The sequence below is a fragment of the Carettochelys insculpta genome, chromosome 1, assembly GCF_033958435.1.
Source record: "Carettochelys insculpta isolate YL-2023 chromosome 1, ASM3395843v1, whole genome shotgun sequence".
Classification (NCBI taxonomy): Eukaryota; Metazoa; Chordata; order Testudines; family Carettochelyidae; genus Carettochelys; species Carettochelys insculpta.
Window position 1 is genome coordinate 151,836,985 of NC_134137.1, and position 441,293 is coordinate 152,278,277.

General features: G+C 44.4%; 3 protein-coding genes and 1 non-coding gene across 4 annotated transcripts; 2 read left to right on the forward strand and 2 right to left on the reverse strand.

Annotated features, from left to right (window-relative positions):
• The first annotated feature begins 33,133 nt into the window (after positions 1-33,133).
• CDKL5 (cyclin dependent kinase like 5) lies at positions 33,134-271,896 on the forward strand. Its single transcript, XM_074993895.1, has 19 exons — positions 33,134-33,202; positions 147,923-148,148; positions 157,955-157,989; positions 200,764-200,809; positions 203,905-204,041; positions 207,287-207,407; positions 209,082-209,141; positions 211,474-211,564; positions 225,086-225,275; positions 232,543-232,623; positions 237,392-237,552; positions 240,199-241,225; positions 250,697-250,795; positions 251,048-251,153; positions 251,764-251,887; positions 258,437-258,539; positions 261,946-262,068; positions 263,096-263,215; positions 264,250-271,896. The coding sequence occupies exons 2-19, from the start codon at positions 148,085-148,087 to the stop codon at positions 264,640-264,642; spliced, it is 3,081 nt and encodes a 1,026-aa protein (XP_074849996.1). The 5' UTR covers positions 33,134-33,202; positions 147,923-148,084; the 3' UTR covers positions 264,643-271,896.
• An 8,661-nt stretch (positions 271,897-280,557) lies between these two features.
• RS1 (retinoschisin 1) lies at positions 280,558-293,329 on the reverse strand. The gene is made up of 5 exons (XM_074987567.1): positions 293,150-293,329; positions 290,108-290,213; positions 284,036-284,177; positions 283,109-283,304; positions 280,558-280,710 (listed from the first exon to the last, which is right to left on the reverse strand). Exons 1-5 carry the CDS (start codon positions 293,327-293,329, stop codon positions 280,558-280,560), a joined length of 777 nt encoding a protein of 258 aa, XP_074843668.1.
• A 35,951-nt stretch (positions 293,330-329,280) lies between these two features.
• TRNAV-UAC (transfer RNA valine (anticodon UAC)) lies at positions 329,281-329,353 on the reverse strand. Its single transcript has one exon. It is a non-coding gene; the product is annotated as a tRNA-Val (tRNA).
• Positions 329,354-354,380: 25,027 nt separating this feature from the next.
• On the forward strand, positions 354,381-423,446 carry PPEF1 (protein phosphatase with EF-hand domain 1). Its single transcript, XM_074987804.1, has 16 exons — positions 354,381-354,432; positions 361,816-361,943; positions 363,819-363,879; positions 379,736-379,899; positions 384,473-384,587; positions 392,844-392,890; positions 398,682-398,848; positions 402,140-402,176; positions 402,664-402,813; positions 405,000-405,323; positions 406,539-406,724; positions 409,044-409,186; positions 409,838-409,944; positions 421,659-421,822; positions 422,759-422,843; positions 423,253-423,446. The coding sequence occupies exons 1-16, from the start codon at positions 354,381-354,383 to the stop codon at positions 423,444-423,446; spliced, it is 2,124 nt and encodes a 707-aa protein (XP_074843905.1).
• The last annotated feature ends 17,847 nt before the right edge of the window (positions 423,447-441,293 follow it).

Sequence of the window (441,293 nt, forward strand, 5' to 3'; positions counted from 1 at the left end):
CTTGCTCCCCCATCTTCCCCTCCTCCATTTACCTCTCATGAACTGGAGCACTGCATTCACTACTCCTCCTACCCCCCCCCCCCATTTCAGAGCTCCGTGAAGTGCCTGATTTGTGCTCCATCCCTGCTCCTTCCCCTTCCCCTCAGAGCTTGAACAACCATGAACAGTGCACGAGAGGCAAGGCAGAGAGGGGGTCCACAGGAGTAGATAGGCCACTAAGGCTCTATCTACACAGCAGTGTTATTCCTGAATAAGCTATTCTGGAAGACCAGGCCTACACTAGCAAGTACATTCTAAAGGAACTTCAAAAGAAGGGCCTCTTTCGAAATTCCCTGTGGAGCATCTACACACAAACCGTGGCTTTTCGAAATTAACTTTGAAAGGTGGGCCCCCTCCTGGATGGAGGCTGAACTCTGAGACCTCCTCTCCCTCTAGGAGAATGCGGGGATCCTGCATCAGACAGGGGTTCAGTGCAGGAATGCAGCCGCCTTTGAGCACCTCACGGAGGCCTTCACCAGCCAGGGCCACCCCACCCACAGCACAGACCAGGTCTGGTCCAAGGTAGAGGAACAGAGGCAGAGCTACTGCAAGACCTGAGATGTGGCCAGATGGTTGGGGGCAGCACCCACCAGCTGCCCCTATTTCAAGGAACTCGACTGACGACTCAGCTCCAAGGAGGCAGCACCCCAGGCTGTGGTCCTGGACATGGCCAAACCGGAGCTGGAGCCAGAGCAAGAGCCAGAGCCAGGGACAGACAGCGATGACTGCCTGGGATCACCAGTCACCACCAGGCCCCAGCAGATGGTTCGGCACCTGGAGGCCATCGGCAATGACGAGGGCTCAAGCGAGGGTGTCCTCATCATTGACATCCCATCCGGGCCATCCAGCCAGGCCCCCTCCATACGTGCATTGCCCGAGTTCCTGGAGGGACCCTCAGGTAGGTGTCATGCATCCTGGTTGCCCTGGGACCCAGGGAGGGGGCACTCGGTCCTGCCCAGAATGGCTACAGCCCACCCGCACAGCTGCCAGCACAGGTCCAGGTGCAGCCTGGACAGACGTGCTCCAAGGGCCCCAGAGGGGCCTGCGCGGGGCCCTCAGCACCAGGCAGTATGGGCAGCACCATGGGCAACACAACCTTGGCTGAACCGGGGCGGGGGTTGGATAGAATTCCGAGCCTGCTCCACCCAACCAGGGAACCCCGGGATCTGAACGTCACAGTGCCCCTAGGGTGGTGGGAGGGAGGGGTGAGGACACGGGCCATTGCACGGGACTAATGGCCCGATCCTCTGTCCCCTTCTGTTTCCACAGCTCCAGCACCTAGGAGCCAGCTGAGCCCCAGCCACAGGCCAGGGAGCCCCACCACAGAGGGTGAGGAGGAGTGGCCATACCCTGACTGGGGATAGCATGGGGCCACCAGAGTGGGGAGAAGGACATGGGGGACCCAGCACACACCACCACCCTGTCAGACGTCATGGGTGTGCTGCGGGAGTGGCTCACAATGGAGCAGCAGGCCTAGGACAGAGTGGCAGCCAACCTGGACGCGCTCACCCAAGCTGTGACTGCCAATCTGGCCCCATCTGCCACACCCTCATCAGCGCCCCGCTGCACCCGCCCCTCTGCAGCCACCCCTCCCGCACCTGGCCACCCATCACTGAGCCCCCTCCAACTTACCACCTGCCAACCTCCTCCCTGCACTGCCCCCTTCCTACAAACCAATCTTGTTGCCTTGATCCCAACCGACCTACCCTGGCTGGTCTCCTCATGATCTCACATGATCATGGCCAGGGCCAGCCATGCAGAGGCAACTCCCACCACATCTGCCTCCCCCCAGTGTTCTGGACCCTGGCCAGGCAGTGGATGCTGCAGCCCAGCCACACCCCTCTGTCACCATGCTCCAAGCCCCAGCCCAGCCTGACGGGGACCCTGGATGTGGGGGGGGAGGGTTGGGGCTCATGCGGGCAACAGGGATCCCATCCCTTGACCCCTGTTGAGGGTTATGAGCCCCACCCCAACCCCCGGCCCTCCCAGGGTGTTGGTGTCTGCCCCCACCGCCCCAGGCCACACCTGTACATAGTTCCTCCCACCCCCCTGTACATCGTTCCGAAGGTTATGTAGACACACAGGTTTCTGTTGTATGCCCAGTTAAACGCTTATTCTTATTAATCCCTGTGTATGCAGGGTGGTGGTGGTGGGGGCTCATGTGTGGATGGTAGTGGGGAGGTGCGTGTGGGGGGGTGTCATTGTGGTTCCCAGGTGAAGGCCTCTCACAGGGCCTCCCATACCTGCACCATGTCCTGCTGCGCGTGGCAGCACGGGGTGGTGGCCAGCTGCTTGTAGCTGCACCAGGCCTCAGCAGCCCAGCCCTGCACAAAGGGCTCGTGCTTTGCCTCCAGGAGATTGTGAAGGGGGCAGCATGCCCTGACCACCACCGGGACACTGGGGAGGCCCACCTCCAGCCTCATTAGGGGGCAGTGAAAGTTGCCCTTGAGGTGGCCGAATGCCCACTCAACCGTTTTCTTGGCCCAGTTGAGCCACTCATTAAAAATGTCCTGGGTAGGTGGCATGAGTCCCATATAGGGCCACGTGAGTCAGGGCTGCATGGGGTAGGCCATGTTGGCCACAATGCAGGGAGGCATTGTGGTGTCCCCAGTGGGGAGCTCTGCCTGGGGGTTGTAGGTCCCCAACACCCATCTGGCGGCTGAGCCATGAGTTCTGGAAGACTCGGGCATCATGGGCGTGGCTGGACATATGTCTGGCCCTCGGTGTTGACGAGCACCTGCAGCACCATGGAATGGTAGCCCTTGTGGTTTATGTAGGCCCCACCACTGTGCTCCGGGGACCGGATGGCGATGTGGGTGCCATCCAGCACCCCAAAGCAGTTGGGGAAGCCCAACCCCTCGAGCCCCCTGAAGGCGTCGTTGAGGTCCCCAGTGCGGATGAGCTGCCAGAGGAGGACAGTGTTGATGGCCTGGATGACCTGTGGGGTGTGAGGGAAGAACATGCTCATGAGTGTTCATTGGGGAACTGTGTGCCCACCCATCCCCATCCCTGTCCCATCCCCTGTGGGCCTTTCCTCCCCAGGACACCCTGCCCCATCCTGTGCAGGTGCCCCCTCCTCTTCCCCTCCCCCGTCATTGCCAGAGGCCAACCCCCTGATCCCTGATGGTGTCCCTTGTTGGGGGGCCTCCTCTGCCCCCAGCCCCCAGACTGTGGTGGGAGTGTGACCTGAGCACAGCTTACATCAATAAGGATGGCCCCGATGGTGGCCCTGCCCACCTCAAACTGGTGACCAATGGATCAGTGGCTTTCTGGGGCAGCCAGTTTCCATAAAGTGATGGCCATCTGTTTCTGCAGGGGGAGTGCCGGCCTCATGTGGGTGTCGTGGTGCTGGCAAGCCAGTGGCACAGTTTCAGGAATGTCCCCCTGATCATCCTGAAGTTCTGCAGCCACCGGTCATTGCCCCATTCCTCCAGTACCAGCCAGTCCCACCAGTATGTGCTTGTGGGGTAGCCCCACAAGCTGCCGATGGCCTGGGGCCTGGACGGGGGCATCGTGCCCCGAGGACTGCCTGCAGGATGGTGGCTATCAGGGTGGCCAACCAAAGCTGCTGCAGGACTTCAGCCAGCACTGCAGCCAGTGCTCTGGCTACAGCCTGGGTGAGTGGCAGAGGGGAGGACCTGCTCAAGGTCCATAGAGCGCCCTGTGGTGCCTTCTCTGCATGCTTTCTGTGTGCTTGGCTCAGGACAGCTAGCCAGCCCTCAGCCTGCACATGCTGAGACATGGGGAGCGGCCCTTTAAAGGAGCAGCTGATGATGGCCCTGGTAGGACTTGCCTGCCATGCAACCCTGCCTGGGGCATTTTCTGGCCCTTTACTTTCGAAAGAGCACCCTGGGACACGTGGACGATCTCTTTCATAAGGGTGACTGGGCCTTTCGAAAGGGCAGGTTGGACCTTCACTCCCCATTTGGCTGTGTGGATGCTTCTTTTTGAAAGGCCGTCTTTCGAAGTGTGTTTTTGAAAGCCAACATTTCAAAACCACATTGTAGTGTAGACGTAGCTGAAGAGGTTTCCTTATTTCAAAATAGGGCAGCTACACACAAAATGCATTTCAAAACAGCACTTAGCTATTTAGAAATAGGTCATCTACACACAGTAGAGCCTATTTCGAAACAGAGCCTTTGGATGCACTATGGCTTATTTCGAAATAGACTCTATTCCCAGTCTACACAAGCCCCTATTTCTAAATAGCTATTTTGAAATAGGCGCTGTTCCTCATAGAATGAGATTTAACAGTTTCAAAATAAGGCATCCACTATTTCAAAATTATTTCACAATAGCAGTTGCACTGTGTAGATGCTCACATGGTTATTTCGAAATAACTTTCCTGTGTAGACATACCCTAAGAGGGAGGTGAAGCACTGGAATGGGCTACCTAGAGAGGTGGTAGAATCTCCATTCTTCAGGGTTTTTAGATCCTGGCTTAACAAAGCCCTGGCTGGGATGATTCAGTTGGGATTTGTCTTGCTTTTGGGACCCGGGAGTGGTGGCATTTGGACTCAATGACCTCTGGAGGTCTTCCTGAAAGAAACAAAAGAAGTCCTGTGGCACCTTGTAGACTAACAGATATTTTGGAGCATAAGCTTTCGTGGGCAAAGACAATGCATCTGACAAAACAGGTCTTTGCCCACAAAAGCTTATGCTCCAAAATATCTGTTAGTCAGTAAGGTGCCACAGGACTTCTTATTGTTTTTGAAGATACAGACTAACTCGGCTACCTCTCTGATACTTATCTTCCCATCCAGGTTGCTGCTGTAAACCCACTGTCATATTAGTAACCTGCTTTAAAATGGCTTGTGTGAAAAGGAATATTCTGGAAACAAGAACCCAAACTGACCACACTAGCTGAACTAAACTTGGTCTGAGTGCAAAGAGGAACTGGTCATAAAGGTGTCTTTAAGCCAATTTTTAAGTTCCTCTGTTCTTGGATTCACTGGGCACATCCCTGTCTGTAGCACGGCTGCTCTCTAGTTTATGCCAGCTGCTAACAAACCAGAGGGACCATTTTTTTTCACTAAGGATCAGCTGTGTTCCGTGGGGGTCTTGGACATGCCTCCTGAATCAGCAGCCTCAGTCAATGGAAGATGAGAAATGTGGTTGTTTTCTGCTGTTAAATGTGCTATCAGCTCAGAAAGCTTTATTTCTGATGCTCCTTAATGTGACTTGTTCATTAAAACAACCCCTGCAAAAAGGCTCGACTGAGTTCTCAGTGGAGCCAGACTCAAGTTGCTCTCCTCACAAGAAGCCTGAGGAACTCAAAGCTGTGACTGGTGCATATAGAGGATGTGAAGAAAGTAAAACCAGATCTATTTTTACTGTTGCACTGACTGTTAATGAAGTTAAAAGTAGAGTAAGCTTATTTGTAATGGGTTATGATTTCCTTGGTTTGAGCTGTTAAAGGAAACGTTCAGAATATATTCACCCTTGAAAACTGTCCTGCTTCAAAATCACATTTTTTCCTAAGGTAAGTATCTGGGGGTGGGGAAAGGAGTGGAGAGGTAAAGCTTTAGGTTGTGCTGTGCTATTAAAAGGCCATAAATGTGTCATAATAGTTAAAGCAGGTGTGGGCAAACTTTTTGTGCTGAGGGCTGCATCTGAGTATGCAAATTCATTGTCTGGGGAGCCCTGAATCCAGGTGTTACTGAGGTGAGGGAGGGGCCTCCTGGGATGCAGTCCTAAAAGGATGGTACTGGGGAAGCAGCCAAGCAGTGAGGGGAAGTCAGAGAAAGGCTTGCTTGGTAAGCCCCTGGAGAGTTTCCCACCCACTAACCGGACTGCCAGCCTGGCAGGGTAACTACTACAATGTGCAGGCACTGAGGAAGCGCAGGCTGTGAAGGATGAGGGGCAAAAGGGGTGGGATCAGGTACTAGCCTTCCCTGATGGCCAGAGCACCAACTGCCCCTGCACACCGCAGGAGCTGGGTTGGATCATCCCAGCTACACTGTCCCAACCCCGCTCCCCAGGAGGAGCACAGGGGCTGGACGGAGGGTCCAGATGGGGCCTGCAGGCCATTGTTTGCCCTTTTCTGATTTAGATGAAACAACTGGGAACCTGAACAGAATCAGATTGAGCTTTAGTTTTCTTGTATGATTTTGGCCGTGTCTACACGAGCCAAAAACTTCAAAATGGCCATGCAAATGGCCATTTCGAAGTTTACTAATGAAGTGCTGAAATACATATTCAGCACTTCATTAGCATGCGGGCAGCCACGGCACTTCAAAATTGACGCGGCTCATCCAGAAGGGGCTCCTTTTCGAAAGGACCCCACCTACTTCGAAGTCCCCTTATTCCCATCTGCTCATAGGAATAAGAGCACTTTGAAGTAGCCGGGGTCCTTTTGAAAAGGAGCCCCGTCTGGACAAGCCACGTGGCGGCGAGCCGCGTCAATTTTGAAGTGCCACAGCCGCCCACATGCTAATGAAGCTCTGAATATGTATTTCAGCACTTCATTAGTAAACTTTAAAATGGCCATTTCGAAGTTTTTGGCAAGTGTAGACATAGCCTTTGTGTCAGTCACTTGACCTTTCTGGGGAAAGGTGGGGGTGGGGGGGTGAGCTCTTAGCCAGCACATCTGAAAAAAAAATCAGGATTGGTTTGAGAAACAGATTCTGCATTGGACTTGAAATTTCTAAGATAAATAAGTTACCCATTTCAGACTAAGATCCTTTCAAAACATCACTTTGATTCTGCCCAAACTCATAACTTTCTCTCATATCAAGGTTACAGAAATTTGACTTCCAGTTACAGTAAATCAGCCTTGTGCTCTTAATCAGAACTCCTGTTTAATAGTACACAGAATACCTAAAATGACCTTATGTGAGTGGTGCTATGAGCCCTATTAATGACACTTCCATTGACTTCTATGTATGTAGGATCCAGCTTATCAAAAGGGATGAGTTTGCTCTGCTTTCCCACGACCACAGGAAGTTCAGGAGGGCTGACCAATATTTCCGTTTTTTGCCAGGCCCCCTGTAACCCTCAAGGCCACATCCCTCATGGTTTGGGGTGCAGTGGGGGGCAGGAGAGAGGGCAGGGTAGTGGCAAGAAGGCACAGGGCTGTTTTACACACCCTTTGTAAATAATGCCAAAGCACTAGGCACTACCTGGTTTCTTAGCCAATCTCTCTTATTTTTAAGGTAGCTGAAAAACAGGAACTACTGCTTAGCCAGAAGTATCAGCCATATTTGGGTTCTTGATGGGTTGTTTGCATTAGAAGGAGAAAATGAGTTGGGTATTCTGGTGCAGTCCCGTTTATTTTCAAAGAATGTCCATAAAGTCCTATTCTCTGAACCCATTAGAAATCAAACAGGGACAACTGGTGCAGGGATTCCAGGGAGGGCAGCGGCTACAAGCCCCTGCCCCACCCCCTCCACCTCCTACCCCTATTCCACACCCCCTCTTTCGGCAAAAGTGTTGTGCCACTCTAGTGAGTGTGGAGAAGAAACTCCCTGCCTCTTGGAACAGCCCAGGCTGAGAGTAGCATGAGCTAGGAAGCTTGTGCTGGTGAGCAGGAGGGATAGCTCACTGGTACTGGGCTGAGTATTGGCCTGCTAAACCCAGGGTTGTGAGCTCAATCCTTGAGGAGGCCATTTAGGGATCTGGGGCAATTAGAGTTTTTTTTTTTTTTTAAAAAAAAAGGGGTGGGGTGGGGTGGGGTGGGGTGGGGGAAGGGGATGGTGCTTGGTCCTACCAAGAGGGCAGGGGACTGGACTCAATGACCTCCCAAGGTCTCTTCTAGCTCTATGAGGTGCATAAATGTGTGTGTATCTTAGGCCACCCCACTCTAGGGGAAGCAATGCTGTGCTGAGAGCGGGGAGGGCAGGGGCAATGCTGGGAAGCACATGTAACCCTCTGCCTATGGAATCAAACAGTAGAAGCCAGTTTTCTTACTCACAGTTCCATTCTGCCTTTTCAGCCATGCCACAAAAACTCTCTGGCCTGGCTTTCAGTTATTTCCACCCACAGACAGACACAGCTCCATCAGTCAGCCTCCAGGCCCTACTATTATCAGTCCCCAGGGTTAGTCCTCCTATTGCATGGTCCAGCCTCTGTCAAAATTTGCATGTAATTTAGTCCTGGGGCAGTGGTTTCCATCCTTTCAGCTATCAGAAAACAAAAAGGCAATTAACTGCTATCTCATTTAGCTTGAATGAAAGGCATCTAGCATACCCATCAGCTTCAACAAGGTCTGTGATTTCTCGTAGGATCAAAGACACCCTTCCTGGGAGCCACCAGAATAACAATTATATGAAGAAAAGACTAATGCATTAACGGGTAGTTATAAATGCAGACTACAGAATTAAGAATGCTGAGAATTTATTAAAAAAACTTTGTGAATTCTAAGTACTAATATTTCTCTGATCTCTTTCCCAGAAAAATGACCAGTACAGGGGAATAATGATTAATTTGTCGGGACAGTCAGTGAGGTCTGATCTTTTACTGAACCAGCTTTTTGTAGTGAGAAAGACAAGGTTTTGAACTACACAGACTCCTTTTTCAAGGCTGGAAAAGGTACTGAGAGTGTCACAGCTCATACAAGGTGGTACAGGTTGTTTTGTTGTTTTGCATAAGTAGGTTAACATATATTCTAAAGTAACAGAGAGGTAGCTGTGTTAGTCTGAATTGTAACAAAACAAACCAGCAGTCTTGTAGCACTTTAAAAACTAACAAAATAATTTATTAGCTGATGAGCTTTCGTGGGACAGACCCACTTCTTCAGATCTGTAGCATTTCCAGTTTAGACTGTATAACTGATATTCGTATAGCTGTCAGTCTGTACTGGAAGTGCTATTGATCTGAAGAAGTGGGTCTGTCCCATGGAAGATCATCATCTAATAAATCATTTTGTTAGTCTTTAAAGTATTTCTATGGAAATATGATGGGATGTTCACATCCATGGTAGCCTGGAGGGTATTAATGGGACTGTGAAGGGGATAATTAATTGGATAGGCCACAGATAAGGGGAACTAGTTGGCCTAAGCAGCCCCTACTTGACAACGGAGCCCAGCTGAGTCTGGAACAGGCCAGACTGGCATAAAGCCAGGATGTGAACCAGAGAAAGAGGATGTGCCACATGTAACACAGCTGGCAGCCCAGTTGCTGAATGGTTGTGTAGGCTGAAGAAGATTGAGAGCTGGAGCCTGGAACTCAGCGGTGGTTTGGGTTGGTGGTTGGCTAGCACAGGAGAGCTGCAAATACAGGCAGTGAGAGAGATGGAGGTGCTGGAAGTTATATTTGGAAATGAGGGTGAAACAGAAAGTGGTAAGGAATGGCTTCAGATTAGGGAGAAGAAAAAGAAATAGAAGTGTCTGCACCTGATGAAGGCAAAAAAGTGAAGTGGGGGAGACTAAGGAAAAGGGTTGTTATTTTATATCTATCAAATTGCTAGCTTAAGATGTGAAGCAAGAAGAGGTTAGTATCTGAATACAGCAGGATGCATTAGGCAAAGTATGGGAGCTATACTTAGAGCTCAAAGAAGGTAGGGTACAGATTTATTAGTAGAATGTACACATTGGGAACAGGCTGAAAAGCTTCTTGCAACTACTGCAGAAAATGAAAGTAGTTTGCTGGCTACCTAAAATGTCAGAAGGAAGAGGGTAGTGTATAGGATTCCACTAAGTATGACAGCATATGAACTTAAAAGGGAGAAAGGTGAGAAACAAGTGCCATTTAAGTGACTGATTAGCAGGAAAGAGGAGAATATAAACCATCCAAATTATGTTTAAAGATGCAACACTACCTGATAGGATCAATAAAGGATATCAACTCTTTTGGGCTAAACCATGTATCTTGGCCCTTTTGAGATGTTTTCAGTGTCAAAGGTTTGGTCATATGGCAGCTGTCACTAAGGCTACGTCTACACTATGGCAATCTGTCGCCAGAATCTGCTGTGGGACGATATCTTCTGACAAAACTGATGTCGATAGACCGTGGCCACACATGAAAGCAGAATGGCCAACTGGAAGCACAGCAGACAGGGCTGCCCGGTGACCCAGAAGCCCTAACTTTTGACAGTGCCCTCTCCCCCGTCCCTCCAAGTATCCACATAGCTTTTTTGTTCACAGAGTTTGTCAAGAAAGGTGTTCTGCCTCATGGGGGAGAGGCAGAAGGCTGTTGACAGAACACATGTTTAGTGTGGACACTCCATGAGTTTTGTTGACAAAACCAGCCATGGGACATCTGCAAGATGTGTTTGTTGGGCTGGGTTGTAATGTTGACAGAAACTATTGGTCCTTCTGCAATGGCTAATACAAAATAGTGTAACTTTCTCAAGGAATATTACTACCGTGAAGCTATCTCAACCTTGTAACTCCCTCCCAAATCTCAGACTGCAGAAGTCACTGCAAATGAGTGCCCAGGGCCAGATCTTCAGCTAGTGTAAGTCCATGGACTTCTATAGAGATGAAGAACTAATTCAATTTCTGTACTTCTGCATTTACTAGCCCCATTAGAGCAATGTTCACTCCTTTGATCACCTCTTATGCCTTTTATGAATTATTATCATTAACTTACAGATATTAACAGTTCAAACACAAAAAGCCACTTGTGAATACTCAGTTAAGCTTTCAACATTACCTCTAAATCTGCACAGCAAACTAATTTTGCCTACTCTGTATATATAAAACGGGGAGAAAAGCCCTTCATATTTGCACCTTATGATTAACAAAACTATTTCAAAATGTTTCATTCTTTTTTCTGTTTCAGAATGTTTTGTTTCAACTTTTCTATTCATTTTAATTTCAAACTTGGCCACTTTTACAAAAACACAAAGAAACATGAACAGCTGAGTTCAAACACACACTTCGAGTTGGCTCGAAACACTTCCATCAACTCAGTCACAATTTGTTTCAAATCAAACAGGATTTTTTTTTTTTTTCAATTTGGGTCCCAGACCAAAGAATCCATCATTTGCTCTGCTGTAGTCTCAGCTTATTTCCTCAAGGAAATTTTGGCCAGTGTGTCAGCATAGTCATGGATTCACCAGCAGTGGTCCTGCACATCTCCTGCATTGATCCCATAAAATCCTGCAGTAACTCTTTGACATGTAGGGAGCAAAGACACCCCAGAACACTCTGCTTCAAGTTTCTTTCTCTCTTACAGTAGATGTTATCTCCTTACCTGACACAATCTGTTCCATCTTGTATTTGGCTGTGACACTCTGAATCAATTTCCTAGTCCTGAGAAAGAGCTCTGTGTCTCTCAAAAGCTCCTCTCTCACCAGCAGATGTTAGTCCAATAAAAATATTATCTCACCCACCTTGTCTCTCAAGTAACGCATGACTATCTCAGGTAAAACAAGACAACAAGCAAAGTATTCTTAAACAACCTCCTTGCTACTTCTATGAATATTAATTTTCTCACATTTCTATTTGAGGTATTAAGTGGCTATTTAGGGTGTTTAACATATTAGTCTTACAAAGACACATTACTTGAAATTTAGTGTAGCTGGAACACAAACGTTTGCAGAGCCATCCCATCCCTAGGATGAACTGGGGCAGCCAACCCAGGCCCCACATTTTTTGGGGGGCCCCATGATGGCTGCCTCAGCTGTCCTATGGATGGGAGGGGAGGGATTATCTGGGGTAGTGCGCAGCAGTGGATGGTGGCAGCAGGAGGGGGTTACGTACTCTCCCTCTCCACTCCCCTGCATTCACCATGGGGGCCGTGTGAGCAACAGCCCGCTCTGCTGTGCTATGCCACACCCTCCCAGCCTGATAACACCCCACTTCTCCGTGGCAGTGGGAAGCAGCCTCTGCTCCCTGCCGCCCATGGAGAGGCGGGGCTAACGGGGCTGGGAGGTGTGGCACAGCAGACAGCCTGCCGCTTGTGCCACCCCAATGGTGAGTGCCAGGGAGGAGGGTTGAGAGGAAGTGGCTCCCTGCTACCGCTGCCACTACTTGCTTCCCTTCCCTACCCCAGGTAATCCTCAGTCGGGTTGGTCGGGAAGAGGGTAAGGGAGCAGGCTGAAGGTCGAGCAGGGGAAGGGCATGTCTTGTGCATGGGGGTTGCACCATACCCCACCTCTGGGGCACTGAGGGGGGCTGCCCCAGGCCCTGCGTTCCCCTCAGCCTGGCCCTGCTTCTTTGTGTGAGTGCCTTGAGAGGATGTCAGATTTAACTGCATTATGGTCACCATTGTGGAGGGGCTCAGCAATGTCTACCTCCTGGATTAGCTCATGACAAAGTTAGCATAACCTCTTTCTAAAAAGATGTCGATACAGAGGCTGAGGTAGATTCTGCAGTTGTTTTACTGACATTCAACATGCCCAGTTCCAAAGGAAATGTTAACAAGCAGAATTAACAGAGATTTCTAGGTGCCCTGCGGAAAAAGAAAACATTTATAAAAGAAAAGTTCTGAAAGCTCACAGCTGTCATAGGTACTACGGCAGGGATGGGGAACCCCCAGCGTTCTGGCCACACACAGTTCATCATGGTTAGCCACAGGTGGGCTGCCAGACACTTCCTTTGCCTGAGTGTCTGCAGGAGTGGCTGCTCCATGGCAACTGCTGGGGGGGTCGGGGGGCGCAAGGTGGGCATTGATTAGGTGACTGTCTCCCCACAAGACTCCTCCACACACCACTTCTAGCCTAAGGGAGGGAGGGCCCCATGTGTTTCTGCCCCCGTCGACCTCCACTCCACTCCGGGTCCTTCCTCTTCCTGCCCCCTGCCCTGCCCTCACTCCCCTTCTTCCCCCAAGCCGCACCCTTGCCCTGCCCCCTTCCTCTTCCCACCCCTGCTCCAGCCTCATTAAACTCCTTCTCACAAGTCCCCACCCCGAGTGATACGTCCTGGGGAACCACCGAGTGTGGGGCGGCTGGTGCCAACAGCAGAGGTTTCCCCCCATCACTGGTGGTGGCAGGGATGGAGAAGTGGAGTGACATAGCCACAACCTGCTCCACTCCCCATCTTCCAGCCACGTCACTCCTCTTCCAACCACTGGTGAGTGCGGGAGACAAATCCACCCCTTCCCCCAAGCTCCCTCCCCTGAGCACCGTGGCTGCAAGCTGGGGGAGCAGAGTGGGCAGGGGCTGGGCCATTCTGTTTCCTACTGCCAATGATTACAGGATGGGCCCAGTCCCTGTGGTCTGTGCCAGGACCCCAGGCAGCTTTTCTGGAGCAGGTTGTGCAAGGGTTGGGTCGCCCCTTGCACTCACCAGAGGCGGAGAGCAGAGCAATGTGGATGGGAGAGGGGAAGGGGGTGGGGCCAGGTTGCTCCTCTTTCCCCTGCTGCTGGTGAGTGTGGGGTTGAGGCGACCCTGCTGCTAGTGCCTGCCAAAGCATGAGGCCCAAGGCAGTTAAGAAACTGGGCTCTGCCAGCCAGGTGCTGGTCCCTTGCCCTGCTCCTCACAGCATTTGGAGGGGCACATGATCCTTTGTGCCCCACCCTCAACCTGGGGCACCCCTGTGGCCACTCCCAGTGGCAACCATTTGCCATTCCCACCCAATGAGAGCTGTGGGGAGTGTCACAGGCAGGGCCACCACACCCCACAGCTCCCAGTGGCTGGACATGGTGAACTGCAGCCCCTGGGAGCTGTGAGGATCTGTGTCTGCACATGCTCAGCTAAAGAAACCATCTGGCAACCTGCTAGTGGCTAGCCCTGATGACCCACCTGCGCCCTGAGGGCTGGAGGTTCTCCACCTCTGTACTACGGCATTCTCCAGAAGCTTCATTTCAAAACTGAAAGGCAGCATTGTACAAACCTAAACATAAAAGTAAATAATATCAGGATCCCCCTTCTTTAAAATGCTGTGACCTGTTCTCATCCTGTCAAACCAGAGGAAGGACTCCAACTAATGTGAATGTTTAACTTATGCATATTGTTTCAAATTAGATTGTTTGTTTGCTTTTATGTGCTGATGACCTATATACATGATGGGGTAGAATCAACACGCCACATGCCAGTTGTGGTTTACCTATATGACAGGGAGTGTTTCTACATTCCAGTGTTCAGACTGTTAGTGTTTACATTGCTCTATTGCACCTTTCCACCCTCTCAGTGCCAAATTAAGAGCTGTTATTCTCAGCTCATACTAATTGTGAGCCAATAAAGTCCTGTCTGTTTATGCGAAAAGGCGATATAATTAGGGAATCAACAGAAAACTGCACTTGCTAGACGCTGTTTGCAACCCCTTTTTACATTGCTAAGGGAAGTTATGTTCAGGTGTGTTGAGCAAAAGTAACAACCAGTTAGTCAAGATCACAAGTGCCCAGGGTTTTGATTTTACATCTCATGAGCAACACTTCCGCTAGTACTGTGCTATTTACTGCTCATTCTTCCTTTGCATATGTAAATCTCATACATATGATTTTTGTGCATAAATAAACAGTTAGGCCAAAAGAGTTTAAATTATAGTTTCGCTAGACAGAAGATGGGCTGCCTGCAGAATTCTACCCCCTCCGCATCTGTCATTGGTTTGGTGTAGTTAAAACACAGGTAAGTTGGGTTAAAATAACTGAGTTTTTATTAATAACACAAACAAAAATAGGATTTAATAGCACAAATGAAACTAGGACTCCTTACAACATAAGAAAAATGGCTCAGTTGTTAGCTTGGCACCCTGACCCTTACAAGAGTAGAAGGAGAAAGGCTATATCATATCCTGGGTGACAGGGGTGGATACAGGAACTGGACACTGTGGATGTCAGGGACTGGATACCAGGAATGTCAGGAACAGGTATATGGATCTTTTCAGTCTTCTGCCTTCTGCTCTTGATCAGCCATCCTGTGTATAATGAGCAGACCCTACCTACGTGTTTTGTGCCTGTAGGTAAGAGATAGGATCCTTCTGGTGTTCTTTCCTCTCAGCAAGCTGTCACTCTGTGGGAAGGTCTCTCAGTCTCACTGGGGTGACCTGCCAGTACAGCACCCCGTGACACAGAGCCCTGTCACAGTGACAGCCATTCCCCTATATCTGTTCTTACTGCTAGGTAGATTTGCCATCACATGGCACTCCATGTGCCCGCCCTTTCCTTGTTTTGGCTCCAAAAGCCTGGAAGAGAAGGGGCACCAAAATGGAGGCTAAGTCGCTCTTTTCCACAACCAAGATGGTGACCAAGATGGCAGCCATAACCAAAATAACAGTAATCCATTTTTCTCCAACAACAGGGCAGTACAGGGATCTGAAAGTGAGTTAATAGCAAGAAGCACATCTTTCTTCCGTTAGGATGTAAAAACAAAGACACTCAGGGTATGTCTACACTGGAGCACTATTCCAAAATAAGATATTCCAATAGAGATATTCCAGAATAGCTTATTTTGAAATCACATTGCCACACACAAAGGCTGCAGCTCCACTACAGGGCAAGTCTGAAATGGTAACTTCCAAAATCACCTTTTGAAAGACCGCATTTCGAGAGCGGCTCAAGGCTGTGATCGGCACTTTCGAAAGACTGGTCCCATCCTTCGAAAGAGAGTGTCCACCCGGAAACACTGCCAACGGGGTCACATGGTGGACAAGCCTTTTCTAGGGCTGCAGCCCACCACTCCTTTTAAGGGCCCCTCCCCGCCCTTGTTGGCCTGCACACTCTGAGGGCTGGCTTGCCACCCAGAGCACTGTGGACTGTGAGCAAGCGGAGGAGACACTTTAGGGCACACTGTGGACCCCGAGCAGCTCTCTGGTGCCATAATCCTCGAGGCTGTGACCAGCCTGCTGGCCGTGGTGCTAGTTGCCATCCTCCAGCTGCTCCAGGGGGACACCCTGATGGCTGCCCCAGTACAGGCAGTCCTTGCAGGGCCTGTAGCACCATGGATTGGTACCCCCCACATCTTCTGGCACCTGTGGGCCTACCCCAGCAGCAGGAAATGAAGGGTCCGGCTGGTGCTGGAGGACTCGGACGATGATCAGTGGCTCCAGAACTTCCGAACGAGCAAGGAGACTTTTCTGGAACCACGGGCTTGCCCCAGCCCTCCAGCACCACAACACCCAGATGTGGCCCACGCTGCCCCTGAAGAAGAGAGGTGCCATTGCGATATGGAAGCTGGCCATGCGGACAGCCACTGGTCAGTCAGCCGCCAGTTCAGGGCGGGCGAGGCCACAGTTGGGGCCATCCTCATGAAGGTAAGTCGTGCTTGGGTCACATACCTACCATGAGGGGCAGTCCCAGGCAAGGGGGACCCATGGGGACTGAGGGTGGGGAGGATGTGAGGAGGGGGACCTGGGGACAGGGGAGGGAGCCCTGGGGAAGGGCCCTGGGGATGGGGTAGCAGGATGGGGGATGGGGCCAGGTGTGGGGCAGAGGGGATGGGGTCCTATGGAGCACCCTTCCATGCACTAATGGGTGCACTGTCCCTCCACCCCATGCAGGTCATCTGGGTGATCAACCACATCCTATTTCACTGGGTCATCTGTGTGGGGGACCTTGATGCTGCCCTTGCAGAGTTCCAGGAGCTGGGCTTTTCCATCTGTTTCAGGGCTCTGGAAGGGACCCACTTTGCCATCTGGGCCCTGGAGCACAGTGCAGGCACCTTCTTAAACCAGAAGGGGTACCAGTCCGTGGTGCTACAGGCCCTCGTGGATGCCAAGGGGCAGTTCATGGATGTGTGCATGGGCTGGGCTGGGCGAGCCCATGATGCCCATATCTTTCAGAACTCCTGGCTCAGCCGCAGGATGCAGGAGGGGACACACATCTCCCCATGGGAACTCGCAATCAGGGACACCACCATGCCGCCCTGCTTTGTGGCTGACGCCGCATATACTCTGCACCAGTGGCTCATGCGGCCCTACATAGGACATACTGCGCCCACCCAGGACATTTTCAATGAGAGCCTCAGCTGGGCTCACAGGCGGCCAAGCAGGCATTCAGCTGTAGGGACACTTCTGCTGCCTTGTCAAAAGGCTGAAGGTTGGCCTCCCCAGTATGCCCGTGGAGACGGGGATGTGCTGCACCCTCCACAATAGCGTGGAGGCAAAGCACAAGCCCTTCATACAGGGATGGGCTGCCGAGGCCAGCCAGCCCTTCGAGCAGCCGGACACTGCTCCATGCCACCAGGCAGAGCAGGACAGGCTGCAGGTCAGAGAGGCCCTGTGGGGGATGCTTTCACCCAGGGGCCTGTGACAACCCCCCCCACGCGCACATAACAATAACCCTCCTCCTGCACACCCACCTCTCACTGCTCCTCTGCCATGAACCCCCTCCCACACCCTCGTACCCCACCGCCCCCTCACCATATACCAGGGACATGGGAGTGGTGGCAAATAAACTATTTACTGAACTGTTCTCAAACAATTACAAACCAGGAAAGGAAGGTTTTTGTAACTATTTACAAGAGGGACTGTGGGGAACTATATATAATGGGGTCCTGGGGCAAGGGTTGGGGCAACAGAATTTGGAAGTGGTCCAGGGGGTGGGGGGGCCATATTATTCCACTGGGGTTGAGGGCTGGGACCTGCACCTGCCATGGGAGGCCCTGCTGCCCCAGGTCTGGGGTCCCTATTGGGGATGGGATGGGGATGGGAGTATGGGGAGATGGGGGTGCATGATGGGTCCTGTGTGCTCAGGCTAGGGCTCAAGGGAATGATAGAGAGGGAGGACTGGGGAGATAAAGGGAGGTTGGCTTGCCCTGAGCAGCACTGGCTGTGAGCAACTTGGCCAGCACCAGCTGAGAGGCTAGGGTGAGATCAGGCAGGAGCAGGGCTGCAAGGCCTTGGACCGCAGGGGGAGCTGCAGGAGGGGCTGTGGGAGGGGCTACGGGAGGGGCTGCATTAGGAGCTACAAGCTGGGGACTGCAGGAGTGGCTACCAAGGGACTGGGAGCCTGGGTCAGTCAGGTGCTCACAGCCTGGGTGAGCGTATCCAGGCTGGCTGCCCCCAGATCCCAGGCCACCTGCTCCATCACCAGCCACTCCCACTTGATGGTGGTCATGTCCCACAGGGTGGCAGTTTGGACAGCATCAGCAGCATCCTCCTCCTCCCCACGGTAAAGCTGCCACACAGCTTGGCACCAGTCCTGCATAGGCAGTGGTTGGGGTGTGGTCCCAGCCCCCTCGCCCCATGTATGGGGCTCGGCCTGCCCTCAAATGGTGGAGCTGTGGAGACAGAAGGGAACAGAGGGACGGGCTATCAGTACCATGCCCTGTGCCGGGGGCTGTGCCCCTGCTTTCTCCCCCAACCCCACCTGTCCATTGCCTTGGGAGCCCTGTGGAATTGGGAGTGCTAGGGGTCCCCATGGGGGTGGGGCACACACAGGTGGCAGCCCCACCCCCCACCACTGGGCGCACAGCCTGTAGTGCTATCCACAGGGGCAGGGGCTGAGTGCTGTGTGTGCCCCCCCACCAGGGCCTGTGGAGTGCAGATGTCTGGGAAGTGTCCCAGCTAGAGCTGCCGTCCATGTGAACGGCCTGCTGACAGCTGTGGCAGAGGCAGGTGCCCCTCCCCCTGTACCGGGGTGCCCCCACCCCTGCCAAAAAAAGGAACCTACCTGCGTGTCCCTCCAGGAGCCTGGGGAAGGTCTGGGTGGAGGGGGCCCAGCTGCATGGCTCAGAGGGGAGCATGACAAGGGGCCAGTCACTTGAGAAGCCATCATTGCTCAGGGCCTCTGTTTCCATGTCTGTTGGATGGGGGGGTGGGGTCGGGGCTTCTGCCTACAGTGATTTCTGGCACCTCCTGGGGCTCACTCTTGGGCTCTGGCTCTGGACCAGTGCTGTCCAGCAGGTAGGTGGATGGGGCCTCCTCCTTGGACCCCAGGTGGCAATGGAGCTCCTGGCAGTGGGGGCAGGTGGTGGCCCTGCCCCTGAGTGGCTGGCCATGTCATGACCCCAGCTATAGGCCTGCTGCATCTCCCTGACCTTGCTCTGCACCAGTTCTCCAATGTGGGCAGGATGGCCTCGGGAGATCAGCCCTGTGGACAGCTGGCCAGAACCACCTGTTGTGTGGAGCAGCAGCCCTTCATCCCCCCAGAGTGGCAGAGGTCTTTAATCTTGGCCTTGCTCCAGGAGCAGGCCCTTTTTCTGTCCCCGGCTGCTCTGCTGGGACCCCCTGAGGTGGAGGAGGGCTTCTAGGGAGTGCAGGGCTCCTTGCTGCTGGCCATTAATGCTCTGCAAGAGCTCAGGGACCCACTGGCTGCTGCGGAGGGCATGCTGGTGGGAACTCGTGCTCTGTCTGCTGACAGCATGCTCTCAGTTTCCTGCCTAGGGGTTTCTGGGTCCCTGCACCTTTAAACATGGCCAGCAGTGCAGAGCATAGAGCCCTGCTTGTGCTCGCAGGGGTGTGTCCACGTGCTGGCTGGCTGGCACCATGGAGGACTCACTCTTTTGAAAGAGCGAGCTGCAGAGCGTCTGCACATATTCTCTTTTGAAATAGCCTTTCAAATGAGGCACTCTTCCTGAAACGGGAAAGGGGTAGGGTTTTCGAAATGAGCGCTGTGTTATTTCATACTGGCTTTCAAAATTAATCTCTTTGCGCGTAGATGCTCCATGGAGTCTTTCAAAATAGCCCCTCCTTTCCAAAGGTATTTCTAAAGTAAGTGCTAGTGTAGGTGCAGCCAAAATGCATCTTGAAATCGAGCATCTACACACAATTGAGTCTCTTTCAAAACAGCCATTGGACGCACTATGGCTAATTTCAAAGTAGGGGAGACAGGGAACAGCGCCTATTTTGAATTAGCTATTTCAAAATAGGCACTATTCTTCGTACAATGAGATTTATCTACTTCAAAATAAACCAAATATGATTTTGAAATTATTTCAAAGTTGTGGTTGCATTGTGTAGACGCCAGGAAAGTTGTTTTGAAACAACTTTGCTGTGTAGATCTACCCCCCAGAGAACGGGAACGGCTGCCACAGTTGTGGAGGGTTATAGTTAAATCTCTGAAATTAGTGAGAGCTTCAAATTGACTTTGGTGACAACACTGAGACATCCACACTGGGCAGCTATAATTTGTCAAACCAGGGGTCAGCAGTCCCCAGCCTGGGTGCCAAGAGTGGCATGCGAGCCAATTTTCATTGGCACGTGAGGTGGGGGCTCAGCCCTGCCCCGCCTCCCCCCCCCCCACAGACTGGAGCTTGCTCAAAACCATGCCCCCAAGTAGTTTAACAAAAGACCAGCTAATGCTACCAGCCACGATCTGAAAAGTAAAGCTCTACATCTTAGTCTATTTCTTAATGAAGCTGTTGTAAGTAGGACTATTAATGAGTTTAAAAATTACCACTGGCACTGGGACTGTGCATAGAGGTCAAAAGGTCAAATTTCAGCACTCCACCTCAGAAAGGTTGATGACCCCTGTGTTAAACAACGAGTAAATAAGAGCGCTGCAAAATAAACATGGAATTCTACCAAGTACTAATGAAGAGCGTGTGGGCAAGATGAACATGGTAGAAGAGGCTGCCTCAGTGGGAATTCAAATTATGTCAATCTGTTTTAATTACAAGCTATAAATGGAGCATTCTGGAAGACTTGTAAATAAACTGCAGTAGCAAGCAGAGCCATAGACCCTTTATAGCAGTATTTTCAGGCCTTCCTCAGACAAATATGACAATATTCACTAGTCCCCTGCAGCACTTTCCTGGCTTCTCATGGTTGAAGATGCTTCCTGAATCTCTGCCAAAGATGGATCTCACAGTGTGGAAGGGGAGTTAATAGTCCTTAACTCAATTAAGGATTTATTTGAAAAATAAAAGGGAAGTGTACACAGATTATTTCAATGATTATATTTTTTCAAAACTACAATGTTAATTTTATGAGGTTAATTTTTATTTTGGACTTCTTACAAAAGGGATTGTTAAAGTTTGTCTGTTTAATTTTTTAGTAATTGTTTAAAAATGGGAATTCCTTCAAGGGTATTTTTTTCTTCATCCCTATGAACTTTTATCATGCACTATGTTTTAAAAAAAGTAGCCATAGTCAATTTGCTTTCCAGTAACATTTTCTTCTGGTTATCAGATGTTAAGCATTGATTCAGCTGTACTAAAACAGAGCACCACTCCAACGCTATGTCTATACCACAACAATCTGCCGACAGAAGTCACTGTCAGAAGAGATCTTCTGACAAAACTGCTGGCGACACAGTGTATCCACATACAGAAGTGGATCATAAATAGCAATCCACTCTGTCAACAGAGAGCGGCCAGACTGCCCAGCCCTCCCTTGAGAGAATGGCCAATTGGAAACAGAGCAGACAGGGCTGACCGGTGACGCAGAAGCCCTGTCTGTTGGTAGAGGGCCCCCTGGAACATCCACACAGCTTTTTTGTCAACAGATTCTGCCGAGAGATGTGTTCTGCCTCATGGGGGAGCAACAGAAGGCTGTCAACAAAAGTGCAGAGTTCTATCCACAGTTTGTCAACAATGCATTTTTAGTATGGATGCTCTATGGATTTTGTTTTGTTGAAAAAACCCTCCAGACATAGCCCAATGTCTCTGTTTTATCTCTTGTCTGTAAGGTTCATAGAGAAGCAAGCCTATTCCAGGTTCATCCTATTTTTCTGGCTCACCTAGTTCAGTAGCTTTCAACATTCACTCACTTGTGTCAGTTTTGAGGACTGTTCTTGATTTGGTGATTTTGTCTCATTTCTGTTTGGTTTTATGAGAAGCAATCTCACTCCAGGCACATCTCAATTTCATGGCACCACCAAACTCTTATGATGGTTTAAATTATGATTAAGAGGAAGCTGTATACTGAATTAGGTGGTTCTGGCTCTTATCCTTTAGGAGGAGTTCAAACAGACAAAGACACCAACTCTTTAAAATGTACAGTAGATAGGAATAGGAGGAGGTACACATCCTCCTCTGTATACACCTCAGGGTCCTTTTCCCTCATCACAGAAGGCAAGGAAGTTTTATCATTGCTTCCGATGAAAGCAGGATTATGTACGCAGAGGGTTTCCTCCAGATCTGTGCCAGATTTTTTGTTTCACTGGACAAAGTGAAAAATTGGAATGGAAAGGAATTTCATGTCAATCCAAATAATAACATATTTAGTTTTCTCAGTGAAACAAAATAAAATGCCAAACACCATGTTTTGTTTTAGTTTTGGGCTTTTAAACCACTATTTTCATTCAAAACAAAAACAAATTTAGAAACACCATTCACAAACCAGGAGGAGGAGATGGTGTTGCCCCTACACCTATCTGGGGTGAGGGCAGTCACTTGGGTATGATATGGGACACCCAAGCCCAAATCCTTGCTCTGAATCAAGCAGAGTGGACCTAGCTGTCCCACATCCAGCATAATAGTTCAACTTCAGGGTTCTAGAAGGTTCTGCAGTGGGAGTCTTGCCTAGGATTGCTAACTCTCCCAACCGGACAAACTGGACACCCTGTGACAATGTTGTCCAGTCCAGGAGAATTGGCAACATTAGTGGCATACTGAAGCTGTTTCACTTTGTACTCAATATTTGCACTCAAATATTAATTGGGCCTGGGAGAGAATGATCCCATAGGTTGATGGTTGGGGAATTCGGATGGGAAGGAAGACAGCTGGTGTCTAATCCCCGCTCTAATAATTGTTTAATTATTCTCAGAAGGGCAGCTGTATTAGTCTGTAGCTTCACAGAACAGAACAAACAGTCTGTAGCACCTTAAAGGTTAACAATTTTATTTATTAGGTAATGAGCTCTCATGAGTAAGTGGGTCTTACCCATGAAAGTTCATTGCCTACTAAATAAAATTGTTAGCCTTTAAGGTGCTACAGGACTCATTGTTTAATTATTTATGTAAAGTGGAACTGTAGCAACAGGCGCAAGCTCCTCCCCAGGATATCAAGTAGTGGTTCAGGCATTAATCTTCAATGTGTTTTGTCGGACACTCAGGTTCAAATTGCTGCTCTACCATCGGCAGAGTAGTGACTTGAATCTGGGTCTCCCACATCCTGTGAGTGTGCAATCACAAGAGCAGAAAGAGGAGCAGGAGCACTACTGCTCTTCTGCCCTACAAAATTTTGGGACCAAAATTTTGATGACTTCGTGAATAGTTTTGATTGCCCTGAAATATAAAGCTGATGTGCAATCTGTGCATCTTTTGCCAACAGTTCCCCACAGTCTGGACACAGCCTAAGATCTACTCTCTCTCTTCTGCAGTAAATAGATGGAGTTCCTTCCCATAATCAAATGGAGGACAAACTAAAACAAAATTCTTGAGAAATAAAAATGTTTGCATGCAAACAGGTCACAGAACACATTAGCTATTTTTAAAAAATCTGAAGACTCGTGAATGATGCTGAGTCACTGACTCTGATAACAGAGCAGAAGTTTGCATAGGTAAAAGTTAAAAAACTTCAACAACCCGAAAACAAAAGTACCGAGACCACAATGGTCCCTTCACACTGTTCAGGACAGAGAAACACTGAAGACATTAACTGTTCTTCTACTTTCCTTCAGTAGATGTCACTGTAGCACAGGATTTATCACAGTACCTTAAAAATAAAAGGAAACCAACCTACACTGCCACCACCAGGAGAAACTAGGGAGGAATCAAAACTGGCAACTCAAATTAACACCTTCAGATTTTGAACCTGGTAAAATTTCAGTCTCGAGATCCAAATCACTCCCTTCATTTTGCATCGAGTTGGGTCTAAAACCAGTAACGAACAATATTCTGATTTGGGTATGGGTACAGATGAACAGCTGATTTCATGAGCTGAGATGTTTTTAGTTCAAGATGAAAGGTAAAGGCAACTTGTGAAATTTCAGTGCTGGTGGAGATGAACCCTGATTAGCCCTGATTCAGTCTCAAATCCCTACCCCTAAATCTTACTTCATGTCCATATCTGACCTCTCTTTCCTCACTCCATTTTGGTTATAATGAGGAATACTACCTGTTTAGAAGACAGACCAATCTATTCATTTAATTTCTATGTATTTTAAAATGCATGCATCCTGCGTCCAGAAGATCTATACAGAAAATATACCTGAATTTTACGAGCTGTTGTCAACTTCTATTTGGCCAATACTTTAAAAACCATTAATAAAAAAAGAAATGTTTCCCATAATCCCAATGAAAACAATAGTTTTTAAACAACATACTTTCCCTGAAAGAAAATATTGCAATACAAAAACCTGAAAGCAAAACCAGCTTGGTAGTTTCAATTGCCCAAGTTTACAGGTATGCATAATAAAACAGTATATGAATTTGCATATTTTACAGGGTTTTAAAGATTATTCCATCTTTAATAATACCAGCTATTAGAGACAAAGGTGTTTACAATGAGACTTTCAGTGCACCCTCTAACCAATTAAATTATTATTTTTTAACTCTTCCCACAGTCATTCACAGAACTCGTGGTCTTAGATATAGTGTCCCTCTTGTCTACTAATCCACCCCTGTTCCCAAAATCCTGAAGACTAAGATAAATTTCATAGCAGGGTTAATAGGTCAGACTCAGGTTTGTTTGACCAAAGATGGATGCAAATTCCCATCAATATTTGCTGGCTGGGAAATGTTAGATCATTTTTGCCAGGAGACATTTCCTAATTGTACCACAGGAAAATCAAATGAAGAGACCCAGCTCATCTCAACTGCTGGGGTGTTACATGACGAAAGAATCATATTTCAGGGGGGTCAGATCCCACAGTCAAAATGTTATACTTTGTGGCAAAACCAACCTCTTGCATTTAAGCAGAGAACCAGTGCTAAACCCAGAGAACAGATATAATTTGTTTCCTGTGAGACACCCTATTAAGTAAATGGGTTTGCACATTCTGCACTGGGTGAAACTTCTGGGCAGTCTTCTGGTGTGACTGTGTAGAATGAATTACAGGAATCCAAACACAATGGCCGTGGCCACACTAGCCTTTCCTTTCTGAGATATGCTAATGAGGTGCTGCTATGAATATGCAGTGCCTCATTAGCATAATAGCAGCCACATGCGCTTTGAAACTGCTGGTTTTGCAATGCAGCTGCCCGTGTAGCTGAGGGCCTTTCTAAACAATCCCCTGATTTCAAAAGCCCCCTCTTCCCAAAACCAAATGGGAAGAAGGGGCTTTCAAAATCAGGGGTCCATTTTGAAAGGCCCCCCAGCTACACAAGTGGCTGCATTTTGAAACTGGCAGTTTCAAAGCACACGTGGCCACCATTGTGCTAATGAGGTGCTGCATATTCATCATAGTGCCTCATTAGCATATCTTGAAGTGCCACATTACCATAGCCCCTCCAAAAGGAGGGGCTAGTGTGGCTACAGACAATGTGATACACACTTGGATAAGTAGCAAGCTCCTCATCAAAAAGAAAAGATTACTATTTCTAAGCAAAGCTCACGTGAAAAGTAGTGTTTGTCACTGCTGATGCTTTTATGTTCAGGAGTAGCTTGGTACCAACACATTTTTTAGGATAGAAACCTGCATCACTCTTGACAGTCACACTCCTCCAACAATGGGAGCTGAAATAAAACAGTCCTTGTGGTTGCTTTCCTCAGTCTACAATAATTCCAGGTTTAATCTCAGCCAACTTCTTTCATGACATAATCTTTGTTAAATGCTCCGTAAATTCTTTATTGTATCAACCAAATGGGTTAAATGGAGATACTAGGTGCTGAACCTCTCTTGTCCAGCACTATCAGGCTCTGACTGGTGCTGGACGAAAGAATGAATTTGCCGGATAACAGGAAGTCAATATTTTCCAGCACATTGCTAACACTTCCAGTGCTTATTGGGCTCTTAGAAGACATTTAGGGGTAAATTAGAGCTAAATAACAGCACAGAACACTGAGAGCCAGGACTGGTGGCTGTAAACAAGCTTTATGGGACCATGGGAAAATTGGCCATACCCATGATAAGTTGCCATACAGCTAACTAAAATCATGCCAAATCATGAAGTTTACTGGCTGAGAGAATTCCGGATTAGAGAAGTTCAACTTATACATAACATTGAAATTTATCTGCATAATGAAAACACTGTAAACTGTACCTTCCTCAATTAAATCAAATTACTATTATTTTATTATTGCGTATTAGCCTTCCCCAAAGCTATGTGTTTTCAAATCAAATACTGATTTTAAGAAATCACTGGCAAGTATTACAGGCTGAATTATGTCTTATATTCACAGGCCACAAAAGGAGCAGTGCAAAGGTACGCTGCCCCAACAGAGACTTTTCACTGTTATTACATGTCTCATAGAGCTGGAAGGGACCTTGAGAGGTCCTCAGGTCCAGTCCCCTGCAGTCACAGCAGGACCTATCACCATGCCTGACATTTTTTTTTCTTTTAATCTAACCTGCTCCAGAACCTTGAAAGGCCCCCATCAAGCACTAAACTCCTAACCCTTGGTTTACAAGGCCAATGCTCTAACCACTGAGCTCTCCCTCCACCCACTGAGCAGCCCAAATTCATAGGGCAACCGTATCTCCCTGTCCCAAATATGGGACGGGGGATACAGGAGAGGGGCAACTCTGCCAAGCCCTGGGGATCCGGGAAGGAGGCGGCAGCCGCCCACCCTTCCTGAGCCCCAGGCAACAGTAGCCCCCAGGGTTTCAGGCTTCAGCAGCAGGGACAGGGCAGCCGAGGTGCTTCCCCGCCCTCCGCCTTCCCCAAGCCCCAGGGAAGTGGTAGGGACAGGGCAGCCGTTCATGGTCTTCCCACTTCCCCAAGCCCCAGGGAAGGGAAAAGTAGGCTAACCTGCGGGCTCCCCGCTCCCTGGCCAGCAGCTGCGCAGCTGCTGATGGAAAATATGGGACTATTAGTCCCTTTTCTAAAATAAATAGGGGCACCTTTTTGGCGTTCCAAATACAGGGCCATCCCGTCAAAAACGGGACAGATGGTCAAATTAACCAAGTACTCCAACTGTTATTTGCGAGCAGGAAAGTGTGGAAATATGAATAGGATCACACCTATATGGACCTAGCTAAACTCCTTCCCTACTGTGCTCATCACCAGGGAGATGATCTCACCTGAAACTATGTTCATCTGAGTACTTAGGGAGATTGGAAGAAGAAATAATCCAGGAGGGTTATCTCGTGCTGTGGGGGTAAAGGAATGTTGAAGGGGGGGCGTTATTTTGAAGCTGCTCCCATCTACATTGTCAATTTGCAATTCAAAGTCTGCACTTCAAAATTCACGTTGCTGCCATTATCCTAATGAGCTGCTGAATATGCACATTCATGCCTCATTAGCCTGCTTTGAGTTGCCTCATTACCATGGCACCTTTGACGGGAGGGGGCGAGGTAGAAGAAGCCAAAGTGCCTATTTTGAAAAAGTGCCATTGGATGACATTATGACTTATTTCGAAATAACGCTATTCTGTCTTAACAGTGCCTATTTCAAAATAGCTATTTCGACTTGTGTGAAAATTTGATTTACGTGGGGTTCCAAGAATACAACACCCGCATAACTTGAGGGTTTACTGTATTGTAGTGCATTCAGAAGCACTAACAGACCAATCCAATTACTATCTGTATATCTGTTGGAAGGAGAATCAGTTCAGCGTTGGCAGGAGACAATGCATATTATGACTTACATCACTGGATAGTTCTCATCAGATCTCAGTGTGACAGTATTCCCTGAATACTAGATTGTAATATTGTAATAAAAACTATAAATTAAAAAAAATAATTTGAGGTCAGTCAGCAGACCTAAAGTTGAATAGAGTAAACCTAAATATCAAGGCCCAAATGCTCTTCCATGCTTCTGCACTCAAAACATGCATACCCTGGGAGAGATGGTGCAAGTCATGAATGGGGTAGGCCAGGCTCTGTGGCACCACACCACTTCCTCTATCCTCCCACCAAATGTTTATGAAATCTAGATCCCTGGGTGATCTAGAAAACAGTGACTCTACAGAGCAGCATTCACTTCCCTTGCCTGACAAGGCCCATAGGATGAACTAGTATAAAAATATTATGAATGACTCAAGATTATTTTGCAAAGGTTCTTTTCTCATGCTGTGAAAACCTTCCTCCTACTAGTAAGTGCCATCCTGGCATGGGAGCTTAGCAGTCTGACTGATTTGGGAATAATTCTGCCAGTGGGCTGCACAGAACATCTGTGCAGAAGACGCTGGCCTCTCTTGGACCTCTTTCAATACAGTCAGATCTCATCAATATGCAGATTCTGTGGGCTGAGTACCATTCGTGCCAAGCATGGGGGACATTTTCCCCCTTATGAACAAAAAAAGAGGAATTAATTAACTTCTAGACATCTGTGTGAAAATAACCTGCTAGGAAAACATGAGGCCCGAGTTCTTTGATCAGACCTAACATCACAAAAAGATGATACAATGTACGAATAAAGGCAAAAAGTGCCCTTTAAAATACATATTTGAATGAACTTTTAAAAAAATCTCAGGAACTTCAATGGAGCTATGCCAATTTACGTATGCTGAGAACCAGACCCTCTTTGTTTATTGCATATACTACATACATTAAAAGTCTAACAATAGCGTGCAAAGCTGTTGAGTTTTTTGGGTAACAGTACTTGCCAAATTAAGTACAAAAACTTAGCCTAGTGAAAGCGTAAGCCAGATCATGGAGAGTAGAATACAACATTTTTTGTTTAATTGTTATTCCCAAGACTCTGAAGACAACTTCTTCATATTCTGTGTTTCTTGTGTATGAAATGAAGTTTCATAGAAGGAAAGCGTGGTGAATAATTTGCTCCTGATTATATGCCAATTCCTGCAGTTTTCATTTAAGGCCCGCTAAGTTCCCATTGATTTCATGTCCGTTTAGATAATTTTCTAAAAGGTAATGGGGCCAGGTAACCATCCTGTACCTCATATCGTCATTTCATTAAATATATAGGAGACAATTTTTATTTCAGAAGGGGATGAAAGCTACCCGGGGGAGTCTGTTCTGCACTTGATTTTGACAAATTAGGAGGAACAGGTTAGGAATTTGAAATTAGAAGACAGCTTGTGTGAAAGTGATTATTAAACGATAGAGTTTCTGATTCTAAGGAATGGTAGGAGGGAGAACAGCACGATAAAGACAATGGATTTCAAGAAGGCAGATGAGAAAACTCAGGGGGTTAGTAGGTAAGATCCCATGGGAAACAAGTCTAAGGAGAAGCCTATACTACAAAATTAGGTCAATTTTATTTAATTAGACTTTGAGCATCTGATTAACAAATGGGATTTTGCATGTCCCCACTAGGTGGCTGTGGTCAACAGAGCACATCCTCACTAATGCACTTTGTGTAGCTATCTCACAGTTCCTGCAGCAGATTGGAAATCTGGACTAGGGTCCCGATGCCTCAGGGTTTGAAAACATTGTGGGTGGTTATGGGCGAATGCCATGAGCCTCCATTTTCTGTGGCTCAGAACTAGCCTTGTCCTGTGGCATGCTGGTCTAAACTTTATTTCACATGACATTGCAGTGCCCCCTGATGTAGCCCTTATCCACTGTGTCCCATGTGATTTTGACATAGATATCAGCATTTCTTTTGCTGTTTTGGAGCTCTGCCTGCACAGATACTCTCACTCACTCCTCCTCCCCCATCCTACAGCAATCAGATCCACTGGTTCCTGAACGCTCCATGACAGAGGTGTTTGAGAGCCTGGGTGTGCATGTTCAGCTGTGCTGTGAGCTCTCCACGCGGCTCCAATGGGAGGTGAACATTCAAAAGTTTCCAGGGGTTTTCTGCTCACTTGGCTGAAGAACATTGGAGTTCAAAGTACTTATCATAGTGTTTGCAGCTGAGCGCTCTGGATCATCACCAAAGTCAATTCAGACTTCCCACTGATGCTTGCATCAGTTTTTCCACGGGCGTTGTTTGGGGTGGGAGGGGGGATGTTGCAAACCTTAGGCATGTGTGGAATTTGTCCCACTACACACATGGCCCAAGTGGTATGGTATGACTGGTGTTGCCCTCTCAAATGTAGAAATCAAATTGTTTGGTTTTGCCCTTGCTTTGCAAACATGTAAATGATGCAACAAGAGTCCAATGGGCCAGAAACACCTGTCTGCTTTGGGGCACATAACGTTGGTGGATCCAGTGGGGCAGAGCTGTCATAATGTTGCTTCTGCATTCCTGACCCCCACAGATGAGAGGACCCGTAGGACTGGCCAATTCCAACAGTTTCCAGCCATTACTATTCTGCATGAATAAGCTGAATTCTGTTCTAGCTCACATTGTAGCAACAAAACTGATAAGTTGTGAGCAGTGTTCCCTCTATTTTTTGCCATGCACAGGTGAAATAAATGCTGTTATGTGCACCAAAGCATGTGTGGCTATGCACCACCAATAGAAACACATGTTGCTGTGTGTGGGCGGCTGGGGGCACTGTGCTAAATCAGCTGGGCAGCACCTGATTCTCTCCTGGGTGGCCGCCCGAGCATTCAGCTTTTAGGGAAAACTAGTTATGAATGTAAAATTTGGAAACACAGAACTGCATAATGAAATATATATTCATGTTTCAGACTATAACCACAGAGGCTACGTCTACACGTGCCCCAAACTTCGAAATGGCCACGCAAATGGCCATTTCGAAGTTTACTAATGAAGCGCTGAAATGCATATTCAGCGCTTCATTAGCATGCGGGCGGCCGCAGCACTTCGAAATTGATGCGGCTTGCCGCTGCGCGGCGCGTCCAGATGGAGCTCCTTTTCGAAAGGACCCCGCCTACTTCGAAGTCCCCTTATTCCCATGAGCTGATGGGAATAAGGGGACTTCGAAGTAGTCAGGGTTCTTTCGAAAAGGAGCCCCGTCTGGAAGAGACACGCGGCGGCAAGCCGCGTCAATTTCGAAGTGCCGCGGCCGCCCGCATGCTAATGAAGCGCTGAATATGCATTTCAGCGCTTCATTAGTAAACTTCAAAATGGCCATTTGCGTGGCCATTTCGAAGTTTGGGGCTTGTGTAGACACGGCCAGAGTGAGGGAGAAAAATACTGAAGGAGGCCTAGAAGCCACTCATTTAAAAGCTTAAATCTTTGATGTATGGTTTGGTTTGAGGCATACAGTATTACTTGATCTTTATCACCCTTTCTAGGCAATACTCAAAATGACATTAAAGTTTCATTTTACTTTGTAATCAGAAACATCCTCAACAATACAAAACAAGCCACGGCCTGGATCCTGAATCAGTTTTGTGCAAAATACTCTCTCCACCCTATTGGTCTTTGTAAGAGGTGTGTGAACGCAGAGTTCATTGCAAGATCAGAGGTGACCTTGGCAATGTTTACTGTAATCATATTTGATCTTTACCTAGAAGCTTGAACATTCAGTTTCCTTTCAGAAACATCTGATTCTAAAAATAGAAATTATTATGTAGATAACTAACCACCACAACAAATGACAAGTTCTTCACTCTGGTTTTGGCCTAGCTGCGTCCATGGTCATTTACAGGAACTCATAGTAACTGTGCCACTGCCACTTATAATCAGGTCTACTATTAAACAGAAAATGAAACACAATGAGACCAAATATGTCTTAATTAGAAGCATATGTCACAGGAACCTCATTTAGTTCTCTTAATAATTAATGCACATCACATTCATTTATCACCATTTTCAGCGGTGGCAGAAGTGTCCTGTCTCCTGGAATCTGTAGAGACAGAGTGATAATAAAGGTTTTATAAATATACACAAATTTAGTCCAGATAGCAGGTGCTGCTGCACGTGTACCAATCTCTGGAAACCAGTTTCATGGTTTTGCTTGAATTTCAGTTCATGCCTATGGATACTGTGATCTCTCTCTGATACTACAATATACTATATGATGCAGGGTAGAGGTGTATGTGTGACGAGGGTTACATCCAGAGTTGAACAGTGGCTCATGCTGCTGGATAGGGGATTCCCTTGCTCTTGAAGGGTTTTTATTGACTGGATCATCTAGATATTTATAAGGCCTCTACCTCTACTGTATCTGAGCAATTCCCTTTTTTTCAGTGTTTGTACACTGCTGTTAAGCAACTCCACAAAAACTAGATGAATTTCCCTGTATCAGCCATGCTGAATCCACAAACATATTTCAGTCTCAAGATTTATGACTGATGATCTCCATTGGTATCTTTCATTTAGGTAAATATCATTAAAAGATATAATATCAGAAAGGGAACTCAAACTAAATAACACCTGCCAAGCAGCTCCTCCATGTTGCATCTACAGGAGAGTACATGTTGTTAGCATTTGCAATTTTACCATTATTCTTGTAATACGTTACAATTTTTGACAGCCCTGACTCTCGGCATCATGTGAATTTGTGCATTTCTCAAGCTTCAATCTTTAAAACTACACTTCTAGCCACATGGTTTGCAGAGAAAAGCTGGAAAATGCGAGTCAAAATGCACAAGACAAATAAAAAGGCTGAAAAGGTTGTTATTTTTAAAAATCTCGTAATTTTTACGCCAGCTCATGATATTTTTTCATGATTTTTCATGCTAGTGGATTGACATCAGTGGCTTTTTAGGTCATTTCCCTTCGTTTGGCTCATCTGACGGTTGAACAGAGGAAAAGAGGGTGACCTGACCCACAGACTGTCCTGCAAATCCAGAGCAAGGGGAAGAAGCTCTCCTAATCCCCATCTCAGCCCCCAACCTCTCTTCTTGTCCTTCACCCCATATTCGTCGTGGGTGTGTTAGGCGTGTAATTGTTCTCCAGAAAATAAAATGCGGTGCACGGAGAGCGGGCTGAGATGAAAGCCCGGCCAAACTGCACCGCCCGCAGAGAGGGCTCGTGCACCACGCGAGCAGCTGCCAGCCAGCCACCAGGAAGCACTCGTGCGCAAACCCCCTCGGCCGCCCGCCCGAGGCCAGACCCTCGCCCGCCGCCTCCCACCGGCCTGTGTCCCAGGGATGCCGCATGCTCCTGACAGCTGCTGCTCCCCCCACCGCGCTACCAGGACCCGTCCCCGCGCTGCTGCTGCGGCGGCCGCCTCCTCCCTTTCACGACCGCCGCTGCTGCTCCTCCCCTTCGCGCTCCGGCTCGGACGCTCCAGCTGTCAGCCCGCCGCTCGCACCCCGGCTCCGGTTGCTCTGGAGCTGTAGAGTCAACCGAGCTTGGCCGCGCGGTGGGCGGGGCAGGAGAGAGCGGACGGGTGGGAAAGGGCCCTTCGCCCCGCCCAGTCGGGGGACTACCCCGCTGCAAGTGGTGGCTGGGTGGGAGGGCGTGGCTCGCTGTCCCGCGTTCTGCTTCTGCCATTGGTGGGGGCCGGTGTCAATGTAGTCCTCGGGCGCGAGGCGGGGTGGGCAGCGTGCTAGGCTGAGAGCGGAGCTGGCTGGCGGTGGCGAGCGCTGCCGGGTGTAACGAAAACAGCGGCGGAGCCGCACCGAGCAGCCGCGGGAGCTGGGTGAGTGGCGGGGCCGCGGGGCCGGTGCGGGGGCGGCTGGTTCCCCCGGGGGTGGGCTGCGATCGGCCCCCGCGCTGCCATCCGCGCTGGGCGCCGCTGGGTCGGGCTCCCGGTCGCCCCTGAGGTAATTGGTGCCGTTGGGGGGAGGGGTGTCCTGATTCCTGGCACGCCCGCGTCTGGCTGCCCGGGCCGGGTCTGGGCTGGCGGAAGCACCCCGCGTGGGTTAGTGGCTTCCCTCTGCTCAGGCGTCTCCCGCGCCCAGGCTGCCGGGGGGCGATGCACCAGTTGCTCCTAGGCTAAGAGAGAGGTGGCGGGGCCGGGGGGAGGTCCAGGCGGAGCCCCCCCCGGAGAGAAAATCATACTCCCCGGGGTTTCAGCCGAGGGGAAAGGCATTGGGATCCCGGCCCCTTGACTCTGCTCTAAGACTCCATCTTTCATGTCATTCTCTGGCTATTGGATGTGCAATTAAATAGGAATTTCCTTTGCCCCCACCCTTTTCGGTCCCTGGACGGCTGCAAGGGGGAAGTATGTTCCGAGTGGGACTCTTACGGCTCGCGCTTGTAACCTGCCCTTCCGAGCCTGTTACAGGCGGGAGGGGAAGGGGCTGCGCCACCCTTTTCATTCCTGGTTCCTGCCTTCTGTGTGGAGGATGTGTGGGTGGTGCTGCTGCTTAACTACTTCTCCAGCCTCTGGGTTTGGATCCGCCTTCTCCAGTCTGCATAGCTCCATTGCCTCTGGTTGATGCGGCAGGTAGCTTTCCCAAGCAGTAGCAGGAAACTGCTGTAGCGAAACTGACAAGAATCAGTAAATTTCTTCCAGCGGCTGCTAAGGGAAGAGGTGTAAGCAAGGTTAGGAGCAATAGAATTCTATGTGGATTAGGAAAGACAGTACCATATAGTCTACATTCACATTTGCAAAATTAACTTCTGTCCATTATACATGTGAAAGTTCAATCTTTTCTTTATGAAAACTTTGATGTTCCACAGATCAGATTGTGAGTGAATATGATATAGAATAGGATTTGGTAAAAAATCAGTATGTCTGCTCAGCACTGGCAAGTGAAAGCTTTCCCTGGAGACTCGAAGGACCTAAGCCGTTAGGTGATGTAGTAACTTAGGCCAACATTTTCAAATAAGTTACTGTGTTTTCGATCTGTGTTTGTACAGTGCCTGGCCTAGTGCAGTCCTGCTCCATGATTTGGGTTCCTAGATACTGTGATGCTAAAGATACTAGCCTGATGGAAAAATAAAAAAAAAAAATTAAGAGCTGCTGAATACCTGCAGCTTATGCTGAAAGTGAACGCTGAAGTTCTATAATATGCTTCATACTAATGGTCTCTTAGCTATCGTGCTTGATTATGGAGTAGCCAAAGTCTGTAAATCCCTCTTCTCCTAATTGATTGTGTGAAACATTTCAGTTTTTTTACCTGCGGAATTAAACATAATCTGATTTACATTAGGGAATGCTAAATTAATTTTGGATTTGCCTAAAAAACGAAACAAATTGCAATTTTTAAAAAAGATTCAATGCGCATGTTACCTTGATAGCAAAGAAGTCTAATTTTCAACTTTAATGCATGCGACAGAGGTGCTTTATGCTTCTGCTCAAGGCAACTATATTTTAATAATAAACTTATGATTTTTCTACTATTATAATTTAGCCATTTTATGGCTTAAAATAATTTGGGACTTTTAATCATAGTAGCTATTAAACAGAGAGGAGGAAATTTTTGGGAAGAAGGGGCCTCCGGAAGAAGAACTTCATTCCGGAAGACCCCCTGGGGGCCGCTCTTCTAAACGGCGGTTTGGAGTCCAGAAGAATGGTCTTCTGGACTCCAAATCACATGACCGTATGCTAATGAGGCATGGGGAATTTGCATCCATGCCTCATTATCATATTTCAGGCTGTTTGTATTACCATGCCACTTTCAAAGAAAGTGGCCTGTGTAGAAACGGCTTTTATGTTTAGGACTTTCTGGAATAAGGCAACCAGATGTCCTGTTTTTAAAGCGGCAGTCCCATATTTAAGCCCTCCTGCAGCTGTGTCTACTTTTTCTTAAAAAATGCGCAAATACTCCCATATTTTCTGTCCAGTCCCACTCCCCACCATCAGTACTGGTGGTTTTAATGATGTCCAGATCTCTTTCATTCCCCTATTGCTTCTGGCTGGGCTCGTACCCAATGAAAGCTGAGGACCCTTTGGCCCAAGGAGTTGGCCAGGAGGAGCCAAGTCCTGCATGTGCTAAAGCCCCACATAGTGCTGGCATGGGAAATCTTCTGTGAGATACACATCTCATAGAATAGTAACAGAGAGAAAGCCATGCTCGTCTGTATACTATGAAATCAAAAAAGCAGTCCAATAGCACTTTAAAGACTAACAAAATAATTTATTCGGTGATGAGGTTTCGTGGGACAGACACACTTCTTCAGATCATAGTCATACCAGAACAGACTCAATATCTAAAGCACAGAGAACCAAAACTAGTAATCAAGGTTGACAAATCAGAAAAATACTATCAAGGTGAGCAAATTAGAGGCGGGGGGGAAGTCAAGAATTAGGTTAAGCCAAGTATGCAAAAGAGCCCTTATAATGACCTAAAAAATTCCCATTCCAGTTCAAATCACGTGTTAATGTGTTGAATTTGAATATAAAAGAGAGTTCAGCAGCCTCTCCAATCTGTTGTGAAAATTCCTCTTCAGTAACATGCAAAGCTTCAGGTCATTAACAGAATGGCCCACTCCATTAAAATGCAGGCTGAGCGGTTTGTGGATCAGGAGCGTTTTTATGTCTGTTTTGTGCCCATTAATTCTTTGTCTAAGAGAGTTTGAAGTCCAATATTGGACAGACTTCAAACTCTCTCCCTGTGTCTACACGAGCCCCTTCCTTTCAGAAGGGGCATGTTAATGAGTGGGTTCAAAAGATGCTAACGAGGCGCTGTCATGAATATGCAGCACCTCATTAGCATAATGGCACCTGCGGCGATTCAAAAGTGCGGCTTTTCGAATTGCGTGCTGCCCGTGGAGACAGGGACCTTCTGAAAAGACACCCCCTGTTTTCAAAAGCCCCTTCTTCCTATATGGTGTTAGGAAGAAGGGGCTTTCAGAAACTGGGGGGGGCCTTTCAGAAGGTCCCTGTCTCCACAGGCGGCACGTGATTCAAAAAGCTGCACTTTCCAATTGCCGCGGCTGCCATTATGCTAATGAGGCACTGCATATTCTTGGAAGTGCCTCATTATCATCTTTTGAACCTGCTCATTATCATGCCCCTTCTGAAGGGAAGGGTCTTGTGGAGACCCAGCCTCTTAAGCAAAGAATTAATGGGCACAAAACAGACATAAAAACACTCCTGATCCACAAACCGCTAGCCTGCATTTTAATGGAGTGGGCCATTCTGTTAATGACCTGAAAGTCTATGTTTTACTGAAGAGGAATTTTCACAACAGATTGGAAAGAGAGGCTGCTGAATTTTTCTTTTATATTCAAATTTGACATATTAACACATGGTTTGAACCGGGATGGGAATTTTTTAGGTCATTATAGGGGCTCTTTTGCATACTTGGCTTAATCTAATTCTTGACTTCCCCCTCCACCTTCTGCCCCTCTACTCTCTGATTTGCTCACCTTGATAATATATTTCTGATTTGTCAACCTTGATTACTATTTTTCGTTCTCTGTGCATTAAATATTGAGTCTGTTCTGGTATGGCTATGATCTGAAGAAGTGGGTCTGTCCCATGAAAGCTCGTCACCTAATAAATTATTTTGTTAGTCTTTAAAGTGCTACTAGACTGCTTTTTTGTTTTCATCTCATAGAAGTGGAAGGGACCTCAGGAGGTAGTCGAGTGCAGTCTCCTGCCCTCTTGGAAGGACCAAGCACCATCCTTTTGTTTTTAATCTATTTGCCCCGATCCCTATATGGCCCCCTCAAGGACTGAGCTCACAACTCTGGGTTTAGCAGGCCAGCGCTCAAACCACTTAAGAGTTGGGGGGGGGAAGCTATTTCCAGCTTGTGGAGCCTGCAGGATCTGTGCACAAACAGCAGCTCCACAGGTAGGTGCTTAGCACACTTTTCCCATGCTGCCCTGCCCTAGGCAATGTGAGGCTGCTCTATCCATTGGGCATCCTCCTCTGCTGAGCCACCTCTTTGGCCAGCAACGAAGGGTCCTGTAGCACCTTATAGACTAACAGAAAAGTTTTGCGCATGAACTTTCGTGAGCACAGACTCACTTCAGGTTTTGTGAAGCAACTGCAGTCTGGATTCCTGAGGCCTGGTTTACAGTGGAGCCTTAGGGATCAACCCCTTCTTGCCCTCGCTGTAGTCAGGGCACAGGAAGTGGCTGGCTTATGTCAGTGGCCAGCTGCAGCTTGAAGGTGTTACAAGTACCATTCTGTGGACAGGAAGGGATACGCTGCTTCTAGCCATAGGGGAGTGGGGTTGGAGAAGGAAAGACATGATCTCTGCACAGACACAGGCCAAGTCATCCCTACCTCCCACTCCCATTCCCTGTAGTTGGAAGCAGCTTCCGTCCCTTCCCTCTGGCACAGTGCTGAAAAGCTGTTACTAGCCCTCTTTTGGTGTGAACTCTCACAGAAATCTTGGGTGAAGGGGGCTGTGAACCTGAGTGTCTCCACAAGTTGCCTGGAGAAGACACAGTGCCAAGTACCAGGAGAGGTGGATCTGTCACAGGGGCCCAGCCAAGCATGGAAGGTGAAGAGCACCTGGTAGTGAAGGTTGGGTTAGGTCAGTTGGTCACTCACAGTCTCTGCTGAGAGAAGTGTAAAGGAATGTGTGTGTCACCTCTGACCGTGCAAGCTTCAAAGATAAGGTAAATAAAAAGACCCAAGCTACTCAGTATTTCTTTTTAAAAAGGGGCTCAGTCAACTTGATATTAATTTGAATGTTGGTACAACATAGTTATGATTGATTGGCATTGAACTTACTTGAATATGAGTAGTTTTACCACGTGTCCCATATTCAGCATATTCACCTTATTTTAGAAAATACGCTTAAATCCTTTATATTAAAATTGAACAGATTTTTTTTTAAATCACATTTACTTCTCCCTATGTTTGTTTGCATTTTACTCATTTTGGCAAGGCTAACTGCTAATTCTTCAAGGTTTTAAAAATATTGATTTGAAGAATTTCCTATTTTGAGACAAGGCTTTTGTTTGACCTTAGAGTAAGAACAATGCCTATTACAATGCTGTTAGTATCGCATATCGTACAAGAATCATATTTTATCTCAGGTTAACTGAAATAATCAAAATTTGTTTTGATAACTATTAAATATTTTCACCTTAGTTTTAAACTAGAATAACTATTTTTTTGAAACTCCAAGAAAAATGTTACGTAAATACTAAAAATAAGTACATGAGTGCTGTATAATTCTAACAGTAAGGTATCAAGAGTATTGATTTCCATAACTCTTTATGGTTAACAAGTCACTGTTACTGTATCTGTTCACTACATTGACTGTACAATTTAGTGAAGATACACTATGTCGTGAGAGAGCTTTACAGGCTTTTGAGCTGGTATGGCAGAGTCTACCAGTGGAGCAACGGTGTATTTATCTGCACTGCCAGTGTGGTATGGCAGTAAAACCGGCTATTTTTGTTAATGCATGAAGTGGAGTGGGTGGGTTGGAGGCGTTTCGAAGCTCCAAGTACAAAGTAAGCTAATTTTTTCCATCTACAAAAGAGTCTAGTTAGAAAAAGAAAATTTCAGCTCTGTTATAAAAAATTAGTTGAAATGCTGTCTACATAGGGTACCCTTGAAAATTCTTCAGATACTTCTATGCCAGCACTTCTCTCTGAAGCATGCTACATGCTGCTCTCAGACTTCAGTACCTACTTTTTTCTTGGTGGAAGTCAAGTCATTGCTAAAATTCTACATGGCATGTGCTCTGGCTTTCTCAGAGACTGCTTTTTTTTAGCTGTGCTAAAATAGTTGAGATTACCATTGAAACTCTTCTGAACAGTAATCCTACTTGAATAATAGAGACCTGGAGGCAGAGGATTCTTAATAAAGGATAGGCATCTCTGGAAATTTATTTCCCAATAAATAATTGGAGATACCCATCTCCTAGAGCTGGAAGGGACCTTGAGAGGTCATCTAGTCCAGTTCCCTGCCCTGTTGGCAGGGCCAAGCACCATTCCTGGCATCTATTTGCCCCAACCACTAAATAGCCTCCTCAAGGATTGAATTTACAACCCTGGATTTAGCAGGCCAATGCTCAAACCACTGAGCTATCCCTCCCCCTGATACATGGAGATATGTATAGACCTGGAAGGGACTGTAGGAGTTCACTCCCCTGCCCTCTTAGTAGGGCCAAGCACCATGCCAGATTCACCCCCAACCCCCAAATCTATTTGCACCAGACCCCCTCAGTGGCCTCCTCAAGGATGGAGCTCACAACCCTGGGTTTAGTAGGCTAATGCTCAAACCACTGAGCTATCTCTCTCACCTGTCTCTGACTGGTTCCTTTTCTGGTAACTTTCACAGTGAATGTTAACAAAAGAGTTTCCATTGTTTTTTTTTTCCTGCAGGACAGTGGCTTGAGCAGGCAGAGTTCTAGAATTTTAGGGTCTGTCAACACTGTGCATTAAGTCTGGACTCAGGGACTGTGTCCACACTAGAGAGTTTGGTTGGCAACAGAACCCTCAGAGTGTCCAGGTTCTCAAGGCATTCAGTAAGTCGAAAGAATGCAGCACTTTGGTCAACAACTGTACCCAGCTCTCCACAAGGGATAATGCCTCTGTCAACAGAGATCTGTTGACAGAGAGCTAGTTTGGATGTTCCAGAGGGGCCCCCTGTCAACAGACAGGGCTTGTGGGGCAGCAGGCAGCCCTGTCTGCTGTGCTTCAGGTAGGCTGTTTTGCCAAGAGAGCGGCCTGGCAATCAAGCCACTCTGTCAACAGGAGCAATCCGCTTGTCAGTTTGGCCATGATCTGTCATCAGAAGTTTTGTTGGAAGATGTCTTCCGACAAAAAATTATGTCAACAAACCCCTGTAATGTAGACATAGCCTGACTCAGGTTGAGGTCAACCCCTTCTTTTACATTAGTTAACATTAATTTGATCTGGGTCAGCAAGCACTCAGTCCCAGTTCTTAGGACTCTGCAAATACCACTGTGGCTCAGATTCAAGCCCTGTAATTTTGCAGTGCAGGTATAACTCAAACTATAGAATTGAGTCAGAAGATCTGTGTAATGCAATATGGAAATGTTAGCATAACTGTGAGCCCTGGGTCTCACAATTGTTAGCCTATGTTTGCAGTGTTGTGTGGATGCTTGAGCAAGGGCATGGAAACACTGTCCACAAGCCCAAGTTCTCCTTTACATTGCAGTGTAGACATGCTCGTAGAGGCTTATTTGAATTGCTAATTGGACATTTATTTAGAACAGCTGTCAAAGTTTCCAGAGGTTGTGTTTTAGGGGGGAAAAAAAAAATAAAAGACCACTATGGGAGAAGTTTGTGATGGGAAGGTATACCATCTCAAATTACTCATCATTTCACCATTTAAAAATAACAATGTCTTTCATTTGCAATAGCTCCTTCCATTTGAGGATTTCAAGGTGCTTTATTAGCACATATACAATCATGGAAGTATATGGTTGGAACGGACCCCAAGAGGTTATCTAGTCCAGTCGCCTCCTCCTGAGGCAAGATCAAGTTTATCTAGGTCAGTTGAGAATTCAGACTGTGCATAGAAGCCAAATAGTGCACTGGAAAGCCAAATGCCCTCCCCTCAGCAACTCTTTCAAGCTTTTCAGGGTCCCTGTATTATTTTTAGGGATCAGATGAGATCACGGGAGCGGAGACAGTCAGTGAATGGCCAGTTGAGAAGAAACACACTTGCTGATTTTTGTGAAATCCTTGATAATTCAGTTACAGAAGAAAGAGAGTTCTATTAACTTTGCCTCTCTGTGGATGCCCTACTTTTCCTTCCTTCCAAATAGATTTCCACAATGCATTACAGCAACAGTCGTGTTTGCGGATTGAGTGTGGCAGCAGTAAGTTGACTTTGTGAGGAGCACGTGGAGAGGTGAGGCTAGCCAAAATAGAATTTATACATTCCAGAGTTACGAAATCAGTATTAATAAATTTGATTTTATCTCCTAGTGTAGATGCAGCCAAAGTCTTACTAAACTGTCAAAATGGGTCACTGTCTCAAAAAGTTTGGGAACCACTGATATAGACAATCTGACAAGCATTCTTCTAACTTGGTCTCCTAAACCTCCAGTGATGAGTATTCCATAACTATCCTTGGAAGCCTAGCCCAGTGTTTCTCTCCTGAGAGATAAAAAAAACTTTTCTTAATATGTAATCTAAATTGCCCTGGCTAGAGTTTAAGATGATTACCTTGTCTTCCCTCTGTGGACATGGAGAAAAATTTATTCATATTCTCTTATATCTAAAGATTATGTCCTTACTCAGTCTTGCAAGATTTAATGTGCCCATTTTAAAATCTTTTTCTCATAGGACAGCTTAAAAAATCTTTTAAGCATTTTTGTTGTTTTCATGTGGACATTCCAATTGGTCCACATCTTTCTGAAAGTGTGGTGCCCAGAACTGAACACAGTGCTCCAACTGAGGCCTTGCACTTGCTAAATAGATAATGATTATTTTCTCCCATGTCTTGAATGTGACACTCCTGTCAATACATCCCAGAAGGCTAACCTGTTTCTCCGCTGCATCACTGTTGACTTCGATTCATTTTGCGATCCACTGTATCTGCTGAATCCTTTTCAACAGACCTGCTGACTAGTCAGTGATTCTCCATTTTGTATTTATACATTTGGTTTTCCCTTCCTAAGTACAGTAAACCCTCGCAATGCATGATTGCAAGTTGCGCTTAATGTGAGTTAAGTGCAACTCAAAATCCCGCTCCCCCAGCCTACAGCCCCAGCTCAGCCCCTTCCTCACCAGCCCCACTCACCACACACCACGCCTCACACTCTGGTGACCAACTGTCCTGTATTGGGTGGGACACTCCCATATTTGGGACACCCAAAAGGCATCCCTACTTATTTTTTAAAAGGGATGAATTGTCCCTTATTTAGGCCCTTGGGGGCTGGGGTTGGGGCTGGGGCTGGGTGTGCCCACAGCTGCCGCTTTTCCTGGGACTGGTGGAGGGGGAGTGCCAGCTCCCTGGGGCTTGGTGAAGTCAGGAGGAGCCACCCTTCCCATATCTCCCTGTCCTGTGTTTGGGACAGGGAGATATGGTCACCCTACCTCACGTGCGGCTCTGCCTGAACCCCCCTGCCCTGGTTCAAACCCCCAGTGCATGGCTCCAGTTCCATCCTCCTGGCCCAGTTCAAACCCCCTGTGGCCCAGCTCACCACCCGAGCAGGGCTCTGGATTGCCATCCCCGTGCATGGCTCTGGCTCAACTCCACCTTCTCTGCCCCTCTGCAGCCCTAGCCCACTCCAGGAGTAACACCCCTGCCCCCATCCCTCAGCCCCAACCCACCTCCAGTCTTAACCCTCCCCAACTGTCCCCCCAACCCCAGGACTCTACCTTTCAAAAGGAGGTCCAGGTGCTCCTGCTGCTTCCCCAGCTGCAGAACCTGCGTTCTGCCAGGGAAAAAGCTGCTCCCAACTTTCGTGAAATTTGGGTTGCACGAGGGTTCCTGGGAATAGAACCCTCACATAAGTCGAGGGTGTACTGTGTAGTACTTTTCATTTATCTATATTGAATTGTATCTTGTTTGATTCCAGACATTCTCACATTTTCCAGGGTAATTTTTAATTTTAATACTGGCTTCTAAAGTGGCAGAAATCCTTCTGAGCTTGGTATCATCTGCAAATTTCATAAGCCTACTTTCTACTCCATTATCTAAGCCATCAGTGAAAATATTGAATAGTACCATACTAGGATAGAACCACTAGAGGTGCTCACTAGACACAGCAAACAATCAAGAACTACTTTTGGCCTATGATCTTTCCACTAGTTTTGCAACCACTATGCAAAATATGGCAATGCATGTGGTACCCTGGACAAACCTTGCTGAAATCAGTTTAAATAGCTTTGGAGTCCATTATATTAAAAATGCAAATTGCATGTATTCTTGTGGGGTCTTATGTGAATTTTGTAAGTGACATGCAGTGTTATGGACCTCCAAGGACTATTTTAAATAATGAGTGCTACAGAAAGTTTAAGTGGGACTCCTAGGAAAATGTGGGAGTGGGGTGCATGCAAATTACCTCCTAAAGTTATCTGAAGTTTCAACCTTTGAATTTTACCTTAAGGAGGCAACTGTTGGCTGATTCCTTCTCATGCATCTGCAGATCAAAACCCCAAACTATATGAAGGAGTGATTCTCAGATTATTGTGTATGCTTGTAAAAACTGTTACCAGCTTATTGAAACAAAACATTTTTTACATTTTTCTTATTTGTCAACCTTGATTACTATTTTTGGTTCTCTGTGCCTTAAATATTGAGTCTGTTCTGATATGGCTATGGTCTGAAGAAGTGGGTCTGTCCCACGAAAGCTCATCACCTAATAAATTATTTTGTAGTCTTTAAAGTGCTCCTGGACTGCGTTATTGTTTTGATAGTATATAGACTAACACAGCTATCTCTCTATTACCTGCTTGTGAACGTAGGGGAAAATACCTTATTGACTGGGTTTGAAGGACTAATCACTTGTCAGACCCCTTGTTAGAGTTGTGGGGGAGAGGGTGATCTCTCATAAGCTTAGTTGCATGGATGCAGGTTCTTGTATTGCTTTTAACTTGGTTCTGTGATAATGTTTTCACCTTAAGAATAAGTGCTTGATTAGGAAGAGCTGTATGGTAATTTGTACCTGTGGGCAATAATGTTATTTAGAACCTCTCAGGAAAAGGCAAAAGAAGCCTGCTGAGGCAGTTTGAGTTACTGGGGAATTCACCATATGGTTACTGGAGCATAGGGGGAGAGCAGAAGTACAGTTGCCCTGAACTGTGATACCTGTGTTACAGTGAATTCATCAAGATCACATTTCCATAGGTTGCTTATGAGAATGTTATGTGGGACTGTGCCAAAAGCCAAAATTGAGATATATATAACCTTTACTGCTTTTCTCCCAAACAGGTCAGCAACCATTTCAGAGAAGGAAATTAGTTTGATTTGGTATGACTTGTTCTTGACAAATCCCCACTGGATATTTATAACTGTATTCTCCTCCTGATGCTTACAAATGCATTGTTTAACCATGAACTAAGCCTTGCAATACCATTTCAAGGGAGATATTATTTGGATTTAACAGACCAGAAATCAAGGTACAAAGAAAAAAAAAAAAAATGACCTGCACAGATGTGCAGGAAGTACCTGGCATAACTGGGAATAGTCTATAATTTTAACTTGGGCTACGTCTACACTAGCCAAAAACTTCGAAATGGCCATGCAAATGGCCATTTCGAAGTTTACTAATGAAGCGCTGAAGTACATATTCAGCGCCTCATTAGCATGCAGGCTGCCGCGGCACTTCGAAATTGACGCGGCTCGCCGCTGCACGGCTCCTTTTCAGAAGGACCCCGGCTACTTCCAAGTCCCCTTATTCCCATCTACTCATAGGAATAAGGGGACTTGGAAGGAGCCGGGGTCCTTTCGAAAAGGAGCCCTGTCTGGACGAGCCGTGCAGCGGCGAGCCGTGTCAATTTCGAAGTGCCGCGGCAGCCAGCATGCTAATGAGGCGCTGAATATGTATTTCAGCGCTTTATTAGTAAACTTCGAAATGGCCATTTGCATGGCCATTTCGAAGTTTTTGGCTAGTGTAGACATGGCCTTGATGTCCTATCTTCCACCTATAAATCCATGTTTTCTAATTGCTATTTATTCAGTCTAGACTTTTTAGTAATTGTGGAAATGGTAATATTTTCCTTTTAAAAAGTGGTACTTGTCAATTTCATACGTTAATTAAAACATAGTAAACACGAGAGAACTATGGATCCAAAATACTCTATGTAGCAGAGCCTATTCAGATAGCTAAACTATTATATATACTGACAAATCTTAGAATTAATAGAATCTAAGTTTTTAGACACAACATCCTTATTCAAAATTTAGTATCAATAAAATATAATTTTTCTTACTGAAATTGTTTGGAAGTATTTTTGTTAAATGAAGAGTATCTTTGTATGATAATGATGACTAAATATTTTGATTAAGTGAGCACAGAAAATGGAAATGTTAAAACAAAAATCCTCCTCCTGCAGAATTTTCTTAATTCCTTAGAATTGTTCAACACACGCTTTTGTCTTCCAGGCTACAGTCTGTAACATCCACGTAAATGTTCAAGGGATAAACAAGCAACTTCAGGGCTTCAATACTGTTTCATTTGCATTGAGAAAATACATTTCAGACGAAAATAAAAATCAGAAATGAGGGCTGTCCAGTTACAACAAAAGTATACTACTTAATTCATAGCAAAATTTATATAAATGCATTACTTCATAATAGCAAGGCTTAATTTAGATCCTTGGTTTGTCAACAACAAACAAAGGGAGCAAGGGTATTCTTGGAGTTCAGTTATAAACTTTGTATATATGGCTCCCTTACTACATACAAAAATGTTAATTGGATTGTTTTAGATCTCAATAAAAAGGCAAGAATTAAAATAGGTTGTAGGCATGTGGGGCATTCCTCTGACAAGCTTAGTCCTGTGTAGGGAATGCTAGTGTTTGTTTTCCACCTTGGCTTCAGCTTTCTAGTGTTACTCTGAATTGGTTCTGTTGAGTTTGTCTAATGCTGGAATTACTCCTTGATATCTCAAATTAACTCTTTAGTCAATGGTACTTTGAAACTGTAAATAAAACAACTTATTACCGCTATGTTGTGTTGTTCTGTCAAGATATTAGAGAGTCAAGATGGGCAAGATAATATCTTTTATTTGACAAAACTGTGTGATAGAAAGACAAGCTACTAAACTTACATGGAACTCTTTTGGAAACTCCTAGGCCTCAAGATAGACAACTTACTGAACTTACAAGGAGCCTGTCTCCCCTCAGAAGTTTTGTCCAGTAAAAGAAATTTTCTTGTCCACTTTCCCTCTTACTTTAATGCTGTTGTGAATGTACTTTTTCAGGGGTGGGGAGCAGGCCTGTGGAGCGGGGACAAAGAGTGCAGTTGCCACAGGACCTGGTGATTCAAAGGGGTACAGGGCTCTGGATGCAGTAGCAGCAGCAATGTACGGAGACCCGGGCCCTTCAAATTGCTGTCAGAGCCCTGCACTGTGCACTCCCTGCAGAACTAAGAGTGGGGTGTGGTAATGTTGTATGATTGGGTGGCCCTGAGGTTTGGCTGTCCTCAGCTCTGTGCCTTCTGAGAGCACAGCTGCCCCTCCCTCTTTGCTCAGGGTCCCTCAGAGGCTATCAGCTGCCCTGGGGGTGAGTGGGAGGAAAACATCTTAATATTGGTGGTACACAGATAAAATTTGCTGGCAATATGTGAAAGTGGTGAATAAATCCTAAGAAGAAATGTGAGTAAAGTTCTAAGTAATTCTGTAATTTACCAGTTAGAGAGATCTCTTGTATGTTGGTGACTAGCAGTACTGTCTCCATTATTTTGTTGTTCTTAATCTTATAGATGACTAAAAATACCGATGTTAATGGTAACACAGTTTCATTCATTGTTGAAGTGAATGAGGAATGTGACTGTCTGTCTGATTATATAGAACTAGATGTTCATGAGTTTATGTCTGCATGAAACTATTCACAACAACAACAAAAATATGTTTGGACCACAAGTACAAAGTAAAGCTGGCTTGTTTTTTCACCAAAAAACTATTGGTATTTAAAAGTAATTATCTATCTGAGGTTTTACAAGTATTAGCAGCCTGAGAAATGATTACCATTTGGTGTGTTATTTACAAAAGGCATTTTTAAAGCTACTGCACTGTGCTCAGAAATTAGCTTCAGTTGATCTCAAATGACAAAGTTGTTTGTAAACCAGTTGTATTGGTACGTTAATTGGAAATATCACTTCATTTTCCTGACACATGCAGAATGACTGACATCTTAGATAATGCAATCCAACAATGCTATGGTGGTCTAAAATACACCACCTTGCAAATCTTCAAAGTATATAGTGTATTTAAAATGAGTTTAGTGAATGTGAAATGAATAATTTCTCAGCCATAGAGATTAATGTCCTACTTATCCACAAAATAAAGGGGTAATTTACAGTTAGTGCTTCAGTTTACTGCTTCACCTGTGTATCTGAGCCAGTTTGACCTTGAATAACTTGGCCTTGTTCTCTTCCTTACTTTCCTGTACCATGCTAACTTTGATGGTGGTTTATATATGAAATAGATATGCCGTTTAGGAATTGGACTTATCCAACAGCCTGGTTGAACAGCTCTTAAATGGTAATAGTTTTTTATTGCTATTGGTCAGCTGTTGAATCAGTGACTCAGATCTTGATGTCAGTTTCCATACCCTATTACCAATCCCCAATTTCATCAAGTTTCCCTTTCAAAGGCATCTTAAAATTGGTTATAGCTATCATTTTACTGAAATCTTATTTTAAAATGCAAGATCTGTTGAACGCTGTACTGTTAAGTTTCAAAGTCAAGAAATGATAGGTATTAAAATGCTTTTTTAAAAGTTTGAAATATGTCCTATGGCCATTATATTAACATACTCGTAGATCCATTGACTTGAGTAAAATTACAGGTATGAGTATGGATTTCAGAGTCTGCTCACATAACTGTAGAGCAGTGGGTCACATACTGTGGGTCGAGACCCCAAAGTGGGTTGAAGTGCTTTTTTAATGGGCTTGCCAGGGCTGGCATTAAACTTTATGTGGCCTGGGACTGAAACTGGAGTCCCGTCACTCAGGGCTGAAGCTGGGGTGGCACTGCTCAGGTTACGGCTCCCTACCTGAGGCTGAAGTACTGGAGCTTTGTCGTGCCCATCTGGGGCTATGGGAAGTGGTGAGCTCAGGCTTTGGTCCTACCTCCTGGAGTTCAGCAGCTGTGCTACTGTAAATGAATTAATGGGATAAGAGTTAAGACTCTTTAGAACTTTTAATTACACTAGAAACACTTTTAGAAAGTAGAAGACTCCTTAGGCACAGATTTGTAAAGATGAGTATCTTTTGTTCTCAATTGAACACTTTAAAATGTTCTTTGCTCACCTGTTTACAGGTTGCATACATATGAAATGTTTGACTTTTTTCACGCTTGATGCTTTGTTTAGGTGAAATGCTTTGCCAATAAAGGAGTGGGCAAACAGTGATAGTAGTTACACTCAATATTGTACAGGTTAAACCTTTCTAATCCAGCACCCATGGGACCTGACCGGTGCTGGACGAAAGAATTTGCCAGACCACGGGAGGTCAATATTGTCTAGCAGCATTACCAACACATTCACTGCTTACTGGGCTCTTAGAATACATTTAGATGTAAATCAGAGCTAAATAATAGCACATAAAAAACTTTATGGGACCATGGGAAATTGGGCCACACTTAAGATAGATGGTCATGCGGCTAACTAAAACCATGCTGGATTATGGATGTTGCCGAATGAGAAAGTTCTGGATCAGAGAGATTCAACCTATATGTGAATATTGGAAAGTGGAACAAATTGATAAACAGTAATATTCTTCTACATGCTATGATTGCAGTAAGTATTTACTGGAGTGAGGAAACAGCTATACCAGTGTTCCCAAACTTTTTTGTTGCACTCCTTCTATCTCCCTCCCATGCCCTGTGGTCAGGAGTTGGGGACAGGAACATGGCTTCAGGTGGGGTATAGGGTATTTTTGGGCCAGGACAAGGGCTGGAGCAGAGCTGTGGGCAGAGTGGGGCTAGATGGAATTTCATCCATATTGGGGCTGGCCTGGCCCCTCCTGAACTTTTCTCTGTGCCCTACAGAGGGCATGTCCCAAAGTGTTGGAACCACTGATCTGTAATAATATGTATAGAATGAGCAATATTAGGTTTTTGTAACTAAGCAGCAAGAAAATTCTATTTTTAATGGTCCCAGTTGAGAAGGTGGTCTTGTGAAGACTAATTGTCCTGTCCCTGATAGACTCCAATATGTTTTTAAACTCAGCTAATTTAAATTAACCAAAACAAAAATTATGAACCAGTTCACACATGCCTTTTGTTTATTTACTTTGATCAATAGCTGCTCCTGGTGATTTTTTTAAAAATCCTACACATAAAAACTTTAGATGAAAAGACAAGCTTTTGCTCTAGCCCTTAACTGAAGATCATTTTAAATTTACATGAAGTGACAATCTAATATGAAATAGGCATGTCGATGACCTCATTTTGAACACTGTACATTTTTGTTGTCCATTATCAGCCACTCCTTTCTCTTTTGGTAGTTTCATGACAGCTTGAAATGTGTGTTCTCCAGTGACTGTTCTCCCTGACATTTAAGAAACCTTCTATGCTTTAGAGACTCCTTTTCCTGGACAACTCTGGTTCCTTCCAAGTTAGTCGTTTTTATCTCTGGCTTCACTTCCCTGATACTTCTGTACAGTCCCGTGAAATTAATTTTTGCCTGGTGCCCTTTCTGAAATAAACTTTTGCTCCATCCTCTTGTCTTTGCTTTTATCTGTAAAACGTATATTTCCATTTTAATTTGTTGGTAGTTTTAGCACCTTGTAATGAGTCCAGTCATGATTAAATTAACTGGTGGCTCGTTCTCACTTGTAGTTAAATGTATCAAAAACTAAGCTGCATCTCTTGGGTTGGAAGAACATTCTCTGTTGCCGCTTTGTCTCAGTTCAATCTTTCTGATTTTGCTGCTTCTTCTGGTCAGTTACCTACCACTAGCATTAGATTTCCTGTATATAGCACTTTTGAAAGGTCTGTAAACGTCTTTCCACAAAACTTTTTGTTCCCTGTATTATTGCAGCTGCTTTCTCTGATGTATCCCCAAATCCAAAACTCTTGACAGTTATACATGCGACATACTGCTGCCTACCTTTTCATATATATAAAATAGTGACCAAATAATCCTTATGTTAGAACACCTCCACCCCCGTTCACTTCAAAAATGTGATGTCTAAAAAAACCCTCCAGCCTACCTTATGGACCTTTTCACACTACTCTGGTCCATCTGTTTATCTAGTATAGCTGCTTCCTTTTTTTTTTTTTTTTTTTTACTGTTTTTTTTTTAGGGCTGATGATATGTGAGCCTTATTTGCAGCACTTTAATTTGGAATAGCTTTCCATTACCTCTTATTCTCTTGTTTAAAACCTTTCTTTCCCTTTGTGCATGCCTCTTAACTTTTCTCCCTTATTTATTACATTTATGATTGACTGTTCTAATGCACATATTGTAAAATTGTCATGTAACTGTTATCTTTCCATTTAGCTGTGAAACTTTGTTTTGATATGATTTGTTAGAATTATTTATGAAGTGCTAAAGATGTACATGATGATGTACAGTGTACTGATTCAGTGAGTGTTCATGGATGGAAGTCTCAATATAGTGCAATACAATGTTATAAAACAGAAAAATACAAAGTAGAGGTTGGTCAATGCAGATGGATAACTTCACAGAACATGGTGGTTATTAAAATATTTATCTTCCCCTTTGGAGGAGAGGGAGAACTTTGACTATAACTTGAAAGGCTGTTCCATGTCAAATTGGGCATGGAAAAAGAACAAGAAAGGAAACAAGGGGTCAGTCAAAAGCACGGGTGAAGGGTAATGCATGATATGGGCGGTAGTTAGGCAAAAGGCTATACAGATCTTCTGAAGTTAGGATCAGGAGCTTGAATTTGGTGACTAGTGAGAGTGGAAGGTAGAGATAAGAGTACTCTTAAGTGCGGAGTTGCCAGTACATTAAAGAAGGGAAGGCCAAATAGAGGACACTGTGATAGCTGAAAGAAGAGAGACATTAAAGTACCAGATCTTTTCCTAAGATTCACAAAAATGAGAGTGGTGAAATAAAAGGATACTCCAGTATGGGCTAGTTTAGGGTTCCAATGTAATAACCATTAAAGTAGTTAACAGGATAAATTATTAGAATTATACCCTATAACTGGCAGGCTGGTGGATGGCAGCCCAGGCTGGGTTCTCACACACTCAGGCCAATTTGGATGGTGGATGGCAGCAGGGCCGGGGCCAGAGTCCTATTGGCCCAACATAGACATGGTCCTGCCTGCCACCCTCATGTGGCTGTCTCAAGGCAGCCACAGTTGCTCCAGCATGGTGCTGTTGGCTCGCCAACTGATTACCTGGAAATCCTAATTCTTACTGGTTAACCTTTTAAATCCCTAGTTCAAAGACCTATCATAATGTCTTGATAGTAATGATAAACTAGCCACTCTGTGTGTGCATGTGTAGTTTCTTTTAAAATCATTCCAGTATTCAAGTGAATGTGTGTGTCCTTACTTGTGTGGTACTTTATTTCTTCAACTTTCCATGCCAGTTCAAATTAGTTTATTGTATTTCACAAACATCTGAACTTTTGTAATTTGTTTATTTGAGAATCTTATGTGTCATCTAGAACTCTGACAGTTATTAGATTTGTTCTACTTTGGCTTTTGCATTTGTTTTCCTTTTACTTGGTAGTTGTCTCTTTAGGCTAGATTGCAGCACATTGGATCTTCCCACCTGGACAGCTCCCAATAAAAGTCAGAGGACCCATTAGTAAAGGGCGACCATTCTTATAACAATCCTGCTAATACACCCCCAAATGATGTCTCCTCTCTTACTGCCATCAGTGTTGCATTGTTGACTCCTATTTAGCTTGTGGTGCATTATGACCTCCAGCTTCCTTTCAGCAGTATTCGGTTGTTTGTAGGCAGCCATTTCCCATTTTGTATATGTTCAGATGGTAGGTCCTTCCTGAATGAAGTGCTTTGTATTTGTCCATATTGAATTTCATCCTGTATTCCTGAGGATTTTTCTCCAGTTTTGTCCAGATTGTTTTGAATTTTAATCCTGTCCGCCAAACACCGTGATTCCCTTCCTAGCTTGGTATGACAGATCAGGAAAGGGATCTTGGAGTTATAGTGGATAGTTCTCTGAAGACATCCACGCAGTGTGCAGCGGCAGTTAGTAAGGCAAATAGGATGTTAGGAATTATTAAAAAAGGGATCGATAATAAGACAAAAGATATCATACTTCCCCTATATAAAACTATGGTACGCCCACATCTCGAGTACTGCGTGCAGATGTGGTCTCCTCACCTCAAAAAAGATATATTGGCATTAGAAAAGGTTCAGAAAAGGGCGACTAAGATGATTAGGGGCTTGGAAAGGGTCCCATATGGGGAGAGGCTAGAGAGACTGGGACTTTTCAGTTTGGAAAAGAGGCGATTGAGGGGCGATATGATAGAGGTATATAAAATCATGAATGGTGTGGAGAAAGTGAATATAGAAAAATTATTTACCTTTTCCCATAATACAAGAACTAGGGGACACCAAATGAAATTGATGGGTAGTAGGTTCAAAACTAATAAAAGGAAATTTTTCTTCACACAGCGCACAGTCAACCTGTGGAACTCCTTGCCCGAGGAGGCTGTGAAGGCCAGGACTCTATTAGGGTTTAAAAAAGAGCTTGATAAATTTTTGCAGGTCAGGTCCATAAATGGCTATTAGCCAGGGATAAAGTATGGTGCCCTAGCCTTCATAACAAGGGCAGGAGATGGATGGCAGGAGATAAATCACTTGTCTTCTGTTCTCCTTCTCTGGGGCACCTGGCATTGGCCACCGTCGGCAGATGGGATGCTGGGCTTGATGGACCTTTGGTCTGACCCAGTATGGCCATTCTTATGTTCTTATGTTCTTATGTTCTTATGTATTGTCAACAAAATTATAAGTGAACTGTGATGGGGTGCATTTCATGTGGGTTGTATTCAGCCTCTTGACCTCGCTTTTCACAGACTCAGGGATGCTCCAGGTTGGTGCAACACCCATGCTCCTTTTTTGTGTCCTTTCCCCACCACCAGTCTCCTACAGGCTGTTTACAGTGTCTCAGCCTAACACTGGCCTGGTTAGCAACATGTTGGCAGGCTCCTGCCTCGGACTGGGCTGGGCTTCAGTTCCACCCCAACCCTTTTCACTCACTTCCTTCCATCCTTAAAGATCCTACCTAATGAGGCTTGCAGGCAGTGGAGCTCCTCAGGAGAGATTCAGGTGCCATCCATCTTATTAGCAGAGCTTTTACAACCACTTACAGTGTGCAGCATTTGTTTCTATAGGTAGTGCACATCCACATGTGCCTTGGTGCATGTAACAACATTTATTCCATCCATTAATGGAAAAAATAAAATAACAGGGAACACTGCTTGCAGATGGAGTCAGTGATTAGGCAAACAATGACTATTTCCATTTCCTCCGATCAGCTACTGCCACCCCAGGCTTCCTCAGAAATGCCTTGCCACAGTACTCTTGATGCCATTTTCTGACTAATTGATGAAGGTATTGAACAGAACTGATCCCTGCGAGACCGCACTCATTATGCCTTTCCAGTTTTATAATAATCCGATGATAGTATTTTTCTGAAAATGGTGTTCCAGCTAGTTACAATAAGACCACATTATAATATGGCCATAGCTGGTTTATGAGAAGGCCATGTGAAACAGCCTCAAGCCTTATTGAAATCAAGATCTACCACATCTACTGCTTTCCCCATTCACATGGTTGGTTACCCTGTTAAAAATATTAGGTTGGTTTAACAATGACTGTTTCTTATCACCATATTATCTTCAGAGTGTTTGCAAATTGCTTCATTAGCTTTCTGGGTACTGAAGTTAAGATGACTGGTCTGTACGTGACTGGGTTGTCTTTATTTCCCTTTTTATAGCTTGGCAATATATTTGCGTTTTTCTGTTCTCTAGAATCTCTCCTGTTTTCTATAACTTTTCAAGTATAATTTCTACTGTCTTAGATATATCTTCAGTCAGTTCCTTAAGTATCCCGGGATGTATTCACCATGTTCTGGTGCCTTGAAGACATCTAATTTAAGCAATTTTTAACTTGTTCTTTCCCTGTGTCAGCCTCTGAACCTACATAATTTTCATGACATTCACTCTGTTAGATGGTCATTTGCTATTAAGATTTTTGGTTATTTAGCACTTCAGCCATTTACATTTTTTGTTCTCTTCCCCTCCTCCCCTCCGAAAAGTGGGCCTGTCCTTTTCTTGATCTTACTTTTGCTCCTAAGGTATTTGTACAATCTTTTCTTGTTACCCTTTAGGTCTCTATCTAGTTTGAACTTGTTCAGTGCCTTGGCTGTTCTGAATATATCCCTTAAATGCTTGTTTTACTTGTTTATGTTAATATTTGTAATTTGATCCTGGGACCTCTGGAGCTTTGTGCAGTTGCCTCTAGAGTTTGAGCTAAAGGCCAGCTCGCTCTCTAATCCAGAACATTCTTGTCCGGCAGCATCTATAATCCAACATGATTTTAGTTAGCCGCATGACCACTTATTATGCGTGTGGCCAAGTTTCCCTGCAGTCCCATGAGGTTTACAGCTGCCAGTCAGGACTCTCAGTGTTCTGTGGTGTTATTTAGCTGTAATTTACCCCTAAACGCCTTCTAAGAGCCCAGTAAACAGTGGAGGTGGTAGTAATGCTGCTAGACAGTATTGGCCTCCCATAGTCCAGCAAATTCTCTTGTCTGGCACCAGTCAGGTCCTGAGGGTGATATAGTAGAGAGGTTCAATCTCTAGTTTCCATTTTTTGTAGGACTCTGAGTTTCAGATCACTGTATATCTTCTGGTTAAGCCCTGGTGGTTTTACATTCTTATTTTTGTAATCTATTAACTTTTTTGTTACAATAGTAAAGAAGAAAATACACAATGAATTTGTAAGCTATACTAGTGTAACTGCCCACAGGTAGACTTGATCCTGGGATCGCTGGAACTTTGTGCAGGTGCCTCTAGAGCTTGAGCAAAAGGCCAGCTGGCTCTCATCTTAGGCTGCAGAGGTCATTTATTCTTTCTCTGTGAAGTGGTCTGGGTACTACTACATGGGACAGTTAACCACATATACATAAGAACATAAGAATGGCCATACTGGGTCAGACCAAAGGTCCATCCAGCCCAGCATCCCATCTGCTGACGGTGGCCAATGCCAGGTGCCCCAGAGAAGGAGAACAGAAGACAATGATCAAGTGATTTATCTCCTGCCATCCATCTCCTGCCCTTGTTCTGAAGGCCAGGGCACCATACTTTACCCCTGGCTAATAGCCATTTATGGACCTAACCTGCAAAAATTTATCAAGCTCTTTTTTAAACCCTAATAGAGTCCTGGCCTTCACAGCCTCCTCGGGCAAGGAGTTCCACAGGTTGACTGTGCGCTGTGTGAAGAAAAATTTCCTTTTATTAGTTTTGAACCTACTACCCATCAATTTCATTTGGTGTCCCCTAGTTCTTGTATTATGGGAAAAGGTAAATAATTTTTCTATATTCACTTTCTCCACACCATTCATGATTTTATATACCTCTATCATATCGCCCCTCAATCAATAGGTGTGTAGGTTACACTAGCACTATTTGAGAAATGTTGATTTACAGTAAATGGTGATGATAATGTTTTGGAAGGGAAGCGTAAACAGTTGGAGACAGGAGAATCTTGTAAGCAGTTAAATTGGCAATGTAGGAAATCTTATGGGAACAAAATACAAAATATATAGAAAAATTCCCCAAATGACCTTGAGTTAAAAAGTCACTAATGAGAAAAATATTGTGCATATTCTAACATCAGTATAGGCTAGGGCTTTAATCTTGCAAGTGATAGCCCATGGGCCATGCTGTGTGAAAGTGGCTACATGGGGATGAAGCAGTCTGCTTGTACATTTTCAACTGCAGGATCAATGCCTGGAAAAATGCAGTTTTTTAATGTATAGCTCATGGGGAAAAAAGCTTAATAAATAAATTATTCCAAAAATTCATATTAAAAATCACTTTCTTCCATTGAGCACATCTTGATTTAAATTAGGATTAAGCCATGCTATCACAGTAAATCTTGTAACCTAAAAAGTCAACTTTTGAAAGGCATTTTTAGGGTTGGTACCACCCTTGATCCTAAATACTGTATTTTCAAAAATAAATTAAGAATGCTTGCCTGCCTTTAAGCCTGTCTAGTACTTTTCTGTGAGTAACAATCCTTAACTTTGAAGTGAAAGATATGTCTTTTATGGTAGTACCTTTCAAACACAGGAGGTATAAATAAAAAGCTTGGAGAATAATTTTTGTGTGTTTGAAAGTTCTGGACACTCTTGATGCCTATAGCATTACAGTAATAGTACAAATTTAAAATTATGTGTAGGGACTTTATTTATAATCACATACTTTAATACAGGACAACGTTATACTATAAATAATTGAAAGTGGTTGTGTAAAGATATTGTATGGGGAGTAAATACATTTATTGGTTTATTAATTGGGAAAGTGGTGACTGAAAGTTGAGGCATGGTCCTACAAATTAGTGTTTTGCAAAGAGATGTGCTCAGTATGACCAGAAATAATGTGCTCAGACAGGTAAGATATTAAATTTGTTTTTGTTGCATTTCTGTTGACTCCATAATGAGTTTGCTCTGTCTTCCTGAAGTATTTAGGAAAAGTCTGTGAAATGGTGGGGAAATACAGTTATCTGAGATTAAAAAAATATTAGTCACAACATAGCTCTAATGCTAAGGTTATCACTTCTGTTAGTATCTGCTGATTTATCTAATTATATCACATTTACTGTCTGACTTTGAGCTTCACTGCTATGTCCTTCAGTCCGTAAAGCAACACTTTTGTTGCTCTTCAATCTTCAGCTATTTAAAAGCTAACACTTTCCAATAGATGTGTATTCTATAACTTATTGTTACCATAGTTTCACATTCTTACTGTTGTCCAAGTTTTTTTCATTATGTGATGGCAATTTCTAGATGCGGAATATATAATAGCAGTGGCTGAAGTTCCTCAAAATGATTTTCATATTGATTTTTTCCCCCCATCAGTCCTTTTTAGCAGATTATAGAGTGGTGGGTACTGTAAATGACTCTGCCCTGTACTTATTTCAGAGAAGCCTAACTATTTGAGGCCTCTAGGTACAAAGACAATAGTAGGTTTTTTATGTAAGAGGAAAGACATTCCCACTATGAGAATTATTGAAAGGAGATATATGATGAAGTATATGCCCCTCTGAATAATCAGTGCCCAAGAGGGAGGTGTTGGGTTTTTTTTTTTTTTTAAATGTTTCTCCTGCCCAGTAACTCTAAATGTGTGGTATGTTTTTAGGAATTGGGGTGTGAAAATTTAGCATTGACCAGTTGTTATAAAGGGATTCCAAGGCAGGATTTTTTTCCTTCTTTTGAAATCCCTTTCCTGCAACATCCTCTATTAAAGTCGGTCAAATGATTTGTCCCCTTTCATCCTGCCCACCCTCAGTACAGCCTCATCTGGGTGTATTATTGTTACTATTATATTAAAGAGAGGGTGGGCAGTGTGTTTCAAGGGCTCCTTGTGCTTGGTATTAGTTTTATTCTGCATGTTACAGCCTGACACAGCCCATGTGGAGAAAAAGCTCTTTGTATATTCTCTAGCCTATGCTTAACGATCAATCTTCTTTTTATGAAGGCTTTTTATATCAAGACTTACTGTTGAACATGAGTATCTTGCAGTTGTCTGGCAGGATCATGGTGTATGTGGTAGGAAAGGCTCAGGACATAACTAACATTGATTTTTGGGGTCTGGGGTGACAAAGGTTGAAGTTCTACTGTGCGTCATCTATTTTGGGCTTTTTGCAACAGAGGGAAATGGGAAAGTGACTTGTTAGTGATATCAGCTTTTCTCCTTTGCAGATATTTTGGAGTAAATGGGAGATTAACATTGCTTACTCATGCCAATTGTTTAAGTACAGGTAAGGAAGGGTTACATAACTCTTTCTGTCTTCCTTCTGTTTTTATGGAGTTAATTGTGCTCTTAATAAAGCCTGGAAGCTGGCCTGAGTCAGTTTGGAGAGTGCATGGTTCAAAGTGTCTCCTTGGTGAATGAATAGGCATAGAATATTGGTCCCTTGGAGAGAGATGTTTCTGTTTGGTAGTTGTGTTTCACTGAAGTACTTCTGAGAGGTGTCTGTGAGGGCAGGGAGACAGCCATATTCTGTGCCCCTCGTACCATATTTTACCCTGAAAGACTGGAACAGTAGACTGGTAATGGTATTCTTGTACACAATTCTCCATCTTTAGATGAGTGAGTCTACCAGAGAAAAATTTAAAAGATCTCTAATATACTCATGATTCAAAATCAAGGGAAGAAGTAGAGACCATCTTAATTAGTTTATCTGAAATATTTGATAATGGCAGCACTTTTCCTTTTTTCTTTTTTAAATGTAAAAGGAGCCCGTATGCAGCCGGCTCTCTGACCTCTCCCCCTACCCAGGGTTCCCATGACTGGGGCTGCTAGTGGGATTCCCGCACCAGCTGGCTCTGCTACACGGCTGCCGGGGACCCCTATCCCGCTCCTCGCCATGTCCCCTTTAGCTGGAGCTGCTGGTGTGACTTTGCACCCCAGCTGGCTCCCAGCCCCCAGGGTGCTTGGGTTTCCCCAACCCTTGCTGGGACCCTTCGGCTGCAGCTGCCAGCAGAACTCTTGTGTCCCAGCTGCCTTTAGCCCCAGGGCTGCTGAGGTTCTGCTGGCCCTAGCCAGGTCCCTGGGGCTGGAGCTGCCTGCAGAACTCCATGCCCCAGCCAACTCCCAGACTTGGGGCTGCTGGGATTCCCCCGGCCCTGGCTGGGTCCCCGGGGCTGGAGCTGCTGGTGGGGTCTGGATCCTAGCTGCTGCAGTCCTGTGACTCTCACTTCTATTTTTCGTATACTACTGTATGGTAGATCTGTTGACAGAAACAGTGAAATTTGCTTCTATACTTTTTCTGGGACTTGAATCTCAGTATCTGCAGAATCTGTGTTTCTTCTCAGATTCCACTGAGCTAATAAATTTACATTGGTGTCACATGGCTGTCTGTAAGAAAAAAATTGATATATCAGTTTGTTAGTAGTCATTAAATTACACTGAGGCTGTGTCTACACTACAAAAATAACTTAGAAGTAAGCAACTTCAAAGTTGAGCATCTACACACACCCTACTTTAAAGGTAAATTTTGAAGTAGGGCACTACTTCATTTGTGGGAGTGGAGTAAGGACTTCGAAGTTGGGGAAGTAAGAGAAAATGTGCGTAGACGCTGTACTGGCTTTCGAAGTTAGCTCCTGGTGCAGACACAACCTAAGAAAAATAAATCAGTTTGTCTTAAGTCTGAATAGTATTGTTGCTAGTGATTGGGCCTTATTATTAGAAGGAGTCAATCAAATTCAATCATCTTCGAGGTTTTCATGTGAGGCAAGTAGCAATTTTTTTATCTGCAAAGTTCCTTTCTTCTAGGACTGGGTAAGCAATAAGACAGATGTGGTTCAACAGGGCTAGCCTTTGGCAGGCTGCTGGTGCTTTATTTACCTGCTGGTCCACAGGTACGGCTGCTTACTGATCCTGTTGGCCACAGATTGTTTTTCCCCGCCAATGGGAGTGGCAAGAAGTGGCGCAGACCAGGATGATGCTTCCTGTAGCTCCGTTTTTCTGGGAATGATGATCTCTGGCCAACAGGAGTTGCAAACGGCTGTACCTGCCAGCCAGCTGGTAAATTAAATGCTAAGATCCTGCCAGAGGCTAACCCTGGCAAACTGCATTTTGTCCGTAGGCCACTTACTGCCCACTTCTGTTTTAGCAGCTGTGTCTGGCACCATACAAAATGTAATGGATGTGTGAGGGACAGGGAGAAATCTGATCTATGTTCTGGTGCTGGCCTCAAGGCAAAATTCCTTAATTGGTAATTTAACTTGGAACTCTTAATTCAAATGTAGGAAAGAGCTTGTCTTCTTGTGCCTCTCTAAAATTACAACCTATTTTGGAAAAGACACTTAGTTTTTTGTAATTAAAGAGCACAACAGTTTTGTAAACATTCAAGTACCTAGTTGGCAGCTAATATGTGATTGATAACAAAAGCTGGAATTCAGATCTTAATTTCTGTTCTCAGACTTACTGCATCCTTGGGCAAATTGTTTAATCTTTTGCATTGGTTTTCCTAGTCTGTAGAATGGGAATAATTTCAACCTCATTGAGTCTTATTATAATGTGCTCAGAGTTTGTTCCTTTAGAAGTGCAGTGTTGTAGGTTGCTATGTTAGAATCTGTTACCTGATGGGAATATATTTCTCAAAGGTAGAGGGAGGCATTTCTTCTATGATAAAATATGCACTTTTACAAATTTAATTGATTAATATTTTTTTTCTGTGACATGCAAGCCATTGCTGGACTTCTGTAAGTACATCAAGAATGGAGCTATCCTTGCCATAATGACTTGCTGAAGGGAGAGGAATGGTGGGAGAGGGTGGAGCCAGTCATGATTTTTAAACATCAGTGGAACCACAATTTTAATGCATTTTTATCAGATAGCACAGTTCTCATTGTTAGAATAAAAATAAATCATTACTTGTCAAATTAATGTTCTGTATGTGGGAGTTGCTCCCATTCTTTGAAGTAGAATTATAATAGGAAGACTTTCAAATATGCATGCAAGAATTTCAGCAGAGCTTAGTTACTAAAATTTTATATATTAGGCAACCTGTCCAATAACTTTTTTTTTTAAATTTGTGAATTCTTTTATGTTCCAAATGTCACGTCCTCACTGTGGTTAGAAAACATGCAAACAGAAGTGAAAACTTAACAGCGGTATTTGTATAACTAGACTCTAAAGCTGTGTCTACACTTGCATTCCTCATTTGAAAGAGGCATCCACAGGAACTTGAAAATGCAAATGAGGCACTGATTTACATTTCTGGCACCTGATTTGCATATTCTCCGTACGAAAGAGCTTCTTTTGAAAGAAAGCAGTGTAGACAGGGTTCTTTCAAAAGTAAACCCCATATTCTAAAGAGCCCCATCTACAGTGCTTTTATTCTTTTGAAAGAATCTCTTCCACAAAGAGATTATGCAAATCAGGTGCCAGATGTGTAAATCAGTGCCTCATTTGAATTTTCTATTTTCCTCATTTGCGTGGCTCTTTCAAAAGAGGAATGTAAGTGTAGATACAGCCAATGGGTGGAAAAATAATAGCTTATAGCTGTTAATGGGTTAAGAAGCTTTGTTTTTCCTTCAAAGAAATATCTAATATACTTGTTTGTGAGTTCAGTACCGGCTTGGTGGTTAGCTTTTCCGGCAATGAAAAATGGGTAACGTAATCCATGAATTACTGTTTGAAACTGGGCATACAGACAAGTGTTTGAACTTTATAGCTCTCTCATTTCCTATGTGGTATTTGGGTACATCCAATCTTACCATTATTTTAACTCACTCTTTTATGATTTCCCAAATATTTTAATCTTGGCCAAAACAAATTGCCAGAGTGAAAAATATCCTACTAACATAGTGGGTTAAAACATAGCCCAGTTTATCACATCAGCGGCTCTAAGACTTAGCATAATTTTGTGACCTATGATAGTCATTTAAAACACATTGGGGCTAGTGTAGACATGGCCAATCTTTGAAATGGCCATGCAGATGGCCATTTCAAAGATTACTAATGAGGCGCTAAAATACATATTCAGCACTGAAATACATATTCAGCGCCTCATTAGCATGCCAGTGGCTGTGGTTCTTCAAAAATGCCACTTTTCGCTGCCACGCAGCTCATCCAGACGGGGGTCCTTTTCGAAAGGACCCCTCCAACTTTGAAATCCTCTTATTCCTGTGAGCAGATAGGAATAAGAGGAGTTCGAAGTTCCCGGGGTACTTTCGAAAAGGACCCCTGTCTGGATGAGTCGCACGGCAGCAAAAAGCGGCAGTTTCGAAGAGCCACAGACACCAGCATGCTAATGAGGCGCTGAATATGTATTTCAGCACCTCATTAGTAATCTTCGAAATGGCCATTTGCATGGCCATTTCGAAGATTTGGGCTAGCGTAGACGTAGCCATTGTTGTCCAATAGCAATAGACATGAAGTTGCTATTCTCCCTGGCATCATGTTTTTTTTTGTTTTTTTTTAATCATAAGGCCATAAATTCAACCTCTACCTTTCTCTTCGTGCTTGTCTGCTCTTAGAGAGTAGGCTACCCAACCTCCTCATCCATCGTTTCATCTTTTGTTAACTAATTTAGCACAATATTGAGTGGTTACATGTTGGGTTGGTTATGATTTTGATTACTCTTATGTATTTGTAAACTAACTGCTTTTATGGAAAGTAAGGACTATTACATAGGTTAAAAGGAAAAAAAAAAAAGTAGACATGAACTTCTTCCCATGAAGAATCTTGGTTTATTTGTGCTTACTTAATGGTTGGTATGTGACATGTGGTATTGTGGCCATTTTGTGGCAGGTTTGTTAAAGAATATTAGTTGAAAGTGACACTCAAAATTTTAAATCAAAAGGGACTGTGAAATATTTTCAGTAAATTATTTCTTGTTTGCTACTTTGATCCATATACTTTTTTAGAGATTGGTATAAAAGCCACAACATTTTTTATTAGTTTAGATTCTTCATTTCTTGGTAGAAAAGATGACTTAATGTGACACAGCTCCTTCTCAACCTTGGTGATTCTCATGCCTTTAGGTGGATTGCTTGCCTCAGAAGCTCACAGCAGCCCTCTGTTTAGGCTCCTTTCCCTAGCAAGCTGATGCCCTGTTTGTTGACCTACTCTCATCATTGGCCAGCATGGGGAAAAGAGAGGAACCAAATTTCATAGTTTCTGTGGCCCCCTCCAAGTGAGCCAGGGCAGGACAAAGCCCTTTACCAAAGCTAGTTATTTTCCTATGCTGATATGGGGAGAGGGTGGGTGGGGGGAACCCAGGTCACCCTCTTCTCTGGGTTCTAACCCAGGGACACGGTCAACACATCTGCCTGCAAATGTCACCCATAACAGCTACATTACAGGTGTGACTCCCTGGGCTTCTTCCCCATGACCCTCCCCAGCACCTTCCGTACCCACAGGTTCTTCTTTCTGGCACCTCCTTGTGCTTGCTCCTCCCAGGTCCTGTACAACAACTTCTCTCCTCAGATCTTTGCACGCACTGAGCTAACAGAAGAGGAGTCCTTTTTTAACCAGTCTCAACTGGTTCTTAATTGGCCCCAGGTTTACTGATTAGTCTAACTCACTTGAATCTGGAGGTCTTCTAAGTGGCTACAGGTGTTTTAATTGGCTTGAGTGCCCTGAATGATTCTGGCCAGTTCCTGCTAGTTCTGAATTAGCCTCTGTTAGTTTAACCCCAGAACAGCAGCAGCCTCTGTAGCCTCTTCCACTCCTACATCTTGGAGCATAGGCCATTGACAGCCATTTGCCAGAGTCCCCTGTCCTGGGTGGTCTTTCCAGTTGTGACCAGGTGTATCCCATCTTTTAAGTGTCTGATGTCAGGTCTTTACACCCTGGGAACAGGGACATATTTAATCTAGGACTAATACATTTCCCTTCTCCTACTCTCCTGTACCTAAACTGGCTGCACGTATTGCAACTAGTCCACTTTCAAACCATTCCAAGACATGATCATCACATGCTTGTGATTCACATTCTTCACTTTTCTACCCTTGTGTCCTGCCCAGATATCAAATGGCATGACCTCTTACCATCAGCAGTGTGTGGGGAGCCCTGGTGTGCTAAGTATCAGAGAGGTAGCTGTGCTCATCTGTAGCTTCGAGAACAACAAGTCTTGTGGCACCTTATAGACTAACAGATATTTTGGAGCATAAGCTTTCGTGGGCAAAGACCCGCTTCATCAGATGCTAGTCTGTTATTCCACATTGGTCCCGTGGCCCACTGGGGACATCTGCTGGAGGATCCTACATGGAGCGGTGGGCACGGTCGTGTGCTTGGTGTGGTTCACCCCTATCCCTGACACTTGCTTCTTTTGTGGTGTAAGGGAGACCCTAGCGCATGTCTATCTTGAGTGCGCCAGGTTACAGCCCCTCTTCTGTCTCCTCCAGAAACTCCTGTTGAGGTTCTGGCTGCACTTTTCCTCACACCTCCTAATCTTCTCACACCCCATCTGTGGCCCCACAAAGTCACGGGACCTCCTCATCAGCCTCCTCCTGGCCATGGCCAAGGTGGCCATTTACAAGACCAGGGAGAGGAGGCTGGCTGATGGGAGAGAGTAGAGGGAGGAGACTGTGACTGTGGGGCTTACTTTTATACCTCACTCCGTTTCCGCATCTGTGCAGAGTTCTTCTGGGCACTGTCCACTGGCTCCCTTGACACCTTCAAGAGAGAGTGAGCACTGTCCAGCGTTTTTGCTCGGTGTCCCTATCTGGTTCCCTTGTTTTGACCCTATGACCTCCACGCCTGTCACGGTTTTCTTTTTAGTTGTCCCCCGAAATCACTTAGGGTCCGTACTTTTTAGTGGAGCCCCCCCCCCCCCTTGTAGAGGGGACCTTGTTGCTTTGGGCAGGCTTGCTGTCTACTCAGTTTTGCTGATGCTAAAACCCTTTATGTCCATAAGCATCTGAATCTGAAGATGTGGATGCAGATATCCATAGCTCATTTTCACAGCTGTGAATGTGGATGTGGATACAAATTTTGTATCCATGCAGGCCTCTACTAATAGCTGTAGCACCATACTTTAGATGTCATGAATCTTCTTTGATGATAGTTTTCTACATTGGCTATATTTTTCTTACTGTTGAATTAACTGTGGCTTCACTCTTAGCACTTGATGACTGTAAATTTGAAATTAAGTTGAAATTTAAATTTATTCCAAACTTAATGAAATTCCTGTTTTCATTTAATTTTGTCAGGTAATGGAAACTCGTGTAGTAGGCTGACTCTTCTTTCTTCTGTCCTTTGCTCAGGAGCAATAATTTAATGGTAATTTCTGTACGAGGACTATTATATTGTAGATCAGAGCTTTGACATGCCAGAACAGTGACTAGATTATTTATGCTCGCTTTACATCAGAGCATCATATTCACTCCATTCCCATGTTCAAAGTAGACACTGTTTACCCTTCAGACAAAACTTGGTAGTGTGGATTGACTCTTTTTACAAGGCATAGATGTTTGATTACCAATGAGAGAGAGGAAGTTTGTGGGTGGGTGGCAGGGGGTGGGGTGATGTTTACTGAGTGGTTCCAAGTGGAAAATACAGTAAACCCTTTACTTAACGGACTAATGGGGGAGGGGTGTTTTGCTATTCCCAAAGGTCCATTCAATCTTACTGCCCACCTACCCTCCGCCAGGCTTCCCCCACCCCCACAAAAAAAAAACCCAAAAAACAAAAAAAACCCTGCCACTCACCAGAGCTGCCACCGCTGGAAGAGCTGCTGACTCTGCTGCATGGCTGGGACCCTGCCAGTGCAGCTGGAGGTGCCTTGCTGCATGCAGCTTGAGATACCCCACCGCGTGGCTGGAGCCACTTCTCAGCGTGTGGCTGGAGGGACCACTGCTGGAGCCACCACCACTCACTCATCCCACCAAGCATGGGGCACACAGACGAGTGCCAGTCTGCCCGTGTATGCATCTCAACTGCATACCAGGCTGCAGCAGTGGTAAATCTCTTAACTTTTGGGGGGCTTTTTGGGTTGGGGAGGATGATTTTATGGACTCCATCTTACTTTGGGAGCAACCGGGGGATATCTGTTGTTCCTGAAGTCTGCTAAATCGGGGTCTGTAAAATTGTAAAAGTTTACTGTAAACTAAAATGGCAACAATATTTAGAGAAATAGCTGAAAAATTGTTCATCTTTTTCATGTTTACCCAAGAGTTACCTTTTTTTAAAAACTATGAATAAATAAGGTGGCATTTTATAGAGAGGTGATGATCTGCTTGTCTTCTATTTCGTTTATACTCTTTAAATGCAGAGTCATATGTTCTCATTCAGATTTTTAAAACACCAGGTGGGCAGTTTATTTTCTCCTGTCACTAGAACTACAACTCTGGATTACTCATGTGTAAACATCCCAATGAAAATACTAAATTCATAACAAAAAACTATAGATTTAATTTTCTTCCTTTTATTTAAACTTAGTGGAAGAGGAGTGGTAACCCATAACTTGAATATGTGGAAGTCAGCGATTCCCCCTGGTAGCAGGGTGGCTTAGTGGCTAGACCCCTTGCAGAGCTTAGAGGCCCAGGGCAGCGCAAGGACTGCATGCAGCTACTGCATCCCTGCTGCTTCACTGAGGCTTTGGGAGAGGGCCAGCGGCTGCCACTTTCCTGGGGAGCACTGCGGGATGCTGCTTCCCTGGGCTCTGTGGGAGGACTGCTGGCGGCAGCTGCCACTTCCCTAGGGAGCACTAAGGGCTGCTGCTTCCCCGGGTTTCCTGGAGAGCACTGGTGGCTGCCACCTCCTTCTCGTCTCCCCAGGATTGGTGGAGCCGGGAGGGGATGCCCCTCCCATCCCCGTATCTCCCTGTCCCATACTTAGGGCAGGGAGATATGGTCGCCCTAGCTTGAAGTGATTTCTTTTATATATAGGATTTACAGTTTGGTTCAATGGCTCTCACCACCACAACTGTAAAAACTGATTCAGCATTCTGTGTTTCAACATTGCCTCTTTTCAAGCTTCTTCCCAGATGAATATGCCTTTCAGATTATTATTCTTGTGATTGATTTAAGTCCCTTTTTCTTAATGTGACTTTTTTTCCTCATAAGTACAAAAGAGACCTCAGTTAGAATACTGCATTTAGTTCTGGGTACTTTGGTGCCAAAAAGATGTTGATAATAAATGGGAGGGACTTCACAGAAGAGAAACACAAACATAATCAATCATTTTGAAATAATTTTGAGCAAAGAGTTTTAAAAAGTATACCTTGGACCAAAGACAAGCCTCTAAAAAGTGAAAGCTATAATGCTAAAGAAGGAGAATTGTCTAGGATATAATTAGAAGTAATTGATTGAGGATTAGGAGAGGAAGCAGAATACCAAGAAGAATTTTCTGATACTGATATGAGCCTTTAGAGAATCTTTAACTGGAAGTGGTGGAAGCTTTATTTGCATGAGATACAGAATACTGGATTAGACAAAACACTCTAAATGTATTGTTTAAAAAAAATCTGCAAAGGGAGGGGAGATGGATTAGATGACCTAACACATTTTTTCCATCTCTAATTTCCCTGATTCTGTTAATCTAAGGATTACATACTGCAGGAGAAATAACAGTGGTTTGAAATGTCTGTGCATTGTAATACTTTTCTGAGGCAGCAGGCTGTGTCTTATGCGTAAAACACCCTGGCATACATTTGGAGTGCTCATATTATCAATAGGTTACTTGTCACATGTTTCGGTCTCAAGTCAATATGCTAGGACATATTTGCTAACTTGTGTTAAACATCGAAACAAATGTCCTCCTCTTCATACACTTATATATGTGATAATATTCAGTCACCTCAGAACAGTGGAAGTATCTGGAGCTTCATGTGTAAAGTTAAACTTCTCTGACAGTGTGGCAATTCCTATAAAAAGTTAACTTTTCTGCAGTACAAATCATCATCATCATCATCATCACCATCAACAGTGCCCGTTGGTGTCCAATGCTTCCCTCACTGTTTCTTTCCATCTTTCCCTGTAGAGTGTGGAGTGGTTTAGTTTCTGGTATGGAGCTAGTCTACAATGTACTGTGTCATCTAGCCATCCTATGTGGGGTCTGCGTCTCCTATTTGAACTGTCCATTATGTTGAATACAAGGGTCTTGATTTTTTGTTTGCCATTCATTTTGCAGATATGCCCAAATAGCTGTAACTTGCATTGTGTAACCTTCTGCAGTAGGTTCTCTTTCAGCTGTATCTTTCTATGTAATTTCTTGTTGGTGACATTCTGCGTCCATCCTGGTCTCAAGATCTTTCTGTAACAACTATTCTCACATCTATATAACATGCAGCTGAGCACACACATTTTCAAGATGCTCAGCTTCATTCCTAAGCTAATCGCTTTGCTTTTCCAGATCTTATCCATCGCTTTCAAAATTGCTCTTGCTTTTGCTATTCCCTTCTTATAGTCTAGATCACGTCGTGTTCCTCCCCAGGTATGTGAACTTCTCTGCATTCTCTAGTTCAATCATGTCTACACCGATCTTCCTTTGTATTTCCTTATCTCCAAATGCCATTGTTTTTGTTTTATCGATGTTCATAATCCGTCCGTACTGCTTCCCTTCCTCCTTTAGCACCTGCATCGTTCTCGCTAGCTTCTGTTAATCTTCTTCAGTGATAACTATATCATCTGCAAACTGCAAGTTGTTGATTCTCATCTGGTGCAGAGATATCCCGTCTACCTCTTCTTTGATTTTTTGTCCATTGCTCTCTCTACATGTGTGTTGAAGATAGTTGGCGATATTGCATCTCCTTGTTTCGTACCTCTACTTATTCTGAACCAGATTCCCAGCTCTCTGCTTGTTCTCACCGCTGCTTCCTTATCATCGTTGATAGGATTTTGCAAAAACTGATGCATTCACAGTGGCATTGTGTGATGGAAGAGTCTTCTGCCAAAGATTTTCCAGCTAGCTCTACGTTCACTGAAAAATGGAAGACAAATGCTTCGATAAGCATACATACACTGTCAGTGTGAGCATTTTTGTAGGCTACTTATGGAAAACTTAGACCAACCTAATCTTTTAGATGTAGCAATTTTGATGGCCTAGATATTTTAATTAGCTCACAGGTCCCTCGACTTAATGTATAAATAGTAGTAGCATTTCTTCAGTGCTACAAATCGATACTAAGGTTTTTACATTTTAATTTAAATTGATACTTCTGGGTAATCTGTCTGCTTGTATAGAAAATTTAGTGAACATCAGAATCAAACTGGGTTAAACCAAAATTCCATGACAGGGCTGGCAAGCTCACTCACATCCTGAGCCACAAAAACAGATGGAGAAAATTTGTTTAGTTTCTCTGCTATGGCCTTGTTGTTCTTAAGTGCTACTTTAGCACCCAAATCATCCAGTGGCCTCACTGATTGCTTAGCAGGCTTCCTGTTTCTGATGTACTAAAAATGTTTTTGCTAATGCATTCTGAGTATTTGGCTAGCTATTATTCAAATTCTTTTAGGCCTTCCTAATTATATTTTTACGCTTCATTTGCCAGAATTTGTGCTCCTTTCTATTTGCCTCACTAGGATTTAATTTCCACTTTTTAAGCTGTCTTTTTTTCTCTCAGTGCGTCTTTTATTTGTTTAGCGATGGCATAACTTTTTTTTGTTTTTTGTTTTTTGTTTTTTTGGAGGGGGGTATACATTTGAGTTGAGCCTCTATTATGGTGTCTTTTTAAAGTTTTCCATGCAGCTTGAAGGGATTTCACATACGACACTGTATGTTTTTAATTTCTTATTAGTTAATTGCCTAATTTTTGTGTAGTCCCTCTTTCTGAAATGAAATGCTATATTGTTCGTGTGGTGTAACACCTCCGTAGTGTTTACCTCACCACAGGGATGTTAAATTTAATTATAATATGGTTACAGTGCCAAGTGATCCAGCTGTATTTGCTCATAGGACCTACTGCTATATTCTTATTATTAAACAGCAGTTCCGTGCTGTAATCATAGTGCCCCACAGGCTGCGGCTGGGCAAGACACTTCACTTCCTGCTGCCACAGCGAAGTGGAATGACCCGCCTGGGAGATGGGACAGTGGAGTGGAACAGGCTGTTCAATCACTCTGCTTCTCATGACTCTTACCACTACCAAAACAAAAAGCAGTCAAGTAGCACTTTAAAGACTAGCAAAATAGTTTATTAGGTGAGCTTTCGTGGGACAGACCCACTTCTTCAGACCATAGCCAGACCAGAACAGACTCAATGTTTAAGACACAGAGAACCAAAAACAGTAATCAAGGAGGACAAATCAGGAAAAAAATGATCAAGGTGAGCAAATCGGAGAGTGGAGGGGTTGTGGGGGAAGGTCAAGAATTAGGAGCTCGTGTGCATACTTGGCTTAATCTATAGTGACTCAGAAAGTTCCCATCCCGGTTTAAACCACGTGTTAATGTGCTGAATTTGAATATAAAAGCCAGCTCGGCTGTTTCTCATTGAAGAGCGGTGTGAAAGTTTTTTTTTTTTCAGTAACACACATACCTTTAGGTCATTAACAGAATGCCCCATTCCATTAAAATGTTGACTAACTGGTTTGTGGATCTGAAGTGTTTTGATATCTGTTTTATGCCCATTAACCCTTTGTCTAAGGGAGTTAGAAGTCTGTCCAATATACAAAGCATCTGGGCATTGTTGGCACGTGATGGCATATATGATGTTAGTAGATGAGCATGAGAAAGTGCCCGTGATTCTGTGAGTAACCTGGTTAGGTCCAGTGATGGTATTTCCAGTGAAGATATGTGGACAAAGCTGGCAGTGGGCTTTGTTACCGTGAGTGTAGGGGGCCCAGTCCCTGCTCTTGCCGCATGCCAGGCTCCCATGGTAATCCTGTTGCTTGTGATTCTTGGGAGTAAGCGCTTTGAGGAAGGGGTAGAGGGCTGGGTAGGAAGGGAGTTGCTCCAGACCTCCCTGGAGACAGCCAAGTTCCTGCGATGCTTATTATGTCCTCTTTTAATATGAGGCACGCTTGTTCACCCATCTTATTTAGATTTCTAGCATTTGTATATAAAAATGTACCACTTTTTAACTATCTGCTATACATGATGTTATTAAAGTGACTTTTATTTTCATCTGACTGTTTCTCATCAGATCCTACCCATATTTTATCATCTTCCATCCTCTCCTCCTTACTAGGATACAGAGAATCTCCATTACTAGACCCTCCCCTGAGGGATATCTCTGTCAGAGCCATGTGCTCCTCTGCACCCATCAGCTTTCCTCCAATCCTTAGATTAAAAACTGCTTTGTGACCTTTTAAAATGTGAGTGCCAGCAATCTGGCTCCATTTTGGTTTACTTGGAGCTCATTCTTCCTGTGTAGGCTCTCCCTTTCACAGAATTTCCCAGTTCCAAATACATCTCAAGTCCTTCATAATTTATTGTCTGCCCTTGTAACTGGCCTTGCACATGAAACTCGAAGCATTTCAGAGAATGCTACCATGGAGGACTTGGACTTCTTCGGTTACTTATCTAGTGGCCTAAGTTTGGCCTCCAGGACCCCTGTATTTCCCTATATCATTGATACCAATATGTAACAGGACCAATGGCTCTTCACCAGCACTACACGGAACATCTGTAAGTAAATAAGTCTCGAGAGAGACACAGTTTTGCTCCAGGCCAGGCAAGTCACCATGCTATTTTTTTTTCTCCCCAGTCATCACAACCCCAGCTAATGACTGAATCTGCCATAACTATTACTTGTCTCTTCCTAATAATTGGAGTTTCCTCCCCTGGAGAAGTGTCTTCAGTGTGAGAGGATATCACAGCATCATCTGAAAGGAGGGTCCCAATAACAGGATCATCTTCCTCTGCTCCAGTGACACGTTTCCCTTTCCCTGAGACCTTCATCGTTCTGAAGCACACAGAGGCTGTCAGACCTCTCCTTTTCTTTAAACTTGATCAACTCTTAGCCTTTATGGAGAGTGTCCAATTTCATAATGTACAGTAAAGAGGAACAATTTTAATTGTACTTATCAAGGCACTTGCCTTGTCTTTTCTAACTTATAATAAAATCTTTAATGCATTATTGGAGCACAGTGAAGTGATTACTTCGAAATTGACATTACGTATAGAGTGGTATTAGTTTTTTTTAATAAAGAAATTATTAATTTATATTTAATCAAGTAGCGAGTCTTATTTTTGGCTCTTAGTATTTTAGTGTACTTCATGTTCAGTTCTATTACACTTTTTTATTTTCATAATTGAAGAAAAGTAGATGGGAAGCTTTAATTGATGATGATGATTTAAATATTTCTATACTACAGATTGCAGTCTGTCTGTCTTGGAGAGAAAAAATACTGTTTTGCTTCAGCGTAATCTCCCATACCAGCTATTGTAACTAAACGTCTTCACTGCAGATGTAAATTGTTGTGGGGGAGGGAACTATTTAATATGTATTTAAACTCTTTTATTAAAAATTAACAAAACATGTAATGCCACCTTTTAGACTGCAAGCTTTTTTAAGGCAAGGACTTTTGTTTTGCTATTGTACACACAAGCACCAAGTACAATGGGCTCTGATCTTGGCTGGAGGACATGGGTGATACGCTGATAAACGGAATAATACTGAGCCTAAAGAGACCCAGCTGGGTCCAGGGCAAAACTGCAAAACCTACAAGCATGGTTCACTCATCATCATCATCATCAACAACCATGGGCTCAACAGCCTTTGGTGTCTGATGCTTCCCTCACTATTTCCTTCCATCTTCCCCTGTCAAGTGAGGAGTGGCTTAGTTTCTGTGGACTAGCTCTGCACCAATCTACTATATCACCTACCCATTCTCTGTGGAGTCTGCCTCTCCTATTCAAACCGACCATTATGCCGAATACCAGGGTCTTGATTTTTCGTTCATCTTTCATTCTGCAATTGTGCCCGAATAGCTGTAACTTGCATTGTATAACCTTCTACAGTAGGTTCTCTTTTGGATGTGTCTTCCTATATAATTCCTTGTTGGTGACCTTCTGCATCCATCCTATTCTCAGGATTTTTCTGTAACAACTCATCTCGAACGCCAATATCCTTTTCGTGGTTTACTAAGTCTGAATTTTGTTTTTTGTTTTTAATGAAGCACTATAATAAAACTATTCCATCTGGAATCATTTGCTAAAACCAACAGCTTGCTTGGATACAGGCTGAGGGCTAAAATCACAAAGAGACTTAAGGCATTGTAAATAAACAAGTAGTCCTGTAGCAGTTTAAAGACTAGCGCACTTACAGTAAACCCTTGAGTTATGCGAGGGTTGTGTTCCTGCAACCCCTGCATAACTGAAATTACGTGCAAGTCAAGGGGAGATGAGAACCAGGCTGCACCCTTGTTCCTGGCTCTCCTGGACTTGCAGGAGCCAGGAAACTGACTCCAAGCTCCCCTTCACTCCTTGGAGCCAAGAAACCAACCAGGGTTGCTGCCTAGTTCCCAGCTCCAGGCTACACCAGGGACCGGGAAACTGCTTCAGTTGGGCGACAGCCAAGAGTCAGGCAGTTTCCCTGCTCCTGTCAGGGACAACATCCTGACACTTCTGTCAGGGTGGCAGTCATGTTAACCTGAGACACGCTCAACTTGATTGTGTGTGTCTCAAGAGTTTACTGTATTTATCAGGTAATGGGCTTTCATGGGTAAGATACACTTCCTCAGATCTGAGGAAGTGCTGAGACCCCATGCAGGCAGACCTGAGGAAGTGGGTCTTACCAATGAAAGCCCAGTACCAAATAAATAAATGTGTTAGTCTTTAAAGTGCTACAGGAACGCTTGTTGTTTATGAAGCTACAGACTAACACTACTACCCCTCTGAGTCTATTAAGGTATTGTAATGCTTAGTATTGTGACACAGTGCAACTTAACTTCTAGGGTCCTTGCCACTCAGTGGAATCTTCCATACCGGTCAGGAGTTAGATGCCCAAACTCTCCATGCAATACATATGTCTGCGTGCCTGAGGATGATATTCACACAAGGCAGCCAGCCGAGTGGGGAGCCACCTAAACTAGCCAGTAGGAAATGCTGGGGAAAGAGGCATGACAGATACCCTGCCTTTAAAGGTAGTTAGGTGCCTAACGCTACTTAACATTCACAGCTGTGAACCCTCTCCTGGAGTTAGGGCTGATGTGGCTTAGACCCTTCTTTGTAGACAGGAGGAGGGGAGTGAAACCAACTCCTCATTATAGTGAATAAGCAGTCATTAGGGCACTCATCTGAGACGTTAGAGACCTGTTTTCAGATCCATATTCAACCTGATTTGGCACAGAGTCTTAAAGTTGTGCACTTCTCTACTTCATCCTATGATACCTCGAGAGCAAAATCATGTAGTGCTCCTTTCCTTGTACAGAGAGAATTTCCAGTTTGGGTATGAAAAACTGAATTGTCAGGGTCAGTTCTGAAAGCAAAAGTTCTGAAACATAAAGATATGAAAATCTGGAGTCACACAACCACATCTTTCCTTGTGGCTGTTATTTAAGTAGTTGCTGATAGTTAAACACTACCCCTGTGTCTACATGAGCTCCTTCCTTTCGAAAGGGGCATGTTAATGATCGGGTTTGAAATATGCAGCACCTCATTAGCATAATAGCGGTCGCGGCAATTCGAAAGTGTGGCTTTTCGAATCGTGCACCGCCTGTGGAAATGGGACCTTCCAAAAGGACCCCCCCAGTTTTCGAAAGCCCTTCTTCCCTTTTCGAATTGCATGCCGCCCATGGAGACAGGACCTTCTGAAAGGACGCCCCCCTCCCCGTTTTCAAAAGCCCTTCTTCTGATTACCAGATAGGAAGAAGGGCTTTCGAAAACTGGGGGGGTCCTTTTGGAAGGTCCAGTCTCCATAGGCGGCAAGCGATTTGAAAAGCTGCACTTTCAAATTGCCGTGGCTGCCATTATGCTAATGAGGTGCTGCATATTTATTGCAGCACCTCATTAACATCTTTCGAACCTGCTCATTAACATGCCCCTTTTGAAAGGAAGGGGCACGTGTAGACCCAGCCTACCATTCCTTACTGGTTGATCGCTCAGGTATTGTGATTAATATTAAACATTACTTGAAGTGAAAGATGGCAGTGAACATTTTATTTGTCAAGGCTGGAGGGATCCAGTTTTATTCACTCTAATTTTCAGTGCCTATCTATGAAGCCTAATTTACTACTATATTCTGAAGGTAGTAAAGTGGCTATGTACTTTGTAACAAAACTCAAGGACTTTGATAGGAAATGCACCAAACTGCATTCTCTACATAACGAGAATAAATACTTTAAATGGTTCTTCCCAGGCTAATTACATCTTTTGTGGTATGGAAAAATACGTGTTGTTTAACCTCTTGAAAAGCTGAAGAAACAAGAGTCTGTGATTACAGTACCTTGCACAGTGAAAAGGTTCATGTTTGCTCCAACTATCTCTTTTGAATGAAGATAAAAAATGATCAATGGTGAGAGGCCTCCCTCATTTAAGTAATGCAGCAGACTTCCCACAATGTGCTCTGAATGGCATTGTTGAACCAGCCCTCATTACTGACTTTCAGAAAAGTAAGTGTATTAAGGTTGTTGAGTTGATCTTTGTATGGGAGATCTTCTCGTTTCCTATGTATTTGCAAATAAGCTACAGAATTCAAGGAAGTGAGGCCTCTCACACCCCACTTATTACCTGTGATACTACTTTCTTCCGTCACCACCACCATCCTTTATCATCTGTAAGTTCTACTACCTTTTCCCTTAGTTGTTGTTAGCTCGTTTTAATTTTTTTTCTTTCACCATGTTCTTTGGATTTAGACCCATTAATCCTCTGCTCTCTTGAACAGCCTTTCTCGTATCATTACCACCAGTTTCTCTTGGTTTCATTTTTTTTCCACCGCCAGCAAGTGACTAGACTACATTTTGCTCCTGGACTATGATGCTTTTTTGAACTGAACACAGGCTGTTTCTTTCTGTTAGTGGTGCCATTACAGAAGAACAAGTATGACAGGAAAATAATCTCTAGCTGGTGAGTGATTCTGCAGGCTACTATTTTTTCAGTGATATGGGACTGTTTTCTTGCATCTTACAAATGGTCAGTCAGGACATTAGTGGATATAATGAGGAATGTCTAAGCAGATTGGTACTTCATGGTGCTAAAGAGAAAAGATTCCAGAACTGAGTCCCACTGGAGGTTCACAGGACATAGGAAACAATTTTTTTTTCTCCTGCAAGTTAAGGTGGGATTTGGGACTATTTGTTACAATGCACACTCCCTAATCTAAATGGGTTCCTTGCAGTGCATGCAATGTGGGACAGAAAAAAAGGCAATACAAATAAAACTCTGTTTACTACATGCACATGTACACAGATCTTTTCCTTCTGTACTGTTCTGATCATGTTCTGAATGTTCAAGTTATTTTTTTATTTATTTGCTGAAAGGATTCTAGAACATTTGTAAAATTAGTCTAAAACTAAGTTTTCCAAAGATGAAAGGCATACTAGTAAAACATAAAATAACTTGTAGTAAATTACTTTGAGAGCCCTTCCCCAACTCTGTTCTCCAAGGCTAGGGCTACACTATGCTTTCTATTTCAGGGTATATTTGCCTTCATGAGAGCACAGAATGGTTATTAAAACAGCAACATACAGTGGAGATCCCTAAAATTCTCTTTCTCTTGGGAATAGACATATATATATGAATGATCTACAATTGGGTGGGAACAGCTAACGTGGAACTCAGAATTCTATAGGTGTCACTGGAGTAATTTTTCCCAATGTGCATTACTTTGCACTTTCAAATGTTGAATGTCATGTTAGTGAGATCATCTTGTAGCTCTTTAAAGTCACCTTAGGATTTAATAATTTTGAATCTGAACACTTTGCTATATCACTGTTAACTCCCTTTTCAGGAACATTTTTGAAAATGTTGCACAGAACAGGACCTAGTGGAGCTCCACAAGAGACCTACTACTTATGACTCTCCATTTTGAAAATGACTATTTATCCCAATCTTTTGTTTCCTACCTTTTAAGAAGTTACCGATCCATGAGATGAACTACTTGGATTTCTTAAGATTGGCGAGGGACCTTGTCAAAGGCTTTCTGAAAATCCAAGTACTGTAGTCCCTTGAGTTACGTGAGGGCTGTGCTTCCATGCACCCTCGCATAACTCGAATTTTGTGTGAGGGGGCGGCTTTTTCCACAGCAGAACGCACGTTCTGCAGCTGGTGAAGCAGCAGGAGTACTTGGAGCTCCTTTTGCAAGGTAAATCCTGGGGTTGAGGGTGGGGGGAGGACTGGGGAGGGTTAAGCCTGGCAGTGGGTTGGGGCTGTGGCAGGAGGGTTAAGCCTGGGGTGGGTTAGGGCTACAGGGGGAGTGGAAGGGGGTGGAGTTGAGCTGGAGCTATGCACGGGGGGGGGGGGGGGGGGGGGTTAAACTGGGGCTGCGTGGGGGTGGTGAGCCAGAGCCATGCTTGGATGGTGAGCCAGGTTATGGGGGGTTGAACCGGGGCAGTGAAGTTGAGCTGGAGCCGCACGGGGGTGGGTGGGTTGAGCCAGGGCTTGGGTGGTGAGCTGGGCAGTGGGGGATTTGAATCTGGGCCGCACAGGGCCAGGTGGAGAGGGGTGGTAGTGGTTGAGCCAGGGCCGGGGTGAGTGGGATTTTGAGTTCCACTTAACTCGTGTTAATGCAAATTAAGCGCAACTCAAAATGATGTATTTCAAGGGTTTACTGTACATTATATGAACTGATCACCCTTAGCCACATGCTTGCTGACACCCTAAAATAATTCTGAATATTCAATATTTTGTTTTCTCTTTACTTATTAGTCTGTGGCCACATGCCTTATTTACTGCACACTAAAGTCTTTTTCCACGTCAAGACTTCAAAAATTTCCTCACAGGCCTTTTTTTGTGGTGCTCCTCCCTACAATATTTGAGTGCTTCACAAACATTAAATATACAATATTTCATAAAAGCCCTGTGAGATGTGAGGTGGTATTATCCCCATTTTATAGTCAATGAACTGAGGCATATATGAGAAGTTTCTAGTACTTTTGAATACCCCGCATGAAATGCTTGGACTTTTATTAATTAATTTATTTTTTCAGAGTATTACCATTGTGTAATACTTCATATGTTCAAGGATAGCACCCCTTGATTTCAGTTGCAGCTATGGGTGTTCTCCTCTTCCACAGATCAGACCCCATGGCCCCAGTTCAGGAATCTGTAAAATAAGGAACACAGTGACCAGTTGTGAGTAGTGTGGGTTAAGTAACTTTCCTAACATCACATGGGAAATTTGTGACACAAGCATGGATAGAATTCAGCTCTTCAGGTCAGCATTCAGCTACCAGAACCATGAGTTCCTATTTTCTTCAAGCAATCCTCTACGAAATTCACTTCACGCTTTCTAATGTTTTCAACAGATTAGGCATGGGTCTTTCCAACAATAGTAAAATTTACCATACTGTCCAAAATTATTGCCAGAGCCCATTTATTCTTTGTGCTCTGAATGAGACACAGACACAGGTCCTGTGAAAAAATGGTAAGTGATCACATAGTCCATGCTGGCTAAGACTACACTTGCATTCCTCTTTCGAAAGAGGAATGCAGATAAGGCACTGAATTACATACCATGTGCTTCATTTGCATGATCTCTTTTTGGAAGAGATTCTTTTGAAAGAAAGAAAGCAGTGTAGATGGTGTTCTTTCCAAAGAACCCTTCCTGAAACAAAATAGAAAGAAGGGTTCTTTTGAAGATGAGGTTTATTTTTGAAAGAGCCTCATCCACACTGCTTTCTTTCTTTCAAAAGAACCTCTTCCAAAAAGAGATTATACAAATGAAGCACAAGATGTAGAAATCAGTGCCTCATTTGCATTTGCAATTTCCCTTATTTGCATTCCTCTTTTGAAATCTCTCCTGTGTGGCCGCACCAGCACAGAGCTTATAGGGAACACTCTTTTACACCCGTATGGTTCTTCAGCAGGGCTAGAATCTTTAGATCATTCCACTAGTTTCTGCTATGAAATTTATACAGGTTGAACTTTCACTGGTCTGGCACCATTGGGACCTGACTTGTTCTGAACAAGGGAAATAGCCAAACCTAGGGAAATCAACTCTGGCCCCTCTGCTGCTCCTTGGTATGGGGCTCTGCTTCTGTGGCACCATAGGGGCAGTGTTGAAGGTTGGTGGGGTGAGGCACTTGGGAGAAGGGGCAGGATAGCTGTGGGTTGCAGTTGGCTGTTAATTTCAGTTTGCAGAATTGTACCGTGAATGTTAATTCCTACAGTTGGTTTCTATTAAGTAGGATGTAAACTTGTAGTCTACGCCTACACCTAGGAAAGCTTCGAAGTGGCCATGCTAATGGCCAAATTGGAGAATATGAATGAGGCACTGAAAGGAATATTCAGCGCCTCGTTAGCATGCTGCTGGCCATAGCTGATAGGAATAAGGGGATTTCGATGTTTACAGGGCCCTTTTGAAAAGGACCCCCATGTAGCCGAGCTGCGTGGGAGCGAAATGTGGCACTTTTGAAGTGCCACGGCCAGCAGCATGTTAATGAGGCACTGAATTTCCTTTCGCCACCTCATTAGTATTCTCTGATTTGGCCATTAGCATGGCCATTTCAAAGTTTTTCCTTAGTGTAGACACGGCCGTAAGGTAAGAATATGCTAGGCTGGCATGCAGAGATTCATGGCCCAAATTCTTCTTACTGTACTCTTCTTTCAAAAGGCTTCTAACTATATTTTTACAAATATTTATAAGCAATTAGCAAATTGACACAGCATTGTTTAGGTGTTTAAGTGAAGTAAGGTTTCTTCTTTGAATGATTGCTCATGTGCATTGCAATGTAAGTGTGCGCTCAGGTACATACCCAGTTGCCAGAAGTCTTTTTGCCCAGCCAATAGCTGTTGGGTGAGTGTGGCAGCCACTGGAGTGGCGTCGATGTGGCGACCAGTAGAGGCACCAACTACCCCTCCTGCCCCCACCTCAGTTCCTTCTTGCCATGGTGTCAGTTGCTGGAATTCCCCTTCGCTCATGTGACAGGTAGCTTTAGTGCTTATCTGTAGATAGCTAAGTAGTTGTTAATAGTTCAAAGTTAGTTAATAGTTTAATTGTTGGAGTACTTTGTCTGGCCAAGTAGGGAGGATGCTTTCCTGTTCTTGTGGGCTTGGCGCCAGGGCATGCTAAAGTCCCTGGGCTTCAAGACCAGTGAATACTGTGGCAAGCATAAGCCAAAAAGTAACCTGCATGCCACCTGTTTAAAGTGTTTAGGTGAGAGCCATCGACGGAATCATTGTCCTGTTTGTAGGAGATTTAAGCCCAGGACTTCGAAAGACAGGGCGCAGCACCTTTAGGTCCTTCTGATGGAGGCAGCTCTCCAGCTGAAGACAGCCCTATCTGCTGGGCTGAGCACAGCATCCTCAGTGCAAAGTGCGCCAGCACCAAGCTTGGCTGTGGCACTGGCAAAGAAGAAGGGAGCTTGGCATCGTGATGAAGGGCTGGGACCTCATCCTACTAGGAGACATAGGTCTCAGTCCCTGGTTCCTCACAAAAAGAAGAGGCACAATAGGTGCTGCTCCCCCATGGAACTGAAGCTCAGGGATGAGCCTGAGAGACTGTCAGTTAATGTGAGCCATGGGCATGCCTCTGAAGGCTGAGCATCAATGCCGGTCCAGAGGTCCAATCCCCACTCACAGGAGACGCCATCAATGCCAGCTCTGGATGATAGTGCCCTTCTTGCCACTGAGGAGATTGATGCTCCCGAGACAAGTGCTGAGTTGTCGTCCATTATGGGACAAGCCAACTATGATGGCACGGCCACCTTTGCCCTCAGCCCCACCAGTGTCTTCAGCTCCAGAGCAGGCGCCATCCCAGTCAGTGATGATGCAGGTGCCTGCAGGTCAGGCACCATCATGTCTTCAGCACTGGAATCATCCAAGTCAGAGTCTGACTCCTACTTCTACAGCTCTAGTAGAAGTCGGAGTGCTCGATCTTCGTCTTGGTGGAGTCAGCAGTTGGTGTAGGGACAGTGGAGTGCAAACTGACAAACATCACCACAGTGGCGCTTTTGGACCCCCTAGGCATTTAATGAGTTCCAAGGGCATTTTATGTGGCCGCAGTCCCAAGCCCTGTCACTGCTGGTGATGTTGGGAGCGCCTGCAGTACTGCATTCGGCACTGTTGGCTGCACTCGGAGCACCTCAGGACACATCGCTGGAGCACCCTCTTTTTGCAGAGTGGTCCTCTTTGGCACTGTCCGTCTTGTTGGCACCAACTTCCTTGGGGCCAATGCCAGCGTCTGCTCCAGTGGTTTTGCTGCCTCTTCCTCCTCCCATGCTGTACACTTTGGTGCCATCCATGCTGACACCTATGGGACCTGGTGAGTTTCAGGTGCTGTCGGCCTTGGCAGTTCCTCCAGCTCCTCCTCCAGCAGTGTACTCCTCGGTACTGCCCCCTGCGGGCTCAACAATGCCAGCATTGCAGGTGTTTCAACTGCACTTACGGGGTAGCGCTCCAGACCCATCAGAGGCTGTGGATGTAGGCTGCTTGATGCAAGCATGGACCTCCTCTTCTTTCACTCCAGCTGAAACAGCTGCCAGTTCTTCTGCTTCCCTGGTCTTGCAGGATAGTTGGGACCTCCAGCAGCTGCTCCACAGGCCCAAGGCTTGGGGATACAGGCAGAGGAGGTCAAGGATGAGGCTGACCTCATGACAAATATCTTGTTGAGTCCCACTAGAGTGGCCTTGCCTCTCATAAAGACCATTAGCCAAACTGTTAAGCCCATGTGGCAGACGCTGGCGTCAGCCCAGCCCAGCCCACGGAAAGGAAAATGAAAGACGGTACTTTGTCCACTCTTCAGGGAATGAGCTCCTCTTCACACACACCCCTTCGCCCGTCCTGACTCCCTGGTCATGGATGTGGCCAACCATGGGGGGAGAGAATGTTTTCAGGGGCCCTCACCCAAAAATAGAGAGTTGAAACAGTTGGATTTATATGGGGGGGAATGTTTGTTCTACGATAGGGCTGCTGCAAAAGTCAGGTATGTATGTAGTCCTGCTCATTTTTAAAATGTCTAGTAAAAAATGCAGAGGTTCAACGGCCAATCAACATTCTTGAATTCTTCTTTCTGTATAAATCAGATAAGACATCACCTTTCTGAGAATGCTCTGAAGCAATGCCTTTCAAGAATTCAGTGTTCACTGCCTGGTGAAAATACAGTCATTGTATCTGGGTCGCACTAACCTGATACGTTGAACTTTAATGACGTTTTTCCTGCCTGATAGAAGTGAAGAGTTGATACTCAGGCCTTGTCTAAACTACATAGTTTTATCACCTTGGTTGGTTATGTCACCATAATAGGCCTTCAGGAGGTGTCCCACAATGTGCATCATGGCCACTTTGGTCAGCAGTTTGAACTCCTGCTGCCTTGAAAGAACATACAGGTACGTCAGCCTCCATTGTTTGAGGCCTGAGGGTTTTTTTTTTTTTGAAATTTCTCTTTCCATTTACTTAGCATGCACAGTTCTCACAGCATCTTCCCAGCTGACCATGCTGGCTTTCTGAAGCAGGTGCACTATGGTTGTTGGCTCTGCTGAATATTTGGAGGGAGGAGGCTGTGCAAATGCAACTTTGTAGCAGCCATAGGAATTTTAATATCTATGAAAGGATTGCGAGTGATGTGCGCAAGAAGAGGGCATGCAGTGGTGGTAAAATCATGGAGCTGAGGCAGCCACACCAGAAGGCAAAGGTAGGTCAACCATTGCTGTGATGCAGCACTAAAGACAAACTGTTTCACTAAGGAACTGTATGCCATCTTCAATGGCAACCTCATCACCAAGAGCCCCATGGATACTTTGGGTGGATTGGAGGCAGTGACCGGCAGCTCAGCCTAGACAAGGAAGTAGTAGATGGGGAAATGGAGCTGGAGGGCCAGACGCAGATGTTGAAGTCTCTCAGTAGGCTGCAATGTGAGCAAATCTCTGTGCCTCCCCCTCCAGACCATGCCCTCCCCAAATTCCACCACCACATTCCTCACATGTTCTCAGTCCTTCACAGTAACCCATGTGCTCCAGATCTGTGGACTGTTTTCTCAATAAAAGTTAGAGTTACACCCACCTGTGAAAGCCCTAACTGTGAGAATGTTCCTCTTTGTCATGTCGCGTCTTTTGACCAAAGTCTGCTTTACCCTGTTGTTAAATTTGAGTCTTTGGAAATAATGAGTCTTTGTGACATACATACCTATGTCACTCAGTGCTAGCAATCAAACGTAGCGGTGATAGGAGGAATAATTTGTCCTTGGAATTAGAGCTCAGGGAGCTAATACTTCAGGTGTAATTCAGGGTAGCAAGTAAACATTGCCTGGCCAAATGCATCACATAGAAACATTTCTGGGAATCCACTGTCAAAGGGCTCTTTTAAAGCTGCCCTTATTTGAATCATCTCTTGTTGCAACCCTTTTAATTGCCCTTGTATCTGGCTGCTTAAAAATCATCAGCCAGTAGATCAGCTTCAGTATTCAACCCCAGGGAAAATGTCCCTCTTTGATTTGCAAACGTTATACAGTAGACAGCTATGACCAAGGGAATATTTTGCTGCATTGAGGTCTAACCAGTCAAAAAGACTATGCCAACAACTTCATAATCTGCTGAAGGCGCATTTAACGATCATTCAGTTGCTGCAGTGCTTTGTGCTGCTGTCCTGGGCTACGTCTACACGTGCAGCCAACATCGAAATAGTCTATTTCGATGAATAATGTCTACATGTCCTCCAGGGCCAGCAACGTCGATGTTCAACTTCGACGTTGCTCAGCCCAACATCGAAATAGGCGCAGCGAGGGAACGTCTACACGTCAAAGTAGCACACATCGAAATAGGGATGCCAGGCACAGCTGCAGACAGGGTCACAGGGCGGACTCAACAGCAAGCCGCTCCCTTAAAGGGCCCCTCCCAGACACACTTGCACTAAACAACACAAGATACACAGAGCCGACAACTGGTTGCAGACCCTGTGCCTGCAGCATAGATCCCCAGCTGCCGCAGAAGCAGCCAGAAGCCCTGGGCTAAGGGCTGTTGCCCACGGTTACCATAGAGCCCCGCAGGGGCTGGAGAGAGAGCATCTCTCAACCCCCCAGCTGATGGCCGCCATGGAGGACCCGGCAATTTCGATGTTGCGGGACGCGGATCGTCTACACGGTCCCTACTTCGACGTTGAACGTCGAAGTAGGGCGCTATTCCTATCTCCTCATGAGGTTAGCGACTTCGACGTCTCGCCGCCTAACATCGAAGTTAACTTCGAAATAGCGCCCGACGTGTGTAGACGCGACGGGCGCTATTTCGAAGTTGGTGCCGCTACTTCGAAGTAGCGTGCACGTGTAGACGCAGCTCTGGTTCCTTATGTAGGGCTTCATGAACTATGGAGCATGGGGTAGGACTGGGTCTCAGAGATTCACTGTACACCTTTCTACCTCTCTCTATTGGAATCTTCTGTCGCGGAAAAAAAAGTTTCTGAGTTTCCAGCTCATTGTCTGAGAGCCGTCATTAATTTCCTGTATGTTACCGAGAGTAACAGTCCTTCAAGCAGGATGTATTTAATGGGCCTACATACTTGGAGGACATGTTGGACTGTCAGTACTGGGTGCAGGAAACCAGCACTGCATGGTGGGATCTCATTGTGATGCACGTATGAGATAACAAGCCCTGTCTGAAGAATATTCAGATGCCCAAATCCACCTTCCTGAAATTGTGTGTGGAGTTTACCCCAACACTGCAGCACAAGGACACCAGAATGAGAGCTGCCTTCATTCTGGAGAAGTGGTGATCACGATGTGGAAACTGACAGCTCCAGATTTCTACTGATCAGTTGCAAATCAGAGTCCACAGTGGCAAGCTGTTCCGTGAATGCCAGCAGCAGTCTTGAATTATTTGTTTCCATACAGACAGCAGGGTTGGCATCACCAATTCAGTCTGTTATGTGTCTCATGAAATACTGCTGAACCACCAAAATGGTCAGTAGGTTAGGATCCGTGCTGCCAAGTGAAGAGTGTTAGTGCCCAGTTTGCAGAGGCTTTTAACAAAACAGAGCAAAGAAAAGTAGGAAGCCTGTGGAATAGAAGAGCAGCATCATGGGATTGCCAGTATGTCTCCATGGTGGACAGTGATCAGTTTCCACAGCTCCCAGCCACAGAAGGGGATAGTGGTCAGCAATTTGCAGCTGGATAACTACCCATGGTGCAACACTTTCTCAGTTAATGCCAGATCAACAACTGTGGATGAGCTTAATGGATGTTATTAAAACAACTTATGATTGTCGACAAAACTTATGTCTGTGCTACAGAGTTAAGCAACATGGTCTGAGTCTTCTGGATTGCTCTCTTGTATACACCCTTTCCTGCTTAGATTTATAGGGCCGTAGTAGGGTTAGGTGCTAATTAATCAGTAAGCTCTTTTTCTTTCAGGTCCACTTTTTTATATTAATTGTAGTTTAGTGAGCTATATTTAGTATGTATAGGTCATTAATCAAATAGTACAGGATAACATTATTGTCAAATTTAAACCTGTAACATGGCATTTAGTGTGAAACTCTGCTTAACTGTTATATGGCCTTCGTTTAGCTACACATAATGTAGCCAGAAACCAAAACTTCATTAAAGCTGTCTAAAGTGCCTTCAGAGTATAACTGTTCACCCATATTTTAAAGCAAATTAAAAATATATTAGGGAAGAGATTTCACACGAGTTGTTTGCCACTGGTGACATAAGGGTTTCTTACAGAGAAGTGACTTCTACCGGATATCAGCACATACTACAAGTTCTAAATTCATCTGACTTTTGCTGCACTGCAAAACCTTAATTCAAACCTTGATAAAAGCAGCATATGCGTATGTACATGTGTTCTGAGTTACATAATGTGTGAAATGCTCTCAGTAAGCATGAGTGGGAGGACATCTAAAAGTGTGGGGAGGAGGGGCGATCAGACTTAACACTCAGTCATTTTGATGGAATATCACTGCATTGAGGTGTATGTGCTAGTCTGTCAATGGGGGATCAGTATGGGAAAGACCGTCCCATTGGTGCTGTGAGCATTCTTGTTAGAGGTGACATAAAATGGGAACAGGAAGTGTCTCCTGTGGCTTCCTCTTCTGTAAGGGGATGGTTTTCCATTTCTCTCACTGCTGAATCTTGGCTGGAACAGTGTGCCCCCCTTTAATATCTAGCATCTCTTGCTCCTTCTTCCACTATGTATGGATGACATTAGGAGGGGAAAAGAATATTGTGGTGGTGTTGTGTTTTTTTTTCTGTAAGATTTTTGCCTTCTTCAAAGAGCAGGGTGGAAGGAAGAGCCAATTTTTAAAAAAAAAATCCTCACTCTTCTGTATTGCACACAATTCAAAATCTACACTAAATATAGAATTATTTTCTTTGTGACCGTATCTTTGGTGCTCACCTGTATAGCATCTAGTCCTGTACAAATGCTAATGAACCTCTCACAGAAATGTGAAAATTTGGAGTAGGTGTTAACCTTGCTTGTATAGATCGGAAACTAAGGTATAGAGAGAAGTACCTGCTACGTTTGGGTCCCTGCTTCTTTTTTGTGGTGGCAGTGGCTCTAGCTCCTAGTTAAAAACACTTTTTATCCACTTCAGTACATTGGACTACTGTCTAGTCTTATGACTGCAGTGAGTGGAACATTTTAGTTTCTAATCATGTTGTGATCTCTGATTTGTGGTAGTCAGCACCGTGAGCCCCTGTGTTACCTCTCTCAGCCTCAGCAAATGAGTTTTACTCCTGCTAAATTATATGTCACTCAGGGGCATCATTTGGAGCAGCAGCCTCCCCTTCCAAGAATCCTGTTACTGCAGGATATTGGCTCCGGCCTCCCCTCTACCAAGGACTGTGAACAATGTAGGACACTTTCTGTATTTATGCATCTCCGGCTCTGCTGATTCTCTGAAGCTTGCTCCCCCGCGCCCCCTCCTACTCCGTCCTTCGATTAAAAAGCTACTTCACTCTTCTCTCTCCTCCCTGTCCCCCTAGGGCTGGCTGTTCTTTGCTCTATCATCTAGGAATGCTTCGTGTGAGAGCAGCAGTACTAAAGAATGACCATCTGATGGGATCTTTCCTTGCTGTCAAGAAACAAACATGCTGTTACACCACAAACACTGCTAACGTTATGGCTATGCCTACACTTGGGTGAAGCTTTGAAATGGCCATGCCAATGGCCAAATCGGAGAATACTATTGAATATTCATTTCAGCACCTCATTAGTGTTCTCCGGTTTGGCCATTAGCGTGGCCATTTCAAAGTTTCACCAAAGTCTAGACACGGCCTACATTTAAAACTTTTCTCTTTTTTCCAACTCTCCAATTTTCGGGGAATGACAGTACTGCAGGGTGGGGCATCTATTCTTCCATTTAGCTCCACTTGGCACTTTTCTGAGAGACTCTTTCCTTTACAGTGGGCTGGGTCAGATTACAAGGTTCGGGCCAGACTGTTACACACAAATGTTGATTTTCAGTGAGAGAGCAAATGCACTTCTTAATTCTAAAGACTTTTTCCCAGGACACCTTTGCCACTGGTTATTGTGCGGAAACAATAAATCCTTGCTCTAAACAGTCAGCTGTTCTATAGCTGTGTGTCTCCTGTACTATACTTTTCTTCCAGCTGGTAAGTAATCTTAGCTCCTGTTTACTTTTTAATGTTTCTGAGAGTGGCAGAGACTCTCAAACTTGAGTACCTTCAGTGACTGTCATTGGCATGTGATGTTTGTACTCTCAAATCCTTAGAGAAAAACTGGGATTGGAACTTCTTTCCAATCCTTTGGGTTTATGCATAAAGGGGGTGAAAGTAACACGTTTCTTGTAGGTAGTGTGGTATCATAACCTATCTCCCACCTTTGGGGGTGTGACTATGATAAAACCATGCATGTAAGAAATGGAAGTGTTGGGTGCAGTGTGGGGGGGCTCTCTGGGCAGAGGGATGGAGTGTGGAGGCGGGGTTCAGAAGGTATGGAGGTGAGGCATTGTTCCCTCAGAGATTTTTTTCATCCATGAGTGGAGTGAGTTTTGTCTTGTGCACCAACACTGAGGTTACGTGTGCTTGGGGCAGATGTGTTTCTGAGGCCGTTGTAAAGCAGGTGTTGCACCCAGAGAAGAAGGGAGCTCAGCCACATGCCCACACGCACACCCAGAGGGCAATGGGGAGCCTAGCCATACATGTACTCGTGCACACACATGATAGTGGGGATCAAGAAGGGAAATTGCCCCTGGGCCAGGCCTTCAAGGGCAGCTAGGATCTCATGGCCCCTTTGAACTGCTGCACGGAGCAGTTCACAGGGGCTGGAGCAGCATTGTGCCACTCTGCCAGCTTGGGAGGAGACCTGTGGGCTGGCTGCCCTCCGCCCACTTCCTTCTGGGGGCATGGAGCCTGGCCTCTTTCCACCTTGCCCTGGAATCCAGCATGGCTGTCAAAACCCATCTTCTCCCCGCCACCTGAAACATACGCCTGGTGTCAATTCCTTGATATACCAGTGCAATTAGGGGCATGCAGGGTATGTGCAGCTACTCCCAGAACTCTCCTGAAGGCTGCCTCGCTAAGAAGTAGGCAGCCAAGTGAGTGAAAGGGGCTGGCTGGGAGTGCGCCCTCCCCCCACATGGCCAGGACTGCCCCAACAACTAGACACCCCTGCCTCCATCCACCCTGTTCTTAAGCTGGGGGCAGACCTCAGCCACAAGTCACTGGATCTCTAGGGCTCTAACCCAGACTTGTGAGAGGTGAGGGAAAAGTGCACAGCCTCTGCTCCAGCCTCATGCTCCTGGCCGTCCAGGGGAGGAGCAGAGGAAATTTCAAGTTGTGTAGTTCACCTCACTCCCTGGAAGTTCAGCAGCACCAGTGACCTGGTAAGTGTGGCTGCAGCTCCTTGCCCCCTGCCCTTACCCTTTCTCCCCAGCCCACCTCCCCTGAGCTCACTGCACTCCAACCAACACTTACATTTCTGACAGGTACTGTCATATTGCACCCCCTACCCTGCTGCCCTGAGTGCCCCCTGCCCAAGAGAGGTGCAGTACAACAGTACCAGTAAGAGAGGGCTGAGGAATGCCTGGCCTGTGGTCTGGCTCTCACTTGTGGCTTGCCTGGATCTGGCCCCTGAGGCTCAGGGCTCTCCTCTCCATTATCCAGCCTGCTGCAGGATATGGGGTGGGGAGCCCCGGCCCTCATGGGCTTGAGTCAGGCAAGCCAGGGCCAGGTCTGAACCATGAACTCTGCCTGGCAGGGGGGAAGAAGTGTCCTGAAGCTCCATGAACTGTCGTTGCTGCTCCATGAGGTGACCATCTGTCCTGTATTGGATGGGATGGTCCCATATTTGGGATGCCAAAAGGTGTCCTGACTTATTTTTTAAAAGGGACTAATTGTCCTGTACTTGGGCTCTCCCCACCAACCTTTTTCGCCAGCAGCTGCACAGGCACAGCTGCTGGTGGGAGTCACTTCCCTAAGCCTCAGGGAAGCTGGGGGAGAGTGGGCTGCTGCCACTTTCCTGGGCCTCCCAGGGAGGCTGGCAGCTGCGGCTTCCCCAGGACTCTGCTTTCCCGGGGAAGGGCCAGCAGCTGCTGCTTCCTTCCCAGCTCCCTGGAGTTTGATGGAGCTGTGAGGAGCCACCCTTCCCAGTATATCTCCCTGTCCCATATTTGGGACAGGGAGATAAGGTCATCCTGCTCTTCCCACTTTCCCATCTAGGGGAACAGAAGCATAATGCTGCCAGGAGAGGCTCCCCCTCCACCGCTCTGATTGGCCGAAATCATGCTAATCAGGGCAATGGGTGAACTGCACCAGATTGTACAATGGGGGGCATGTCTTGACTCCACACCCTACTCCTGCATCTCATTCCCACCCAGATTGCCCATCCCCAGCTTGCTCCTGCACCCTAACCAGCTTCTCAGACCACCTACCCCATCACCAGCCTCTTCCTACACCCTCCCTCCCACCACACCCTAAGCCCACTTCCTGGTAGCTCCCTCCTGCACTTAACCTTTCATTTTTGGCCACACCCCAGAACTTAGGGCCCCCCCACAAAATTTACTAGCTCAGGGAATGAGGAGAGTGTCGCTTGTTTGTTTTGTTTGTTTGTTTTTTAGTCAGGGACCACATCAGTGAAGTAACTGATTTTTCTATAGGTCAGTGTCCACCCACCCAAAAAAAAGTTCCCCATCCCTACTGTAAGAAACTGAAGTTATTTTCACCCTGGAGTGTGGGGCAACGTGTTTAAAATACAAGAACACAGGAAAGTTGTTGAGTGGGATTTTTAAAAATACCTAAGTGACTTTGGCATTCAAGTCTGCTTCACTGTATATAGCAAGATTTGTGGTCCTAAGTCACTGAGGAGCTTTAGAAAATTCTACCTGTATTTCATCCTTATGAAAAGCAGAGAGATGGTTTTGTGGGTAAGTCACTGGTTTAGGAACCAGATGATTCCTGACTCTGCGGTAGACTTTCTGTGTGGTTATGGGAAATCACTTACTCTCTCTGTGCCTTTCTCCCTAATCCAAGGATGCAGATTTTGAATACAAAGCAATAATGGATTACTAGAACAATGAGTAGAAGCAGGTAAGGTTTGTTATGCTCATTTTCAGTTATGGAGAAACTGTAGTGCAGAGAGGTAGAGGGACTTAACCAAGGTCCCACTGCACAACTGTGGCACTGCTGAGATAAGCAAGCAGAATCCTGATTCTCAGTCCTGTGCTAGAGTCACACAGTCTTCTTGTTTCAGAATAGTTTTCCATGTATCCATTGCATCTGGATGACTATAGTGAAGCCATTAAAAAGACAGACAGACATGCTTAATAAGAATACAGTGGAGCTGTTGATTCGATAGGAGATCCTGACCCACCGGTGTCACTGGCAGTTTGAGGGTTAAGAGCACTGGATCAGGCCCTCTATTAGGCATTATTGGCCAGAATACAAAAAGAAGTACTCAGCAGATAAGATACGTTTCAGCTGAGTTGTATATCTGGTTTTACACACGTTAAATACATCCTATCACAATGCATGTTGAGTCCCCACTGAAATTAAAAATGCAGATGTCAAAATACCTTGGAGAACAAAATGAATGACATTGTTGAAGTTATCGTGCATCTCAAAAATGCAACAAGCAATGTGTAATGAACAGTGCGGGGTAAATACTATCTACCATGTGAAGTAACTGCTCAGTTTATCAGAGAGGTAGCTGTGTTCGTCTGTATCTTTGAGAACAACAAGAAGTCCTGTGGCACCTTAGCTACGCAATAATGGTCAAGAAGTGAGCAGTGAGAGGAGAGAGGGACGCAAAATCATATCTTGCAAATCCTTCCCAGAACAGCTAGTTGCACCCCTAGTGAACTCCAGTTCCAAAGTTCCCCAGAGATAGCTATCTGCAGTGTTCAGTCCCTCTCACTGCATACTTAGGGAAGTTAAGTTCCCTGCCTCCAAAGAGACTGAGTACACACCAGTCCTGTGGCACCTTATAGACTAACAGATATTTTGGAGCATAATCTTTCATGGGCAAAGACCTCATTCATCAGATACATGAGTGGGGCAGGGGTGGGGGGGTGTTTCAGAGGGGAATTTAAAGAATGGGGTTGCAAGTAAAAGGGAGGGCCAGAGCTGACAAGGTCTATTTAGTCAAGGTGGAAATGGCCCATTATCAGTAGTGTGTATCAAAAGAGTTAAAAACAAGTCAGATCAGACAGGGGGTTATGGCTCATTGTTAGAGTCTAATGTGGAGATGTTAACATCCACGGCAGGCAGAGAAGCTGCTTTTGTAAGAGACCAGCCACTCCCAGTCTCTGTTTAATCCTTGGTTGATGGAGTCAAACTTGCAAATAAATTGCAGCTCAGAGATTTCTCCCCCCATTTTATTTTTGAAATGTCTTTGTTTTAAGACTGCTACTTTTAAATCTGTTACTGAGTGTTCAGGGAGATTGATGTGTTCTCCCACAGGTTTCTGTACGTTACCGTTCCTCATGTCTGATTTATGTCCATTTATTCTTTTACATAGAGACTGTCCAGTTTGGCCAATGTAATTTGCAGTGGGGCATTGCTGGCACATGATGGCATATATTATATTATATTATATTATATTATATTTTTCTTTATACTTTTCGTCTTTTGATACACAGCACTGATAAATGGGCCATTTCCACCTTGACTGAATAGACCTTGTCAGCTCTGGCCCTCCCTTTTACTGGGACCCCACTCTTTAAATACCCTTCTGAAACGCCCCACCCCCACCCCACTCACGCATCTGATGAAGCAGGTCTTTGCCAATGAAAGCTTATGCTCCAAAATGTCTTGTTAGTCTATAAGGTGCCACAGGACTTCTTGTTGTTCTCCAAGATACAGACTAACATGGCTACCTCTCTGATACTTGAGTACACACCAGTTTGTTCAGCTAGCTGAAGACTTACCCTCCAGTTTAACTGCTACTGACGAAACAAAAATGAGTTGATATACCAAGAATGGTGATTTGAGATACTAAATATGAGCAGAAGACCAATATGATTAAAAGCACATTTTGTTTGTAGTGACCAAAACTTCAGCATGTTTAGGCTCTGTGTTTAATCAGGTTTCTCTTATGTAGCTTTTGCCTTTCAGGCCAAGAGAATCTAACATCCATAAGCTCTAAGAAGTGGTTCCAAGCTTAGAGTCCACAGGGCTATTGCAGGGAGTCCATGAAAAACATAAAAGAAATAAAGTGCTACTTGACTGCTTTTTTGTTTTGATAGAAGAAATAAAAAATGATAATAGAAAATAAGTTTTAAAAAATTGCAAGGATATAATCAATTATTACTTTTAAATTAAATATCTTCCAATAATGTTATTGCTGTCTGGAAAATCCATGTTGTGGTTTCCTTTTTAATTTAATAAAGTGTACATAGCAGCCAGAAATGGCTTTGAGGGCAGTCTGTGAATGGTTTTGGATTGGGAATCAGTGGTTCAAAGAGTTGTGTACTCTAAGTGAAAGACAGTGTCTCTTTACACCCCCCCACTACCACCACCATTTTATTATGCAAAGTCTGTTATCTCTGTTTCAAGAAACAGGAAGTTTTCCTGGAGTGTAGATTCTGTCTCCTGCTGTGATTGCTAAGCAGTCTTCTCCCTGGCTTGTCAGCTTGAGGGCTTTGTTTATCTTGTATGTAAACATACTTATCATTGTCCTTTGCTGGTGATCAAGCTAGTCAGACAAGTAATTACACATTCATTTGTCTAGGGCAGGGTGGGGCTTATACACTGCTTTTGTAACAGCAATGAGCAAGACTAATGAGAACAACAAGAAGTCTTGTGGCACCTTATAGACTAACAGATATTTTGGAGCAAAAGCTTTCGTGGGCAAAGACCCGCTCTCCTAATATATTTATGGCTGACCTGGAACAACGATTCCTCAGCTCTCGTCCCCTATTACCACTCCTCTACTTAAGATACATTGATGACATCTTTATGATTTGGACCTATGGTACAGAGGCTCTAGAAGAATTCCACAGAGACTTTAACAATCTACACCCCACCATCAACTTATGCCTCGATTACAACATGCAAGAGATACGTTTCCTGGACACTACAGTACTAATCAAGCATGGCCTGATCAGTACCACATTGTACCGAAAACCTACTGATCGCTATACTTATCTACACCCTTCTAGTTTCCATCCTGCACACGTGACTAGATCCATTGTTTACAGTCAAGCTCTTAGGTACAATCGCATTTGCTCTGGTCCAACTGACAGAGACTAAAAGCTACAAGAACTTTACCAAATATTCATAAACTTGAATTACCCACCAGGATAAGTAAAAAAACAAATCGACAGGGCCAGACGAATACCCAGAGACCAGCTACTCCAAGATCGGCCCAAAAAAGCCAAGAACAGAACACCACTGGTCATCACCTAGAGCCCCCAACTCAGACCACTGCAACGAATTATTAAAGACCTACAACCTATCCTTAATCAGGATGCTACACTCCAGAAGGCCCTGGGTGACATGCCTGTTCTCTCCTACAGACAACCTCCCAACCTCATGAGGATCCTCACTAACAGCCACAGTCTATACCCCAGGAACACCAGTCCTGGAACCTTTCCCTGCAACAAAGCCCGCTGCGAGCTTTGTCCGCATATCTTCTCTGGAAATACCATCACTGGACCTAACCAGGTTACTCACAGAATCATGGGCACTTTCTCATGCTCCTCTACTAACATCATATATGCCATCATGTACAAACAATGCCCAGATGCTTTGTATATTGGACGGACTTCTAACTCCCTTAGACAAAGGGTCAATGGGCACAAAACAGACATCAAAACACTCCAGATCCACAAACCAGTTAGTCAACATTTTAATGGAATGGGGCATTCTGTCAATGACCTAAAGGTATGTGTGTTACTGAAGAAGAATTATTGCACCGTTCTGGAAAGGGAAGCAGCCGAGCTGGCTTTTATATTCAAATTCGGCACATTAACACATGGTTTAAATCATGATGGGAACTTTCTGAGTCACTATAGGGGCTCATCTGCATACTTGGCTCAGTCTAATTCTTGACCTTCCCCCCCCACCCCTCCACTCTTTGATTTGCTCACCTTGATTATCTTTTTCTGATTTGTCCTCGTTGCTTACTGTTTTTGGTTCTCTGTGCCTTAAATATTGAGTCTGTTCTGGTCTGGCTATGGTCTGAAGAAGTGGGTCTGTCCCACGAAAGCTCACCTAATAAACTATTTTGCTAGTCTTTAAAGTGCTACTTGACTGCTTTTTGTTTTGATAGTGTATAGACTAGCACGGCTTCCTCTCTGTTGCTATCCAAAATATCTGTTAGTCTATAAGGTGCCACAAGACTTCTTGTTCTCAAAGCTACAGACTAACATGGCTACCTCTCTGATACTTGTCACTGAGCAAGACTAATGTGTTACTTCTGTGTAGTTCTTTACCAATCTGTCCCTCCATTGCATTTTCTCTTCTGTAAATTCCACCCGACCAGCCACCTGGTGAATGAATAAAGAGCATTTTCTTCTCAAACATACACAGAAGTCCTACCCAGGACAGCTCATTACCTAATAAATCTGTTTGTCTTTAAGGTGCTACAAGACTGCATGTTATTTGTGAGGCAACAGACTAACATGGCTACTGCACTGAGTCAAAGAAAAGTAAAATACCTTGGGCAAAAGAACTGATAATTCGGTTTTGCGGGGAGAGTGGGAGGGAGAGAAAAACAAGGAGAGTGCACTGCAGCAATAATCGCAGCTGTGTGTGCAGGGGGGAAAGCAGTCCTGTAGCACCTTAAAGAGTAACAATATTATGTATTAGGTGATGAGCTTTCGTGGGACAGATCCACTTCTTCAGATCTGGAGAATACTGCTAACTGAGAGAAAAAGAATTTAAAAACTACAGGAAAAAACTGACAAATTAGCTAGATGGGGGAATGGGGAGAAGAAAGGGGAGAAAAGGAGGAGGTAAAAAAGCCTTTGCAAGTGTGTATAAAGTGGGATGTCTGCAGTCACTGTGAATATCAAAGGTGGGGAAATTGTGCCTGAAATGTGTAAGGTAATTGAGATCTTTGAGTCCATGGTGATAGGTATCAAACTGGAAAATAAATTCCAATTCAGATGCCTCTCTTTGTAATCTAGTATTAAAAATCTCTTTGTTTTAAAACACACACCATTAAGTGTTCAATAGTGTGTCCTGCCAAACTGAAATGCTTGCTTACTGGTTTATGTGTATTCAGATTCCTAACAGCCGATTTGTGTCCACTCATTCTTTGGCGAAGTGATTGTCCAGCTTGTTCAATACACATGGCAGAAGGGCACTGCTGGCACATGACGGCATATATAACATTGGTGGAGGTACAAGAATGAACCCCCGATCACATGACTGACGTGGTGAGGTCCAGTGATTGTGTCTCTAATGTAGTTATGTGGGCAGAATTGGCAGTGGGGTTCTTTGCAAGGAAAGGTTCCAGAATTAGTATTTCTGTGGAGGGGCATGTGTTTGCTAGTGAGAACTTTTCCTGAGGTTAGATGGCTGTGTGTAGGAGGTATGGGAAGGATGCCTTTTGTTCCTTGTACCCTCCTCTGGTTACTGCAAGGGATACTGAACTCTCTCTACCCTCTGCCTCATAGGGCCTTTTGGGGAGGAGGATATAGAACTGGACGGAGGCACTCAAGCATCTATCTGCCTTTCTTGAACTTCAGCTAGACACCTCAACATGTCTTATTTGCTGCTTCATAATCTACAATCCTTCCTGTGTAGTGTGCTCTTGTCCTGACTGTCTGTATCCAGGTTCTCAGACAGTATAATCCTCCGTGCTTTGAGCTCTGTCTTGTCACTCTAAGTCATGCATTGAACATGTCTTTCCAAGTCTTTTGTCCACGTGTTCATCTGGGAAGGCCTCTGTCCCTGTGTGAAGAATGAGCGAGAGTTCTGCACTACTGCTTTTGTGAAGACATCCAAGGGATCACAGTTTGTGACTACAGAAAAGCCTCCTTTCACCTAGCAACCTGGATGGCGCATGAGAACAGGCTGCAGTACAGGCTCCCAAATAGTTTGACGCAAAAGCAGCAAAAAGCTGCAGGAAAGGAGGCAAACAGGAGGCCTCCCTCTGAGTCCTTATCTGTCCACAGAACATACAGCTGCAGAGGGCACTCGAGGATTTGGGACACCAGCCGGGTCTTAATGTCTCCCCATCTGCCTCTTCTTATCCCTGTTCTTTGGCTGTGCTTCTTCTGGAGGGGATCTAGTGAAAGACTGCCAGACCTGTTAACAGAACCTGTGAAAATGTCATAATGAAGATGTTTAATAGGATTTTTGCCAAACTCTTGCCAAACCTTTTCTGAATTGACAGTGTCAGTCTGCAGGGCCTTAATTTAAAACAGGAAGGGGAATTTTTTTTTTCCGGTTTGGGGCCACTGATCCAGAGAAAAATCAATCAGAGGTCACATGACAGTGAGAAGTAACCTTCCCAGAAAAGAAACCCTCCCTGACCTACCCTCCTGCTTGCCAAAGGAAGGGGAGCCTAAAACCTCACAGATGTGGCCCCCAATTGGGACGCATAACATAGATTCACCTCACTACCCTCAAGCTCTACCCCAGAGCCTAGGAGGATCAGGGCTAGTAGATTTTGTGGCCCTCCCAGTCTCTGGAGTGGGACCAAAATGTTAGGGGTTCAGGGCATGCAAGGGGGCTGCAGGGGAATAGGCTGGGGTGGGAAAGTGGGATCTTGGTACAAGGTAGGATGCAAGAGAGCTTGGGGTGTGGGTGGGAGGCAGGAGTGGGTTGGGGTAATCTGGGCATGCGAAGTAGGTTTCAGGAGTGAGCTGAGAGTGAGCTTGCAGGGTTTGGGTGGGGTATGGGGTGCAGAGTCTGAGTGGAAGGTAGGGAACAGGATGGGGGTGTGAGGTCTGGAAGGGGTTGCAGGAGGGGGCTGGGGTGGCTAGCTGGAGTTTGGAAGTGGGTTGCAGGAACTGGGTGGGGGTAAGGGGTCTGGGCGTGGAGGACAGTGCAGAAGGTGTGGGTACTGGTGGTGGGTATGCATTCTCTAGAAGGGGTGTGCAGGAGCAGGGTGGAAATACGGGGTTTGATTTGGGGGGGTGGTTCAGGAGCAAGGGGTATGGGGTCTAGGTGGGAGGGGTGTGCTGACCTGGCACAGCCTGGGAAGGTGGTGTCTGCATGCAGCTCTGTGCATTGCCTGCTGCTGCTTTTATTGGCTGCAATGAAGGGCCCCAATTGTAAGGTGGGTTTCCTTTTCCCCCCTCTCTTGGGGGAGGAGGGTAGGCCAGTTAGGGATTTTGAGGGTGGGAGCTCTGCTTCTCATTTGCATGTGGCCCCAGACTGGTTGGCCCATAAGGCTCAGGGTTCCCCCTGCCCCTGCAGTGAGGAGCCAGTGCTGGTGCTCTAGCTATGGATCAAAGCAAGCTATGGGCTGCATCCAGCCCATGAGCCATAGGTTCCCCACCCTGGTTTAGAACTTGTTTAAAAATATTTCATTAGTATATTGCTGAAGATTATAAAATTGCATCTCTCATCATCCCCCTTGGGCTGCCGTCAGCTTTAGGGTCACCAGTTTAATAGTACCATAAATCCTAAGGACTACGCTGGACCCCCAACCCCCTTTTTCAACGTTGCTTGTAATACAGCAGTTTTAGGAAAGTGTGGTTGCATGGCCCATATTTCACAAAGAGGGGGTTACTCTTTACTGGAGTACTTGTTGAATTGTTCACAGTTTAAAGGCTAACATTGAAAATTTCCCTGTTTCCCCTAGTTAACCCTGTGTGATATAACTTTTCTGAGGGTAACAGAGGCAGCAAGGCAGTAGATGGTGCAAGTGGTCCTTATACTACAATATTGCCAGGAGAGTTAATATTGGAGTGTTGCAGGAAAATGTCCTACTCTGATAGTTAAAATCAGACAGCCTTTCATATAAACCTTCTGTAAAAGACTGCAGAATGACTTCACAAAAGCTTCTTAGAGATCTCCATGGTGGGGTTTCGCAGGCCATCTGCATGCACATAAACAGTATTTTGTGGAGAGCATCCTTTCCATACCTGGAGTTGCCCCTGATACCCACTACAGACACCTACTTTTTTGTTTAGATTAAACTTAAAAAATAATAGCATGTAACCTCTACAGATTGATTGATTGATTGATTAAATATGTATACTCACAAGAGGTGTCTACCCTGGCATCATGCCCTGGTGCCAGTTGGTCCTGTGATGGGGTGGACTCCAGGCTTAAGTTAAAAACACAGTTTTTTGGCTTTCAAGGAGAATGGATCCACTACCTCACATTGTCCTCTTCATTGTTGTTCAAAATTGTCCAGAGCTCCTGGGAGGTATCCATGGAGCATTTTGAAGTAGTGGCGGATTTGTCCCCAAGAATCTCATGCAGCTACTCCTAAACATGGCATGTCTGTAGGAAGAACCAGAATAACTGTTTGCCTACCATGTCTTCTGGTACGCTTGCTGAAGCACCTTTATTTTCATGTGATGTTGCTATGTGCCCTCATGTAACCCTTCTCCTTCCTACTACACACAACTTCAGCATGCATGCCCAAAGTTTCTTCTGCTGGAACAGAGCTCTGCCTGCACAGACTCTTCCACCACCTTCTGTGTACTCCATGGTGAAGTGCATTTGTAGCCTTGAAGCTCCTTCATCAGCTGTGCTGGCGTGCTCTCCATGCTGATCGAACAGGATATAAAAATTCAAAAGTTTCTAGCCCATTAACAGGAAAGCATCTGTTTCCTGTATCCTTGACTGATGGCCAGTAAACTTCAAAGTGTTCTCCAGGGCAATCACAGCAGAGCGCTGTGGAACACCTCCTGGAGGCTAAGTCATTCATATTATACAGTCCAGTGTAAATTTACAGTATCCCCATGCTGACCTCTGGATGTTGAAACAGGTGCTACACCTGTCACAGAGGTAGAATTCACAAGTTAACTTTACAGAACACACTGTCAACAGAAAGGACTCAGTAGTGTAGACAGATACATTATTAGATTAATTTGTTTTATTTAGGCCTAAATTTGTAGTGTTAACCAGGCCCCTCGATTTTTGTTGCAACTCCAGCTAAAAACCTGGATTTTGAGAAATGCAGGCAAAGAACACAGAAGTGTTTAGGTTTTCTTCTTGATAACAGGATGAAATTCTCCAACCAACGAACTATGTAATACTTAGCTTCTCTGCAGAAGACAATAGAATTAAATCTTTTTTTGCTTAAGAAATCCTTGAGTGATCAATTATAAATAGGAGTTATGATCAAATTAGGAAACAGTCGTTACAGTTGATTATTTTAAACAATTCTTTGGAATGAATACTTTGTACATCTTGTCAGGTGAAATATATTGCATATGAGGAAATGACTGGGCATTGGCAACATTTTGTATTATAGTTTAAGAAAAGAAAAATTTTACTTAGCTCCTCCCACACTTCCTAAAACCTGTTACTGGTTGGGGATTGCATAGGTAATGGATACAGTTGACTGAGTTGGTAGACTGTAGTAGCAATGTAAAATTTACAGTTTGTAAATGATCAGCTAATATATGAGTAATGAACAATAACAGCTCTAAGAAGTATCAAAACTGCATTATGCCTGATAAAGCAAGTAATATAATTTAATCCAGTCAATCAGCTAATAGAAATAGTCTTATTCCTTCAGAATCCTGCATTTTGCATTTCTCATAGTTCGTTGTCATCTTTGTTAACAGTTCCCATTAAGATTAGTAGTATTAGAACTATTTCTTAACATTATATATACACAAGATGGTGGGTATAGACCAAATTCTTACAACTACTCTTCCATACCAAACAAAATGAAGGCTAACAATGGGGGTTGTAAAAGAGTACCAGTCATTCATGAGGTTTACTTCTCTTTGGCCAGTACTACCTCATTCAAAGAACAATACCTATAGGACAGAGAACATATTCTGAAGGGGCAGTATTTGGAATTGGATCTAGTATAGGGTCAGGGCGCTCAAACAATTTTTAAAGTGAGGGTAATGAGATCTGTTGAACCCAAATGGTTCTATATAATGGAAACCACTTCAAAACTGAGAGTGCTACAGCACCCCCCACATCCGCAGCAATGTTAGCAGACAACACCAAGCTGGGATGGGTTGCAAGTGATTATGAAAATTGTTTTGAACTATAATCCTATCTGGACAAACTGAAGAAATGATCTGATGAAGTGAAATTCAATAGGGACAAATGCAATGTACTCCACTTAGGCTATGTCTACACTAGAGTGCTTTTTTGCTGACAAAACTGGCATTTTGTTGACAGAGCCCAGAGAGTGTCCAGATTCGCAAGGTGCTGTCAACAGTAAATCGACAGAATGCAGCACTTTTATCAACAATCTTATCCCGTCCACACGAGGCATAATGCCTCCGTTGACAGAGTTTTGTTGACAGAAAGGCACTCTGGATGTTACTGGGGGCCCTCTGTCGAGAGATAGGGCTTCTGGGGCACCATGCAGCCCTGCCTGCTGTGCTTCTGGTTGGCTTTTTGTTGAGAAAGTGGCCAGACTGTGTAGCGGCTCACTGTCAACAGAAGTTCTGTTGTAAGAAGTGTTGTGACAGTAACTTCTGTGGACAAATTGCCATAATCTAGACATAGCCTTAGAAAGGAATGATCGGCTGCATACATACAAAATGGGAAATGACTGTATAGGAACGAGTACTGCTGAAAGTGATCTAGGGGTCACAGTGGACAACAAGTTAAATACCCGTCACCAGTGTAATACTGTTGCAATAAATAATTAAATAAATTTGAAAAGCAAACACTTTGTATTAGTTGGAGTTTTGTAAGAAGGACACAAGAAGTAATTTTTTCACAACCCATGAGATCTTGTGTTCTCCCCTGTCATGTTCCCTCCTCAGTTTTAAATGTAATGGTTTCTGAGGACAAAAGCATAGAGTGAGATAGTGGAGTTGTTAAAAATGTTCCACAGGCTTGTTTCTATTCCTGCATGACCATGGGATTTGGAAAGATTTGACTGAAAAACAGCAATATAGAATATAGAAATCTGTGTGTGCTGTTCACATTGGATAAAGTTTCCAATCCATGCTTTTAGTGCTACCAAAACGTCTGTGTTTAATATATAAGAATTGTATGCATGTATAGTGAATACAATTTCCCACATATGTTTTGTGCTAGTGATTTGAAAGTATTTATAACTTTTTCCACAAGATGTAATTATTTATTGGTTTCTGGACTATTAATATATGTATATGAGCACTGCACTACTAGATAAAATACCATTTGATATGTCTGAGCAAAATATAAAATCTCCAGTAACTTATATTGTTATATGACTCATGTCTAAAAATAAAAACCATATGTCCTGAAAAATATCATTTCTCTAATAAAAGATGTTTTGTCCAGATTTGCCAGTTCCTAGTTAGAATACCAGTTAGTCAAGTTTGAGAATGACCATATCCATTTTGCACAATCATCTTTTTTTTTTTTTTTTGGCTACTGGTGTAGCCTTTATGACACACTTCTTAAAAAGCTCTCTTTTGATCTTGCTGCATTTTTTTTAAAGATGACTGTTCTTAGATCGGATCTGTATAGCTCCTTGTTTTGAGCAACTTCAAAATGTAATAACCAAAATGAAGGTGAGGTTCACTAAACGGTGAGATTTTGAAATATTCTCTTTAGAATCTTGACTATGATGTTTCCAAATAGTCTTTTCCCCGCTTTGTTTTTTCATAATTCTGGACTAATTTTGACGTAATGCTGCAGGTAATAAGCTGTCTGGCAATGTGCATTATTTTTCTGCCACTTACTTGCTATGTGATCTTAGTAGGGTTGCCAGGTATTCAGTTTTTGACTGGAATGCCAGGTCAAAAAGGGACCCTGGCAGCTCTGCTCAGCATTGCAGACTGGGCAACGTAAGGGTCCAGTAGGCAACACAGTGGGGCCTCAAGCTAAGGAAGGCTGACTCCTTGTGTCACCTGGAATTAGCTGCAATGTCTCTGGAGCCTCTGGGTTTGGAGTGGCTAGGGAGGCTCTTTGCACAGCCCTTGTGCCTGTAGGCACTACCCCGCAGCTCCCATTGGCTGGGAATTGCGACCAATGAGCATGGCAGAGGCAGCATTTGGTGCTGCCCTGGCTTCTGACCATATGCCTAGGGGCTGCAGGGACACGGCAGCTGCTTCCTGAGAACCATGATAAGTGCCACTGAGACCGTTCATCCCAAACCCTTGCCCTAGCTTGGATTCCACTGCTGCACCCAAACTCCCTCCCAGAGCCCTCACATCCTGCCCCAACCCCAGCACTGACCCCCCCCACCACAAACCCTTCATTCCTAGTCAGAGCCCTCACCCCCTGCATCCTGGAACCTCTACCCCTACCCCAGCCTGGGAAAAGTAAGTGAAGGCTGGGTGCAGTAAGCAACAGAGGATAGAGTGACAGGGTGGGGCTTGAAGAAACAGCGGGACAGGAGCGTGGCCTTATCAGTGTGATGGAGTGAGGAAAAGGTGTTTGGTTTTGTACAATTAGAAAGTTGGCAATCCTAGATCTTAGTCAAGTCAGTGTTTTATCTGTAAAATATATACAACCAATATATATACAAAATATATATACAACAAATCTTTGTGTATTTCGCATCTCTAATGAAAGGAACTTTAGAAGGGCATGATGTATTTTTGGAGTGCTAGTGTTTGGAATTTTCCATGCATCTCTCTAGCCTGCATGAGGTCTTGCAGGTTTAGGATAGCCAGGTTTGACTCTTCATATTTTGGTGATAAAAGTTTAAAAAAATCTTGGGTGTTTGGCTGCTTTTGGGATAAGACTGGCTAGTGCAAAGGTAAGGCAATGGGGTGCCATGAGGACTCAGTCCTCTGCGCAGTGGAGGAAAGGGGAATGCCCTTACTCTCTGCAGATCTGTTCTGGAGCAGCTGGATATCCTCCTCCGGCTTGTGAAGCGGGAGAAGGAAGAGGAGGGATACATTCAACTGTGATGGATTTCTAGCTCCTGAGATCAATGTAAACAGATGAAAGAACAGTATCACAATCCCTTCCAAGAAATTTTCAGCAGTTAATCAGTTATTCAGCATCTCTAATATGGCACATGTTCACTTGCCTACCCTTTTATTTTTTAACCTGTAAAAGATGATCTTTTCCATTATGGATTTGAAACATTAATGCATTTGATGTTTGTTTAGCTTGCTGTATGCACTACTATATTGCAAATCTCTCTAATGAGACCATAACCATAGTAAATTTGAGTAAATGACATTTATGATCAATTGATTCAGCTGACAAAAGTGGATGTACTGTGGAATTTTCTTTTTGAAATGTGCCATGTTATTGTAACATGTAGACGTGGCAGACGCTATTTTGAAGTTGGCGTGGCTACTTCGAAGTAGCTGGCACATGTAGACGCAGCTCATGGGAGGTGTGGTCTTATCAGAGTCTAACAGGATGAGGTATGGACTACTGGAAGCTTGCAGCTGTCACGTGGGAATTCCTGCTGTGAAGCCTTTTTGGATCTGGTTGCACTGTGGAGTTCAACAGTTGTAGGCCGTGAACAGATGAAACAGTGTGAAGGAGGAAGATGTTGTTTTCTGATTCTGTTTTTGGTATCCCTTTAGGCCTTCCTACATTTGGACTATACATAGCTGTTGTCCAAATATCGCTTTGTTGCCGCAATTTGCAGTGCTTGCTTGAGAGAAGGGAAGTTGCACTGAAGAACAGAAACAAGACTGAGTTGTAAATGCATAACATAATGCAAAATTTTCATCAAGTAGCATTGTAACCCTTCTGCTGGAAGGGGTCAGCAGCAACCAGGGCTGGGTTCAATATCTAGGGGTTCCTTTTCATCCATCTCACACAGAACCGGCTCAAGCCCTCACCCAGTAGTCTGGGAAATTCACACACTCCTGGGCACCTCGGAGAGGCAGTGCTTCCCCACTCTCAAGCACAGAGTCTGAGTGTAGAAAAGAGCTTTAGTGAAAGAGACAGAAAGGTCAATTAGCATAAGCTTGGGAAAATACCACGTCCAGAGTTCATAACCAATCCTCAAGTAACTGTCCCAGCTCAAATGGATTGAGCAGTATCCTGGGCTTCTCAGGCTCACCAGTCCAATATTGTAAAGAGCCAATCCACACACCCAACTTTCTCCATACCCCCACTTCAAATGCCACACTTACAACTCGGTCCAGTCCATGCAGGCCCTGACACCTCATGCTGACGCATTCCCTCATGGAACCTGAGGCAATGCCACCTTTGCACTGGTCTGGCGTTCTTGCTCCTTGCCAGCTGCCACAACAGCTGTCCGCTGGTCGCACCGTCAGTCCGCCGCTGCTCCTACCGGCCGTCCACCATTCGCACCGTCCATTAGTCCACCGCTGCTCCTACCGGCCGTCTGCTGGTTGTGCCGTCCGGCCATTCACTGCTTCTCCTACTGGCTGTCCGCCAGTCACGCCATCCATCCATCTGCTGCTCCTCCTACCAGCCGTCTGCCGGTCACACCATCCATCCACCTGCTGCTGCTCCTACTGGCCAGCTGCCGGTCGCACTGTTGGCTGTGGGTTTGGCCTGAGGCAAAACCCTGTGATTTCATCTCTTAGTGGCCTTAGCTGCCACCCAGTGATTTCAGCTCTTAGTGGCCCTACCTGCCACCCAGTGATTTCAGCTCACAGTATGAACCAAAGCAGAGTTGCATACAAGATACAAACACTAGTATCCAGCTCTAATTTTTAACAGGTGGGGATGGCTTATAGCTATATGGCCAAGGCTTAGCCCTCCCCTTCTGCCTTACAATGCTTTGAACCAGGGGAGTCCTGTGCAATCCATGTCTTAAGCAGTTATGATTGTTTAAATGATTGTTTAAATGATTTTAAAAAAATACCATTACTTTTAGGAAGTCAATTTTTATTTAGGATCTCTTTAAAAAAAGATTGTTAAAATTTTTGTTAAATTTAAATTTTTAATAGATTTTTTTAAATGGGAATTCCATCAAGTGTAATTTTTTTATCCTTATAAACTTTTATCATTTTCTATGTTTTAACAAAAAAGGCTGTAATTGGTTTCCAATAACATTTTCTTCTTGCTTTTCAAACCTCAAGTGTTGATTTAGGTGCGCCAAATCAGAGCACTACTCCAAATATCTTTGTTTTATCTCTTGTCTGTAAGGTTTATTGAGAAGCAATCCTATTCCAGGTTCATCTTATTTTTCTGGTGCTTTTAGGTTCAGTCTCTTTAAACATTTGTTTAAACATTTGTTGAGTTGTATCAATTTTGAGGACTATTTGGTTTGGTGATTCTTTTTTCTGATCGGTTTTATGAGAAGCAATCATATTCTAAGCACCTCCTGTTTTCCTGGCATACCCAAATTCTTTTTCTTTTTTTTTTTTCTGGTTTAAGTTCTGATAAGAGGAAGGCGTATACAGTAAACCCTTGAGATGTGCACAGCCAAGTTGCTTGTGTCTCAGGTTAACGCATCTGCCTCCCCAACAGGAGCAGGAAACTGCTCCTGTCAGGGGCAGCAGACGCGAGTCAGGCTGTTGTCCCTGACAGGAGCTGGGAAACCACTGCTGTCAGGGGCAGCAGCCTGACTCTTGCCGCCCAGACAGTAGCGGTTTTCCGCTCCTGTCAGGGATGGCAGCCTGACTCGTGGCTGCCACCCCAAGAGGAAACCGCTCCTGTCAGAGGTGCAACCCAGAGTCAGACTGCTGCCCCTGACGGGAGCGGTTTCCTGGTCCCCGAAGTGGTGGGGACCAGGGAATGAGGTAGCAGCCTGGCTCCTGGCTCCTCTCTGCTTGCAGATCTGGAAAACTGACCAGGACAGAAGCCCTGGTTAGCTTCCTGGCTCCAAGGAGCAGAGGGGAACTAGGAGCCAGGCTGCCCTTGGTTTTAAGCTCCCCTGCCCTTGGTTCCAAGCTGCTGCCCTGCTCAGTTTCATGACTCCGCAAGTGAATGGGAGCCAGGAGCCAGGCTGCTGCCTGGTTGCCAGCTCCCTGCCTTTTGCGGGACCTGGGAACCTGATCAGCTGGTCCCGCAAGTGGCAAGCGGTGGGGAGCTGGGAACCAGGCTGCCTCCTGGTTCCTGGCTCTCTGCTATTCTGGGAGCCAGGAAACTGGCCATCCCTGGTGGGCTGGACAGTTTCCTGGCTTCTGCAAGCCCAGGGGAACTGGGAGCCAAGCTGCAGCCTGGTTCCTATCTCCCCTCAGCTAGTAAGGAAATTTGAGTTACGCGGGAGTTAAGAAACGCAACCCCCGTGTAACCCAAAGGTTGACTGTACCAAATTTGGTGGTCCTAGCTCTTTCCATTTAGGAGGAGTTGTTGATGGAACAAACAGACAAACTCTCTAAAATATACACCATATGAGTTTTTATATGGTCTAACTTCTTGGAAAAAATTATTCTTTTTTTGGTTTCTAGATTAATACTAATGAATTATTTTTAAATTATTAGGGTTTGAAATGGGAAGAAATCTGGCAGTTACTAAAACCACTCCCTTTTAGTTCTAAATGTAAATTAACACACTGTGAATTTCCACGTACAATTTACACAATGCCATATAGCTCAACTGTGTGAAACCAGAGCAGTCAAAGGGCTGCCCAAAATACTAAAATGGAGCTGGCACTAGTTTCTGTATGACTTGGGAATATCCATTCATTCTGGTTAATATGTCTTAAGCAGACTTGTGTTATTAAGATGACTAAATTATCCTGTGTGCACTTGGTCTTTGCTTCCTTGGACTTTTTCAAAGAATGGTGGCTCAATAATAGCGTTCGTTTAACTGCTTTAATTGTGTGCTTGAGTCAAGATTAGGCAACTGTCACTTGGATTTTAATGTTTGATGAGGTTTTAAGGTTTGACGAGGACTCACTTGTGTTTAAAAAACTAAACTAAAATTCTCCTGTTGGTTGAATTACCAACCTAAAATATTTAGAAATCATGAGACTTAGGAAAACCCAAAATCATGAGAAGTAAAAAATAAGTTATGGGTACTTTTTATCTGTCATGTGGTTTTGAGCCTTTTAGGGCTTCATGTTTTAAAGTTTTCTTTTGTATCATGTATGTTAAAAACTTATTTTTTTAAATTGAACCAGATGTTCACTTATTTTTTTGACTCAAGAACTGGAATTTAAGAAAAGCACTAGGTGTCATAATACTTGCAATAAAACATGAGAGATGGCAACACTTGTGCTTTTTAAAATAAGTAATACAGTCTTGTGACAGATGAATGACTTTCAGTTAGGCACAGAAACATGAGAACGGTAGGTGAAATGTTTGTTTAAATGTATCCTATCAAAGGGAATTAAAATATTTTTGTTAATATTTTTTTTCAGAAAGGTGTATTTATCTTCTTCCAGTTTGTTAGTAGAATTTTTCCCTCAATTGGAGATGATGGTGTAATTTTATCATACTGTACCGCCCCCTTTTTGGTCAGGGTTTCTCTTCTTCCACCACCATCCTGTGGATGACTATGCTCTTGTTCATGTCTTGTTTCCAGCCACTTTCACAGATGCCAGGAGGATTCTGAATACATTTAGCCAAAACTCAGAATTTCCAAGCTCTAGGAAAATTTAAAATTTGGTTTTGTTCTGATTTAGACAAACCTTTTTTTTTTTTTTTCCCCCAAACTTTTCCCATGAACAGTAAATTCTGCAAAGCATTCACTGTGGAAACATAGTGTTTCCAAAACAATAACAAATTTCTAAAACTCTGTCAACCACTGATTTAAATTGACATTTTTGTCACTGCTTGCCCTCAAGTAGCAGTGTTTTTCTGGAACTCCTAGGTGTGTCACACTATTTGGCAGTGGCGCGTCATCAGTCCAGAGTCTGATGGTCATAATCCATGTCATGAACCTTGGATACTTTATATTTCCAGGAGCTGGCTAAGCAAGGTTTCAAGAAACCAGGTATGGTTTCTAATGGAACTCTGCCTGTGGATCAATGCTTGTTTAAATATTCTGTGGAACATTTGATATTTTCTGATCATGTGCTTCTCTGAGTAGCAGCAGTGAAACTGATAAAATCTTTTAGAATATATGGAGGTATACACATCTCACAGAACTGGGAGGGACCTCAAGAGGTCATGGAGTCCAGTACCTTGCACTCACAGCAGGATGTATCGCCATCCCTGGTAGATTTTTTTTTTTTTTTTTTTAAATCTATTTCCCTAGCCCCCTTACTGGCTCCTTCAAGGATTGAACTCACAGCCCTGGCTTTAGCAGGCCAATGCTGTAACTAGAGTTTTCTTCATCCTAGTGTTTTGTTGTGCCACTACTTACTATACAACAGCAGCTCAGTCACTAAAACTGCATCACTTTTGGGGAAGTTCTTTGGCAGTAAGGCTCAATATCTCTTTTCCACATGAAGTTTTTAAATTTTTTTAAAAATTACACCGTCATAAGCTCATGAGGGGAAATTTCTGGTAACCACAACAAGTTGGACCGATAGATTTTTCAAGTCAATTGAACTTATTTAAAACCAAACCTATATTTTCTAGAGCCCACAGCTGGTTTTACATTGAGAGATGTTTGTAATTTGAGGACTTCTTCCTCTTTCAGGGGATGAAAAGGTATGGGCCCACTTTTATGTAAACAAAAGGAAGATTTAGTTTTGTATGATCAAAAGGTGGAAAAGGGAGTGTCTTCCTGGATAATCAAGGTAAGAATGTGTCATCATACCTATTAAATACGCTTGCATATTTTAAAAATGAAACTTTATTCCCATGAAGTTTAACAGACTAAGGTCATACTGTTTCTTCTGTCTTGAGATCACATCTTCTGATACTGGAGACTGGCTGGAGTGTTGTAGTTGTATCCTGTGTCTCCAACAATGTTTGACCAAAGTTCTATCTGTAGAACAGCTAAGCAGTAGATAGTGCTTTTAAAAGGTGTGCCTTAATGTCTGCTTCCTTCTAATCATGTAGGCTCTTTATGTAGAATCTTGCAAAGCTGTGATGCTTGTGTGAGCTCTAATCCAGGCCCTTGTATTAGATTTGACAAGATTTCTGTGACTTGCATCTCTCACAAAGAGGATACCAATGCTTTGCTCTTTGTCACCAGATTTTTTTCTTAACATGAGGGTACACAGACTTCTGTCTTTTCATTGAAACGGGATAATTCATTCTTCTTTTGACTTCTCTTCTGAGTGGGTGTTGAAATCCTGCAAGAAAATGCCAATTGAGCCCTCCTACTTCATCTTGGTAAGCATTGTTCAATAACCTACCCTGCATATAAGGAAGGCAGCAGTAGTGCTTCTGCCAGGCTAACTTAGTCTAGAGTCTGGTTAAGCAGAGCTCCGAGAGGAATAAGAACAGCCAAGTGTGGGGAGGTTTTGGGTTTCAGTATCTTTTATACTTGAAACATAGGTGGTACATTTTAACATCTATATCAAGTGGTGACTCTTCTGGAGCAGGGTAGAAATGGGAATATCACTTGATGAAAGGAGGATTCATTATCATCTTAATTTTGGACAGGAAATTTTAATCAGAAGTTGGAATTTGTTTGGTCATATGAAAACTTATATTTTTTTAAGATCCCATAAGAACATAAGAATGGCCATTACTGTGTTAGACCAAAGGTCTATATAGCCCAGTATCCCGTCTGCCAACAGTGGCCAGTGCCAGGTGCCCCGGGGGTGGGGTGGACTGAAGGCAATGATCAAACGATTTGTCTCTTGCCATCCATCTCCAGCCTCTGACAAACAGAGGCCAGAGACACCATTCCTACCCTCCAGCTACTAGCCTTTTATGGACCTAACCTCCGTGAATTTATCTAGCTCTTCTTTGAACTCTTTTATAGTCCTAGTCTTCACAGCCTCCTCCGGCAAGGAGTTCCACAGGTTGACTGTGCACTGTGTGAAAAAGAATTTTCTTTAATCAGTTTTAAACTTGCTACCCATTCATTTCATTTGGTATCCTCTAGTTCTTATATTATGGGAACAAGTAAATAACGTCTCTTTATTCACCCTCTCCACACTGATCATGATTTTATGTAGTTCTATCTAATGCCCCCTCAGTCTCTTTTCTAAACTGAAAAATCCCAGTCTCTTTAACCTCTCCTCATATAGGACCTGTTCCAAACCCCGAATAATTTTAGTTGCCATTTGTCATTAGTTTGTGCAAGAACCAGTTTAGACACCCTGTCAAGTGTACATAGGATGAAGATGGAAAGAAGTTTGATGATCAAATCCTTAGTTCTTCAAACTGGGCTTAGTGCAACCAAATTATTAACACAATTATGGCCACACAAGAGTTTCATTTAGAGGTTTCGTAGAAGAGGCAGCTCTGAGCAATTCCCTGCCAAACTCCCTGGCTGTAATTAGGTTTGAGGAAAAAGACAAAGAACAGTACATAAATAACAGGGCACTGTCGAACTGAAAAGAACAAAATGAGACTTTTCCCAGCCCTTTTAAGAAGAGCTGAATTTAAAGCATTTCATTGATAGAACAATTTCTCTACACCCCCAAAAAGCCCTTTACACTTGAAAAATATAGGCTAAAGAAGTCTTCAAGTATTATTTGATTGTCCATGTTAATGTCTATGTTGCACTATCCTTTGCCTTTTATGGCTAGCAAGAGACTGAAGGTGATAAATTTCTCGTTCTAAGCACAGGAAGCATGACTATTTCAAATTCCTTGCCTTTGGAGAATAGAGCTGGCAGTAAGAGTGGAGAGGTACTACCAAGTGTTTCTGATACCAACAAAACCATTATCCTTAATTGGTATTGATTTTGTTTTTGTTTTGTTTTGTTCTTTTTGCTGTTGTTACAGTGTATGAACTGGACTTGTCAAATTTTGAGTTCCCTTGTTTCTGAGGGCTATTTTTCTCATTTTAAAACACTTAAATGCCTCTTCTGTGAGTAGTCAAGGGAGAGGAAGAACACTGTCCAGTTAAAACATCTAATAATTTCCCGTGTAATTAAAACGTACTGTAAGCTTTAACTAAAAGTTAAATGCCATATTTTCCTGTTTGCCAAAAACAAGATTTTAAGTTTAACACATTTATAAAAGAGCAGCAACAAAAATTCTTGCGTAGTCCACTTCATAGATAGCATACTAGAATTCTTCCTTCCAGTGGAAGCATGTATGTAGGGACTATTTCCTAGGGTTTTTTTACTACTAGTTATTGTTCGGTATTAGCAATGATGAAGAAAAGGTGGCTTCTAAATCTGGGTATTTAATGCAAATAGTATTCTCTTGCATAAGCTGCAGAGCTACAGAGCATCACACACTGTCATTAAAACTGTGACTCACAGCGTTCAACAGAAGGTGTGTTTCAAGCCTTAAAAGTACTCATAGAATTATTGCAATCTGACAAGTACTCTGCAGTGGAAAAATACTTCAGTTACCAAAAAGGTATCATATACCTTGTCATGCATATATTTTTGCCCTTACCCCTCTCCCCCGTGTCGTAAAATCATCATATGAGCAGACGGTTGGGAATTTTATAACCTCACTAGCATTCTGAATAGTTGAAGAAATGGATGCAAATAGGAAGAATGAAATGCATTTAATATCCTGGGTCTTGGCTTAATAAATAAGCAATTTAAGTTTTTTTTTTTCTAGTTCAGCAAACTGCGTATTAAGACTGTTTTTAATAATAAAATAACCCTACTATTTTAAGCTTGCTTTTGGACATGGGTGTTTATATTAAAAAGGAAATGCAACTCTTTATATAGTCTTTTGGTGGTCCATTGTGTCCGATGATGGTGTCTTGAGCTTGCACAGGTTCATGGGTTGTGGACTTTCACGTGACTGAGGAGTCCAAGCTTTGAACGGCATGGGCATTCACAGTAGGGGCAAGAGAATTATCCTGGCTCTGTTGGTGTGGCTGCTGCTGTTGTTTTTCTTCTCTCACGAGCATCAATCAGGCATATGTGTCGCTGCTCTTCAGGGTTGTCGTATGCGAGTCATACGAGAGCACGCCAACCTGTTCAATCTTCGTCAGGCTGCTCTAGCTGCTTTGGCTTTAATCCAGCATGAGCAGTGTTGGCCTTCATGCACTCTTGTGAGGCCTACCTTGATTCCTTTTGCTCTAGGAGAGTTCACCATTGAGGAGTTGCTTAGGGATTCTTGACTCCTCCATTTGTATGACATGCCCTGTCCAGTGAAGCTGGGCTTTCAGAATCATGGCTTCAATGCGTGTAGCTCCTGCTCTGTCAAGGACTTCCAGGTTCATGACTCTGTCCTGCCATAGGGTGTGCAGTATTGAACTCAGGCTGCATGTGTGGATGTGCTCCAGCAGTTTCACATCTTTTCTGTACAGGGTCCAGGTTTCACATCCGTACAGGAGATTGGTCAGGACTATAGCCTTGTACACAGTCAGTATAGTGGACTGTCAGATATTGTGCTGATTCAGCACTCGTGCTTTCAGGCATCCTGGTGCCTGGTTTGCCCTGCAGATCCTGGCATTGATTTCTTTGTCAAGGGAGCCATCATTGGTGATCATGCTGCCAAAGCACTTGAACTCGTCCACTGTTTTTTTTAACTCTGTTCCTTCAATAGAGATTCAAGTCGGGAGAGCAGCAGATCCTGGAGCAGGTTGAAACGGTACCTCGGTCTTTCCTAGGCTGATGGTCAAACCAAAGAGGTGAGTGGCTTCAGCAAACTTGTTGATGATAAACTGAAGATCGGACTCCTTGTGTGCCATGAGTGCACAGTTGTCAGTAAAAAGGGCTTCAAGGATGAGCCTCTCAAGCGTCTGGGTTCTAGCATTCAAACAACAAAAGTGGAAGAGTGATCCATCAAGCATGTACTTTATGTGGACTCCATGGTCCAGGTCCCTGACTGTGTGGCTGAGGATGCACATGAAAAAGAGGTTGAATAGCACCGGGGCCAACATCCCCACCCCTGCTTCGTATCATTGGATATGTCAAATGGATCTGAAGACTTGCCATTCGAATGAACAAAGCCAGTCATGTCATCATGGAACAGGCGTATGAGGTTGACAGATCTTCTCAGGCAGCTGACTTTTGACAGGATAATCCACAAGGCTTCTCTGTTGATGATGTCAAATGCCTTGGTCAGGTCCATAGAGACAACATGTAGATCGAAGTTCTGCTCTGTGCACTTTTCCTGGACTTTACAAACAGCAAAGATCATGTCAATGGTGCTGTGGCCTGGGCAGAAACCACAGTGGGCCTCTGGCAGGTTCTCCTCTGAGATGCTGGTGATCAGACAGTTGAGGATGACTCGAGCTAAGGTCTTCCCAGCACTAGAGAGAAGGGAGATGCCCTGGTAATTTCCACAGTCAGCTTCAATGTCCTTGTTCGTGAAGAGTGAGACAAATGTGGCATCCCTAAAGTCCTCGGGCATGACTTCTTCTTCCCAGATGCTGGTCAAAATGTTGTGAAAGGCTTCAAGTGACACAGGTCCTGCTGCCTTGAAATTTTCAGCAGGAATACCATCCATCCCAGGGGCTTTGCCAGAGCTTGTCTGGCTGATTGCCTTTTTGACCTCATCCATTGTAGGAGGCAGGTCAAGACTGTCTGTTATGGGTTTCTCAGGGATCTGGTCTAGGGCTGCAGGCTCGACAATGGAGGGCCTGCTGAGAAGGTTGCTGAAGTGCTCTCTCCACCTATTGTTGATGCTGCTCTTCTCCCTCAGGAGGGTCATGCCATCTGCAGACAGGAGAGGTGTAGTATTTGGCTTTGAAGGTCTATATACAACGTTGATAGCACTGAAGAACACCTTGGAGTTCTTGGTGTCAGCGTAGTGTTGGACTTCATCAGCTTTTCTCTACCATGACTCATCTTGTATTTTGCGAACTGCAGTCTGTGCCTGACTCTGAAGGTGCTTGAAACGGTCGTGTTTGGAGATTGAGGACTGGTCATTTTCCCATACCAGAAATATCAGGATCTTCATGATGGCCTTGTCATTTTCGTCAAACCAATCTTGGTGAACTCTCTTTCTTTAGTCCTAGTGTTGACTTGGCTTTATATAGTAAGAGGAAAAATACTACTGTAGTTACCTCACCTTGAAAGCTGATAGTTAGAGTAGATTTTTATATATGGATTTTATGTGAGGTCTGAGCATATGTTACAAATATCGATGAATGATGAAAACATAAAACAGACTCCAATCCAAAGCCTTCTTCCTATGCTTGACTGTTTTTGTTCCACTTATTGTATGGCTTAACCAGAACCTACATTATCATGACCAAAGGGCTATTCCTTGATTCCATATATCTGGGGCATGTTAATGAGAAATACTTAGCAAAGTGAATAGTAACACAGAGGTAGCCAGGTTAGTCTGTATTCTAACAAAACAAAACAGCAGTGATGTAGCACTTTAAAGACTAACAAAATGATTTATTAAGTGATGAGCTTTTGTGAGAGACCCACTAACAGGGCTACCTCTCCGTTACTTTAAAGTGGTACATGACTGCTGTTTTGTTTTACCAAAGTGAATTAGGAGTACTCAATTGGCACCTTATAATAGTAGAAATCCAACCAGCAAACAACATTTTTTAGCAGTGGCTGAAAGTCCTCAGCCATTTTTTAATCTTCTGGTATCTTATCTTGACAAGAAAAATGGTAATATTATTAGTATTATTATTATTAGCAAACCTAATGATAATTCTTTGATATCTTATGGTTTACTGACTGAGTAGAACTCTAACAGTTGTATAAAGATAACGGATGAAGCTAGATTAGAGCCTGTTAGTAATCTATGGTAAGAACAGGAAAGGCATTTTATTTTTAGCCACACCATGTCACTGAGAAACAATCACAAGCTCATGCATAAATTTGTTATTTTCCTACTCAGTGGCATATCCTTTTTTGGCTTTTGCATTTTGTTATGCATAATGGGTAGACTCTCTAACACGGTATAATTACTGTCTTGCATAGATTACATGAAGCTGCATAGATAAATTTGTGCAACTCACAGATTTATCTTCTTGGTAGCTTTGAGATTTTGACTTTTTGTTTTTGTTTTTTTGTTTTAGTATTGTCTGTTTAGCTTAAAATGTAATATTTAACTGTTGTTTTTCTGAGGGACCTCCTTTTTAAGGTGCTTATCTCCTAAATCTAATTATTCAGCATTTTTAACATGATTTGGACTGGTTCTGTTTGTCAATAATAAACTAATGTATTGTGACGTTTATAGGATAATTTTGTGGGATGCATGTTAACCTTAGTGATATTCATCTGCATGTCTCTCCATTCTTATTGTACAGACTAATTGTAGTTACTGTGTTCTACATGCCATTTTATACGACTTGTGGTGTATCTTGAAAGAGGATGATGGTGTTTGGTCCTTCCTGTAAAGGCACTTGAAGTGCAATTTCCATTAATGATGCAATTCCCAAAGAGAACTCCCAACCCCAACTTCATGTAAATAAAGTTTGTAAGATCTCTAATCAATTCTTTCCTTTCTTCCACCGATTTGGCAAACAATAGTGCAAGCTATTGTTTCCTTCATCTTCTGTCTTCTCCCATTTGGATCATGTGCTGCAGCCTAATAGCCGCATAGCTCCCTATGGCTACATCTACACGAGCCCCAAACTTCGAAATGGCCATTTCGAAGTTTGGGGCTCGTGTAGACACGGCCTATGTGGTAACTACTCTGTCCATATCCGTTGACAGAAATTGGGAATATAAATTCCATAAACCTTTCAGCCATCAGTTCATCTCCTTAAAAGTTATGGTATTCTTTTTTTCTCCTTTGGTAAATTATTTGTACAACAGTAACAGGATGTACTAAGCAAAGGAAAAACTAGATTAAATTAGTTACCTGCTTTTAAACTTCTCATAAGTAGGGCCCTAACAAATTTGTGACCATGAAAAACATGTTGGAGACCATGAAATCTGATCTCACCCCATGTGTGCTTTTACCCTATACTAAGCAGATTTCACAGGGGAAATCAGTGTTTCTCAAATTGGCACTCTTGACCCAAAAGGGAATTGCAGGGGGGTCGCAGTAGTGCCTCCTTTACTTCTGTGCTGCTACCTTCAGACCTGGGTGGCCAGAAAGTGGCAGCTGCTGACTGAGGGTCTGGCTCTGCAGGTAGCAGCACAGAAGCAATACCATACTATAGCACCTTACTTCTGCACTGCTACTGGTAGTGGCTGTCTTCAGAGCTGGGCAGCTGGAGAATGGTGACTGGTGGCCGTGAGCCCAGCTCCAAAGGCAGCACTGCTCTCAGCAGCAGCAGCACAGATATAAGGAGAGCAGCACTGCAAGCCTCCTAATAATAAGCTTTGAGATCCCTTCTCCCCAAGTCCTTTATGGATCAGGTTCCCTACAATTACAGCAACATGAAATTTTAGATTTAAATAGCTAAAATAATAAAATGTACTGTTTTAAAAATCTCATGACTGCGAAATTGACCAGTACAGACTCTTAATTTGGTAGGGACCTACTCATAAGCTGAACAAGATGATTGCATGTCTCACTGCCACCCCTCCACTGCTGCTCGCTGTGTGCCACCTTTCCTACTCCCTGGCTACGTCTACACTAGCCCAAATCTTTGAAATGGCCATGCAAATGGCCATTTCGAAGATTACTAATGAGGCGCTGAAATACATATTCAGTGCCTCATTAGCATGCCGGCGGCCACGGCTCTTCGAAACTGCTGCGTCTTGCTGCCATGTGGCTTGTCCAGACAGGGCTCCTTTTTGAAAGGACCCTGCCAACTTTGAAATCCCCTTATTCCTATTCCTATTGAAATCCCCTTATTCCTATCTCCTTTCAAAAAGGAGCCCTATCTGGATGAGCCATGTGGCAGTGAGACACAACAATTTTGAAGAGCCGCGGCCGCCGGCATGCTAATGAGGCACTGAATATGTATTTTAGCACCTCATTAGTAATCTTCGAAATGGCTATTTGCATGGCTATTTCGAAGATTTGGGCTATTGTAGACGCAGCCCCTATATTTCAGAGACTCACAGCAACTCCTGCACTTCTTCCCTCATTGCAGGGGCTTTTTATTGACCTCTCCACCTCCATTCCTCATGCTAAGTGCTCCGTTTAACCCTCTCTTTCATCCTACCCCCACACTCTGTAATCAGTTATGTCTTTGCATTCAGCATGGGAGATAAGCCATTCAGAATCAATGGTGGTGGTAAATGGAAAATGTTGATTGGTGCCATTGATTAATTCTTTGCTCTTTCGACAGCTGAACCTGATAACCACCTGCCAGGGGCTTTGTGTCTCCCTTATCCTTCCTGTTCTTTTGCATCGTATTTTGCCCATTGATGCCTAGAACATTCCCTGGATTGCCAGTTGCCATGTTCAGAAATTATTGGATTTTATTCCAACAGAGAAGCAGAAAAACACCACTAAGTTGAGAGTGAGGCAGAAGCATGTAAGCACCTGAAAGTATGGGGAGAGGAATATGGAGGCTGAACCATGCTCCCCTCCCGTTCCATGCCTGCCCTGAGGCTTGCCCTTGAGCTGCCTGTTTCCCATGAGATCCTGGCTTCTCACCACCTCGTCCCCCTAAACCCCTGCCCCCATACTGGCCCTTCCCCCAAGGCCCTGCTCCTATGTCATCTCACACCCCCGCAAAATAATGCTCCGCTTTCACTCCTTTTCACTCCCTCCTGTATTGCAGAGGTTCCCAAACTTTTTGGTATCGTGCCCCACTTTTGATTTTTGAGAAACCCTCACGCCCCACCTCTTCTTTACCATTGTCCAACCCCCCTTTTAACAAAAAATTCAATTTGTAATTTAAAATAAACACAAACATTTGATATACAAATGTTATTTGAAATTAAAAAATAAGTACAAATAATTTTTCCTGGCCCCTGTCAGGTGCCTGGTGCAGCTCCAGCTGGCCAGTTGCCTGAGCTGCCTGTACCAGCTGCCTGCCCACCTGGGCCCTGTGCTTCCAGAGCCACATGTCAGAGTTGACCAGGACCTGCTGTGCCAGGGCCAGCTGCCCACCCACCATCCTAAGCCACCCAAGCCCCATGAGTCCCTTTGCCCACCCCCTCCCCTCCCCCAAGCCAGACACCCCCAGCCCCCATCTAACCCCATTCATCTCCTCTTCCCCCTCCCCTCCTCAACCCACACTGACTCTCCTTTGCTGGAGGCACCTAGCTCCATGTGGGTCTTTGCTGGCTGCCTGCTTTTTATAGCAGGTGCACCAGGCTGCTCCCATAAAATGGCAGGGGCTGAGAGCCAGAAGAAAACCCTGGCTTTTTCTTCTGGTGAGGAGAATAATGAGGGGGGAAGGTCTGGGTGGCCTAGCCCCGCCCCCCACTGAAATTTCTTCACACCCCCTCAGGTGGCACATCCCGCAGTTTGGGAAACCATGCTCTATTGCTTGCCCTTGCTTCCAGTAAAAAGTGGAAGCTCCCTGGCTGCAAGGGCTCCCTGTTCTGTTACCCCAGTATAGAGCCTTACTTGTCTTAAGGCTGAGAATGCCTCATTGATTTAGGTAATTACACAGGGATAAAAAGAAAAATAGCTTATCACCCTGAATGCTTTTCCTTTACTACTCATCTTAAATCTTTAAGCAATAGCTTTGCTATTTAGAGGCTAATGCTCTTTTCTCAGGATCTGTTTTTCGAGTGTCTCTTCTCAATAACTCCCATGTCTAGCCATGCCTTTGATGTCATGTGCAATTGAGGTGTTAGAGTTCATGATTTTATTAAAGCTTGTACATTAGCAGCAGCAGCCATGGGCCAGGGGCTCATTGGTGTCTGAAGCCTCCCTCACTATTTCCTTCCATCTATCCCTGTCCAGCATGGAGTGGCTTAGTTTCTGTAGACTAGCTCTGCACTAATCTGCTATATCATCTACCCATTTCTCTGTGGGGTCTGCCTCTGCTATTCGAACCATCCATTATGCTGAATACCAGGGTCTTGTTTTTGAATTTGTCGTTCATTCTGCAAATATGTCTGCATAGCTGAAACTTGCGTTGTATAACCGTCAGCAGTAGGTTCTCTTTCGGCTGTATCTTCCTGTATAATTCCTCATTGGTGACCTTCTATTCTCAGGATCTTTCTATAACACCTCCTCTCGAACATCAATACTTTTCTCTTTGAATCTTTTGTTATCACCCATGTCTCACATCCATACAACGTGCTGCTGAATACACACATTTTTCCTAAGCTAATTGCTTTGCTTTTCTGGATCTTATCCATCACCTTCAACATTGCTCTTGCTTTCACTATTCTGTCGCTATTTCCTTTTTACATGTCATGTTCCTCCCCAGATACGTGAACTTCTCTAGTTCAATCTTGCCTACACTGATCTTCCTTCCTAATCTCCAAATGCCATTGTTTTGTTTAATCAATGTTGATAACTAGATCATTTAGAGTCAATTATTCTTGTAAGAAATAAAATACACATTGTAGATCTCTGAATACTGATCATGTGACCTGCTCCATTTAGATTTTTAGAGGTTCCCAAGGTTTGCAGAACTGTTTTTTCTTTTTTCCTGCTTGCTCTGTGGCTCAAATTCCCTAGTAGAATTGTATTCTGTAAATTGCAGAATCATCATTCTTGAACAAGATCTTCGGTAACAGATGTTAAAATGTCTTCTCTTCTGGATACTATCTACAGCTTTAAGCTTGAATTCTTGGCTTCTATTGGAGCTCCGCCCTTGGTTCTTTTTGTGGCCTTAGATAAATCACAGAAAATGACATTTTGGCTTTATTTGGGATGTTACCCTTTAATTTCTGTTTCTCTGTCCTTGAAATTTGGTTCAGTTCTTATCCTATAGCACCCAACAGGGCTTGCCAGGCTAAATGTAATTAAATTGATTTGTTAGGTTAAACAGCCATCACCATGTACCTAGGAACCCACAGTAACACCTGTACCTATATATGGAGATATACATACCTCATACAACTGAAAGGGACCTTCAGAGGTCGTTGAGTCTGGTCCCCTGCCCTCAGAGCAGGGCCTATCACCATTTCAGACAGATTTTTTTTTTAAATTTATTTGCCTCAGATCCCTCAATGGACCCTTGAAAGATTGAAGTCACTACCCTGTGTTTAACAGGCCAGTTCAGTAAACCCTCAAGTTATGTGGGGTTGTGTTCCTGCAGCCCCCAAGTAACACACATTTTCACACAAGTCAGTGAGGAGGGAAGACAGGAACTAGTCCGTAGCCTGGTTCCTGGCTTTCCTGGGCTTACAGGAGTTGGGGTCAATTTCCTGGCTCCCAGAGTGGCGGGGAGGTGGGAACCAGGTTGCAGCCTGGTTCCAGTCTCCCCACTGCATGTGGGACCCAGGAAACTGACCAGCTCATGGCTGGTCAGCTTCCCAGTTCCCAGAAGGGCCAGGGAGCTGGGAACCAGGTTAAGAGCCTTCTCCCTCCCTACATCACATGAGGGAAAAGGCTCCAGCTGTGGGTTTGTAGGGTCTCCCCATCCCCTGGCCAGGGACCCTGTGGCTGGCTCTGCTGGCCAGGCTCTGCCCAGATGGCTTTCAGCCGCAGGGCTGTGGAGTCTCCTGCTCTCTCACATCCCTCACATAAATGCAGGATTGGCATTTACTTACATTAAATGAATGTAACTCAGAATTTCTCAGCATATTTCATCTGTGGAAAATTATTTACTATGATTTCAGTAAAACATTCAATTTTTTATTTATTAAACATGGCTGAGAATAAATAATGGCATAAATCTCACAGCCACCATGTGCTTTTTAATTTTTTAATTGATTTTTGTACTTCACTAATTAATTCACTGACACATCTTGTAGCAATGGACAGTAAAACAGGACTTTGTGTGTGTGTGTACAACTTTGACCCTGGGGCAGGTGCTCTGTTGTTTCTTTTAGGTTTATTCTTTATAATGCTCCTCCTTATTGGATAATATCACATTATGTCTTTCCTAGACTGGTCTTTATCCAGATATTCTTCATTTTGGTTTTTGCTTCAGCGAGGCACAGTTTTTCTGGATACCACAATCTGTGTAGGACTGCTGCTTTTTAAAATGTCTGGTAGTGGGGCTTTAAGAACCCTGTCCCCTGCCTTGCTCTTTCCCCCCTACTCTCATTCCATTATTTGTTCCTTCCTTCCCATCCCAACTCCGTCACTTGCAGGATCATGTCAAGGAGCCAGTCTGTGGATAGGAGGCAGTCCCAGCTGAGCAGAGACTGGTGTGGGTTAATGACACGATACGGACAGTATGAATTGGTGCCCTGTGCCATGGTATCCAGACTATTGGTTTTAGGTGCTGTTTAGGTTTGCCAGGTCCCCTTTTGAACTGGACTTTCTGGTCAAAAACTGGGCACCTGACAACTCTAACTGGCAGCCAGAGACCGAAGTCAGAAACTGGACTGTCTGGATAAAACCTGGGTGGATGGCAAACTGACATGGGTTTGATTTCCATACTTAATTATTGTAGCTTTTATATAGGAATAGAGCCCGAAACCTGTCAAAGCTTTCACTCAGTACAAAATGCAAAAATCCACTTATCTGAGCAACAGAGATGGTCATGAGAAAATTACTCTAGTGCTCTTTCTGCGTTGGATGTTCATTAAATGCAGAGTCTGCGTCAATTTTTGTGGCCCTGATACTCATTTTCTTATCTGGGACTGGCCTTGGTTACCTGACAGATAGAGGTTATGGATGAAGAGGCTATGACTGCTCTATTTCAGTGGAACCAACAGTCTGTCCTCCCAAAAAAATGAGAGTCTTGGGTGTATTGTGATAGTTTTCGCTGGATGTGGGCTATTGCACTTCTGCAAGACATAATGACTGCTTTCAAGCCTGCTCAGAAAACAACCCTGTGATAGGGCTTTACCTCAATGAGTTGATTTGACCCACATGCACTCATTCACCTGCACAAAAATATCAAGTGCCAATAAGCTAGGAAGAAATAGAGAGGTGCTGCCATTTCTATTTTTAAATATGTATGTTGGGATTATGGCCACTATTGTAGTATATGTAATGACCTAGATAGAATAGACTAAAAGTGCTATCAAACGTAGCGAATAAGAATCTTGAAACACTGTTTTTCCTTCCTGATCTTTCAGTTAAGTACATTCAGGTGCATTCAGTGATGGCTCTAGAAACTGTAAAGTTTCACTTCCTCTATGGGGACCATACTGGGACTTACGGCGCATGTATAGGGCACAATTTAGGAACGTCTCTCCCTTCTCCATTGGTCTCTCACCCACCAGAAAGCGAACCTCCACTGGTACCGGTTGAGGAGGAAGAACAGGCAGAAACTCCACCAACACTGTATTTCTCTTCTCCTCATAATGAGGCTATCATGCTTGTCTTCTATAACAGCTGAGAACTTCAGGCACTTATAAGGAAATTAATGTGCAGGATTTGCAGACTCTCTTCTGGTTAAATCAGCAACATAAACTTGCATAATATTCTCTGCACATCTTCTTTCTCCAAAATTGCTCTGTATATCAGCGAGGCTCTTCTAAATCCCACAGAAGTGCTCTGTCAGGCCTCCACCTCTCTCTCTCTCTGACCTGCAACTGTGCCAACAAAAATTATTGGTCCAGCAGAGTGTGGAATTCCTGTTCACATCCCACCTCAAATTCTCTGGTAGTTAATGCCGTGCAAGAGAATAACCAACAATATCAATCTCATTCTAACCATCAAGACTGAGACTGGAAATGCTTAGATTTATTCAGAAGCAAGGCTTATTCATCTGCCATCTCAGTTTTGAATAGCTAATTAAGAGGCTTTTATGGCTAACTATTAACTATCTTAACTGCTTTCAAATTATAGGAATTCTGTCAAGATCTTTCTGATGCTAAGAAAACCGTTTCACACATTAATATCTGAGGGACACCTCTAGGCTCATACAGCTCTACAAGCTTTCTTAGACTCTAGACACTGCCATCTGCTCCATTGCAATTGGTGTGGTCATGAGACTTACTTTATGGCTGCAACTCTGTTTTTTCTGAGGAGGTACAAACTATAGTGGAAGACTGACCCACAAGCTATCCACAGAGCATATGGATGATTCCCTGTACTCTTAAAGATCCTGAACTTCTCCCTTGGCATTTGTATATCAGCTGACTGATTTCTCTCCATCCACTGCCCTAACTCCTTTCACAGGGCATGGGATGCACCCTCCAACCCATTCTACAAATGTCCCACCTCAAACCCTAGCTGTGCATGGTTCCAAGATTCAGAAATCACCTGTTTGGATATAGTTAAACATACACTTTTAAATAGCAGGCTTGACGTGGCTGGAAGCATTTACCTTTAGAAATGGATCAGATTCCAGTGCTGGTGTTTCTCCCATCAGGTCGAGGCAGTTTGCACTCCACTACCACTTATCCTGAACTATCTACCAGCTCCATTTGGGTGCATTTGGCAGCAATTATTACTTTCCACTGCCACGTAAATGGACATTCCATCTTCACACACATGTAGCAAACATTTTTAAAGTGTCTTCAGCTTTTTTTTTTCTGACATCAGAGACTGATGAGCCTGGGACCTTGGTCTCATCTTCTAGTTTGAGTAGACCTTGGTTTGAACCAATGTCAGCATGTTTTTTGGTCCTTTTTCAATGAAAATGGTATTTTTTGTTGTTTCTGTCATCTCTACCCAACAGGTTGATGAAATTGCATTGTATGAAATGGTATGGCGTATCCCCATGCACTCTCTTTTGCAAAAATAAAGCTATGCTGTGCCCACATCCAGGGTTTCTTTCCCCAGGATTCTATCTTATCTCAATCAATGGATTCATTTTCCTTGATTTTTTTTCCAGATGCCTCACAGCAATCAATAAGAGTCAGCTCTGATACCCATTCTACTTGGACAGGACTAAACCTTTCTGAAAATCACCACGTGTTCTTTTCCATGATCAAAGAATCCAGGTGCACAGTCATCTCTGTCAGTGGATCTAGAAATAATATACATTTCTGCTCAGAACTACACAATAGAAATCCCCCTACTACAATTAGAGCACATTCTGCTCATTCATTTTTCACCTCCATTGTTTTTCTCTAGAATGTTCCCTTTGCTGACATTTTGTAAAGCTGCCTTGTGGTCATCAACAGACACTTTTGCCCATTGCTGTAGCATTACTCACAATGCCACAATAGACATTCTCCTAGAACATGCTGTCCTGTCATCTGCAATACATGCTGCTCTTACGTCCCAGACTTCCAGTTAGGGGCACTATTCTACTCACCTAAAATGGTGCATCAAAGAAAAAGAGACTGTTGCTCACCTTAAGCAATAACTGAGGTTCTTCTTCGAGTGGTCCCCGTGGGTGCTTCACAATAGGTGTTGGGCTCACCTGGCGCCGCAGATCGGAAATCTTCCAGAAGTTTCTCCTGGATCGCGCATGCGCCGGCGTGCGCCACTCCCCCGCACGCCCCCGGCCACATGCGTGATCTGGTCCCCGCCAGCTCCTTCTCAACTGCCATCGGCTGCAGACGGAATCCGCTCAGGCTAAGGCCAGAGTCAGATTAAATAGTTGTTTTCTACGTGTAATTTGTTGTTTTTGGTTACTAAAAAAAAAAAAAGAGAGAGAGAGAGAAAGCAAAGACAAAGAGAATATTAGCAAAGAAAAAAGAAAAAAGAGAGGAGCGGCGAAGAGAAGAGCGGACGTGAAGGCCATTTAGGCCACCCACTGCCCCGCAGGCCGGTGATCGCTATTTGGGGTGGAAAGGCACGGATTAAGTGCTAAGTACCCTATTAACAGTAAAGGACTCACCTCAATGGCCTCTTCAGGTTTTAAAAAGTGTGAGTCATTCCGCGAAGCTATGCCGGCCTCCAATGGGCATAGCGAATGCATCCGCTGCCTGGGGGAATCACACGTTACCCAGAAGTGTTCTCACTGTGCTAAGCTCACAGCCAGGGCCAGGAAGGACAGAGAGATGAGGCTTAAAATGCTCTTGTCCGATAAGGCTCTCCAGCTGGACTTGCCAGAGAAGCCTCACCCAGAAGGGCCCTCTGGGTTGCATAAGAGGAAGGCAGCTTCTCTGACCCCCTCGGTGCAGAAACGGAGGAAACTCTCCCCGGCTCGATCCTTGCCGGCAGGTTCAGCGAGCAGGATGAGCGGCACACACAGCCCCCAGCGGCATACTCAGGCAAGCGGCAGCGCGGTAGCACATGTGGCAGAGGCTGAGCCTCCGGTTACACAACAGCCGGCACGTGCGGCGCCCAGAGCGTCAGTGAGGCAAGCACCGGATCTGGCGGCACCGCCGCAGGCGGCACTGGCCCCCGCGGCACCAACGGTGCAGGGGCACCAGGCACAGAGCCTGCAGGCACCGGAGGAAGCTACCGGCGTGGCACCGCAGCTGATTGTGCCGAGCGCGGCGCCAACAGCGGGGCCGAGATCCCCAGCACGGGAGTGTGCGGTGCCAGCCCCACAGGGGAGGGGCAAGGCGAAATCAAGAACCCGGCACCGCAGCCCATCTCCGGACAGGGCTGTGCTGCTGTTAGCACCAAGCCCTCCCCCTGTGATACACACGCCGCACCGAAGGCCTGTGTCTCCACCGGCTTATCCAGAACCTTCTTCTCCGTTCCTCCAACCAATGTCACCATGGCTTGGGCCACCTTCACCATTTCTGGGAGTGGATCCCCTGGAGTACTATCACAAGCCAGTTTCACCTCTATATCTGTGTCGTCGCGGAGGTCTCGCTCTCCCAGACATCGGGGGTACACACTCCGTGGGTGGTCCAGGTCTCCACCAGACCCTTGTCCATGCTGCTATGGTCATCCTCATCATGCTGGACACAGACACCGCAGGCCTACATCCAGGGGCAGGTCCCCCCCTGGCCACTCAGTACCCCCGTGGACACTCTCGATCGGGGACGGAAACACAGCTGTCTCAAGGGGAGTTAGTTTTAGAACTCCGAGGCCTTCCTTCACAATCCTGCAGGGAGCAAGTGTATCATCGACCGCAGGAGCCTGAGGGTTCGAGGGAGGTTTACCCCAGTGGTTCCTCCTCATCCTCCCCAGATGAGGCCATGGCCCCCGGGGATGTCTCCCCCCCAGATGACCTTAAACAATTTCAGGAGCTATTTAAAAGGCTAGCTTTCACGCAAGACATTCAAACAGCAGAGGTGCAGGAGAAACATCACAAACTCCTGAAAAATATGAGACCCCCGGCTTCATCCAAAATTGGTATTCCGCTGGACGAAGCCATTATGGAGTCAACCACTACCATATGGCAGACTCCAGCCTCTATCCCGCCTACGAACAAGAGAGGGGATAAGAAGTACTTCATCCCGGCAAAAAGCATGGAGTTCCTCTTTAGTCACCCACAGCCAAATTCTTTGGTGGTCGAATCGTCCCAGCAGAGGTCGAAGGCTTCTCAGTACAAATCAGGGGGATCGGACAACGATGCTAAGAAGCTAGAGCTGTTTGGCAGGAAGGTATATTCCTCTTCTACCCTGCTATTGAGAGTGGCAAATTATGCGGCACACCTAGCAAACCATAATTTTGATAATTACTTCAGACTTACTCCCCTCATAGATTCACTTCTGGAAGACAAAAAGCCGGTGTTAAAGGCGATTGTTCAAGAGGGCTACGCAGCATCGTGGACTGGAGCCCAGATTGCCCTGGACGTGGTGGACACGGCAGCACGTTCAACGGCTACAGCAGTGGTCATGCGTAGAGAATCCTGGCTCCGGACGTCTGGTATCCCTAGGGACCTACAGGCAAAGATCGTGGATCTTCCCTTTGATACACAAAGCTGTTTGCAGACTCAACCGACTCGGTCCTCCACTCCAGTAAGGACTCGAGAGCTACACTTAGAACCTTGGGCATTTATACCCCCCCATACAGGAAAAAAAAAATTTATCCTCAGCAAAGACACTAGGCTTACCAACCACAGCGTGCTCAATATCAACAGGGCTACGACCAAGGGCGCCAGGGTGCTGGGGATCATAGCCATGGGTTACACGATCCCCTTCCAGTCACTCCCACTGATGAAGCCTCCCACCAGGCCTCACCTCAGGGATGCTGCCCACGAGGCGAGGCTCAAGCAGGAGGTGGACCACCTGCTACTTCCTAACAGAGAAGAAAACAGGAGGCTGGAGGCCCATCTTAGTTTTTTGGGGCCTCAGCCATTACTTGCGCAAGCAATGTTTTCAGATGATCACAGTTTCCTCGATACTCAAGGCACTGGACGATGGAGACTGGTTTGCAGCCCTCGACTTACAAGATGCTTACTTTCATATAACAATCCACCCGGCACACAGACGCTTCCTCCGCTTCATGGTTGGCAAGGAGCACTTCCAGCACAGGGTTCTTCTGTTCGGCCTCTCCTCGGCCCCCAGAGTCTTTACCAAAACCCTGGCAGTGGTGACAGCCTACCTGCACAGACAGGGGGTGTTTATTTTCCCATATCTGGATGACTGCCTGCTGAAAGGGGCCTTGAAGGCAGAGGTCTTACGCATGATACGCGTCACAGCGGACACATTTTCTTCGGTGGGCCTAGTTATCAACCTCGCAAAGTCGAAGACCGAACCCACACAAGATATAGAGTTCATAGGGGCACGCATAAACTCTATCACAGCAAGGGTGTACCTACCCAACGCCCGCTTCCGCGCCATCAGTTAGCTGGCGCAAGTCATCACATACAGTCCCACGGTGCAGGTCTTAACGTGCTTACAGTGGCTGGGCCACATGATGGCAGCGACGTTTGTGGTACAGAATGCCAGGTTACACATGCAAAGCCTGCAGCATTGGCTGGCGAGCGTTTACAAACCGGTATCCCACACTGTCCACAGGGTGGTGTCGCCCAAGACAGAGGTGCGTAGATCCCTGGCGTCGTGGGAAAACCCGAAGAATCTGCTAGTGGGGTGCCCTTTCACCAACCACGAATTTCTATTTTTCTTACTACCAGCGCCTCCCACATAGGATGGGGAGCGCACATCGGCAACAAGGTGATGCAAGGGCTATGGTCCCCTGCGGAACAGACACTGCACATAAACATACTGGAGCTCAGAGCAGTGTTCAACGCCTGCAAACATTTTCGAGATTACCTACATGGCAAAGTAGTCGGGATCAATACCGCCAATATCTCCACTATGTTTTACATCAATCGACGAGGAGCACTATCCTGTGCCCTATGTGCGGAAGCAGTCCGATTGTGGAACTGGTGCATCGCCAACAACATAACGTTGAAAGCCTCGTACTTGCCGGGTGCTCACAATGTGAAAGCAGATCAGCTGAGCAGGCGCTTCACACTCACGCACGAATGGCAGATCCGCGCCGATCTGCTACGGCGCATTTTTCGTACATGGGGGTCTCCCCAGATCGATCTGTTTGCCACCCAGTACAACAAGAAGTGTCCCCTGTACTGCTCCAGGGCAGGAGTGGGGCAGGGGTCCCTGGGGGGCACATTCATTATTTCATGGAGGGGCCCCCTACTTTACGCGTTTCCCCCCACAGCGCTTATCCACAAGGTTCTGCAGAAAGCCAGAAGGGAGAGAGCTCGCATGATACTCATAGTCCCAACTTGGGATCAGCAGCAATGGTTTCCCTTGCTTCTGCGCATGTTGGACTGCCCACTGCTTCCTCTACCGGTGGTGCCGGACTTACTCACGCAGGCTCAGGGGTCCATAGTGCACCCGCACCCTGAGGGTCTGCGTCTACAAGCATGGCTAATCCATGGCTCAGCTCCTTAGAGAGCATGTGTACGGAGGGAGTACAACAAGTCCTGGAATGTAGCCGAAGGACCTCCACCAGGAGGACTTACAAGCAGAAATGGACTCGATTTACAGCCTGGTGTTCCGCCAAGCAGTTAGCTCCCCTTGACGTTCCTATACCTGAAATACTAGAATACTTATTGGATCTCAAAAGAGGCAGGCTTTCTCTATCCTCGCTAAAGGTCCACCTTGCCGCTATATCAGCCTTTCGGCATACAGAGGAAGGGCCCACTGTATTCGCCCATCCTATCGTTACAAGGTTCTTGAAGGGGCTGGTAAACCTGTACCCTCCTCGAAAACCGCTTCCACCATCATGGAATTTGGACTTGGTGCTCAGCACGCTATCGGGTCCACCTTTTGAACCATTAGCCACAGTTCCCCTACGTCTCCTTATGATGAAAACAATCTTCCTCCTTGCAATTACGTCAGCCCGCAGGGTGAGTGAGCTCGCAGCAGTGATGCCAACACCGCCCTGCACAGTATTCTCAAAGGAGGCGGTAACCTTAAGGCTGCACCCAGCCTTTGTTTCAAAAGTTTCTTCAGAGTTCCATCTCAACGAACCAATAGTTTTACCCTCGTTTTACCCGAAGCCTCACAGCTCCAGCAAGGAGGCACGCCTGCATCTCCTGGATGTGAGGAGGGAGTTGGCCTTCTACACATACGGAACTAAGTCCTTCTGGAAAACAGACAGGCTTCTAGTCTCTCTTGCTCCCAGGTCAAAGGAGAAGGTCTCTCTTCACAGAGAATCTCAAAGCACATTGTGTCCTGTATAAAAATGTGCTACGAGCTTCGAAAGACTCCTTTGCTGGCCCCGCCCAGGGCTCACTCCACCAGGGCGGTGGCGGCGTCAACAACCTTCTTCAAGGGCATCACGTTAAAAGACATCTGTAGAGCGGCGACCTGGTCATCCTACGACACCTTCGCCAAGCATTATGCCCTACATCAGGTATTCGAAGAGGATACCCGTCTGTCGACAGCAGTCCTCTCGGGGGCAAGCTGCACATAAACCGATTACCCACCTCCTTACTTGGGTTACTGCTGGGTAGTCACCTATTGTGGAGCACCCACGGGGACCACTCGAAGAAGAAAGAGAAGTTACTCACCTGTAGTAATGATGGTTCTTCAAGATGTGTCCCTGTGGGTGCTCCACCACCCGCCCATCCTCCCCGCTTCGGATCTCTGTCTAGTGTTTTTCAGGAGCATTCGAGGCGGTTGGTCAAGGAACTGGCGGGGTCCTGATCGCGCATGTGGCCATGGGCGCGCGGGGGAGCGGCGCGCGCCGGCGCATGCGCGATCTAGGAGAAACTGCTGGAAGATTTCCGATCTGCGGTGCCGGGGCGAGCCTGACACTTATTGTGGAGCACCCACGGGGACACATCTCGAAGAACCATCATTACGACAGGTGAGTAACTTCTCTTTGTTCAGGATCCAGGACCTCTGGCTGCTCTGCTACTTGACCTCTTCCCTGAAGTTCAAACATGCTCTTCAGCAGTAAAGGAACTGTGGGGCAGTTGGAGCACACCACACTTTTATACTTGCTGCTCACAGTGCAAGGGAGAGAGGTGTGCTTGTGCAGTCTGAGAAGCACTGCTGATCAACACCTCTCATCCCATGCTCATGGGGGGCAACTATACTTACAGTGGAGCACCAATAAAGAGATAGATCTTGAAGAACTTAAGTCAATTCGCAAGGTGAGTAACCTATTCTATCATCTCTTTCCTTGTTGCATGGTCTGTCTTTAGTCTTGCTCCAAAATAATCTCTTGGAAGTTGTAGTTAAAATCTTTCTTTGTCAAACACATTTCTCTCCATGCTGATTTGTTAATGTATACTTATTCATGAGTGCCTACTGTACTGCTGACTTTTTGTTGTCTTGACTTGCTTTGAAAAGCAATAAGAGGGGACCTTATACTTATCAAACAAATAAAATTAGAAAGAGAGTTTGGTAGTTTGTATCCTCCCATATTTGAAGTAAGATTTTCAAAATCTAATCTCGGTAACACAACCTGCTATCAGTTTTATACAGCAGCCTCTAACTGAACACTAACTAGTCTTCAGCATTCCCTTAGTAATAGAAACATAAAATCTATCTTCAAATCAATTAGATCTTGTTTCAGCCCTCTTCTCCCCTCCCCCACCCTGCATTACTACTTCTGAAAAAGGCACCTGACTATGACATGATGCTATTGCAGTGTACTTGAGCCATGGTTTTGGTAGCATTCTTTGTTCCGTCACTTTAAGTGAAAACTACAATACTATATAAAACATTTTAATTTTACAGAACCCTGTATACATTCAGTTTCCCTTATTTGTGTGGGTGTGTCACAGAGCAACAGGGTAGAGAGACGTTTTTTAACGAATACGATGAGTATAAAAAGCCACAAAAATTGTGGCAAATAATGCTATAGGGTGATGGTACCTGAGTGCTGTAACTCTGTTTGAAAATGGCTGGCTAAATTTCAAATTTGTGGTGTCTTTGTAAAATATAATTGAATAGTTCATGTCTCATCTTTTTCAGAATGAATATGTTTTTAGCACCCTCAAAAGTAATACTTCCCCCAAGAAAAAGTTCAGGATTGTAATAATTTTTAATTAGCCAAACAGCTATTTAAATCTTAGATTCAAAATGTGATTAAAATGGGCTTTCTATACAATTCATATTTTCATAAAATAATCTGTTCTTTCTCCCTCTTCCTTCTTATTCCATTCTATGTTTTGATAGTTGTTTTAACATTTATTCATTGCCCAAGTTGTCCTCTGGACTTTAGTAATTTTTAAAACTTATTTTTATGTGATTTCTTCTCGAAGATGTTTCCTCATTTTTGCTTATTTTAAAACTCTATGTTACTGTTGCCCGCACTTCTCCTCCTTTTCCTAACATCCCTACAACATTTCCACCTCTGTGCTTGCTGTTTTTACTTGGGATTGTTTCCTCTTTATAGTTCTTTGGTTCTCCTTTTCTGCCTCTTTCTGGAGTCTCTTTCATGTGCAAATGCAGGGAGAAGGTAGAACAACAAATGAGCAAGTACTCTCTGTCCTGCTATGCTCTCTTCCTGGTGCAGGGAGGCTTTTCTCAAGGGAGGGATGTGGAATGAGGGAGGTTGAGAAATAGGGGAGACAGTATAAGGTACACAAAGAGGGTGCCAGGGAAGACCCGGGCTACTGCTTCTCTTGACAGTGATGGCCTTGGAACTAACAATTGAAGAAGCAGTTGATTTCATAGTCTAAGAAAGCTTGAGTTAGGAAATGCAACCAGTGAGTTAGGTGGGATTTCAAGTAACAAAGTTTACTATACTAGAAATTTCTTTAGGTTGATTTTAAGCATGTAGGTGCTAAGTGATCTTGAGAGGCAAGTAAGTAAAATATGATATTTTTCTTATCATGACATGGTAAGTGAAATGTCTTTTTTCTTACATGTGTGTTCTGGATACATTTTGTATGTTAAGTTTTTTATGAGACTGGCTGTTAAGAGGGTAGTTTAATATTTTTTAAAAAAATATGTTCTCTGATGGTTCTAATTTGGAAAAAAACATTAAGAATGAATAGCAGAAAACTACTAAATACTAAGGGCTAGTTAGACATTAGGTTTTCATTCACTAGTAACAGTATAATACCTGATCCTATTAATTTATAATTAGACATTTTGGGCTTTTTTTGGACCTCTTGTTGGTTTATTTATAAGCAGATTCTTGTTTTTCTTTTTTTTGAGAAAGTGATTTCATAGGTTTTATTTTCTTAAAAAAAATCTCAGTAGTAAACCAACAATCTGAGAGTATAATAGGGTTGAAAATTACATGGAATAGCAGTTGTCATTTTTTTGGTCTGTGTTGGAATAACTACAAAGTTTAGTTCTCGCATTCATAGAGCATTAAACACTCTGTATGTTCCTCTTAGTTTAATATCTTTTTTTTTTTATGTTTTAAATTAGGAATCAAAGATTCTCCTCTACCTGCAGTGTAGAGTAAAGTAAACCCTGTAGATTAATGAAAATTAGGCTATGGGGAAAAAAATAAAGGAAAGATCAATAAGCAAGTGTTTATTTTTCTTTTCTACTTTCCTCCGTTCAGGAGATGCTAGCAACCCTTCTGAGTCGCTATGGGAATTTTGGGCTGTTTGTGATTTGGAGGTAGGCTTGCTCATTTTAGGGGATTTAAAAGTTGTAAGTGACATAGTATCCAACTACAGGTTGAACCTCTATAATCTGGCACCCTCGGGACGGTAGGCTTGCTCATTTTAGGGGATTTAAAAGTTGTAAGTGACATAGTATCCAACTACAGGTTGAACCTCTATAATCTGGCACCCTCGGGACCTGACTGGTGCCAAACGAGAGAATTTGCCCAACCACGGGAGTTTGATATTGTCTATCACATTACCAATACTTCAGCTGCTTACTGGTCTCTTAAAAGACACTTAGGGGTAAATTAGAGGTAAGTAAGAGCACAGAACACTGAGCACCAGGACTGGTGTCTGCAAACAAACTTTATTGGACCATGGGAAACTTGGCCACACCTGTGATAAGTGGCCATACAGCTAACTAAAATAATGCAGTATTATGGGTGTTGCTGGAGAAGAGAATTCCAGATTAGAGAGATTCAACCTGTATGGTCTTCTCTTTTGTGCAGCTGATTAATTCTTGTCAATATTTTTTTTCATAAACAGTGAAAAGAAAAAATGAATGACTTGTGGCTTGCACATGTTCTCAAATACTTGCACACTTCATAGGATTGCCAATTGAATTATGCAATTTGACAGCTCCTCCAAGCTGCAAGGCAGATAGTACAAGGCTAGAGAATACTACACAAGCATAACATGTCATATTGGGAGTTTCCATGCTAAAATAAGACAAGACTTACATGAATAGGAAGAACAGGGAAGAAAAGGACATGACTGGGGGAGAGTACGGGGGCAGGAGGTGTTAGGTGTAATGAAGGTCGAGCATTCTTTGGGCACTTCCAGTGTATCTCTCCAGAAGCTGTTTCCAGATACCTTCAAATCCCTATAACTAGTCACTATGCTGATAAGCTGTGTTTATAAAATACGTTAGGCACTCAATTTTGAAATTTTGACCATAGCTGCTTGAGGAGCTCACAATTCCTGCATCTTATCTATTATTTGAAACTATTCAGGAAAGTTTTACTTATTTTGGAAGTGGACTCTCACGCAGGTGAAGTAAAGGATTAACAGAGCCAAACAAAACACAGAACCTGAATCTTGATTGGAGTTCAGCCTTGATGCTCATTCAATCCTTGCCCCTCTTTGCATGCCAATTTTGGGAGTGACTTTTTCCAGTGTCATTTTGTTTGTCTGGATGATTGCGCTGCTGAAGTTCTATTGATACAGCTACAGGTTGAGCCTCTTTAATCCAGAACTCTCTCATCTGACAGCATTTGTAATCCAGCCTGATTTTAGTTAGCTGTTTGACCACTTATCATGGGTGTGGCCAAGTTTTTTGTGGTCCCATAAAACGTTTCCAGCCCCAAGTCCTGGCTCTCAGTGTTCTGTGTTATTTAGCTGTAAGTTTATCCCTAAATGTCTTCTTAAGAGCCCAGTAAGCAGTGGAAGTGTTCGTAATGTGCTAGAAAATAATGACCTCTTGTGGCCAGGCAAATTATCTCATCTAACACCAGTCAGGTTCCAAGAGTGCCAGGCAAGAGAGGTTCAATCTGTACTGTAAATGAGGGCTTGCTAGATCCACATGTTAGTATGCTATAATCTTGTAGCCATGTTTTCCTCAGGATATTGAAGAGACAAAAGGTGCGTGAGATGGTATCTTTTAGTCATGAATTTCTCTTAGTGAGAGAGCCTGTGTACAGATTGCATATAAATTATGTCATTCAGGGCTGTGAGTGAGCAACCTCCCAGAGCTAAGTAAGGCCAGTCCCCTTGTTTGCTTTTAAGTTAATATCTGGACAGATGGCATGTGGATTCAAATTCTTGGTCAGGTATATTCCTAGGTCATAGGCTTGGATCTTGTAAGAATTATCTATGCCTTTGTCTACTGTGCTTTCAATGGAGCTACGTACTCAGGCAGTTCCTGTGTGGTCCCACAGTTTGGACTATTGGAGTAGAATAGCAGTGCTCTGGAACTCTCCTGTTTGGAGGCTGTGGGCACAAACTATAAGCTGCTTACGTATGTATACACTAAGAAATTAGGTTGATTTTCTAGCCTGATTATGTAAAGTTGAAGGTGCATGTCTACACTGATGCATAAAGTCGACGGAGTATATCCCCATTAACTTTGCCAGGTTTGACTTTGTCAGCAATGCCTATCCCATAGTCTGTGGTGCCTCCTTCCATTGTGGGTTTCTGTCCCAGTGTGTGATGGGATAAAATTGTGCTGCTGGTGGTTATGGATACATGACATCAGCATCCTATAGTGCTCTTCATCCCTCCACTTGACTTTGGAAAGCAACAGCAAATAGTGTTGCTGTGCCCTTTTTACATACTCTTGCAGAGGCGTTTGCAAGGCTAGCATGGTACCCATCCAGCTTAAAGGTGTTGCAGCAAGTGCTATGAGCACCTCATGCATTGTGCTTCAGTATGTGCAGAACTGGAGCAGCCATGAGTGTTAAGAAGACTCCCAGGAGAACACAGACATACACAGATGTGAGACACTGGAGAGGAGGAATGGGAAGATGCTGGTTTCACTTCATGCTTTGTTCACAGTAGAGCACTGGTTCTGTTGCCATGAAACAAGCTCAAACTGGTGGTACCACATTGTTTTGCAGGTATGGGATGATCAGCAGTGGCTACAAAACTTCAGCATGTGTAAGGCCACTTCCATGGAACTATTCAAATTTCTCTGCCCTGTCCTGAAGCACTGCAATACCAAAGTGAGACCTGCTCTGATAGTTCAGAAGTATGTAGCAATTGCTTTGTGGAAGCTTGCAATGCCAGACAGCTACCTGTCAGTGGGCAGTCAATTCAGAGTGGGCAAATCTACAGTGGGGGCTGCTATGATCCAGGTAACCAAGGCAATCAATACTCTTCTGCTATGAAAGACAGTGACTCTGAGAAATATGCAACATAGGGAACCCCCTCGCTGCAAAACCATCCACTAACTGTGTCGGGGTCATAGATGGGAACGCACATCCCTATCGTGGCACCAGACCACCTTGCTACAGAATACATAAACCACAAGGGGTACTTTTCCATGGTCTTGCAGGTGATCACAAGAGTCATTTCACTGACATTCATGTGGATTGGTCAGGAAAGATGCATGACTTACTCATCTTTAGGAACTTTGATCTGTTTAGAAAGCTGCAGTATGGGACTTTCTTCTCAGACCAGAAAGTCACCATTGAAGATGCCAGTAGTGATTCAGGGTGACCCAGCTTACTCCTTGTTCCCTTGGCTCATGAAGCCAAACACAGGCAGCCTGGACCACAGTAAGGAGCAGTACAACTGTAGGTTGAGTGTACATTTGGCCATTTAAAGATGAGGTTCAGGAGCCTCCTGACTCGGTTAGACCTCAGTGAAGGCAACATTCCTGTCATGGTGGCAGTCGGCTGTGTGCTTCATAATTTATGTCAGAAGAAGGGGAAGAATTTGTGCCAAGCTTGGGGGCAGATAACCTGGTTAGTAATTATGAGCAGCCAAACTTCAGGGCAATAAGGAGAGTACAGCAAGAGGCACAACTAATCAAGGAGGCTTTGAAAAACAGTTTTATGAATAACTAGAAGTGACATAACAATCATGTCTGTTTCTCTTAAGGAAGTCACCCCCTGAAGGAGGTGTGCTTGCCTGTAAAGCTTGTAAATCACGCCTCTTCAACACAAGCAATAAAGAAACTGTCTTTTGTTTTTTTTTGTTAGTTCATTTGTTTATTTTTTTATTTAGGGGACACTAAAGAAGTTCATGGCAGGAGCTTCAGGGGTGGGTAAACAAGGGCATTTTGCCATTGCATGTGGGGGGATGTCAGCCTTCTGCTCTCAGAAGCATCCCTGGGAGTGCAATGCATGGCTGCCCTTGACTTTCCCCCTCATTCTGGGGCTCCATGGAGGAGAGGTTAGAGAACATGGTGAGGAGGGCATGTGGTGGTCTATGGGTTGCCATGGAGCTCTCTGCTCGTGTACCAGGGACTGCAGGAGCTCCATTTGCTGCCTCATCAGCTGCAACATCTCTTCCTGGGTCTCCAGTTCAAGCTCTCTGTCCTCACTTCTCACTTCACAATTGAATGCCCAGTCCCTCCCTTGGATGCCCTATCAGCTCAATTCTCCTGCAGCATGAGTCTCCATGCATTTAACTGTTCCCTCTCCTTATGGGTGGCTTTCATGTGCTCTAAGAATATATCTTCCCATGTTCATTTTTTCCTGCAGATCTGTGCTAGTCTAAGAGCAGGAGTGGGTGGCTGGCGTTGATGACAGATACTGCTGTTGTGCGTACTGCAACAAAGCATAAGTGAGTGCCAGACGTTAAGGAGATGCATTTACTGTAGATAAGTTTAACAACACACACATGAATCTCATGAATGAACCTTTGTGAAAGACAGTAGGAATGTATTCCCTGCAAGGACAAATTTGGGCTGTTAGGGGTGATCTGTACAGCATTTACTATAGGGAGGTCTTAAGGGATCTGATTGACGTGGTTTGCTTCCAGCCATGATTAGGCACAGATTGGGCACATGCTTTCAAGCCTCTGATTGCAAAAGCAGTTTCTGCAGCTGTGCACGCTGCAAGCAGATGGGGGTGGGAAACAGGCAGTGGCAGTGGTGGTCACTGCATATGCCTTGCTCTCTCAGTAGCTGCATGGTCTCCCTCCCTCCCACTCTTGCCTTGGACTGTGAAAGATTTCCTTTCCTTAGCAGCCTGGAGAAGGAAGAGGGGTGGTCCAGGCATGGCGGAGCAACTTGTCCTATCATATAGTAACTTAATGCTCCTTCCCCTGCTTCTTGTAGGCTGCAGAAAGAGACACCAGTCTGCTTAGAATAAGAAAATTTGATAAGGAAGTAATGGAAAGTCAGTGTTGGCACAGGGTTGGTCATTATGCAAACTGCTCTTTCATGCCATGACTCCAGGTTACTTACGGGTGGCTTGATAAAGGAAGGTGCCCTGTTGCAGAGGTCATAATAAAACGCCCCCCTCCCCGCTAAACCTCATGAGAAAAATTAGAGTACCTGCTGAGAGCTTTATGTAGATGTACAAGGAGCACTGGCGCTCCATCTTCAGGCACATTAGCAAGTTGTTCTAGGCTGTGAAGTCATGGCAGCCACCACAGATCTCACCCAGTAGCCTTATCGCTATTAATAGCATTATTAAAAATGAGAACTCACAAAAAGCCTCCTCCCTGCCATCAGAGTCTGGCTGTGAAATGTCCTGGGACGAGGGGATGTGATCCAACATTACAAACAGCTCCTGACTGGCGGCGAGATCACCTGCTCCATTTGCCTACTGACCTCTGTCCTCTTCCTCATCTGCTATGTCCTCCTCACTGTTGCCACAGGCTTCCTGAGGAATCTCGTCAGAGGTATCAGCATTGTTTGGGAACAATGGTCTCATGAAGCTGCTTATAGAAATGGCATGTTTGTGGTGATGACTCAGAATGCCCTTTTGCTTCCTTTGTCTTCTGGTATGCCTGCCTGAGCTCCTTTATTTTCACACAGCACTGCTGGGCATCCCTGATGTACCCTTTTTTCTCCATGCCTTGTGAGATCTTTGCATATATGTCTGCACTTTTTTGCTGCTTTGTAGTTTCACCAGCACAGATTCTTCTCCCCTCCCACTCCAACATCAGTGAGGTCTTAGATCTCCTGCACACTCCATGATGAAGCTCTTTTGCGACTCTGAGAATTCATGAGCAGATGTGCCACTGACATGTGATGCCTGCTCTGCTTGCCACGCTGACCAAACAGGAAATAACTTTAAAATTTTCCTGGGCTGCTTCCCGCACACCTGGAGAGCAGTGGAGCTGAAAGTGATGGCCAGAGTGGTCACATTGGGTCACTGTGGGACTCCTCAGGAGGCCAAGTCTTTCTAATTTCACAGTGCTCCATCTCCACAGATACAGTTGAAAGTACTAATTTTAATGTACAATGTCATGCTGTTCAGATGGATTGTTGTAATGTTAACTGTTGATATGTGAGTGACTGGTAACCTGCTAACAAAAAAAAAATCAACCTTGAACTCTACAACAGACTTTTCAGATGTTGTACATCCAAAGTACTAATGTAACTAGTAAATCAACTTATTGTGCCACTCCATTTTTTTATTGTGTGATGGTAAACTGGAGATGTGCTGAAAGATTGGTTTTGGGAAGGAAACTCATGTATAATACTTTTTTTTTTTTAAATGTGACCTTGGTAATTACTCTCTTGCAATTCTAGCTTTTATTCCCCTGTAAAATATGAAACAAATATTGAAAGAGAACCAACCAAATATATCAGTAAACGAACTGAACTATGGCTTTGTGAGGAACAGATATTGGCAGACTGGAATTGCTCCTTGTATAACATAAGAACATAAAAATGGCCATACGGGCTCAGACCAAAGGTCCATCTAGCCCAGTATCCTGTCTGCCTACAGTAGCCAATGCCTGGTGCCCCAGAGAAGGTGAACTGAAGACAATGACCAAGTGATTTGTCTCCTGCCATCCATCTCCTGCCTTCGACAAAAGACTAGGCACCATACCTTACCCCTTGCTAATAGCCCTCTATGGACCTAACCTCCAAATATTTATTGAGCGCTTTTTTAAACTCTGTTAGAGTCCTGGCCTTCACAGCGTCCTCTGGTAAGGAGTTCCATAGGTTGACTGTGCGCTGTGTGAAGAAAAACTTTCTTTTATTAGTTTTGAACCTGCTACCCATTAATTTCATTTGGTGTCCTCTAGTTCCTGTATTATGGGAACAAGTAAATAACTTTTCTGTATTCACTTTCTCCACACCATTCATGATTTTATATACCTCTATCATATCGCCCCTCAGTCTCCTCTTTTCTAGACTGAAAAGTCCCAATCTCTCTAGCCTCTCCTCATATGGGACCCATTCCAAACCCTTAATCATTTTAGTTGCCCTTTTCTGAACCTTATCTAACGCCAATATATCTTTTTTGAGGTGAGGAGACCACATCTGCACGCAGTACTCAAGATGTGGGTGTACCATAATTTTATATGGGGGAAGTAAGATATTCTTTGCATTATTTTCTGTCCCTTTTTTAATAATTCCTAACATCCTATTTGCTTTACTGACTGCTGCTGCACACTGTGTGGATGTTTTCAGAGAACTATCCACTATAATTCCAAGATCCCTTTCCTGATCTGGTGTAGCTAAATTTGCCCCCATCATATTATATGTATAATTAGGGTTATTTTTCCCAATGTGCATTACCTTACACTTACCCATATTAATTTTCATTTGCCATTTTGCTGCCCAATCACTCAGTTTGCTGAGATCTTTTTAAAGTTCTTCACAGTCTGCTTTGGTTTTGACTATCCTGAACAGTTTGGTGTCATCTGCAAACTTTGCCACCTCACTGCTTACCCCTTTCTCTAGATCATTGACGAATAAGTTGAACGAGAGTGATCCCAGGATTGACTCTTGGGGAACGCCACTAGTTACCCCCTTCCATTGTGAAAATTTACCATTTATTCCTACCCTTTGTTTCCTGTCTTTTAACCAGTTTCCAATCCATGAAAGGATCTTTCCTCCTATCCCATGACCACCTATTTTACATAAGAGCCTTTGGTGAGGGACCTGGTCAAAGGCTTTCTGGAAATCTAAGTATACTATGTCTACTGGATCCCCCCGTCCGCATGCTTGTTAACCCCTTCAGAGAACTCTAACAGATTAGTAAGACATGACTTCCCTTTACAGAAACCATGTTGACTGTTGCTCAACAAATCACGTTCCTCTACGTGTCTGACAATTTTATTCTTTACTATTGTTTCTACTAATTTGCCTGGTACTGACGTTAGACTTACTGGTCTGTAATTGCGAGGGTCTCCTTTAGAGCCTTTTTTAAATATTGGTGTTATATTAGCTGTCTTCCAATCATTGGGTACCGAAGCTGATTTAACGGATAGATTACAAACCACCGTTAATAGTTCCACAATTTCACATTTGAGTTCTTTCAGAACCCTTGGGTGAATACCATCCGGTCCCGGAGACTTGTGACTGTTTAGCTTGTCAATTAGTTCCAAAACCTCCTCTAACGATACTTCAATCTGGGACAGTTCCTCAGATTTGTCACCCATAAAGGATGGCTCAGATTTGGGAATCCCTCTAACATCCTCAGCCGTGAAGACTGAAGCAAAGAAATCATTTAGTTTTTCCGCAATGGCATTATCTTCCTTGATTGCTCCTTTTATGTCTCTATTGTCCAGGGGCCCCACTGCTTTTTTAGCAGGCTTCCTGCTTCTAATGTACTTAAAAAGCATTTTACTATTGTTTTTTGAATTTATGGCTAAGTGTTCCTCAAAATCTTTATTGGCTTTTCTTATTACATTTTTACATTTAATTTGGCAGTGTTTATGTCCCTTTCTATTTTGATCACTAGGATGTGACTTCCACTTTTTAAAAGATGCCTTTTATCTCTCACTGCCTCTTCTACATGGTTGTTAAGCCATGGTGGCTCTTTTTTAGGTTTCTTACTGTGTTTCTTAATTTGGGGTATACATTTAGTATAGAATTTGGGGTATAGAATTTCAGTATTGGTGGATGAAGGGAAATTTGTTCATGTCTTTAGGGCTCTTAAAACTTGAGATCGACAGTCTTATGAGAGATTATTTTCCACTGATTCATAATGGCTTCAGTACTATCATGCACATTTAAAACTGGATGAAGAACGAGCTGTTAAGAGGATAAACTAAAGTATCAAGTTTTGGAACTGATTAATTAGTTATCACAGTGTTAGTCTTGTTTAATATCTTCATTAATGGAATTATTGGATGATATTGATAGAAAGTTGAAAATAAAATTTATTTTTGAATTGATCTTTTTTCTGGCAAATTATTTTTTTCTTGTGTATAGAATGCAATTTTTTTTAGGTTACATACTCATTTATTCTCTAGCATTGCTGTTTTCAGAATCAACCTGGCAGTAGTTTAATTACTACAACACAATTTGCACATACAACACTAAGGTTTGTTTACGTGGAAATGATCACCCTGCACCTTTAAGCAGAGTGGAGGTTGGAGTGGGAGCTGGCTGGTGTGGCTGAATGAAGGGAACAGTGCTTTATGGGTGGGAGGGGTCATGTGTAGAGGTGAAAACTGCTGCAAAAGAGGCAGAGTGTCACTGATTCATCACTTAGGAATACAGGGTTTGAAAAGGTGCCATTGTAGGAGGCAGGAGGTACTAAACTGGTAGCAAGCACTATATAGTGCTCCTCACCCAGGCAACATACACCAAATTTAGTGACTTTCACTTGGGTGAAAATGGTTAAAGTTCGGTGACTTTCACTATATAGTGTGCACTGCCTGAAAAATGAAGTCAGGCATAGAGTATGCGATGGATACATAGAAAAAGCCATTGAAGGTATGAAATTTGCATTCCACCATGTGTAGTAGAGTAGCAGGTGTTTCTAAATAGTTGACTACTTAAATTTTAAAATCAAATTTATTTATTTGAAAGTATCATTGTTACAATTACTTTTTTGCTATCCATATTTTCAATTTGTTAATCAGGACCAGGACCCACCCCTAGCAAAATGGTGAGATAATCCAAGGTGGTGAGATCAAAAAGGCAGGGAAGGTTAGTGGTGAACCCAACTATGAAGAAATCAAAAATTACTTGTTGAGCAGTGAGTTCCCTGAGTGTGTCGAAGGAGTCAAGAATATTGGGGCAATGAATATTTTTATTCAACAAGCTGGGCATTTCACAATAAGGAATGGAGAGCTCCATTATGGTTACAGTGTTGTTATGAAACTAAAGAGACCCTGGGCACATAATACTTTAAAGGTTATTAAGGACAAGGGAAAAAGATATGAACTACTGAAATATGCTCATGAAGGGTTAGGAACAGCAAAAAAGGCTTAAGGTTCAGGGAGGGCACATTGGTCATAAGACCCTTTGGAAATTATTAGACTCAGGATTTTGGTAGCAAAATATGAACAAGGATGTTAGAGAATATGTTATCACCTGCGAACACTGCCAGAAAGGGGCCACAAAAATGTGCAGATTAGCTCCAGAACTCCAGTAAACAGTGTGGCGATCCCAACTAATGTATGACAGAAAGTAGGAGTGGATTTGTGTTGTTTGCCCAAAAATCCAGAGGGCTACATGTGTATTTGTGTTGCAGTAGGTTATTTCTCTAAAGTAATGTGTACATTACAGCGATCTGTCAACAGAACTCTTTGCCAGAAGAGATCTTCTGACAAAACTTCTATCAACAGATCATGACCACGCAGTAAAGCAGATCACTGTCAACAGAAAGTGGCCAGACCGCCTGGCTGCTTTCTCAGCAGAACGGATCCCAGAACCCCATCATACAGGGTTGCATGGCCAGCAAGTCCTTCCAGGAGCCTCAGCTAGGCAAGCCCTGGCTGGAGGCGCCCAAGTCCAGGGTGATCACCAGTGTGCCCTCGCTTGCCTCTGGGCCTGTGTCTGGCTCTGGCTCTGGCTCTTGCTGGACTGCTGCTCCTCCTCCTGTGGCTCTGATGGCGGGGGGAGAGGGTGTCGATGGTGGCTGTCGGAGGGGAGGAGTCCTCACCCCTCAAGAGGTAGTGCAGCTCGTGGAAGAAGGAGCAGGATGCAGATGCCACAGCTCCTTGACCTTTGCCTGGACTTGCTCCATTTTCTGGGTGGGTTGGCCCCATGCTACCAAGGTGGTGGCCATTTAGGGCATTTCTCTTCTTTGCCGAGAAGTCCAAGAGGAGTTGCTCCTCAGCCCAGAGGCCAAGGAGGTCCTGCAGCCTGAGCCTGGTCCAGTACAGGGCCTGGCATCTTGTGACCCAGGGTGGATGACCCGGGGGGGATGGCTTTCTAGCAAGAGGTGGCCGTGAGGGCATTTTAACAGCAGCCTGTAGCTCTGCTGCTGCCCAGATCTCAGCTTCCTGCCATGAGGTTTCCAGGGCTCCCTGCAGCTTTCAGACTGGCCAGAGGCAGGGAGCATAGATCTCTGATTGTTGTGGACGGGGTGTCTCCCGGGGGCAGCTGGCTGGGGCCATAGAGGACTTACTTATCTGTTGACAGAAGGAGTCCCAGAGCATCCACTTGATTTCTGTCGGCAGACTCTGTTGAGAAGGGCATTCTGCTTCATGGGGAAGGCAAAAGGCTGTTGATAAAAGTGCCACATTCTGTCGATTTACTGTTGACAGAACACATTTTTAGTGTGGACGCTCCACAAGTTTTGTGGACAAAACAGTGAGAGCCATGATGGCATGGCCATCATTCCCATGCCTGCTACTACTTGTGAAAAAAAAATCTCATCCTGCAGACAGTGACATCAGAATTATGGGTGAGAGCCATGATGACAAGCCCTTCATTCCCACCCCAGCTAGTTGGTGAACAGCAGCTTGTAAAGAGCTGCAAATTCCAATTCCCCACCAAACAAAGAGCTATGGGAAAAAATCTGCAAAATTGAGTCCACCATATAATCTAGACAAGATTACTGGTGATGGCAATTGCCTCTTCATGGCTGTCAGCAAAGAGATTGCATTGTCTGAAGACTACTAGAATGTAGTCAGAGCTGCTGCTGTGACTGTGATGAAATCTCACAGAATTACAGAATCCAAGGACTGGAAGGGACCTCAGGAGGTTGTCTCGTTCAGCCCCCTGCTTCAAGCAGGATCAACCCCCACTAAGTCATCCCAGCCAGGACCTTGTGAAGCCAGGACTTAAAAACCTTGAGGGATGGAGAATCCACCACCTCTCTAGGCAATGCATTCAAATGCTTCACCACCCTCCTGGTGAAGTAGTTTTTCCTAATATCTAACTAACACCTCTCCCTCTTCAACTTCAGACCATTACTCCTTGTTCTGCCATCTGACACCATTGAGAACAGTTTCTCACCCTCCTCTTTAGAGCTCCCCTTCAGGAGGTTGAAGGCTGCTATTAAATCACCCCTAAGTCTTCTCTTCTGTAAACTAAACAAGCCCAAATCCCTCAGCCTATCCTCATAGGTCTAAAATCTCCTGCATATCAAGAAGCTTTCAAAGACTTGATCAGTCTTCCTGTGAAGAAGAATTTAGTCCAAAGCCAAATGAAGCAAGACAAAGTCTGGGGTACAGATGTCGAGCTCTTTGCTCTTGCCACAGTTCTTCAAACTCCCATAGCTATCTATTACCACCCAGCAGGAACAATGAGTAAGAACTGGCATTTCTGCAAACCAGCAAAGAAGAACATCTACAGATTTAAGACAATGGCATGTGCGGAAAAGGAGCCTTGCATTTATTTATCCAGTTCTGGGACTCATTTTAACCGGGTGCTGGGTGTTACCAGTATTTATTTTTTCTGCATTTTCCTGTGAAATAAATGAAAATGATGAAGAGTGGGAACAGTCATTTCTTTGTGTTTTATATTTTTCTTTGTAACTTTAGTGATTCTCACGGAACAGGTATGACAAACTATGTAGTGAAAGCTCCTGAGGCTTGGCTGTCTATATAGTGATTTATGCCCAGATAAGGTGCACTATATAGTGCCGGAGCCTTCAGTCACAAGGCAGTATATAATGTAGTTTATCTGTCATGATCCATGACTGCCACACAACACAATGGCTGGAAGTCTTCCTCTTTACACAGATCAAGGCTGAAGCAGGACCACCCTCCCTGCCTTTTAGATGGTAAAATACCAGGTTTGATCAGGACCTACTGTGGGCATTATGCTAGCCACCCATTTTTAGGGGGGCTGAGAGGGAATTTTTTCCTCACTACCATATTGGTTAGGGTGCATTTGTGGGTCTTCCCTGGAGTGGATTTCAGGAATGACTTTTTTTCCATACATGGCATGACATGCAGTAGGACATATGTCACAGGCTCATTATATAAGTGCAGGGCGGATGTCCAGTGCAAGTACTCTGCAGGAAAGGTATACAGTGACTGGATAAATGACTTGGAAAAGGACTTTAAAACTGCGTTCATTAAATGAATGAAGTGGGGTGGTTGGAGACTCTCTTGTATGACAGGGAGCCAACCAGCCATATTTTGGGCTTGTCTACATTTAACTGGAGATTGATGCTCCAGAGATCAATATCCTGAGGGTTGATTTAGCTATCTAGTAGGGACACACTAAATTGATGGCTCATCACTCTCATTAATCCCAGTAGTCCACAGATTGCTAGGCGTAAGGGCAATTGATTTGAGAGTTTCTCTGGTTGACCTCCCACTGTGGGGACACTGCAGAAATTCATCTTCAGGTACATTGACTTCAGCAATGCCGTTCACGTAACTGGAGTTGCGTATCTTAAGTCGACTTTCTCCCTAAGTATAGAGATGCCCTTACAGCCCATCTTAACCTGCTTCTGAAGATGGTAAGGTCCTGGCAACGGATTTACTTGGAGGCACTGGAATGGAGGAAAAAAGGAAGAGCAGGTTGAAGCCCCTCACCCCAGGTATGGTAAGGTCCCAGAGTGGATTTCCTGGAGGGGTACGGATAGAAAAAGAGGAGGAGCTGGTAAAGCCCCACCCTGGGAAATTATGGAATAAGCATGGGGCTGCCCACACTATACACTAATCAGGGATTCCCAGATAGCTGATCATGAAGTTGCAGTTTGATTAAACCCAGGTCAGATGTCTCCTGTCCTTTTAGCATAGCCAGACAATGCTACAAAGGGGTGTATAAAGTAGGCTGCACTGTAGGGGTTTAACAGGTCAGATGTCTTTATGTGGTTTCTACAATTGTTTTGTTATTGTTACCTTAGTGATTGAAGGAGCTGTAAAAGAGGACGGGGGGGGGGAGAGACATCCCCCCCCCATGCACACTTGAGGACATGGGAGCAGGGGAAGGGTGTGGAATGGAAAGATGAAGGTGCATGTTGGGAATGGAAAGAAATGCCAACTCTTTAATAGAGACTCAGCAAAAGAAAATAACTGAACATATTTCCATTATGGAAAAATAAATTTCCAAACTGTTTTTCCCCTAAATAATTAATTTAGGAAAATTTTTCTTATCTTTATATTATAATCATTTGATACCAGATTTGGTTCAACAATACTGTATTTGATTATCATTTATGTAGCTTTGTTTTTTCTGCAAATAAGTTTGTCTTTCAGGCCTTTTGCTGTTGTGTTTTTCCTGTCTTTCATACCTATACTCCTTGTTATGTTTGGCTCCGAGTAGCACTCGTAACAACATCTATTGGAAACACTAAAATAGTGATGCAGCTTTGTTTCTGTATATGCACAATCAGGTCATTGATCACTGTGCCATATGTTGGCTGAATGATATGGATTTGTTCCCACCCTGCAGGCTAGTTTCCCATGAGTAGTTTCATTCCTAGGGCACTAAGATGTGAAAAACTGTTCCATTTTACAGGGAATCCATTAGTGGTTTATTTTTCTCTCTACACTTTAAAACAAGTAAGTGATATGTATTCATAAAAAACAGCATATACAGTGGCAAAATAAATTTTGGTACACTTCACAGTTCTACTAAAACAATAACTGATAAATTTTGCCTGTAGTAAAAGCCTGCTTTCTTTGCATTCATCACATTTTATGTAATTACTACATTGCCTGAAATTATGTAACTTTACTACAGGGAGAACTTTGAAAGAGTTATTTTGTTTTGTATAGTACTAAGTATATTTAATTTATGTGAAACTTATCGTGTATCGTAAGAAAATGTTATTCAGACTATCACTTTTATCAGACTCCGAATAGCTTTAATCATGGAAGGTGTTAGAAATATTTCCAGGTGTAATGAAAGACAGCAAAATAGGAACTAGCCTTGTAAGGATTCTTCCCATGAAGATTTTCTGTACTGGGAGTGAGTGAAGAATAAACTGGCTAATCACAATCCATTTTTTCTATAGCTAGCTGCTATCATAAAGGGAAGGTAAAACACTAGTATTTATAGGTGTGTTTTCAACTATCCACTGTGGTAGATCACTGCATTTTTACTCTTCTACTAGCAGGAAATATTTCTTACGTAGGCTGTTTTCTTATTTTAAGTGATATTCTGCATATGGGGTTAAAAAGCCTGCTGTGCCATATATCAGATATGTAGTCACCTATACTGGTTTCCTTTACACATGCTGCAGAGCTTTATTGACTTTAAAATCCAGAAAACAGTGAGGTAATTTTCCTCATCAAATGCCACAGTGTTGACAGTAAATGTCGAGAATATGTGCCATTGTTCTTCTTTGTGTGCTGTAAAGCAAGATCTGCTAATTCTAATTTTCCCATTCATTTCTTTCCAGGAAGCTATTTAATGCCTTGAAATTAGGAAAGTATGTGAAACGGCCAATCAATCAATGTGGATTTCTTCTATCAGAAGTCTTCAGTTTTGCCTGCTACAGACCCCTTAACATTCTTCTCTGTGCCATGCTCTGTGACACTCATCACAAGAGGAATTTGTCTTCATGAAGATACTTAACATTGGTAATGTGATGAATAAATTTGAGATCCTTGGGGTTGTAGGTGAAGGTAAGTTAGTTCTTAATGAATATGAATTAGAACTAACATTGCTCAGAGTCTACCATGGCTGTCAAGTGATTAATAATAGCATATAATTTATTTAAATATTTTAGTGTATTTGATAATATAGAAAACATCTGATTTCAATTACAGCACAGAACACAGTGCTCACTTTATTTTATTATATTTCACTGTAAAAATAATATTTTTCAATTCTTCTATTTAAAACACTGTAATATCTCTTTATCATGAAAGTTGAACTTACAGATGCAGAGTTATGTACAAAAATAACTTCATTCAAAACAAAATAAAACTTCAGAGCTTAAAAATCTGATCATACAGACAAGTTTATTTACACTTGCAGGAGATAAGGCTGTCTGCTTCCTGTTTACAAAGTCACCTGAAAGTGAGAACAGGTGTTCATGTGGCATTGTTATAGGTGGCACCAAGATATTTACATGGAAGGTGTGCTGAGGATTTGTATGTTCTTTCATGCTTCAACCATCATTCCAGAGAATGTGTCCATGCTCATATTTGGTTCTGCTCAATTATTGTTCAAAGCCGTGTGGAGCAGTGCATGTTCACTTTCATCTTCTTGGTCAGATGCCAGCAGCAGTAGGTTGGTTTTTCTTTTCTGGTTTGTGCTCTATAGTTTCCACTTCATAGTTTTGCTCTTTTCAGGCTTCTGAAAGAATGTTCCAGACCTCATCCCTCTACAAGGTTTGAAGGCTCTTCAAGTTCTTCAATCTTGGGTCAAGTGCTGTAGCTATCTTTAGAAATTTTGTGTTTTGTCAAATCTGAAGTGAGAGCATTCTTAAAATGAGTATGTGCTGGGTCATCATTCAAGATTGCTATAACATGAAATACATGGCAGAATGTAAATAAAACCAAGCAGGAGACATATGATTCTCCCACAAGGGCTGTGTCTACACGTGCCCCAAACTTCGAAATGGCCATGCAAATGGCCATTTCGAAGTTTACTAATGAAGCGCTGAAATGCATATTCAGCGCTTCATTAGCATGCGGGCGGCAGCGGCGCTTCGAAATTGACGCGCCTTGCCGCCGCGCGGCGCGTCCAGACGGGGCTCCTTTTCGAAAGGACGCCACCTTCTTCGAAGTCCCCTTATTCCCATGAGCTCATGGAATAGCAATCTTGAGCTCATGGGAATAAGGGGACTTCGAAGTAGGTGGCTTCCTTTCGAAAAGGAGCCCCTTCTGGACGCGCCGCACGGCGGCAAGGCGCGTCAATTTCGAAGCGCCGCTGCCGCCCGCATGCTAATGAAGCGCTGAATATGCATTTCAGCGCTTCGTTAGTAAACTTCGAAATGGCCATTTGCATGGCCATTTCGAAGTTTGGGGCACGTGTAGACACAGCCAAGAAGTTTAGTTACAAATTTAATGCATTTTTTAACAAGCAGCATCAGCATTGAAATAAGTTCTTCTGGAATGGTGGCCAAAGCATACAAATAGTGAGCATAGCTGGCATATAAATACCCTGCATTGCCAGCTACAGAAGTGCCATGCGAAAACCTGTTTTCACTTTCTGGTCGCACTGTAAATAAGAAGCATTATCAACCATGGGCTCAGTGCATGTTGGTATCTGATGCCTTTCTCACCATTTCCGTCCCTCTTTCCCTGTCTAGTGCGGAGTGGCTTAGTTTCTGTAGACTAGCTCCACACCAATCTACTGTATCATCTACCCATTCTCTGTGGGGTGTGCCTCTCCTATGCACACCATCCATTACGCTGAATACCAGGGTCTTGATTTTTTCGTTTGTCGTTCATTCTGCTAATATGCCTGAATAGCTGTAACTGCCATTGTGTGACCTTCTGCAGTAGGTTCTCTTTTGGCTATATCTTCCTATATAAATTCCTTGTTGATGACCTGCATCTATCCTATTGTCAGGATCTTTCTATAACAGGTCCTCTTGAATGCCAATATTCTTCTCTTCGAATCTTTCATTATCACCCATGTCTCACATCCATGTGACATGCTGCTGAATACACACGTTTTCAAGACACTTGGCTTCGTTCCTAAGCTAATCACTTTGCTTTTCCAGATCTTATTCATCACCTTTGAACTCGCTCTTGCTTTCTCTATTTTAGTTGCTATTTCCTTCTTACATTCTAAATCATACATTATGTTACTCCCCAGATAAGTGAAAAATAAGAAGGCAGCATTATTTCCCATAAATATAAACAGAGTTGTTTCTCTGAGAGATTGCCTGAATAAAAAGTAGGACTGAGTGCATTTGTAGGCGTTGAAGTTTCACATTGTTCCGTTTTTGGCTGCAGTTATGTAACCACCCACAAAAAAAAAAAAAAAAATCTGTATTTGTAAGTTGTACTTTATTAGGAAAGAGATGCACTACCATACTTGTATGAGGTGAATAGAAATATCCAATTTCTTTTGTTCATCATTTTTACAGTGCATCTTTTTATTACTAATATTAAGTGAGCACTGTATACTTTTTGTTTGTAATTGAAATCAGTATATCTGAAAATGTAGGAAAACATCCTAAAGTGTTTAATAAATTCCAATTGTTATTTTGTTTAACAGTGCAGTTAAAACTGCAATTGTGATTAATTTTTAAAATTGCAATTAATTAAACTAATCACATACGTTAAGTGATTGGCAGGCCTACTATTTATCTACTGTTCTATTATTAAACAGAAAAATAAAACCTATTCCCATGAGGTGAAAGTCTGCAAAATGCTATTTTTCCAAGAGGACTTCAGTGTTGGAGGTCATTTGTTCTTAAAAATAAATTACTATTATCCAGGCTGCAAAAAGTTTTATTTCTTCGAGTGATTGTTCATTTCCATTCCAAGTTGGGTGTGCATGGGCGCACACCCAGTCGCCGGAAGCTTTTTGCCCTAGTCAGTAGCCATATGGTCAGTGTGGCACCCTCTGGAGTGGCGCCAATATGATGATCAATATATATACCGCCCGCCCCTCCACCACCTCACTCTGCTCAGTTCCTTCCCACCACACTGCTGGTTGTTGGAGCTCTTGCTTTCTCTGCTCAAATCTTTAGTTAGTAGTCTAGTGTAGTGTAAATAGTCCTTGAAGAAATGTAAATAGTTTAGTACTCGATAGTTAGTCTTTAGTGTTTCAATTAACAGCCAAGGCCAGGCTTTGCATCCTCCTTGGTGCCTTGGCGATGGGGAATGCCTGGCTCCCCAGGCTTTAAGTCTTGTTCAAAATGTGGCAAACATATGCCCCAAAGTGACCCCATTCAGTCTGTTTGATTTGCTTGGGGAAGGACATTTGCATTATCACTGTCCTATTTGTAAGACCTTTGAGCCCAAAACTTTAAAAGATAGGACCCAGCGCCTTAAAGTCCTCTTAATGGAGGTGGCTCTTAAGCCTCAAGGGTCTCCTGCAGGACTAGAGAGTGTGTAAAGTGCACCTCCTCAGTGCAAAGTGCACCAGTGCCATCAACCATCATGCCACCTAAGGACTCCTGACACCTTGAGCAGGTACAGGAACCTTCTCAGCACCATAGGAGTCAATCTCCGGTGCTGTTGAAGAGGAGGAGGTATGAGAGGCATCGCTCGCCAAAGAATCAGGGCTGCCTCAACTCCAAGGCTCTGACTCCTGCTGCTGAAGAGCAAGAGGCATGTCCATTGAAGCTGGTGCAGAGCTGGAGCCTGCAGACACTGGACTTGCCCTCAATGCTGGAGGCATTTTGAGCGGCACAAGGACTTGAACAGAAGATGGTGCTGGGTCTTTCTCAGTCTATGGAGGAGTGGCGTCGTAGCACTGAAATGGAATGATCAGTACTCATGCACATGACACTGGAGCCAACCCCTGAGCTCACGTAGACACTGGCACCAGCACCATATTCAGTGCCGAGTGCTCCAGTGCTGACCTAACAGACCATGGGCTAGTTTCAGGTGCCCTATACTCCAGCACTGTCCTCAGTGCGCATGACATTGGCACCGACTTCTATGGCCCCACCATGGTCATCTGCCTCTGAATCAGCGTCGGAGTCGGAGTCCTTGTACTCGAGCTCCAGATTGAGTGGGAGCTCGAGAAGGTCGCACAATAGCTGTCACAAGCACCGTAGTCCTCGCTTAGATGATACGAGTTGGCTGCCGGCTTGGCAGGTGACTCAGCAGTGGCTCTTTTGGACGCTGTGGGCATACCACGAGGCACAGGGCCAGACCGTTGGAGTGCTTTTAACGATGCTGGGGGACCCGCCAATCCCATGCTTGGCTCTGTCAGCAACACTGGAACGAAGACAGGAAGCTGCGGTCATCATGGAGCTGCCTGTTTTTACCTAGTTGATGTCACCCTCAGCACCTTCATCAGTGCCGTTGCAGCGGGACTGGATCCTTTTGATGCCAGCCTCATCTGTAATTGTACTTCTGGTGCCAATGGGGCAGGCACCAACCTAGACACCGGCACCGACCCAAGTGCAGGGAGCGGTAATGGTGCCATCTGTGCCTCCTCTGGTGGGATTTTTGTGCCAGCCAGTGTCCATGCCAACTCTGCCTCTAGTGCCCCCCGGTTTGCCCATAATTTCCATGGGGGAGCCAAGTGACTGAGCAGGTCACTACTGCCCTTCCCCTCCAAATGGAGGCGTAAGGGCTATCATTTTCTTTCCCAGATGAGGGGGTGGTGGGATCATCGGCCTCACCTGTGTTAGAGGATGGCAGGGCTTTTCAACAGCTCCTTGGGAGAGTAGCCCAAAACTTGGGGGTGCAAGCGGAGGAGGTCCAGGATTAAATGGATCCTGTCACGGACACTGTGTCCTCTGCAGGCCCCACCAGGGTGGCTCTGCTCATAGTCAAAACAATTGCCACTATGGCTAAAACAGTCTGGCAGACCCCTGCTTCTGCTCTTCCTATGGCTTGTAGGAATGAGATGGTACTTTGTCTCATCCCAGGGCAATGAACAGTTGTTCATGCACCCCCCGACCTGACTCCCTGGTAGTGGACACTGCTAACCATAGAGAGTGCCAAGGGTTCCAGGGTCCCTCCCTGAAAAAAAGAGAAGCTAAACACTTGGACCTCTATGGGAGGAAGGTCTATTCAATGGGAGGGTTGCAATTAAGAATTGCTATCCGGCAGGCTTTGGTTAGCAGGTATGCCTATAGTACAGTCAGTGCCCTGTCTTGGTTCTCTGAGGTGGTGCTGCCCAAAGCCAAGCAGGACTTCACAGCTGTGGTGGAGGAGAACAAACTGATTTTAAGGGCGGCTCGGCAGGCAGCATTGTATGCTGCAGATGCTGCCATGAGGGTTATGGCCTCCAGAGTGCAAATGCGAAGGGGGCCTTGGCTGCAAGTTTCCAGACTGTCTCATGAGGTCCAGCAGATGATCCAGAACCTCCCCTTTGTTGGCCCTGCCCTATTTTCAGATAAGACAGATAAAAGACTGCATAGTCTGAAAGACTCTAGGGTCACCCTCTGCCCCTTGGGCTTGCTTACACCTGCCAACCAACGCAGGCATTTTAACCCCCGTCCTTAGCAAAGACAGTTTCCGTAGCGACAAAGGGATGACAGTAGAAGATCGAACAGGACTGGCAGGCACTGTTCAGACCAACAACCTCAGGACCACCTGAAGGGCCCACAGGGACCCAAGCCACATTTTTGATGGCATGGTTGGGAGCATCGAATCAATCTCACTCACTCCAGCATCCCCAGTTATTTCATTCCTCCTATCCCACTTTTACTATACGTGGTGCAACATCACCACAGACCGCTGGGTCCAGTGTACAGTAGAGGGGATACACCATTCAGTTCTCTTCCTACCCCAACTTCCCAGTCCTCTTTAAGGGACCCCTCTCATGAGATCCTGTTATGGAAGGAATTGCAATCCCCCCTGGGTTCTGGGGCCATAGAAGAAGTTCCTCCTAGGTTCACGGGACAGGGGGTTTATTCCCAGTATTTCCTAATTCTGAAACCAAAGTGGGGCTTGAGACCCATCCTGGAACTAAGAGGTGTCAACGAGTTCATGAAAAAGATAAAATTTCGTATGATATCCCTAGGTCTCATACTCCCGATGATGGGGCAGGGGGATTGGTTTGCGGCTCTTGACTCACAGGACACACAGTTCCATATTTCAATCTACCCTCCTCGGAGGAAGTGTCTCAGGTTTATTGAAGATGGAAACTATTATCAGTTCAGTCCTGCCTTTTGGTCTGTCTGTGGCCCCAAGGATCTTCACCAAATGCATGATGGTAGTAGCAGCATACCTACGCAGGCGAGGAGTGCAACTGTTCCCATATCTGGACAGCTGGCTAGTCAAGGGTCGTTCAACAGAGCAGGTGATTCAGCATGTGCAGTTGATCCATCAAACCTTTGTAAGCTTCAGTCTCTTGATCAATGAGGCAAAGTCGGCGTTGGTCCCCTCTCAATCAATAGAGTTTGTAAGGGCACAACTCGATGTCAGGTGTGCCAGCGTGTTCCTGCTGGATGACACGTTCAGGTCCATGGGGGCCATCATCTGAGACATCCTGAAAGTTCCCACCATGACAGCCAGGTGCTGCCTGCATTTGCTGGGTCACATGGCAGTGTGCACCTTTGTGGTATTTGTGGTACAGTATACCAGGTTAAAGATGGGCCCTCTACAGCTATGGTTGTCATTGGTGTATCGCCCTGTAAGAGACAGTTTAGACTTGGTGGTTACAGTGCCGACACAGACTTTGTTAATCCTGCACTGGTGGTTAGATGAAGGGGTTATCCTCACAGGTGTCCCCTTTGCCCATCATCAACCTTCACTTTCCCTAATAATGGACGCTTCAGACCAGGAGTTGGGAGTGCACCTGGGTCAGCTACAAACCCAGGCTCTTTGGTGCGTTTCAGACCTTTGGCTCCACATAAATGTGAGGGAGTTCAGGGCCATCAAACTAGCATATATGACTTTCAAGGCCAATCAGATGGGACATTGCGTGTCAGTCAGTACAGACAACATGACAGCAATGTACTATATCAGCAAATGGGGTGCGCGCTACTCTCCCCTATGTCATGAGGTCATGATGCTCTGGGACTTCTTCATACAGCTCAGCATCATGCTGCAGGCCCTTTACCTTCCAGGTGTGCACAATTCACTGGTAAACCAACTCAGCAGGTGCTTTACGGATCACGAGTAGTCTGTCCATTCAGTGGTCATTCATTCTATCTTCCAGAAGAGAGGGTATCCCCAGGTGGACCTGTTCGCCTCCCACCTCAATGCGAATTGTGAGACATTTTGCTCCTACTGCAATCAGAGCCTGGGGTCTTGGGCAGATGACTTCAGTGTCCCCTGGTCAGGCAGGTTGATATATGCTTTCCTTCTGATCCCACTAGTTCACAGAGTCCTCCTCAAGAGTTGTTCAGAAGGGGCACTGATCACCTTGGTGGCACTGGCATAGACCTGTCAGCACTGGTACTCGACCCTCCTGCATTTTTTGATCTGCAAGCCAATGACATTGCCAATCCACCTGAACCAGCTGACGCAGCAAGAGGGGAGACTGCAACATCCCAATCTCCAGTTGCTGCACCTCACAGTGTGGATGCTCTGTGGCTGAAGGGACTAGGAGCTGGCCTATTCGGATCCCATAAAGGAAGTATTGTTAACTAGTAGAAAACCCTCCATGTGGGTGACTTATTTAGCCAAGTGGAAAAGGTTTTTGGTGTGGGTGTCTCACAGAGGGATATGTCCATTGCAAATCCCCATCCTGTTGATTTTAGATTACTTGTGGGGTCTGGTACAGGCGGGTTTGTCCCTCTCCTTCATTAGGATGCACTTAGCTGCTATCTCAGCCTTTCACCTGGGTTATGGGACATCTTCTGTGTTCTCAGACCCCGTAGTCAAAAGGTTTCTGAAAGGTTTAGAAAGAATCAAGCCCGAGGATCAGGCACCTCTGTCCCTGTGGGATCTCAGTTTGGTGTTAACCAAGCTTATGGGGGCCCTCTTTGAATCCTGGTACCTGCTCCCTGCTGTTTCTGAGTTACAGAACAGTGTTTTTGGTGGTAATCACCTCAGCTAGGAGGGTATCTGAGTTGAGGGCACTTTCAGTGGACCCCTTGTACACAGTGTTTCACAGGGATAAGGTTAGGCTGAGACCTCACCCTGTTTTTACCTAAGGTGGTTTCCATGTTTCATGTTAACCAAGACAATTCCCTACTAGTATTGTACCCAAAGCCCCAAGGGAGCAATGTTTACATATCTTAGATGTTAGAAGGGCTCTGGCCTTCTGTATGGATAGGCCTAAGCCCTTTAGAAGAACTCAGCAACTCTTTGTGGCAGTTGCTGATAGGATAAAGGGCCTTCCAGTCTCCTCCCTGCAGATTTCCTCCTAGACAGTGAAGTGCATCAAGGTGTGCTACAAGCTTGCAGGGGTTCCTCCCCCACTGGTTAGGGCACACTCCACGAGAGCCAGGCATTGTCTGTGTGTATTTGATGCAGGTGTCTATCCAGGACATCTGTAGGGCAGCCACTTGTCCTCAATTCATATTTTTACAGCACATTACGCTTTGATGCAACACACTGGAAGATGTTGTGGTGGGCAGGGCTGTCCTGCAGTCCGTTCAGGGCTCCAGCCCCACCTCCTAGGCATTGGCTTGTATTCACTCAACTTGGAATGGACATGAGCAGTCACTCAAAGAAACAAAAACAGTTACCTGTTCTGTAACTGGTGTTCTTGGAGATGTGTTGATCATGTCAATTCCAAAACCCTCCCACCTTCCCCACTGCCGGAGTAGCTGGCAAGAAGGAGGGGTGGGCGGTGCATATATTGGTCACCATATTGACGCCACTTCAGCGGGCACTACACCGACCCTATGGCTACTGGCTAGGGCAAAAAGTTCCTGGCAACTAGGCATGTGCCCCCACACACCCAACTTGGAATGGACACGAGCAACACATCTCGAGCACCAGTTACAGAACAGGTACCTTCTTTTCTTAGATTTCCATAACAATTTCTATGCTTAACTGCGGACATTATGGAGCTAGACAAAACGTTTCATGTATTAAGTAATAAAATCATTGTCTAATTTTAAATGATCAGGATGTCCAAAGAAATGGAAAAAGTATTTTGCCATTCCAAATACATTTGAATCATGATGTGTCAGGGGCATGAATAATCCTGGGGAGTAAAATTAAGCTGACGTAAGTCCCTGTGTAGACAGGCAGTGCAAGGTCAACAGAAGAATTCTTCTATTAACCTAGCTGCTGCCTCTTGAGAAGGTGGATTACCTGAACCAATGGGAGAATGCCACTACAGCTGTGCCTCTATAACATTTTAAATGTGGATAAGTCATAAGAGATGCCTTTAAAGTTTAAAAATAATAAAAAGGTACCACAACATACACAAAATCATTCTTTATTCTGCTGATTTTTTTTACAAGTCCATTAGTGTCTGTCTATACTACTAACACTTATTTTAGGGATATGCAGATTTTCAGATTCTCTTGCATATTCGTATTTCTAAAAAATAAGGCATTAACAGAAGAATTATAAAATCATGTGTTTACAAGCAGCAGTGCTTTTTTTTTTTTCTGTGCCAGTACTTGCTGGTACTGAGTACTGGGGCCTCAGCAGCCCCAGCTATGTGATTGGTTGGGGTTTAGGGATGTGAGCTGGCTGAGTACTGGCTCTGCTTTTTCTTTCTCTTTTTTTAAATTTCTTTTCTTCTTCTTTTTTTTTTTAAAGGCACTTACAAGCAGCTTCAGTTTTAAATTTTGCTACATGGAAGTGCAACAAAGCATTTTAGATATAAATGTAAGAAAACAGTGCACATTATGGTTGCTGTGAAGTATAGTGCGTTTTGCTTCCTTTTCCTACAGCTTGGTAATTAATCAGTTTGTTTTTCCTTTGTGTTCCAGGAGCCTATGGAGTTGTACTTAAATGCAGACACAAGGTAAATAGAATGCTTTAAATTGTTCGTAGTTGTTGGTCCATGGATGATAGCAAAAAAGTGAGAGGCCTGGTTGCTAATGAATATTAGACATATGTTTTGCTGCTTTGTTAGGGGGTAAATCTTGACCTTCAATCAGTTGTTCAGAGTTCTGATCTGACAGTATTGTGACAAGAAACAGCTGTATCTGAGATAATAAAAATAACAACAAATAGAGCTTTTTTTTCTTTTTTATAAATTCTACTACAGTAATTATTGAACAGAAATTCAGAGAAACCACATTATGTATTACTAGTCTGGGCATGCTTCAGCTGTACTCTTGGGAATTGAGAGTTGGAGAAAAGAAGTTATTGTTAAATGATGATATACAACCTTAGTGTCTAGAATATTTTGAAATTAATCATATTTTGGTGGTATGATGTAGCTGGCTGTTTCTGTAGCATGGCAACAAATTGTTCAGGACTGATACATGGAATTTCCATGACTGCTGTTTGATAATCTAAATACAGTAAAAGAATATTCACTTCAGTCTAGCAAGGGACAAATGAGAGAGAAATGGTTTTGATGGCGGTTTTTTAAATTAATTCAATGCATCTGGAATAAGATGAATCACTTCATATACCTGGGAATATGTAATGGGATTGCTCATTCTTTATTGTAGGTACTGTGCTTTAGGAAGTGCTATATTTTAGTGTTGCAAAAAATGTAAGTGAGGCCCATTTAAATGGTGTTTCTTGCATGAAATCCAATTTTGCCATCTGGTTAGTGCATGCACACACACTATATATATTAAAAATATGCTTTTATGGGATGTGATATGAAGGAATGGAAGATTCAAGATTGACAAAAAGTTAGAAGGAACTTGTCCAAGAAGTAAATACTTCATTCTCCCCTCCAACTGTGCAGTTAGGATGCCAAAATGTTTAGCATAAATTGTCTTACTAAATCAATTTACACTTCAACTTTCTTCTTTTATGTTCTGATTCCTTGGTCCCTCTTGCCTTTACTCAAAAAGCTCTTTTTTCTCTTTAAATTGTACAATGTGTAATTTCCACTTCCTAATCTAGTTTCAGATGTCTAAATTCAACTTGGGATGCGTAGTTTCATGTTACAGCACTTAAAGGATTATATGAAATTACCATTTATAGATGGACTATAATGACTGTATTTTAAAATTAGGAATAAAATGTTTAAAGAATTTCAGATAGTACAAAAAGATATAAAAATACCTAATATTTAACAGGTCTCTGGGAATGGCAAAAATTCTGCTGAAAAACAGATGAGTTCTTAGAATATCTTTTAGCATGATGGGCTAGGCTGGGTATATTTCTCCCATTTTGCAGCTCTAAGTGTGACTACACATTATTATTATGATTAATAACAACAACACTATAAAGAGTAACATTGAGGTACTGTGCAATGGTATGCTGCTCTTCAGTTTCTGCACAGTTTTTTTTCCTATGGCTGCAGAAATACCTGTAAATCAGATACATTTGTCATTTGGATCGGGACTGCGAAATTGAGCCTCCACCCACTACTAGAGCCTTTTGGCAGGACTGGTGGCGGGAACAAAAAGTTGGCCGTGTACAGGCCAGTCTGGCAGCTGACTCTTACCAGAGTGCTGCTCTGATCCACTTTTACTTCTGCAAGGGGGCCAAACTGAGTTTGCACAAGCAACTTTGTGGCATTTTCTACCTTTTTTGAGTGCTAGACTTTGCAACCTTAATATTCATTTAATGTAGCATTTTGTTTTAAAGCAATCTAAAAACACTTGAAATTCCGTCATGTAGGGTTTGGAGACACTTTAGATACACTGCACAGACCTCTGCCACTTGAGTGGCATCATCATTGTCTCTATGGACCAGCACAGTTGGGGTGGGGGAAGTAAAACATTTCATTAGTATGTTTCATAGATATTTTCAGACAGCAAAGGAATGGTGAGACTTGAGTTCTCATGGATTCCGTTCCAAGCTCTAGGTGAGGAGTGTGCTTCAGTGGACATGCTTTTCTGCCCTATCCACATCTTCTCCTTGCCCTCTGGGTCTTCTCTTTGCCCTTCAAAAACTAACACAGTCCTCCTCATCCAGTCAGTGTCTACCACCTCCCCAATAGCTACTAGTCTGACTCCCATCCTACTTTTCTGATCCAGTCTGTCTTATTGATTCTGGCTCCTTTTTCCAGTTTCTTTGTGCCAGGCCAACTTCTGTCCCAGCACTCCAGCTCACTGACAAGATCTCTCCTTCTCTCTACCACTCTCTCCTAGATTCATAGTTTCAGCCTCCTGGTCCAGCCAGTCCCATATCCTCCTCCCTCAGCACCTTGTCCAATCTGCATCCCCCTCTTCTTATCAATTCTAGCCTGTCCTTCCTCTTCGGATCTGTCTTTTTGCCTATCTAGTTCCAGTTGAATCCTCTATTGCCCATCCACACCTATACACACTTTTCTCAATTTATTCATATCTTTCCTTTGACCTGTTTATTCCCACTGCATTCAAATCACTCCCTCTACTGTGCTGCCTGGGTACCAGCAGGAGAGAGTAGTGCTGAAACAATATTGGTGAACAGCCACGACAGGAAAATTCCCACTTCACCTCTGTAGCCAATGACTGGAGGGATCATACAGTGTTCCTCTTAGGGATAGTGCCTGAAGAATACTGTCGGTACTGGGAGGTATGAGAAGGTCAGTGAGGATGGAATCTTTACATATTTTAGTTGTTAAACTCTAAAATCGCAACTGAACTACAGGGTTGTCAAAAGTTACATAGAACATAGCACTGGCAGGGTCCTTGAGATGTCATCTAATCCAGTCCCTCGCACTCATTGTGGTATTGTCTCATTGACAAAAGGTACATCCCCTGCCCAACACCAAAGCATGGGTGCAATAAAACATTTTAAAGAAAAATTCAAGTTTTTTTAACATTGGCAAAAGAGTATATTTTTCCCTAACTTTGTTTACGGAAGTGTTTGAGCCATTATGGCTGCAGTTTCCTCTTGCAAGGGGAAAAATACAAACATACTCCCAAAACACCCGAGGAAGACATCTAGCATGGAAAATTCCAGTCCAAACTGTTGATGTTTGGGGAAATTTAATGATATATAGGGCCTTATAATGGGAAGTGTCAGGAAACCATTATAGGCAGATAACCAGTTGTCTATAATCCAGTGTACAGTAAACTGGAGCAGTGAAAAGAGAATCTGTCAAACAGATTGTAGGTAAACCTTGAAGTTTAAAACATTTTGCACACTGTACATGTAAACATTTTTCACCTCGTGATTGAGACATTTTATGTAGTTTTTAGAGGTAGAGGCATTCACCTTTACAAAGTGGAGTCCTGATTATTACATTATTATATGTCCATATCTGGATACAGCTTATGGAAATAAATCAGAGTAGACAGGCATGCTTCTCCGTCCAAATATGGCAAATACACTCTTACAATCCCAAGTCTCAGCCAACTACAGACTGAAAGAGAGGAATTCCAAAAAGGAGATGTACTGCCAAAAGAATGTCAAATACTTCGTTAAATGGAAGGCCTGAATAAACAGATGATTTTGGTTACTTCCAAATGGAGTACTATTCCAACTAGAATGACTTTCTGGATTGAACTAAGTGAGCCAATGACATTAATCAGAGAAAGGATGACTATAGAATGAGTGTGTACGAAGAGCGAAGAATTTTCTTATATCCAGTCATACCTGCTTTGTCAATATCTTGCAATCTAGATTTTCCAAAGGTGAGCATGCTTTAATAAATCTTCCCCTCTTGTCTTTTCTCTGTGTGTTTGGGACCAGAATAACTACTTGTGGCAGTAGTCACAAGAGGATCACACATCTTATCTTGTAGCATGTGTAGGCCAGCCTGGCAAGTGATTGGAGAGGCAAAGAACACAGAACCTACAGCAATCTTACAGGATATTGCCACTCAATAAAAATTTGAATATGAAATCATCTAAGATACTTCTTTTCTGTATCATTTTCTTATTAACTTTGATACTATCTGTTTGGCAGTGCAGGCAAAAGAACCAGTGCACCGCACTCTCACACCATCAGTAACTTTACCAGTCATGACTGCATCTCTTCAGTAACCCTGAGCCTTAACCCTAGTCCTTGGTCATGCCTTGGCCATCTCTCCCATTGTGCCTAGTTGGTGGCTGTAGCACCAAATGGACACCTTTTAGCTTATAAGTGACATGTAGGCAGAGCACTGCGGGGTCACATACCACTCTTCCACTCACTATGAGCTCTGCAAATGCTTGTGATGAGCATGGGAGCAGTCCTGCCTCTCCCCTTCAGGAGTGTGGCCTGAAAGCATTACTCAGGCCGTGCTGCTTCAGGGGAGGAGGGGGGAGGGGACTACACCCACACCAACGACAAGTGGTGCCATGCTCCCACGGGTGGGGAGTGGATGGTCAGGAATGGGTGGGGCATGAGTGGAGCAGGAGAGAGGAGGGGCACTTGGCTGGCATACTCCCTGTAACAGGGGTGTCCCATACATTCTCCACTCACCACGTGTGGTGAATAGGACGCCGTGTTACGGCAAATAAAGCTCTCGCGCTGCATGTGGCTTCTGAGCGCTGCATGCAGGGAGTGCTCTGCGCCAGTTCCACACACACGCCCCACCGCTTGGTGGGAGAAGTGCATTGTGACAGTGGCAGCAGCTCCAGTGCCAGCCCCTGTGGTGGTTCTAGTGGCTCCCCCTGCGGTGGCTCCAGTGGCTGTGGTGAGTTGCTGGCATGAATTAGAAGTGGGCAGGGGGCTGGGGGTGCCTGGCTCTGGGTGAGGAGGAGGGCATTTATTTAGAGTGGGTGGAGGCGGAATTTGGTGAACAGGGAAGGACTACAACCACAGCTGTGGTGATCTTTGAGTTCCTATTGGACCTGGCTGCCCTAGAATCTCTGGAGTGTTGCCTCAGGTTTAGCTGGACTAGAAACAGTTGACCGGGCAAAGATGAATCATCTTTCCTGAGCCAAATATAGTGTGCAGGAAGCCATTGCTTATAACTCCAGCCTCATTCCGACGGAATCTTATGACAAAGTGAGAAATGTGTCCACGCTGAGTGACAGCTGTCTTTCTGCTTGCCCCAGAACAGCAAGAATAGCTGAAATGAATCCAGATTCACAGCTCAAATGCTTCTTGGGATATAATTAGCAAAGTATCCTAAAGGCCCAACAGACGATGTTCCAAGGGGACAGACTGATTTACAGGAATATGTTGAGCTGTTTTGTTCTTGCAGAGAAATTAATTCAGAGAAATACATTCAAGACATTTTGGATTTTGAAGAGGAGATTTGAGGAGTCCAATTTTACTTACATCATCTCTCCACTTAATATAAGATGAAATCTAAATACAACAGTCATGGGGTCTACTCACTTTGAGCAGTGCCTCCTGCTGCACTTCCTAGGGAGTAGCTCTGACACTATGCACTCTCCCTCCCTTGTTTTCTCTTGTCTAGTTTTACTTTGCTGCCCTTCTCCCACTTTGGTCTGCAGCTTCCTCTCTTTGACTTGGTCCTCTGGGCAAGTCCTTAAAGCCCTCCCCTTCCCTGGAATTTAGTCTGTCCACACCAGATTCTTGGCCTGCACCTCCAGCACCCTTGCCACTCTCCACAATGTGGTAGGGGAGCCCACACCCACTCTTTAAACTGGGTTCCAGCCTAGGCACCCTATGACAAGCAGCCACTCTCTCACCTCTTGCCTCTGTTTCCCTGGGCTTCTTACTACTTACTTGGCTTCCCCTCTCCATCCAGTTTGCTATTTTCAAATGCCTTCCACCCAGGGAGTTAGTGCAGCCTAGTTCTCTGCATCCTTTCCCAGCTGCATCCTCCCGCTTTGCAACTTGGCTTTTCACAGAACCTTCATATTCCTGGACAGTGTCCTTAACTAGCTACCTCCAACCTAAATCGCCCTGGCTTGCAGCCTAATTAGCTGATAGGGCCCACCAGGCCTAAGTCTGCTCTTGTGAACCTCGTATATGGAGTCCCTCCCCTTATGGGAGGCCAAAGATGTAGGTATTTATTCCAAAATGTCACTTCCTGACTTTCTGATACTTGGCATAAGTTTGCATACTAGTCCTGTAACATGACCCTAGATCATCAATTTTAGTGGCTATAGCAGGGATCTGCAACCTGTGGCTCCAGAGGTACTTGCATCTCTTTAAGGACTTCTTTGCAGCTCCCGACGTTATAATTGCAAATTTAAAAAAAACAAAACAACTTCCTGATTATTTTTGATAAACAGTGAACATCTAAAAGCCCAACAGTGAACAACTCATATCTAAATAGCAAATGATTTGTGGTCTCCAAATGTTGGAGAACTCACCCTTTAGTTTGTGTACAGCATTGTGGGATACGATAATGTGTCTGTGTTCTGATCGTGTTGCTATGTAAAGTCTTAGTCACATGCATTGTGGCTCTTGAATTATTGAGTTTTTTAAATCAGTTTTGAAAAAAAATGTTTCTCCTTGCTATTTTGGCTACTGACCCTAGGCTGTAAGAGATAATTGTATCCCTACCTTCCCCCCACCCCTTAATAATCATTTCAGGTTCAAAAAGCTCTATTAGATGAATAGCTAGTGTTTTCTTTGGAGGTGGAAGGGGTGTGCTGATACATGCTTCACACCAAGACCACCTGTACGCTACCATGTTAAGTTGATTTTTAAGTTGTCAATAATAAACCTGAGTAATGGCATCACTTGTGCATACACAATTACACAATGCTCCTTGTGTTGGCAGAGTGCATACACAGTTGGTGCTGTATCCTCAGAGAGACCAGTAGATTGTGGACTGTCCCACAGTGTGACTTACTACCTTCTGTTGCTAGGTGCTCTGGGAACAAATTGCAGGATATTGCAGGGGTGGGCTCAGCTTCCTATGATGCAGTTTTCTCTATTCCATCATTCCATGGGCTTCTGATTATGCTTCTTGTCATTTTTCAGCAGTCCCCATAAACTGTATGTTTCACCATCCTGATTATGGCGTGGTAAGGAAAGTTGTACAATGCCTGCATCTTCAGGAACACTGACCTGTATAGAAAGTTGCAAGTTGGGACTTAATAGACTGGAACATTCCAATAGGGGGTGTGGAAGTGCCTGTAGTGATCCTGAAGGACCCAACCTACCCCTTATTCCTGTGGCTAATGATGCCTTACACTGGAAATCTTGACAAAAGCAAGGAGCATTTAGCAGGTGCACAATGACCATAAAATGTGCTTTTGGCAGATTAAAGGATCACTGACAGGGCCTTTTCGCAGGGGAGGGGGGTAGATTTCAATGAGGAAAATATTCCAACCGTCGTAAGTCTTCTGTGCTCTACATAAACTTAGTGAAGCTAAGCGGTAAAATTTCACTAGGAGTGGAGCATTGAGGTTGATCACCTAGTGGCTAATGTTAGGAAGCCAGACTCCAGGACTGTTAGAGAGGCTCATGATGGGGGACTTGATATCAGAAGTAGTATTTTGACAGTGAGCCTCAGTAATGTTTCTCTAATGCATTCAACCAGATATTGTTTATTAGCTGCCTTGATTGCTGACTGCACATTAATTGTAGTTTGCTCAAGAAAATAGCCATTTTTAGGTCATTCCTGCAGTAGGCATTACATCTGCTACAGTAAGGCGACCTTTTGTGGATGGCAAATTTTTGGTATTTGAGTTTTTGCTCTTTCCTCAGTTGTAACAGTGCTTATGTAAAGTGACTTGTATGGAGCAACATGAACTACCTGCAGAGTCGGTGATTTTTAGTTTGCCATGCATGGAAGATCACAACTCAGAGCTGATCTGAGGGTGCGGCTTGTTCCCTTGGCAATTTGCTGATCCAGTAGAATTGCAGCCCTGATGAATGTGGGTCTCCTCATATGGTGTTTTTTGTTAAGTCCCTGCATTTAAGTCTAAACTCATGGGCCATGTCTACACTAGCTCCAAACTTTGAAATGGCCACGCAAATGGCCATTTCAGAGTTTACTAATGAAGCGCTGAAATGCATATTCAGCGCTTCATTAGCATGCAGGCGGCTGCGGTGCTTCGAAATTGACATGGCTCGTCCCGACGGGGCTCCTTTTCGAAAGGACCCTGCCTACTTCGAAGTCCCCTTATTTTCATGAACTGATGGGAATAAGGGGACTTCAAAGTAGGCGGGGTCCTTTCGAAAAGGAGCCCCGTCGGGATGAGCTGCGCAGCGGCGAGGCGCATCAATTTCGAAGTGCTGTGGCCGCCCGCATGCTAATGAAGCCCTGAATATGCATTTCAGCGCTTCATTAGTCAACTTTGAAATGGCCATTTGCGTGGCCATTTCGAAGTTTGGGGCTAGTGTAGACATGGCCATGGTAGTGTTTAAATTAACCTCTCATTCAAACCTGTCTCTTCTATATCTTCTATTTGAGGGGTCAGAACCTTTCCTCAGAGCAGGAAACAGCCTAGCTATAACAAGAAGACTAGTATGATCTGGTATGTCAAGATCAAGACAATGTAAATGATATTGTATTGTTAATGAACTGGGACATTTTGGTGCACCCTAAGCAAGTAACTACAATAATATAATAGTTAGACAAAAGTATTGAAGTATGTCTGTAATTAACCCTAACAGTGAAGCTGGGACTAGAGGAATATGATGCAGTCAGAAATGGAAGTGAATTGTGAAACACAGAACAAGATGACACAATGGAAATAGAAAAAAACTCATTGCTGAGCCCCCATTCTTCCAGCATGAGATATCTCAAAGGACATGTAGTAATGTGTGTCTGCCTCAGGCATGTTAGAAAACAGATCAGCCTATCTTGTGAAATGAGCAAGAAATGTGCCATGGCCATGTTTTTGACCAATCTGCTTTTTGCTCAGATGGAAGTTTCAGTTGATTTCAGTATACTGAAATTTGTTGAGGGTAAAAAGACAAAATTACTCTGACTCTGCTAGAGAACTGTTTTTGTTCATATCATACAATTTCTTTCCAACTGATTAGAAATTCTTACAATTTGCCAAATTTATTGTTCTTGATTAGCCAAAATTACATGGAACTTGTAGTTCTTCTGTAAAACACCATTTATTTCTGTTCCTTCTTGATATACATGCTTCATGAGTTCTTGCCAGGTGCTGTTTAATGTTTTTTGGCTGGGTAAGTAAAGAGGCAGCTGCCCATGTAACTGATTACACTTCTGCTCCTTGGAAGGTTACCAGTAAGTAACCAATTACATCGTTTTTGGCTGCAGGCTTCCATGTCCTCTGTGAATGAATGATACAAATTGCTATTAATGTAGGAGTCATGTTCAGAATTGCAGCCGAGTGCTGTGCAGCTGCCCTGATGACTTTTAATTATGAGTTTTCTTTGGTACCATTGCCTTTTCATACACTTGGATGTAATGCAATCTTAAATGCTTATAAGAATGTTAAAAAAATTCTCAGACAAATCAGTTTTCAGTAGAAATCTGAAAATTGTTCTTTGCAAAACCTGGCCATAAGTATCTGACTCGAACTGTGGATACCAGGAGAAAAAGGTTCGACTACCATTTAAAGAATTTAAGAAAAAATAAGCCTTCAGGTTTTGGCTAACTGGTAACGAGGAGATGCCCTTGAGTAAACAATTCTTGGCTGCCGCATGATTAGTAAAGGAACAGTGTTAGTACTTTTTTGTGTTACCATATACCTAAGTGACTAGGACTAGTGACATGGACTAGGGGACTAGAGTGCTAGGTGCTGAGTCAATACAGAACAAAATCGTCCCTGTTCAAAAGAAGATTTAGTTTTAAGTATTAATTGTTAGTCTTAGAGCTATGTAGGAGTCGTGGGACGCCCAGCCCTTGGCCTAGGGCGGGCAGGAACCAAAAGAGGGTTATAACACCAGCCCAGCCCTCAGTTCGGGGCAGGGCAGCAGTTCACAATAATAATACAGTCCAGGCCCAGCCCTCAGTCTAGGGCGGGGCAGCAGTTCACAACAGTAATACAGTCCAGGCCCAGCCCTCAGTCTAGGGCGGGGCAGCAGTTCACAATAGTAATACAGTCCAGGCCCAGTCCTCAGTCCAGGGCGGGGCAGCGGTTCACAATAGTAATACAGTGCAGGCCCAGCCCTCAGTTCAGGGTGGGGCATCAGCACACGGGTTTGAGCACAGGCCCAGCCCTTAGTTTGGGGCAGGGCAACAGCACAAGGGTTTGAGCACAGGCCCAGCCCTCAGTTTGGGGCGGGGCAACAGCACAAGGGTTTGAGCACAGGCCCAGCGTGGGCTGGCCCTGTCAAGGAGGGGGTGGGGGGTCGCAGGCCCTCCCACTCCACTGTGACCCAGCCCAGGGCCCTGGGGGTCGCTCACACACGACCACGGCAGTGGGGATCCAGGCCGCAACACACTGCCATGGGTTCGGGAGCGTCGTCCCCCGGGCCACTTCCTACCTCTACCTCCACCGGGGGAAGGTCCCAGTTCATCTGGTCAGGGGGTCCTGCGGGGTTGGTCTCCTCCAAATTGTCCACCTTCGGGGCCTCCGGCCAGTCACTCATGTTGACATCATTGGGGTAGTCTGGTGGTGGTAGCACCGTGGGCCCGAGGCGATCCTGGGCCTGGGGGCTGCAGTGGTCCGCCGGGACTCTGGGGTAGGCCGCTCCTGGCACCTTGTGGTCGCTCACCCTTGCTGGTCTGGCCGCGTCTGGGGCTTCCTCCAAGGCGGGGGGTCTCCGCCGGCACGAAGGTCCTGACAGGTCTGGGAAGTCCGGGTAGTCCCCCTGGGGCATCTGGATCCATGGTTGTTCGGGGCTGCTGGGGGCTTGCTCTTCTGGCCCGGCCGGGCGGCGACAGGCTCTCTGCCCTTGGCGCCGGGGAGCTCATGTAGGCGCCTCCTCCCTGCCTGGAGGCCCAGGCTTTAATGTGTCCCGAGCCCTGCCCTTGGCCCTTCTAGCCCTGGGCCCTGCCCTCTGAGGGGCGGGCCACTGGTGTTCTGGTTCCGGGCCCGCCCACCAGGGCCTCTGCGCAGCCTCCTCTGCCTCTGAGTCAGTGGGAGGCCATACTGACTCACTACAGCTACGTTTGTGTTAGTGCATTCCTATTTGAATTATTTTATTATTGGGCTAGAACCTAGTCTTGCCACAGAAAAATACTTTGTAATGGGCCAGTTGGTATAATTTATGCAATGGGGGTTCTTAGACCTTTTTGAATGCTCCATGATTCACCTATGAAGATGACAGAATAATCAGCAGTATTATTGGAGGTCTTTTAGATTATTCTGGAGGTTATATCGTGCAAAAAAGAAACAAAAAGCAATGTTGGAAAAAAGTGTAAAGGAAAGATAGACCAAGTGGTCTTCAACTGCCTGCAATTTCATCATTTAAAAATAGAAATTATGCCCTGCATTTTTAATTATACTCTCCATGTGAGGATTTCAAAGCATTTTAAGGAACAACTATGGAATCATAAAAATGTAGGGCTGGAGGAGGAGGTCATCAAGTCCAGCTCCTGGCTCTGAGGTACAACCAACTATATCTTGACCATCCCTGACAGGTGTTTGTCTAACTTGATCTTAAAACCTCTAATGACAAGAGTTCCGTAGCCTCCCTTGGAAGCCTATTCTTGTGCTTAACTGTCCCCGTGGTTAGTAGGTTTTTCCTAATACCTATCCCAAACCTTTCTTGATGCTGATTTAGCAAATTACTTCTCATCCTGCCTTTAGCGGATCTGGAGAACAATTAATCACAGTCCTTGGTAACATCCCTTAGCATATTTGAGGGTTGCTAGAAGGTCTTCCCTCAGTCTTCTTTAATCATGACTACACATACACAGATTTTCAACTTTTCCTCACAAGTTAGATTTTCTGAACCTTTTATCATTTTTAGCTATGTCTATACTAGACATAGACGTCAACAGCTGCTATAGAATTTCAGCTATGCCAATTGGGTACCTAAAAATCGACTTAGCAGAAGATTTCAGTCTGTCTGTGACAGGGTGAGGCCAGGGGAGAAAATACAAGCGGGAAAAAGCAGGGCTGTTGTGAGCTGGCAGTCAGACAGAATGGGAGCAGCTAGGGAGGAGGCTGCCCTAAATCAATTGGGGCCAGCTGATCCCACTTAAGGCTGCCTTTCAAAACCCTTTCTTCAGTAGGGCAGGGGGAGAGTGTGGAAGTGACTGAAGAAAGTGTAGGAGGCGAGTAGAAAGAGGCAAGGAGAGTTTTAGGACCAGAAGAGGAGGGGAGGAGCTTCAGCAGCGAGGGGGCTGGTCACATGGGGGAGCCGATCAAGGGGCGGGGGAGGGTGTGTGTGCTGCTTCTGCTGCCGCTACCTGGAGGAGGTACTGGGGGGATTGTCTGGGGAAGAGGCCCAGGGAGAAGAGCTGCAATATCAAGGGCAAAGGGAATCATTTCATTCCTCATCAGTAGCAGCCACACAGGGCCCCTGGGCCAGAACCCGGAACGAGTGGGTGGGGCCCAGGTTCCCTTGAGACCACCACCGCCTTGCCTCAACAAGAGCTGTGGGGTCTTTACTGTGGGGCTAGTGAACTGAATAGAGGCCTGGAGCCCAGGAAATGAGACTAACTCTACGACAGGCTGTACGGCAGGTCAACGGGAGTGTTTCTCCTGTCAACCTTCCTTAATCCTCACTGCTCATGAGGAGTTCCAGGGTCAACATTGACTTCAGAAAGTGCCTGGAAGATCAGCCCTCAGCAGGTCAGTCTTCCAGGTAGTACAGAACTAGCCTTTATGGCTTTCCTCTGGACTCTCTCCAATTTGTCCACATCTTTTCTAAAACTGAACACTTACTTCATGTTTCTATATAAAACTTCTGTTAATACATCACAGAAAGATATTAACCTTTTTCTCAGCTGTATTATATTGGCCTTTTTAATATCTAATGTAAACCCCAGATCCTTCTCAGCAATATGACTGCCTACTTGGTTCTCCTCCTGTAGCAGGGTCCAGTAACAGGACAGCTCTCAGCTCTGGCTGAGTTGTGCAGGAAGACATCAACAATCCCCCTCCAAGGTATCACTTTATCAGGGCCCATTGTGGGTCCCTCACTAACATCCCACCAGAGTCCATTCCCCACTTGAACAGAGAGTGGTGCCTTCAGGGCTTCCCCTCCTGGAGATGGAGTCTGTGTCCGTAGGTTAGGGCAGTGGTTTTCAACCTTTCCAGTCTACTGTACCCCTTTCAGGAGTTTGTCTTGATTACATCCAACTTTTACCCTTCTTAAAAACTATTATACTATTACTGAAAAATTGCTTACTTTCTCATTTGGAATATAAATATCGTACTTATATTTCAGTGCACAGTAGTGTTTCTCAATCTTTTCGGACTATAGTATCCCCTTTAAGAATCTGATCTGTCTCTCATACTCACAGTTTCACCTCACTTAAAAATTACTTGCTCGCAAAATCAGACAAAAATACAGAAGCGTCAAAGCACATTATTGAAAAAAATGCTGACTCATTTTTACTCTGCAATTATAACTGTAATGAATTGAAATATGAATATTGTATTTAGGTTTCACTTGTGAATTTTGTCTGAAGCCTGAGGCCCACAGCCCGGGGCTGAAGCATGTAACTTAGCCTTGCTGGGTCCCCTGTGACATGGAACCCCTGAATTGCTCTACTTGCCAGATCCTAATGTCATCCCTGCACTTGCAATCCCCCCTACCCCCAACACCAGTTCATCCTCCAACCCCAGGTTGCGAAACACTGATCTAGTTGAGTTGAAGTACCCCCTGGAAGACCTCTGAGTATCCCTAGGGGTACAGGTACCCATCGTTGAGAATCACTGGGTTAGGGTTCAACCATTAGTCCATCAAAACTTATCAATAGCTCTGTAGTCTCAATACCGCTCCACAGGGAGCTCTCCAAGGTGCTGCTTCAACTCCAGCAATCAGTCCTGTAGGTCCTCTACCCTGGAGAACTTCTGATACACTGAGCTGGCTCTGGTGCTGCAGCCATTTTTTTATAGGACTTTCCTGGTCCCTGACTGGCCGCTTCCTTCATCTAGCCTCTCTTGGATGATTCCTCTCTGATTCCTGGGGTGGGGTATGGCAAGGCCACAAGCCTCCAGAAGAGTGCTGCAGGGCCCAGTCTGCCTTGTTACGCCTCTATTTTATAATTTTCCATTTGCTTTGCTTTCCTTCCTCAGCAAAGTACTTTGCTCATCTTCACTAAATTGCTTTTTACTGATTTCAGACCAGTTTTTCTATTTGTCATGGTCACTTTTTATTCTAATCACGTTCTCCAAAATCCTTACAGTCTCCCCCAAATTGGTGTCATCCAGAGATTTTTACTGGAATATTGTCCGCGCCATTATTCAAGAAATCTTTAATAATGTAGTGAATAATATCACTAGGTATATCCTCCCAATTTGATAATGAGCCATTGAGAACCACTCTGAGTATAGTTTTCAAACTGTTGTGCAGCCATCTGATAGTAATTTCAACTAGAGACCCTTAGGAACTCCTGACATGCCATTTCTCTGGGTTCTTGCTTCTCAAAGCTTTATTTGGTAGGAGGTTTCCTGAGTCACTGGTGAGACCTAAATTATGAGTCCTTGGGGTTTGAGACTGTCATCTTGTTCCATGTGTGTTAACATATTCAGTAAAAGGGGATCCTGGTACATGACTAGTGCTTGTAGGTGCTTCAGCAGGGGTGAGCAATGAGTGGGCTGTCTGACAAATGTGATTTGTCAGGTTAGCCCTTGATGGACTGCCAGGCAATTTATTTACTTGCCCATCCGCAAGTATGGCTGCTTGCAGCTCTGAGTGGCTGTGGTTCACTGTTCCAGTCAATTGAAGCTGCTGGAAACAGCACAGGCCTGGCCAACACTTCCTGTAGCTCCCATGGGCAGGGAACAGTAAACTGCGGTCAACACCAACTGCATATAGCCATACGTAGAAGTGAAGGTAAATGAGGCGTCTGGCAGCCTGCCAGGAGCTAAAGTGTGTAAACCGCATCTAGCTCGTGGGCCACTTATTGCCCACCCCTGCTCTGCAGTAATGCAAATAATAAAAGAATACAATTTAAGTATCACTGGGTTAATGCACTAGTTTTTTGACATTTGGACCCTGGGGTCTGGATTTGTCTTGCACTATAATGAAGGGAGGGGTTGTCTTGTTTTACGGGGTCAAATCCTGCTCACAGCAAATCAGTGGGCTAGTCATGTGTAAGTAAAGCAGTTTGGTCCTTTGTCCTGAATGAGTATTTCAAAAATGGAACTAATCAGTGTCACTTTGTCCATTTTATTCACAGGAGAAATATATGTATCTGGCAGAGGGTTGGAAAACAAGGGGGGTTAGTGAGCAAGGAGTGAGTCACGCTGGCGGAGCGATGGGAGGAAGCTTGCATATTCCTATCATTGCTACAATTTACGGGTACATCATGCCAGGAAAAGACAGCACTGGCAGAGACCTACCTTTTTAAATTAAGGCCAGTTGGAAAAATATACATTTAAAATGTACGAAACTCAATATTGACACAAAGTATCCCCAGGCCTGCCAATGGGAAATGGGGGCAAAGGGGCAGTTGCACAGGGGCCCAGCATTTGAAAGTGGCTTGGAGCTTTGGCCACCACAACTGCTACTTTGTCAGCAGCAACAGCCAGAGCTCTGGGCCCCTTTGATGCACCGCAGAAGCACTGCTCTGTTGCTCTGTGTGGCTCTGAAGCAGCAGGGTGGTGTGGGGGGACCCTGCACCATGGTCTGAGCAGTGCTAAGGGCCTCACCCCTTCTGCCCTTAGCCTCGCCCCTTCTGGGGTGAGAAACCGCCCCCAACCTTGCACTGAGGCCCAGAGTGGCTGATGGCTCCACTGAGTATCCCCATTAAGTATAAATTATATTGGAGTTGGAACTTGATGAAAAATTGTGGTCTACTCTCTGGAAATCAAAGCCTTTACTAAAAACCAAAGAGACCTGATATGAGATTATTCTAGATAAATGCTTTTTAATGCTGTTTCAAAGGAAATTCATTTTTCTTGCTTGTTTGTGTGAAGTTAGAGCTTTCTTGTGGCCCTATCTTGTACTATACAGGTAAAACTACAGGCCACGCTTTCCAGCCAATGTTCCTTCTCTCTGTACCAGAGAGACATCTGTTAGGGGGCTAAAGGATAGTTCAACCTCTCTTGTTTGGTTTATTTGTTCTGTCAGCAAGGGTCTCAGTTAATGCTAGTATATTTTTGTAATGGATAATAAATCTCTTTTAACTTCTGAATGTCCTGGGCAGTGTTCCCTGTAAGCTGTGTGCTTCTGCAGCCACTTGGGAGAGATTCAGATGCCACCCACCTGATTAGCAGATTGTCCCTGTATAACTAGGTTTTGTGCTTGTTGATGGTGCACATTCACTCATGCTTCACTACACATAAAAATTATTCCACGCATAGGTGGAAAAAATTCACACACGGATGGAAAAGGTTAGAAGGAACATTGGTGCTGGGTAAAGTAGATTTACAAAAACATTTAGTCAAATGTAACTCTAATGAAACATTATCCTCAGAATGGTTTCTCCACTCAGTTTTTTCTTATTAGAACTAACTGTCAAACCTGCTGGACTGGATCCATGGGAGGGTAATAATTTTGGCAAGTTTTAGGAGGCGCTAGTGTATAGCATTTTTAACAGTAAAATGTGTGCTTCTAATAGATCACTAAATTGTAAAACATTTGTTGTTATTTTATAAATAAAAGTGATCTCGGCCATATTTGTTAAACACTTAAGTACATACAAGGCATTAACAACTAAATGAAATAAAGTTTCAAAAGCAAGCTGTCTTTCCTGCAACACCTGCATACAACACTGATCAGTTAGGCAAAAGCCTGAGGGAATAGTTAAGTCTTGGCTCATATACTGAAATTTCAAAACTCTGGGCCTGATGGAATGTAAAATCAAATTCCAAAACAGAGGGCCATATATTATATATACATTGCAATAGTCAGATTTAGGGAATTTTAGGAAAATTGCTTTTATTGATACAAATTACTATGGGAGTGCATAGACAGGTGTTCCTCAGGCAGCTTGAATCCAGTTCATGTTTTAAAAAAGCAATTTCCTCCAACTTGACTTTCCCTCTTGATTCCCCCCGCCCCAGCTATTGATAAGCACAGACAATCCAATGGTGTGTCAGCTTCTGACATGTCAAAAGAATGTTTTCTTCAACTGTTTTTTGAAAAGTAGTTACCTCCTTAACTTGTTTACGCTCACAATATGTCACTTCTCAGACATAAAGTCTTATAATGTAATTGTTTAAATCTTCTCTCCCAACTGTGACTAATTGGGCATTATGTGGGACTTTATTTTTCAGGATACATTGGTATGTGTCTGTTTGTTTGAAGGGCAGAATTAATTCCTGTATGAAAGCAATCATTTAATACCATCATAAAATTAATAGTGGCTAAATTGTGACAATAAGCTGGATGAGAGTTTTGCACCTTTTCTTCAATATGCACAACAAATTGTATATAACAGTACAACAGACCTATTGTATAAGGATGAATGATGCCAGGAGCTTAGTGATTGAGACTTTTCATTACTGTCTTCTCTGTGTCACATATTGATTTCTTTTACACAGTAAATTAGTGTAGTATTAGGTCCTGTAGCAATCTTAAAAATGCTGTAAAGCATAGATTACTTTGGGTTCTGTTGTGTCTCCATGCTGTTTCAGACGAATAACAGCTTCACTTAGTTTATCTCCTTGATGGTCTTTTAATTAACCATTTTGACTGTAAATTTTAAATAAATGTAATGCTGTGTTGAGAAGAACTCTGATTTGTGTATGGGCCTTGTCCCAGTAAATGGGAGATATGAACTAAAAGACCTGTTTTACAAATGTAGTAATAGAAGAACTACAACAGGCTTTCCATGTTGAGAATTAAATATAAAATGTCTCTTTTAGTCCTGATTTGGCCTAAACAAATTCCCCACCCATTCACATGCACGCTAATGCTCCTTCAAGACATGAAGAAAGTTATTGTTTTTTAGTTATTTGGAGCACGTTCAGATATAATGGTGATCAGGGCCATTTGTGTCTAAATATAGTGATACTTTCTGAGAAGTGTAAAGGACGAGTCTTGCAGAGTTCAAAATGCACTTAATCAAGATTGAGAAAGTCAATAGTTGGCTTGAAAATCCACCTTCTTTAACGGCATGCTTCTTGACCAGGCAGTGAGCTAGCTTCTTTTAGCCAATTAACATTTACAACAGATATGGAGTAATGCCATGTTTATGAACAGAATACATTCCAAGCAGGCAGCACCATCTGCAGAGTGAAGCTGACTAGTTGGTTTTTGCTCTGCAGCCAGTACTATGGATGAAATGTCCTTCATGAGTGGTTTTTTTTATTTTTTCATGCAGCAGCAACTTGAGACTAGTGTCCCAAATATGTGGGATAAAACCTTTTAGGATTACGATGTAGGTTGAAAACATGCTGTCAGTCTGTAAGGGCACACTGTGACTCCTCCGCAATAAAGGTATGGTATGGTGAGCAAGAAATGCAAATAGGCTTGGACAACAAAAACCCATAATAAAATAAATACATTGCTCACTAACAATGATCTGAATGCCCTTCAGTCTCATATGTGGAGGCAGTGAGCATGTGTAGTAGAGCCAGTCCCCAAGAGAAATTGGAAATTCCGGTGTAACAGCTGAAAGCAGCAAGGAGCAGAGAGGGACCAAATAATATTACCTCCCCTGTATTCCAGCAGGCAACCCTCAGTGCTCCTCCCTTCATATAAACCAAGCTCCAGTGACCATCCTCACTATGTTGATGGTAGAGACTATCCCAGTGACCTCTTTGGATTTTCTCGATAGCAAATCAAGGAAAGATTGAGCTGACACCACCTCCTCTCAACCCCTTCCCACTCCCTCACACTCTTTACATCTGGATGTCCTAGAAGTCAGCAATCTTATCATTTAAATTGATGGGCATTTGTTTTATCTTTGTTCAGCCGTCCAACATTTTTTTTCCTTTCTTTCTCCCTCCACTTCACAATGTTTTCCTTCCCCTTCCCTGCACGCTCTTGTTCATATATATATATGACCATCACTACCATAATAAGAATGAATAAATAAACTGAACGAATAGGGCATTTGTACATCATGATTATGCTTGTGTATTGTATCCCATAATGTTTCCATTTTGATTGTAACATCTTCATTGTGAGCATATGTTCCTATGTATTTATACAGTGCCTAGTACAATAGGACCCTAATCCAGAGAGGGTCCCTGGGCTTTTGACATGTAAATAATGGTGCATTTAATTGGAATTTTATTAGCATTGTAGGTCACAGTTAAATGATTTGAACACATTTTTATCTTCTTACATCTCCCGATTGACATCTTAGTATTTTTTTAAATATCTGTATGAGGCATCAGCAATTCGTGGCATGTGAGCTGATATTCCTTGGCACACGAGGCTGGAGCTCAGCCCCGGCCCTCCTTCCCCACGCATCTGGGAGCTTGCTCAAAGCCATGCTGTCTGTGGAGTAACAAAAGACCAGCTAATGCCACCAACCACCATCTAAATAGTAAAGTTCTGCATCTTAATTTATATATTAATGACGCTGTTGTAAGTAGGACTTAGTAGTGACTTTAAAAAAGTATCACCAGCACTCGTCCTGTATATAAAGGTCGAAAGGTCAAATTTCAGTACTTTGTCTCACAAAGATTGCTGATCTCTGGTCTATAGGGATGGTTAATCTTAAACTATAGCAAATTTAGGTGGCTGTTAGGCCTGTAGAAGATTGTATTAAAAGAACATGTGGGAAAAGGGAGTTTTAAAATCCAGTTGGACTCACCGTTTCATCAATGAACTTTATCAATCCCAAAAGGACATGGATTCGCAGGTAGAAACCTAAAGCATTCAGAACACTTTCAGATCTTAATTAACACTGTCCAAAACTGAAATTGAGAAAACATTTGTCCCTGTGCCCAGTCCACACCTCCTACATATTGTTTCTGATAGTCTGACAGCTTAGTCTAAATTTGAGTGATATGAACTAGTTAGAAAACCTCTGCTTCCAAGAAACTCTACTCTGCAACTGAGAAAACAATCTAGTATCATTAGTCTGTTTTCCATTAAAACAGTTCTATTGTTGGCACATCATTTATTTTTGTCACCTCTAAATATTATTGTATCATTAGTGTGGATTTTTTCAACTGTTTAAAAATATATAAAATAGTTTTGATGGGCACCAGTATGAAGTAGTATAGTGAAAAGGAAACCCAGTAATTTTAATGCTGTTTCAGAGGAAATTCATTTTTCTTGCTTGTTTTGTGAAGTTAGAGCTTTCTTGTGGCCCTATCTTGTACTACACAGGTAAAACGACAGGCCACACTTTCCAGCCAATGTTCCTTCTCTCTATACCAGAGAGACATCTGTTAGGGGGCTAAAGGATAGTTTAACGTCTCTTGTTTGTTTTTTTCTGTTCTGTCACTAAGGGTCTCAGTTAATGCTAGTATATTTTTGTAATGGATGATAAATCTCTTTCAAGTTCTGAATGTCCTGGGCAGTGTTCCCTGTAAGCTGTGCGCTTGTGCAGCCACTTGGGAGAAATTCAGATGCCACCCACCTGATTAGCAGATTGTCCCTGTATAACTAGGTTTGTGTTTGTTGATGGTGCACATTCACACATGCCTCACTACACACAAAAATTATTCCACATCATTTATTTTTGTCACCTCTAAATATTATTTTATCATTAGTGTGGATTTTTTCAACTGTTTAAAAATATATAAAACAGTTTTGATGGGTACCAGTATGAAGTAGTATTGTGAGAAGGAAACCCAGTAATTTTAACAAGTATCTTCTTATCTGCATAAAATTTTCAAGCCCTAAGTGTATATATAGGGTGCCTCTCTTAGCATCTGACCAGGATTTATCACCAAATTTAGTCTGCTGGTTGGATTGTTAGCTTCTCTGGCTTGGGCTGGGTACTGACAGGGAGCATGATATGAACATTGATGGTACTTGCATGATTCAAAACCATAGCATTTTGCTCATTGTGGCATGGATGCAGCAAAATATCTTAATGTCGCTCTGTGAGATAAATTTTTAGAACCAGTTTAACATCAATATAGGGCGTTGCAACACTTATGAGAAGATTAGAATTTCTGAAGTCAGCCTCTCCTTGTGCTAACTGTGCCAGATTGCCTTGTGGGATGTGATAACAATGTTGACGCTGAACAACTGTGTTGGCAGGGTTGAGGATATTCTTTCTTGTTAAGCGGCAAAGATTGGGGATATTTTGATTTTTTTTTTTTGAGTAGTTTTTGTGCGGAGAACACAACCTAATTGACTGAGAGGATGATACTGTTGATTTATCAGTGGAATTAGAATAATACCAACAGAGATGTTGTTGTGTGACTGGAGTTTAAATTAAAATACAGGTTGAACCTCTCTAATCTGGCATTCTCTTGTCTGGGAACGTCTGTGGTCCATCATGATTTTAGTTAGCTGAATGTCCGCTTATGCTTGTGACCAAGTTTCGCATGGCTCTATGAAGTTTGTTTATAGCCACCAGTCCTGGCTGTCAGTGTTCTGTGCTGTTATTTAGTTGTAATTCACCCCAAATGTCTCCTGCGAGTCCAATAAGCCGTGGAAGTGTTAGTAATCCTGCTACACAATATTGATTTCCCATTGTTTGGCTAATTCTCTGGTTCAGTACCATTCAGGTCCCGAGGGTGCTGGACTAGAGAGATTGAACGTGCACTATTAAAATTACACATGTATACCCTGAAAGTTAATTTAGTGATTGAACTGTATATAACGTCACATAAACTATATTAAAATATTAAGATTGCATAGTTTTTAACACTGAAATTAGGAAGTATCTGTTTTTAAGGTTGACTGTGCAATCCATGTTTCAGCCTCCCTGTGCATAGGCATTATAAAACACTCTTTAATTGCATGATCCCAGATTATTTCCACAGGAATCTGACCTTAGTGCACAGAAATGGAACTAGGAAAAAATGGTTGTAATTAATAAATTTGTTGCAAAATTTGGTCAAAACTTGAATTCAGTTTTAACTCAAAAAATAGTTTCAGCTGAATAAAAAATTGAGAGGGGTGGGGACAGGGAGAAAAAAAAGTCAGTGTTTCATTTCAACATTGAATTTCCAAACTACATTTTGAAATGTTTTCAAACAATTTATCTTTGAAATGTCATTTTGAATTGAGACATTTTGTTTCAGAAATGCCATTTCACCAAGAAAACTGAAAAAACAAAAGGTTGATATTAACCATATTTTATTCCCATTTTTTCCAGTTCAGCCACCAGGCTGAAATCCCAATGGCTTGCATAGCTCTACATGGAGTGGAGCTGCTCCTGGATGAATCGTGATTGCGTAGTGATTAGGGCTGTTGTCTGTTCAGTCGCTGCTTCATTTATTGCTGAGCTTGGAAGGTGATCAGTAAATGAGGTAGGGAGTTGCAGAGAAGTGGCTAAGACAGTGGAATACTGCCTTGGAAAATTGGATGCTGTCCCTGCTTTTGTGACTGCAGTCCTTTGTGATGGCAGGCAAGTCACTTAAACCAGATTTTTCATAACTGGACACTAATTGTATATTCCTCGTTATACAGGGACTGACTTTAGTCATGTGGCACCTTGAAGACTAGGAGTGTGTCTGCATGGGCACAAATCTTCGAAATAGCCATGCTAATGGCCATTTCGAAGATTACTAATGAGGCACTGAATTGAATATTCAGCACCTCATTAGCATTAGGACTCTTCCAGCCGCGGCACTTCGAAAGCTCCACTTTCGAAAGCATGCGGCTTGGCGTGGCTACACGGGTGTCCTTTTCGAAAGGACCCCACACCTTTCGAAATCCCCTTATCCCGCTCACTGTTTGGAATAATGGGATTTCGAAAGGTGTGCGTCCTTTTGAAAAGGACCCCCGATAGCCGCACCAAGCCGCACGCTTTTGAAAGTGGCGCTTTCGAAGCGCCATGGCTGGAAGCATCCTAATGCTAATGAGGCGCTGAATATTCAATTCAGCGCCTCATTAGAAATCTTCAAAATATGGCTATTTTGAAGATTTGTGCCCATGTAGACACAGCCTAACAAATTTATTTGTGTACAAGCTTTTACAGGCAAAGGGGTTTTGGCCATGAAAGCTGATGCCCAAATAAATATGTTAGTCTTTAAGGTGCCACAGGACTCCTCGTTTTTGCAGATGCAGACTAACATCCCTCTGATACTTAAGACTGTAAGGTCTTACTAGTAATAGAGCTGAGCACTTAAAGCTGCAACTAAACTCAGCAGGAGCTGTGCTTAGAATTCTACATAGCACTTTTAAGTTCAGAATTCTCTGAAAAAGCAAGTGCTGGGTATCTCAAACAGGGTATGTGATGTTAGTAGATATGTTTGGGATTTGGGCATCTAAATGCCTACATCCCTTTCGAAAAACGAGTTGTAGTCATTGCATCAATGAATGCAGCACAGCCTAAATATCTTTTAAAATTTGGACATTTGTGCTTTCCCACTTGTAAAATCAGGATATTTCCCCATCTCCTCACAGAGGAGTGGTGAAAATAATTTAACATGTTTGAAGAACTCAGATACCATTTCCTAGACAGAGAAATTGACACGCTGAATGGCGGTTTCAAACAGCAAAGTACTATTCTTAGTCTGACATGTTAGAGAGATTTGCCTGAATGCACCCAGTAAGTCAGTGGCAGAGCTAAGCACAGAACATGGACCTCTGTGTGCAGTACATCACCCCTGAACCAAATTGACTCTTCCTGCCTTCTCAGTAGCTCTGCTCCAGAGGTTGATGAGTTGAGGTACCAAGGCTGTGCTGTTCTTGGCCCACTTCCCACTCACCTGCAGTAGTGTAATACTGGCTGGCATCCTAGCTTTTCTTCCTCCTACATCTGGAGCTGCAGTGGGGGGAACTGAACATGTGCATGGTGGTGGGGTTAGAGCTTATTTCTTCTGTTATTGCATAGCATTAAATCTGAATCTGTTGATTTAAAAGTTTCCAGAAAGGACGCTATGACTGCTCTCAAAAGGAGTCTGATACTCAAATATTTAGGAAAGTAAAATGGTAGTTTGGCAGATCAGGGGGATTTGTCATAACTCTGTGAGGCAGACAAGATATTGTGCAGACTGCCTCCAGCAGAGGAGGAACAGATCCTTCCTTCTCCACAAACTGAGATGACTGAATTTCTAACAGAGCTCCATGTACTGAGCTGACACTGACTCCAAGATGCTTGTCATAAAAGATCAGGGAGAGGGTCAGCATACTTGAAACTGGAGTAGGAAAGAATGATGATGTGGTGCTGAATCTATGGGAAGGTTTCAAGAAGGTAGTGAAAGGGTCAAGGTGGGATCTGTAAAATGATGGCTGAATCATGGAAAAAGACTAATGGGAAATAATAAAGGCCTCTGTGAAGTTTGAGTGCTTTTGCGTATTAGCACAGCATATTGCATCATTAAAGAGCTCCAAAATCTGAGTATGGAAGATGAGGTAGTAGCAGCAAGTGCCCTCTGAGCTTTTTTCTCCCTACCAATTCATGGAATCGTCTAGAGATGTAATTATAAAATTACATTCCTCTCATTAAAAAAGACTAGAGAGCAAAATACAGGTATTTCAGGATGTTTTTAGTAACTGTACTGTGACTGCATAGTGATATGGAAGAAGAAACTAAAAATATAAAATACAGATGAGATTTCTCACTCAAACTTGTCTTTTGCCAGAAAAAAAAAATCTTTGTTGTTAAAGAGCTAAAAAAGGAAGAAATGTTCTGTGATCATGGTATCCACTTGAGGAAAGACATACTGAGTTTCCTGGGAGACACCAGAGGAATAAGGGGAAATTATATGGCAGGTAGTCAAAGCCAAAGGAGGAAGAGTCAGAAGTAGGAAGAGATTCCACAAAAACCAAGGAACTGGCCTCATCATTGCTCAAAGGATTCCGAGGGCTAAATATGTTTTCATTTAGTGACACAACGCTGGATTTAAGTCTGGAATTCTATGCACAAGACAGCAGTATATTTCTCTCTACCACCACCCCCTAGCACACCTCCACATTGTGGACAAGAAAGACAGTTAAAGGAACCTTATCTGAAAAATGTTTAATATGGTATCCATCTGTGCTCCATAACAAGAGTAGAAAGTGTCAATGAACTGATTTACTTGATTTGAGGCAAGTTTAGGTGCATCTTGAAAGAAATCACAAAGGAAAAACAGATACAGATCTATTACATATGTAACGAATTTGTCCAGATAGATCTCATTCAGTGGCACATTTGTAGTGGCCTATTTTCCAGATAAACAATGTACAAAATATTACATAAGTACCCCCCTAGAGCAGCAGACCAATGGCCCATCTAGCTGGGTGTCCAATCTCTGACAGATGTCAGTGTCACAGTTTCCTAGGGAGTGTACAGAATAGGGCAATTTTGGAGAAATCGTCACCTGTCCTCCCCTGTTGGCTTCTGGTTTAGGCTCGTAAATTAAACTAAAATACTGCTTGCACATATGTATGCAGATCACACGGGCTCTCTGTCACTGGCAGGTTGGTCTGATCAAAGGCAGACCCATGTACTTTATTAGTGTTAGATTTTTATATAGCCTTTGATCAGGTAGCATTGGATTAGTGATGGCAGTTTCAGAACAATGGGGAATTGAAACAGCCTTCTCAGATTAATAAAATCACTACATTCACAGCCTGCTGCAGGTTGTGGATTAATGGATACATGTTTAGAAATGTACACTTCCAGAGGCAAAATCCAGAGACTTTCTTTCTTCCGTTTTTTTCCACTGGGCCTGGGTCCACTTTCCTAAAGAATCTGCTATGTTAAATACTGAACTAAAAAGAATAGCTGATGTTCAAGACAGAATTTTAGTTTGTGCTGTCAGTGTTATTTTGTTACTTGTGAAACTATAAAATGTAAAGCCATGTAATTAAGTGGATATTAGGTTAGATTTGCAGGGCTAAGTGATAAAATATGAGAAGGATCACACCACAGGGATGTGGAACTAGTAAGTATGTGGTACCAATAGGTAACATAAGGCTGTAACGCAAGACCTGCAAGCTCTAGGTCCATAACATATGTACCTTGCTGATAGAGGGCCTAGGCCTGATGCAGGTTGACCAAGAGATAACCCTATACCCATAAAATGTAAGATTAGAATAAAAGATGTTAAGGTATGGATGTTCTGGATACTGTGCAGAGATAAATTGGAAAATACATTGGAACGGATCAGTTAATACCCAAAGAAGATTCATACTAACACAAGGGGAAATTCTGTAGTGACTGCAAGTTACTGTAATAATTCATTGACATAAATGCTAATTAATGTATAAGAAACTGCGGGGTTAGCCCAAGAAAAACAAAGCATCCTGAAATTAGTGAGGTGTGAATGTACAGATAAGGCAAAGGGGTGGAAACTATTATGTATAAGGTGTACAGGGGGCACCAGCATAACAATGAATAAATATTGTATTCTGGTTTGCATGCCTTGCATGAAACATGAGGAGGACAACCACTGGTGATGCTTATAAGAATAAGGGTTGACATCTTAGGGTCCCTATTAGAAAGTGTAAATGCCCAAATTAAGTTTAGACCTGCTGTGTTACCCCTTTCATTCCGATTGTATTGGCGTGTTTTTGACATTATCTGCTTTTTAAAAGTATTTACAAGTTGTGGTTATTGTCCTCCAATCTTATTGATGATTCTTACTCTGTTAATTCTGATACCATAGTTGACTAATCGTAGGTGCCAGCTTCTACCAGGCCTGGGAGGTGTGCAACCTCCCTTTCTGCCCCAGGTCCCGCCTCTCCCCTGCCTCCTCATCCTGTCCCACCCCAAGCATGTTCCATTCCTGCTCCTCCCCAGCTAATTGTGGGAGGCAGGAAGTACTGGGAGGGAGAGGGACAAGCTGATAAATGGAGCCACCAGCAGGAAAGAGGTGTTGTGGGGGAAGGAGATGGTGGCTTCCAGTGGATGCTGAGCACCTGCAATTTTTTTCCCAGACAGCTGGCCTGTGTCATCTCATACAGGCTCGCTAGGCTGTTTAACAGCAGTGTAGACATTTGGGTGCAGTCTGTTGACTGAGCTCTGGGACCCTCCGCTCTTGTGTTATTGTAGAACCCTGGCTCCAGCCCTAGCCCGTGCCTACACTGCAGTTAAACAGCTCCTCAGCCTGACCTCCATGGCTACGTCTACACGTGCACGCTACATCAAAATAGCTTATTTCGATGTAGCGACATCGAAATAGTCTATTTCGATGAATAACGTCTACACGTCCTCCCAGGGCTGGCAACATCGACGTTCAACTTCGACGTTGGGCAGCACCACATCGAAATAGGCGCTGCGAGGGAATGTCTACACGCCAAAGTAGCACACATCAAAATAAGGGTGCCAGGAACAGCTGCAGACAGGGTCACAGGGCGGACTCAACAGCAAGCTGCTTCCTTAAAGGGCCCCTCCCAGACACAGTTGCACTAAGCAACACAAGATCCACAGAGCTGACAACTGGTTGCAGACCCTGTGCATGCGGCATGGATCCCCAGCTGCAGCAGCAGCAGCCAGAAGCCCTTGGCTAAGGGCTGCTGCACACGGTGACCATAGAGCCCCGCAAGGGCTGGAGAGAGCGTCTCTCAACCCCTCAGCTGATGGCCGCCATGGCGGACCCCACTATTTCGATGTTGCGGGACGCGGATCGGCTACACGTGCCCTACTTCGACGTTCAACTTTGAAGTAGGGCACTATTCCCATCCCCTCATGGGGTTAGCGACTTCAACGTCTCGCCGCCTAACATCGATTTCAACTTCGAAGTAGCGCCCAACACGTGTAGCCATGACGGGCGATATTTCGAAGTTGGCGCCGCTACTTCGAAGTAGCGTGCACGTGTAGACGCGGCCCATAAGTCGGAGATAGATGACACGTGCCAGCTGTGGGTGTTTAATTGTAGTGTAGATATAGCTTTAGATCTGCTAACTTTGGTTTCTGGCACTAAGTCTGAAATGGTGTGACAGGGTGGACTAGGCCCTAAGGCCTCTTGCTGGCAGCTTCATGGCCCTGTTGTTTCCCACCTGGGAAAAGAACTGTGCAGAAGTCCTGCTGGCTCCCTGGAGTGGCTCTGTGCTAGGATAGCAAGAGCTGCCAAGACAGTTCTTCACTTGGGCTGTAGGAGAGTGTATGCTGTGGCTGGCTGGTAGAGCTGCAGCCAAGAACTAGAATAAGAGGAAGCCCTGAGTTGGTTGCTGGGACTCTACCTGAGCTAAGCCCTCAGGTAAAGGTGAAGACAGCACAGGATTGTTGAGAAGTGGCCAAGGGAACTGGAGCAGCAGTGGAATTAAAATGAATAGTCATAGCACACTATCTACAGAGTCTCTGGGTGAGGAACCAGAGTAGTGGGTGGGCCTAGGCCATTCCCTCAACCCCTCATTAGCCACTGAGGGGAGAGGCCTGGTCACTGAGACATCCCAGAGGGGAACTGAAGCAAATTGTCCGAGCTAGAATTGTACAGAGGAAGCCCCAAGAGACTGAAGACATTTTCTTAGGAGGGAGCTTTGGATCACTGCCATATCCCAGAGTAGGAAGAAACTGAGAGACAGAAAGGGAGCGTGGGCTTGTGTAGTTGAGCAAAGGGGACACTCACAAGAGCAGTGTGAACCCTGTCACAGTTGGGTATAAACTTTTCAGTATCAGGAAAACAATTGCTAGGCAGTAAATTTTGTTTCAATTGACCAAAGGTTCAAATAGGTATCTTGGAATCCAGCAACAAATTAATACCGGTAGCTACACATTTCCATAATAAGCTAAAATAGGATCACTCTGAAAAAAAGGTTTGGGAGAACAACTCTGATTACACCTACCCTGCCTATTCATAGTAAATTAAAGTGAATTAAATTTCTGTTCCAAATGCTTCTGATTACTGAATTGTACAGATGCTTTAATGGAGGCACAGGTGCTGGAACTAGGGATGCGGGGGGTGCTGCATCCGCCCTCCCCCAGGTTTGAAGTTGTTTCTGTTATATACAAGGTGTTTCCAGTTGGGCTCAACAGCTCTCAGCAACCTCTACAATAATAATTGTTCCAGCACCTCTCTACAGTGGAGACAAAAACCTTGCAGAATTAGAGGAATGACGGTTTCAAAGAGCAAAGCACTATTCTTAGTCTGACGGTTAGAAATTATTATTCTGTAGCTTCAACTTGACCCAGTGCTTCATTTTTTAGTTTGTTTTTTTTCTGAGTGACATTCAGAGCTGTGAGGACGTTCAAAACTACATGTTAACAAATCACTTTAAACTCAAAGAATAGCTTATTCTCAAAGTGTAAACTCGAGGGGTAAAAACTCTTCTCCTTTTCCTCCCATTCAGTCTCACCAACAGTATTCCATCTGACCCTGTTAGAGGACAAAAAAAATTGCCCACACCACCTTCCCTCTGTTCCCTCAGAGCTGGCAGTAGCCAATGAGAATTATCTGGGTACTCTGCATGTGTGTTAGGTTTACCTGTCACATACGTTAGAGGCAGTTATTGGGTCTGCTTCTCTGTGATATGAGGACACGTGTAGATTACTTTGAAGTGGGTGACAGGACTATGACTGTGATATAAGGAGATGTGTTTTCTAACCTCCTGTGTGTGAGGGGAGGTGGGAGGCACATGTGCACCTCCAGGCATGGTTTTTATGCAAAATTATGGGTTATGTCAGCAGCAGGGCACAGGGTTCTTCTTACAAAAGCTATAGTTGGTAATGCGATGGAATATGAGGGAATTCTAATGCTTTAGTGATGGTGAAATGAGTAGGTTGAGGTGGTATCCTGAGGTTCAGGTAGTTGTAAAAGGCTGTGAAAAAACTGTACGCATGTGGTATTCATTCTGGGGAAATGGCTAAGAGTGTAAGAATTTGAAACCCCTTAAATCTTATAGGGCCAATGACGAATATGCACTATATGAACTGTATGAGGATACTGAGGTATTGCCTGAAGAGGGTAGAGGGAAAGTGGCATGGGCAATTTTTTTCCTCCCTTTTGTCCATTGATTGTATTAGACCGAAGCCTGCACGTGAGAATGAATGGGTTGCAAAAGAAAGTGAAGAGCTTGTACGATTTAGCAGCTGTGGAGTTTGCTGAATAAAGCTACAGGTTGTATGTCCCAAAACTGGGATTCTTTGGTCTGGCAACATCCATTGTCTCACAGGAACACAGATGTTACTGAACCAGAGAGCCCCCGGCTAGCAGGAAGAGGGATGGCAGGGTTAGCTGGGAAGCTAACGAGAGGGCCTGTAGCCCTGTGAGGGGAGACCAGCTTGCATCTCCAGGCCGGCAACCTGGCTGAGGCCAGGGTCTGGGCCAGCCTGGCCAGTTCAGTGCCCCATCTCACAGCCTGGCTGGGACCAGAGCTGGTGCCCTCAGGATTAGAGCTGGCACCCTCAGGGCTGGGGTGAGGCTGTGTCCAGCAGCCCAGCTGGGCTGCATCCAGGAGTCCAACCCCTGAGACTGGAGCTGGTGCCCCAGAACAAGGGCCAGCTCCTCTGGGCTGCGTCCAGCAGCCCACCACATTTGGGGATGGGGCCAGCATCAGTCCAGAAGGGGCCAGGGTAGGCAGGCCCTTGGGGCTGGAGGTGAGTGGGCCAGCAGGGTGTGGAGCCAGCAGTGGGGGGTGGGGGGCGGCAAACAGGATGTGGAGGCAGGGGACCTCCTTTCATCTGAAAAATTCACTCGTTCAGGAATGGGGGTGCCAGATGAAGGAGGTATAACCTGATTGTGCATTGAGGAGACATATTGGGGCATTGCTGAATGAAGGCTGAGATATAGTTTCACAGGCAGAATTAATAGTATATTTTCTCTTTTTCCGAAGTTTTGAGCAATTCAGCATCCTGTAAGAGGATGACATACAGCCAAGCAACCTCTGCTCTGTAATAGCATAGTACTTTTTGCCATTTAATGTATCAACATTTGCTCACTGGGGACATGAGAACCTTAGCTTTCTTAGGAGATAGAGAGAGAAAGGGATGTTGACAAAGAAGCTTATCTTGAGGAATGATTAGTGATTTGGGGTTAGCAAGTTTTGAAAGCTCCCAGGGAGACAGGAGCACAAGTCCTTTAAAAATCAGTTGGATTTGTGTTCCTAAATTTCTTGGGCTGTGGCCACACTAGCAAGTAATTTCAAAAATGTTTTCATTGGTGATTAATTTAGGTCTAATTAATGGTATGACCTCCAAGAACCTGACTATTTAGTAACAGTTATTTTTAGTAGCACTTTTTTTGTTAAATGGGATTTGGAAAAAAAGAAACATTTCTTTGTTTTAGTACTGGGCACATTATAGGTTGGGATATAGTGATGATGGAAAAGTTAATATCAAATTAAAACTCTCAAGCATGGAGTTAAAAAGCAGAAACTATAGGCAACCAAATTCTGTCTACTGAATTTTCAGAGAAGGTGTATTCACTTTTGTTTTACAGGTCTTTTCAAATGTCTTTATAGTTATCAAGATGACAGCTTTCACGATAAGCATTTCTTTATGAAGGGTAAATAATTTCATCCCCTTGTTCAAATGATGATGTAGTATTTTGGTAAGGATTGTGTAGGGGTGCTGTAAATTTTTATTATTTGAGTTTTGTCTAAATTACATATTATTACTGCAAAAATGCAATATTTGTGCGGGCCAAAAAAAAATCACATGCAGCACTGTTTTTATTTTATTTTTTAAAAAGGCCATTGGATCAGGAAAATATTTTTACTGAAATCTGCTTGGATGGAGGAGAGAATACTTTGTTCATTTATTTTATTTTTAGCTATTTTGTAACAAAGTAAATATATAATCCTAGTTTAATGAGCATTGAGATTGCAGTTGGTTTATTAATTAAATTTTATAAGTAACAAATATATCTCTTGGGCAAGAATTCTGGTTCTTCTTTTCTTACAGAAGCTAAAAATCTTGACCTGCAGACTTCAGCACAGCCAAGGTGTGGACTACTCAAGCGCTGAAACATCCCATGTTACATGTTAAAGCTTTATTTATAACTCTTTGTGTAAATGTTCAGTGTGAGCCCTGGAGCATGGTTGGTGTTACTCCTATTAACACTAATGGGTGTGTCACAACTACCTCTCTGTGCAACATATTAGACGTCTACCCAGGATAATTTCTGTTCCTAATCTTGTCACTCCTTTTACATGCAACCTTCTTGCTCAGTCAGTCAGTCAAAGACTGTACTCTGTTTAATCAGTATTGAATACTGTCAGTGCTTATTTATTCATTCTGGTTCTACCTACAAAATGAGTTCCCAAACTGGGGGGCACCCCCCCCCAGCAGGGTGTGAAGAAATTCTAGGGGGGGCACTAGGAGACTCAGCCTCCCCCCTTCACTCTCCCCACCCCAGGAAAGCGCCCACTCTGAACCATGGACTCAGATGCTTAACTACCAATTGAGTCCTCCTTCCTTCAGCACACAGGGGCGCTGTTTTACGTGGGTGACCCTGCAGCCACAAAAAAAGGAGGTGGCTATAAAAAGCCACGTGGAGTGCCCTCCTGCAAACGTGAGTGAGCGAGTGTGGGTTGGGGGAAGGGGAACGGACAGAGGAGAGGAGAGGAGGATGGGGGCCTGGGGGTGTCTGGCTGGGTCAAGGGGAGGCTGGTGATGCCTGGCTTGGGGAGAGGGGAGGGGAGGGGCTCTGGCAGCTGGACCATGGATCTGACTGGCAGGCAGCTCTTGGGAACGGGGGGACTGGGCTTTGGCTGCTCGCGCACGGCAGGGAATCTCTGGCTCAGCTGGCTCGCGTGTGTGTGGGGGGGGGGGGGGGGGGCACCTCTAACACAGGCGGCTCAGGCAGCTGGCCCTGGCAGTGGGCAGCCCATGGCTTGGGCCGGTGGCTCTGCAGTTTGGGTGGCTGGCCTGCGGCTTGGGCAGGGGGCCCATGGCTGCCGGGTCTTGGGTGGCAGGCCCATGGCTGGTGGGGCTTAAGCTGGTGGGCCCACATTGGGCCTGCAGCTCAGGCAGCTGGCTGGGGTTCTGGTGGCTGGCCTGTGGCTTGCAGGGCTCAGGGTGGAAGCTCGCAGGGCTTGGGCAGTGGGCTGGTGGGACTCCAGCAGCTGGCCAGGGCTCCAGCAGCTCAGGCTTGCAGCTGACGGGGCTCCGGCAGCGGGCCCATGGCTCAGGTGCCTGGCCAGGTCTCATCATCCTTCACATTAAATTAATTTTGTTTCTGCTGTTTCTGATATTAAATTACATTTTTATTAAATTTTTGGGTCAAGAAAAAACTATTTATGCTTATTTTTATTTTTAAATAACATTTTATCACTTTTTTTGTGTTTATTCTAAACTATGAATTGAATTTTTTGTTAAAGGGGGATGGATGATGGTAAAGAAGGGGTGCGGGGGTGTGAGAGTTTCTCAAGCATCAAAAGGGGGGTGTGATGCCAAAAAGTTTGGGAACCTCTGACCTACAACATTTGCAAGTGGTTGAAAAATCAGAGCACGTTGCTATCTGATTCTGAGGAAAGGGAAATGGATTACCTGTTTTTTTGTGTTTTTTTTTTCATGGCTGCACATTTAAAAGTCATAACGTGTGCGTGTGTGTCTGTGTGCGCATGCACGCGTGCATGTGCAAGCATGCATATGCAGGAGGTAATTTAATATTCTTGGAATGATAATACCAGCTCCGACAGGGCATTTTCTCTCTTTAAGCCTATAAATAATGTCTCCTGATATGTGCATAGAAGTGTTCATCGCTTGTGCCATTAAAGCAAAAATGCAATTAAGAAAGACCAATGTACTAAAGCATGAAACTCTAAACCTATATGTATTCTTTAAATAAAAATCAAACACATTTGGAGATTTTAGGTTTCATGTTTATATTTTAGGAATATTTCTCTTTCCCAGGATTTACTATGCCTTGTTAGCTGCATCAGAGAATAGTCATTACAGCATAGCTTGTCCTGACATTAGTGGGCTTTATTACTTACCTCTTTGACCTGTGCTATTTTGATTTAAGATTTCTGACCGGAAATCTGTGTTCTGTATAGCACTGTAAAAAAGACAGGCTATAAAACAAACTTTAGTTAAAAACTGCTGAACCAATTACTGCACCACCTGAATTTTAATTTTGTCTGTTTAAAGAAAAGGACCCGAGAGTTGAACTGAGTTTTATAGAGTTTGTTAAACAGCCTTAACAGCAGTAACACTAGGGGATCTAGACAAAACAAAGCTAATGTGAATTATGATTTGGCTAAAGTAACCTAGAAAATTGCTTGATATAACTATTCAAGTTTTCAGAAACAAATCACGCAATCATAATAGAAAATAATACACTAGAACCTCAGAATTGTGCTTAACTCTGATCAAAATATCAAATTGTTGGATTTTTTTTTCAAAAGTTTAAAACTGAACGTTGGTTTAATACAGCCTTGAAAGTTTATCATATGGAACAAAAATGCTTCTTTTAGCCATCTTAATTTAAGTAAAATAAGCACAGAAACAGTTTCCTTAGCTTGTCAAATCTTTTCTAAACTTTATTTTTTAGTAGTTTACATTTTACAAGTACTGTACTGTGTTTGCTGCTGCTTCTTTTTTGGTCTCTGCTTTTACCTGCATTGCATATCTCTAATTCCGAATGATAGTTCTGGGGAAGTTCTGCAATTTTCCTATAGCTCCAAATGCAACAATTGCAGAATTCTCCCAGGACAAAACTGAGGTGTGTGGTTGACTGGTCAGTTAGTAATTCTAGTGTTTCTAACACGGAGGTTCTACTATGTACACAATCACTGTGTTGGGAAGGTGAATTGGATTTGGACCATGCATCCATCAGAATGGGACTTCACATGTCCCAATGGGCTATCAACTCTTATATTGCTAATGTAATGGGGGTGTGAGGGGGAAAGAACCAATCCTAAATTGAAGAGTTAGACAATTTGGTGGATTTCTTTATGTCAGTTCACCATCTCCTGCCGAGTGAATCTATAATCAAGCCCTGTATAATCTGTAATCAACTCCTTTTAATCTACTTCACCTCAAATTATATTAACTCCAGAATCTGACAAACACTCCTAATTGCCCAAGATCAACGTCTACATTTATAACAGACTGTAAATTGAGTGCAGTTCAAGAACTTGGTTCCTTTTCTTAGAAGTGTTAGTGTGGACCGATCAGATGGTAATCCATAGGTCTGCTGAAGAAGAGTTGTCTCATCTCACCATCCAGTCATGGAATGAGGTGTTACTTTCTGAGTACTGGAGAATGTGGCTGGAATTTTCCATTTTCTTTGTGCAACACATCGTGTCAGACCAGCCTGTGTAATACAAGTTAGGCCATAGCTATTGGCTTGACCATCTTGGGCCATACCTTGAACACTCTCTGATTTACTTTGATCAGCAACTTACTTCCCCAAATCTCAAAGCCCCAATGAAGGGGCTCTCTGCACTGCATTCCTGGGACAGCTTTGCAGTTATGCTAGCTCACAGATATGGGGACTGGAGTTTGAAGGGGCTCAGAGCTCTGGCTGCTGCTGCTGCTGCTACTTCAGCAGTGGCCGAACCTCTGGGCCCCTTTGAACTGCTGTAGCTGGACGGCTCCGTGTGTCTGTGGCATCAAGGCAACACCACGATCCAAGAGCAAGACTTCCTCCCCATTGATAGGCCCCATCCCTTCTGTCCTTGGCCCCTGCCACTTCTGGGGCCATGGAGTTCGACCCCTTCCCATCTTGTCTCAGGACCCATGGTGCCTTTCAGCCCCACTCCTTGCTCAAGTTGCATTTTCTATAGCAAAACAAAAAGCAGTCAAGTAGCACTTTAAAGACTAGCAAAATAGTTTATTAGGTGAGCTTTCATGGGACAGACCCACTTCTTCAGACCATAGCCAGACCAGAACAGACTCAATATTTAAGGCACAGAGAACCAAAAACAGTAAGCAAGGAGGACAAATCAGAAAAAGATAATCAAGGTGAGCAAATCAGAGAGTGGAGGGGTTCCCCCCCCACCCCTCCACTCTCTGATTTGCTCACCTTGATTATCTTTTTCTGATTTGTCCTCCTTGCTTACTGTTTTTGGTTCTCTGTGCCTTAAATATTGAGTCTGTTCTGGTCTGGCTATGGTCTGAAGAAGTGGGTCTGTCCCACGAAAGCTCACCTAATAAACTTTTTTGCTAGTTGTTAAAGTGCTACTTGTCCTCTTTTTGTTTTGATAGTGTATAGACTAGCACGGCTTCCTCTCTGTTTCTATATCAACTCTCTGCTAGCTGAGGAAATGTCTAGTTTAAAGTTCACAGAATATGGAAGAACTTTATATAAATTATTTTATTCTCTTTAAACAGGTTTTAATTATTAATTATATAATGGTAAGTCTCTTCAAGAACTTGTTCTGCAGAACAGCTGTATAAATCTTCCATTTCTGTTGTTTGTTTTTACAGCGATGATGAGACTTGAGGATGATGAATGGGCTGAGTCCTGTACATTGTTAATCATAGTTACATTTCTGATTATTCCACTCTGTGATCAATTGGCCTTATAAACACACAATTTGGTTTTCAGTTCCGTTTATTTTCTGTCTCAGCACAGATGTATTTCACTTATTTGATAGTATATGCTTGATTAGATACAGTATCCTCATTTCTTCTCTTTGTCACTAAACTAAAAGAAATCAATGTGAAAGCAGTGCATTTTTATCCTTAATGGGATTGCTTTGCTATTAAAATTTACCCTATTTTGCCCAAACTGTTTCAATGACAGTTGACTTCCCTTTAATATTATATTAGAATCTATACTGTATCAAACGTCATATCTTATCTTTTGGTTTGTTTTTCTTTTAATTAATTCATTCGCAGACGGGGAAAGGGAAAAGTTTCGTCAGTGGCACCAACACTATATGTTTGTAAAAGACTGTAGCAACTCTGAGTTTCGTTACATACTGTGGAGAAATCTTGCCATTAGTACTCGTGATTTTTTTTCTCTCAGTCCTCTATCCTTTTTTTTCTCAACAGCCTTTATGCTTGGGAAGGTTTTGAACAGTAATAACTTCAGGGCATCAGTTACTAAAACAGATACCAAGAGGTTCTAGCAATGTAGTGAAATAAATTATTTTCTGGAATACGTAGCCTTAGCTATATATTTAAGGACTGGGTTCCCACTCTGTGCCTAATGTCAGAGTTGGCAGAAAGCGCCTTTATACTTAAGGAGAAGCTTGTTTTACATCATTAAAACATGTTCATATTGACTCCTAATCAGGGACTTTTCTGCTCATCCTTACATAAGGGTCAGATTGTCAGGGGTGGCAGTTCAGAGAAAGAGAAGTTAAGGGGTAGGACGTTTATCTATCCAGACAAAAAATGGCCACAGGTTCTGCCATCTTGCTTATATTGAGTAAAACTGTACTGGTTGATTAGTCCCAGCATTAATATTAGGACTTTTGCTAGGAACCAGTTTTACTGAACCAAGTTAAATTTTTAAGGTTTCTGCAACAGTTGAAATATTACATAATTAACAGTAAATAAGTAATCAGATGACACCTGTGCTTTCAGTTGTACTGTTTCATTACTGATCTAAATAGACATATACAGTTGCTTTGGTACTAGGAAATTTATCTAGACTCATACACTTTAAGGTCAGAAAGGCCATTGTGATCATCTAATCTGACCTCCTGCACATTGCAGCACACAGAATCACACACGCCTGCTCCTATAAGACCCCTAGCATCTGGATGAGTTACTGAAATTTTCAAATAATAGATTAAAGACAACAAGTTAGAGAGAATTCTCCATTTATTCTAATTTAAACTAGCAAGTGACCTGTGCCTCATGCTCCAGAGAAAAGCAAACATACTCACACACATCCCTCCCTGCCTCTCTGCCAGTCTTACCTGTGGAGGATTCCTTCCTGACCCAAATGTGGCTCTCAGTTAGACTCTAAGCATTTGGACAAGACCCACCAAAAGACATGAGAGAATTCTCAGAGCCCTTCCTGTCTAGTGTCCCATCTCCAACTGTTAAGGAATTTTGCTACTGGCAGTTGGTGAGAGGCCACATGTCGCTAAGCTGTCTTATCATAACTTTCCCTACCACTAACTTCTCAAAGTCAGTCTTGAAGTCAGTTAGGCTTTTTGCTCCCACTACTTCCCTTGAAAGGCTGTTCCAGAACTTACTCCTCTAATCTGGGGGCCTGCACCAATGATCAGAAAAAAATTATTTTTCTTCATAGAATCCAGGTGTACACCACTTGCAGAACTCAGCAGATATAATCCTCAGCATTATTCATCATCACTGAAGAGGACATGCAGGTGAATGAAAGACTGGCATAGATGTAGATTTAAACAGCAGGCCAGAACTGTGTTAAATTAATCTCCCTCCCGATTGTTATCTGATCACCTCCTTACATACTAGACATTTAATGAGGTCAATGAGGGATTAATGGTCTCAAACTGTGTACCAATTAGTGGAGGACCTTCTTCAATATAACCTAGGACTCAGCTCAGTTTTTAGTTTTATCATTTGCCTTTCACTCTGTGAGGACCTCAGATCTCTCCTCCTTTGTAGACGAACCCCCAGTCATATTCAAGGTCTTGCTGGTCCTTTTAGTCATTATTTGCACTCACATTGGCTGCAAGTTGTAATGAACTAACCATTCCTATATTACTGCCTGTCACTAAAATTCCTGTTCTTACTCCTAACCTAAACTGTGATTGAGTAATGCTGCAGGAAAGCCAAGAAACCTTCCAGACCCCTTTTTACTGAGGGTAAGAAGAATATTCTGATGCCCAAAACAGGCAATTACTCAGACTCAGACCACCCTAAAAAGGGCAGCTCAGCATGCCTCAAGTACAGGAGGTAGAAAGGCAGCAGTAGTGACAAGATATCTCCTACGAGCAGGAAAGCTTCAGATTCATAGGAAGAGCCATGAGTGCCAGCTGGCTCCACTAATTCGTCTTCCCATCCAGAGGAAACACAAATCCCTCCTTGAGACAACTATCCACATACACACTGAGACACAAGAAGGAGCTTTAACACTGCATGTCTGAAAATGAGTTTTTCCCCTTGTCAGGAGCTGGCCCACTCCTTTGTTTGCTGAACCAAGTTTCCCCTCTTTCTGCTGAGACAGCAAGAGGCAACCCCAGAACTGTCAGTTATTCTGCCTGCCTGCACTGAAGTGGTATCAGAGATAGGATGACCATCCATCCCGTATTTGGGACTCCAAAAAGGCTTCCTGACTGTTTTTTTTTTTTTTAAGGGACTCGTCCTGTATTTGCCCCAACCTGCAGACTCAGGGAAGCAGGGCTAGCGTAGGCAGTTGCCACTTCCCCAGGGCTCCTGGGCAGCACTGGCAGCTACGGCTTCCCCAGGGAGCACTGGCAGCTGCTGCCTCCTTCCTGACTTCCCAGGAGTTGGAGGACGCCGCCCCCCCCCCCCCCCCCCCCCCCCCCCCCCCCCGACGCCATATCTCCCTGTCCCGAGATATGGTGACCCTAATGACTGCCCCTCCCTCCCATACCTCCCTGTTGTGAGATATGGTCACCTTAATGATAGAAGATATTGCATTTATTCTTGAGGGACTGGGTTTTCTACTACTTGGGCACCAAGCTGATTCGTAAGGTAGGTTACTCAGTTAACAAAAGGTTAACTGAAAAGAAAAGGCAGTTCTCAAGGAGAAAAGACACATTATCAACACACTGTTGTAAAGTGCCTGCTGTTTAGTTGCCATTTATAATGTGTTCTTGTTTTTAAAATTATTTAATTGTATAATAATATGAAGCTGCTTTTAATATCTTTCATGCTTGTACTCAAAATCATAAACAATTAAGACACACCATTGACTACATGCTGATTCTTCATCATGATAGAACTAAGATGTTTTGTAAACAGTGTAAGTAATAAGGCATCTTAGATGAAAATTTGTTAAACGTGATAGTGGATTGAACTTCTTATTCTGTGAGGAAAAATTAATATGATTTCCAGAAAGTATGCATGAGGATAGTCCCTAATTTGAAAGCCCCAGGTCTTTGTGTGTATTGTTGAAAGTGGAGTTAAAGGTCTGATCCTGCAATGAGTTAAGCATGTGCTCTGCCTCATTGAGTGCTCTGGAACTGCTGAGAGTATATACAGTTAAAACATGCATAAGTTTTTGCTATTTTGGAGTCTAAATACATGGTATACTTTTTTCTCTAAATAGTGTTTTAAATAATTATTCAAAGGGTGCAGTAACTGTCAGCAGAACAATTTCCAGGAATAACTTTTGTTTTGCACAATCATTCTATTTGAGTTTTGACACTGAGGTCACTCATTATATTACAACCAGTAAGAACAATTTGGTCAATTTATGTTAGACTAACCAGGTTAGAAAAAATTTATAATTAAATATACCTGTGTGTCTCTTTTGAAGTGAGACACATTTCAGAATGAGGTTCTAACTACAGGTTAATATTATGCCCTTAGTTTTGTCACCCCTTTCTTTTCTGAAGTTGGTGAGCAGTGCTGTTCTTGCTTAGTTGCCTCATTTCAGCAGGACTTACAGAATGCATAAGATTTCATATTATGCCAGTATATTTAGAATGGGTCTTGGCGGACAAAGTACAGTGAGAGATGATCAGAAACTAACAGCAAAAATGACTTTCACATGCATTGCTTTTGTTAAATTAACTTTCCTTAGTGTGGTCATTTAGAGGGCATAGCATTTAGGTCAATGCAAAACATGATGCGTCCCACAGACTTTCTATAAATTCTATGTATGATAATTACAGAAAGAATTTACTGTGTTTATACATGAGGTGTTTTTATTTACATAGCATGAACAAGATGCCTGGTGCTCTGGTAAAGTTGTCAGGTGTCTGGTTTTTGATCCAGAACACCTGGTTAAAATGGGACCCTAGCAACTCTGGTGAGCACTGGTGACTGGGCAGTTAAAAGTTTGATTGGTGGCACAGTGAGACTGGTAGGCTCCATGCGGCTCTGGGGGAAACAGTGATACATTCCTCCAGCTCATAGGCATGGAGCAGCCATGGGGGCTTGACGCACTGCCCCCACTCTGAGCGCTGGCTCTGCAGTCCCATTGACCAGAAACTGGAGCCAATGGAGGCAGCAGGGGGGCACCTGCAGTTGGAAGAAGTGCACAGTAGGGTCTCCTGACCAGCTCTCTGCCTAGGAGCTGGAGGGACATGTTGCTATGTCCAGGGTAAGTGCCGTCCAGAGGCTGCACACACACACACCTTCATCCCAACCCCCTGCCCTAGCCATTATCCCCCTCCAGTGTTCCAAACTCCTCATCCCCAGCTGGGAGACCCATCCAGAATCCGAACTAGCTCATGGCAGCTATACCCCGGAGCCTGCCCCATCTCCACTGGAGCCATCATCCTCTGCCCCAGCCCAGACTGCACTCCTGCTACCTGAAGCCCTCATTTCTGGCCTCACTCTGGAGCCTACATCCCCAGCTGAAGCCCTCACCCCTACTGCACCCCAATCCCCATGATAATGAGTGAGTAAGAGTGGAGGAGAGCAAGAGACAGAGGAGGGGGGAAATGGAAGGAGTGGGTTCGGGCCTCAGGGTGGGATAGGAGGGCAGGACAAGAGTTCAGTTTTTTGCAATTAGAAAGTTGGCAGTCTTATGCTTCAGGACAAGAACTCTACCTTGTCTGAACAGTTGGCTTTGAGATTTTTAATGTTTCCACACTAACAGATCTAAAATAAATACACCAGCCTTTTACATTGATTTGAATATTGAGAGTACTGATGACTTTCATAAGGATCTCAAAAGACCTGAATCAATGCTAATTGAAATAAATGATAGTCTTCCAATGTGTGATTTTAGAGGCAAATAAACTATTAATTCAGGACCACATATTGTGGCCATTCGATGACACTGAAGGACAGAGAACAGATGCTCCTGTATTCTACTTCAATAATTATCTGTGTGTGTGTTTTCATATTTGCAATATAACAAGTATGAATATATTCCAAATTGATTTAATTGTTTTGCTGCTGGCTACTAATTCAGCCTCTGTATGTTGACTTCAGAATTGTGTAACTTGCTGTTACTTCTATGGCATATTGGCATTTGAAAAGAGATATGGGCAGCCTAGGAATGTTCTTGTAATATATTTCAGCATCCTACAAAAATAAGTACATGAGATAGCAAGTAAAACTTTCTTTCATTTTCATGTGTGTCCTGTATGAATAGGCTGTATATTTATGTTTTAGTGGGTATGGGATGCTCTTGGGGAAATAAATTAGAATTGTTCAGGAGTAAATTGGGTACAATTATGGTAAAGATTAGTTTAGATGAGAGTCCAGATGGGTGCAGAAGGTGACAAAATTACTCAACAGGCTCTTTCAAACCATGATATCTATACTTCTGAGATAAGCACACAGAGCAACATTTTCAAAAGTGAGTAGTGATTTGGGGTAATTGATTTTGGCTCCCCAGTTTGAGATGCCTTAAAGGTGTCTCATTTTTAAAAAGTACAGAGTACTCACGCTCTGAAAAACTCACACCTTTCAGGTTTTTCGAGGTGGGAACTCAAACGCACTAGTCAGTCTTGTAAATCTTAGCCATTGATTAATAACTTTAAATTATTTTGATTACCTAAATAAGTGGCCTGACTTTCAGAGTAGTTGAGTAATGGATGCTGCAGGTCCTCAGCTTCTCTGAAAACAAGGCCATTCATTTTATGTATCTGAATACACATTTTTGGTGTCTAACTTAAGAGTTTCAAATATGGGTGTCTAATAATTGCATATTTGCTGAATATTCTTGTACCCTGAAATCGGTCTGATCATTTAGATTTTTACTAAATTCTTTATTCACTCTTATTTGCTTTGTGTGCCTTTTGCAAATGTAAAATTAAAATATTGTGTTTAATATCGATATTTTATTTGATCCAATGTTCAGGGGGAAAACATCTCACCTTTCTCATCTCTGTTTTTGTCTTATAGGAGACACATGAAATTGTGGCCATCAAGAAATTCAAAGACAGCGAAGGTGACTGTTTCCTCTGTGATCATTTGTGTAAATAAAAAGGTTGCTAATACTTAATGAAAACACAAAGCCTCACATATGGGAGATGACTTGAAAATGGTGACTTCAGTGATGGTGTTGTATTGATGTTCTGTACTTTCATACATTAGTTCCTGCCTGAAGGGTAATCTGTGCCCTTCAGTAAGTGATGACACAAAGGAATAATCCCCATCTCCACCACCTTCCTCTCCTCTGCAACCACATTAGCATTGTCTGGCTTATGGCATCAGGCAGAGTGGCAAGATAGGGACTTGGGAGCATACAGGATAAGGAAATGAGCAGACCAAAGAAGGCTCCATCCCCTATAGCCTATGCACTGGCCATCCGAGCTGGCCAGCCACAAGCAGGGGAGTAAAGCATAATTTCTTCCAGTGGTATCATAGCTAAGTGCCAGCAGTTACACTGTGTTGGTCCTAATGGCTTATTACAGACTTAATTTTATAGCTCTAAATTCCACACATTAGATTTGGCAAATGTTTTATGTTTGCTCTTTGCCATGGGATGAATAATGGCCATAAGGATGCAAAACCAGTTTTCATGAATGTGTCAGAATGTTAGATTTATCCATAGCAAACTCTGACCAAAACCAACATGCTTAGATGAGATATTCAAGAAATCTTTTAGCTCTGTCATTCACAATCCTGTTTTCTGCCCAAAGCAGACAATGCTGGCTGAAATTAATTATGTTGATCCCCATCAAACAAATTATTACAATATTTCAGAATAGTTTTTTGGGACTGCAACTGGTTGTTTAAGAGAGAATCCCATCTTGGAAAACAACTGTTTGAATTTTCCACAGGATACTCATTCTGGCCAGATTTCAGGAAATATTTTTTGTGACTTAGAGAACATGTGATTACCTTTCTTTTGTTCATTCAGTCTTTCTTTTCCCTCATCACTGGGTACAAATTGTAGAGGCCATCCCTTCATGTATGATAGTTTACCTGTCTGATGACTATTGGTTAATGCCAATTGTTTACAGTACTTTGAGGGAATATGTACAAAATATTTTCAATAGGATTAAGCATTGCATATCTCTTTCAGTAACACAGTAGTTCATTACAAAGTTGAATTCTAATGATTTTAACACCTTAACTTTTGCTATTGATATGTACGTGGTAATAAAATATTGACAACTGCATCTGGGGAAAGTAGGAGATGTGAAATCTGGTTGATGTAGGCCAACTCACATACTTTCTTAGAATGAAATAATTGAAATTGTCTCTCTTCTGTTTTTAATCTCAACTTTTTATATTTTTAATGTTTATTCTCTGTGCTTTTCCTCCAACTTTTTTATAATTCTTTGTCTTTTCCCTGTCTTCCTTTTGGCCTGTTCTTCTCAGTAGTTGCCCTTTTTTAATCTAAAAATGGGTAAGCACATCACTATCCTTTTGCCTAACTCTGAAAGCAGTGTGGAAGTAGTCCCCTTCTCTCCCCATCTCCATCCCTTCTTTTTTACCCCCAACTGCAGTAAGTCTTTCATGCCCCCACTGGCCTACAGTTGGCAGTTAGCTTGATTATACCCAGCCACTCCTTGATTCACTAAAAACTTCTGTCGTGACATGGCATGCATGACTCAGAGTAAGGGCCAGGATCTGCCTTTGGATGTGTGTGTAAAAATCTCACTGATTTCAAAGGATTTTGTTGAAGTGGCTACCAGATGTAGTCTTGGAAAAATTCAATTTTGTCAGTAAATTTCAATAAACATAAATTTCACTGCATATATAAATCAATAAAACCAAAAAAAGCTTAGAACCAAACATCAGTAAGGTCCACTGAAGTTGTTCAAAATAATGTTGTTAAGCTTAACAGCAGGGAGAACAGTGGCTGGCTGGCTTGCTAGTTGGTTTGTTATTTATGTTAACATAAATAAATAGTTAGTTAGGTTATTTAGAATAAATAATGTATTTATTTTATACAGCATTATTTCCTTGTCCTAAGTCAGAGACCCAGTGTGCTAACTTATGGTAAATGACAGTCCCTGTCGTAGAGTTTAGAATCTAAAAGAAATAGTCTGTGTTTGAAATCCTAGACTCTGTTGAACAGCATGTTCAAAGCTTTATTATATCGAGTTGTATGTTTCCACCTTCTGAGGTGGACCAATTGAGTACCTGTATCATTGAACCTACAACTGAAAGTCTTTTGTATGAGGCCATTAAAACAGCAACTGTGAGTGCTCTGCTCTACTCTCCTTCTCATAGCTGTTAGGGATCTGTGGTACTTTTCAGGGTGATAGAGATTTGTCCTTATGTTGTTGACCAATATTGACCATTTCCTCTGCAATTTGCAGTATGCTATGCACTTGTTCAATTCCCACTTCACTGATGCTGTCTTGTGTGTACACATAATTTTTAACATATTAACATTCTTCAGGATAAAGAGCATGTTGATGCAAAGTTATTGGATAACTGAAAACTTCTGAAGTGGTAGGAGAGGGATATCTAAGTTTACACAGTTGTATAATATTTTCCCTCTTCTGATACAGAGCCAGCCATGGGAGTCCAAGTTAAATCATAAAACTTCATCAGTGGGTGTCAGAAAGTTGTGCAGTGGTTTTTTTTGAATGTTTAAAACTAGAGTGCTTGAAGTACTTAGTAATAGTTATATATGTGGACTGGCAGATAGCACTCAAATCACTTAAATAACATAGACTGTGTGTACACTACAAAAATAACTTTGAAGTACAACTTCGAAGTAAGCAACTTCAAAGTAGAGCATCTACACACACCAGACTTTGAAGTTAAACTTCGAAGTAGGACACTACTCCATTCCTGGGAATGAAGTAAGGACTTTGAAGTTGCACTCCCTACTTTGAAGTTAACTTAACTTTGAAGTAACGGAAAATGTGTGTAGACTCTGCTGGCTACTTTGACGTAGTGCTTAACTTTGAAGTTAACTTGGAAGTTAGTTCCTAGTGTAGACGCACCCTTAGTTTGCTTTTTACTGAGAATGTTGACTGAATTTTGTACATTACTGTGCACATTGTTAACCTTGACCAGTCAGTCAGGTTATTGTTCTTTGCTATTGTTTTACCATGCTTAACATTGTTTATATTCTAGAAAATGAAGAAGTCAAAGAAACCACTTTACGAGAACTTAAAATGCTACGCACATTGAAACAGGAAAACATAGTGGAGCTAAAGGAAGCCTTCAGAAGAAGAGGAAAATTATACCTAGTGTTTGAATATGTTGAAAAAGTGAGTTGATCTTTGACATCTGTTTCAAGGCAAAATCATCAAGTAGTTACGAACAATAAATGCTGGGATTTGAGCTGTAAAAATGGAAGTGTTTTAATCTACAAATGGAAAACTGAGGAAGTTAAATAATATCTAAACAGAATGTACATATATTGTCCCTTCTGCTAAGAAATTGAAGAAATGACATAAGAAATAATAATTACATAATACAGTGCCTTGTAATAGTTTACCTCAACAGGCCATAAGAGTGAAGCAGAGAATAAAATCAAACAAGCATTATTAGACTGGAATACGTGTGATGTGAGAAATGTTTTTGCTTGTTGCCCAACAGTCCATAAACCAGTTTAATTTGAAGGTTCACTGGTTGTCAAGTGTTTAGCTAAAGTTTCCTTCTGTAGTATATTTTCCAAGAAGAACATAGATTGCTTGTCCTCATGTATCTGTGTTTTTTTCCCTTTCTCCTCTTTGTTAAATGTAGGATTGTTCACTCATATTATTTTCATGTTGAAATACAATCTTGGGAAGAAAAATTGAAATATTTTAAACAGACTGTCTTTCTATTCCTGGTGTCATCGGAACTCACTCCGCAGTTTTCTTCCTGTGGTCCCTATACTACTACTACTTATATTTTTATCTACTTCCTGGGAGACACAGACTAGAACAGCTCAATATTCTAGGTTCTGGTTTCTATGTCTTTTCATTTTATTTAAAAAGACAAAAACCACTTATTTTTGCTGCAGCCTTCATCTGGCCTTGCTCCCTTTCTTTAAATTCTAATTTGACGTCCAGCTGATGCTGTGCTGTGGACCACCTGGGAACTAGTTCTCCTTGGTTAACACAAGCCCTCTGCATATAGCCCTTCACACCTTTACAACAGTATTTGTTGTTAACAGTATGTGCTCTACATATTGAATGAGAATTCATGAGACTCCTTATCACTACCTGCTTGCCTTACCTGAGGTTAGAAAGTGGTCATATGATATGATCTGAAGTATCTAGCATGAGGTGACACCAAGTCCATGTTGCATATTCTGGTTGTTTGTCCAGATGTTTTGTGGTGCACTGCCTGGTAATCAGTCAATGCCAACTGCATTAGGTTCTCTGTATAATTTATGTCTTGATTCTAAAGTTCCTGCTTTAATCACCTGTGCTCACTATAATCAGTGCAATCTTCTGAAAGGTGTGTGTGTGGAGAGAAATATATATAGCTATATGAACTATACTGCATACTTAGTTGTATGTGTAGTTATTTATTTTATTTGGCTTTTATCAATGTCAGCATTAATAAAACTACTGTACAAAAGTATAGAAGACCAGAAAAAGGAAAAATGTTTCTAATATGTATTTCCTTGGTGTGTTACGAAGGAAATGTATTTTTGTGACCCAACATTAGTTTCTGTTAATGTAAAATTATATAATCATGAGGGTAGCCATTATCACAGTTTTTGCTTGATCTCATTACTGTAGTAATTATCAGTTTTATTTTCAATTGCATTTAACAATTTATAAATTATTTTTTCTTTCAAAATATGTTAAATGGATTGCAGAGCCCTTTACAGACATTTTTAGAGCTATAATAAATGTATAGGCAATTCTTTATTTTAAGTGAGAATGGGGGAGAGGAATTAAAAAGGTATTTTGCAGTTAACCAGTTTCTGTTTAGCCTCTCTGCTGATTGATGAGCACAATTTGCCCTTTAAAGAGTATTATTTCTGCAATACTAAAGTCCGGATTACACTAAATCCGAATTTAGCTAGTCTGCTTTGTCCCTCATCTCCTTATCTAATATTGTCACGAAATTTATAGGATTATGCTTTACCCACCAGCTACTGCTATTCTTGTACAGATTAGAACACTAAGGAAGTTACTGTCCTATTTGGCCATGTTTTTACAGTAGCACCTAGTGAACAGTACTCCTTGCCTCAATCCATTAGTGTCTTAATGGACATATGTGTGATCATTTGTCTATATCCTAAATATGGATTTTACAAAATCCATACCTCATAGTCCTAAATTACTGAGTCTATCAGTAGATTGAAAAGCATCCAAGTACCTTTTAAATACTAACATTTTAAAAATACTTTTTTTCCACGTATGCTTTGTATCTTGTACACGTGTATTTAGACAGCTTGTAAGAATAACCTCAAAACTAGACTGTAGCATAGAAGAAAATGTGCATGAAAGGTCAGATGAAATTCTTTTGTAAGTGTTTAAATCTGTAAATTCCCAAATCATTAACTGTATACTTTATGGAAAACAAAATATCAAAAATTATTTTTTTCTGTTTTCAAGCACAGGGATCATAATTTTATGTTTCCCTTGCAAGCACCGTAGCAAGTGATAACTATCGGTCTGCATTAAAGCAATGGCATTTCAGGCTTTTAGGACTGATGTTCTCAGATCCTTCTTCCTACCTTAATAAAATTGTCTTCTGGATTCTAGTGGGCAGCTGCTGCCTACGACACACTCAAATGGGATTTATTGAAGTCTAATCTCCAGTGTACATTTGGCACACAAAGTTGATTGGTTGGTAGCAGGCATTTGCAGTAGCAGTTGAAGGCTTAGGCCTTGTCTGCATATGAGTTTTGTACCAGTATAACTTGTTTTGTTAGAGGACCTGATTTTTTTCCTACTGAAATAGTTAAATTGATATAACTATTTTAGTGTGGTCACAATTATGTGAATGTAAATGTGCTTTGTGCTTCTACAGCTTATTTTCCATTCCCTGTGAATATAGATAGTTATATAGGTATAGTTAAAGCTATGTAATTTCATATATAGACATGATCTTAGCACGTGAAACTGATACAATTGGCAGAAAAGTTCAGGCAATACTGGCATAAGTTATTGCAGGATATTTAGTAAAATGTTCTGCCTTAGAGAAATGTTCAAGCTGTCACATTACGTAGGGGATTCTGTTCTAAGCAATTATTTGGAAGTAAAATGATTTCATACTGAATATTTTAGCAGTTTAAATCTACGTTTGCTAATTATTTAGTTGCTTAAGCAGTTATCTTTTAACAAGTGTTTTGATTCACCTTTACAGAAGATGGTATTCATTAGATCTTTGTGTAGAATGAAAGCAGGCTATAATAGATATGACTAGATTATTATGTTCCTTGCATATTAAACTGATGGTTTGCTGAGCTAGATATATTGGCATAATTATGATAATTTAGTATGTTATAACTATATTATGGGTCAAGGTACCTTTATCAGTTAATATCTGTATTTTAAACATTTAGAATATGCTTGAATTGCTAGAAGAAATGCCGAATGGAGTTCCCCCTGAAAAAGTAAAAAGCTATATCTACCAGTTAATCAAAGCAATTCACTGGTGTCATAAGAATGACATTGTTCATAGAGGTAAGTGTGTACAATTTTCCATGTGGAAATGAGTCCCCTGTAGTAATATTTTAGGAAAAATAGCTTATAAAACTTGTGTTATCATAAATGTGTTTGAATTAACTTTAACAAAAAGGGTGTGGAAAAAGACCGCATCCTGAATTTACCTCAGTTACTTCAGAGACTACCATATAAATACCTATGTGGATAGACTTCTCTTTAAACACGACTGAAAAGTTTATCCCTAAAAGACACTAAAAGCATGGGAACCTAAGACTGCTATAAAACAATGTTCATCCTGTGAACCATATAATAGGCTGATGTCTCCTGGGTATCATTAGAGACAAGATTATGCAAATGATACAATGAGACATAATTACAATGGAGGCACTGCCAAAGGAAAAGGAATTATGCAAATGTTTACTAAGTCAGCTTGTTCCTTCCTGCTCTTTTTCTTCACTATTTCTATAACATATAATGTAAGATGTGGCTTTATCTAATTTTATTGTATGCTGTCTTATAAAACTTTATTTTCCTGTGTGGCTGCGCAAGGGTGAATTTTTAATAGATGATTTCAGTAACGGAATTCAGATAGAGAACAAAATCACTTATAAATGAAATTAAAGTACAGGGAAAAGAACTTTCCTCAAAGTGATGGCATACAGGTTATCTGTACTCAACAGGTACTATACTAAATTTATCTGAGTAAACGATGTTCCTGAACTTAGAGATCAGAAATATTTTTAGAAGACCAAATTACCTGCTGGAGCTCATTATGTTGAAGTGTTCAGATTAAACCTATCTGGTCCAGCATCCTCAGGACCTGAGTGGTGCTGGACCAGGGATTTTGCCAGACCAGGGGAGGTCAATATCCCCTGCTGATTTCTGGCCCCGCTTCAGGATCTCCTCCAGGCCGTAGGCCTGCTCCTAACCCCAACCACTCTTGGCCATCACACGGTTGACAGCCTTCTACCTAGACATGAATTCCTGGACCCGGCTGCTGCTCCCTGGCCATACATTGTCACTCCTCATCCTAGCCAATGCTCCTTGGTTGCCAGCTTCCTGCCTCTCCAGCTGTGGGCCACTGGACCCCAGCCCTAGCAGCAGTTCTCTGGCCTGGGGCCAGCAACCCAGCCATTGCTGGGCTGCCACTTCTGGGCCCTGGCCACTGCCAATCTCTGTGTCACCAGCCCAGCCCAAATCCCAGCTAGCCCCTGCTCCCAGCTGCTGGGGCTCTCTGGTCCAGCAACATCCATGGTCCTGCTGGACCACAGACATTGCCAGACCAGAGAATATCAGATTTCAGAGGTGCAACTTGTACAAATATTGAGTTTACATACCATATATTTGCTAATAAACTGGGTACTTATATGTCATTTCCAGATGCACAAGTTGATTTTGTGGTCTTGCTTAAATGCAAGTGCATATTTACTTTTCCTCTGGTTTTTTTAGAAGTATTTTAAGAGACTGATGCTATGAATTCTACATGTTTGGGAAAGTACAGAATTGTTTGATAATTAGTTGTATTGATTATAAGTGCTTTCTGTATTTACTACAGTCTGTTTATGTTATCACTGTATGAATACAGTAACTGTAATTGTCTTACAGTTAAATAATGGTTTTTCGCAAACTGAAAATTAGAAATTGATGTTAGGAGCTATCTTACTTTTCCCCCCTCTTATTCTGATATTTCAGATATCAAACCAGAAAATCTCTTAATTAGCCACTCTGATGTTCTGAAGCTTTGTGACTTTGGTAAGTTGCTTACTTCTTTCTTTTTCCTTTTCTCCCCTTTTCTTTCTTTCTTTTTTTTACTTTGTTTTTTGAAGAAGCACTTTTTCTCTTAAAAGTTCACATTGTTTACTTGTAAATTCCACAACATGTGTATTTTGAACACATTTTAGTGGTCAGTGTTTATTATATTCATGTTTCTTGATAGCACATTAATCTGTAAAGATCGCTAACCTTTGATTTGGACTTTCTGTGAAATATGTTTTTAAATATAGTCCTTGCATAAATCAGATAGGGCTCCCAGAGATAAGTTGATAAATATAATGGGGGGGCGTGTAAAAAAGGAGTCTGGTGGCACCATAAACACTAACCAATTTATTTGGATATAACCTTTTGTGCACTGGAACCCACTTTTTCAGCTGCATGAAATGGAACAGTTTTGTAAGGAAATGGTAATCCAACCAAATGTGCTAATTTTTGGTTGCCATCTTTGTAACTATGAGACGGATATTGATGAATCCTGGCTTGTCTCAAGCAGTTAATCTGCTTCATATTATCTATAAACACAATGATTTTATTCCCTATAAATGGAAGCCGGACTTTTTCTGCTGTAAGTGGAAAAGAAAGCCATACCATAATGCATTTACAATACCTTGTACCTTCCATGCTAACTCTTTTTTGATGTTATATAGGTTACCATGCTTGGCATTTTGCTTTGTATTTCATGTTTGGTTGGACTTCAATCACAAAGGAAAGCTTATTTGATTTTGCTTAATGTACAGTTAGTTATGCAGTAAAAGCTTCATCTGATTGTCTACAAAGTGGTAATGTTAGACTAGAATCATGCTGTCTGAGAGACTCTGATCCTAATCCATTAAGAGCCATGTACAGGTTACACTTCCAAAAACCGTCATTCTCTGGTCCGGCAACATCCCTCATCTGGCAAGACAAGGGATGTTCCTGGACCAGAGAGCCGGGGCAGGAGGCACCCAAGCTGACCTCCCAGCAGCCCCACATGGGGCAGCGGGTCCAGGTCCAGAAGTGGCTTCCCCCAGTAGCCCCGTGGGGAGGCCAGGGCTGGGGTGCTAGTTTCTCCCAGCAACCCTGTGTGGGGCTGGTGTGCCAGTGTCTCCCAGTAGCCCAGCTGCTAAGCTGTCAGCCCCTATCAGCCCCAGTGCAGAGCCGGTGACCCCTCATGCAGAGCTGGGGATGGGGAGCTGGCAGCCCCATGCAGAACTGGGGCTGGGGAGCCTACTGCGGCAGGCCAGAGGTGGGAGCCAGGGACTGGGGGGCATTCACCTCCCCAGTCCATCAAAAATCCTCGTCCGGGACTTCTGAGGTTCTGAGGGTGCTGGACCAGGAAGGTGTAACTTGTATTAAATTTAATTATGAAGCAGATGGGAAGCAAGCGTCATGTTCTGAACATTGTATAAAGTGTGTGGCCTGGCCTTTGATGGGCTGCTGCACACTGTCAGAAGCTGTAGTTTTTGAGTAGTAGTTATATTTAAGTTAGGGTGAAATAAGTTGTAGTAGTGACCAATGCATGAATCAGTGTGGCAAGAGTCTAATATGAAAGGAGTAGATGGAGTTGTTTGGCCAGCCAAAGAAAGAAGACCTTCCTTACCTTAATTGTAAATCTGTGCATCTAGGAGCAGTGAGAGTTATTCATTGGCATGTATGCTGCTCCCTGGCTATGTCTACACTTGCCCCCAGCTTCAAAGGGGGCATGGTAATCAGGGTGATGGGAGATTACTAATGAAGTGCTGCATATAAGGATGAATACTGAGGATGAATTTTGGGGAGTAAAGGCACTTTGAAGCAGCGCAGGCACTTGGAAGTGCCTGCAGCTACACGGCATGCTGGCACTTTGAAGTTCAACACTTTGAAGTTGCTGCGGGAAGTGCTGCATATGCATCGCAGCACTTCATTAGCAGTCTCCCATCACGCTGATTACAATGCCCCCTTCAAAGTTGGGGGCAGGTGTAGACATAGCTGCTGTGTATGTTAAAGCTCTAACTTTCTTTTACAGATCCATACCTTTTCCTGCTGCATCTATAATTCCTCACTGAGACATAACACCTAAGCTTGAATATAACTGGTGCAACCTCATGAGAGGCGGTTTAACAAACCCCACAATATTCCATACAACAGACGCCAACTGAACTTATCGTGGAAACAGAAACACACATATATTTAAAAATGTTAGGATAACAATGAAATATGTAATACCAGTCAGTTACACTTAATACTTATTTAAGGCATTCATGCTAAATCAGATTATATAAAACTGATTTGACCTCTAATATTATAATCAATAGCAATATACAAATCTTCATTTAGGTGTTTTTTTTTTAAGGCTTTGCTCGGAATCTGTCAGAGGGAAGCAATGCAAACTACACAGAATATGTGGCCACCAGGTGGTACCGTTCACCAGAACTCTTGCTTGGGTAAGTATCCCAATCAGCTCTCTCCTGTTTCTCATACCAGTGGAATGAAAGTCTGGGCTGTTTCAGCCCAGAGCTACTAGGTGAACTACAGAATGAATTACAACAGCCTATGAGGGAGCCAACATCAGAATGGCCATACTTGGTCAGACTAATGATCCTTGTAGCCTAGTATCCTGCCGTCTGACAGTGGTGTGTGCCAAATGCCTCAAAGAGAATGAACAGAACAAGGCAATTTATCAAGTGACCTTGCCTTGCTGGGAAAACTTCTAGCTTGTTCTACAGGAGTCTGAGATGTTTCTGTAGCCTTCTTATAAGATACTTCTACTTTTGACATATGTAGGTCTCAGTACCTACCTTTCACTTAAGATTATGCTTTCACACTGTTTCCAGATCAGACACAAACTTAGAAAATACTGTTTTTTCATTGGTATTTGGGTAGACTCTTAACTGGAATACAGTAAAACCCTAACTTATGCATAGGTTACGTTTCTAGGCAACCACGCACAAGTGGAAGTTCGCACAAGTTGAGACCAGGTGGGGGTGGGGCCCATGGTCCTAGCTGCCTATGGTCCTAGGTGCACCTGGCTCCCAGCTCCTTTCCACTCGTGAGAGCCACTGCAGTGTTGGTCAGTTTCCTGGCTCCCAGAAGTGGTGGTGAGCCAGGAAACAATCAGCAGCCTGGCTTCTGGCTCCCACAATGTTCCTGTGCAGCAGTGCTGGTCAGTTTCCCAGCTGCCGCAAGCAGAGGGGAGCTGGGAGTGGAAGGGATGCAGGAGCCAAGCTGCCTCCTGGTTTCCATCTCCTTGTCACTCACAATTTTGACTCGTGTTATTGCAATTAACGCATAAGTCAAAATCATGTAAGTTGCAGGTGTACTGTATACACATGAACCACTTGAAGAAGAAAAATATGCGTAACTATCAGTTCTGTAAGTGTTGTTCTTCGAGATAGGATTCACACACATTCCATGACTGGCCCTCCACCCACTCTTCATTGGCACCTCTAGCCACAAATTTCAGTCTGAAGGAACTGAGGGAGGCCAGAGCAGAGCCACCCTTAATAACCCTGGATGGGGTCACAAAGAAGTAGAGGGCACATGAATGACCCAAAATGGCAGGTACTATGGACAATTCTCCAATTCTGGGCATGCTGCATGTGTGCACACCTGAGTCGAATACATATATGACCCATCTCTCAAAGAACAGTTACAGAACATGTAAGTAACCATTTTTTCCTTGTGTGACCTTGAGGAAATTGCTTAATTTCTCTCTTGCCCATCTGTAAAATGGGGATTGCAGTATTTTCCTCACTCATGGAGGGAGTTGTAAGGAAAACTTCATTAATACTGGGTAGGGGCTCAAAAGCAAAAGTGATGTAATTGCTGGAAAACCCCAGATTTAAAAAAAAAGGAAGAAAGAAATACCTGAGGTATCTGTTTTAGTCTTTCTTTTGCCATCAGTTTCTGATAAAACTTTCATATATTTAAAGTGAATAAAGCACAGTATGATCAAATTATGCTATTGTCTATGGCTGTGGCCACAGCTGGCCAAACCTTCAAAATGGCCATGCCAGTGGCCAAATCATAGATTACTAATGAGGTGCTGAATTGAATGTTCAATGCCTCATTAGCATTAGGGCACTTCCAGATACGGCGCTTCAAAAGCGCCTCTTCCAAACACTCACAACTCGGTGCAGCTACATAGGGGTCCTTTTTGAAAGGACTCCACACATTTTGAAATCCCCTTATTCCCCTCAGCTGCGAAGAATAAGGGGATTTCAAAATGTGCGGGGTCTTTTCCAAAAGGACCCCCATTTAGCTGTGCTGAGCCGCAAGTTTTCGAAAGCAGTGCTTTCGAAGCGCCGCGTCCGGAAGCATCCTAATGCTAATGAGGTGTTGAATATTCAATTCAGCTCCTCATTAGTAATCTTCCATTTGGCCATTTGCATGGCCATTTCAAAGGTTTGGCCAAGTGTGGCCACAACCTACTATGGGTTATATATTCTACAGATACATTTGGTAACAATAGGGTCTGATTCTGGGATTTGCTGACTGCACACAACTCTCAGTAAGTAGAATGAGAGTTGCAGGTGTTCAGCACCACCAAAAAGAAAATCATCTTATTGGAACCATTTGTTGGAATTTATAAGTAGATAGTAGAAATTTCTTGGATATGTAAAAACTGAAACAAACTGATTACCCTTTTAATAAATTAATCCCACTATTTCCAGAGCTGTGCCAACGTTATTACTGTAGGAAACTTACGAGAGATGCAAGCTTAGACAGATGACTAAGGAATAGTATAAAAATATTGCTCGAACATGCAAGGGTGTAATCGGGAAGGACAAAAAGCAGCTGGAGTCGCAGCTAGCCAGGGATGTGAAACGTAACAAGGAGAGTTTCTGTCGGCATTTCAGCAACAAGGAGGAGGTCAAGAAAAACGCAGGACCTTTACTCAATTGAAGAGATAACTTAATGACAATTTTTTTGGAAAAAGCTGAAGTACTCAATGCTTTTTTGCCTCATAGACAAGGTCAGTTTCTAGATTGCAGCGCTAGTCAACACAGTGTGAGCAGAAGGTGAGCAGTCCTCAGTGGTGAAAGAACAAGGTTAAAGGACTGTTTAGAAAAGCTGGAATGCACAAGTCCATGGGGCTAATGCTATGAGAGGTGGCTGATCCGATTGCAGAGCCATTATCTTGAAAATCTGTAGTAATTGGGAGTGGTCCCAGACAATTGGAAAAAAGGAAATAATTGTTCCCATCCTTAAAAATGTAAAGATGGAGGATCCAGGGAGCTATAGATCTGTCTGCCTCTATTTGGGCCATGGAAAAATCATGGAGCAGGCTCTCAGGAAATCCATTTTGAAACACGTGGAGGAGAGGAAGGTGATCAGGAACAGTCAATTTGGATTCACCAAGGACAGACCATGCCTCCACAACCTGATTGCCTTCTATAAAGAAATAACTGGCAATGTGGATATGGGGAAGTGGTAACTGAGATACTTTGGACTTCAGCAAAGCTTTTGATACAGTATCAGCAACAGGTTGGACTCACAACAGTAGTGTCTGCCGCTGGTCTGCCAGGGAATTAGTTCTTGCCAGCTTTGGGGTGCCCTACTCCAGTGATGTTTTGCCTGCAGTTATCTGTATCTTTCATCTTCACACCGGGACCTGCACCCCTTCTCTCAACAGAATGGCCAACTGGAAGTGTCCTGGAAGCCCTGTCTGTCAACAAAAGGCACCCCCCACCCAAGCATCGACTCTGTCTTTGTGTCGACAGATTCTGTTGAGAATGGCATTCTGCCTTCTGGGGGAGCAGCAGAACACTGCTGAGAGAAGTGCCACGTTCTGTTGATTTACTGTTGACAGAATGCGTTTGTCATGTCAACACTCCATGAATTTTGTCGACAAAACTCTCTAGTGTAGATGTAGCCTCAGTCAGGAGGCCCATTGGCTCCCTGGCCTCTCCATCCACTGCTCTGTCCACGGTATCAGTCTCTGTTAGACAGCTTAGTTCATCTCCATCCAGAGCTCCCTCGACCTAGCAGCCCTTCCTGTATAGCCTAGCCTAGCACTGATTGATCACCTTCTGCTTCCTCTGATTGGATCCTGAAACAGCCCTCTCCCAGACTTCATTTTTTATTCTGTTTTATTCTGGTGGAGGGCAGTCACCCCTTCACAGTCTCCCACAGTATTCTTGCCAGCAAGTTGAAGAAGTATGACTTGGATGATGAAGATATGATGGATAGGAAGCTGACTAGATTGTCCCTCTCACTGGGTAGTGATCAACAGCTCCATGTTTAGTTGGCAACTGGTATCAAGAAGAGTGTCCCAGGTGTCAATCCGGGGGCTGGTTTTGTTCAACATTTTAATTAATTGTCTGGATGATGGTTTTGATTGCACCCTCAACAAGTTTGCGGAAGACACTAAGCTGTGAGGAAAGGGACAAGGTCCTGAGTAACCTAGACAAATTGGAGGATTGGACTAAAAGAAATCTGGTGAGGTTCAAGAAGAATAAGGACAGAGTCCTGCACTTTGGGAGAATCACATGTATTGCAACAGGCTGGGGGCTGACCGGCTAAGTGGCAGTTCTGCCGAAAAGGACCTGGGGATTACATTGGATGAGAAGCTGGTAATGAGTCAACAGTGTATCCTTGTTGCCAAGAAGGCTAACACATACTGGGCTTCATTAGTAGGAGCATTGTCAGCAGATCAAGGGAAGTGATTATTCCCCTTTTCCATGCTAGTGAGGCCACATCTGAACTATTGTGTCCAGTTTTGGGCTCCCCACTGTGAAAAGGATGTGAACAATTTAGTGAGAGTCCAACAGAGGGCAATAAAAATGATTAGGGGGCTGGAGCACCTGACTTATGAGGAGTGGCTGAGGGAAATGATCTTATTTAGTCTGCAGGAGAGAAGAGTGAGAGGGAATTTGATAGCAGCCTTCAAATACCTGAAGAGAGGTTCAAAAGTGGATGGAGGTAAGCTGTTCTCAGTGGTGGCAGATGACAAAGCAAGGAGCAATGGTCTCAGCTTTCAATGGGGGAAGGCCGAGGTTGGATTTTAGGAAAATCTGTTTCATTTGGATGCCGAAGTACTGGGATGGGTTACCTGGGAAGGTGGTGGAATCTCCATCCCAAGAGATTTTTAAGGCCCTGCTTGACAAAGCCCTGGCAGAGACGATTTAGTTGGGGTTGGACCTGCTTTGAGCAGGCAGTTGGATTAGATAACCTCCTGAGGTTTCTTCCAACCTTAGTCTTCTATGATTCGGTGATTCTAAAGTGATGAATTGTAGCTTTTGACAGTACTGTCTGTATTCTTGTTGTAAATTGATCCTTAATTTTCAAGTGTTCTGTTCTCACTGGGGAGTGTAGCATGCAGCCTTGGTGAGCAATATAGACAATTGGTTCTCAAACTTTTTGGCCCACAGCCTACCCAGCTCAATGCAAACCTTTCTGTGGACAACCAGCCAACCACCCATGGTCACAAAATATCTTAAATACTAAATTATTCATATTAGGCTACTGGAGCATAAAAATGCAAATATGCAGCTGTCATAAGAGGTATATATTAAGATCCTATTGCATATATCATGTTAGTTTACCAAACTTTGTTTTAAATAAAATAAAATGTGTTCAAGACAAAAGGTTTTTTCTGTATTTATGGCGGGTTGGGGAACCCTTTTTGGGTTGGGTGTTACTGACCCACAGAAAAATCAGTCAGGAGCCAAACAAAGGAGAGAGGCAAAAAAACAAAATAACAAAATAACCCCCTCCAATCCTGGCTGGTGTGGCCCCAGACTGAGATACCTCACTCCCTCATGCTCCAGCCCCACAGGGGCAAGAAGAGGAGGAAGAGCCAAGGTTCAGGGCATCCTACAGGTCAGATTAACTCTTCTGGAGTCTCTGGACTAGAAGATTTTTGTCCCCCACCCCATGACTTTGGGATGAAGCCAAAATAAGGGGTTCAGTGTGGGGGAAGAGCTGCTGGTGAGCAGGATAGAGATGGGTGTCTTTGTGGGAGTGGTGTGCAGGAGGGGATGCAAAGTCTGGATGATAAGGTTCATGAGTGGGCTGGGGGGGTGGGTCTGGGCGGGAACTCAAGTGCAGGAGGGTGATGGAGTGGAGATCTAGGAGGGAGGGTGCAGGAGTGGGCTAGAGACAGGCGAGGATCTGTCCAGGAGAGAGTGTACAGGAGGGAGCTAAGATGGAGTTTCAGGGCAGGAGGGAGATGTGGGTCAATGGCAGCAGCAGGGAAAGCCTCTCGCAAGCAGTTTCCCACCCTGCCATTCATTCAGCCAGGAGGAAGGGAGACTGTCAATGCTGAGCCACTTCTCCCTGAAGCAGGATCCGGCCCATGAGGCTCAGGGTTCCCCCTCCCATCCCCACATAGTGGGAAGCCAGCACTCGCCCTCACACCTTGCGTGGTGGAAGGGTTTGGTGCTGGAGCAGCAGTACGGGTTCCCTGCTTCACGGGGAGGTGGTCACGTCCTGAGGCCAGAGCCCACTCCAAGGCAGCTGCAGCCTACTGAGTGCTCTGCAGGCCGTGCTTTGTGAACCACTGTCATAGATATAAACTTGATGCATTAGCTTGGATAAAAGAGAGTATGTATTATAAGTGTTCAACAGTGTGTTGTCTGTAGCCATTTCTGATACTTTGCTTTAAAGTTAAGTTTTTATTTGTGTAATATAACCTGCATTCCTCTGCAGACATATTCTGTGCACCATAAAATATTATAAAACATCCCAAATTTCTTCCTAGCGCTATTAGGTATTTGTACTTTTTAAACCTTTAGGGAATATTCCAATTTTGCAGAGCCTTACATGTCCTTCAAAAAGGGGAATTATACAAAAATGAGGAGGTTACTTAAACAGAATTTAAAAGGTAGAGTAACTAAAGTAAAATCCCTGCAGGCTGCATGGAAACTTTTCAAGGACACCGTATTAGAGGCCCAACTTAAATGTATATCCCAAATTAAAAAACACAGTGAGAGACCTAAAAAAGAGCCACCATGGCTTAACAACCACGTAAAAGAGGCAGTGAGAGATAAAAAGGCATCCTGTAAAAAGTGGAAGTCAAATCCTTGTGAGGAAAATAGAAAGGAACATAAACACTGCCAAATTAAGTGAAAAAATGTAATAAGAAAAGCCAAAAAAGATTTTGAGGAACAGTTAGCCATAAATTCAAAAAACAATAGTAAAATGTTTTTTAAGTACATTAGAAGCAGGAAGCCTGCTAAAAAAGCAGTGGGACCCCTAGACGATAGAGATATAAAAGGAGCAATCAAGGAAGATAATGCCATTGCAGAGAAACTAAATGATTTCTTTGCTTCAGTCTTCATGGCTGAGGATATTACAGAGGTTCCCAAATCTGAGCTGTCCTTTGTAGGTGACAAATCTGAGGAACTGTCCCAGATTGAAGTGTCAGTAGAAGAGGTTTTGGAACTAATTGATAAGCTAAACAGTAACAAGTCTCCAGGACCAGATGGCATTCACCCAAGGGTTGTGAAAGAACTCAAATGTGAAATTGTGGAACTATTAATGGTGGTTTGTAACCTATCCTTTAAATCAGCTTTGGTACCCAATGATTGGAAGACAGCTAATATAACGCCAATATTTAAAAAGGGCTCTAGAGGAGACCCTGGCAATTACAGACCGGTAAGTCTAACGTCATTACCAGGCAAATTAGTAGAAACAATAGTAAAGAATAAAATTGTTAGACACGTAGAAGAACATGATTTGTTGGGCAAAAGTCAGCATGGTTTCTTTAGAGGGAAGTTGTGTCTTACTAATCTATTAGAGTTCTTTGAAGGGGTTAGCAAACATGCAGATAGGGCGGATCCAGTGGACATAATATACTTAGATTTCCAGAAAGCCTTTGACCAGGTCCCTCACCAAAGGCTCTTATGTAAATTAAGTGGTCATGGGATAGGAGGAAAGATCCTTTCATGGATTGGAAACTGGTTAAAAGACAGGAAACAAAGGGTTGGAATAAATGGTAAATTTTCACAATGGAGGGGGGTAACTAGTCTTGTTCCCCAAGGGTCAGTCCTGGGACCAATCCTGTTCAACTTGTTCATCAATGATCTAGAGAAAGGGGTAAGCAGTGAGGTGGCAAAGTTTGCAGATGATACCAAGCTGTTCAGGATAGTCAAAACCAAAGTAGATTGTGAAGAACTTCAAAAAGATCTCAGCAAACTGAGTGATTGGGCAGCAAAATGGCAAATGATATTTAATATGGGTAAGTGTAAGGTAATGCACATTGGGAAAAATAACCCTAATTATACATACAATGTGATGGGGGCAAATTTAGATACAACAGATCAGGAAAGGGATCTTGGAATTATAGTGGACAGTTGTCTGAAAACGTTCACGCAGTGTGCAGTGGCAGTTGGTAAAGCAAATAGGATGTTAGGAATTATTAAAAAAGGGATAGAGAGTAAGACGAAGAATATCATACTTCCCCTATATAAAACTATGGTACGCCCACATCTTGAGTACTGCGTGCAGATGTGGTCTCCTCACCTCAAAGATATACGGGCGTTAGAAAAAGTTCAGAAAAGGGCATCTAAAATGATTAAGGGTTTGGAATGGGTCCCATATGAGGAGAGGCTAGAGAGACTGGGACTTTTCAGTCTAGAAAAGAGGAGACTGAGGGGCGATATGATAGACGTATATTAACTCATGAATGGTGTGGAGAAAGTGAATATTGAAAAGTTATTTACTTGTTCCCATAATATAAGAACTAGAGGACACCAAATGAAATTAATGGGTAGTAGGTTCAAAACTAATAAAAGAAAATTTTTCTTCACACAGCGCACAGTCAACCTGTGGTACTCCTTGCCAGAGGAGGCTGTGAAGGCCAGCACTCTAACAGAGTTTAAAAAAGAGCTTGATAAATTTTTGGAGGTTAGGTCCATAAATGGCTATTAGTCGAGGGTAAAGTATGGTGCCCCTAGCCTTTAGTCAAAGGCTGGAGACAGATGACAGGAGACAAATCGCTTGATCATTGTCTTCGGTTCACCTCCTCTGGGGCACCTGGTACTGGCCACTGTAGGCAGATAGGATACTGGGCTGGATGGACCTTTGGTCTGACCCACTATGGCCATTCTTATGTTATTATGTTCTTTGTTTACTCTGTGTGAACAAAAGTGCAAGTGCTTTTTCATAGGGAAAGGAAATATGATTGTACAGTACCCAATTAATACATTCTCCAACATCTGCTTACTTTACAGAGCTGCAGGTAAGTGATAGTGAAGTATACTGTACTTTTTGGGGTTATAAATTGTTGACAAATACTGGCATGTTTAAAGACATAGGCCATTTCTACACAGGCCACTTCCTTCAGAAGTGGCATGCTAATACATGGAGCGAAAGATGAAAATTGTCCGTACCTCATTAGCATAACATCACATGATTTGGAGTCTGGAAGGCTGTTCTTCCAGACTCCAAAACGTCGTGTAGAAGCGTGGCCCGGGGGTGGGGGGGGGGTGCGGCGGCTTCCGGAAGAAAGTCCTTCCAGAGGCCCCTTCTTCCCAAAATTTTTTGGGAAGAAGGGGCCCCCAGAAGGAGGACTTCCTTCTGGAAGCCCCTCGGGGCCACACTTCTACACGGCGTTTTGGAGTCCGGAAGAACGGTCTTCTGGACTCCAAATAATGTAATGTTATGCTAATGAGGTGTGGGGAATTTGCATCTGCGCCTCATTAGCATCTTTCGCTCCGTGTATTAGCATACCACTTCCGAAGGAAGTGGCCTGTGTAGAAATGGCCATCTTGTTCTGAGAGACCAACTGAATTAGTGTCTGGAAGCAAAATCTGTGTTTTGTGCAGGGAGGGATTTTTGCTTCCTTTTGATTCACTCTAGGTAGCCCTGTTGGTCTGTATAATGTGTTGGAGTTCTTTCTCTTATTCAGGCTCACCATGCCTGTATTGTTTCCTCTGTTCTGTGGTTTGAGGAAGCAGGACCAGACCAGTCAGTCAGCAGGTGGAGGATTAATTTATATTTTTGGAAAATGTCCCAGTTTTATCTGTTTACCACAGATGGGCAGTTTTAGTCCTCTTGACCTCCTGCAGACAATGAAAAATCTATTAAATTCCCAGCCTGGGTCTAGAATTTTTCTTCCTGTGGTTCCTGTTTGCAAGGAAATTAAACTGTTACTGACTTGCTGGGGAGTAGGGGGGGCTAGCACATTTTCCAACTCTAGAGAAATCTTGCTCCATAACATGAAGCAGCCTTCTCTGCTCCTTTCCTAGCTTAAGGTTTGAGATGGGGGAACAAGCTGGTCAAGGAAAATCCAATAGAGAAAAGGTGCTTTGCCAGACAGGGGAGTTGCACATGTTTTACTCTGGGAACTCCAGCTTTTGGTCACAGCCAGACATTTGGCAGGGGAAGCTTTTTATCTTTGGAACCTGTACCTGCGATGCAGATTATAGTGAGGACAAAAGCACTAGTCCACCTTGGCCCGTATCCTTTTCCCACTCTGAATGTATTTGCAGCATGACAAAAATAAATGACATTGAGAAATTAGAGCAGTCGGTGTGGGAAGGAGTGTGTGTCTGCTAGATCAACAAGAGGCATCAGTGGCCCAGGCAGCTGCAATAGATCCATATTACATTTACAGTAGTACCAAGCCCTTCTTCCAGTGCTAGAGACAAGACACGATAGTGCTGTCCATCACTGGCTTTTAAGAAACTTCATCATGCTTTGCCTTGCCATCTCTGGGTTGCCTGCGACATGCTTCCCCAGCGAGGGTAAGTAATTTGTCTTAGTGGTACACCACTGTTCTCCTGTCTGAAAGCATATCTCATGGCAACTACTGGTAGAACCTTTTGGCTTTTTACTTCAACTTTACTAGCTCCCCATCCTTGGAGCAAACTGGGTTCAGTGTGCCTGTTCTCAAGCAAGGCTTCCCTGTGGGACTTGCCCAGGTAGAACGAGGAGATCTCATTCCAGCCTGACAAGCTGACCTCCAGGGTCCCAGGGCCCAAGATGTCTTAGCAAGTTAATCCTCTTGACTCCTTCCCTCATAAAATACACCAGAATAAAATCACTAACTTGGAGCAACTCACAGTGTCAGTTTCAAGAACCAAAGAACAGTGAATGATCTGCCTAGCCCAGCATGCTGCTTTCTGACAATGTACAGCACCAGATGTGTCAGAGGCCAGGAACAGAAAAGGACAGTTTTGAGTACACCATACCCTATTGTCTAGTCCCAACTTCTGGAACTTGGATACTTTGCATCTTATTCAGCATAGGTGTGCTTCTCTGACCTTCTTAGCTAAAAACCTCTGATGGACCTAGCCCAGTTCCATTGGGTGAAAATATACTTTCTTCTCTTTATTTTTAAGGCTGCTGCCTATTGATTTTATTCAGTGACTTTTTTCTTGTGTTATGTGAGGGAGTAAATAACACTTTTTTTTCTGCGCAGTTCCTGATTTTTTTGATCTCTATTGCATCACCCCTTACTTGTCTCCTGTCTAACATGAACATTCCCAGTTTTTCTAATATCTCCTCATATGGAAACAGTTCTATGCCCTAATATTTTAGTTGCCCTTCATGGTACCTTTTCATTTCTAATATGTTTTGTTTGGGATGGGGCAACCAGAACTGCAAGCAGTATTCAAAGTATGACTGTTCTATGGATGTATATAGTTGAATTTTTACATTTTCTGTTTACTTATTTGTCTCTTTACTAATGGTTCCTAATACTGTTTTGCTATTTTGACTGCCGGTGCATCCTGAGCAGATGTTTTAAGAGAATTTACCCAAAGAGATTCCAAGATCTCCTTCTTGGGATTAAATTAGCTGCTACCATTCAACTATAAATACGGTACGATGGGGTCAATTTTTTCCACTGATAAGTACAAAATAATGCTCAGTGTTGGGGTCCATGTGCCATTCTGTTGCCCAGTCACCCAACTGAGTGAGCTCCCTTTGTAATTCTTCACAGTCAGATTTGGACTTAACTATCTCAAGTAATTTTGAATTATCTGCAGATGTTGCCACCACACTTTTCACCCTCTTTTCCAGATCATTTAGCTCTGCTCCCAGTGCAGATCATTGGGAAGCACTGCTATTTGCTCCTCTATATTGTAAAAACTGACTGCTTAATTCTACCCTTTGTTTCCTTTCTTTTAACCAGTTACTGATCCATGAGAAAATGGAGAAGATTTAGAACAGGATCTGTCAGGGCTCCCAATTCTTAATGACTTCTCAATCTAGAAACAGTCAAGCTAGTCAAGTTTAAGATACTCTTTAAAGCAGAATGTGAACAGTCAGATTCTAATTTCGAAGAGGAAGAGAGATGACAAAGTAGCATTTCTCAGTTCTGCCTTTATAGTCTAATTTTGTTATTTTAGTGATCTAAGGAAAGTTCTCCATTCTGTTCAAAACATAAATATCAAAGGAGAGTTAGTCACATGCTGTATGTCCACAAAACTATTAAAATCTGTCCTGCATGAATTCAAGTACATAGAAAATGAGCCTCTATTTGTAGCACCGGAACCAAGAAGTCAATAAAACATTTAAAGGGATTGCTGAATTATGAAAGTACCAAATCAAAGAAGTTTGCGGAGGACAAAGTGGTCTGGTACGACATACAGAGAGGAACCAGCCATCAGTACTGGCCTATACATGACGGATGTTAAAGTGCTGCTGTGTCAGCAGTTAAATGTCACTGTCACCTTTAGTGTCCCCCCATCGGTGGCCCTGCTGTAGGGTTCAGAAGCATAGCCAGATCCTACCAGCAGAGCCACTGACGGGGGGCAAAAGCAGTAGCTGTCCCAGGGCCCCGTGATTTTAAAAGGGCTAAGGGATTCCAGCTGCATTGGCAGTGACTGGGAGTCCCAGGCCTTTCAAATTGTTGCCAGGGCTCCCAGCTGCAGCCCTGGCGTTCTTGGCCACTGTAACAGCAGCAACCATGGGCTGACTGGGGGTGGCTGACCCCCAAGCCCTGCTCCTTCCACCCAAGGCCCAGCCCCTTCCAGGGCCAAAAACCACCCCCCATCTTGCCAAGGACACTGGCACAGCAGTTACTCCTGGCATTTACTTTTGTGCCTGGAAGTACGTGATATGAAGGCACTTAAGCTTAGAAAAAAGACCAAAGACCATCAAATAAGGGAATACCTGTATCCAGGACTGAAAAACCTTGTCCTCTGAAGGGATCTCTCAGGCAGCAAGGGGGAAGGAATAGGTCAGTGGTTAGAGCATTGGCCTTGTAAGCCCAAGTTTGTGAGCTCAGTGTTTGAGGGGTGTGGGGCAGACTAAATTAAATAAAGACAACAGCTGTCAGACATAGTGATATGTCCTGCTGTGAGGGCAGGGGACTAGACTCAATGACCTCTCAAGGTCCTTTCCAGTTCTGTGATATGGTCATATACTTGTCTGCTCACTGGATATATCAAATTAGACTAATGTACCTTTCTGGACATTGCCTCCAGGGTGGGAGAGTCCTGTATGCTACAACTGAATTGTTTTCTTAATCATTCTTACCACTTTCATTGGATGAGTTCCTTTGGGACTTGTTGATATTAAAATTCCTTTGTAGGAGTACTCAGCCTGGATGGGAGAGAAATTTGATACTTGATAATTTCTGTTCTGAGTAGCAAGTTTCACCTTTTTCCACAGAAAAAGAAAAAATGATATATTTAAAAATGATATAGAAATTATATTATATTCAGCTACACTCAATAGGTGGGAAATAACAAGAGAAGCTAGTGTTAGTTTAACTTTCAAATATTAGTATAATGTCTTTTTTTTTTCTGCTTTGGTGTTCTTTATTGGTGAGTTTTCCAGAAGAGAAAGGAAAGTCCTTAAGGGTAATTGAAAAGTCTGATCTTACTGTCTCAAACTGCAGTGCGCTTAAAGAACCCCCACTATAAATGAGTAGCCAAAAAAAGCAAGTATCAAATTTATTTTTCCTGCTACAAATAAGTGAAACGTAGACAAAAAGTTAGTTAATAAATGCAAATTATCAAGAAGATTTTTTGTTGATTAGTATGAACATTATTGTACTTGCTTTTCAGAGCCCCCTATGGGAAGTCTGTTGATATGTGGTCTGTAGGCTGCATTCTTGGGGAACTTAGTGATGGGCAGCCCCTGTTTCCTGGAGAAAGTGAAATTGATCAGCTTTTTACAATTCAGAAGGTACTAGGACCACTTCCATCAGAGCAGATGAAGCTTTTCTACAGCAATCCTCGTTTCCATGGGCTGCGGGTAAGGGAAACTGACCAAAAACCTTTTCTTTCAGTCTTCTGTTGATTGGTATTTAAACAGATGTCCAGTAGACAATACATGTTTCAGACCTTTTCTCCCTAAGATTTTATATGTTCTCTCATTTATTCTGAGTGCTTCTGTCTGAAAAGTTAAGGGGTAGGTTTAGATTGTGAGGAGGTCATAGATTTACAAATATAATTGTAAAGCAAAATGAATACACTGTTACAGATTGTGATGGAGTGGGGGGAGTGCATGTGTGAGTCAGGCTGGATGTCTGAGGCAAGCAGCAGCTCCCAGTGGCTAAGGATGACCCTGGGGCTACAACTGGCAGGTAACACCTCTGCCCTGAACAAAGAGGAGGGAGGAGCCGAGCTGGGTTTTGAATCGGGGGCGGCAGTTAGGAAGCTGGGGGAAAGAGGAGCTGGAAGGCAGCCAGCCTGAGGAGGGGGAAAGCTACACCCCAGAGGGGCACCTCTCGGGGTCTTCTCCCCAGGACGGGTTGGAAGGACTGTCTCTGGCTGCTGTGCTGTCGCTTCTGTGAGAAACTGGGCATCTCTTGCCTAATAAACCTTCTGTTGTACCTGCTGAGTGAGAGTCAATCCTGCCAGCAGACGGGGTGCAGTGCAGGGGGACCCCTGAACCCCATCACACAGATTATCATTGAAAATACTTTACATTATTGCTGTGACTCTCAGCAGGTTAGAGTTTACCCTGAAGTGTGAAGTATTTGTTTAGCCTAAAAGACTGAACTAATCTTTAGCTCAGACAGTAAGTTTGCTACACGGCAAAATCCCCAAAGAGTTAATTTACGATTAGTGTGTTATTGCCAACACCTCATGTCTAGAGGTCTTCTTTATAGTTTCTTACAATTTAGGTTTGGTTGTCATGACATCTGCTGCCATTTTGTCAATTTATTATTACTTGGAATGATTAATTTCTGCTCTAATCTGAATTATTACATATTTTATCACAAAGGGAATGCATTAAAAGTTTTCTAAAGTATAAAGTGTTATTCTACTTTCATTCAGTTCCTGCCATCCAGCATAAACTTGGTTGGATTAATGTATTATAAAATAACACTGAAGAATGGAATGAAGTATATTTATTTTGTAGATTTAAAAACTCAAAATTCAGAACACAACTTTGTGTTAGTTCAATTAGCATAGATTTGAGAATCATGAGGGCTTATGTCCTAATCCTGGGCCAGTGATTTTTGTTTAGTTGTCCTTGTTCAAGTAACTGCCTCTTTATCCCCATTTGCTAAGTTGAAAGAAAAATACTGACTCATGTTCCAAAGAGACTCAGTGAGGAAATATCTCTACAGTGCTTGGAACATGTAAAGTGCTGTTGAAATGTTAATTATGATATTTAGTAATTCACACATGGGAAGGTTAAGATAGGCAAGAGAGCAGGAATAGCTCTTTCCTGAGTGGGATGTTGACATTTCCAGCTGCCTTCATGCTATATGCTTATTCAATAGTGTCTAAGCAGTGGTACAGCTTCCCTTTTGGACAGCCTGAAACACTTCAGTATAGAATTAATTTTGTCACGTTACCAAAGTGCTTTTAAGAAACTGAAGTCCTTGTAAAAATGCTCTCCAGAGATAATATATATAGGGAGTATGCAGCAGCTCTTACACACAACTCAAGCCAGCATGGTCCATTCACAAGAGCATGCACTAGACTAGACTGTGAAATTCTCCAAAGAAATCCATCTATCCATCTCGAGGCTTCAAGAATCCCCACATTATCTTTATGTGATTACCACCACCATGCAACATCTACCTATCGAGGATGCCCACTTAGAGCAAGATTTTGGCTATTCAAATAAAATGCTCCTGTATACCCCTCCCACTCTCCTCATAGCTTTTTCCCTTCAGTGGTGCCACAGAGTGATCCCTTGAACATCCTTTCAGCCTCAGTCACTCACCACAACTTCAGGTCACCATCTCCATATTTTAGTATATCCCTCCAGCCGGGGACAGTAGTGTTACAATGCACCTTTTTAATATCTGACCAACTTCCTCATTTTTGTATAGTCCCCCTTTCTGAAATTAAATGTTACAGTGTTGGGCGTCTGTGTATTTTCCCCTTCATAGAGGTGTGGTCCCCAGCTGAAAAATGCCAATACTCCCTTCATTCCCTTTGCACAGAGCTAGTATATTCTGTGGACCCCTCTGGGCTCTGGGGCTGGTGAGTAAGGGAATGAGGGGTGTAGAGTGGGAGGGGCTGTCAGGAAGTGGGCTTGGGGTCTGGGTGGTAGAGAGAGTGCAGGCACTGGCTGGGAATTGGCCATCTGGGGAGGAGGGAGGGTGTCGGAGTGCACTAGGGGTGGGCGATCTGGGGAGAAATGGGATGCAGGAGTGTGCTGCAGGTGGTGGGTTCTGGGTAGGAGTCTACCCAGGAAGGACTGCAGGAGTGGGCAGGAGTGAGGGGTGTGGGTGGAAGGAAGGGTGCAGGAGGGTTTGGGGTGCAGGGTCTGGAAGGAAGGGGTCTGGGAGGGAGTGTTGGGGCAGGAGCTGTGTGGGGGCACAGGGTCTGTATGACAGAGGTGCAGCTTACCTGGGCAGCACTTCCAGATGCACAAGGCTCTGCATCCCTTCCCCCTGCTCCCACGGACCAACCTCTGCTGCTCTGATTGGCCAGAATTGTGGCCAATCAGAGCAGCAGGATGAAGCCTCTGGGCGGTGCTGGTGCTCCCCTCCCCTTCCTCCTGGCAGCAAGTGGTAGTGATGCTGCACAGAAGCACTTCCTCCCCTCCCCAGCACCAACCCATGGGCCAAATCTGGCCCCAGATTGTCTGATCCACCCCCCTGAGACTTGAGGCTCCCCACACACACACATCCTACCACAGGCCGGATGCTGGGGAGAGGAGCCCCGAGCCTTGGGGTCCAGATCCAGGCAAGCCATGGCCCAGATCTAGATCGCAGTCCAGGGATTCCCTGACCCTGACTTATGGGTTCCAAGAGTAGCTGCTTCAAGAAGCAGTCATTTAAGCTTTCAAGAAACTTTATGTCCATTTCCAGTCTGAGGTGACATGCCCCCAGTCAGTATGGGGATGGTTGAAATCTCCCGTTATTGCTGGTGGGTTTTTTTTATAATTGCCTCTCTAATCTCTCGGAGCATTTCACAGTCACTGTCACCATCATGGTCAGGTGATCAATGATACATCCCTACCCCTGTATTCTTATTACTAGAGTGTGGAATTACTGTCTAAGGAGATTCTCTGATACAGTTTGGTTCATTTAAGGTTTTTATTTTATTTGATTCCGGGCTTGTCTTTCACATATAGTATCACTCCCCCATCAGCACAACCTTTCCTGTCCTTCCAATGTATTTTGTGCCCTGGAGTTACTGTGTCTCATTTATTTTCCTCTTTCCACCAAGTTTCTATGATACCATTACTGTAAAAGCCCTTTTATCCAGTATGCTGGGAGAACAGGGACTGCTGGTAAATTTAAAAATACCAGTTAACCTAAGAGGGAGCATTTGGAGTTAGAGGTGGGCTCCAGGGCACTGGCTGTGGTATGGGGCATGATTTCTGGGCAATTTGTCTGGAAGCTGCAGAGTTAACATTTGGGTAATGGGGGACAGAAACAGTGTGCCTGAGAGCCACCTGGCCACACCTTGATTAGCAACAGCCCTCCCAACCCCCCATTTTACATTTCAAGTCCCTCTTGTGCCCCAAGCCCCCTCCTAAACTCAAACTCTCTCTCAAAGCTTGCCCCATAGCCCCTTCCATGCCCCAGACTCCTGCCAGCTCTGCACCCACTGCACTGCAAGCCGGACATTCTGTGCAGATCAGACATGACAGTTTATTGAGCTTGCTGGTCAGTGAAGTGCCAAATAAAAGGGCTTTGACTGTATATCAATGTCCTTATTTAATATAAGGCACTCTAGTTCTCTCCTCTTGTTTAGACTTCTGGCATTTGTATATAAGCACTTTAAAAACTTCTCACTTTTTAGCTGTCTGCTATTGCATGATGTAATTGAATGGGACTCTCTTAAATTTGTCTGTTTCTCACCAGATCCTACCCATATTTTATCATCTTCCATCCTGTCCTCTTCAGTGGGACACAGAGAATCTAGAGAATCTCCATTAATAGATCCTCCCCTAAAGGATGCTTCTGTCCAAACCTTGTGCTCTTCTGCATCTGTCAGCTTCCCCCAGTCTTAGTTTAAAAACTGCTTTGTGGACTCTCGAGCAGACTTGCTGTGCTAATGGATGAAGGTAAGGTGGCGGTGAGGACAGCTCTTCAGGCCTGCTTAGACTCAGCCGACTCAACAGCACATTCTGTTTCCAATGGGACAGTTGTGAAAGATCAGCATTGCTCCAGTCCTTGGGCCTCCTTCCAGAGGTCCAGCATACCCTTCAGGACCTCCTGTTTGAAGGCTCAGCTCTGTTCTCTGAAGGGTACTAGAACCACCATGGGCTCCTGGGGGATGCACATCCTGTCCACTCGAAGGAAGCTGTTTAGGCCCCAGCAGCAGTTAAGGCAGCAGTGCCTGTTCCAGTTACACCATAGACAGGATTCTTTTCAGTCTAGGGTTAGGAATAACAAGTGCAGAATCCCATCCAGGTTATCAGGCCAAGCCCAAGGAATCTCTAAATCTCAGTCCAGCTCAAAGCCAGGATTATGATGGGATGCTTGAGGACTGCGTACCAATTGAAATCCTAAGTCCTTCCCCCACTTTTGCAACTGCCTGTCTCATTTCTCCCAGGTCTGAGCCCTTATAACTTTGGACCATTGGGTCCTCCACACTGTGGAAGTGGCATACACACTCCAGCTTGCTCCTTTCCACTCTTCCGTCCTCTTCCCATCCCTTCTTAGGGATCTCTCTCATGAGCAGCTCCTTCAAGAGGAGGTGCAATCACTCCTAGCCATGGGGGTGATAGAGGAGGTTCTTCAGAAGCTAAGGGGCAAGGGTTTTTATTCTCATTATTTTCTGATTCCAAAAGCAAAAGGGGACCTCAGGCCCATCCTGGACCTTTGTGGTCTCAACGAATTTTTGATAAAGTTGAGATTTTTATGCTTGCACCAAATTCTATTATCCTTTTCCTGGATCTGGGGTATTGGTACACAGCCCTCGATATAAAGACACTTATTTTTATATCACTATTTGGCAGTCCCACAGGAGCTTCTTCTGGTGCATAGTAAGTCAGATTCACCGCCAGTTTGCAGTGCTTCCCTTCAGTTTCTTCACAGCCTCCTGCATGTTCAAAAAATTCATGTCAGTGCTAGCAGACTTTCTCCACACAAGGATGATGGAAGTGTACTCTTACCTTGATGACTGGTTACTGAGGTGCCACTCCAGGGAGAAGGCAGACTGAGCACATTCCAAAGGCTAGAGATTCTGCTCAACTTGGACAAGTTGACACTTACCCTACCCAAAGGGCAGAGTTCATAGGGTCAGTCCTGTACTCAGCAGTGGTAAGGGCATTCCTGCTGGGCTTGGGGTTCCAGGTCATATCCCAGCTCATCCAATCTCTTGCGCATTACTCCATGACTATAGTAAGGAGCAGCTTGAGCTTCCTCGGTGACATGGTGGCATGAATGTATGTAGTCACACATACGAGGCTGAGGCTGAGACTGCCTGTGGCTCTCATAAGTTTACTGCACAGATTGGAGCAACCTAGATCTAATCCTAATGGTGCCTTGGGAGGTTCTTGATGCTCTGTGTTGGTGGATGGACCATATGACCCGTCCATGGTCAGTAGGTCATTCATCGTGGCTAGGGAGCACACCTGGCGAGCCTGCAGTCTCTGGGCAGGTGATCAGAGGACATGATGCTTCTTCACATAAATGTCAGGGAACTCGGAGCAATTCATCAGGCCTTTCAGACCACGATGCAAGGTCACAGCATGACAGTTCTAACAGACAATACCACCGCCATGTTCTATCTCAACAAGCAGGGAAGTGCGCAAGCATTGGTACTGAGTCGAGATGCTCTCCTCATATGGGTGTTTTGCATATCCTGCTCTCTAAACCTGGAGGCTTCTTACCTCCCAGGAATCTGGAGCACAGTAGCAGACCATCTCAGCAGAGCATTCCTCAGCCACAAGTGGTCAGTGAGACTCAGTGCTTTCTGTATTTATAGTTCTTTTTATTACTCAACTACCAGGAAAAGGTCTTATCCGTAATATTGTAACTTTCATGAGAATTACGCTTATTTTATCAAGTTACCATTTCTGTGCTCATTTTCAGGTCTAACTGTCAATGATGAAGTTAACTTTTTAAATTGTTATTGCCCTCTCTTGGTCAATGCAATCATATTATTCACCCCTGTTCTCTAAGCTCCTACAGAAACGTATGAGGTCTTTCACACTCCAGATGACAGCGATGTACCTCATTTGAGAACCTGCACTTCAGTTTCCCCATTTGAAAGCATCCATATCTCTCTCTTGTCCATTTTCCTGGACAATGAGGGCTGGTCTACAGCTTTTGATTGGCTTTGTCAGGAGCCTAACAGACAAAGATGCCTCAGAGGGTTGTGTATACTACATATAAATTTGCCAATCCTGGAGTTAAGGGAGAGAGAGTGAATTTTAACACATTACTCTAAGGGAAACTATGCATCCAGTAGCTTGCTGAGATCCAACAAACTTAGTCCCAGAAGGTTCTTGGTAGACTTTATACTTGGAAAGAAGGACTGTTGTTCTTTTTCTAAGTTATCTCCCTTTCCCACCCAGAAAAAGAATTTCCAAGTAATCTGTTTAATCCTTGATAATTAATTCAGAATTATTCATGCTCAAAATGGGTTTATTTTCAAGTCAGTGTAAACCATTTGGAATAATACTGGTGTTCAGCTTTCTTGTACTCTGCCATTATTAGCTTGATTATACCTTCCGTTTTTCTATCAACTGTAATGCCAGAAACAGCCATTTGTGTGTCTCACTGGATTATCTTTGTCATTGACAAGAACATCTGGTTGAACATCTTGTTCATGAAGGATGCTCTCCCTTACTGTGATTGAATGGACAATTGTACAGAAGTTATATCAACAGAGGACTGCTTAATGCTATTGTTGTGTGGTGTTTAGGTACCACCATATCCACTTTAAAAGGTACTATTTCACATGCTGCCCCTTTTACTTCCTTCTCTTGCTACTGCCTATAATATTTTGGTGTCTGATGGTTTAACAGAGCAAGCAGTATCTAAGCCACTATGTATTCTTTTTCGTATATAAATGTTTTAGTTAATTTACAAAGAAAAGTTAGTTTTAGTTAATTTACAAACAGAATTTATGCTATGTTATTATTTTTACAGTTCCCAGCAGTCAACCATCCTCAGTCATTGGAGAGGAGATATTTAGGAATTTTAAGTGGTGTTTTGCTTGACCTTATGAAGGTAGGAAAAACTGTATTATTTATTTGTGTATATTAAATAGAGAAAGTTTACAGTGACCACTAAATTTATATTGCTCAATACATTTCCTTTTTCCAAAGGACTGTTGGCTCTAGTTTTGATAAACTTGAACAATCTCCATTGTTTTCAGAAGATCTTTGATATTTTCCTGAGGTCAAAAATATCTTTTACTAGAGCCATGGAGTTCTGTTCAGATATAGCTGAGTTTTAATCTTCTGAAAATTTTCATTTCCCTGTTCTGTGTTACACTGTTACTGCGTGATTTTTGGCAACATATCAAAAACAGTGAGCATTCTGAGCCTGGGTCCTTACCATCAGTGCAGCAGCATACCCTGTATGGTCAACATGTAGGAACAGAAACTCAGCTTCGCTGGTGTTGAAGCAACTATGCTGGCCTGGATGGCAAGTGAATCAACTTTGCTGCCATCAGCCATCTCAGCATTGTAATTGATGGAGCACTGCCTGTGACGAGACGTTGCCCTTTCCTATCCCTCACCACCACTTGAGGGGCGTGATGTATGATTCCTGGAGAAGAGACAAATACTAATAATTTGACTTGAGAACCAAGATAGAACATGAGTTTTAAACTCATATTTGATATAATTGTCATCCATTGAGCCATATGCCTTTCAAAAAAGAGCTACTCATAGCTTTAACCTTTTCTGTGAAGTCTAAAACTAAGCTATTTGGCATACTCACTGTCTGTGTCTTGTGCATCCCCCTTTCCTGGCTGCTTCAAAGAGGATGACAGTCTTTTCCTATTGTTAGCTAATATAATTAGCAGAAGCTCAGTTGGTAGCCATCTGTGTTGAAGTGCTTAAGTTTCAGGATTGAAACACTGTCATGATGCATGGTAGGAGGAGTGTTATTTATAAACAAAAAATTGTCTTTACCTTTCCTGTTTCTAGGAACTAGCATTTTTGTGGTTTTCTAGGTTTTTAAGTCATTTGAATAGCAAAATCAAGCATTTGAAACTAAAGAAATGTCAGAATTTATGTTGTCTGTGCAACCATAATTCCATCTTCTCATACATATTAGTGAGAATTAATGGTATGGTTTTTAATTACATGATCTCATATTATCTTTTCCCTGGGACTCTTGCCTCTTTCAGTGCACAACATGGGTGGTGCTCAGGTTTTGTTCAGAGAATGGGATTGTCGCCTGTGTAAAGAATGAGACTCTCAACTACAAGAAAAGAAACGATGGTCTTGTGGTTAAGGAAGGCGAATACTACACTGGAGAATTCTCTTATAATCCATGCTTCTACTGCAGACTTCCTAAGAGGTGCTGGGCAAATCATTCAAAACAGATGTTCCTCAGTCTCTACACGCCCAGACACCTGGAACGTGATTATCAGAAAAAACTTCTGAGCATTCTTAACTCTAACTGAAGTCAGTTGAAGCCAGGCCCACCAACAGGGGAAGTAGGGGTAGGATGTCAAGCGGGGCTGTTGCCCCCAGCTCAGTGCTTCAAAAGGGCCCTAGGGCTCCTGGCTGCCGCTACTGCAGGAGCATGGCCAGAGCCCCAAGCCCTTTCAAGTACCACCAGCGCACTACATGCCACACTATAAAAAGCTTTGACGGCTGCGGGGGGGCTGTTTCAGTGTGCCTCAGGTGGCACTGCCCAGCCCCACTCCTTCTGCCTGAGGCCACACCTGTTCCAGGAGTGCACAGCTGGTTCCCATCCACACATCTTGCCCAGCCACCTTGGTTGAAGCTGTGGATTTTCAGCCCCCACCCCACCCCCACCTGGAGTACTGGGGCTGTGTCTGGAGGAGAGAGCACAGGGGTGGGAGTCCAGTGACCCTAAATTCTATGCTGGCTGTGGCAGTGATTCATTATGTGGCCTCATGCTCTTTGTGTTACTTCCCCATATGCCCAATGGGGAGAATACTAATCTACTCTCAGGACTTGTGAACAAAAGTCATTAGTATATGTGTGTCAGTAAACTACTGTACTGATGAGCACCACAGAACAGATCAGACAAAAATAATCCATTGTATGGTGTGTGGTATAGGTAAGTCGCCTCATTGTACTATGAGGATAAAAAGAAGCCTCATTTCCTGAGGAACAGCTGTCTTGTGTTCTGATGGAAGCAAGTGTCCTAGGGTGGAGGAGGGAGGAATATCATGTAGTTGTGTAATTAACAGGCTGTTATAATACATACACATAAAGGGGCTGAATTAAGAATAGCTTGGCCTTGTAAACTCAGGGTTGTGAGCTCAGCCTTTGAAGAGAGCATTTGGGACAAATTGGTTTAAAAAAAAAAACTGTTAGGGATGGTGCTTGGTCCTGTGAAGAGGGCAGGAGATTGGACTTGATAACCTCTTAAGGTCCCTTCCCGTTCTATGGTGGCTGGGTGGCGGGGTGGGGGCAGGGTATGTAAGGTTGCACAGGCAATTGATTCTGTAATGTCTTACTTTTGAGTGGTTGACCATGCAAGGTAAATAACTTTATGTTAATATAGATTGTATTGTCATATTGTATTTTTATTTTTAGTAACAAGGGGGAGGGAGGATACAACAAAATGAATTATGTATATACAGGTTGAACCTCTCCAATCTGGAACTCTGTTGGCTGGCAAACTCTATAATCCAGCATGATTTTACTTAGCTGGACAACCACTTATCATGGGTGTGGCCAAGTTTCCCATGGTCCCATAAAGTTTGTTTGCAGCCACCAGTCCTGGCTCTCAGTGCTCTGTGCTGTTATTTAGCTGTAATTTACCCCTAAATGCCTTCTGAGAGCCAGAAAGCAGTGGAAATGTTGGTAATGCTGCTAGACAATATAACCTCCCGTGGTCCATCAAATTCTCTCATCCAGCACTGGTCAGGCCCTGATGGTGCTGGACGAGAGAGGTTCAACCTGTAATGCATTTATCCTCACTGATGATAGTATATATTCAAATCAGACAATAATACCTAAATTTGGCCCTGATCTTGCACAGATTTATTCACGTGTTTAAATTTAGTTTCCATGAGGTTATTTACTATGGGTGCATCTACACTTGCATTCCTCTTTCAAAAGAGGTATGCAAATGAGGCAAATCAAACATGCAAATGAGGTATAAATTTGCATATATGGCACCTCATTTGCATATTCTAATTTCAAAAGAGCTTCTTTTGAAAGAAGAAAGCCAGTGCAGACACTGCTCTTTTGAAAGTAAACCCCATCTTCAAAAGACTCGTTCTTCCTATTAAATAAAAGGAAGAAGGATTCTTTCGAAGATGGGTTTGTTTTTGAAAGAGCAGCGTCTGCACTGCCTTTCTTCTTTCAAAAGAAGCTCTTTTGAAATTAGAATATGCAATTGAGGTGCCAAATATGCAGATTTATGCCTTATTTGCGTTTTCAATTTACCTCATTTGCATGCCTCTTTCGAAAGAGGAATGCAAGTGTAGAGGCACCCTATATGTAATGGAACTACTGATATATTGTGTAAAAATGTCTGTTTGCTTTCATGATCCACCGTGATGTGTATTTCTTCTAATTAAGAAACACTGATGGTCTTTGGATATCTTACAACTTTTTTAAACCTCTGTTCTTATATAAATTACCTATAACAGTTGGAGGATAAGGGAGACTGTAGGTATAAAGTGTTATTTATGTTCACAGTAAACAAACATGTCCTACTTTAATTCATGCATGAGTGTTGTGTTTACTTACCATTTTAACTTAGCACAGCCATTAATGTATTTCTTAAAGAACTTTGCTAACAGAAGTATCATAATGTCCAACAAATTAGCCACCCCTATTAGTTTCTAACTTTATAATTAAATCTCTATTTTCTAAATGTCAAACAACAGTATCTGTATTCAGAAAGGCCATGGCTACACCAGGCCCCGCCTTTTGAAAGGGGATGCCAATGAACCACTTTGGCAGATGCTAATGAGGTGCGGCCATGCATATGCAGTGCCTCATTAGCATAATGGTGGACGCATGTTTCGAAAATGCCACTTTTGAAATGCACGCTGCCAGTGTAGACAGGTGCTTTTTGAAAGGACCCCTCAGTCTTCCCATTTGGTTTTGGGAAGAAGGGGCTTTCAAAGTCCAGGGAGTCCTTTCGAAAGGCCCCTGTCTACACTGGTGGTGTGCATTTCGAAAATGGCACTTTTGAAATGCACATGGCTGTCATTATGCTAATGAGGTGCTGCCTCATTAGCTTCTGCCAAAGTGATTTATTAGAATCTCCCTTTCGAAAGGCAGGGGCTAGTGTAGCCACAGCCAAACAGAACAAATCTCAGAAAATTATAACAGGAATTTCCTTCTGACTGCTGCAAGTGAATTCCTAAGAAATGTTGGTGAAATTCTAGCCTCACAAAATCAATGACAAAGCTCCTTATGTTTCTTTGTGTGTATGTATATTATGTTTTAATGCATATTTTATGACAAGCAAGGCTCTTTCAATTTTATACTAGGTGTCATTGCTGTGTGTATGTTTATTGCTTCTGAAAACAGAATCATTCTGTACTCTCTCACTTCAGTGGTTTTACCTTACAATTAGAAACGAGGAACTGAGCTTTGTACAGACCTGTGCAGTTCAGTATTGACGTAAGTTCAATACAGTGTACGTGGAATGATGGTTTGCTTGCGACTGGTATATTAATATATATTACTATAACTTTAAATCATTCTTACAGTTGTGTATTATAATCTGACAGAAACTATTGAGCTGAGAATGTTATTGAGTTACAAGTTTTTCTGTGACTGGTTTAAATAATACTTGTTTAAAACCCAGACTTTGTTTTCCAAAGAACTTGTTGAAGCTGGATCCAGCAGATAGATACTTGACAGAGCAATGTTTGAACCACCCTTCATTTCAAACTCAGAGACTCTTGGATCGTTGTGGAAGTTCACCTTCACGGTCAGCTAAGAGAAAACCTTACCATGTAGACAGTAACACGATATCTAACCGGTAAATACAGTAATCATATCCTCATCAACTTCATTAGTAACAAAGAGATGTATGCTCCTTTCAGGTTTAAATATTAAATCATTTTTATTTCTCAGCTTAACATAAGAGATAAGTCAGTCTTTAAATTCTAAGTGTCCTCTCATCCCTAAAACATGCTTCTTCCACGCTTGCTTTTGGTAATCAACTAAAGATAAGGTAAAGGCCCTGCTACACAAATATTTTTAAAAATGTGTTTGTAGATGTATAGATGTGTGTTTTAAAAATGTATAAATATAGTAATTATTGTAATTATAATAGAAATCTGGGGCTGATATACCACTGCCTGTTAAACGTACCCAACACTCCCCACTGTGCAAGTCTGTGTTTCAGTTTCTAATAACTTTGTCAGACTTCAGCCATTGAAGCTGAAACATTCCTTTCTGGATGTCTGCGGCTAAATATTTTTGCAAATTTCAATCAAAATGGTTCAGCTGTTGCTGATAATGAGTCTAGGGCTTGTCCATGTTAAAAAAAAAAAAAAATGACAACCTCACATTTGAACCGGGACTTGACAATTAGTAGAGAGTGGGCTTTTGTGACAGCCTTTGGCTTTTCCTGTGAAAATCCACCCAAATTTGTCTAATACATAAACCTCTGAAAAAGCATGAAACACATGATCGTGCATAGACCTGTATTTTCACAAGACAAGGTGGGTGAGGTAATATCTTTTATTAGACCAATATAAAAGGTTGTTACAAGAAGGAGGGAGAACTTCTGATGTTAGGACAAGAGGCAACTGGTTTAAATTGCATCAGGGATGGATGAGGCAGGACATTACGAAAAACTTCCTGGGTCAGGGTGCCATTTTATATTTCAGACCTATAGACAGGTGGGGCAGGGTAATGGGCATGACTCATCAGGTGACGCCTCCTGCTTGTCACATGAGACTTAGCTCGTCCAGCCTTCAGAGCTCCCTCTTCTGGCTGGTGTCTTACCTGTTGTCGCCTCTCCATTTGTTCTACACCTTATATGCGGACTTGTGTCCTTCCATGGCCATGGAGCCCTTCCCCCAGGGTACTGTCCGACTGCAGTGTCTCACACTCTGGGGTCCTCCCCCTCCCAGGGAACCCCAAATCCTTATACCCACCGGCCTCAGTGGCCCACTGCTATCTTCATCTAGTCCCTTACCTCATGGGCAAACAGCAGTCTGAAGTGGCCACTCAACATTGGATATGGGTTGGACCTGCTGCCTTCTGTGCCCTGACTGCCTCTCTGCCACCCTAGTCCTCTCAGGCCTTGTCCCAGGCCCTGCAGCCTGGTGCTTAGTTGGCCAGAGCTCCTCTGGCTCACCCTGCCTTTTCCCAGCACTGCTCAGTCTGTGGTACCCAACTCTAGCCAGCAGTTAGGTCCCTCTCCCTCCAGGCCTGGAGCAAGAGTGTCTTTATCCTGGCCAGCCATCTTTTTTATATAGCTCTCCTGGACTCTGATTGGCTGCCTTACCCTTGATTGGTTTCCAAAACAGCCCTCTTCCAGGGCTGTTTTAACCCTTTCTCTACCAGTGCAGAGCAACCAACCTGTTACAGGCAGGTAATGAAGGAGTTCCATACAAAAGCAGGGTCCTTTGTTCTGATTGACACTATTTGACAGGCATCTGCCCTAGTCAGACCTCTCTGAATGTATGCAGGATAGTGACTGATCTTCTCTGGACATTACACAATCTGCAGTCACAGGGCTTTTCTCGTGCATGCTTCATTTGATTCTCTGAGACTGAACATCTGTATTCTTCCCTTTTGATATCTGGATCAGTAAAGTTCCTCTTCTGTAACCCATCTGAGATCTGCAGGAGACAACTGTTCTTATAGGTGCCTAGGAGATCTCCTCTCCTCCTGTTCTGCTCCTGGTGTACATCTGTGGAGACATGATGTGGGAGGATTAGATTTAGCCCCTTAAGAGACATTGTGCCCACTACATAAAATTTCCCATGTCACCCTGATTAAAACTTTCAAGAGTCGTTCTGTTTATTAAATTAAAAAAAAAGTTAGTTTAAGGTTGCTGAAGTAATTATTACAACTCTATGCAAAATACATAACTAGATAATGAAAACATTGCCATTAAAATCATAAGCATAAAAAGGATAGAAATAACCATTTAAAATTATTTGCATAAAACCTTTTCATCCCATCCATTGTTTGGTAGTATTGATGTGATACTTCACCTGGTTCACTGCAGTATCTGTTGGCTCTGACATGTAAGCTGTATTTAACAACTGTTTCACCAGAGCATAGCTAATCACATGTGCAATTTCTCTCCGCTGCCCCCCATTTACATATATTGATGTAAATATTGAAAGGATTCAAGGCTGTTATTGGAATGTATCAGATGAGTTTTAAAATCTGTTGTTGTTAACTGCTTGTGTGAACTGGAAATTAAAAATTTGGCTATTAGGACATAAGATGTGGTTATTTTTTGCCAGCTAACAATTGCTAATTTGTTGAGGAATTCCTGGTGCTTAATTTGCAGTATTTAAGTCACTAGAGTTTAAATGTTTCTCAAGTTTGAAGGAGTAATCTATTTTGAAATTAGTGTATTTAGTTGAAGTTGAGAATTAATAATATATTAATGTGTATGCAGCCATGTTAATCTACCTTCATGTGCTTTTTAATGTAGAAATCAAGCCAGCAAAAGCTCTGCTGTACAGTCACATCACAGATCAAATAGCAAGGATATGCAGACTCTAGGGGCTGGACTGCAAAGAGAAGAGGGTCTTCCAACAACTGAAAGCTTTCTAAATGGAAACCTTCCTGCAACTGCACACAGTCCAATGCACACGAAAAAAACAAGCAACCCACCTGGATCTGGCAACAAGGATCTGGCAAATAACAACATACCACATCTTCTCAGTCCAAAGGAGTCAAAGACAAAAACAGAATTTGATTTTAATTTGGACCCAAAATCTTCTGATGGTCCAGGTACAAAATACCTGAAGTCAAACACCAGATCTCAACAGAACCGGCACTCGTTTATGGAAACTTCTCAAAGCAAAACTGGAACTCTGCAGCCAAGTGAGAAACATGGTCGCCACAGTTATATTGATACCATTCCCCAGTCTTCAAAGAGTCCCTCCTATCGGACAAAGTCAAAGAGTCATGGGGTTCTGACAGACTCGAAATCTGTGGGTAACCTTTCTGAAGCCAGAGCCCAAATTGCAGAACCAAACAGCAGTAGGTATTTTCCATCAAGCTGCTTGGACTTGAACTCTCCCACCAGTCCTACACCTCCCCGGCACAGTGACAGTAGAACTTTACTCAGTCCTTCAGGGAGGAATAACCGAAGTGATAGCACCCTCGATTCCCGAAGACCACCAACGAGACATTCCAAAACCATGGAGGAGTTGAAATTGCCAGATCACATGGATGGCAGCCATTCACATTCTTTATCTGCCCCACATGAATCATTTTCATATGGTCTAGGTTACACAAGTCCCTTTTCCTCACAGCAGCGCCCTCACAGACATTCCATGTATGTGAGCCGAGACAGAGTGAGGTCTAAGGGCTCAGAGGGTGGCTTAAGCGTAGGGCAAGGGATGGCAGCCAGAGCAAACAGCCTGCAACTGTTATCTCCACAGGTGCAGCACAGGTCACTCACACGATCTGTTGGCTCTTCACGAGAAGACTGTACAGAAGATGCTAATAGGGTTAGTTTGAAAAGTTGCCCGTTGAAGGTTTCTCTTTCCCCCTCTGTGTGTCTTGCATGTACGTAGGCTAAGATGGTCAAAAGTGAACTCTAGTTTTGTACGATTAATTTATGTATTTATTACTCCTAAAGAAGGGGGGTTGGATTTTTGGAGGTGTTGAATATCCACCATTCAGATTAAGAGGGCACTTTTAATAAATTGGGCCACAACAGTCCCTTCTGGCAAAATAGTGAAAATGTAAGAATAGTAAAGTTGTGTAAAATAATGTGATTTGGTAAACGGTCGCTGAACCAGTGTTTATGCTAAATGATACAATTTTTACTAGATAATTTTCTTAACTAACTTTCTATATTTGCATTTTGTTGCATGATTTACTGCTGTAACTGCTGATCTTAAACATTTCTGAATTGGGATTTTCTGTCACTTAACCTGCAGCATGAATTTATTGAGCCAGTGGGTCACTGGTAAACATCAACATTTGCTAATAGTTCAGTTGTGACTGTATGGTATCTGAGTTACTGCAACATTTTCTATACTGAGGATATGTCTGCCCTGCAGTTGAGAGGTGTGACTGCAGCCAATGTAGACCTACCCAAGCTAGCTTTGATCTAGCTAGCTCATGTAACAGTAGCAGTGAAGCCACAACAATACAGATGGCTCCATGAACTAGCCCTCCTGCCAAAGACCCTGGGTACACACTTAAGTGGCCTGTGCAGCCTTTCACATTTCCCAGTTGCAGTGCAGATGTACACCTAATGTAATAAGTTACTGAGTCATGAGAGAGCCTGTAGCATAGGAATTGTTCATAAATGCTAAGTCTTCAGTGGAGACCCCCTATATGTGTCAAGCCCACCTGCCAAGGCTAATCCAAATTACACAGTCTATGCAGAACCATCTCCCCTCACTCTTCTTTTACACTGTCCTTTCTGGTTAGTATGAATGGAAGTTGTTTTGGCTGTAAACTTCACAGATATGGTAGTTCTTTGTGGAGGCTGTAATCTACCCTTAATTTGTGTATGATAGGTCTTCTCCAAAGAATGGGCCAGACTGTGTTTTGCCTTGGTTCTTTATTCAGTCCTATTGAATTCAGTGAAATTTCACATAGCTTTATAAGATGGTACAAAATCTGTCCCAAAATCTTCAAAAACAACAACAATAACAACAACAACATACTGTCCTTGGATATTGTTTTAGCAAAGTTGTGCAGTAATAAGGTGAAAAGAGAGATACAGGTTGGACCTCCCTGGTCTGGTACTGTCAGGACCTGACAGGTCCCAAACAAGAGAGTTTGCCAGACCAGAGGAGGTCAACACTGTACCCTCTGCTGCCAGCCTGTGGGCTTTTTCCCTGGCCCGCTGGTTCTCCTGCTGGCAGCCAGTACCTCCTCCAGAACACCCCTCTTGCCATCAGCCCTGCCACCGCCAACCCACCTGCTGTCCGCAGAGCATCAGGATACCACAGCTACTTTGCCACCAGCTCAGCCGAGGTCCCAGCCCTGATGGACTCCCAGATGCTGGTCCTCCTGCTACTGGCCGAGCCAAACTCCCAGCCCCAACAGGGTTCCCTGGATGCTGGCCCTTCTGCCGTTGGAGCTCTTTGGTCCAGGAGCATCCATGGTCATGCTGGACCATAGATGTTGCCAAACCACAAAGGCCTGGGTTAGAGAGGTTCATCCTATACTTACAAATAAGTAGCTTGTGTTATGCAGAATATCAAACTGGATTGTCATGGTGTTCCCTTCTGAGTTTAAAATACGTATCTCATATAATCAGAAGGGACCTCGAGTCCAGTCCCCTACCTTCTCTGCAGGGCCAAGCACCTTCCCTGTCTGATTTTTTTTTTAACCCATTTGCCCTAGACTCCTAAATGGCCTCCTCAAGGATTGAGCTCACAATGCCAATGCACAAACCACTGAGCTACATGTGAGTCTATAAAGTAACAGAAAGGTTTAGGAATATATTCAAGGATGGCCTGAAACTAGACAGTTTTTAATGCATTTTTGTCAATTCCAATACCTAATGAAATTGCCCTTTCCTTCCTGTTTAACCATTGCCATCCTTAGCCATCTGCTGAACTCTATCAACTAAGGGGCCAGATTTAATTGGTATCTGGGCTAGACCTATTTTCTAAATTCCATACCATGTAATCATGCACATCTAGCTATTTGAGATATATTTATTTGCCTGGTTATTCCAGGCTATGCTTGATTCCCCATTATACATTATCTAATAATAGTATCGGAATTTCAGTGCTTCACATGCTCTGAGCACTTCACAAACATTGACTAATTACTCCTCTCTACTCGGTTTTCCAGCAGGTATGTAGGTAAGGTGTAGGATTCCCACTTTACAGGTATGGAAAGTGAAACAGAAACAGTGACTGATTTCCCTGACTCCACCCAGCAAGATAATGACCAAGGCTGGAACCACCTTACGTTTGTCCCTCCATGCCATGATGTTTCCCAGCTTTACTACCTCTTCCTGTATCTTTTACACTTTGGCCGTGTCTACACTAGCCCAAAACTTCGAAATGGCCATGCAAATGGCCATTCCGAAGTTTACTAATGAAGCGCTGAAATACATATTCAGCGCCTCGTTAGCATGCGGGCAGCCACGGCACTTCGAAATTGACACGGCTCGCTGCTGCGTGGCTCATCCACATGGGGCTCCTTTTCGAAAGGACCCCATCTACTTCGAAATCCCCTTATTCCCATCTGCTCATAGGAATAAGGGGACTTCGAAGTAGGCAGCATCCTTTCGAAAAGGAGCCCCGTCTGGACGAGCCGCGCGGCGGCGAGCCGCATCAATTTCAAAGTGCCGCGGCCTCCCGCATGCTAATGAGGCGCTGAATATGTATTTCAGTGCTTCATTAGTAAACTTCGAAATGGCCATTTGCGTGGCCATTTCGAAGTTTTGGGCTAGTGTAGACGTAGCCTTTGATAAGCAAGGGACCATCAATTAGGTATTCCCAATTGTCTATACATTGAACATTTCTCTGTTTCTTGGCGCACTGAATCTTTCTGAGAGTTAATGCAGGTTGAATCTCTCGATCCGGCATTTTCTCAACCAGTAACATCTATAATCTGGCATTTGTTTCTTTAGCCAGATGTCTACTTCTCATGGTTGTGGCCAAGTTTCCTGTGGTCCCATAAACTAGTCCTGGCTCTCAGTGTTCTGTGCTGTTACTTAGCTGTAATTTACCCCTAAATGTCTTCAAAGAGCCTAGTAAGCAGTGGAAGTGGTGGTAGTTCTGCTAGACAATAGTGACCTCCCATGGCATGGCAAATTCCCTCCTTTGGTACCAGTCAAGTCCCGAGGTGGCCGGCCTAGAGAGTTTCAGCCTATGCTTTCTGATGCACTAATTCTTAAAATAATATGACCCTCTTTCTAGAAAGCACATTATTTCAAGTTTTTGCATATTATCATGTTTCCTCAGGCATGATTGCAGTAGTAAAAGCACTTTTGTTCCATAGAGGTCTCCAGGCATGATAACTGTGAGCTGTTGCAAAGGAAAATTAACATTTAAAATGGTGCAAAATTAGTTTTTATTTCCCCATGTGTACTCATTTTCCATCTTGCATTTCAGTTAAGCTGTTCAGTTATTCATGATCATGCAGTCAGTATAATGATAGCTGATAGCTTTCTTTGATAAGATAACAAGCCTTGTGGATAGGGGAGAAGCGGTAGATGTGGTATACCTAGACTTTAGTAAAGCATTTGATACTATCTCGCATGATATTCTTATCAAAAAACTAGGCAAATACAATTTAGATGAGACTACTGTAAGGTGGGTGCATAACTGGCTTAATAAGCCTACTCAGAGAGTAGTTCTTAATGGTTCTGGATCCTGATGGAAAAGTATAATAAATGGGGTTCCACAGGGGTCTGTGTTAGGACCAGTTCTGTTCAATATCTTCATCAACAATTTAGATATTGGCGTAGAAAATACGCTTATTATGTTTGCAGATGATACCAAGCTGGGAGGGGTTGCAACTGCTTTGGAGGATAGGGTCATAATTCAAAATGATCTAGATAAATTGGAGAAATGGCCTGAGGTAAACAGGATGAAGTTTAATAAGGACAAATACATAGTGCTCCACTTGGGAAGGAACAGTTAGTTTCACACATACAGAATGGAGAGAGACTGTCTAGGAATGAGTACAGCAGAAAGGGATCTAGGGGTTATAGTGGACCACAAGCTAAATATGAGTCAACAGTGTGATGCTGTTGCAAAAAAAGCAAACATGATTCTAGGATGCATTAACAGGTGTGTTGTGAACAAGACACAAGAAGGCATTCTTCCGCTCTACTCTGTGCTGGTTAGGCCTCAGCTCTAGTACTGTGTCCAGTTCTGGGCACTACAGTTCAAGAAAGATGTGGAGAAATTAGAGAGGGTCCAGAAAAGAGCGACAAGAATGATTAAAGGTCTAGAGAATGTGACCTATGAAGAAAGGCTGAAATAATTGGGCTTATTTAGTTTGGAAGAGAAGATTGAGGGGCGACATGATAGCAGTTTTCAGGTATCTAAAAGGGTGTCATAAGGAGGGGGGAGAAAACTTGTTCTTCTTGGCCTCTGAGGATAGAACAAGAGGCAATGGACTTAAATTGCAGCAAGGGGGTTTAGGTTGAACATTAGGAAAAAGTTCCTAACTGTCAGGGTGGTCAAACAGTGGAATAAGTTGCCAAGGGAGGTTGTGGAATCTCCATCACTGGAGCTTTTAAGAACAGGTTAGATCAGGCGTGTCCAACCCATGCCCCGCGGGCCGCATGCGGCCCTGGACAGCTAGTAATGCGGCCCCACAAGATAGTAAACTTTTAACGTTATTATGTGATTTATATACATTAACTATATTATATGTTTTATATGCGGCCCAAAACAATTCCTCTTCACTCAATGCAGCCCAGGCAAGCCAAACGTTTGTACACCCATGGGTTAGATAGATGTGTGTCAGCGATGGGTTAGACACTACTTGGTCCTGCCATTGGGGCAGGGGGCTGGACTCAATGGCCTCTCGAGGTCCCTCCCAGTCCTAGTATTCCATGATTCTATGAAAACTAGTGATTTCTACCATTCAGTGGCAGGTAGGGTTGCCAACCGTCAGCGATTGGCCTGGAGTCTTCTGGAATGGGCATTGATCTCCCAGCGACTACTATAAGCAATCCACAAGATTGTAATAGGCTATTTTAAGAAAATGACATTACATCATGTTAGGGATGAAAAATCTCCCAGAACAGCTTTAACTGGAGTTGGCAACCTAGTGACAGGGTATTTCCTGATGCTCACTTGTATTTTTGTTCTGTGATTTAATATATCATTTACAGTGAGTCTTACTGTAGTGAATGTTAATTTAATAGTAATTTTAATGGCATTTCATACTGTGTGGAGACATTGAGTGTAATTATCAAATCATTTTTGTCTTTTGGCAACTAGTTGACAAACGTGTATTTTAGTCAGGAAGAGTGTTGTACCTTTCCTCTCTATTGCACTGATTCATTTTGGCTTTGTTAGGAATGTCTGGCATAGCAGTTTCTAATTCACTTTGTGTGGTTTTATCTCTTAAGACTAACATTTTCAAACTTGAATATCTTAAGGCTTTTAAATCAATATTTAGGAAAAGTAAACATGTAAAACAATAAAAGTAGCCTCATTGTTCTGAGTTGCTGAGCACTCATTAATCCGTCTGTGCAAATATAACTTAATGGGGCTCGTTAGCTTTTGAAAATCTGGCAGTTTTTATATATATGTGCTCAAATATGGACTTAGGAATATAGGTCTGAAGATACCGATTCAAAGACAGAGTTAAGTATGTTTTATGCTCTCTCCTGCCCTTCTCCCTATACTAAGTACCAGGGATCCCTCTAACTTTTTCCATCCCTGGGCAGAGTAAATTTTGTTATGTTCACCAAGGTGTATGAGGATGTGCACCCCTAATAGAAACATATGCTGCTGGCTGTGGGTGCTCTGCTAATCACCTGCGTGGCACCTGAATCTCTGCTGAGCAGCCACCCAAGCACTCAGTTTACAGTACAGTGTCCGAGTATGCTGAGTACAGTATCCAGGGAAAACTTAAAGTGGATTTGTAAACTATTAGGGTCAGAGACTTCAGCTGTAAGGACCAAGGTTAGTAAATGTCAGAAACTTTGTAAATCATTAAACCTCTTGAACTATTGCTTAACTATTGTTTGTTTATATGAGGTTGACAAAACTAGTTAGAATTCAAAAACATTTCTTCCAAAATTTCAGGACACAAGGTAGGATTGGAGTGGTGGGGTCAATTGTATTTTAGGTAAAGGAAAGCCAGTGCTCTGTATTAAAAGAGTGCTCCCCAAAGCTTTTTAATCAAAAACTGAGTTGAACACAAATTTTTCTTTTATACTTTATCAATTTTATCAGATTTTTCTCTTCCCCACTTTCTTTGTCACTTTCTCTCTGTTTTTTGCTTTTCCTTTTAGTAATTTCCTTCCCTTTTTCTGTTAGCCATACAAGGTTCATTTAAAGGGAAAATTCCTTGCTTAGGTGTCTTTTAGATTCATTAAGTCCTTTGGTGGGAGGAAAATAATTGCATTTTAGATAGAAGCTTTTAGATGGTTGTTTAAGTCCACTTCTGTACTGGGTATTTGTTTGGCATTTTTTGGTTTTAATTTGTGTTTTATTTTAAAAGATGAATACAAGAGAGGAAAAGAATAGGAAAAATACATAACATCTTCTGTCTCTCTCACTTGCAATTTAGCTGCTGAACATTGCAGGTACTTCAAACAAGAAGCAGCTTGGTCAGGCATTTTAGCACTTTGTACACTTCTAACAGAATTTGGCTGTGGTTGAAAGCATGATTTTAGTGTAACTTTCTGGTTATGCAGCATTGCAAGATATACTTATCTGGGATGGCTAAACCAGGTGTTTGTTAGATGGCAGCAAAGAAGGATATAGGCAAGGGGAAAATGAATCTCGATAGAAAATTAATAATATAGGAGGGAGTCAATAGCAGGGACCCCAAATTCACCTCCAAAATATTGCTAAGGACCCACTTGTGGTGGGTGTGTCTCTCAACGGTAGGGTGACTATACCTCCCCAGGCCAAATACAGGACAAGGCGATGATGCTAGTGTCCAGGGCAAAATGGGATGGATGGTCACCCTCCCAGTCAGGCAGTGGCTGCCCTGTGGGAGCTGCCATCTTGCTCGTAGGGTTGCTCCCTAGCTGTGGGGTCAGCAGTGGCTCCTGGCTTCCCCAAGCTGTGGGGAGCTGGGAATGGGACAACAGCTTCTGGTCTGGCTCCCAGCTCACTAGAGCAGCAGGAAGTTGGGAGCCAGGCAGCAGCTGCACTGATCTGGCTCTGGCTTCCCCAGGCCACAGGGAGCCAGATCCAGGCCAGCAGTGCCCGTGTGCTCCCAGCTACCCACAGCTTGGGAGCCATAAGCTAGGTGGCAGCTGCACCACCTGGGCTCAGGCTCCCCTAAGCAGTGGGGAGCCGGGAGCCAGGCAGCAGCCATGCTGATCTGGCTCCGGCTTTCCCAAGCCACAGGGCAGCGGATCCCAGTTAGCGGTGCCAGTGTGCTTGTGGCTCCCCAAAGCTCGGGAGCCAGGGGACAGCCTCACTGCTTGGGCTCTGGCTCCCCTGAGCAGCAGGCAGCTGGGAGCCAGGCAGTAGCCGCACCTGTTGGGCTCTGGCTCCCCCGGGCAGTGGGGAATTGGGAACCTGGCAGAAGTTGTGCTGGTCGGGCTCCAGCTCCCGCAGGTCGGGGAGCTAGCAAATACAGGGCAATTAGCTCTTTTTTAGAAATAAATCAGGACACCTTCCTGACACCCGAAATACGGGGTTATTCTGGCCAATATGGGACGGATGGTCACCGTACTCAACAGAGCATCCTTAGAATGTATTTCCAGATTAGAACATAATTGGTGGTAAATTTTTGGGCCCAAGCATGTGTTTAAAAGATCAGGTGATGGCCATCAGGGCCATAGGCACACCATGACATGGGGTTTGTCTCTTTGGCTCCACCCGAAGATTGTGACTGTCGTGTGCTTGAAGAATCAGGCGCAGCACTGTGGAGCTTTCTTCTCTCTCCTGCCCTCCTCTTCTGTAAAGAGGCACAGTTGGGAGCAGGATGCCCTCCTTCCCACAGTACTTATAGCTTGGCTGCTGGGGTATTTGGGTGGATGAACAGAATCCTCTGTATTTTTCTTTCCTGATACACGTACAGTGTTCTCCTGAATTTGTCCTGGCAGCTCCTCACTGTCTTCCCTCACACACAGTGGCAGGTTTTAGAGTTAATACCTCCATTGAGATACATGCATCAGTTCACCTGTCTGAGAGCAGTTATTTCAGGCTGTGTGCAGATTCAGGCAGGCGTCACACCATGGGATCACATTTTCAATTTTTTTTCACAACCATAACAGCCAGAGACTGTGGGTGTGATCACGTGACTCCAGAACCTGGGAACTTATGCATGAATCTCTAGTGCCTGTGCCTTAATCTGCCTCTGTTTACTGACAGCCATTAACGTGAAAATGATTAACATGCAGCAATACTATCTGCTCACTCCTTTTTCCTGGCAAGTTGTCACATAGCCTCAACAAAAGCAAAGTACAGAGTGGGATGGCATGACAGACTTGCTCTATTGAAATTAACCAACCAAAATACCAATTTGGTGTTTGCCTGTTTTCCTTTCCACATTTGTAATAACACCAAAACCTTGAAAATCCCTAAACATTTCCTCCAGTTTAAACGTGTAGTTTGTACTAGTCTGGATCTACAATTTGCACTTGTTTTTAAATAGCTTTGTGTGACAGATTGAGCACATTTTTTGTTATTTTTCACCTGCTTTGGACAATTTAATATTTTATTCTGGTCTCCAGGACTCTTCTAACCAGAACACAGTGATATTTTAGTTGCTCCCTAGAACAGTGTTCAATGAATTTAAAACTAACTGTAAGAAACTGACCTATCCATCCCTAGTCAGAAATGTCTGTCAGTGGCTTTATGGTTAAATACAACTCCAGACTGGATCTGAGAAATATGAGTTAAGTTCCCGACTCTGTCACAGATTTCTTGTGTGATTGTGGGCAACTCACTTAAATCTCTCCCGCCTCCTTAGAAAGCTCTTCAAGTACCTACTTAGTCATGTGGTTAGGTCCCAAAGAAGTTAAAGTACATGCAGAAGGACTTTCCTAAATAGTCCTGAGCGTAAGCACATGTTTAAAATGCTTTCCTGAATCGGGATCTCCTTATCTCACTTCTCTGTCCATAAAACAGGAATAACAATTCTTTCTTTCTTCCACTTTTTGTCATGTTTATTTAGATTGTAAGCTCTTTAGAGCAGGGACTGCTGCTTGCTGTTTTATGTACAGTGCCCAGCACAGCATGGCCTATCATAATATTCATAAGTGCTAAAGAGATACTACTGCACATAGCATAAATCACATGCTTTTCCTATTTGCTTTTTTTTTTTTTTTTTTAATTTGCTATTGGCAGAATGATCAGATCCCACCAGATGTGAATCTTACAAGACCTGCCGTTAAAGATTCTTCCAGAGATGTTACAACTTCATTTCATTCACGTCAGAAGTCTGAGGTCTGAGTCACTTTCATATCCATAATATTATGCCTTTGGGGCAAATGTTTTTTTTAATGCTAGCTTTGTCTTTTTATAAGCAAAATCCAATAGATATTGATTGCTTAGTGTTGTGTTAGTGTTGGGTTTTATTATAGCAACAGTTCATAAAACAGAAGGAAACCTGGCTGGATCTTGTACCATGACATGTCATGAAAGAACACTACGAGTGTTGTCCTTTGCTTTTAACAAACATTTTTTTCTTTGGCATAGGGTGGAACGTATCATGATCCTCACCCAGAGGATGGTGCATCTACTAAAGAAAATAGACATATGTATAATGACCCTGTTCCGAGAAGAGTTGGCAGTTTTTACAGAGGTAATTTTGCAATGTTCCTTACACAAGCAACCAAATTTTTAACATACAGTGAAATCATTACATTAGGAAAGATATTCTGAGCTATGCAAAAACAAGTGAAAAGGTGACTGGAAAAAATACACCAAGGTGGTACTAACGCCATAGAATCTTTCTGGTTTCTCTCTATTACTACAGTGCATATCTGCAAAGTGTTTTTTTCAAATACTAACTTCTAATGATTGACAAGGCATACATGTTATGATACTTTGCAAAGCTAAGACAATTTGTTTACATGAGTATTGTATTAAGATAAAATAAAGAATAAACTCAATGAAAATAAGAGTTTATCAGGGTTTATATACTATTCTAATCACTCTGGTATTTCATCACATTTAACAATATAAAACACATAAGGACTTACTTAATGAACTGTTTTTGTGTTCAGAAAGCTTTCCAAGTCTATAACATGCGTATGCTCTCTCAGCCATTTTTCTTTAATTTACAAAAACCATTCTTTAAAAGCACAGCACATAGGTACATAGGTCTTCCTTAGCTATCTAGAGACTTGTTTTAAGCTCATGGAAGCCAACGAGCCATTCTGATGGGTTCTGATTATTTGTATTTCTTGCAGTTCCATCCCCACGTCCAGAGGGTACATTTCTTGAAAACAGTGCGTCAAACAGAGTCAGTGCACTGCCAGCAGATGGCAGCACCGTGACCAGCCACTCAAAACGGCAAACTACCTTTGATCCATGGTGAGTTATTGTTTACACAGACATACAAGAATGGCTCTAACTAGACATCTCATAAAAGAAGTAATTAAACTAATCATCTTGCTGTCTGAAGTTGCATTTGGCCTGCAAACGTCCCTGTTTTTTCTCTTTGCCCACACTTAAATAAACTTCAGATATGTGCCCCTTTTGGAGCTTCAAGAAGGATCTCATGAAGTTATTCCAGAAAACACATTTTTTAAAAAAATATAAATACTAATCTACTTGTGTATTTTTGCATTACCCAACATATCTTGTCTGTGATTAAATATAAGTGGGAGTACATGTATGTAGCATGGCGCACAAGGCATATCTCCCCAATAATTTGACAGGAAAAGACATAATTTGATCATTGACAATTATTTAGCACTTAAAATCTTGTCATTCCGCTGCTTTGTACAAATAAAAAATTTACATCAAATGAAAATATTCTTAGATAAAAATTTCTCTTTGCATAATTTTAAAAAGTATTAATTCTCACCAGTGAACCATTTCAAACTCCATTTTATCTTTTGCAATTGTTTAGTAAGTGTTTTAATTTTATAAGCTATAGAGGCAGTACAGAAGAAAATGTAGAGTTATATAATGAATGATCTCAAAAGTACTGGCGCAAATGATTCTGTGAGAGAAGTCCTAGCAATGGTTTAACAGTATTGCAAAATTGTTCTAAGTGCAACTTAATCACATTCTTCAGTGGTGAAATGTTTGTGTTTCTCTACCTAATATCTACTTTGGAGAGGAGAGGAGCGGGGAGGAGGGGATTGTGATGAGATACATGACTGAAAATGTTAACTTTTTTAATGGAACATGATTCTGTTTACATCCTTTTGTGACGGACTAAATCTTTAGCTCTGGTTGGCATATATAACTGGTATGTGAAGATTCATCTCAAGCTATGAGTGTGTAATCTACCTGAACTTCCTACTATTGTAAGACAATGCTTCATCTTATTGCTCTTTGTTACTGCTTTCTGATATAAAAGATATTGTGAATGTTTTATGCTAACCTGCCACAGATGTTCCCTTGTCCATCTATTCATTTGTTCACCTTGTTTTGCTGTCATGCATCTTTAAAAATATTATACTGCTGAATTTGAATATTGTCATTAGGATTTCATTTTAAATTACTCGACTTATCTCTGCACTTTAGGCAGCCTGATTTAAACAAACACATGTTTTTCCGCCTGTTGGGAACTTTGCTTATATTCCTCTAAGTTCTTGGTTTTTTACATTTCCTTCTGCGTTTGTTATTAGAAATTTTGCACTCTTTCACTTGGTTCTCATGGAACTAATGCAAATGGCAGTAATAGCCTGGCTTAAAGACCGATGTATACCTGTTTCCACTGTAAGACTACCTGCATAGCTCTGCCCATGAATCCTCATTTTGATCCCAGCTATCTCTATGGGTACTACACCAGTCTTCACTGAAGGATATAAGATGTGTTGAATTATCCAATAGTATGTTGGAAGTCTCTGAAATGACCACATTAGACTTTTGGGGGAACTTTAGTTAGTGAGATCCCTTTTGTTTGGTATAAATGTTATTCTCTGCCCTTTATACAATGACTAGTTACATCCTCTTTATTGCATGCTGCCTTTCTGCAACACCAAATGTGTACTTTCCTTACTCTCATGTCAAAGAATTCACAGATGTGGGCTAAAGTTTTACCCCCCTGACAAAGGCAGGGTGCCAGAGCCTTGTAGAGGTCTTCCAGGAGTTTTCAAGATCAGAGTTCCTTTATGCTTTCAGAATTTGACTAGGATATTGCAAGGACCTTCATATTTGTCATTTCAATAGCACTACTCCCATTTACTCAACCTGAAGATCTGTTTCTTTGGCTGCGTCTACACTACGTGGTAAATTCAAATTTATTTATATCGATTTTTTTGATTTTGGAATTTATAAGTTCGATTTTGACCATCCTCACTTCACACATTGCTCCCCACAAAGTCAAGTCACACATGGTATGGAGGGGCAGGAGCTGGCGCCAAGCAGAGCAGAAAACAATAGCAAGTGTACAGACAGTATAGGGACTATTTGAATGGGTAGATGCAGTCATCCTGCTAACAGCATAGATAGAAAGAGAAGCCATTTCTCAGGCTGTTATAAACTAGCATGAGCCCACAACTAAAGGCTCACTGCTACCGCTTGGAAATTCAAGCTCTTCCTGTTACTGGAGAGTAGCGGCCAGAGCGGAGCAGTGAAAGGGGCATTGTGGGTTACATATAGGACACCTCTGGAGGCTAATAAATTCTCTTTTAAGACATGGCGCTTCCACACTTGCATTTAATTGAACTTCTGAATTCAAGCTTGATTCTGTGCCCGTCAGATTAACTGCGATTTTGTAATTTCGAGATTAGTGCACCCAAAATCGAGCTAATGGTCTTTACAGTGAAGACAGTCATGGTAAAATCAAGCTAGCTGAAGTAAATTCGAGTTTATCTTGCGGTGTAGACACAGCCTTTATCAACTCTGCATAGTTTGGATCTTGTTCGTGTCTCCTGATTTTATTTTATATATGAAATATATATTTTATATAATATTATTTTATTTTATGTGTGTTATTTACATATAATTTTCCTTTCATATTTTCTGCATAAATTGCTTGTATATGCATCAAGGAAGTCCCTTTTTTATCTAATATTATTACCCTTTTTTGTTTCCTTTTGATCTATTCCCTCATGTCTGAGCTCTCATGCATTCAGTCCTCATTTCTCATCCTAATTATCAGTACTTCACACTTTCATCTTTCTGTGTTGTTCCTGTTTTTGTCTGCTAATCTTTTCCTCCTGTGTTATCAATTCACTGTGCACAACTGACATATTTAAATTCAGGTGAATACTAATCTTGGAACTCTAATCTTTTGAATTCCTATCTTGCCAATTGTTACACTGCCAATTATAGGGAGTGGGATAAAAATGAAGCCATAAGTGCATCTGGGCAGAAAGGAAAGGACCCTTTATATTATTTACAATAGCTTTTCACTAGGATTCTCTCTTGGAAATAAAGCCAACGAAGCATATCCAATACCAGCTTGGAGGATTGTGGTCCAGCTGCTTTTCAAAGTTTGATGGTTAATTTCACAAAATGGTATAATTTTTGATTTTGTAATAAATCATTTACTTACTATGGAAAAGCACTGTCTTACTACTCTTGAGTTTCATGTGTTTCTTATAGTGACATCTGGTGGTGCCACTACAGATAGGAATGTATAACTCTTTGAGTTTTTAGCTTTACGTGCAAAATATTTACCTAAAAGTCAGTGTTAAACTTTGAGAATTAATAACTGGCCATGTGGGAAAGACATGATTCAAAGAAACCTGCATAAAGATATTAAAAATCTCATTGATTAAGACAAAATCTAACTCTCCAAAGTTGAGATACAGTCAGTATGTTTACAGTGTACTTTAAAACCTATAGCAGGGAGTCTCAGAGCTCAGTGTCTGCTGATATTATGACACTAATAACAGCGGTGTACAGGTTTGGGCTGGAATTCAAGCTTTGAAGTCCAAGGTGGAGGGTGGCTGTCCGAGCCTGAACTCCAGCCCAAGCCACAACATCTAAACTGCTGTTTTAGTACCATATTGGAAGGCCCCTGGGCTGAAATCTGTAGATCCAGGCTCTGAGACTGATTGGTCTGGATTCTAAACTGCAGTGTAGCTGTCCCACCTGTTTGGAGACATATCATCGGTATGTACAAAGCACTGCCTACTTACTGAGCTGGAAAATACAGTTGAGCACATAAGCTAGGACCCCAGCTTACTGCGAAAGCAAGATATTGGCTTGTTTATTCATGCACTCTCACTGCACCGCCTCCACAACAGCTGAGTAAACCTGTATATGACTAGTGGCCTTACATGTGAGCAGTAGTTTGACTGTACTCAGTTTTAAATTTTTGCACCATACCCATCTCTTCCATGAAGTCAAAACACGCAAGACGACCACTGTTGCCCAACCTGAGCATTCAGAAATCATGAGAAAGGCTTAAAGTTCATGAGGTTTATTGCTTTCTAATTGGGTTATTTTTATTTGCTTTCTGGCTTCTAAGCTGTTAGGGTCCACGCAGGTCACATTCTCAAGTATGTCTCTGCAACTTAACAGCTAGAAAATGACTTTAAAAAATAAAAGATGTGATTCTCATGAAACTGCTTATTTTGAGGATCTGGGGATTTAAGCAAAAACACCAAGTATCACAAGATGCGTCATAAATTTGGAAGACGTGGTAACACTGATGACCCTGCACCCCATTTCAACAAAAATTATGTTGACTAGTGTTTCCATAAAGTCTTTTGGATCCTTGAAAAGCCCTGGTGTTCATGTCATCAATCAAAAAGTGGTCTGTTTTTATTTTTTTTAATTGATACAAAATCTTTTGTTTGGAGACTTTTTGCTCTAATTCTGTAAGTTTGTACCTCCTCATCATATCACTCTCATCATATGAACACGTTTTATAACAACCACCGTTCAAGGCCAAACTTGTCAGACCACAACATCTTCAATATGAGTTGAGGAGCTGGGCACCAGTGTAATCTGTGCAAAGCCAGTCCATTGGCCACTTGAGCAAGCAGGGGTTCGGGAGTGAGGGGTATGTATCAGTCCCCTTTTCTACTCTTTTATGGAGGAGAGTGAAATGAAGAATAAAGCTCTGCCACCCACTAGTCTTCTCTGTTGCTACAGGCAGATATTTTGTGACCCGGATGCAGTCAGTCAAGGAAAGGAGCCAGAACACAGAGAATCTGAATATATCATTCCCCTGAAAAGTGGCACAAAAAGTATCTGCTTTTGATTTTGAAGATGTGATTGCATTAAATATACAGTGACTCCCTTTCACCTGAAGGCAACAAAGCCATGCCAGGAAGTTGTGTGTTACCCACTATGTATAGGGCAACCTCTGTGGCAGCACATCAGGTTTTATATAGGCCAGGTGAGAGGTATACACATGGTCACAGAGTTTGCAATTTACGCTAGATCAGTTTTGTTGTTTAACTTCCGTGTCTTGAGAATGTCGGGCAGTAAATTGGCCTGTTCTCTCTCAGCCTGGCTGTCTACTAGTAGTACATGAACATTGGATGTTATAGGGCCAAGCTCAGGTTTCTCATCAGCACAACCCAGGTGGCTTAGGCTCTGTACTTTTAGGAGTTAGCCTTTAAAGGGAAGGTGGAACAATCTTAAACCACATACCTTTATGTCAGTAACACAGTGCGTGTTTTGTCAGTGTATAGTCGGCTTTGTGAATGGAAGGCATGTGAAAAGCTGTCAGCAGTTTACTCTTAGATGTCCTCTGTGCTGCGTTAAATTGGTAAACAATTAGACTACAGCCCTTGTGCAGTTTTGCAGAATTACCAAATCCAAAAGGCTGGATGGAATTTGAATCCCTAGTTGTTTGATATTTCTTACATTTGTATAAAACTCTAGTCATTAAATATGATGCTGATGACTTTTCAAAGAAGCTAATTATAGCTTTGTAATTGTCTAGTGAAAAGCATATTGTAGAAATCTAAAAGGAGCATTCTGGGTCTGGGTTTTAGTGCAGATGTATGTTCCAGAAACATGAATTATGTAAATCTCCACTTCTCCTTTCTTCCTACACATCACAACCCCACCCCACCTCCTCAATGATATATATATCTTATTCAGCAAATGTAATCTGACAGACGATATATTTGTGTATGGATTCCCATCTGACTTTGCTTTTATATACTAAATAGACAAAGTTGAGAAAATGAGCTTAACTTCTGATACTACGAACATACTTTGAACATGGGATTTATCCTAACTTTTTCATGTAAGTGAAGAATGAGAGTGGAAATGTAAAGAAAAGAACTAGAAATCTGTTGCTGAACTACCGTGAATCACAGAGTTTCTGGCCACTAACTGAAAACTAAAAGATAAATTAGAGAAATTTAAAATTTAGTCTTTGCAGTTATTCAGATTTTCTGCGCATGAACTGTCACGTGATCCAGAGAAAGAAACATCCATAAGAAAGGCTTAAGAGTTATTAAGTACAAGTCAACAATAATAGATCTCCAAAGCTTCCTCAATATTAATTGTAGCCATGTCAGCAAAGCTCCAGAATTGTTGTAAACAATCTTTAGTTTCAGTCTCATAATCTTTTCAGCTCTTCTGGCCCTCAAACAAGTGATGGATGAATTAAAACTAATTTTATCAGATATAGTTGTTTGTACATTTGCTCATATGTTAGTTTTTTATACTATCATCTGTGTGATGCTTTTGTTTTCTTAGGATTTCCTATTCAAACCAATCTGACAAACTTGTGAGAGAATCTTTTTCCCAAAATACATCACTGGATGTTTTTGGTTAACCATTTCAACCTAATATTGTGCTCTTTGGCTTCCATTTAATTAAGGATGTTTTATCTATTAATTTTATATTAATCCTTCTGTCATAAACTAATAAAATATTTTTAATATCTTTGTTTTTTTAAACTGCATTCTTTAACATGATATCAAAAATATTATATGATGACATAACAGCCAAAAAAATTTTCTTACAATACATTTTTTTCATGTTTAGGAAAAGTCCTGAAAATGTTAACAGTCAGTCAGAGCAACTCAAGGAAAAAGAGAAACAAGGCTTTTTCAGGGGAATTAAAAAGAAAAAGAAGAAATCTCAAACTGTAAGTATACCTAGTAGTTCTAAAATAGTGTATATTTTTCCATTGTTTTGAAGCTGCTTCCATAAAATGGGCAAACCAATGCTATACTGTTATATTATATGTAGGCATAGTTATGTACATCTATTGGTTTTTAAACTTGTGGAAGTAGTCTGCTTTTACTGTTCAGGATTTACCCACTTGCCTATTTAAATAATTCTCATAATGGCTATAATTGGCATTCAAGGAATTAACGTTCGTAGACTAGTCCCGAGTTTTTGTCAACTGTTTGTATCATTGGTAAGGTCAGATTTTAATCTGAGATGCATACTGTAAATCATCACACTTCTAGAAATATCTTCTGCTGTGCTTGTTTGAGAGAAAGATGGTTTCACTGCTATGGCAGTGGACTTGGGATTTGAGTTTGATTCCAGGCTCTGGCGAAACTGCAGTCTGACTGAAGCAAGTCGCTAATTTCTTTGTGTCTCAATTTGCTATCTTAAAAATTGGGATCTCATATTTCCATACCTCACAGGGAAGCATGGAGACAGTAAATATTTTTAATATATGATGTAATGATCAGACACTTTTAGCGATAATCATCATAGAAGAGTCTCTAAAAACAAATTGAAATTGTGATAAATTGTGCAGATGAGATTAGAAACTGCCCTTTAATAGTGTCACAACTTGGAACATATATCCATCTTTTGTCAGCGTTAGCATTACTCATAGGCCTGAGGTAACTCAACAGAAGGAAGTGGAGAGACTCCTGCTGACTTCAGTGGGACTTAGAGCAGGTTCCATGCACAAACAGAGCCCTCGCGTTTGTTTTTAAATGACATCATCACTCTCATAACACTCCTCCGTTCCTTTCCAGAGACCGGGATTCCAAATGTGTATTTGACATAGCTGATTTTACAAAGTTTTGGGAAAGTTTTGGAAGAAGAGATAAATCTGGTTTAGATACGCTTCCTTCCATGTTCACCAAATACCAGGCAGTTGAGGCAGCCCACCTAAAGCATTAGGATGTTATATTTACCCTTATTTGGATGACTAACTCCTCAAGGCCCAATCTGCTGTGGTGTAAAAGAGGAAGCTACCTTCACATCAGTACAGAGATTGGCTTCTGTAGTAGAAACTCTTAACAACACAGCATTAACTGCTTTTCTACCACAAGAAAAATTCAGTGACATTCAAATACATATTCTCATGAGACTGCATCCTTATGAGTAAATTCAGTCATTTCTGAGATTCTTAGGTCTCATGGACCATGGCAAATACCTAAGTCCACATGTATACTTCAGAATAAGCTCCTAGCAGTCAAAGGCAGATCAGAGTTTTGAAGCCCCATTTGAAGGAGGCACTGATCTAAAGCATCAGTTGTCATCAGAGAAGTCAATCTGCAGGCCAGGCCTCAGTGAGCTGATGGTGCTTTAGCGTGCACTCCAGCCTGCTGGACACTACTGGACTTATTGTGTCTTTTGACAAGTTTCATATAAGCAGAGATCTACAGTCCTGATAATTGTTCTCCCAAGAGTAGGGCTTTCCGCAGACAATTCTTGAAGCAACTAAGAAGGGTTACTTGTCTGTTAATGGGGTTCTCACCAAGGGAGTGTTTCTGCAGAGCCATTTCCATCCACTCTCCTTTCCCTCTTGCTTGCCGCCCATACCTGATGTAACATAAAGGACCTGAGGATGATTAAAGCCACCATGGCTCTTTTTGTAACCTACAGTCAAACATTTTGATCCATATAAGGGGTTGTGTGCAGTTTCAGTGGTCACTGTTTTCCAGATGGACACTGATCTTGCGAAGCAATGTACTTTAAGAAAGCCAGTTACATCCTTCATGTGAGCACCCTTCATATAGTGATTGTTTGTTTTCATCAAAATTTGCTGAATAACAAATAGTCTGAATCTTCAGACCATAAGATTTCAAAGGAGCTAAGCCAATTAATTAATCTTTTTCCTTAATTTGTATTATTTCTAGCTAGAAACTAGAAGCTGAGATGTTTAAAAACTTGGAATGCCACCAATGTGTCTGTCTTTCTGTTAATTAATATTATACAGTCTAAAATACTACACTGCCCATTTTTCCTTTATAGGGAAGAGGATAGTGCTCTTTCCACGGAGGGGGAAGCATGCCCCATTTTGTGATTTTTGACAATGGATATTGTTGTTTGTTTACTTGCACCCATTGCCATAACAGCTGGTTGTAGTCTCATCCAGTAAACCCTCGAGTTATGTGGGGGTTGCATTCTTGCAACCTCCATGTAACTCAAATTTTCGCACAAATCAAGGGTGTGGGGTAGTGACCAAGGCTGCAGCCTGGTTCCCGGCTCCCCTGGGCTTGCAAGAGTTGGGAAATTGACCAGCCCAACAAAGGGCAGTCTGGTTTCTGTCTCCCTGCTGCTTGCAGGACAGGGAAACTGACCAGCTATGAGCTGGTCAGTTTCCCGGTTCCACCAGTGCAGGGCAGCCAGGAACCAGGCTGCCACTTGGTTCCTAGCTCCTGCCCACTTGCAGGACTGGGAAACTGAACAGCTGACCAGGGCTGGTCAGTTTCCTGGCTGCTTCTCCCTGCCTTCCTCCAGTAGCGTGGCTGTCAGTCTGACAGCAGCGCTGCTGGGGGAAGGCAGGGCGAAGGCTTTTAGCTTGCTCACTGCCCACAGCTGCGGGCAGCTAAGCAAGCTAAAAGCCTTCCCCTGCCTTCCTGCAGCTGCATGGTTGTCAGCTGCATGGCTGGGGGAAGGCAGGGAGAAGGGTCCACAGAGCAGCTTCAAGTTGTGCTTAATTTGTGTTGAAGCGAGTTACGCACAACTTGAAGCCACGTATTTTGAGGGTTTACTGTACATTAAAGAAACAAAGGTTCTTTATTCAAACCTGGATCTGAGGCCTCAAAACACCTTTCAGCCAAATTAGGAATGCCAATTGTTCTCTTTATTTTGAAAGTAGTTATTAATATTACTATAATCGTACATCTGGAAATGAATATTACGGATGGTTTCACAGAACAGGCAAACTTCTTTAGTAACATTTCTGCTAGTAAATTATCATCACCCCAGTTATGGGATTGAACCAAAGTCCATTGGCATGAATGGAACTCTTAAAATGATTGATTTCCATTGATTTCAGTAAGATCCGGATCAGGCTCTGTAGACCCAAGTAAGGACCAGACTGAAAGTAGACAGACACATTCATTTTTATTTAACATTCTTTACATATACAGAGAGAGTTAGTGATACCAGCTATCTCTTTCATATACATCCTTTTCTTCGGAATAGCAATCATCTTGATCTTTTCTAGAAAGTATAGGATCTATGTTAGTTAATTGTTCATATTCGAAAATACCACTTATGCATGATTATGCCAAGGACAGATCTTTTAATTAAAGCACTACCACTGCATTTAGTTTTTATATCTTATATTGCAGACAGAATCAACCAACGAGGAGAATCCAAGCATCAAGAAATCCCTCTTTCCTCTTTTTAATTCAAAGAATCATTTAAAGCATAGTTCTTCTTTGAAAAAGCTTCCTGTAGTTACTCTACCCATGGTATTAATTTTTAAGTACAGTAGCACTGAAAAATGCTCCAGTAAACTTGTTTTACTGACTACAGCAGCATGTGTTATACTTCATGGGGTCACACTCTCTTTATGCCTGTTAAGTATCTTGGACCAGTTCTATAAATTCAAATACAATCATCAGTCCTATAAGAATAAAACTAATAAAAAGGATTCAAAATTGAGTCATCTAAGACATACTCTAATATATCCAGTTACTAAGAAGGCAAATTCTCCTGAAATCAATTGCACTTCAAAATAGTGTAACTTTCCCCTTCTGTTCACAAGTAATAACAAATTTTAAAATAATTTGGCTTATAAATTTTATTTATGTATATTTGTTTACATATTGTTCTCATGCCCAAATTTAATTAAATCAACTGTTATAATGGAAGAGTTAGTGAAAGATCAATTTTATTAGCTTGTGCTTCTGCTGGATTTTTGTTTATCCTACTTGTGATAGGTGTTTTTTTTTTTAATGAGAGCCAGTTGTGGTTTTGTTTTTGTCTGTTTACTCTATGGAATTGTGGTATGTGGTATATCCCCAGCATATTCAAAAGTTTTACATTTTCTTTGTCCCCGTGTTTTACAAATTGATAAATATGTTGAACTTTAGGGTAAGGTTCCCCTGCAAGGCTCAGTAATATATCCAATTAAATACACATTTGATCTGTTTTCATGCAGGGCAAAATTTGGCTTTACAGAACTGGCCCACGGTCTTAATTGCAATATGGAATGCTATTGAAATGAGGATGTGGCACAGCAATTTTTGGTGTCTTTTTAAAATGCTCTCTCTTGCAGCAACTAACAGCATGGGAATGCTTTAAGGGTTGAGGCTGTAACAAATCTGCATGATATCCACAAATATTAATTATCCTTTAATATGGGAAATATATTGAGAGGACATTGCAGTTCAGCTGGGGTTCACCTGCACTGTATAATTAACTAAGAGTGGGGGATGATTCCTACACCTATTCTTAGGGACCTACTGAAATCCTCTGATTATTATTATGTTGCAGATGCCTGGCAGTGATGGTCAGGATCTGTTGGCGTTACAGAAAGCCATTCACTCTTCCAATCTCCAGAGCAGTAGGCAGAAAGATTGGCACCCCGAGAAGATAACAGAAATCCAGACTCAAGTAAGTGGCATTTTGCTTTCCCTGCACCCTCTCACTGTAGTATCTTGACAGTCTTTTGCTGTAATGGACAGAAAAATTGCATTTGATGTTATCCTCCACTTCTCAGTCATGTGACTACAAGTCTGAATCGTTCTTTGAGAAGTAAGGGGCATGAGACAGGGATAAGAACAGTGTATTCTAATCCACACAGTACATATTACCTGCTGGAGGGACATCACAAACCATCCCCTTTTCCCTCCCCAAAGACTTGCATTTGGGGTATTACCAGTAGGACTGCAGATGTAGCACAAGGTACCTAAAAATCCAAGAGACAAACTATAATAGTGCCTAGGTGTGTCCACCTTGGAAGCTGCAAAAGTTTTGGTTATGCTTTTGCATGGGAGGTGCTTTCAAACAAAAACAGAATATAGGGTCTTGACTACATGCACACTTAGGTTAAGGCGAGCTGCGGTGTAAGTCTTCCCTACGTTACCCGACTGTGCACTGTGTTTATCTGGACCATTCTGCTGTGCACTGCAAGTTTTCTTAGTGGACTTCAGACCACTCTGCTTTGAAACAAGAGCAGACTGAAGCATGCTACAGAAGTTTTAGTACACAGTCACAGCATCCACATGGATACTCACTGTGTGGAGTAAGTTTACATTCCAGCTTGCCTTGAACTATGCGCTCAGGTAGACTTGGCCCTAGAATTTCAAAACCAGACAGGAGAACGTCATTTCAGTTACAATGTTTTTAAAAAATAATTGGAGATAAAATGGTTTTTCTATTATAACTATTGCACCTCCTCAGGTAGCAATAGTACATACTGATCATAACTACAAACACTTCATGTATTTCCTTATTCCTGTACGGCGGGCACTGGTCAGTTGATTGAAATGTACAGAATTAGTGAGCAGTAAAAGTGATGAAGTCCTAACTTTTTTAAAGTTAAGCTAGTTCATCCTGAGACATGCCAAGACAGTTAGTATTCCTCCAGAAGCTAGTATAGCAGCAATACATAAGACCAAGTGTTTTCCTCATGCTTTGTCTTCCAGAGCCAACCTTTAAAATCCCTTCGGAAGCTGTTACATCTCTCCTCCTCCTCAAATCATTCTATCCCCTCCGAACCCCGCTTCCAGCCCTTACCAACTCAGCCAACCAAGGCTTCTTTTTCTGAAGTGCGAATTCATCCCATAAGTCAAACTTCCAGTAGCAGCAGCAGCAGCAATGTGCGACAGGAATCCCAGTCAAAAGGCAGGCCCACGCTCCAGCTTCCAAGCCAGATAGAACCAACTTGGCACGTCTCACCAGTCAACAGGAGTCCTAGTGATGGAACTTCCTACTCTGATCAACTGCCTTCCAAGAGTGGACAGAATGGGCCCACATTTAACCGAACAAACCGATCTCGAATGCCAAATCTGAATGATTTAAAGGAGACGGCCTTGTAATGGCACTTCTGATGGTACCCCAATTACCACAGGAATTTGAGGAGAGGTCATGGTGGTGGTGCAGGTGGTAGTAAGACTGTATTTTTTGCTTTATAGAAGTGTGCAATATGTACTTGTGGAGCTACACTGTTTGGCACCACACAGATTGTCAGGGATCACACAGTAAAACAAGATGAATTATTAATTACCAGTCATCAGAAATCTTTTTGGATGGTAGAGTGTGCAGTTCAGGGAGAAAAAATGGGTTGCCATTTTCTCTCACTTTACATTCCAGCTCAGTGCACATCTCTGTCTGAAAGCTGGGGGAGTTTAAGTATTGGCACTTAAAGGGGTGAAAAAAATAGTGTCTAGACCTATGCCCTTACTACATATTTTGCTGCCTAGTTAAAACAGTGGGGTTTATGTGATACACGTATCCCTGTGAAGGGTTAAAGTTGAATTGTATGTCTTAAATTTGTTTTTTAAACTTCCATATTTGATAGGATTTGTAATATTTATTTATGATGAACTAATATTGTACTGTTTTAATCATATCTCTTATGTTACAATGTAAAGTTATTTTGAGCTGTTTGAAACATTGTGAAGCAGTGCAACAGCTACCATAGTTTCTATAAAAACTAACAGTAACATTTATATATTGCATCAGGAGTATTTTATTCTATCTATAAATATATATATAAAGATATATAAATGGTAAATAACTGTTTGGTTTTTTTAAATATACTCATTTAAAAGAAAAGTATTGTTATGACACTATCTGCCATATTTTTATACATTTGTGATATAAAGTGCAGTATTATACTTCTAATAAAAGGGAGTTGAATGTGGATATTAGTGTGACTGTAACAGTATGAATCTTGCTCAGCTATTAGAGCGCAGTACTACAGGCATTGCCATTGGTAGCAACCAAAAGTATAATATTCATTTCAAAACTTGTATTGGCTGTTTTTTTGAGGTAATAGCTGAATGTAACAGACTACAGAACTGTACAGTAATCTGAATGTGGTATATTCTCCCCTATATAGGCACTTAGTTTTCCCATTAGTGTCAATGGGAGTTATGCATCTGCATCGAGAGAATAGAAATCTGGGTGTCACTTCTTTCTCTATAGGGAGGGAGTGTCCTGTCCCACAAGCTAAAGCAGATGCTCTTTCACTTTATTAATAGGGGTGAAGACCAAAGACATATAGCATGAGTTGCAAGTGACATGCCAAAATAGTGACACCCATAGCATGACACTGCAAATCATGGTATAAGCTTTTATGCATATATGTATTTTACATTTGGTTTAAAAGTCTACTAATTAGAAAGATAAGTCTTGTATTTAAATTTCAAATGCTCTTGCACTTTTTTCCCTTCCCGTTCCAGGATGTACTTAAAACTACTAAAACATGATATTCAGATAAAGGTGTGACTGGACCCAGGCAGCTTAATTTCTCCTTGTAGCTTGCTATCAGAATATTCCCATTCACCATCAGTTTCCAGTTTCTACAGAATATTAGATGTGAGATTTCAGTCTCCTGTAGAACAGTATGAAAATAGAAGGGATTGCCATTATAGTGGATTGCAAGTATAGCAAACGCAGGCTCTCTCCCCTCTCGCACTAGCATAAGTCACGAGTAACCTACTAAAGAGGTTAAAAAAGTTACACTAGTGTGAATTCGGTGTAGATGAGAGGGGCATGAGACCGTAGTGTCAGAACAATACAATCTTTCCTTTATTTAAACTCACTTGTTCAACTCTCCCATTAGTCTTCAGTGTAGCTCACTTTCTTCCTGTTGTCCTCATATATCAATTGTACTTACAGATATTCTCTCCTTTCCAAAAAGTCAGCCTGAGCATGAATGTCATAATTCAGCCATAAATATAGATGCAAAAATAGCCATTTAGTAACATTTGTGGTTCCTACTTCATTTTATAGTGCAAAAGGAGGAATATTAAACAAAACTGACACCAACACTTGCAAATCTGGCTTATAGGAGACTATGTGATATGTGTTGTTTCAGGTTTGCACAGTACACAAAAACCATAGGTGGCAAGTTTGGCAAGCTATAATGCAAGAATTCCTGATTTTCTTTCAGCTGCCTGAAAGCAATGTGCATGTGTTTTTTTTTCTGACTTTATATGATATATGTAATATATAAACACTATATATTATATATAATATACTTGTGGTGGATGTGAAAGGGTGCTTTTAATGTCTTTATGAGCTCAATAGACAAAAATGCAGTTTCTAGTTTGAGAGTGGGGCTCTAAGCAGTATTCTATGAACGTCTGTGAGATTGGTGGTGTCCAGGTTTGGCTCTTTAATCCTATAAGAACTTTTTTCATTAAATAATACATCACTTCCATTTTGCCTCTAAAAGTCTACTTACCATGCTGGTAAGGTGGTCTTGCTCAAGTAATCACACAGGGCCATTAGGCAGATTAAGCATGCAATAAGCTAAATAAGAGAGATTACTAATTGTACTGTCAGTCCTTTAAAACCCTCATTGCAACTTGAAATGTGATTCAGAGAGTATTTGGAGGTCCAAATGTACGAGAGCACTCTACATCCTGTATGCTAGCGTCCTCTTTAGAAACGTCTACAAACCTTGATAAATTAAAACTGAACAGTAAACGGTGTTAAGTGTATGTAATTCTCTCCCTTCTGCTTAAAAGAAAGTGAACTTCTCATTTTTGCAAACTGGAGTTGGTATAAATGTTCTCGTATTTTTTAATTTGGCATAAACTTTCAACATTTAGTGTATTGCTAATATAATTTGGCTAAGTCTCCCAAACACAATTTGTTAGGGTAATTGAGATTTGCTAGCCTGCGAGTAGAGAAAAGCCTATTACAGAGCAAACGATTTCTCAAGTGTGAGTTTAGCTTTTTACTGAGATTATTGGTCTCTAGGTCTAACTTTGTTATATATTTGTGGATTTACTAAAAATGAAGCAGCCAAATTAGGGTTTAAGTTTCCTTTTCCGTGCCAATTTGACCTTATGATGGTGTCACTAATAAGAACATAGAAGAAACAAATTCACAGGAATTAATTAGGGTCATTTGTACAATGCAAGCCATTTAAACTTGCCTGTGATTTTTGGCTCTTGTAAATTGAAAAATAGGCACTTTAGCTGCTTATTAAGTAAAATGTATACTCTGTACATGAACTTAAACTAGCCTTTTCACAAGTGTCCTGAAAACGTGTTAACCAAGATACATGGATTTTTTTGCTCTTCGACCATAACGAAAAAGCTACAAGGCACTCACCTGTTGGGGAGGAAATGTACATAATCTGAGCAAATAGAATTGTGCATGGCTGTTCAAAATCATTAGACAATTTGCTCCACCAGCACACTTAGGCTGCATCTACACTAGCAAGTTCTTTTGGAAAATTTGGCCCTTTTTCAAAAGAACACATGGCACATCTACACACAAAATGTGCTCTTTTGATCCGAAATTGAAAGAATGCAGCACTTCTTCCAGAGGCCCTCTTCCATTCCCAGCCTGGGAACAGTGCCTTCTTTCAGGATCTTTTTTTCGAAAAAAAAGCATGTGTCAATGCTCCACAGGCCCTTTTTTCAAAAAAAAAATTTGTCCTCAGGACACTGGATTTTTCAGTCCCTGGCCTGTTCTTTTGAAAGAGTGGGGACTGTGTGGACGCAGTCTATTGAAAGAGTGCATCGATCTTTTCATCTGGGGTTTTGTTGTGTGTGTGGACATGCTCTTTCAAAAGAAGTTTTTTCAGAAGAGATCTTCCAGAAGAACTTCTTTTGAAAGATCACTGTAGTGTAGATGTAGCCATAGAGATCCATTGTTCTCTCTGGAGCACTATCACTAATCTGAATACTAGTAGAGGTTATGGTGTGAGAAGAACTGAATATTGCTCCTTGCTTCAGGAAGTTAACCTGATACCTCTACAGATTCTCCCAACTCACAGAGCTCGGGACCAGCTCAAACTGATTCCTATTGCTGAATCAGACCCACACTTAAGACCTGGATGTATGGGTGCTAATGTCTCTGCATTTTGATGCATAATTATAGACTACCATTCTCTTAGATCCACATAAATACAGGCCTCAAATTGATTCATCCTCAGATAATACCCAGACATGTTGTCTTCCATTCTCACATGGGTTTCTGGGAGCAAAGGTGATTTATGCCTATGAAGGGGTGAAAGGGTATTATTAAGAGGCTAGACGCTTTTTGACCATTATTTATAGCATTTCAGTTGGGTCCCTATGAAAGAGCATCTGACCAAGAATATTTGAAAAGCCATAAAATGACTAGATATTTATTTTTCCTGCATGTCCTTACAAATGTGAGTTTATTGTATTGCGGTGGTCACCCTTAAGAATTTGCCACTTGCCCTTAGTAATCTGTAGTATTTTAGGCATTCTTTAGAATCGGAGCAATGTGATTTAGCTACTATTGGAGATGAAGTCGTTATTTATCTAAAGTAAAATTAACAATCTTTGAAGGGTGACCACAAGCCAGAAGGTCAGTTGCACTCCTATTCCACTTACAGTTGTTCACAATTTCAAAACAATTTGGGAGTCAAACAGGTTTTAAACTTTGTATGTCAAATTTAATAATGTAAGAATAACTGTGTGTTAGAGTAGAGCTGTGAAAAAGATGAGTCCCAGTCAGTCAGTCCCACTAGAAATAGCCTGAATAGCCATAATGATATATTGTGAAATTTGTGTTTATTGTGAACATTCATTTAACTTCTTCCATGTCTCTTGGAAGACAGCACACACCCAAAAATGGGACCACTCTGTGTATTACACAGCTTTGCTATTGTAGAGTTGATGTAAATAGGCCCAGTATGTGCTGTGAAGGGAATATGGCACAGGAGTCATTATGAGGGGTAGAATGCCCTATTTAGTCACTTCTAAAACATGCTTCAAATCTCATCCTATTCCAGGAACAGGTGCCTTTCCCTGTGCAACTTCCTTTGTCAGTCTGTGCCATAATGTTGACCACTTCATGAGCTGGGGTTTGCAGCGAATGAGGAGAAAAGCCATTTAACTTCTTCTAGCCTTTGGGATATTTAAGGAGCAATTTTCCAGTAATAGAGCATGGTTGTGTAAGTCATCTTGGGTCACATGTTGTGAGAGAACTGCAAACAAAACCCAAATCACAAGCAGAATTGTTTAGGAGAAGAGTCTCTTGATGGAAAATCCCTTGGCTGAGTGTCCTGCTGTAACACCACTTGTATGTGTGATACAAGTTTGATAGATTTTTTTTATAGCTTACCTGCACTTAGTTCCACATGTTGTTCATGGTCAAGGGTACCTTGGTGTTCAATCAATTGGTTGTAGCAAGAGGACCTCTCTGAGACACTGACTAAATATGCAGATGATCACTTGTAGAGTGAGCCATCTTTGCGTTGTCCATTTGGATGGTGTCCCTCCATTAATTCAATATACTGTGTTCTTATCCCAACCCTTCTGCAGAACATAATTCAAAACATGTAGCCACATGAATGTGACTTTCGGGGTCTCGTCCCAGGAGACCAAATATGGAGCTGATGGCTTAAAGGCTAAGAGATCAGGGATGTAGTTACGGACCTTCCTGTCCTCTCTACAAGTTGCTCTACCTCCTCTCTCATAACGGAATGTGGTCATGGTTTGCTTAGTTAGCCCTCAGTTTACCATTGACTTATAAAATGTTGTAAATTTTTACAGGAAAGAAATATATAAAGTATTTCATTTTACAATTTAGCATAGGAGAATTATGTGGTTTTACCAGCCTAATGACACAACTTCAGTAGGCTTTCATCTGGCTATGTTTCTAAAACCCTCTAAACCAGCTCAGCTACTCTCATTGAATCCTTTTGTCATTCTTGAGCTGCCTCTCAGTCTTCCCTTTGTGCTCTCCATTTCTTTCCACATAGTTTTCAAATATTGAAGTTGCCTTGTTCTTTGTTATTGCTCTTGTGAAGATTATCAGGGAGATAGGGGCCTTATCTACTACTCCACCCTGATGTGCTGTTCTGCACAGACACAGCTATCCTTAGACTTGCTCAGGATTTTCTTCAGTTTAATTTTTCACTTCATCCAAGGAAGAAATCTTATATCATTGTCCCTTTTGTCCCCCACACCCCACCCCACACTCAGAAATTGTCATCTCCTCGTGTGTGTTAGAGTACAATAGAACAAGCACCCAGACTAAACTTTCACAGGGCCTTTTTGTCCATTCTGAGGAAAACCTCGGAAATAGAGGGTGGCATCATAAATGCACAGGACTGGGAATAGCAGCTCATAGTAACTGATTCCACTAACTCTCCAGTTCCCAAAGCCAAAGTATGTCCGCAACATAGAATATGAATGTCTGCAAATCTGTTGAATCTAAAGCTCTCAGTAGAATCTCTTGATACACTCTGTCATGTGATTTATATCACAGTTTAGTGAAAGACAAAGCCTGATGTTTAGGTTGTGTCCTCAGCTTGCTGTCTTCCCTAGCAAGGTGTTTTTGTAGTCCTGTTTAAGGTGCATCATATGAAAGGATGTGTCTCGTCAAAAAGAGTAATTTGTAACCTATAAATTTGGATTATGTGGAACAATGATCATGTATTGAAATCCTCCCTTGAAGTGTAATGATGTTGGAAATTCCAATGAAGCATTTGTAAATCTGGTTAAATCTGTGAATAAAACCATTCAGGACTGCTTAGATCTCCACTGTCAAATATTAAATTATGTGGTTTAAAAGGAAGAGGGATGGCTGAAGAGCAAGGCTTGATAATATTTTTCACCACCTGGCAGAAAGGGATATGCCAAAAGTATGAGAAAAATATGAGATTGTGGAGATAGTTTTTCCAAACTTCCAAATTTATTGGTAAAGAATTACCCACTTCCATTAGCAGCTATTAGAAATTCCAAAATGCACAAACTTTTAAATGTACCATACTTACTGTTGTGGAAGGGATGTGATGTGGTGTTAACCTTTTTAATCCTTGAATACAAACTGATTTTAAAATGTGTTGGATATTTAAAGAAGACGTCACACAAGTTAATAAACCATGTGTAAAGTGTTTATATACAGCTCTTTGTATCATGTTGTTGGTACATGGTATCAATTATTTTGGGGCATGTATTCCATTCTTAACTTCTGTACAATTTCTATTGTTGCTGTAAATATACAAGAGAAAAAAATATCCTGTGGTAACCTTAATTATCAGCATGGAAATGGTTAATTTTTACTGAGCACAATGTATTTTTGACTGGGCCTTCCAAACTATGTCTTTAATAAAATGCAGGTTTTGCACTAGAAAACAGACTCTCATGGCTAACGTTACTCAGAAATCATTTCACACCGCAAGTATGGAGTTTCCTTTGACATGTTAGCTTGTCTCTAGCCTTTCATTGTGCCAGTGTGTGCTGGAAGTGTGAATCCAAATGGATCACAACTGGATCAGAATTCAGACCTGTGCCCCAGGAGACACAGTTATGGCTAGATCTTGACCTCTTCCCAGTTTGAGATGTTTGGATTACACCAGATCCCTGAATATTGTTGGCCCAGGTGCTCAGGGTGTGAAAATGGTCCTTTCACCTTTTGGGCCAGAGTTTTCTGTGAAGGGTGCTGAAATCCTGTTCTGTCTGGTCCATGGCCCATCCATTAATACCCCCAAGTTGTATAGCTAATTTTGCATCAGGGAAAGCAAAATCTTTCTCTCTTCCCCCTCTCCCGTAAGAGCTCAGAATTTCTGGGGCTTTGCTCCTTGAAGGGTACCAACCACAGTCATATTGTCTCCATTTGTTGCCCACTCACCAGCTGTTACAAAAAAGCCAAAAGATGCTCCATCTGGAAGGAGACCTGCTCAGAGGCCACTGAAGGAAAAAAAAAAAAAACTCTGCCATGGATGCCCCAGGCTTACAAACCCTTGCTAAACTGGGGGAAGAGCGTTAAAGAATGGATGGCTTGCAGGGGTCTCCACATTCCCTGCCATTCTTCTGGACAGAACCTTGGAAGCCAATGACATGCACGTAAGTGGGTTAGCTCTTTATGCTTCTGCATCAAAATAATCTCTGCTCACTTGAGATGTGAACCATGCATCACATTCCAGGAGGCACACGGGAGGCAAATTTTTGTGGTGTTTGAGTGCCTAAAGACACAGATAGGTGCTTAGTGGGATTTGCAAATGGGCTAGGTGCCTAACTTCTATTAGAATCATTAGCAATTGGGGCCAAGAGGGTTTTGAAAATCCCACTAGGGGCCTACCTGCACCTTTAGGCAACTAAATACTCATATCTGGCCCATGAGCCTTCACACTCCAGATTAATTTTTAACCTAGGTTAATTGTTTCTGCCATGCCACAGGTGCATTCCATTGATATCAGGAACACCAGAATATCACTGCAGAGTCATTCTCTTGACAGATCATTTCTTACCTTTTGCCTGTCCTCTTCATGCTTAGCTTTGCCCATTCCATCCTCTACCATTCTTCTGATCATGTCACTTCCCTCTTCATATTGCTTCATTGGCTTTCTTCTGTCTTCAAGCTGTTGGTCTGTTCCTGAAGGACCTTGCCTTCCCATCTATATTTCTCCTCTCATTCCTTCCATCCTCTGTTCATGTCTTCCCACAGCTCCCTCATAATTGTCTGTCCCCATTTGATCCTCTCCTCACAGTCATGCTGCCCTCAGCACTTAAATGCGTCATTAAGTACACTCCAAAACCCCTCTATCTAGGATTTTAAATCCTGCCTTGTCATATACTTCCAGAAAGACACAATGAACCCTACAGTATTCCTTAGATCACTAATTCAGTCACCACCACTTTGTCTCCAGTAACTTGTTGTAAGTGACTTTTGGCTGGGTCTGTAATCCCTTTGTCTGTACAGCACTGAGCAATCTGTTGGGGCTCCTTGAAATAATTTTGGTTTCCACCTGCTTTGGGGAGGGTTTTCTCAGACCTCTGAGCTTCCACCAGTGCCAAAGACCCTGTGCCCTCATTTTCACAAAAGGAAAGGCAGGTGCAGCTCTGGAGGAATGAGACATTATCTCTTGGCCGTCTTCCTCACTCTGCGACCTCCAGGAAGAGGAGTATGCTGCTTCTGCAATGCAGTCATGTCCTGATGGGCTGGAGTGAGTTATCCTTAATATTGCCCTCCAAGGGATAAGTGCTAACACATCACCCAACTGGCTGATATCTTCATTTAACCAGGCCTGCTTCAGTTTTTAAACAGGCAAACCACTGCTTCATCCACAACCTCAGGCCCAGCATCCAAAATTCCCACATAATTGTTGGTGGCCAGAAATTTGAAATATATTTGAAATTTCTATTTCTCCTAGTTCACTTCCTCAGCTTTATTCTTACAACTTTTGCTTGCTAGATTCCTCTTATGACCTCGCAGGCATGACCCCACTGTTCTTGATGTTCAGCTATTTTACACGCTCATTTCCTCTTCCTACATTCCCTACAGTGTTGAGAAACAGCCTTCTCTCCTAATGAAACTGCTTGGATTCAGTTCCTTTTACTCTGCTGACTGACTTCTCTTCTGGGCTCAGCTGTGTGTGTTTTCCTGACAACCATAAAGGACTAGAAAAAGGTGGCGCCTCGCATTCCTTGAAGCAATTGGAAATACAGGCTCTTCCCTGCAAGCTAGGTAGGGAAGTAATAGCTCTCTCTGAGCAGCTGAGAGAGACTGAAAGGATCTCAATGTTCTGCCACAGACAGAAAGGAAAATTCGATCCCATGCCCCTTAGGAGGGGAAAGGGTCATTGACTCAGGGAAGTGGTGTAGCTCATTAGGAAGGCCTCAGGCAGTCTCCGTGGTCTAATTTGCAATTGGCAGCTCAAGGCAGGGCTGGTTGGACCGCTCAGCACCATGACCTTGCTTGTCACTTTAGAGTACCCCAAGGCTAAAAACTGATCTAATTAAATTGCAAGCAGTTTCAAGGTCGGGCTCTGGTGGCTTCCTTTTCACACTCACAATGATTTGAAAGTTTTAAAATGTTTTAAAAGTTGTCACCAATATTTACCAGTTGAATTTCCACTTCCAGCACATTCTTTTTTCAGTACTACAGGTTGTACCTCCCTGGTCTGGCATGGTTGGGACCTGACAGATCCTGAATGATAGAATTTGCTGGACCAGGAGAAGTCTAGGGCTTCAGCCCCAGGCAGCCCCAGCCTCCTGCTCCCTGGGGACTCCAGATTGCCAGGGGGCTCAGGCATGTAGGGGCTCTGGCCCTGACATCGTGCTGTGATGTGACAGGCAGTGGCACTGGCCCCAGTCCACATGCTGCCATGGGGCCAGTGCGGCCTTCAGCTTCAGTCCCTGCACTCTGCGGGGCAGGTGGGGGCTCCAGGCCTGGCCGTGCCGACAGCCACTGCTCCAGCCGACAAATGTTGCCAGATGAGAGAGTACCAGATTTAAGATGCTCAGGCTGTTTCTCACTCAATTTCTTCCAGTCTTGCAGCCTCAGTTCGGTTTGATTGTGCTTGGCGTCCCTTGTGTCAGTGAGTTAGCATGATACTATGTTAGGAATCCCTTTGGCTTTTCACAATGGTATTGTAGCTTGTTTTACTGTGCTTTCATCCCATTATCAGCTACATTGTTACTTTAATGTTTTGTACTCATGTTGAGTTGGACTTGGAGCAACAAAAATGCAGGTCTCAAAGTCCTTTTTGGCTGTTTAATTAACTGGGCCTCTCAAAGCCCCACAAGGTAAGTAAAATCCATATTTTACAGAGGAGAGAAGAACATTAAGTGTCTTCGTCAAAGCTGTGCAGCAGCAGAGCTGGGCCCCAACCAGTTCTCCTGCTCTGGTGATAAGTGCAGTGCTAGTATTGACATTGAAATAAGCAACCTTATTCTCAGGGCCAAAAAGTCTCTACTAAAGCAAAAAATTGTGAAGAGAGGAGGAGGTTCAGCAATAAGTAAGTGACTGGGAAATTTAACACGTTGAATCAATCATTTTGCTTTATTTATCATTTCATAGCTCAGAGGTTTGAGCATTGGCCTGCTAAGCCCAGGGTTGTGAATTCAACCCTTGAGGGGGCCATTTAGGGATTTGAGGCAAATCGATTTAAAAAAACAAAACACAAAGCATTGGTGCTTGATCCTGCCAAGAGGGCAAGGGACTGGACTCAATGACCTCCCAAGGTCCCTTCCAGCTCTGAGGTGTGTGTGTGTGTGTGTGTGTGTGTGTGTGTGTGTATATCTCCTCAGATTTCTGTTCTGAGGAGAGATTTTCATCTAGGGACTCCCTACTCAGATGATACTTTTGATCAGCGTTCATTTTATTATAAAGTAATGCAAGAGTCAATTAAATGTTGAGGTGCTATTTACTGGGCTCTAATGACTATAATGGTGTAGGCTGCTAAGAGCTCGTTCACTTATTTACCAATAATTGAGAATTAACTTCACTTTATGGTCCCCTCCCCCACACTTGCTAAGTGTATGTAACTTGCTTAATAACTGCAGTTTTTTCCTGGTAACTAGACAGTATGCAAAGCATTGAACTCTGCCTGAAGGTCATTATTAGCCAATCAGAGCTCAGGGTTTGTATGCAGCTATTTCACCTGCTGAGCAAAATTCATATAATCTCTTATTAGTCAGTATAAATCCAGCCCCCCTCCCCACCTACAATTGGCTCATTTCCCTCAAGACTCCCTATCCACATCCCCAACAAAAACAGCAGCCTCCACTTCTGCTCCCACCCCATTCAGTTCCCTTAGCTTCATAAAGAAGGAATTACTCCTTTTGTGGAAAAGAGAGCCAAGCTTCCCTGAAGTGCAAGGAGCAGAAGAAGGAAGAGGTCTGAGATTCAGAGGGGTGGCGATCAGGCGCTGAAAAGGACATACTGACAGGGACTAGGACAGCTGGGCAGTCGTAGCTAACAGCAGTAAGAGGAATCAGACATCTCAACCTAATCATGAAATGAAGGTGCAAAATCTGTTAACTTGGTGGTTACTCTGTCCTGGGCCAAGGAAGCAGTGGGATTTTCAGCATCAGTTTTATAAGCGGGAAGTGGTTATTATTTCAAATAGCGAAACCCTGACAGCATGTCATTTGTTTTGCAAAGTGGACAGTGGCATTTCATTGCTCCCAACCCCAGGCCTGTAACTGTTGTGCACGAGGCACTCCCGCTGGCTCCAGGGGGAGCGCTGGGGAGGGCACAGCTGGGCTCTGAGTACCGGGGTGGTACCTTGGAACCCATAACACAAAAGATGACAAAACCAGACTTTCCAGCCTGGTGTTAATGAGCAGAGTTTCTCTGTCTGGTGGAGGAATCTCTGTTTTTTTTTTTGTTTTTTTTTTAAGTTGTACTTTGGAGGCAGGCTACCAATGAACGTATCAGTTACAACACAAGCATATGATGAATGGCATTGCCTGTAGCACAGCGGCCGTTAATCTGTTGTTTCAAATGAGCAGAAATCTGCAAACTTGCCAGAGCAGCATATTTTTCTTGCATTTCTGATTTCTTATTGAGGGGTTCCAACGACCCGTGTCACCAAGTTCCCTCTCCCACCAGGCATGAATAAAACATGAGGCATTTTCTGCAGCAAAAGGTGAGTTCCACAATTATCACAGCTCGTTTACCCCAATTGAGTTTGAGTAACCAAAAAATATGTAGACTTGTAAAGCTGTCCTCATCCTGGCCTTCATTGCCATGCTTTCTTCCTTCCCCATTTGTCCTGAATTTTCCTTAAACCCTTTGCGATTGACACAGAAATTATGAGCCCTTAATTCACTGTCATAGTTCTACCTTACAAGCTGCTGGGTGATGGTTACAATCACTACAATAATCTGAGGCCTTGTCTACATTAAGGAAATCCTTACTGATGTAGCTACCTAAATGTTCTGGCCTCAGTCCTGCTTGCTGGCCCAGCCTTAGGGCAAGGTGAGCAAGGTGGCTGCCTTAGGCCCCATGCTCCAGCTGACAATAGCACCCCCCCAAGCCCCCCCTCCCCCACAGCTGCTGGGCACTGCTCTCAACATCTGCCTTGGGCCCCCAAACTGTTTGTGCGGCCCTGTCTGCTCTCCTTAAACTGGTCGTTCATTGCTGACTGATTTCTGGAGACAACTACTTGAGGAAATCCCCTCAGTAGTTGCATGCTCACCTGTAAACATAACACGTGGTGTGTGTCTGCGTGCAAGCGGGCAGAACTGCTCGCTTAGCACGACGAGTCAGGGAGCGCTGCAGTTGGTTCCAATGAGAGGAAGCAGCAGGCCAAGACGAGACGATGGGATTTTTTACAACCAAACCAAGCCAAAGGCCCTGGCTTTGAGGAAGAGCCTGTCCAATGCTCGATATTTAGGAGCTTCTCTGGACCTGATGAACAATGTTCTTATGTTTCTTTGTCTGAATAAATGGGCTGAATTACAGTGACGAAGTGGGAATCGTTTTGTACACCAGGCAAGCTAACTTTCAGAACTCTAAAATGCAGGCCCCAGCTGCTGTCACAGCCTTACCTTCAGGAAGAAGGTTGGGAGTGGCCTGACCTGACACAGGTCATGCAAAGCTGTGGGGTCCACTCTCCCACTAGAGCTGCAGTGAAACTGCATTGAAATGAATTAAAAGTGTGGAGTGAATGATTGCAGCCCCCAATGAGAAGAGATGCATAGCTGGGTTCCCACTTAGGCTACGTCGAAACTAGAGGGATTTGTCGGCAGAAGTTTCTGTTGGAAGATATCTTCCAATAAAACTTCTGTTGACAGATGGTGACCAGACCCCCAAAGTGGATCACAATAGCGATCTACTCTGCCGACAGAGGGTGTCTGAACTGCCCAGCTGCTCTGTGGACAAAATGACCAACCAGAAGGACAGCATAAAGCCTAGAAGCTGAGCCAGAAGCCCAGCATAAAGTGCTGCCCGGTGTCCCAGAAGCCCTTTTTGTCAACAGAGGGCCCCCCAGAATGTCCACACTGGCTTTCTGTCAACAGATTGGTCAACAGTGGCGTTCTTCCTCATGGCGAGCGGAGTACAGCTGTTGGCAAAGCGATGCATTCTGTCGACTTACTGCTGACGGAACACTCTTGGAAATCAGGAGGCTAGGCAGGTTTTGTGGACAAAACAGCTATTTAGTATATACACAGCCTCAGTGAATGCATGTGTTATTGATCTAAAGCAGGAAATGATGGGGAGCTGGTGATGCTGGGTGATGACAGGGTTCTTCCAATTCACCAGCGCTACAGAGATGTGTGAGAAACCCACGCAAGGTGGGCATGGTGATGGCAGGTGAAATTCATCTTGAGAAATGAAGTGTGTTTACAGTAGCAGAACTCTAACCCAGCCCTTGGTTTACATACCCCCACATAAAGCATATTACTTTTAAGGTTCCCATCTCACTGTCTTCACAGTCTGTCTCTCTCCAACAACACCCTCTTGTCTGACCTAAAACACACTTGTTCAAGAGGCTCAGTGGCCTCTGGTAACTCCCCGTGAGGGCCTGGCAGCCAGGTAGCAGTGTAACCCACTGATGAGAGTATGCTACAAGGTCCTCGCTTTGTCTCTCCACACATCAATGCATAACATTGGAAAAGAAGCACCACCTCCTCTAGTTGCCCTCTGCATTGCCCAATAGCACCAGAATCCAACAGGCTGTGCATGGGGACTGGCTGCCTGGTCTGACGTCAACTTATGGAATGTATAGGCCTAATTCAGGCAGCCTGTTCTGCCCCACACACTGTGTGAGCACATGGAAGTCCATATACAATGGGTCTAGTAATACTTACAGCACGAGGTGTAAAGTTCGTTTACACTAAGTAGCGAGGGTGAAAAGCACAACTGTCATGCAAAGCTCATGTGACGTGTTAGGTCTATACCAACATTTTGAGTCGTTGGTGCTGGAGGGCTCAAGTCTGAGGTAATCTGTTCATGACAAGACTGGGGAACAAATTCCCTCTCCCAGTGCAGCTAGCCCACACCATCTAGAGCATCACTGATTGCCCATGGACGGGGCACGATCATGGACTCAATGGAGTTATAGTCTAAGCTACTCTAGCAAGTCCTGCACAATAAACTAAGATTAGGCATCACAGGAAAAATCTATCCCTCTAGGCTGAGAAACAGCAACCAACAGCCTGATAAAAATGGATACGCCAGTTTTCCTTATTATGGTAATGTTTCTCCCTCAAAAATGAATAAGCTTTCATTATAATTATGGCTTTATTAATTTATGTGCTGTTAAAATCCATTTAGCTGCCAAAAAGCCCCTTAATTTACAGGATGTGCATTTACCCTGTGTATGTGTGGAAGCAATACACATGTATAACAATGAGTTAGGTTTCATTATTTACCCGTAAACACCTAGCTGTTCAAATCACATTTATGGTTCACCAAAGATTAGCAACCCACTAAACACTTACTGATACACTTTAAACCATTAAAACATTTTAAGCAACCACATAGTACCATGTCTTCTAATTTTACTCAAGAGAAGGTTAGCAGTTAAGCTATATTAGAATCAGAAACTGGAGCAGCGTGAAATCATACACAAAGGAGTTTAAAAAATCCAATTAAGTCTTTGCTGGACGTTAGTTCCCCTACGCAAGTCCCCATTAGCGTCAAAGGAAAGTGAAGCTACACTGCAGCCCTTGTGGGGAAAAAAAAGTTGGTCGTGAGGGGGAGATTTTTGGTAAACATTTTCTTTGGCCACCAGAATGGGGGTGACTGGTTCGACATTTCCCTGCGTCAGTGTGAGCAAATGCAATTGCCCAAGCCCTGGGTTTTCACTGACAAAATGTGAAGGCTGAGAATCAAAGCTCTCCACGCAGCTCAGCTCCTGAGATCAGGTTCAACAATGCTAAGTGGGTCAGGTTCGGCTCTGACATACATCCTTGGGCATCCCCTTTGTGTGGGCTGTGAGTTGTTATGGCAGAATCTAGCCCATCTTTGCTACCCTCATAATTGTATTTCCTGTCTTTCTACCTGTTGCTAGAGTTTACCCTCTTGCCCCTTTGAAAGCCAGGCCTGGCTGGACTTTAAGTACATTTACTCATGCACTCCAGCAGCTCCATCCTGATGGCAATGCGCACATGCCAGCCCAGGGGTATCAACCGGATGTAGCGGGAAACAATAGGCGGGCGCAGGAGGTTCTGGACAATGGATGATCTGTCTGAGTTTCCATAGAAAACCTATAAACCACCAAGAGAGAGAGACAAAGGCAGGTTAGCACAGAGCCAAGTGGGTTAAAGGGCTAGCTCTTCGCCTTCCCCAGACCAGGCGAAAAACCCATTTCTGGGCGCACCAGTTTGCAAGCAAGAATATGACTTGTTTGATCACCTGGTGTGAAGCCTGCCCCAGGCAGCCCTGATGACAGTATTAGTAACTGGAAGCAAATCTCTTCCCTTTGGCTAGTGAACGTTGCAGGGCTGCCTACACTGGTGAAGTTACTTTAGCACCAAGTCACGAACGGAGCTACAACAGTGTAGAACTATGGTAAGGCTGGGGAGCTTTAGACCTATTGGTCTTGTCCCCACCAAAAAAAATCACCCATGTTTCAAAGAAAAGCGACCCAAGAAGGGCGTAGGAGAACTGCAAACAGATTTGCCATTTTTTAATTCAAAGGGCCCAGTTCTCATTTGTGCCAGGTTCTGGCTCATCCCTCTGGCACCGGGAAGGTGTCACAGTGTAAATGAGTGTCAGGCCACGCGGGGAACATGAGAGACTGTGAGACATCTTCCCTTCAGACACAGGGTGTTGGTCGCACTCTGGTCTTGCCTGCCTGCTCTTGCAGTGTCCTTGGCAGGTTCCCCTTTACAATTTGACCTGGCTTTGTCAAACTGCCAGCTACCGGCTAACCCAGTAAGTGCGTCACCGATTGGGCATTTAAATAATGACTGAGCTGAGTGCCACTTTTTTCTAAGTGGCACCGTGGTTAAATGAGTATTGCTCTGTGTGGAGCTCGGCATGCTTTGTGGCTAATGGTGCACCGAGCAGGGAATGAGGTTAGCGTCCGTGACGTTGGCAGAGGAGGTCTGGCCAGCTGGCGTCAGTGTTACAGCAATGGTGCAACACCTTTTGGAGGCTGTGCCAGCTTGTCTGTCCTGTAGTGCTAAATTTTGGAATCCAGTACTGCCATTAAAAGAAACCAATGGGGCCTCCTAAAATTGTGCCAGCTGGCACAAGCTGTCATCCCAAGATGGTAATGGGGAATGGGTAACCTCAGGCTCCCATGAAACGCCCATTCTTCCCTCCCCACACCCGTGGTGTCCCACACGCTATCCATTAGCCACATGTTGGCTGGCTGAGTGTGGCTAAGTGGCCTGAACAATAAATATATTTCCAGAATAATGTGGCTAGTTGGCTATAGAGGTAGCCATTATAGTGGCTGAACACCACAGCCCTACACAGAGCTTGTCTTGTGCACACCTGGCTCACCAAAGACTACTCAGACTCTTTTCAATCCCTACCTGCTGTTAGGACAGACCACGGTTCTCTTACGCTAGTTGCTTTGACAGAAGCTCTCAAATATTACTTGCTGTGGTGTCAGTCACATGTCACCCACCAGCTTTTATCCAACACTGTTCCCCTTAGCTAGCGCTGACCGACGACTGCTGGGGGGCACATGTCCTTCCCATAAGTGTAACAGTGCTGCTGGATTTCTAAAAGAGCCTGCGGATGTGCTTGAGATGTTCCCTATGGCACCAAAGATTCCACTGGTTGCAGCCTAGTCGGGCCACTTAAAATAGGCACAAGCCAGGGGGCTGGTGCGCTCGTTCACCCCCAGTACTGAGGTATGACCGTGTGGTTTCTTTTCCTAGCGTTGACATAAGATCAGCCGCCAGGGGCTCCCGGGTGCCAGGGATCCAGACCTTCACGTTTCCCCCTTTCCACTCTCTCTGTTTGTGTGTGCCTCAATGTTTGCTCGTGTCTCTTTTTTAATATTGCACATTCCCCATGGAGGCTCTGATAAACAGGAAGTGGCAGGAATCAAATTAGTAGAGCTCATGACAAGAGTCAGCTTAATCCCCGTCTTTCATGTGCGTAGATGAGTCGGATTTCTCCGGGCTCGATTCTCTGTGGCAGTGGGAATGAAATGGCTGCAAAAGGCCAGCAGAGAATTCTGCTGCAGGGGCAGAACTCCCTGCTCGCACAGAGCTGACAGATCTGGGGCCTGAGCCAACTGCCCTCCATGGGGTAGGCTGGCAGATGGCGCAGGAAAGGGCATTATCAGGACCTGTGGGCGCAGACCTCTGCTATGCCATCTCCTACGCTGGCAGGGGGCTCGTGAAGAGCTGCCACGCCAGAGGTGTGTCTTAGAGCTTCCTGGTAGCTTCTTTAAGTGGTGCAGAGATCTGGGGTGTTACAGACCAGCCAGGAGGATCGAGGAATGCCCCCTACTCGCTGCCATCCTTCCTTCCTGCTCTCAGACAAGCCCAGAGGCAAGAAAGTCTGGCCCATAGTCTCGCTTATCTCTTAGTGTGATGCCGTGGAGCACAGGGTTGGTGTTCTGCACAAGACAGAAATCAGTGTGAGCAAACGCTGCATGCAGCTTAAACCTGTCTGCACCAAACTGCCCCTCCCACTGACCCGGTTGTTTCCTGTCTGGTCCTTGTAGTAAATCCAGTTCAGATTCTCATCAGTCCTGTACTGCACGCTGTACTTTGTCATCCACTCATCCGCATCACAGCGCCCCTGGGTGAGTATGCCGGAGATAACTTTGACCTCTTTCAGGTCAATCTGCAGCCACTGCCCATTGTCTTGAAATTTGGAGAGCCACGCACACCTGCCAGACAAGGCAAACCAAAAAAAGCAGGGCAGGGGTTAGTACCACTGGGTCAGACAGGGAAGGAAGGAAGGGAATAAACAGGAGCTGAGCCATTCAGGAGCGAATTTGAAAAAGTGACTAGTGCATTGTGGTAACTCCATGTCTGACTGCCTGGTTGAAAGGAGAGAGCGGCCAGCACTTTCTGAAACTCAGGCTTGCTTAAGGTGCCTCAGTTTAGGAAGCCAGAAACTGAGGAGTCCGATCACTGGTCACCAGTGATCCCTGTAAGATGACACTTGGGCAGGTCTCCAGGAGAGATTCAGGCCCCCACAGCACCCAAAGCTAGAAACATGTTTTGAGTGGTGGTGCACCTCCAACAAAACTTATTCCACCCAGGGCTGTTAAAAATTAGAAGGGCCCAGGCTGGGCATGTTTGAAAAGCTTAGCCCAAATCTTTTAGTCCATGGCAAAACTCCAGAGTCTGACCCTGAGATTCCTGCCTTTCGTCTGTAAATTAAATAGGAATTGGTTTGGGGATATGGCATTCACTCAACCAGGTTCAGCCCTGGTGTAAGCAGGTGGAAATGCCACTGGATATTTAAGGCACAGCCTGTGCCTTTCTTTTCCACTTCATTCCCCCTTTTTCGCTTTGTTACGTTAGGCTCCAGGCTCCTAGTACTCGGCAGCATGCTCCTTCGAACTGCTGTCCAGCACTCCCCACTGTAACGCAGCCAGGAGGTTTGGCTTACCCGAAGCCCTGGCCGTTAAGCCGGGCCTTGTTTGCAGTCCAGGACGTGTACCAGCCAGTGTACTGCTCTGAATTGGAGCAGCTTATCTGGTCAGAAAGAAGTGCTCCGGACTCAAACCCCAGGGGTTTATGATAGGGACACTCTGCAAGAGAAACACACAGGTTAATCCAAGGCAAGGCTGGCTGCTTCTATTGACGTGGTTTCTTTGCTTGGCATGTTGGCGGCGTGTGGATTCAATCTGTGCTTTTGTTTGGTTGTCTTTCCTCTTGCATGGCAGTCGCATGCTGTTAGGGCAGGTCATAAACAGCACTGTAGGGCTTGGGCACCTGCAGAGCTGCAGGCTTCCTTTCACTCAGCCGCTGCGGGGTGGCGGTAACCGTAAAATGAACAGCAGCACTCGCCGGCGGGGAAGGGAAGGTTCCTTCTCTTCATTTCAACTCTCTGCTGTGCTGACGTATTTTGGCCTTGCACAGACATTGCACAATTCGCCCCCTCTGGGCACCGGGCCAGTTTACGAGGCCAAAGATGACCTCAGAGCCGGGGGCCAAGTGCAGGCCTCGTGCTATGGGGCTATAAAGCGCAGTGCGGACATTCCTGTTCCATCTGCAGCCAGGCTCTGGGATCCTCCCCAGCGCTGGGTCCAGCCCAAGCCAGGGCACCTGCACTGCTGTTTTTAGCTGCCTAGCACGAGCCAGAGTCAGATGGGCCAGGCTCTGCCTCCCGCTGCTGCAGGATGTGTTTATTCTGCAGTGTAAACATACCCTAAAGCGTGCTCATGAGCATCTTCCTCCGACCTCGCGAGACAGTTGCAAGGCCTCCAGTGCTGAGTACAATAATCCTCCCCCTCTTTTCCCCCCCGAGGGCGGGGGGTCATCTCCATAGCTGCGCTGAGGAGCCCCCTGAGGTGGCCTTTATTTCTTCACCCCTATATATGCCAGGCCTCATCCTGCTGGCTAAAATTAGTCTCTTTGGAACCAGTAAGGGTTACTCCTCACCTAGCAGATGGGCTTTTTAGCAAGGCCTGGCAGCAGCTGACCTACTTAGACTGCCACTGCCCCACTGCCAGAAGTGGTCCGACTTGAGCGGCCACGCAGGACAGCTTTAAATGCCGCCCAGCTGACGAGCAGTGCACCCACACCCGGCAGCTAGTGTTTCTATGGGCGGTGCACATCTGTACATACCTCAGTGCTTGGAAAAAAATGTATTCTGCCCATGGATGGAAAACTATCGAGGCCCCAGTGCCTGCCGGCTCACTTGTGTTGGGGCAATGGGACTGTTTATGTAAGTGGGCACTAGGGGCTTTCCATCTGGCCTTCTGGGAGCAAAAGGCTGTGACTGGAAGGGACAGGTGCCCGTCGAGTTTCCACCACAAGGGTCTGGCTCAGCCCACTTAGAATGAGCAGCAGCTCTCGCCTCTCGCAATGGATTGCAACAATTCCAGCCAAGCTGCGCAGCTGCCAGCCTGGAATTCCCCCCTGTAAGACGGACTTGTTGCCACCACCAATAGGCTATGAACTGGAAGCAAAGGAAGAGGCAGTGCTGAAGGGCCAACACGTCAAGCTACAAACGGGAGCTGAGGAGTTCGATCACCCACTGCTTCTGCCTGTGGCTGTCACAGTGTACCCTCCCCCCGCCCCACAAGTCTTTCTTCCTCCCTCCCACTGTTGTTTTCTCTGCTGCTCTTCTGCCATGAAGATCTTCTCTGCCCCGGGGGGGCGGAGGCGAGATGGGGACTCTCAAGGAACTGGGGAGACCAGCCAGGAGGAAGGGGGCTCTAGAACGGCACCACTTTGAAAGCTGTAAGCAGGAGAGAGAGTTTTCCCGTACAGAGAGTTTTCCCATCCACTCATTCTTGCCGCCTGTTGTAGGTCTGCACCACTCCTGACTCCTGGTCCTTTCCTACCCCCTGCAGTTCCCTCCCGGCTCCCATCCTCTGCCCACCTTGGTTGCACCCTGTCCGCTTCCTGCAAAGAAAGAGAAGGGACACTGGGAGTCAGGCAGGCAGCAGGGGTTGGGAAGAACAGTCACAGGTGACCAGTGCCACTGAGAGAGGAAGCCACGAGGCTCCCAGCATTCCTTCCTGGGAGCTGAGCAGTCTGGAAAACTGGGCCATAAAGGGTTTTGGGGTTTTTACAGCTCCTCAGCTGGCGTAAATGACAGCGCTCTGTTAAGCGTCTAATTCGCACTGATGGTTCAGAGGCTTTTGTTGGTTGTGGCCACTTTGTAAATGTCCCGTGTGCGCCTAGCTGTGTAATGGCAGGGTGGCCTGTGATCCCAGTGGGGCAGAGTGTGAACCAGTTTCCACCTGGCTTTCATAGGGGCGTAGCCACTATAGAAGAAACGTAACGTTGCAGCGGGATGGCGGGGATCAATGTGACATTGGAATGATCTTCTCATGATGGTTAGTGGGACAACAAGAATCCCACCAGCTGCCAGAGCCACTGAAGCAGCAATGCACTTTTAATGGATGGTGCATTATGCTCCTTCCTTTTTGGTGAATCCTATCAGCTGGGCTCTCTGCAAGGCACCTTGTTGGCCATTAAGCCATCTATGCGGTGTCCAGAGAAGCCAAAGGAAGACATTAACAAGCTTCGCATACAAATTGCCTGACGAAGCCCCTACAACCTATGCACTTGATGTCCACACTTTATCCTCCCAGCTCATTTGTCCCCTACACTAGCTACCAATGCAAAATGGCACTGTGGCCTACTGCCAGAGAAGGGACAGGGACATCATCCCTGCTGGTACTCAACAGGAATCAAGCTTCCTTCCCCTTGTATGCCAGTAGCTGAGGCTGTGGCAGATGAAACAACCTTACCCGGAAGGGGGAGGGGCGACAAGAGCTGCTGTTCTGAAGGGGAATTCTTCCAGTACAAAAGCCCAAGTTAGGGAAGTAAACGCTCTGCCTGCCCTCCCCTCAGGCCCCAGAGACAGTCCACAGCCTGGTGCGGGCAGGGGCGCTAGCCAAAACAGGGACACTGAGGCAGCCCCGTGAAAGCCTATGACACCCACTGAATGGTGGGAATGTCCCGGTAAAGGGTAGACTAGCTGCCTGGGAGACGACAAAGGCAGCTACAGCCAGGAAGTGGAGCGAGCCTCTCGCAACATTTTGTGTCTGCTTGGGGCATGGGGGGGAGGGCAGGGCGGGGCAGGTATCGGGGTGTGGAGAAGATTTTCTGCTTGACTGTGTGGGAGAGCAATGGTCCTTCTCTCCCCCCAACACCCTTGGCCCGTCCTTTCCAGTTGCACAAACTTTGCCTTTTTATGACATCAAAGAAAAAACATCAAACGAAAATGGAACTCAGCTTGCATCTCCCTTCAGGCTGGCGGTGACAGGCCGGCAGGAGTTAAACCATGCCCTGGATTTATAACAGCCTGTCATCTTCTGATTAGGTCACAACACAACCAGCTTTCCCACAGCAGTAAAATGAGGTGCTCCCCTCGCGTCTGAAACTGCAACCTGAGAGTGGAGTGAAGAAGCCCATACACTGACTCCTTGGCAGGCCTGTCTTAAACATGGGGGATGAAAGACAGAATTTTACTTTTAGTAACACTAAGCTGTAGATCACTCAGCCATAATGCAATTAAGGGGTCACCTTCGGTTCCGCACAACTGTGTCACAGACAGAGAACTACTCAACAGATGGCTGGAGGCTGCCAGGACCAACCAGTTAATTTATTTAATGATGTTATCACTGACCTTAAAAAACTCTTTTGGTTGTTATTAGATTGGCTGCTCCCCTGACAGCTAAGCTCGTGAGGACAATGTTGCAAAGGCATAAGGAAACTAATGAGCAGAATAGAGTATCAGTTCTACTCTATTTGTGTTTGTTCCATTTGGCCCAAGCTAAATGGTCACTACTAAAACCTTTAGATTTTGCTTTTGCCAATAGCCAGTAATAAAGTATTGCCTATGAAATGAGCAGTGGCTCCCAAGGTGGAGCATGGAAGAAAGGGATCTAGGGTTCATAGTAGACCTCAAGCTAAATATGTGATGTTGTTGCAAAAAAAAAAAAACATGAATCTGGGATGCGTTAATGAGCAAGACACAAGCATTAATCCTTCCACTCTACTCGGTGCTCATTAGGACTCAGCTGGAGTATTGTGTCCAGTTCTGGGCACGGCCTTTCAGGAAAGATGTGGAGAAATTGCACAGAGTCTAGAGAAGAGCAATTAAAATGATTACAATTCTAGAAAATACGAGCTATGAGAGACGATTGAAAGAACTAGGTTTGTTTCATTTGGAAAAGAGAAGGCTGAGATGGAACATGACAGCTTTCAAGTACCAGAAGGGATGTTAAAAAGCAGGAGGGGATAAAATTATTATTCTTAACCTCTGAGGCTAGGACAAGGACCAACAGGCTTCAACTGCAGTAAGGGAGGTTTGGGTTGGACATTAGGAAAAATTTCCAAAGTGTCAGGCTGGTTAAATACTGGAATAAATTGTCTAGGGTGATTGTAGAATCTCTGTCACTGGAGATATTTCAGGACAGGTTGGTAAGTATCTAGATGGTGCCTGGTCCTGCCATGATGGCAAGGGCCTGGACTTGATGACCTCTCAAGGTCTCCTCCCGTTCTAGTATTCCTTGAGTCTACAATTCTACAACTAGCTAGGGACTAGGGCAGTAATATTAATTACGTGCAGTTGTTTGTAAAGACTTTAATGGGACGTGAGGTAGACTACTATTTTTCCCTTAAATGCTAGCCCCAGTGGGGCCACTCCTCCACTGCCGTGCGCATTCGGTAAACTTTTATAGCTGGGCAAAAATAGAGCACCGAATCAGATCAAGCTGGATCGTTTGGTAAACTGGGCACAGCCAAGCAATATGCATTTTAATAAGGCTGCATGTAAATGTATGCATCTAGGAACAAAGAATACAGGCCATACTAATAGCATGGTGAACTCGATCGTGGGAAGCAGTGACCCTGAAAAATATTTGGGGGTTGTGGTGGATGACCAGCTGAGCATAGATTTCCGGTGTGATGTGAAGAGCGTGCTTTTGTATGGATGCGAGACCTGGCGTATTAAGTCTTCAAAACACTAGCTGCAGACATTCGTAAACAGTTGTCTGAGGGATATCCTATGCATCAAATGGCAAGACTTGGTCACAAATGAGAAGCTTTGGAACAGAGTGGGACAAGAACCACCTGACGTTCAAATCAAGAGAAGAAAGCGGGGATGGCGAGGCCACACTCTCAGAAAACCATCATCCAGCAGAGTCCTTGTGGACCTGCAAGGAAACACGCAAAAGAGGAAGACCTCAAACAACATGGAAAAAAATCTACTGACAGTGAAGGACAACAACTGGGCTATTCCTGGAGTCAGCTAGAAGCTTTGTCCTGAGACAGAGTGAAGTGGAGGAGACTTGTAGATGACCTATGCTCCACTTGGAGCACAAGGTTTATGGCAAGTAAGTCAGTCTTTAATCTAGCTGAGAAAGGTATCACACAAATCAATGGCTGAAAGTGGAAGCAATATGAACTCAGACTAGAAATAAGGTATAAATTTTAACAGTGCACGTAATTAACCATTGGAAAAAATTACCTATGATACTAGTTGCTTTTTTATCACTATTATCATTTTAAAATCACTATTGGATGTTTTTTTGTAAAAGATCTTTCTTAGTATTTCTTTTTGGGAAGTTCTGTGGCCTATGTTCTACAAGAGGTCAGATTTAGATGGTCATAATGGTCCATCTGGCCTCGCAATCTATGACATATTATACATCTAAGGAATACAAACCATACCACAATGGGGGTTCCAGTACATAAGCAACTCCACATGGTTTCCCAGAGCAACACTGCAGCAAAAAAGGCTAAGGTAACCCGTAGGGGCATAACGGGGGAGAAGCTAGCTGATGCAGCCGCAGCTTTGGTGAAGTCAGTACTAAATACTTACATTGAGATCTGATGTCCACAGTATAAAAAGTCTGTTTAAAAATCGGAGATGGTGTGGGAAAGAGCCACAAAAGTTTTGAGGGCTGGAGAAAATGCCTTGTGGTGTCAGAACAAGTGAAAACACTGGAACGCATCTATGTACATGGCTCCTCACGCGGAGAAAGTAACCCCTTACCCGGCATGCACACTAAGTTGCTGGTTCCAGTGGCCCACATGGTGTTGGCACTTCCTTGGCAATCACATTTGCAAGCTTTACTGTGCCAGTGCTCCAGTCGCTCATCCTAATATAATACAAGAGAGACCAACATGGCTGTCATACGTAGTGAGCTGAGACCAGGCTTGAGCCTCCAGACCTGCTGTGGTTATAGAGATTTGCCAGGAAACTTCATTGTCCTAGGGTCCGTTCACAGCACATGTAAAGCTGTTAGTATGTTACAAGGCCACTGAAGTCTTTGGCCGCGTCTACACGTGCACGCCAACTTCGAAATAGCGCCCGTCACGGCTACACGTGTTGGGCGCTATTTCGAAGTTGAAATCGACGTTAGGTGGCGAGACGTCGAAGTCGCTAACCCCATGAGGGGATGGGAATAGCGCCCAACTTCGAAGTTGAACGTCGAAGTAGGGCACGTGTAGACGATCTGCGTCCCGCACCATCGAAATAGCGGGGTCCGCCATGGCGGCCATCAGCTGAGGGGTTGAGAGACGCTCTCTCTCTAGCCCCTGCAGGGCTCTATGGTCATCGTGTGCAGCAGCCCTTAGCCCAGGGTTTCTGGCTGCTGCTACGGCAGCTGGGGATCCATGCTGCAGGCACAGGGTCTGCAACCAGTTGTCGGCTCTGTGGATCTTGTGTTGTTTAGTGCAACTGTGTCTGGGAGGGGCCCTTTAAGGGAGCGGCTTGCTGTTGAGTCCGCCCTGTGACTCTGTCTGCAGCTGTTCCTGCCACCCTTATTTCGATGTGTGCTACTTTGGCGTGTAGATGTTCCCTCGCAGCGCCTATTTCGATGTGGTGCTGCCCAACGTCGAAGTTGAACGTCGACGTTGCCAGCCCTGGAGGACGTGTAGACGTTATTCATTGAAATAGACTATTTCGATGTCGCTATATCGAAATAAGCTCTTTCAATGTAGCGTGCACGTGTAGACGTAGCCTTTAAGAGTTTTATCGTTCAACAGAGACAGCCCTGTATGAGAACGGCATAGAGCTAAGAGTGCAATTCATCCCTGTACAAAGATCCAGACAATATTCGTGAACCAAACTTAAGTTTTACTGCACAGGTGTGAATTTCACCCCATATAAATAAAGGTTGAACCTCTGTAGTCTGGCATGTTAGAGACCTGAGCAGTGCCAAACCAGAGAATTTGCTGGACCGGGGAGGTCAATGTTTTTTAGCAGCATTACCAACACTTACACAGTCTACTGAACTTTCAGAAGACATTCAGGAGTAAATTGCAGCTAAACAACAGCACAGAACACTGAGAGTCAGAACTGGTGGCTGTAAACAAACTTTATGGGGCCACGGGAAACTTGGCCAGTAGGCATCTGGGTAATTAAAATCAGGTCGGACCACAGAAGTTGCCTGTCCAGAGAGTGCTGGACTAGAGAGGTTCAATCTGCAATGTCATCTATTGCTGCAAGGTGTTACTCTTGGATTCATGAGAAAAGAGCCATAACTAAGCATTTTTGAGCTCAGAGCAAAATATTTATGCACCACCTCCACTCCAAATTAAAAATGTCTTTAGTTTACTCTAGTATTATTTATCTTCACTTCAAGAAAAAAATCTACAAACATTATTAATTGGAATAGTAATACAGGTTGAACCTCTCTAGTCCTGCAATCTCTTGTCCAGCAACGTCTGTGATCTAGCACGGTTTTAGTTAGGCAAACAACCACTTACAATGGTTGCGCCCAACTTTCCCGTGATCCCATACAGTTTGTTTACAGCCACCAGTCCTGGCTCTCAGTGTTCTGTACTGTTATTTAGCTGCAATTTACCCCTAAATGTCTTCTAAGAGCCCAGTGAGCAGTGGAAGTGTTGGTAATGCTGCTCGACACTGTTGACTTTCTGTGGTCTGGCAAGTTCTTTTGTTCAGTACCCATCAGGTCCCCAGGGTGCTGGATGACAGATGTTCACCCTGTATAACAAAAATATATTGTCAATAATGTTAGGAACATATTTTACATAGGTAATTAAAAAATAACAATCAATAAATAAAATGGCCTTCATAACAAACAATAATATAAATAAAGGAGCACAATAAATGACAAAATAATTCTAATATTTATAAAGTTACTGTATGCATTTGTAGCACAGCAAACTTATCACAACACAATGAGCTTTAAAAAAACCCTCTAGAGTTATTATATCTGCTGTGAGAGCAGACACAAAACTACCAAAGGGTTAGGACTGGGCTGATGCATAGGAAGGTGGCAGCTGTGTGCGACTGGGAAGCCCAGCCCCCGCATCCCATCCTGGAACAGTGGGCCGAGTTCTGCAGCATGGGAGAGGGGTCTAGCCCAGAAGCTGCCTGCCCGGACTTTAATGCCAGATTACAAAGGGAAACATCTGAACTGGAATTTATTCTCAAATTCGACACTTTGCTCCTTGGCCTCAATAGAAATAGCAATTACCTTAGCTGTTACATAGACAGCTTCCCCATCTTTGATACCCATAGCGATCTTAGGCAAATCACTTACTTAATAGACACTTGCAGTAAGTAATTTTCTACCCCCTCCTCCCTACCCTTCGTGCCCCCCACAGCTGAGTTGTCAGGGGGTTTTTTTGTTTGTTTTTTGTTTTCTATCTCTCCATTAAATATTCGTCATGTCAGTTCACCATTTCCAGATCTGAAGAAGTGGGTCTGCCCCACGAAAGCTCATCACCTTATAAATAATTTTATTAGTCTTTAAAGTGCTACCTGACTGCTGGTTCGTTTTGCATTAGTGTGGTTACACTGTTGCAAATTCTGCCCTTCTAGGTTTGTACTTTGAACTGGAGATGGGCTGGTGACTAACAGACAAATGCAGTATGTAATTTTAGAGACTTTCACCCATAATTCATATTTTGGTGGAACAAGCTGCAAGTGCAGGACCCGATCCTGCAGCATGCTGAATACCCCTGAGCTCCCAGTAACTGAACTGGGAGTTCCTAGGCTAAGCGCAAGGCTGAATTGAGCCCACAGAACACTTAGCTAACATTCAGATAAGCGTAAGGCACTTACCTCACCAGGTGATAATGCCAGCGTAGCTGTGTGGCCCAGATAAAGCATGACAGAAAGAATGAAAAGAGAATTAAGAAATGAAAGTGGTGCTGATAAGTCCTGCTCTGTGGCTACAGGGTGGAGGGGGCTTTTTGCTTTACCAGTGGAGGGAGACTGTCTGGTGAGTGAAATACACGTCATACAAGAGGAGTTCCTGTACTAGCAGAACAATCAGGACTACTAGGCAGGAAAAACAAACACTCTAATATAAGGGTGAAATCCTAGCCCCACTGACATCAATGGCAAAACTTCACATTGACTCCAGTGGAGTCAGGATTTCACCCTCGGTGATTGTACTTCAGTCATTTTGTGTGAGTACAGAGAAAGAAAATTAAGTCGAAACTGACCCCAACCCATCACTATTACACAGCGGACAAGTTGTTTTCTAGCAATAATACCTAAGTCAAGATCACCGTAGCCCATAAAGGGAGCATTTACAATTCACTAAAATCTTCTGTTTCTGTTTACCTTCTGCTTCTCCCTAAATGGTGGCTTTCTTGAGCACTCTTTCTAATTACAGGCATTTTCCACCCCTCTTTGAAATCAGAAAGAGACTGTCTATTGACTTTAATAGATGTTCAATAGGGCCCTATCACATTTGCCCATCCAGTAAGAAATAGAAAAAAATACCATGTGACTGCTGAAAACAAACCAACACAACTTGAACGTCAAATACCCATTTTGTCCAATATCAGCAGTCAACTGCTGATGACCAAGCATGGAGTGGGAAAAAAAATAAATCAATATGTATAACGAGGAGATAGAAATCTGCAAGCACATGTTCTACATGCAGTAAAGGAGGCTCTTCGGATCAAGTAAAATACTCTCTGTGAATTGTTTGCTGAACTCTAGTTACAGATTATTCACTCTTACAACAGGTGAACCTAGCAAGGTTCAAATAATGCTAAGAGTTAATAATGCCTTACATGTATATAGCAACTTTCATCACAAAATATTCCCAAAATGCTCCACAGAATCAGTTGAAACACAAACTATAGACAAGAATCAATTTATTCACTGCTGAGATACAGCCACCTCTCAGATTTGGCAATGGCTTTGCAAGTGTGTACCAATGATCACAAATGAAGGACACGACAAAGAACATGACAGAGCTGAAAGCTTGAAACTATCAAATGGATTTAAAAAAAAAAAACAACTGTAACATTTGTTTTAACCCAAGTCCCAAGCTAACATTTCAGGTGATAGCGATGTACGCAGAAACACCAACCTTAGGTGGAATAGAGGTAAATGTAGGTCTAACATCAATGATGTACCTTACAATTAAGTACAGTTGAGAGATGGATGGGCCACAAGCCCTAGTCTTCTCCCACTGAGTTCAGTGGCACAACTTAAACTATTAATATAGTTTGAACCAGCACAGTCTAAGGAAAAAAATAAAATAGAGCCCCCTGGATTTGGGATCCTTATAAAGAATAAAATAATGATAAAAATGTTTAATTATGCAATTCAAGTGCTTCAAATTCTTTCAGCCCAAATGATTGAAATGTGAGTAGTATGATTAAGGCAAGAATAGAACAGCAAAGGCCCTTCATATTTTAGTGCTAATGTTACAGTGTGTTTCATATCCATTTTGTACTGTACTTTACTGCCTTTGAGACAGTGACACTACATGTTCAGGTGGGGTCGTTAGCGACACACAGCGTGTTTACACAAATGCTGAGCAGATGTATTCGGTTTGCTGCATTTGGGGGTCACTGAGTTACAGAAATAAAATCAAAGACACGAAGTTCTGTCAGCAAACAGCCACATAGTTATTTTAGTTTGTAGTTTATTTGGTGGTGTTTGCATTTGGGAAAACCTCAGAGTTCTTACTCCTAATTCAGTTTAAAAAAAGTACCATTGACTAGCATAAGTAGCTGTGCTTCAGTAAGGAGTCGAAGGCCCAGCCCATTGTGCTGCATATGCCATGCATTTTGATACACAGCAAGGCACACCTGCTTTCCATTAATTCTAGAGTTGGACTGAATCAAAAGCCTGGATCTGAAGATTCACAAGCACTGAGGATTTGCTGTCTCACTGGCTATTCTCTGGAACAGGCAACCATCCACCCACCCACCCACCCACGCACTTGTGAAAAAATACAGCCACAATTTATATCTCAACATAAACACTCCCAAGAGCAGGAGTTCTTAGCTCTGGCGGTGTGTGTGATAGAGAGAGGTATCATTGACAGATATAAGGCCATGAAGTGTTGTTGCAGCCTACTCCCAAGCTATTAAAGAGACAAGGTGAATAATAAGACAATATCTTTTATTAGACCAACTCCTTTTTTTTCTGTGGGAGTGAGATGAGTTTTCAAACTTAAACAGATCTCTTCTGACCTCCATATATTTTGCTCCATGCTTTATATCTGCAGTTCTACATCTTTTACATTTTTGTCATCAGGACCCTGGTAAGACCCCTTACCCCAGGTCTTAGTCTTGTTCTTGTTGGGTGGGTATCCCAGGGCGATATCATTCAGAGGCTTGACAATGGTAGCATAATTTTTCACAAACCCGTGATAGTAACCACTAAATCCTAGAAAGGTTTTAAGCTCCCTGTAATTGTTGGGATGTGGCCATGTGACGAGTGCGTCTATTTTACCTGGGTCAGTACTCACACCTTCTTGGGACACAATGTGACGCACATACTTCACCGATGTTCTATAGAACAGGCACTTGTCGATAGAAAGCTTCAGTCAATAGGCCTCCAACCGGTCAAGGACCTCAAGAAGTGCTTCTTCATGCTCCTCCAAGGTTCTTCGGAATACGATCAAGTCATCCAAATAAACCAAGACTTGCAATAAGTTTATGTCTCCCACAACTTTCTCCATAAGATGCTGGAATGTGGCTGGTGTCCCAGAAATCTCTTGAGGCATGCATTCAAACTGGTTAAACCCTAATGGGCAAATGAAGGCTGTCTTCTCCTTATCTTGTGCTCCCAGAGGAATCTGGCAATATCCACTTTGAAGGTCTAAAACTGAGAACCACTGGTTTCCCAGCAGGCAATCTAAGGCATCTTGAATCCAAGGCACAGTGTACTGGTCGGCCACAGTACGGCTGTTTAGGGTGCCATAGTCAATACATACCCAAATGTTCCTATTCTTTTCATGGACCACCACAATGGGTGAGGCATGTGGGCTGTGGGGTTCGGTAATCATGCCAGTCTCAGCCAGCTGTTGAAGGTGCTGTTACACATCTTCCATCTCATATAGGGAGATCTTCCTAGATCTCTCCCAGAAAGGTCGAGAGTCGTGCGGTCTGATGTTATGCTTGACCCCTTTTGCACATCCTACATCCCACTCATGCAGTGAGAATACCTGGGATCTCTCACAAAGCTTCTTCTTTAGGCAATTCTTCTATTCCTTGGACAATGGTGAGTCTCCAACATCAAATCTCGCTGGATCTAATGTTGGGGCCTGAGTGTCACACTGAGGCCTTACCACCAATCTGGACTCAACGAGTTCTGCTATCCTTTGCCCTTGCTTCACAACAGCATCACAACTTGTTTCGTTAGCACTCAGTATAGTCACCTTTTCCTGGGCTTCTGCGGGTAAGGCTATGACACCGTTGGGGACCAGCGTTCGTTCAGGGAGTCTTCCTACAACTGGCTGCTCTACCATGGCTAAAGATTCTCTACTGCTTTTTAGCCAGTTACTCCAGGCAAGCACTTCTTACTCTGTCCTTGCAGGCACTACTAAGGGAGTTGTGCCTGCATACTCAGAGCACCAACTGGTAGTTCAGGTGACTCCTGTTTAGCATCCTCAGTTTTCTTATAGGCTTCGGCACAAAGTGTATGAATCCTCAGGGTACTCAGGTATTGGTACCCGGCCTGTCGTCTTCAGTAGTCTGCCAGTATCTTGAAGAGACTGGAGTTGGTACCTATTAGTACAGACACATCAGAGATCCCCTTAGGGCCAGGACATATTAAGGCAGCTGTGTCTACCTTCTCTCTTACCTCTGCCACCTCTGCTGGGAACTCTAGGTGTACTGTGATATATCCCATGTGGGGGTATTCATTCATGCTGTGTCCACACCGAACGAGGCCTGTCAGTGGTTGAATAGGCAGGTGCCTAAGCATTCATTGACAGAATGACTGGAATATAATAGTCACTTGAGATCCTGTATCAAGCATGGCTCTATGTTCCATCTCTTCTATCTTCACAGTGACCTCTGCTTGTGGCCTGATCAGTCTTTGTGGGATTGCAGTGGGTCTGTCTCTTCTAGGGGAGCCTTCATTCCTGAGGGCTTAGGCAGCTCCTTTCCCAAACTCTGTGGCCATTTTCCAACTTTTTCCCAGCTAATCCTCAGCTTCCCATAAACTAAGCCAGGATTTTCCTCACTTTCAGCGATTGGCAGCAATTGGCAGCACTGTGCCCATCTAGACCATATCGGTAGCAGAAGAACTGTCCTCTCCTCCTTTGCCTGGTGGATCCAGATGCTGACTTCTCCATCACCACAGCCTGAGGCTCCTCAGCCCTGCAAATCCTGGCTTGGTCAATGACGCTTTGCAACTCAGCCATCTGTCCTGTCAGGACCTGATTTTGTTGAGCGACGTCTTCTCTGGTGTTCACCATCAGTATGCCGGCTGTTTGCCAGGGTGCTGTGCTGGCTGGCTCAAGCATCTGGGCTTCCCATAATTCAAAGGCAGCCTCCCTTGCTTCCTAGCTTGGTGGGTGTTCCTGTTGTTCTCTTAACCGGAGGTGAAGTAGAATCGGGCTGTAATACTGATCTCCTCTTACAATTTGAGACAGTCTGGCCTGGTCCAGCTGCTCTGCAGTCACTGCTCCCCTAATGACAGCTCTCTGTAGCAGTCTTTCCAGCCTGCGTATATAGGCCGGAACCTTCTCTCCCTGGTGCTGCTTAGCATTAAGGAAGTTACAATAACTGTCTTCAGGGTTCTCTGTGCTCCCAGAGGGATGAGTGAGGGCATCTACACAGTCCTTTACACTGACCTCAGGCTTAGTGAGCTTCAAGGTGCAAATCACATCTAACGCTGGGCCCCTGAGACTCTCTATTAAACACCTTTGCTTTTCTGTATCTGACACAGCCCACTGCTCTAGTGTTTCAGTGGTGTGTTCTAGCCAGGGTTCAAACTCCTCTTCCCCAGGAAATAATCTTAGCTTACAATAGAAGCTGTCCATAACATGAGGTAGCACACACTTTCCCAAGGTCTGCCCCAGGGCTTTTGCACAGTCATCAGCTGAGGCCGCTACCCCTAAGCTAGAGGTTTCTGAGCCAGGGCCCAACAAACCTGATGGATTAGCCATGATACAAACAGGAACTGCCTCAAATACAAAACACAATTATTTCCCATTTAGCAAATCACTCAACATGTGCTTGCGAGGGGTACTGGCCCAGGATCCCAGACGAGCCCCCAAAAATGTAACCCTTCTGCTGGAAGGAGTCGGCAGCAACCAGGGCCGGGTTCAACATCTAGGGGTTCCCTTTTATCCATCTCACTTAGAACTGTCTCGAGCCCCCACCCAGTAGCCTGGGAAATTCACACACTACTGGGTGCCTCGGAGAGGCAATGCTTCCCCCACTCGCAAGCACAGAGTCTGAGTGTAGAAAAGAAACTTTTAATGAAAGAGGCAGAAAAGTCATACAGCATAAGCTTGGGAAAATACCACACCCACAGTTCATAACCAACCCTCAAATTACTGTCCCAGCTCATACGGATTGAGCAGTGTCCTTTGTCTCTCAGGCTCACCAGTCCAACACTGTAAACACCCAATCCACATGCCCAAACTTTCTCTGTTAGCCCCCCAACACCCCACTTACAATTCTGTCCAGGTTGTGCAGGCCCTAACACATCGCCCTGATGCATTCCCTCATTGAGCCTGAGGCAATGCCACCTTTGCGCTGGTCTGGCATTCCACTTGCTCCTACCAGCTGCCTCACCAGCCGCCTACCACCCACTCCTGACAGTGGCCTGTCCACTGTACTCTGCCGGACTTTTGCCCATTGTCTTGTGACCAGTGATTTCAGCTCATAGTGGCATTCAGCTCTGGGCCTAGCCACAGCACCTACCAAAGTGGATTCACACAAAATAACTATAAACCCAACTTTAGAGCTATCTTTGAACACTGGTAGGAAGAAGAGGGGAGACAAGAACTAGTCAAACAAGTCTTACAACTGTGTGACCAAAAGACTCTCAGCCAGCTGGTTCAACCACCATCCCTCCTGCCTTCCACCTCACAGTGCTTAGATGGAAGGAGCCTTGTGCGAGCCATATCTTACACAGCAGTGATGACTGCCCTGTACCCCCACAATAACTTTCAAACACTGGTGAGATTTTACAATGCTTACACTCGGTGACAGCATAAATTGTGACTTTACAACATGTTGTTTACAATACACAAAACCTCGTTGCTGCACCTGCTACCCATCAGGCTTTGTTTACAAGGCATTACATATGCACACCTTTGCATTTTAATGCAAATAATCTCTAAAGGACACATGCCCCAAATCCTTCAGCAGTATTGAACTCCTGCTGGCATATTCCTTACACTTGCAAATATTAGGGATTCAACAGCAACATTATTTAAGGCATGTTATGAATACTGCTGTATTAATATGAAAGGGATTGAAGGGGAATTATTACATTACAAAAATATCTACTTCAATATTTTGGTACAAGTGATGAATGAAGGTTGACTGAAACCAGCCTGATCTCTGCTTTCACTGCTTCTACTGACATACACTTGGAATTTCATTTCAGTATTCCATGGTACAGGCTGTTGCCTGGAAGAAAAAAAGGTTGCACTGTCGTTGTCCTTGTATGCAAATCAATTGCACAGTGAAGGTAAAAACAACATGTGAAGCCATCCTTCTGCTGATCTTAAACCAAGCCCCAAAGACAGGATCTGGTTCCTTCTTAGCATAGCCACATTTGTTATGGTTCAGCAGGAGTGTGATATTTTGTACAAACAGTATCAACAATGTATGTGGTGGCAGGCTAAATACTGGTGCCACAATTCTTGGCATGGCACAAAGCCTACAAGCAATTTTTAATATGTAGTAATTTTTCTGTATTGATTTCATTAAATAACAGCTTTTAGAAAAATCCCCACTCAAGCAATTATTTCCACAGGTTCACTGTGCATAATGTCTATGTCTACACTAGCACCTTCCTTGTGGAAGCAGCATGGTAATAAGCGAGACGGGAAGATGCTAATGAGGCGCTGCCGTGAATATGCAGTGCCTCATTAGCAGAATGGCAGCCGCGTGCGACTCAAAAGCGCTGCTTTTGAATCGTGCACCGCCCATGTAGCTAGGGGCCTTTTGAAAGGACCCATGGACTTCGAAAGCCCCTTCTTCCTAAAACCAAATAGGAAGAATTGGCTTTCAAAGTCTGGGGGGGCCTTTCCAAAGGCCCCTGTCTACACAGGCGGCACATGATTAGAAAGTGGCACTTTCAAATCATGTGTGGCTGCCCTTATGCTAATGAGGCAGGATCCCACTGTTGAAGCTACCGGTGGTGTACAGGAAGTTATTGCTAGTATGGAAGTGTTCTAAAGAAAGTTTGATGGCTGCCTGGCAATGTTCCCTCCAATATTTTTAGCCCGGGTGAGGTTTGGGGTACGTGGGCAGGGGAGGCAAGGGGCTTAAGCCTGGATGCAGGTTGGTGCCGTGGAGTGGGGGCCAAGCCTGGACACAGTTTGGAGCCATGTAGGAGGGCGGGGAGAGGGCAGTTTGGGGCTTGAGTTCTGCCACCTTTGTTCCGAGGGGAAAAAAGAACTGCGTATCAGCCTTTCTGCTTCCTACCTCATCTGCCCTGAATGTTCTGGATATCTTTCTTTTGTAGTGGGGAAATCATCATGAGCAGATCCTTGACACGTACTGTGAGCTTGACATCAGCCATTACACTCAGGCCCAACGCCCATTTTTTAAAAAATTTACATTGAAGATTGACACGACTGAAAGTAATTCACTGGAGATCAGGTCAAGTCACTCTAGGTCAGGAACAAGAAGAGGTAAACTCCCGTGTATCTGAGTGTCATCTAAAAATGATACTGTTAAAGGGAATCAAATTTTCAGTCAAAGGAAAAGAACAGAACTGACAAATTTTAGAGCACATGGATAGTATAAAGATCACTTTTATCAATGCATATTGGATGTACAGAAAATGAAAGGATGCTAGAGCATCCTTTTCAGATGGTTATGCTGTGTGACAGATGTAATAACATATGAGGGACTTATTTGTGGAACAGAGAATCCTTTTAGATTATATAAAGCATGATTAAAATAGATCATGTTATATAACCAAATAAACTCAAGTAAATCAAAATATTGTAAGCACAGATGTGAAGAATGTTTATTTATCTGCTTCTTTACATGAACATTGTCAAAGTAAAAAATCACACTTTTGCTTGGAAATATTTTGCTTTTTGTTTGTGTAGATAACAGCTAAGTATACCATAAAGAAATAAATTAGTAAATCATATTTTCTTCTTTTATACTTTGTGTTTTGGCAGTAATTTGGGCACTATTAATTTAGTTGTTTCTCTGGTAGAATCAAGTGAGTTAGTCAGTTTCCCTTCTTGTTTGTGTGAATCATTTTACACCATAATGGGGCAAAGAAAAACATGTTAAAATAGGGGGGGATAACAAATGACAAAAAAAAAAACTGATGGGGAACTAAAGAATTAGCCCTACTTAATTTTTTTTTTTTAAATCTGGCTTGCGCTTTAGTTTATGGCTTCTCTTTAATGTCACAATCTATAAAAATGATTAAATGGAGTTTTATTATATAGCACTGTCAAAGTTAGACTCAAGACTCACACTTCGCCAGACCACTCTGTTTATTAGCAAAGCTGCTCTGCTAATACATTTAGAAAAGTGAGTCCCCGCCCAGGGCTCAGGTCTCTTAATTCATACAGATCAAGAAGGCAAGTTAATAGACAAAGGAAAAAAAAGGAAAAAAACAGACACACACCCACCCCATATAGTCCCTGACACCAGTCACGTACCTTCATTTCCATATCACCCTTAGCAATCCCCTGCCAATGACTCCCTGGTTACCTTAATTAATTACTGTCTAGCACCTACTGCTCTGGTTTCTGCTTTCCCAGGCACACCTGGCTCCATCCAAACCCACCCTACATTCCTACACACAGTATCAACATAACTTCCCCTTCTTGAGCTCAGAAGTAACATTGTATCATAGTGTGATTTCATTTCTTTTTACAATGTCACTCTTTTATGTACAATGTCACATCTTATACTTCCACAATCCCTCCTTTTGGTCAACCTACGCCTATGACCAACAATTACCGGGTTTCATACATTAACCGTTCTTTTTTATTCCTCTCATTGGTGATATTTAAAACCATCAGATTGGCACTCTGGTTAGGGGTAACCTGTTGGATGGTGTGCCTTGCACAGCTTTGGATATAATAAGAGATTAATTGGAAACATACAAAAATCATTAAAATTCCAAATAAGATAGTCAGAATTCCTTGAAACAACCAGTTTCCTAGGCTAGAGAAATTAAATAAACCACTTAGCCATTTCCACAAGGAACTTGGCTCTTTGTGGGGAAGGTATGCAATCTGCTCCAAGTGGCTAGTGCGATTTATTACATCGTTAGTATTATCAGGTATATATTGAAGCGCACGGAATTGCGGGAAAAGCTGAGCAGGATAACAAATACCTGACCAGTTAGCTGGTAACATGGCATAAGCATTTCTCCCACAGACCCAATGATGTCCTATTAAAGCTGCAGGGTTGGCTGCACCCTTTTGACATATAGGTATCCACAAAAGAGGAATAATATCCCCCAAAGGGCACAGGATGACCTTCCTTGGGGAAAGAAGTAACATTTGCATGACATTGGAAGATTGTGTTGTTTTTTTCAGGGAGGCTATAGGGGGAGCAAGAGATTGATTTTCCAGTCTGATCCCAGGTTGAGAAAAAATTCATATCCCCATACCCGGTTTGCCATTCTCCAATCTTATCTGAATAGTCCCATACACCATGGGACACAATATATTGGAGACAGCTGCTCCTCCCTAAATTCAGCCCTGTCCCATTACACACCCAGCACCAGTGGCCTTTCCCTTCACCACACTTATAACTTTAGGAACATTTGTTCTCATCAGTCCCCAAGTGTCATTTCTTTTCCATGTCGGGATGTGACTGCAGACCCAGCAATTAGAGATATTGAGAGTCTGGGCAATCCACACTTGTTGCTGAATAAAAGAATTGTCATTGTCACTTCGGACTCCCCAGACCTTAAGAAACCAGTAGCTGAGGATTAGGCTCCACCAGGGACACATGTTGAAGGCAGGACCCTTTCTGGTTCTGACAACCTCTTTCGAGGGAACCGCAGTCACGGTTTTATGTCCACCAGGCAGCAGGCGCTAGGCTCACTACTGCTTCTTTTCGGGTCCTGCTATTTGCTTACCGTCTGCTTCTGGCAACCCTTACAGGGGCGTAGGTTGTAAGGTATTGCAGGCTGTTCCTCTACGTCTTTTTCTGGAGCCAAAATTGGCTCTGCGTGGTTCTGCGGTGGTGCTTGGTCCACTGGGGATGGTGCTTTTTACACTGTGAAGCGTGTATCCATGCTGCGATGCTGGATAGCTTTACAGCTGTCTGGGTAATGAGCAATACCTGGTATGGACCCTTCCACCGGGGTTTCAAGGCGTGCTTTTGAAGGTGGGTTTCGTTGGCCAGGCTGCTCGTACCTGTGAATGGATGTGACTCACAGCTTGCATTAATCCCTTGCAATACTGAAGGAGTGTGCTGTGAGTCAGGTTTAGGTCTGGCACTGGAGTAATGGTAGCCATTGTTCGCATAGGGCATCCCATAATGATTTCAAATGGACTTAATTTGTGCCTTTGAGATGGGGATGAGCGAATTTCCATAGGGGCCAGTGGTAAAGCTGCTGGCCAGTTTAACCCTGTAGGGTCACAAATTTTTTGCAAGCTTATTTTTTTAGCACACCGTTTCACCTTTCAACTGCACCTGCACTCTGTGGATGGTAGGGACAGTGCAATAGGTGAGTGACATGTAATACCCGGTCCAGATGCTGAACAATTTTTTTTTTCAGTAAAATGTGTTCCCCGGTCACTAGACAGAGCAGCAGGAATTCCCTTGGTAGGGATAATATGGTTTAACAAGCATTTGGCAACAGACAATGAATCAGCTTTGCGACAGGGAAAAGCTTCAATCCAACCCGAAAACAGACATACCACAACTAAAATGAATTCATATTTCTGACACTTTGGCCTTTGAACAAAGTCAAGTTGCCAGTGTAAGAAAGGTGCTTGAGGCAGACCTCGAAACCCTTGTGTTACTTTCACAGACTTGCCTACATTGTAGCTTTGGCAAGTAGTACAGGCAGGGCAGTGGCGGGTTGCAAAAGAGCTGAAATGGGGAGCCCACCATCCTGCCTTAGTCATAGCAGAGACCATCCCCTCCTTTCCGACAGGAGAAACACCAGGTAGCAGGGCAGCCAGAGATGGGTAGAGTGAAAGAGGGGCTATGAGGGCACCAGTAGGCGAGCGCCAAAGGGAATCGGGATGTAGAGAGCAACCCTGGGCACTCCAGGAGTCTTTCTCTGCTTCTGGGGCAGAGTCCTGGAGCTGGGCGAGATCAGAAAGGGATGGTGGTGATACGGAGACAGAGAGGGAACCAAGAAACGCGTCTAGCGAAGGTTCCATAGTGGCAGCATGTTTTGCAGCAACATCAGCAAGTGCATTTCCTTTAGCCACCTCAGTGTCTGCAGCTGAGTGGCCAGTACACTTAACAATGGCTAAAGCAGATGGGAGTAAAACTGCATACAGGAGAGTGGCAATGTAGGGGCCATTATTGATAGGGGTACCAGCAGAGGTAAGGAAACCTCAAGCCTGCCAGAGGGTGCCAAAGTCATGTACAACCCCAAAAGCATATCGAGAGTCAGTGTAAATGGTGGCAGAGTGCCCCTCAGCCAGGAAGCAAGCACGGGTTAGGGCAACCAGTTCAGCTACCCGGGCTGAGGTTACAGAAGGTAAAGGCGCAGCTTCTATAGTTGCAGAGAGGGATGCCACAGCATATCCTGCAAGGAGGCGACCTTGGTCGTTCCTAAAACAGGAACCATGAGCGTGAGAGGAGAACGGAGGACAAGGGACTCAGTGTGAACCGGGACAGAGAAGAAAGCAGAACACAAATCCACAACAGTAAAATGGGTTGCATCTGGCGGAATAGAAGCCAATATTGTGGCGGGGTTAGGGACTACTGGAAAAGTAGGTATGACAATATGGTTAATGGCTCGAAGATCCTGAACAAACTGCCACGATTTACCATCAGCCTTTTGAACTGGGAGGATAGGGGTGTTACAGGGGCTGGAACAGGGAACAATAATTCCTTGTTCTTTCAATGCGGTTATAACTGGAGCAATACCAGCCTCTGCTTCAGGATTTAAAGTGTACTGAGACAGGCGAGGCAGAGGTTTGGAATTGTCTACAGTAATTCGAACTGGGTCAGTATTTTTCATGGTTGAATGGCGTGCCTCAGCTGGCCAGTCTGCGGCAGTCAACCATTTTTCATACTGACTGGTAGAGGCTAACAGTTTACACAGTTGGAGGAGGTCTGTCTCGGAAGGTTCATAGGTTCACAGATTAACAGAAACTCCTCAGCAAATTTGATAGGATTTTCCTGTGTCTTGGGAAAACCTTTAACTATAGACAAAAGTTCCATACGGGTCCAGGGCTTATAATTCCATATGGGCTCACTTCCTTCCACCTTAAGGACTCGTAAGGGTGCCACAACATTTTTATTAGAATTCTTTTTTTTTTCAACATCCCATCAGATTCTCTTTTCCAGGTAGCAAGATCAAGAGAATTTTTGCAGTCTGCTTTGGGTTGTCTTTTCATAATATTTTGCAGGGCTGCGAGGCCAATGAGGGTATTTTCCTCATTCTCATCATTGCTCTTATCATCTGTAGTTACTGAAGGCTTTTCTCCCCCCACCCCCTTTTTTTTTTTTTACTCGAGCAGGCGTATGGTGGGGGTCAGGTTTGAGCTGGATCATTACACAGGACTGGGTAAAGGGGAGCGCTCGGACTGGTGGTGGGAGAGACTGCATTTAACTGGGCTTTTAATTTATCATTAGAATTTCTGAGAGAGGTGAGTTTTGATTCAGTCCACCTATGATTTGCCTCTTCCCACCACTGCATGAAGCAGTCTACCTCTCCTTTTGCCAATTTAATTTTTTGGAAGGACGAGTTTGTCTTTTAAGGCGTTCACTCAGTCCTTGTCCCAAGAACCTAACAGTGGCCACTGCAACTTGGGGTTCTCCAGGGTCAGTTTAGACCATTTCTCAAGAAACCTACAAGAGTCTGGACCCCTCCTAAAATACATAAAATATGCCAGAGTTCCCTTAGGGAACTGTTCTACCTTAGACTTCTGATTACCCATCCAGGAGGACTTCACACAGCACTCACACAAGAAGGAAATTCGGGCTTGTCAGAGCAGTACCCGGTGCAACACACAGAAAGGAGCCCACAGGCTACTGCCTCAATTGCCCTTGCTTTCACACCAGGGGTTATACCCAAGGTGTGGCGTGGCTGCAATTGTGCAGATTTCACTTATTCAGACTGTGGGGATGGGAACCCCTTGGTCGGCCAGTCCCCAGACGGAGATGGCACCCAGACTCAAACACACCACAGGGAGGACGGACAGACACAGAGACAGGACAGTCCTCAGACCGGTCAAAACCCAGAAAGAATAATTACCTGATCAGGACCAGATTCCAGAAGTTAGATCCCGGGACCCCTACCAGAACAGAGTGGGAACCAACAGGTTCGATGGCGTAGACTGCGCTGCGGTTGTGCACCTTTCCGTCTCATGGAGGACCGCTCGGACTAAATGTCCAGGCGCCGGCTGCCACGGTCGTCCTGCAAGGCAGTCAGGGATCGCACAGCCTCAGCGAAGACGCTTGCCATCTCAGTGGGACCTCCAAATTGTCAAAGTTAGACTCAAGACTCACACTTCGCCAGACCACTCTGTTTATTAGCAAAGCTGCTCTGCTAATACATTTAGAAAAGTGAGTCCCCTCCCAGGGCTCAGGTCTCTTAATTCATACAGATCAAGAAGGCAAGTTAATAGACAAAGGAAAAAAACAGACACACACCCACCCCATATAGTCCCTGACACCAGTCACGTACCTTCATTTCCATATCACCCTTAGCTATCCCCTGCCAATGACTCCCTGGTTACCTTAATTAATTATTGTCTAGCACCTACTGCTCTGGTTTCTGCTTTCCCAGGCACACCTAGCTCCATCCAAACCCACCCTACATTCCTACACACATTATCAACATAACTTCCCCTTCTTGAGCTCAGAAGTAACATTGTATCATAGTGTGATTTAATTTCTTTTTACAATGTCACTCTTTTATGTACAATGTCACATCTTATACTTCCACAGCACTTAGCATTTGAAGGGTACCAAGACACAGTACAGATATTTATTATATCCTCTTATGCCCCACTCTGGCTATGTCTACATGAGCCCCAAACTTCGAAATGGCCACGCAAATGGCCATTTCGAAGTTTACTAATGAAGCACTGAAATGCATATTCAGCGCTTCATTAGCATGCGGGCGGCAGCGGCACTTCAAAATTGACGCGGCTTGCCGCCGCGTGTCTTGTCTAGACGGGGCTCCTTTTCGAAAGGACCCCGCCTATTTCGAAGTCCCCTCATGGGACACGGCCTCTGAGATACACTGACTACAGATACAATAGACACAATAGACTACAGATACAATAGACACGGCCTCTGAGATACACTGACTACAGATGTGTTCTACTATACCCAGTTTCTAGTAGGTAAACAGATAGTAGAAATCTGAAACAGCCTGGGAAGAAACCTGTGATAAAACATTGGGAAAGAGAACAAGGCATCACAAAGCATGGATCACAGCAGGAACTCTGAGAAAAGTGAAGAAAAGAAAGGACAGAAAGGCAGCAGTCAACAACAAAATAAGAGCAGCCAAGGTAGAATCTTTGGGACTGTATTCGGAAGTCGACAAGAAGTTAAAAAGGCTGTAAAATGGGACAAGGATAACTTTGTGGAAAACCTTGGACAACAAGCCAAACAAGCTGCAGGACAAAGAAACTTGAAGGAGCTTTAGAACATCACATGGAAGCTAGCTTGGTCATGGTGCACAGTGGACCAGCCAGTACAAAATAAGGAGGGACATGTGCTAATGAACCCAACAGAACAGCTCAGTAGATGGAAGGAACACTTTGAAGAGCTGCTGAACCACCCTGCCCACATGGATCCTCCTGAGTTACCTGCTGCAAATTAACAGCAGCAGACCTACAAAAGAAGAAACCTGAAAAGCCATTGCCCATCTGAAAAGTGAAAAAGCACCAGGTAGTGAAACATCAGTCAACATGATGTATAATCTATTTGGGAAAATTTGGAACATTGGAGAGACCCCCCCACGCAACTGGAAACATGGCTACCTTATCAAGCTTCCAAAGAAAGCCAACCTGAAGGAATGCAAGAACTGGAGGGGCATCACGTTACTCTCTGTTCCTGGAAAAGTGTTCAATAGGATTCTCTTGGAGAGAATGAAGGCAGAAATGGATAGACAGCTCAGGGAAGAGCAGGCTGGTGTCCGAAGCGAGAGACTGACCAAATAGCAACTCTCAGTGTGATCACAGAACAGTCACTTGAATTGAACTCCCTCCTATACACAACCTTCATAGACTTTGTAAAAGCCTTCGATGTTCACAGAGACACTTTGTGGAAACTGCTGTAAAAAAAACACCATGACATCCCATACAAAATTATTAACTTGATTCATTCAACGTACAAGCCCTCAACATGCCAAGTTGTTCACAGGCTGCCACCCCTGACAGGAGCGATTTTCTGGTCCCCAGCTCCCCTCAACTTGCAGAGCTGGGAAACTGAGCAGGGCAGCAGCCCTGGTTAGTTGACTGGCTCCAAGAAACAGAGGGGAGACAGGCTGCCCCTGGTTCCTGGCTCCCCTCCACTGGTTGGAGCCAGGAAACTGATAAAGGCTGCTGCACTGTTCAGTTTCCCAGCTCTGGAAAGGGAGGGGAGCCAGGAGCCAGGCTGCTGCCTGGTTCCCAGCTCCCTGCTGCTTGCAGGACCCGAGAAACTGACCTGCTCATGGCTGGTCAGTTTCCTTGCTCCCCTAAGCGGCAGGGAGCTGGGAACCAGGGGGCAGCCTGGTTCCCCTCTCGCTGCCACTTGTAGGACCCAGGAAACTGACCTCCCTTGTGGTGTTCTGTTTCCAGGTCCCGCAAGCAGCAGGGATACTGGACCAGGCTGCCCTCTAGTTCCTAGCTCCCTACCATTCTGGGAGCCAGGAAACTGAGCAGCCCTAGTAGGCTGCTCAGTTTCCTGGCTCCTTGCAAGCTCAGGGAAGCCAGAAGCCAGGCTGTAGCCTGGTTCCTGGCTCCCCTCGATTCACGTGAAAATTTGAGTTATGTGGGGGTTGCAGGACCCTGTAACCCCCATGTGACTTGAAGGGTTACTTTAAACAGATGCCTGAGGTACATCGCTCACACGAAATGGCAAGACTTTGTCACATATCAGGAGTTTTGGAACAGAGCAGGAGAAGAACCAACTGACATTCAGATCAAGAGAAGAAAGAGCATTGGCCAGGCCACACGCTCAGAAAACCATCATCCAGCAGAGTCCGTCAATCTCTCACATAGAACCTGCAAGGAAAACACAAAAGAGGAAGACCTCAGACAACATGGAGAAGGTCTGCTGAGACTGAAGGACAACAACTGGGGTACTCCTGGAGCCAGCTAGAAGTTTTGTGCCAAGACAGTGTGAAGTGGAGGAGACTTGTAGATGACCTGTGCTCTACTCGGAACACAAGGGTTAAGCAGCAGTAGTAAACAGAGACAGAAAGCTGAAGGGAATAACCCAAAGCTGAATAATTCATTAGTGGCGGAAGCAAGATTCAAATGTGAGGTTTCTCCAACTCAGTGCTGATTTCCCTAGACCATGCAACCTTTGTAAGTGGAGAAGATAATAGAAGATGGGTCAGAGTCCCTCCAAATGTATTCCTTAGTATTCCGCTGTTTGTTTATATTGAAAAGAAAAACAACTTGTGGTCTCTTTGCTGGTTTGCCAACAGGTAACTAAATACTGAGCATACATGTAATTCTATTGCCCTCAGTGAGTTAGCATAGGTACAAATTAGCTCAAAGGTACTTGCATGCTTTCCATATTTTTAATGTCTCCCATCCCTAAAATTATAATATTTGAGATGTCCACACATGCTTGGCAGCATTACACTTGCAAAATGAGTTCCTGAAATTATAAAACCATTAAAATATGAGTCATGCTTTCCGCATAAACTACTTGTCAGTGTCCTTTTCAACAAGATTAGGCAATATACGGATTTTCAAAAATCAAAATTTGTACTATTTTATGTAGTAGTTTATATACTGAACAGAATAAGATGTCATCCAAAATTTAAGACTAATTTTGTATCTGTGAAATAAGAAATAGTATAAGAATTCAAATATTGCTGCTGTGGTTACAGTATTAAAAGCAATTCTTTATTATTTCCACTTGCCCTCAAATCTTTCAGCTCCAGTTGTCTCCTGAGTGCTCTGCTTGAGCTGTCTGTATTCCACTGGGGCTGTGGAATTTTAGCAAATATCTGATGATCTTTGGGGCTAAGTGATGCTATAGAGAAACAGCCTTAAACACTCCATGCAGTTCACGCTTGTACAGAGGACCAGCCCAAGGCCTAAGCTCCCCTTAAGTTCTAAGCATCCCTTTTTTGAGGACCTAAGCAGTAAAGGGCAAGTGGACTTGGCTCTACTGCACAGAGGGAGAAATCCTGGCTCTATTGAATTCTATAGTTTTGCTATTGACTTTATTGGTGTCAGGATTTCACCTGGTATTCAAACAGCATTTAAATGGTGCACAAGCCACCTCCTGGCCCTCTGCACAGGTTCTCACCTTTTGTGGGGTATAATAATACTCTGCCAGACATTTGTCTGCTATTGCAGCCCTTTGAATTGTCAGCTGTAAAATGTGCTCTTTGGGCCAGAAGCCAAGCTTGTGTAAGTCAGACACCTGCTTCGCTGATTTCACCCAGCCAGTGGAACAACACTTATGCTAGCAAGCAATCTGCCCTTTGGGATGAATTGTGGGATCTGTCTGTCCAGATTTTACCACCAGGTTCACTCAGGTTCTCCTGTTCCTGGGGTGCAGTAGGCTGTATCTTTATGAATGTCAAGGGGAAACTGACCATACTTGAGCTCTAACACTGGACAATGGGCTCAAAACTCTCCATGAAAACTTAAATGCATCCATATAATTTAAACCTCAAGGCACTGAAGGTGCCTGGTTTGGCAGATGGTGGTGATAATTTGTTTAGGGTTAATATAGCACTAGAAGATTTGCAGGGTACAGGGATGCTGGAATAATTTTCATAGTGGGGATGCTGAGAGCCATTGAACCAACTGTAAACTTTGCATATAAATTTTTGTAAACTTTGCATATAATGGAAGCCACTTCAAGTCAGGGGGTGCTGCAGCAACCCCCCACTGCACCCCCTAATTCCAGCACCTAGGAGCCAACACTGCTCGGGCTTTCAACTCAATTATTTTTGTTTTTTTGGAAAATAAAATGAACAAACATGTCCATGGCTCATTTAAATCATTGCTCTGGGGTGCGGGTGGGGTGGGGTGGGGGGGCTGAGGTAGAGGGGTTCAGTGTGCAGGCTGCCCTGGGGAGCCAGGACTATTCCAGCTTTCTCTCCCCACCGCAGCTTGGGACCAAGTGAGAAGTACCTCTCTGTGGCAGCTGCAGCCCCAGCAGGCACAACCACGGGAGGGGTGCATGTCCCTGGCTGGAGCAGGTCCAGGTTCATCTGCCCCACCCCACCCCTGTGTTCTCCAACCAGAGTGAGGAATGCAGCAAACTGTGCGTTTTCCCCTTATTCCCTGATGAAGGGGAATATCCAGAAATGTTCCTGTCTGAATCAGGGAGGCATTTTAGCCCCTCCTCCCTGAAGGGCACCTGGTGAATGGAAGGCTTGGAGCTGGGGCAGTCCCAGCGGGGGAGGTGAGTGCATCTGCAGCCAGCCTGTTAACCTGCCTTGTGAACCTGTCTTTTTTCTGTGTGGTTCAATGAGAAGCAATTCCATTCCAGGCACATCCAATTTTCCTGGCACAAACAAACCCTCACTTTGCTTTAAGTTGTGATAAGAGGAAGCTATATGCCAAATGTAGTGGGCCTAACTCTTAGGCTACGTTTGCACTAGAGAGTTTTGTAGACGAAACTGGTGGAGCGCCTACACACAAAATGCATTTGTTGAAAGAAACTGTTGACAAAAAAGCCATCTAGACACTCTGGAGGCTCTTTTGTTGACAGCGCAGATCAAAAGATTGAGCCACTTTTGTGTAGCCACAATCTGGTGACAGAAATTTTGTCCAGACATATCTTCTGACGGTAACTTCTGCAGACAGATGCTTCTAGTATAGATGTAGCCTTGCTGTTTAGGAGGCGATCTTGAACAGACAAACTTAGACTAACTGTCAAATTTCAAGTAGATTTAATAAGTGGTTATGTAAAACAGTAGTGGTAGTAATACTACACAATCATGGTATTTAGTGCTTTGCAGTCACAGGTCTCCAACTGCTTTACAAAACGGGGAATATTATTTGAATTGTATAGGTGGAAAAAGGAGACATGGAAAGTTTAAATAACTTCCCGAAGATCATGCATTGAATCCGTGGTAGACTCTGAACTATAAACCATTTAGTTACATCAACACCACTGACAAAACGTATTGGCTTCCATGGGACCAGGATTTCACTCCAGGTGGCCCGATTACCCGGCCAGTGCTGGAACATCAGACCATATTGCCTCTGCAGCCAGCCAGGCTCGGGTTCCCCAGAAACGAGGCTGCACCCAGAAGGCGAGTGCTATATTTGGTTTATTGAAAGCGCGTGACACCCGCGACGGGAGCCCTGGAGACACCGCAGTCACCAGTGGGGGACGACCCGACACGCCAGAGCTTCACTTGGGGAGAGGCTCTGTAACAGGCCTCCTAACACTAGCTGATAAAGCTCAACTCATTAACATAAGATTGCCTAAAATTGCCTATGCATTCCTATCACTATCTCTTGTGTCCTACTGCCAGCATAGCCTTGAAGTCTTGGCAAGCGCGCCTTGCTCTGCAGTAGTTCCCATGGCAGTTATTTTGCGGCTTTTCACCTTGCACAGACTGGTCTCTTTAGATTCTCCTGAGGATTCACAGAGGGGTCGGACTGCACTCTCGACTGTTACAATGTCTTCTCGCACCCTACAGCCTCCCTTATCCTCAGAATGATTTTACCTTAACTGTAATTTGGCTTGTTTGAGAAGAGAAGTGTATATTTTCAATTCTCTCCAAAAAAGCTTGGGCAAGGGCCACTAGCAGGAATAAAAAGGGAACTTTAAAGACTGGCACAGAGGTTCCAAGACCATGCATTTGCAAGCGTTTTTAAAAAGATCTAAATGCTCCTCTTCATTGTGGGCAAAAGGAGTATTATACAGCATGCCTGTCTGAGCACAGCAACCACAAGAAGCAGCACAGCACTTTCCATATTCTCGACAGGCTGGCTTTTCATTTCACACACCATTTGGAATTTGCTGCGGTGAGGCCAGCAAGCCAGTAGCACCAAGAAAAGGGAAGCAGCAAAACACGTGTGTTGTTTCTCAGGTGAGACACAACTCTAACTACACAAGAGCATAACTGACTGACTAGATAGGGCATATAATTTTTGTACACACCAAAACAAGCAAAGATTAGTAAATACTTTGCACTTCTGCTGCTGATCCCCTCATCCCTAGGTGCTTTACAAAAATTAGTGAATTCAGTGTCACAATTCCCCTGTGACGTAGTTAAGTTGTTTTATTTTCGTTGTATGTACAGATAGAGAGCTGGGACATAAAGATCTTAGCAGACTTGGCCCCTCCCTCCAATCTCAAAGTGAATCTAGAACTGTAGAAAGGTGGGCCCTAAACAACCCCAGGCACTGGAGCCCTCTACATTGCAGCAACAATGTACATTTGCTCATCCTGCCCCCTCCTCCAGCCCTCCCACCCCCACCCCATCATGCACTACAGGCTGCCTTAACTCTGAGCTGCAAGGTTCAAAGGCTCGTGATACAGTAATTCAGGCCAAAAGTTTCAAAACTGCCCCAGTGATGTAGGGGCCCACGTCCCATTTTCAAAAGGGACTTAGGCACTTGGGGTCAATCAGGCTAGGATTTCACCCCTGTGCAGAGTGGCCCAGCAAACTCACCCTGTTGCCACTTACAGCTGCTTAATAGGGCTTTCCTGGAACTTTAGGGAAGCGAAGGTCATGGGCTGTTCCTCCTCACGGGAGAATTCCACTGACTGAGTCTCATGTGTATGGGGGAGATTTGAACAAAGTTGATTTCATCGGAATTAGGCATCCCGGTTCTTTTGAAGATCCTAGCAGATGCCTATTGTTATCTTAAAGCACCTAAAAATGCATTTGAGAATCTGTCCCTCAGAGATTAGTTTGCTTTTGAAAACGGGACTTACTTTCAAAATTGGACCTGACGTCTTTACACCAGTGTATTTGTTGACTGTTCTACAAAGATTGCCAATAGACACCGACATAGCCGGTGTGGGGCTCCAGGGGGACACGTTCTCCTATCTGCTCTCCTTTTGACGTACCTTCCCCCTTAGCCCAGTTGCAAGACTCACACATTTTCACTTCTAGTTCCCAACCTAACTTTATTCATGTGCTTTCCTCATGGCCTGCAGGGAGCCAGTTTTGATGTAGCTATGAGTGTCTCCTTGGCTAAGGCCACCAATTCATTTCAGTAAGTACCAGCCAGAGTAGAATTTGAGCCAGAGGTATGAATGGTGAAAAGTCAATATCTCATATGCTATCTCCTGAACCAGCCACTTCCCCAGAAAGAAAGAGATGCTATTTTTCCCCCAACTTTTCTCTGCTCTTTAAACCTGCTAGGAATAGATTTCCCATCACTATTTGCATGGGCTGCAATGTTCAATATTCTTTCCTTTTAACACAAATAGAAAATAATATTATAAATGTAGTATTTGGCAACTTAGACATCTGTATCGAAATCGTGATAGCATTGATGTAAGAATCTTCAACTGAATTCAGTGGACAAGGAATTCACCACTAGTAGCTCTTAATTACAGATGATCACAAAAGAAAAATTATGAAAACTTCAACATTTTAAAATTGCTTCTGTTTCATAACATCCAAAATAACGCCACTTTAGAAGCCTAGAGGGCTTTTTCTTTAAATATATGGGAAATGTCTTGATCATTTTTTAAAGAAAGAATATTATCATAAATCATTATCAAAATGATTGTTACTGTGTTTTGGCAAATGGAAACAATTCAATAACCATTTTGACGATGTTTTCAGCAATGTTTTTGATACATTCCTCAATAAAAAGGCATTTGAAAAATTACTTGCAAAAAACAAATAATTTCAGAAGCAGTTCTTTAGATTTTTTTTTTGCTTTTGAAAAAGGCCCCTTTTCATATTATTTTTCATCTGAGAAATGCTGAACAGCTCTGATCTTAAGAGTCACACCATTCTTCCTTAGTACTGATGGGCATAAGGTATAATGCTGCCATTATAGGTACTGAGATAGCTTGGGTTTAATTTAGGGTGGCACTTAATGTGATTGGGGTGTGTTTGTTGTTGTCAAACCTACTGCTAATCCTTTTTTCATGCATATACAGACACAGACAGAAGAATGAAGGATAAGTGCAGTGAATGTGACATGCTATATATATATATATATATATGTATATAGAAAGCTCAATGTACACTTTATCTCCATATGGATTTGGGACCAGCAGCTACTCAGGCATTAGGAACAAGAGCTTGCCTTAGCACCATCTGCTGCTGCTGCTGTACTAGGGCCCACTGCAAATATAAGAATCAATCAAAAAGTGAATGTCAGACTGAAGAAAACAGCCGTTCAGCACAAGATAACTGCTTGTAGGCTACTTGACTGACCTGAGGGAACTTTTTTGATGCTGTAAGCTATATGAAGGCGTTGATGGGAATTCTAAGGGATTGGTATAAAAGAGTAGAACATAGTAATTGTTAACATACAGGAGATAAATGTGCAGTTTAACGGGCACTTCAGGCAGGAAGGAGACAAAAACATGAATCACAGGAAGCAAAGTTTGAAAGTGATGGCACAAATCATTTTTTGCACGGATGATGCAGAAATGTGGGTGGCCTATCAAATGAAGCAGTGTTGGGATTCACAGGAAAATAGAAACAAATTACAATATATCCCCCACACACCCAGTCAAGTATTGCCAAATGTTTGGCTTAAACTCATAAGCTTAAGGAAATTAAAGACTGACAAATCAGCCACCTGCAAACTAAGAAAGGAGAAAAATAGGCTATCATAACAACATTCAAATAGCTGAAAGGCGCTGAACTACCATGTGAAATACACTGTGCTACAACAAGGAATAACAATAGGACTAGTTTGGGAAAATTATCTTGATCGCAGCAAGCATTAGGCTAAAAATAATAGACATGGCTATGAATATGTTGGAACTTCAAAAACTAGACTGGACAAAATAATAAAAATACACCAGATGGAACAATTTTGCGTGCTCACAGGCAGGAACTGGATTGTGTGCTAAGTCTATTCCATTTCTGATTTCTGATTTTCTTTGATCCTTAACGTGGTTACATAGTATGTGGAGAAATCCTGCCCATTGAAATTAGTGGGAGTTTTGCCTTTGATTCCAATGGGGCCAGAATTTCAAATGGGACTATAAATGTATCTACATGTAACTGACGCTAGTATTACCTGGTAACAATGGGATTAATTAAGGATGGAGGGTAGCTGTGACCCCCTACCTTTTTATGTATTATCAGTTCATATTAAACTCATATTATTGATGGTTTTCTTAAACTTAAATTTTGGATAGCTCCAAAAATCAGTAAACAATTCTCAAATTCCCTTTAGATATCTTTTTATCCAGGATAGTAGTTATTTTGAAACCTTTCCAGTACAACTCTGTTTTTCCGGCAGTTTCTGGAATCCTCAGAAAAATCTTTGGGAAAATTAGGATTTGTACAATCAGAAATGCAGGATTATATTGTCAAGGGTCACAGCCAAACTTCTCTTAAGAGTTTTGATTTATGAGAGATCATCCCTTTCATATTATACAGAACCTCATTTTTCAATAACTGTTATTTACTCCCTAATTCAGAATCATTAAAATCTTTAGTAAAAAGTCATATTTTGGAAATTATATGTCAGTTGTTAAAAGTAGCAATTATTCAGTGAAATAGTTGCTAAATATTCAGAGAACTAAGAAAAATCATCTCTCTTGTTCTTGTTCTCAAGTGCAAGTGTGCTTAAATTACATATCGGCTCTAGAATTTTTTCCTTTACACAAATTCTTATGTCTCTAATAGGATTTATAGAAGAGCTCACTCTCTACCCCGTAATCAGTGGCAGACTGCAGAGGGGTAAACAAAACATGCAATGTAAATGAAAACAGCCAAAAGTGCCTGCAGCTGGGCACAGTGCCTACCTTTGTACCAGAACAGAAGAGACAGCAGGATGTTTTCCATCTTGAACTGCATCTCTTCTTTGGACTGTCAAGAATGGGTCCCTAGCGGTGCTGCGCAGCTTTCTGAGGAGTGAGATTAACTTAAGCAGAGCCTCATTAAGCACCTTTCGCTTCTTACCTCTTACAGTTTTACCAAATAAAAACAAGCCCACCCCACACTACTACCATCAACAATGCTCCATCCTAGAAAAGATAGGAAGGGGAACAGTATTTAAAAGGCATGAAGTGTATATTGTGTATGTGTTATATTTCCCATTTCAATTTTTTTACCATAGCCACTTAGTGATAATTGTTTTCGAAAAACTGTCATGGTTAGAAAACATCCCTAGTTATGTTTTCCCAACCCACAAAGGACTGAGAGCAGCAATGACTTAATCTAGGAGAAGCAGCACATTTGACCTAGGGAACAGCTTATCTGCTGATTACTTGTAAATTCTTGAACTGAAAAGAACGTATCATAAGAAGCCATCCTTTGCTAAAAGTGCTACCTCACAGATTCTTCCATTAGAGCCTTTGTCAGATTATTTAAATTGTAGGCCATTATATTAACAGTTTTAAAATAAAGACGGTGAGGGCCTTTTCTTGAGTCTAAAGACTTCAGTTTTGGATTGGGGCCTAAAGCCCTGTTAATTACTTATCGGTAAAGAACATTTTTGGTGTTACTACAGATAAAGAGATTATTTCCTAAAAAGAGTTGCAGGAGAGCTAAGATTTTACAAGTAGTCAGCAGATGAATCACTGCATAGGTCAAATGAGGTGCTGCTAGATTAAGCCGCTGCTGCTTTCTGCCCTTAGCTCTTTAGGGATTAAGAGAATGTCACATGACCAGGGATGTTGATTTAGCACAGTATGTTTAAGAAAAAATTACTGAGTCCCTGGCGTGGAGGCAAGGGGGAGAGGGGGGAGATATAGAAATACAACTTTAAAAAGTCAGACAGCCTGTGCATGCTCTCCAACCCCACAGTTCAAGTCAATAGAACTGTGCTTTTCCTGTGGTAATCATGACTAAATGTGACCATAATAGGGCAAGTCATCCTGACTGTAATGCCATCAATTTATACTGAGGGTGCGTCTACACTAGCCAGCTACTTCGAAGTAGCTGGCACAACATCGAAATAGCACGCGTCATGTCTACATGCACCATGTGCTATTTTGACGTTGAAATCAACATTAGGTGGCGAGACGTCGAAATCGCTATTCCCATCCGAAGATGGGACTAGCGCCCTACTTCGACGTTCAACGTGGAAGTAGGGTGTGTGTAGACGATCCGCATCCTGCTACTTCAAAATAGCGGGGTCCTCCATGGAGGCCATCAGCTGAGGGGTTGAGACGCTCTGTCCAGCCCCTGCAGGGCTTTATGGTCCCCGCGTGCAGCAGCCCTTAAAGCACCACAGACCCAGGTTTCCTGTGGCAGGAAGCTGAGAGCGTGCAGGCAGCAGCACACACACGTGCTAGCCCTGCACGCTTTCCAGAGGCCCCAGTCTGCACTGCCACCACCCATGGCCTCGAGCCAGCCCCCCCGAGCTCCCGCAGGCACCCCCAGCAGCCAAGCGGGGGGGCCAAAAGAGACGGGGCCCCTCCTGGTTGGAGGCCGAGCTCCGAGACCTGCTGGGGCTCTGGGGTGAGGAGTAGGTGCTCCACGTGATGGGGAGCAAGCAGCGAAATGCAGAAGCGTTCGCCCGACTGGCTGAGGGCCTGGCTGCCCAGGGTCACCCTGCCCGCACTCCGGATCACGTCCAGAGTAAGGTGAAGGAGCTGCGGCAGGGGTACACCCGGGCCCAGGACTCGGCCAGCCAGTCTGGGGCTGCCCCCGCTGCTTGCCCCTATTACAGGGGGCTCAGGGCCATCCTGGGCCCCCAGGACACCTCCTGTCCCCCGGCCACCCTTGACTCCACGGCCGACAAGCCCCAGCAGGCCTTGGAGCCGGAGTCCAGCCCGGAGGCCAGCCCTGCACCCCAGGGCCCACCCGAGGAGCACCCCCTCGGGGCAGCGGAGGAGGGATCCAGCAGCGAAGAGGGGGGGCTCCTCATAGACCTCCCCTCCCAGAGCACCAGCTGGGTGTCCGCCCACAGGGCTTCCCTCGACCGTGGCAATGGACGGTCAGGTACGTACCCCACAGAGCACACAGCCACGGGCCACGGGGAGGGGGCACCAGACATGACTGGGAGCCTCACACACCCCCAGTGGACCCCAACCCACAAGCGCCCAGCCACAGCACAGTCCCAGGACGGCGGCATGGCCACCAGCGCCCATCAGCACCCGCACCCATGGACAGCACTGTGCCTTAACCCCGGGGGCGGGGGGGCAATGCTATGGGGACAGCCAACAGGGACATCACACCCACCAACGGGGACGGAGACCCAGTACCCAAGGGGAGGTGGGTGGAATGGGCCACAGGCCAGGGCACAGTACTAACAGCCTTCCCCTCCCTCTCTCCCTCTCTGCAGCTGTAGCATCTGATGCCCCAGGCAGCCAGGCACTGTCCATTGTCCCTGACAGCCCACTGAAGGTCAGCCACCGCCAGCACCTCGAGACACCCCAAAGGCCAGCAGGACGGTCCCACCACCGCCGGACTCTGGGGATGGCCCCTGTGGACCCTCAGCTCCTGGCAGCTCTCTGGTAGCAGATGGAGGTGGTGGAGGAGAGACTGAGGTTCGACTGGGAGGAGTCCATCTGGCGGTGGGTGGCATGGGAGGACTTCAGGGGCTTCCGGGACATAGCCAGGTTGATCCAGGAGGCCGTCGCCCGGCTCCCACCCCCCGCTGCCCCCTGGGCCACCCTCCCCGCCGCTGCACCACCTGCCTCACCATTTGCCTGGCTGCGGGCTGCCCCACCTGCCACCCCACCTACCATGCCGCCTGCAAGTTCCCCAGGACCAGAGCCCACGGGGGCTGAGGAAAGGCCAGTGGAGGCATCCCGTCCATACTTGCTGGTCTTCCAAGCCCCCAGCCTGCCACGCCGGGGACCACGGACACGGGGGGGGGGCGGTTACAAGCCGTACCCACCAGGGGTCACGCCCCTCCACCCCCACCTCGGACTGATGGGCCAACAGCTGAGCCGTCCGCCGAGCCCCCATGTATATCGTTATCTCCCTTTGTATATTGGTTGCAGTTTCTGTTGTGCACAAAACAAAGTTAGCAGTTTTCAAAAAAAAAAAAAGGTTTTATTTTTCAAATAACTGGAGGCGTGTGCTTGTTGGGGGTGTGGTGTGGGGGGCGGTGTGTGGGCAGTGCAGACTGTGTGGTGGGGGGGTCCTCTGGGGAAGGCCAGGGAGGTGCTCAGGGGTCTCCCTGATTGAAGTGAGCCTGCAAGGCCTCACGGACCCGTACCCCTCATGGTGGGCCTGGCAGCTGGGTGCGGCGGCCAGCTAGGGGAAGCCTGTGCCGGCATCAACCTCTGGATGAAGGCCTTCCCCTTGCTCTCGACAATGTTGTGGAGTGTGCAGCATGCACCCTCAACCTGGGGGATGTTCTGGAGGCTGATGTCCAGTCAGGCAAGAAGGCACAGCCAGCGGCCCTTCAGACGGCTAAAGGTCTTCTCCACCACCTGGCAGGCGTGGTTCAGGTGGGCGTTGAACTGCTCCTGGCTGGCATTGAGGTGGCCAGTGTACGGGCACATGAGCCAGGGCTGGAGGGGGTAGGCCACGTCCACCACGAGGCAGAGGGGCACGGTGGTGTCCCCCAGAGGGATCTCCCTCTGGGGGATGTAGGTCCCCACCTCCAGCCAGCAGCACAGGCCCAAGTTCCTAAAAACATGGGCATCGTGTGTGCAGCTGGGCCAGCCCACGTACACGTCCTGGAAGCGGCCCCGACTGTCCACCATGGCCTGCAGGACCACGGAGTGGTAGCCCCTGCGGTTTATGTATCTTCCTCCGCTGTGGTCCGGGGTGCAGATGGGGATGTGGGTCCCGTCCAGGGCCCCGAAGCAGTTCAGGAACCCCATGGAGGCGAATCCGGTGACAGCTGCGTCCAGGTCCCCGAGTCAGACAGCCCTTTGCAGCAGCATGGCATTGAGCACACAGACCACCTGTGGGGAGGGAACACAGGTGCCCATGAGGCTGTGCAGGGTGCCCCAGGGCCCTCCCCCCCAGGCCCCCCTCCCGGGCACCTCCCTGGGTACCCCCGCACCCAGCCCCTTACTCCCTGGAGCCCCTCCCTCCCCGGCACCACACCCGACCCCCCCTGCACCCCAGTGGGTGCATGCCCAGGCCTCCTTACCTCCATGACGATGGCCCCAACCATGGCCTGTCCCATGGAGCGGTAGCTGTCTGGAGTGTCCAGCTTCCAGACGGCTATTGTGACCCTCCTCTCGTTGGGGAGGGTGCGCCGCATCCGGGTGTCCTGGTGCCTGAGTGCGGGGGTGAGCCACTGGCAGAGCTCCAGGAAGGTCTGCCGGCGCATGCGGAAGTTCCGCAGCCACATGTTGTCGTCCCAGTCCCGCATGACCAGCTGCTCCCACCACTCGGAGCTGCTGAGGTAGCTCCAGAGGCGGGGGAGCAGCCGGCGGGGGAGGAAGAGGGGAGCCCGGTAGTCAGGGGCGTCCCCGTCTGCCCCCGGGGAGGGCTCCTCTGGCAGGAACCACTGGGCATCCTCCCAGGCAGCACCTAGCAGGGTGTTTGCCCCCTGGTTGACTACCTGGGGGGCTTCCTCTTCCTGCTGCTGCTGCTGCTGCTGGGGGTCCATATCTGCTGTGACTTGGTCTGTGAGAGTGTGGCTAGCGCTCTGCGGACCTCGTGCTGTGCAGGCCGGGTGTGTCTGGGAGGGGGTCTTTAAAAGAGTGGCTTGCTGTTGACCCGGAAGGGCTAGTCCAGCCTGTGACGCAGTCCGCGGGCTTTCCTGGCACCTTGTTTCGACGGGGAGCGCTTGTGTGTGTGGACGCTCTGCATTTCCTTCCGGGGCGGCTCCTTTTGACGTTCCCCATCGCTACTTCGACGTTGAACATTGACGGCACCAGCTCTGGAGGACGTGTAGACGATATGGGTCGGAGTAGCCTATTTTGATGTTCTTACGTCGAAATAGGCTACTTCAACGTAATGTGCTAGTGTAGATGTAGCCTGAGTGAAACTGAGGAGCCCTATGGCCCAATAGTGTACATCTACACTTCAATGAAAGACTTGTGGTGGCTTGGTCATAGATGGCTCAGGTCAGCTGACTTGGACATGTGGAACTCAGACAAAGGGGCTAGAAATTACAGTGCAGATGTTCGAGCTGGATTTGGAGTGTGGGCTCTGAGACGCTCACAATGTGTGAAAGTCTTATAGCCTAGACTCCATCTCAAACCCAAACATGTGTACTGCCATTGTTAGCCCTGCAGCCTGTATTAGGATACGGCCTTTTTCTGTGGGACATATTGCCAGGCCTAAAGCTTCGGGCCTTAATCTGCAGTCCGATTAAAAGAGCAGGAGCCATCAACTGAGAAACATGAAGTTACATCCTCGCTGGTAAAAGATCTTACAAAACCGCAGAGTTTTGGGGGTCAGCCTGAGCCCACAGAAGGATGACGGTGGATGCCTAAACTGAAAGGGTTATGTCTGAGCCCTAGGAATGGGTAAAAGTGGGTACCTCAAAAGAGTGTGCGTAACAGAGAATTCTGTGCAGGTAACACCAAGAACGTGAGTCAAGTGACCTGAGCTCTGGGACTGGAGACTGCAAGTTTTTTCACCAATCAAGCCCTACCCATAGTTGCCATAACAGAGCTGGTCCTTTTTGTGCAATGTCACAGGGTGAATTCTACACACAGGGACAACATCTACACAAGATGCCTCTGTCGACAGAAGTCACTGTTGGAAGAGATTTCCTGCAAAACTTCTGTCGACATTGCGTCTACACATAAAAGCAGATCGAAACAGCAATCTACGTTGTGGACAGACAGAAGCCAGACTGCCCGGCCGTCTCTCAACAGAATGGCTGACTGGAGGCTCTGCAAACAGGGCTGCCCAGTGCACTGGAAGTCCCATCTGTCGACAAAAGGGCCCTGGAATGTCTACACAGATGTTTTGTCACCAGAACACTGTGAAGAAAGGTGTTATACCTGAACGGGGAGCGGTATAATGCTGCCAGCGGATGCTGAATTTTGTCAACAGACTGTTGACAAAGCACATTTAGCATGGAGACGCTCTGTGGGATTTTCCGTCAAAAGCCCAGTTTTGCTGGAAAAACGGTCTCATGTATAGGTAGCCAGGGAGTATAGTTGACAAGCAGCCTCAGGCCTAAGACCACGATCCTCACTGACCCACTAAGAACTTGCCCTTCCAGTGCTTCCCTCCTACCTCCTTTCCTCCCTGCGAAGGGAGGAGTGTTAAATGCCCACACCAACTGGAATGGCCCCTTGAAATGTGTGTTAACTACATGGGCAACAGGTGTCAGAGGCAGGAGAAGGCTTAGCCTACCCAATCTGCTTGTCTGGCCCTGCCCACACTCCAGGCTCAGGCTCCCTTCTGCTTCTCTCTGTGCTCTGCAGCTGGGACCCTGTGCCGATGGTGCCCAAATCGGAGGAAGGAGACAAAGGGCATAACTATCCCCATCCATCCAAGGCCATAGCCCTGGCCACGTCCGCACAGAGCCCTGCTAGGGAGTCTGGGCAGCTTTGGGGAGCCACAGCCAATCCGCAACCTGCCCAGGGTGTGGGAGGGCTGAGAGAAGCCCCCAGCCAGTGCCGCCGCCCCCCAAACTCCCCAGCTGCCTTGAGCAGGAGAAGGGTCGTCAACTCCACACCAGCTCTTGCAGCTTCCAGCCTGTCTCTGCCTGAAGGTGGGGTCTCAGAGCTGCAGGCTGGCTGCACTAAAGCAGTTGTGGGAGCTGGTGTGGAGTTGTGGGCTGTCCTCCTGCCCTGAGCAGTAAGGGCAGGGACACAAGCCATGGGATGGTCTCAGCCCCCCTGCACAGTGGGCAGCTGCAAGGCTGGCCGCAGCTCCCCACAGTTGCCTGCTAAGCTGTTGTTATGGCCGGGCTGCAGTTCCAAGGCTCCCCTGGCCAGAGGCACGCCAGGGAGAGCTGAATGAGCAGCTCTGGGGAAACTGGGTCCCTCCAGGTGCCTGACGGGGGTGTGGCTTGTACCTGGGAAAGAGGTTGCCTGCCTCCACCTCCACCTCCACCTCCACCTCAGGTTCCCCACCACCCCCTTTTGGGAGGGCTGCAGTGCCCTTGTGCTGGGGTGGGGACTGGGGGCTGGCCTGCACCCAAGGACTCTGGGTGGCTAAAGCTGGTGCTTATGCTGCCTGCCCACATGTTACTCCAGGGTAGGGGCCGTGCTGCTCGCCCCCAATAGTGGGGGGCACACGCAGCTGCATGCCTGCCCACTGCTCCAGGATCTGGGGTTGGAGGGCTTCTAGGCTCCAGTGGGGGAAAGGAGTGGACCCCGAGGCAGGAGGGGTGGTCCAGTTGTGGGGTCCATGCTCCTCACACCTGTAGTTCATTGGCTGCCCAGGCTATACAATCACTTCCACCTTGTGTTTAACTGTGACCCTCTGTCAGTTTCCCAGACCTGAAGGCAAACTCCGTATAAAGATGAAAGCTTTTCTCCCTCCACTACAGAGGCTGATCTAATAAAAGATATTTCTTCACTCACCCTGTCTCTCTAATTTCCTGGGGGTGATACGGCTGCAACAACACTGCATCTAACATGTAAGAGCATTTTATAAACAAAGTTACATGCAGTTTGAGACGGCCCACAGTTTAAGTCTCTGTTTTTCTGATTTAATATTGCATTGATTTTGTTGTGTGCAGGTAAAATCAAGGGTAAAAACAACCATGTACACACACAGGAAAATGGATGTACATCTGGCACTGCACTTCCCCCAGGCATTCAAGTAATGAATTAACATGGATGTAAAATCAAAGGCGTTTAAAGCCGTACAAATTAGGTTTATGTTTCGGAGAAAATATACTGACACTTAGCTCAAGGGCCACAAGCTCAGCAGCATGAGCACTGCCCTGCAGCCCTGTGTTAGATAATGCAGGTGGGATGAAGCCTTCCTCACATCACTGGTGATATCACCAATTACCTACTGTGCTGACCTCAGTGTTTCCCGCCATGCGTCACAATGAGGCTATTTGCATTCGGTAGCAGAAGTCTGAGTGTGGGCGGCGGCAGCAGCAGCAGGACTGTTATTATCACAGCAGCTATCAGCACTTAGAAACACTCATCCCTTGTTCATAGACGGCACAGGATGCTACTCCCTCTGTCTCTCTCCCTCACTTCCTGACAATGCTGCATGCTCCCCACAGTGTATGCTTCTGTGTTTCTATTCGCTGTATTGTCTCCTGGGTTACAGAATCAAAATATACTCTGTGAAGATGGGAATCTCGCATCAGTTCTGCACCCACCAGCATATGTTGACAATGTAGGGGGCTGAATCACAGATTCCTAGGGCAGCACTCCACAACCCTGCAAAGCAGCACTCAGTGTGCCTCAGAGCTGTGTCCCGGGAGTGCCACCCACCACTCCGCGAATGTGCCCCGCTGCTTGGTGGGAGAAGCGCGTGGTGGTGGTGGTGGCGGCAGTGTTTCTGGGCCAGTGGCAGCAGTAGCTCTGATGAGTTGCTGGTATCGAGTTAGAGAGGTGGGGGAGCAAGAGGGGATTGGGTTATATGTATTGGATGTGCGGTGAAGTTATGAGTGCTGAAGTGTGCCACAAGGTGATCAAGGTTGCTGAGCACTGTCCTGGGGGTAGGTTTTATGTTCCTTTATTGAGCAAAACTCTCACTGCAGTCCATGACATTTTACTTGGGTATGAACAAAAGGTGTTGGACGGAAAAGACCTCCTAGGACACAGCAGGCCTGATTTACACTTATAGTGGCAAGTCCATTGAATCCAGCCCAGATTTACACTGTGAAAAGAGGATCAAACAGATCTACTCCATCCATTCTGCTCCAGGAGGAGGGGACAGTTCCAGATTGCACCTTATGATCTGCTGCCCTGTGTTTATTTAGCCACACAACGTTTTACAGTGCTCATCAACACAGTATCTGAGCACCTTACAAATGTAAATGGATTTAGCTCCATGACACCTCAGTGTGGAAAGTATGCACTGGTGTGTTACTTTTTTTTTTTTTAATGAATTGGGTAAACTCACAAACCTAATTCATATTTGCCAAATTAGAAGATAAATTCCATAGACCCAACATAGACATGGGTAAACTCAGTTTGCCAGAGTTTAACCTGGATTACACTGCTGAAAGTATTGGTACCTCAATTTACAGATGGGGGAACCAAGTACAAAGAGATTAAACCCCAAAAATGCATCAGCTGACACTGATTTTGGGTGCCCAATTTGAATTGCTTTAGACCTGATATTCCAAAGATGCTGACTACAGTAAACTCTTGAGTTACGTGGGTGCTGCATTTTTGCAACCTCTGTGTAACTCAAATTTTTGTGCAAGTTGTGGGGAGACAGCAGGGCTGGTCAGTTTCCTAGCTCCCAGAGTGGCAGGGAGCCTGGAACCAGAGGGCAGCATGGTTTTCAACTCCCCTCCACTAGCAGAGAGGGGAAACTGAGCTGGGTAGCAGCCTTGGTCAGTTTCCTGGCTCCAGCCAGCAGAGAGGAGCTGGAACCAGGAGCAGCCTGGCTTCTGGCTCCTGGCTCCCCTTCACTCCTTGGAGCCAGGAAACTAACTAGGATTGCTGCCCTGATCAGTTTCCTGGCTCTGCAAGCTCCAGTGAGCCAGGAGCCAGGCTGCTGCCTGGTTCCCAGATCCCCACCACTCCGGGGATGGGAAACCACTCCTGTCAGGGACTGCAGCCTCACTAGTGGGTGCCACCCTTGACAGGAGTGGGAAACTTTGATTGTGCATATCTCAAAGGTTTCATGTTAAGTAGCACTTTAATTCACAAATATTCCTGTTAATGGGCACTGCTCAAGAAATAAGGTGATATTCAGTGCCACAGATTATTATTAAAACCTGGCACTAAATTAAAGCTGTCAGTGCTAAGTACTAACAGGTGAAACTAATATGTCCTCAGCTAGCCACCCAGAATCAGTAAGCACTTTTGGCCTTACCAGCTCTTAATACTCTACTCAACTAGTGTCTGTAGTAAAGGTGGGAGTAGAATCCAGACAGCCCGATTCCCAGACTCCATATTTATCCTTTGTATAAATATTTATACCTATGCAAAAATAGTTTAAAGCAGTGTTTCTTGAACTGTTTGAGACCATGGAACACCAAACAATAATATTTTTAATGTGGAACGCCTATGAAAATTTTCTTTAAAAAACATATACAAACAAACAGGTACTTCCTCAGCAAACATGAAGTAATTTAATAGGTATCATAGCAAAGAAGAAGTGACATGGCATCTGGTTTTAATTACAGAAAATATATACGAGCAGTGTATTTTTCCAAATGCTTGCAGCACACCTGCAATTTGTTCATGGAACACTGGTGAACATAGTTTAAGAAACACTGGTTTAAAGTGTTTCCAGATCAGAATGTTTATGTTTTATACACACTTTAAACAGGTGTAAATGACACATAAGGTGAATGAGGAGAATTGGACCCAAGATCACCCTTCCCCTCATACTAGGCTTGTTACCATTACAATATATCCCTCTGTTTGGAATAATTCTTCTGGTATGTTCTTCAGGGACATATGGTTCACTGGTATATTTCCCAGGGCTAGGCTGTCCCTCAATAGTTGTCCACAAACCACTTATAATTCAGATGGCTCATTGGTCACATGGTGCTGGCTCACGGCCTTACCAGCTGCAAAAGTACACTAACAAAAATAAAATTAATTACATATTTTCCTGATATTTCTTTGAGAGATAAGCACTTGCTCTAGGTGTCCCTGGAAATTTACAAAAGAAAGCCAAGTAGGCTTAGTGATTTGCTACCAAAACTGACCAATTTTCTGAACACTCATTTCAAAAATGTATTATTTTAAAAAGGGCATTTTTTCTGAAAAATGACTGACACCATACTAGTTATTTTTTTTCATAGTTAGAAACGTGCTTTTTGAAAAAGAGACTTTTCTAGCACATATAATTTTGTAATCTAAAGCAATTGTCAAGCTATTTCCTTTACAGGAGCTCCAGTTTTTGATCAAGGAAATAATTCAGTTTCAAATTTTTATTACAGGTGTTTCGCAAAGATTTTTAAGGGAAAAATGAGTCAATTTCTATCCCTCTGAAACAAAACCTGAAGAGAAGTGCTAATATTTTTCACAAAATGCCTATTGTTCATTTTTTTGAAAATCTCCTCTGCGCTATGCAATACCAAAGCGAGCGAGCCCCTGCAGTTGGGTCCAGTCTGCAAAACACCCTTAGCTCGCTGTGGAGGCAAGAGCAAGACCTAGGTTTGCACGTGGCTAAATGCCAGGCAGCTACGCTTCCCTCTGTGAATAGATGCTGCTGCAGTGCCCTGGGACACAGAGGTCAAACAAGTTTGTTTGGAAATGTAACTATAAATTCACATGAATAACGCTCCGAAGTGGAAAAACGGTAAGAGTGTAATGGCTCCCTTCCGCAACCCAAAACAATGCCCCAGGCTGTGGTTCCACTGGGGCTCGAACCCAGGACCTTCTGCGTGTAAAGCAGACGTGATAACCACTACACTATGGAACCGCCGCTCGCCAAGGAGCTCCCATCTCTAGCCTTACACAGAAGTTTACCTCATACGTTCCCACCCCGTCCCTGTGGCTATGCTTCCCCTCCCCCCCAGACTCCTACGCCTGCCTTCAGCGCGCGCCGCCTCGCGGGAGGAGAGGCAGGACCCTCAACGTGCGCGGGCCGCGCCGCGGTGCAGCCCTAGTGCAGAGCGCGTGGCGCTCACCGTCCCCACCCCGGCGCCTGCGCACAGCGCCGAGAGCGCGTGGCTTGACCCGCGGGGATTGCGGGCCAGCTGCCCTGAGTATTCTGTCGCGTGCCCGCTTCGGCGAGTGCAAGGGGGCAGGGGCTGCTCGCCCCAGCGGCCGACACCGAGCATGCGCAGACAGACCTGGGTGTGTGCGGAATTGCCCCAGAGACTCCCTGCCAGGCCAGGGATGCGCCTTTGGGCCCGTTGCCACGTTACCTCTCATGTTTCCTTCCGAAACATCCCCCCTCCCCGCCGCGTCGGCAGGGTGAGTGTCTGGATCGAGGCCATTTGAGTGTCACAGGTCGCTCGCCCCGGGGGCGGCCCCTGGCCCAGCTCAAGGGATAAGGAAAAAGCAAATAAGGGGCAAGATCTTGCCTAGAACCGCGCAGTGCCAGGGTTCCCACGTCTGACCTTTCACAGCAGAGCACACCCCTGCCAGGGAACGGATCTGGGTCAGTACCTGCCAGCTCAGCCTTCGGGTGCTGTCTACACTAGAACATGTTAATGCCAGGTGTGTTGGGAGATACTGATACAGATCCGCTCCGTCTCGGGGGGTCCTCTTTTCTATGTAGTAACCCCACTCAGTACCCACAGGGCGTCTGGGTCTGGAGACTGACTCTTCCTGCCCCATGGAGCGTACAGTCGGAAATTACAGTAATCTTACAGGCCCTGACACTTGGATAAACCAAGGGTTTCTGTCAAGCACTTTGGAAGATGATGGCAACTATGAGAGAGGTAGCCATGTTTGTCTGTATCTTCGAGAACAGGAAGTCCTGTGGCACCTTATAGACTAACAGATATTTTGGAGCATAAGCTTTTGTGGGCAAAGACCCGCTTCATCAGATGCATCTGATGAAGTGGGTCTTTGCCCACAAAAGCTTATACTGCAAAATATCTGTTAGTTTACAAGGTGCCACAGGACTTCTTGTTGTTTAGGAAGATGGGTTGTCTTTGGGTTTATAAACCGGGAAAAACTGAGGCCTGGAGGATTTAATGGCTTCCTCTTGGTCTCGGGGGCCAAATGCAACTAAATTTGTATTTTGTATTCACAAAGTTTGTCTTTCATGTGGTGACAAGGGGTAGCCCAGTTAGTCTGTATCTTCAAGCACAACAAGAAGTCCTGTGGCACCGTATAGACTAACAGATATTTTGGAGTGTAAGCTTTAGTAGGCAGAGACCCGCTTCGTCAGATGCATGTGATGAAGCAGGTCTTTGCCCGTGAAAGTTTACGCTCCAAAATATCTATTAGTCCATAAGGTGCCAGAGCACTTGTTGTCTTTCATATGGAATTTCTGGCAACCGAAGGGGCTATGTCTGCACTGGGTACTGTTCTGTTCTAGCTATAGCCCATTTTTCAACATGAATCTGCACAACGGGACAGGTGTAATTTTCTAAAAATCATGCTGCCATCAGTCTCCAAAGCACTTAATGAACAATATCACTGTTTTGTAATGTGTTTCGAAGACCAAAATCCCTTTTATCTCTGCTGATCAGGGAAATGGGTAGAAACGTAAGCACCATATTTTTTGTAGGCAATAAAATGCTTGTTTTGAACACGCTTTTTTTGGGTTATGTGAGGAGCACTTCACCAGACAAGCCATTTTATAAAACTATATAAACCATTTTATAACCACTTTATAAAACTATAATATAGTGTGATTACCTGGTGAGCAAACTTTTTACATTAGGCCCCACTTTTTGGCCCTGCAATTAGCAGCCTCCTCCCACCTGTCTAATATAATCCAAACTGACAGAAATTTTGGTTATGTTCATATGAAAAAAAAAACCTTTGGCACGTGTAAGAAAATAAGTATGTAGAACATAAAACCGTTAATTTGGGTATAATATGAATACACATCCATAATAACAGGAATATATTTCAGCAATTTTAATAAGATGGATGAGCCTGAGACCTGAGCTGATCATGCTGTATCCCTGTTATGAAATTTCATGCCCCTGAGGGGGTCTGTCTCCCACTTTGCACACTTACACAGTTGGGACAGAATGGGTATCTGGGTGAAGCACTAGCCAAGAAGATGGTAGTTGACCTAGGTTGTAGCGCTATCATGTTTAAACACAGTAGTAACTCAGTTCTCTAGAATGAGCAAAATCCACAGTCCCGTGCATGTGCTGAGGGTCCTGCAAAGAATTACGTATGATACTAATTATAATGGAAGTCAACAAGGCTACTCACATGCATAGAAGTTCTGTATGTGTATGACTATTTGTAGGATTCGGGGCCTATGTTGTTTGTGCCTCGATACAGATTTTCATGACGTGTCTGAAGGCGCAATTAAGAAGTATTTAACATTTTCAATTAATACATTTTGAAGTTTTAATACATTTTCAGCATGGGTTAAAAAGGCTTTGAAGGGATAGTAATAGTAAGCAGAGGGGTCGTGGAGACTCAAACTTGGTTTAACTATCTTTTTAAAAATGATGCTATCTGGACTGACAGCTTTGTTTTTATTTGTGTACATACAGTCAGTCTCCTGCTTTGCTTAGTTGCTCCCTTCTTGTGAACAAGAAGTGCACAGCTTCTTAAACGGATCTATTTCATGTCAATACCCAGCATGCAGACAAAATGGCTAAGGGGCAGGATGAGAGCTGTGAGATTCATCCTTATCCCTGCTGTTTCTGGGGAGCATGCCTGTGTGGGTTTGTTATAAATCAGTTATGGGACAACATTATATAATATATTGCAGCTTGTTTTAACCTTTTCACTGGGAGGGAAGCAGTGGAGATATTTTTTCTTTCGTGTTGAGGATAATTTTTTTTTTTTAATGAGGATAATACAAAAAAGGGTAGAATTTTATTCTTATACAATGCCCCTTTAAGAAGTTAAGGATAAATTTATCCTAACAATACTTACGTAGGACACACTGATGATTGGATGTGTTTGTGAGCAATAAGAAAACAAACCAGATCCATCTACTTTCTAAAATCTGCATAAGATATTCAGCTTTTTTCTATAAATGACAGAAGTAAAAAAAAATAAAATAGAAAAGTAAAGAGATCCCTAAAACTGTGTGCTCTTTAACCCACACCATTTTGCCTCTTGTTCTGGGTGCTAGGATAGCTAAAGGATAAGTAATCACCTTGGCTGGGAGGCATCCATTTTTAACTGGATCATATTGTAGCTTTAATGTGGGGGAACACAAACGATATGTTGAACGACAAGAGCTTTTGAGGTGCCATTTTCTCACAGTGTACTGTAACTTTGAGCATGTAGTGTTCTGTCAGTAGAGGGCTCTCAGTGCTTACTATTATTAGTTGAAACAAAAAGCAGTCAAGTAGCACTAGGTGAGCTTTCGTGGGACAGACCCACTTCTTCAGACCATAGCCAGACCAGAACAGACTCAATATTTAAGGCACAGAGAACCAAAAACAGTAAGCAACGAGGACAAATCAGAAAAAGATAATCAAGGTGAGCAAATCAGAGAGTAGAGGGGTGGGGGGGAAGGTCAAGAATTAGATTGAGCCAAGTATGCAGACGAGCCCCTATAGTGACTCAGAAAGTTCCCATCATGATTTAAACCATGTGTTAATGTGCCGAATTTGAATATAAAAGCCAGCTCGGCTGCTTCCCTTTCCAGAACGGTGTGATAATTCTTCTTCAGTAACACACATACCTTTAGGTCATTGACAGAATGCCCCATTCCATTAAAATGTTGACTAACTGGTTTGTGGATCTGGAGTGTTTTGATGTCTATTTTCTGCCCATTGACCCTTTGTCTAAGGGAGTTAGAAGTCCGTCCAATATACAAAGCATCTGGGCATTGTTGGCACATGATGGCATATATGATGTTAGTAGAGGAGCATGAGAAAGTGCCCGTGATTCTGTGAGTAACCTGGTTAGGTCCAGTGATGGTATTTCCAGAGAAGATATGCGGACAAAGCTCGCAGCGGGCTTTGTTGCAGGGAAAGGTTCCAGGACTGGTATTCCTGGGGTATAGACTGTGGCTGTTAGTGAGGATCCTCATGAGGTTGGGAGGTTGTCTGTAGGAGAGAACAGGCATGTCACCCAGGGCCTTCTGGAGTATAGCATCCTGATTAAGGATAGGTTGTAGGTCTTTAATAATTCGTTGCAGTGGTCTGAGTTGGGGGCTGTAGGTGATGACCAGTGGTGTTCTGTTCTTGGCTTTTTTGGGCCGATCTTGGAGTAGCTGGTCTCTGGGTATTCGTCTGGCCCTGTCCATTTGTTTTTTTACTTCTCCTGGTGGGTAATTCAGGTTTATGAATATTTGGTAAAGTTCTTGTAGTTTTTGGTCTCTATAGTTGGATCAGAGCAAATGCGATTGTACCTAAGATCTTGACTGTAAACAATGGATCAAGTCACGTGTGCAGGATGGAAACTAGAAGGGTGTAGATAAGTATAGCGATCAGTAGGTTTTCGGTACAGTGTGGTACTGATCAGGCCATCCCTGATTAGTACTGCAGTGTCCAGGAAATGTATCTCTTGCATGTTGTAATCGAGGCATAAGTTGATGGTGGGGTGTAGATTGTTAAAGTCTCTGTGGAATTCTTCTAGAGCCTCTGTACCATGGGTCCAAACCATAAAGACGTCATCAATGTATCTTAAGTAGAGGAGTGGTAATAGGGGACGAGAGCTGAGGAATCGTTGTTCCAGGTCAGCCATAAATATATTAGCATATTGTGGGGCCATGCGGGTGCCCATAGCAGTTCCACTAATCTGGAGGTATAAATTGTCCCCAAAATGGAAATGATTGTGTGTGAGAACAAAGTTACAGAGGTCAGACACCAGATTGGCTGTGGTGGCTGCAGGGATGGTATTCCTGATTACTTGTAATCCGTCTTTATGTGGAATATTAGTGTACAGAGCCTCTACATCCATTGTGGCAAGGATGGCATTATCAGGAACTTTTCCGATGTTTTGTAATTTCCACAGGAAGTCGGTGGTATCTCGGATATAGCTGGGAGCGTTGGTGGCATAGGGTTTGAGGAGGGAGTCCACGTAACTGGATAGTCCGGTGGTAAGGGTGCCAATACCTGAAATGATAGGGCGTCCAGGGTTTCCAGGTTTGTGGATTTTGGGAAGTAAATAGAATAATCCAGGCTGTGGCTCAGATGGTGTGTCTGAGTGAATGAGGTCCCGAGTAGCAGCAGGGAGTTCCTTCAGTAATAGTTGTAATTTCCTCTGGAATTCCAAAGTGGGATCAGCGGAGAGAGGTCTGTAAAATGTGGTGTTGGAGAGTTGTCTGGCTGCCTCCTGTTCATAGTCTGACTTATTCAGGATGACAACAGCACCCCCTTTGTCAGCTGGTTTGATTATGACGTCTGGGTTATTTTTGAGACTCTGGACAGCATGGCGTTCAGCATAGTTGAGATTGTGTCTCATTTGGCATTGTTTGTGTATAATGTCAGCCTGAGCACGGTTGCAGAAGCACTGTACGTAGAAGTCCAGACTTTCACTACGACCCTCAGGGGGAGTCCACATAGAGTTCTTCTTCTTTTGTTGTTGGTGGTGGGGGTCGAGAGAGTCAGACTGTTGTTCATAGGTGTGCTGGAAAAATTCCTTCAGACGGAGGCGGCGAAAGAAGGCTTCAAGGTCCCCACAGAATTGTATTAAGTTCGTGGGGGAAGTAGGGCAGAAGGAAAGACCCCGGGATAAGAGAGACTCCTCTGCTGGGCTGAGTTGGTAGTTTGAAAGGTTAACAGTGTTGTTGGTCGAGCTACTGTTATTGTGGTTGAAGTATCCTGAAGAATGAAGTAGTGAAGAAAATTTATTCTCTTTTCTTTTTTGTAGAAAGAGGAAGTGTGTTTTATAAATATCTTGTCTGGCATTGGTAAAGCCTCGTACTGTGGGGTCTTGCGTGGATGCCTGTTCGTTGATGACAATTTCAAGTTCAGAGAGTTCATTTTTGATCATCTTTTGTTTATTGTAAAGGATTTTGATCAAGTGGTTCCTCAGTTTTTTAGAGAGCGTGTTGCATAGATGTTCACTGTAATCAGTGTAGTATGTTGATTGTAATGGGTTTTTCACTGTCAGTCCCTTGGGTACAATATCCATTTTCTTGCATTTGGAGAGAAAGATGATGTCTGTCTGGATCTGGGTGAGTTTTTTCATGTAGTTGATGGATCTCCATTCCAAACAGCTAAATGTAGTGTCTTGCATGTTGCATAGTAACAGAGAGGAAGCCGTGCTAGTCTATACACTATCAAAACAAAAAGCAGTCATTGTTTTGATAGTGTATAGACTAGCACGGCCTCCTCTCTGTTACTATTATTAGTTGCTCATTCCCTCTAGTGCCTGATGCTCTTACTTAACTAGCTGTTCCTAATATATATGATCATAAACTGTAGGTTCAGTGAAACACAGTCTGTAGGTATTCTGAAACGCTTCTTTGCAATGTGGCATCTTCACATCATTTTAGTGCTAGTTAACACACCTAAGTAAGAACACAATTCAGTAAATCCACCTTGCCCAGCGTCCTGTCCTCTAACAGTTGCTAATGGCTGGTGTCCCAGCGGGAGTGAACGGAACAGGCAATCGTCAAGTGATCCATCCCCTGCTGCTGGCTCCCAGCTTCTATCAAACAGAGGCTGGGGACGCAATCCCTGCCCACCTTGGCTAATACAGCCATTGATGGACCTACCCTACATGAATGTGTGTAGTTCTTTTTAGACAATGGTATAGTCTTGGCCTTCACAACATCCTCTGGCAATGAGTTGCACAAGCTGACTGTGTATTGGTGTGAAGAAATGTTTCCTTTTGTTTGTTTTAAATCTGCTGTCTATTAAAAATTAAGAATCAAAGTTTGGTTCAGCTGGGGCTTCCGCATGTAAAACAAACCTCATGCCCACTACGTTACATTACATGAATTTCTCAAGGACAAGCTAATACAGGGACAAGGTACTGCCTGTGGGGCAGATCTGGTCCCCTGAGCCTTTTAATCCAGCCTGCGGCCTGTGCTTGCCTTGGAAAGTGGACCTCTGTTGCCTCCACCCTCAGCAAAATCTCTCAGCTCCTATTGGCCAGTTTTGGATATTAAAAGCTGTGGGTGGAGGCTGTGCATGAAGCCCTCCCTCACCAGCATGGACAGCCACAAAGTACAACCAGTGGGCAGGGATGCCTGCCTGAGAGTGTTGCTGGCCAGGAGCTGCTTAGGTAAGTGTCTCCCGGCAAGAGCCAGCTTCTGACACCATACCCCAACTCTCTCACAGACCCTGCACCCGCTCTGACATCCCTCCCCTGCCACCATACCTCATCCCAGATCCTGCACCCTAATCCCCTGACCCAGGGCACCACGCAGTCCCTCTGCACCATTTCCTCTCCCACCCCTGGTCACAAGTCCCTCTCAGACCCTACATCAGCTCCTACATCCCTCCCCCAGGCCAGAATCCTCTCCTGTACCCATACCCCCTCGTGGACCCTACCTCGTAGTTCTCTGCTCCAGGTAACAAACCCCTCTCTCACTCAAATTCCTTTCTCAGGCCCCATCACCTCCACTGCACCCTGTCCCCAACCCCAAGCTCCCTTCTGCACTCAGCCTCCATCTCAGACCCTGCACCCCTTCCGTAGAAAAGCATTGCCCTTGACCACTTGCCAAAATCTTGGACTGCCTCCACTATGAAAACTTATTGCCCACCCCTGAGCTAATACCTCTAGCCAGGTACCATCAAAGCTGATGGGTATTTATCTGTCAAACAGGCATTCTGTGTGAAGCAAGAGAGGTAGGGACAAACCGATCTGCATTTTAGCAAACCACAGCAAGGAACTTGTTACACAACCAGCCTCCTTTGTACATCCCAACAGTGGGAATGAACTTCATCTAGGAAAATGCATTTCATGAGACGACTGGACTATAACAGGAAAGGAAATCTTCATCTAGGTATCTCTCCCCATCTCACTCTCTTCTTTTTTCACCAAAGACGACAAAGGAAGCAGCCATTCGGCTTTGGGAGAGAGCCTGACATAAAATTTGCTCTTGCCTATTGTTGGGGATATGTGGTAAGAATTTTATAATGAAGCAAGTCTAGACAGTTAAACTTTAGCACCAGAAAACATTTTATCTTTATTTCATTTGTACCCATTTCTGACTTTTAATATCTTGTCCTTGTACTCATGTAAAATCTCCCCCTTCCCCCTGCACTTAAACTTGTTTTAGTCTTTAATCAAGACTATGGCATTGTCGTTAAACTCGGCTGTGTGGTAATTCTGTTTAAAGTAGCAAACTGTTGGACATTGCCACTGTGTGGGAACAATGGACCTAAAATATCTGAACTGTCCAAGACTGGATAGGATAGTGTGGAACACATATGGGGGGGTCGGAATTCGGGACTGGGAGTGTCTTGGGGTCACCTTGCAAGTGGTAAGCAAGGCTGATGGAAGCTAGAACTTGATTGGAGAGTGCAGGCATACTGCAGCTACATACAAACACTCAGGAGTTACAGCATTTTGGGCTGTAAATCAGACCCGCGAGGAGCTGAGTTACAATGTTCGGGGCTGCAAACCAAATTGGTGATAGGCCTTTGTCACCATCTGCTGTGCAAGCTGGGGTGCCTCACAATGCTTTGCTGCAATAGCTCCCACGCTAGGCCCCACACAAACATCCAGACAACATGCAGGTCCGTGCCTTATTTGTTTCCATTTCATTGTGTGATGGGAGCGATTGGATGGTAAGGCCTCTGCATACATACTGGAAATTATCTAGTATGCTTCTGGATGCTGTTAAAAATAACCATTTTCAGAGCTTTGTGGCAAAATGATGTAAGATGAAGAAGAGCGTGGCTGGCTCTGAAGGGCCACTGTGTCTGAATTGTGGTCATAGGTCATATCTGAAAATATCATTTAAATAACTTTGTCACGGGAGCCTCTCAGAAATAAGCCTGAAACAAATTTGAATTATATAGGTGACATGCATGCATGGTAATCAGGTTAAGAATTTACTGTTTTGAAACTATGTGGAACAAAATACATACATTTGTAATAACTGCATGTATGCTAGATTTCAGGTGCATGTAATTATAGGGGATTACCTAACTTTTGGACAAGCAGCATTTCTTGATGGTTGATCTAGTCACCATGGCTCTCTCATTCAGATGTAGGTTGATGTCTACTAGCTGTTTCAAGAGTCAGCTGTCACTATAACTTATTTCAATGCCTTAATGAGGTATGATATATCTTATGTTCAACAAGACGCTACGTGCATGGGCCTGGTGATGGACGTTGTATGTTCTGCCTGCCATATCTCAACAGTGGGGAGCCTTTTTGTTAATGAAAAGCCGTGTCTTGGGACTGGAACATGGAGGGGTTAACTTGGAAACTGCATTCATTTCTGTTTCCTCAAGTAGCATGGTGTCACGATCACCTTTGGTAATTGGAGAGGTGGCTAAGGCCATTCCTTTTATCAAGTTCCCTTGAAAGCTAGTCACACGAGACCATTGAGACAAAGAACGAGAGACTGTTATTAAGAGAGAGCTGTCAGTTAATAGATATTTGTATCCTATGAAAGCTAAGAATTAAGGATTTTATCTAACTTGCATTGAAATCAAAGGAAGCCTGTGTTAAGACTTCGGTGAAAGTTGGATCAAGCCCTATATCTTATTATTTTGAAGTACTTGAAGCTGCTCACATGCATAAATATAACACATAGGCCGTGTCTATACACCCTCTCTGTTTTGGAGGAGGTATGGAAATCTGTGGGATCAAAATTGCAGATGAGGTGGGGATTTAAATATCCTGTGCATCATTTGCATATTCCTGCAAGATGTGGCCTTCGAAGTGGGGTCATTTTGAGAGTGAGAGTGCTGTGTAGATGCTGGCACTTCGAAATTCCATTGTTCCCACAATGAATTGGGAATAAGGGAATTTCAAAGTCAGGGTTTCCTTTCGATATGCCGGCAATTATGCGTCACTTTCACTTTCAAAATGACCCCACTTCGAAGGCTGCATCTCGTGGGAATATGCAAATGATATTTAAATCCCCACCTCATCTGCAATTTCGATCCCACAGATTTACATACCCCCTCAGAAAGGGGGAGCTGTGTAGACATGGCCACAGAGTAAATATTTTTTTTAAAAAAATGTACCTGCAGAGAGTACAGTAAACCCCTGATGTATGTGATTTCGACTCACATGTTAATTGGATTAATGTGAGTCGAAGTGAATGAGTTGAAGCTCTGCCTGGCCCCCACGGAGCTGGGGGAAGCTGGGGAGCAGCCGTGCCATCCCACCAGTCTGCCCTCGTGACTCCCCTAGCTGTGGGAAGCTGAGAAGCCGTTGCACTGGCATGTCTGTCGGCCCCCTGGCTCTCCCAGCTGGGGGAAGCTGGGGAGCAGCTGTGCCACCCCACCAGTCTGCCTGCCTGATGCCCCAACTGGGGGAAGGTAGGGATCAGTGCTCTGCCCCAGCTCCACCCTTGGGGAGCCACCTGGCTGGTGGGGAGTCCCTGGCAGCAACGGGGCTGGGAGCCGGCCGGAGATGTTCTGCCCCAGCTCCACCCCCCGCAGGGAACCTCCTGGCCGGAGTAGTCCCTGGGAGCAGTGTGGGGTAGGAACTGGCCAGAGCACAGCTCTCCACTCCATCTCCAGCCTCTAGGAGCTGTGGTGGCTCAGAGGAAATCCCCAGTGGTAACTGGGCTGGGAGCTGGATGCAGCACAGCAGCTCCGTCCCAGCTCCACCCCCAGGGAGATGGGGGGCGGTGCCTCCAGCCAGTCTGTGGAGCTAGCTATGGGCACCACCATGCCAGCAACCCCAGCCAGGGACTCTGGTGGAAAGGCAAAGGGGTAGGGACAGCAAGCTCCTCTTTTTTACAAAAACAACACTGGCTGGAACGGTGAACTACAGCACATCTTACAACTCTCATTTTAGCATTCCTTAACTGGTGAATGTTAAGCATGAATGTATGTAATCCAGGTAGTGATTCCCCATGTGCTTCAGTCTCTAAAAAGAAAAGAAAATCTATAACTTTGGAGGTAAAACTTGAGGTTGTGAAGCGCTACAGAAGAGGTGAAAAGGCATGTTGCTGGGCTTAGTGAATCAACAGTGTACAATTAGAGACAATGCAGAGAAACATAAGGAGTCTTTTAAGAGTGCCACATGTTTATCTACTGCCCTTGTAACAGTAACTAGTTCATATGTCTTGGTGAATGTGCAACGTATGTTGACCATGTGGATTGAGCATCAAAATCAGGAAAATGTACTGCTTTCAACCTACGTGATTCGAGCAAAGGCCTGCAGCATTTATTAATTGTTAAAACGTGGTCATCCTGAAGCCAAACGATTTAATGCAAGTACTGGATGGTTTGACAGATTTAAATCACACCACAGATTTCATAATCTCAAAGTGACTGGAAAAGCAGCTGCTGATGATAAAAGTGCTGCAGATTAATTTCCTTCGGTTCTAAAAGCTGCCACTGAAGGGCGGGGTGGGGGGCAGGATCCTAGGTATGTTTTTAACCTGGACAAAACTGGACTTTTCTGGAAGTGGATGCCAAGTCAGACATTTGTGTCAGTTGGAGCAAGTGAAGCTCGTGACTTCAACCTGAAACCGTTGTTGGTTTACCTAGGGCGTTTAAGGGCTATTCAAAGGGACATTTGCCTGTGCATTGCAGAGCTAACTGGAAAGGATGGGTTACTGGGTCATAGTTTGAAGAAAGTTTTTCTAGTCTGCCGCATTTGGAATGGAGGACTTATTGCAACAGGCAAGATCGGCCTTTCAAAACTCTAGTGCTTCTTGATAATGCACCAGGACACCACCCAATCTTTAGCGACCTCAGTGAGAACATTAAGGTCTGTTCCTGACACCAAACACAACGTCCCTAATCCAACCCATGGATCAGGGTGTTATAAAGGCTTTTAAGAGCTATTATCTATGGAGGACATTCCAAATGCTTATCAGTGAGACTCAGACAAATGACAAGACATACGCCAAAGAATTTTGGAAGAAATTTAACATAAAGATCACCATAGATAGACATCATCAGAGAAGCTTGGAATGATGTTCAGGAGAAGTGCCTTAATGGAGTCTGGAAGAATATCTGACCTGAAGTTATGTTACAAGGCATGAGATTATAGAGCTGGCTAAAAGTGTTGGCTTTGAGCAGGTTGATGAGAGAAATGTGACTGAGCTGCTAGATTCCCATCTGGAGAAATTCTCCTGCAAGGATCTTCTTGAGCTGGATAAGGATCCATGAAGAGGAAGAAACCATGGAAGAAAATGAAGAGCCCTCCCCCTCTGCATTCAAACTGTTAGATGGTTACCTAGCTTGCTTTAATGAAAGTGACCCCAATCATGAAAGAATTGCAAAGTTTGTGTGACCGATGAAGGAAGCCAATGCTTGCTACATGGAGCTTTACACAGAGAAGCAGCGCAAGTTGTTGCAGTCTTTCTTGGACAAGTTTTTCAGGAAAAACATTGACACTAGGGTCAACACAATCAACTGACCTTCATCTTCAAGGGGAGAGCCAACTTCCCGATGGCATGAAATAGACTGAAGATTTTTCTACATTGTACTGTAGTTCAGTGCTGTATAGTAAATGGTGTACTGTATGTTTTCTGTATTTCTTATAATACTGTACAGTACAGTACAATAGAGTTATATAAAAGTTCACAGTGTGTGTTTTTGTGATACCGTATGGTACTGAATGTTGTTTTCAAGAAGTTTAATTCTGGTGCATTTGTTCTGGTAGGTAGTAGGTGTAAGCAGTGCTTTCTTTTTTTGGATTGGAGTTAGGCCCCACAGAAACAGTATCTCAAGTTGCGTGTAGCTGAAGTCAGGTATGTCAGATCATTGCTAACATGGGATAACCAGTATAGGGGCTAAGAAAACTGCAGACCTTCTTCTGAATTCCTTTTTTAGAGCAGGAAGAAGGGTTGATACTCTCTTCTGGAAGCAGCAAGGTATTTGGCCTCCTGAGATCCTGACAGACCTTGAGGCTCTGTCAGAGCCTGCATGTTCCCTCTTAGCCTCCTACAATACTCTGTGCTGAAAATATTTCTTTTAGTCCAGCTGCCTGTGGAATCCCCCTTCCCAAACTCTTTAAAGGTCAATTTTGCAGCCAAGGTTCGCTCAGCTGAGGAGTCAGTAAACCTGAGTCTGTTCATAAAGAATCAGCTTGTAGTTAGTTCATGTAGAATTGGGAATGAAGTGTTCAACCACATACACACACATACACTGCTTGTCACACATGTGCATCTCTGACCTTATGCAATATCTGACTCCTTGCTTTCCACAAGGGCTGGGAAAACCATACACGAGTCCACTCTAAGCAGTGTATTTTGCTTACTGCATGTATTTAGTTTAGAAGCATTTCTATGAAGTTCCTCAATATAGTCTTTGGCTCTGTGTACACTAGAGAATTTTGTTGACAAAAATGGTGTTTTGTTGACAAAACCCAGGAAGCATCCACATTACAAATGCATTCTATCAAAATTAAATCAACAGAACGCAGCGCTTCTGTTGACAGCAGAACGCCTGTCTCAGCAGAACCTGTTGACAGGAAGGCAGTGTGGACACTCCAGGGGGCCTCCTATTGACAGACTGGGCTTCCGGGATGCTGGTCAACCCTGTCTGCTGTGCTTCTGGTTGGCCGTTTTGACAACAGGGTGGCTGGGCAGTCCTGCTGCTCTCTGTTGAGAGAGCAGATTACTCTTTCGATTCACTTTGCAATCTGGTTGCAATCTGTCGATAGAAGTTTTGTTGGAAGATACTTCCTAACAGTAGCTTGTGTCGACAGATTGCCCTAGTGTAGATATAGCCTTTGAGTGCCATACAATAACAGATTATAATTGCTTTCTAAAGTATTTCAGCACTAACTGATATATGCAATGCTGTGCTGCTAAATGAAGTTAACAATCTGTATCCCCCCTAAGTGGGACCTTACGTTGGTGCTCACAACAAGGCAGGGCCTAAATTCCCTTTTTTATTTGTGTACCAGTGATGCTCAGATGCAGATTGTTGTTTCACAGTCACTGTGCAATGGCTGTTCTTGAAAGTGATCATATGACTTCAGATTCGAAGCAGATAAGTTGAGCAGCAGATCCTTTTCTCTGTCTGAGATGCAGGGAGCATAGGGACTACACAGCACCAGCAACAGCATCCATACATTTTAGCTCTGTGTCTGCAGCTCCGTGATCCTGTAACAGGCGGGAAGATGGAAAGAGGCTTATTGTGTTATTGTATGTATTTTTAAAGCAAGGCTTAAAAGATTTCATCACAGGAAGCTGTGTAAATGCAAGGAGGGTTGCCCAGCGATGCAGTCTGTGAGCCTCAGAGCCCTACAGAGAACCAGAGGGCTATTCTCCTGCAGATCTACTCCCCTGCCATCCAGTCTGATTCAAAAAAGAGACTTTTTTTTATTCTTCTAAAGACACGTTTGTGGAAGCCCTCTGCATTGCTGAAGCAGAAGAAAACAGGTAATCTACTTGGGGCAAGGGGTTAAAATCACTTCTAATTTACTTTTTTAAAAAGCAAATTAGCTTCTGCACGGCTTTGTGCAGCACATGACAGACTGTGTGTGGTAATATAGGTTATTTTTGCTTACTTCTGTGATGGAAATGAGGGGTTCATCTTAAAAAAAAGTTGTAACTGGATTGGACTAGCTATCCAGAATTTCTGTGCGGGGGAAGACAGAGTGCTTTGTGATCTGAAGTTTTGGAACATATTTCACTTACTTTTTTGTGAGCAAAAATACTATACTTTCCTGATCAGGAACTTGGAGTTAACTTTATTAGTTTTCAGATAGGTTACTGCATTTGTTCTGTATTGATTCCTGGCATGGGTTTTGAGATGCTTAGCAACGTACAAAAATAGTGCAGTCAATACTCTATATAATTCATTTCAAGAAATTAACTGGCTTTTGAATGTAATATTTGTTTTATTTGTAATGGATCCCAGAGCATGAAGTTTGGCTCCAGATGCTCTTGGAGTACATAGTTGGTTTGATCCCAGATTGTGGTGGTGCATATCTCTACATGAAATCTTAACCACTGACTAGTATAGTGAATGAAAATACTGTATAAAACAATAAAAAGAGGTAATGTTTGTAAAGCCCAGAAGGCTTAATTATATTTCCCTAGGAAAAAATGAGTGAATTAATGCTGTGCAACACAAATGATTATGGTGATAATTGCTTTCAGTAAACCGTTAGGATTTCATTTTATTCCAACTCTAAATAAAGTAAAATTGCCCCTCATTTAACTAACTTTACCCCACCTGGCTTCAGGAGAAAAATGCTTAGTAATATAGTTTGCAAATAAACAATATGTCAACACTAAACAATATCATTCTACAGTGTACTCAACAAGAGGAGCTGCACAGAAGTGTTTAAATGCCACAGTGTTGGACATGGCATAATTTCCTTGATAAACAGGTGTTTTGTGGGGTTTGAGGTACAAGAGTGACAAGGGCCATGTATCGTAGGTATTGATCCAGATAATGTCCTGAATCTCCACTTTCTTATTTAGGCGCTCCAGAACAGATTTTGGAAAAGGTTCCCAGATGTTGTAAATTTTATCATTTCAAGATAAAGCCAGTCACTTATGTCTACACTAGTCCTCAGTTCCAGTGAAGAAACGCTAACAGTGTTCTTCCCCAAGCAGTGGTGGAATGTTGCAGGCATGGCGGAATGGCTCATGTATCAGATATAAGCCAGGGGACAGCAACCTTTTGGAGGTGGCCTGCTGAAATTTGACCTTTTGACTTCTGTGGTCCGAGTGCCGGTGATAAGTTTTAAAGTCACTGATAGTTGTACTTGCACCAGCTTTGTTAATACATAAATGAAGATGCAGTGCTTTACTGTTCAGTTTGTGGTTGGTAGCATGAGCTCGTGTTTTGTTAAACCACAGGCGGCATGGCTTTGAGCAAGCTCCTGCCTGCATGGGGTAGGACGGGTGGGGGCTGAGCTCCCGCTTTGCATGCTGATCAAAATCGTCTCGCGTGCCACTCTTGGCAGTGAGCAGTTGCCAAAGCCAGCCCTGCAGTGATAAATGTCCACCATCATATGCACCCAGAAAATCCATCTCCCTCTTGTAATTTGTGAAACCACAAATGTTTTTCTATCAAATATTATTGGAAGAAGTCAGAAATGTCCTGTAGTAGAAATACCGACAGGAATGGGAGAGAGAAGAGTGGACTTGCACAGTGGGAAATGTCCACTGGAACAACCTCCAGAGGGAGTACAACGTACCCTAAAATAAGCTGCATACCAGCAGGGACCCTGTCCTGAGAAAGATGAATTTCAGTCATCATATAGTAAAGTAAAGAAGACACAGAAGGAGTATGCAGGGCAGTGCTTCATTAATAGTGAAAAAGGTGCTGGGGCTCAAGAAATTAGGTGCCAGGGCACAAGCTATTTTTTTATTTTCAAAACTGTGACACAGCAAGCCCAGAGGTGCTGGGACTATGAACTGCCAGGCCTAGGGGTGCTGGGGCTGAGATTTGGCAAGTCCTAGCGCAAATTAAGAAATGATGATGGGGAAGAATGAGACATAAGAGGCTAGTGGCCTTCATCTGCGTGACCTCTGGATCCTCAGTCCTCTCTGGTGTTATATCAGGGATGTTCTGTCTTATATCTGACTACCCTATATCTGACTATCTTTGCCTCAGTCTTCACGGCTGAGGATGTTACAGAGGTTCCTAAATCTGAGCCAGCCTTTTTAGGTGACAAATCTGAGGAACTCACTCAGATTGAAGTGACATTAGAGGAGGTTTTGGAGTTAATTGATAAGCTGAATAGTAACAAGTCTCCAGGACCAGACGGTATTCACCCAAGGGTTCTGAAAGAACTCAAATGTGAAATTGCGGAGTTATTAACAGTGGTTTGTAACCTATCCTTTAAATCCACTTTGGTACCAAATGACTGGAAGACGGCCAATATAACGCCAATATTTAAAAAAGGCTCTAGAGGAGACCCTGGCAATTATAGACCGATAAATTTAACATCAGTACCAGGCAAATTAGTAGAAACACTAGTAAAGAATAAAATTGCAAGGCACGTAGAAGAGCACGAATTGTTGGGCAAAAGTCAGCATGGTTTCTGCAGAGGGAAGTCGTGTCTAACTAATCTATTAGAATTCTTTGAAGGGGTTAATAAACATGCGGACAAGGGGCACCCAGTGGACGTAATATACCTAGATTTCCAGAAAGCCTTTGACACGGTCCCACACCAAAGGCTTTTATGTAAATTAGGTGGTCATGGGATAGGAGGAAAGATCCTTTCATGGATGGGGAATTGGTTAAAAGACAGAAAACAAAGGGTGGGAATAAATGGTAAATTTTCACAATGGAGGAGGGTAACTAGTGGTGTTCCCCAGGGGTCAGTCCTGGGACCGATCCTGTTCAACTTGTTCATCAATGATCTAGAAAATGAGGTAAGCAGTGAGGTGGCCAAGTTTGCAGATGACACCAAGTTGTTCAGGACAGTCAAAACCAAAACAGATTGTGAAGAACTACAAAAAATCTCAGCAAACTGAGTGATTGGGCAGCAAAATGGCAAATGAAATTTAATGTGGGTAAGTGTCAGGTAATGCATGTTGGAAAAAATAACCCAAATTACACGTACTACATGATGGGGTCAAATTTAGCTACGACAGATCAGGAAAGGGATCTTGGAGTTTGGGCAGCAAAATGGCAAATGAAATTTAATGTGGGTAAGTGTCAGGTAATGCATGTTGGAAAAAATAACCCAAATTACACGTACTACATGATGGGGTCAAATTTAGCTACGACAGATCAGGAAAGGGATCTTGGAGTTATAGTGGATAGTTCTCTGAAGACATCCACGCAGTGTGCAGCGGCAGTTAGTAAAGCAAATAGGATGTTAGGAATGATTAAAAAAGGGATCGATAATAAGACAAAAGATATCATACTTCCCCTATATAAAACTATGGTACGCCCACATCTTGAGTACTGCGTGCAGATGTGGTCTCCTCACCTCAAAAAAGATATATTGGCATTAGAAAAGGTTCAGAAAAGGGCGACTAAGATGATTAGGGGCTTGGAACGGGTCCCATATGGGGAGAGGCTAGAGAGACTGGGACTTTTCAGTTTGGAAGAGAGGCGATTGAGGGGTGATATGATAGAGGTATATAAAATCATGAATGGTGTGGAGAAAGTGAATATAGAAAAATTATTTACCTTTTCCCATAATACAAGAACTAGGGGACACCAAATGAAATTGATGGGTAGTAGGTTCAAAACTAATAAAAGGAAATTTTTCTTCACACAGCGCACAGTCAACCTGTGGAACTCCTTGCCCGAGGAGGCTGTGAAGGCCAGGACTCTATTAGGGTTTAAAAAAGAGCTTGATAAATTTTTGCAGGTTAGGTCCATAAATGGCTATTAGCCAGGGATAAAGTATGGTGCCCTAGCCTTCAGAACAAGGGCAGGAGATGGATGGCAGGAGATAAATCACTTGATCATTGTCTTCTGTTCTCCTTCTCTGGGGCACCTGGCATTGGCCACCGTCGGCAGATGGGATGCTGGGCTGGATGGACCTTTGGTCTGACCCAGTATGGCCATTCTTATGTTCTTATGTTACCCATGGAGTCATCTGCTTAGAGCATAACTAATAAAGTGCCGCAAATATATGCTGTGTCTTACCAAACAGTTGCATTCCATGCCCCAAAGATCTTGTCATCTAACTTCATTGAAAGTAAAACATAAGTTTTCAAAAGTGTTAACTAGTTCGGAAGCTTCATTTTTTGTATCTATGCTATACCAGAGTATACTGCTCACCTGCCAGCCTTCATAAAGCAAACTACATATAGTTACAGAGACAACCTGAAAACAGTAATGAAACCTATCTGCATACTTGATACTTACTAGAAGCCACAAACTCCAGCATGGGACTTTGGTAGGTGTCAGTCTTTCCATACCCCTCTTGGACAGTTCATCTGTTTCTTTACAGCACTCAGGCCTTTGATCTCCAGGCTCTGGGAACAGGGAATTACCTAGTCACTGGCCCTTTCCTGAGGACATAGCTTTAAGTCTGCATGTTTGCACAAAGAGGGTTGTGTGTGTAACCCTTCTGGCAGAAGGAGTCGGAAGCAACCAGGGTCAGGTTCAACATCGAGGGATTCCTTTTTATCCATCTCACACAAAACCAGCTTGAGACCCCACCCAATAGCCTGGGAAATTCAGACACCCCTGGGCACCTCTGAGAGGCAATGCTTCCCTCCTCGCAAGCACAGAGTCTGCGTGTAGATAAGAAACTTTTAATGAAAGAGGCAGAAAAGTCATATAGCATAAGCTTGGGAAAATACCACACCCAGAGTTCATAACCAATACTCAAGTAACTATCCCAGCTCATATGGATTGAGCAGTGTCCTTTGCCTCTCAGGCTCACCAGTCCAATACTGTAAAGGTCCAATGCACACACCCAAACTTTCTCCGTAACTTGCTTCAAATGCCCCACTTACAACTCGATCCAGTCCATGCAGGTGCTGACACATCATCCTGATGCATTCCCTCATTGGAGCTGAGGCAATGCCACCTTTGCGCTGCTCCAGTGTTCTGCCTGCTCCCTGCCAGCTGCCCCACCAGCTGCCTGCTGGTCGCGCCTGCCGGCCACCCGCTGCTTCTCTTACTGGCCATCCACCGGTCACACCTGCTGGCCACCCACAACTCCTCCTGCCGGCTGGTCGTTGGTTGAGCCTGCTGCTCACTTCTTCTCTTACCAGCTGTCCGCCGGTCGTGCCTGCCATCCATCTGCTGCTCCTCCTACTGTCCATCTGTGTCTGCCGGACATCTGCAGCTGTCTTGTGGGTTTTTGCTGTAGGCAAAACCCTGTGAGTCCAGCTCTGAGTAATCAATTCCAGCTCATAGTGGCATTCAGTTCAGGGCCTAGCCACAGCATCTCAGTATCCAACAAGGTGGGTTCTCACAGAATACGTATAGACCCAAATTTAGGTCTACCTTTGAACAGTGGGTGGGAGAACTCGTCAAACCAGTCTTACAGCTGTACAGCCAAAAGGCTTCCAGCCAGCTGGTTCAACCACTGTGCCTCCCGCCTTTCACTCTCACAATGCTTTGCGGGGGAGCCCTCTGTAATTCATATCTTACACTGTAGTGATGACTGCCCTGTACCCCCACGAAACTTCAAGCGTTGTTGACACTCCACAATTCTTACACTGGGTGATAGCATAAATTGTGACTTTACAACATGTTGTTTACAGTAGCCAAAACTGCATTGCTTTGCCTGCTCCCATCAGGCTTTGTTTACAAGGTATTACATATGCACACCTTTGCATTTGCATGCTATTGATCTCTGAAGGACATATTCCCCAACTCCTTCAGCAGTATTGAGCTCTTGCTGGCACATTCCTTACATCTATTTTGCATTAACCACTTTCCAGAGATTCCCCAGGAATTTTGCTGTCCTAAAAATTCCCCAGGACACTTAAGCTACGTCTACACGTGAATGCTACATCGAAATAGCTTATTTCGATGTAGCAAACGTCTACACGTCCTCCAGGGCTGATGCCGTCAACGTTCAACGTCGACGTTGGGCAGCACTACATAGAAGTAGGCACTGCAGGGGAGCGTCTACACACCAAAGCAGCCCACATCGAAATAAGGGTGCCAGGAACAGCCCTGTTCGTCTAGACGTGGCGGGCGCTATTTCGAAGTTGACGCGGCTACTTCAAAGTAGCCGGCACCTGTAGACACGGCTTTACTGTCCCCAAAATTGTACAGGTTGTACCTCCGTGGATTGGCACCTTTGGGATCTGAGAGGTCCAGAATATGGGGATTTGCTAGACCAGGGAAGTCAGGTCTTCAGGCTGCCCTCTGGGAGGCTGCCAGCCTGCTGGCTGTGCTTCCTTCCTGCCTCCTCCCCCTGTCCTCAGCTTCCTGCCCCCAGGCTTTGGGGGGGGGGTCTCTTTCACTGGGCAGCCATCCAGAGCTTCCTGCAGGACTCCCCCTCCAGCCTGGCTCCCAGCAGCAGGGCTGTTGATGGGATTCTTTTCCCCAGCAGGGATTCCTGGCCCAGTTCCCCATCACAGCTCTGCTGGTGGGTCTCTGTGCCCCGGCTGGGCTTCCTGGCTCAGCTCCCTGCCGCTGTCTGTGGTGCTCCCCTACTGCAGCCAGGCTCCCCGCTGCTGAGGGGCTGCCAGCAGGGCTCCCTGGCATGGACTGGCACCCTGATGCTGTGGGGCTGTAGGTTTAGCTCCCTGGCCCCAGCTGGGCTCCCTGCTGGGCACCCTACCCTGGCCACGCTCCCCACAGTGGGGCTCCTCGACCCAGCCGCCCTCGCTGTGGGACTGCTCACGGGGCTCCCGAGAGCAGACTGCCAGCGGGGCTCCCTGCCACCGGTGGGGCTCTGCTCCAGTCTCTTGCAGGTGGAGCTCTCTGGTCCAGGTGCCCTCTGGTCCAGCAACAACTGTGGTACTGTCGGGCCAGGGATGTTGACAGAGAGAGTGCCAGATCAGAGAATTTCAGCCTGCACTGTCATCTACTTTTTGGAAGCATGTTTTCTTTAAAAACATAGCAGCTAGAATGGTAACCACCCCATGTCCATGGCTTACTGGTGTGACAAGCTTCTTTTGAAACATGAGGAATACCCTAGTTTTTCATCAGTCAGATTATTAGTGTTTGTTAGTTTGTTTATCCAAGATAATGTGGTTACACTAGGTAGTATTTGCTCAGTATTTTTAAGGAGTAAACAGTTCCATGGAACTTGTTTTCTGTTCTGTGCCACTAAAGGGGTTTCCCTACCTTGCCCTGTCTTGAGACCAGATTCTTCTAGGTCTGGATACTAGATTCAGTAAGATACGTTTGTAGTATGCCTTTAACAGGCTTCTCTGAGCTTGCTCAGGAGCAGAAGATTGGATACTGCCAACAATTAACTGGAACTGGTGTATTCAAGTTGGGTTGCTTCAGGAGCATTCAGATTTCTGCATGCCTGAACAAGGCATTGGTTATTCAGTCATGAGTGACACCAGTTGCTTATGCCTGTTTTTCACCATTCGGCAAAGGCATCAGTTGGATTCACAATTCTTGGGTCAGCTCTCTTTCAGGTGTCCAGCACTTATCAGTGGCCGAAGTGCTGATCTCTTGGCATGCAGGTGGGCTGTTTTTGGAGAAGCAGATCCAGGCTGTTTGAGAAACCTGCCTGAATGTGTGTGAACTTTACCATAAAATACAGTGCTAGTTTTTTTGAAGTGCTTGTTGCTCAGCTCTGATGCCAGCTGTAGGCATTCAGACTGGATGAAGCGGCTCTATGGGCCTGGGTTTGACAGTAGCAGTGAAGGCTGGTAGGAAGACCAGGACCAGGATCAGTGTAGGGTTGGAAGGATTCTGTGTTTCAACCTCTTTGTTTCAGCCTTCATTTTCCAATATTTGTGCTCAAGTTTCTGCCTCTCTCCCTACATCTGGTGCATAGTGTCTGAAAATTGAGGAGGCAATGGGGAGGAAGGGACCATTTGGGGAAGAATATTATCAGTGTTTGGGGCTAATATGCAATAATAATGGCTCACAGATATTTGTCCTGTGAGCAGAGTGTTGTTCTGCTGTGGCAGCTTTGGAGTTTGATGCAGTTGAAGAGGCTTCATGGTTGAATCAGGATTGTGTGGGTCTTGGCACCTGGGTGCTGGGAGGATTCTGATTACTTCCTTAGTGAGATGATGGTCTGCTCAAGATGGAGGCCAGGCTGTGATGTCCTCAATACTGTCATCTAATCTGAAAAATAGGAGCTACCTGTGATTGGCCATGTCAGTCGGACCCATGATGACCTGTTAAAATCCTAGAGAGGCAAGTTCAGAGGCGGTGTGCAGTGCAATGAACACTTTGTGGTGCAAAGAGAGAAGCTGAATAAATGTAGACATTAAAGCTGATGATTTCCTGAAAATTACTGTTAAAGCCACTTGTTCAGGGTTTCACAATAACTCCATTCAAAGCACTGGAGTTGCCAGATAATACCCCCAACTCTGTGAAGTGTCTTCCACATCAATGACTTCGGAAACTGGGCAATGGCAACCTTGGCATTTTTAGATCATACTTTTGTCTTTTATAGGAGTATTTGGTGACAACAAAAATGTTACATTAGAAGTGTTTTGGTTTCTGATCCTACAATATGGTAACTTTGTAGACAGTACGAGCTGGTCTAACATTTGCTTTTATCTGTCTCTTCATGTCTTTCTCCTTGTTTAGTATAATGGTAAAATAGCAAAAAAGCAGTAGTCAGTCATTTATTCTGTTATTTATGCTGCATCATTTAGGATGGTTGGAGAGTGTTTTTCTTTTTGTTTTGAAATCTTTTGAAAGGTTATTAAGTATAATAGGCACAATAATTTAGTCATACAAGTTTTTGCTACACAATTATAGGAAAGAGGAGTTAAAGTGTGATCAGATAAGGAGCTTAGGCTAAATTATAACCCAATAATCCTAAAATTTGTATAATTGTAAGGTGACCATCTGTCCTGTATTAGGTGGGACAGTCCCGTATTTGGGATGCCAAAAAGGCGTCCCTACTTATTTTTTTAAAGGGACAAATTGTCCCATATTTGGGCCCTCCTCCACTGACCTCTTCCGCCAGCAGCTGCGCAGGCACAGCTGCTGGCGGGAGTTACTTCCCTGAGCCTGTGAGGAGCGTGGGTGGCTGCCAAGTCCCTGCTTCTTCTCCGGGGCTCAGGGAGCATTGATGGCTGCTGCTTCTCTGGGCTCCTAGGGAGGGCCAGTGGCTGCTGACTCCTTCCCAGCTCCCCGGGGCTTGGTGGAGACAGGAGGAGCTGTCCCTCCTCCCACATCTCCCTGCGCGTATTTGGGACGAGGATATATGGTTGCCCTACGTAATTATGTTGGCTCAAGAACTTTTACCAGATTTATTTGTGAGTGAAATTCACTAAGTTGAACTCATTGACTGGGACTCATGTTACAAATTTGTTAATGATGTGAATTAGGGAGTGGATGAACAAACACAAAGAAGCACCTAGAAGACAGCATTATAAAATGCACTTGTTCATTTATTTGACAAAATGTGTTTAGTTTTGTTTACCGTGATTCATAGTAAATGTACTGCAGTGTATTTAGGAAGAATAAGTGAATTCTTATTATGATGTACCTCTCTAAGTCATTGTCTCTGTTAAGTCTTTGCAAGGTGTCACCTTATATTGTGTTCAAGTGAATTTGGAAAGTAGATAGAAACAAAATATAGATTAAAAAGCTTCTTCTGTACTTAGAAGAACTGGCAAACAGCCTTCTGGTTTGGTGAGAGGCTAAGTGCTCTGCAAAGGTAAATGGTAGGGCAAGTAACCTAAAAATTTATTTTGTTGGTTTAACAGTTGTAATATCATTTGCGTTTAATTTCATGTTTGTTATGTTCCGATACACTAGTTTTCAAATCACAATAAAATACAATTTCTCCCGAGTTTCCTGTCACTGGTAGTAAAGCTTTCAGTAGCTCACTGGTACATGATACCTTTCAGCCAGTGTGTAGCATTTTGTTCAGAAAAGGAAACTTCATTCATAGAAGTTCACCTGACCCAAATGCAGGCAACAGCAATACAAGGCTACTGCTGCTGAGTTCTGGAGACTAACCCTACACTCTTTGTTAGATTCAATTTCCACATCACATGACATACAGTATTTCATAACGAGCTTTAATGATCTCTGCTGAGTTGCACCATAGATGCCATGCTGTTAACCACTATCTTTTCTGTTGCCTCTCCTGCGCCTCTTCTTCATTAGCACTAATAACTGGAATGAACCAGCTTGGGGTGGTGTGCTGCATCGTAAATGGAACATAAAGGAAATGTTTGTAATGCCGTTGGATAAGAAAAATCTATTGCTTAAGAGGAGAAATTAAATTGGTGTACAATCTGCACTAGAGCCATGGGATGTGGCACTTCTGTGACTGGGAGTCGGGGAAGAAAGTCAGAGAGAGGTAGGTGATGAACCTGTGCAATTTGTTATCCTTGTTATCCTTTGTTAACAGTGAAAAAGAAATAAAGGGTTGCACCTTTCTCCTCAATTCTGTTGTCAGGTAGTGACTTAGATTTTGTTTTAAATGCTCTTCTTTAAAGAACATTGAACTTTCAAATTTTGGTTAAGGTTTGGAGGCAACTGGCAGAATGACTCTAATAGATAAAAGGAAAATGAAATCAGTTACAGTCAGAATTAGAAAGTGCACTACAGAAAGGCTAATCTGCAAAATAGTGTTTTGTTTAATGTCTTACTTAATGTCAGTCTTTTGGTTGACAAACATCTTTGATTCTTAGGTAAAGATTCAGTTAAAAGTTTGTTCAAAAAATGTCACATTGTGGTACAGGTTGAACCTCTCTAGCTTGGCACCCTCAGGACCTGACCAGTGCCAAAGGAGAGAATTTGCTGGACCACAGGTGGTAAATATTGTCTAGCACAGTGTTTTCCAAAGTGTGGTCCACAGCCCAGTACCAGTCCTTGGGAAAAAAATATACCAGTCCTTAGAAAATATAGAAATTATCGCTATGTACTATTATTATTATTGTGAATAAATAATAAACAGTGAAAATGTATTCATTTTTCATTTTTTTATATGCACTTATATTTTGGGGCCGCAAAAAAAGGTACTGAAAAAAAATGGGTCCAAACGATATAAAGTTTGGGAAACCCTGGCCTAGCACGTTACCAATACTTCTACTGCTTACTGAGCTCTTAAAAGACTTTTGGGGTAAATTAGAGCCAGTTAACATAGAACATTGAGAGCCAGGGCTGGTAGCTGTAAACACATTTTATGGGACCATGGGAAAATTGGCCACACCCATAGGTGGTCATGCAGCTAACTAAAATCATGTTGGATTATGTATGTTGCTGGACAACAGTGCCAGGTTAGAGACGTTCACCTTGTATATACTAACGGTGCTTGACAGAGAGCTAGAATGTGCCCAGATTCTGCACAATGCTTGAGGGGGTGGAGTAAGCTGGAGGAGCCAAACTTTTCCATTTCACATGCCTGGCATAAGGTTTATTATTATTTCTATTACAATAGACAGAGCAGTACTACTTTTGTGGTCAGGGATAGCTCAGTGCTTTGAGCATTAGCCTGCTAAATGCAGCATTGTGAGCTCAATCCTTGAGGGGTCAGTTAGCAATCTAGGGCAAATAAGATTGAAAAAAAAAACTGAGGGGAATGATGCTTGAGGGCAGGGGACTGGACTCAATGACCTTCTGAGGTCCCTTCCCAGCTCTGTGAGATGTGTACCTCCATATATTATTATAATTATTATTATATAGGCCCAATCAGGAAGCAAAGCTTCATGGTGTTTGGTGCTGTACATACACATGGTAAGAAACAGTCCCTACCTGGAAGAGCTTTGCAGTCTGCTAGACAGAATAAAGAAGCTGGTATTTTTCTGCTCATTTTACAGATGAGGAACAGAGACACAGGCATAGATATTTTAAAGGACATGTCTAAGGTCACACAGTGGGATGAACAGAGAGGGATGTCTTCTCTAGTCCAGTGAGAATTGCACTAATATGCTTATAGGGGAGGGGTTCGGTGGTGCAGGGACCACTCCATCAGACCACTCCTTAAGAAGCAAATGCTTCAAGAGAGGTGGAGGAGCTGACAAACCATGATTCTGTCAGAACTTCTGCACTTCACGGCAGAGGCATGGAGTAGCCAGCCCCGTTCTAAAGCTGGAATAGAACTATTTCTACTTGTTTAATAAAACCTTATTGGCTCTATACACCTAACCTCTTTCTCCAGTGCTGTTCTTTTGCTATCAGACATTAAAAAATACAAATGGGGTGGAGCAAAAATTAAACTGTGCCAATGTGTCATTTCATGTATTTGACAATAATATTTATTAAAAAAATGGTGAAATGTTATAATGCATCTACTATCCCTAGGTTATATATATTTTCATATTCATTAGTGACATGCATTTTATAGGGAGCTGGCTGCTTTTAAAGACCTCCCATAAACAAAAAAATACGTTTTTCTTTTTAACATGGCAGCTTTAGTGTGCCAGACCACTTTGTGAAGATGGTGTTCCATCTAATTTGGTAGCAGCTAAATGACCATAATAAAATGAGTGCAATTGTTAATAAATATGCAAATAAATATTTATATTCTCAGTCTTTAAGTCATGGTTTTCAGCACAACTGCTTTTGAAAATAATTTATTCTTTGTCTGAAGTGGACTGTGTTCAGTGTTTCTGTAATAGAACTATATCAATTTTTCAGAAAGAGATTCTCAGCGTGTATAAGTCTGGTGTGAATGACTTCAGTGGAGCTATACTGATCTGCTCCGGCTGAAGAGCTGACCCATAGTCTCCAAGTGGGCTTGAAAACACCTTTTTTGCTGGTGGCCCATGGAAGGAAGCTCCATAGCTTTTCTGCGCTTTGGCACTTCGGAGGCTATTCTGATTTTTGAAGTGGACTTTGTGTAATGATGGTTGTGCTATGCATCCTTTGACGTTTTATGTTGAGTGAGAATATCAGAGCTAGTGTTCAACTAATTATGCTCAGAGAAAAGTCGCAGATGCTACAATGTCAGGAAATTCATGGCTTTGAACCAATCAGACATCCAGCAGTTAAGAGACATTTAAAGGGGGCTTGTTCTTATGAGTTAGGCTAGTCTCTTCCCTAGATGGACTGACTTGGTCCTTGTCCATGCTGGAATTTTTACCTCTAACTATATTGCTAGAATTGAAATGGCAAAACAAACAAATATACCCCCCAAAAAAGAAAAAAAAAGTACCCTAGTGCAGTAGAGATATGCCATTGGAGCTTATTCTGGTTTGAGGATAGGCATAAGCAGTACTGATATAACTGCATCCACATTAGCGGTTTTACTGTGTATAACTATGTTGGTAAAAAAAATCACACCCTTAACCAACATAACTTGCCAATGTAGATCAGCCCTTACTCCTGAGGTTAGTCAGAGTGTGCAGCAAATGGTTCTTTATATTCATAGAATCATAGGGCTGGAAGGGACCTCAGGAGGTCCTCAGGAGGTCAAGTAAGATCAACCCCAACTAAGTCATCCCAGCCAGGACTTTGTCAAGCCAGGATTTAAAAACCGCAGGGGATGGAGAATCCACCACCTCTCTGGGCAACACATTCCAGTGCTTCACCACCCTCCTGGTGAAGTAGTTTTTCCTAATATCGAATCTACTCCTCTCGTCCTGTAACTTGAGACCATTGCTCCTTGTTCTGCCATCTGACACCACTGGGAACAGTTTCTCACCCTCCTCTTTAGAGCTCCCCTTCAGGAAGTTGAAGGCAGCTTTTAAATCACCCCTCAGTCTTCTCTTCTGTAAACTAAACAAGCCCAGATCCCTCAGCCTATCCTCATAGGTCATGTGCTCCAGCCCCTTAATCATTTTTGTTGCCCTCCGCTGAACCTGCTTGAGCACATCCACATCCTTTTTATACTGGGGGCCCCAAAACTGGCACAATGTTCCAGATGTGGCCTCACCAGTGCCGAAGAGAGGAGAACAACCACTTCTCTAGATCTGGTTGAAATGCTCCTCCTAATGCACCCTAATATGCCGTTAGCCTTCTTGGCTACAAGGGCACCCTGTTTACTCATATCCAGCCTTTCATCCACCATAACCCCTAGGTCCCTTTCCGTCATACTGCTGTTCTTTATATTCTCCAATATAGATAGGCAGATGAAGCAACAATCAGGTGTGAATAGTTGTCTCTCCATTGCTGATCTCTTCTATGGCCTATTCTCTGTTAAGAAAAAAAAGTAAACTTGGTTTTATTTGTTTTCTGATTTTTTGTGATTTTTTTTACATTAATATGAAACAACCCATTATCTCTTCCACTTCAGTCCCCACTGTAAACCATTATAATGGCTTTTTAATTTTTTTTTTCTGACCAGCGACTGGACATAACTGTCTGTGGTTCGACAGGGGCTGGAGCACAATACACTTCATTGATTTCTGGCAGGAATCCATCCTAACAGAGCAAGACAGGGCAGAAACCGTGGCTGCTGTAACTTGTACCCCTACAATCACAGAAGGCGTAAAGGTGCTTCTGACTGTTTCAGATACTCTGAGCCTGAGCTGTGTGTATGTGTGCAACTTGGGGTAAGTGCTAGGGGCTTGATTCTCTATTGCGCTGTGCAGTCCCTTACACCTTGTAAAATGAGTGTGAAACACCACCATTTTGTGCTCCCTTTGTTCTCATGTGAATGGACAAGGTGCAGGGCACTGGAGAATCAGGCACCATGTGTAATACTCCACAATGAACAAGAGCAAGTCTTTATACCCATGTCTAGCCACTCAGGTATGGTCAGGACTGTGGTCTAAAAAGAGGTGAGTTGTCTGAGAAAGGCTTGGATTTAAATTCAGTTCTGAATGTGTGTATGTGGGGCATTAGCTACCAACTTCCACTCTGGCCTGACCCCTGTTACAAAGCAGGAATACCTTGGTGGCCCTGTGGTACAGTGTTATTATTAATGCACGATTGCGTTTCCTTGGCTCTCCCTTTTCTGCTCAATCACTTTCATACCTTGCACTGAATTGTTGTAACGTTCTGTGCCTGTGCTAGGTGGGATCAAGCCAGGGGTGAGCAAAGTGGGGAGTCGGCCCCCTCTGGGGGCATGAAAATTTGTAAGGGGGGCAAAGCACAACTGGCTGCTGGGTCTCAGACTCATCCATCTCATTAAAATGTTGAAATATGTTTCTGCTTTTTATGTATGTGTATTCATGCTTATATGCCAATAAATAAAGATTTTACATTCTTCCGACTTATTTTCTTACACATGCTGAAAGGTTTTTTTTTTCACATGAGCATAACTGAAATTTCTGTTGGTTTGGATTACATTAGGCAGGTTGGGGAGACCCTGCTAATTTCAGGGTCAAAAAGTGGGGCCAGCGTAAAAAGTTTGCTCACACCTGAATTAAGCTTTTTAGTAAGAGCTTTAAATTTTAACCATAAACTAGAGTAATATAAACTTTTACCTCTTATATATGCTGTAAGTTCTTTGGGACAGGACTGCCTTTTAGTTTTGTATTTATACAGTGCCTGTCAAAATGGGCTCATAGTCCATGACTGACCTTTTAGGTACTATGGTAATACTAATAGTGAATAATAACTACCTAATAAAGTTCCTTTAATTTTGGGGGGTCAGGGTGGGGAGAGGAGAATGGGAAGAGCTATTTTATTATTAGTGCAACTTCCCAAGCCTTTCTCTGATTCCTGTCAAGTGGAATTGCATCAGTTAATTTTTTTAAAATTATATATGGACCAAATGTTGTCTTAGAGGGTCCAATAAGGAAACCTACCCTACAAATATAAATGGCAAAGTTTTAAACTGTGCAATCTAAAATAAAATTATAATTATGATTTAAGATTTTTTCTGCTACTCTGTGGGGAAATTAAAGGTCAGTAGATAAGAAATATGCATGTATTTTGAGGAAAGCTCATTAACTGAATAATAAATATATAGTCAAAACACACTCAATGCCACTCTGATGTGAAGCAGACAGGACTTTTAGTATAGTAAAATTAGTCTTCTAGATAATTGCTTTACAAAACCGCTGAATGGAGCTGTCAATGGCACTTGCAAACATGGATCAATATCTTCAAATTAGGCCTGCCTCAGCCTTGTTGTTTTTAATGGGCATGGTAGCTGACTATGACCTTTGAAAGTCAATCAATTTATTTAGGTGCCTAACTTTTGGCAGCTGATTTTTAAAACTGGGAATGTCAGGTGTCCTACCATGACCCCTCTGTGCAGGGACCAGTGTGCTGTGGGTGGACCCTATTGTTTGGTCTCACATGCTTCTTTGCCATCACAGTTGAGGTAGAATCTAGTCAGTGTTTCTTGTGCTGGGACCTTAGGGCACACTCTCAAACTCAGACCTCTTGTCTGACACCCTTACTTAGGACATGGGGCATCTCTGCCCAACCACCCTGGAATCAGTATCTGAGACCTCTCCATCCTCCCTGTCCCCACATAGTCACTTACAATAGCTTCCTCAGAGTTCGCTCTACACCAGTGGTCCCCAAACAGTAGGGTATTTCCACCACCCTGGGAGCCAAAGAGGAACATATGAAGGAGCATGATTGTGTGTGCGCCAGGCCCCACAGGGGACGTGGAGGGAGCATAACCCAGCCCTGCTCTGCCCCCACCTCCAGTCTGGCCCAGCATCTGGCCTTGGGTTGGCCCCAGTTCCAGCGTCCAGTCCCTGCCATTGGTCTTGGTCCCAGCCATAGCCCTGACTCCTGTCCCAGAGTAGGTGCAAACACATTCCATTATTGGGAAGAATGAGAAGAATACAGCCTTAGTCCTGGGATTTCTTAATGACAATCATTTTACACCTAACAAATGCTAGAGAGTTACAGAGATCTACAAAACAGCCAAAATCCTGAAGTACCCCTTCTCCTCAGTATAAAGGATAGTGGTAAAAGGACTCTTACATTATATTTACTAGGAGGGTTTAACAGAGTAGCTACACCGGCAAACCCATTTAATATACCAGACCTAAATGAGATTGATAGGTAGATGAATGTTTTTTATTCTGTTTGTTAAAACAAACAAACAAACAAAAAACAACACTCCCCCCCGCCCAAAAAAAAATACCACACCTGAATTGAATTGCTTTAAATTTCTTCAGAAGAAAAGCATGCATGTGCCATGGTAATTCTGTTTGGAAACATGTTTATCAAACCAACTGTCAAGTGAGAGAAAAAAAAAGATAAAGTGGGCCTAACACAGCAGAAAAGACAATGATTTCTGTTCAAGAAAGCTGTTATAAACTCCATTGTGGTAATATACTCTTACAGCTGGCAATGACCTTGGCTTTTTACAGAAGCTTGAAAAAAGAGCTCTCCATACTACAGGTAGAGAAATGGCTGAACAGCCAATTTGGGGGAGAGTTAAGAGAGATAAATAAGTTAGACCCACTGGAATAAAGCTCTTTGGTGAACGCTTAGAGCCATAATTGGCAGTGTCAAAGTATGTGCCACATCCAGGTATTTCTATTTCAAAAGGAAATTTGAGGTGGTGTGCAAAAAATGAGTCTTGAACCAGGCCCGGTTTGATAAGATCACAGGTATTGTCTGTAAAAATCACAGAGTATATGCAGTAGATTCTGTGTATATAATCTTAAAGCACCCCCTTTGGTACACAGCCACACCTGAATACTGTCTGGGGAATAAGATTGTGTCAACCAGAGAAAAATGTATTTGTTGCTGAAGAAAATACAAAGGAGAGGTATCTCTGGTGTGAGGGTGTAGTATGTAAAATTTGGCACTTTTTCTGTATTTACAGAAGCTGCATAATAGTGTTGTTTCATAGTCCTTTTGTGATTTTGTGTTTTGGCAGTGATTAAAGCAGCTATCCTCATTCAGAGATGGTATCGGTGTTACATGGCCCGACTAGAGATGAGACGACAATATGCTTTTAGCATCTTTCGGTCAATTGAATATGCTGAAAAACAAGCTCAGCTACAGGTCCGTACTTCTGGGTTTTTGGGATAACAGTTGATGGAAACATGAAGATCACGCTTTCCAAAAATGTGTACCTGAGATGCGCAAACAAAATGGATATCTGCATGTGTAGATTGCAGCTTCCCGGTTGTGTGCCAATTGAATGTTTTGTGCATTAGGTTCAAAACTAATAAAAGGAAATTTTTCTTCACACAGTGCACAGTCAGCCTGTGGAACTCCTTGCTGGAGGAGGCTGCGAAGGCCAGGACTCTATTAGGGTTTAAAAAAGAGCTCGATAAATTTTTGCAGGTTAGGTCCATAAATGGCTATTAGCCAGGGGTAAAGTATGGTGCCCTAGCCTTCAGTACAAGGGCAGGAGATGGATGGCAGGAGATAAATCACTTGATCATTGTCTTCTGTTCTCCTTCTCTGGGGCACCTGGCATTGGCCACTGTCGGCAGACGGGATACTGGGCTGGATGGACCTTTGGTCTGACCCAGTATGGCCGTTCTTATGTTCTTATGTGCATTCAGTTTCTTGATTTGTTTAAAAATAGAAAGGTGGAAATCAAATATCAGACTGGCTCGCTCTTCCATTCAGTGCAGTAACCTATCTCTGACAGGGGCCAGTATCAGAAGTTTCAAAAGAAGGCGCACAAACTCTGTAGTTAAAATTATGAAATAACGTGCTTGTAGGGGAAGTTTCTTCCTAACCCCCAGCAGTTACAGCTTTTATAGCTTGTTTATAGCTTTTTTCCCTGTAGTCCATTTGTTTGATAACTAAGGAAAGGAGGATGGTTTTGTAATTAATATTCTGGACCAGGATTAAAGAGATCTGGATTTGGTTACTGGCTCTGCCACAGACTTCCAGTGTGACTTTGAGCAAGTCAGTTAATCTCTCTGTGCCTCAGTTCAGTAAAATAACGTAAAATAATTCCTTTCTCACAATCTAAACAAAAAAGCAGTCCACTAGCACCTTTAAAGACTTACAGAATAATTTATTAGGTGATGAGCTTTCGTGGGACAGACCCAGTTCTTCAGATCTTCTTTTGATCTGAAGAAGTGGGTCTGTCCCACGAAAGCTCATCACCTAATAAATTATTCTGTTAGTCTTCAAAGTGCTACTGGACTGCTTTTTTGTTATGATATTATATAGACTAGCACAGCTATCTCTGTGTTACTATTTCTCACAACCTGTTTAGCTGGCTAGTGCTTTGGGGCAAATGTTTCCTCTTGCTATTTGTACAGCACCTAGTCCACTAAGGCTACTGTAATACAAACAAACAATCATCCTCGTCAACATTTGGAAGAGAATGACAATTTGTGCACTAACCTAGAGTTAAAAACAGGGCGGAAATTTCTGTCCCTTATATTTTTCTACATTTTTCTTCAAAAATACAGTTCAATTTTTGGTGTTTTACAGTTTTATAATGTGTTTTTTAATGAATTTTTACAAAACATTAAATTACTACAGTCAATATATTGACTTGACTTGTATTGATTTCAATATGTTGATTTTTAATCAAGGCAGTGCTTGATTTCAAAATGTGGTCCCTTTTTAGTGTGTTTATTTTTGTTTTACATAGCTGAATGCCTTTTGGATAATGTTCATTCCATTCAGAAAATGAAAATTAGCTTTAAAGGAGGTTGTTGAATTTAATTAGTATTTGTTTATGAATCAGCATCAGCCCAGTAGCACTCAGTAAGGATGAGGGAGAAGGCCACAACTATTATGGGAGAACAAGGTGCTATTGTTATCATAATCTAGTGATCCAGAGCCAAGGTATCTCTTTATCATTTTGTTTCAGAGTCCTAATTAGTGGGAAAAGAATAAAGAAAAATAAGAAATCGTTAGTGTTTGTCTCATCTCAAATGATCAGTGTATATTTTTGTTTTTCAGCTGTCTGGATTTTTTGCATTCATGCTGGATCACTTTACTCATCTCAATGAGACTGATAGAGGTAAGGATAAGAAGCAGTCTGATATGAAAATTCCAGTTTAAAAACAGACATTAGAAGGTGACTTGTCTTCATGGTGCTTACATACATGCAAGCATCCTGCCACACGACTGGAATGAGATTTGGAGTTTCCTATGCTGTGATGAAAATGTGACCCTCTAAATGCTGACCCTGATTTGTATTTTATATATATGTATATACACACTAGCAGAGGTACCCAGCGTTGCTCGGTTCTTCAACTGAAGTAATGTTTTGAAAATAAATGCAAAATGTACATGCTTTTTTCGATGATAGTGTTGTTCAAAAGTGAAGATAAGTAAAGACTGGAGTGAGGGTTCAGGGGTGAGGAGAGGGAGGGGTTTGGTGGCTATTGCAGCAGCTCTTCCAGGGGGACCGGGGTAGAGCTCTATATCCAGCGGCTCTCCCAAAGGGGCCAGGACTGCACTCCCCATCCACTCAGGTCCAACTGTGCTTTGTATAGATCGGTGCAATATCTCATCCATCGCTGCACAATCTTCTCCCTGTTCATGAGCACTTCTTCGTTCTCATCTTCAATCGCCATCTGTTTTGGTTGCCATTTCCTATTAATATACCTAATTGTCTTATACACCTCCCTGGTCTTACATTCGCCATAGTACCTCTGTATATCTTCACATTGCACCTCCTTATCCTTTATGGCTGCTTTCCTTATCTCATTGCATTTCACTCTATATTGCTGTTCTGCCATCTCAGAAACATCTCTTCTGATCTTCAACACTCTCTTCTCTTGAACCAACTTCAGTGTCTCCTGGGTAATCCACTTCTAAGCTGTAGCCACATGTGGCAAAAACTTCGAAATGGCCACGCAAGCGGCCATTTAGAAGATTACTAATGAGGCGCTGAATTGAATAGGGTTAGCATTAGCATCAGGACACTTTAAAACATACACGGCTTTGCCCGGATACACGGGGGTCCTTTTTGAAAGGACCCCGCACATTCAAAGTCCCCTTATTCCTCTCAGCTGAGGGGAATAAAGAGATTTCGAAATGTGCGGGGTACTTTCGAAAAGGACCCTGTGTAGCCGCACAGAGCCTCGCGTGTTTGAAAGCGGCTCTTTCGAATCACCGTGGCAGGAAGCGTCCTAATGCTAGTGAGGTGCTGAATATTCAGTTCAGCGCCTCATTAGTAATCTTCGAAATGGCCATTTTCATGGCCATTTCGAAGTTTTGGCCAAATGTGGCCACAGCCTTACTGATCTTTTCTTCTTCTGGAACAATCTGCTCAATTGCCTCCTCTTTAGCGATGGCTATCCCTGCTATCTCTTGTCTAGGTCTTTCTCTGTGGCGATATTCTTAATCTTCTCTTTGAGCACTGCTCTGTATGCATTCCCTGTTTTTTCCTCAGATAGCGTTGCCACGTCCCTTCTTTTCTTAAACTGTGTCTTACATTTTCTTTTGAGTTTTATCTTGATGTTTGCTATCACTAGACTGTGGTCTGAGTCTATATCTGCTCCTTCAAAAGGTTGGCACTGCTATACTGATGTTATCCACCTTCTTCTTATTAAATCGTATCTATCGTGTTCTTGGACTTCCCGTCATTCGATTGCCATGTCCACTTCCACAGTCCTTTTGTTGGCATCTCGTGTTGCAGATCACCATCTCATGCTCTGTAGCAAAGTCTAGCAGTTTCTCACCTCATTCGTTTCCTTCTCCATATCCAAACCTTCCCATGACTCTCTCCCAACCTTCGTTATCTGTTCCAACATTCACATTCCAGTCTCCTCCGATGATCAACACATCTGTCTCTGGTATCTCCTCCACCGTCTTTGTGAAGTCCTTATAGAACAGCCCAATCTCTTCCTCCGTACTGTCCGATGTGGGTGCTTACATCTGAATGACTGAGATGTTGAACGCTTTTGCTTCAAATCTTGCTACCATCATTCTTGCACTCACTGGTTTGTATCCTAATAATGCTCTTCTAGATGTTTTACTAAGAAGGAATCCAACTCCTGCTTCATGCTTCGTTTTGTTTCCTGACCAAATGACTTCGCAACTGCATCTCTCTCCTGATGCTGTCTAACGCATCTCTGCCAGTCCAAGTATATCACATCGGTATCTCTCCATCTCCTTCTGAAGCAGCTCTAATTTTCCAGTTGCCCACAGTGTTCGGACCTTCCATGTTCCAGTGGATAGTATATGTGTTAGCTGAAATTTTCTTTTGGTAGCCAACTTAGTGACCCAACACCGAATGCTCAATTGGTATCGCGGCCCTTGTTTATCTGAATGATGTCCGAGCCAGCATCTTTTAACATTTAGTTGTACTGGCATCAGATTTCATTTGTATTGTTGTTTGATGGTCAGCTCATCGACACACATCTGACCAACCTTCCTCCTTCATCCAGGCTTGAGAGTGGCATGGAGCTCATAGTTGCTTCATGGCAGAGTTGGCGCCGATATGGTGACTAATATATGCTCAGTTCCTTCTCGCCATGCTGCTGGTCATTGGAGCTCTTGCTTTCTCTGTTCAAATTATTCGCTAATAGCCTTTTGTAGTATAAGTAGTTCTCAAAGAAGTATAAATAGTTTTAGTGTTTGATAGTTAGTCTTTAGTGTCTTAAGTGATAGCCGAGGTGGGGCTTTCCGTCCCCCTTGGCACTGGGGAATGCCTGGCTCCCCAGGCTTTAAGAGTTTTTCCAAGTGTGGCAAACATGTGCCCAAGAGCGACCCCCATTCAGCTTGTCTGATTTGCTTGGGGGAAGGACACTTGTGTGACTGCTGCTCAGTTTGTAACGCCTTTAAGCCCAGAACTTTGAAAGATAGGGCCTGATGCCATAAAGTCCTGCTAATGGAGACAGCTCTTAAGCCTGAGAAGTCTCCAGCAGGAGTGGAAAGTGGAGCCTCCTCAGTGCAAAGTCTACCATGGTGCCGTCTTGGAAAACTCAGCACAGGGAGCAGCAGGAACCATTGCCTTGTCGGCACTGTAAGAGTCAATCTCTGGTGCCAAAAAAGAAGAGGAGGCACAATAGACTTCAGTCGCCAATGTCCAAATGTGGCAGCCTGAAGTCCAAGGCTCCGGCGTGCTCTGTTGAAGGGCAGGAGGCATGTACGTTGAAGCCGGGGTGGAGTGGAAACCCACAGGCACTGGACTTGCCCTCAACACTGGAGGCATTTTAGGTAGTACAAGGCCTTCTTCAAATGATGGTGCCAGGTCCTTCTCTGTCTAAGGAGGACAGGTGCTGTCGTATAGAGACTGAGCGATTGGGGCTAATAGACATGACACCGGCCCCAACCCCTGCTCTGACATCGATGCCGGCACTGACACCATACTCGGTGCCGAGCACTCCGGTGCCAACAGATCAGGGAACAACTGTGGGCCAGTTTCAGGTGCCCTATGCTCCAGCACCGTCACTGTCTTCAATACACTTGACATCAGCACGAACTCAGGTGGCCCCGCCGTGGTCATCCGCTTCCGAATTGGTGTTACAGTCGGACTCGTTCTACTTGAGCCCCAGATGCAGCAGGAACTCGGGAAGGTTGTGCCATAGCTGTCACAGGCATTGTAGTCGTTGTTCGGATGATACGGATTGGCCACCAACTTCTCAGGTGATGCAACAGTGGCCCTTCTTTATCCCGTGGGTGTTTCATGAGGTGCAGGGCCAAAGTGTGGGAGCACCATCAACAGTGCTGGGGGTCCTGCTGATCCCACACTCAGCACCGTCAGCGTTGCTGAGTACCCCGCTGCTGGAGCAACAGCAGGAAGTGGTGAACATCGTAGAGCCGCCTGTGTCTCTCTCATTGGTGTCAACCTCAGCACCGTTGTCAGTGCCTTTGCAGTGGGACTGGACCCCATCAGTGCCATTGCCATCGGTGATTGTCCCCCTGGTGCTGTTAGGCACTGATGGCACTAGCCCAGGCACTGGGTTTGGCTCAAATACAGGGTGCAGTACTGGCACTGTTTGTACCACCTGTTGGGGGTTTTTCTGGCCAGCCAGTACCTATGCCAGCTCCACCCATGGTGCCTCCTGGTTACCCCATAATTCCTGGGGGGGGGCAGTTGACTGACCAGGTTCCTAATGCTCTTCCCCTCCAAATGGAGGCGCAAGGGCTATCATCCTTTTCCTCCCTGGATGAGGTGGTGGCGGGCTCATTGGCCTCACCGGTGCTGGAGGAGGGTAGGGCGTTTGAGCATCTCCTCAGGAGAGTTGCCCAAAACTTGGGGGTGGAGGCAGAGGAGGTCTGGGATGAGATGGATCCTGTCATGGACCTTTTGTGCTCTGCAGATCCCACCAGTGTGGCTCTTCCCATAATCAAAACAATTGCCACTGCGGCTAAAACAGTTTGGCAGACCCCTGCCTCCACCCTTCCTATGGCCCATAAGAATGAGAGACGGTACTTTGTCCCATCCCAGGGCAATGAATATTTCTCTACCCACCCCTCACCCGATTCCCTGGTAGTGGATGCTGCAAACCACAGAGACTGCCAAGGGTTCCAGGGTCCCTCCCCCAAAAATAGAGTCACTAAGCCCTTGGACCTCTATGGGAGGAAGGTTTACTCAACAGGAGGGTTACAACTAAGGATTGCTATCCAGCAGGCTCTGGTTAGCAGGTATGCTTGTAATATAGTCAGTGGACCTGTTTAGGTTCTCTGAAATGGTACCGCCTGAAGCCAAGGACGACTTCACAGCAGTGGTGGTGGAGAACAAACTGGTTTCAAGGGCAGCCCTGGTGGCAACACTGGATGTTGCTGCGAGGGTTATGGCTTCTGGAGTGGCAATGCACAGGGGGGCTTGGTTGTAGGTTTCGGGCCTACCATATGAGGTCCAGCAAATGATCCAGGACCCCCCGCCCCCCTTCAGTGGCCCTACCCTGTTTTCAGACAAGACATATGAAAGACTGCATAGTCTGAAACAATCTAGGGCCACCCGGCTCTCCTGGGGCCTGCATACACCTGCCAACCAGTGCAGGCACTTTAACCCCCCTCCACAGCATAGACAGTTTCTGCAGCCACAAAGGGACGGTAGCAGAAGGCGGAACAGGATGGGCAGGCACTGTTCAGGCCAGCAGCCTCAGGACCACCGAAAGGACCCACGGGGCCCAGGCCTCAGTTTTGATGGCACAGTGGAGAGCATCAGGCCAATCTCACCTACTGAAACATCCCCACTTTTTTCGTTCCACCTATCCCCCTTTTACCATATGTGGTGCAGCATCACCACAGGCTGGTGGATCAGGCATACGGTAGAGAGGGATACGCCATTCAGTTTTTTTTCATATTCCCCCTTCCCAACCCACTTCCCTGTCTTTCTTCAGGGACCCCCTCACAAGATCCTGTTATGGCAGGAATTGCAATCCCCCCTGGGTTCTGGGGCCATAGAAGAAGTTCCTCCCAGGTTCAGGGGACAGGGGTTTTATTCCCAGTGTTTCCTAATTCCAAAACCAAAGGAGGTCTTGAGACCCATCCTGGGCCTAAGAGGTCTCAACGAGTTTGTAAAAAAGATAAAGTTTCACATGATATCCCTAGGTTTCATACTCCTGATGCTGGGGCAGGGGGATTGGTTTGTGGCTCTCAACTTACAGGATGCATATGGCCATATTTCAATCTACCCTCCTCTCAGGTTTGTGGTGGATGGAAACCATTATCAGTTCACAGTCCTGCCTTTCCGTCTGTCTGCGGTCCCAAGGGTCTTCACCAAATGCACAGCAGTAATAGCAGCGTACTTGCGCAGGCAGGGGGTGCAGCTGTTCCCGTATTTGGACGACTGATTGGTCAGGGGTTGTTCCAGGGCTCAGGTGCTTCAGCATGTACAGTTGATCCGTCAAACTTTTGTAAGCCTCGGTCTTTTGATCAACAAGGCAAAGTTGGTGTTGCTCCCATCTCAGTCAGTAGAGCTCATAGGAGCATGACTGGATGCCAGGCATGCCAGGGCGTTCCTGCCAGACAACAGGTTCAATACCATGGGGCCCATTATCGGAGACATCCTGGCAGTTCTGACCACGACAGCCAGGTGCTGCCGGTGTTTGCTGGGTCACACGGCGGCATGCACCTTCGTGGTACAGCACGCCGGGTTGAGGATGCTCTCTCTAAAGCTATGGCTGGTGTCGGTGTATCGCTCTGTAAGAAACAGTTTAGACTTGGTGGTTACGGTGCCACCGTGGACTCAGTTGACCCTACACTGGTGGTTGGACGAGCAGGTCGTCCTCACAGGAGTACTCTTTGCCCCTCAGCAGCCCTCCCTTTCCCTAGTAACAGACGCTTCAGACTGGGGCGGGGTGGGGAGCACACATGGGGCAGCTATGAACCCAGGCTCTTTAGAGGATTTCGGACCTTTGGCTCCAGATAAATGTGAGAGCGCTCAGGACCATCAGACTAGCATATATGACTTTCAAGGACAATCTGGCAGGGCATTGTGTGTCAGTCAGTACAGACGACACGACAGCAATGTACTATTACCAACAAACAGATGGGTGCACGTTCCTCTCCCCTGTGTCATGAGGCCGTGATGCTCTGGGATTTCTGCATACAGCGCAGCATCATGCTACAGGCCCATTACCTGCCAGGTGTGCACAGTTCACTGGCAGACCAGCTCAGCAGGTCCTTTGTGGATCATGAACGATCACTGCACCCGGAGGTCGTTCATTCTGTTTTGTGGAAGTGGGGGTACCCCCAGGTGGACCTGTTCGCCTCTCACATCAGTGTGCTCCTACCACAATCAGAACCCAGGGTCCTGGCAGATGGCTTCAGTGTCCCCTGGTTGGGCAGGCTGATGTATGCGTTCCCTCCAATTCCGCTAGTCCCCAGCGTCCTCCTCTAGAGTCGATCAGAATGGGCGTTGATCATCTTGGTGGCTCCAACATGGGCCCGTCAGCCCTGATACTCAACCCTCCTGCACCTGTTGATCCGCAAGCCGATGACATTGCCGATCCAGCCAGACCTGCTGACACAGCAAGAGGGGAGACTGCAACACCCCAGTCACTGCACCTCACAGCGTGGATGCTTCATGGCTGAGGGACCGGGAGCCAGCCTGTTCAGGTCCCATAAAAGAACTATTGTTAACTTGTAGAAAACACTCCACAAGGGTGACTTATTCGGCTAAGTGGAAAAGGTTTTTGGTGTGGGTGTCTCCCTCGCAAGCCCCCATCACGATGATTTAGGTTACATATTGAGTATGGTACAGGAGGGCTTGTCTCTCTCCTTGGTCAGCGTGCACTTAGCTGCTATCTCAGCCTTTCACCCGGGTCATGGAACATCTTCTGTGTTCTCAGGCCCCGTAGTCAAAAGGTTTCTGAAAGGTTTCGAAGGAATCAAGCCCCAGGTTCAGGCATCACTGCCCCCGTGGGATCTCAATTTGGTGTTAGGCAAGCTTATGGGGGCCCCCTTGGAACCCCTGGCTACCTGCTCCCTGCTGTTTCTGAGGTACAAAACAGCCTTTTTGGTGGCACTCACCTCAGCCAGGAGGGTGTCTGAGTTACAGACACTTTCAGTGGACCCCTTGTACGTAGTGTTTCACAAGGATAAGGTTAGGCTGAGACCACACCCAGCGTTTTTACCTAAGGCAGTCTCTGTGTTTAATGTTAACCAAGATATTTCCCTGCCGGTATTCTACCCAAAGCCTCATGCCTCCCTGAGGAAGCAAGGTTTACATACCTTGGATGTTAGAAGGGCCTCGCCTTCTATACGGATAGGACTAGGCCCTTTAGAAGGACACAGCAACTGTTTGTGGCAGGAGCTGACAGGATGAAGGGCCTTCCAGTCTCCTCCTAGTGGATTTCCTCCTGGATAGTGACGTGCATCGAGGAGTGTTACAAGCTTGCGGTGGTTTACCCTCCACCAGTTAGGGCTCACTCCACCAGGGTGCAGACATCCTCTGTGGCGTATTGGGCACAGGTGCCTATCCCGAACATCTGTAGAGCAACCACCTGGTCCTCAATTCATACGTTTATAGCACATTATGCTTTGATGCAACATGCATGGGAAGATGCTGTGGTGGGCAGGGCTGTCCTACATTCCATCCACAGCTCTGACCCCGCTTCCTAGACATTTGCATGTGTTCACCCAGCTTGGAATGCACATGAGCAATCACTCAAAGAAGAAAAGACAGTTACTTTGAGATGTGTTGCTCATGTCCATTCCAAAACCCTCCCACCTTCCCCACTGTCGGAGTAGCTGGCAAGAAGGAACTGAACGCAGGAGGGGGAAGAGTGGTGCAAGTATTGGTCACCATATTGGTGCCACTCTAAGGGGCGCCTCATCGACCCTACGGCAACTGACAAGGCAAAAAACTTCCAGTGACTGGGCATGTACCAGCGCACACCTAACTTGGAATGGACATAAGCAACACATCTCGAAGAACACCAGTTACAGACCAGGTAACTGTCTTTTGTTCCTAGTATCAAACCTAAACCTCCCTTGCTGCAATTTAAGCCCATTGCCTTGTTCTATGCTAAAGAGAACAATTATTCACCCTCCTCTTTATAACAACATTTTTATGTGCTTGAATACTGTTGTTATGTCTCCTCTCAGTCTTCACTTCCCTGTACTAAACAAACACAATTTTTCCAGTCTTCCATGATAGGTTATGTTTTCTAGACCTTTAATGATTTTTATTGGTCTTCTCTGCATCTTCTCCAGTTTGTCCATATCTTCCTGAAATGTAGTGCCCAGAATGGGATGCAACACTCCAGCCGAGGCCTAATCAATGGGGAGTAAAGCAGAAGAATGATGTCTCATGCATTGCTTCAAACACTCCTGCTGATACATCCCAGAAAGGTGTTTGCTTTTTTTGCAGTGGTGACACAGTTAACTCATATTTAGCTTGTGCTCCACTATGACTCCAGATCACTTTCTGCAGTATGTCTTCCTAAGTAGTCATTTTTTCATTTTGTATGTGTGGAACTGACTGCGCCCTCCTAAGTGGAGTACTTTATATTTACCCTCATTGAACTTCCTCCTATGTAACTGGAGTGAATAGTGCACAAACTTCAAGGAATATGAAAGCTCTTCAGAATATGAACCATTAAAAATCGTCAAATTAAAATTTACATGAGGCTATGTTACAACATTTTGCAACCAGTTCTAATACGGCAGGGAAAGACTGATCTTTAAAATGCTTTGAGATCTTTGGATAAAAGTAGCCTGTGAAGTGTGAGTTCCATGCAGAGCTACAGCTTGAGATTGACTTCTGTTAAACAAACATCAATTTGTTCTGAAGGTCTGTTGTAGAGACATAAGCAAATCCGAACCTAGTTTGTGTTGAGGTGGAGGCAGCCCTCACTTTATTGAGTCATAAAAGAATATGATATCTTACTTCACTTTCATCACAGCCAGCCATTGATTATGCCAATTAAAAGGCACACTTTGATAGCAGAATAAAACCATCAAAACCCCTAAGTGGTTCAGTGTTCTAATGGCAACAATTAGAAACAGCAGCTCTTAAATTGCCTGTAGCGCCTAATGTACAATGCAGTTGTCTTGAAAAAGAAAGTATAGTTGAGCCACACTCTCGGGCCAAGATGGAGAATAAGGTAATCTTGCAATTCATGGCCTACACACTGCATTATGATGGATAATTGCAGTCTGTTAATGATCTGCTTTTCTTCTGGGATTTTAGAGAATAAAGTGGCTAACTCCAAGACAGTATAATGACATTGTTCATGTCATCTGCTAGAGCTGTGCTTATGGTATATTTCGCGTCGCATTCTGAACCCCGGTGAATCCAGAATTTTTAAGATGATGGGTTAGTTTGGCTATTCAGTTGCTACTAAATTAGATGGAATCAAGTCTGAGATGTCTTCCCTAACCAACCTAGATAAATCTATGTATATTGCCTTTCTCAGGCAAAGGTCTGATAAACATTTTATGTCCTTTGAATAAAGTTTTGGATCAACTCTTGTGTCCACACATAGAAGTAAGGGATGTAAATTGTCCCTAATTTCCCCTGTGCGGTCTTTCTGCATTAAGAGCAAATATTAGTTATAGTTATGGAAAGCTTAGTGAGGTTGTGGAAGCTCCTTCACTGGAGGCTTTTAGAAGGAGGCTAGAAAACCATCTGTCTTGGGTGATTTACTTTAGAGAAAACTTGAATTTTGGCTGGAGATTAGCCTATATGATACTTGCATTCCTTTCTAACCCAATGGTTCTATGAAACTGCCCCCCCCCAAAAAAAAAAACTTTGATAATAAAACTCATTTTTTCACTGTCACATAATTTAGAGAAACTTGTATCTTTTGGTAAAAACATTTCAGATGTGATACCTGCACAAAGGTCACATTTTTGTTGTTGTTTTTTGAGCGTTATAAAGGACTGTCGCTGTTATAATAGGAGAGGTTGCAAAATACATAAAAGAAAAAGAAAATGAAAAGAACACATCTTTATTGAGATTGCATACGCCCCTTTGGGGGATGTGAAATTTTGTAAGGGGTGGGACCGTAGCACGATCAGGCCGTCCCACCCCCCCGCAGCCTCTGTTGCCTTCCCCAAAGCCTCTCTGCTCCTATTATGCTGATCTCTGCCACGAGCTGTCTCATAGTCTCTCCCCACGCCCCACTCGAAGGCAGCAGCTCATGCCATGTGTCTCTCCTGGGAGGAGGGTATGGCCTTGCTGCAGGAGAGCAGCTTGATTAATGACCCTCTTTCAGGGAAGGGAGCGGTGGCTGAGTGTTCAGGGGTACTCAGGTGAGCTTCCCAATGCATACAGCCTGCCCCATGCCTTATAAAAGGCTCTGTTTGCAGCTGCCAGCAGGAAAGGCTGGGGCACAATGTGGTTAGAGAAGCAGGAAGGCTTCACACTCTGTGCAGACTAGACAGCTCAGCTTCCATGCCAGACTAGATCAGCACCTGCCAGCTGCTCGCTTCCTGCTCCCACCCGGCAGGGCCAGCAGGAAAAGGTAAGTCCCCCCGCCAGCAGTGTGCTGAGATCTCCTGCGCACTGTCTCTGGGCTCAAGCTCCACCAGGGGCTTTGCTTTACAAATGCTAATTCTGTTTTATAAGTTGTGCTCTGTTCTCTGTCCCTGGCACTGGGCTTGCTTCAGAGCTTCTGAGAGTCTGATTTAAAGAGAGAGGAACATATTTTGTTTAAAGTTTCATTGCTGCTGAGAATCCGTTACAGTCAGAAGCCGTGTGAGTTACAAAACTAGCACAATTACTCACATCCTCTTTCTGTTTAGTGCAAGGGCCACAGAAATGATCTTGTGCATTTAGTCAATAAAAAAGGAAAAAATTATTTATTTATTTATTTTTGCTGGTCTCTCTTCCTTGAATGAACTAAAAATAAAAGTGTTATTCAGAAAGCTGATTTATCTGCTGCTTCCTCCTCTCTCCCCACCTCTGGGGCCTCCACCACCACCATTGCTCAGGGAGTGCAGCATATCACTTCTGGGAAACCACCCCTTGCTTCTGGAGCTGTCTTGGGGAGGGTGTGGGGAGAGAAGGAGGAAGGGCTGCTAATTGCAGGGACGAAAAGGGGGTCTGATGTAAAAGTTTGTTCGTCCCCAGTGTAGACAGCTTAGGTGATAGAAGACTAGATTACCAAAGTGCATGGGATGGTTGTCCCATAAATGCAGTTCTGTACAGGGCATTGAAGTGCTACAACAGTGCCCCCTCCGTGGTGTTTTAAGTGGAGACAAGTTCTTAGGCCATAATACAGAAAAGCATTTGGATATGTGCTTAGCTTAAAGCTTATGGTTAAGTACAGGGGTAAGCAACCAAAATAGCAGTTCCAAATCAGTGAAAAACTCAATAGTTCAAGAGCTGCAATGCATGTGCATACAAGACAGTCCTTAATAAATAACACGAAACCATTCTTCTAGAATCCCTATTTTAAGAACAGCGCACACACAATGATTTGTAGTGTGATGCATGTTTACTGCAGGACGGTCACAAGCTTTTTATATATTCTAGATCCTCACACTTCACACGTGTGTTTGTACCACTGCCTTCCTGACTTTCACTCCCTGACCATCTCTCTCTCTGGAGGACGCTAGAGGCAGTTATCCAACGTTTTGACATCACTTATCATTTGCTATTTAGATATGAGTTGTTCATTTTGGAGCTTGTAGACGTTCACCTGTAATCGAAAATAATCAGGAGGATTTTTCTTTTTACCTGTAATTATAGCATTGGGAGCCACAAAGAAGTCCTTAAAGACCTGCACGTGGGTCCAGAGCTGCAGGGTGCAGACGTGATTAAATACATTTCTGTTTTGCAAAGGGCTTTAGAACCTGGCTTTACAGTGACTTCAGCACATATTCAGAATGCTTTTCTGATCAGGGCTCTTGCAAATGCTTGAGTCCTTGCTGACTCAGGCCTTATGGAACTAATCTACTGTGAGTGCAAACACCTAAACATAGATGCTGCAAATCACCCAGGAGACTTGTCCAAGTATTTTAGGAAGCACAGAGTCTCAGAAGAAGAATCCTGCTGCTGGTTCTCTCAGCCCATGTTTGTTTTAAGTTAGGGTAATGAAACACATCCTAAAAGTCCTGCGTAGAACTAGGCAAGATGTTTTCAATTAATAATAATTTTGCTGACAAATGCATTTTGTTAGTCTTTGAAGTGTTACAGGAGTGCTTTTTTATTATGTAAAAATACAGACTAACACAGCTACCTCTCTGTGACATTTTTTGAGGTGTCAAAATGATTTGCATTTTGAATCACTTTGATGAATAATTTAATTAAAATATGTTTAAAGTCAAAATGTTTCATTTCAGCCACTTTGAAACAATTTGTTTCACCATTTTGTGTCAAAACAGTGTTCTGTTTTGAAATTTAGCTAGGAAAAGGAAAAACAGAGTGAAAAAGACAGTCAAGTGAATAAAAAAATTATATTTGAGTTGACAAATCATTTTAGTTTTAAATAAAATCTGGAAAAAATTAATTTGGGGTCAGTCCGAAATATTTTTGTCCATTCTCAAGAGTTGTGTCAAGTTTCACGGTTTGACAATTTTTGTTTAAATCCTTTTTATTCACATCTAATTTTTCTCTGGATGGTTCTGTTTGAATCTCAGACTGAAAAACGGTTCTTTTGCTCAGTTCCATATTGAACCCTTATGGGATTCTCAGGAAAAGCAGAGATTGCCTGTCCCGTTCAATATTCAGAAAAGAAGAGAGGGATGGGAATCTTCGGAGACATTACAGATCGTGGTGTGTCTTAACATTGTAATTAATCCCCTCAGGAATCTTCCTGGCTCATCACAGTGTAGGCTTTACATTTCTGGATTTATTTTGTTATTAAAAATTTTGATCACTTTTTTCTTTCATGAAATTGTCCTTTTGATATGCTTTACCCACAGCTATTTCTCATCCCCTCCTCCTCCTGATATCAGTATAGTTTCAGCGTCATGAGCAAGATGCTTCAGGGCTGGGTAAATTGTTCACTTAGCAGTATTATAATTTTGGTGATGTTTCGAGTTGATTTTCAAAGAAGTCCATGGGAGGGAGGCGTAAAAGCCCTTTCTGCAGTATTTTTTTAAATACACCTTTTAATCCACCCCCATGATCTCTTCCTGGAGAAAAACAAATTCATTTTGAACGATTGGCATAGCACGCATTCTTGGTAATTCACATCATTTAAATAAAGAAGTAACCAACTGTACCATATGGGAACACATTTTTAAAAAGCCTTTGTGTTTTGCCTTGATCTTTTGGTCACATGCAGTGAGGGATTGGTTTACATGATGTATGAAGAGCTATGTCTTTATTGCATGCCAGCCTGAAAGAGAGTCCTCCCTACTAGCTGAGTACACAGGATTCTGTACAGCTCTTAATGCTCCACAATGTGTTTACTTTGCAGCCATGCAAATCCCCGCATGCAGTCTTGGCTGGGGGGAGGTCTGATGTACATATTTATTCTATTTATTTTCTGCTTATTTCTCAGTAACAGCTTGGCACTTATGTAAATCTCCCTGTTCTAGCCACTCTAAGGCCTTGCTGTGATTGGTTACTTCGCTTGGAATTCCTCGCTCACATGCCCACAACAAACATGTATCCCTCTGACCTGATTGCCTGTCTGTCATCCCATGTAATCCCCAGCTAATAAATACAATTTAGTTTTAAAATGAAATTGCTGTGAAGTGAGGGTAGGAGCTGTTCTCTGCGGGTTTGTCAGTGACAGCTGGTGTGCACACTGGGTGGGATGATCAGACCACTGTGATTTCATGGCGAAATGGATTCCATGTAAACACCTGTTTAACCCAGATTTGGTTATTGTCTTGTAAAGAGGAAGGCACTCTTAAGTTATTGACTACTTAGTCAGTTATGGTTCATTCTGCAGGATGGTGAAGTGCACTCAGCTCCCATGGCACTCACATTGGGGGTACTCAGCTACTTGTAGACTCAAACCCTTAGTGTTGGAGCTTGATACTTTGCTGTAGCGAGATTGATTGAGACACAGCATTTGAATGGGGTAAACATTTAAGAAGGAAACTTCCTTTCTCTTCATTCAGATCACACTTATTGTGAACTTTCTTCAGCTGCTGGCCAGGTTGAACATTGCCTATACAATGGCATTAAATGCTTCTTCAAAGCCTTGATAACAGTCATGAATAATATAAACTATGTATGTGAACGCAGTGAAGAATTCAGCTGCTGTGAGTTTTATGTTGCATCCACTTCTTTGGCTATGATGGTAAATAACAAATAACCCCTTTTTAATGAATTTCAGATCAAGTCTAATCAGGGTTGTTAAAAAAAAAATCAGTTCAGTTTCCTCCCAACAAAAGTTGCTAAAAACTGGAACCTCACCAGGGCAACAATGTAGTTTTACCTTAGCTACCACTAGAATGCTTTTAATTACGCTACCACTGCTAGCTGATTCTCTGTTCTACGCACGATGCAGAGCAGTGATGTACAAAAGCAAACATTTCAGTGCTCTGTCCCATCGTGTATAAAGTGGTGTTTATAAAAACAACCCTGAAGTGAAGCAGTTAGAAATGGTTCTACCTTCTCCACACTCCAGGAAGAATAGGCAAACAAACTATGTTTTTTTCTCCAGCCACACTTGCTGCAGTTCAGACGATAGTTTTTATGACAGTTGGCTACTTGGTGGACATTGTCTCAACACTAGGGGAAACTGTGATATTGAAACACCCATTGTTGGCACACAGATGCGACAGACTAGGGTTTGTTTGGTTCAGGCCTGGGCTATACTAGAAAATTAGGTCAGTTTCACTACATTGGTCTGGAAAAATCAACTCACCTGAGCTGCATAATTAAGCCAACTTAATCCCTATGTAGACAGCGCTAAGTAATGCAAGAATTCTTCCATCAACCTAACTGCCACCTTTTCAGGAGGTGGATTACCAGTGTCAACAGGAGAACCCCTCCCATTGGTGTCAGTTAGCTCTAAGCTAAAGCACTGCAGTGGCACAACCATTTTCCTATAGTGTTCAGAGTCCTAAATCTAAAGTGAGTTTTGGCATTTCTCATAGATAGAAAAGTAACTACAATAAAACAAACTGGCTTTAAACCCCACAGAAAGCTAAACTTTGTGTTGTTGTAAATGGATGAAGGAGCTGTTGATGATCAATAATAGAGAAGGAGTTATCGATCATCAGCAATAAACTTCAAATCTGTGTTGGGGAAGAGCCTATTAGACAGTTAAATTTCTTCTAATCCAGAATTACAGCCTGGTTGAAATATATTTGCAGCAATATTGAGTCTGACTTTAGACACTGTTTGTTTGTTTTCTGTCTGTTTTTTATAAATAAGAAATCATTGTTGGAAAGTTGTATTTGGTCCATGAACTAATGGTGGGAACTAATCAATCACTTTGTTGTAGTGGTAGTATAAATACCAATGAGTATTGTACGTTCAGTAATAGAAGAGGTACTTGTGTTGCATTCCAAGATAACAGACTTTGTACATTGTCTTCCCCCCTCCTCCTTGCCAGATTTGATTTCTCATTTTCTCAGTAGCCCCAGTGGTTCTGATGTGCAGTTACTAGAATATGAGCAGACAATAGAAGTCCCAGACTCCTACCAAGGACCTCGGCTGTCGTTTCCCCTGACTGTTGCAGACACTAATGCACTTCTTCGTGCTTTCAAGGATCAACAGGCAAGTCAGGAGTTGGGATGGTATTGATTTTAGACTGGGACTACCATGACTAAATTGAAGTAATGTCAAAAGTTGCTGTAAACACAAAATAGTAGAGAACAACAAGAAGTCGTGTGGCACTTTATAGACTAACAGATATTTTGGAGCATAAATTTTCGAGGGCAAAGACCTGTTTCATCAGATGCATGAGCGGAGTGGGGGAGCGTGTTTCAGAGGAGTATTTAAAGAGTGGGGTCCCAGTAAAAGGGAGGGCCAGAGCTGACTTCAGTCCAGGTGGAGAAGGTCCATTATCAGTAGTGTGTATCAAAAGAGGAAAAAACAAGTCAGATCAGTCATGGGGGATGTAGCCGATTGTCAGAGTCTAATGTGGAGACGTTAACAACCAGGGCAGAGAAGCTGCTTTTGTAAGGGGCCAGCTACTCCCAATCTCTGTTTAGTTCTTGGTTGATGGAGTCAAATTTGCAAATAAATTGCAGCTCAGAGATACTAAATAATAGGGTTATTGAAGTTAAGTGAACTACTTGCCCTTACAGGTCCTTCTCCTATCCGGTCCTTCTGCCAATGCAGGATTATTCTCTGTTCTGTGTTTACTGATTTTCTGTTATGCTCCAATGTTATGTACCTTAACTAGGAAATTGAAGTTGACTCTGCTACTGACTCCCATATTTGGGCTCTTGATTAGTTTCCTATGCCTATTTGCCTCTGCGTCCCCATCTGTAAAATGGTTCTAATAGTTACACTGTGCGGTGTTAGGGGAGTGGTTAATTTGAAACTTTAAACTGCAGTTTTGGTGCTAACTATTCATAGTCCAGCCCAGTTTTAAATTTACTGATGTCTATCTTGCGTGAGGGCTCTAGAAAGAGGAGCTGTGGTAAACAGAAGAGTAAATGAGCAACAAAAGGCTTCATTTTTGAGCACAGGCTTTCTTGACCCCTAGTGGAAGTTAAGGCTATTCTCTGATCAAAAGCTTTTCATAGATGAGGTAAGTAGCCCCTATGATTTTGCCTCTCTCCATACCAACTTGCAGACATGAAGTAGTTGAAAATCTGAGTAGAGTTTAAGCTGGACGATGCATTGAAAAGACTGTTTTTAACTTAAAAGGCCTAAATTAATTGGATGGTGGGATTATCCTATACACTATTAAAGGAGCTGGAAATAAAAGAAAGAAGGCATCGCAGTGGGAAAATGTTTTTGCAGCTTAGAGCAACAAAGAGAGTGAATGAATGAGTTTTAAAGATTGAGAGTTTCCTCCTACTTCTGGGGATATTCTGTGCCAAAAAGTTAAAAATTCTGCACCAAAAATTAAAATTCTGTGCATAATATTTTGAAATTTCTGCATTTTTTGTCAAAATCACACTTTTTATGCAAAACGATTCACAATGCTAGACTGGTGGTCTTGACAGAGGACAACATTGTGCGAATGATTTGTCTCCATCTGCATCCAGTTTTGTTAGGGATTTCACAAGTACAAGAAGCTGTGTAGCCATTTCAAAAGGGATTGTGAAGAACTACAAAAAGATCTCAGCAAACTGAGTGATTGGGCAGCAAAATGGCAAATGAAATTTAATGTGGGTAAGTGTAAGGTAATGCATGTTGGAAAAAATAACCCAAATTACACGTACTACATGATGGGGTCAAATTTAGCTACGACAGATCAGGAAAGGGATCTTGGAGTTATAGTGGATAGTTCTCTGAAGACATCCACGCAGTGTGCAGCGGCAGTTAGTAAGGCAAATAGGATGTTAGGAATTATTAAAAAAGGGATCGATAATAAGACAAAAGATATCATACTTCCCCTATATAAAACTATGGTACGCCCACATCTCGAGTACTGCGTGCAGATGTGGTCTCCTCACCTCAAAAAAGATATATTGGCATTAGAAAAGGTTCAGAAAAGGGCGACTAAGATGATTAGGGGCTTGGAAAGGGTCCCATATGGGGAGAGGCTAGAGAGACTGGGACTTTTCAGTTTGGAAAAGAGGCGATTGAGGGGCGATATGATAGAGGTATATAAAATCATGAATGGTGTGGAGAAAGTGAATATAGAAAAATTATTTACCTTTTCCCATAATACAAGAACTAGGGGACACCAAATGAAATTGATGGGTAGTGGGTTCAAAACTAATAAAAGGAAATTTTTCTTCACACAGCGCACAGTCAACCTGTGGAACTCCTTGCCCGAGGCGGCTGTGAAGGCCAGGACTCTATTAGGGTTTAAAAAAGAGCTTGATAAATTTTTGCAGGTCAGGTCCATAAATGGCTATTAGCCAGGGATAAAGTATGGTGCCCTAGCCTTCATAACAAGGGCAGGAGATGGATGGCAGGAGATAAATCACTTGTCTTCTGTTCTCCTTCTCTGGGGCGCCTGGCATTGGCCACCGTCGGCAGATGGGATGCTGGGCTTGATGGACCTTTGGTCTGACCCAGTATGGCCATTCTTATGTTCTTATGTTCTTATGATGTAAAAGCCATTTATACGGTGCAAAAGAACAAAACATTCTTTTGCCATTTGGTGACTTCATCTGGACCTGGCTGAGCACTTTGGGAAGTGCTTGGTTCTGACTGCCCTGACATTTTATTGACTGCTCAACAAATGTTTTATGTGCCCTCAAAGCTTTTTTTTTTTTTTAAATGGGTATGTAAAATAAATCAATAAATCCTGAGACGTAATCTAACCCCATTGTTCCACTTCAGCACAGGAAAAGCATGAGAAATCACATAGGTCTTCCTAACTGAACATTTCATTACTGTTATTTGTAATAAGGCTCCTTTACATCACTCTGGCAGTGTAAGGGCCTTAAAACTTTTACAGGTTTTATGCTTCTGGGGAATTCAGAGAATGGGAATAGTTAACTAACAGTAGGAACATTAACAATGTTACTAGCAGGCAGGCAATTAACTATGAATAGCAAAATGAACTGTGGGGTTTCTTCACATCAAGAACAGTGTTTCATTTCACACATTGACACAGTTTTTGTAGGAATGCACAGAGAACTTACTCTTTCTCTTCTTCCACATCTTATCCGCTCTCAAGCAGATTTAGACCGAATTTTCTTTCCACCCAATCTCTTCTATAAAATTAGCCTAGCACTGGCTGATTGTATTTCCAACCCTGGCAAAACAGCTGCTAGCTTCCTTGTAATGAAGGAAGATAGGCAAGCAGATCGCTACATTTTTATCTGAGAGGACAGAGCCTATTTCATTCCTGAAACCCTACCCCTCCAGAGTGGACCTCTTCACAATAGCTAACCAGAGGAACAGTCTGTCTCATTGATTGTGATTAACATCTCCCATGCAGACACAAGACCAGCCCTGCCCTGTGATTTGTATTCCAGGTGCTTTGACAGATGTACCACATGTGCTGGCGGGGAAGAGACATGTCCTCTGCAAATTTCTTCTGCATTTTTCTTTGAAGGGACACAGAAATGTGTGGACCATAAGCATTCTGCTCTCATGTAAGCATGCAGAATTCCATCAAGAGTAGTTTATAGGGAAGAGGGTCGATTAACTACAGGTTGAACCTCTCTAATCTGGAACACTCTCTTCCAGCAACATCCGTAGTCCAGCACGATTTTGGTTAGCCAGAAGACAACTTATAATGGCTGTGGCCCCATAAAGTTTGTTTCCAGCCACCAGTCCTGGCTCACAGTGTTCTGTGCTGTTGTTTAGCTGCAATTTACCCCTAAATGTCTTCTGAGCAGTGGAAATGTTGGTAATGTGCCCTGACATCAATTTTCTCTCTTGTTTTTGTCTTTTTTGTACTTTGCTGCTCATAATTAAACTTTCATAGCTAAAAGGAAGGCTGTTATTATTTGTTAATACCTAGCATTTATATGTTCAAAGTGCTATATTCAGTACCTGTTAACACCACTGTATGGGTGGGGAAACTGAGACACATAGGTGAAGTGACTTCCCTAAAACCTAAAAGCAATTTACTTGGAAATCTGGGATTAGATTCTGAGAGTTCTATGCCATGATGCCATAAATCTTAGTCTGCCAGAAGATGGAACTGCACAGCACAAGATGGAGTACTCAGTAAATTGCCTTTTTCTCTTCATTCCCTCTGAAGCATCTGGCACCAGCCACTACTAGAAGACAGGACACGGGGCTAGATGAACCATTGGCCTGACCAGTATGGCTGTTCTTATATTATATTGTATTTAGGAAGTATGTGCACACTGTAAACAGTGTTTAAACAGCAAGTACCTGTGGCAGAATTAAGCAAGTAGTCCTGTAGCACCTTATAAGACTAACAATTGTACTTATTAGGTCATGAGCTTTAGTGGGAAAGACCCACTTCTTCAGATTCTGGAACAGAACTGAGCATGAAAAAGAAGTGGGTCTTTCCCATGAAAGCTCACGACCTAATAAATAACATTGTCAGTCTTTAAGGTGCTACAGGACTGCTTCCTTTGTTTTGCAAAGATACAGACTAACACAGCTACCCCTCTGAGACTGTGGCAAAAGTGTGGATAGTGGATGGGTCTCTGTGCTGACAGATCGTTTATGAAAGTAGCATGGTCTAATAGCATTTCTAATATGCTTCCTTTGTTTTGTCACATTCCTTTCACAGCAGCTTCATGCCCGCTATGTGTTACAGCTGCTACATGAAACCAGGAAAGTCCTTAAACAGTTGCCTAACATCGTTCATCTGTCGACCTCCTATTCCAAGGAGATTACCATCTGTGGTAAGATGATGGTGCATACAGCAGGGTTTGGCCACAGGATGAGGTGGATACAGTGACTCTTCATCTAACATTGTCCCGGTTAACTCTGTTTTGTTCTGATATTGCTTATCTATTAGGGCACATGATTATTTAAAGTTGCGCAATGCTCCCTTATAACATCATTTGGCTGCCTGCTTTGTCTAGTACAATAATCCCTCAAAATACATCATTTCGAGTTGCGCTTAACTTGCATTAATGTGAGTTAAGCGCAACTCAATATCCTGCTCCCCGGGCCCTGGCTCAGCCCCTCCCCCGGCCTGCGCCCCCACGCCCAGCTCTAGATCACCGCCCGGTGCAGCTCTGGCTCAACCCCCCACAGGGCTGTGTGGCCCCAGCTCAACTCCACCCTCCTGGCCCTCCCTGCAGCCCTAACCCATCCCAGGCTTAACCCTTCTTCCCCCCTCCTATGGCCCCAACTCACTGCCAGGCTTAACTGTCCCCAACTTTCCCCCAGCTCCAGGACTTAGAGTTCAAAAGGAGCTCCAGGTGCTCCTGTTGTTTCCCTGGCTGCAGAACCTGCGTTCCACTGGGGAAAAAAACCGCCCCCGACTTACGTGAAATTCGGGTTATGTGAGGGTGCGTGGGACACAACCCTTACACAGCCTGAGGGAGTACTGTACTTGCAGGGCTTTCTGGAAAAGCTGTCTGGCCTTGTGGGGTTTGGAACCAGGGTGGGCTAGCAGCCCCCCCGAGCTCCCTGAAGTTCCCTGTAAAGTACACAACTGGGTAGCTGGTTCATCCGCCACTCCTGCCCTCCCCTGCCATGCTGCTCCTGTGCCCTGCCTTGGAGCTGCTCCTGTGCGGTGTGAGGAAAGGGGTACTGGTGACAAGATGTCTCTCCTCGTCCCACATCAGGCCTTGCCATTCCATACCCCATCACCACAGAACAGGATGTCAGAGCTACAGATTTCTGTGTCTGGACTTCCTAGTCTTCTTACAAGGGCAGTGTAATTGACTTGGGGTCAGTGTACTTAAAGGGTCAGTGCACGTCTCTGTGTCTCTCAGACACACTTGCTTCTCTATCTCACATTCAGTATGTATGTCTCTCTCTCACTCACACACACACACACAGATATTTTGGCACTGTGCAGCCATACATGCACCATCCGGAGGAAAGAGTGGTGCCCTACAGCAAGACAGTATGGGTTTATCATCATGTTCAGTTTCTGCGGGGAAGTATTTGTATGTAAGCGTTGTTGTGCATCTATTTTGTTTCTTCCCTCCTATCTCAGTCCCTGGTGCCTCTTGAGTATGAGGCTACATTAACAGGTTACTCTTGTGGGCCTAGGCAAGTGCTAGTTCATCATTTAATAGCAAGACATTCCCTGGGAAATATTCCTCCCTCTGACTTCTCTACCTTAACCAAGCTTCACAATCCTCATTGCTGCGTGCAGTATTAAATTGTTTAAAATTGTTTACAACTGTTACTGTATATGTATATATTGCCTTTTGTCTGCTTAAAAAGATTTCCCTGGGAGCTAACCCTTCCTATTTACATTAATTTTATGTGGAAATTGGATTTGCTTAATATCATTTCACTTAAAGTAGCATTTTTCAGGTACATAACCACACCATTAAGCAAGGAATTACTGTGTTCCTATGGCAGCCATAACTGTCATTTTGTAGATGATTTTAGAAAAGTGCAAATCTCCCCAAACCATTAGAACTGATGCTATTGAGTCACCACTGGTATATTTTAAGAAAGCCAAAACTCTCCTCTTTTATTTCCCTGTCAGATGTTGCTTAGTGAGTCAGTGTTAAAACAAGAAAGCTAAAGTATAATAGGGGTGTTCTTTTTTGAAAGCTGCATATACATGTGTAAAATGCCACCTAGTGTTGTAAACATTTACTTTCTGCATTGTTGCTTGAATTTCATGTCCTTGGAAAAAGGGAACTGTCCATTCCAACTTGGTCGGTGATTTCAATGAGTGTGTCCTGGGGTTAAGGGGTGATGCTTAAGTTGTAATTCTTATCATATGTGGAAATACACATCTCATAGAGCTGGAAGGTCATAGAGTCCAGTCCCCTGCCATTTTGGCAGGCCCAAGTACCATCCCTGACAGATTTTTTTTTGTTTAATTATTTGACTCAGGCTACTAAATGTCATCCTCAAACCCCTCAGCTGGCCTCCTCATCCCCTTCTTCTGTGTCTATACTTTGTATCAAATAGCTGAAGAGTCCAAAGCTTGAAGTTCAATAAATTAGGAAGAGCATTTCAGAATGTTGATGTGAAATGTCCTAATAGGGCTGACAAATAGAAATGTTGTGAAACTCTGTGTGACAGGATGTCCAGGGCTCAGCTTGGGTTGTGGGACTTCTGAGCCCTCCAAAATCCACTAGCCTGGGCTGTCTCTCAAACTGTTACGCTGTTTTGTCAAGCTACAAGCTTCTGAAAGGCACTGCACTTACACAGGTAGAGGAACACACCCAAATGAGTTACGTGAATGGTTTCTCAGCTACTTAGAGTGGCTCAAGCCAATTTTCCCCTAGCTCCAGCCCTGCGCCCCAGAACTGAGCTGTCTTGCCTGACCATTGTAAGTGTGTTATTTAGTTCACCACTTCTTCATAGGAAAGTGGACATGCACCAGCCTTTGTGACCTGAGCAGATTTCTCAAGCACTTTAGATAAACTCACTAGTAAGGATAAATGTTAAAGTAAGTTTATTAACTACAGAAAGATGCATTTTAAGAGATAAAAATTGGTAGGCATAAATGTCAGAGATCATTGCCTTAAAACATAAAAGCAGAAATCCTAAGCTTTTACTCTAAGCAAGAGTAGAATCAAACCTGGTTTCTCACTGACAGATGGTACAAGCTGGTTCAAATTCCTCAATACGAAACTGGGATTCCCCTTTCTAGCCTGGGGCCAAGCTTCTCCGGTTCAAAAACTTCTAGGTACTGAGATTGGGAAGTGTGAGAGAGAGAGAAAGAGAGAGAAGCCAAGTGATGGTGTCGCTATGTCTCTCTCTCATATTTTGTTCTCACTTGCTGGAAGGATCTTTGCTCTGATGTGGGGATCAGGCAGGTCCCATGTTCCAGCAGTTTCCATTATATACTTGCCTTCTCTCAGGAGTCTCTGGGATAGTGGATTCTTTCTTGCTGGGTGTTCATGAGCCATTAATGCTGTCATGCTGTTTGTTGGAACTGAAAGGCTGATTTTGGGCATTCCCAGCCTCACAACATATTTCAGTTACACACATAGCAATACTTCATACCTTCACATGCCTGGACAGCACATGCAATCCAACACGATTTTAATGTTCAACAGATCAGGATTTTTAAAATGATACCTCACAAGACCTATTTGTACAAAACATATCAAAATCATATCGCCATGATGAATGTGGAGGGCCTGGGGTGCTATTTTGGGATACACAATGTCACGTGCTACCCCTGTATTTCCCAGTTATGGAGTATATTAAAGAAACATCCTGCCATGTGTGTAGTCATAGAATCACAGAACACTAGAACTGGAAGGGACCTCGAGAGGTCATCAAGTCCAGACCCCTGTCCTCATGGCAGGACCAAGTACCATCTAGACCATCCCTGATAGATGTGTATCTAACCTGCTTGTAAATTATCTCCGGTGATGGATATTCCACAAATCTCTCTAGGCCATTTATTCCAGTATTTAACCACCCTGACAGTTAGGAAGTTTCCCCTCATGTCCAACCTGAGTCTCCCTTGCTGCAGTTTAAGCCAATTGCTTCTTGTCCTAGCCTCAGAGTCTAAGAAGTACAATTTTTCTCCCTCCTCCATGTAATACTCTTTCAGGTACTTGTAAACCACTATCATGTCCCCTCTCAGTCTTCTCTTTTCTAAACTAAACAAGCCCAATTTTTTCAGTTTTTCCTCATAGCTCATGTTCTCTAGACCTTTAATCATTCTTGTTGCTTTTCTCTGGATCTTCTCAAATTTCTCCACCTCCCTCTTGTAATTTAGTGCCCAAAACTGGACACAATGCTCCAACTGAGGCCTAATCAGCAGAGTAGAGCAGAAGAATGACTTCCTGTGTCTTGCTTATAACACTTCTGTTAATGTATCCCAGAACCATGTTTGCTTTTTTTCCAACAGCATCATACCGTTGACTCATATTTAGCTTGTGGTCCACTATGACCCCTAGATCCCTTTCTGCCATACTCCTTGATAGACAGTTGCTTCCCGTTTTGTGTGTGTGAAACTGATTATTCCTTCCTAAGTGGTGTACTTTGCATTTGTCATTAAACTTCATCCTATTTACCTCAGATCATTTCTCCAGTTTGTCCAGGTCATTTTTGAATCATGGGTCTATTCTCCAAAACAGTTGCAACCCCTCCCAGCTTGGTATCATCTGCAAATTTACTAAATGTACTCTTTCTGCCAATATCTGAATCGTTGATGAAGATAGTGAAGAGAACCGGTCCCAAAACTGACCCCTGTGGAGCCTCACTTGTTATGGCCTTCCAGGTTGATTGTGAACTATTAATAACTACCCTCTGAGAACAGTTATCCAGCCAGTTATGCACACACCGTATAGTAGCCCCATCTAAGTTGTATTTGCCCAGTTTATTGATAAGATAATGTGAGACCATTTCAAGTGCCTTACTAATGTCTAGGTATACCACATCCACCGCTTCTCCCTTATCCACAAGACATGTTATCCTACCAAAGAAAGCTATCAGATCAGTTTGGCATGATTTGTTCCGTACATATCCATGCTGGCTGCTACCCATCACCTTGTCAGTACACTGGAATTCTTATCCGCATATATATAAGAATACTTACCACTCAGTACATTGAAGTTCACCATGTTTTAATCCGAGTTCAGCCATCTTTACATTCAGTCATATCTTACTCTGTGACTGCTACCATTGATGGGGATGGCAAAATGAAGCCCTTGAGTGAGAACATGCCTGCCTCTAGAATAGATTATTTTGTAGATAACAACATGTGTAATAGCCTTTTAAACCTTCTGCCTCCCAAAGGATTAGTGTCATTATAGGGCTTAATCTTCCTTTACTCAAGAAGTTAATTAATCTTCATACACTGACACATGGAAACACTTCAGAATGAGACGTACCAGTCATCCATCATTTTGATTAAACTGTAATAAATTATAGGTAAAAAGACAATCCAGTATGGATAGTGAGTTTTAGCTACAAAACAGTATAGTAATGGCTATAATAATTGACACCTATAAGATTTTCAAAGGATGCATTATAAATAATAGTAAATTGCTATTAATTGTACAGTTACAGGTGCATATAAATACAGGTGAACCTCTCTAATCTGGCAGTCTCTCATTTGGCAACATCCATAATTTGGCATGTTTTAGTTAGCTGAACAACCATTTATCATGGGTGTGGCCGAGTTTCCTGTGGTTCCAGAAAGTTTGTTTACAGCCATCAGTCATAGCTCTTAGTGTTTTGTGCTGCTATTTAGCTTTAATTTACCCTAGGGCTGCTGCTACACTACCATTGTCCTGTCAGAGGTGCCTTGGTAATGAGACAATTCGAAGCAGGCTAATGAGGTGCTAATGCACATATTCATCACGCTATTAGCATATTGGCAGCCATGTGAACAGACTTCAAATTGCAGATTGACAGTGGAGGGCTGCTTCAAAATAATCACCCTGCTTCAACATTCCTTTACTTCCAGAGAAGTAGATCGGACGAAGGGAATGTCGAAGTGGGGCGCTTATTTCGAAGCTGACCCCATCTTTACTGTCAGTCTGCAATTTGAAGTCCATTCGCACAGCCACCATTGTGCTATTGAGGCACTGAATATGCATGTCAGCCCCTCATTAGCCTGCTTCGAATTGCCTCATTACCATGGCACGTCCAACAGGACAATGGTAGTGTAGCAGCAGCCTAAATGTCTTCTAAGAGCCCAGTAAGCTGTGGAAGTGTAGGTAGTGCTGCTAGACAGTATTGACCTCCTGTGGTCTGGCAAATTCTCTCGTTTGCCACCGGTCAGGTTCTTAGGGTGCCAGACCAGAGAAGTTCAACCTTTACCAATATTTTCATAAGCGTTTGTTTAGAATATAATGTAGTTGCAAACAAGGAATTTTACTTGCACAGCTGTGCATCTAAATGAGGTCTTTTAGGTAAACTGTTGTTCACAACAGTTAAAAAAAAGAGACACAAATCTGAACCAAATAAATGTGTGCCCATATTTGCTGACAGATCAGTGCTCTCTTGCTAATCAGTAACCATATGTACTCCTATTTGTGGACTCATTTGCACTATTTAAACAGCATCTAAAAGATTTCCCTTCTTGTCATTGAAATAAATAATGTCCTTTGAAACCAAAAAGAGGTTTTGTAGCAGATGAAAGTCTAATTTTTACTGATGTTCAGGCCAAAATATTGATTAACTTAGAATAAGATTTTTTTCCCCTCCAGATCCCCTTTGAACTCCACAGAGATACTAAGGATTAAATATTATCCTGAAATATTTTCCTAGCTGAACCACATAGCACTTTAACGTTTACAAGAGTGTTTAAATAGACTAAAATAGCCCTTAATTTAATCTCTAACAGAGTTGCATACATTCCCTATGAACAGAGGAGAAATGCTTCCACCCACACAATTTTTGTTACTGAATGTAAAAGCAAGAAATCATTGAGTGTATTTATTTCACTTTGGAAACCTTTTGGATGATGAGCTACAAGTTAACCCGATTGTGGCTCCCCTTCTCCTCCAGGTGCAAATCATTCCTTTGCAGAGGGAGCTTATGCACCCAGTTAAATTCCACTTTGTCTACTTTGAAGAGCTACAGTGGTGCAGGAGCCCTTTACATTACAAGGACAAGTTCCTCCTGTTGAATAGTATTCAATTCCACAAAAATCCCTCTAGTGCTGCTAGAACTGGGATTGTTGGTTTATATCTTCCTGGAAGGATTATTTACGTTAGTCTCCAAGCATCCCCTCCCATAAGAGCCGAACTCTAGTCCTGAATTAGACAAGTATGATATATCTTAGATAACCATATCGGTTCGGTGATATTTTTAAAAAATAAGAACTGTTTAAAAATTCCATTCATTTATGTGTTCATATACACACATTTAGCTGCTCAGCTGAGCATGACCATCTGCTTAATGCCAGTGTGCATATTGGCTGTGCTCATAGGTATGTTAAACACTTATTTTGAGGTTCCTGTCATCTTCTCACAAGTATTTCTAGGGCACCCAACTCTGGTAACAAAGCACTGGATATATGAACTAAACTTCAAGTGCTTGTCCATAATGCATTTGGATCTTCAAGTGCTTATCTCTTTCCAAAGCCGTGTCTACACATGCACGCTACTTCGAAGTAGCGGCACTAACTTCGAAATAGCGCCCGTCACGGCTACACGCGCCGGGCACTATTTCGAAGTTAACTTCGACGTTAGGCGGCGAGACGTCGAAGTCGCTAACCCCATGAGGGGATAGGAATAGCGCCCTACTTCGACGTTCAACGTCGAAGTAGGGACCGTGTAGTCATTGCGCGTCCCGCAACTTCGAAATAGCGGGGTCCGCCATGGCGGCCATCAGCTGAGGGGTTGAGAAATGCTCTCTCTCCAGCCCCTGCGGGGCTCTATGGTCACCGTGGGCAGAAGCCCTTAGCCCAGGGCTTCTGGCTGCTGCTGCGGCAGCTGGGGATCCATGCTGCAGGCACAGGGTCTGCAACCAGTTGTCGGCTCTGTGGATCTCGTGTTGTTTAGTGCAACTGTGTCTGGGAGGGGCCCTTTAAGGGAGCGGCTTGCTGTTGAGTCCGCCCTGTGACCCTGTCTGCAGCTGTGCCTGGCACCCTTATTTCGATGTGTGCTACTTTGGCATGTAGATGTTCCCTCGCAACGCCTATTTCGATGTGGTGCTGTGCAACGTCGATGTTGAACGTCGACGTTGCCAGCCCTGGAGGACGTGTAGACGTTATTCATCGAAATAGCCTATTTCGATGTTGGCTTCATGTGTAGACATAGCCCAAGGGTGCAGCTGATCCTCTGCCCTCCAGTGCTCCTACATTAAAAGATTCAAGCTTCATGCAAGGCTATTGTAGGTTTAGAGGTGCATCTCAGGTACGCTTCTTTGAAACAGCAGTCTGTATAAACCAAGTGCAAGGACTGTTCCACGAGGGAAAATGTGATAACATCAAACTGACACCAACTGTCATGTTTAATTTCAGGTTTTTTTTTTTTTCATTTACTCTGTATGGTATAAAAGACTTTGTCACAAATCTTTGAATATCCTCTTCCCTCTAGGTGATTTGCATGGAAAATTGGATGATCTTATGCTGATATTCTACAAGGTAATTGGATACTTCATTCCTGAGCATTTTCAGTCTTTAGGTCTGGTGCTAGGAAATATCACACAGGTAATGTTAAGTACTGTAAATGCAGTATATTTTCACAGACTACAGGTCAGGCTAGTTCTTTGACAGCTTCAGCTGTCGTTCCATCTCAGCAATCAAGTGGCCATTTTGAAGAGAGCAATGGTGGTGTCTATGACTCTGACAGTTTAATTGAATGCCAGACAGAGGACATAGACTAGTTCAATAAACCAAAATTATATATGGCCGTGTGTACCTTCTAAAAAGTCCTGGTGCTCCTGGGTGCTGCTGTAATATTTTGTAAAGGCTCATTCTTCAAAGAGAATGAGCCAAATTCATCGCTGGTGGAACCCTGCATCCTGGCTGCTTTAGCCATTATGAACAATGTAGCTGTGTTCTCAAACCTTTCCAAACCCATTTACACGTCCAATCAATATCTACAAAGTGGCCTGTTGTTTTTTTTATTTACAGGAAGCGAAGTGCAGACCACTTCTATCAGGTTAAAAGCGTTTCCATTTTTGAAAGCAGTCATGCTGTTTTTCACAAAATGAAAATATCTTGGGCATCCTCCATTCCTCCATTTAGCCTTCAGCAGCTGTGCATGTGGTTCATGTTAAATAAAACATAATTATGCTTTGCTACTGTGAAAAATGTAAAACTCCAGGCTGTCTTTTCTGCAGTTGTATATTTAGCCGAAGGCATAAGAATTTTCCTACAATAAGATCCAAATTTCTTTTTCTTTGTAGTGTGAGTCACCATCTTTCAATTTAACAGATACTCCCTCTGATTTCATTTTGTGACTGATTACTCTGTATTCATCGGCATTGAACCAAGACTGGCATGAGTTAATCCAGGTGCTTGAATGACGTAATCCCTCTTTAAGTGGCTCAGTCACACTTTCCACTCATCTGTCAGCTGCAAGTATGAATATTTTGTCCAAGCAGAAACCTCATTAAATACATTTTAGTACAATACTGACTTATGTAGGGGTCAACTTTCCATGTTATTAAGTCACCAATTTTAGCTACTTCTTTGCTTCCTGGCCTTTTAGCTGATAGTGCAATAAGACAAATTTTCCGTTTCCAAATTGCCTATTAGAACAGCATGAAGAAAGACTTGATTCAAGTGTACTTCCAGTATATGTGGCATGGTAAAAGCTCTGTTTTGGGACTGAATATTATTGGAGAACAGGGTTTGTCGCTTAATCAGAACGAACTAATGGAAGCTGACCTGAATGTGAAGGATGAAATTGTGACTCTGTTGGAATCAGTGGCCAAACTACCATTGATGTCAGTGGGACCAGGATTTTACCCAAATTTTCATAGTTAGGATCTTATTGACAGGAACTTGTCATCAAACTACATACAAAAGCAAAGCTTTTGTCATGACTTCTGAGAGATCAGGCAATTCAAAATTGAGGAGCTTGCTTATTTGGAGAGTGATTAATTGATGCAGATGGGAATAGTTCAGTCCACAGCACAGATTTAAGTAACCCTTATGCTTAGGAATTCCACAGTAACACTCTCCTGACAGATCCCTGATTTTCCACCAGGTACCAGGGTTTCCGGCTGGGGAGGGGTAAGTATGTACAACAGTCTGTGCTGGCTGTGCACATCCCAGGATGCATGGGATGACAGGGTGTTCTTTGGTAGGGGAGGTGGCTTATAGGTCCTGGCTCTTTTGTGGTCGCTTTTCTTGAGCATACTTACTCAGTGCAAAAGGGCTTTAGGTCATGAATTAATTATCCATTCTTTCTCTCCCCATCATCACCTAACCTCACAAGCTCTAGATCCTGAACTTGCATAAAGCATAGGTTAATTGATGGAAATGGAGCTGCAATTTATATCTGTAGGGGAGCTGGCCCGCACTACACCTGGGATCCACTTGCAACTCTATTAGCACCATATTCTTAAACTCAGAAATTCAGATCTGAAGAAGCTGGTCTGTCCCATGGAAGCTCATCACCTAATAAATTATTTTGTTAGTCCTTAAAGTGCTACAGGACTGCTGTTTTGCTTTGTGAAGACACAGACTAACATGGCTACCTCTCTGAGACTATAGTAGTATGCCTGATTCTTTTATTTTTCATTTTTTAAAAAGACTTCCTCACCTTTTCTTAATTGAAGTGTCCATTGTGTGGATGCTTCATTCAGGACATGAATCTTTGTTAAATTACAGTTTTTCTCGTCATTCATCCAAAGCCTTGGAGTTTTAAACTGTGTATTGCTAAATTGGACTCTTTTAAATTGATGCTCTGTTAAATTGATGTGTAGAGATACCCTGAAGCCGAACAGAAGGCAAATAACAAAGGGAAGCTAATTAACCACCAACATGAGAAGATACAATAATGAGGCCCAGCAGCAAACAGCCTCACAGCACTATTCCACAAATCATTAGGGAGCTATTTTTTGTTCTCATCGCTGAAGTGTCTCAAGCTTCTATAGATTTTAATTTTGTTTTGCTCTGGAACTACCACTTTCAATGAACATTGGCCAGATTGGAAACACATTAAAACTTGGCCAGGGAACATCAAAGGAGCTACAATACCACTTTGAATTTGTAATCCAGGTATAGTTGTGGTCTACGTTCAAAATCTAAACTTGATTTTGAAAAGTAGGGCTCTGACAAGCTTTACTAAGGAGAATTGGGAGTGCTCACAGAACAAACACCAAACTCCCCCCTGCCCCCAAGCAATCCTGATGAATCTGATTATGTGGGTCTTACCCACAAAAGCTCACCATCTAATAAATAAAATTGTTAGTCCTTAAGGTGGTACAGAATTGCTTGCGTGTTTGTGTGTTTGTTTGTTTGTTTGTTTGTGAAGCTGTAGCCTAACACAGCTACCCCTCTGAGAACAAACACCAGTTGATGTTACTCTAATAAATCAACTTTCCACATACTACCAGTTTGTTGCCTTTTCCTCCCCAGCCCTCCCTGGAGCCTGGAGGATTCCTTCTTTCCTCCTTTTATTTTAACCACTTTAAACCACTTCATCCTCACACTCCCATTGTTATTGTCCTTTTTGTGGCCTTTAATTCAGAAACTGTGAGAATGGGGAGGAAGTTGCTGAAGGGGTGAGCATGCCACTTCAGCCACGCTGCCAGCCTGTGCTCTCCAGAGAATTGAGAAATCAAATACTGCTCTCTTTTAACAGCAGTGTGAAAAAGAATAGAAAGGTGCCATTAGGCTTTGGCTCAGGTCCTAGATCAGCAACTCAGTAGTTTACCCAGGTCTTTGAATAAAACAGTGGGTCCCATCACGTGTCCCATTCCACTCCTCAGAATGAAGTTGCTGGGATGCTGGACTTTTTCAAGGAATGTCGTAAGTGCCCAAGAAATGCTGAGTATCTCGTGCCGTGGTGTTGTGTTGTGCCCCAGAGATGTAAAGCAGGGTCTCATGCTCTAGGCCCACAGGCCACCTGCACTATGAGGACTTCCCCAATCCGGCCTGTGAAGTAGTTTGAAAAAGTTATTCAATTGGGCTTGCACAGCTGCTGGCCAGGGCTTGGGGGAGGGCAGCGCGTGGGACAGACTTGCACACACAGCTCCCAGCAGCACCTAGGCTCCCAACACTCACTCAGTCCCAGCCACAGAGGGTGCTTGCTCAGTCCCAGAAGCCACACTGGCTGTTGCTGGTTGGGGTGGTGGGGAGACAGGTTTTTAATCACCTGGGGGTAGCGGGTGGAGCCAGGTGATGTGTATAGGTGGGAGGCGTGTGCAGGCCAGCAGGTGGGTCCAGGAGAGCCACACAAGGGAGGGAATGCTCAGAGACCCTCTGCCCCCACCTGAGCCCTGCCAAAGGGTGTGTGTGCAGGGGGAGGGCTGCCTGCCCACAACGAGGGTTTGAGGACTAGCACTGGCCCTCAGGCAAACTGAGTTTGAGTCCCCTGAAGAAGTGGGTCTGTCGCATGAAAGCTCATCACCTAATATATCATTCTGTTAGTCTTTAAAGTGCTACAGGACTGCTGTTTTGTTTCATTCAAAGATTGTTACCTTGAGCTCTGAGCAATTAACTTTCTGGAGTATCAGTAGTGGTTCTCATTAGCACATTTAGACTTATAAACAAATCCTTACTTCTCGGGTTACTATATAAAAAAGAGGACTACCCTGAGAGGGAGTGTATCTGTATCTACCAATACATGTTGTATTCATGTGTTATAGTGTATATAGAACCATAGAATCCTAGGGCTGGAAGGGACCTTAGAAGGTCATCGAGTTCAGCCTCCTGCATAAAGCAGGATCAGCCCCAACTAAATCATCCCAGCCAGGACTTTGTCAAGCTGGGACTTGAAAACGTCTAAGGACAGAGATGCCACCACCTCTCTAGGTAACGCATTCCAGTGCTTCACCAGTCTCCTGGTAAAACAGTTTTTCCTAATATTCAACTTACACCTCCCCCTCTGTAATTTTAGACCATTGCTCCTTGTTCTGCCATCTGCCACCACTGGTAACAGTCTCTCTCCATCCTCTTTAGAGCCCTCCCCCACTCCGAAGTTGAAGGCTATCAAATTGCCCCTCACTCTTCTCTTCTACAAACTAAATAAGCCCAAATCTCTCAGACTGTCCTCATCGGTCGTGTGCTCCAGCCCCCTCATCATTTTCATTGCCCTCCACTGGACCTGTTCCAATGCATCCACATTCTTTCTGTACTGGGAGGGGATGTGCTCTCAGAACTCTACATAATATTCCAGTTGTGGCCTCACCAGTGGTAGAGTTGGTAGTGGGAGGGATAGCCCAGTGGTTTTAGCATTGGCCTCCTAAACCCAGGGTTGTGAGCTCACTTGTTGAGGAGGCCCTTAAGGGTCTGGGGCAAATAGATTTAAAAAAAAAATCTGCCAGGGATGGGGCTTGGTCCTGCCAAGAGGGCAGGGGACTGGACTTGATGACTTCTTGAGGTCTCTTCCAGTTCTATGAGATGTGTATCTCCATTTATTTATATATTTTATTTTACATACTGATACAGGTACACTCCCTCTCAGGGATGTCCTCTTTTTTGAAAGGTCAAACATGGTAACCCTACGGGCTTCATATTTCTAACTTTTCATACAAGAATGGTACATGCACAAAAGTAGAATACACACATTCACCAGAATGTAACTTTAAAGTGGGTATGTTACATGCTGCGTTTTGCCTTTAGCTTTTTTGAGTCATGCATATTCACATTCATAAGACAAGTACCAGAGGAGTAGCCGTGTTAGTCTGGATCTGCAAAAGCAACGAGGGGTCCTGTGGCACCTTATAGACTAACAGAAATGTACGAGCATAAGCTTTCATGGGCAAAGACACACTTTGTCAGATGGAGGTGACAAAGTGGGTCTTTGCCCATGAAAGCTTATGCTCGTACATTTCTGTTAGTCTATAAGGTGCCACAGGACCCCTCGTTGCATTCATAAGACAGTTTTCATAAAGCATGGGGTATTGCAGAGAGTAATAATCTGCATCTTTTTAATATAATTTTGTCAGTAGAAGCAACAATTAGAGTTAGCTCTGTGTGAGATTTCAGATTTCCATGAATCATTAGCAGGTGCTGTATAGACCTGTCCTAAAGAGAAGAGAAAATGTGTTTCTCTCATGTCCATGTATTATGTAGATGATCTAGGAATATAACCCACTGTCACTTGCAACTCCACTTAATCCTGTTATAAAAATAAACTTAACAGTAAGTATAATCTAAAAGCCCTATAAGCCTTTCTTTTTGGAAATTCGTCTCAAGCCATGCCTGCTAATTAGTTTGCCTTCCTAACGTTGCTTGTTTTTGTTTCCTACTACAGAATGGGTTGCCTTCAGAAGAAAACCCTTATCTCTTTAATGGGGACTTTGTTGATAGGGGAAAACATTCCATAGAAATACTTATAATCCTGTTTGCCTTTCTTCTGGTCTATCCCAACCACTTGCACTTGAACAGAGGGAACCATGAAGACCACATGATGAACCTGAGGTAACATTTTCTAGTTCTTTTCCCATGCAGATATCATGTAGATGAACGGCTTTGTGAGCTATTTGCTATGTTAGTGATAAATCCAGTTGCCCCAGGTTTATTTCTTGGGGAAGCCAGCACGTATTCTGCATCTTAGGTTAGCAGGAGGAAGGGGTATTTTACGAAATACCTTAAACACCTAGCTGTTTCATTTCTCCCACACAGCCCAATTCAAAGCCCACTGAAGTCAATTGATTTCACAGAGCTTTCAAGCGTAGTCAGTGGTGGATTAGCCATTGGACCTATTGGGCACATGCTTGCGGGGACCACAGGAAAATGGGCCTCCCTGCGGCCAACCCTGCTCCTTGGCAGGAGCATGAGGGTCAGGGGAGAGGAACAGGAGGCACTTCAGGGGAATGGGTCAGGAGCAGCCCCTACTTTCTCTGGCCTCCAGCCCCATCTCTGAATGTACTAGATTTTGAGGCACAATCCATATTTTGTTTGAATCAGGCGGCCTGTTCCCCAGCACTGATAAGGCAGCTGGTGTTCCAAACCAAGCAAAAGCCACTTCCTGTCCAAATATCGTGCAGCCCCCAGTGAACTACACTAAGATGGGAGCCGGGCGTAGGTGCTGTTTGGGGAGGTGCAAGGGGGCATCACCCCGCAAACGGAGTCAAGGCCTGAAGGGGGAGGGGGAGTCAGGCACCACTTTCCCACTATGTCTGCAAGTGCTGAACTTCTCTGCAGGACTTCTGTGCTCTCCCTGGAGAGAAGGTGGGGAGAAGGGGGCTTGGTCATTCCCACGTTTTGGCTCAGGGAGCTTATACAGCAGCTTTCCTCTTGCTCTGGGTGGAGCAAGGGGTGGAGTGAGAAGATACATTGGGGAAGGGAGGTGGGATGGGGCAGGTGGGAGAGATGGACAGAGGAAGGGAGAGGTGATGTGGGCAAGAAGAACATATTGGAACGGGCAGGAGGAAGCAGGAGCCCAGCAAGTAGCTTCCTTGGGCGGCAGCAGCCCCAGCAGGGAGGCAAATGCAGTAGCACCAGAGCAGTGACATCGCTGCAGTGGCTGTTGCTGGTGTGGTTAGCAGCAGTGAGGGCTCCCCTGCAGTGCAGTACCATCCCACCCCGCCCCAGCAACGCCAGGTACCACTGCAGACCAGGGGAGCAAGCCAGTGAACCAAAGGGACTGGGTTGAGTGTGCATGTGTGAGTTTATGTTTGTGCATGGGTGCCCTTTGCCCCCTCAGAGCAGACTACACGCAGGGAGCCATGAGTTAAAATCTGACTGCTACTGGCTACCGTTAGGGAGTAAGGATTCCCACTCCGGCCTTTGGAGGCAAGTTAGCACCGGTCTCCTCCATTGTACAAATAAGGGACTAGAACGGCTGAGCAAGGTGATTTCAGGAAAAAAGCTAAGGACGTGGCAGAGCCAGACCTCATCCATGCAGCCACACTGCATCTCAGGAAAATGGACTAAAGCAGCGTCATTGGCTGTCCAGATTGTAGCCTCCAGTCTCTTGCCACTGACAACACTCTGCGCCCAGGCCCAGGAGGAGAATCCAGCCGTCCTGATCTCCAGCAGTCTGCTGCTGTGTAGCAAAGAGTTGCCTGACCAAATAGCAAGGGAGGGGTTGTGTCCTTCTCTCATGGTTTTTACCCAGAGGATCAATGAGTCTATTAGCTGAAGTGGTAGAGAGAGCTTTGCAGGGGAGCTCAGGCAGTGTTCTGCCTTGGCATATGTGAAATACACAGCTGTGTAGGGCACCCGAAAATTTAGGACACCAAATTTCTGGATGCCCCTATGCAGCCGTGTGTGCTTCTCAGCCTCAGGAGGGCACTGACTAGCTCTGCTAGTTCCTCTCCAGCCTCTCCCCAGGGCTTCCGCAGGGCTTCTCCCTGCCGCCTCCCCCAGATGCTCATCTCTGCCAGCCGCACCCAGCGAATGAGGGGTCTCGACCGCCAGACTGGAGGCAGAGAGGAGCCCCCAGGCTCTGCAGTGCTGCTGTTTCCCCAGGGAAGCCCTGAAGTACTGATAAGCTGCTGGTGGGGAAAAGGAGGGACACTTCAGGCACCCATCGAGGAGGGAAGCCCCCTAGGAGGAGCCACATGTGTGTGAGTGTTGGAAAGCACCTGGACCCTGACATGAGCTGCTGGGGGCTCCTCAGTTACATAGAGCCCCATAATTTGTAAGGACAGCCCTGAGGTCAGGTCTAGAGTTTAAACCCTGGTGATGTTCCATAAGAGAGGGTCCATATGTTGTAGACAAAGCTATTTTTTGTGTTGCTTTTTTAAAAACAATTTAATTCGCACATTGAGACAATATTCTTAAAAATGGAGTTTATAGTGGAAAAACACAAATCAATCAGTTATCGGGCAAAACAAAAAGCAGTCAAGTAGCACTTTAAAGACTAGCAAAATAGTTTATTAGGTGAGCTTTCGTGGGACAGACCCACTTCTTCAGACCTGTCCCACGAAAGCTCATCACCTAATAAACTATTTTGCTAGTCTTTAAAGTGCTACTTGACTGCTTTTTGTTTTGATAGTGTATAGACTAGCATGGCTTACTCTCTGTTACTAGTTATCGGGCAGTGTGCAGTAAAACTCAGATGTTCTCCCTTATGGTCATTTGTCACATATTTTGTGTGGTCATATCACACACTGGCAAATTTGAAGGCTGATATGGGGCTTTGGATCAGCCTCTTGCACTGTTAGGCACCATGACTTCATTTCCCTGAAATCAAGAGAGTTACAATAAAATAAAACCAATGGGAGATCAGAATCCTCCCTTTTGTGGAGCGCAGACTTAGTTGGTGAGCTCTTAGAAAGAACATAAATTATTTAAGAGGACGGTTGCCATTGACTTTCACTGGGACTTGTGTTCTGAAGTCACGTAAGTAGCTTTGAAAATCCATTAGGCAAAAGAATTGCCTGAAGTTTCTCTTTTGTTAACTGGCAAGAGCCCACCAGTTCCTCTGGGTCTACTTATGTTGTATAATGGTCAAAACTCATCCTCAGCTAAATGAATCAGTGAGCGGAGAAAAGTCATTTGCGTATGCTGTTAAATCAAGAAAATGTTTGGACATGATATGAGTGGTAGAAGAGGAAAAGAGAGAGTGGGGACTTTCTGGGAGATACTGTAGTTCTCAGCTTTTTTTTTTTTTAATTCTTATTGTTAAAGAATTACAGTGTAGCCACTAGCTTAAATAGCAGCCATAAAGTTTCAAATCATGTATCAGAGAAGCTGTTGCAGATTTTTGGTGAAAAATGATCATGTAGAAATTCAGTTTGTGTGACTGTCTCTGTTTTTCAGATACGGCTTCACAAAAGAAGTTATGAGGAAGTACCAGGTGAGATACCCTTTGTCCCTCTTTACTTGCTTCCAACATGTGCAGACTAACATGGATGTCAACAAGAAAGTTTGCTCTTAGCAATGTAGTATTAATACAGAGTAATTCCATCAAGGTCAATGGAATTATTTTGGATTTATATGAATATAACTGTGAGGTTAGAATTTGGACTACCAGTTTTATTTATAACCAGAGATGTATGAGGTGAAATAGGAAAAGTTTATGAAGCCGAACAGAACATCAGAAAAAATGAAACTAGAAGAGTAATGAAATGATCAAGGCACAATTCAGTAGTTTTGAAAATAATTTTTAAATGTATATATTCATACTCTATTTCTGAATTAAACCAGTGGGGAGAATTGCTCATACAGATTATTCAAGTCCCAGCAAAACAATTAAGTCAAAATAATCTTCCAAATGATTTACTTGTTGTGATTAGTGATTAGGCTTTCAAGTATGATATCTAATAAAACAATACATTTTACAGGCCCATGGCAAAAAAATTGTAAATCTTCTGGAAGATGTTTATAGCTGGCTTCCTCTTGCCACTGTAATTGACAGAAAAGTGCTAATCGTACATGGAGGAATATCAGACACCACTGATTTGGATTTCCTGAATTTATTTAAAAGAAATAAGGTAAGTGGCCTTGCTTTTATGGTGTTAGCTTTATTCTGTTTGTGATCTGTGAAAACGTTTACTTGTTAAAATATTAAGGTAAAGTAATCTGAGTGTTTTGTAGATTTAGAGAAGACAGTAGATATTACCTAAAGAAAATACAGTAAAATAGGGACAATGACTTATTCACACCTTTATGTGAGTGGTGCTAAATGGACATTTTGAGCCAACTCTTTAGCTGGTGTAAATGAGATAGGTAGAGCTACATCATTTTATACCACCTCAGGATCTGATCTGCTATATAGCAAAACTATATGTTTGCCTAGAAAATGTAACCTTTACCTTATTTTAACAACTCACAGAAGGTTCATGAGAACTAAGAAATCCCTCTAGTATGTGAATGTCTGTTAAATTTAGTTGTGCACTGGGCCCCTAGCTCTGCAGTCTGGTCTGTGCAAGAGGAATCCATTAGCCTGCATGAAGCCACTTTACACCAAGGTGAAATATCACAGAAGTCAAGGATCAGCCTGTCTGTCGCCTGTTTCAGGACAATGTGCACAGGCAGCCACAATGCCACTTTTCATAGCAACATGTTCAGAAAGCAAGAAGTCAAATTCAGCACTGAGATTAAACAGGTGCAACTCCCACTGTAAACAGTGGAAGTTCCTGACCCCAAGTCTCCGCTTGGTCTGTTATTTGTGGATATTAATGCAGCTTCTATGCAACACATAATTAACAGGTAGAAATCAGCTCCATGGGAGAGTATTGAAATACTTCAGTAAGAGTCAGATGTTTGTGGGCCAGATTCCAGGCTATGCTTTGGCATTTATGGTGTTCCAAACTGATCCCTGGCGCAAATTGCTGCCACAAGCAGTTACTGACATCTAGCTGCTATTTTTTGCATGCTGTGCGGTCGTCACTGGGGCCAGTTTATATAGGTAGAGCGGAACCATTTGGGGAAAAGCAGTGTCTGCTCAGATATTTCCAACTCTAGGAGAAAATTATTGTAGAATCAATTTTATTTTTCTTTAGTACATTGTTTAATACAAGTACTTTTTTGGCTAAAAAAACCTGAGCTAGTGCGAGTGGATTCCAAAAGCGAATGCAAGAAGCAGCATGGCTCTTTCAAGAAAAGATTTGTTTTAAAATGAATTGCCGTAGCCAGCGTACACCGTTCCAGCAGAGCACTAGCATTGATGAGCAGTTGTAGGAGCTTAGGTTTACTTAAGGATATAGTGTCTGAATTGCTGCTGTGTTGATCCGGTTTTATACTGGCATTATTCCATTGCTTTCAACTGAATAAAACCAGTATAGTGCTAGAGGTTCATGTTTCTCACTAAATATATTATTATCCCCAGTATTATTGATAAAGGGTCAGATTTTCAACATAGGTGTCTCACTTCCACTGGAATTAGGTACCACAGTATTTATCCTGTGGTATCAGGGTGAAAGTAACTTAAAATTTCTTACAGGTTGGGTGTGTCTACACTTGCATTCCTCTTTTGAAAGGGGTACGCAAATGAGGTAAATAAAAATGCAAATTAGGTATAAATTTGCATATTTGGCATCTCATTTGCATATTCTCATTTCAAAAGAGCTTCTTTCAAAAGAAGAAAGCCAGTGTGGACGCTGCTTTTTTGAAAGTAAACCCATCTTTGAAAGAATCTTTCTTCCCTTTATTTAATGGGAAGAAGGATTCTTTTGAAGATGGGGTTTACTTTTGAAGAGCAGCGTCTACACAGGCTTTCTTCTTTCAAAAGAAGTTCTTTTGATTTTAGGATATGCAAATGAGTTGTTGAATATGCAAATTTATACTTTATTTGCATTTTGGTTCATCTAATTTGCATACCTCTTTCGAAAGAGGAATGCAAGAGTAGCCACACCTATACTGTCCTATTGCAATCTGGGTCCCTGCCAGCTCTTTAAGTAGCTCCCTGCTGGCTTTTGCTTTTGCTGCCGCTCAGACAGCTCTTTCCAGAGCTGTGTACCAAGGAACACCTGCTTACTTTCACCTCTGCCCTGAGTTCAAGAACTATATTTAGTGAAAAGTTAAAACTCAGCATTTGAATCCAGTTTGTGATGGGTTAGTATGTCCTTAAAGCAGTTCTTGCTGAGCATGTGGAGCGTACGAAGAAGTATAAAGCATCTTTGATTTTTTAAAATTATATAAGCATCAATAAATATGTACTGATAAGTCTGTCTTATAGATGAAGTCTGTGCTGAGACCACAAAAATCAAGCACAGAGAGAAACCATGACCCAAAAAGGACTGATTTTATCGAGTACTCTCCTGTAACAAGAGTCAAGAAATGCCGTCCTGAGCAGGATTTTGCTGTCAGAGGAATGGCCACGCCATCATCTTCATCGAGCTATAGAAGACGATACACCAGTGACCTGCTGGATGTTGGGGAGCACATGTGGCTTCTTCATGATGGTGGCAACTCTAGCCCTCTCCTAGACACAAAATATCTAGGGTCCAGTGTCAATATGCCGAGTGTGTCTCCAGAGCTAACAGCAAAGGAATGGAAGCAAGTATGTGCAACCAAATACAGACTTCTTAAAAAAAACTCATCTATGCATACAAATAGAATGTATTTTGTGTAAAAAAGGTTGATTTGATTCTGAAATGAATAGAGAGAACTTTTAACGTCAGAGATAATTCTGGACAGTCAATGAAGCAATATCATTATGGCTGGATCTACCTTCTGCCTTTGGTCGTTCAGCTGCCTTTAAAGCCACTTCCCTTTATTCTACAAAGAAATAAGTTTTCTGTAGTGAAATATTTCCTTTGTGTACAGCCACTTCAATCCATTTTCATAGTATTTGATGCAGTTGTGTGTCCTTGTGTGGTAAGATCTGATGGTACAAAAGGTACTTTTATTTTAAATGGACTATAAATTCACAATCATCGCTCAAAAGCTGCCCTTATTTGTGGCTGCAATGCATACGAGTAGGACTGGGGAGGTGAACACTGATCTACCCAGCAAATCTCAACTCTTTGGCGTCATGTCCTGAGAGCTTGCTTTCTGTTCAGGGAGGAGAGATTTCCTCTGTCATCTTCCCTCCACTTTTGCCTTGTTTACAAAGAACAAGATTAAGCCCTCAGTGTATAATAATTTAGTGAATTGTGACAAATCTGTGATTATAGTTCACAGAGCTGAATATAATCGGAAAATTTGATTGTAAAGCATGTGGCCATTTTCTCAGTTTCTCTTTGGTCAACTCCTTTAAGTAAGAGTGGGTGGTTATATTGGTTTCTCCACAAGCAGCTCTGTTCCAGCGTAGGAAACTTGCCTTCTTCCAGGGATCCTTGTGATTTAAGAAGGCATGTCCTTTAATACAGTTGAAATTAATAAAACTCTAGTGTGGAAATTGTATAATTCTTTTGACATGCAAGATTTCCAAAGACAGCAGAAACAAACAGCAAGTGCTTTGTTCTCTCTTGACAGCTATTTCTGCAATTATTTGGAAATGCAGCATAAAATCTATCTATTGATTTAAATTTAAAAGATGAACTCAGATGGCTTGTTTTTAATAAAGGCAAATGAAAAGAAAGGTTTTCCATGCAGAAGGAATATACTGGTTTAAGGAAACAATGAAAGCCTGCAAAGACTATATTTGGGGCTTAGTTGTATCTTACTGTGGTTGGGGCCCCTGTCATGGCCAGAAGTTCTAAATAATGTCCCAGGTTGTAGTCTGTGTTGTACTAGTTGTCAGTAATCATGCATATTGGTTTGCTGTTCAAAGGTGGTTGATATTCTTTGGAGTGATCCAAGAAACCAAAACGGCTGCACACCAAACAAATTTCGTGGAGGTGGTTGCTACTTTGGGCCTGATGTTACTGCCAGGTTGCTTAAACAGTGTAATCTGAAGATGTTAATCAGGTCTCATGAATGTAAACAGGAAGGTTATGAGATCACTCATAGTGGGAAGGTAAGAGCCTCACTTGTAAAGTAAAATTCTGCTGCGAGCGTCACAAAAAACTCCTTGGGAGTAACAAACGTAGAAGCTAAGTTGATTGATGAGAAAGAGTGAGTTCCATAAAGTAGGTATTGGGGATACACGCTGAACTCATGTGAGGTTGAGTCATGCAGTTCTTTCTTAGGCAAAACTCCCCTAGCCCTCAAGGTGAGTTGCGGGAGATTTATTAATGACTGCATGCATAGTGCCATAGCCATCCGTGCTTTGAAGTTACTAAAATCCTCCATTCATGTCAGACCACATCCACCTTAGGAAAAGGCATATTTTAAAGAAAGCATGTCCTTGGCTGTGTCTAGATGAGCCCCCTGTTTTGAAGGGAGCATGGTAATTAGGGTGTTGGGAGATTACTAATGGAGTGCTGTGGTGCATATGTAGCACTTCATTAGACTGAACCTCGCCTGCGGCAATTTACAAGTGTGAAACGTCAAAGTGCTGGCTTGCGTGTACATTTTGAGAAGTAAAGGGACTTCAAAGGAGCCAGCACTTCTAAGTTTCCCACTTGGAAGTTGCCAAGGGGGAGATTTAGCCTAATGAAATGCTGCATGTTCACTGCAGCACTTCATTAGTAACCTCCCAACGCCCTAATTACCATGCCCCCTTCGAAGTTGGGGGGCTAGTCTAGACACAGCCCTTGTGTCTCAGAAAAAGCAGCTCACTGAAAGGTCCACTGAATGTGAGGACCAGCGCTTTGTAATGGAAACGTTATGGACTTTACTGTAAGTGCTTTTGAAACTCTTTTTTCGCATGCTGGCAATCGATCAGCACAGATGCTCGTTAGAGCTCCTCTACCGATAGTAGGGAAAAAATCTGAGCAACATTTTTATGTCTGAAATCTTACTCTGAGTAAATTCTAGTACTGGGAAATTACTAGGGAAGATGTCTCTGGGTCATTCCTGTTGCTTAAGTTTAAAATTCCAACAATCTTACTGTAGCTATGCTGTAGTTCATTATTATGAATTACATTCATTACTACGTGGGTTTGCAATGAGAATAGAAGGGGTCATGGACACCCTGTTCTTCTCATATTGCTACATGGGAAGTGGGTTCCTCTGTCAGAGAAAGGTCAGGACCCACTGTATTATAAGTATCAATGTTCAAGTTTGTTCACCTCCTTCCAGTTTCTTTCTTGGCCCCTCTCTCTCTCTGACTTGCATGGATAGACAGAAGGCAAGGACATTGAAAACCATGATTTAGATCCTAGGTACATGTTCAATAAGAACTCCTGTGGCACCTTGTAGACTAACAGATATTTTGAAGCATAAGCTCTCGTGGGCAAAGACCCGCTTCATCAGATGCATGAGTGGGAGGGATTCAGAGAATAATTTAAAGAGGGGTCTCATAAAGGGAAGGGCCAGAGCTGACAAGGTCTACTCAGTCAGCGTGGAAATGGCCCATTATCGGCAGTTAATGTGGAGCTGTGAACATCAAGAGAGGGGAAATCAAGTCAGTTCAGTTGGGGGGATGTGGCCCATTGTCAGTTGCTAATGTGGATGTGTGAACATCAAGAGTGGAGAAACTGCTTTTGTACTGGGCCAACCACTCCCAGTCTGTGTTCAATCCTTGGTTGATGGAGTCAAATTTGCAAACGAATTGCAGCTCTGAGATTTCTCTTTGCATTTATTTTTGAAGTTTTTTTGTTGCAGGACTGCTACCTTTAAATCTGTTACTGAGTGTCCAGGGAGATTGAAGTGCTCTCCTACTCCCCCTCTGACTGAACTAACTTGTTTTCTCCTCTCTTGATGTTCACAACTCCACATTAACTGCTGATAATGGGCCGTTTCCACCCTGCCTGAATAGACCTTGTCAGCTCTGGCCCTTCTCTTTTACTGAGACCCCCTCTTTAAATCCTCTTCTGAACCCCACCCCCACTCATGCATCTGATGAAGCGGGTCTTTGCCCACGAAAGCGTATGGTCCAAAATATGTTAGTCTGTAAGGTGCCACAGGACTTCTTGTTGTTTTTGAAGATACAGACTAACTCTGCTACCTCTCTGATACAGGAACATGTTGTTTGTGTCACAAGAAGTAGTGAAGTTTTGTTTGTTTTATAAACTAAAGTCCTCGGGAAACAAAATATATGGTCCTGAAGCACCAGAGCTGGTATTTTGTTGAGGGGAGCAGCCATTGGCAGGCTTACAAGTTATTAGGGTTTTACACTTCATTTATTTCATTTTGTAACCTGTCTCAATTTTCTAAAGCCGGTTTTAAACATCAGTTCCAAAAGGAGCAGTTTTACTCAATCCCATAGATTTCATTTTTCTTTTATAATCAGGTTATCACTATTTTTTCTGCCTCTAACTACTATGAAGATGGCAGCAACCGTGGTGCTTATCTCAAACTGAACCCTGATCTGGTACCTCGCTTTGTGCAATATCAAGTCCGTAAATGCACACGCAAACAGACTCTTCACCAGAGGTACAGTAAAGATGACATCGCTCATAGGCACCTGTAGCAGTGTGCGCCCAGAATGAGTGAATTGTTCATGTTATAAATTGCAGGAGAGGTTTGATTGTACTTGCATAGCCATTTGTTTTACATGGTTTTCTTTCTTTCTTTAACAGATTATAAAACTAATGTGATGACAGATAAGAGGTTCTAACAGTTCTAACTTGATTTTTCTGAGTTACTTGTGGGTCTATAAAATGAATCAAGGATTTGAATTGCATAAGACAGTACAGGGTAAAAGTCTGCTGGGCCTGATTCAGCATCGTATGACATTACTTTCATTTTGGTGTAATGCCATGGTATAACACTGGAGTAGTACTTCTGTGAATCAGCCTAGGAATTTTGTCAGCGTAATTCTGCCATGGGTGACATAATAGGATCTTTGCTAGCGTAAAGGACGTGCAACTTAAATTTATAATGTCTGACTTAAATAATTGAGCGAACAGATAAGCTCGCACAATTCTTTTTGGTTTTTTTAATGGTTTAGGAGGGCTTCATGCAGTGCTCCGAAATAGAAATAGTTCGTTTCAGTGGATTGTTACAAATACTGCATATGGAAACATTTGACGAGCTAGAGAATTTCAACCCTTTAATTGTCCCCTCTGGTATTTTTGTTCACAGGGTGAGTGTAGTTGAATGGTCTGCATTAAACTCATTGCGAGAGAAACTTTACTCCCGGAGATCAGAACTCATAGCAGCTTTCCAACAGTATGACTCAAATTCCACAGGTATTGAAAGCACCCACAACCACAACCCTCCTTTCCTTTTCAAATGAAAGTAATTAACTCTTAAAGTTCAGTTGCCAGCATTGTCAAATCAAATAAGACCTAAAATCCACGGTCTCTAAACTGTATTAAATATCTCAGTCCTGGAATTTTAAAGTTTTACTATGGTTCCAAGTGCAACAATTGCAGAATTCCCCAGGACTGATTATCTGGATTGATTATTATTATTATTATTATTATTATTATTAATTATTTTCTTGCCATTGTAAGTTAGCGTTCTGTGTAAAGACTTACAAACACTGCGTAGGACAAAGTTCCCGGAGGTGGAGTGCAGCAGGAGTACATTACAGTTTGTCTTAAAACTGGATCCATTTCAGGAATACAATATATTTTTCTTCTTTGAGTGATTGTTCATGTGCATTCCAGTGTAGATGTACGCAAGCACACGTGCCCAGTTGCCAGAAAGGTTTTCCCTTAGCCAGTAGCCATTGCATGGGTACAGCAACCTCTGGAGTGGCACCAATATAGAGCCCAATACAGGCACCACCCACACCTCCTGCTTAGTTCCTACTATCCAGGGTGTCGGTTGCTGGAACTCCCCTTGTGCGAGCGATCTCTTAATTAGCTGGTAGTACTTAGATCTTATCTGTAAATAGTTTCTAATTAGCTGTTAATAGTTTGAATGGTTGAATAGTTATAGTTATTTTGTTCTTAGTAGAGTAGTTTGTTTGTTGGCTGTGGGAAGCACATACCGAAGAGTGACCTACGCTGAGGCTGCTTGAAGTGTTTGGGCAAGAGCGACCTGCGGGACCACTGTTTGAGTTCCTAGGACTTTGAAGGACAGGGCTCAGTACCTCAAGGTCTTGTTGATGGAGGCAGAGAACTGGGCTGGGCTGAGCACATCTTCTTCAGTGCAGAATGCAGTGGCACCGAGCTCGGCCACAGTGTCAATGAAGGAGAAGGGTGCCTGGTGCCACGGAGAAGGGCCAGCACCTCAGCCTCCCAGGAGGTAGAAGTCTGAGTCTACGGTGCCTCACAAAAAGAAAAGGCTCAGTGTCAACACTGGTCCTGAGGTCCAGTCCCTGCTCCCTGTAGCTACTGTCAATGCTGGAGGCTTTCAGAGTGGCACAGAGCCTCCTCCAAATCACAGCAGGCCTCTGATCACTGCGGAGAACCCAGGTGTCAAGTTGCCCTGCATCTTGGGGCCACCAACACCCCCGGCCCAGCCAGTGACTATGATGACAGTGCCGACATTGTCCCACACATTGACGACGCAGGCGCCTTCGGTACAGGCACCACCTTGGTCTTCAGTGTCAGAGGCATCTGAGCTGGAGTCTGACTCTTACTTTTCCAGTTCGGGCAGGAGTACGAGTGCCTGCGCGTCCTCCAGATGGAACTGATGCTCTCTGCTGGGGCACTGGCCACTGAACTGGCAGCCGGCACTGAAGAGGCCATTTTGGATCCCGGGGGCGTTTCACGTGAGCCAGGGACGGTTCATTTGCTACCGTCCCAGGCCCTGTCGCTGGTGTCGGTGTTGGGAGCTCCCTCAGTACCGCGTTCAGCACCGTTGGCCTCACTGGGGGCTCCTCCGCAGGACAGTTCTTCAGAACAGCTGCTTCCCACGGCATAGTGCTTGTCGGCACCATCGGTCTCCTCGGCACTGACTCGGTTGGTGCTGATACCACTGGTGGCTCTGGTGGTTTTGTCACCCTTTCCTTCAGTGCTGGACACTGTGGCACTGATCATGCCAGCACCTGTTGGGCCTGGAGGGTTCCAGGTGATGTTGGCATCAGTGGCTCCTCCTCCTCCTCCTCCTCCTCCTGTCATGGTGCGGGGCTTGGCATCACCCCCTGTGGGCTCGGCGTCACACGGACAGTCGTCACAGCTGTTCCCCTCGCATTGGGGCGGATGCACCAGATCTTTTGTCAGCCAGGGATAGGGGCTGCACATTGCAGGCAGGTGCCTCCTCATCCTCATCCCTGGACGAAGCAGTTGCTGGTTCTTCTCCCTCCCTGGTCTTGGAGGACAGCTGGGCCCCCCAGCAGCTCCTTCGCCAGGTGGCCCAGGGCTTGGGGGTGCAGGTGAAGGAGGTCAAGGACAAGGCTGACCCAGTGATGGATATTCTGTCCTCTTTGGGTCCCACTAGAGTGGTGCTGCCCCTCTTCAAAACCATTGCCCAGATGGCTAAGACTGTGTGGCAGACATCAGCATTGGCCCAACCCACAGTGAGGAAAAATGAAATACAGTACTTTGTCCCCTCTACAGGGCACAAGCACCTCTTCACCCCCCGGCCCCTGGCTCCCTGGTCGTGGATGCAGCCAGGCATACAGAGAGACAGGGGTTTTTGGGGCCCTCGCCCAAAAACAAAGGAGTGAAAAAGTTAGACTTACACAATAGAAAAGTTTATTCAACTGGAGGGCTACAGCTGCACATAGCTAATCAGCACACTCTTGTGAGCAGGTACATGTTGTGGCAGGCCCAGGCTGAAGGGCCCCATCAGAGGGAGCCCAAACAAGCAGAAGGACCTGCAGGGTAATCACAGGCAGCTGGGTGTCCGATGGCTCAGCCTGATTAAAGCCACCCGGCCCCGATGACTGGGCCAAATAAGTGGCCTTTAAAACCCTCCACAGTGGGAAGGGCAGGGGGAGAGAGGGTGAGGTGAGCAGAGAGACGCAAGGAGACAGGAGCAGAGAGAGAACAGGTTTGAGAGGAGCAGAGGGGAGCAGCAGGAACTCTGGAGCTCACAGCGGGAGAGCGGGAGCTTCTACAGGATCAGGAGTGAGGACCTGTGACTGCTACAGCCTGGAGAAGGTACCAGGGGGAATCGTCTGGGGAAGTGGCCCAGGGAGGAGAGCGGCTGTGCCAAGGGCTAGAGGAGTCAGCTCCTCCCACTGGCAGCTGCACAGGGTCACTGGGCCAGACCCTGGCATGAGTGGGCAGGGCCTGCGTCGTCGTCCCCCGCCCCCAGACTTCCCTTCACCCCGGTGAGGGCAACAGGGCCCTTAAGGGGTCCTAGTGGACTGACCAGAGGACAGAGGCCCAGGAATAGGACTGACTGCGTCACAGTGTACAATACAGCTTCTTTCCTCTCAAAATTTACAGAGCTAATCCCTCCAGATGCCAAGCCCAAGTTTACAGTGATAGTGGAGGAGAACAAGGAGCGCTCGTGTGCAGCTTTGCAGGCCATCTTGGATGCTGCCAACACGGCTACAAAGGTCTTGGCATCAGGTGTGGTCATAAGAAGTGGGGGGCGTGACGATGGAACTCTGGCCTGCCCTGTGAAGTGCAGAAGACTATTCAAGACTTGTCCTTTGAGGGGCCGACTCTATTTTCAGAAAAAACTGATAAGAGGCTGCACAGCCTTAAGGACTCTAGAGCCACCTTGAGGTCCCTCGGCCTCCATACCTGTGTGACGCAGCGCAGGCATTTCAGCCCCTGGCCTCCCACTCGGCTATTCCCTCAGCAGCCCAGGGGTCATAATAGGAAGTGAGGTTGGAGCAGCAGAAGGCACTCACATCAATCCGGCCAAGGCCGGGGCAGCAGAATTCCCCCCCAGGGGCCTAAATCCTTTTGAAGGTGCAGTGGAGAGCACCACACCATGCCCTGTTATGGATCCCGCTCACCCTATGTTTTCATTTTACCTATCCCTCTTCCACCCTGTCTGGTGCCGTACAATCTTGAGCTTCACATCAATGTGAGAGAGCTCAGGGTGATCAGGTTGGCAAACGAGGAGTTTTGGGACAACCTAGCAGGGCATTGTATGTCAGTGAATACAGACAGCACAGCAGCAATTGGGAGGTGCACAGTCCTCTCCCCTGTGTCACGAGGCCCTCAGGCTGTGGGAGTTTTGCAACCAGCACGAAATTCTCCTGCAGGCCCATTACTTAACTGGGGTCCACAATACCATAGCAGAACACCTCAGTAGGTCCTTCACAAACCACAAATGATCCATTCATCTGGACATGTTACAATCTGTTTTCTGAGTTTGGGGTTATCCCCAGGTGGACCTGTTTGCCACACACTACAATGCAAAGTGCCAAACATTTTGTTTTTACTGGAATCAGAGTCCAGGGTACTGGATGGATGCATTTGACATGTCCTGGAAAGGGCATCTGTTGTATGTGTTCCCTCTGGTTCCCCCATCCACAGGGTCCTCTTCAAAATTTGAGTGGACCAGGCCCCAGTAATGTTGTTGGCTGTACCATGGGCCACACAGCAGTGGTACTTGGTTCTGTTGGCCCTGTCAGTGTGCAGTCTGATAACACTCCCATTACGCCTGGACCTGTTGACTCAGGATGAAGGTTGGCTGCAGCACCCCAGCCTCCAGCCTCTTCACCTCACAGCATAGAAGCTTCATGGTTGAGTGTCATGGAATGTTCCTGCTCAGACCCAGGGAGAGGGAGGTGCTTTTAAATAGTAGAAAAACTTCCATGAAGGCCACTTGGCGAAGTGGAAAAGGTTCACAGTTTGGGCATCCCAGAAGGGGTTATCCCCCTTACGAGCCACAATCCCATCAATTCTGGATTATTTGTGGCACCTAATCGAGTCAGCGCTGTACTTCTTCTTCTTTGAGTGATTGCTAGTGTGCATTCCAAATTGATTGTGTGCTGGTGCATGCCTGGTTGCCAGAAAGATTTTTGCCCTCGCTGGTAGCCATTGGGTTGGAGTGGTGCTCCTTGGAGTGGCACCAATATGGTGACCAATATATAAACTGTCTGACCCACCCCCCTCCGCTCAGTTTCTTCTCAAGGCGCTGTCCGTTGCTAGAACTCTTTATTTCTCCCTCTAGTTGTTGGCTGCTGGCCTTGTTTATGGTGTAAATAGTTTGTAATTAGCTGTAAATGGTTCTTAGTAGTTCACAGTTAGCGTTGAGAGAGCCGAGGCGGGAGTTTCTGCCTGTCTTGGCACCAGGAGATGCCTGATTCTCCAGGTTTTAAAAACTGCTCTGAATGTGGCAAGCAGATGCCCCAAAGTGACCCGTACCAGAGTTGCCTGAGCTGTCTGCGTGAGGGGCATCTCGGAAACCACTGCCCCGTCTGTGAAACTTTTAAACCCAGGACTCTGAAAGATGGAACGTAGCATCTTAAAGTCCTGCTCAGGGAAGCAGTTCTGCAGCCCGACATGTCTCCAGTGGGAGCTCACAGTGGAGCCTCATCAGTGCGAGCGCTTCAGCGCCATTGTCGGGGTCGGCACCGTCTGAGGGCTCTCGGTGCCATAATCAGGTGTAGGTGCCTAATGCTCCAAGGTGCCATAGGAGCTGGTCCCCGGTGCCTTGAAAGAAAAAGAGGCATGATAGGGTCTGGTCTCTGGCAGGGGCAAAGGATCGGGATGCCCCCAAGGCGTCTGGTCAGCCACGCCATGGACTAGAGCACGAGGCGTTTGCATCAACACTGCTGCAAGACAGGACCCCATGCTCACCTAGACTGCCCTCGACGCTGGAGGCTTTTAGCATGTCCAGGCCCATCACCACCAGAAGAAAGTGTACCCATGCGTGAGGTGGGCCCCAAGGTGCTGGCTCCAGCACAAGGTGCCACACAAGCACCTTCTTTATCGGCACCAAAGTTGTCTTTTCTGGTGCCAGAGCAGTTGCAACAGTCGAGGGCACTGATGACCGCTCCATTTAACATGCCTTATTTGGTGGCAACAGCGCAAGGCTCAGGTCCACCAGGGGCTGGCGCAGGCACCGGGACCTATGGCGCTGTCCTGGTCTTCTAGGTTGGAATCGATGTCCGAATCGGACTTCTATTACTCCAGCTGAGCGCAGAGTGGGAGCACAAGGGTGGTGCGCCGCAGTCCTCACAGGCATCAAAGCTGACACTCAGTGGATGACAGGTGGCCAACTGCTATGCAGGGAGCACCTCAGTGGCCCTTTTGGATCCCTTGGGCTTTCGATAATACACAGGAGAAGGCTGTAGGACTCCCATCTAGGGTGCCTGGTACACACCACATGCTGCCCTCGGTGCTGTCGGCATCACTGGGCACACCCCCACTAGAACAGCCACCGGGTCCCCCTGGCACATCGGAGGCTTCTCCCTCGGCACCTGTGGCATCGGTACTTGCAATGTTGTTGGCACTGATGCTAGCGCTGTCTCAGCTATGGGTGCTGTCCGCATCGACACCATGGCCTCTGGCACTGTTGTTGCCGGTACTGTTAGGCCAGGTGCCGAGCCAGGTGCCATCCCATCAAGTTGTGTCCTTGATGCAGTCCTCCCCAGTGCCGAGTGTGTTACTGTGAGTGCCAGGCACCATGCCTCAGGTACTGCAGGTGGTACCAGCACCACAGGCGGGGGATGAGGCGGTGGTGTGGTCCTCGGCATCCCTGTTCCTGGAAGATGGCAGGGCTTTTCAACAGCTACTATGCTGGGTGGCCCAGGCCTGGGTATCCAGGCAGAGGAGGTTAGGGATGAGATGGACCCTGTAACGGACATCCTGTCCTCCTCGAGCCTAATGAGGGTGGCCCTGCCCATCGTTAAACCAACTACCAATATGGCGAAAATGGTTTGACAAACTCCAGCCTCTGCCTTTCCCACTGCACAGAGGAACGAACGGTGTCATTTCGTTCCCTCCCAGGGCAATGAACACCTTTTTACTCACCCTCCTCCTGGCTCCCTGGTGGTGGCCACAGCCAACCATAGGGAGAGGCAGGGTTTCCAGGGACCCTCCCCAAAGAACAGAGAAGCCAAATGTCTAGACCTTTATGGCAGGAAGGTTTATTCAGCAGGCGGCTTACTGTTGCGGATGGCTAACCAGCAGGCCCTGGTTAGCAGACATGCATACAATACTGTCACTTCCCTGTTTCACTTTGCAGCGCTGGTTCCTCCTGAGGCCAAGCCAGAATTTACAGCAATGGTGGAGGAAAATAAACTTATATCCTGGGCAGCGCTGCAGGTGGTGCTGGATGTGGCGGTGCTGCCGCCCAGGTCCTGGCCTCAGGAGTGGTCATGCATAGGGGGCATGGCTGCAAGTGTCCACCCTTCCATATGGGGTCCAACAGACCATACAGGACCTTACTTTCAAAGGCCCTTCTTTATTTTCAAGAACCAATGAAAGGCTTCACAGCCTGAAGAACTTGAGGGCCACTCTGCTCTCACTGGGTCCTCACACCCTGTTGACCCAACACAGGCGCTTTACCTCTCAACCTCTTAACAGGCAGTTCCCCCAGCAGCAGAGGGATACAAGTAGGAGGAGGAACTGTATGGACAGAAGGCGTCCTAGCCATCAGACCCAATGCCAGGGTCATTAAAAACTCCCACTGGGGCTGAAGCAAGCATTCTGATGATGTGGTCAGCAGCGGCACGCCTATTTCAACTGCAGTTCCAGCTCATCCCTTATCTTCCTTCTGCCTATCTCCTTTCTACCCTGCTTGGTGCAATGTAACTTCAGACTGGTGAGTCCTACTCATGGTAGAAAGGAGATGAGCCACCCAATTTTTTTCGATAGCCCCTCTCCCACCCCTCTTCCTCGTCCCTCTTCAGGGACCCCTCTCGTGAGAATCTGCTCAGGCAGAAGATACAATTCCTCCTTCACAGTGGGGCTAGAGAGGAGGTCCTACATCAGTTTCGAAGGCAGGGGTTCTATTCCTGGTATTTCCTAATTCTAAAGTCAAAAGCAGGGCCTAAGGCCCATACTGGACTGAGGAGACCTGAACAAGTTTGCAAAAAAGATAAGGTTTTGTATGATATCCTTGGTTCTCATCATTCCAATGTTGGAACAGGGGGACTGGCTTGCCACTCTCGACTTACAAGTGCCTATTTCTACATAACAATTTACCCGCCCCCACAGGAGGTTTCTTTGGTTCGTGGCAGACCGTATCAGTTCACGGTCCTTCTGTTGGGTCTGTCCTCTGCTCTGAGGGTCTTTGCCAAATGCATGGAGGTGGTGGCAGCCTTCCTACGCAGGCACAGGGTACAACTGTTTGCATACCTGGACGATTGGCTGGTGTGAGGATGCTCACAGAACCTGGTGTTCCAGCATGTGCAGCTGATCTGCCAAATGTTTGCCAATCTCAGCTTCCTGGACAATGAGACAAAGTCCATTTTGGTTCCCACTCAGTCAGTGGAGTTTGTGGGCACCTTCCTGGATGAGGTGTGGATAGCAGGTTTCAGACCATGGCATCTCTTATCTGTGAGATGATCAGGTTCTCCTCCATGATGCCCAAAGGAGGCATGAGGTGTCTGGGTCACATGTTGGCATGCACCTTCGTAGTCCAACATGCCAGTCTGCGGGTGCGCCCTCTTCCGCTGTGGCTTGCCTCAGTTTGCTGCCCAGTTAGAGACAACATGAATTGTTGGTGATGATGCCACTGCAGATTTTGTCAACACTGCACTGGTGGCTAGATGCCCAAATGGTTTGTGGGGGAGTTCCCTTCAACTCCCCACAGACCTCTTGCTCCTTATTAAGTGATGCCTCACACCTGGGTTGGGGGCGCATTTGGGGGAGCACTGGACTCAGGCTTTGTGGGACGAGGTGGACGTCCAGCTCCACATAAATGTTCGGGAGCTCAGGGCCATCGGGCTCGTGAGGTGTTTCAGGACAGTTTAGTGGGACATTGCATGTCAGTGAGCACAGACAACATGCACGTTCCTCTCCCCTGTGTCATGAGGCCTTCAGGCTCTGGGAGTTCTGCATTCAACATCAGATCCTTCTTCCGGGGTCCACAGCTCACTGGCAGACCATCTCAACAGGTCCTTCATGGACCACAAATGGTCATTACACCCAAACATGCAGCATTCAGTTTTGCAGAAGTGGGAGTATCCCCAAGTGGACCTATTTGCCTTGCATTTCAGTGTGAAGTGCTGGATGTTTTGTCCTTACTGGAACCGGAGTCTGGGTTCCTGGGCAAGCTGTGTTCAGCATTCACTGGCCAGGCCCGTTGCTTATACACTTTCCCTCCAATTCCACTCATCCACAAGGTGCTTCTCAAAATTCAGTCAGATTGGGCATCTGTCATCCTAGTGGCCCCAGCATGGGTCCAGCAGCACTGGTACTCACACTGGTACCGATACCCTCCTGCAATTGTCGGTCTGCAAACCAGTGACACTCCAAACTGCAAACCAGTGACACTGGTCACTGCAAACCAGTGACTACGCAGGAGGAGGCAACTGCAGCACCCCTGCCTTCGTTCCTTGCATCTCACAGCTTGGAAGCTCCATGGTTGAAGGCCGGGGTGCTCTCATGCTTGGGCCCTGTAAGGGAGGTGTTGTTAAAGAGCAGAAAACCTTCCATGAGGGTGGCCTACATGGCCGAATGGGAAAGGTTCTCTATTTGGGTATCTCAGAAGGGGTTGTCCCCATTGCAGACCTCGATACCTGTCGTTTTGGACAAGTTGTTGTACTGGAGTCAGGAAGGACTGTCATTATCCTCCATCAAGCTGCACTTGGCAGCCATCTCAGCCTTTCACCCTGGTCCTGGGGTGTCATCATTTTTCTCAGACTCAGTGGTTAAAAGATTTGTGAAAGGCCCGAAGAGGGTCAAACTGCAGATGCAGGCCCCTTTACCTGTGTGGGATCATAATCGGGTATTGTCAAAACTTACGGGGGGGTGGGGGTGGGCCTTCAAACCCCTCACGTCTTGTTCCCTGATGTTTCTAAGTTACAAACCAGCATTCTTGGTGGCCATTACCTCAGCCAGGAGGATATCTGAGTTGAGGGCACTGACAGGGGACCCACTTTATATGATGTTCCACAAGGACAAGGTCAGACTGAGACCCCATCTGTCATTCTTACTGAAGGTGGTGTCCTCTTTTCATGACGACCAAGATATGTCTCTACTGTTTGTTTTTTTTTTAACCAAAACCTCGTGCCTCTCCTAGGGAATGGAGTTTACATAGCATAGCTGTTCAAACAGCTTTAGCCTTCTACTTGGACAGGACCAAACTGTTTAGGAAGTCACAGCAGCTGTTCATGGCAGTGGCAAATAGAATGAAGGGTCCCCCAGTCTCCCCCCAGCCCCCCAGCAGATCTCCTCATGGATAGTAGTGACCTGCATTAAGAAATGTTGCAAATTGGTGGGGGTTCCCCCTCCACCGATTAGGGTTCCCTCTACCACAGCACATGCACCTTCTGTGGCATATTTAGCTCATGTGCCTATCCAGGACACCTGCAGGCAGACACCTGGTCCTCCATTCATATATTTATGGCCCATTGCACACTGATGCAGCATGCACAGGAAGCTGCTGCGGTGGGCAGGGTTCTCTTACATTCCTTCCAGGGTTCCGACCCCACCTTCTAGGCATTAGCCTGTATTCACCCAACTTGGAATGCATGTGAGCAATCACTTGACGAAGAAAAGACAGTTACCCGTTTCGTAACTGGTGTTTTTTGAGATGTGTTGCTCAAGTTCATTCCAAAACCCTCCCCTCTGTCGGAGTAGCTGTCAAGAAGGAACTGAGCGGAGGGCGGGTCAGATGGTGCATATATTGGTCACTATATTGGCACCATTCCAGTGGGCGCCACTCCAACCCGGTGCTGCTGGCTAGGGGAAGAAACTTTCTGGCAACTGGGCATGTGCCAGCACACACCCAGTTTGGAGTGGACATGAGCAGTGCATCTTAAAGAACACCAGTTATGAAAAAAGTAAGTGTCTTTTTCCTCCATTGAAGAGCACTGGGTGGCTATTGCTGCCTTTCCTCCTGGTCCAGGCCTTTTGTTGGTGTTCTTGGACCCTGTGGTCAAGAGATTTATGAAAGGCTTGGAGGGAGTTAGACCACTTGTATGGGACCTCTTACCTTCCTGTGACCTCAGTTTCGTTTTTGCCAAGCCTTTTTGGTGGCCATCACATTGGCCAGAATGGTGTCTGAGCTGAGGGCTCTTACCCACGCTATTCAGTTTTCCACAAGGACGAGGTTAGACTGAGAACCCATCTGGCCTTCCAGCCAAATGTGGGCTCCTCTTTCCATGTCAACCAGGATATTTCATTACCAGTGTTTTACTCTAAACCTCATGCTACCCCAAAGGAGTAGAGTTTACATACCCTAGATGTCTGCAGAACGTTGGCACTTAACATTTCAGAGCTATACACTCAAATCACATTTTCTATGTACTATGTTGCCTTGTCACTCTGCATGGTACAGCTTGAACTTCTCTAATCTGGCATTCTCTCGTCTGGCAAACTCTGTGGTCCGGCATGATTTTATTTAGCTGGATGACCACTTATCATGGGTGGGGCCAAGTTTCCCGTGGTCCCATAAAGTTGGTTTACAGCCACTGGTCCTGGCTTTGTGTTCTGTGCTGTTATTTAGCTCTAATTTACCCCTAAATGTCTTCTAAGAGCCCACTAAGCAGTGGAAGTGTTGGTAGTATGCTAGAAAACACTGGCCTCCCATCAGCCAGAAAATTTTCTTGTCTGGCTGGCACCATTCAGGTCCCAAGGTTGCCACACGAGGGAGGTTCAACCCATAATACAGTTACAGTTTGTAGGATCTTACATCTATAACATTCCTTATGAACAAAGTAATTGCTCAGTATATAGTTATGGCAAATATATAGAAACACTTTAAATATTGTTTTTTGTGTGTGTCAAAGAATATTGGCATTACACTATTCTGCAACTCTTTAGAAGAACACCAAAAATTGCTAGCAGTTAGCAATTTGGGCCGTGTCTACACGTGCCCCAAACTTCAAAATGGCCATGCAAATGGCCATTTCGAAGTTTGGGGCACGTGTAGACATAGCCTTGATGTGCACAAATTATAAACCTGCAAGGATCCATTTTGACAGGAAGAATTTCTGCCACTGAATGGGCCTCAGCTGTGGAATCTGTTTTACATCTGGATCTCCCATGGAGGACTCTGCGTTCTCGATTGGTGCAGCTTGCTCCAGATGGAAGTGTCGAGTATCTTTCATGTTTTAGTGATCTGGAAATAGAGCCACCAATAAAAGAGGTGAGGGGGAAAGACTTTTATCTGAATTGTACAGGAACATTTTCTTGGGGTCTTGGATACTTCGGGCCATATTTTAAAAATTGTTTGTCACTCACAATTGAAGCCAGATTTTCAAATTGCTCAGTTTCCACATAGGAAGCCAAATAAAAGGGTCATATTTTCAAAAAGTGCAAAGTAAGACGTGAGCTCTTCTAGCATCTTTCTCTTCATTAAAGTGAGTTAAGGGTTTGTTTACACTGTAAGCGAAGGTCTGATTCTAGTAAGGGCAGGCATACCTTTCATCTAGCTAGCATGAATAACCAAACAGTGAAACACAGTGGCATGGGCTTGTACTTGGTAGCCACCTAATGCCACTGGGAGCCCTGTTTAGGTTGGCCATGCTATCTAAACTACCACGGGTATGCCTGCTTGTGCTGCAGTCGTGCTTTCACTTGCAGTGTGAATTCACCCACACAGGAGCTCTTGTGTGCTGAGCTCTTTTGGAAGTCTGACCTGTAGCTGCAGTTTCCACTTCCATCCAGTGTAAGAAGAGCAAGGTCCCTTTCCATATGCACCTTCAAGTTTTGTGTGTTTTAGTGCATAACCTGCAGCACCTTAACAGGTTGTCTGCGCTTACATTAACAATCACTGAGCAGAGATGTAAAAGGCTCCTTATCCCAGTGACAGCTCTTCTTAGCCCTCTCGTGCTCGTGACAAGGAATCTGGTAACTGAAAAACTGACTGATGTTGTCCACTGCTGATTGTTCAGGGCCAGGGGAGAAATCATCTCTTTCAAGCTGTGCTAAAGGAATCTTTTTATTATTTGACAATGTGGGCGTTGTGTATTTGTTTTGTTTTTTAGATTTGCACAATGTTTATCCTGTTTGTTAGTCTAAACCAAGTTGAGATTTAGATATGATTGATATGAAATGGTATTTAATTTTGAAATCTTCATAGGTTCAGCCAGCTTTGGTGGAAACCCTGTACAGATACAGAACTGATCTGGAGGTCATCTTTAACATCATTGACAAAGATCATTCAGGTATATTAGGGACATTTCTGCTTACTACTGCAGGTCTGTGAAGCATGTATTTCTTGTTCTTTAAATTTAAAACTGTTTTAACTTGACTCATGTCATCTGAGGTTTCCTTCTTGATACAAGAACTGGAAATGAGTGTCTTCCAGTTCAATGAAGGCTAAATTAACTCTTTTGGTTCAGTCCTGTGTAAGGCCTGATGTGCAGCTGTGGAAGAATTTCCTATTTGCCTTCATCCTTGGTGATGGCTTTACCATCTTTTAGTCATCTATTGCCATATCCCCGCCTCCCCTTTGTTAGTTCTGATGTAGCAGCGATTGATTGTGTATCGGGTGATAGGTGGCAGATAGCTCTTTTGTGGGGCGACAGGTGAATTGAGTAGCGCGTTTCTTCTCCCTTCTGCCTCTTGCTTTAGGTCTGATCTCCACTGAGGAGTTTCGTCAGATTTGGAAGCTCTTCAATTCTCATCTAAAAATAGACGTAGATGATAAATCTATTGACAGACTAGCTCACAGCATTGACTTCAACAAAGATGGGAGCATTGACTTCAATGAATTTTTAGAGGCCTTTCATGTGGTTAATAAACTTGACAACAAGCAGAGCCAGTGAAGAAGTAGAATTCATTTCAAAGTTTCCTGTCAAGAGCTTGCCAGGGTGCCAGAGAATTATGCTGCACTACGAACCCTACTATCTGCCTAAGAAAGGAAGGACTCTGCTTGTTCTCATGAAGCAGCACAGCAAACATATGAGGTGAAGAACCAGAAGCCTTCTGCTGGCTGGGGAAGTTGTGGCTCAGCCAGTTGTAAACTGTGGACAGCTGCTAAACTGGAGAATATTACTGATGAAAAAGAAGAGGTTGAACACTAATTGCCTTCTTATAGGGGCTGACTTGATTTACCTGAGGGCAGAGCTGGGCACTGCCATGTTAGCAAATTGTTTGATTCCATTACTTGTTACTCTGTAGCCTGGTCATTGGGAATGTGATCACAGCCAATATAGCACATTTAGGTTGTGGGAGGTTAAGATGAACTTCTTGGTGCGGCTCAACAGCAGTGCTCAAAGATGAGAATTAATTTACTCTGAAGGAAAGACTTTCTGATCCACCTTCATTGATAAGATGGTGCTTCCACTGAGGGATATTATATGTGGAAGTACAGGGATCCTAGAGAACAGCTATCCTGGCTTTGAAAACGGAAAGGAGAAACACTCCTTTACAGAGACTGAGTCTACATTTAAACTAGTATTTTGCATGCTGCTGATAAATTAATAATTTCAGCTCACTACTACCTCTTCTACTATTGTTTATATATTTTGCCTATTTAAAGACAAAAGGTATTGGCTCCTGTTATTGCTACCACCATGCACACGAGTAGTTAATAAGCAATCCTTTGAAAAGCCTGCCCTTATGGTATTTTTTTTTTCTGAATAGAGCTCATTATGATGAATGTGGCGATCCATTAAGCTTGAACTCAAAGTACCTGTCTTCAATTGGCATAAATGGTCATTAATGGAACAAAAAAATCTTTGCTTTCAAGCAATTAAAAATGTAGTATGTTGTCTGGTTTTGGTATTGTGTGGATCACAACGTAGAATGTTGGTTCCAGCCATTAAAAAAAAAAAACTTTTTTTTAAGGTGGAATTGACTAAGAAAGTGATGGTAATAGGGACGTTTCATGGCACGAAGCCTAAGATGCTTTAACATATCAAAGAAAAAAAAATCTTGGATTTGACCATCATATGGACCGGGTTCATGCAACATAATTTTACAAAGGGTTCAGATTTCAAGAAAGCAATGTGTGCAATATTAAGGCACTCACGGGGCTTGGGACAATGGGAGGAAACATTTATATTCATAGTTAAACAATACTGGACTGTTTTGTGCTGTTATTAAATTGCAACAAATGACATTTCCTCCAAAAGCGAACAGAATAATAGATGGCCAGTGCCCCTAGAGCTAGAAGGGACTGCTCTGTGACTATGTCGCTACACTATGGTCCCCACACACACACACACATATGTATGGCCCACAGTACTGTCAACGGGGGCAGGTGCTGAGTGTTGCCTGCAGGCGTGCTGGGTGTGCACTCCTTGGTGGTGTGTTGGGCTGGGCCATTGCCCATGTGGCTGGCTCACTCTCAGCCACAGCAGGGGCAGGCAGCCCCCCCCCAATGCCCCAGGGTGTGTGACCCATGGGGTGCTGACCAGATGGTCCCCCAAAGAGGGCTGGAGATGCCCTGGACATTGCTATGCTCGAGATGCCTGACTCCAGGGCTATTACCAGAGTCTCCTGGCTGGACTTTGGGTCAGACTCTTCCTCCACCAGCAGCTCCAGCGGGGAAGCAGGGGCAACTGCTCCGCCTCTGGCTCTGGCTCAGGCTGTGTTGAGGGGACCTCCTCAGCTGTGTCCACTGTCTGTCAGCTGGGGCAATCTCCTCATGCCCCCCAGGAGCTGATGAAGTTCATTATAGAAGGGGCAGGTGGCTGTCCCTGTCCCTGGCTTCCACTATGTGTCCCAGGCCCACACGTAGCCCTGGTGGCGCTCCTTTGCTTTGGCCCACACCTGCTCCAGAGTGTGGATGGGGTGTCTGTGCTCCCCCCCCAGGGCTGTGGTGAGGGAAGTGTACCCTAAAGCTTGGCCGTGGGGATCCAGCAGATCCTGGAACTCAGGGCCAGGCCAGGAGGGGGTCCACTTCTTCACCTGGGGTGGGTCCTGAGACCCATCAGGGAGGTCCTACAAGGGTCCAGGAGAGTCTCTGGTGGCCTCAGACATGCTTGCAGTGGCTGGGAGTTGCTTGGAGGGCATGCAGCAGGCAGCATGATAGGTGTGCCGCTAGCTCGCTCTCACCTTCCTGCCACAGGGTTTCCGGGGCTCCCTGCAGCTTTAACAGCAGCTGGAGGCAGACAGCTCTGTTGTCCTTCCCCCCCCGCACTCCCCGCAGAGCAAGTACAGTTGTTTTTTTTGGTCAACACAATCTGTCCACAGAAGTGTTATGTAGACATAGGCAGTGATATTAGAACAGACCAGATGGCGCATTTGTGTATGGAGAGAACTAAACTGAGCAGGCAGAAAAATTCTTGCAAAAGGCAAAATCAAATAATGTGATACAAAGGGGATAAGCAGCACAATAAATGCCTGCACGTAAGTCTAACGAAGTCTTACCTTAGCAACAAAATGTCCTGGTCATTTGTGCCTAAGACCCGTCCCACTGACGTCTTGGGATTTTTTTCCACTTACTTCAGTGGGAGCAGGATCAGTCTCAGAAGCCCTTATAAATGCTGCATGCAGAGGTAACCTATAAAAGCACGACACATGTCCCAGGTTTGAAGGCAGTGAACTCATGTGTTTACTTGAGCCATTCCAATTATTTTAGCTGCACATGGAGCATAAGGAAGGTACCACAGGACTGGAAAAATGACTGTTGAAGGGCACTCTGAAACAGAACGGGGGGAAATTATCTTCCAGCTATCTGCTCTACTGCTCAATTGTAATTGATGTAACATAGGCTTGTACTGTAGAATTCCATTATGTATTTTTGAGTAGTTGAGGTAGTTTGACAAGTCAAATTTTGAATTGTCTACTCACCTTAATAGCCTAGTACTGTAATAGGCCAAAAACAGTATTTTTTTCCAAGCAAAGCTCCTATTATTTGAAATGGGAGTTTGCTTAAGACAGAAATATGGGATTTAGGTGGCTTCTTTCTCATTGTCTTCAGTAAACTTAGGCTATAACTACACTGACAAAGAAAATTGGAATGGCCAGATCAAAGCATACTAATGAGGTGCTGAAATGAGTATTCTTTGATTTGGCCATCATCATGGCCATTCCGAGGTTTTTTTTGTTTTGTAAGTGTAGACATGGCCTTAGTATCAGGCCAATAGAGTTTAGACACATCGATGCTTAGTGCTGATAGCCTTTATCGACTATATTTTAGTTCTATGTCTATTTCTATGGGGGTGCAATTTCAAGATACAGTGGTGTCTTGACATAGTTGCCCGCCTCTCAGAAACATGCCTGTTGTCTTGAAACAGTTTTCGAGATAACAAGTACAATATTCCAGCAGCCCTGTACTCCTTCTGCAAGGAGTACAAGGATGCCTCAAAATAACAGTTCATTTCTGCATGCGGCACCATTTAGACAGCCCCTCACACCGACAGCCTATTTTAGCAGTTAGGCTGGCATGTAGACACTGCCAAAATGAGCTCTTTTCTTTTTAGAACTGTTAAAATTGGATTACCTCCAGCCTTAAAAATGCAAAGTCACTTGTAAGAAATGAAAGAACATGCATATTTTTTTTAAATTGGAAAAAAGAGCTTTAAGATTTACAAAAAAGTGAGTCTCAACTAGAAATGTGTATTGTCCCTCATTTTCTTATTCAGCCAGCGCCAACAAAGAACAGCAGCATTATTTGGACTCTTATTGCAGTATGTCTTCCTAGAGCCTGATGACCCATTTAATAATGCATAACTTTTTTTTGTCAGTATCTGCCCTTTTAACTTGGCCGGCTGGCCTTTAGCGGGGTGATTATAAACAAGCGTGCCAATCCTGGTTCAGCCCAACAAAGACATTTGGGGACAACTAGCCCTAAAATGGACTGCGGGGTGAGGGAAGCTGCAGGATCATGTGACTTAAGGACATTGTGACCAAGTTTAATCGGCTGCTGGGCTATAAACCTATGACATGGTCTGCTTTATAAGGCATGAGAAACAAACCAGAGCAGGAGTTTAGCGCCAATGAAAGCTGGAGAAGCAGCCCAGAGCAGCACTATAATGAGAGCCTGGGACAAGGCAGAAACACAGAGGGACACCATGGTGCAGCAGGCGGGGAGGCGGGAAATGAAGCACCAAAGCAATGGGAGCGGCCTGCAGCCAAAGGTAGTGCAATGAGAGCTGGATGTGTGACCTGACACCAGCAAGCTAAGGGACCCTGGTACATGAGCCCACTGTTAAATTGGTAATGAAGAAACTGCCAGGGCTCAAGCAATTAGGCAACTGGGGTTCATGCAATTTTTTTTTCCCCCTTTCATAACTAAGCCTAGCAGTGCAGGCTCAGTTCAGGCATCATTGAAGCCCTGCATGAGTCCCTATGGTAACCCTGAGCAAAAGCAAGTTCAAGAGCAAAGCCTACCTGATTAACCGGGGGCTGAGGCTGGAGGAATAAAATTAGGGGCTGAAGGGGACCTATGGCTGTATGTGACATAGACCAGAGTATGGGTCTGCTGGCTGCTGCAGGCTTTGTCTCAAGCCTATGTAAGCAAATAAGAGCGACCCTGTGCTTGTGAACTCTCAGTGTACTGCAGCCCTCCAAATGACCAGCATCTGAAGAAGTGAGTCTGTGCTCACAAAAGCTCATGCTCAAAACTTTTCTGTTAGTCTATAAGGTGCCACAGGACACTGCGTTGCTGTTACAGATCCAGACTAACACGCCTACCCCTCCGATACTGGACACCAAATTACCTTGTGACAAATCAGGCTTTGGGGCAGCATATTTACAGACTGGTCATTTAATTAGTATGGATTAAAAGGTTTATGCAAATTTAGCTTTGTACTAACTTTAAAAAAAAAAACAACACACATGGCTAGAAATTTACATACCCCAGAAACAGGGCTAAACTGCCACTTGCTTTAGAAGAGTTTGGAAAAGAGACGTTACTCACCGTAGTAATGGTGGTTCTTCGAGATGTGTCCCCGTGGGCGCTCCACAATAGGTGTCGGGCTCACCTGGCGCCGCAGATCAGAAATCTTCCAGCAGTTTCTCCTGGGTTGCGCATGCGCCGGCGCGCGCCGCTCCCCTGTGCGCCCCCGGCCACGTGCGCAATCTGGTCCCCGCCAGTTCCTTGACCAACCACCTCGAATGCTCGTGAAAAACACTAGACAGAGATCCAAAGCGGGGAGGATGGGCGGGTGGTGGAGCACCCACGGGGACACATCTCGAAGAACCATCGTTACTACGGTGAGTAACTTCTCTTTTTTCATCGAGTGTCCCCGTGGGTGCTCCCCAATAGGTGACTACCCAGCAGTAACCCAAGAAAGGAGGTGGGTAATGGGTTTATGTGCAGCTTGCCCCCGAGAGGACTGCTGTCGACAGACGGGTATCCTCTTGGAATACCCGATGTAGGGCATAATGCTTGGCGAAGGTGTTGTAGGATGACCAGGTCGCCGCTCTACAGATGTCTTTCAAGGTGATGCCCTTGAAGAAGGCTGTTGGCGCTGCCACCACCCTGGTGGAGTGAGCCCTAGGCAGGGCCAGCAAAGGAGACTTTCGAAGCTCGTAGCACATTTTTATACAGGACACAATGTGCTTTGAAATTCTCTGTGAAGAGAAGCCTTCCCCTTTTGACCTGGGAGTGAGAGACACTAGAAGCCTGTCTGTTTTCCAGAAGGATTTAGTTCTGTCTATGTAGAAGGCCAACGCCCTCCTCACGTCCAGGAGGTGCAGGCGTGCCTCTTTGCTGCAGCTGTGAGGCTTCGGGTAAAACGAGGATAAAACTATTGGTTCATTAAGATGGAACTCTGAAGAAACTTTTGGAACAAAGGCTGGAGCCATAAGGTTACCGCCTCCTTTGAGAATACTGTGCAGGGCGGCGTTGCCGTAACTGCTGCGAGCTCACTGACCCTGCAAGCTGACGTAATTGCAAGGAGGAAGGTTGTTTTTATCGTAAGGAGATGTAGGGGAACTGTGGCTAAGGGTTCAAAAGGTGGACCCGTTAGCGTGCTGAGCACCAAGTCCAAGTTCCACGATGGTGGAAGCGGTTTCCGAGGGGGGTACAGGTTTACAACCCCTCCAAGAACCTGGTAACTATAGGATGGGCGAATACCATGGGCCCCTCCTCTGTATGCCGAAAGGCTGATATAGCGGCGAGGTGGACTTTTAGCGAGGATAAGGAAAGCCCACCCCTCTTGAGGTCCAATAAGTATTCTAGTATTATCGGTATAGGAAAGTCAAGGGGAGCTAACTGCTTGGCGGAACACCAGGCTGTGAATCGAGTCCATTTCTGCTTGTAAGTCTTCCTGGTGGAGGTCCTTCGGCTACTTTCCAGGACTTGTTGTACTCCCTCCGTACATGTGCTTTCTAAGGAGCTGAGCCATGGATTAGCCATGCTTGTAGGTGCAGGCGCTGAGGGTGTGGGTGCACTATGGACCCCTGAGCCTGCGTGAGGGAGCGGTGGGCGGTCCGACATGCGCAGAAGCAAGGGAAACCATTGCTGCCGATCCCACGTTGGGACTACTAGTATCATGCGAGCTCTCTCCCTTCTGGATTTCTGCAAGACCTTGTGGATAAGCGCTGTGGTGGGGGGGAACACGTAAAGTAGGGGGCCCTTCCATGAAATCATGAATACGTCCCCCAGGGACCCCCGCCCCACTCCTGCCCTGGAGCAGTACTGGGGACACTTCTTGTTGTGCTGGGTGGCAAACAGATCGATCTGGGGAAACCCCCATGTATGAAAGATTGGTCGTAGCAGATCAGAGCGGATCTGCCACTCGTGCGTGAGTGCGAAGCGCCTGCTCAGCTGATCTGCTTTCACGTTGTGAGCGCCTGGCTAGTACGAGGCTTTCAACGTTATGTTGTTGGCGATGCACCAGATCCACAGTCGGACTGCTTCCGCACATAGGGTACGGGATCGGGCTCCTCCTTGTCGATTTATGTAAAACATAGTGGAGGTATTGTCTGTATTGGTCCCAACTACTTTGCCATATATGTGGTCTTGAAAATGTTTGCAGGCGTTGAATACTGCTCTGAGCTCCAGTATGTTTATGTGCAGTGTCTGTTCCGCAGGGGACCATAGCCCTTGCATCACCTTGTCGCCGATGTGCGCTACCCATCCTATGTGGGAGGCATCGGTAGTAAGAAAAATAGAAATTTGTGGTTGGTGAAAGGGCACCCCTGCTAGCAGGTTCTTGGGGTTTACCCACCACGCCAGGGATCTGCACACCTCTGTCGTGGGCGACACCGCCCTGTGGACAGTGTGGGATGCTGGTTTGTAGACGCTCGCCAGCCAATGCTGCAGGCTTCACATGTGCAGTCTGGCATTTTGTACCACAAACGTTGCTGCCGCCATGTGGCCCAGCAGCTGTAAGCACGTTAAGACCAGCACCATGGGGCTGTATGTGATGACTTGCACCAGCGAACTGATGGCGCGGAAGCGGGCGTCGGGTAGGTACACCCTTGCTGTGATAGAGTTTATGCGTGCCCCAATGAACTCTATGTCTTGTGTGGGGTCGGTCTTTGACTTCGCGAGGTTGATGACTAGGCCCAGCGAAGAAAACGTGTCCGCTGTGACGCGGATCATGCGTAGGACCTCTGCCTTCGAGGCCCCTTTCGGTAGGCAGTCGTCCAGGTATGGGAATATAAACACCCCCTGTCTGTGCAGGTAGGCTGACACCACTGCCAGGGTTTTGGTAAAGAACGGCCAAACGGAAGAACCCTGTACTGGAAGTGTTCCTTGCCGACCATGAAGCGGAGAAAGCGCCTGTGTGCTGGGTGGATCGTTATATGAAAGTAAGCATCTTGTAAGTCGAGGGCTGCAAACCAATCTCCATCATCCAGTGCTGTGAGTATGGAGGCGACTGTAATCATCCGAAAACGTTGCTTGCGTAAGTAGTGGTTGAGGCCCCAAAGATCTAAGATGGGCCTCCAGCCTCCTGTTTTCTTCTCTGTGAGGAAGTAGCGTGAATAAAAACCTTTCCCCTGGAATTGTTCCGGCACTCTTTCCACCGCCCCTATGAACATAAGGTGGTCCACCTCCTGCTTGAGCCTCGCCTCGTGGGTAGCGTCCCGGAGGTGAGGCCTGGAAGGAGGCTTCGTCGGTGGGAGCGACTGGAAGGGGATCTTGTAACCCGTGGCTATGATCTCCAGCACCCATTTGTCTGCGGTGATCTTTTGCCATTGGGAGTGAAACGGTCTGAGGCGATGATGGAACATGAGATGAGAGTAGCATTGCGCGATGGTAGTGACAGTGCAGCCCTCGACATGCCCGTCAAACTTGTTGCCTTTGGGCCTGTCCCGAGGGTGTACGGCTTTGTTGAGAACATTGTCTGGGAGTTCTGTACTGTAGCTGTTGTTCATGTCGCCCTTGGTCATAGCCCCGTTGATACTGCGCACGCTGTGGTTGGTACGGGTAGCGTCTTTGCTGAGGGTAATATTTTTTCTTCCTATATGGAGGAGTATAAATACCCAGGGTTCTAAGTGTAGCTCTCGAGTCCTTACTAGAGTGGAGGACCGAGTCGGTTGAATCTGCAAACAACTTTTGCGTGTCAAAGGGAAGATCCACGATCTTCGCCTGTAGGTCCCTCGGGGTACCCGATGTCTGGAGCCAAGATTTTCTACGCATGACCACTGCTGTAGCCATTGAGCGTGCTGCCGTATCTGCCACATCCAGGGCGATGTGGACTCCCGTTCTCGAAGCTGTGTAGCCCTCTTGCACAATTGCCTTTAACACCGGCTTCTTATCTTCCGGAAGTGAATCCATGAGAGAAGTAAGCCTGGAGTAATTATCAAAATTATGGTTTGCTAGGTTTGCCGCATAATTTACCACTCTCAGTAGCAGGGTGGAAGAGGAAAGAGAAATTACTCACCTGTAGTAACGATGATTCTTCAAGATGTGTCCCTGTGGGTGCTCCACAATAGGTGTCGGACTCGCCCGGCGCCGCAAATCGGAAATCTTCCAGCAGTTTCTCCTGGATCGCGCATGTGCCGGCACGCGCCACTCCCTTGCGTGCCCCCGGCCGCGTGCACGATCCGGTCCCTGCCAGTTCCTTGACCAACCGCCTCGGATGCTCCTGAAAAACACTAGACAGAGATCCGAATCGGGGAGGATGGGCGGGTGGTGGAGCACCCACGGGGACACATCTCGAAGAACCATTGTTACTACAGGTGAGTAACTTCCCTTTCTTCTTCGAGTGGTCCCCGTGGGTGCTCCACAATAGGTGACTACCCAGCAGTAACCCAAGTAAGGAGGTGGGTAATCGGTTTATGTGCAGCTTGCCCCCGAGAGGACTGCTGTCGACAGATGGGTATCCTCTTAGAATACCCGAGGCAGGGCATAATGCTTGGTGAAGGTGTCATAGGATGACCAGGTCGCCGCTCTATAGATGTCTGTTAACGCGATGCCCTTCAAGAAGGCTGTTGACGCCGCCACCGCCCTGGTGGAGTGAGCCCTGGGCGGGGTCAGCAAAGGAGTCTTTTGAAGTTCAAAGCACATTTTTATACAGGACACAATGTGCTTTGAGATTCTCCAGGAAGAGAGACCTTCTCCTTTTGATGCGGAAGCAAGAGAGACTAGAAGCATGTCCATTTTCTGGAAGGACTTAGTTCTGTCTAGGAGATGCAGGCGTGCCTCCTTGCCGGAGCTGTGAGGCTTCAGGTAAAACGAGGGTAAAACTATTGGCTCGTTAAGATTGGACTCCAAAGAGACTTTTGGAACAAAGGCTGGGCGCAGCCTTAAGGTTACCGCCTCCTTTGAGAATACTGTGCAGTTCAGCGTTGCCATCACTGCCGCGAGCTCACTCACCTTGCGGGCTGACGTAGTTGCAAGGAGGAAGGTTGTTTTTATCATAAGGAGACGTATGGGAACTGTGGCTAATGGGTCAAAAAGGTGGACCCGATAGCGTGCTGAGCACCAAGTCCAAATTCCACGATGGTGGAAGTGGTTTCCGAGGCGGGGTACAGGTTTACCAGCCCCTTCAAGAACCTGGTAACGATAGGATGGGCGAATACCATGGGCCCTTCCTCTGTACGCCGAAAGGCTGATATAGCGGCGAGGTGGACCCTTAGCGAGGATAGAGAAAACCCGCCTCTCTTGAGGTCCAATAGGTATTCTAGTATTACAGGTATAGGAACGTGAAGGGGAGCTAACTGCTTGGCAGAACACCAGGCTGTGAATCGAGTCCATTTCTGCTTGTAAGTCCTCCTGGTGGAGGTCCTTCGGCTACATTCCAGGACTTGTTGTGCTCCCTCTGTACATGTGCTCTTTAAGGAGCTGAGCCATGGATTAGCCATGCTTGTAGGTGCAGACCCTGAGGGTGCGGGTACACTATGGACCCTTGAGCCCGCGTGAGCAAGTCCAGTGCCACCAGTAGAGGGAGCAGTGGGCAGTCCGACATGCGCAGAAGCAAGGGAAATCATTGCTGCGGATCCCAAGCGGGACTATGAGTATCATGCGAGCTCTCTCCCTTCTGGCTTTGTGCAAGAACTTGCGGATAAGCGCTGCAAGGGAAACGCGTAAAGTAGGGAGCTCTTCCATGAAAACATGACCAGGGACCCCTGCCCCACTCCTGCCCTGGAGCAGTACTGGGGACACTTTTTTTTTGTTTTGTTTTACTGGGTGGCAAACAGATCGATCTGGGGAAAACCCCCATGTACAAAAAATGCGCTGTAGCAGATTGGAGCGGATCTGCCATTCGTGTGTGATTGCGAAGCGCCTGCTCAGCTGATCTGCCTTCACGTTGTGAGCGCCTGGCAAGTACGAGGCTTTCAACGTTATGTTATTGGCGATGCACCGATTCCACAATCGGAAGTGCTTCCACACATAGGGTACGGGATCGGGCTCCTCCTTGTCGATTGATGTAGAAACATAGTGGAGGTATTGTTGGTATTGAATCCCGACTACTTTGCCATGTAGGTAATCTCGAAAATGTCTGCAGGCGTTGAACGCTGCTCTGAGCTCCAGTATGTTTATGTGCAGTGTCTGCTCCGCAGGGGACCATAGCCCTTGTGTTACCTTGTCGCCGATGTGCGCTCCCCATCCCATGTGGGAGGCATCGGTAGTAAGAAAAATAGAAATTTGTGGTTCATGAAAAGGCACCCCCACTAGCAGATTCTCGGGGTTTTCCCACCACGCCAGGGATCTGCGCACCTCTGTTGTGGGCGACACCACCCTGTGGACAGTGTGGGATGCTGGTTTGTAGATGCTCGCCAGCCAATGCTACAGGCTTGACATGTGCAACCTGGCATTCCGTACCACAAACGTTGCTGCCGCCATGTGGCCCAGCAGCCATAGGCACGTTAAGACCGGCATCGTGGGGCTGTATGTAATGACTTGCACCAGTGAACTGATTCCACGGAAGCGGGCGTTGAGTAGGTACACCCTTGCTGTGATAGAGTTTATGCGTGCCCCTATGAACTCTGTATGTTGTGTGGGTTCGGACTTTGACTTTGCGAGGTTGATGACTAGGCCCAGCGAAGAAACGTGTCCGCTGTGACGCGTATCATGCGTGAGACCTCTGCCTTCGAGGTCCCCTTTCAGCAGCAGTCGCCCAGATATGGGAAAAATAAACACCCCCTGTCTGTGCAGGTAGGCTGACACCACTGCCAGGTTTTGGTAAAGACTCTGGGGGCCGAGGAGAGGCCAAACGGAAGAACCCTGTGCTGGAAGCGCTCCTGGCCGACCGTGAAGCGGAGGAAGCGTCTGTGTGCTGGGTGGATTGTTATATGAAAGTAAGCATCTCGTAAGTCGAGTGCTGCAAACCAATCTCCATCGTCCAGTGCCGTGAGTATCAAGGCAACTGTGATCATCCAAAACCGTTGCTTGCGCAAGTAACGGTTGAGGCCCCGAAGATCTAAGATGGGCCTCCAGTGTCCTGTTTTCTTCCCTGGTAGGAAGTAGCATGAATAAAAACCTTCCCCTGGAATTATTCCGGCACTCTTTCCACCGCCCTTATGAACATAAGGTGAGTCACGTTCTGCTTGAGCCTTGCCTCGTGGCAGCATCCCTGAGGTGAGGCCTGGTGGGAGGCTTCGTCGGTGGAAGTGACTGGGAGGGGATCGCGTAACCCGTGGCTATGATCTCCAGCACCCATATGTCTGTGGTGATCTTTTGCCATTGGGAGTGGAACGGTCTGCTGCGATGATGGAACATGAGATGGGAGTGGCATTGAGCGAGGGTATTGATAGTGCAGCCCCCGACATACCCATCAAACTTGTTGCCTTTGGGCCTGACCTGAGGGCGTATGGCTTTGTTGAGAACGTCGCCTAGGAGTTCTGTACTGTTGCCGCTATTGATATTGCCCTTGGCCGTAGCCCCATTGATAGTGAGCACGCTGTGGTTGTAAGCGTAGCATCTTTGCTGAGGATAAAATTTTTCCCTCCTGTATGGGGGAGTATAAATGCCCGAGGTTCTAAGTGTAGCACTCAAGTCCTTACTTGAGTGAGGGACCGAGTCATTTGAGTCTGCAAACAGCTTTTATGTATCAAAGGGAAGGTCCACAATCTTCACCTGTAGGTCCCTCGGGATACCCGACGTCTGGGGCCGGGATTCTCTACGCATGACCACTGCTGTAGCCGTTGAACGTGCTGCCGTGTCCGCCACGTCCAGGGCAATCGGGACTCCCGTCCGTGATGCTGCGTATCCCTCCTGAATAATTGCCTTTAACACCGGCTTTTTGTCTTCCGGAAGTGAATCCATGAGGGGAGTAAGCCCGGAGTAATTATCAAAATTATGGTTTGCTAGGTGTGCCCATAATTTGCCATTCTCAATAGCAGGATAGGAGAGGAATATACCTTCCTGCCAAACAGCTCTAGCTTCTTAGCATCTTTGTCCGATCCCCCAATTTGTACTGAGAAGCCTTTGACCTCTGCTGGGACGACCCGACCACCAAAGAATTTGGTTGTGGGTGACTGAAGAGGAACTCCATGCCCTTTGCCGGGACGAAGTTCTTCTTATCCGCTCTCTTGTTCATAGGTGGAGTGCAGCCCGGGGTCTGCCATATGGTAGTGGCTGACTCCAGAATGTCTTTGTCCAGTGGAATAGCAATTTTGGATGAAGCCGGGGGTCTCAAATTTTTCAGGAGTTTGTGATGTTTCTCCTGCACCTCTGCCGTTTGAATGTCTTGTGTGAAAGCCACTCTTTTAAACAGCTCCTAGAACTGTTTAAGGTCATCCGGGGGAGAGACATCCCCGGGGGCCACGGCCTCATCTGGGGAGGATGAGGAGGAACCACTAAGGTAAACCTCCCTCGAACCCTCGGGTTCCTGCGGTCGATGATACACTTGCTCGCTGGAGGATTGTGAAGGAAAGTCTCGGGGTTCTAAAATTAACTCCCCTTGAGACAAGTGTGTTTCCGTCCCCGATCGGGAGTGACCACGGGGGTATTGAGCAGCCGGGGGGGGGGGGGCTGCCCCTGGGTGTAGGCCTGTGGTTTGTCTGTGTCCAGCATGATAAGGACGACCATGGCAGCATGGGCAAGGGTCCGGGGATGGAGACCTGGACCATTCAGAGGGTGTGTACCTCCGATGTCTGGGAGAGCGAGACCTCCGCAACAATACAGATAGAGGTGAAACTGGCTTGTGAGAGTACTCCAGGGGATCCAATCCCAGAAATGGTGAAGGTGGCCAAAGCCATGGTGACATTGGTTGGAGGAACGGAGGAGGTGGTTTTTTTGTTTGTTTGTTTGTTTTTTTTCCCGGATGGGCCGGTGGAGACACAGGCCTTCGGTGCGGCGTGTGTATCACAGGGGGAGGGCTTGGTGCTAACAGCAGCGCAGCCCTGTCCAGAGATGGACTGCGGTGCCGGGTTTTTGATGTTGCCTTGCCCCTCCTCTGCGGGGCCGGCACCGCCCCCTCCCGTGCCGGGGATCTCGGCCCCGCTGTCAGCGCCGCGCTCGGCACCGTCAGCTGCGGTGCCGTGCGGGTATCCCCCTCCAGTGCCTGCAGGCTCCGTGCCTGGCGCCCCTGCACTGCTGGTGCTGTGGGGGTCTGTGCCGCCTGTGGCGGTGCCGCCGGTTCCGGCGCTTGCCTGGCTGACACTCTAGGTGCCATGTGTGCCAGCTGTTGTATAACCGGAGGCTCAGCCTCTGCCACATGCGCTGCCGCTTGCCTGAGTATGCGGCTGGTGGCTGTGTGCTCCGCTCGTCCTGCTCGCTGCAAACGCACGGCAAGGATCGAGCCAGGGAGTTTCCTCCGTTTCTGCACTGAGGGGGTCAGAGAAAAACTGCCCTCCTCTTACGCAACCCACCGGGCCGTTCTGGGTGAGGCTTCTCCGGCAAGGTAGCCTGTAATTCCCCCAGGCATCGGATGCCTTCGCTATGCCCCACAGAGGCCAGCATAGCTTCACGGCATGACTCCCGCTTTGTAAAACCTGAAGAGGCCATTGCGGTGAGTCCTTTATTGGTAATAGGGTACTTAGCACTTAATCCGTGCCTTTCCACCCCAAATGGTGATCACCGGCCTGCGGCAGCGGGCAGCCTAAATGGCCTTCACGTCCGCTCTTCTCTTCTCCGCTCCTCTCTTTTTCCTTTTTTTTTTTTTTTTTTTTTTGCTGATATTCTCTTTGTCTTTGCTTTCTCTCCTTTTTTTTTTTTTTGTTTAATAACCGAAAACCACAAATTACACGTGGAAAAAAACCACTAAGTAATCTGACTCTGGCCTTAGCCTGAGTGGATTCTGTCTGCAGCCGATGGTGGCTGAGAAGGAACTGGCGGGGACCGGATCGCGCACACGGCCAGGGGCACGCAAGGGAGCGGTGCACGCCGGCGCATGCGCGATCCAGGAGAAACTGCTGGAAGATTTCCAATCTGCGGCGCCGGGCGAGCCTGACACCTATTGTGCAGCACCCACGGGAATCACTCGAAGAAGAATATACCTTCCTGCCAAACAGCTCTAGCTTCTTGGCATCTTTGTCTGATCCCCCCGATTTGTACTGAGAAGTCTTTGACCTCTGCTGGGACGACTCGACCACCAAAGAATTTGGTTGTGGGTGACTGAAGAGGAACTGCATGCCCTTTGCCGGGATGAAGTTCTTCTTATCCGCTCTCTTGTTCATAGGCGGAGCGCAGCCCGGAGTCTGCCATATGATAGTGGCTGACTCCATAATGGCTTCGTCCAGAGGGATAGCAATTTTGGATGAAGCCAGGGGTCTCAAATTTTTCAGGAGTTTGTGATGTTTCTCCTGCACTTCTGCCGTTTGAATGCCTTGCGTGAAAGCCACCCTTTTAAACAGCTCCTGGAACTGTTTGAGGTCATCCGGGGGAGCGACATCCCCGGGGGCCATGGCCTCATCTGGGGAGGATGAGGAGGAACCACTAGGATAAACCTCCCTCGAACTCTCAGGTTCCTGCGGCTGATGATACACCTGCTCGCTGGAGGATTGCGAAGGAAAGTCTCGGGGTTCTAAAATTAACTCCCCTTGAGATAACTGTGTTTCCATCCCCAATCGAGAGTGTCCATGGGGGTATTGGACGGCCGGGGTGGACCTGCCCCTGGGCGTAGGCCTGGGGTGTCTGTGCCCAGCATGATAAGAACAACCATGGCAGCATGGGCACGGGTCCGGGGATGGAGACCTGGACCACTCTGGGGGTGTGTACCCCCGATGTCTGGGAGAGCGAGACCTCCGCAATGACACAGATAGCAGTGAAACTGGTTTGTGGTAGTACTCCAGGGGATCCAGTCACAGAAAGGGTGAAGGTGGCCCAAGCCATGGTGACATTGGTTGGAGGAACGGAGGAGGTGGTTCTGGATAGGCTGGTGGAGACCCAGGCCTTCTGGGTGGCGTGTGTAGCACAGGGGGAGGGCTTGTTGTCAGTAGCAGCGCAGCCGTGTCCGGAGAAGGGCTGCGGTGCCGGGTTTTTGTTCTTGCCTTTCCCCTCCCCTGCGGGGCTGGCACCGCCCCCTCCCGCGCCACGGATCTCGGCCCCGCTGTTGGTGCCGCGCTCAGCCCGCTCAGCTGCGGTGCCTGCAGGCTCCGTGCCTGTTGGCCCTGCACCGTTGGTGCCGCCGGTTCCGGCGCTTGCCTGGCCGACGCTCTGGGCGCCGCGCGTGCCAGCTGTTTTGTAACCGGAGGCTCAGCCTCTGCCACGTGCGCTGCCGCTTGCCTGAGTATGCGGCTGGGGGCTGTGTGCTCCGCCCGTCCCACTCGCTGAAACTGCTGGCAAGGATCAAGCTGGGGAGAGTTTCCTCCGTTTCTGCACCGAGGGGGTCAAAGAAGCTGCCTTCCTCTTGTGGAACCCAGAGGGCCCTTCTGGGTGAGGCCTCTCCGGCAAGTCCGGCTGGAGGGCCTTGTCAAACAAGAGCATTTTAAGATGCATTTCTCTGTCTTTCCTGGACCCGGCTGTGAGCTTAGCACAGTGGGAACACTTCTGGGTAACGTGTAATTCCCCCAGCCATTGGATACATTCACTGTGCCCATCGGAGGCCGGCACAGCTTCACAGCAAGACTCACACTTTTTAAAGCCTGAAGAGGCCATCGCGGTGAGTCTTTTACTGTTAATAGGGTACTTAGCACTTAATCCGTGCCTGTTTACCCGAATTGCGGACACCGGCCTGCAGGGCAGCGGGCGGCCTACTGGCCTTACGTCCACTCTTCTTCTCCGCTCCACTCTCTTTTTATTATATATATATATATTTTTTTTGATATTCTCTGTCCTCTTTTTTTTTTTTTTGTTTACCGGAAAAAAACAACAATTTACACGTAGAAACACTATCTAATCTGACTCTGGCCATAGCCTGAACGGATTCCGTCTGCAGCCGATGGCAGTTGAGAAGGAACTGGCGGGGACCGGATCGCACACGTGGCCGGGGGCGTGCAGGGGAGCGGCACGCGTCGGCGCATGTGCGATCCAGGAGAAACTGCTGGAAGATTTCTGACCTGCGGTGCCGGGCGAGCCCGACACCTATTGTGGAGCACCCACGGGGACACTCGATGAAGAATAATTTTTCTGCCAGAAACTCAGAACACCTAGGGTGTGGCTACATTTGCATTTCTGTTTTGAAAGAGGCATGCAAATACAGGAAATCAAAAATGCAAATGAAGTGCAGATTTACACATCTGGTGCCTCATTTGCATATACTCCTTTCCAAAGGGTGGGGGGAAGCAGTGCAGACACGGCTCTTTCGAAAGTAAACCCCATCTTCAAAAGAACCCTTCTTCCTAAAAAAATGGGAAGGGTTCTTCCGACGATTGGGTTTACTTTCAAAAGAGCCATGTCTATTTTGCTTTCTTTCAGAGCACATGCAAAGGAAGTGCCACGTATGTCTCTTTCAAAAGAGGAATGCAAGTGTAGACACAGCCCTACTGTGCTTCAGTGACCCTCAACTCCTTGGGCCTTTCTGGTTGCATTGTTTTGAGCTATTAAGAGCACGTATCATGTGTCAATCTTGGGTGCTGAATTTTCTGTTCCACATAAGCAGCTGCTTTGAGTGCAGATGTGTTACAAGGAACACCTCATTGTGTGATGACTTATAAAATGGAGGCAGATGTCTAAATAAGTCCAGATGTGTAGGGTGCTGCATTGTGTGCAGGTGTTGCTAACTTTGTTTTCCAAAATAGGAATTATATGTTCCTCGCTTTTAGTCCTTGATTTGATGCCCATCTAGCAGGCAAAAGATTTTTAAGGGTATGGGATGTGTTTGGGAAGATGGACACACTTCTGTGTAGCTGAAAAATATTTCATTCCCAAATATTGTTTTAACATTGTTGGATCTCTCTCATACTTTCTCTGGACTGAGCTGTAGTTGGTACTGTTGAAA

Excerpts from the sequence above, each read along its gene's own strand:
- PPEF1 (XM_074987804.1), top strand. The coding sequence starts at position 354,381 with ATGGGATGTGGCACTTCTGTGACTGGGAGTCGGGGAAGAAAGTCAGAG. Across the intron at positions 392,891-398,681 it reads TTATGCTGATATTCTACAAG|AATGGGTTGCCTTCAGAAGA; the intron begins GTAATTGGATAC and ends TTCCTACTACAG. Across the intron at positions 398,849-402,139 it reads GACCACATGATGAACCTGAG|ATACGGCTTCACAAAAGAAG; the intron begins GTAACATTTTCT and ends TCTGTTTTTCAG.
- CDKL5 (XM_074993895.1), top strand. The coding sequence starts at position 148,085 with ATGAAGATACTTAACATTGGTAATGTGATGAATAAATTTGAGATCCTT. Across the intron at positions 207,408-209,081 it reads GAATGACATTGTTCATAGAG|ATATCAAACCAGAAAATCTC; the intron begins GTAAGTGTGTAC and ends CTGATATTTCAG. Across the intron at positions 211,565-225,085 it reads TCACCAGAACTCTTGCTTGG|AGCCCCCTATGGGAAGTCTG; the intron begins GTAAGTATCCCA and ends CTTGCTTTTCAG.
- RS1 (XM_074987567.1), bottom strand. The coding sequence starts at position 293,329 with ATGACGTGTATTTCACTCACCAGACAGTCTCCCTCCACTGGTAAAGCA. Across the intron at positions 284,178-290,107 it reads CAACTTAGTGTGCATGCCGG|AGTGTCCCTATCATAAACCC; the intron begins GTAAGGGGTTAC and ends TTTCTCTTGCAG. Across the intron at positions 280,711-283,108 it reads ACCAGACAGGAAACAACCGG|GTTTTCTATGGAAACTCAGA; the intron begins GTCAGTGGGAGG and ends GGTGGTTTATAG.